At 39.5% G+C, this 575,161-nt stretch overlaps 2 protein-coding genes across 12 annotated transcripts; both read right to left on the minus strand.

The window, feature by feature from the left end:
- Window positions 1–29,024: 29,024 nt before the first annotated feature.
- TNFAIP8 (TNF alpha induced protein 8) lies at window positions 29,025–141,224 on the minus strand. 4 transcript variants are annotated; one of them, XM_057490724.1, is made up of 3 exons: window positions 141,050–141,224; window positions 90,625–90,827; window positions 29,025–30,700 (listed from the first exon to the last, which is right to left on the minus strand). In XM_057490724.1, exons 2-3 carry the CDS (start codon window positions 90,635–90,637, stop codon window positions 30,135–30,137), a joined length of 579 nt encoding a protein of 192 aa, XP_057346707.1. In that variant the 5' UTR covers window positions 90,638–90,827; window positions 141,050–141,224; the 3' UTR covers window positions 29,025–30,134. The 4 variants fall into 4 exon arrangements, with proteins under 4 accessions (XP_057346707.1, XP_036759135.1, XP_036759137.1 ...); XM_036903240.2 differs by lacking the exon at window positions 90,625–90,827 and adding an exon at window positions 137,616–137,688; XM_036903242.2 differs by lacking the exon at window positions 90,625–90,827 and having other exon boundaries at window positions 141,050–141,222.
- Window positions 141,225–145,239: 4,015 nt separating this feature from the next.
- Window positions 145,240–314,740, minus strand: DMXL1 (Dmx like 1). Of its 8 annotated transcripts, none has more exons than XM_036903230.2 (45): window positions 314,588–314,740; window positions 292,099–292,224; window positions 279,530–279,601; window positions 276,693–276,771; window positions 272,160–272,292; window positions 266,352–266,418; window positions 265,079–265,257; window positions 260,363–260,552; window positions 259,054–259,222; window positions 256,001–256,213; window positions 253,656–253,891; window positions 252,860–253,544; window positions 252,658–252,779; window positions 250,204–250,293; window positions 250,030–250,126; window positions 246,194–246,313; window positions 245,692–245,913; window positions 242,007–243,692; window positions 240,660–240,767; window positions 229,698–229,867; window positions 229,062–229,159; window positions 222,033–222,198; window positions 220,970–221,231; window positions 217,685–218,778; window positions 217,054–217,245; window positions 214,193–214,269; window positions 212,108–212,235; window positions 211,354–211,602; window positions 210,912–211,025; window positions 206,442–206,620; window positions 199,093–199,247; window positions 196,849–196,934; window positions 195,519–195,720; window positions 194,350–194,467; window positions 191,255–191,317; window positions 177,864–177,950; window positions 175,291–175,412; window positions 174,813–174,954; window positions 165,258–165,318; window positions 162,152–162,279; window positions 158,284–158,376; window positions 156,585–156,676; window positions 155,473–155,525; window positions 151,797–152,014; window positions 145,240–149,972 (listed from the first exon to the last, which is right to left on the minus strand). In XM_036903230.2, exons 1-45 carry the CDS (start codon window positions 314,672–314,674, stop codon window positions 149,748–149,750), a joined length of 9,255 nt encoding a protein of 3,084 aa, XP_036759125.2. In that variant the 5' UTR covers window positions 314,675–314,740; the 3' UTR covers window positions 145,240–149,747. The 8 variants fall into 8 exon arrangements, with proteins under 8 accessions (XP_036759125.2, XP_036759124.2, XP_036759129.2 ...); XM_036903229.2 differs by having other exon boundaries at window positions 276,681–276,771; XM_036903234.2 differs by lacking the exon at window positions 210,912–211,025.
- Between the last annotated feature and the right edge of the window lie 260,421 nt (window positions 314,741–575,161).

The following is a 575,161-nucleotide window of genomic DNA, read 5'->3' on the forward strand; positions in this document are numbered from 1 at the left end:
GGTCCTTCAGAGCTATTCAGAGTTATTTAATAAGAGTTGCAGCATTCTACAACTCATGACAAATAGGCACAAAATGAGTAATGGTGCCAGAATAAATGGACCATATCTCTGCTGGGGAGAAAAAAGGAAACCTTTCCAGTGGAGATGGCTTAAAATAACTTTAAGAAGTGAACTCTGCAAATAAAAGAAGACGTTACAAGTAATAGAAATACTAGCTAGACTGTGGGGGGCAGAGGTTCTTTGGGGGCGGGGAGGAGTGCAGAGTAAGGCCACCGAAGTAAACAGAATTTAAGACACATTTAGGTGTCTTAAATTTGTGCTGCAAATGGTTTTAAGCAAGATTACTCCAGAGGACACATTTACATAGTAGAAAGATCACTATGCCCTATTATTGAGGGTTTATTGGAGGTGTTCCAGGAAAACAGACAGAAACCTAGTGGGAAAAATTTATAGCATTCAGATAAGTCAGAGGAAATGTTGAAGAGGGAAAATTTGGAGATATTTTTGGAAATGAAGTCAGGTCTTTGTGATTAATTGGATGTGGATGTGAGAGAGGAATGACTGAAAATAACCCCCATATTTCTGGCTTGAAAATCTAGGTTATGGTGGCCATTCACCAAAATAAGAAATAGTGGGAGAAGAGAAGCTTTGGAAGGGAATGTAATCTGATTTTGGGCAAACTGCGTTTGGAAAGTGAAGTGAAACAATGGCTGGAGAGGCATAGTGGAGAGCTATGATTCTAGAGCTCCAAGTTTGGTTTCAGTGCTCAGGCAGAGCAAGAAAAGTCTGTAACTCAAGCCTAAATTTCCAAAGTACAGTTTTTTCTTTCACCGAAAGCACATCCTTAAGCCAGCACCTTGCTCTCTTAGCCACTGTCCACATCTGCCTTCGGACGTTTGACCTCTGAATTCCGGTGCTCACTGAAACCCAGGAGGGCTGGCCTCAAGGACACTGGACCAAAAGCTAAGAAGGCCCAGGTGATAAGAGGCCACGCTGTCAGCACTTTGCACCAGGACCTCGCCCACATGGAGCGCTCTTTCCACTCCCCAGCCAGAGCTTCTGCTGCCCTTTGCTCTGTATGTGTCTTATCTACCCGTGATACCAACCTTTGCTCGTACCAATGGCAAACTTCTTTGTATAGTGGCTATGAGATAGGTCCGACAGCCTTCTCAGGAGCTTTTCGAGTCCAGGCTTGTATCACGCTATAAAAGTCAGCCTTGGGCAACAGCCATATGGTAATCTTAGGCTCAAGGATAAGCCTGTGTCACAACTCAGTAAACACTGGTCTCTGCGACTCTCTCACTGCCAAGGAAGGACAGAGGTATGGCAATTGAGCAAAGCCAGTTTCCTCAAATTAGATGTCACCAGGCAGGCTTGTGAGCTGTGCACTAGCCCTTTCGCCAAGCTCCACCTGTGCAAATGCCCATATCTCCATGGCAGGATATCTGTTTCAGTTTGTGTTGTAATCTTCCTTGCTTAATCAGTAACCCTTTCCTCTTGTGAGAGAGAGAGAGAGAAAGAAAGAAAGAAAGAAAGAAAGAAAGAAGGAAAGAGGAAGGGAGGGAGGGAGGGAGGAAGGAAGGAAGGAAGGAAGGAAGGAAGGAAGGAAGGAAGGAAGGAAGGAAGGAAGAGACTAAAGGAAAAAAGGCTTTGTACATTATTCTTACTTTCAGAAACGTACAGGCAAAATCAGTCCAGTTTTCACCACCATGAGATGTATTCTGACACAAACCTGCAACAGGAGAGTGCAAATTATGGCTTTCTCAGTCGTTGCTACAGAGCCAGTCCTCCACTTCCCAGACTCACAATCAGGCACTGATTAGTCCCAGACCAGAGCCAACCGGGATAGGTAAATTTAAGTGCTTAGTATACAGTAGGTGCCCAAATAAATACGAATGAGAGTGAGAGGTAGTACTGGTTAGTCATGAAAGTTGAGTGATGAGTATAATTTAATACACTGCAAAGAGTATTTCCATATTAGATATGAACTTTAAAAATAAAACTGTCAGTTATTTTTCCAGCAAAAATGGGTTCAATTGGTGATAGCTATGTGAAAACCACAGGCAAGTCCAGAGAGCAAAGAAAAGGAACAGTGTTTTTTGCAAAAAGTCCATTGGGGGAAACTGGGCGTCCCACCTATCATGGCTTCCTATTGGCTGGGCTGTTGCCAAGGTTCACAGAAATCTTCCTCTTGCTGGGCAGTAAAGCAGCTGAAACAGTATGATTTGCAAGGTGTCTTGTTTCTTCCTTCCTGTGGGGTCTGCAGTTGAGGTGGAGTTGGGAGGCATGAGAGCTCCCCCTGTTCTCCTTCCACCTCCACTGTAGGCTTCCCTTTCTTAATTTTCACAGTGTAGATTATTCTCTAATGTTCTTTCTCTGGAGTCCTCATTCATATGGGAGGGGAGGCAGAAAAAGATACTTAAACTTGCCAGTTAAAGGCAACTCAGTCTGTTTGGGATAAATGCTATCTTTCAGGATTTCTCCCTCTTCCCCCTTCCAGCCTAAATGTCACCTTAGCATAGAAGAAAGGTTTGGCAAGGGGTAGGGGTGATCCTTCAAGCTATGCTGGCCTCTGCTTCTCCTCCCAGCTACCGATAGCCTGTGGCATTGGTAAAACTTGATTAAACCTCTCTGCATAATTAGGAGGCCTCAGTGGTCCTCAACACACCTGTACTTGGCCCCTGAATTATATTTTCATCAGTGAGTGAGTTTAGGAATCTGATGTACATTATCTCACTCTAAACTATTTAAACAACTTTTAGGTGAGTTTTATTTCAAATAAAAAATTTTAAATATATATTTGTTTTTAAATTTTAGCTGATATATACAGATGTAGTTATATATCAATTATATATCTCTTCCATGCCATCCAGGGAAGACAGTCAGGAATGGGACTTGCAGCTCACTCATCACATAAACCAATAAGGCCTCTGCTGTTTGCTGCATCACCCTATCATGATTCAAGGTTACTACAAGGCATCCACTGCATGGCTCTGAGTCAGAACTGACTGGGGCATCTATCCTCTTCAGGCCCAGGCCCCAGAAGAAGACAAGGGGTGTTGGGTCCCTGAAGATCCCAGGCAGACCACACCCCCTATCATCCACCTTCCTAGTCTTTCTCCATCCCCTTTCCAGTAAGAATTCTACTTCATATGTCTGGCTGGTCAAACCTCCTCCTAAGTTATGGATGTCTCTTTTCTAAAGTGTTTTTAAGGAAGACACTAAGCCTTATGGCTTATTCCTAATGGTGTACAGAGAGCTGGGTAAGCGTGAAGGGATACTACTGTGAAACAATGTTCTTTTTTTTGCTGCTCAGACTCTGCACCCACTTCCTATACTTGGAGAATGCCTCCACCTAATTCCAACCTCAGAGGCTGAAAATGCCAGATACTGTCCGAATCTCCCTTGTAACCAGGCAAGGCACATGACCTAAGTTCTCAATCAGATGTTTCCTCCCAAGGCTTTGCATTGGGTTGGGGAGGATGACAAACTATACAGAATCCATTCTGGGGACAGATGGTGGGAGCAGCAATGACGTCAGTTGTAGTCGGAGTGGGCAAGACTCATGTGCAGTGGTGTCAGACAAGTGACAGCATCTAGCATCAGCTGCAAGGGTATTGATATCATCATCAAACCATCTCTGGCATGATGTAGGCTTAGTTTCTAGCTGCAGAGCCCCTTGGCTCACTCCCTGGCCCTCCTGGAGATTCTGTCAGCTACTCTCTATCTTTTTAGTAGTCCTTCCCTACTTGAATCAGCGGGAGTCAGTTTCTCTTGCTTGTGAATAAGAACCATGAGTGATACAATTATTCCTAAAGTATCATTCTTGTCAGACTGGTCATGGTTGAAGTTGCCATTATGGCAATAATTTCAAACAGATACATGCCTAACCCATCCCCCAGTCCTTGTAGGGTCTCTGTAGCCCAGTCACAGCCCAGAAGACCTTGTTCTATTAATGGGTTCCATCTGGACAAGGGAGAAACTTGGGGTATCTTTTTTTCAAAATATTCCTGAAAGAACCACAGCTGCTGATATCAAAGGAATTATATTTGAGACATAGGAAAAAATACAATAGTCAATATAACACAACAGGATGAATCCTATAGAAAGACATGTGTTTCCCTTGTTTCTGCTCATTTTATGACAAGAAACACAAACTGTCCATTCGTCCCAGACTACCTTTTCAAGGATGTTTGTATAATGAATAGTTTTGAAAGATACAGTATTTCTTTATAGAACAGAGGGCAGGTATATCTGTCCAGTATAAGAGATAGAATGTCTCTCTCCAGAACAAGGGTCAGATGGGTTGGCTTGCAGCCATTATGAAAGATCCAGGCTCCCTAAACTTGGAATTCCTCTGCCCTGACATGCTCTTCATCCACCTAGACCCTTCTACCTCTTACCCATAGAATGTGGGAGGGACAAGCAATGCAGACTTGAAACTTGCAGAGCATGCTGTGCTGGGAGAAATACAACCCTTTGTCTCAATCCTATTTCAGAATCCATTGATCTATGCTAGGTAAATTAGTTAGCTTGCAAATAAGGTACAATCTCATGCCCTTCAAAAATCTTGACAAATCCAGTTTAAAAAGAAAAATAAGCAATGTATTGTACAAAGAAAAGAGCTCACAATTCTAACTGAAGTGTCAAGGAAGACCTCAAGGAGGAGGAGATGTTTCATCTGGGCTTGAAGGATTTAGGTTGGCATGCCATTAATTGGAATAGGGAAGCCCAGAGGAATACTGATAGGACCTTCATCTCAGTCACTGCACACACCAAGGTCTCCAGCAGAGGAGTGAGTTTGTTGAGAGCAACAGGTAGAAAAATCAGCACAACAGAGATGGGATTGATTAATTGGTTTGCTATGTGGATTTAAGTTGCAAATGAGACCAACATGAAAAGAGAGCTAAAGTTTTGGAGGTGAATGACATTATCCAACCAGAATGTGCGTGCAGAGAGTGAGAGAGACACAGAGGAAGGGAGGAAGAGAAGAGGGAATTCCCACACTTAAGACCCAGGTGGAGAAAATGCAACAGTAAAGACCCAGGAGAAGGCAGTGGGAGCAGTGACAATGACCAGAAAATCACAGTGTCCATTCAAGGAGAGTGGACGGGAGAGAGCGCAATAGTGCCAGACACCACACAGAAAGAATATTGTTAGAAAGTGCCTTCTTGACAGTATCATCTAGCACCAATCTCTGCTTGGGGAGAAGGGGAAATTTGGGGCTCCTTAAGCCACGTTCCAGCCTTGGCTGACAATAAACAAGGGGACATACCTAGTCCCTCTCTCATATGGCCCCCTTAGTATGCTCCCCACCCCAGAGAAGGAAGAATGGCCGGTCTGATTGAAGAAAGCCAGAGACATTTACTGAACTACATTGAATCCCGGGTGAGGATACCACGCTCAAAAGGCACTAACCAAGCCACACCATTTCTCTTTCACTTCCATTACTTATAAAAGTGGGCTTTCTCCTGCTTCCTCTCTTCCATCACATGGATCAACAATCCAGTCAAGACTGCTTCTCAGCGGGTAAGAGGCTCAGCCGTCTCCTTTCTGTCCGTTCCTTCCCAACAGGAAGCTTAGTGCAGACCACCACTTGGGCCAAGGAGTGGCCAGCTTAGAGATCCCTTGCATTGGGCACTGGGTCAAGCATACCCTGTTTTGTCATTTTTTCTTTTCTTTTTTCTTTCTTCCTGTGAGCCTGCATTTCCTAACTCTGCAGGTGCAGAGCATTGAGTAGGCAATAAGGAGAGGTCCACACTGAACATACTGGTACGCAATGTGGCGTCAGATAGAAACTCCTATCTGGAATTAAAATATGCCAAAGAGAAATGAAAACCTGTACTCACCGTGGCTGGTTGGAGCTGTCACTGAGCTGTAGCTGGTTTGAGACTCCAGTTGTGCCAGCCAATATGGCACTTGTAGATCACAGTAGCTGAGTTTAATAAAGCAGATTCATTTTGGAATCAACACACCTTTCCAGAAACTCATATTGTGTGAGTCAGAATCAAGTCTTGGATGGAAATCGAAATTTCTTTCCTGGGGTCACAAGAAGCTCTCAAGGGGACCCTATGCTGCAAAAGCAGATGTCCTTTGCATGAACTTCACACCCATTGCTAGCATTAGGAATGAAGCATTGTAGACCTGGCTTTTTCTCAAGATCAGTGTAACAAGTAGAAACTTAACAGATTTTTAACTCAGTTTTTTTCTCCTCTATCTTGTTTCTTAGCCTTGGATAGATGACCCAGGTTGGACCTGAGGCAGCAAGAAAATATTTACAGGAAAGAAATGTTTTTGTATCTTTTGGAATAGGAAAGTTTATGTCAGTATGCCTTCACTGGGCCTCTGAAGCAGCTCATGCTGGTGACAGTAGCTACCACACAGCTGGAAAAGCCTGCACAGTGTTTGCAAAGGAGAACCTGGAAGCACAACTGACCTCTTTACACAAGATTTTTCCCAATTGAGTTTAGGTTCACAGTCTGTGGCCAGCTGGCACGGTATGACTGGGAAGCTGGCAAGCTCAAACAAGAAGGTTTTCTCTTTTCTCCATCCCCCAGATAATCCTAAATCAATGGGCTGGCAACTACAATATAGAAGGTTTTCTCTTTTCTCCATCCCCCAGATAATCCTAAATCAATGGGCTGGCAACTACAATATAGATCTGGATTATACTGGAATGTGGAAATGTTTTTGCCTGTGATAACTGCAGCTAGTGTTTTCCTAAATATCGTGGGGGTGTGGCTGCTGCTACACAGACCTTATGGATCTTATTCTGTGCTCTTTGGAATAGTAAGACACATGAGAGAATTGCAGTTGGGTTAATCCTACTTTGGGGGTATTAAAGGAGTTAGATGCATTCCAGTATAACAACACAAGATGTGATGATAGCAGTTAGTGGTGGTCATTGTAGAAAAGTTAAAAGCTTTTAATAAAAGCAGGACCATATTTCCATTTTAAATTTATCTCCTGTGCACAAAGACCCTATGCAGGAGGTGAGATTCGAACACTGATACATTCAACCTTTATTATTAAGGGTGCTGTGAATCAGGCACCTTTTTGGTGCTAAGAACAAAACAGACAAACAAGGTCCCTGCACTTACAGATCTCACATTCTAGAGAAGAGACATAATAAACAGACAAATAAATAAATGATTCCATATAATAGCAAGTGCTAAGAATACGTATAGATTTATTAAATAGAGCTCAATATGTTCTAGCCATTTTTTACTGTTTTACAAATAATAGCTCATTTGATTTCATAAGTCTATAAGTAGGTGCTATAGTTTTCAGGTAGAAAACTTAGAGCCCAAAAAGGTTAAGTAACTTAGCCAGCATGTAATGAAGTGAGGATCCAGACACTAGTGGTAGAGTTTTGCTCCCATAAATAAGGTAACAGGATTCACAAGAGATTGGAATCCAAGGAAAGAAGGAGAGGGAAAGAGGTCTCACTGAGAGAGGGTATTCAGGAAAGGCTTATGAGCAGTTGAATTTGGAACTGAGGCTTGAATATGGAGAAGAACCTGTCAAGCAAGGACTGGAATGGAGCTTTTAAAGCAGAATGAACATCACATACAAAGCTCTGTGGGGTGAACACCTTTTCACCTTCTGGCACATGAGGAAGTCAGAGAGGTAAGCAGGGACCAGATTGTGTGGAGTCTGGAAAGCCACAGTTGGGAGTATGGATTTTTTCCAAATATAATAGGAAATCCTTACATTTCAATGCAATCCCTATCAAAATACCAACAGCATTCTTCAAGGAACTAGAACAAATAGTTCTAAAATTCATATAGAACCACCAAAGGCCCCAAATAGTCAATGCAATTCTGAGAGAGAACAAAGCTGGGGGGATAATACTCCCTGACTTCAACTTCTACTACAAAGCCACAGCAATCAAAACAATGTAGTACTGGCACAAGAACAGACCCATAGATCAATGGAACAGCATAGAGAGTCCAGATATAAACCCAAGAATATATGGTCAACTAATATATGATAAAGGAGCCATAACTATACAATAGGAAAAAGATAGCCTCGTTAACAGCTGGTGTTGGGAAAACTGGACAGCTACATGTAAGAGAATGAAACTACATTATTGTCTAACTCCATACATAAAAGTAAACTCGAAATAGATCAATGACCAGAATATAAGTCATGAAACCATAAAACTTTTAGAAGAAAACATAGGCAAAAATCTCTTGAATATAAACATAAGCAACTTTTTTCTGAATACATCTCCTTGGGCAAAGAAAACAAAATAAAAAATGAACAAGTGGGACTACATCAAACTAAAAAGCTTCTGTACAGCAAAGGACACCATCAGCAGAACAAAAAGGCATCCTAAATATGGGAGAATATAAAACATTTTATCTGATAAGGGGTTAACATCCAAAATATATAAAGAACTCATATGCTTAACACCCAAAAACCTAATAACCTCATCAAAAAATGGGTGGAGGGCCTGAACAGACACTTCTCCAAAAAAGAAATACAAATGGCCAACAGGCACATGAAAAGGTGCTCCACATCACTAATCATCAGGGAAATGCAAATTAAAACCACAATGAGATATCACCTCACACCAGTTAGAACAGCAACGTCCAAAAGACAAGCAACAACAAATGCTGGTGAGGATGCAGAGAAATAGGAACCCTCCCACACTGTTGGTGGGAATGCAAATTGGTACAACCACTGTGGTAAGCAGTATGGAGGTTCCTCAAAAAACTGAAAATAGGGGGATTTTGGGAAAAAGATGGGGAGTTATCATTTTGACATACCTTGATCTATTTTTCAAATGGTTTTATGAAAGGTGAGCCTCAGATTTTCTGAGTTTTTTTCATTTGATCATCAAGGAGAGCCAAAATCTCATCTACTGAAGAAAGAATTACAGACTTATATGAAAAGAAACATTATCCCTAGTTTGTATCATTGAATACATGGCTTTCTCTAATGAAAACTCCTAAAAGGGAGAAAAGAAGAAAGAATAAGATAGTGAAGAAAGGATATTTTCTGCTATACTGAATTTCCCTAGTGAATTCAGTAAGCATTTGATATATTAGACAATCATTTTCTTAATATGATCTGTGGCTACATTGTAATTGTTGTTAAATTAGAAAGGTTTTTTAAACAATCAAAAACATTCCTAAGGAGAATGATAATGTAGTTTTTAAAAATTCACTTGCTATGAAAGCTACTGCAGTCTGTGCTAAACAACAGAATTCAATACCTAAAAAAAAAACAACTAAAAATAGAAATACCATTTGACCCACTAATTCTACTGCTAGGAATTCACCCAAAGAAAAAAAAATCCCTCATTTGAAAAGATATATGCATTCTTATGTTTATCACCATACTATTTGTAATAACCAAGATATGGAGTCCATCAGTAGATGAAAGGATAAAGATGATGTGGGACATATACACAATGGAATATTGTTCAGCCATAAAAAAGGTATCCTGCCATTTCCTACACCATGGATGCAGCTAGAGGGTATTATGCTCAGTGAAATAAGACAGGTGGAGACAAATACCATATGATTTCACTTATTTGCAGAATATAAAAACAAACTAATAGATACTGAGAAGTGACTAGTTGGTTACTAAGGGGGAGTGGTTGGGCTGGTACAGAGGTGAAAGGGAGATAAAAGGGCACAATAATTTGTAATCACAATACATGTTGTTCACAGGGACTTCTGAACCACTGTGATATACATTCCAAACCAACATAAGATTGTATATTGATACTTTAATGCAAATATATATATCTATATTACTAAGAAAATTAAAATAAAAAAATAAATAATAGGAAACCCTTGAAAATCAGGGAAGCAAATGATCTGATGTTCAAAATGACATATTCCCCTCTGGACACTTACAAGGAAGTAAATGCAGAGAGAAAACCCAGGAAGAACACCCCACCCCACATCCAGTTAGTTCTGGACAGGCGTTGGGAACCACGGCAAAGAGCAAGGGGACTTCTGCTTTATCTTTTTTCACAAATATATACAAAATATATTCGTATAATTACACAAATGAATGAATTTTTAAACAATTAAAACTCCATAAAATCCCATGTATTGTATAACTGAAAACCCACCCAATTACAAGCAGACGCACCATGGAAAAGAAAACACAGTGTCTGCGCAGCTTGTGAAGCCTGCTTTAGACCCAAACCTGAGTTACAGGATGTGTCTCTTCCTCCGAACAACCACAAGCAGCCATGTGTATAGCACAGTGAGCAAACCTCTTAGAGAGCTGAGAATGCTAAGGGGAGGCATCTTAAGTAGAGCTGTACTGTGAAGCTGAGCAAACCCAGACAAGGGGTCAGCCCCTTGGCTGGTTTCTTCCAGCGGCAAGCAGCCCATAACCCCATGCCTTGTACCAACAATGAAAACTGTTTTCAGGATGGAGTGAGCTACTGCCATGGAGGCCTTTATAGAGTGTACCTGAGGAAATGCGCTTTAGGAGTAGCCTCGGCTTATCTTTTACACCTACTCCTTTGACACTTGGGCCACTTGGGTCTCACCACCCACTTTCATGGCTCATTGCTTTCAATCCTCCACCTTCCTGTTCACAACGGTGCATCACACGGTGCATCGCCTTTTGTTCTGTTGGGCACTTCAAGATCTGTGTGCGTGATCATCCTGTCCCCTCCTAATGACTTAATGCTCTCACTTTCGGTGACTTTTTCTATCCAATCAGCTGTTGGCATTTTCTCCCATGGTTACACCCTGGGCACATTCATTACCATTTACCACTTCTGAGATCTCGGGTCCAAACAGTCTACCTTTCCAGCTGAAGTACTCCCATTGCGAAATTCTTCCCCATCGCCCTCCCTTCGATGCATGACTTCGGGACTCTCTCAGTGCTCAGCCCCTTTCTGTCCCCTGTTCTGTCTTGCTTAGACTCCGCGGCTCATTACAATCCACAACCGTGCTTCTTGTTGCCTTCTATCATACACTGCTAGAAAACTCTGAGGTTTTTCAGTTTAAAATGCTGTCTTATTTCTATTATCATTTCCTTTTGGTACAGGAATTATTTACAGATATCTTACTTACCATCAAACATAAGGGGATTTTTTTAGTAATCTTTTTGTTACTGATTTTGAGCTTATTAAGGCATTATTATCAGAGAACATATTCTAACATACATTGAGGTTGGCTTTATGACCCACCAAGTGGTCAATTTTAGTAGAGATTTCATGTGTACTTAAGAAAAACTTGTAATTTGAGTTTGGGGCTCAGGGTTTTATATATGGTCAGTAGGTCAAATTTGTAGACAATATTATTCAAGTTTTTGATATCCTTACTGACATTTTGCATGCTTGTTCTATCAGTTACTGAGAAAAATATCTATAGAACATTCCACTATGACTGTGAACTGTGAGGAAGTCCTAACTTTTTAACCCAGATTAGTGGAGCACACAGAATCAGAAAATGCAAGGAAAAGTTCTTTTCTGGGACGAGGGATACAAGTTACTTTTACTTGAAAGTGACACCTGAATTTTAATCCCTTTTCTTTCCTTTTATATCTATGTAGACTTAGATAAATTATTTAACTACTCAAATCTCCTCCTAAAAAACATCATTTAAGTACTTGGTAAACAGTCAGTGCTGAGTAAAACTTAATTTTCTTCATTTTATGAGGAGGGATGGATAGCTTACTCCAGAACAACACAGTGATTATAACTCGGTTGGTTACACAGCTGGCCTATAAGCAGCATGCTTTTACTGTGTGGGTGCACCTATGCACAGATTTTTTTTCAATAAATACATTGGAAAACTGTGGAGATTGGTGACATTTGAAAAAACATTTTCTTTATTGTAAGAACACAGTGTATAATACACATAACATACAAAATACATGTTCATTGACTATTTATGTTATTGGTAAGGCTTCCAGTCCACAGTAGGCACTTGGCTGGTAAGTTTTGGGGGAGTTAAAAGTTACACATGGACTTTTGACCACACAGGAGGGTGGTGCTCCTACCCCTGGTGGTGTTCAAAGGTCTACTGTATTTATGCTTAACCGTGCGTAGAGTTCCTGATATGAACTCTGGTTTATTCCTTCTCCTCAGAGTCTCATATTAAAGAATCTCTTCAACATTTGATGTGAAAGTTAGATTAACAGGTATATTAGTTACCTATTGCTACAGAATAAATTACTACAAAACCTGGATAGTTTAAAATAACTTTATTATCTCCGTTTCAATGGGTTAGAAGTCTGGGCATGGTTTGGCTGGGTACTTCAAGCTCAGTTTCTCAAAATGTCTCTTCTCGAGATGTCCACTGCGGCAACGGTCACCTCAAGACTCATCTGGGGGAGAACCCACTTCTGCTCACTCCCATGGCCCCTGGCAGACCTCCAGTTCCTGCCAGTGGGGCCTCTCCATAAAGCTGCTCACAGCCTGGCGGCTGGCTTCCCTCCGAGTGTGCAAATGAGGGAGCACAAGAAAGCACTCACGACAGAATCTAGTCTTTTTTTTTCAACAGACTTAATTGTTTAGAGCAGTTTTAGGTATACAGCAAAATTGACCAGAAAGTACAGAGATTTCTCACATAGCCCCTACCCCTCCTCATGCACAACCTTCCACCCGACAGCCCCCACCAAGCAGTACATCTGTCACAACTGCTGAGCCTTCACTGACACATCATCGTCACATCAGGGTTTGTACTTGGTGTGCATTTTACTGGTTTTGACAAACGTATAAAGACACGTTTCCACCATTGTAGTACCATACAGAGTCATTTCAAGGCCTTAAAAACCCTCTGGGCTCTGTCTATTCATCCCTCCCTCTCCCTGACCCCTGGCAATCACTGATCTTATTATAATCTCCATTGTTTTGTCTTTTCCAGAATGTCATGGGGTAGGAATCATATGGTGTGAAGCTTTCTCAGATGGGCTTTTTTCACTTAGGAATACGCATTTCCACTTCTTCCATGCCTTTTCATGTCTTGATAGCTCACTTCTTTCTAACGCTAGATAATACTCCATTGTCTAGATGTACCACAGCTTATTTGTCCATTCACCTACTGAAGGACATTTTGGTTGCTTCCAAGTCTGGACAAGCCATAATCTTTTTGTAACCTAATCTTGGCAGTAATCCCATTACTTTGTGGCATTCAGTTCACTGGAAACAAGTCAGTAAGCCGTGCCCACACTTCAGGGGGAGTGATTACCCAGAAGGGAGGATCATAGGAGCCATCTAGGAAGTCGCACACCACATGAGGGAAAGCAAATGCATACTGCTACCTTGACTGTGCCAAAGCAGCCAGGCCAATTAAAGAACGTGCCTGAAGAGAGTCTACTCGTTTTGATGTAGCATGATTTATTGAAGCATAAAAGCTATTGAACAACAAATGGATGCACTTGGCCCTATTGTCAATGATCCTAAAGCAGTGCACAGCACTTTAATCACTTCCTTGGAAAAACAGAACCTATTTCTGGCACATTTTCTTGGAGAGCTGCCCATCCCATTCAGGTTTTCAAAAAAGGGACCTCCCAATTAAATGTGTCATTTGTTCCACTCTTCTTTGTGCTGCAGAATGGAGTATATGATAGAGGATAAGACACCCAATAAATAAAATAATTCCAGTATCATTGCATATATCACTTATATACATGATATGATATAGCACATACATATTCAGAACCCTAAATTTCTATTTTTTGTGGGGAAAATTTACATTACTTACTCTCAGGGTGCTTTCTTTCCTCCACAGATCCTAAATCACTATGCTAGCCTGACATTTGATGGAAAAAGTATTTGCAAAACTATCTCCTGGTGGGAAGAGTGGATCGTGCTCATTTACAACTTTTAACAGCTGAATTCCTTCACTCTCTGAAAGATGTGTCCGAATGCAGCATAGATCTTCTGCTCTTTGTCTTATTGGATTATTACATCCAACCTAAATATGTTCTCATGTTAAACAACTTGGTGCTTTTTGCCTCAGGCGGAAACATGGAAGTCTCCAACGTAGAAAACAATGGCACCCCATCACCACAAGGGGGAGTAGAGAGCCACAGACGCCTCTCATTCCGGGCTTTCAAGTCTAGGCTTTGCTGTACGGGAGAAAATAGAACTTTCACAGTTTCTATCTCCCCACCTTCTTTTCCCTTCTAATAATCCAGAGACTTTCTTCCGGCCAGCGGCAGGGCCAATATCTGCAGACCTTTGTGAAGAGGGAGAAACTGTGGCTGGGAACTGCTTATTGATCCTGCTGCTGTTCCAGACTGACTTTCCGAGGAACCCTCCCCGGTCCTAATTCACACAGAAGGGGGTTCCTGTCTCACGCCGAAGGCACTCTCCGGTGCCTGCCTCCGCCCTCTGATTTGCCACCAGAGCCCAAATCTGGTTTACGAGAATCCTTATGTTCAGCGATTCAAGCAATTCTTGAATTAATGCATCAAGGCACCAAAGCATCTAGGTAATACAGAGGCCACTGAGGAACTCACAAAGGCTTGCAGGAAGCGCTCAGTGAACAGAGGAAGGTCCAACTTAGAGCTTGGGAAAACACACCTTTCTTGGAATGACATAAATAGAAATCCCCAGTTCTAATCCACAATCATTCCGGAGTCCTCCGCGCCCCAGGGACGTTCTAAAACTCCAAGCCTTGTAGATGGTAGCACATTATACCTAATTATCATACAGGGTATTTGGGGACTTTTTTTTTTTTCATTGTTAGCACAGCCTGGAAAAAAAGAATAATGTGACTCGAGCTGACTAAGTTTTCCCTCAGCCGACTTAGTCAGATGCTGCAGGCAGAACGTACAGGGAGGAGTAAGTACAATAGATAAGTTACGACTGTGACAATAGAAATATAATTCCTTGAGTCCCGGCTGATGCTTACTAATGCACCTGGATTCAACACAACAGGTTTCCAAACTACAGAAGAAAAAAAACTGAAAACACATTACCAAATGTCTGCCAGAGGAGTTCATTCTTTTACTAGATTTCTGTAACTCTTCTCCAAATTCTAAGTGCTTGTACTGATTGGAGATGTAAATTTAGTTTAAACACAGTCAGAGGCAAAGCCTCTGGTGTGGTGGGAGAAAAGATGGGAGATGGAAAAATAAAAAAAATGACTAAGATTCCTTAAAGGCTGGAGGTGACCAGGTGGCTGGCCGGAGAGCGAGGGCTAAATCTTTTGCCATGAAAACATTCAGTGGGCAAAGGAGTCAGATTACAGTCGGGCCCCTGCAGGACAGCCGACTCCGAAAGCTGGGGCAGCTTTCTGCAACTTGGGAGATGCATCCCATCCTGAATCTGGGAATCCTCCAGCAGCTTTTAGATCCAGAACATCTCAGGAGGCAATTTCCCAAACTCCTCTCCCTAACACCCTTCTGCCATTAAGACTGGTCCCTCTTATACAATGCTCATTACGCAGAAAGCTACGCCTCCAACTCACCACAAACTTGTATTCCTGCCATTGTATACATGTTCCTTCCCAGCTTTAGATCTGCCTGAGTCAATATGCTTTGACAATCAGGCCCCCAAAACTCAGGAACTTGTGAGAAGCAGGCCAGCTTGTAGCCAGACTGAGTAGTCACTATGTCAATGTCTGTCTCAAGAGCCTTAGCAAAGGAGCATGGAGTCCCAGCGGCTTGTTATTATCCATCTCTGCAGTCAGGGGAGTATGAAGCTTTGACTGGTCAGACCTACATCACCTGCTGCCTTTAGAACTGAGGTGAAATGAGCTCCACCTGCATTGAGAGTACCAAAAGAGCAGATTTCCAGTTGGTGTTGGAAGCTATTAAAACAGAGTAAATGAATTTTGGACAGCTGAGAAGCAAGATGTCTTCCTCATGTCTACCACTTTTCAGCCATTCCCTTTCATTGTCTCCCAGCAGAGGCCCATTTGGCTTCCAGGGAACCTTGGGTGTCTGCATAGAGTGTGAATGGAGCCCTTGGCATTGTGCGGTGTGGTGGCCTCTCAGCAACCACACATTGGTTATTGCTCTGCAATAATGGTCATTAGTATCCATTTGCTCAATACTGTTTCTGTCTCTGCTCATATCTTTCATTAATTCCTGTGTTACCAAGTCACTCACACGCATACGCATGCACCACAGGCACACCACCCACCGACACACACCTACCTTTGCACACACACACACATTACAGGGAGAAACTGAGCCAATGACATCTGACTGCAATAACAAAGACCGTGGCTAAAACCATCATAGTGACTGGGGAAACTTCAAGGATCATCAGGGTGGTGAAAGGTGTTCATTACCACTATTTTAAATCCATCTTAGAACAAGGCACCTTATCTATACAACTTTCACATAAAATAAATCATTCGTTTCCAGTAAACATCTCTATTTCCTTCTTTCATCATTGTATTTAAAATGATATATAAAGAGTAGATGACTTTTACCCATATCTGGTTCCCATACTTACTGCATCCAATCAAATCAATCATTAAATGCTTCATTAGGAAGCTGTGATTGTCCTTCCACAATGAGACATCTTCTCCACATGTTCAGAGCAACAAGCAGATACAATGAGAACAGAACAGTTCTTCCCAAGAAAGACATTCTTTCTCCTCAAAAGGATTCAGTTCTGCCCCCAGGCTGTAGCTTGCCCCTGGAAAATCCCATGATGAGCCTCCTGGGTGATCTTGGAGCTATTGACTTGGGAACGAGATCGCCTGAAGCTCTCAGACCTGCGCAGAACAAAGGCAGGCTCCGGAGCTGGAATGTAGACCCCCGTTCTGCTAGACTGGAGGGTGCACAGCAAGGGTGCGCGGGGGCCTAGAAGCGCAGATGCTGGACTTAGGCAGCCTGGGCTATTATCCAGCTCCACCACTTACCAGCTGTGTGCCCTTCCACAGGCCATTCATTTGGAGCCTGACTTTTCTCACCTGTAAAATGGTGAGAACAATTTTTACCTTCTAGAGCTCTGATGGAGACAAGGTGATCCACAGAGAAAGTTTAGCATAGTGCCAGGCACATAATACTAAGTAAAGATTAGTTTGCATTAGGCTTTTGGTGTTGTGTGTGTGTATTTATTTAAATTTTGTGTTTGCTTGTTTTTTCCTAAGTGCCCAGGAGGTAGTGTTAGTGCTTGGCCTGAACTCATACTTCCATCAGAAGCCATTGACAACTTACAGCAGCAGCCTTAAAAGCTGTTAAAGGGAAAACCATTGGCTAACTTGGTTCTTCACTGCAAATAACTAGTACTTAGGTTTCCCTTTACCGACCAACTTGAAAAAGCTAGCAAACAAATCTTAGGCGGCCTAGGGAATGTTTAATATGCCTAGTATCCTCTTTCTAGAGAGTCTGTGCTTTTACATTATTTTGATTCAATTCTGGCTCAAGGATATATGATCTATCATACAATCCAAGAAGGAAAAATTCAGAGCATATTAATAGTGATAGCTTCTACTTGTTGAGGATGTACCAGACATCCCATTCTGAGTGTTTTATGTGCCTTTAATGCTTATTTGAGATAGGTACTCTGGATATGCCCATTTTACAGATGAGGAAACTGAGGCTTAAAGAAATGAAATTGCTTTCCCCAGCTTAAACTGCAACATCTGTTTTCTCAATCTGAGGATACTTTACAGCCTCCAAAAATACTTTAATAAGTGATAACAAATGCCCGAAAACAATAAACCTTAATTTGCATTAATATAGTCTCACAATACTTCCAGGTAGACTTTAATTCTGAGTTCTAGCTGGTCTGTCCCCACTAGTCTGTTTCTTGACAAAGTTTTCTGGAACTAGAGGTTTCTTAGGTTCTCCCTTCTCTACAAGAGCAAGGACTTCCCACAAGGAATGCAAAACCAATCTAACAATCATCTTACATTAATCAGAACTCTTTAAGTTATAAGGAAATGAAACTTGAGTCAAACTGGCTTAAGCAAAAATATCTAACATAATGGCTCTTGAAATCGCAGAAGTCCAAAGAAAGGGTGCCTGCAGCCATGGGTGAAAGCTCCCCCTTAGATAACAGCATCGAGATCACTTTCTCTCCATCTCGTGCTTTCCAGATCCGTGTCTCTCTCACGCTGGTTCTCTCTTCATGCAAGCACACTGGCTGCCAGAAGCTTTGGACTAATAGCCTGAGAGATTCAAGTCCAGTGGGAAGATGGTTCCCAAGCAAAAGGCCTACGATGATCTACAGCTGAGGCTGGTTGCATGGCTGCCTTACTGTGCATCCCTGAATCAACCCGACTCAAAGGGAATGAAATGCTCTGACTGGACAGACCAGCTCATGTGCCCGTGTGCCATCAGAGGGGACAGCAGCTCCTAGACTAAGCTGGGGACCGGTGGTTCTCCTAAAGAAACACCAGGATATTAGCAGTAGAAGAAGAACGGATGCTGAGCAGCAAATGTAGGTGAGCACAGCATAGAAGCATAGGTCCTGATGTCCTACTAGCCTGGGGCCTTGGCTAACCATAGTCTCAGCTGAACGCCAGGCACATGGAATGACAGTCAGCTATAACATTAGAAATCAGGACAATTCCTGTACTCCAGATAATGACTGCTGTTTCTCTGCCCTCATCCCTCCTCCCCTACACTCACTTCGTCATGACCTTGGCGATCCCAGGATTTAAAACAGAGACTGCAGGAGGCAGAGGCAAGGTAGCTCGGAAGTTTCCAGCTTATCCTGAAGTGCTAACAGAGGAGAATGGCTCTTCTCAGACGGTGTCCGTATGGTTTACATATCACGTACATGATATTTATGTCGAATCTACAGCCAGGGACAAGGGTGATACAGCAAGAACAGACCAATCGCTTTCTTAGCGCTGGAGTCCACCAAGGACACGATCTCAGCCAGGCTTTGGGGCATGAGAGGCAGCCAGCAGACCCGGACGATGGAATTTGGTTTTGGGTTGGGTGAACCTGTTAGCACAGCCCTGGTACCCTCGGCTGAACATGGTATTATATTCCAAAAGTCAAGAGAAAGGTGCAACATGACAGTGAGTGAACATTTTCTAAATGAAGATTAACATTTAACTCTAAATCTGCATCTCCCTCAAATATAAACTGCTAATTTAAAAATGCCCCAAGGATTAAGCACGTCTCCTAAATTTTAAGCCCTGTGTGTCAGAGTCCTCCTTCATAAAACAGTCTAGATGATGGCTACAGTGGATCTCAGCTCAGAGACCGAGCCTCCGCTCAGAGCCGGCTCCATCCCCAGCACCTCCACACACTCCAGGTGAGCCAGAGGAGGGCCAGGAGGGGGCCAACAAGAATCGAGCACTTACTATATGCTAGGCACTCTTCTTTCCCCAAGAGCTTTACTTGGATTATATGTAAGCCCTACAATGATCTGTACTTAACAGATGATAAGAAACAGAGAAAATAAGTAACCTCGCAAGGTCACAGCCAGTAAAAGGCTCCCTCATCTGCAGGCTTAATCCAGTCATCTGATTTGAGGACATGATGACAGGATCTCAGTTGTCCCACTTTCCTTACCAAACTAGTTGTTTAACTATTAGTCAGCTAATTTGGATGTGCATGAACAAGCCTCACCTAGCCTTACATAGGTAAGGACAAGGCTGAGGTGATTCAGATCATTTTCTGACAGCAGCTTTCTTTGACCCAGCACAGAACATTCTGCAGTTGAACATCTGGCACCACAGGGGAATACTACGGCTTCACCCCAGCCACCTACCCACTCTGGAAGCCACAGGTTGCTGCAAAGAGAGTTGGGCTCTCCATGTCAGTCCTGAGTTCCAGCCCGGCTCTGCCACTGACTAGCTGAGTGGCTGGGACATGTTCTTATCTTGTCAGTGGGTCTCTTCTGTAAAGCAGAGAGCGACACCACGTATCTCACAGTGAGAAAGCACAATACAAAACAGCCAACAGCTTTATGTTAGCCCATAGTAAACGCTTCATGGCAACAACACTGTGTTCAGGGTGGGGAAGTCTGAGTCCCAAGAGGATCAGGAGAAGACATCTGCAGAAGGGCCCAAACATTCAGAAGAAGACAGGAAAGGATTAAATTCACAGATAGTCATTCTGTCCCTGCAAGAACTAATCTCGACTGAGATAACCCCAAATGTGCCACTTCCTCCTTCCTGGAACAGAGAACACATTTATCATCTTTGAGAACTTCCATCAAGGTTTCCCTTGACCCACTCGCACTTGTGTACAAGGGCTTTGAAATGATAACTGCCAGCAAGCCTGCTATTGCTGTTACAGATCGGGGAGCTGGCTGGGGCTGGGTGTTTGCCTCCCCCGTTACCCAAAGGCCACAAGAATGCCTCTCCTTGCAGGATACCCAGAGGCTGATGGTGTGGCTCACCGCCCTGCAGGGAAGTCTGATCCCGTCTCCAACTCATTAGTCTTACTTCTCGAAAGACCACGTCCCCATTACCGAAGCTCTCCTTAAGGCAGCTCTAACTCCCTTGAAAAGATGGATCGAGAAGGTAGAGAGGGTGGGAGGTGCCTCAGGGGCTTATATTTCAGGATGGACTGAGGCCACACCATCATCTTCATCATCCACATTATCCAGTCATTGGTATTCGTCAGGCATCAGAACTACTAGCGGCTGCTGACGTTAGGCCCAAGTGAGTGGGGAGCCAAGAGCGGCTTTGTGCCCTCATATTTAACTCCACAACATGCCATGGAGAGCATCCTCATGGTAACAGCTGCCTGCAGTCGGCACTCAGTCACTCTTAGAGGTGGCTCAAAAGATATTCAATGACTTAGGAGAAAAGGAAGCCAGACATGAGAGTCTATACTGAATGATTCTGTTTATATTGACGTCCAAAGACAGGCAAGATGAATCTCTTCTGCTGTAAGTCAGAATAGTGGATGCCTTGGTGGGAGGCTTCTGGGGTCATAGAAATGCTCTTTCTCTTAATCAGAATGCTGGTTAACAGGTGTGTTCACTTTCTGAGAAATTTCTAGAACTGTGCCCTTATGTATGTTATACTTCAGTAAGTTTACTGACAGAAGGAGGTGGTGGTGGGGGAAGACTGAAAAAAAAAAGAAAGGAAATGAACAGAATTTAAAACCAAACAAAATAAAATAATAAAACCCTGAAAAGATGTTTCTTTAATTAAAAATCACAGTAAGTTATCACTACATACCTATTAGAAGGCTAAATCTAAAAAAAATGGTGATTGTGCCAAACACTGGTGAGGATTTGAAGAAAGACTGGGTCTCTCATTCGTTGGTGTGAATACAAAAATGGCACACCCACTCTAGAAAAATGTGGGGTTTTTCTGCAGTATTTACCATATAATTCAACCATCACACTCTGGGGCATTTATCTCACATAAATAAAAACTTATTTCATGCAAGAACCTGTAAACAAATATTCATAGCAATGCTATTCATATTAGCAACTGTATTTAGAACATTGGAAGCAACCCAAATGTCCTTCAGTGGATGGATGGTTGAACAAATTCTAGTACTTTCCATATAATGGAATACTACTCAGCAATAAAAACAGATGAATTAATTACCGATACATACAACAACCTGGATGGATCTCAAGGCCATCATACTGAGTGAAAAAGGTCAATGTTAAAAGGTATATACTTTGTGATCCCATTTATTTAACATTCTCAAAATGAGAAAACCATAGAGATGAAGAAGAGGTGACTGGTTACTAGGGATGGGAGAAAGATGGGAGTTGGGGGACAGTGTGAGTCCAGAGAGGGAGGGAGCATGAGAGAGTTCTTTCACAGTAATGAGGCAGCTCTGTATCTTGATTATGGTTGTGGTTATACAAATCCATCCATGGGAAAAAATTATGTGAACCACACACACACACACACACACACACACACACACACATGCATGCAGGTTTTAAAAAATGGGCCCTACTTAGTGAAAACTAAGTAAGGTCTGTAGTCTAGTACCAACATCGATGTTAATGGCAAGCATCTTCAACCCTTTCCAGTTTTGATTAGTCCCCAACGTTTGCAAATATTACTCCCCTCAGACAGGGCTGTTACCCCCAGAACTCTTAGATCTTACTGTCAAGCACTAACAGGTAAAAACACACAATCCTTACAAGGAAGTGCATCTATAGAAAATACTCCCAAACAGTGAGGGAAAGAAGCAAGCAACCTATACACACACACACTCGTTCATCTTTCTTGATCCCTGGGCTTGTTTGATTTGCGTAACAGGTTTCACATCAACTTAGACTTTAAGACTCTTTTCCTAAAAGTGAAATCATCATATATACATGTAGAAAGATTTCTTAATTATTATGAGAACTAAACAGAAGAGTTACAGGCGAGCTGTTTAGGGAACACATCAGTATTGAAATTAGCATTGGAGAAAGATTGAAAAGCTTTGTCTTAAATTACAAACTCGCTTCTTGCTGACAGCAACCAGGAAGCCGGAGCCCCCCCACCCCCGGGCCCCCAGGTGGCAGCTTGCCTTTCCTTATGTCAAAAAGAGCGGGACACAAGGGCCTATCAGTGGGATCACCTCTTTTAAAGTCTGGGAGAAGGGAGTGTGGCCAACACTATACGCAGATTAGAGGGAACATCTTTCTTGGCTTGCTAATAAAAACTGGTTCAAAACATAGGGTACATTTTTAAGCAATCATCCATGTTTATATTACTATTCTTGGTGGTGACTGTGTGGTTAGTTAAGAGAGAGATAAAGCAAAGTAAACTAAGATTTCAAAAGCCCATCTTTTTGTAATCAGGATAAATAAAAAATCCTGTCATGCATTAACAAGTATTAGGAAGCGTTGTAATTTGCCACAAAAGGACTCTGGACACCAACTGCCTGACTGTAACGCAATGAAAAGGAAAGGCCCCCTGTCTTGTCTGGAGCCACAGGGAAGGAAGGCCATCGCAGATGTGACACAGTCAGGGGCTACACACCACACTGGGCTGCTTTCCTGGGCCTGCTTTCCAGTCCTTCGCTGGCAGAGGACATGCTGTGTGTTAATGTTGCTTCTCCAAGGCTTGAGGAGCTGGGTGGTGATGATTACAAGTGAGCAGACATAACCGCACGAGGTCTGGCTCAGCGGCATGCTGGCTAGACACCAGCAAGGGTCATCCTCACAGACCCGTTCGGCCACGCACTTCTGTGTCCTGGCCTGAGGCCTCCGGGGACACAGATACCCTGAGCACAAGGAAATGAAGACAGTTTACCTAGCTTTCCAAGTTGGGTGGCAACCTACTTCTGAAAAATGATTTTTAAAAAAACCCTCTTTCCTGTTGCTATTTTCTCAGATATTCCCTAGAATAAAAATACTTAATCAAATGTTAAATTAAAACAATTTTAATTGAATATTAAGTTTATATTAAACAGAATTAAAATATCTGACTGTTCAAGTTAATTACATGTTAATTAAAATATTACTTCTTTGTTTTCACTTGGATTCTGCCACTCAGTAGAGTTTATATTCTACATTTTGCCATGGACTCATCTATAGCCATTTTTATTTTGAATGAAAAACGTGGCCTGCAAACTTTTTTTTTGTACTTGTACTGTCACACACATATGAACTTGCCATTGGTTTGAAAAAGAAATCTGCCAATGCTTTGGGCTTATTGCTTTTAAAACATCAGTTTAAAACTCAAAAAACTGTTCGAAAAATTTAAAGCTGGAGAGCCTATGGGGGGCAAAAAGCTTTTCTTGGGGTCCTCAGCCTGAACCCCAGTTTAGTATTAACTGACCTGTGTGTGGCTGGTGTCCCCACCAGTCAGTAAACTCCTCAGGTAAAGGAACAAGGTGGTTACAGGGCCCAGCCTGGTGTTGGGCACATAAAAGATGTTGAATCATCATTTCCTGAGTTGCATAGATTACTTTGCCTGGCATAGATGGAACTCACATCATCACAAGGACAAGAATGTGGTTATTAACAGGTGAACCCACTGTTATTTCATATTTTTTTCATGTCTGTTTCCAGTTAACACTAACGATTCCGTGAAGAACCCCACACGCCTGAGTCCTGTGTTATCTCTGTGGCAGCCACGAGGGGTGAGTCATGGCATTTGGTACCGGGTCTCCAAAGATGCCCCCGGGGAGGCAGGCATCCCAGAATTCACACTCTCGTGTCATCCCTCCTATACTAAATCAGGGCTGGGCTTGTGTGCAGTATAGGGATAATCGGCAGGCTTGGGAGGGCCAAACGCCGAACATTCCAGAGAGCACCGAGCCTTGGCCAGCTCCTGGGAGATAATTTCTAAGCCCTCGTATATCCTGTCTAAGAATGCCTTGGTACATCAAGGGACTTGGGCCACACCAGATAGTTTATGCTAACAACGTGATTGATGGTAGACGTCGGTTTTTATTCTTTATTCGCCTGGGACTCTGGGCCATCCTGTGTCAGTCTGACCTCTGGAGGTGCTGGAGCAGAGTAAGGTCAGTCATGTGGGCATTCTGTGGCTTTATAACTGACCCTAAATAAAATCCCTGGACACCAAGGCCAGACTAGCTTCCCTAGTTGGCGATGCTTGTACGTGGTGTCACCCATCATTGCTGGGACAATTTAGCGTTGCCTGTACAACCCTACTGGACGAGGACAGCTTGAAGCTTGCCCCTGGCCTCACTTGGACTCTGCCCTGTGTGTCTTTCTCCTTTGCTGATTTGAATCTCTATCCTTTCACCGTAATAAACCTTACCTGAGAGGAAGGCAGCTTTTCTGAGTTCTGTGAGTCCTTCTGGCAAATCGTCAAATCCGACGGTGGTCCTGAGGACCCTGTTCACAGCCTGTAATTTCTTGCAACATATAGAATGAGGCAGAAGTGAACAGTGGGCCTGGTTTGGGCATCTGCCTTATGAAGGCCTGGAAACCTCTGCTCCTGCCCTGTTGGATGCCCTGAGAAAGTAGTAAGTAGAGACCAAGGGAAGGGGAAGTGCTGAGTTGTCCCAGTGACATGGTCAAATCTCCAGAAGACTCCAGTCCTGGCCACCACCTGAGACCCCAGTACAGTCTGCTGCCCAGTTAAGCCCATTCAACCAGCAGAATCATAAGACATAACAAAACGGTATTTGTTTTAAACCAGTACATTTTGGGTGGCTTGGTATGCAGCAATAGAAAACTGAAACCAGTAGGAAGGCTAAAATAACTGAAGTGATTTGGAATTTAATTGGCTAAGATATCATACTTAAGTAACTGCCAGAACCATAACTTTCAACTCACCCCAAATTAATCTTCCTAACTGAAAGCAAAAAACAATTTTTAAGTGGACGGTGATTTAATAAAATTCTCTTGGGTTGTGGGAGTCTGTTGTTTAATTTATTTTAGGCTCCAAGCTTATTTTCACCAATTATTCAGAAATAGTGAAAGACACCTCACCCAGGAATCGCCTTCAGCAGGTTGCAAAGACTTCCACGTGCCATTAATTATATCCTTAAAACGAGAGGGCGGCTTTATCCAAATTTTAGATAAGGCAAGAAAGCTCCCCAGCAGAGGAGGAGCTGGCCACGCTGGTTCTGATGGCTGCAGCACATGCCCTCTGCACCCTGCTGAGTTCTACCTGGCTCCCCTCCAGTGAGCCGCCAGGAGGAAGAGATGCCAAACTTCTGACACTTGGTGTTTGAATATACTATGGAATGTTTCCACTTGTGGATTTCACTGCACGTTCGTGGAGAATTTCAGCAAGCTCAAAATGTACTCCAGCCATGAGAACACAAAGTCCCTATGATTAGGGAACAGCAATAATGCTGGCACTTCTATCTAATAACCAGCAAATCCTCTTCCAGGACATTAAATGTTTTGTAAAACTTTCTGATTTGCTTGGCAAGTATTTATCTTTTAGTGAAAATAAGTGATCTTAGAAGAGAGCAGCAGCAGATGCTGATCAGTCATTTAGGATGGCTAAGTGGTGGCTCCGGCCGGTCTGCCCATCTGCCCAAAGTCCATTCCGGGCAAATGGAACCTGGGCTTCTTATAAAATGATCATTCCGGATAATTGTGATGATCTAGGTATGCATATGAGTTTTCACTCCTATGCCTGTGTTTATACCTCACATCAGGCAGGTTTAAATGACTCAATCCATCTGCAAGCTTTTAAATGGAAATGCCAAAGTACAGAGAAGCATTCTGTCTTAGAATGTTCTGCAAATCAGAACACATTTGTAAAAATCAAATATTTTTTGTGTTAAGAACGAACCCCAAGTGCCTGATCAGCCACCTAATTTCCATGAAGCAGAAATACATTATACAGCTGCTAGTGGGGAAGGCAGGGAATTTCTTCAGTCCCCCATGAAGGAAGATGGGGGGCCTTATCCACTGGCTAGCTAATCGCAGAAAGATCTCACAGAAATTTGGTGGACACGGAGGATAATTTTCTGTACTTGAAGAACATTTTCCGAAGCACAGATGTTTTTGTCTTAACTGTGAACGCTGGCTGACTTGTCTGTATCCTCAGTGTGTAGCAGACATTTCTGGAGTGGCTTACCCCCTGCAATGTGGGGCTGATATTCACTGCTAGATGGAAAACACATATTTGGCTAGACAGACATGAATCAATATTACACAAAAAGATTTCCATTTGGGGAAATTCCTTGAAATGAAAGTGTCTTTCTGGCACTGGGCATGCATAAGTAACCATCGGGACACCTCAGTAAAAGAGAAAATGGATTTTCAATAGTTTGCCATAGTAGTGATATGTGATTTTATGAGCCCAAACAGTTTCTTGTTGTTTCATTTTGGAAACAAAAAGTTGGCTCATTTTTCTCGTTAATGCCTCAATGTTTTCATTAGGACGAGTCTATAAAGACTTTATCTGATGCACTGTAAAGAAAACTATTTTAGAGCTAGGATAAAATTTTATCTGTCACAAACAGAACTGAGTACTAAACCCTGCTTTGAGCTTAATAAATTACGTAGAAGTTTTATGCCCAAGAATGCAATGTTTCTAGCAAAACAGTGTTTTTGCAAACACTGCAAAGTTCAACTAATTTAGATAATGCATATTTGGAAATAAAAATGCAAGACTAGCTAAAAATGCAAAAATATTATAAATCCTATAAACACACTAATTATTTTATTAGAATATTTTAACTTCCTAGCAATTAAATAGTACTTTTCAATACAAGTATCTCATATGGAAAGACATTCATCTTTCACTTATTATCTGTCAAGTTTGATGTGTTCATTATACTTTAATTTGGGTGCTCTCATTGAATATATCAAAGGATAAATTAAAATTCTCAGTAAAGATCCAATTGGTATGTACAGACCACAGAAAGGGCTATTTTAATCCTTTTGGGGGAAAACCCATCAGAAAGTTTAAACTTCCTGTTTTTTAAAAATATTTACATGGTGGGAGAAAAATCTTTCCAGATAATTGTGAATGAGATACTTGTATATGACTAAAAATAAAAAAGCATCATTTCTGTACCACTAAAGTTCTTAACACTTGCTCTTCTTTTAAACTACCTCTGACTTGTATATGAAAATTCTAATAATCAGAAAAACACAAGGCTATTTTTAATCTTACCTGCTCAACTATTTCCAGCCTCTAAACCTCTAAGTCTCAAATCGATGCCATACCTTTTCTGGGGAACACAACAATGAACTGTTGTTTCTGTCTTGGTGCGTGGATAGCGCCCCTTACGTGCATGGAAAGACTGCCTGGCAGGGGGTGGGGGTGGATATGGTTCAAGTTCAAAGTCATTGTTAATTGTAAGCATCCTGAAGTTCCAGAAGGGACAGAAATTTGAGCCATAAGGCTCCACATTAGAAGCTCTGTTGAAAACTTTGGAAAATGTCTTTATATATAATCATCCCCAGATCTTTAGAGAGTAGGTGAGACCTGTATGATCAAAAATGATTGAAATAACCATCTAAAATATCACTATGTGAAAAACCATTTCAGATGCCCACTGGCCACTCTACTGAACCAATGACGTTTCTAGAATCATCTTTGTCCATATTATCTTTAAAGGAGAATACAGCTCTATTGATAAGCTGGCTTTGATATGTAATAGCTATGTGACCTCAGGCCTTAACTCCTCTGGCCTGTTTCCTCATCTGTAAAATGGTGATGGTTATGGCAGGGATAAAATCGGCTAATAACCATTCTGTATCAGCTGTTAACACTAGTATTATCACTTACCTATTATCCTAATGCATAATGTCTGCAAAGAAGCCATTAGCACAAATTTTAAAAAAATCAATTATAACACAATTCATTATTTTTTTCCAAAATGTAAAAAGATTCAATTTAAAAAAATGTTCGTAAGACCCCAAAATGACAATTGGCTTGGCTCAGCAATTAGCTATCCCTAAGCTCATTTGGGTTCTTTCCAGCCCTCCCCCATCCCACCCCACCCCCAACTAAATTCACACACAAGGGGAGTCCTGCTGCATCAGAAATGAACGCGTGATCAATACTTGTGACTGATCCTTCTAAGGCATGCCTTCCAGATGCAGGATGATAAGGAGATGGTTTCCCTCCAGAAGACAGTGCTGAGAGACGGCAGTAAACAGGATCCCCTCCCGTAGGACAGGCCTCACTGCCTTCCCTCTCTGTGAGGTTAAAGGTTGCTCTCCCCTCCCAAGCCCATTTGATTGTGATCCAAATGTGCCCAGGCTGATCTAAATTTATCCGCAAGTCTGGTCTCTCTGGTTGGTCCTGTGCTTACCTGGAGATGAACAAGAAGCACCCACCAACTGCCTAGACACTCCATTCCCCAAGCCTCTGCTGGTAAAGAACAGAACACTCTGGAGAATAGAGCACAGACCAAATTCTCAGCTTTCCCATGTGGGGAAAGCAGCACTGGTCAAGGAAGACTGCTGAATCAAATTTATAAGCTGTTTTGCAGGCTATGAAGTTAGAGGAGTCATTTCTACAGTCACTATGCTATTGCTGTAATCAATACTGTGATCACCTACTGGCTTAGAGTGAATTATTATTTTAATGTCAATATTTGGGAGGCAGGCAAATTCAAAGCAAAAGAGGACCCTCACTAAAGCACAGACACACTGAGAATACAAATATTTAGTGCTGGTGGTTGAGTCTCTTATTTCCTATGTGACACGGTTGGCCAACATGTTCCCATTTCCTTTTTGCAATATAAGCCAATGTTACTTTATCAATCACGCACTTAAAATTATACAGAAACAACACACGAACTGCTCAGAATGCAAATATTCTTTGGTTTACTCATCAAAATAGCAAGTAACAAAATAGCAAAACCTTATCAGTTAAATAAAAAAGTGACATTCTTTATTTACCTAACAAATCTTACTGAACATTGAAATGCATTAATTTTCACTCTCATGTTCTGTGGCAAAATCCTTTCTTCCCTTTGCCCCTCATCCCTCTAAATTATTTTGATGGGCTCATCTTGTAATAAAGATTGTTTCATCTTTCTTAATAACACTTATGTTTTGTCTCAATATCAAGAACAATCTAGATTTTTTTGTCTCTTACATTTGAAATGGATATTAAAAATGAAGATTCCATCAGCACATTTCCAAGATAACATGCTTGAAAGAAAGTTAAGCCCTCAGCAATCATTTCAAAGCAATTGACATGCCATTCCATTTTGGGGAATTACCATGATTTGGGTAGTATCACTGTCGGTACTGAAAAACAGGACTTGAATCCAGAAGCATATTCTTATATTAGACATTACTCATAATGTCAAATATAGTCGGTTTCTACATTATTGGTTAGAGAAGCCATTTTCTATTTTTCTGAGGGTTCAATTTGTCTGAATTCTTGAATGTCAGTGACAAAATCTTTAAAAAAGAATCTTTAACAAAAGGCAAACTTGAAAATGGAATTGTTTTCAAAGGAACAAGGACAGCAAGAAAGAGCTCTTGGCTTTTTAAAAGAGGTACATATATATAGTAAGGAATATAAGCGAATCAAAGTACATAGCTCTGTACACGTTAGAAATATCCAATGTGCCACCAACACAACAACTGCCCTAAAAGAGGTGTCTTGAGGTTTGAAGCCACACAGTTTTCTTTGCATAACTCTATTTTTGCATTAGGCAACCATACATCTTTCCCGTGATCTGTTAACTGTTAGGACTCTTTTCACCAGAGTTTTTGGCAAAATGCTTTTTCTTCAAATATAACGAGCCTCATAAAACATTATTGTTAATGTCTGACAACTGAATTGGGCAAAGTCTTTCTGAAATATGTGTAATCTTGACAAAATTATGTTTTCCTTCATAAATCAGCAGCGCTCCATCTTCAAATAAATCATGAGCAGTCACAATCTTAATTCACATACTCATATGTTCTCCTCATCCAACATTTTGTTGATACCATCACAAAGTTTTTGCAAGTGGGGTTTAAAATTTCCAAAGGGGTTATATAAAGCCGCCAAGAAATCACAATCTGAAAAGTGATCAAAGACATTATTGACCCGTCCGTGTGACTTTGCAGTGAGGTGGCGCTGAATGATTTGGTGGAGCAGCTCTCTGCACTCATTGAGAAGCCGGGACAACACGTTCCGGTCAAAGGTGTAATCCACCTGGTGGAAACTGACCACGGTCATTGCAAGTTGATGAACTTTCTTCTTAAACTTCTCCATCAATGCCAGCTCATCTTGATTAAACTGATTATTCCTGTAAAGAATAGCCAGCTTGATGACTGTCTTGATGAGGTTTTTGATGATCTTCTCAGCCTCCTTCTTGTTTTGGGTGTATTCCTTAGTCACTCTGTACAGCTCGTCAAGCACCTCACTGCTGGTGTCATCGATTAAGGTAGTAGCAATGGATTTGGATACCATTTTACCCAAGATCTTCTTTTGGGCCTGAACGGCCAGGTTTTTGGAGTTAAAGACATCCGTGGCCACTAAAAACAGAGGAGGAAGACAAAAAAAATCAGTAAATGTCAAAAAAGCACATTCAAAAACAGATACCAAAGAGTATCTTCTTCCTCATGTTCCCACTATACAGTTTGCCTCCCTTCTATTGACATTCATTTCTGTTCAGAAAAGAACCAAAAAAGTTTTCCTTCATTTCTGGGCATCAGGTTCTCCTTTGGGAAGTAACAGGTTGTTCTGCAGTCTTTATGGTCTTTGGCAACTCATGTGCTTTATACTGTCCACTATGTAGTCAATACTTTGTTCAGAAGTTAAAGGTGAAAATCCTATTAAAAATAACCTTTTCTGATTCTAAAAATAGTGTTTCACAAGGCAGTATGTTTGTTAGGCAATTTTTCTCATTTTAACTTTATAATAAACATATCAAAATTATAAAATCAACTCTGCAACTGTCCTCTGGGCAACAGGAACCAAGTACAATTTAAAGAAACCCATTTAATGTAAGAGCGATAAATAGCAAAGCCAAGAGATTGAGTAAAATGGCAAATTCATGGACAAAAATCAAAAGGAGAGTCCTGCTTTGCAAAACAGTTGCAAAAAGTCAAATATATCATGACCACAGATACAAAAATCCTCAACAAAATATTAGCAAACCAAATTTTAAAATTCATCAAAAAGGATCATCCATCACGAGCAAGGGGGGTTTATTCCAGGGATGCAAAGATGGCATAATATTCCTAAATTGATCAATACCATGTACCACATTAACAAAAAGAAGGATAAAAACCATATGATGATCTCAAGATATGTTAAGAAAGCATTTGACAAAATTCAAAATCCATTCATGATAAAAACTCTTAACAAAATGGGTATAGAGGATACGTACATAACATAATAAAGGCCATATAGACAAACCCACAGCTAACATCATACTAAATGGCAAAAAGCTGAAAGCTTTTCCTCTAAGACTGGGATAAGATAAGGATGTCCAGTCTCCCCACTTTTACTCTACACAGTACTGGAGGTCGTAGTGACGGCAATCAGACAACACAAAGAGATAAAAGGCATCCAAACTGGTAAGGAAGAAGTTAAGCTGTCACTGTTTGCAGAAGATATGATATTATAAATAGAAAACCCTAAAGAATCCACCAAAAAACTATTTGAACTATAATTGGATTCAGCAAAGTTGCAGGATACAAAATCAAAACACAGAAATCTGTTGTGTTCCTATATACTAACAAAGAACTAGCAGAAGGAGAAATCAGGAAAACAATTCCCTTTACAATTTAATAAAAAAAAATAAAATACCTAGGAATAAACCTAACCAAGGAGGTGAAAGATCTGTACCCTGAAAACTATAACAAACTCATGAGAGAAATTAAAGACACAAATAAATGGAAATCTATCCCATGCACATGGATAGGAAGAATCGATATTGTCAAAATGGCCATCTGGCCCAAAGCAATTTACAGATTCAACACAATCCCTATACATATATCAAGGACATTTTTCAATGAACTAGAACAAATAGTTCTAAAATTCATAAGGAACCACAAAAGACCCTAAATAGCCAAAGCAATCCTGAGAAAGAACAAAGCTGGTGGGATTATACTCCCTGACTTCAACCTGTACTACAAAGCTACAGTAATCAAAACAGTATGGTACTGGCACAAAAACGGACTCATAGATCAATGGAATGGAAGACAGAGCCCAGATATAAACCCAAGCATATGTGGCCAATTAATACATGATAAAGGGACCATGAATATGCAAAATTGGGAAAAGACAGCCTTTTCAACAACTGGTGCTAGGAAAACTGAACAGCTACATGTAAGAGAATGAAACTGGATTACTGCCTAACTCCATACACAAAAGTAAACCAGAAATGGGTAATAGATCAAAGACCTGAATTAAGACATGAAACCATAAAACTCTTAAAAGAAAACATGGGCAAAAGTCTCTTGAACATAATCATGAGCAATTATTTCCTGGACACATCTCTTCAGGCAAGGGAACCAATGAAAAATGAACAAGTGGGACTACATCAGACTATCTTCTATACAGCAAAGGACACCATCAGCAGAAAAAAAAGGCAACGTATAATGTGGGAGAATACATTCATAAATGATTTATCTGGTATGGGGTTAACATCTAAAATATATAAAGAATTCTTATGACTCAAAAAACAAACCCAACAAATGACCCAATTAAAAAATGGGCAGAGGACCTGAATAGACATTTCTCTAAAGAAATACAGAGAGCTAACAGGCACATGAAAAGATGCTCCACATCACTAATCATCAGGGAAATGCAATTTAAAACCACAATGACATATCATCTCACACCAGTCAGAATGACCACTATCCAAAACACAAGAAATAACAAGTGCTGGTGAGGATGTGGAGAAATGGGAACCCTCCCACACTGGTGGTGGGAATGTAAATTGGTACAACCGCTGCGGAAAGCAGTATGGCCTTTCCTCAATAAACTAAAAATAGAAATACCATTTGCCTCAGTAATTCCACTTCTAGGAATTTATCTGAAGAAAACATAATCCCTGATTTGGAAAGATACATGCACCCCTATGTTTATCGCCACATTATTAAAACAGCCAAGATATGGAAGCAACCTAAATGTCCCTTGATAGATGAGTGGATAAAGAAGATGTGGCACACATACACAATGGAATATTATTCAGCCATTAAAAGAAAAGAAATCCTGCCATTTGCAACAACATGGATGGACCTAGAAAGTATTATGCTCAGTGAAGTAAGTCAGGCAGAAAAAGACAAATACCAAATGATTTCACTCATTTGTAGAGTATAAAAACAAAACAAAACAGAATGAACAAAACAGCAGTAGACTCAGACACTAAGAAGTGATTGGTGATTACGATGGGGGAGGGTATAGGATGCTGGAGAGGGTGAGGGGGATAAAGGGGTATAAAAATTCTCAGTCATTATATAAGTTGGTCATGGGGATGGTAGTACGGCATGGAGAATATAGTCAATCATTCTGTAACATCTTTCTAACCACACTAGAGGGGGTGAGGATATAATAATATGGGTAGCTGTTGAATCACTGTGTTATATATCCAAAACCAATAACAAATTTTTTAAAAAGTCACATTTCTCAAGACATTGGCCTGTACCTATCAGTTGGCCATCCTAACCACTCCAGAATTCAAGTTGAATGTTGGGTAAAACACAAAATTATTTGGAGAGTTTACTTGCTAATCTGATGAATGGCCATTGTTCTTTTTGCATTTTTACACATTGTGGGGAAAAAACCACAGTATAAGAGCTAATGAAATGTGTCATCTATACAACGTGCTTTGAAAAAACTGCTGTTTAAAGTTTGGGTTTGGAATGATCAGAAGTTAATGTGACTGAGATTTAGATACACATAATAACAGCTGTATGTATTAAATAGTACCGAAGCACTGTGATGTTCCTAGCTTACAGCCAGCTGATTTTTAGTGAAATGTTCAATAAACAGTTATTCTCCAAAAATTTTCCCCATGGCTTCCGTGACTGCTGCTCGACTAGAGCTGTGCTTTCTCCTCCTTTTCCTGGGTCCCGGGAGCTGTCATTCTCAGGAGCTCCAGTCCACCTCTGGGTCCAGGAGCAGCTGCTCTCTCTGATATTAGCCTGGGCTTTGGTGTTGAAAGCAGTCACTCAGTAATGAAAGACCAAAGGCTTAAAAATACAGATATGTAGGAATGAGTCAAGGCATCAGTGATATACAACTACTTCTGGCTGGGACAAGCCAGTGACATTATAGAGCAAAAAGGCTACTAATCACCAGAACGCCATTCATAAATACACAGGGCCATACACCCTGAGAGAACGTCTCGACTGAACAAGAAGTGGTGCCCTCACGAATGTCAATATTCAAACTCCTGAAACATGAACTGAAACTACAGAAGAAGAACTAAAGTGTATTTTGAGAAAGAAAAGGAAAGTGAAAAAGCAAGTGAAAAAGCCAGTTTTATGAAGGCTTCCAAGCTTTATTCTGTTTTCACCATTTAAGCAATAGTTCATTTCTACTCTTATTCTTCAATGGTTTGCAGAAGAGTATATGGGTTAATTCACACTAAATGATTTACACAAAAATAAATGGCACACATGCAGTTACTATTACCACATTAAGACCAAGGACCATTTTCCATTACAGAACTTATATTGGTTTCAACCCCTGTGGCAACATGGAGGCTCCTCAAAAAACTAAAAATAGAAATACCATTTGGCCCAGTAATTCCACTCCTAGGAATTTACCCAAAGAAAACAAAATCCCTGATTTGAAAAGACATATGCACCCTTATGTTTACTGCAGCACTATTTACAATAGCCAAGATATGGAAACAACTTCAATGTCCATTAATAGATGAATGGATAAAGAAGATGTGGCATATATACACATGGAATATTATTCAGCCATAAAAAGAAAAGAAATCCTGCCATTTGCAACAATATGGATGGACCTAGAGGGTCTTATGCTCAGTGAAATAAGCCAGGTGGAAAAAGACAAATACCAAATGATTTCACTCATTTATGGAGTATAAAAACATAGCAAAACAGAAGGAATAAAATAAAGCAGTAGACTCATAAACACTGAAAAGGGACTAGTGGTTACTAAAGGGTAAGGGCTGGGGAGGATGGGTGGATGGGGAAGGGGATCAAGGGGCACTATACATCACAATCACAACATAGGTAGGTCATTGGGATGGTAGTACAGCATGGAGAATACAATTAATGATTCTGTAACATCTTACAACGTTGATAGTGACTGCAACGGAGGGGTAAGGGCTTGATAATATGGGTGAATATTAAACCATTGTTTTATGTATGTGAAACCATCATAGAATTGAATATCAGTGACACTTTAATAAAAAAAATAGGAACTTATGATATGGACCTCAACAAATAAACTTGATTTATATATGAAGGGACACCCCCCAAATTTCAGATACACAATAAATAACCAGGGTTTCAGGAATTTATTTTACATAAGGTTGAAAGGTTATTCTGTTTTTGGTCTATTAGAACATGGCACAGTCTACAAATGTCCCACGTGGGCTTTACTGCAATGTCAATTAGATGGAAAGTAGTGTACACTGTGAAGTAATCGGAACCAGCAGGTGAGGGGGGTGAGAGACTCCGCTATGCTCCTTTTTCCAAGGTGGGACTTGCAAGTTTGCTTCTCTTCTAAGCTACTTTTCTTATTAAATCTAAACTCCATGTGCTCTCAAACATAAAGACAAAATGAAAACTCTTGTGTAGCACTTTAACTTCCTGCAAGAGAAGGCAGAGAGGGCAAGGCTGCTGCCAGCTAAGCAAGATCATTTCCCATTTACTGGAACCAAGTCTGAGCCACGACAGGGAAGTTGATCTCTGAGGCTTTCACGTCTGCCCCAGAGGAACTTCAAACCCTGCTCTAGAAAGGCAGGAGCCGCTTCGCGCTTTCCTTTCATTCTTTGGGTGCAGGCCTCCTTTAAGGGGAGGATGAAGCTCTTTCTCCCTCTCTGTAGGGAAGACACACACACAGTGGATTTCTTTCCTAGAATTACTGGACACTTTTTCGGAGCCAACTTGGGGTTGGGGCTGAAGAGCTGCTGGCCGGGGCTGTGCAGTCTGTGATCACGAAACATGATTTTTGTCTTGAAAATTAAGTGCTTTTCATTATCCCTGCTCAGACTCATCTGTCAGTACCACATCGTCTAACAGAACCTGTACAGAACTGGCGTATCTCAGAGCTAGTGCTGGACCTGGTTTTTCTCCTCTATTTTACCCGCAGTCCTGTGTGATGGCACCCATGCCCCTGGCTTCAGATACCACATGGGAGTCATGTGCCAATGACTCCCATGTAATAACCAGGCCCTGACCTCTCTCCCAGACTCATTTTGCAAATGCAGTGAAGGCTTTTCTTTTCCTTGGCTATTTTGCAGGCAACTCAGATGCACCAAGTCCAGGGTAGAATCCTTGATTCCCTCCTGCCTCCAAAGTGCCCCTTGTCCATTCTCTACTATCTTGATGAATAACATCCCTTCCCTCCACTTGTTCAAGCTGGCGAGCTGGGAGCCACCCACCAGACCATCCTCTCCCTTGCCAAGTGCTATCCATTCCTCCCTCTCCCAGTGCTCTATATTCCATCCATTTCGCTCCAACACCATTTCCCTCCATCAGCTGAATCCAAGCCCTTCTGAATCTCTTCTCACATAGCAGCCAATTTTTTAAATGTAAATTAGAGAATGATGCTGACTTGAATTATTTGCTAACCATCACACTTCCTTGTTCCTAAAACTCTCATCATTTGCCTACACTTTTATCATCTGCCTCTCCTAGTAGAACCTCAAGTTTTTTTTTATTTGTTTTTTTAAATTTTTTATTAAGGTATCATTGATATACACTCTTATGAAGGTTTCACATGAAAAACAATGTGGTTACTACATTCACCCATATCATCAAGCCCCCCCTCCATGCCCCATAGCAGTCACTGTCCATCAGTGTAGTAAGATGCCAGAGTCACTACTTGTCCTCTCTGTGCTACACTGTCTTCCCCATGACCCCCCCACACCATGTGTACTAATCATAATGCCCCTCAATCCCCTTCTCCCTCCCCTTTGGTAACCGGTAGTCCCTTCTTGGAGTCTGTGAGTCTGCTGCCATTCTGTTCCTTCAGTTTTTGCTTCCTCATTATATTCCACAAATGAGGGAAATCATTTGGTACTTGTCTTTCTCTGCCTGGCTTATTTCACTAGCATAATACCCTCTAGTTCCATCCATGTTGTTGCAAATGGTAGGATTTGTTTTCTTCTTATGGCTGAATAGTATTTCACTGTGTATATACGTACCACATCTTCTTTATCCATTCATCTACTGATGGACACTTAGGTTGCTTCCATATCTTGGCTACTGTAAATAGTGCAATAAATATAGGGGTGCATATGTCTTTTTGAGTGTGAGAACTTCTTTTCTTTGGGTAAATTACTAGGAGTGGAATTCCGGGTCAAATGGTATTTCTATTTTTAGTTTTTTGAGGAACCTCAATATTGCTTTCCACAATGGTTAAACTAATTTACCTTCCCACCAGCAGTGTAGGAGGGTTCCCCTTTCTCCACATCACAGCCAGCATCTGTTGTTCTAGAACCTCAGCTCTTTGACAGCAGAGACTATAAATCTTGTACACTGTGTCATCCTCTGGGCCATAAGGGTGCCTGGTACATGGAACTTCCAACACAAGTAGGAGTCAACTGCCCCCTCCCTTCAGTAAAATACTCTTCTCAGAAGAAAACATGCTGGTCTGCAAAAATCAAGTCTTCAATACATATGTGGGTTTTCTGTTTGTTTATTTTAAAAGCTAGAGAAACAGATATTGTTTCATCTAGCTAAATATGTGGTTTTCTTCCCTTTAAGTGCACTCAAGAATGTGGTTTCTCTTAATGTCATCAATCAGATCTTTTATTAAAGAGGAAAGTTTTGTGTGCACAATGAGAAAACACCAGAGGACAATAATACAAATATCAGCAGGAAAGCAGGGTGCAATGGTTCTGACTTGAAAAAACAGTAGAAGATTCCATTTAGACCCACCTCTACATCTGAGTGGATGTATGATTAAACATGTAACAGGGAAATGGGCCAAAGGCATTGCCCTGGGAAGAGGCAAAGATGTGAATAGATGATCTCCAAGGAGCAAGAGACAAAAGTACTGACTGAATGTTTTACCTACCGAGATGAATACACTTGTGCTTGGAAATATACATGTACATGGTTAACTATTGAAAATGGTGCCATATATCAAAAACGTATAAAGGATTGCCCCTACGTTAAAATGACTGAAAATTGTTTTCTAGAAATAGGTGTAAATGTTATTTTACACCTATTTATCTTACTGCCCTTCTTTTATGTCTCCTATCTCCCCTCTAGGCTTGATCAAATAGTCTATTTTAGTAATGTTTGCTGTAAAACAAACTGATAATCATGGACTCCTGGTTTTAGCACCAACAATTACAAATTTGGAGGTAAATATCAATGGCAAAAATATACTGACATCTGTGTACAAGAAAAAAAGTGCTCAGAAGGCAAAAAAAAAAAACCCTCACAAACTACATAACATTAACGAAAAACTATAGTGTTCTGAAATTGACAAAAATTCCCCAATGTTACTCTAAGAAATTGTGAATACAGTGAAGAACTCAAGTCGTTTTCTTTACGATCTCACCAACAAACATATAATTCCCTCACCCATCAAATTTGTTATGCTTGGAACTTTTAAACGATGACTACAGATTCCTTGTATGTCACTGCTACTTTTTGCCTAGTTAAAATCTGATCCAGTATTAGGAAGGATGGAAAAGAAAACAATTTGGAGAGCATGTCTGGCTGTAGCGGTCAGTTAATAAAAGTTCTTCAAACAAATATATAAAACCTTAGCTCTCTTAGATTTGAATAACTCCAAATCTAAATGGGGCTTTGTAAAAAGACAGGTAGCTTTGGGGATGAGAAAGTTGCCATTACCAGCTGTAAACACTGTCAGAAGTCAACAGGCAAGAGTTAACCCCCTACATGGGGATTTGGTGGTACACCAGGAGAGAAGAGAGGACCAGTCTTCTGGAGATACAGTGGGTGATATATTTGTGACACCAGCCTCCACAGTCAAAAATTCCACAGTGGGAAAACCAACAGGATAGCGAAAAAACAACAAACAAAAAGAAAAAGAGCATGCAGGGGAGGGGACAGGGCCACAGTCAGCCGAAGCAGTAGGGACTCCAAAGCAGAGGGCTGCCCGTGGAAGGGTCAGAAGCAATGACCCTGGTAGCAAGCTGGAGGCAATGTGTTCCAGAGACAAAAGCCACGTGCCAGGCACGTTAACCCCCCAAACTGGCCTTAGGTCACAGAGGTGGAGAACCTAGCACAAAACAAAACGTCTTGGGAAAATCAGTGCATCTGAGGTCTTCAACCTGATTCTGAGTGCAAATGTTGGTGTATATGTGTTTTCTTGAGCCCAAGCAGTTAGAAACCAAGGATCTGCATCACAATAATGACAAGCTAAGTCATCCACTGTGTCTCCTACCACCTCCAGAAAAGTACAAGCTCTCTTACTTCAATTGAACAGGACATGCTCAGGCAACATAATAAAGAAGATAATTGTAGAGAAAATAGTGATTTTGAAATGAGCCAAAAAAAGAAAAACAATCACTGCTTGGCTTTTCAGTGAAGTACTAGAACCTGGAAAGCACCCCTTTCGGATTCCTTTTACTGTTCTTCACTTAGCTGTTTTACAACTCTGTGAATTGTAGAAAATTGATTAATAGTATGCAAATGGTTCCTGTCACAGACATAGAAATAAATTTTGTTTAGTGGAGGTGCAACTGATTCCTCCTTTTCCCACCTGCTCGGGTTGCCCTGGATTCTCTTTTAACCAATTTTCAGAGCTTACTGACCCCTCATTACTTTATGAGTTAAGTAAAATCTGACATCTCCACTGTGTATCTGTATGAAAGTCATGAGTTTACCTTCTTAAAAACATAATCTTTAACACATATTAGAACTTTTTCATCAGAACTATTAAAAGAAAATGGCAGTGTAAACCTTTAGTATACTAGTGAGAATGTACACACATTTCCTGTGGCAACTTATTCCCCAAAGGGTCCTAGAAAAGAAGAAAATACTTATAAAAGACCAAATGTCCTGTATCTAATGGCTCCGTGAACTGCCATCCTTGGGGATATTACTGAGACTCAGTTTTCCCATCTGTGTGACGGGAATGAAGATCCCCACTTCTTGGAGTTGTTCCAAAAATAAATGGACATGGCCACAAAGAAGTGTTTCACACAATGGCCAGCACAAAACACCCTTGTCTAGAGAACTCAACAAATTAAACTTCCATCGCATTCTGATGATCTTTAGTACTGAATCACATTTGGTTAAAATTAATCAGCTCCTTCCGGAAGTTATATGGAACTGAGAAATGCAGAACCCCAGATGGCTATGTGAAAAGAGAGACCTCACATAATTCGGTTACTAAGGAGTTACATTTCCTTTTCCATGATGACATTAAAAAAATGTAACATATAATATTAACACTGTCTTTATCAGGGAATTCCTCTTTTCTTAAGGTTTTGAATCTCTTGTAAGCAATAGATTCAGTACAGCAAGGACCCTGATAGGTAGGGAGTGTGAAGGTATTCTGTCCAGACAAAACTGGCCTGTGGAAAACAGAACCGCAGGCTGCCACAAAAAGACAAGAGAAAAGTAGTGTTAATATCCAGGCAAAAGCTGTGCAACAGCGTAATGATGTAAAGGAAAAGGGCCCAAAATACAGGCAAAGTAAAAACCCACAGTGGCTGAAAAGATCACTCCAAAGGATCACAGGATCCCACCCGCAGTTTCTGGAGCCTCCCTGACACCAGAGACCCAAAGGCAGGGCAGACGACAAGTCCGAACAGCATGGGTGGGACAAAAGGTTCAAGTCGTGGGCTGTAAACTTGGATGCAGTTTAACTTCTTTGGACCTCAGTGTTCTCATCTGCTAAGCTGGACATCATGCCAAGAGGGTGAATGGCTAAAAGCTTTGTTCCTTTATTTAATATCACTTGAAATGGAAGAGCAGGGATTCAAATCCAGTATTTGCACATACTATATTCTTTTGACTCATTTCTCCTAATATTCCCTATTTTCCAAATTTGTGGACAAGAGAACTTATGACCTAAAGAATCCACTATGGACCTTCCCCTGGGTGATCCCAGGCTTTTTGTGTTAATTTTGGAATCTCTTCCTGATTTTGGATTCAACTGTGTGTCCTTTATTCCCGTCGCTTAGTTTTGTAATGATTTTGAAATTGAAAATGTTATTTTCTGAGTTTCAACTCCTTTAACTTCCTTTCAAACTCCATCCCACTCTTTTCTGGTCAATATGCTACAGGAATCTTGTGGCGCCTTCACTGCTGTGTGCATGGTGCGCACTCTGGCAAGATGCCCCTGCTGCCTCTAGGTTCACGAGGGCAGGACTGGCAGAAAGGCTGGTGGTACACAGGAAGTGGGCCCAAAGAATGTTAGTCTTGTAAATATTAGGGCAGAGGTTATAAGAACCGAAATGCATTTTGTGATTACCCAAAGTCACAGTGAGCAGTTTCCAGTCACGAGAACCCAGTGGCTAACTTTTTGAACTTTTGCTACATTATCCCCAGAACCGCTGGAATCTGCATTACCTTATCAATGCTTCACAACATCCCAACAGGGAGGTTATTATTATCCTGATTTTATAGATAAGGTAACTGAGGCCCAGAAAAATTACTTTCTCAAAGCCATACAGTCAGTAAGTAGAAGAGATGAACTTGACCCCAGATATGTCCAATTCCAAGTTATTCTCCTAAGCATGAATAACACAACAGGAGCTTTAAAAAAGAGGTCTCCTTTTGAAGGTATGGGAAGACGTAATAGTATTCAGTTAAGTGAAGTGAAAGAAAAGAAAAGGGCCCAGGTCTCCCTGGGGGAGGGAATGGAGTCCAAAATGTAGACCAATGCAGCTGGGCCTGAAATAGCCTGTATTTCCAGGGAAAACCCTGAGCCATTTTAAAACATTTTAAAAAGAGGATTATAAAAAACAAATAACATGGTTACATTGCTCAAAAGCCAGAATGTAAATACATAATGTGAAAAGCCTCTCTCTCAGCTTTGCACCCACAGTCTGGACCCCAACTCTTGCTTTCTAGAGGCAATAACTGTTCTTAGTTTTTGATATTCTTTCCGAGTTTTGTTCTTTGCTTTTTCTGCATAGATGAGTACATAAAACAAGATAGTTAGCAGTGTAAAGAAGTCTTCAAGGCTTGCAATTCTTAAGAAGTGCAACTTTTGAGTGATGAGAGACTACAAACTGTACGTGTCCATAACTCTATGACTCGGACATAAAAGGTGAGGTGCTGGCGGCACATGGCTGGTACCATGTCTGTTTCCACACACGCAACAGCACCGTGTCCTTCCATGGGTGATGGGAAGGTAGCGAGGGTGAAACACGGGTTGCTATTTAATGGGGTTGAGTAAGTGTTACGATTAGGGTTATCATGGTGTTTCACATCCAAACAAGGTCACTTTGAAAAGAGCACTAGTAGTAATCACACCATGAGAACAGATGTGTGGCCACCCCATAAATGTGTCACTAAAGGCCACTTAGGTACTTAAACATTGAAAACACTCAAGACTAAATAAGCGTCACACAAATAAGGATAAAACAAATGATTTAGAACCTAAGAAATGTCTTGGGAAGCCCACAAGAACACAAGCCAGCTCTTCTTCCAAATTACATTCACACCACCACACACACACACACACACACCTTTCTGCTTTAAAGGAAGTTTCCACCATCACACACACACACACACACACACACACACACACACACACACACACACACACAACCTGGTTCTTCAAAAAGTCTTATGGGGAAAAAAAGTTTCGTGCATTAAACAAGATTGGGAAGCCGTGGACACTAAGAGACTTTGGGAGGCACAAAAGGCGTTAATAATAGTAACAGACTGGAGGATTACTGCAGTCAAGGACACCTGAACTTTACCCATCTGAGTTTTCCAAGCAAATTTCACAAAGGACCCATTAACAGAGTGGCAGGACAAGGTCAATGAAAATTCCTGGCCAAGAGGTTGACCGGATTCTTGTTAACCCTCTGGAAGGGGTTTGCAGTTACCTTGTGCAAACAGTGGAGAGCAGAGGACGAGCCAGGCAGTCAGGCAAAGCCAGGCAGTGTGGCTGCTGTGAGTGAGCATGGGCTCTAGAACCACACTGTCCAGGTCAGAAGCCTGACTGCCACTGAGCGCCCATGTCCCTGGGGCAAGTTGCCTAACCTCTCCAGGCCTCAGTTTCCTCGTGTGCAGATGGGGTTACCTAAGGTTTTTATGAGGATGAAATGAGTATAATCCGTATAAAGTGCTTAGAATGGGGCCAGGTGGAAAATAATTGGGTCAATTAATGTAAACTATCATTATTATTACTGTCATTCATATTGTTATATTTATCATTATTAAGACAGATATTGTTGAAAGTTTGCTGGTATGGGATGATAGTTTTGTGATCCTGATAAAACTGGAGAGAGGGGAGAGGAGAGCACATTAGCCCAAAGACACGAATTATTCTGCAAGACCTCTGTTAAGTGTTTTTAACGTATCAGATACTGTGGTATCTAAGATAACACTGTCCTTCCTCTCCAGGGGCTCTGCCATAGGTGGAGTGGGGCAGGGTCAGAGGGCACACAGCTGGGAGAATGCACCACGAGAAGTTCTGTGACAGGAGCACATAAAAATGCAATAGTACCAAAGAGCGGGAACATTCATTTTAATTGATGGGGTGATGGAGAGAAGCTAGTCTGAGTAAGGCCGCACCAAAGGGGACTGACTCAAGAGATTGTACCTTGAGGAAAAGAAAATTCTGCTTTATAGAAATCCCTGTGACTGTATTCCAGAGCTGACCTATAGGATTCCCACCGGCTGGTTAGGGATTATAAATTCAGTGCAGCAGTGTACCTGTATATCAGAAACCCCAGGAGACATTTGGGTCCTGTGAATTTTAGAAAAACGTTAAACACAAACTATGTATAAACTACACCAAGATACTCTGTTTTTGAGAAGGTATTAGCAGGGAGAAGACAGATACGGGGGTTACCTGGGGCAGCACCTCAGTGCCCTGGGCTGTCTCCAGCAGAAGGGTCTGGAAGCTTCTTGGAAGCACACACATGGCATTGGAATCCCCAGCACTGCAGTCCAAGGAACACCCCACGTGGTCAGATACACAGTAACTGAAGGGTCCCTGCTCTGATGTGTACTCCTGCACTTGATGATTTTGTCATACTTTGGACACAAAGAAGTGCTGCGTAGACTATGAACATATTTGATTTTCTCTCAAAACTTTTTCACCAAAACATAGATGTGAGCTTGTACATAGTCTGGAGAAAACGCCTCCAGAATAGACCTTACCATAGAAAAGCCTAAAAGAATTCTGGTAACATAGTCCAAGAGAATAGAAAAGTTAGATCTTTTAGATGACACTTTCAGCAAAATCTGAACAGGGTCTGCCTCTATCATTAGCTCCTATATGGGTTTGAAATTAAGTAAAAGTATCCTACAAATGTTTACACAAAACTAACTTTAGTGAACTGTTCTTTTTCTTTTCAAATTAAATGAGCCCTTCCTTATTTATTATATTGGATTAAGATGCATTATGTTTTTCTTGAAGACTTTTCAATTAAGCTAGATTTATTTACATATTTTCTTGAGGACATGAAGCCTTTCCATGTTGACATAATCCAACCTTCCACCAGAATACAGAGGAAAATCCTCTAAACAAGCTCCATGATTTTCTACAATTTTCCACCCTCAAGTTCTCCCATCCTGCCAAAGGCCCTGGCTTCTGATGAATATTTATATTCATGTAGTATTTAGAAAACCAGGAACAGATTTTAAAACCCAGTGCTCTGGAATGCAGTCTAGTTCTTGAACGAGCCCCCAAGACTGGCATGAATGGTTAACACACCCTTTCTGGTCCCATCAGATCGCTCCTGGCCACAGAACAAGGACAATTTCAGACAATAAGAGGACAGCCGCACATTTGTGTAGCGCTCTGTAGTTTGCAAAATATTTTCCCAATAAGACTTCCATATATTTATGAAAGTGCTCATTATGGTTTAGTCCTCTTATTACTTAACCCTGAGGGTGCCAGATGAGAGAACCAGGGCTCAGAAGTCACTTGTCCGAGGGTGAGTAATTAGTGGCAAAACTGAGGGACACTGCTTCCAACCGCAGCACACAGCCACTCTACAAGAAGAGTGGTTTTAAGGGAAGTTTTCGTTGTTGATGAATTTTCTATAAAATGCCACGCTGTTGCTGGACCAGCTGCAGAATCCCTCTTCTCAGGGCTTGTCCGTTCCCAATGACAAAGCAACTCCTTGAACCAGAAAACATGCAGAAGCACAGGTCTTAACACATCAGAAAAGAGACACTAAAGAAAAGCTATGCATCTACCCTCACTCTGCCCCTCCATCCCCACCTGAAAAAGCCCTGCTCATCCTTTAAGACTGATTTCAATGCCACCTCTTCCAAGAACCTTTCCAAATCCAAAGGAAGAATAACCTCTTCAAAACTAATGGAGAGAATAAATCACTTCTTTTAACATGTTTTTCTGCCTTGTGGGAGAATTAAATTGCTCTTATCTTACTTGATTCTGATCTTTGTTCACTAGATAGCCTGTCTATTCATCTCTGTATTCTTCAAGTGTTTAACACGTGCCCTCCAACTAGCATGGAAAACTAAATCCCGTTGCTCAAATCTGCCTCCATGGAACCCATCAATATGTTTTACTGCAATTCATGACCACATGTCAGGAAACCAACTCAACATCATACATCTAGAGCTTAACCAATGAATTTACTTGTACTGCTTAGACAAAAACATAGCCGTACCTGTGGGATGTAAACTTCTATTTTGTTTTAAAGGAGAGGAATCTATCTAAAAGATAAGCATTTTCTTTTTTTGTCTGCTGCATTCCTCCCGTTCTTTGCCAAAACATACAGAATAACCAGTCACTTTTGTTTGGAGAAGTGACCATATTTAGCTAACTCAATTTCTACAGCAAATGTTCTGGAATCTTCCATGCACATATCCCAAACCCATCTGTTTGAGTATTTTAGGAGCAGTAACCTCTTGGCCTAAGTTTGGGCATCTCTCAAATATGCATCTTGGCACAACCTCCCAACATTCTTGTCAAAACCTTTGCCCAATAACCATATAAAAATGTCAAGCTAGTCAAGTATGTTAGGGCCATGTCAACATCCCAGAGGTTAGATCCTGTTAAAATAATGGGAAGCAAATGGGAAGATGAGATTTGCTGAGCCCTAATGTGATGTATCTCATTCCAAGTATCGAAATACACTGGAACTCTGAAATTCTAGAATGAAACCCTAAAAAACCCCCAGCGGTTTACAGAAGTAGTGGTGCTTACCACCGGGTACTTCCAGCGTGCCACTCAGGTTCCCTGTGAAGAGGTTTCTAACCTTTTCTCCCTGCTCCTCAGGCTTGCAAAGGTTGCAACCTACACATGCCAGTACTGTATCGCTCTTAGAATCAGTGTGAAAAAACATTATGAAACATATCCTCAAAAATCAGTGTTTCCATTTTTTTGAACAATCACAAGATTTGACGAAAATGGGCCCGTATGGCAACTACAGTCTTGAGGTGAACTGTGGCTGCCTCCTTCAGAAGGCCACCACCTTGCTGGCTTACCTCAGGCCCTCCTTGGCCACCTTCACCCATTTCTGCTCATTTCCCAGGCTTTGTAGCCATCTGCATGGGTGACTCGGTCCTCACAGGGATCAATGTGACTCTATTTGGGGGCCAATCTATAGAACGCCTATGGGCTCTAAAGGAATTAGAAACTCTGCCCATCATCAAATGTGCCTGTATGTCAGATACTGAAGGACATGTGCAAATCCTATGGATTTCAGAACTAATTTAACCGTAAATTATGTATAGCCAGTGAGTGTCTAAGGGAGAGCGGTGGGAAGGTCAAGAGGAATGACGATTTTAATTCATAACACTCATGACTGAGTTACAGCCTTGAGGAAGCTACATCTGGGCACCCAAATCTACCCCTCTGTTACTATAAATCTGTTAACTGGATTGCATTGATGTGGTGAATCTGCCAGATTTACAAAGATCTTGAGAGAAAGCTGAACCTGGATTCTCCACAGCACTTCGGAGTTCTACACCATAAACATGCTTTTAGCAGAAAATTCTTTTCCGCGTCATTTAGTCATTCACTCATTCTTTCCTTCAACACAATTTTATTGAGCACCTACTGTGTGCTGGGCAAAGTGCCTGCCCTCAAGAAGCACATATTCTAGTAGGAGGCCTAAGACCCCCCAAAAATCTATAAAAATGTCAAGCAGTGATAGGGACTAGAAGAAAAATATGGTGTGTGTGTGTTGGGGAGGAGTATGATGGGATGGTTGGTGGGGAGCTATGCTATTCTATCCAGGGTGGTTGGGGAAGGTAACCTTTCCGCAGAGATGTGAAGGACGCATGGGTAGCCATGTAGGATAAAATCCTCCCCCTTTCTCCATGGTCCTTCGCACAGATCACCTCTTCTATGACTTCTTTATTGACTAATCCAGCCAGAAATGTTCTCTCCTGTCACTAACTCTTATTGCAAACTATTTTATATCACATGCATTCGTTTCCATTTCCTGAAAGTAAAAGCCTTGGGATTGGGATTGGCTGCAATTATGTATTCCTTACCATAATAAATGTTCAGTTAGTTTTAAAAAAGGATCTGGATTTTTTAAATGCCCAGGTTGCTTTTTAGGGGGGAAGCGGAAGATAGGGAAGAAGTGGAGGAGTACTTTTTTATGACATAAACAAAATGCAAAACTATAAATGAATTATATTACTATTAATTAGGTATCATATCTCAAATACTCTTACCTGAGAAATGAATATTGCACTGTGGCCCTTTGCAAGAAGTTTACTCTGAGTCAATTCATAACTAAAGATAGGCATTCAAAAAAAATCATCTTTTGATAACATTTGGAACTGTTAAGAATTATTAAATAATTCCCACTCAGCAGAGACAATAAGATGATTCTGTTTTTAAGAGAGATGTTATTTTTTTTAAGATAAAGAAGGCATATTTTTTAGCAACAGACTCAGAGACACCAAGAAGGAACTAGTGGTTACCAAAGGGGAGGGGTGTGGGGGGTAGGGGGTAGGAAGGGAGAAGGGGATAGAGGGGTATTATGTTTAGTACACATGGTGTGGGGGGTCACGGGGAGAACAGTGTAGCCCAAAGAAGGCACATAGTGGATCTGTGGCATCTTGCTGCACTGATGGACAGTGACTGCACTGGGGTATGGGTGGGGACTTGATAATATGGGTAAATGTAGTAACCAAATTGTTTTTTCATGTGAAACCTTCATAAGAGTGTATATCAATCATACCTTAACAAAAAATTTAAAAAAACAAAAGAAGGCATATTTTTTAGGATAAAGTCATAAGAAACTGGAAATTTAAAAAGGCATAAACTCTACCTTTCTTTGCTAGTTAACAAAGAAAAAGCTGAAAATTAAGTTACGATATATTGTTAAAATTTTAAGTTCCCTGTTTTGCCTTTCTTGGAATTGGCTCACTTAAAATCACATTTAGAATTAAAAACAATAAAAAACCCCAAAACATAAAGACAAATAGATTTGTTAAAATAGTTATAGTCCTTTTATGTTGCTGACACACACTTGGTATATTAAACTCATTTTTCAGTTAAAGAAAATAACTAAAAAGACCATGATAGTCATTCTCTTGTAAGAACTGAAAAATGTTTCCCTAAATATATTAACCTGCTGTCTTAAAGATGGATTACTTCCCTAATGGTCGGAATTTGGGTAAAATAAACTTTGGCAAATAACATGACCGATCAATTTTACGACTAGTTGCCAAATGACAACAAAATCAATCACTTCCCTAAAATACTTGGGCAGCCCTCACCTTCCTGTAGCTTTGTCTTTCCATCCACTCATCTGTGCTCCAGAGTTAAGGCCACCAAGCTGTCTCCCCCACTTTTGTCTCAGCGGTCCTACTTTTAGGGATGGAAGCCGTGGAGATCGCAGGCAGGAAACAGAGGCCCAGAGGTTAATGCTGGGCTACAATGTGACCCATCAACTCCTGCTCAGTGGCTCTCCCGTGGAAAGGTGCTTTTTTATGTTGCAATTATCAAAAGTAGCAAATAATAATTCTTCCATTTGAAACAGAGCTTACACACTTTTGGCTGGTAATATCTTGGGTCGGCCTCCAAAAATGTTTTGTTTATTTTAAAACTGAGATAAAATTCATGTAACATAAAATTCACCTTTGTAACCATTTTAAAAGAGTACAATTTAGTGATTTTTATCATATTCACAATGAGAGGCAACCATCACCACTAATTCCAGAACATTTTCATTACCCCAAATATAAGCCCTTATGTTTTCAATTTTTTTAGTAATTAGTAAGAAGCATGTACAAGTAGGGAGTGTTGACATAAAAATACACATTTTTCTCAAGAAAAATCTGACCTTCTGGCAACACTGGGGTGGAGGAAGGGGACAAGGGGGGAGAAACAGACGGTCCTCAATGTGCTCCCTGGCCACATGTCTCCATGGGCAAGAAAATCCCCCGGGCATATGGGTTAGCCCCCTCTGCTTTAAATGATCAAGGGGCTCAAACCATGCTGAGCCACTTTCTGGAGAGCCTTGGCTGTGATTCCAGCAGGTGGTTCCAGAGGGCTCACAGTCCTCGGTTCCCCTAGTGGGCAGTCAGGCGGAGCAAGGCTTCCTAGCGCTGACAGCTCTCCAGGCTTCTACCTACTTCTTTACGTACCTTTTCCTCAAAATGCATTTTCCACCCCAGGATATTTGCAGAATACTCTCTCTTCCCCAAAAAGCTATCCTGTATTTTCCTGGGCAACATCCTACACCCCTGCCCTTTGACTGCCACCAGAGCGACTTGCCTTGCTTTCTGGCTACTATCTGCATTTCATTTCCCCATGGTTTAAGAAGGGACCCATGTACACTATATAAATGGGAACTGGTGCTACTACCCTAAAAATCATATATTATTAAATATATTATTAAATACATTTTTATGAAATGTTTTATAAACGTTATTAAACATATCACTAATTTTTTTAAAAAGCCATAAAAATTAATGAAATGAGAAAAAAAAGCAAAACTGTTTCTAGACAGAACAAAACTGTTTCTAGACAGAATTTGCTGCCTGCCAAAGGCCACGAGTCCCGTGTTTTCCTACGCAGTACCAAAGGAGGTGAGTCAGTGTGAGTTAGGTGGCAAAGGTCACAGAAACCCCCCCACAGGCAGTTCTCGGTGCATGATGCTAAGTGTTTCAAGCGAACTGGACAGGGCTAATCTTGCAGTGCAATCGAAGATGATGCAACACTATGCTTGGCGCCTCCTAAATCACCAGTGGGTACACATTCCGTGCTTTGGAGCCCCTCCTTTGCAAAGCTTCTCCCCAGTGCCATCCATCCCAACAGCTGGGCCTCAAAGATCTCAGCTACACCACAGCCAGCCCTTCTCGAACCTCTCTGACCTGAATGGGCATTCCCCTTGTGGGTACTTCCCCATGTGCATGTCTGACTGAAAACTCCTCAAGGACAGGGACAGTTGTCCACTGTGCCTCCCCTCTGGAGGGGTGGGGGGGCTACTGGCATGAAGTCACACCTGGTCAGATTCCCGGCACAGGCCTGTCTTGACATCCCTGCTGAGTGACTTCTGAAGTAACTTTTGAAAAATGTAAGCCAGTTCCTAACTCAACTGACACATGTCCTAGTAAAATGTCCAACATACAGGGATAAATATCTGCACTTCTTTACTCTTTCTTAAATTTAGGGGTATTGTAAAACAACGACTACCATCATTATTTGAAGTCATTCTTTAGTGTACTAAGTAAGAACTCTCCTATTTAGGTCATTTGAAAGGGAAGTAAGTATGCCTGCAGTCTGGGAAGTGAAGGAAGGTGGGCTTTTTGTCCGGGGTTGACAAATGGGCTGAACACCTTCCATGTGACTCTGCAATAACTAGTTCATACCACCAGGGTCAACTTGGTAAAGAGACATAGGCAAAGATCTCCATGAGCAAATAAAAGCATTTAACAAATATTTTTTAAACAAATGTAAAAGTAACATTAAAAAAATATATTAGAAGATAATTTATGATGATAATTTGTAGTTTTATGGTATCTAGATTAATTTTCTAAAAGATTGGAGGTCTTCTAAGATCTCATGGTGTGTTGATATTCACTTGATAAGACTAGGAATATAATTTTACTGAGTCAAATGATTAGCAAGGTTTACGGGCATATCTTTGTTCTTGGAAAATATTAGTGATTACATCTAATATTATGTATTAAGTTCTTGATAAGTAACAGAACTTCCAATTAAAACACTGTTTCTTGGGGAAAGACAACCTACTTCACTGAAATTTTCTCCACATGATTTCTAATATTCTCATTCCTGCAAAAGGCAGACGATATCTTTAGAAAAATAATACTGAATTTATCTGCAAGATGTGAGGCAATGTATACTGTAAAGAGCACATGCTTAGAAAAATGATGAATCAAGTCTTTAGAATGTGTGATCTGAGTCAGTTTCTAACTGAAAATTCTATCTGCTGTTACCAGTTTCCCCCTTGAACTAACCTCCTGTTAATTTTCCATTTATGCTGTTCAGTCTACTCCTGCTTTCACATGGATGATGAAGCTAATGGATTCGCCAGAAGAAGGGCTTTTTCTCTGTTTTCAGCATCTATCTTTAATGCCATTTGTTGATCTTGGAATGAAGGAAACAGATGCTACTTTTGGACATGAAATGTCGTCTCATACAGTATTTTTAAGCTGTCAGCTGTACAGTTAGTCTTTATATAGGCAACAAACAAGTGCTTCTCTGTACCTTTATTTCCTTGAAACCTACAAATACACAAATGCCAGAACTCTGCCCACATTCCAGCACAGGGCACAGTCTATAGCACATACCCAAAATGGAATCTGCCAAATTTCCCGTTGAATCAAAATAAGATGAATAAAAATAAGATCTTTTTTTTTACTACGTTTTATTCTTTATACTTTTTTCACTCTATTTTATTTTGTAAAAAAACAAACAAACTGTATACTATACTGCCCCCACAGAAATTCAAAGCCACATTTAAATGAAGGTTTAGAGACTCTAGCTAACATCAAAAGGACCTTAACTCTTGAATAGCAGGGTGTCTAGCATCTATGAGTATTTTTTCCCCCAGTTAATAGTTATTACTACAAAATAGAGCAATCTGAGATACAGAAAAAAGAAAAGAAAAAAAAAAAGGGAAGCTATAGAGTTCTTGGATTAAGATTCCAGGCTCCAAATGCAGGGCTTCATCTCCTTCTAATAAATATTGAGGGGTCAGAGGCTGGGTCATCTTTTCTTGAGCTAACTTATGGCTCCCTGCATTCTGATGGAGGGGAAAGAATCTGAAACATTTTAATACTTTTTTTTGTTTTATTCTAATCATTAGGGGTAGCTGAGAAGATGCCTGGAATTTTGGCTGGAGGCTGGTGTTGGATCAATAGAGGTCGTAGTAACAGCTATTTCTTTGTCTCTAAGCTCGATGCAAAATGGTGGCCCTTGCCTACAAAGGCTAGCATGTTAGGGTCTTCTGGTCTGAAAGGCAAGATTTTTCCCAAGCACAGTTCAGATCATTTTGATCTATAGCCTGCTTTTATTTGGTAGAACTTCATTAGCTGATAGAACTTCAGGGCATATATATTCATCGCTAAAGAGGGCTGAGGTCTTTCATTTGCTCTCAAGGTCTGACAAAGCCCATTTCTCATCTTCTAAGTACAAACTAACATATGGAAGCTGGGGTTTTAGTTGTTAAAAGCATTACAGAGGGTTTAAAGACCTCCTTTACTCAGCCCACAGAGTATTACATCTGGACTCACCCATTGTTTCTGTGTTTCCCAATCAAATAACAGCTTTCTTTTCTCTAATCTTGCTCCTAAAACATGCTTTTTGTTTTAAACTATACTTGATTGTAAAACGCTTCTCTGGGCTGATCCATGTCCCAGTGGCTGGAACCCAGAAAGAACTCCACAGATGTACAATTCCAAGGAATTCAAATTCTGAGATGCTTTTGTGGCAAAACAAGCCAAAAGACTAGTGGGGTGGGGGGGGGAAGCAGGCATTTCAAACACAAGCAAAGCCTAAAACACTCTTTTCCATTGCCCTACAAGATATGCCAGAAGTGTTTTGATAATAAAGCCTGCCTGGTCCAACTTTGATAGGAAGAGGTGACGCTGGTACAGCCTCCATCAGCCTGGACAGACCTAGTCTGGTTAAAGCCCTCCCATGGGTCTGCTCTGAACTGAGGCCTGACCACTGTGATTGAAAACACCAGCCAAGAGGCTGAATATCACCCACGTGGCCTCAAAAGGAACCAGCAGGAAGGTCCCATAAGGCCTCTGTAAATGCCTCCCAGATGCACAGCATATTCTGAATGTCCGTCTTGGTTTCGGCTGACTGCTGGCACCACGGACAGTGCAGCCACCTACCGAGTACAATGCCCTCCTGTAACAGAAAGCCAGATGGCAAGGCCAGATGATGGATCACCACCAATGTTTGGATGATCCATGAATCTCATGAAAACAGCAGAGATTTTAATTCTGCAGAATATTTTACCTCCTGGACCATATGTTGTGTTCTCACGCTGCACGGGTTACCAAGCATTTCCTGTTTGCCTACAATGTGCCCACCATCATAAAACCTCGAAGAGCCTGGCCACTGCAAGAGTCTTGATCACCACAAAGGTAGAGGAAATGAACATTTTAGACGAGAGAATAATTTTATTCAGTGGAAGTCTGGCTTGTATAAACAAGTTCTGTTTTCTCCTGAATGCCTCCTACTCGAACAGCTCCAGAGTATTTGGGGCACAGGATGCCTGTATTTTCTTAATCAAGCTCTAATTCAAAGCATAGCTGGGGCCACTCTGTCCTGCCTCAGTCTTGAAAGCAGAGGAGGAGACAGGAGACCGATTTCAGAGTCACAGTCACGGTCCACCCAAGCAGAGTAACCATAACCCCATTCATCAGTTTAGGATTTATTTCTAAAACTGGCAAATGAAGCCCAGTTGTCCCAAAGAATCATTACTAACTAAACCCTAATCCAAACTAAAAATATTTGCATGCATTTTATATTTTAAATCATCATGACCTGGCACAGCTTCTTATTTGAAAAACAAACAGAAGCTTAGAGACTAACACTTGCAGGGAGGTAAGGATTCAAAAGAGAAACACTTGTTATTGTTAGAGATACTCTCACCTAATATGTGCTGAATCTAGCTTAGCATTCCCACAAAATGTGCTGGTGTTAAGACTTCTTAAATCCCTGAGACAAAAGAAAAAAATGCTGTTTAGAATAAGAAAGAAAGGAGAGAAAAACATTTTTATTAAGCAACAAAAATGACGTTATTGAGGGAGACAGGAGAAAAGATAAAATACAAAGTTATCTTAAAGTCCTGAAACAATAGCTGTTGGCAATAAGATGGTGTCTGTCAAAATAGTACATTTCTTCCTGAGTTGCTAAGGGCTATGTGACAAAAGAAATCTGAGAATCACTAAATCCATTGTAAGTAACTTTGGGGAAAAAAATATGCTACTTCCAGCGGACCCTGGCTTCAAGAAGGCAAGTCACACTATATATACAGCTGTCCAGCCCATTCTTACTTCCAGTTTTACCTGCTACATAAGCAGTGAAGATTATTTCCCCATTATCTACTTCAGGATGGTGATGATTTTAAGAGACTAAAGGTAAGAGAGGCACCAAGAAGGGAATACTGACTCTAGCTGATTCTCATGACTTTATGAAATATCTTATTTCATTAAAAAAAAAAAAACTATACCAATACCATAAGTTTCAATCTGTAAAATAGAAAATGTCAGGTGAAGTGACGGCCTGGAAAAATTGAGAAAGCAGAGTGGCTGGTTTTGAGCTTTACATTTATCAGGCGTGTTGAAATGAGTGACAAAGAACTATTCTATCCAGAATCCCCCACTTTATTTTTAAGCCTGGAAACTGGTTAGTCATATCTATACCGAACACTTCCTGTCCGGGGGCACAATGATGGCAACAATGTGCCAAGTTTAGTAGCTGCCTACATTTAGTCAATTGAGTCATTCATGGAATAAAAAACAGCATCAAACATTAAAAACAGAAATCTGACTAACTGAAGCTTTACAAGATATAGAAAGAAAACAGGTTTGACTATGTCCCAAAATAGGAATAGATGGGCCATGAAAAACAATTTAAAAAGAGAGTATTACTCTAACAGACTACTTGCTGGTAGTTACCATGCTATTCTAGCACTGCTATGAGATATACCCACTAACAACCTTCAGATTAAACAGTCCAGTGGACATTCTACATCTTCATTTACAAAAATGCCTAAAGACTGCAGAATCTGTCAAGGAATGAAACAACAACAATCAATTTATTCCTGTTTTTCTTTTAATTTGATCTAATTACATCTTACAGGAAGGGCTACCTGAAAATATTAAAGAAAGTAGAATGCGTAGGGCATGAAATAAAGATCAGGAAATGTAAACTTAATCAACTGATCTAACACCATAATGTTACATTAAGAACCCATCTTTGGGAAAGAGAGGGAAAGTACCAAGGACTGTAAGAAGGACCCTTTCACCAGTTACCCTGAGGGTTGTGTTGGGTTTCAGGCCTCTCCCCAGAGCAACTGAATTTCCCTGATTAACTCTTACATGTGTCCAAACAAACCAGGTGGGTTTCCACTGCTGAGAAGCAACTGTACACCGCACCAGCCCCCTCACCCCCACCCTAACCACACACACACAGGGGGCGACCCCAAAGCCTGCTGGCCTGGGTGGCAATGCCTGGAATGTCAAGTAATGGCTCCTGTACTTCTAGGGTTATCAGCTTGATCATCAAGTCAGAGTTGAATGAGCCAAATAATTTAAACCAGTTCTGCCCATAAAAGCCCTCCGCCTCAAATTCTTCAGGCAGTCTGCTTACCATCAGACTTGCTAAAGCGTGAACCCCCCAGAAGTTAGGATGGCTTTACTGGGAGAGGCAGATGGCTCTCCGTCCCTCCAGTGTCGTTCTTCAGAAGTTCCCCGGCCTTTTGGATGGCCCCGTATGGCAGAAAGCCCTGCAGTGATTCCCCCAGCCTGCTGGCATTGCTGCTTTTCTAATACATTATCTGTTACTTGCAAGCTTTTTGAGGAAATCGCTTTCATGTAAGAAAGCCACTAGAAATCCGAGCCAGCACAACACAGCCCTGGCTTCTGACTGGCCACCACTCAGCCGTTGGAAAAGCAGGAGCATTCCTCAACGGCAGGGTCTTGTTTATGGGCCCCTGCGTTCATCCTGCCTGAGAAGACCTGGGTGCTTCTGTGTCCCCCAAATGCCATGATTCCATTGGCTCCTGTCTGCCCTGTACTTTGGAGACCAGCACACCACCATGCCTCCCGTTCACTGCAAAATCAAACAAAATAAACCGACCTCCCAACCTTCTCTCCCGGGTCTCCTGGACCCACTGCTGCTCACCTGTCTAGCTGGGCACAAGCTCTGTTTGGTGTTTCATTTTACAGTTATTTCCTTCCCCTTCCTTCCTCTCTCCCCACGCCTACCCTCTCCCTGGGAGGCTCGGCAGCAGGCCTGGATCCCACCCAGCATCTCCAATCTCCCACAGTGCCCACTCACTATTTTTTCCTCATCATTCTCCTGAAATTCTGAAGCATGCCCCATGGCCACTCCCTCAGCTTCCCTGGCTGTTCCGGCTTCCCTGCTCTCCCCTCAAGGGAGGTGTTACTGGCCCCTTATGTCTGCCTCCTTGAAAACTCTCCTGGCAGATTCCTTTAATTATTGTTGCCTTTCTCTGAGGAATGTGAATCTAATCTTTGGACTTGAGACATTGTGGAGGGATGCAGTTTCATTCTAACTATGTCATAACTGACAACCCTAATTTTAACCCTCGAAAGGTGAAAATGGTTTCATAAATGCATTACAATATGGAAGACACTCAGAGCACTAGTATTTTTTTTTTTTTGTATAATTAATCTACAATTACATGAGGAACATTATGTTTACTAGGCTCCCCCCTTCACCAAGTAGCCCCCACAAACCCCATTACAGTCACTGTCCATCGGCGTAGTAAGACGCTGTAGAGTCACTACTTGTCTTCTCTGTGTTGCAAAGCCCTCCCCGTGCCCCCACCCACACTATACATGCTAATCGTAATGCCCCCTTTCTTTTTTCCCCGCCCTTATCCCTCCCTCCCCACCCATCCTCCCCAGTCCCTTTCCCTTTGGTGACTGTTAGTCCATTCTTGGGTTCTGTGAGTCTGCTGCTGTTTTGTTCCTTCAGTTTTTTCTTTGTTCTTATACTCCACATATGAGTGAAATCATTTGGTACTTGTCTTTCTCCACCTGGCTTATTTCACTGAGCATAATACCCTCTAGCTCCATCATGTTGTTGCAAATGGTAGGATTTGTTTTCTTCTTATGGCTGAATAATATACCATTGGAGCACTAGTATTTTACTTGATTCAAATAACTGTACAGAAAGAAAAACTTCTTGGGGACAAGCCCACCCCTCTCTGCTGTTTACAGCATGTGGAATGAGGGCTTGCTACTCAGGTGAATGTCTTAGGCAGGCCATGGATGGGTCCTGTCTTTGGGTGTGATTGTAAGTCTGCTTATTTACACAGTTCCTCCTGAGTGAAGCTGTCTAATCACCGACACAAGCATTATCTCATTGGTTCTCACGAGGGACACGCCATCTGCATATTTTCACTGGTGTGACAACTGCTTACCACCTCAGGAGAAATTAAACATTTCTTAGGGAGGCTCAACTTATTAGTGTGGCCTAACTCCTATTTAATAAGACTAAAGCCCTAAGAGTTGCAGCTTGAATGTCAAATCTAGTGTATCGCTGGCAGAAGAATCAGCAGTTTTCCAAGACATGCACTCCCGTCCCAGGAAATAAAAACATGAAGGGAGAGGAAGGGGAGGCAAAAGGGAAGGGAGAAAAAGTCTCCAATTCTCAGACTGGCCAAAGCTTTTTCCCAGTAGAAGAGCCGGGTTCAATCTCCCACCTAGATCTACTTGCTGCCCTCAGGCACCAGGGCCGAATTCATGGGATGCCCAGAGAGAGCGGGGAGATGATGGGTATGGGGATCAGGAAAGGAATCTGCTGGCAGCCAGCGCTTAACGGTGTGCACAGGAGGTGTGTGCAGGCGATGACCACCTCCCGTCCTCGGGAGGCCAGGCCTCTGCTCCCAGCTCAGGCAGTCACTGCGCGGGCCCCACCTGCCTCCCTCACGCCCACCAAGTACGGACGGAATGCTGGTGATGTGTCCTCATGCCCCAGCAGACAAGCTCCTCAAACCCAGGCTCCCAGCTTTGCCGAGGCCCCAAGAGAAGGCAGCACATTACTCTTCTAGAGAGCCCCCCTTAGACAGGGCCGACCGCAGCTTCCACGGCCCTGCTCTGTCCTTGTTTCCCCTGCCTCTTGGGTTACTCCACCTCTGCTGCCTAAACTGGTTGCATTTCCCTCTTTCCCTTGTCAAAGTGGGCGTTCTCAGAGGGTAAGTCCCCTGCCCTCTCCTCTCTCTTCAGTCTTTCTCTCAGGCATCACAAAAGGGAATCAAGTCTCCGCTCTGGACTGGATAGTCACACACTTTCCTGCCCAGGTGCCTTTTACCCAGGCTGGTCCTCGTCCCCAGACAGACCCGCGACTCCTGCCGGCATTCCTAAAGCACTCTCTGCTTCTGCCCTCTCCCAGCTCTCAACTCCCCAGGTCCTCACAATTATTGTTTCCCTCCTAGAAGGCATCTTGGGCACGTTTCAGACTAACATCAGTACCTGCGTTTGTCTAACAAGGAAACTGAAGTTCAGAGAGAGAAGACAGTGACTGAAGGCTGCACAGATGACCAGGGAAAAGGCAGGCACAGAACAGGCTTCCTGATGCCCAGGGCCTTGTCTGTTGCCCAGTGTCCCACTGGGCAGCCTGGCTTCTAATCTGGCTCCGTGTGGTCCCCCAAGGCCTTCAAGAACCCGCCACTCCACATAGCTGGAAACATCCTACTTGACTCTCCTCTCCTCTGCTCCTTCACGAAGGGCCCAGCCAAAGCCCCAGCAGGTCCCTCTGGGAAGCAGGTGCCGCCATGGTGGCGCTGGGTGAGCACTCCCTCCTCTAGATCCTCACAGGGCCCTCTGCCTCATCCTCTCAGCTCCCCACCATGCGTCTGTCCTGTGAGTACACACATGCTGTGTGAGATGCCCCGAGTCACCGGTTCTTAGAAGGCAGGGCCCTCTCTGCACACACGTCTCTGCTTCCCCAGCCCTGCACAGGCAGTGCTGTGCCGGTCAGCCTTTGCTGCCGTGAGTACCTGAGGCCCAGGGAAGTCAGCAGTGGCTGAGGGAGGGGGGCTGCGCCCTGGCAGCAGAATCTACTGGACTCTCCGTGGAAGCAGAACAGCTTGTGCTTCTGGGGACACCTCTGGGCCCCAGCTCCTCATACCTGGCCAGGTGAGCTGGCACCAAGCATAGGTGGGACATCACACTGGAAGGACAGTCCATGAGATGCTTTTTTCTCTTCTTGACAGTCAACCACGACATGAGCAGATGAAGTCTTAAGGCTTCAGGAGCCAAGCGGTCATGGTCACGCAGAGCGTTCCACTTACTTAGTGGTCTCTTTGCTCCACCATTTCCTTGAGGGGATTTGGCTCCTAGCTATTTATAAAATCAGATGTCACTACAAAGCTGGAGAGTGTACTCCCATGTATGTCCACAGACGATTTATAGACACAAACACAAACAGCCATACATCTTTAAAACCATAAAAGCCACGAGGTGCCCACCTAGAAACACAGGCCTCACACAGCCCAGCAGATTCCCAGGGCAGCACTACCTCAGCCATGCACAGCCCACTCAGCAGGCAGTCACTCAGGACACACTACAGCTCTACGTCGGACTCTTCCTTGAGGTCCTTAAGCCCTTAGGACAAGACCTAAGCAACTGCTCTTCCAGGTGTCTCGGTCAGCGGCTGGGGGCCCCACAGCCATTTCACTCCTTTTCTACCCAAAGTGTCTGACTCCCAGAATGCACCAGACCTGTGAACCCTGGGGAAATCCAGGCTGTGAGATGCCCATCTGCTCCTGCAACAGCATGTCTGGTGTCTGAATGCCCACGTCCTTCCCTCCCACACACATGCATGCATTCTCCCCAAGGAAGACTGTTCCTGACCAATGAGTAGCCTCAGTCGCTAATTCTCCTGAATGAATGATGTTCCCAAAGGAATGAAAACAAGTAACTCACTATTTAAGTGCTTGCTGCTTGGCCTCCCGCTTGCAAAACCAGGGATCTAGTAGGCTCTATTTGCAGGGTCAAATTTTACTTCATAAAGCTGCCTCATCTTTTACTCTACTGAGTGACACGTAGAAGACGGTGGAAGAAGGCATCTCCATGTGCTCAGCCATTCCATTCGGGTTTGGTAAATTGCCCGCACAGGTAGTGATGACACCTGGATGAACATATTAGGTCTGTCCTGCTTCAAGGAGATCTCACTCAAAAACACAGAATATGAAAACCTTTGTTTGCAGAATTTGTTTGCCAAACAGGCACAAGGGCCTGGACATCACCTCTCTGGGCCTTGGGTCCTCATGTCTAAAATGAAGAGATAATTTCCAATAAAAGGACCTGCAAAGTTGCTTTTAATTCTAAATTACGGTGATTCTATTTGTATTTGTAGGGGAGCCATTTTAATTGCAAAGGGCTTCTCACTGCAGCTCTTCCTTAACTATTACAGATATATATATATATATATAATATATATATATATATATATATATATATAAAATGACTTGATTATTTTTAAAATTCAGCTTATACTCTCTTTTTAAGCACAACCTGCTACACGAAGGAGAGGTACACAACCACACTCTCAGCACTGTTTTTCAAATGCTTTCCAAGTTGTTAGCATCTTCCTTACACAGATGGAAATGTTGACAAATACATGATTTGTGGCAAATCTAGTAACTCTGTCCGAAATGAAATCACTGGGTCCTGAGATGGCTAGACCCTATCACATTGTTTTTCACCCACCCACTTTTTGGCTACTTCCTGGATTACCAACAGCCAGGAACAGGGAATTTACTCAACCCTGTTATCCCAATTATTCAATAGCATCAAAATTCAGGGACAAGGAATGTGCTATACTATTCCATCTGATGGAAATTTCAGAAGTGAGGAAGAGGCCCAAATATACTTAAAGCTTACAGAGCTGGGGGGGGGGGTTGGGCAGATCAGGTTATCAGCGATGTCCATGGTAGAGGGGACAGTACAGAACAGATCTCTAAATGGATTTTCCACGTTACTGCTTGTCAGCACATGGGACTCCGAGGCTAATGACTACATAAAAGGAAACATAATCCCATCAGAGTCCAGTGTTTTACAGTGTATGCTGTACCTTGTACATTATACATGACATCAAGGTCAGCCACACCAGGCATCATGCATTTCACCTGCTCTTTCCTTTTCATTCCCTCTGCAAAGGGCTGGGGAAGAGAGGGGTCAGGGAGAAAACTGGAGCAGTAATGCTTAGCGATGAACACTATTATATATGCTGCTACCCCAAGTGAGGTAAAGCAATGAGGACACTGCATGGTGTGGCAGCTTATGTAATAATCCTATTGGGCTTTTTGATGATAGAAGAAGATATGAGAAGGTCGCCACTACAGAACATTTGAACTTTTCTATGATAAACACTCTGTCATGTACTGGTCCCATTCTTTCTGGTGGAATTCTCTAGTTCATGTCTCTCTGAAGAGCTGTAATCCCTAGGAAGTGCGTGATACTGACTACAGGGTCCCTGGAAGGTTCTGCAAGGCTGGCTGCTGGCACAATGTATTTGGGGGCAGTATTCACACACACCCCTGCCCTGGCATTTGACTGACCTCAGTCACTGGACTGGCAAACTAACTGATCAGAATAGGTTCCCTGAAAGCCCAACAGAGAACTGGGGACCTCAGCTATAGCAGACTCTGGGGAGGTGGACTCAAGGTAACCTGGATCCCAGAGAAACTACTACAGAAGCACCGAGGAACACATTAGGCACCTGATAAATGGTATTTAAACAGAGAAGGGCTACAGTTGAGAGTGTGAATGCCTGTGCATATTCCCAACAAATTAATATCTTATCAGGGGATCAGATGAATTAACTGAGTTGAACACAACTGTGCTGAGAATCACTCATTTGCGTATACACACCCTGCAGAATTTGAAGAAACATGAAACTCAGTGGATGCTGCAGTCACCCATGGTGGTAACAACACACACATAACTGAAGCTTGTTTCACATTGGTGACCAGGGAAGTTCACATTCTTTGTTCTCAAGCTGGCCACCAGCCCAGGAAGTGAGGTCCCTCTCTTGTCCCACAGGTATTTGGGTCCCTCTCACTGCAGGGGGGCTCCAGGCACCTCCTACTCAGTCCTGTGGGCTCCTCCGTCTCCGGCATCAGCGGGTGAAGGAAGCACTCAGGACTTCCACAGGGGTCCCTGAATGGCTGAGAAAGATGCAGGGCCTGGGACTCTTCCCTGTCCCCTCTAAGACACCTGTCTCTCCACTCCTAGCTTCCCCAGCTGGGGCACAAGCCAACACAGGACCACAGACAGCAGCCGCCTGAGAGCCAAGCTTACTTGAGGACAGGGGAGGGCAGCTTTTGGACATTCCTGAAAGTACCACGTCAGGGTTGAAAGCACAGGCCCTATGGTTAGTCAGCCTCCACTTAAACCCTTATGTCACCTTTTCCAGCTATAAGGTTTTAGGCACAGTTTTTAATCTTTCAGAACTTCAGCTTTCTTAATGGTTATGTGGAATGAACACAAAGGGTTATTATACAAGTATTAAATGAGATAATACACATAATCAGAAGCTCAGCACTGCATCTTACACACAGAGGAGCTCAATACATTTTACTTTCAAAACTGTTTCTGCAGTCTTCAAGGCAGTTTGGGGTGCTGGCAAGCCACTGTGGGCCCTGATTCCAATGATCAAAGACACATGCTCGTCTTCCCTCTGTCATTAAGAGTACTCTGCTGGAGAATTTAGGAAAAGCTGAAAAGGTTTGGCCTCTGGGTTTAAAGGCACTATTGCCATAAAGTGAGGCTGGCCAACTTCTAAGCATGCTCTAAAAGGTTTCGTCATGTCAGGTAATCTCATTTAAATTGATTAATTAATTTGATAATGCTTTATTAGGCCCTCTTATAGGGAACGCCCTAGGTCAGGGAACAGGGCTATATATTAAAAAAAGGTATAGCTCTTTCTATCAAAAAGGCCATAATTAAGTGGCGGTAAAGAAAAAGAAAAATAATCCCATGATGCAGGGAAACATGGCATCTCTGAGGGAAGAACAAGGTGTCTGGTGGATACCCTGAAAGAGCATGTACGCCAAACTGGGTCTGCTTGGAGGCAGTACCCACGTGGAGAGAGGTCACCCCAACAAAGGAAGGAGGAATTGCTGACATGAGAAGTAAATAATCAGGGCAACACCGGCATTGGACGGCCCTGTTCAGCAGTGTGGAGATTTGCTGCTGTTTGGGGACCCTGCCAGAGCTCCCTTCCTATTCCTGGAGAAGCCCTCGTTTTGCAGGGGGTGGCAGGAGTCAAACCCTGAGCTCCCTCCCACTACCAAAGCTGGAACCGGAAGATCCCTCCCACGGGCAGCCAGGGGCAGGTCCACAGGGTAGCACTGATGAATCAGAAGGCTTATTTCTGGGAGTTCTGAATGTCAAGGATGACCAAATAGTCAGCCACATCTGCAGTCCCAGCAGTGGCAGAACTGAAAAATCCCGAGGAGGGGAAAGCCGTGCTGAGGTCCTCAGGCAGCTCTGGGGACATCCCTGGCTGCACTTCTTGATGCATTTCAGAGGCTACTCCTCCTGCCTTTTTGTGGATATGTGAACTATCCAGTATATGTCCAATAAATTCTTCAGCATATGATGGCAGGAATCAATTTCTATTTCTTGCATGAACCCTGATGGCAAGAGGTAATAATCATCAGGATACAAATGCTGAGGGCTTGAACCAAAACAGGGGACAGGGTCAAGGACAACTTGCACATTTGTAGTTTGGAAGCCAAAAATAGAGCAACGATACTCAGTGAAAATATAAAGGGAGGATGAGTACGTGAAGAGTAAGAAATGATGGGCTCAGTTTAGACTTGTTGGATTTGACATTCATGACCTACATGACATTCATGGAGCTTACCAGGCAGCTGGCTGTACAGATGGCTCTCAGAGGAGCCCAGGCTGGAGGTCTAGGGGATCAGAAATAGCTATAAAAATGAAGGGAAATCAGGAGAGCATAGTGTCCTACGAACCAAGAAAGAAGTTGAGGATTGCAGGGACACTGGACTCCTAGGGCCAAATGCTGCAAAAAGAGAAGGCCAAGTGAGATCAGGACAAAAATATGAATGCTGGGTCCCTGGTAACTGCAGCACCTGGGAAGTTATGTGACTTTGGTGATTTCACTGAAGTGGTGGAAAAAAAGACGGGCTTCAGTGAGATGAATGCTGACAAAAGAGTGAGAAGTTAGGAACTATGCAAGAGTTAAAAAAAAGAAAAGCCAGGTTCATTTTAAAGAAGAGATAAATTGGACAAAATGTTGCAGGCTACCTTTAAAGAATGTAGATCATTCATTCATTTTATAAATATTTAATGATGACCTCTTGCTGCATAGGTCTTAAGAGAAAAACTGTGGATACAACAGACATGGTCTTGCCCTCAAGAGCTTGTGGTCTAGAGGGGAGGTGCTAATCCATGTGCCAGCGAGGAAAAGAAGGTGCTCTGAGAGAAGGCGATATGGGATCCTCATTTAGCTTGGAGGTTCTGAAAAGGCCTCTCCAAGGAGCTGATCAGGGAAAGGGGGTCAGGTGAGGAGAAGGACATTTTGGGCAGCAAGTCCAGCAAGTGCCAACACGCTGAGGTGGGGAGCTTGAGCAGGTCTCTACGCAGACGGGAAGGAGCGAGGAAAGACACTAGGCCGACTGAGGAGGTGCGGTGAGGAGCCCCAGGTGCAAGGAGGGGCCCTCCTTAGCAGGCAGGACACCTGCTCCACAGACCCTGGGAGGGTGGGTGTGGGTGAAGATGAGTCTGTCAGTCTGGGAGTAGGAAGTCCAGGGAGTTGTCTAATAGCTGATGTTTTTTCTTTGTGAGGTAGCAGGCCTGGTGAGGCAAGAGAGACCTGGGCGAGGTGGTGGAGGGAAATGCCGTATGGGCAGTGCAGGAGGAGCCACGCATGCTCATTCTCAGCTCAACTCTTTTTTTCCCCAAGCCTCACAGAGCAGCCTCTTTGACGTGCCTTTCTCACGTTCTGGTACCTGAGCTCCAGTGACCAGGACATAGCAGCCTTGGACCCTCTGATGCTCAGCATTAGCAAGGTCCTCAGAGATCTTAACTGCCACCCATTTTCTCCTCTTTCATAATTAAGTAATTCACTCAACAGGAAGCAACTAATTGTCAAAACCATGGTCATCAGCCAATCTCCTCTGGAGGCTCCCATCCTCTGCACAGTGTTGGTAGACCCCTTGCAGCGGTCCCCCACCTTTTAATAAAGTGGATTTCTTCCTTCATTCTCTTGCTTTCCCATTTATTTATGCCTGGGTATCTTAAATTCATGCAGCTTTTAATAAGAGGCCTGGGTTATTTTTCTCTGTTTCATACCCAAGCACAATCACCTATTCAGTTGTAAGGAGGCAGAACTAAATCAATTCTTTGGGAGGTGGCTACAGACCGAGGATGGAGGTTCAGCACTCCTGGCCCAGAGTCAAGTTCCTTCTAAGCTATGACAGCTTAACAATATCCCCAGTCATTTGCTTCTACATCACTCACAAACCCAAATATGTCAGCCTCTAGGGACTTCTGATCCAACTTGATACTTTTTTTCAGATTCAGCCCCAAAGAAAATATTCTAGTTTCTCACTGTGGTTCAGAAAAACGACTTACAAGTATCTCCCTTTACAGCAAATCAGGCACAAAGCATCGGAAGACAATTTTCTTGCAACGCAGACATTGTGAAGAGTGGTGGTAATAACAATGTCTATCAGGAGGGGAAAGGATTAGTAAAGGTAGAGAAGTAAGATAACACAGAGCAGCACCTTTTGTAGACAACTGAGTGGTGGGTGGTAGGCAAACAGGATTTTAGATCACAGCTAATAAATACCCAGCCTTGCAAGAACTGCCCAGCAGGCACGCGTGCGCAGACACACTCATCCTTTATTTCCTAGCAGAAGCTACAAAGATTCCATTAATAGTGTATTTGAACAATCTCCTTCAGAGTTATTCCATATTCTACCCTAATTGCCATGAATTTAAACCTGTAGCCCCTGATGTTAAAGAAATACTCTCAGTTTTCTGTAAAAAGCGCAGAAACCAGAGAATCTGCTCAAGCACTGTAGATGGTAAATGAAAAGCAAGGGGAGGTAAGGCGAAGACCAAGTAGGGAGGGAACCATTAAGGGACGCATCATACTCAAGTCCCAGGCTTACAACTGAGGAGCTGAGCAGGAGGGCAGAATGTGTATTATCTATTTGGGGATATTGTTTTTCCACTTTCTCCCCCATTCCCTCTTTATCCCCAAAAGAAAAAACACACCTAGGAGAAAATACCAAGGTAAATGTTACTTGTAATCCACATAAAGTTCACCACTGGATTCTCTCAGCCAATCATTTCCTATTTGCCTTGGACTACTTTTGACTTACTATAAACTGCTGTTATAAGACAGAAAAGAAAAGCACCCACCAGCTCACAGCACCATCAGGACTGAGGCCACAGCAAGGAAACATTAGTCCCCCAAGCTCCACATAAAGCCAAAAACAATGCTCCTGGCTGTCATTTTTCACTCACACCAGCCTGTATTTCTATTAAACAAGCCTCTTTTTTTATTGACTGCTTCCCTCACACAGCATAATAAGGTAAACAACAGCCCACAGAGACTATATTATGAAACACAGAGCTTTACTGGGAAGGGGAGTCTTAGTAAAAGAGGGCAAGTTTCAAGGGATCTCCCTAACTGTGTCTACCAAATGGAGAAAAGATGGGGCGCCTCTGCTCCTGGGCTCCCAGCTCCCAGCGGCCGCAGTGATTGACTTGAAATTTACCAGTTTCCCAAGAGGCTACTTGAAAAGTAATTTCACAATCTTGAACAGTCTCCTCTCTTACTCTCCGATTTTCCCCAACTCTCCCCACTCCCACCCCCACTGACAAGAGGACTTTTGTATACACGAAGTTTCAGGAAACAAAGCATACAAACACTCATACACAAATAAACTTCGCGAACTAACACCAGCGTATAATTGTGTTTTGGTTGGAGCCTTTCCAGCCTTGTCACCCGTTCTCTGTTAGGACTGAATGAAACCCTTTGCTTTGACAAAGTTAGGAACAAACTCTTCTCAGTTTCAAGCTGCACGAGGCCGCCCACATCTCTCTCAGCCCCCCTAAGCCCCCAAGAAAATGAATTCGCTGCTGAAATGCCAGCAAGGGAAAAAAAATCACAAACCAAACAACCTACTCCCCAAATAAAGATCTTTCGTTTCTCCTCCTCACCCAGCTTCCCCTTTTAGCCGGAAACCCAGGCGTTTCCAATTTCTGAAACCCTTTTCAAGGGACCCTCAACTCTTAGGGCTCTTTCAGGGGACAGGGCTCTCGGCTGTCCTGATACAGGCAGGCAGTGCTTTTCCCAAGCACATTTTGCATTCTTGGAGGCACTACGGGGGCGGTTTCGTTTCCACAGAAATCTACAGAGCAGCATTTGGTGGGCTAGCCGGGCAAGGTCCCACTGTCCCTCGCCTCCCCTGTGCGGGGCGGCCGGGTGAGAAGGGTACAGGGCTCGGCAAACTCTGCTCCAGCTGAGCTGCGAAGGCGCACGGAAAGCGGACAAAGCACCCCAGCTCACTTAAAACTCATCTGCTCCCCTACTACGCCCTCCCTCCACATTCCTCCGCAGAACTCGGCCGAACCCCGAAAAGTCAGAAGCCTACCTTCCCGGGATTCTTCTGCCTCGGAGTGCATGGTGAGAGGGGAGCCGGCTGCAGGGGCGACCGCCGCTGACATGCACTCGGGCGAGCTGCAAGTCCGCCGCGCAGCCACAAGCCGCTCACGCCGACGGAAAATAAAAGGAAGGAAAGCCACTAAAATCAAAACCTCCCCGGGGCGGGAGGCTGGTTCTAGCGCAGGGATTTTCAGGGGAAAGTTCTTCCAGAGTGACGAATCGCGTCTCAGCTGCGCGGCGGGAGTCCGCCCCCGGGCAGCGCGCCCCGGCCCGTCGCAGGGCGGAGGCGACCAGGCGCGGCGGCGGCCGGGCGCACGCAGGTGGGGCGGGGGCCCGCTGCGGCCCCACTGCCCGAGGGGCAGGCGCGCGGTGCCCTCGGCAACCGCAGCCTGGACGTGCTGCGCCGTGAAGTACGTGTGCCGGAAAGGAGCAGGCTCACCCCCGCGCGCGCTGCAGCTACACACAAATGGAACGTGCAGACGCAGTAAGACCACGCTTCTGCATCTTTGGGTGACATTTTTCGACGCCCATTTAACATTCGTTGTTTTGGGGTCTTCTATGCCCCGGAGTGAGTTGTTTAAAGCTGCTCTGTTTTGCTCATTTTTGCAGAAAAGTAACGTGGGTGTTGATCACGTGGTTGGAAGGACCCTCTCTGCACAAGCCCAAGAGCGGGGTCTTTTGAGGAAGGTGGGGAGAGCCTCCATCCCTCACCTTCGCACGGGAAACACAGCAAGCTTATTCATTCAGAAGAAGCCGGGCGAGCACTCAGTCAAATCCCACGCGGGTGCGCGACTGCTCACTTCCCCCAAAGGGCCGACCTCAGTGGAGAGCGCCGGGCCCTCCCCGCGCAACCCGCGAAGACCAGGGATAAATTCCTTCAAAATGCCAAAGGGTGGGGGATGCGGTTGAAATCCTGACAGAAGAAGGTGCTGGAAAGGCTGGAGAGCCTACCTCAATTCTGCCACAGGCTTCCACAAGTGACTGGAAGGCTTGTCACAAGTGATCAGAAGGCTTCTTAGCTTTTGCGTCGCCTTGATTTTCCCTTAGAGGAGGGGACAAGAGCTGATGCTGTTACTCCTGTCTCATGGAGGTGTTTTACAGAGCACTCATTTAATTACCAGTCTATGTCAAGAGGTCCCCAAATAACACACCAGAAAGATCGATTAGAAAATTGTGAGAAAACTTAAGTTCTTGCAATAAATGGATTTTCCAGCTGCTTTCGTTTTCCTCATTTCACATTTTTTTATGGGTACAAAACTGGAGGCACTAGGCTAAATTTATTGAAAGGGAAGGTAAGGATTTAAAGAGTCTGAATTAAAATTTATAATTTTTATGACCTCGGGCAAATTAACCTCTGGGCCTCCTTTTCCTCATCTGTAAAATGAGAATAAAAATCATATTTACTTCACACATTTATGTTTGGTATTAAATAAGATAATAAAAGCTAAATGTGATTTGAAAACCATAAAGTACTACCACAGGTTATTAAAACTATTGTGACACTGGGTTTTTTTATTTCAATATTGGGTTTGAGCACAAAAAAAGCATTTATTCACAAGCAGCATGGCTATTATAAATATTAATATAAAACCTAGGTATTAAATCACTTCCTACTGCTGAGTGATTCTAACGTGCCTAAGACAGTAGGCAGAATTTTATCTCAGTTTCACTGAAAGGCCAGGATGATGAGACAAAGACAGCCAGTCAGGAGGAGAGAAGAGGAGAAACATCTGGAAAATATCAGTGTTGTGGAGCCTTCTGGAAACTGACCTCACCACCAAAAGGTAACAAGCTGTACCCCTCTGAAAGTTGAAGTTAGCAGCGTGGCCCCTTCTGCCACACATCCTAGGTCAGGAGCTGTAAGATGTGTCCCTCCACTCAGTAGCCTCAAACTTACGGAGGAAACAGCATCATTCTGAACCCAAAGAAATGCTCCCTCACCAGTCAGAAGTGACCTTTCCTGTCCTGCCCAAGGAATCATTCTGGGAGTCCCCACTCTCCCCCCCAACCCCCACACCACCATCTGTCCTTGTCCTCCATCACGACAGCCCAGAGGTCCACAGATGTCCACCAGTGGCTCAGCGGGATCTCACCATGGCTGTGTGCTACACAGAAAAGATAGCTCCCGTTCATCTATAATTGGACTAAGAGGCAACACCTTTTCAAGGTGATGATTATGCAAATCCAGACAACTCAAATTCCAGGCCATATCCCCTATGGGCAGGACTCACTTTCACTGTCTTCTTTCAGAAAATGCCCACATAAGAATTGTTCACTAAATGTTCTTTTGCAAATCAATTATGTACAAACCACATAAGGTGTGTGAACATACATGTCCTTAATGTTCTCCTTCTTTTTACATTGGGTTCACCAGAAGGACTTCAGCCCTGCTCCTGTTAGCCAAGAACTGCTGAATGAACAGTTTGCGGGCTGCCACATCAACCTTGTAATTCAATTTAGAGTCATTTTAGCAGCTTGGTTCATCTTTGAACATTCAACATGACCCTCAGGAAACCTGGACAGAAATTTCTTTTGTATTTAAATGCAAGCCAGCAGTCACCTTGGAGGTGAATGTCCTGATCTAGCTCAAGAGCAGGGATTGCTCAGCTTATTTTAAAAGCCTGTATGTGGATAAGGATGCCCCACAGTCAGAGCCATCTGCCCCGGGCCCCCATCTGCAAAATGGTGCCAAGGGAAGCTTATTCTGTGGGGTTTCCCTGGTCTTCTGCCACTTCCAGAGAGAAACTATGTCAGTTACTTCACCTTTATTTTACTCTGCTTTTGATTCAAAAGGGGGTTATTTACTTTCCACCCCAGTGAATAATGCCCCAGTACATCACAAGGTTTGTTAGATGGAACCTGTTCACTCCTTGATGTTTCAGAAACCGTCCATCATTCTTTAGTCTGGAAATATCCTTGGAAGTCAAGGCAACAATCAATTATAGACCACCTGATACAAAATAACAGCTAACTTAGCAACCCTTCTCATTTTCTGTATATACCAAACTGCATTTAAATACTATGTTGAACTCCTATGTATGTCTAATAATGAATCTCCCACTTTCTGGGTCAAGATGGGAGAGTTAAAATGTTAGCTAAAACTCCTATGGTTTTTACACTCATTCAGGTATTATCAAATATTTCCACAGGTCACATGTAAAGGGGCCCTGCTCAACTGGAGCTCACTGGTTTAGTAATTTTGGGAAGTTTGAGCACAGACCTAGAGAACTCAACCTTCCAAGTGACCCTGATTCTAAAGAAGGTTTATTAACACCACCTCTTAACTGAACTTTATCATACAGCAGCAGAAAAATCTCCCCTTAAATAAAACCTCAAAAAAGCTTAAAAAAAAAAAGCCTAGGCTTTCTATTTACAGCTTTTTATTTTAGGCCTTTTATTTACAGGGGCCCAGATATCTGTGAAGAACAGGGAGGTCAGCAAGTTTTCAGGCCTACACAACTGAGAAGACCAGCATTCCTGGGAAGGGAAGGTGGAGTCTGTTAGGAGGTGTTGCACTCCCTGCTCACATTCAGGACTGTTGTTAAGTTCTCTACAGGGGAAAATAAGAAGCATCCCTGTAAATCAACTATATACCTACAGCTTCTAGGTCACGAGAACAGCCATTTTATCAATATTTTTATTTCTACCCTGCTGACAAGAAGGCTGAATCTGTATATTTAAGGGGAAAAAAAAGTTGTTTACTTAGTGAAAAAAGTGTCTTTCTTCTTTTGACTTGGAGGCATTCCTCAACTGTTCTTGCATTATTTATGTCTATAGCCTTGAAAGTCTTTGAAGTCTTCCATGATCTATATATAAAGCTGGCTTTCGATCTCTCTCCTATCACACAGGAAAGATCCATGTTCCTGGTCTCTCCTGCTTGGGGCTGTGGGCTTTGCATCCTTCTTAACCTCCTCTCAGACACTCTGCATTTTGCCTTCCAAAAGAGAGGTGGGGAGATACAGGTGTCTCTTTACAACCCCTCCCTGGCCCAAAGATTCTTGCACTTTGGTCATACAAAAATTTTATTTACCAGAAATGAAGAAGGGGCCGCTCAAACGACAGTGGGGTTCACTTATGTACTTTCTCAGGAAGCCAAACTCTATGCTTGCATGACCTTATGCTTTGGCATAGCTGGGATTGGGATGAGAGTGGGGACTTTGAAGGGGAGGATGCTGTTAATCAAGGGAAAAGGGTAAGGCTGGGTGAGGCCATGGCTGAGGGAGAAGGAAGCCTCCCAGGGCCCTGCCTGGGAGTTTGAAGTTTGTGATAGGTGAGCTCTCTCCTCAGCCTCCCCTGCGTTCACCAAGTCCTACATGCTCACTGATGCCCATGTGAGTGGGTAATTCTGATGTGAGCCAAGGAAGGGCTGCCTTCTGAGGTGAGCCCCAAGAGACAAGGATACATCTGGGCTACAACTGTTCCCCAGCTTTCATTGGTTGCTTTTATTTTCTCCTAACACATCTTCTTTGCTAAAAAGCTTTTAGCGCATGATTAAACACACACACACACACACACACACACACACACACTCAAAATCAGGTCTGAAAATAGTGTCTGAAAAATTTATGACCCATGGTCTCTCTTTTATAATACTTAGTAAGGATGCCTGGTACTTACATAGGGTTTATTCAGACTTCCTAATAGGCTCCCTTGGGTCATCATATACATTTTACAGGCATGTAATTAAAGGAAGGGTGGTATATGATTTGCCCAAGATCACAAATCTAAGTACAGATGACCCTTGTACAACGTGGGATGGTGGGAGGGAGAGGTGGGGGAGGCTGGGGGTGGGTGGGTGTTGGAGGCTGGGGGGGGGTTTAGGAGCACCAACCTCCCATGCAGTTGAAAATTTGAGTATAAGTTTTGACTCCCCCAAAACTTAACTGCCAATAGCCTACTGTTGGCCAGAAGCCTTATCATTAACAGAAATAGTCACTTAACACATATTTTGTATGTTCTATGTATTATATACCGAATTCTTACATCAAGTAAGCTAGAGAAAAAATCTTTTTTCAAATTGTCACCAACTTCAAAAAAATTTTCCAATGTATTTACTGAAAAAGGTCCATGCATTAAGTGGATCCGTGCAGTTTAAACCTGTGCTGTTCAAGGGTCACCTGTAATAATGTTCTTTAGACTGCAGTAAATTTAGTCTAGGCCTCCTGTCTCCTATATCCAGACTTTCTCACCCTATTAAACTCGTGTAAAAGTCACATCCTTTGTTTTGCAGAAGAATAACTCAGAGATTGCTACATGGGAGACTCCCAAATAGTCTGACTGGCCATGAGTCTAGCACAGGTTGCTCAAATTGCTGTTTGAAGGCTTAGATCACAGCTTCAAATAAAGTTGTGCCATTCTTGATATTAATGCTTTAAATAAACTATAAGCTGGATAGTTTCTATTTATTTAGCTACATGAAACTAGAAATCTTTTTGTATTTTTTTAATTAAAAGTTCAGTCAGTACCCTAACTGAACCTCCTCAGATATGAGGCTGCCAAGGGCAGGCAGGAGAGCGGCAGGCTCAGTGCACTCAGTGTGGGGGACCTGCGCCTGGTTCCTGCAAACCCAGCAGCACTGCCTCATGGGCCTTGGTGGGGGGGTGTTCCTCTTCATGCTTCTCTCACTTTTTTTCTAAAAATGGGCAAGGCATTTACTCTCTCTCAGCTTGTTTGTGCATCTGCAAAATGGGGCTAATGCCACTGTTTAACAGGGTGGTAACAACAATGAGATGAGTCAAGAATGTGACAAAACACCCACAATTATGAAGTCCCTCCTCATCACGTTTCCAAGTACTTCTGTGAAGGACAGATTGTTTAAGGTTGTGGAACATGTATTTAGAAGCCCTAAATGCTGACCCTACAGATATTCCAGATAGGTGGGGTGATTTAATGTGTCTGACAGAAAGTCAAAATAAAAGGTCTGAACTTCCTTCCTGAGCCCAGGTTAATGGGGATAACATGACAGCGGTTACAGCAGGGATTCACCAGGAAGAAGAGGCTGGGCTGAGACTGGGCGGGAAGGCAGTGTCACATCTGACCTATGAATCCCTGGCTTTCCTTCGGAAGAGTAGCAGGAGGAAAAAGCGATCAACATTCATAGTCACAGAAACTCAGGCTTGGAAGCTACCTCAGGGATGGTTTACTCTGAGGCTCTATCTGGCCAGTGAAGTAATCTCCTACACACATCTTGGGCAACAAGCATTCATCCCAAATCTCCCTGGTGACCTCTATTCACACAGACGCACTCCTTTGAAGGAATCATCATTAGAGAGTTCCTCTTTATAATGAACTGGAATTCAAGGTGAAGGGCAGTGATTGTCCAAATATTTCCACTCAAACCCCTGCCTTTACTCCTTACAGCAAGGAAATCATTTCTTTGTAAGACAAACACATATTTCTAACTGAACTGTCTTTTCCAACAACCTCGTGGAGACCCAAACTGGCTAGCGGACTGCAGCTGAATGCAATGAGCAGCCGTTATGAAGTCTCCAGCGCCAGCCACACATCTGTTGTTGATTGTTGCAAAGAATTCAGAAGCAAGTAGCTCTGGGTGAGGTGGCGGCAGCGACAATCTCTTTTCTCTTCTGCGTCCTCATCTGAGATAGAAGCTGATGCCAGCGCAGATTTGGTAACGGACCCTATGTGACTGCATCTGAGCAGTTAAGAGCTTTATTCGGGTTTCTGAATAAAATTTGAAATCCACAAGAGAACAAAAGTAGTGCTCCAGATGTGGACTTTGGACCACAGACCCCTGCCCTGAGATCCGTTTGAAAGTCCAATCCACTCCAAGTTCTCAAAATTTGATTTTTTATGTTAGTTTCTACATGGGTAGAATCTCTATTGAGGTAACACTTGCGCCAACTAGTCACCGTCTGAGAGACGGAAGAGGCTGGGAGGTGAAGCTTCAGGGCTGGACAGGCCTGCCAGGTGAAAGTCAAGGCTGAAATGCAACAGGCAAACTCAGCAGGTGGTGAAACTGTGAACCAAAGCAGAACCTACCCCCACAGGGCTTCAGGGGGAAAGTGGGAGCTGTTCTGCTCCTAGCACTGCAAGGCACAGATCAGATTTTCCATTTGAAGAGGTCAGGTTACAACCCTTAGGGTTTTCAGTTTCTCCTTAAAGAAGAACTATAGAAATACGCAATCATTACGGTTCATAAAGTTGTAGACATCATCCAAATGAATGCATTTTCTGAGAAACTGCTAATATGAACAGTGTGCCTGCCTCCTGGAAAAGGTCTTCCTATGTCCATACATTTCCTAGTAGAAACAGAAGAAAGCTAAAAATCCTAACTTTTAAAATCTGAAATTTCAACAGAATTTTTACTACTGAATTCAGCAAAGTCTGATCATATGCCATTTAACTTTCCCAATTTCAACTATGTACAATGTGCCCCAAACAAACAGAAAGAGAGAGAAAAATAATTTAAATGGTGCATCAGCCACCATTCCATTGAATGATTTTACGCTGCAGAGAAAGCATGAGATGGAGCTGGAAATTTCCTGGTCCCTCCCTGACTCTGTTTCTGCATTGCCTCTCACCCCTTGAGCACCTCACACCCTGATGATGAATGTTGCATTTAAGGTTATGTATTGTTTCATGACAAAGCACCTCTACAGACAAGTCAACTTTTTTATCTGGTCCCCAAGAAACAGTGACCTGTTTCAGTGCCAGAGGAAACACACAGGAAGTCATCTACTTACTGGAAGACAGTATGTTCTTCTCCAACCTGGTAACTTCCTAAGAGGTTTTCAAAAATAATATTGACCCCACACAATTTTTACTTCACACATAACTCTTCTGTGCTCTTAACCAAACTGGCACCTTAGCTTCTCATATGTTAGAGAGGTGTGGTCAGAATTGCTCAAAGACACTCAGGGTTTTAGCCCTGCAGTCTCCAAACTGTGTGCCATGGAACTAGGTGCATTACAGCAAACTCAGAGGGGTGTCACAGGATATTTCAAATTTTTGAGGCAAACACAGCATTATTGAACATCTCTCGACACTGCACGAACTACTAGTTCAAGCTAGTGTACAGTGTAACGTTAGATAGAGTTGTAATACTTTGGAAGACATCATTTGTTTGCAGAGCTAGGTTGCTGACTGTTGCTGTGACAAAAGGAAAATAATGAAAACATGGAGCAGGACTTTAGGGTAGTGAGGTCCCATCTGATTTCAAGGTTTGAAAAGTTGTGAAGTGGCCACTGATCAATATGAGGCCTTCCAGCTCCAAATTCACCCTTCATTACCTGCTGAGAGAAAATAACGATGGGGTTTAATATTTTTTTCATTTGCCAGCTGGCTTATGGCACAGCAAGAAAAACATCTCCTTCCTGGTTCTGGTGTGCTTATGCAGCTAATGCCTGTAAGTGTGCATTGCTCCTCCAGCACCCACACAGTACTGGCTTGTGCTGGATGGGGTGGATAGCACCACCCAGCTTCCAGAAGCTTCTGCTGGCATTGCTCTCAGGTGGTTTTGCAGCAGACTGCCTCAGCGGGAAACCTCCCCATGACAGATTTCCTCCTCATTCTAGAGGGTGGATTTTCAGCAAGTTCTACTAGCAGAGCACCACAGTGGCTTCTCTGCCGTCCAAAGAGCCATGGCCAGCCATCCCCTCTCCCACGAGGTCAGGAGTGGAAGAAAGGGAAGCTCATGCTTGGTGCTATATCCCAAACCCAGGCAGAGTGGCTGCTATTTCTCTATTCTTTAGAAATCTCTTTACTTCTTAATAGCTAGTCCTCATCAAGGTTAATATTTCTTTTTTTAAACTGTTCTCTTTTTTATTATTATTTTTAATCGGAGTAAAATACACATCACATAAAATTTACCATTTTCATCATGTTTCAGTGTACAGTTCAGTAGTATTAAGGACAGTTACACTGTTGTGCAAGTGTCACCACCATCCATTTCCAGAACTCTTCATCATGCGAAAGTGAAACTCTACCTATTGAACACTAAGTCCCCCATTCTGCAGCCCCTGACGGCCCTCATTCTATTTTCTGTCTCTGAATTTGACCTCTGTAGGTGCCTCATATAAGTGGAATTGCAGAGTACCTATCTTCTTCGTGACTGGTTTATTTCACCTAGCACAATATCCTTGAGGTTCATCCATGTGGCATGTGTCAGAATTTCCTTCCTTTTCAAGGCTGAATGATATCCCATTGTATGTATAGACCACATTTTATTTGTTGCTTCATCCATCAACGGACACTACTTGGGCTGCTTCTATCTTTTGGCAATTGTAATACTGCCATAAACACGGGTGTACAAATACCTGTTCAAGTCTCTGCTTTTTGGGCATATACCCAGAAGTGCAGTTGTTGGACCATATGGTAATTCTGTTTGTAATTTTTTGAGGAGTCACCATCCTGTTTTGGTAGTTAATACTTTTTTTATATTAAGCCTCCCTGTTCATATTATCATGTGTTTTGTCTCCTGACTGGATGCTGACTGATACATGCAAGGCCCAGCAGGGGCACACATTCCATTGGGAAGTAACGGTGGTGAAGAATGAAGTAAAATCATTGTATTTTATATTTCAATTTATGTGTATTATTTTTCCACATGGCTACAAAGTTATTAGTGCATAAATACTTATTTAGTTATTTGGACCTTGTGGCACTTAATAAACGAAACTGTTAGGTATTTCTTGTTTCCTAGAAATGACATGAAAAAGGTAGTGACACATCAAGGGCTCCAGGTGTAAAGAACAGTGGGACTCTACTCCAGCCTACATGTTTCTAGCCACCCTTAGGACCTGTCTGCATGGATGGTTCCTGAGGCTTCATCCTCATTATCTGAAGGCACAGATAGACCCTCCTGCCACACACCCACACAGCATCTTGATTTCTTCATAATGCTAAGATTTTTCTCACATGATGGTGGCTGGAAATCTATGTTCATCATTGACTTATGCTGCTCCATCTGCCCTTACTTCTAACCTCACTAGGTCTCACAATCGAAATGTTTCCTAGATACCTAGGCCTGTTTTTGCTCCAATCCTGCAGCTATTAGTCAAACTAGCATTTCTAGCTGGTTATTATCTAACAGATTTTAAGCTGATTTCCCTTTGATGAGACCATGGGTTGAAAATGCAAATACCCACCGAGGCTAGAAATACAGCCATTCATACCTGCCGCAACTACTGGCTGCTCAGGCCTTACACCCGTGAAGGCAGCAGGGATAAGCAGGCTCTGGGCCCAGGATGTCAGAGGGCACATGGGCCTCTCCCTAAGAAAGCCGCCGCAAGGTGAGTGAGGGTGAACAGCGCTCCTAGTGGCTAAATCATGAATGTGCACCCCCAGTATTTGAAAAGCCAGTCATTGAGAAACTCTTTGACACTTGTTTTCCAGTAACTGGAGGTTACTGGAAACAAACCTTAGGAATCATGACACACTGTACAGCCACACTGTGGGACCAGCTGCTTCTGGCATATATTGCTTCTAGGTTACACCCCCCACCCCCAGCCCCACAAAGTCTCACTCAGGCCCCAAGTCCACCATAAAGCCTACTGAAGCCCAGTGATCATGTACTATAGAGTCCATAATCTTCATGCTCATTGTCTTCTGAGGCAGATTTGCAAACTATTTAAAACAAGAGATTATACTTTGTGGATTTTTTCTCCTTTCTGGAGAGCAGAACATGTTGGATCCTTTGAAGGCACTATATAGCTAATAAAATCATCATTTAATTATTTCATAATATTGAATTATGACATGTATGAGTAAGCTTAATTTCCCCCTGCCCAAAAACTACATTAAAAGGAACTGTATCCATAAATATTTCCTATCTTCAAACAAAGAAAACAAGAGAAGAAAATTTGCACTGCATCTGGAGGACTGAAGCTGGTAATCTATAACAACCCATAAATCTAGCAGGCTTACAAAAAAAAAATCTGTCAGATAAAACGCCAAGAAGAAAATAATTCTGACAGCTGCAAACCTTCTGTTTTACAACATGCACAGAATGGACGCACTTCCTTTTAACATCCTCATAAACAAAGAGTGCTGAGCAAATGCAAACATCCCCAGTAGAAGCTAGTAGAGTCTAGGCTTCAACTAATGGACTGTGCTTATCTTTATAGAGGCAACCTCCCCAGGCACCCAGCAAGCCCACCTCAGTTGTTCTAGGAACCATTAGGAAGATGGATTGAACAAAATTCCATGTCAGTTGATGGAATTCCCAGGGCCAGCAAGGTACGAGAAGCAGCAGCCCACATTAAAAGAGCTGCAACCTCACCGTCCTCAGTGTGGGAGTTCTGTTTCCTTTAGGTTAAAAACTAACATCCAGCACTGGGCCACCTGAATATATAAATATACCAATAAATCCCAGATGGGAATTCTAGACATCTCTTTACTCAGGCGTGGACTTCTCTCAGGCGACAAACATTCTACTCAGCAAGTGTCTCAGGAATGAGCTGCCCTCAGAGACTGTGTTTACAGTATGTTGTCTTTTCCAAAGCCACTTTGGGACCCATCGTTACACAAAGTGTAATTAATTTTGCCATCTGTTTTCTTACTGGAAGAAATTAACCTGTGGATGTGAAAAGGTAGTCCTCTCGTTGTCCCAAATACCCTTTTATCTGGACCAGGGGAAGGAAAAAGTATCCCATTTGCCCACAGTCTCAAATTCTGAACCAGCAATCAAATTTAGAACTAAACAATTTATGTATTTAAATTAAGCTGGCAATAATTAGTACAATTTATCAGGCACCCACTGCATGCTAGCTATTATGCCAGGCACACTGCAGAACATCTCTCTACTCCTACCCCATCTCTGCAAGGTGATATTTTCTAGCCCATGAAGTACTTCTGTACCTCGCCGTGCTACTGACTCTAACAATCCTGTAAAGAAGGAATCTTGGGTATTACTGGCTCTGTTTGTTTCTGATGAGGTTACAGACCTGCAGAGAAATTAAGGGGCAGGCCCAAGGCCAGCTAGCTAGGACTGAATGTGAACTGAGACTAGAATGTGGGTCCTCTGACCTCATTCCTTGCTATTTTTCTCTACACTTTGGTGTCCCTGACTGAGAGGAGCACGAATAATTTTTATCTCAAGGCAAACATGCCACATGCTCCTAAAGAAGAGGGATGTGGAGCAGCAAGAGAGGTCAGACCACAGAGCTAACTGGGAGGCCCTGAGCCTGGCTGACTAGGGGGAGGAGTGAGCCAGACATTAATAGAAAAGGGGAAGGCCAGAGGAAGAACAGGTGTGGCAAGGGGGAAGGGTAGAAGTTCTACTTCACACCTCTCAGACTGAGCAGGACAACCTCTTCTCTGAGGCCAATTTCCCACACAGACAGGGCTTTTCCAAGGACCACTGCTGCTTCTAGAAAGCTCACAGTTTTTGATGGAAAATTTTCTAAAGTAGATTGCAAAGAATATCTCCTCTCCACTGAGGAGAAACCATGGAACATACCTTATTTTATTTTTTACAGAGTAGAGTATTGTTATTAATCACATTCTTCTGTAATACAAATACAAACCTACTTTTGCTCATGAAACCCTGCCTAACAGAGGTGTCCTTTTTCATTGTTTTTACACCCAGGCAATAACTCCTATTCGATTTCAAGAGACAAGAAGATGCGAAAATCTCTGTCCCAACATATAGATCTACAGAACAGATGTAACGCTCTTAATATAGTAGAGTCATAAGGAGGGACTAAAATCAGTAAAATGACTGCATATAATTAAAATTGTCTTGAAAATTCCTTAAGTGGCCCAGAAAGTACTGTACTATCTTCAGTTTTATATCTGTCTACACAATATGTGTAATTTTCTCTCTTTAGTCTATGTTTCTCTACAGCTGCCAATCAGATATTTGAGCTCTTCCTCTATGACGTACATAAAATCATTACTACCCAGACTTGCCTATTCTCCTGAACAATGTGTTTCCCATTCGGTTGGTGATCAGACCCTTTAAAACTCATCCACTCCATTGGTTTCATCACTTGGTCAACAAAAGTGTTGCAGAGAGTTACCGCCTGGTCGTGAAGTGGCTAAATGTGAATGGTGCAGAATTCCTGATGCCTGTCTTCTTCCACGGGGTCAGATGTCACTTTGCACTGACAGCATCTAACAATCCCTCGACATCTTCTAACTGGAGGCCCAAGGGACCCAGGGAGAGCCACAGGGCGATGGGGGAAACCGGGGGCCCCCTGTCTGCTCTAGAGGAAGTGGCAGATGCCACTGTTCAGATGTCATCTTCAGTTATGTAATTCTTCATTCTTCACTATTTATTGAGCATCTATCATGTTCAGGCACAAGACAAATGGTAGAAATGAAACAACCATGGTAGCTGCCTTCACACAGCCTACACAGTACAGTGCGGGAGGAGGAGGAGACTAATTCAAATACAGTAATAAGCGCAATAGCATTAAAATATGGGGCACTATGGAAGCTCACAGTGTTAGGCAGAAAGACAGACATGGGCAGCCAGAAAAGGGAAGATAAGGTTCAGAGAGAAAGTCTCCCAGATATAGTTCAAAGAAAAAGCCACCCAAACTCTGCCCAGGTTGGGGGTCCCCATGTGGAGACAACAAAGGCTTTGCAGGGAGAGAACTTCCTCCCCAACCAGATCCTAATCTAATGGGACTAAGAACTGCCCAGATCACACCTCAGCATGGGGAAGGACATGCTCACTGAGAGGGGGGACCTGTCAATCAAGTAACCCCAGCTTATCAGTCAAAGAGGCACCTCTAACCAGAATGCAATATATCAGCATCCCGCCTAACATACCGAGGCCTTTGTCTGCCTTGACTCTGGCCTGCTCCTCTCTTGAATGTATTCAAATAAAACTTTCACTCTGCTTTGCTACTGCGTCTCTACCTTTCAATTCTCGTTGAGGTGGGAACAAGCACCAAGGAGAATAAACTCAACCCGTAACAACAGGACAAGTACCTGGGGAAGGGAGTCATCCAGGAAGCCTTCCGGGTGCCTCAGCTAAAACTTGAGGGTCAAGGAATTAGCTGAGGGAGGAGAGGTGAGGGAAAAAAGGAGGAAGAATGGTTTGCAGTAGAGTTAACAGCATGCACAACAGCCCGTAGGGCAAAGGACACATGTAAGAGAGGAAGACTAAAGCAAGGGCTGATGGATGTGACAATGAGGTGGCCCTGCGGGGTCTCTGAGAAAAGCAACTGAGTAACATGACTGGGGAGAGCAGCCAAATCGCAAGGGCCTTCAGAAGAAACCAGTGTTATGGAAGGGGAGAAAGGATCGGATGATTCATTTATGAAGTCTGACTGTCAGGAAGAAGCTGAGCCAGCCCTCTGCGGAGGGAATATTGAAATTCCTGTGACTCTCCCAGTGGCCCACGACAAACCCCAGCAAGCTGGGTGCAGGGAGATAACACATTGGCAGGAATCTGCATGGACTCCAACACAAGTTTGAATAATGTAAATGAACAAGGATAAAGTTGAGCCTCCCTCCCTGCTCAGGGGCTGGTGCTGGTCCAGCAGGTCCTACCAGAAGCTACGCAGCACAGGTGTTGCCTCCGAGGTGCCGGGGAGGCTCCCAAACCCCAAATTATCCTCCTAGCACTACAGGAAATACTCATCAGAGAGGCGGTACTTTGGGCTAAACTTTGCCTTACTTTCTGTTCTACCATTGGGTTCTTTTAAAACTATAAGTGCCTCTGGAAGGAAAGGCCTGCGGACGAGTAACATCTAAGAGTAAATGACTTCACTGGTTTCTCTGTCCCCTCACAGGGCGTCCCAGGTGGAAGGAAGCAGGGAGGCAGAAATAAAGAGTGTGGGGAGGGTGGGAAGATTGGCAAAGAGTGAACACAAGCTTTGCCCCACTCCCAGCTGCACCCTGGTCACTAACCCCACGCCTGCCTAACACCAAGAAAAGGCAAAGGAGAGTGAATATACTCAGCAGATGATTAGTAAGGCAGGCTTGTGAGTTTCCAACGCTTGGAGCTCCTTACCTTCAGGGATGCAAATTTTTTAGATGATGTAAAATACCCAGAACTGTTTTGATGGAGATTTCCATCTCTGCTTCTCCAAACTGATTCAGCCTCCAAAGGCTGTGAACCAAAGAAATGATTTCATGAGGATGTGATTTCTTTTGAAGCATTTCCAATTTGTGGGTAAAAAACATGGTGGTCCACTTATCCCAGCAACAGTCAGTCTTTTCACTCAAGGTAAAAAGCTAAAATCTCTTATAAAAATAAAATTACAAAAGGCTCATGTCCATAAAAATCTGGCTGGCCTCTTTGAAGCTGAGCAAAAGCCCCAGTGATAACTGAAGGTAGTCAGTTTACTGCCCAGAAATCACTAACTGGCAGCCTTAAGACATAATCCAGCTCCACAGGGCTTTCTTGGGCCAGAGTTTTGTGTTTCATCTGAATGCAATGCCTTAGATGGGCCCTGCTCTCTACAAGTTGGCCACCTGCCTCAGGACTTCCAGTCATTCATATAACATGCTATTTACACATTCATAGTTCTTGCCTGGTTCTGGTAGACATCTGAGTTTGGGACCACTGGTTTATATGGTCCGATATTAAAAACAAACAAACGACCTGTCTCCTACTAAGGTGGAGAGCTCCAGTGTGCAGAACGGGAGATCGACAGCCCCAGTGGTGCTCACCAGTCCCAGGATAAGGCCCGTGGCCATGGCTAAGAAACGACTTTTTAACACAAGTAAGTCACCGTCTGATCTTCTTGCCTCAGATAAGCTTCTCCTGCAAGATCCCTGACATCTTGATGTCACAGGACACACACTGGCAGCCAATATCCAAGCCTGGCTTGGCAAAGGCAACAGCCCCTCCATCCAGCATCTGTCCTGGCCCTTCACCCCAACCCTGTCTCTATTCACTGTGACACCTCCTCTCACACCCTGCACAGAAACCAGGAATCAGAAACCTGCAGGTGTTCTCATTCAATCTCCTTATGCCACACACTTATTCCCGAATGAGAATTAGGCCCAGCAAGCTGATACACGTCCGAAGGCTCATCATACAAGTAAGTGTTTTAGGAGGTACTAGAACCTGGCTCTCTGACACCTCTTTGCAATCAGCACCCCCAGGACATAGCCTGCCTTCAGGTACCCATGTCCTTATGCAGCCGAGCCCAGTGCTGCTGGACTTGATTTCTGTGACCCCGATAGGCAGCCTAGCTCACTCAGGTCATCATGAGGGTTTTGATCAAAGCCCATTGATAATAAGGGGCTTCTCTGCCCTGGTAGGTCCTCTGTGCATCTATTTCCCTCATGGATGCGACAGGGAACACTGGTTGGCTGGGGACGAGGCTCTGGAGTTTGGAATCCCACGCTCCAGTCACGGATTTCATCTGCAAAGATAAACTGGTACGTCTACCACTCTGCCTTCCCCATCCCACCGGCAGCACTGTTTTCCTTTGTAGCACCATGCTTTTCACTCCCCAGGGCCCTGTGAATGTTGCCCCGGTCCCTTCCCTGGAGCCATTTGCCTGGAGGTCTCATCTAGGGTAACCTACATAAAACTGTATAACCTGCTGCTCTCTTTTGTTTATTTGTGTGCAGCTTCAAAGTCTTTATGTTATCCAGAGCCCAGTCATTTCAATTAAAATTGATAAAATAATCACATATGGCAATTAAGCCCAAATCTATAAAATGTAAGGGTATTCTTTATAGGAATGTATGGCCTCAGTACACTCTTTTAAAAGAAAGATTATATTGGGTTTCAGTGGTTTATGGGGACATATAATTACCATAGGTTGAAGGGCTGCCTGTAATTAATTTCCTCTAGTTCTTATTCTCATTGTTCAATGCATACCTGACCGGGTCTATGGGACCTTGGGATGCATTCTCGACTTCTGAGAATTTCCCTCCAACTGGCAGTGCTGGTTCATGGAGTCTGTGCTGGGCCCTCCCTGAAGGCATCTGTCTTTTGCCATGGGGGCAGGAGGGGAGTTGGTAATCCAGGATGTAGGGTTCCATTCTGTATTACACCATTTGCCAGTTACCAAATAAGAAGCAACGGGGGAAAACCACAGCAGAGGGAGCCTGTGCAGTAGACATGGAGACCCATCCCACATCATTTCCATCCCCCTCCTTACGTAGCTGCTTGTTTGACAGAAAAACCGAACCCCCACCCTCCACCAGCTCTCAGGTTCAGCCCTGACCGTTGTGACTCCGTCACTGTAATCCCATCCCTCTTGCCTCTAAGCGACTGGTTTAGACAACCCAAACCCAAGCCAGTCAACACGGCACATGCCACAGCCAATAAGCTGGCTTAGGGCTGGGCACTTGGCCCAGTCTAGGTCAATGAGACACCAGGAATCTGCTGGGGGGTTCTAGAAAGTGTCATTCGCTCCTCTGACATAGCCGCCTGAAGCCAGTTCTCTCTCTCCTCTGGGCAGCCTGTTGTGGACATGAAGTTAGAATTGTTGGAGACATTCAACCACCAAAAGAGAATCTAGGGGAGGAGGAAACTCAATCACAGATGGCAGACTGGAGAGAAAATGGGTTCTTGACATCACTGAACTGCTAAATCAAACCCTGCTCTACTTAGGTAAGCTAATAAACAATTCTCTTTTGTATGAGCCAGTCTAAACTGGCTTTCTTTTCCTTGCATAGGAAGAGCCATAACCAGTATAATAGCCTGGGCAGCTAACACAGAGTGTGATTGAGGGCCTCTAATCTTGCTGCCGGCCTTACCACAAGCCCAGCCCCTAAAGGGCAGTGGGCAAAGGAGCCCAGGGAGGCACAGCTGCCCAGTGCTTACTACCCCGTGTCCTCAAGCTTGTTGCCGAACAAAGGCCAGAGTGCAGCCTGGAAACCCCCTCTCTGGCTGGGCCGAGCCTTGCCCGTGAGATGGCAGTGGTAGCAGAGAGAAGAGACCCAAGGGGAGGATGCCAAGAACCTCAGTGGCACAGGCAGGGTGGAGAGCCTGCGGGGCGGTCCCTGGGGCCCTGGGCTTCCTTTTCCCCTCCTGGCTCGGTTCCGCCACACTATCCCCGACCGGACTTCCTGGTGGGCCCTCTGTGGGGCATCCTCGCCCCAGAGGGGTGGCTGCCTTCCTGACAGGGGTCAGAAAAGGAGAGACTTGTATGGCAGGCAAGGATGTGTAAAAGCTCCAGATCCCAGCTGGGAAGCAGGAACCAGGAGTGAGGTCAGTCCTGCCGTGGGATTTCTCCCAGCAGCTAAGATTGTGCTGAGGAGCTCCAGGACCCATCTGTGGAAGGGCCGGAAGTTATTAAGTAATTAGCAAAGCAGGGGCGAATCAACAATGGAAAGCACTGGGCTCTCAAAGTCAGGTCAGATTTGTCCCTTCGGATGTGCTCATCAAAATCCACTTAGGGCTTTAAAAAGGCACACAGCACAGGGCTAATCATATTTCTGCACTTGCATTCTGCTGCTCTACAGCTGAAACACTGAATTCCCCCAGGATGACTTTCTGGAAGCTGGAGAAATCAGTTAGGGTTTCCCCTACGGAGGCACCTTTAACTGGACACTTTCATTCTCCATCATCTACTGGAAGCAAACACTTGTTCATAAGCTAGAAACGCAGACACATTTCTGGTCAAGTTTCTTAAGACCTACTGCTCACAGCATTCCTTACATAAATACCTGCATTTTTGCATTTGCTCTGTTGTTCTACAAGCCCTGGGTTTTCATAATGGAACTTCCTTCAGCAGGTGCTCCTCAGATTCTCACCACAGCCCGCACAGAGGGTTCCCCCAGAGCACCACAGCTTCTAAAGCCCACGAACCAAAGGACCATGGAGGGTCTGTGCCCTCTGGCTCCAGGGGTAGACGAAGGCCTAAGCTGCTGAAAGGAGTATGGGTTCCAAAGGATGCATATCAACTCAAACCCTGAAGGGTTGAGGTTATGGCATTTCAGAGTTCATTTATTGACCATATATGCAAATGAATATAGGAAACTACCTCCGTTGGCAAAAAAAAAGAAAGAGAAAGTACTATACAAACAAATGTAATGTAAATGCAAAATATGACGATGGTATAAATCTTGCATTACCTTTAAAGGAGCTTTGCTTTGGGAGGAAGGGGAAGAAGGGGCAGGACAGTTAGGGATGAATTAATTCTCTGCACAAGGTAGGACCAGTTTTGTGCAAATGCCGCATGTTCCTTTGTCCACAGGATCCAGGCCATCGGTGGTAGAGGAGAGGGGACAGCACTAAGTCATTTTCCTCTGTACTCAGCATTAGTCTGACCTTCATCAGAAAGTGAGATTAGAAGGTTTGGCCTGTGTCCAGAAGACAACGGTCATAAGATCGAAAGGAGATGGAAGGAAAAACAAAATGCTTCAGCTGGCTCACAGTAAAGCAAGAAGGCAAAGAATGTTACACAGAATTGTCCTGGTCAAGCTGCATTTGGTGTCAACCAGTTGCTCTCTCTCCTCAACTATTTTCAAATTTGCTTTAAGTAACAGTTACTCTTCTATCTTACTAACTCTCATGAGTTAGTGACATACTGAGAATCATGATCCAACACTTTGGGACTATACAAATCTTACATTAACTATATCCATGTAACTGAAAAATGAACATAGGGAGACTTTCTGAGATTGTAGGTTACTGGGTTTAACCACTGGGAAAACCCGAAGGATGGATGGATCATCTCACCAAAACAAAGGAAGGTGGTGTTTGGCAGAGTACTGCCCTGAGATGGGAGGTCTGATCCTTTCTTGTGTTTGCTGTGGGCCTCTACAGGTAGGCAGGACATGCTAGGGGAAGGAGCAAGTTGAACTGTGCCCAGACACAGCTGCTGGCAAGCCCCCAGCACGTGGCTTCCTCTGGACCACTGCCCTTGGGAACGTGAGCCTGCGTGCGGTGGTGCAGCCCCACCAGGGCAGGCAGGATGAGGCAAGAATGCGGGGCTTAGGGGGCAGGTTCTCACCCCAGCTCTGGCTCTAGGACGCTGAATAACCATGACACCTGATGTGATTTCTCTGTCCAAAGTTTCATCTATAAAATGAGATTAGATAGCTTTTCATCTCATGCCCAGTAAAAGTTAAATTCACTGAAACTGTCCATAAGGCCCCACCTAATCTGGGCCCCTCACCTTCTCTCTGGCTCATCGATCCCCTCATCAGCTCCACTGCTCTTTCTGGAACACAGCAGGGGCCTTCCCTCCTCAGGGCCTTTGCATCTGCTAGCCCTCCACCTGGAATGTTCTTCCCCGGGATACTCAAATGTCTGGCATACTCACATCCTTTACAAGAGTCTAAAATCACATTCTCAGTGAGGATGCACAAGTGCAAATCCTTCACAGATGCCCCACAATCCTTACCCCCCTTTCAGCTTAAAATTCTTTTTTTCTCCTTAGCATTTAATTGTATCCCACATATTATATATTTTACTTACTTATTTTGTTTATTGTCTGTCTCCCCCACTATAGTGTTGGTTCTCCAAGGGCAGGGATTTCTACCTGCTTTGTTTACTGCTGTATCCCTGGTACCTGGAAAAGTACCTGATACATAACAGGAAGTCAGTTAAGTTTTTCTGAATGGATGCATGCATGGGTGGGTGAAAGGGAGGGCAGGAGGTGCTGGGCTCTGGCCAGTGTCTTCCAGCTGAGGTCTGTGGGCTGTGGTGTCTCCCCTCTGCCACCACTGTACCAGGATGGACTCTATAGCCACGCGAAACAACAGGCCAGCCCAGGCCAGGTGTGGGATGCTTTCACTCCGCGGCAGAACTCAGGCGCTGCCTCCGGTGTGCTCCATGCCCTCAGACGCAGAGCCGAGTACACCCTGCCCTCTCAGCAAAACCACAACCTCCAAACATCGTCCGTGGGAAATTCTTTATATCAGGGCTCAGCTCCATTTTCCAGAGTCAAAATCAATATTATCTGGGGGGAACAAAGTTACACCCATCTTCATTTAAAATCCCCGGGGAAAAGAAAAGCAAGCTTCCTTACTGCTAAGCCACCGCACTACTAGTGATGCTCCCGTGCGTTTCAGCCGGTTCCACTAGAGGGCAGCACCATTAGGGCCTGCCGGCATCAAAGGGCGAGATTTGCCAACAGCACAGAGAAGCCCACACAGGCCTGTTTTCTCCCACAGGTACCCCTCGCCTCCTCTTCACTTTTAGCCTATTTTCAACAAATAACTTAGAATCTGCTCTCGAATGGTTCGAGCTTAGTCACTGAATGCACATGACTTGATCACTTGAATCAGAAGCTTTATGTATGTTTCTTCTTTCTGCCAAAATAGTTACTTATCCTCTCTTTGGAACTCTCCCCAAAACTCACTTCTTCCACAAAACCTTCCAGCCAAACCTGGTTCTGATTCCAGCTGCACATACGTCACGATAAACAGTCACAGGCACATAACCATTTTATGTGCCTACATTCAAATATCAAGAAAGAAGACAGAGAGAATCCCATGCACACCTCTGGCCGCCTGGTCAGCAAATGTACATGTAACGTAAACGATGTGCAGGTGACCACCTTCCTTGCAACAGAAGTCACGGCTGTAGGAAATAGCACTGGCTGCCAAGGGTTCAACGTATGGGCCAAGAGACTAGATACACTAACACCCATTTATGTCTTTCAATTTCTAGTTCCTTCCTAGTATTCAATTTAAGCTCCTGAAAGTCTTTTGAACAGAAAAATTTTAGACAAACCTTAACAAAAATTATGCAAAAACTTGAACAAAAATGTGTAAATACCAATATAACTTTAGGGCCTATTTAAGACACTTTCTTTATTTCAATCCTCAGAAACTTTTCCAATTTACCTTAAAGATAAAATTAAGTCTACTTGTAGAAAAGCATTAAGTATGGCTGAAAAAAAAAACCAAAGACATATTTTAAAAGTACGAAAGGCCACATACATAGGGTTAAATTGCTGATTGGCTGTTAGAGAAAATGGTAGCACCAATAGCCCCACAAGTACCTACAGAACAGAACAGATGTGAACACGCTTGTGTTTGCAGGTCACCACATGATATCACCACCACTACCAGACTGTTGGGAACCAGAGACGTCTTCAGGTAGTAAAGCCATGGAAAATGTAAGGAGAAACTTTAAGGAAAAAGCTGTCCAATCTTCTCGGAGCCCCATTTCTGAAACATTTCAATCCTTCATTTGTTGACAAATGAAACTATTAACATGCAAACTTGAGATGCCATTTTTCCCATCCACAAACTCAGATGTCCCCTGGCTTAACCCCGGCTCCCTACACCCAGAGTCCCAGCAAAAAAAAAAAGGGCAGTGATTTATTGGACAAAACCACTATGAAGCCACAACCAAATGTTATGCCCTTGTAGAGAACGACACCAGGTTACTTAGTCATCTGAACATCCCACCAGATCCCAACAGAGACATTACGTCCAAGCTCATCTAAAGGTAGTTTGAACTCACCTAGTTTCAGCATCGTCCCCCTGCACTCAGTCTGAAGGTCCGCTTCACGGCGTCCTGGCAGAGCCACTCACCCCGGAGGAACCCACACAATCGCCCTGTGGATATGTGTTCTCTGGCATCTGTATCGCCTTTATGAAGAGTCCATCCTTCCCGAGAATATTTCAAAAGAATGTATACTGTTCTTCAAAAACACCCACCATGAGCTGCCCAAAGAAATGCGCAGAAGACACTGGTCAACAGCAGTCACTTTAAAAGTTGTCTTGCTTGTTATTCTGGGAGCTGGGTTTCGTCACCTGTAGTGGAATGCATCGTGTAGCCTCTAATTGTGAATCCAGAGAGGTCTCCACATCCACAATGGGGAGGGACTGGTCGCTGCCTGCACTTGCTCCCTATAAACTACGGCTACATAGAAACACAGGGATCACCTGTGATAGGCAAACAGGAGATATTTTCAAAATCAAGCAGAAACAGGAAGTCTACCGTTTCAACATGCTAGAAAAGAGAAGCGGATACTTTAAAAAGAAAAAAAAAGGAGCCAGGGGAATAACCCCAGTCATAGATGCCTGGAAAAAACAAAATAAAATAAAAAAATACCTCATTCCTACCTGGCCAGTATAAACATGAACGTCTATTAATAGTAAGTACTGCTGAGGAGGTGTGCTGTTTCCCAAGAGAACTAGAGAACAGAGTCTGGACAGCACTGCTACTTAAAGTCATTAGTCTTTTGCTTTTGATGAGAACATAAGGTCTTTATAAAGAATATGCATGTGTGTGACTGTAATCCAGGCACACAGAATATACACATTCACTTCCATCCAGATATATGCACATACACTATCTAACAGTCTCTTCAGATGCTTACTTATTTCCCTGAGCGTTTGACCACAAATCACCACCCACACAACCTTCCCTTATCCATCCCCACCAGGCAAGATTCTACCAGTTCTGTAAGAAGGTCCACTTCAAGCGAACCACCTCTATGAAGCCTTTCCTGAGGACCCCAGCACGCTATGTAGGATCTCAGCCTCTTCTTTTAATACCCTTGGCACCTGTCTCGAGCTTCCTTGGTGACACTTTCTGGGTACCTATCTCAGTTGGTCCTTGGATTACCTTTGGAGGCATATCTATCTATCTTATCCCCAACTACACGATAAGTTCTTCATTTTATTTTTACCCTCTGTAGCATTAACATTCTGCCTTGAGTCTGCCAGGTGCTCAGCAAAAAAGATATCCAGAGGAACACAATGGACACGTGCTCGCGGCCTGCCGGGCCTCCACTCTGCCAGCTAGACCACTTCATGGTCTTACAGACTTGCAAGTTACTTCACCTCTTAAGCAATTTTGTTCTTTAACAAATGAGAATCACATCACTGACTTCACAGATTTGCTATCAGGATGTGAAGATAACCACGTGAAGCAAGTAACACATTGCCTGGTACACAATTCGTGCTGAAACAGCAATGAGCATTATTGTGGACCTGGATTGAAATCAAAGCTCTACGACTAATTCAGAGCAGGGGCTAAAAGAGATACCAAATCAGCATCAACTTATGAACATATTATATGTTTGTCATTTCTTATTTTCTTCAGCCTCTAATATCATGTGACTAATTCATAATCGTTCGTAAAGTTTACACCTTAGAAACCACCCTTTTGCACTCCATTGTGTCATCTCCTCAGAGTCTGGCCCCTTAGTGCTATGACAGTTTCATCAGGGACCAAAGGTCACAGCAGATGCCAAGAGAACACTCCTCCTGGAAGGGCAGGATTCTAAGCCATAAAGACTTCCCAAAGCCAGATTCACCAGTGACTCCAAGGGTAAGTTACAAAGTATAAGGAGCGGAAGAAAATGCTCCATCTAAAGGAGGAACTGGTCTCTCACATTTCCTTAACATGTGGCCTTGGGGGTAGCTGCATGGGTAGCTGGCTACCAGAAGCCACTCTGTCCACTACGGCAGAGAGAAGGCGAGGAGCACAGTACAGCTGTGGAAGGGTCATGCAGTTTCACAGAGAAAACACCGCCAACGTGGCAGCAGAGCCTTCACACAAGCTCTGGACGTAGTCAGGGAGGCACCAGTATGGTCTGGACACCAGGCAAGGGAGTGAGGGCTGTGAGCATTACTGCCTCCCATATCAACTGGGCACTCCCACCCCCCACAGGACCAGCTCCTGAGGCTGGACAGGGCTCTCCAACAGTGGGGGGATCAAAAGCAACACAACCTGCATGAGCTCTCACTCCAGCAGGGGGCCACTTCCCTACGACATCCCTCCCTCTTCTCTTAGGACCACAATGCCTAGGTCTCCCATGCTCAGATCTTGTCAAAATTTGCTGTTTCAAGCGGTCCTACCAGTTGACATGACATATTCTGCTCATCCTATTTCATTTGGGAAGAAAGAAAAGTCACAGACAGATGTTAAAGTTCAGGGGGGTTTGTAGAGCAGTCAAAACTCACAGAAGAGCTGCGTGTAAAAAAATACCTGTCACTCTTCTGTTGCCTTTGTAGATATGAATACGGCTCTCCTACACTATCCTAGGACTTGCAAATTAAGACATTCATGCTAGATTCAAGGGTCAACCTTTGGGATGGTCGCAGTGCTCTAAGGAGCACCCAGGACTTCCAGCCCTAGAAACCCTGCCTGGTGGGGGGACCTGATGAACCTGTCCAGAACCAGCTTTATTGAGGCAATTTGTGCTCAGGGATACGTGAAGCTGTCTTTCTCTGGTGGGCACAGCTCTGCAGCTGAAGCAGGGGGCTGCTCAGCACCCCAACCCCCCAGATCCCCGATGCTGGTGATGGAGGTGCTCCAGAGCATCGTCGTGTTGGTAAATAAGCCATTGTTAGGTGAGTCCGGTCCATCCTACCTGGTGTAACTTCTCCAGCTAGCTGCAACCACACGACGGTAGCTGGTAGAAAACCAATTCTCCTCTCTGGGGCACATGCACTCCACCTTATTTAGGCATCTCAGAGCAGGGCACTATCACTGAAATCATTTCACGGTCCCCACAACCAGGGAAACTGGGTGATGATCCTGATTTCAAAGAGAATGACAGAAGTTAAACAGCACATCCAGCTCAGCTCTGCAAGACGAACCAGTGCTGAGAGAAGAAGCCATGAGCACCAGGCCCTACCCTCTAAGACAGTCCAGAATACACTCAACTCTCTGGTCTAGCTTCATCGACTGCTTAGGACATACCCCGAGAAAACGATTTCCTTTATGGCCGCCCATATCCTTATCAGCAACACATTTAGCAAAATCACCACCAGAATGAGGAAATACGTGGCTGTATGAAAAAGATACCTTTGTCTGCTTCCTTCATCTGGTGCCACCGCTGCAGCGACCATGTGCAAATGTCCACAAATCACCTTGACCTTCAAGTTTCGGCATTTCCAGGACACTCCCTGGTCCCCAGCATGACACCGTGGCTGCTAAGAGTAGTGTTGCTTTCTTTCTGTCCAAACCCCCCTCTCCACCAGTCCTCTCCTGCCCCAATCTTCTGCCTTCTTCCAACCACTTCAACTGTTTCGATGGCCTCCCTAAAACAATGGCTTCAACCAGAGCCGCCTCCTCGACTGGATTTGCTTCTCTTTGTCCCTCTGCTGTTCTTTGCAAAGGAGCAAGTCACTGGCAAAGTGGGGAAGAAAGCAGGTGAGGGGGGATTATTCCAGGAGACCTCGTGCCTGGGAAGCATTTACAGAAGAGACGGCGGAGGGTCTGACTCACCCTCTCTCACCTAAGGCGGCCTTGAGCTGGCAGAAGAGTCCAGCTAGCTCATGACAGGGTGGGGAAATCCCACTGGCTGAGGACCCACTAGATGCCAGGCAGCATGTATGATGCTCTCCCTGTGTTCATTCAGTCCTCACTGAAACCCTGGCAGGTGGGCACCATTATACTCAAGTTACAGGTGAGGAGACTGAGCTCCATGCATTAAATACACCTGCTCAGTGCAGTGCCTGGATATGGAGTCAGGTAGGTCTTAACTCCAAATCTGTTGGCTTTTCCTGTTCATATCGTATCCCAAAAGTGTCCTTGGCTAAAAGAACACCTGCCAACCTACCTTTCAAGGCCAGGCAGAACACTGAGTTAAACAGCAGGAATAGAAGCCCCTGCAGGCCACTGCTGGCAGCAGACAGGGCTGGGGAGGGGACTTCTCAAGTCTGTCTCTTGTCAGCTGCCATCACGGCCTCCCCGCAAATGGGCTGCACAAAATACAAGTGTGGGGAGGCAGACCTTTCCATCCCATGGTACATGTTTCTATGTGTTCAGTGTAAATTTTAGAAAATGTTACTCAGAAGAAAAAAAAAAGACTGCTTTTCTCTTTTCTCCCTTAGAATCAACACTTCAGTGTTGGCAAGACATCCGATATCATTTAACCTCCATTCACAAGCAAGGAAAATGAGGTGGCTCAAAGAGGTGGAAGGCATGCCAGGAAACCTCACCGTTAGCTGCTCGGGGAGAGCAGGGTCTAAGGACTCCAGAATGGGCAGTCGCGTCTGTGTGCCTGCAATGCAGGCCCTTCACGCTTGCACCACCCATGAAAACACTAAATCAACATTTATGAAGTAAAGAAACACTGAGCACCTGCTGCTATAAATATGCTGGCACTTGAATGTGGCTTCTTTTCTGCTGAACAGAATATAAACAGAGTCCTGACATTTTATAGCATTCTTCCAATGCAAACCTTCATGTGAAACACAGTGTGATCTCTAGTAATAAAATATGCGACTGATTAAACTCTCAATTTGCCAAGAAAAACTCTCCAATTGCAGAGTCAATTTCTCTACAAATTTCTAAAATTTCTAATTAATATGCAACATATGATATTTTCCAAGTGGAATCCCTCATGCTCCCTCTCCACTGCCAAACCTGATTGCTATTCTCTCCATTTCAAGCTCTCTGGATTCCATTACCACACTGTCTCCTGGTCATCGCCGATTCCTCTCTTGTTTGGATGGTCACTGTGGATAAAATGAGAGTTCCTGTGGCCAGGATTCTCCCCTAGCCCTGGTTGACTAGCTCACTCCACACCTGTGGGCAATACATGGCTGTTGACTCTATATAAAGAGTTCCGCCCAGTGCTCTGGGCGCAACATGGTGGCAGGGCTGCAAGGCTGCAGGAGAGCAGAGCAGAGGCTGGAGTGGTGGCAGCGCCGAGGGCAGAGGCCCAGAGGATGGCTGTGCGGGACGACTGTGTGGACAGAGGGGCCCAGAGGCAGAGACTGGCTTGCTGCTTACAGATTCGCTCTGAGTGAATGGGTTTCTAGTGACTGACCTGCCACGTGGAAATAAAGTTGGGTATAACCCTTGCACCCCAAGAAGGTTTTGCTGTCAATTTCTTTTGTCACACTGAATCCATGGCGAACTTGCCTGGGGCTGAAACCCATTGGCAAGACAGTCACTCATTCATCAAGTTCTGCTGCCTTCCCATCAGTGCTTCCCATGTTCTCATTTCCACTTGGGTTCCATCAAACCCTTTGCTTTAAATGTGGGAGCCCTGGTTTCTTGAAAAGCAATGTCCCAGACAATGCCAGCGAAGAGTTCCACTCTCCATCCCCCTTTAGAGGGTAGAGAGCTTTTTGTCATTATGTAGTTTCACCTGCTATTTACCTGTGGCTATTTTCAAACCTAAGTTTAAAAAACATAACTTGCAGAAACTTTTCCATTCAGAGAGCAATCAGAAATTACAGCAGGTCTTGAGTAAAGTTTCTCTCTGACTTTTTTCCCCCTGAAAAAACACACATTAGTTTTGGGCATTGGCAGGGCAAGGAAGACGTGTCACTCAGTTCCAGGCCTGATCCCGTTTGTACCCAGAGCCCGCAGGCTCACGCTCCCAAAAGTCAGCCCCTGTCCTCCTGCGCTCCTCGGACTGACAGCTGAACAGACTGACTGAACGACAAGCTGACGTCAAAGAGCCTCCTTCTCCTGGGTGCAGACGTCGCCAGTGCACCCCCTTACCCCCTGGAGTTCTCCCTTCCCACTAAGTGGTCCTTCTCTTACAGATGAGGAGGGGCCTGGGGGCTGAGGCCCCACCCCGGGGCCTAGTTCTGTCTCCCCTCCTATCTTCTTCAAGACAAAGAAGGGTGCATGGGCTACTTTTATCTAGAGAATGCTTACTAAAACAGCAAAGGGGTGGGGCCAAAACAAAATCCACCTGTTTCCTTACCCCCACAACAGCTTCTTCCTGGAGCTCCATACCTCACTGTCCATCAGTCACTGTGTCATGGTGACCCCACACCCCCTGTGCAAGCCCCATCGCTCCATCCTCTGGCCTGAACCTCCTGCTCCTCTCACTTCATCAACCTCATGGCACATCTTCCAAAGCACAGCTCTGTCACCATCTGTGCTGACAAGTGAGTTCCACATCCTCGCCTGGCCACGTGCCTGCCCGCTGAGGAACATGCCACACCTCCCTCCTGCTCAGGGTGACAGGCCGCACTGCAGCTCAGGGTTGAAGGTGGTCCCCAGGGCTATCCCCCCATGCTTAGCATTGATCTACCTCCAGGCCTCTGCTTACCTACCTTCCTCTCATTATCATTTCCCCCATCATCCGCTCCAAAACACAGCCGGTCTCCCAAGGCTCAGCTCACACAAGGCTTGTTACACAGGCCAGCTTCCACTCTGTCTCCCTATGTCACCAGGAAGTTTTCTCACAGCACTTAGTGCGTTTTGCTCCAAGAGCACCCTTTGCTATACGCATCTCATTGTGCATATTACACAGCATGTTCCGAGGTGCCGGGGAGATTTCTTCATTCATTCAGCAAAATGAACCCTCACTAACCCAGTACCTACGGCATGCTAGGCACTAATTTAAATGCTGGGACATACAGGAAATAAAATACACAAGGTGGCCTGTCCTCCAAAACTGACATTCAGTGGGAGAAAGAGGTGGCAGCCCAGTGAACACATAAATAAATGAAGGACAGACTGTGAGAGGCACTAGGAGGGAAATGAACAGGGGGCTCCTGCAGGGTGACAGAGCCCACTCTGGCAGACATGGCATCGGAGGTGCCAAGAGCCAGAGGAAGAACAGGCCGGGCAGTGGACAGAGGAGGCGCCCCAGCCTGAGACAGGACAAGCTGGGCCTGCTCCAGGAAAGGGGTGGAGGGGCCTGTGCGGCTGCAGAGCAGAAAGCACAGGGAAGAAAGGGGTGAGTGGCAGTTGGGAGTCAGGCAAAAGCCTAAATAGGTAGTGCCCTACAGGACAGGGTAAGTTCATATTCTGCGGTGGGAATGTCAAACAGGACACATATCTGGAAGGCGCAGTGGCAGGAAAGCTCAAAACCTTGAAACTCCACATGCCCTTTGACCCACGTCCAAGAGGCGGAGACAAGCGTGGGCAGCTGCTGTGTAGGGAGCTGGACACTGCTATGCTGCGGGGAAGGCTGGAAGCGGCTCAGCTCCCCGGTGAGGGCCCGGCTAAGCGAGTGCAGGCACACCTGTATAATGGCAGGTAAGACACTCTATGAAAACAATCTTGTAGGGTAACTAATAACACAAGAACGCTTTACAAAGGCTACAAAGCAATCTATAAAAGTAAAGGAATTACATTAAGTACTATATAATTTTTGTGGAGAAAAACCATAGGCTCACTGAAAAAAGCCTGGAGTGAAATTCACAACGTGTTCTTTTCTGGCCTGTGCCATTGAGGAGCACCTTTTTCTTTCATTTTTTCCATTTTTTTCCATCAAATTATATACTTAATAAACACACTACACGAGCATGGGTTCTTCTGTCATAAGGGAAAAAGGTTTTTAAAAACCTGTAACAAGAACGTGTAGCAGGGTGGGTATCCTATGCGACCACACAAATAAACAGAGGCCGCCGAGCCGGAGCTGGTCTGGGCAGTCTGCTGTCTGTTTAGGGACTCTTCAAAGCAAAACAGAAAAGCAAACCATGAAAACTCTGGAACTTGAGGCAGGAAGTGTGTCATTCCTTTCTTGATTCTACCTCTGACTCAGCGCTGACTGTTGGCCCCTGTGATCCTTGTCACGGAGAAGTCAGAGATAGGAGTTCTCAGACGGCTGAGACACACACCTCACCCAGGAGCTCCCAGCCCTGTGGGCGGCATTTGATTGGCCAACCTGGCTCCACTGAGGAAAAACCAGGCACCCTCCCCTGTTCTTTAGATTCATCACAACTGACACCAAAAGTCCCACTTATTACAGGTGAAACATGATTAAGTTCTTGTCTGTTTCTTTTAAATAAGGTTGACACTTAAGACCCAAACAAGCCTTCTTCCCAAACAGGTTTGAAAATTTAATAAACAGTTCCGACAAGTCCCAACAAGTTTCAGGTATTCGGATCCTGGCTTCAGCAGGCTCAAGTTGAAAAAGTTCACTGCAGAGGCCCATTCAGCCAATTTGCCTCCCTGCTCACCCCTGGGTCCCAAAGGTGGTTTGGTTCCACTGTCCTGTTTGGCAGCCTCTGAAGTTCAGCACTAGCGGCTGTTCAAAGAGCACAGGTTGAAAATGATTTGCCTACAGAAGTTCACATAGTTCTTCGAGTTCCATTTTTAGTAATCCCCTCGAAACTACATACACAGGGCTATACAGCAAAACAGAAATGTCTGACTCCGGAACCCTTTCTATTTTCGAGGCAAAGTGAATCAGAATTAAGGACACTGACAATCCAGGGCCACTGCCTTCTCACGTTCATTCAGCACATATTTATTGAGGCTGTACGATGCCCCACAGAAGCCCTCAAATAAATGATAAACAAGGGGGCAGGAGGAGGGACGGGAACGGGAGTGGGGCAGAAGGGCAGTAGCCATGCCAAGGAACTCCGGCAGGGGCAGTCAGTGTAAGAACAGGTTATTGAGGATCTTACCAGCCCTGTTTAAAAGTTTAGACTTCACCTAAACTCCAAAAAGCCATCTTGGGCAAGAGATGATACAACAAGATGAATGTTTTATAAAGACCAATAGGCCAATAGCAACACAAGAAGCCAGTGTGGGTGGCAGTCAGGGTGAGAAGCATGTCACCTGTCCTTGTAGGAAGCCAGGTAAGAGATGATGGGCTGGTGGCCCCATCTTGATTGGTGGCAATAGAAATTGACAAGCAGTGTACAGACTCTATAGCTATTTAGTGGGAGATCTGATAACACTGGCAACCGACCGGGCAGAAGAAGAAGGTAAAGGAAGATGCCTTCCAGGTTTATGGATGTAGTCAACTGGGTTATTTACTGAGGGGAAAACTGGAAGAAAAGGTAACTTCAGCTTTGAGTTGCCTGGGAGACATCAAGTACCAATGAACACTTCAAAGTCAGACATCCAGGTCTAGACCTCAGACAATAGGTGCTCTTGAAATACAAACTTGGAAGACAGTGCCAGATAGTCAGAAGCCCTAGGAACGGGTAGGAGTACCAAGGAAAGAGTGGAGTAAGCAGTCCACCCAGAGCCCTGAGAAACACCCAGCTCTGAGGGAGGGACGAGGAAGAGGAAGGAGACTGCGAAGGAAGAGAGAAATGGGAGGGCAGATCACCAAAGAAAAGCGTGCAGACAGAGAGCAGGAGCAGGATAGTACGGTCCTGTTTCGCACAGTCAAGACCAGAACCCAAGGTGTTCGTCCACCTGCCACTAGAATGTCACTGAGATGCGGCTCTCCTCCCTCCCTCCCCACCGCTCTATGTTTTGGGGGGCATCTGTGAGCAGGTAGGAGCCAGATGGTAGGTAGCAGGATATAAACTTAGCAGTAGATCCTGGCTGAAGCCAGCATGGTCTGTGCAGGGGCTGGAAAAGGGGTCAAGGGACACAGGAGTGACAACGTGCACTGGGCAGGCCTCAAGGAGTGGCACTCTATATTTTCAGTCAAAAGTACTTCCTGGTCATCTATTACTTATGGGCACTGTTTACCATGCAGAGGATTGAGCAGTGACAACGTTCTAGGGAAAGAGCTGGAAAAACGGGGTGTCCAACAGAGATAAATGCTGTGGGGCAAGATGAACAGAAGAGACAGAATGACTGGGAGAGGGGAGCATCTGGAGGGGCCCTCCCCGGGGGTGATGTCTCAGCAGAAGCCTGAGAGCGGCGCCCCAGAGAGTGAGAGGGGGGCCTTCCAGGCAGAGGGAAGGCGGCTGCAAAGGCCCTGGTGTAGCAACAAGCTTGGCAAGTGTGAGGAGCAGCGAGGCAGTCAGTGTGGTCTGACAGAAGTGGTGAAGGCTTGGGCCAGCAAGAGGTGAGGCTGGAGATGGGCCAGGGCCACGTCAGGGAGCCCCGTAGCCCACGGCGAGGAGCGTGGACATTGCTGTCGTGGGAAAGTGCAGGAGGATTGGGATGAGGAATCATGCAGTCTGCTGGATTTTCTAAGATCATTCAGATTGCATGAGGAGAAGGGGCTGAGAGCAACGAGCAAGAGCACAGGGGGAGTGAGGAGGCCCCTCAAGTCCTTGAGCAGACAATCGGTGGCAGGAGGAGGAGAGGTGCTGAGAGATGGAACAGACCTATTTGGGAGGAAAATGGACAGGACCTGCCATTGGACCGTCTGTGGCAAGGAGAGGGAACGGGAGGACTCAAGACACCTCCGGGCTTTTTAGCTGTGAGCTGCGTATACAAATGTGTTGACAGAGAAGGTCAAACCCAAGGGAGGAGCAGGCTGGGGGGCTGGGGTGGGCTCCATTCTCAACTCCTAGTCCTAGACAAGGGGGCAAATAGTCACAGAATGGCCAAGGTTGGAGTTTGGAAAAGCTGGGTTACATCGTTAACTTAGGACTCATTAGCGAGTATTTGGTATTTATTCCTCATGAAATCACCTGGATTCTCAGCTCTGAATGCGTGTTAGTATACCCGGGTACCCAAGACAAAAACAAACAGAACAAAATTTGGGCAACTGATGCCCATGAGTCTCCCAGAGATTTGGGATCAGTTTGAGGTAGGTAAGACCTGTCTGCTATTTTAGCTAGTTCAGGACCAGTGCCCAGGGGCACGGAGAAGAGGTCAAGGCCTGCGCCTGCGCCCTCGAAGGGGGAGTTTGCAGTCAGGAGGAAAAGAGACTGTGATACCCAGGAAGCCACGTCCACAGCGCGTGTTAATTAGAGTGAGGGGTGGGTGATGCAGAATTCAGCTGAGGGGGGAACATGAGGGCAGACGAGCTGGCAGTGGGCTTGTTCTAACAGAGGGTCTCCAGTGACAGGGTCTGGGAGCAGAGGAGGGGCGAGTGGGGGAGACGGCCCAGCTCCCCTGGGGGCCCCACCAGAGCCCAGAGCAGAGGGGCTGTGCTGGAGCTGGGAGGCTGCTCTGGATGGAGGAATTTTGTTTTTCATTTGCCTTTTTCATGGTGGGTGCTAACAAGGCATATGCTGATGTTCCTGAGAATGTTCCCACAGGGAGGAAGAAGCTGATGGTGTGGACAAAGGGGTGTGAAGGCAGGAGGCTGTGCAGAAGTTGGAGGGAAAGAGCCATTAGGGACTCTGAACTCAGGAACTAATGAAGCTCAAATTCCCCTTCAAATGCTGGCTGTCTCCCTTTTTCATTTTTCCAGGGATGTAACATGTCCTAAAAGTCACAGAATGGCTGGCCTGGAACGGAGTGCAAAGATCATCTAGTCCAGTGTCCTGTCCAGATTCCAGGCTGTAGCAGGAAGCCCCTGGCCCCTGTGTCCACTCCATTTCTGATCTTCCCAGCAACCTCCAAGGGAACTCCTACACTGCCTCACCCCAGCCACCCTTGCCCCTCACCGGCCCACAGCCTCACGGATTCGAATGCTCCTTGAACTGAGCCAGAATCTGTTTTCTTGTATTTCAATTCCCTGGCTCCAGTTCTGTGCCTTCAGGACACACAGAAGGTGGCTAAACCCACTTCCACGTCTTTCAGACCTTTGGAAACTATTAACTCTTGCCCCACCCTGTTAATCTCATACTCCCAGACCAAACCAGTTCTCTGTCATGTATGGACAAACAGGTCCCCATTCTAGGAGAAAGCTAGGCAGGGGCTACCAATCCACCTAGTTGGTCTTCAAAATGATGATGTGGACGAACATACTGGAATAAAAGTTACACCAGGATGTATGCAAATGCTGATAATAGCCCTGGCTTCCAAGAAATCAAATGATTCCAGGCTATTTCTATTTTTACCCACTAGATCCACATGATCTACTGAGTCCTTAAGTACTAATTTGATTCTCTCCTCCCAATCCTGCCCCTCAATCCCAGCAGAGAACCGTTTCCCTACCCCAACACACACACACACACACACACACACACACTCAGACTCTTAGGTAGGAGAATATTGAACCATTTATTATTAAACATACCTGTTATTAAGCACACCTTGTAAAGGTTCTCATGGCAATCAAGATTTTAAGAAAGAGTCTTTACACCGTAAACTTGGATTAATTTTCTGTAAGCTTCACTCAACAAAACTTCAAAGTCACAAAGAAAACCTGAATGTTTATAAATTGAAAGGGAACTTTTTAGAAAATGCAATTATAAATTAAAAGCATGGCTACAAAAGCCAAGCTTAGATTAAAATTAAAGCATCCTTTAGATTAGACAGTCACTGCTAAAATTCAACGAAGAAACAGGATATGTTATTCCAACCCTGAAGTTTGGAGTACTTGTGCCAGATATCACATTCTTCTAGTCTTAATTTTAAACATTCCAACCAGTAAGTGTAAAAAGGACCCAGCACACAAGAGTATTGGCTTGGTGCCTCAAATCACACTAAACTAGGTTAAAACAATTTTTAAAGTTATTATAGTAATTAATGCAAAATGTACATAGTAGGCCCTGAAATGTTTACCGAATGAACCAACTGCATTACATTGGAGTCAAGAGTTCAAGCAAAAACCAAAAAATAAAAAAAGGAGAAATTGCAAAACTATTATAGGCATAACCCCATATTTATATACATGAATTTAATTCTGGAACAAAGGTCGACACAGAGCACTTAAAGGTCCCACTTGAAATCTCTTTAAAGGAATAAATTTTTTAAAATTGGCAATCAACCACTCACATAAGATGAATGAACTCAGGACAACTTCAAGAACTGTAACGACCCACTTTTGACAGATCTTAGAAACACAGTTTTGAATATATTTAATATGTTATATCATTATTATATTTATATTAAAATTCGCCACCTTGATTAAACACTTCAAACTTAAGTGGGCACAAGAAAAAGACAACTTACGTATGGCAAAGATCTTTTATGTGTGTCACGTTAGGGAAAGTGGGTGTGTCCAGAGGGGAGATAAAGTTCATGAGATTAATTATGCAATATAATAAACATAGGTTAAAGTTAATGTGCTATAAGAGTATTTCTGAATGTCTCAAAATTAAGGAAAACTGTACTGTGCTAAAACCACAGACTGCCTTCCCTAACCTCCTCTTATCCAATCAAAAGAAGAGAAAGAACGCTCCGCAGCACAGAAAATCAGATTTCTTATAGCCCGTGTATAATCATTTCCAAATGGTTCACCCCCTAATTTTAGAAAACTTTATATTAAAAGAAAACCAAGAAACTAAAGACCTTATTTAAAAATTATTTACTGGGGCAATTTTCTATGGGTTTGATTTTCCTTACTTTAGTCTTCTTTCAAGCCATTCAATACAATAAGCTTTCAGAAGCACAGAGGAGATCCTGCCCAGAAATCAGAAGCAGGAGGTCTACGAGTCACAGGGACCCGGCCCGGACCACATCCCCGGACCACCATGAGGGCAGGCGTGGAAGAAACTCAAGGGGCAGAGGCACCCGCTAAGCCACTCTCCTCACATCTTGCTGGGAGGCCAAAAATGTAAACTTCTACATGCTGTGATTTCCTCACAAAGGGTGTACACTTTGCTGTGGCATTTCTGATGTCTTAAGCCTGCTTATTCTTGAGCATTGTTTCTCAACCTCAGACTATTCACCTGTTGAGCCCCATATTTATCTGTTAATGGTGAAGGTGTCCTGGCCATTGTACAATGTTCAGCAGCACTGCTGACTTCTACCTACTAGGTGCCAGTAGCTCACCCCTCCCTTAGTTGTGACAAACAAATATGTCTCCAGATATTGTCATATGTCCCAGGGTGTGGGGGAGGTGGCAAAACTGAGGAGGTGAAGGAGGGGCAAAACTGCCCCTAGTTGAGACCGTTGTTCTAGAGCACAGTTCTTAGATACACATTGGAAGTGCCTGAAGAGTTCTTAAAAATACTGATTCTAAGTCTCACCCCACTCTGAGATTTTGATTTAATTCATCTGGGCACGTCCTGGGCATCTGGATTTTAAAAGCTAGGAGATTCTAATATGCAGCCAAGTGTGAAAATCTCTGCCCCAGAGTATTATCAGTGATATGTAGTAAGGCAGTGAATTGATTTAGCACAACACAAAAATGCATTACATTCCCCCAACTTAGAGTGTTCCTTATCTTGGTATTGGAATCTACCTGATGGCCGGAAATAGAAAAAAGTAGAGGAAATGGACAAAGATTAACCATAGCCCTTATCTGCAAACTTCTTTGCCCTTTTGATTGGATGGGAACTACGGAAAAAGATTCATTTGCATCTCAACAACATTGCATCTTAAAACCCTCCAACATTTGGGACATTTAGAAACCAAGCTTCACAGATGGGAAAAACAGAACGACCTGTTCACAGGGTCAAACACCGGCCCAGTAATGGAGAGAAACTTGGAGCTGCCATCTCTTTGATGAGCGCCACTAGCCTGGCTTTGCAGAAATGCTCAGTTTGTTAAAAATAATAAACAAATTAACAATGTGCGGGCTGTGAAGACATCCAGGGAGCCCACGCGGAGACTGAAATTGAGCCCTTCCTGGGGGTGGGGGGGTGCGTCCTTGTGGTGATGACATTCGCAGGGACTACCTGGAGCTGACCACAAAGCCTGATTCCTATGTGAAAGCTCCCCGGCCACAAACAGCCTGAATTCCTCCCTCCTCCCTATTACGCCTCGATCCTCTGCCAGCCTCCTCAGGATGTTCAACAACACTGGGCCCAGTTCCAGTTTTGGCAGAGAATGGCATGGCCCTGCCTGAGGGCACCGTGCCAGTCTCTGGCTATGGCTTCCCCATTAACCACGCACCACTCTACTGGCTGTGCAGACAGACTGATTGCTGTAGGAAAAAAGCAAGTAGATACACACATGTGCATGCACAGGACAGGGACCCTCCCCCAGTTCAGGAATAGCAATAATTCACAACTGGTGTCCAGTGAGTAAAGGACTTTGCTAAGAATGGTGCATGCATTTCCTCCCTGCCTCCTGCCAGCATGGTGAAGGAGATGCTTTACTGTCTCCATCTGACAGACAAGGCTGTTGAGACTTAGGCAGTTTAAGAAACTCATCTGAGGCAAAGCCAGCACTTGGACCCATTTCTCTCTGGCCCCAGAGCCCACGCCCTTAACCCCCAGGCAATACCACCTCCCTTGGTTCATCAAAAAGAACCCATATCAGTGACTTGAACTCCACCAACTGTGAATGTTTCCAGTTCTCATTGGTTTGGGTTAGAAATGCTAAGTTGAGAGAACATTTCCCAGATACAGAACAGATGCATGATGTCCCAATTTCATTCCAGATTTCCATCACAAAGACGACAGGGCACTGAGTAAGTCCAACTGCCTCAAGTTAATCCTGGAGTTCAGCTTCGACTCCTCACACTCACCATGCTTCACTGCTTGTTCTTGCCAACCTCTCCGTGCTGCTCTGTTTTCCTTGCTGGGGCTCTCATTTCTCACCCTGGGATTTGCAAGTGCCTCTGAACTGGCTCAGCCCAGCTCGCATCACTGCAATCTATCTTGCACACAGATGTCAAATCTTATTTCAATGCCACTTTCAAGTTGCCTGTTCTGCCCAAAAATCGACAACAGTTCCCTCTTTGCAATGGTCCCACTCTTCCCCACAGCTCTGAAGGCGCCTTTCACTCAGACCCTATACTGACCATCCAGGGTTCTCCTTACAGTAATTTCCCACTATAAACCCTCAAAATGTAGTCTGAGCAATTCCACCATCTCCCACCACACTCTGTGCACACCTACCTCTGTAACTTGGCTCGGAAAGTTCTATTTTCCATGTCAGAAACAAATCCCACCTCTTTCACTTTGAATCCTTTATTCCATTCACTTATTCATTTATCCAGATGATAGCAGATGGATGATTGATAGGTTAGACAGTCTAGAGCAAAACCAATGTCTGATCTCCTTCCCCACCAAAAACTTATTCAGCAGAGCTGTGCACTGTTTTAGGTGCTAGAGATAGACCAGTGACTACAAGAGATAAAGCTCCCTGTACTCTTTGAGTCTTCCTTCTCCAGATTTCTGTAGAACTTTGTTTGACCAAATCAACCTTTCCCAAAGATGCCAGGCCTGTACACATTTATATTCAAATGAGCTCAGTATACCCTGTACTATATCCAGCCCTCGTCCTGAGCAATCAGGATGAGAAGTCCTGCAGAATAGATGCTCCTTTGCTCCACCTGACCTAGCATTTAGCAAAGAAACTCCCTTTTGTGTTTATGAGAGAGAGACATGGAGAAAGATCCTACAGAACATATCTGATGGGAAAGCTGGTTGTACCTACTAGTTTGTAGATTTCCAGAGGACGTGGATTATTTCTATGAGCATTCATTCAGTCCACAACTGTTACGGAGTGGTTACTATTGGACAGACCCTGCCCCACTTGCTTAAGATTCATGGGTAAGCGAAAGGGACACAAGACATTCTTAATCACTGTGATACGTTGCTTCTACTAAGTTGTATGCTAATTGCATTTGAACAAATTACTCTTGTCTGCAGTGTGGAAAACTAACTTAATTTTGTTCCTGACTTTAACTTCAGATCTAACACATAAATGCCTAGCACATAGTAGAAGCTCAAATATTTAGTGAATAAATGAATCACTCAATGCCATAACAACTTGGCATTTGTAAACTTACAAGCTAATCTAGATGCATGAAAATGTTTCGTGTGCTTAAGCCTTGTCTCCCCAAAGTATAAACTTCTTAAGCACAAGGATCATGTCCTGTTTATAAGTACCAACTAAACCCACCTCATCTTAAGGCTGTTTCATAATACACAATCTCAGATTTTAAAAGCATATTCTCTTTGCAGATAACATGATCTTGTATATAAAAAATCCTAAAGACTCCATCAAAAGAACTGTTAAAACTAATAAATTCAATAAAGTTGCAGTATACAAACATACAAAATTCAGTTGCATTTCTGTACATTAACAAGGAATTATCTGGAAAAAAAATAAAGAAAACAATCCTATTTACAATAGCCTCACAAAAAAATAAAATACTCAGGAATAAATTTAATCAAGGAGGTGAAGGACCTGTACACTGAAAACTATAAGACATTAATGAAAGACACTGAAGAAGACATAAATAAATGGAAAGATACCCTGTGTTCATGGATTGGAAGAATTAATATTGCTAAAATGCTCATACTACCTAAAGACATCTACAGATTCAGTACAACCCCTATAAAGTTTCCAATGGCATTTTTTGTAGAAATAGAAAAAAATTCTAAAATTCATATGGAACTGCAAAAGATCCTAAGTAGCCAAAGTAATCCTGAGAAAGAAAACAAAGTTGGAGGCATCACAGTTCCTGGTTTCAAATGCTATTACGAAGCCATAATAATCAAAATAGTGTGGTACCAGCATAAAAACAGACACATAGACCAATGGAAGAGAACTGAAGGCCCAGAAACAAACCCATGCATATACAGTCAGTTAGTATTTGACAAGGGAGCCAAGAATACTCAATGGGAAAAAGATAATCTCTTCAATAAATTGTGGTGGAAAAACTGGACATTCCCATACAAAAGAATGAAACTGAACCCTTATCTGAAACAATACACACAAATTTACTCAAAACAGATTAAAGACTTTAATATTAGACTTGAAACCATAAATCTCCTAGAAGAAAATACAGGGGAAAACCTCCTTGACAATGGTCTTGCCAACGATTTCATGGATATGACATCAAAAAGCAAAAGCAACAAAAACAAAAATAAACAAGTAGGACCACATCCAACTAAAAGGCTTCTGCACAGCATAAGAAAGGATCGACAACAAGAAAAGGCAATCTATGGAATGGGAGAAAATATTCACAAATCACATATCTGATAAGGGGTTGATATCCAAACTAGCTAAGGAACTTGTATAACCTATATAAACTCAAATAACTCATTAGCAAAAAGAATTCTGATTTTAAAAATGGGAAAAGGAATTGAATAAACATTTTTTTTAAAGAACCAATAGTTACATGAAAAGAGGCTCAACCTCACTAATCACCAGGGATATACAAACCAAAACCACCATGAGATATTACCTCACATCTGTCAGGATGGATAAAATAAAAAGGATAAGAACAAATTGCTGACAAGGATGTGGAGAGAAGGAACCCTCATGCATGCACTGGGGGTGGGAATATAAACTGGTGCAGCCACTACGGAGAGGAGTATGGAGGTTCCTCAAAAAATAGAATTACCATATGACCCAGCAATTCCACTTCCAGGGTTGCAGCCTGTGGAAAGGGAAACACAAACTCGAAGAGATATCTGCCCCTCATGTTCCCTGCAGCAGCATGGCTCAAAAGCCAAGACACGAAAGCAACGTAAGCATCCATTGGAAGATGAGTGGATTATGAAGCTCTGGTTGATATGCATGTGAGTGTGTAGATGTATATATGTATAGGAATATAGTTCAAGCATTAAAAACAAGGAAATCCTACCATTTGGGACAACACAGATGTAACTTGGAGGCATTATGCTAAGTGAAGCTAAGTCAGACAGAGAAAGACAAATACCATATGATCTCACTCATATGTGGAATCTCAAAAACAAGAACAAAAATCCAAACTTCTAGAAAAAGAGGTGAGACTTGCAGTTATCCAGAGGCAGAGGGTGGGGAGAGGTAGTCAAAGGCACAAACTTCCACTTAAAGGACAACTAAGCACTAGGGTGTAATGCACAACATGGAGACTATAGTTAACACTGCTGTGTAACATAGAGGAGAGTAGCCCCTAAGCGTTCGTATCACAAGGACAAAATTTGTTTTTTATTTCTTTTCTTTTTATTGTATCTATATGAGAAGGCAGATGTTAGTGGAACCTGGTTGGTAATCGGATCACAATAAATGAACTTAAACCATCATGCAGTACACCTGAATATACAGTGACATATCTCAAATATTTTTTAATAAAACTGGGGGGGAAAGTGGACTTTTAAAATAAGCAAAAAATCATTTTCTTCAGAGCTTTTAGGTACTTTTGAAATCAAATATAAATTCTTTGTCTTGAATTCATTATCTATGACAAACACAAAGTACTCCACCTTACCCAACTGTTCTGACAAGTTTCTGTAGTACTGTCGATCATTTTTATCTTACATAATTTTAACCCCTCTTAATATTGAGGCCAAAATAAAGATTATGGTAAACAAGTATTTGCCCAAGTTTTTATTAGAGAGCCTTTTCTGCCCCCATGCACAGATTGTCCTAATTAACTTAATTTTCTCCTGAAAGATTGGCCTGCTATTTGGTGTCTACAGAACGTCACCCCATTTGCCTTCTCTGCATTGTACAGGTTACCCTGCTCTTTGGTATTCTTCCACATTCTTCTTTTCCAAATTCGTAAAGTTCATACTCTACCTGGTTAACAAATCTTTGACCTTTGGTGGCTACCTTTTAGTGCCTGAGAATGTCCCTTAAGCTCTTTAACCTGAACCACCACTTCCCACTGAATGACTTTTCCTAAGACATGCTCTTTATAAAAATTACAATATGCTGAACACTTACTATGTGCCAGGCATTGAACTGTTTTTGTTTTTACTCATTTGAATCCTCACAACACAAGGTCAGCACTATGAGGCATTCCATTGTCCAGAGGAAGAAAAGTTAAGCAAACTGCCAAGGTTAGAATGCTAGGAAGGAGCAGGGTCAGCATTTGAATCCAGATCTCTGTTTCCAAACCCTGGCTCCAGACACTGTGTCAAACCGTAAGATTCTTCCCAATTTTTTTCCAGTTAGAGTCACTGACAACAATTTGTTCTTTTCTTCCAAAGCTTTTCTTTTCTAACTTTATTAAGATATATTGACATATAACATTGTATTAGTGTACTGTGTACAACACCGTGATTTTATATATGTATATATTGTGAAGTGGTTACCTCAGTAATGTTGCTTAGACGGCTATCACCTCATAGTTGCAATTTTTTTTAAGATAAGTGATTTTTTAAACCTATTCTTTTAGCAACTTTCAAATATATAATACAGCATTGCTAACTAAAATCATCATGTTGTATATTACATCCCAGAACTTATTCACCTTATAACTGGAAGTTTGTATCCTTTGACCACCTTCAGCCATTTCCCCAACCCTGGCCTTCCAAAGTTCTAAATGCCAAATAAGCCTGCCTACCCCTTGTCTCGCTGCCTTCCCTCTTAAATAAGAGCATATTATGCACGTTATTTAAGAATTGAATAATGTATTGTGAACATCTTTCAAAATCAATACACAACTCTTTTTTCTTTCTGTCATAGCTGAACTATTAGTCCACCATGTGGAAGTATAACTAAGTTAACCTTAGTTAAACTTGGTTTGGTTAAATCTGATCATCATCAAGACTGTTGCCATTGTTGTCCCATCCCCTGTAATACTGAGGTGGCTATCCTATCCTGAGGATACATTTGAACATAAGACATTTGTGCATATGCCCAACTATTACCTAAGAATGAACTCCTAGAAGTGGAATGGCTGGGTCAAAAGATATCCGTATTTCAAATTTTGATCCCTAAAATATCATCAGACTGCTCCAGAAAAAGTTGCCCATCTGCAATCTTATCAACAGTGTTTGAGACTGAGAATGCCTCTTTGCCCACTTGCCCTCCCACCCTGGGCCTTATCCAACTTTGCCTTTAGGTACGTGAGAAACTCAAAGCTCGCAGACCTCGGCCTGCTCTGTAGCTTCCCAGCACTTCCCCACTGATAAACATAAGGCCTCGGTTCCCATTACAAATGTTCTAGATAAGAATTCCACTTACACCAATTCTGAGTTATAATTACAAGGTTATCAGCTAGTGTTATTTTCAGCAGTCCATATCATGACGCTAAATCTATTTCACACCACAAAAAGAGCCCAGGGAAAAAAAAAAAAAAGAAATGCAAACAATGCAGAAGAAAGAATTCAAAGGGGAGGAATGGCCTTTCAGGTCAGTGGGCTGGAAGGAACTCGGTGCTGTGCGGAAGCCGGCTCCAGACTTCACAACCGTCCTGGAGAAACAACAGAAGTGATGCGGCTGAACCTCACAAGGACCTCAGGTCTGTCAGTACCTTCATTCCTCTGCTTGACCCCCCAGCTCCACAACCCAGAGCCTGTTCCTCCTTCCTTGAGGGAACGTCCCTCCACTTCTGCCAGTCCCCATAGTTTCCATCCTATCCCGTTGATCCGAAATGACCACTAGGTTCTTAATATTTATTTCACCTTACAAAATTCATGTTGCCTTTCCCCCCTCTTGTTCCCTTCTAAATGAACACCAAACAAAGCCAGGAGTATTAATCCTTTGGAGTATAATGTCTTTGTTCAAAAAAAAAAAAGGAAATCCTGGAGAATAGAGACTGGGAAGAAAAAGAGGAAGGAACTTCAGAAAAAGCAACCCTGCTCTCTGAGCATTTTCATTGCCTTAAAGACCAGGCTTTGGCCCTGAGCAAGCTTGGTTTTGCAAGTTTTCTGAGACCTTCCTTCCTCCTGGGAAGAGCTCTCCTGCAGTCCTCTAGGGGATGCTGTCGGGGCCCAGCAGGTGGCGCTGCTGGGGTTACTGGCCTGGGGGGAGGCCCAGTTCCTGTGGGTGAGCACAGGGCTCCCTCCCCTTAGCCCTTCAGGATAGCGCCCTGTTTCTCTGGTCTTGGAGCAGTGCCCACCAGAGGCAGCACCTACCCTGGCCCCTGGTGGCATCTTGTGTGGGTGGCTCTGAAGGGTGACATCTATTTTCTAACCTCTCCAAAGGCATCTGCATTCCGAGAGCTACTGTTAACCTCAGGGCAGTCAGTGATTTTGGTTGCTCCCAAATCCATCTCCTTCGGGAAGAAAACCTCTCCCCACAAAAGAAATCAAAGATGGACAGAGGACGGGTGTGGAACAGCCACACTTGTGAAATCCTCCTCTGTGCCAGCTGCTTCATTCAGGCTATCCCAGCCAGGCCGCCCATAATCCCATGTGCCTGGTTTTATTTCTTCCCACTTTCGGTGGGAAAACAGCAGCTTAAAAGTGGCAAAGGAACTGACTTGGCTAGGGCCTCACACCTGGGAAGCGTTAGAGCTGAAATTCAGGTAGTGGTCCATCCTGGGCTTCGTGGGCCCACACATAACTCCCGTGAAGCCTGAGAGCAGAACTTTCTAACCCAAAATCCACAGACCCCTAGCAGCCCCTGGGAGGGCTTTGGGGGCATCAGAATGTCCTGAGATCTGGGTACTGTGCCTTTTGAGGTCACTTCAAGGCTACTGCTATGCGCGCCTTAGCTCCTCCCACAGTCTAAATACTAACGGCTCAGTCAAGTGCAGAGCTACCACCCTTGCTCTTACCCCACTTCCTCTGCTGTTATCTTTCATGAGTCTTAAGAGCCATCTTGTTAACAACTGTTGAAAGGGAGTCTTTGGGAGAATGGGCTGCAGTGAACCACGGCTGTCTTAGTTACCAAGCCTCACCCCCATCCCTCAAGCTTTCAGCAGATTCTCAGAAGTGTCCATAACCCAAATAAAGGTTGCAAACTAGTGAGAAGCACCTCCATGAAGTCTCTTTTTCCTTTAAGCAATAAAAACAAGATGTGCTTCTACATAGCCCTCTAAATGTCTTGCAAGGGGGTCCATGCAGAGATCCAGAGGCACCCACAGATGAAGTGGCCACATTTTATGTTGGGTCCCATGAAGTTATTACTTGCCACTCAAGCTGAGAATGCAGGATATGAATGCACGCTACAGAGGCTTTAATGCAGAGGAAGGAAGCTGTGGTTTGAGTAGAGGAAACTGCCGAAAAGGTCTTTGATCTTTGTATTTCACAAAAAGCAACTGAAAATGTAAATAACTGTCTCTTTCAATCCCAGTTGACAGTTATCAAGAAACAGCTTAATACTTTTATCACACACATGCACACTCCTTTTGCTCTTTTACTAGACACAGGGTAGATAACTATTAAGAAACGAGTCAGCTTCTCTGGGGCACGGAGGAGACACTGGCTCAGATACCCCACCAGGGCACCATTAGAAGTCTTAAGAAAGATCAAAGAAGTGAAGACGAACAAAAACACTTAGTAAATGCCAACTGTTTAGGACCTACTCCCAAGGCCATCCGTGATGAAGGGGAGCCTTTGGTGCCAAGAGGCAGGGGAACCCAGCCTGGATGTACCACACACCAGCTGGGAAACTAAAAAACAAAGGTGAAGGAAGACCAGTGAAGAGAAAAATACAGGCGATTTCAAACCTAATTCAACAGAGAGGGGGAACCAGATGAGAGCAGCCAGACTTGCCAACATGAAGCCCCTGGGAAATGAGGCCAATTATCCTGAGTTTACGGGTAGAAAATTGCCAGACGTCACTCAGCAGGACAAGAGGGAATGCTATCATTTGCAGCGAATAATCTATCATTTCATAACTCAAGTGTGTCTTTGAGCTCTGCAGTGTTCACTTAATAATATTATTTTACTATCGATTATCAGTTGGGTAAGAGGTACAATATACTACATGTTGAGTTGTAAGAAGTTTTCTTTGTAAGTTAAGGGCTGAATTGAGCTTCTAAGTTCTGTAACTCTGACATGGCATGACTGTTTCTCAAGGTGCTGTCTGTGATTTGATGTTTCTTGAAATGCGGATCTTTGGTAAATGAAGGTTTGCTTTTAAATGACACGTGCAGACTCAAGAGGGGTGTAGTAGTTGCTGACAGACACAAGGTACCTACAAAACCCTGGCTTGTTTCTGAGACCTGCTTCAATGGAAAAATACTGAAACAATATTTTCACTGTTAAGTTAGAGTAAGAATAATTTCCAAATAAGTCTTGAAGGGCATTTATATACATACACACACACTTACTAAAGTACGTCCTTTTTCCTCAAGGCCAAAATGCCAGTGACTGTAAGATACGTGATTTAATAGGAGGTGTTTTGGGGGGAAGGACTACAACATTATCTGTATACATCCAGTTTACAATGCATCCCCAATTGAGGATTGCTAAAAGCTGAAATATATGCGTCTCAGAACTGAAACACTGTGGTATGAATGGAGAAAAGCGGATGCTTAATTACGTGAGTGTCTATCCACCTTTCTAGAAGTTTTCTCCGCAAGGGACCCTGGCAGAAGCTATTCATCTGTGTGTTTAGGTTTCTTCCTTACACTGTAAACATAGAAGCTAGTAAAAGAGTCTCATAAAAGTTGAATAAAACAAATGTATTGTGTGCACACCTTTGTACCCAGCAATTCTACTCTTAGAAACTGACCTTATAAATATGATTACTTGTATACAATGACATATAAACAAGGATGTTTACTGCAGCATTATCAGGAATATAAAAGCTTGTCAATATCATGAATGTTCAACAACAGGGGAATTCTTAAATAAATCATGATAAGTTCATGGATTTGGAATATGGAATATGTATTTGAATACACATTTGGAATATGGAAGACCATGACATAAAAGGAATAAAACAGATCTCTCTCTGCTAACATGGACTGATGTTCCCTACTGAATGTGGGGGGGAGGGAAAGTGAGTCTTAGAAGAGTAACTTTCCATATTTTATTAACTGTAAAATGTACATTTCTTCATATCTTAACATCTGTGAAATGTATCATACATTCAGAGTGTATCATACCATCAGTGGCATCTTAGAGTCCATGACATACAGTAGTACAATCCTATTTGTGTATATATGTGATATACATGCTTGAATATGCATAGAAAATAACTTCTGGAAAGTTACTTTAACTGTAAGAAAGATGTTTTATTTTACTTCACTCTGTATTCTTTCATAAGATTTGAGGTATTTCCTTAAACATGTACTATTTCCAAATAGAAACAAACCATGCCTAGGATCAAATCCTAGTTCACCAACTAGTAACAGCAAGACCGTGGGTGAGTCACACAATGTCCTGAGACTCAGTTTACTAAACTTCAAAGCGGATAAAATAACAGCATCTATTGTAAAGTGTTGCTGTGGGGATTAAATGAGCTAATACAAATAAAACCCTTAGATAAGTGTCTAGGATCTAGTAACTGCTCAACAATTGCTAGCTTTAGATCTCCTGAACTCACAATGGGGTTACTTCCTAATACACCCATTGTGAGTTGAAAATACTGGGAGCTGGAAACACATTTAATACACCTAACTTACCAAACATGGTTTAGCCTAGCCTTCCTTAAATGCACTCAAAACACTTACATTAGCCTACAGTTGGGCAAAATCATCTAACACGGAGCCTAGTTCATGATAAAGTGGTGATTATTCCATGTAACTGATTAAATCCTGTACTGAAAGTGAAGAACAAAATGGCTGTGTGGGCACAGAATGGGACATCGGCCATTCACTCTCGTGCCTGCATGGCTGACTGGCAGCTGCCACAGCCCAATAACACGAGAGAGGAATGCGCCATGTATCGCTAGCCTGGGATAAGGTCAAAGTTCAAAATTCAAAATAAGGTTTCTACTGAATGTGGATCACTTTTGCACCATCTTAAAGTCAAAAAATCTTAAGTTGAAACATAGTAAGTCAGATACCATCTACATAATGATAACATTACTAGGGAAGGCAGGCCAGCAGACCTCCAGTTCAAGTACAGCATAGTAATTCCTGTGGTTGAGGCCCCAGGGGAATCAGAAGAGCAGCATCTAATTTATCTGGAGGCACCAGAGATGTACTGGGGAGAAGGGCACATTTGGGAGCATCTCAAAGCAGAGTCCAGAAGAATCAGCCAAATGAAGGTTAGGCATTGCAAGCAGAAGGCCCAATTTGTGTAAAAGCTTAGATTCAACTAATGGTAAGAAATAGCTCAGAATGGCAAAAGCTCAGAGGGCCTTTGGAAGAGGGGAAGGAAATGAGGGCAGAAAGCTGAACTGGAACCAGGTAACGATACATTATGAGGCGTAGGAGTTTAAACATGATCCTGAGAGCGGGGGGGTGGGCGGGAGCACTTGAAAGAATTCCAAGCTTGGGAATGACAGGATGGGATTTGTCTCTTTGGAAAGATCACTCCAGTCCTCAGGAGGAAGACCTGGGGAGGGCAACCTATTTATACTTAGGAGATAGAGGGGGAAAGGTTGAGAACATTTCCATTCAAACTGGTTGAAATGCTGATACCTGGAAACCACTTACCTGGTAAATTTACTTGGGTGAAATATTTCACCCCCTAACAAGGGTGGGAAACCATTGCACAAGGTATTAGAAACAAAAGGTTGCAGGTTTGTAATTGCTTCTCACTATCAGGTTCACTTAAACAATATGACTGGCCAGAACTTTCGGGAAGGGCGACCGCCTCGTGAATACGTGTGCCGCCGCCAGGGCGAGGCTTGTCCTTTCCCTGCCCCGGTTCCTATGGCTGCCCATGGTTACTCCTTTTCCTTGGCACACAATGAATGAAACTTCTGCTTGAGCTCAACTTGTTTCCCTTTTTATTTTATTTGTCTACAGCAAACACTCAACCCTTCCAGTTTCTGTGCCATTGTAACTCGCTTTGGAATTACTTCACCCACTTGCACCCATGTGATGATGGCAGAAGAGAAAGCCCTGTCTCCAGCTTTGGAGGGCTCTGAGCTTGATGGCAAGATGCACAGTGGTACTGACCCACAAAAGGTACAGGACCATCCAACTGAGCCTATCGCGGACACACCACATGGCTCGCACTGTACACGGCAGGCGGAGCAGAGGAAGGCGAAAGGAGGTCAAGTGCTTGCTGCCCCACATGTTGTCAGTAGCAAAGCATCAAGGGGGACCCAATCCTCTGGCTTCCGAATGCTGAGCATTTTCTGCCAGACAGCACACACTTTAAACAAAACACAGTGCTCATTAAAGGGAGTGTATTCTTCATGACCTCACTGGCATGGGTAGTGGAAAATCTAAGAAGCTATCTCTAACCGAACTGGAATGTTTATTCTGGCTCCAGAGCTCTTCCCCTGGAGGAATCCACCGGGAGACCAGGCCCCAGCCCCCCACTTCCCTAGTTTGTGGCTGGAGCTCTGTAAGGCCCCAGGGCATAGGAAGACTCCTCCTCAGAGCTGAGAAGCAGAGGAGAGAGAGTAGGGCAGACCTGACAGGTTAGTCTTTCCAAGCAAAGTTCTAAAACAACAAAAACATATGCATGAAGGCAGAAATTACTATTTAAATGGCTCCTAGTATAACCATGGACAATATCAAATCTCCACCCAGAAGTAGGAAATCCCAATTAGGAGCTCTCTCTAACCTCAACGCTGATGAAAAATTAGGGAGAAAGTCCAGGAATATTTTCACTTTCTTCATTTTCTCCTCAGCCTATGACAGGAGAGTGGCTTGGCTCTGCTGTCCTGGGTTTTTGTTTTTGCAGGTGGACCATCTTAGATCAGACTCTTTGAGTGTTAATTAAGAATGGAAAGTAATGCAGTGATCCAGTTAATCTTGGTGAAAAGATGATGGTCAGGGGTAAGAAACACCCTCCAAGATGAGCTCATAAAATGTCTATTAAAAGACTGGGAAAAAGGAGGAAGGAGACTTTGGAGAATCAGATGCTGTCCCACTCGGCACAGGTGAATAATCTGACAGTCTGCAGAACCAATTCTCAAGAGAAATAGAAGTCATTTGCAGCCCATCCTTCCCACAAAGCTGGATATTTGTTTTTAACATTTACCCAGTACTAGCAGGAAATGTACCAGAAGCAGAGGAGGAAAAAAAAAACTATTCAGGTTTTCTATAAATCATTTTCTCTAATAAAAGGATTCTCATATTTTCAGATTACCTCTCTTGGAGTATAGGTCTTCTGAGGTTGTCACCTCTAAGTACACAGGAATCTTCTAGTCCATAAAACAACAGGAAGCAGTTACAGGAAAGCTATACCTTAAAACCAAATGATCTGAACATACAACAGGTGGTTCAAAGGTCAAGTTCAATGCACTGGATAGCTGGACCCAAAATAGATCAATATATTTGGTCCCATGATTAAAAATATCTAGTGAGTGAATAACCAATCCTTTCTTTCTCGTTTGCTAAAAGATGAGGTCCAAAACAACTACAGATATTTCAGAGCTTGATGGGACCTTAGACATTACATATTCTAAGTGATGTCTTCCTTCCTGAAGATTACCTGGGAGATTCCTAGGAACATCCATCTCACCTATCTCCAGTTCCTGTGCTCTCAATTTTCCTACACCTTCCCCAACACAAAACAGTCAGATGAGACACCAGAATGGGGGAGGGGGCACAACAGAACACCCTTAGTATCTTGGTTGATATTTGAAATATATGACCTTAAGAAGCAGGACTATACTTCTATAATTATGAATATGTGTTTTATTTAATACTTCCAGGTCAGTTCTCATCTCTTTTCCACATAAAGATGATTTGCTGAAAAATCTTTTAAAGTTATAAATCAGAGTTCTATGGAAAAATTTGTTCTAGCAACATTCCTCAAGGGCCTACGGCATACACAGTACGGTGATGAGACACAAGGATGGGACTATAAGGCCTCCAGCCTGAAGGAGCTGGGGCACATAAATAACTGACAACATCACATAAAATTGAGGGGTGTAGAAAGTGTCATGAACATCCAGAGAAGGAAGCAGTGGTACTGCTGAGAGAGGATCGGAGAAGGCTTCCTAAAAGGAGATGATTTTTCACTGGGGCTTTGAAGGTTGAATAGGAGCTGGCCCAGTAGAAAGAGTCAGGGAACTGTAGTCAGTAGGAACAAACCAATCCACAGAAGGGTAAGAGCTGTGGAGTATTACAGATGGCACGAGCACAGGGTGCCCAATGGGGAACGGTAGGATGGAGGATAGAAAGACGGTATGAAGCAAGACATGAGAAGCTCTGAACATGCAACCAACGAGTTCGGACTTTAATCTGTAGGCAGTGTGGGGCCACTTGTGGTTTTTACACATGGAGATAACCCACTGGGTGGCAAGTCCAAGAATGGACTGGAAGCTGGGAGATTGGTTAAAAGTTAGAACCCTGCCAATAACTGAGGATCTGAATTGGGAATTCTGAATTCCCAACAACTGTGTCCATCACCCTTGAATCAAAGCGTGGGACCCACTGGTAATGTTTTTAGCATGAGGTAGCCCCAGCCTTGCTTGGAGATGGTCACTGCCTTTAACTGCATCCTCGCTGGAAGGTACTTTCCCCTCCTCCTTCTCATCTACTTCATGTGGATTCCATGAAGGGAGCACACCACGTAAGTTAGTCCAAGTCTGTAGAAGAAAAGACCTTTGACAGAAGTTCGTTCAGGTGCAACCAGGAGAGTAACACAGGCACCAACGTTCAGCACCTACTAGATCTCAGGCACATTATGAAGCCTCTCTTTGTCTCAACATTTCCCACTGTAAAATGGGTACAAAGAATTACCTTCTTCTCAATGTCAATATGAGGTTTGAAAACAGATCATTGCACAAGTACACAGTAAGCAACGAAAATAATGACTGATACCTTTTTTTAGGTATGAAAATGAGTGTTTAGAATGATAAACCACAACAAATTAATTTTTGAATAAAACAGCTAAAAAAATCACAAATATTTTCCTTTGGGTTTACAATGTTGGCTGTTACTTAGATACTTCTTTTTTTTAATTTCTATATTAAAACAGTTTATATACAATATTACATTGGTTTCAGATGAACAACATAGCATGCTCTTTTTTACTCCTTTCGACAACAGCCTATAGCTGGCATGGAATATTGCTTTTAAGTTTCAAGGATAAAAAAGTAATCCGAGGAAGGCAATACAACACAGAGAAGACAAGTAGTGATTCTATAGCATCTTACTACGCTGATGGACAGTGACTGTAATGGGGTATGTGGTGGGGACTGGATAATGGGGGGAGTCTAGTAACCATAATCTTGCTCATGTAATTGTACATTAATGATACCAAAAAAAAAGTAATCCAGCTAGCACAGTTCTTACAAATGACATTGCTTTAAATGGTTTACTTTTCTAAGACTGAGGGTTCCCCTACTTTTCTAAGACTGAGGGTTTCCCTGTAAAGCACTAATGCGTTTTTCAATTTTATCCTTCCTAAAATATATCATACTTACTTAAACAGAATATATTTATTAAAATTTAACCTTTCTGAGGTGATTACCATGATTTAGTCAAGGGCATGCTGAGGTATCAGGAGGAGTTAGCACATGAAAAGTGACTTGATATACTGCAGATTTAGTGGTGATGGGGGTTAAATTATATCCCAAGAGTGTCTAGAACCTTCCCCAATATAAAATGTGCAACATGTCTTAAGTGTTATCTGACCTCCACACAATAAGAGGCTTGTAACTGCCTTTTTTCTTTATCCTTTTATTTTAAACTTTTATTATGTAAAATTTCAAACATACATAAAAGTAGAAAGAAGAGCATAATGAACCCTTATTCCATCTTCAACAATAATCACCATGTTGCCAGTCTTGCTTCACTTATATATCTCTATCCCTTATCCCTTGTTGGGTACCCTTCCCTTTACACAGCTTTATTGGGGCATAATTTACAACTGTAATCATACAATACCCTTATTTCTGGTAAATTTAGAAAGTTGTATGACCATCACCACAAGTCAATTTTAGAACATTCCATCATCTCGAAAGTGCCTATTCCCAGTTAATCTCCATTCTTAGCTCAGCTTTAGGCAACCACTCATCTACTTTATGTCTTTATACATTTGCCTTTTCTGGGCATTGCATTAAAGGGAATCACACGATATGATTTTTCTGTCATCTTTTGGAATCATACAATACGCTGTATTTTGTGTCTGGTTTCTTTCACTTAGTGTGTTTTTAAGGTTTATCCATGCTGTAGCAGATACAGTACTTTCTTTTTTATGGATGAATAATATTCCATTGTACAAAATATATAAAGAACTCACATGTCTCAACACCCAAAAAGCAAATAACCCTATTAAAAAATGGGCAGAGGATCTGAACAGACACTTCTCCAAAGAAGAAATTCAGATGGCCAACAGACACATGAAAAGATGCTCCACATTGCTAATTATCAGGGAAATGCAAATTAAAACCACAATGAGATATCACCTCACACCAGTTAGGATGGATAACATATAAAAGACTAGGAACAACAAATGCTGGGGAGGATGTGGAGAAAGGTGGTAATGTAAACTAGTTCAACCATTGTGGAAAGCAATATGGAGGTTCCTCAAAAACCTAAAAATAGAAATAGCATTTGACCCAGGAATTCCACTCCTAGGAATTTACCCAAAGAAAACAACTTCTCAGATTCAAAAAGACATATGCACCCCTATATTTACTGCAGCACTGTTTACAATAGCCAAGATATGGAAGCAACCTAAGTGTCCATCTGTAGATGAATAGATAACGAAGATATGGTATCTATATGCAATGGAATACTATTCAGCCATACGAAAGAAGCAAATCCTACCATTTGCAACAACATGGATGGTGCTGGAGGGTATTATGCTCAGTGAAATAAGTCAGGCAGAGAAAGACAAATACCAAATGATTTCCCTCATCTGTGGAGTATAACAACGAAGCAAAACTGAAGGAACAAAATAGCAGCAGACTCACAGACTCCAAGAAGGGCCTAGTGGTGAAAGGGACAGGATTCAAACACAGAACTTCCTATTCTTTCCTTCTTCTTTATTTATTAGTTTCATTGCTCTGCCTGAAACATCCCTCTTCGCTGTGTCCATTCTGGCTGGCCTTTCTCTCTGCTCTAGAGCTGCTACGGAGGAATTTCCACCCTTAGTCATCCATGGAATCCTCTTCACCCCCTGTTAACTCTCACACCCCCATCCCCTCCCCTGCACCTCTCTGAAGCCTGTCTCATTTCTGAGCCCTCCTGGGATTCCGTGGGCACAGGAGCTGCTTCTGGCCTCTCCCCTCACCCCACTGCAGGCACTGTATTCTTGACCCCCTTCCCTCGGCAAATTCTTGTGCCATCACTTCATTCGCTTTCTCCAAGTTCTATGTAGTGCAGGGTCACAGATGTCCTGTAGGTTTATGAGCATATAGTCTGCATTCCTGGGTTTTTGCTTTTCCAGTTGTTGAGGGGGATTTCGAGAGAAAACTTTTTTTTGCTACCTTGAAATCATAAGTCTCTTTCATGAGACTATGGTGACATAGTTACTTGGCCAATGAAAATACATGGACAATGATCATCAGTTTCATTCAAACTAAGGTAGGAGAAGGGAGACAAAACACCGCCACAAATTCTAAACAAGTTTTATTCCATAAGTGTCTTATTGTGCACGAATGGGACTGCCCTTTCCTCTCCAAAGAGGCAAGCAGCCCTTAATCAGTCTGTGGCTGGTTATTACTCCATTTGCCTAATTTAGGCAAAGAACTCTCTGAAGCTGAAAGTAATCCACAGGTTTTTTAAAAAAATTAAATTACTATCCCAACTTTCCTATAACTATGTTGGCAAATGCCAAGCACACAAAACTGATTCTGAACACTTTTCCCTCCTACATAAATCAAATCCACCACAACCACTCTCCCTTTTGAAAAATGTTTGACTATAAATTCTGCAGAATTTATAGTCAAACAGTGGCTGTACACACCTAGAGTAACTGGCTGCTATTACCCAATCAGTTAGCAAATATTTACTGGGCACCCAGTGCGGTAGGCACAGCAGGGGAAATAGAAATGGATAAAGATATGGCCCTTATTGCCCTTGTAGTCTACTTACGATAAGACAAAAACATGAAAAGTTAAACAGTACAAGGTAGTATGTGATCAAGGGGCTTGGGCAGAAGTTTACATAACTTTAGAAATTAGAGAGCCAACAACCTGGAAAACGCTGAGACTACAGAAGGGAAGCTAGAGCACCAAAACTCTAAAGCCCTCACACCAACTAAAGCTCAAATATGCTAATGATCATGTCACTCGCCTGCTTAGAAACCTTCAGTGACTGAGCCCTAAGAACTACAGAAAGTTCAAACTCCCTAGCTTGGCTCTCAAGACCTCACAGGCCCTGGCCCCTTCCACCTGGTCAGGTTTTGCCCCATCCACAGGTTCCTGGGACCCACTGATACCTGCCGCTGTCCAACGCTCCTTGTTCCTGATACCGCATCCTTCCCATCATCCCTAAGTACAGCCTCAGCTACCTGTTTTACATTCCGCCTCCCTCCTGGAGGCACCTCAACACTGGCTCTTCATTACCACACAAGATCTTTGTCTCTTGAGACGGCCAGTCCCCACGATGGCCCCCAGTGATTTTCACTTCCTGGCACTCATTCCATTGTGCAGCCCACACCCACACTGAATACAGGACACCAGTGTAACCAACAAGATACTGTGGAAGTGGTGGGTGTGACTTCCAAGGCTTCATCATAGAAGACATTTGAGGCTTCCTCTTTGTGCTCCCTCAGACCACTAGCTCTGGGCGAAGGCGCCCACCATGTCACAAGGGCACTCCGGTAAACCTGTGGACAGGTCTACCTAGTGAGGAACCAAGGCCTCCTGCTCACAGCCAGCACCAGCTTGCCAGCTACGTAAGCGAATTGGAGCTGGATCCTCAACAGAAAAAGCCCCAGATGTCTGCAGGTCTGGCCAACTCCCTGACTCGAACCTCATGAGAGACCCAAGTCTGCATCATTCTGCTAAGCTGCTCCCAAATTCCCAACCCACAGAAACTGGATGTAATAATAGATGCTTATTGTTGTTTGCAGCTAGGTTTTACGGCAAGTTGTTTCGCAGCAATAGGTAACACACATGGCTCTCTGATATACTCTGCACTGCATTCCAGCTCTTTGCATCCTAACCTTTTTCTCAGAACTAGATTAACATTTCCCAGAGGGCAGGAACCACTTTTTTCAATTTTCTAATTTTCCAAATTTGCCAATTTTTGACATGCTTTAGTAAGACACTTAGTAATCATTTGTTGATTGACTGGATAATAAAAGAATAGGAAAAACTAAACTAAACTGCTGGTGAAGCTGTGCCTTGAGCTGACTTCCTATCAGTTTTAGATGATTCTGTAATTCTGGATTCGGATCCCAGCCCCAGCTTTCAGGAAATACTGCCAGGAACACACCGCACCTCCACCTCAGGACTTGTCTCCCCCTCCAACTTTCCCAACTTACTCCACGGCAAGAGCAGCTCCACAGGGTTACAGGTGATAAATACATGGGCAGTGGGGCAGGGCAAGAGTCAGGGATGGGAATAGGGGCAGGAGACTGAAAAACAAGCAACAACCATTTAACTGGTGTGCGTTCGGTCAGCCGTGTCCAAGCAGCCTGCACCTGGCAGAATCCCCATCCCAGGAACTCTGGCCTGTCCCCCAGGAAGTGTAGGCATTTCACAGGTTTCAAACTGAGAATATTTCTTCTGAATCCTCCCACATTTTTAAGAAGGTTCCAGCCCAGTGCAGGTCCTCTCCTGAATTCAGGGCCGAGTCACGGTCTAACAGAGTCCTTCTTGTGCGACTCCTTGGAGCTCACTATAGCTGGTCTGGGTGACCAGTAAGACTGAATACCTCTCTTTAAGCCTTAAATAAAAACAGAAAAAACAGGACCAAACCATAACCACACAAAGACGCAGTCACCCCGCTGGGATGCACGAAGAAATCTGATCATCATCCCTATGCTAAATTATAAGAGATTATACACAGTAAGTAGAGAAAAGCAAGATAAGTATAAAATAAGACTAATTCCTATCAGGTAAACTGGCCCAGAAGGTAAATTGGCCTTGAATCGACATTTATATTAATGAACCTCACTAATGATAGAAATAGCAAAATAATTAAGAATGTCCATATAGGAAAGCTACAAAATCATGTTAGAAGACAGTTGGCTCTCATTGTAAAAAGGAGTGAATGTAGCTTTAAGTCAACAAAGGCAGTGCACTTCTAGTCAATATAGCCTTAGGGCCAAAGCAAGATTAGTTCCAAGAACAAGTATATGGTCCTTGTTAGAATTCTGTGCAGTTTAATTTTAAATGCCCCTCTCTCTCTTTGCAGACTATATGCACAGACCTCAAAGAGATTCTGGTATTTAGCCTAATGATTTCCATGTGTTAAATACACCTCTGCCTATAGGCACTGGTCAGATTAGTTTCTTCTGAAAAAGAAGGCTAAAGGTTGGTTCTTGTACATAAAATCATCCCATCCTATTACGGCTGGAGACCTGAAATTCATTAGCAAATAACTTGAGGCCAGTTACACAAACCTGCTGGTAAGGCAAGGCTGCCTTCCAGCTGTTCCCAACACACCTTTGTAAATATAAAGAGCCATTGCTTGGGCAAAACTCTGTCTAACCTCTTAAAGATGTGCACTTAATTTAAGAAAACATTTTTTAAGTGGCTCAGGATCTTAATCTCATTTACTGTGTTGCAAACTTCAAATCATTTAATATTCTTGCTCCAGTATGTCTCAGCAATAGACAAATTAAATAATGTCTCTTAAAAATATACAATACCGGCATTCTCTCAGACTCTTTGTCTTAGAGTCTTCATTTCTTGCTCAAGAAAGACAACATCAGTTGAACGCCAATCATTTCATTGAGAAACAGAATCCACAAAAATCTGGGAGGCTGTGTAGGAAATAATGTTACAAGAAAAGCAAGAGTATTAAGCTGTATATCTATGGATCTATGGTCCAGCTATCATACGTAACTATGGGTAAGGATAGGAAGGCATATGAGAAATGAGACAAATTGTTTTCTCACACACACATCTATGACCCTAGGACATTTTTTCTGTCTAAATTTTATTTACTGCTGGGAGTTGTCTTAACAGTGGGTGTCATTTGTTTGCATTTTTAAATGATCAGGATAAGATCTCACCTTATCAGACAAGAACTTATGAGCTAGGAACTCCTGTAAAAGGGTGGTGACTGTCTGTACCATCCTAGTGAGATGACTGCCTGTCTCTCCCTACATGTTCTTCAGGGATAGCAATTCCACAGTTTCCAAGTTTAATCCTGCCAGGGGAAAGAAACCCTACCTAACCAGCTAAGAACATTGGATTTCAAGAAAAGGTCACCATTTTTAGCTTTACACTAAAATAACCCTTCAAATGAAAGCACAACTGATGTTTGGGGACATTATAAAAATTAAGTCATTCACTAACCCATTTATTGAGAATATAGGTACAGCCTATGAGTTCTAGAGATGATCAAAACTTAGTTCCTGCTCTTAGGAAGGTAAACTAGTTGGGGACAGATAGCAGCTAAGGTGTAAGGCCATGAGTGATACAATCAATATGAAGATAGGGACACTACACTGACCTACCTACTCACATTCTTAAGACAAAGAGGTTACTCCTCGACAGTTTTTCCTCGTAAAGAATGGATCCAGGGGAGTCTTCACAGAAAAGGTAACATTTGAACTGGACCCTGAAGGATAGTCTAATTTTGTCCAGGGAAGAGAAGCAGTGGGCACTGCAGGAAAGGGGGATATAACCAGCAAAGACAAGAGCGGGTAAGAGTGGGGTATGTTCTAGAGCAATGCACAATTTAGGAACTGGAACCAAAGGAGACATGCAGAGAAGTAGTGGGGATCAGGCATGGCCTTGAACATAGAGGGAAGGGTGGGTCAAATAAGCAAATATTGTCTTTTGGGGCCTGGGCAAGAAGGTTTGCATTTGCTGTTATATTTAATCCCAACAACTTGTTTCACAAGGCACACGACCGAGGCTCCAAGAAGTCAGAGACCATCACTGAGAAGCATGTCACCCACCTATATCCCTGAGCCAGCACTAGGCTGGTCCTCGACGGGTGCTGTCCCAGTGCATGGGCGACAAACCAAGAGGCCTGTGATCTGCTACTCCGCGGTATCACTCTCCTGAACTTGTTTTTGATAGACATTGGGAGCAAATGACAATGGGGTTACTGGGATGCAATAACTGGAGAGCTGTGTGTTCAGAAGGTGCAGTAAAGTGCTCTGGGGAGGCGGGGTGGAGAATTCCCTCACATTAAGAGCCTGAAGTGTTTACAGACAATGTGTTGCGTGCTCAGCGTGTGGTGTTTATAGAGATTTTTCAAAGGAAGTATTAGAATACCTCCAAAACTCAGTTCAAATCTAAATTCTCTCCTTCACCAAATACATTTCTATCATGAAATTTAAGCACTATAACAGATATAAAATGAAAAGTTCAACTTTCTACTCTTCCGACTCACAGTTAAACTATTAATATTGTTCATTCTTCTAAAAAATGCTTATGTACTCATAAACATATCATATGCTTTTTTTAAACATAATGAGATCATTATTTTGCTTTTTTATTTAATCTTTCTTGGAGATCTTTCCATATCTCTGCACAGAGACCAACTTGTTCTAAAGCCGCATTATGTTTCATCTCAAGGAAGTACCGAAATGCGTATTAGCAGCTGATGCACATTTAAGTTGTTCAGAGATTTTGGTTTGTTTTCTTTTTTCATTCTTAAAAACAACACAGCAATGAACTCTTTTTGTCCCAGGATGAATTTACTTATGGTCACTTGTATCAGCATCTTGGATAGTCACAAATGGACTCCTAGGTAAGACACAGTTTAGCAAATTTCCTCGTGTGTTAATATAGTTAGCAGTCACTTATCTCAGCAATGAAGGGGAACACAAAGATAATCTAAAAATAGCTTTGTGCACAGGAGTATCTCAGGACATTCTGTAGCTGTGGAGTGTCCTGGGAAGACAGGGCTAGAGTCCTGGCTCCCGACCCGGAGCCCCGGGTGCAGAATTCCTCATTCCACACTGGAACAGGGCGCAGGCACAGGACAGTATTCCTTCCAGACAACCCCAGGGCTCTACCCTTCTTGCTCTACCACGGCTTTATCATCCCTGGGTTTGCACGCATAAATGATAATGAAAAGTGCAAGTGATAATAATCAGAATCATGGAATTTCAGAGCTGAGAGGAACTAGAGATTATCCAGTCTACACTTTACACTTCTTAGATGTGGCAGACCCAGAGGGTTGAAATCTCAGCAAGATCGCACAGCCACCTTCCGCACGTCTGTCCAGAGCTTTCTCCATTACATGGTTCCAACTAACATCTGTATCCTTTGCTGAATTATTTCAAAAGGACAATGTAAGCAAAATCTGTGTACAAAATTGCCCTGGGTAGTAATAATGATGCTTAAAAAGAAAAAAAAAAAAAGACCATTCTGAGAACATATGCAGAGATAGTAAGAAATTCAAAACCCTTATTTTTAGATCATTTTAACTTCTTTCTCCCTGAGATCCACTATGTGAATGTGTAACAAGTTTCAAAACTGACACATGTAAGTTTCACCTCCCCTCTCCTGTCCTTTGTTGAGGTGTTAATAAGCAAGTTCTGGTAACACTGTTGACTAGTTATCAGCAAGACATGCCACTCACAAGCTGTCTGCAGCCCTGACAGTGGGTTTGCACTACTCCCCACTTCCCTCCCATTCATGCTGCCGAGTCTAAACCACATCTGTTCAAGATCTAAACATCATAGGGGGTGGGCAGATGGGCAAAATAGGTGGAGGGGATAAAAGGTACAAACTTGCAGTAATAAAATAAGTAAGTCACATGGATGAAAAGTACAACATAGGGGACATAGTCGGTAATACTTTAAAGAAAAAAAAATGATCTAAATGTCAGAGAGTGGCCAGCTCCAAGCCCTGGAGGCCAGCTTTGCTACTGACCTATATAGCCAGCACCTGCAAGGAGCCTGTGAAGTGTGTGTATTTTTGCAAGAGGAAGTACAAGAATATGGTTAAGAACCAATGAATTTGAATATCTGCTTTGCTTTTGACCTTGAGTAAAGACTTAAACCCTTGTGATCTCAATATTGTCATCTTTAAAATGGGGATAATAATGATAGAACTTAGGTTTTGCAATGGGTATAAAAAGCTTAGTACAATGCCTGGCACATGGTACATGCTCAGGAAATACTGGATCTCTACATGACACCTGACTCACACACGGGCCAGCCAGAGGCAGAAGGCAAAATACAGGCATTTGGGAGGGAAAAAAAGCCTTCAGTATGATTTCTGGTGAATTATGAGAGCAGGATTGAAAATAGTTACATTTTTACACCAATCTATATTTGTCTATGAAATTCCTAGGAGCAAATAGTTATTCCCAGGACTTTTTCAATTGAGATTTGAAATGCTAGATCTGGGAAAAAACTCACAAAAGTGGGTCGGGCTGGTGAGCTGCCTCTGGTGGGCCAGGCCCCAGGAGTGGAGAGCCTGACTCTAAGCTCCTCACCTCAGGAACACTGACCGAGAACAGAAAAGTGCTCAACAAGGGCAATTTCTCACAGCCTGGGCAGCTTTTCCCTATCAACGACTCTGTTACCAGTTAGACTTCCCTGGTGGTTGAGGATGTGGGGTTTCACTATTTCTTCACACCTGAGAAAAGAGACCACCTCAGCACTCACACCCACTGGGGCTGAGCTGGCCCACTGCTTCCAGATCATTCCCATCAATTGTGGGGGAAAACAGAAACACGGAGAACCAACCACATTAAACAAGCGCACACTTTGGTGAATGATCCTAAGACAAACCCTCATCTAGCCACCACGTGGCTTCCAACAAAAAAGTGAAAAAAAAATAGTGTTAAGAGGATCTAGGTGTGTCATCAGAGTAAGAGCCAAAACTGATGGAAGAGACTGCAAGGTGTAGGAGAGCAAAAGGCGCCCAGCAGCAACTCAGCGGGAGCCGGCGTCTTACAAAGAACTTGGGTTTCCCTGGACCACTCATGCTTAAGGGAAACGTTTTCATCTATACCATTTTAATTAAAATTCGCCATGTAACAGTCTATTTTTTTTAAAGCTTATGGCAAATGATGTGCTCCAAGATACCTTGAAGGCAGCCTCAATTCAGAATGGCCTCTGGGATGCCTACTGGAATTGCAACAAGCTGCTCGGTGTTGCATTCCTACAGACATGAGGTCACCCACTTGATTCAAAGTCGTAGCACTCAGCATACCAATCCAGGGCAGCTTCGAGTTCCTATGTTAGACATGGAATCTACACCCCTTACTCCCCTTCTCAGCTCCCCATGCAAGTTATAGCAGCAGTGGATTAAAAAAAAACAAGTGAACTAAACAATTTTTGCCAAACTGATAAGCATCCTAAAGTCTAAGGGAACTACCACACCCAAAGTGTTGTTCCAGCTTTAGCAACACTGAGTTCAGGAACTAAGTGAGGAAATACAGGCTTGCAGGGTCTGCACTGGTTCTGAGCTGTGGGGACAGGACCTTGGAGCAACAGCCACACCACATGTGTGGCATGAGGGCCACCAGACAAGAACCACACCCAGAACCGCATCTGCTAAGGCAACTGTGAGCGGCCTGAGCATCCTGCCGGGAGCAGGCAGCACAGCTATCAGGATGCCGTCCCAGCTTCTTCCAAATGAGCCTCACACAGACTCTAAAACTTTAGGATAAACTTGCCATCACTCAGATTGGCACTCTGCTACACAGGCCAATAACCAAAGACACATTTAAAACTGTCCAACTTCCTCCCAACAGGAAATAGGGAGTCAATTTCTCCTCTCAATTTGGGAAGTGCAACTCCATGGATTTTGAACTTGCACACTCTTGCTTTGAAATGTGAAGCACATCTTCAGTAATCACAGGATTGGGGGGACAAGCTGCAGAAGGAAAACGGGTCTGTGAAGGGCAGACCCTAAACACTGGGACATGGCCCCACAGGCTGCATCTCACCCTGCGTTTCGCAGGGGAGACTGCGGTGGCTTGTTGAAGGTCACAGGTGAGCCATGCCAGCTGAGCACACCCCCATGGTTCACCTCCCCGCTATTATGAACAACAAAACGTGAAGAATGAAACAGGGACACAAGCTATGAAGGAAACTCGGGCTGGATGGAGAGCTAACAGCCCATGAGACTTCAGAGACAATGAGGGAGTTTGTAGCAGTTTTAAGGAGGGAGGATGGTCTTTGGTGGCTGAGCGCACGAGTATGGCTGCAGCTGAGCTCAGTCAGGCATCTGGCTGGTTATTTAAACTCCCCAAATCTCATCGTTCTGTGCCCAAACCTCAGCTCCTCATCTGTAAGGATTAACAATTAACAGATCTTTCTCACAGGTCTGTAATGAAGATGAAATGAAAGGATGTGGATAAAGCACCGGGCCAGGTTCACTGTAAGTACTCAATAACCGTTTGTCATGATTACTGTTATGGGGGTTGTGAATGTTTCCAGAAACATAACAAACTCCCCGATGGATGGTCGTCTTCCAGGTTTGAATGCAGGGCCCATGATCCCTAACATTAGAAAGTCACTGAGAGTAGTAATGAGGTGTTTGTGATTTTCAACACCTTCCATGTCTCTGTTTTGCTTTTCTACCAACTACTCATCACAGGTGGATAGTTTTAATTCCATTAAAACCTGGGATGATTTTTATCGGTAAGAGTGATGACCTATGCAGCTTCGAGGTCCTGGGCCCCGAGGCTGGGCGGCTGCTCTTTGCCCAGAGATCATGCCCCGCTCCGTTCTCCTTCTCGGCACAGCCAGGCTCCCACAGGAGAGGTTCTCCCCAGCACCCACGACTTGCTTTCACAGCTTCCTCGCAGCCGTGACGGAGCTCTGGCCCATGAGGCGTGAGGAGGCTTCAGGAAAGGTTCTAGCCCCTGATGCGAGGAGACAGCACTACAGGAGAACAGGGTTTCGCTGCCCTCTCTGGCCCGCCCCTGCACTGAATGTACCCACGCATTCCTGCTCCCAGCACACACTGGGGGCAGCATGTGATGCTCGTTGCTAACGAAGCCATTTTCCGCCATGAGGGACAAGTCTGCAGAGAAAAGGCGAACGTGCTCAGGGTGGGGAAGGAGAAGGATAGAAAACACCTGGTCCCTGTTGATGTTCCAGCCACTGATTCAACCTTGGGTAGGACCACCCCAGCCTACCCATCACATATGATAATTTAACGCCTTTACTGTTCAAACCACTGTCCATTCATTTACACTTACCTGTAGCCGAAAGCACCCTGACTTCTATGGCCTGAACTGTGTCACCCCCAATATTTATGTTGAAGCCCCAACACCCAGTACCTCAAAATAGGATTGTATTTGGAGACAGGGTCTTTAAAGAGGTGATTCAACCAAAATGAGACCACCAGGGTGGGCTCTCAGCCAGTATGACTGGTGTCCTGAGAAGAAGAGAGTTAGACACACAGATGCCTGGAGCGCACCCTCAAAAGGAGCTGAGGAAATGTGCTACCAGGGAATCTGAGCTCTAAGAAATACTAAGGTCCTTCAGGCTGAAAGACAAAAAACACCTGATGGAAACTTGGGTCTACACTAAAGAAGGAAGAACCCCAAATATAGTAAGTAAGTCGATAAAAACAAAAACATTTCCCTACGTTTTAATTTCTTTAAAAGATAATAGTTTGAAGCAAAAAATAATAACCATGACTTCTGAGGATTGCACAGTAGACTGTATGACAAAGGGTAGTATTTGCCACACCCTTTACAAAGGTGACTGTGACAGAATTCTATGTCCCCCTTCCAAGTTCATATGTTGAAGCCCTGAGGGTGACTATATTTGGAGACAAGGCCTTTAGAAAGGTAATTAAGGTTAAATGAGGTCATGAGGGTGGGCCTTAATCCAATAGGACTAGTGTCCTTATAAAGAGAGAGACACCAGGCATGAGTGAGCAGAGAGAAAAGATCATGTGAGGAAATAACCCAGGGGAAGGCAGTCGTCTGCAAGCCAAGGAGAGAGGCCTCAGGAGGAACAAACTGCTGACACCTTGAGCTTGGACTCAATATCTGTATTTAAGCCCCCCAGTGGGTAGTACCTTATGGCAGCCCTAGCAAATAACTACAGTGATGTAGTATACTATTTATTATTATAAATATGCAAACACCAAGGGCATCCATGAAAGGGAACAGAATTTACAAAAGTCTGATTGAAGGGGAAATTAGGGTGGATGTGCTTGTAGGCAACTCAGAGCCCAGGTGCACACCAGGAAGATGGGGGTAGTTAATTCTCTGCAAGTCGCTGTCTGATTTCCTTCACCCGCCCCCTTTCCCAGACTGTGAGGCCAGAGGCCCTGGGCACAGGACAGCACAACTGCAGGCTGGCTGCCCACAGAGGACGGCTGAGGCAACACTCCAACTAGTCCATTTCCATACTTGCTGGTCCCTGGTCAGATATTTAACCCTAGAGGGGAAAAAAAAAACCCAGTGCTTCTATTAAACTGAGTACTGTGTCTCATCAGCAGCAGACCTTTATTATTTCCCACAGCTGCTACTCAAATGATACATCGAAAACTGACAAGAATTCAGAAAAAGGGAAGAAAGGCTCAAGTGGCGGCACAACTCGCAACGCAAAAAAAGAAAAAGAAGAAGGAAAAGAAGGAAGTTACAGAAAAATGGTTTCAAAGAAAAAGCAGTGTGTTCTCCATTTCCCCATTGCCCACCATTACAAAAGGAGAGGGCCATTGTGAGAACAGGACCGGCTGCTGGGGGTGGCAGCAGGCCCTGCAGAGGAGCAGGGAAAGCGGGTCATTTGGCAGCTCCGTCTTGTGCCCGGGCCCCTTCCAACACGTGTCCCTCCTAAAGAATGGCTGCCTGTCCGCATGAGTGATGTAGGAAATGTCCCCAGGTCAGCCAGTGCACCACATGGTGATGCCAGCATTGCCGGCGACTCAGAGCTAGATTTTCAACTAAAGAACACTGAGCAAGTGACTCCCCAGCATCTCTGCTTCATGGTTCTCGATTCCTGGGTCTATCTGTGGGACACCACTATTGGTTTTGGTTGTTATTTTTTGCTAGTTATTGGTCAACATTTTTCCATCCAGTGGGGACCTACTTGAAATGCCACTTTGCTATTTCTCAGAATGAGTACATGGGTGTTCATTTTTATCTTCCTTAAACCTGAAAGCCACTCTGTACTTTCAAGATATTTGCTCCTTCTACACACACCCATCTCTCCCACCCCAAAATACCCTATAGACATCTCCTGCCTGAATCATCTTCTTTGCAGAACAAGATGTAAAACTGGTCTCCCGGGAGAGGGCTTTTCAATTTGCTGTGCATCAGTCACCTGGGGGCCTTGTAAGAAATACAGATTCCCAGGCCCAGCCACTGGGTGGTAAGTGGAGCCTGGGAATCCACGCCTTTTCTGTCAAGCGTCCCGCCTGATCCTGACCTGTGGTCAGGTGGGGAGCTCTGGCCCCAGATGAATGCTGAAACAAAAGAGGACCAGCTCAGCATTTCATTCACCATCCCACCTTTGTGGCCGCCCAGGAAATCATGTCCTCAAGCCACCAAACCTCAAACTCATCCTGTTGACATATGGTCTCCGTCTCTGGCAAGGAATAGCAGCCGGTCTCCAGGGCACTATCGGTTCCTCCAGGCCATAAAAGCAAAGCAGCAAAGTGGCTAAATGTGTGGCACACCAAGGCCATCACCCAACACTCAAGGAAGGAAGGTCTGAGCTCATTCAAATCTCCCAGGTGCGCTGCATGAGCCACTGGGGGCCGATCTCAGCAGGCAAGTCAAGAGTGCTTTGCCTTCTATGGCCACGACAGGATTTAATCGAACACCAACGATTTCCCAGAAAACAACCTCATCTTTCTTTTTAAAGATAGAAAAAAACAAAGGAGTTGTTCCCTGATCACAGAGAAGTGGAATCAAATACTAGACTTATTTCTTAAAGGTTTGAGTCATCAAAGTTTGTTTTGAACTTTGCGATCTGTTGCCGACATTGCACCTGCAGTTTTGCTCAGAAGCCCAGAGCATTTCTGCAGAATTCCCTCGCAGTGTGTGTGTGTGTGTGTGTGTGAGAGCCCCGAACAGTCAGCTCAAGGGCCCGAGACAGGAAAGGATGAGGAGAGCTAGGCCTCCACGAGCACGCACCACAGCCTCCGTCTCCCTCACTCAGACTGACAGTCCTAGTGTAAGAAACGAATGAAATACTCGACGGGAGTGGAGAAGGCTGAGATGGGTGAATTTGGGTTAAAGGAGTAAGAACCACACTAAGGAAGGTATTGAGTAGGTGGGCTCTGTCTCCCTATCTGGCTCCCTCCAAATACTCACAAGTGTGCTCTGGGCCCTGCAGACAGCATGTTCCCAGAGGGGCTTGGCTCAGCAGACGACACTGCTCTGCCTCCCACAACTCTCACAACTTCCCTTGTGGACATGCCAGCCACAAAGAGTCCCTTTGCAACACCGAGGGCAAGGGAGACATATCTTCCTGTCTGTCTTCGATACTGTGCTTTCATCCACTACCTGTTTTAAGCAACAGTGTCTTGCCAATGGGTTTTAGCCCCAGACAAGTTCACTATGGATTCAATGAGACCAGAAAAAATAACAGTGGAACGTTCTTGGGGTGAAAGGCTTTATAACCAATTTACTCCCATGGTGGCAGGTCAATCACTAGAATCCCATCCACTCAGAGCGAGTCTGCATGCAGCAAGCCGGTCTCCGCCTCTGGGCCTCTCTGTCGCCGCAGCTGTCTCTGTCTCTGTCCTCAGCGCTGCCACCACTGCAGCCTCCGCTCTCCTGCAGCCAAGCAGCCTAGAGCAATGGGCGCAGCTCTTTATATAGAGTCGATAACAACATATTGCTGGCACATGTGAAGTGAGCAAGCTGACCAGGGCCAGGTGAGAATGCTGGCCATAGGAACCTTTACTTTTTCCACAATCTCCAGACATGAAAGGCCAACCCACTGCTCACAACATAACTGTAACAGGTCCTTTAAAAGAGACCTTTGCTCATGCACAGGGGGGCCTTTTGGAAGCCATGGCACTTCATGCTCAGACCCATAAACCCTAGGTGTCCAGTGCTGGCTCATTTCTCCTCAGCAGAAGCAGCAAGATTTTCCTATATAATCACAGGACCCTGCAGCTGGGACTCATAGAAACTGTTAGAGTCACCCCATTCTCTGGGTTCCTCTGGGGTTGTTAGAGCTCATGCTACACGCACATGTGTGGTACAAGTTCCCACTGTCCTCTCTCCTCCACTATGGCCCAGCACAAACACCATCCTCTTGAAAAGAGACCAAGCTGACCAAGCCCACAAAGTCTACTGACTGCTGGCTGCCTTCTGCATACTGGACAACCAGAGAGGAACATTCTGCTTTAACCCACACAACAACCCTATGATGTAAATATTATCCCCAGTTTTCAGGTGAAGAAACAGGCTGAGGGAGCTTAAGCAGACTGTCCACAGTCACACAGCCTGTGGTGGCTGAGACACAATCAGCCGATTCCAGCAGTCATGTGAGCCAACCAACCACTTCTTGACTAAACTAAACATCATCTTTATTCCCAGTGTTTATAGAAACTACAACAAGTGGAATTTTGGACTTAATTCCATTCTCTGTTTTTAAAGACGCAAACCCCGACTTGTTTATAAGTCAGCCTGGGCCCACACCAGCACAGGCCCCCATCCATGTGACCTCTCACTCACCTTCTCCCTTTTTGGTGGCGAGATAACCGTACACCAACCCCTCTGTCACCTTGAGAAAATATCTTCCTGTTGGTCTATAATCCCTCTGGTTCTATTTGAAAAAAGCACAACCCTAGGAAAACAAACGTGTTGATGCCTATCCAGCTTTGCAGCTGGGTCTGAAACTCGGCTCCCTTGGTTCTGAACCATACATACTTTGTTTCTAGAGGAAAATTCACTGCTTTCTAAAAGGATGAGTGGGTGTTACCTGATTATTGCATTTTAAATTATCGCCTGTGACATTTTAAAACAAGTGTCTCAGGTAACTTCTATGCTTGACACAAAAGGCCAAGAACACAAAATCTTGCAGAATCAGGTTTATGGCAGTCTTGCCACTTGTCAGGTCAAACAGACATCAGAAGAAATGTGCTTATTGCAGTTTCTCATTAGGGAGAAAGTAAGATATTTTGAAAATGGTTCTTCTCCTGTGGAAGTGCCCTTACCTTCCTCTGTGAAACACAGAATTTGGGACCCATTTCTGCCACTATCAACTTACCTTTGGGACCCAATCCTACCAACATTTTTCTGCAAGTCACCAGTCCTCTAGGACCCCAGGCCTTCATGTGAACCTGAGAGGATGATACACACAGCAGGAGCTCAATAAATGCCTGCTTTGTAAATGAATGGTACTCACCTCCTGCAAACCAAGGGATACACCTCCAAACTGGTGTAACTGACAAATGTTATGGTCTAAGACTCTTGGGCCAGATGTCTCTAAGGTGCCTCTCACATTCTAGAATTATCCACCCTCGAGCTTACAGCTCATTTCCTCCTCTCACTCCAAAACGTAGAATGCAAACTAACATTCACTGGGTACTATTTGACCTCATTTACATTTTGCAACATAGTTCACTAATTTTTTTTTACTTGCTTTTTTTTACCCTCAACAATCATCCATTTTCAGCTCTCAGGAAGCACTGAGGGACAAAAGTCTAGAAACTTCAGTTGGCTCAGACCCCAGGGTCACAGTCATCAAAAGCAGAGATGGAAGGGTGGGAAGCAAACTGTTTCCCACAGTGAAACACAGACGTTGGCTGTTAAAAGCTCCTTTCGGTGTTTGTTGGGTTCTTACTGTGTGCATTTGGTATTAAATGCAGGATGTGGGCAGCATGAGGAGGGGCGAGGTGATAAAAGATAATCTGGCATCACACAGTGTCTTTCCTTAACTTCTGCATCAGAGCTGAGCTCACTTAGAATGCCAAACTGGAGTAAACTGTCCACTTTGTTATCCAGGTTGGCCCCTGTGCATGTCCCTGCACCCAAGTCAGTGCTCCTGGGAGGGGACACGAATACTCTTTCCCCTCATGAGAAAACCGGTGGCCCTTCTTTGTCATCTCTTACCCTCCCTGCTTCCTGGAGGTCACCCCAAGTTCAATTCTTTCAACTTGTAGCAGCAGAAATGGGGGTGAGGAGTGAACTATTCTGCACAGTGTGGAAGCAAAGCTCAATTCTGGCTGACGAGGAATAAAATCTCCAAGAAGGAAATGTGTTCATTCCAAGGGCCTTTCCCAACCACAAAAGGATCGACTGGATCAATTAACTAGGAGCCCTCTGTAGTGCCCAGCACCGTGGCAGACTCAGCCTCAAGGATCAGTTATTTAAGTTCCCTAAGCCATAAACCGCGGAGAAATCTGCTCCTCCCCCCATATGGCATTTCCTAATGAGCACTGCTTGGATGCAATCATTTCTCCCCACACATCCTTTCCTCCAATTTCAACAGAATGAAGAATTGCAGAGAACAGGCCTCATAAAGTGCTCTGTTCCTGGCCTTGCAGTGTGAGCGTTCTCCCTCACTTTCTGCCATTCTGGTGGGATCCCAGAACAGCCTGACCTTAACACCTCACTATGCGGATGAAGGCTTTTTCCAGCAATACAGTCAGAAACAGAAAATTAAGAGACAACGAAGATGAGAAGGTATTCCAGCTCATACCACACCCCCTTTCTCTTTAAATTTATGCACACTAGGACAAAAGATTAAGATTAAAAGATAGGTCTCTTGAAGAAAAAATTTTAAAGGCCCTTTGTACAGGATCACTACCCTTTTGGGGGAACTTTCTTATTTAAATATATTTATTAATTCTTAAGTTATCAGATAATCTAGATGAATACAGTGGCTTGGAAGGTCTACATCTCTTAATGCAAAGAGCTTAATGCAAAGTTCCCTAAACTTTATTTACTCAAAATTACAGGTAAAAACTCAAAAGGTAGACAAGGGATTGGGGTTATGATTAACGTGTATGGAGGGGAACAGGCATCCAAAAAAATCTACAGAAAAGCTAATTATGTTGCCAGCTAGAATATTAATAACTTGCTGACTTAACTCCCCATGACAGATCTAATTAGAAGGTGGTAATAAATGTTTCTAGGTGTTTAATTAAGTGTGATAATTATTTCTTTCCTTAAAGAGAGATGGAGTCATATGTTTACATTTCGAAGCATAATGTTTCCTTAGTTTAAACACTGTGGAAACGCTTTTGTGTAACACAAGATTCAAACCAGGATAAAAATATCTGCTGTGATAAGCAGTACTTAGAGTGAGTGACTTATCAACTCTTAACTTTCATATGCCAATGCACAATGGCAACTTAAAGGCTGCTCTGTTCTGATGTCTTTTAGCCACTTGGTTTTGTTATCCTTACATTTCAATGAATATTCTACTCAACATGTCATTTTCCTACCATCACCCCTTAAATGAATTCTTATTAAAGAAGTGGGGAAATTTTATGAGTATCTACGTTCACAGCAAGAACATAGCAGGAATAAACTGACATATAGAAGAATTCAGGACCTCAGCAACCAAGGAATCACTTTATAGATAGATTTAAGTACAGCACTGTTATCAATGAATGCTATCAATTAACTTTTTTTAATGTAGAAATATGCCCTACATTAAGATAGTATTGGCCCCCAATAAGAAAAATTTACACAGGCATGGAGCCATCAGTCTTAAGTAAGTCAAGATTTTGTTTCAACACTGGGCACTCAACCACTGTCTCTTTCCTTCCATGATTCCCTCAGGGTACTTGCTCCTTTTACTATAGTGTTGTATTTTAGGAAACCAGCTGGATTTAGAAACAGGAGTCACTTAATCAATAAACGTTCTTCAGAAGCCCAAGTGTGGTTGTTCAGCCTGATCTTGAACATGCCTATCAGCCACCGTTGGTCCGAGCGTGCTCATCAGGTGTTTTGGAATGAGGTGCTGAGGGCTCCAATGTTTCTGACGCGCGCAAGGGCACACACGAGCACACACACACACACACACACACACAAAGGGCACACACGAGCACACACACACACACACACACACACACAAGGGCACACACGAGCACACACACACACACACACAAAGGGCACACACGAGCACACACACACACACACACACACACAAGGGCACACACGAGGGCACACACACACACACACACACACACACACACCTTTCTTCTTTAAAGGAAGTCTCCACCATCATCTCAAGACAAAACTCTAGTTCCTGCCTGGTTTACAGCGAAGGGCTGGATTACAATCTCGGTCTGCAATCTGGGGCATCCTGATAACCCTGGCGGGCAGTCCTTTGGAGAGCAAGAGCTGTGGGCAGGAAGGCGCGACGCGCAGCAGGGTCCGCGTCCGCAGGAGGAAAGCGCGAGAGGGCTCAGCGCAGGCGGTGCAAGTAGGTGAAGGGGTCGACACTAGTCCGTAAGGGCTCCCAGCCCGAGGTCTCGGGTTGTCGCTGCGACGCAGGAATTGGGTGAAACTCGGGAGTTTCCGGGGCCGTCTACGCCTGCACATTCGCACTCGCACCCACTCACACCCGCTCACACCCACTCACACCGGAACTCTCGATGAGCGGAAAGCGCGCCCCCAGCATAGCCCGCAGCCCAGAGCCGAGGAGCCCCGTGAGGGTGTGTGTAGACTCGCGCGCCCAGAGGCACTTACTCGGAGGAAGGAGCGCGGTGCGTCGGGACACTGAGAGGCGAAGCTGGGCGATCGCACGGCGCGGAGTTCCCTAGCCGCTCGGACGCTCGCGGACTCCCGCGGACGGATCAGCCGAGCGCGGGCGGGAGCCGGCGGGAGAAAATGAGCCAGGACGCGGGGGCGGGGCGTTCTAGGAGAAGGAGCCAGGAGGACGGGGCGGGGCCTGGAGGAGGAGCCAGGAGACGGGGGCAGGGCCGAGAGCTGAGAGCGAGCTGGGAGAGGGGCTGAGAGGTGGTGTTAAGTGAATTGGGCGGGGCTAGAGGGGAGAGGCTCGCGGGATAGGGCGGGGCTTGAGGCCAGGGGCGGGGCTTGGAGGAGCTTAGAGGAGGGCCTAAGGGGTGGGCGGGACCGAGGGGAGTAGCTGGGAGGGTGGGGCGGAGCTCAGAGGAGGGGCAGAGCGGGCCTGGGAGGAGGAGCGGTGGCCGGCAGTACCGCGTATGGGTAGGGAAGGGCTGAGCTGCTGGCGAGGCACGGGAGAGGAGCAGGGGCATGTAGGAGGCCGGGGCAGGGCCGGGCGTGGACGAGGAGCCGGGCAGCTCCGCGGACCCGCCTGAGGCCCTGGGTTGGGGGTGATGACCCTCAGGAGAACCCGGGAGAGCGGGGCAGCGGCCTGGGAGCTGGACCCCGACTGCGAGGCGAGACCAGGACCGGCCTGGGATACCCGCAGGCAAGATGTTACCTTTCCGGCCTCTAGGCTTCGTAGATTTAAACTTGATACCAAGCTGTGCTGAGACGGTTGAATGAGCTCCTATGTGTTTACACTGTGCCTGACAGACCTAATGAGTACGCATGGATGTTAGCGTCTGTTGCCATTATTACTATCCGTATAAGCCATCCATACCACAAAGATCCATTACGCACCTACTATATGGTGGCTTTGTGCAGAGGACTGGCAATATTAATACTAGCAAAACAATATGTGCGAGTCACTGTACTAATCCTCACAACAACCTATAGATAATAGCTACCTTAAGTTTACAAAGGGAAAGGGAAACATAGTGAAGTCATACAGATGCCCAAAGTTACACATTTAGTGGCAGAGTATGGTTGGAAGAGGAACGTAGATGAAACAGACAAAACTTACAACAGTTTGGGTTTAATGTCCAAAATGGGAATATACAGACTGTTCAGAGGTGTTCAGGAGAGTTCACTGTCCTTGATTATAGCTATGAGGATGGGAACTTCAGAAGCAGCTATAGGGGGAGAAAGGGCATTTTTCAAGCATTATGAAGGGTTGGGAAAGACGAAGAGTGGAGATTGGAATGATGCTAAAGCAACAGAAAAGGACCAAATCCAAATGCTTTCTTCCTACAGGAGCTTAAGAACATTAATTTCACTCTTGGTAAGTAGAAAGCCAGAAGGATTTTAAGCATGGGAGACATACCAAATGTTCTAGAAAGTTTAATCTGAAAACAGCATAGAGAATGCCAGAGCCAGGAAACTTGCTAATGAAATTATTTAAATAGGCCAGGTTGGGATACTGTGGTAGGTAATGACTCCAAGAAAAATGTCCATTCTCTAATGCCCAGAACTTGTGAATATGTTGCCTTAAGTGGAAAAGGAGACTTTGTAGATGTAAGGTTAAAGTCATTGAAATGGGGAGATTATCCTGGTTTATTTGGGTGGATCTAATCTAATAATATGAGTCCCATAAAGTGGAAGAAGAATGAATCAGAGAGATTCAAAGTATGAAAGGAACTTACTCTGGCCCAGGAGCCAATGAATGTGTCAGAAGCTAGCTGGTGTCCTCTAAAAGGTGGGAAATCTTCACCAACAAAAAATGGAAATTGCAGTCCTGAATTCTGCTAATAACTGGAATAAGTAAGGAGATGGATTGTCCCTTAGAGCCTCCAGAAGGGAACTCAGATCTGCTGACACTTTGATTTTATCCTTGGTGACACCCATACTGGACTTCTGACCTATAGAACAAAATAATAAACTTGTGTTGTTTTAACCCCCTATATCTGTGGTAATTTTGGGGGGCAGTAATAGGAAACAAATACGATGCTTTGGGCCTAAACTAAGTAGGTGGAAAGATTGATTCAAGACTTTTCCAGGCCCTAGGGATTGATGGGATGTTGGGTGAGGGAAGGCCAGTCACATAGATCTATTTCCAGGGTTTCAGGATTGGCAGGCTGTCTTTGGTGGTGCCACCCAGTAGAGGGAAGGACAAAGGCAGCTAGTTTCTAAATACCTGTTGAGTCTGCAGCGATGCAACTAAGTTAGAAATTAAAGGGTTTATACACTCTCAGGTCTCCCACCCCCAAATAATAAGAAACAATCCCTGAATGCCCATGGGCAGTGGCATTTGTCACCACCAACTTAAGAGTTCTAGTACTGGATCTGCCCTGTGTAACCTGGATGACTGGGTAAGGCACAAAACTTAATGAGACTTGGCTGCTTCTACTGTGTGAGACAGGAGGAGCCCCATCTGCATGACTGCCAGGAAGTCATGCTGTCTGCAACCTCAACCCCAGTAAATCATTTCAGCCTCCCTTGTGCCCAGGTGCACCTTGGAGCAGCAATCCCCAGGGCCCCCCTTCTACCTTTATCTTTATAGTTAAGAGAGTCTGAAATCTTTATCTCCAGCATTCCACACCCCAAATACAGCCTCTCATCATTGGTCCCCACACTCCCCCTTTACCTCAGGCAGACTTGCACTGCATCTCTCTGTCAGCATCCTTTCCTCTCAGGCCTAACCCCAAGGACCATACTTCAGTCACTCACTTCTAGAGCCTCCCATTCCTTTACCCCATTGTCCTTCCCTGTACTCACCTGGCAAATCTTTCTAGCTATCCATATTTTTTCTATGGGCTACTTAAAAGAAACCAAAAAATGTGTGTGGGTAAAACTGCACTCTTTCCAGGATTTTCAGCTGGCCTTAGTGCATCTCCGTATCAATAGGTTTTTCTAAGGGGTAGCCAGAAGTGGTCCACCTCCATATCATAGGCGATTACAAGGGTGGGAGGAGTGAAGGTAACATCTGGACTGGAGAAGTTTGGTGGGGTTCTTTTTTGCAGCCAGGTCATGAGACATGGGTAAGCAGAAGTGGACGACTGCTTGTAGGTAATAAATGGGTTTCTCCCACTTTATTTCTCCCTTTGACTGAGTTTGGCTTCAAAGTTAATTTGCCTCAGGGCTGGGAACATATTTACTTCCCCCGACCCCTATCCCTGAGTTACAAGTGAAACTTGATTCTCTCTGGATTCATGACCTCTAAGCTCACCTAGGTCTTCATGCAGCCTGGACATCCTCCTGCATGGATGGGAAGAAGAGGGGCTCAATCTTTACCCCTTTCCTGGAGACATCTTTCCCATACCTCATCCTTCCTGTTATTGATATAAAATCTCATCACCTATTTCATAGGGAATATACAGATCAATAGTTTTCTCGACTTCCTGCCCCACATACCAAAAATGCCACCTGCATCCACACTCATCATGATGTCCTTTCTTCTCATCCAAATGGATCAGAGCAGACCCACTTACCAGTTATCTGCCTCCCCCCCTGCCCCAATACCCTCCTTTTTATCTCCAGGGACTGCATTCCATAAATATCTTCTTTTATCCTCAACCTCTATCTATACGTCAAAAAACATAAAAATGCTTAAATTAAAAAATATAAAATTCGCCATGGACCCTACCACTTTATCTCATCACAATCCACTTTACTAGGGTTATCTAGACCTGAGAGACAATGGGTGCTGATAGTAGAGGCAATGCAGAGCGGCTGTTTGCCTCCTTGCTTACTCTAGGGGTCTGGGGAAGAGGCCTTAGAATCTCAGACAACTGGCATCACTGTCATCAAAGATTGTTAGTCTTTCGTCCCTTTAACTTTGGTAAAGACATAGGATTCCACCTTATTTCATAGTGTGATAACACCAGAAATTAACAAGGTGATTAACTTTCCTACCTTATTTATGGTAGATGACAAATGGTGGATTATAAAAATATAGTTAAGACTGTAGTTGAAGTCCTTTTGATAAGATCTCAGATTTAAGGTGGACATGTAGACCCTTTGGTGAGACAGAATTTCTGTCACAGCAACCTCAAGAGGCCCAAGGTAGAGAAGGGCCTGTTTTTCAGAAAAAAAATATATGGATGTGGCTTTTGTCTACTGCACTGAATAATTTAATATATAAGAAACTCACAAGTTTTTAAAAGTAATTTTATTAGATTGAACTGTAATAGATAGGAATAGCACAAAATATAGAGAGGCCTCTGAACTGTAAAACCTCTCTGGCCAGGAAACAGGCTGAAAACACTATTCAGTTAAAAACATGGGCCACTTCCTTGGAAGGATGATTCAGAGGTAGAAAAAAAACCCAGCCCAAATGGTGGAGCCAAGAGCCGTGAAGAACAACTTCTGGGGAGCAGGATTACTCAAGCACTGGTGACATGTGTCCAGCTAAATTTCAGAATCTCTATGGACCAGCGACTACTACGTAACTCTTACTTTCCCCCTTTTAGAATGGGAGCTACCTATCTCTGTCTCACCACTGTGTGTCTCATTATAGTTGACCGTGACACCGTTAGGGGTAAGGAGTGTTGACCCCTACCCCGTGCAGTCAAAAATCCAAATATAACCTACTCCCCCAAAACTTAACTACTAATAGCCTGTTTATGATAACATAAACAGTTAACAATTATTTTGTATGTTACATCTATTATATACTGTATTCTTACAAGCTAGAGAAATTTTTCAAATTGTTGCAAATCTCCCCCAAACCACAGAGTTCAAGGGTCAACTGTAGTTCACAGGCCAACTGTAGTCACAGAGACTGAGAAGTACTCTATGTAAGGAACTTCATTCAAGGTGCCACATACACACCTGGACCTGATTTATAGGATGGGCTCTTGGGGCTCAAGTCTGATCCTGGTGAACAGGATGAGAATACTGGAGCTTTGAGTGATTTGCATGTCAGAGGAAAGTAGATTGAAAATCTTATTTAACAGATATCCCAGCCTGATAAATTGTACTACTTAAGTTTTGCTACATAGATGATAACTATATACTAAACAAACAATCAGTTGTATATAAGTAAAGCATTTCCACTGGGAAAAAAGTCATAAAAACTCAAAAACAGATTTAGCTTTCAAAATAACTGAAGCAAAAAAGCTATATGCATTTCTAAAAGACAGATGGGTACATTTAAGTAATCTATGTTCAACATTTTCCAAGGACCCCAAAGGGTAACATTTTAACCTTGCTACTTAAATACTGAGCATTAAAAATACCTCAACAATTCAAAGAGGAATATGCCTGACACAAAACCACCTCATTCAACACAGCAGCTCCTAAAGTCATCGTCCTATTTGGTATAAAAATATAGCCCCTACCCCCCGTCACCCTCCCCATATACAACTATCTTTGATATCACATTATTGAGTGGGAGTTAAAGCAGTTTGGAAAATTACTACCTCCTTCCATGTTAAAGTTTTCTGTGTATTTTTCCATACAGATTTCTACACCTCTACATACATATAAGACTAAAAAACCTGAAATAATATGGAATATTACAACTTTTACTTTGCAATTTTTCTCACCAACCTCTTTTCAGATAAAGGTTCAAATCTAACATTCTTTAGTGTTGACAGAATATTCCATTAGATGTCCTACAATTTATTCAACCATTTACTCACAAATTAACGTTTAGATTTCCAGCATTTTGCTCCAACAGATATTTCAATAAACATCTGTGTACTACTATTTTTGTGCCTGGGTGCTTTTACCTTTATAGGACAATCTCCAAAGTAAGTTAGCTCAGTGAAAGCATGTGTATTCAATTCAATCCTAATACACACCTAGGTAACTCTGTAGCAGTTTAGTTCTGCCAGCAGTGTTTCAGTGTGCCCATTTCCTTGCATCTTCACCAAAACTGATGTCATTGTTTTGATTTCATACTAATGATATATGAAATATGTTATTACATTGTTTTTTTATATTCCTTTAGCCGTTATTGAGAACATATTTTATGCTTCCTGACTTCTTCAATGACTACTCTATGAATTATTTGTGTATTTCTCCAATAATTTATTTTAAAATTCTCTTTGTATATAAGGACATTAATACTTTTCTTATTACTATGCAAAGAACTCTTCTAGTCTGTCTTTTCTTTTAACCTTGACTGTGGTCCCCTGCCATATGACATTTAAATTTTTTGTTTGGTAAACTCTGGTCCATCTGGGTTTCCAAGCTTGTTAAAAAGATCACCACCATTGAAAGGTTTTATAAGAATTGTTTTTAAATCCTTTTAAGTGGGTATCTTTGTATTACATTCTGACTGTTGAGACCAGTGTGAGAAATTGCCACACTTTTAAAAAAAAAGAAATAGAAAAGAAGAAATGAATTTGGGCAAGACAACAAGAGAGCAAGGGAGGAGGATGGAGTTGACTGTCCCATATTCTAAACAAGGAAAATCCTACATTTCAGAAAACAAAACTTGTAATGTTGTGAATTCTTCCATCATTATAAAGCTACATTCTCAGAAAACTTAAACAATATCTTTTGATGTATCCACTCCACTAATGTGGATAAAATCTTACATATGTGTACATAATTTGATACTTAAATATACACTCCAACTATTTTTATTTTTACCTTTTTCGAATAGTGCTTACCTAATAATTTAAAAACACTGCAGAAAAGTAAGAACACAGCATCTGGGAAACTATTCAATTCTTTCTACATTAACCAAATACAAATACAGAAATTCTTGATTTTAAAATGTCACATATTAAGTTAACTAAAGTGGCATAAATATTACTTAAAACAATAGCATGTTTAAATAAAAGGTCACTGCATTATTGTTTAAAATATTATGACTCTGGATGTAAATACATATAGGCTTATGTAATTTGTTATTCATATAAACCCTCAATTAAAATGCTTACTGTTCATCAACAAGACCTTTTTTCTAATAACAGTAAATTTTCTACCTCACTGAAAGTGTTTAAAGCCTTTTGAATCTTGATTTGTGAAGAAATTACTGAAAAATAACTTAAGCTTAACTAAGCTTATTAACTAAATGAACCAATAGTATTGTTTGCAATGCTGTCAGATTTCTCCATGAGAAAATAGTCATTGTTATTGCACAATTTATAGGTATAGGTTATGTGCACATAAACTCTCTACATAATGACAGTGTCTTCACTGCTACTTGCTCAACACACTTAAAATTATGAATATAATTTACAAAATCTTTAAACAATATACTTTTAAGATAAAAGTATCCTGAGGATATTACAAAATTCATTTTACCAGCCCTTCATTTCTTTGTTTTATTTGATTCTTATTTAATTTCCAAGATAATAGTTGTCCATATTTTGTTACATAAAAATGTTCTTATAGTTCCTATCAACAAAATATATTTGAGCTAAATAGTATATAATTGTCCCTTAAACACTCTGTCCCATCTGCCTCCAGTCTCCTTGGTTAAAATCAAGTATTTATCAAGTTTTCTATAATTCTGAATCAAAAAGGTATAGCACAAAAACAGAGAGATTTGGGTTAGCACATTTAAGTTAAAAGCACTGTGTATCTTTAATATTTTGGTCATATTTTATAATAATATATTTTGGCAATGATAATAAAATATAAGGTTCAGTTTATTTTTGTTAATGTTGGTCTGGCAGGTACTTTACATTTGTATATGCTGTCTATTTAATTTTACTGTTCTCACATTTGTTTCTAAAAATACTGCTATAGGGTTTTCAGAACTTTGAGACTAAAGCACCTAAAAAAAAAAATTAGGTAAAATGTTTCATTAGTGCTCAAACATCCTTTTGCAAATTTATAAACTTACTTTTAAATGTCTCATATATGCCAACACAGAATCGTTATTGCCTGCTAAAACTTACTTGACTCAATATAATCTTTAAAATAATAATCTTGGAAATCTTCCTGAAATTTACTTGAAAATTGGAATGGGAATTTAAGAAGAAAAAATATGGAAAAAAAGTTGCTAATCTAGTGGCAGTAGTTGAGTATGGCACAAAAAACATCTAAAAAGACTTGATGTTTTCTCTCATATATACACAAACTAACTTCAAATGAGATGTGCAAGATATTTTACATATATACACACACACTTGGACTCCAGAGGGGAGATTGATGAAAACTGCATAATAAGCCATGTGGCTCATTTATCACTGATGTCCCAATGACAGTTTTAATGAAGATGTTAATTTAAAAAATTTTTACCCAAATATCAATCTATCATTAATTAAGAGAAGAAGAGTTTGAGAAAGGAAGTTTGACAAAGGAAGTGAGATGTGGTGAATTAAGTGATGACTGATGTGTAACCTTACACAACTGGTATTGTTACTGTAAAAGAAATTCATGCAGAGATACCTGCAGCAGTGTTTGACAACAGTATGAAAACAAGACTCCTTGAACACTATAACATACTCACTATAACATACTATAAATATGTATTATTATAGCATTACTTACACATTCTACTTTAGGCAATGTAGTCTAATTCTGAATAAACTTGTTAATTTTTAAGGCATCAGTGCATCAAGGGCAAAGCTCCATAAAATAAATATGAAAATAAGAAAGCATTAGCTTATTTGTGGCATAGAGAGTGCTCACTGTACATTACATGTGTTGGTTATCATGGAATAGGTAATAAATTATACATCTTATTGTCAAAATGTTACAGCATAAATTTCACATCATTTTTCAACACTTCATTTAGTGGGCTGAACTGATCTGGTAGTATTCTCATTTTCATTGTTCCATCAGCTCCACATGAAAAAATATGATTTGCTGGCCCTGTCTCAATTTGCATCACTCCAGTTCCGATATTTCTGAAAATTGACTGTCGAGCATGTTCATTGATAAAAGTGTGGAGAAGACTAAATGTAGAAAGACTCCAAATCTGAAAGACATTAAGTACAAAATAAAAATTGGGATGACAGTTACCTTAAAAATCCAAATGAAAAATGTAGGCGTGTTTCCTGTGCAAAAAAGAAATTTCTAAAATAGAGAGGGAGAAAAATCTGTGTAGGCCTAAGGTCATAACTCGATTCTTTATAGGGTGTTACAGTTTTCCCAATTACTCTGTTATTACTACATTCTTCAAAATCCATCCAGTAAGAGAGGAACGTATTTTAACCCCTGCATTGCAGATGAGAAAACTTAGGTACAAGGAGGTTACGCATACATTGCTAAGACTTGTAATATTATAATGACATGTAATAAAATAATAAGATTTCCTCTCTCTCAGCAAAGCTTTCACTGTGAGTTGTATAGTGGGGTAATCCTTTCTCTATAATACCCACCAGGAGATCAGAACCACTGGAAAAAGGCAAGTACCACATCCTAGAGGTCCTCAGACCAGGCAAAAATATGTACCATCAGTAAGATGGAGTTAATCATTAAAATTTTACTATATTTTATTTACTAAGAGGCTCTACTTTCAGCCCTTACAAAAATAATGTGTCCTAAAGTAATTTATAAGCAACTTCATTTATGTGAAGGACCTAAATGCTTTCAGTACATCCATTTTAAATTTAGGAAAACCAATTTTATTTTCTAACTTTCTGAGATCACATTTAAAAAATCTTTCCTTTTGTTACGCAATTCATTAATTCATAGTACTGTAGATAGACATGATTGTTAAGTTGTGACCTCTGAATACATGGTATACTTTCAAATCTTCTTTCACTTGATTAAATAATAAAGCTCAGAATCAGAATACAAACTAATCTAAAGAAGTAATCTAAAACATAGTATGACTGATTCTGAAAACAGGGCAGTTCACATAAGAAACTAGCTTGAAACTAAAGGAAAAGATTTCTGAATGGGAGTTGGTGTATGTATTTGATTTTAAGAAAAGCCTTTTCAAAATTCTACAATTCTAGTTAGTTTTTTCTGAAAACAATATGCAGGTTCTAACAAAATAGTGCAACTGCATTAAATAGCCTCACTAGCACTTATTAAATTAATGGATTCTGAGAAACTAGATTCCTCCAGTAGGCTGCTGACCATTAGAATAACTTAGGTACTAGTCTAAACTGACATCCCTGAAGATCTCACCACATGTGGCCAAAGTACCCTCCATGAAAACCACTAGGTCTGTGTCATAAAAATGCACCATTCCTAAGCCTTGGACTTACCAACTGAGTATTTCTGGGGTGGGATCCAGCAATGGTATTTCTAGAGTGCAGTATGTTTTTTAAATAAGCTGTTCAGTGTTTTTAACAAGCTACTTAACATTTTAAACAACCCCTAGGTTTTAAATACCATGAAGTTTGAGAGGGACTTTTATAGGCAAGGCTTATCCAGGTACATTTAGAATTATTGAATGAGACACTGAGTAACTGGATATAAATACTATAAATGAAAAAACGGGGAGAAATCTGGGATAAGGGAAAATGTCAGCATATTTTACAGAACTTGAAACTGAATTTAATAACACTGAAAATGAAGTCAAGGTAATTCTAACATCTAAAATATGCTTGTATTCTTGAAAATTTCAGTTCTTTTGCATGCATTAAGCATATTTGAAGACAACTGAAAAACTGACAGTTTTCAAGTTAAGTATTATTTCATTCATTACAGATTTATTAAGTAGCCAGTAACATTGTTGACTACAAAGGAGTTAATTTTTACGATTATAAATAGACTGGTGTCATCAAAAGATTAAAGACCTAAGGTTTCTTAAAATTTCTTTCCATTTTGTAGCATTACTGTTATTTACCTTTATGTTGCCTTCAGCAGATCCTGTAACAAAGTACTCTTCAGTTGGATCAATAGCAACAGCTTTAACAGGAGAATCATGGCTCTGGAAAAGCTGCCTCTGCTGTCGTTGCCGAAGGTCAAATACACATGTAAAGCCTTTTCTGCCACCTGATAATAGTAGCTGATGTTTTGGAGCATACGCTAAAACAGTGGCTCCACTGTCATGGCAAGTAAAAGCTGAAAGTTAAGAAGTAAAAACCATTTAATAGTGTAAGAAACAGACTTCCAGCTTTGGGCCAAGGTAAAATGATAGATAGATAAAAAGAGGTAAAATGTCAGAGTGATCAAGGGTGTACATTTAAAACTTCTGCATTTTATGTCTCAAAGTGCTGGTTAAATTTTTAAAACCTCTATAATTAGTTTTACTTAGATTCTTAAAATAATATTAACCAAATTTTATTGAGTACTTAGTATTTGCCAGGTATTGTACATGCTTTGAATATAATAATTCATTTAACCCTCGTACAAGCCTGTTGGGCCAAGGTAAAATGATAGACCCTCCTTTGGGCCAAGGTAAAATGATAAACTTTACCCTCCTGCCTGAAACAATTAACAAATCAAATTATATGTAGGAAACAATAGTTTGAGACATTGGATATCAGGCAGTGATGAAAAATGACCTCTGAGAGATGGGAAACAAACTGAGCCACACAACTGCCCTAATTTACTGTCTATAGAGTGTTTTCTGGCCATGGCACAAGGGGGTATCCTAAGTTTATCTGGGTTGCTGTTTCCATGAGTTATAGTGGAAAACCTCATTAATTCACTAAAAAACAGGATAGTGTATTCAAAAGGGCTTTGCCTCATAGTAGGGCAAAATGATCCTTATACCAAATGTTTTGGTCCTTTCACAAAGTCCCCCTAAATCTATCTGTTTTCAAGTAACTTAGCCAAGATCTAACTATTTCAAGGTAATTAAGTCCTAGAATAGACCTTAAAATATTTACACAATACAAAAAGGTCAGTAACTAGTAAGGTAAAATTCACAATGCCTGGCACCTAATAAAAAACTACCAGGCATGCACAGAAGCAGGAAAATACAACCCATAAGAAGAAGAAAATTCATCAATGGAAACTAACCTAGAAATGGCACGGATGATAAAACAAGTAGATGAGAAAATTAAAAATTATTATAATTGTATTCCATATGTTCGATGAAACACTGAGCATGGTAAGTAGGGTCATGAAAGATATACATTTAAAAAATACCCAAATCAAAAGTCTAAGGGATAAATAACTACAATGTTCAAATTAAAAATACACTAAAAAGGATTAAGAGCAGATTAAACACTAAAAAAAAAATTAGTGAACCTGAAGACATAACATAAATACCAGAAATATAAAAACACAGTATGTTTTCTTAATAAAAAACAACAAGGTATAGCCTAATAAATCTTAGGGGAAAAAAAATCTAAATAGCTCAAAGACAACATGGCATATTGATGAAGAGTGAAGATTTGGGAGTCAGATGCCAGAGTTTAAATCCTGGACTTTGTTTGCATTTAAATGTATACCTCACCTTGGGTGAACTATTTAACCTAAGTTTCGGTTTCATGACTTGTAAAAGTGGGGATAATACCACCTGCCAACAGGCTTGTACGAGGGTTAAATGAATTATTCAAAGCATGTACAATACCTGGCATATACTAAGTACTCAATAAAATTTAGTTAATATCATTTTAAGAATCTAAGTAAAACTAACTATAGAGGTTTTAAAAATTTAACCAGCACTTTGAGACATAAAATGCAGAAGTTTTAAGTGTACACCCTTGATCACTCTGACAAATGGATACATTTGTGTAACCATCACTCAGATCATGACACACAATGTTTCATCATCCCAAAAGTTCCTTCATGCCTCTTAGTGGTCAAGCCTCCTCTTCTACAAAGGCAATCACTATTCTGATTTCTATCTGCTTAGTTTTTCCTATTCCTGAACTTCACATACATGATATTATATGGTATACACTCTTGTGCCTGGCTTCTTTTCCTTCAACATGTTTTAGAGTTTAATCCATGCTGTCTCAAGTATCAGCAAGTCATGCTGTTTTATTGTGGAATAGTATTCTATTACATAAATATACCACATTTTCCATTGGACATTTGTGTTGTTTCTAGTTTTTTGGCTATTATAAGCTGCTAAGAATATTCCTATACAGGTCTTTTTGCAGACATATGCTTTCAGTTCTCTTGTATATATGTAGAATATATGTTGCTGGGTCATTCTAAGTGCATGTTTAATATCATTGCAAATTGCCAAAGAGTTTTCCAAAGTAGTTGTATCATTTTATGTTTCTGTCAGCAAATCATGAGGGTTCCAATTTCTCCACATCCTCACCAACACTTGGTATTCTAGAATCTTTAATTTTGGCCATTTCAGTGCATAGAGTGGTACCTCATGGTGAATTTAGTAGTTTTTAAGTCTTCAAAATTCATTTCTTTCCTGGATTATGCTTTTGGTGTTGGATCTAAAACCTTGTCTCCAAACCCAAGGTCACCTAGATTTTCCTCCTGTATTTTCTTCTAGAAGTTTTAAAGTTTTTAATTTTACATGTAGGTCTATGGTCCATTGAATTAATTTTTGTAAAAGGGATGAGGTTTATACTTAGGTTCATTTTCCTACATATCAGCATCCAATTATTATAGGATTATTTGTTGAAAAGACTACCTGTCTCCATTGAACTGTGTGTGTGTCTTTGTTAACGATCAGTCTACTATTTATGTGTGGGCCTATTATTGGGTTCTCTATTCTGTTCCATAATCTGAGTCTATTCTTAAGCCAATACCACAATGTCTTGACTACTGTAGCCTGTAGCTTTACAGTAAGTCCTAAAATCAGGTACTGTGTGTCCTCCAAGTTTGTTTTTCTTCAGTATTCAAGGTCTGCTGCCTCTTTATATAAACCTTAGAACCAGTTAGTTGATGTCTACAAAATAGTTTGCTGGGGTTTTGATTAGTATTGCTTTGAATCTGTAATGTTGGGAGGAAATAACATATCCAACAATATCAATCTTCCAATCTGTGGATGTGGAATGTCTCTCCATTTATTCAGATCTTTGATTTTCTTTTTTTGCAGTTTTCCCAACAGATGCTAAACATATTTTGTTAGATTTATGCCTCAGTCTTTCATTATTTTCAGTGCTATTAAAAATGGCAATTTAAAAAAATTTCATATTCCAACTGTTGCTTGCTGGTATATGGTAAAGCAACAGATTTTAGTATATTGACTTAGTATCCTGTGAGTTTGCTATACTTGCATGTTAGTTACAGGAGGTTTTCGTTTGTTTTTTAAGTTCTTTGGGATTTTCTATACAATCATGTCATCTGTGAATAAAGGCAGTTTTATTTCTTCCCTTCCAATCTGTATACCTTTTAGTACCTTTTCTTGTCTTATTGCATTAAAGGACTTCTAATACAATGTTGAATAGGAATGGTGAGAGGGGACATATCAAGGTATAGTGAAAAGTTAATTATGTATATTGCATTTTTCTTCTTTCAAACTCTGTGCCATCGTGTGCATCATAAACCTTACAGGTTAATAAATATGTGTCATTAAAAACAAATCCATTTAAAAATCATTTTTAATTTATTAATTTAGTGACTTCCAAAAATTATAAAATTCTTTCAAAACTTACCATGGACTAAACTATTGGCAGGTGCTACAAGTGTATCCCACAAACATATATTTCTGGAAAAAAAAAGATAACTTCTTGAGTGACACAAAAATTTAACAACAAAATAAAATATGTCTCATACCATTATATAACATTTAAATGTTACTCTTGCAGAAAGTTCTTAAATTTATAAAAGCACCAAACATAAATAACCACTGTTTCTGCATGATTACTTTTTATACACCATTGGCTTACAAACTGAACAACTTACATTAGCATGTATTTACAAATAATACTATATGTATTATGTAATATATAAACTGTTTGTATTCATTGAATCTTTAATAGCTGGACTACAAAAAAAGGTACACTGAATTTTCTTGAACATGCAGAAAACTTATTTCTACTATGAATGGGAGCTGTTTTTACTTCTTTCTATGAGTTGCAAAGGACAGATATATGTAAACATTTCTATGGAAAATGGGCCAAAGGCTCCATATTCCTACAATCCTACTTCTAGTGCCAAGTGAGACCTCACAGATAAATGTAAAAACTCAGCAACCTCAGTAGGCCTTGATCTTAGAACTCAGCTGTTATGGGGGAAGTCAAATTGGGATGTAGAAACGGAAGCAGCAGCAGACATTTTCTTGTACATAAAAGCTTTACTGCTGGATGGATGGCAACTTAATAGCTATGGTACAATGAATGAGTCTTTGAGTTTCTTGTTTGTTATTGTGAAATAGTGATAATATCTACCTAATAGAGCCATGGTGAGGATTAACTCAATAGCATGGCCAATAAATAATAGTTCTTTTTTTTTTTTTGTCTCAAGTTTTTTTTAACACATAGGGAATAATGTGGAGAAAAATTAATTCCACCAACAATCAAATCCTTTTCTCCTAAAGTCTTAAGATTAGAATATTAAAAATACAGAAGGAATAGATTGTTTTCATCAGAATTTTCTTAGCTTCACAATTAGAACACTAAAAATGCTCTAAGAAATGTGTCTTCAGATATAAATATTTAAAGCATAATTGTGAAAACATTCAGAGATGTACAGACATAAAGCAGTTTTTAAAAAAGAGAGCTTAGCTATACACACATACACTTCAATTTCAGGTATAATATCTTACCTGTTGTCAGTTGAAAGACCAGCTGTAGCTATCAGAGAGGATGAACTAACGAAGACAAAATCATTGGCTGTTTTGTTATGACACTGCCAAGTCTGGAATGGTTATGAACAACAAATGTTACTGCTGTCACTATTTTATAACTGGATACATGCATTAATCAAAAAGTGATCATGTAATATGTAGCTTACTTTAAACCCTTTGTGTCCTTTTCCCCCTGAACTTTAGAAAAATTTCAAGAGTAATATGGAGAACTCCTTACCCAGACTCAGTAATTTTTATATTTTGCCATTTTGTTTTGCCTCTTTTTCTTTCTCTCTCACACACACACACACACTCTCTCTCTCACTCTCTCTCCCCTCCTCTCTTTCTCTCTCGCTCTCTTCTCCTGAAACCATTTAAATAATTTGCTTAAGTCATGACCATTAGTGAGACCCTTTGCTTTTGCTCAAGCAAAGTTCAAAGGCAAACAAAAGCAGCTTAAACTCTAAACATTTTTCTTAGAATATTTGAGAAAAACATTTGTCTTTGAAGACAGAACCCAGGATTTTACATTATTTCAGACTGAATTATTTTCAGAAATACTTAAACTTTTAAATAATATTTAATATGTGAATGAAAACATTAATTCAACAAAATTAGAAAATGTATAATGTTTGTCAATATTCCATTAAATAAAAACTTAAGATATTTTGAAAGGCTTAGTCAACAAAGTCTTCTAAATCATGTTTGTTCAGATGTTTCTCTTCAATAAAAAATGAATTTTTTAAAGTACATAAAAATCATCACATGAAACATTTTTTCTCTTTGAGTCATTTCCCCAGTCCTCCTGACCACCACTGGAGCTGGGCTAGATGATACGTCCATACAACAAACAAAATTTACTTTAGTTCCCAAAGCCAATTATGTATATTCTTAATCCAATTTATCTTTTTAAAAAGTTAAAAAAAAAATGCAGTCCTATAGGGAACATAAACTTGTATATTTAAATATGTTGGCTTAATGAAACTATGAGGGAAAATAAAATATTCTTTCAAGGTACCCTCACCACACCTCCCTTGCTTGTTTTCACATACTATATTCTAGCATTTAGCCTTGGATGAATTACTGTAATCTTAGACCGTATTCTTAATTTTTTCTTGATAGATATTTTGCTTAGTCCTATAAACGACTATACTGAAAAGATACATTAAACATAAATTTAGTGTTGTATGAAGCTGTAGAAGGTTCATTAAGCCTGTATGGTCCTGAATAGAGATGTACCTTTTTTTTTTTTTAAAGAGATGGGCAAAACCTTTATAGTACCAGCTACAGGATATCTTTTCTACTTTGTTTGTAAGTGTTAACTGCAGAAAAACAACCAGATGAATGGCCTGTTTATCATTCTTTTTAGATCTAATATACACTGCAGCTTACTGAGGCTAGAAAAGGACTTCAGGAGCCCATAGATTGTATAGATCCCTGGAGGTACCATATTGATTCTGTACAGGTTAATTTTCCAAGTTACCAGAGACTAAGAGGTTTTATACCTCACAGTAATTGCCTCATAATACAAGGTCAGAAGCTTATAGGAAAGTGATTGACTATATAGAACTAGATAGATTTTACTTTTTGGCTTTAATATTTCTTGCCTCAAATATATATTCTGGATTTCTCTAATACAAAGTTAAAAAATTTTTAAAGGTAAGAATTCTTGACTTACCAGGTATGGCTTAGGCATGCTTCCAGTAACTGGACAACACTTCCAGTTTGTTTGATACAAACTTAAATATCCATCAGCATCAACTATTCCAAACTTAGAGAAAAAATTTTTAAGTGTTTAATACAAATACCAAAGCACATATTTACGCACACCATCACTGTGAATCCTGCATTTTGACTCTCAAACATGACTGATAAATTGTTTGACTTTTCACTTCACCTATGCATGGATCTGATCTAGAATGAATCGAGCTAGAATCTATAATTAATCATGAATTTAGCTAGATTTGGCTACTGCTTAAAAGAATTCCAGAGTGGACTTAAAGGAAACAAGTATCAGACACCTGTTTTAATATACTAACCAACAGCACAGTCTGCATATTCTCTCTGAGTACTCCAAAACAGGGTACTGGATTTACATGTTAGGCCATGTAACAAAGTTTTAGAATATATAAGATAGAAAACTATTCATTTTGATATAGACAAAATAAGGACTTTAACAAATATAAAATAAGGAAAACATGTAGACAACAGTAGAGAATAAAATGAAGCAAAGATAATCATAGAAAAGGAATTCCACTATGGGAACTCAGGGCATTTTGACTGGGAAGATGTCTAAATCTGATAAGGGAGTATATGATACAGATCTTGAAGGATGAGTAAGACTGCTAACAATTTTTTTCTTAGGTCATAAAAATAATGCATACTTGTATAAAATATATAACATAAATGTTATGGACTCTCCCATCTCCAGATCTAACTACTATTAAGAATTTGATATATTCCCTTTCAGATTTGTTCTACAAATACTCAAACTTTCACACACAGAGGGGGATTTCTAAAAAATCACTATAAAATACAGTGCCACAATTACATTTTTCACGTATTATAGCTATCTTTTCATATCAGTACATATAAATCTACCTCATTCTTGTGCTGTATACTATTACATTGTATAGTTACAACTTTTTAGAACTTTTCCCTTATAAACAGTTTTTAATTTTCCTTATTATAAAAAGTGGTGTTTTAAACATTCTTGTACATATACTTTTGAGTATTTACTTGAGATAGACACTTAGAAATAGGAACACATTGTCAAATGGTATCATTTAAAATTGGTGGGTGAAGTCGAAATTAAATCCTAAGTGGTAATGTCAACTTACCCATTTTTCTTGCACATCAGTCAACATCGCATATTACTAAAATTTAAAATATTTGTTCATTTATAGAAAGAATGCTCATTTTAATGTGGATTATTAATGGAGATTAATGGCCATATATAGTTTGTAAATGGAATGACCATATTCTTTATTTTTCTAGTAAGTTGTCTTTTAAAACTTTTGATTGATAGGGTTAATATTAGGAATACAAACACATTGGTTTACTATATTTGTTGCAGATATTTTTCTAGGGTCTATCTTTTTTGTGATTTATCCTGTTTTCTGGAGTTGACCTAGGTACATTGTTCAGAAAGGGTATTTGGAAAGTATTAAGTCTTGCATACTTAAAAATGTGTTTACTTTGTTGTCAAACTCGAATGATAGTTTGGACAGACATCAACTCACAGTTCCCATTCCTTGTCCATCAAGATTCTGTGAAAACAGGGCTACTATCTACTTGTAGACTCTATTTTTGACTATGCCAATGCCATTAACTTTGGAGTGGGGATGGAGCTGTTCTAAGCAACCATTTTTACCCCTGTTCCCTTCTACAAGATCTCTGTATACTTGACATAAAAAATAAAAATCAAATGATCAGGATGTACCTGGGCATTTCTCAGTGTTTCCACCTAGTACTTGGTAGGCCCTTTTCTAAAATTCTACTTTTTTCTTTGTTTTGGGGATATTTTTAGTTTACTAGCCCTTTAAATATGATGTTTCTTTTCCATCATTTTTTCCCTTCTTTGAAAATAACTTTTAAACGTCTTTTAATGACTTCCCGGATCTAGTCTCAACTTCTTTCTTGGATTATTTTAATCATGGGGTAATTTCCAATTTGTACTTTCTAATTACAAACTTGACTTTCAACTATTTTCATTCTGCTATTCAACCCTTCTAATGAGTAGTTCCCCAATTAACCCAATTTTTGGAAATCATATGTTTTTAATTTCCAAGAATTCTTCTCTCTTCTCCTACTGCCTTATTTCATGGTAGTCTATTCTTGTTTTAGTATCTTCTTGAATCTGAGGGTTCCTCATAGGTTATTTATTCTGCTTAATGCCCCTTTTAAGGCTCTTAATTTTTCTGCAAAGTTCAGTGACTTTTGGTAGCCCATTTCTAGTCATAAATGGCAAACTGATCAGCATTACAGTGATATAGTATAGGTCATCTGTTCCATTTACCCTTGCAGACTTCCCTACTAAAGGAGATGGCATGCTTAGGTGTTGTGCTATTTGGTTCCATCATGGCTAAGGGGAATGAACTGTAAATTGACTGCCTGTCAAAGATACTTGGGCAGGCAATGAACAATAGTTTGCTGTGAGTAAAAATAGCCTATATGGGAAGTTATAGTGAGTGCTAAATCTGTGAAATAATTCACATTGCAGGTCTTCAAAGCTATGCTAAAGAATTTGGGTTTCTACATATGATGAGCCTTGAAGGGTTCTTGAAGAGAATAATAATATGATCTCACCTATAGTGTAGTTATATAACCATGTTGTTATGTAGCTTTGTTGGCAGCATAAGAGAGATAAGGGTTGAAGTACAGAGATGAGTTAGGAGCAATATAACATTGACAACCAAAGTGAAAAAGCATGAGCATATATTGATAGGTTATACAACTGAAGGCATAGTAGAATTCTAATGTCTTCTAGATTAAATCTTCTAATTTCCCATTAAGGAACAAAGAATGTTGCTAATTAGTATTAAAAAATTATATGCTTTCAAAATTTTATTTCCTAACTATATGAAAATATTATCATTGACTTCGGTGAAATGCTAATAGAGCCATATGATAAAGGTGGTAGGCAAAAAGGTTGCAGTACCCCATGATAAAATTAATGAGTGAGGAGGTTTGGAGATTGAGGGAAAAGGAAAGTCAAGATGTACCATCAGCTAGGGCCTATGTGAGTGTTTTTGGTGAAGTTTGGTTTGTGAAGACAAAGAGCAGGATGATTTCCCTTTCAATCGTTGTTTAGGGTGCTAGTGACATGGCTGGCACAGAAGGAGGCAGTTTGAGAAAAGTAGGCATATGGGAAAATGGGAACTGAAGGCGGTAAATGATGTTCTAGAGCAGGGTGGACAAACTTTTTCTTAAAGGATGATAAAGTAAGTATTTTAGACTTGCCAACCATAAAGTCTTTCTTCTGAACTCTACTGTTGTAGTAGAAAAGTCAACAAATAATGAATGGGGTAGCTGTGTCCTAATAAAATTTTATTTACAAAACAGGTGGCGAGGCCACGGTTTATTGATGTCCTGTTCTAGACAGGACAATGCATCTCAAAACTTTTAATATGTGTATAAATCACAAGATTATCTCGTTAAAATGCAGATGATGACAATAATTTACATTTCTAACAAGCTCCAGATGTTTCTTGCTACTTGGTGCTTGACCATGCTTGGAGTAGGTTCCAGAGGATAAAGAAAGTTACAACTATTTAATCCAGAATGTATAAAATAAGGTGGTTCTATAACCACTTGATCCTTAAACATCATTTAGGTAAATTTATTGGGCATATACACAATGTCTTTCCACGAATAACCAAATGAATTTAGTGTTCTTTGAGAGGGATTTTTTTAAATGGTCATATAAATACTTTACCATTATTAGCTCACTAAGCTGTTCTCTTCAGTAACACAGACTAGTAAAATTTATAAGTCTCCAATGTAATCAAACCATTTTCCCATTTATATTTTTATATACTACCTACCTTATTTCCCTGATAGTTAAACCTCATTCTTGTAACTCTTGAATTGCCCCCAGATCGGAAACAAGTTATTTGTTGAGAATGGCCCCATTCGAACATTCTGACACTTCCATCTTGAGCTCCTGTCAGATCTGCATTATAATGAAGTAAAAATTGCAAATGTATTTCCAGAATCTTTGAAATATTTACTTTTTAATCCAATGTGAAAAACTTTATGGAAGAAACTACTAGGAAATGAATCACAGTCAATTTTTATGAATTTATCTTTGCTATGAAATTTCACTTTAATATCTTCATCTTAAAAAGATAGTTATGTGATATACTTCTATTTGACTAAAAACATATTCTCCCACAAAACAAAAGAAGCAATTAACTCAGGCCTCTATAAATTTGATCCCCTTTTGAAATAATCTCTAGGTGTTTTAATAGCCTTTAATAAGTAACTTTTATGATAACCACTTAACAAATTCTTGGGATTATTAAAGATCCAATTGTTATCAGTAATACCAATATTTAAATTTACATATTTTTCTCTGAAAAAAAAAAGACTATAGAAGGTCTTGAATGTCATGTTAAAGAAAAAAAATCATTTCTAGTAGTTACTCTGATTGACCTGATATCGGAAACATGTTACATGTTTCACTGAGGAATATGAACAAGCTAAATAAATTACTAATTCTTCACTATACCATTTATTACTTGAGTGATAACTAATCTCCCTGAACCTTTTTCCTTCCTGTAAAAGGCTAATAATGACATGTAAGTCAACAGTTGTGAGAAGAAAATGACACAATTCATATGAATCATTCAGAAATATGCCTGACCACAGAACTCAATTTATGTTAAGTGTAATTATCAGCATTAATGTGGAGGAGAGGTAGTGATAAATTACATTAATGTATAGAGCATCTTGCACATTGCTAGTCATATATTACTTGTTTCCCTCATTCCTTATGAAGTATATAAAATAAATGAGCTTCAATTGTTTTGAAATGTTTTAACATTGGGCTAGGTAAGAAGTGGGTATAATTTGTCAAGACTTTCCCTTCTCCCCAACAGTCTTGCTCATTTAGCTTAATTAAAAATTATAAACTGGGCTAGTTGTGTTTAAAAACCACTCTAATCTTTCTAATATTACTTATGGTTTTTAACTTATTTGAAAAAATTCCTAATTATTAGTTGTTGACATGCAAAATGAAATACTCCATTAAAAGCCTTATAAACTAAGATTTAAAAAAAATAAAACAAAGGTTTCTATAACCAGGTTGTCTGAATAAATATACCTATTAGTAACTGACGAGTGTTATATCCTACAGGTAAGGAAATGATTAAATGCAAACTTAAAAACCTAATATGTTCATTATTTTTAAAAAATAGGGCTTTCCTTTTAAGACTTCCATTTCTATTTTAATCCAAACCATTAGCCTACTTCTAAAAATTTCCTAGGAGTTGAAGTAAAAAAGTAGTGGTTTATTATGATTAAGATTTTTAAAAGATCTTCTCCAATGGATGGTACTATTTTGAGGTATCTGAAACTCAGAGTAAAATTTTTAAAAATCCTGTCTCATAACATTTGCACTACATAAGAAGTGTTTATTGTTGAACTAAATTACAGTCTGTGGGACTTGTTCATGATATGAAAAGATATACTGAAAAAAACCCAGTGATTAATTTTATTACCTTCTACTTTTCAAGTCTCTTATCTGCCAGTTATGGTAGTTCTCTGAACAGAGAAAGAACTTATCCCAACAAGAGGTGATCTGATGTTGCCTAATTAACTCTGAATATAAGTCCATTAATTGCCTTTGAAGCTAGGGATCTCATATTTAAATTTATGGGCTTAAGGTAGAGGATATTCTCTATAAACTAGTCACCTGTTAGGACACATGTGTGGTGCTTAGAAAAAATATGAAGTCCTTTCAATATTTCAGGAAACTTCCAAACCCTATTGCATAGAAAGGATAGATTTTAAGCAATGCCAAATGTTTCTTACTGTGGAAATAATATTAAGATTTGTATATAAAACATATCTGGATCCTTATCAGCATGCTTCATGTTTTTATAGTGCCATTTCACATTAGACTTATGGATAGAAAACATACTTCTAGTACTGAATAAAATCAATGTAGTGAAAACAGAAGTTTTTTATATTATTTTGTATCTCTTCATTTTAAATACATGTTTATCTGGAATCCTTTTATTGTACTTTGGTATACAACTTTGATATTAGATGCTTATTGCGCTTATGATTACAGGGTAGAAAAGAACATTGGTTTTGTCAATTATATTTTATCAGAATATCATGAAAAAGGTGGTAAAAATTTTTATAGGTTATTACGTTGGAGGGACATGAATACCTCTTAATTAACATGCACTATTTTTCTTACTGTGTGGTAGAACAACTTGATGAAGGGCACAACTTAAAAATTCTACTTTAAAATAAAGTGGAATACACACATTCTAATATGAATATTGATTCAACACACCAATTAATTTTAATGTTAATGCTATTATTTTCTCTACTTCAGTATTTCCAATAAACTCCCCATTAATTAAGTTCTTTGTTAAAAGAAGAAAAGCTTTTAAGATTCCTGGGAAGACAAAGTGAAAATAAATATATCTTGTAATAGGATGGAAGATCTTACTAAGAACCATTTCCCCTACTTATTATCAGTGTGTCTGATAAGAGACACTCTGACAAAACATTCATAAACAATAAACCGGTAATGATGAGGCAATAAATGACCAAGATATGGTTTTGGTTTATGTAATAAAGATGAGAATGATCCCTTTAATAAAACAATAATAGTCAACTACAATTTAACATTGTGTAAATAATTCAGAAATGTTCAAAAATAAAATGTGCTAACCTGGAAATACACAAAGTGCCAAAAACTTGCTGCATTAAATTTACTACACTCATTATTGAACTAATAGCCTTCTGTATTAATTCAAGACAACTTTACTATTTTTATCCAATTTTGAAATGAAGGTTTTATTTGCTAGCAAACGTTCTCTTCAAAAAAAGTGAAATAATGTTTACTATCTTTCAAATGGAACTAAAAGCTGCCTTTAAACTCCTTCGAATGGCTAATTGATAACAACTTACAGTAAGGAAGAATTGGATGAGAAGTCATTCTTCTGACATTATTAATGGCTTTCTTAATCATCTGTTAACAAAGAGAAATAATCCTTTTACAGATAACATAAAAAGTAACATTAAAAATTTGAATTGTTACAGAAAATTCAAACAACATTTATTTTTATGTGGTTCCATAACTACTACATGGGTGCTAAAAATACTAAATAAAAATATACAGCTCAGCTCTCTTAACATTTAAGTGTACATACATTTTCTGCATCATTGAATAAGCTCTAAGAACAAATTCACCTCAAGAATTTCCGGCCAATTCTTTCTGATCTCATTAAATTTATTGGAATAATCCTGAATAGTATTAGGTTAAAAAGACAGGCAGAAGCATGTGAAAAAAAAAAAGAGGCAAACAGAAAATTGTATAAATTTTTAATTGATAGTTTGGAACTGTTTATTTAACCACTTTTAAATCATGTTTTGAAGGATTTAAGTAGCCTGTCAAGTAAGAGTAAAATAAATACATGAAATTAAAGGGACAATTTTAATCTGTAGAACATTTCCTATTTATATAGCACCATAAACACAGTTAAATGTTATCCTGAGTTTGTACCATCAGTGGCATATAGATTTGTCATTATTGCTGCCCTTTTGGATTTCAAATTGTTCAATTACCCTACAGTTGCCAATAAAATGGGGATTTGTTAGGGAAGAGATTAGGCCAGAACTGGTGAGGGATAGAAACACTGAAAGATATACATGGACACAGTTATGTGCCAACAAAGAGATTGGTCACAACAAGTATTCTTTTTTGTTAGTATTCATAATTCAATGAAATAATAGGATTAAGAAAATATTTTATCAATTCTTCACATAAAAATGAAAGCCTGCTGAATATTACTTCTGTTTAGTAAACTTCATACTTAAATCTCATGTTCTTCTTAATTAAAGAAATGCCTGAGGAACTGAGATTAAAGATGGCTGCATGAGACGTGAGGCAGAGGCTTCCTCCTAAAGCCGCATACAATATGAAAATATAATTAATACAACTAATCGTGAAAGAGCAACACAAAAGAGGACTGCATCAGACTGCATACACCTGGAGAAAAGAATAAACTTCACGGAACAGGGTAAGGTACCAAAGCCCTTCCCGCACCCTGGTCACTGGTGGGAGAAAGAAAAATGGAGCAGGAAAGGAGTGGGGGCCTGGAACTGCTAAACACCAAGCTCTGGAGATCTGCTCTGGGAGAACAAACCTACATTACATAGTGCTCTCATGATTAGAGGGGTTGGAAAGCTAAGACAGGCAGAATACCTGGAGAGACTGAGATTCTAGCTGCTTGTGGAAAACAAGGATCCATATCTGGCTGCTCTGGGACAAAAGAAAGGTGGGCAGTCTGTGGACTGCTAAAGGGGCAAGGATAGCACAGAGCTCACTGCTCAGGAGAAAGGACAGGTAGACAAAATTATCAGGGTGCACTCTGCCCAGCAGGTTGGGAACTTTCACAGTCTTCAGGTGTCCAGCCCCCTGGCTGGCTACGCAGCTCAAAGGCCCCCTCCGTGATATGCAGCCTGCTGCACATTCCTCCTGGACAGCCTGCACCTGAATCGCAAACCGGGAAACCCTACAGTGGCGTTAGGCCAGCCAGAGGGAAACCCCGCCAACAGCAGCTACAAACGCAAAGCATAAAGGCTCACACCTGTGTGGTTACTCCACTGGTTCTGGCAGTGGAGACAGGCACAGCAGCCAGGAAGCAGCAAACAGCTCTTTCCTCCCCCCAGGCACCAACAACACTCCCCTGAGACCCCTGACATTGTTTGAGGGGCTAAGCAGCTCCAGAGAGTAGAGCTTCTGGGCACTAGAGGGCGCCACATACAAAGATGAAACATCAAAGGAACCTGGTTCAAAGCAAAATTATAAATACACCAGAGAAAGACTCATATGAAATAGACCTCATGAATCTTTCCTGAAAGGGATTTCAAAATAAAAAACACAAACATGCTCATGGAGGTAGACAAAAGTATTCAAGAACTCAGGAATGAATTCTAGTCAGAGATCCAATCATTACGGAACACAGTATCAGACATGAAACATACAATGTAAGGTTTTAAAAGCAGATTAGATACAGTGGAGGAGAAGATAAATGAAATAGAAATTAGAGAAGAGGAATACAAAGAAGCTGAGGCATACAGTGAAAAAAGGATCTCTAAGAATGAAAGAATATTATGAAAACTGTGTGACCAATCCAAATGGAACAATATTCGTATCACAGGGGTACTAGAAGAAGAAGAGAGAAAAAGGGATAGAAAGTGTCTTTGAGGAGGTAATTGCTGAAAACTTCCTGAATCTGGGGAAGGAGATAAGTCTCTCAAGCCATGGCAGTGCACAGATCTCTCAACACAAGAGACCTGAGGAGGACAACACCAAGACATAAAACTAACATGGCAAAGATCAAGGATAAGGACAGTCAGAGACAGAAATAAGATCACATACAAAGGAAAGCTCATCAGGCTATCATCAGACTTCTCAGCAGAAACATTACAGGCCAGAAGGGAGTGGCATGATATATTTAATGCAATGAAGCAGAAGGGCCTCAAACCAAGAATACTTTATCCAGCAAGATTATCATTAAAATTTGAAGGAGGGATTAAACAATTTCCAGATAAGCAAAAGCTGAGAGAATTTACCTCCCACAAACCATCTCTACAGTGTATTTTGGAGGGACTGCTATAGATGGAAGTGTTCCTAAGGTTTAATCGCTGTCACCAGAGGTAATAAAACCATAGTAAAGAAAGTAGAACAGTTAATTGCTAAGCAAATGCAAAACTAAATCAACGACTGCCAAAGTCAATCAAAGGATAGACAAAGAGTACAGAATATGATACCTAATATATAAAGAATGGAGGAGGAAGAAAAAAGAGGAGGAAAAAAGAACCTTTAGATTATGTTTATGATAGCATACTAAATGAGTTAAATTATACTCTTAATAAGGAAGTTAACCTTGAACCTTTCGTAACCACAAATCTAAAGCCTGCAATGGCAATAAGTACATACCTATTGATAATCACCCTAAATGTAAATGGTCTGAATGCACCAATCAAAAGACAGAGAGTCACTGAACGGATAAAAAAATGAGACCCATCTATATGCTGCCTACAAGAGACTCACTTTAAACCCAAAGACACACAGAGCCTAAAAGTGAAGAGATGGAAAAAAATATTTAATGCGACTAATAGGGAGAAAAAAAGCAGGAGTTGCAGTACTTGTATCAGACAAAATAGACTTCAGAACAAAAAAGTCACAAGAGACAAAGAAGGACATTACATAACAATAAAGGGGTCAATCCAACAAGATATAATGATTATATGCACCCAACACAGGAGCACCTACATATATGAAACAAATACTAACAAAATTAAAAGGGGAAATAGAATGCAATGCATTCATTCTAGGAGACTTCAACACTCCACTCACTCCAAAGGACAGATCAACCAGACAGAAAATAAGTAAGGAGACAGAGGCGCTGAACAGCACATTAAAACAGTTAGACCGAACAGACATCTACAGAACTCTACACCCAAAAGCAGCAGAATACACATTCTTCTCAAGTTCACATGGAACATTTTCAAGAATAGATCATATACTAGAGAACAAAAAGAGCCTCAGTAAATTCAAAATGATTGAAATTGTACCAACCAGTTTCTCAGACCACAAAGGCATGAAATTAGAAATAAATTACGCAAAGAAAATGAAAAATCCCACAAACACATGGAGGCTTCACAACATGCACCTAAATAACCAATGGATCAATGACCAAATAAAAATAGATCAAGCAATATATGGAGACAAATGACAACAATATTTCAACACTACAAAATCTGTGGGACACAGCGAAGGCCGTGCTAAGAGGAAAGTATATTGCAATACAGGCCTACCTCAGGAAAGAAGAACAGTCTAAAATCACAATTAACGAAACTAGAAAAAGAAGAATAAAAGAGGCCCAAAGTCAGTAGAAGGAGGGACATAATAAAGATTAGAGCACAAATAAATAAAATTGAGAAGAATAAAGCAATAGGAAGAATCAATGAAAGAGCTGGTTCTTTGAGAAAATAAACAAAACAGATAAACCCCTAGCCAGACTTATCAAGAAAAAAAGAGTCTACACACATAAATAGAATCAGAAATGAGAAAGGAAAAATCACTACGAGCACCACAGCAATACAAAGAATTATCAGAGAATACTACAAAACTATATAATAACAAACTGGATAACCTAGAAGAAATGGATAACTTTCTAGAAAAATACAACCTTCCAAGGCTCACCCAGGAAGAAACAGAAAATCTGAATAGACCAATTACCAGCAAGGAAACTGAATTGGTAATCAAAAAACTACCTAAGAAAAAAATTCCTGTACACAACGGCTTCACTGCTGAATTTTATCAAACATCTAGTGAAGACCTAATACCCCACCTCCTTTAAGTCTTCCAAAAAGTAAACGGAGGGAATACTTCCAAACTCATTCTACAAGGCCAGCATCACTCTAATACCAATACCAGGCAAAGACACCACAAAAAAAGAAAAGAACAGACCAATATCCCTGATGAAAAGAGATGTAAAAATACTCAACAAAATATTAGTAAACCAAATTCAAAAATATATCATAAAAATCATCCATCATGTTCAAGTAGGATTTATTCCAGGGATGGAAGGACAGTACAATATTAGAAAATCCATCAACATCATCCACCACAACAACAAAAAGGACAAAAATCACATGATCATCTCCATAGATGCCATAAAAGCATTTGACAAAATTCAACATCCATTCATGATAAAAACTCTTAACAAAATGGGTATAGAAGGCAAGTACCTCAATATAATAAAGGCCACATATGAGAAACCAACAGCCAACATCATACTTAACAGCGAGAAGCTGAAAGCTTTTTCTTTAAGAACAGAAACAAGAAAAAGATGCCCACTCTCTCCACTTTTATTCAACATAGTTCTGGAGGTCCTCACCACAGCAATTAGACAACACAAAGAAATAAAGGGCATGCAGATTGGTAAGGAAGAAGTTAAACTGTCCCTGTTTGCAGATGACATGATACTGTACATAAAACACCCTAAAGAATTCACTCCAAAACTACTAGATCTAGTATATGAATTCAGCAAAGTTGCAGGATACAAAATTAATACACAGAAATCATTGCATTTCTTTACAATAATGGTGAACTAGCAGAGAAATGAGGAAAACAATTCATTTCACAATTGCATCAAAAAGAATATGTAGAAATAAACATAATGAAGGAAGTGAAAGATCTGTACCCTGAAAACTACAAGACACTCATGAGAGAAATTAAAGAAGACACCAATAAATGGAAATACATCCCATGCTCATGGATAGGAAGAATTAATATTGTTAAAATGCCCATCCTGCCAAAAGCAATTTACAGATTCAATGCAATTCCCTATCAAAATACCAACAGCATTCTTCAATGAACTAGAGGAAATTGTTCTAAAATTCATATGGAACCACAAAAGACCTCAAATACCCAAAGCAATCCTGAGAAGGTAGAATAAATATGGGGGAATTACACTCCCCAACTTCAAGCTCTACTCAACAAAGCCACAGTAATCAAGACAATTTGATACTGGCACAAGAACAGAACAATAGACCAATGGAACAGAATAGAGAGCCCTGATATAAACCCAACCATACATAGTCAATTAATATACGATAAAGGAGCTATGGATATTCAATGGGGAAATGACAGCCTCTTCAACAACTGGTGTGGGCAAAACTGGACAGCTACATGCAAGAGAATGGAAATGGATTGTTGTTTAACCCCATACACAAAAGTAAACTCAAAATGGATCAAAGACCTAAGTCATGAAACCATAAAATTCTTAGAGGAAAACATAGGCAAAAATCTCCTGAATATAAGCATGAGCAACTTCTTCCTGAACGCATCTCCTTGAGCAAGGGAAACAAAAGCAAAAATGTACACATAGGACTACATCAAAGTAAAAAGTTTCTGTATGGCAAAGGACATCATCAACAGAACAAAAAAGGCATCCTACACTATGGGAGAATATATTTGTAAATGACATATCCGACAAAGGGTTAACATCTAAAATATATAAAGAACTCACATAACTGAACACCCAAAAAGCAAATAATCCGATTAACAAATGGGCGGAGGATATGAAGAGGCAATTCTCCAAAGAAGAAATTCAGATGGCCAACAGAACACATGAAAAGATGCTCCACATCACTCATCATCAGGGATATGCAAATTAAAACCACAATGAGGTATCACCTCACACCAGTAAGGATAGCCAGCATCAAAAAGACTAAGAGCAACAAATGCTGGCGAGGATGAGGAGAAAGAGGAACGCCTCCTACACTGCTGGTAGGAATGTAAGCTAGTTCGACCATTGTGGAAAGCCGTATGGATGTTCCTCAAAAACTAAAAGTAGAAATACCATTTGACCGAATCCCACTCTTGGAATTTACCCAAAGTATACAAGTTTTCAGATTCAAAAAGACATATGCACTCCTATGTTTATTGCAGTACTATTTACAATAGCCAAGATATGGAAGCAACCTAAGTGTCTCTCAGTAGATGAATGGATAAGGAAGATGTGTAAATATACACAATGGAATACTATTCAGCCATAAAAAAGAAAAAATCCTACCATTGGCAACAACATGGATGGAGCTGGAGGATATTATGCTCAGTGAAATAAGCCAGGCGGAAAAAGACAAGAGCCAAATGATTTCCCTCATTTGTGGAGTATAACCATGAAGCAAAACTGAAGGAACAAAACAGCAGCACACTCACAGACTCCAAGAAGGGACTAGTGGTTACCAACGGGGAGGGGTATGGGAGGGGGAATGGGGAGGCAGGGAGAAGGGGATTGCGGGGTATTATGTTTAGTACACATGGGATGAGGGGTCATAGGGAAAACAGTGTAGCACTGAGAAGGCAATTAGTGAATCTGTGGCATCTTACTATGCTCATGGACAGTGACTGTAATGGGGTATGGGCGGGGACTTGATAATATGGTAAATGTAGTAATCACATTGTTTTTTCATGTGAAACTTTCATAAGAGTATACATCAATAATACCTTAATAAAAGAAAAAAGAAATGCCTAAAGGTCTGTTCTTTCATTTTTTTCCTGATTAAAGTATCAAATGAAAACAATAAGTAAAAAAATACACAAATACAGGTTTAAAAATTTTCTGAAAGCAGATGTATGACATTACAAAGAATCATTAATTATTTTAGAAGATCTATATAAAAAATAACTGTCTTATTATATAGGTGTCTTTTTCTTAATGATGGAGTGGGGTAATCTTAATAGTTCTGTTTGCAAATCACAATGACCCCAATTAAAAAGATGTCCGTCTAAGTTTAAATAAGAAAACTCAGTCCTAGGAGGAAGGACAAAGGTAAATTTCTGTATTATAATGCTCTGGAATATAAACAAACATTTTCTACTGTTAAACACCATTCTAGTTAGAGATCATTAATGTATAAGGCAGGGATAATGTAATCTCTCAAAGAGCTTACATTCCAAGGGGTGTAAATAAGACAACTGGATAATGAATCAGTAATTTCAAAGTTGATAAAAGCTATATAGATGATAAAAAGAGGGAAAAGGATATTGGGTGATTGGGAGTAGAGTAGGGAGGGGCAGATGCCTTCACCAGGAAGGAAGGGAAATATCTGGAAAGTTGAGTTGATATCTGTATGGTAAAACAGGAAAAAAGCATTGTAAGTAGAAAGCAAGGCAGAAGCTCTGACATGGCAACAAGCTTGATGTGTTCAAGGGACAGAAAGGTCACTCTAACTACAGCAAAGAGAACCACGGTGCAATAAAGGGAGATGAAGGGGCAGAGGCGGCAGTGGTTAAATCACAAAAAGCCTTAGAGGCCATGCTAAGGACTTGTTTTTTTAAAGCTGCACTGGGAAATCTGAAAACTTTTAGCAGGAGAGGGACAACCTGAACAATGCTTTAGAAAAGAGCAATGTTGGCTGCTGTGTACAGAACAGAGCAAATGTGGAAGCAGTTGAACAAAAAGCTGTTACAGAAAGAACTATAGGATTGTGTTATCTGAAACTGGAATTGGAAAAAAGTGTCTATTATTTCTTTTCATTATATTTCATTTTCTCTTTAAGTTCCTTTTTAAAAGTGATATACTAGTAAGTTTTACAAATGATTTAATATATCTGTCAGATGGGAAAAATAAATTATTAATGACCAAGTCATTTCATTTGAATAATTACTAGATCATTTTTCAAATTCTTCAATTTAGTATGTAAAATACTCCTACATGAATCAATGCACTAAGGAGAATGGAAGGCTTTAATACAAGCTCTACCACAAATCTGAGATAGTGACCTGAGTTTAAATCACTAGACCTTTCTGGATCTCAAGCTTCATTGTAAGAATAAGTAGGAGTAATATAACAGCTACAACAGAGATCTCAAAGAATAATAAGGTTATATGAGTGATAATAGAACTGCATTAAGTATAAAATATTATCATGTATTATTAATGATTAAGCCTTTATTTAAATAGTCATTTTTACTAATTAGTAAAAAAACAAAACAACAACTTGACCCAAGAAAGAATTCTATTGGACTTAGGAAACTGAAAAAATAAAAACAAAGAAACAAACAAAAAACCTATCACCTAGAAAGCCACTGAAGGAATTACTGATGTTGGATTTATTTGACTCTGTATATTAATTCTTATTCCTTAAGTGCCAACATAAAGGCATCTCATGGAGGTATAAACATGGATCACATCTTAGGTCTAATCAGGGCTCAAGAAGATCCTCTAATACTAGAGAAAAACTGTTTCAGTTTATCTACATATTAAACCTTGCTTAAATTTTTAAAAATTTATATTGTTTTTGTTAAAAAAGAGAATGTATTTGTCTCAGCAGTAAAAAAAGGTATACTTAACATGGGCACAGTTGTTAACTGATATCCATTAAGAAATTACCTAGACTAGAGGTTAGCAAAGCTTTTTTGGAAAGAACCAAATAATAAATGTTTTGGGCCTATGGGCATATGGTCTCTGTCACAGATACCCAATTTTGCCACTATAGCTTGAAGGCATCCATAGACAAAATATAAAAAAATGGCTGTGGCTATGTTCCAGAAAAATTTTATTTACAGACACTGAAAACTGATTTTCATATAATCTTCATGTGTCACAAAATATCATTCTTCTTCTGATTTTTTTTCAATCACTGAAAAATGTGAACACCATTCTAGCATGTTGTCTATACAAAAAATATAAATGGGATAGGATTTAACCATTCATCATACCTTGCTGAGGTCTTATTTAGACCAATAAATTCTAAATAATTATTACTTAAAGTATTGCTCTTTGTATATAAGTTGTTATCCTTTTCAAACGAAAATATATTATTCTTCATAATCAAAATTTATAATTTTCAGCAAATATGACTTACAAATAAGTCAAGAATTTTTTTAAAAGCCAGAAAGAAAAATAGGACATTTATACACAAACTCTTTAACTTTACGTACCACAGAGGCTCCTCTGCCAGTCTGTGTACTGCCAAGCCATGGCATATTGATTGGAGTGCCAGGATTGCTGTGTGTGTATGGAGTTGTACCTTGCACAGCTGTTAAATCATCATGAGCATGTATTACCAAGAAATCCTCCAACCTAAAAAGGAATGTCAACCATAATTAAAGCAACCAATCAGGTTCTTTATTTCTTCTATAATACTTGAAAGCTCTAACATATGGCTTTATCTTTCCCCTTAAAATTAATTTTCTTCAGCTCGTAACTCCTAACTCATATGTGAACAATTTCAATTTCAGATCCCTTCACTTATTCTCTTCTGTCCCTCAATTTCATTATTTAAAGCTCCTTCTGCCTCTTCTTTATTCTTTAGCATATCAACTTCCAACTAGGAATATTCCTTTAAAAATATTTGGTTCTGTATATATCATCATTTATACTACAATATTACTGAATAAAAAGAAAGTATAAGGGTACCCTTTGGTTTCCATTTCTATATCATCATCTACCCAAGTATAGGTCTGTGTAGCCAGAATTCCAGAAACATCCAATTCTTGAACATCATGGCTTGATGCAATTGCTATGCAGTTTCTATTTGCCTGAAAAATAAATCATATAGTAATTTTTAAATAAAAAAGCATATGCATATGGGCTACTTTTAGAAGTGTATACTACAAAATAGCCTCTAGAAATAATAACTTCAAGATATAGAATATATAGCATTCTCACAAATGGCTATTTTAAATTGATTTCAATAATTAAATCCTGAGTGTAATAATCCTTAGCTTGAGTTTAGAGAGATGTTTATGTTTTGAGAATTCAAGAACATTCTATGATAAGGAAAGAACTGTAGTGGTAACACACATACCACTTTACTGCTTCTCTCAGCCCTGTCTCTCTAGTCTGCTAGAATGGTGCAATCTCTCTAAGGTTTGCAAATTCAGAAATGTGGAGGGACATGTTGGAGAACACAAGAACCCAGTAAGGTAGAGAAAAGTGAGGATGATGAAGAACACCAAACTAAAGAAATAATGATGAATTATTCAAATAAGATAGTAACACTTCCGTCTAAAGCTTTTCAATCTTGGACAAGAAAAACAGAATTTGGGAAAACGTCACAAAGGAAAGGTGTAAGAGTAGAAAAAGAGTGGATAAGTATGCCAGAAGAAATCATAAAGGAAAAATTTGTCAGATGAATAGAAAATGGAAAGATAGTGACAGCAAAGAGAAAACAAGCTTAATATTTCTAGGCTGCAAAATGCAAACACAAACTAGTAAGAAAAAACTACGACTCCAGAGATAAATGGAAAAAGGATGTAACTAGGCTGAGGGGAGATAATTCTCCATGGGTCTCTCTATTTCTGTGTTTTTTTCAATGAGTCACTGACTGCCCACTTTGTTCTGCAGTATTATTTCCAGGATGTATATATACCTATAGTCTTCCCTCCAGATCAAAGGGTAAGTATGCTTACTGTCCATTAGAAAAGACTTCAGTTCCCAAAACTCAGTGTTCCTCCTCTATAATACAATCTACCTTGTGTGCAGGTTTTACAAGGCACTCTGTCACTTTGTGGGAATTTTTGCTCAGGGAACCAAAATGCCAATATTCGACTGCATTTGCTATTACTAATAAACTGGCCTTTGTCTCTGGTCCAGAAGTCTTATGTCTTACAGCATCCACATTAAACTGTGTAATCTAACTTCTCAGCCTGAGTACAGAAGAAAACCTCAGACTTTTCACAGTTCTTGACACAGATAATTCACAAATAAACAAATGGGAAAAAGTTCAATGTCACTAGCATTTTTAAATAATGCAATTTAAAGCAAAAGATATTATTTTTCATCTATAACTGATATCCATTAGCAAGGCTATAAAAAAAAGAATCTGGAGAAAAGGAAATTGAACAGGTACTCTCTTACACAGTGAATGGCAGACTTTATACATATGTAGATTACTCAGGTAAGTCCCAAAAGAAGAAGAAATAATCTAGTTTGTTTTATAGCACAGAATATTTAAAATAATATTTTCTTCAAAGGAGGGAAGATAATTGTTGGGTGTAGACAATAATTTTGCATTTGCATTGACATGTATCTACCATAATATACAGGTATTACAACATGAGATGTGCCTGGCTGAGGGGCTGATTCTAAACGTGATTGTCTTGAACAGAACTAGTCATTGTTCAGAGGTGTCAATGAGGGAAATCAGATGAATGACACAGGGAAAGATGTGGACAGAATAACAAACTATCTAGGAGAAATCTAAGGAAAGACAAGACATAGCACAGGAAGATGGAGAACCATTGGTGAAATGATTACTGATAGGGCAATTCCATAGGATATACATATAAATAATGTTTAAAAATTATTTTAAAATCAGGAATATATATTATATATATATATATATATATAAAATCCTTTAAAGTAATGGAAATAAAAGTAAACAAGAGTAAATAGAAGTCACTATAAATTTTGCAGTAGGGCATTTAGGAAAGATAGAAGGGGAAAATGCTTAAGACAAATTTCAACCTTGGACCATTATACCTAAGGCTACATCTTCTGTGAGTAGCTTACAGATACCTCTAAAGAGGGTACTGAGCAGAAGGCTAAGGAATATAAAGAAAACACTGTAGCTGGACAGCTGTTGTAGCTGTATGTCAAAGAGGGAGAATTTCTATGAGTTACTCTAAGCTAAAATTTCACCTAATATCAAGAACCACATTCAATATATTCATATAAAGAAAACAGAAATCCTTTCCTTTGGATTAACTGTTATAATGCATTGTATATCTTCTAACGGCTACTGCATATATAAATATTTGATATCTCTCTGTCTAGTAATGAAACATTATTTTATCTGCTTTATATCAAAATCAATTGTTAAACAATATAATCATTTTATAAAATTAAAGAAATTCAGATTGCAATTTAAGGAGTGGGAAGTAACTTTGGGAAAGATATACTGATATGGAATAAACTGACAGAAAAGGAAACAGTCTTAACTATAAATATTTAATAATCAAAGAAAAGATAAATGTCTATGTACTTACTTTATTAACAGCAAATGCAGTAATGATATCAGATTCCTTATGAATAATTCTTGCTTTACCTCCAGGATAACCCAAATCTGCTTCTATCTAAATGGAGAAAATGAAAATATAAAAATAATGATTTTAGTAATAGAAAAAAATAACGTATCAATCTGTTGTTTAATACTTACATAAATTATTTTGAGAAACTTTTTAGGTATTTCAAATCCAAAGGTACTATGTTCCATGCTAATTATCACAAAAACAAAATTTATGACAAGGGGAATTTAAATTTTTTTCAAACTTGTTTTTTCACATATGCAAAATAGTGATAAAAAAGTTGATATGACATACAACTTTATTAATGGCTTATGTTCCCAAGGTGCAATGGATTAACTTTAAAAGATAAAGATATTCTAATTATTAAAGTAAGGTCTGTTTACTATGTTCCATAGTATTATAATCCTTTGCTAATATTTTATATATATTAAAAGTTCAGTTGGTAAATATTTCAGATTTGCAGACCATAGAGAGTCACTATTGCATATTCTTTTTTTTTAAACAACCTTTTATAAATTTAAAGACCATTATTAGCTCACAGCCTACAGAAGAACAGGTTGGATGTGGCTAGCTGAATATAGTTTACTGGTTCCTAATCTAAAACAACTTTTAATTTATAGAAGAAAAACCTGAAATCCTGAAAGGCATAGTAATTTGTCCAAGTCTGTAATAATATAAGCTACTGAACATACCATAATTTAATATACTTTAGATGAGTGAAACATCTTTCAACCTTCTGCTTACCCCTTTGAACTCAGAGGTATATAACACCTTTGAACTCAGAGGAGAGTACTGTATAAAACCAACATTTACTAAAATAAACAGATGTAAAAGGAGGAAGCAATTATTAAGAGCTGGAAATATTGCTTAATGTAGGATATTGTTTCATTTTATTTTATCCTCCCTAACCTTCAACCTTTAAAATGAGTTATGAAAGTTTCACAACTCATTGCAAAGTGCAAAAGTTATTAATTTGAAATTAGAATACAACAAATTTACTTCCTGCAAAATTCAGATAAAAATGTCACCAATGCCTATCTATTTTTTACCACAAAACTGAATAGGATTAGCAATGTTTTTAAAAATGACTGTTCAATAGCAAAGTAGAAAGAGATTTGTAAGATAACCAAATCAAAATAACCCTATGCAAACAAAATTTAGTCACTGGACATACAGATGTCAAATATATTCTAATCTAGAATGTAATTTGATTACAAATATAAAAGAATTTCAATGTTCACTAAACATTTTGATTGAGTTGAGGATCAAATTCTTTTCTAAGGAGTCTTAGCTCTATCTATAAGAGACCCATCACCCAGTAAGAATATGTTAGGTCAAATTCCGTCATATTATGACAAAACCCCAATTTAGCCACTTTTCTCCCTGGTATCTAAAGAGTTCACTATTGGATTTGGAAGAAATTGGATATAGAGACAAATTATATTTCTATATAATAGAGGGATGTGCTATTTGCTGATAATGGGTAGATAGATAGAAACATATCAGTCCCACCTGCAGAGTTTCTTCAAACTTTACATTTAAGGGAAGGAAAGCTCCTGCAGGCAAGAACTTCAAAACAGCTTTTTCAATATGGAGATACTTCCTGTCTTCTCATTATCTGGCTTTACTAAAGCATTGTTTCTTAATAATGTGGTCTCAAGATGACTGGCAATAGAATCAACTGGAGGAGGAGGCGGAGGAATGGTGTTTAGTGTTTCAAAAGTTTATGCATATTTAATTTGAGAATAATTACAAGGGGTGGGAGATGAGATTGCAGAAGCAGGCAGGGTTCAGTTGCATTGGGCCTTAAAAGCCATAAGAGAGTTCACATTTTATTTTAAAGCTAAGAAGCAATTACAGGATTTTGATAATTCTGGGTATGTTGAGGCAAAACACAAAGGGTGTGGGAATGGCTTCCAGGAAAGCAATTAAGAGGCTATTATAATAGCTGAAGTGAGAGGTTAATGGTGGATTTGATTAGGGTTGTAGGATTGGTGGTAGTGGTAAGTGGTTGGAATTAGGTCAGTTTTGCTAATGGACTGAAATCACAGTGTGAAGAAAAGAGAAAGCAAGGATGACTCCTAGTTTTCAGACCTGGTAACTGGGTAAGTGAAAGTACCACTTATGGAGACAAAAGAGGAAGAAAAAGTAGGTTTGGGCTGGGATTAGGGAAAAACAGAAAATTTTGTGTAGACATTCAGCAGGAGGTAACTATTATATTATATTATATATACATGTCTGGAATTCAGGAAATGACTGAAGGTAGAGAGAATTAAGTTATCAGCCCATGGATGACATATAAGCTTTGAGATAACCCTAAGAAAAAGTAAAGATAAAGAAGAGAAAAGGTTAGTTTTCTAAATCCTGGTGTACCCAACATTTCAAGGACAGGCAAAGGAAGGGCCAATCTATGCATGGGAGGCAAGATACTGATGCTGAATAAACTGACAGAACAGTAGATATTCTTCAACTATGAACACCTAATAATTAAATGTGATGTTTTGGGAACCAAGTGAAGGAAGAATTTCAAGAAAGGGTCTGGAGTCAAGAATATCAAAGAATACTGAAAAGTTTAATTAAAAGAAGATGGAGAGTTGACTACTGAATTTAGCATACTGGAAGTCAATGGTGACCTTGACTACGACAATCTCAGTAGAGCTGGCTGGAGATAATACCTAACTAGATTAGAGAGACTTGTAACATCAGGTGAATAGGGAGGGAAGTCCTTTAGGGAATTCACAAAAGCATTCAACCCAACTGATACTGTTCTATTTCTTAAACTGGGAGGTTCCTACATGTTGCTTGTGACATTACTCTTTAACTATTCTTAAATGACTTTTTAGACAAGTCTATAAATAAATTTCCCTAGATAGGGAATTAGAGAAATGGGACAGTAAATAGATTCAAAGATAGGGTTTTTTTTGGTTTTCATTTGAAAGTAAGACAATAGAATATATTTGCTTATGTTGAAGAGAATAATCTAAGAGAGAGGTAAAAATTTATTGAGGAAAGAAGGGGGTAAACTACTGAAGCCAAGTGTTTGGGTGGGTAAGAGTAGATAGGATCAGTGCACAAGTGGAAGATCTGGCCTTGGATAAAAGAATGACAGTTCATCTATTGTCAGAGAAGCAGAGCAAAATATCTGCATATACAGCAGAAGTTAGATTTATTGATGAAAAGATTAGACTAAGTCTACTGACTGTACTTATTTTGACAGCAAAACACGGTCATCTTTGGGAAGTAATAAAGAAATACTGGAAGTCTTAGGAAAAAGGGAACAAGTGGGAAGAATGGAAAAGCCAATTAGCTATAGAGTAATTTATTATGAGTGTGGGGTCCTTTAATTTGGGAGTTGTGATTATACATTTTAAGTAAGACAAACCCCCATGGTTTGTGTTTTTTCTTCATTCATGTTCAGTGATTTGGGTACAAACACAGAATAGACAGAGAGTTGGGTTTAAACAGGTATGGAAATTTTCAAGGCAAATGCAGTGTAGAGAAAACAGAGAAAAAAAAGGCTGAGGATGTTTACAAGGGATTTGAGCATAATGATGGATCACAGAATCTAAGCTGGGAAAGGAAGTGGGGACACAATATGGCCAGTTAAGAACAGCATGTGCTAATAAACATAACTTACTTTGCTAAAGGCCACACAACATAAAGTCACAGAAAAAAAATCACAGTAAGTATGGCCTTAAAGGTCTTTTTAATTTTAGGATTCAAGTAATTTTCATAAAATTTGATTTGGCTAGATATATGAGTTAGTAAGAATCCCACTGCTGCTAAAAGAGATTTTTAGAGATTATGCACATGGAAAAACTAAACAGAATTACCATGTAATCCAGCAATTCCACTTCTGGGTATATATCCAAAAGGACCAAAAAGCAAACTTGAACAGATATTTGTATACCAATGTTCACATCAGCACAATTCACGACAGCCAAAAGATGGAAACAACCCAAATGTCCATAGACAGATGAATGGATGAACAAAATGCGTTAAGTATACATAATGGAATATTATGTAACCTAAAAAGGGAGGAAATTCTGATGCATGCTACACCATGGATGAACCTAAAGATGTTATGCTAAGTGAAAAATTCCTAGTTACACAAGGACAAATATTGTACAATTCCTTTTATACCTTGGGTAGTAAAATTCATAGAGACTGAATAATAATAGTAGTTGTCTGGGGATAGAAGTATGGGTAAAATGGAGAGCTACTGCTTAATGAGTACAGAGTTTCAGTTTGCATAGATGAAAAAGTTCTGGATAGTGATGATAGCTGAACAACAATGTAAATGTACTTAATGTCACTGAACTATACACTTAAAATGACTTAAATGATAAATATTATATGTATGTTTTTCCATAATTTAAAAAAAAGGAATTTTATGCAGAAACTGATCTGAATAGTGCTTGGGTTCCACAAAGCTTCCCTTAGGAACTGGAAAAGAAGGGAATAGGTCTAACAGACTAACTACAACACTCTACTACTATTTCAGTTAGAGAAGCAGCATGTTTAAAACTATCAACCTTAATCTACAATTACATGAGGAACATTATGTTTACTAGACTCCCCCCATTACCAAGTCCCCCCTACATACCCCATTACAGTCACTGTCCATCAGCGTAGTAAAATACTATAGAATCACTAGTTGTCTTCTCTGTGTTGTACAACCCTCCCCGTGCCCACCCCCCGACATTATATCTGCTAATAGTAATGCCCCTTTTTTCTTTTTCCCCTTATCCCTCCCTTCCCACCCATATCCTCCCCAATCCCTTTCCTTTTGGTAACTGTTAGTCCATTCTTGGGTTCTGTGAGTCTGTTGCTGTTTTGTTCCTTCATTTTTTTTCTTTGTCGTTATACTCCACAGATGAGTGAAATCATTTGGTATTTCTCTTTCTCCGCTTGGCTTATTTCACTGAGCATAATGGCCTCTAGCTCCATCCATGTTGTTGCAAATGGTAGGATTTGTTTTCTTCTTATGGCTGAATAATATTCTATTGTGTATATGTACCACATCTTCTTCATCCATTCATCTACTGATGGACACTTGGGTTGCTTCCATTTCTTGGCTATTGTAAATACTGCTGTGACAAACATAGGGATGCATATGTCTTTTTCAAACTGGGCTGCTGCATTCTTAGGGTAAATTCCTAGGAGTGGAATTCTTGGGTCAAATGGCATTTCTATTTTTAGTTTTTTGAGGAACTTCCATACTGCTTTCTACAATGGTTGAACTAATTTACATTCCTACCAGCAGTATAGGAGGGTTCCCCTTTCTCCACAACCTCACCAACATTTGTTGTTGTTTGTCTTTTGGATGGTGGCCATCCTTACTGGTGTGAGGTGATACCTCATTGTGGTTTTAATTTGCATTTCTCTGATAATTAGCGATGTGGAGCATCTTTTCATGTGCCTGTTGGCCATCTGTATTTCTTCTTTGGAGAGGTGTCTGTTCAGATCCTGTACCCATTTTTTAATTGGATTATTTGCTTTTTGTTTGTTGAGGTGCATGAGCTCTTTTTATATTTTGAATGTCAACCTTTTATTCAACCTTAACTTTACATGTTAGTAAATAAAGCTTCAAAAGTGGAATAAGCTGATGGTCATACAATAGATCTATGGAAAATCTGAACTGAGACTGTAGGTCTCAGTGTTTTTCAGTTACTATCACCTTCTACAATGTAAAGCTGTAAATAAAAAAACTCCAGACCCAAATGGTTTCTCTGCATAATTCTACCAAATACTTAAGGAAGAAATGGTATTAATTTTACACAAATTCTTCCAAAAAATTAAAAGAGGAGATAACAATTCCCAACTCATTCTATGAGGCCAGCATTAGCTTAAAACAACAACAAAAAAACAAAATAAACAAACCCCAAAATATTTTAAGAAAACTGCAAACCAACATTCCTCACAAACACAGATGCAGAAATTCTTAACAAGATTTTTAATTCTTAACAAATTAAATCTAACAAATTAAAAAGATAACACATCATGACCAAATGGGGTGTACCCTGGGAATGAAAGGTTGGTTTAATGGCAAGCAAATCAACCAACCTATTTAGCCATATTAACAGACTAAATGAGAAAAAAACCATATGAGCATCTCAATAGTAGCAAAAAAAAAAAAAAAAGCATTTGACAAAATTCAGTACCTATTCCTGGTTAAAAACTCTCAACAAGCCAGAAATAGAAGAAAATTCCTTAACCTTAAAAAGGATATAGATAACATCATACCTAATGACAAAAACACTGAATGTGGTCCCCCAAGATCAGGAACAAGATAAAAATGTCTTCCTCTGCCATTTCTATTCAATATTAGGCTAGAATTTCTAGTAAGTGCAATAAGACAGTGGGATATTAGTATAAACATAAACAAATAGATCAATGGTCCAAAATAAAGTCAAGAAATAAACCTACTCATATATGTCAATTGTTTTTACTTTTTTAAAGGAGGAAAAAGCAATTTAGTGGAGGAAAGAATAATCTTTCCATCAAACAGCACTGGAAAATGGAAACACAGATTAAAAATGAAAGGTGGCAGCAATGCATACTTAGTACCATATAAAACAACTCAAAAGTGGGTCACAGACCTTACTGTAAAATTAAAATTATAAAATCTCTAGAGCAAACCAGGAAAAAAATCTTTGTGACCATTACATTAGGCAAAGATTTCTTAGATATGAAACTGAAAAGAAAACCTGTACACAGAACAAATTTTGATGAGGTCCAATGAATCAATTAGGAATGCCTGTAGTTTAAAAGAAACTGTAAAGAGAATGAAAAGACAAGCAACAGACTAGGAAAAAATATTTGCAAATAATGTAACTCATATCACCTATCAAAAAAAATCTTGCATTAAGAATGAAGAACTTTTAAAACTCACTTAAGGAAACATACAATCCAAAAAAAATAGACATATCTGAAAAGACACTTCACAAAATGTTATACAAATGAAAAGTAAGCTCATGATAAGATGCTCGATGTAAATTAAAACTACAACAAATCTGCCACTAAATACTTACTAACCTGGCTAAAATTGTAAGGCTGAGCATACCAGTGTTAGGGAGAATGTTAAGCAACTAGGATTTCATACCCTGTTGCTGAGAATGTGAAATGGTACTACAACCTTAGAAAATACCTGAGAAATTTCTTAAAAAGTTAACCATATACTTACAGTTTGATCCACCCATTTCACTCCTAGGCATTAACAAAACAGAAAAAAAATATGCCCATCTAAAGAGACTTATGCATGAATATTCTAAGCAGTCTTATGTGAAATAGCTCTGAGATCAAAATAGCTCGTGTTCATCAAAAGGTAAAATGGATAAACAAATTGCAGTATAGCTATATATAATGAATAAAATACAGCAATAAAAAGAAATGAACTAGTAAAAACACAATATGAAGGAATCTCAAAACCATTATGCTAACAGAAAGGACAAGGAGGAAAAAGACATATTGTATGCCTCGATTTATATAAAATTCCAGAAAATGAAAACTCATCTACATAATCAGGAAGTAGACTGTTAATTGCCTAGAGAGGAGAAGGGCAGAGGTGGAGAGGAGAAACAAGGGAGTAGTTAAAAGTTTTTGGCGTGATGGAAATATTCATTATCTTGATTGTGGTGATAGCTTCACCACTGGGTGCATATGCCAAAATTGATAAAACTATACACTTTTATTGAGGCAAACTGCCAGTGCTGGAGACTCAGACCACTACCAGACAGAAAGAAAGGCAGCCCTGCCCACTACACACCATGAACAGCTGGAGCTTCCACAAAGTACAACCAGGCACTGGAGAGTAGAGTCTCAATTTTCTAGGCACCATAGGATACCACCTCATAAAGCAATTACTCTATAGGTCAGGAAAGATATCAGATCCATTTAACACAAAGGAAGAGACACAGAAACCCTGGCAAAATGAGGAGACAAAGGAACATGTTCCAAACAAAACTACAGGACAATACACCAGAAAAAAGGCAAAATAAAATGGAGATCACCAATCTTCTTGATAAAGACTTCAAAGTAAAAGTCATAAACATGATCACTAATTTACAGAAAAATATTCAAAATTTCAGGGAGGACTTCAACAAAGGGCTAGAAAAGCTCAAAAAGAGCCACTCAGAGCTGAAGAATACAGTAACTTAGGTGAAACATACAATGGAAGGATGGAAGAGTAAATTACTGCAAGTAGAGACAGTCAGTGAGATAGACATTAAAGAACCATACAATGAAGCTGAGGAATAGGGAGAAAAAAGGATCTCTAAGAATGAAAGAATAATGAGAGCTGTGTGACCAACCCAAAAGGAACAATGTTCACATAATAGTGGTACCAGAAGGAGAAGAGAGACAAAGGGATAGAAAGTCTCTTTGAGGAAATAATTGCTGAAAACTTTCCTAATCTGGGGAAGGAAATAGATACTCAGGTCATGAAAGCACAGAAGCCCGTAACAAAAGGAACCCCAGGAAGGCAACACCAAGACATACAATAATTAAAATGACAAGCATTAAGAATAAGGAGAGAGTACTAAAAGCAGCCAGAGAGAGAAAAAAAGATTACTTATAAGGAAAACCCCATCAGGCTATCAGCAGACTTCGCAGCAGAAAAACTACAGGTCAGGAGGAAGTGGCATATAATATTTAATGTACTGAAACAGAAGGACCTTCAACCAGGAATCCTCTACCTGACAAGATTGTCATTTAAATTTGAACCAGGGATCAAAAAATTTTCAGATAAACAAAAGTTGAAGGAATTCACCACAACTAAGCCAGCCTTATAGAATATGTTAAAGAGACCACTATAGACTGAAATATTCCTAAGGCTAAGTAAGTAGCTGTCACCTGTGAAAATAAACCCACAGTAAAGGTAGTAGGCCAATTAATTACCATGCAATGAAATTAAAACAAAAAAGAAGCAATATTAACTATATATAAAATCAGTCAAGGGATACAGAAAAAGTGCAGATTATGGCATCTAATACATAAAGTGTGGAGGACAAAGAAGGAAAAAGAAGTACTTTTAGATTGTGTCTCAGAGTAATAGGCAACTTAATATAGACTGTTATATAGTAAGAAAGCTATCTTTAAACCTTTGGTAACCACAAAACTCTACATAGACAAAAAAAAAATTAAAGAAGAGAAATCTAATTGTAACACTAAAGAAAACCATCATATAATGAGAGAAGAGTATGAGGAAAGAAGAAACGAACAGAGAGGAGCTATGAAAACAACCAGGGCACAATTAATAAAATGGCAATAAGTACATAGCTATCAATAATTACTTTAAATGTAAATGGACCGAATGCACAAATCAAAAGGTACAGAGTGGCAGAATAGATAAAAAAACAAGACCCATCTATATGCTGCCTACAAGAGACTTATATTCAGACTCAAGAGACTTATGTCAGACATACACAGACCAAAAGTGAAGGGATGGAAAAAGGTATTTCATGCAAATAATGAGAAAAAAGCAGGAGTAGCCATACTTATATCAGACAAAATAGATTTCAAAACAAAGAAAGCAGCAAGAGACAAAGACGAACATTACAAAATGAAAGGGATCAGTCCAACAAGAGGATATAACCAATATAAATATCTATGGGAACAACTAAATATGGAAAACAAATATTAACAGAATTAAAGGCGGAAGTAGATTGCAACACATTCATTTTAGGAGACTCCAACACACCACTCACTCCAAAGGACAGATCAACTAGACAGAAAATAAATAAGGAAACAGAGGCACGGAACAATACATTAGATCAGATGGACTTAACAGATCTACATAACATTCCACCCAAAAGCAGCAGGATACACATTTTTCTCAAGTGTTTTCCATGGAATGTTTTCCAGAATAGATCACATACTAGGCCACAAAAAGAGCCTCAATAAATTTCAATACATTGAAATTGTACCAAGCAGCTTCTTAGACCACAGTGGTATGAAATTAGAAATAAATTACACAAAGGAAATATAAAAGCCTACAAACACATGGAGGTTAAACAACATGCCTCTAAATAATCAATGGATCAATGAACAAATTAAAACAAATCAAACAACCCATAGCAACAAATGAAAACAAAAATTTAACAGCCCCAAATCTTTAGGACACTACAAAGGCAGTTCTAAGAGGGAAATGCATAGCAATACAGGCTTACCTCAAGAAACAAGAACAATCCCAAATAAACAGTCTAAACACACATTTGAAGAAACTAGAACAAGAACAAATGAAGCCCAAAGTTAGTAGGAGGGGCATAATAAAGATCGGAGCAGAAATAAATAAAATAGAGAAGAATAAAACAACAGAAAATATCAATGAAACCAGGGGCTGGTTCTTTGAGAAAATAAAATAGATAAACCCCTAGCCAGACTTATCAAGAAAAAAGAGTACACACATAAACAAAATCAGAAATGAAGAAGGAATAATGACAGCAGATACCACAGAAATACAAAGAATTATTAGAGAATACAATGAAAAACTATATGCCAATAAATTGGACAACCTAGAAGAAATGAACAACTTCCTAGAAAAATATAACCTTCTAAGACTGACCCCCCAAAAATAGAAAATCTGAACAGATCAATTACAGTAATGAAATTGAATTGATAATCAAAAAAGTCAATAAATTACTGATAATCAATAAACAAACAAATGCTTCCTCACTTCAAGCTATACTACAAAGCTACAAGTAATCAAAACAGTATGGTACTGACACAAGAACAGATGCACAGATATGGAACAGAATAGAGAGACCAGATATAAATCCACACATACATGGTCAATTAATATACAAAAAGGAACCATGAATATACATTGGGGAAAGGTAGCCTCCTCAACAACTGGCACTGGGAAAACTGAACAGCTAGCTACATGTATGAGAATGAAGCTAGATTACTGTCTAACCCCATACACAATTTTAAACTCAAAACTGGATCAAAGACCTGAATGTAAGTCATGAAACCATAAAACTCTAAGAAGGAAACACAGGTGAAATCTCTTGAACATATAAGTATGAGCAATTTTTTCCTGGACACATTTCTTCGGCAAGGGAAACAAAATAAAAAATGGACAAATGGGACTATATCAAACTAAAAAGCTTCTGTACAGTAAAAGACACCACCAACACTATAAAAAAGGCAACATACAGTATTGGAGAATATATTCATAAATGACTCATCTGATAAAGGGTTAACATCCAAAATACATAAAGAACTCATACACCTCAACACCCAAAGAACAAATAACCCAATTAAGAAATGGGTGGAGGACCTGAACACACATTTCTACAAAGAAGAAATACAAATGGCCAACAGGCACATGAAAAGATGCTCCACATCGCTAATCATCAGGGAAATGCAAATCAAAAACACAATGAGATATCACCTAATACCAATTAGAGTGGCCGCTATGGAAAAGACAAGAAATAACAAATACTGGGGAGGATGTGGAAAATTAGGAACCCTCCTACACTGTTGGTGGGAATGTTAATGGTGCAACTGCTCTGGAAAACACAGTATGAAGGTTCCTCAAAAAAGTAAAAATAGAAATACCATTTGACCCAGTAATTCCACTCCTAGGAATTTACCTGAAGAAAACAAAATCCCTGATTTGAAGAGATATATGCACCCCTTTGTTTAGTGCAGCATTATTTGCAATAGCCAAGATATGGAAGCAATGTAAGCATCCATCAATAGATGAATGGATAAAGAAGATGTGGTACATACACATAATGGAATATTATTCAGCCATGAAAAGAAATCCTGTCATTTGCAACAACATGGATGGATCTGGAGGGTATTATGCTCAGTGAAATAAGCCATGTGGAGAAAGATAAATACCATGATTTCACTTATCTGTGGAACATAAAAAACAAGCAAAACAGAAGGAAGAAAACAGCTGTAGACTCATAGACACTAAGAAGTGACTAATGGTTACCAATGGGGAGGGGGTTGACATTGGTGGCAGTTGGAGTGTGAGGGTGATTAAGGGGCACAATAGTTCACAATCACAATATAAGTTAGTCATGGGGACAGTAGTACAGCATGGAGAATATATTCAACGATTCTGTAACATCTTTCTACATTGATAGATAGTAACCACACAAGAGAGAGTGAGGGTTTAATAATATGGGTAACTGTTGAACCACTGTGTTGTACATTTGAAACTAATGTAAGATTGCATATCAATGATACTTTAATAAAAAGTAAACTATACACTTTAATAAATATATGCAATTATTTTAAGTCAGGTGCACCTAATAAAGCTGTATAATATGAAACAGATAGCTTGGAACATTCTGACCAAAAATGGTTATGATGTTAACCAAACAGGATGACTGCCTTTTGATATAGTGTGATAACTATAGAAATACAACATTCTGCTCATTATCATTTTATAAGCAGTGTCAAAAAAAGTCTTTGGATAAGAATTAATGATGATGAATAGACTGTAGTATCTAATGATTACCCCAACAAAGAATACTGTTAACTTATTAAAAGTCTGAAGGATACTGTCTCAAAACTCCATCTGAAATTTCCAAAGTGTGGACTGTATATATTTATTTTGCCAAAGTTTTAGTTACATACTTGACAGCAAGTCAGTGTTTTTAATAATTGAGTAGAATCATTTCTCCTATTTTACCAAAAGATTCTGTTGGGAAAGAATAAGAGGTAGGAATCAGTAGTCTTAAATCATTCAAAAATATATATTTTTTAATTACTCTGTTGAGAGTGTCTTAAAATCAGAATATGAAACACGTAAGTTAAATATCAACCTAATAAAAGTCATATTTGAATGTGTGACCACAGGACATTTGAGAGTTAATTCATGATTGTGCAAATTCTGAAACTTTGTGCTCTTAATCTTAAGTATTATGAGCACTTACTTTGAACAAGGCAATGTGCTATATGCTGTTCCTACTAGCAAAACATATACTATATAAGACCATTTGATAAAGGAACTAACGTCACAGGAGAGAATCTGAACTTCAAAAGTGACAGAACAATACTGCTATACTTCTAAATGGCTATTGTAATTATATTATAAGAACTTCAGTTGTATTTTCTCAGAAAAATTTGTAGCCAAAACTGGACACATTCAACTCTCTTTAAAATTACATTCTCTTATTAATAAAAAATTTTTTTCTTATTAAAGAAAAATTTTTATGAAAAATTTTTATGATAGCAATATTTAACTTGTTAAAATAAAATAATAATAATTTGAAGGAATAGTAATTTAATTGCATTGGGAAAAAAAGTCCAATCCAAAGCTAAAATGTAAACACTTTATTTTTCTTGATAAAGAATGCAATTTCTAATTTCAGTTGAATGATACTTTGTACCTTATTGATGTTTGGTTCCTCCATCATAGAATTTTTGATGGTTTCACAGTTGTCCTCTAATGACTTCATCAAGAAAGAATAACCACATGACAAAGAGTAAAGACGAGATGTAACATGCAAAATACTGGGGATATATTTTTAAATTATATTTTTAACCCAATTTACTAGAAAACAACACTGGACTGATTAATTTTTTTAATTTCATATTTATTAAAATAGTATGTGTGGGGTTGCATGGTTAGAGGTTCAGGAAAACTTAATCCTTCAAAACTCTTAACCAACGCTAATATATTTTGTTCTACCGCCTAAGAAATATTTACTCACTTATTTTGAAATGCTGATATTAATGCAAAGTACTTTGCACTACAAATTTCAGAGCTACTGGTGCCACAATACTATCAAAGAAAATTAAAGTCAAATTGTTCTCTTACACACTACTGCATCTGTCTCTATTGTATCTCACTCCTCATGAAAACCTCTTGGTTAGAAAATCTTGATTTCTAAGTTTCTAATTCTCTCCTCTTGATTTAGCCACAGACAGTCAATAAACTCCTCAAAGGCACATATCCTTCTTAAAAGGGGAAATTAGTACTTGTTAAAGAAAAAGTTGGTTCATACCTGTAGTTCTCAAACAACAAAAGCAAACAGAAAAAGGAACTGGGGATAAAAAAAATACAACTACCAAGCATTTTTTCTTGGGAATGACTTAGGTATTATTTGCAGCTATCTGTACTTAATTTCCAAATAAGTATAAACAGGGAAGACCTTCTATTTTAAAAAGGCATGTACCAATAAACTACATTATATAGGAAAAGAGAAGATCTGAGGATACACAAGGATTTTAACATCAGACAAAAAAATTCACTTTCAAACACATAAAGGGATAAAGAAACAGCACTCTCAAAATACTCTCCTTGAACTCCCACCAAAGTTTAAGACCTATCACATATCTGTCTACTAGCCACCTAAAAAGTTAGTGTCTTGGATTCAGCTACTTAAGGATAACCATCATTTTATTAAAAAAAGAGACAGAAAGTAATTTTGTTAATGCCAAAAATAGACTAGTCTACTTTCCAGTAAAGATTAAATAATTTTGCACTAATGCTATAACATTAATATTCTATTTCATTCCATCTTATCTGTTTTACTACATAACATTTTTCTTTTCATATTCCCACTCTCAAAATGTCACTATCTTTAAGAATATCACCATCACAAAGAAAACCACAAAGCAGGAAATAACTGTAAATTTCTAGTAATTACTATTAATCATGTCAGGTTTTAAATACAATAAATCTACTGGTCAAAACATTACAAAGTCAGGGATATTATCCTCATTCTGCAGATAAAAAAACAAAAAATCAGGGAAAATATTTAGTTTACTGATAGTTATAAAGTCTTAGTCTAACATTCATATTCACATTTTTTATTAAAATAATTATAATACAAAACAACTTAATATCATGAAACTCCTGAGAAAACTCAGGATAAAATAAGAGGAATTTAAAAGGTTTAGTTGTATTCACTCATCTGTCATCCTTCCTTTACGCATTCTGGCTTAGTTATGCTACTCTAGTCCCTTAATGATTCTATTCCCTGATTTAACTAGACAATGTAGTGGTGCCATAGTGTTTTTGTTTTGTTTTCAGAACTATTTCATTTTCCATATACACTAAATGTATCAGCAGCAAAGAAATGTTTGTATTTTTATAACTAATCAAATATGGTAATGTTTTTAAAAAATGACTTTGTACTTGAATTATACCAAATTTGCAAATTCATATTACAAGGTACATCACAAAAACCAAAGAATTAACAAGCATAGTAAATATGCTTTTTACACAGAACAATGCATTAGTGCTTTATATACTATGATGAGAATGCTTTAACTTTTAATAAATTATTTTAGGCAAAGATGTATTTAAAATAAGAAACATTACCTCACCAGTAAACATACCCTAAGAAGTCTAATAGTCTTATCTAACACATTCATTTTCAATTTTATTTATACAAAATTTACTTGAACTGTTTTAACAGTAATTCATATACTAAATATTTAAGATGTACTTTATGTAAGGTTATACTGAAATACATGTCAAAGGTCTTCTAAGTTAGCAAGAACATTATATATGTTGTTTCCTGGTTTGTCTAATCCAATATTAAATAATATATTTATATCATCAGGCAAAAACTAAATAACAGTCTATGCAGTTGCCTCTTATAAATTAGTGCTTGAACTGAGAGAAAATGAGATATATGTACTTTTCCTTTTTTTAAATAAGGTTAGATGCCATCTTGCTTTTTGCTAACTGGTCTATTATGAAGCCATTCTATTATTTCTCCAACTGAAATTATCTTCCTTTCTCCCTCCTACTTCAAAAACTGTACAAAGCTTGCTTCTCAAAATATGATCCACTGACCAGCTTCTGGTCTCTTTGTTACTGGCACATGAAGACATAAGAAATTAACTGCATCAATAATTCTACTGTTTAGTTTACCCAATATTTTTCAATAGCAAATCTGTCTGAAAGCAGTAGCAGTATGTTAACTTATATTTAGGTGCAAGTTCCCCTATCATCACAGTGGAACTTTTTAATAGCACTGAACTAAATGATAAAATAATTATTATAATGATAATATTATGATATAATCAGTTACAGTGTAATTACTGAGTTTGCAAAAATTTCATTAAGAAGCCTTATATCTGAAATTTTTTCAGAATACAAACCTAGTTTCAATCAAACTTCTAAGATAAACTTCTTTCAACTATCATGAAAATTATGGGAAATTTCAACTTTCTCTCTTAAACTAGTGATCATGACAACTGAAGACACAAGAAACAAGATACAGAATCTTAACAGTCTTTTTTGGGAAATAAAAATTCCAAGTACATTTGAATTACTTAAAATTTACTTAGAAAAATACTGACCTTCCATCTCCTTTTCCATCACTTTTCTATGCATTAACTACATAATACATGTTTATCATATAAAAATAATTTTTTTTAATTCTGGAAAATGCAACTTATCTTTAGGGTTACATAATACAAAAAGTTTCAATAGTAAAACAGTAAACAAGGTTTAACTTATACAGACCTCATTTAGACACCTTTTCTTTGTGAATATATTTCTGATGAAGGTCTCCTGAATTTCTTCCTGCTTCACCAGGTACTGCCAAAGTCTCTTCACAGACAGTGCCAGATGGTGTCTGGATCTACAGACAGTATACTTAATTATACACTTCAGAGATTTCTGATTAGCTTGACCACATTTCCTTGGTTCTTTATGAATATTTATAGTAATAAATTAACTAGAATCAGAACATATCATCTAGGGCAGCAATCAGCAAACTTTTTCTTAAAGGACCAGATAGTAAATACTTTAAGCTTTGTGGGGCATATGGTCTCTTATACAACCAACTACCCAACTCTGCCACCAAGGTGGGAAAGCAGCCATAGGAAATGTTGAAATGAAAGGGTGTGGCTGTGACCCAATAAAACTTTATTTACAGTGCAGGAAGAGGAATGGATTTGGCCCCATGGGTTGCAACTTACTGGTTCCTAACCTAAGAACATAAGATCTAGCAAAATAGTTATGCTTCCTAGAAGAGGTCTAGAAGCAGGACTACTTGTGCTGTATAGGAACACAACCAGTCCATAAACTGTTCCTGATGTGCAAAGAGGCACGATCTTGTGAAAGAACGTACATTAACTACGTGACTAAGCCATTAAGTACGTTGTTTAGTTCTGTTGACATTTTTTGCATTAAGACTTTCTTGCTAAAGTAAGCACTGCTGATTTACCTTTCAGTGCAAATGCTTTATCTCCTCACAGAAAGCAAAACAATTTGCTAACTGGCTATTTGGACTAGCACTGCTCCAAAGTGGGGCAGTAAACTATGGCCTATAGGCCAAAATCAGCCTGCCTTTCATTTTCTAAAATAAAGTTTACTGGATCATAGTCATGTCCCTTTGTTTTGTTATTGTCTGTGGTTGCTTTTACTCTACCATGGCAGGGTTGAATAGTTACAACAAGACTCCAGGGCCCACAAAACCTAAAATATTTACTATAGTGAGCTTTGCAGGAAATGTTTCTAACCTCTGGACTATAGTATACATCACACAAAGACTCAGATAGGAGCCTACAATAGCAAATTAAACATAGAAGGACTTAAATATTTTTTCTTTAAATACTACCTGACAACATTCCGATTAATAAAATTTAATAAAACTCATATTTTAAAACTGCACCCACAGGAAAACCTACTTGAAAGGAGTGTTTGCAGGTTCCAACAAAGCTTTGTGGCGGAGAATTGCAGGACCTGCAGACAAACTTTCTTCAGAGGTATGACTTGCAATATAGTTCTGAGGTGGCCCACCATGGATTTCAAGTCGTCGGAGAAGAACTTGTTCCCAACACTGAAGAGTTTTTAGAACTGCATGACAAAGTGGTGAACTAACTGGAAGCTCTAAAAAAGAAAATAAAATTGACCCAAATTTATCTTGAGTAGGAAAATGCTATATTCAGTTGTAAGAATGACTAAGATATTACACTTTTTGGCAGAGAAGATGTAGAAGAGAGGTGGGCATAGAAATACAGAGAATTAGAAAATGGATGTCATAAGTCTGTGCAGCATTTCTACATAATTAGGTGGCCTAAAAGAAAAAAAGGCAACCTAGGTTGAAATTACATTACAGCTTTACTACTAGAACTTGGAAGAATATTTATGACTCATGATAAATTATTGCTATTTCAATTACTGCTTTTGACTTTAATTTCATCTAAAAAAATGTACCTGAATATTATGAAAATACTGGGAGGGAAATTAAATGTTTTAAATCTTTGTATCAGCTCAATTTCTGTATGGCATACAACTAAGATTTGTTAGAAAATTAACATAATACACAAAAGTAACCAAAAAAAAAAAAGTTAAATAATACCACAAACTCAGCACTTTCTAGTTCTAGACTTCCATACTCCTGAGTCTTGATCCCTCTTTTAACTGTTAGCTATTCTTGCTATTTACCTCCAAAAATCTAAATAACATGCTTATACTAAGAATTCTTCATTTTTCAATTTTCAAAATAATCTACTGATTTACTACATGGAATATAAGAATAAACCTCTCTCCATAATTCCAATGTAGCCACGTAATAATTTTTGGTTAAATTGGTATTTTAGTGTTTACCTTGGTATATACACATATAAAAACAGATCATAGCTGAACCACTTAGTATCTACTACCATGACCATCTCTTTATAATCTTTTCCTCCCTTGGAGTTGATAGGAGTTGTTGTGTTTGCTTAGTTTTCTAAATATTTACCACTTATATTAATCCCCCAACACTTTGGCTAGAGCTATAAATAAAGTCTCAGTTCAGTCAATCACATCAAGTTCAGATTCCTTGCTTTCTTGGATATTGTCTTCCTAAGGGCACCTAACAACTGAACAGATGCATTTACAGATGATTGATCTGGTTAACAGAAACCTCTCTTCCACAATATTTACTAAACTTTTACTCCACTATTTGAAAAAAATACAAAATAGTAAATCACAAGCAATGGCAATGTTAGTTCATACTAAGGCATTTATTACCTGCAAGATCATGACCTGCGAAGGGATAGAAAGTCTTCAAATTGTTGAGAACCAACTGCACCATTGCCAAGCGCATCAATGACCAACTAAAAAAAAGCAACAGTGTATCTGTTAAAAATCTACTTAGGAATTTAGAAGATACACCATTCTTCCACCCAACAATTCCTCTACTAGGACTCTACCCTGAAGATATACCTCCAGAAAAGAAAAACATACTTATGCAGTAACTCAGGTCAGCATTATCTTCAATAGCAAAAGAGTAGAAACAACCAAATTATCCATCAGGAGAGTACTAGTTGACTTAATAGGGTTTTAAACCATGGTGTACTAGGATAGGCATAAAAAAAAAAGGATCTCAAAGTGCTAATAGAGTGAACTCCAGCATGCATTAATAAATAAAAAGCAAGTTACAGAATATTATACATATATGCTACCTGCTAAACTTCTGTGTAAGAAAGCAGGGGGAAATAAGATGTTTATACACACACACACACACACACACACACAATTTTTATAAACAAAAAAACCTGAAACTAGTAAAAATGGGCATCTGTAGAGGGAGTACAGGAGAAATTGGGTGGAAGAGAGACTTCTGATTTCACATTCTCACACAATTTTGTTTTTATGTTAAAATGTTTCAGCTTCCCTTTTATTTCAAGTGAAGCACATATTTTAGAGTACAAGTGTTTAATTACTTTAAATTGTGGCAAAGTACAGATAATATAAAGCTTACCACCTTAACTACTTTTAAGAATACAGTTCAGTGGCAGTAACTATATTCACATTGTTATATGACCATTACCAGCATCTGTTTCCAGAATTTTTTTCATCTTGTAAAACTGAAACTCTTTACCTAGTGAGCAGTAATTCCTCATTTCTTCCTTCTCCTAGTCCCTAGAAACCATCATTTTGCTTTCTGTCTCTACGAATTTGACAACTCTAGGTATCTCATATAAGTGGACTTGTACAGCATTTGTTTTACTGTGACTGGTTTATTTTACTTAGCATAATGTCTTCAAGGTTCAGAGTTGTAGCATATGTCAGAATTTCCATCCTTTCCAAGGTTGAAGAGTATTCCATTGTATGATTAGACCACATTTTATTGCTTTTACCCCTCAGCTGTAATGAATAACCTGTTATGAACATGGGTGTACAAATACCTGTTAAGACCCTGTCTTCAATTCCTTAGGGTAGATACTCAGAAGTGAAATTGCTGGGTCACATTGTAACTTTATTTTTAATTTTTGAGGAACTACCATACTGTTTTCCATAATAGCTGTACCAATTTACATTCCCACAAACAGTGCTCAAGGGTTCCAATATCTCCACATCCTTTATAACACTGTTATTTGGGGGTGTATTGATAGTAACTATCCTAAGGGTGTGAGGCTTTCACTGTGGTTTTGATTTGCATTTCCCTGATGATTAGTGACAGTAATCATTTTTTCATTTGTTTATTGGCCATTTGCAATATTTTCTTTGGAAAAATGTCTATTTGAGTCATTTGCCTATTTTTTAATTGGGTTATTTGTGGGGGTTTTGTTGTTGTTAAGTTACACAGGTTGACTTCTGAACCATGCATATATTTTATATATTCAGAAAACAAAATTAGGTCAACAGAAGAAAAGCAAACAAACCACTAAGTAAAAATCTCATAATACTTTTTACTTTCAATAAAAGAGTATTTCATTTTCCCTAATATACTTGTTTCTTTTGGAAGAAAGAAATATTTTTCTGTCACACCATTAACATGTAATGTCTTAATAAAATATATATGCCTTTTAGATATAAACAGCATATCAACAGAGATAACATAACACCATTATTCATGCAGGTAGGGATAATGCAGCATTGGAGGTGAGGGTGAGAGTTTTGAAAATTTATGATTTTATAATATTTGTGGAAGCCTTTTTTAAGATAGTAATCATTGACATCTTAGAGTATGAGTATTCTACTGAAAGGACATTAAGTTTTCTGGCTTACAACACTATGGTTTGTTTATCTCAGGGAACAAAGGGCAAGGAATAATTTGATATCAAGATTTATGAGGACTGATAAAAAGTACAGATTGTCCATTCATGGACAATAAATTACTGTTAAGTAAAGGAATTTAATAATTTCAACTAAAGAAATGTACCACAGTCCAGCAAGCTATTAATTTTACATGTATTATTTTCAAAAATATTCTGTATATTAAGCCATGGTAAGTTTTTTAAAAGACACTTAAAATTAAATATTCCATACCTATATGAATTTGAATTAGAATGCTCCTGGAGGTGAGAATCTGAGGTTAAAACATCATTGTCATCATTATCATCATCATCATCATCATCATCATCACTTTCCAGACTCTCCTCTGAATCATATTCTGCTCTGCTTTGAGAAGGAGGTAGAAAAGGCTAAAATAAAAAAGTTACAGAATTTGTCATCCAAATATCTGATTTAATACATTCAATTATATAGTCTAACATTAGCAATTCAGCCCATTTCAGATACTTCAGTGTAAGAAAATACCAATATTTGGATAGTTTTTTTTTTTTGACATTCTGTCTTCAACAACCTTTACACAATTTCCTTATTTATTCATTCATTCAAAAAAATTATTAAATATTCAGTATGTGTCAAAAAGTATTTCATATGAGAATTTTTAAGATATACACATAGTCTCTTCTCTCATACAGCTTACATTTTAGTGGAAAAAACAGGCAAATAATAGAAAGTTAAATACAAGTTGTGAAACTTGTGGCTTTCCTATAGACTAACAATGAACTAATAGAAAGAGAAATCAGGAAAACAATTTCATTCACAATTGCATCAAAAAGAATAAAATACCTAGGACTAAACATAACCAAGGAAGTGAGAGACCTATACCCTGAAAACTGTAAGACACTCTTAAGAGAAGTTAAAGAGGACACTAACAAATGGAAACTCATCCCATGCTCTTGGCTAGGAAGAATTAATATCGTCAAAATGGCCAAACTACCCAAAGCAATATACAGATTCGATGCAATCCCTATCAAATTACCAACAGCATTCTTCAACAAACTGGAACAAATAGTTCAAAAATTCACATGGAAACATCAAAGACCCCGAATAGCCAAAGCAACCTGAGAAGGAAGAATAAAGGGGGGGGTCTCGCTCTCCAACTACAAGCTCTACTACAAAGCCACAGTAATCAAGACAATTTGGTACTGGCACAAGAACAGACCCACAGACAGGTGGAACAGAATAAAGACTCCAGACATTAACCTAAACATTAATGGTCAATTAATATACGATAAAGGAGCCATGGACATACAATGGGGAAATGACAGTCTCTTCAACAGTTGGTGCTGGCAAAACTGGACAGCTACATGTAAGAGAATGAAACTGGATCACTGCCTAACCCCATACACAGAAGTAAATTAGAAATGGATCAAAGACCTGAATGTAAGTCATGAAACCATAAAATTCTTAGAAAAAAACATAGGCAAAAATCTCTTGGACATAAACATGAGCAACTTTTTCATGAACACATCTCCCCGGGCAAGGGAAACAAAAGCAAAAATGAACTAGTGGGAGTATATCAAGCTGAAAAGCTTCTGTACAGCAAAGGACACCATCAATAGAACAAAAAGGCATCCTACAGTATGGGAGAACATATTCATAAATGACAGATCCAATAAAGGGTTGACATCCAAAATATATAAAGAGCTCATGCACTTCAACAAACAAAAAGCAAATAATCCAATTAAAAATTGGGCAGAGGAGCTGAACAGTTCTCCAAAGAAGAAATTCAGATGGCCAACAGACACATGAAAAGATGCTCCACATCACCAGTCATCAGAGAAATGCAAGTTAAAACCACAATGAGATATCACCTCACACCAGTAAGGATTGCCACCATCTAAAAGACAAACAACAACAAGTGTTGGCGAGGTTGCGGAGAAAGGGGAACCCTCCTACACTGCTGGTGGGAATGTAAATTAGTTCAACCATTGTGGAAAGCAGTATGGAGGTTCCTCAAAAAGCTCAAAATAGAAATACCATTTGACCCAGGAATTCCACTCCTAGGAATTTACCCTAAGAATGCAGCAGCCCAGTTTGAAAAAGACAGATGCACCCCTATGTTTATTGCAGCACTATTTACAATAGCCAAGAAATGGAAGCAACCTAAGTGTCCACTAGTAGATGAATGGATAAAGAAGATGTGGTACATATACACAATGGAATATTATTCAGCCATAAGAAGAAAACAAATCCTACCATTTGCAACAACATGGATGGAGCTAGAGGGTATTATGCTCAGTGAAATAAACTAGGCAGAGAAAGACAAGTACCAAATGATTTCACTCATCTGTGGAGTATAAGAACAAAGAAAAACTGAAGGAACAAAACAGCAGCAGAATCACAGAACCCAAGAATGGACTAACAGTTACCAAAGGGAAAGGGACTGGGGAGGATGGGTGGGAAGGGAGGGAGAAGGGCGGGTAAAAGAAAGATGGCATTATGATTAGCATGTATAATGTGTGTGGGGGGCACGAGGAAGGCTGTGCAACACAGAGAAGACAAGTAGGTATTCTACAGCATCTTACTACGCTGATGGACAGTGACTGTAATGGGATTTGTCGGGGACTTGGTGAAGGGGGGAGCCTAGTAAACATAATGTTCTTCATGTAATTGTAGATTAATGATACCAAATATATATATAAAAAGAAAAAAAATACAAGCTGTGTTTGTGTTATAAAGAAAAAATAGTTGGGATCAAGAACATAGATAAGAATTGAGGTAAGTGTTCACGAAAAGCCTCTCTGAAAAGTGTCATGTAAGTGAGCCTTAAAGGACAATAATAAATAAGCTACAGAACAAGAGAGAAGAAGAGCATTACATGCTGCTGAAAAGGTCTGCAGAAAGACCTCAATTTGAGAAAGAGTTTGGCATGAGAAAAGTAGTTTGACTGAACCTTACTAAAGCAAGAGGATAAAGTTGGGATAAATGTTAAAGAGAATGGCAGATGACAGGTCAAGTAGGGTTTTGGTAGGCTGTAGTATGATAGAATGCTGCTAACAAGGTTTACACAGAGGACAGGAATTCAGATTTGTATCTTAAGAATTTTACTATGATCACTCTCTATGAGAGAAAAGTCAGTGGTGAAGATGAGAAATAACAGATTCATGGTATATTTTTGAGAAAGCAGTGACAGATTTGCTCATAAATCTGGAGAGCAAGGAAAAGAGGAAAAAGATTATGTCAGAGTTTTCTGGCTTCAGCAACTATAAGGATAAAGATGCCATTTACTAAAATGGGAGGACTTTAGTTGTGAGAGGTGGGATATTGGAGAAAATAAATATAAAAAAACAAAATCTTTAAGAAAAGCAGGTTTCACAGATCACGTAGAAAAGGAAGGATGAAGAAGGGAGACTGTGAAGTAATAAATGTAAGGCTAGGGGAAAAGAAGCAGAGACTAGGATCAAGAGAAGAAGAAACGTATCTTTAAAAAGGGAATAGTCACATCTGTTAAATATTGCTAAAGGGTCAAATAAGATGATGAAGAAGCTTCTGTTGTATTTAACAACACAGATGCCACAAGAGTCTCGATAATAGCAGTTTCAGTGCAGCAGCTGGGTCATACTGTAAGTAAACATGAAAGGGACCTAAGATAATAGAAAGGAAATGAGTATATAGATTTGAAAAGATGAACCAGAACAGGAAACAGAGAAATGGACAGAAAAATAGCTAGAACAAGTTTTGGGGTCAAAGCAGTATTTAGGAAGAGATATTACAGAGCACCTTTCCGTCCTAATGGGAAGGTGCCAATAGAGAGGACAGCATTGAAGACACAGTAAAGAGTAGAGAAGAAAAGAGCAAGGATGGGTTTCAGAATGGAACTGGAGGCTTTGATAGGAAAGACTTTTATTCCATAATAACTGGAGGAAAGAATTAACATGGAAACAAATGTAGTTATATCTTAGTGATAGGATGATGAAAGAGTTTTGTCTCATTCTGTTTTTTTTAATGACTTATAAGATGAGGTCAACAGTTAAGGGTAAGGATGGAAGTGGAGGTATGGGAAGTTTGAAAAGAGAAGTTATAAAATCTTGGGTCTAAACAAACCTAATAAAGAAATGTAGCAGGGAGGCAAAAACTTCTGCAACTGCTGAATGAGGAGCTTTGTTAAGTCCTCTCCCCAGAAAGCACTAAAACTGGACAAAGTTGTTAAAAACAACCATTTAAAGATACTGAAGACTGACCAAATGCATACAACACACGGAGAAGCATTTATTCCAGAAAAATCTTCTGAATCTCTGGTAAAACAGTAAGAATCTGGCATTTCAGCCAGAAGCTAACCCTATCCCCACCCCTGCCACTTGGTGGTGCAGTTGTCTATCAGGGCCAGCAGGGCAGTCTTTGAGGACTAAGAACTCTGCTGCTTGGCCAGAGGGGACTGACTTTAATAAAAATTTCATACACAGTGGCATTGTCAAAAATAAGAGAGGTCTCAGTAACAAACAATTAGTGAAGGCTAACATCTCAACCACCCTGAGGCTATGATACAGGTTAGGGAAAGGGCAGACCAGCCAGAAATTCAATAAGGGAATCCAGGAATAAGACAGCTTAAGAAGGCCTTGCTTATCAAGATTTCTATAGCGAGCACAATGAAGCTTCAAAAATGAAAATGAAATAAAATAGAGCTTGATAAGCATTTGTTGAATGAATGAATGAGTATGTAAAAGGCAATGAGGAACAGGGAGATACAAATGAAGGATAAAAGGAAAATAAAAGCCACTGCTTAACAGCCTAGGAAATCAGTGTGTCATCAGAAAATAGTTTAGTGTCAGTTAGTACAAGAAAATAAGGAGAACATCCGAAGTTGAGAATTTGAGGGATTTGACTGAGCACAAGAGAAGTGAAGATATACACAGATAGTTTTTGCTTCACAGAGCAGTGCAGGAATGTAAAAATGATCATGCAAGCTGAAACTATACAAAGCAATCTTAATAATTAATGGAAAAGACAGCGTCAACAGCATTTCAACAACTGGTGTTGGGAAAACTGGACAGCTAGATGTAAGAGAATGAAACTGGATTATTGCCTAATTCCATACACTAAAGTAAACTCGAAATAGATCAAAGACCTGAATGTAAGTCATGAAACCATAAAACTCTTAGAAGAAAACATAGGCAAAAATCTCTTGAATATAAATATGAGCAGCTTTTTCCTGGACACATCTCCTTGGGCAAGGGAAACAAAATAAAAAATGAACAAGTGGGACTATATCAAACTAAAAAGCTTCTGTATAGCAAAGGACACCATCAGCAGAAAAAAAGGCATGCCAAAGTACAGGAGAATATATTTGTAATTGACTTGTCCGATAAGGAGTTAATATCCAGTATTTAAAGAACTCACAAGCCTCAACACCAAAAAAACAAATAACGCAATTAAAAAATGGGTGGAGGATTTGAACAAACACTTCTCCAAAGAAGAAATACAAATGGCCAACAGGCACATGAAAAGATGCTCCACATCACTAATCATCAGGGAAATGCAAATTAAAACCACAATGAGATATCACCTCATACCAGTTAGAATAGCCACTATCCAAAAGATAAGAAACAACAAATGCTGGTGAGGATGTGGAGAAACAGGAACTCTCCTATACTGTTGGTGGGAATGTAAATTGGTGCAACTGCTCTGGAAAGCAGTATGGAGGTTCCTCAAAGAGCTAAAAATAGAAATACCATTTGACCCAGTAATTCCACTACTAGGAATCTACCCAAAGGAAACAAAATCCTTGATTCAAAAAGACATATATATCCCTATGTTTATTGCCACATTATTTGCAATAGCTAAGATATGGAAGCAACCTGAGCATCCATCAATAGATGAATGTATAACGATGTGGTACACATACACAATGGAATATTATTCAGCCATGAAAAGAAAAGAAATCTTGCCATTTGCAACAAGATGGATGGAGTCTGAAGGGTATTATGCTCAGTGAAATAAGCCATATGGAGAAAGATAAATACCATATGATTTTACTTATTTGTGGAATATAGAAACAAAGCAAAACAGAAGGAACAAAGCAGCAGCAGACTCACAGACACTGAGAAGAGATTAGTAGTTACCAAGGGGGAGTGGTTGGGTGGGTGCAGGGGTGGAGGGGAGGGAGATAAAAGGGAACAATAATTTGTGATCACAATATAAATTGTTCACAGGGACTGTTGAACCACTGAGATGTATATTTGAAACCAACATAAGATTGTATATTAATGACACTTTAATAAAAAAAATCAATGGAAAAATTACAAGTGTTCTGTGACTGTTAAAAATATTTGTCAAAACACTAAAAACTCTTAATGGTCATCTATAAATATCCAGGGAAATGAAAAAAATAGTAAAAATAATATTTATTTGGTACACTGTAACTAAAATATTAGAAATATTGAGAATTAAACTGTTTTATTTCTTTGTAAGAAATTTATCAAGAAATTGAATAGTGCTTGCCTTCTTCTAACTGTAACTCAGGATACAAAGCCAGCATCTTTCCTAATCCTTAGCAAATTGTTATATTCCTTTCTAAATTTGTATCTGCTTTCAATATTTTCTTCTTTGTGATTTCAATGTAGTGAATATTACCCAGAGTTCCTTTAAGATGAAGTTGCTTGCCAATTTCACTATCTCTGAAATGTCTTCATCTTTTTGTCAAACTTTCCTTATTTATGTTGATAAACTGGCCTTCACACTAAGTTTCTCTAGTTGCACATCTAGAGCCTCTCAAATGACAGCAATGTCAACATTCCCAAAGTTGGCTATTCTTTTCTATGACTTCATTAACACTGTATTTGAAGTTCACTTCCAGTAGTACTACTTTTCATTTTTTGCAGCACTTTCATCTTTGCTAGCTAATTCCAATTTCTTCTGATTATCCAGTTTTGTAAAATTTCACTGGGATTTATTATGGGTAATAAGGAGGCAAGAGAACTACACATTCTTCTGTCTGTATGTAAACTGAACATCTGGTATTAAGTGACAGACTGAAAGAATTGTTGTAATTGGTCATTGATCAAGAGATGCATCTGTTATTCACATAGCGATTTGTGGACTGAAGAGCTACCAGGGAAGTTTGTAATTTAATCAATTACTAACATTTAATATATTGTGGTAAGTGAAATTTGGACCAAGTTGTTAAGGACTAATGTTATTTAACCAATGTTAACTGAAACTTGTGTGTATTAGAACAATGTAGGACTACCTATAATATAGAAATAGAACTAGAGTATGGATGGTAGTAGACTTTAGGTAGTTTCAATTCCTGAATTCTTATCGAGTACGTTAGCAGTAAGGTATTAATCAATTAATTTTTTCATATAAGTTCTTTGTTTTGTTTAAAATACAAATACCCTAATTTATCAAAGAACTGCCTTAAAAACTGGTTGGAAATCTGGCCAAAATATTTTAGGTTTCATTTTTTGGAAATGTAGTCTGATAAACTGAATATTTTCTAAACCAGAGTGGGGACGTATTTGGGAGCACCAAAACTTACACTTATTTTAAATGTTTTCATTTCCACTCAACTACATAAATATTGATCTGGATAGCACTTTTATTACCTTGGCTATGAAATAGTCCCAGATACTGAGCTCAGGTGGGATGAACTTCTCTTTGACTGTCAATGACTCCTGGTTTACTGGTGGTGAAGAAAAGGTCAGGGAAGCAGATTCTCTACAAGACTGTTTTGATGGGCTGAAATTTTTGTTTTGTTTCCCTCCTTCTTCCACTAGTGAAGAAACTAGTAAGAAGAAAGTAAGTATTATTAAAGTAAGTACTACTTTCACTGTACTGACTTCACCTACCTTTAGGTTAACTACAAATAAGTACACACAGAAAACTGAGACAATAAGGTAAGAAAATAAGTAGAGGAAGTGAGATAAAAATCACCTTGTATAGCAATCTCTGCTTTTATCTCAATTTGTCTCTCTGAATTTTGACTTATCTATTGTATGTGTAGGCAACAGGATGTAGTATTTGCCTATAAATAAGTCCACAATTTAGCTTAGACCATTACAGGAAGTAAAAATCCTTCTATTTTTGTTTTTTAACAGTATCATAGGGTGAAAAAAAAGGATATCATGGGATGTCAATGTTAATTAAAGGCTACAACTCAAGTATGAGATTCCTCGGTAATCACTTAACCTTTCATTTACACAGAAAACATTTTTCATGGAAAATATAAAAAAATTTCAAACATATAAATATCTACTTAAACACTTTTAGAAATGGCTTGCAGATGGAATATTCTAGTCAACAGAATGACACAGAAGAGGGACAAAATGCAATCATTATTATTTTAACTTCTGAACACTTAATAGTATTCTCTTAGTACTTTACTTTAGGATATTAGGGGCATCAGCATTGAAAAACAAGTTATACAAATCTTTAACCAAACACTAGGTCACTAGTAGAAAATCAAGGGTCTCCCAAATAGAGTCATGGCCTAACAGGCCAGCAAGCAGCCTCTCAATAAAGCACAGGGATATGCTCCTTCAAAATGGTTCCAGAGAGAGTTTACTTACCTTCCAAAGGATGCAAATATTTGTCCTGTAATACAATTTTGTTTTATTGTTTGAAACAGTTTAGCTTGCATAAACAGCATGTGCTCATGCATTTTATCAAGCTACAGCCAAGCTGAGTTTAACAGAGTAATTTAGTTACTTCAGAAAAAAGGACTATAAGATGAATTAAGATTAGTATTCTAAGAATGGCTAAAAAGTAGTATGATTATTACATATTATTTCAAATGACTTTAAAAGGAACCATCAGATTAAATGTGTAATTTTTTTCCTCTGTTCTTATTGGCAATCAATAATCAACAATCAGATTTCTAACATATCTGTTTCATACATTCTATATATACATTCTAAAACTTAAACAGTGGTTTTTGTCATCAAGTAAAAAATTTAGAATATAAAGGCATTTTTTACTTTTTCAAAGATTAATGCTATGGATTATGATAAATTTATCATTTGACTTTAAGAATATTATTTTGCTTGTTTTATTTTTAGATTAGAAGGCATCTGAACACAAAATCTTACAGGATCTGTGGAAAAATAAAACTTACAATGATAAATTAATAGATTTTGCCAAGATGGCTATCATGATAAAGCACAGTTTTTAAAGCAAAACATAAGTTTTTTAAAAAGAGAAAACATTTGAAAGTACTGTCTGTGAACACAGACACTTGACATAAAAATAAAAAATTAACAATGGGGAGAAATGTTTAAAATCACAGACTAAATGCCAGGAGTATAAAACTACATCAAACTACTTTTGATGAACAAGGATGGGAAAGAATGGCAAACAGGTTCACAGTACTGAATCTGAGTGATGCCTCTCAGCAAACAAATTCTTAAAATAAAATTATTTTGTTTTGCTTTATAATATGCAAGAAAAAGCATAAGTATGGATTTCTAACTGTTAACAGAAAAAAAAGTAATTTTTTGAAAATTGCTATTGCTTAGTTGATTATCTACTTTATCAAAATAATTCAGGACTCCATGAACATATACCTGCACAAGTTTTAATTAGAAAAAAATAAATCCTTCATTAACACATGTGGAATTCACAAAGTAAATTTGATTAAAAAATAAATTACTGACTTACATACATTAACATTTTTTGTTAAGAATTCTGACCTGCACACTAAAGTCTAATAAAAACCGTCTATCATTTTCTTATATTACAATGCTTAAGTCATATTTAAATTTTATGTCAGTAAAAGAATTAGTATATTAACTATATAACAGACACGTAGAGAGGAATTAATTTAGTTCATAAGGCCATTTTTTGCAAAAATAAATTTAGAATTTATACCAGAAGAATGAAAATAAATGACTTTTTAAATTTATCACATAGTACTAAGTTTATGAAAATACTTTTTGAAAGACAGATTTTTAGGGTTTCTAATAATGTATTTTATCTTCAATATACAACACTTCAACACTGATTAGTTGCCAGGAAATTGAAATATTCTAGACTTGTCAGTTTTTAATCAGCCAAAGTTAAATACTAAAAGCAAAAAAAAATATTAATTTTGGCTGCATTCACATCAACTTTCCTAAAACACATTATTTTATTACCCTGGTCAACAATGTATACTGAGTATTATCTAATCCAATTAGAGTCTTGGGACATCATGATTATGTTCAGCAGTAATTCCAACATGCAGGGTGCTTACTTTTAGTTTGTATGCTTGCAGCGTACAATAATGTCCTCAAACTAAGATTTCATATATTGAAATTTGCCTTATAATGAAAGCCAACCCTGCTTGTCCCTTCTGTTGGTTGATTTTCTGTTCTCAGATTTTCTCTCTCCAGTTGTCAGTTCACCTGCTTCACATGACTGCTGCTCCTAATTACTATTAACTGCCTTCACTACTACTGCCATCACTTCTTGCCCTTTTATTCTGTTTCTCTACTTCCTTCTTTCTTTTTTTTTTGTACTTGCTCCTTCTCAAACTAGATCAACTTTGGGACTAGCAGGCTTTTGGACTCAATTCAATGAGTGGACTCCTTTATTCTGGTTAGCCAACTGATGAATCATGTCATTATGTTTTTGTAAATGCTCCTTCAGTTATATCCATGATTGTTTGTACTCAAGATAGTTTCTGAGTTCTCAAAAACAAATGAGCATCACATAGCCTGGATGTGGCTACATCCAGCTCTACCACTAAATGAACCACATGTTTTAAATATTCTATTTTATTTGGCAACCATGTCCCAATCCAAAGAGTTAAATATACAGATGCAGATAATTTTTGGTCACTTTGATTATTTAGGATTCAATACATGGTGGAAGATACTTTATGATGGTTCTTGAAAGATAATTTATGTAATGATGTTTGTGCCTAGAAACAACTAAATATGACTGTTTAAACAAAGAACAACCTGGACTTCGAGTAAGGTTCTTTACTCAGCAAAAATGGTTAGAAATGAGACCTGCTGACTGGTCAGTAAGAATGTATTTTTTTTTTTTAGGAGAGCAAGGCAGAGGCTTTTATTTAGACATAGAGCGAGAGGACAGAGCTCCTGGCTTAGGCCAGGAGGGGACAAGAGAGCCCCCAGTAAGAATGTAATTTTGAATTTGCATAGGTATGTGGATAATCCACAGCAAGAATTTATCCTTTTTTAGTATTTCACATTGATAAAATGAGAATCCTAACAAATCATTTTCTCTTAGCATACAATAAAAACAGGGGCCCCAAATTAATTTACCTATTATTTATGTAATACTAATATCAAGAGAGTTACAAATCTTGCCCCTTCTTAGACTTTGAAAGTTTTTCTTTATTGAATCCACATATCTATCTGAAGTATATATTCCCAGGCAAATTTCATGAGAAGTTAGTCTTTTTTTAATCTACACAAAGAAATAGAGCATAGGAAATTACTTTTTATAAATTAGAAAATTTATGAAAATCAAAATTTTTTTTTTAATGTGACTACTAAGATGATCACTTATGGGCTAATAAATTACAAAAAGAAAACAAGCAGAAATAATCATGAAGATTCATTTCAGGTTAAGAAACTTGGTATTTCAACCTTTAAATAAAATAATATGTACAGCTTCAATATTAGAAAGTTTGGAAAGAGGGATACAATTATTTAAAACATTAACTTTTCATGGTACTATGAACACTTAAGAAATCCAAAATGCTAGTGCTAGAATCATAATATACAAGACATAAAACAGCCTCATTTGAAATGTTTTTCTCTAGTCATTTCAAGCCATAGTCTGATTTACTTCAATTAGTACAGACATTTCCTTATTTCTACACACTTAAAAATATGAAGTCTAAAGGATAGAAAACATCAAAACAAAGAATTTAAAAGCAGAATAACAAAAGCACAGATGGTTTTCTAAAATGTTCATCATTGTTTTAAATAATATGGTTTGATTAAAGGAAACTTCTCAGTTTTCTATTATAAGTGCCAAACAAAACTGACCCACTGTACCCCAACGCCTCAAAAACAACACAAAGCAAGCTGAACTGTAAAAGCCTATTTCTAAAACTAATATCTTGCCTTCAAGACTGGGAGGGCTATGAGAACAGACGGTTGAAAGAGCTTTGGAAAAGCCCACACATTCCATGGAGAGTACCACTACCTGGTGGGGGCTAGGCATAGCAAAGTGCCTTCCTGCCAAAGAAAGAAGAGAGAATCTGTATTTGGAATAGAACAAAAACCAATGTTACAGTATATTTCAAAACAAATGAAAATTTCAATAGGAAAAAATAAAAGAAAATTACATTAGATAGTTCTAATCACTGGTGCATGAGCAGCTTAAAGTTTGAAAACTGCACCAGAAACTTTAAACAGTGAAACTATTGGGTCATGCTTAAGAAAATCATCTGTAACAAGTTTTCAGTGGATAAATGAAAATGTACATTTGACAAAGTTATCATTCAGATGAGTCAATAAAGCTTCAGCCTTAACAACAAAAAGATAAGAAAGATTAAAAACTAACCAGGTAAAGCTTTTGAGTGTGTCTGTTCTTTGCTGGGAACATGTGCACCTCCACCGAATACAGCAGACCACATTTTTTCATTTAGAGGATGGGCCACAATCCGATATAGTTCATTACTAGAATGTGTTGCCAAGCCATGGATGAAGAGACTAAGATACACTGCTGTTAGAATCTCACAGAGCAAGACTGTAAGCCCTGACTGAGCTTCCTCGCCAGAAGAATTCAAAAGCCGAATTAGAGAAGTTATTCCTAGAACAAACAACAAACATAGCTAGCACAGACAATAAATTTTAAACATTAAAAATTAACTACATTTTCTAATTTTTGAAAAAAACTTATTGCATCAGGATTAAAATATTTTCTTCTCTAGATTCATAGACTAGAAGAGGTTATTACAGTTAATACATAAATATTGAGCTATTTGTTCAATTAGGGAAACACAAATTCTGTAACTGGATTAAATATAATACATAAAATTTATTTGCTATAACAAATATTTTTCTATTATGGTAAAAGTAAAATTATAAAAATATAATAAAACATTTGAGTTATTTTAGCACATGGTTAAGGAAATACTAATGTTAAGTAACTGTATAATTTGTAATAAATGGTGAATGCTTAACTGGTATCAATTCTAAAAGTACTTAACAATGATTAGCATTCAGCAAAACCAAACCAAACCTACTTTTCCCTCATCTGATTAAATTCCAACAAGGCTAAGAAAAAAACTCACACGTATGTAAATTATTTATACCTGGCCATTGAGCTGGTGATGTATTGGGAGTTACTGCTTCATCTAAGCTTCCTGTTTTCAAAGAATGTCGACGGGGAAGCAGTACTGTCTGATAAACCATTCCAGTAAATTGATTCGTCTGAAATGAACTAAGAGAAGAAAACATTTAAATAAAAATAACCTACAATGACCTACAGTAATAGTAATGTAAGAAAGCAACAGTAACAACATACGTGTGATATGTTTTAAGTACATTTTAGTAGAAGACAATACATACATGAGAAAACTAAATCACTACTGATCTAACTAGTAGCAAGCTTATGTATCAAACTTTAAAACAAGGTTATCTAGTTGAAAAAAGTCAATTTAGGTTCAGTTTTGTATATAATGTCTAGTCTACCGCACATTAGGGTAGCTTACCTCAGGTATATACACCAAAAGAAAAATAGGCTTATAATGAAAAACATGGTTTTCGTCCCCATGAAATTTAGTCTGATGGGACAATCAGACACAAATAATTTAATCATACTCTTTTTAAAGACAAAATGTATACATACAGTGCTATGAAAGCTAAAAGAAGGAACATTTCACACAATTTGGGAATTCAGGGTAAACTCCAGTAAATGGCACTTTAACCTAAAACTAAGTAAGCAGATGAATGAATAAAGTAACCTGCAGTTTGACAAAGTCTGACAGAAAATGGTACAAGTTTTTATTAAATCCTGTCATAAATTCCTGTATCATATGTTAAATAAATGAATATAATATTTACATATAGTACATTTATTGATTTAGATCTGGTCTAACTGGCAAATCTTATTAGTCATTACATTTTTATGCATTTGTAAATAGTTTCTCTTGCTTTACTTTTCATTTTCAAAATGGCAGAGTAACAAAAAATTCCCCCCTCTACAATAAGCCTATGGAAATATGATTAAAATACACTGATACAAATAAAGCCACACTCAGTAACAAAAAAGTGAACTGCTAGAGGCCCAGGGTCAAACAAATCAAGTTGAAGCTACCTTGGGAGTACATAACCAGAGTAGTAGGCTGAGGCTACCCATGGAAGAAGTCCAACACATGAGATAAACAGATAATCGAAAATCAACACCAAGGGAGGCTGACATAATGCAAGAGACAACAAACTCAGTGAACAACCTGTACCCAAGGGGGCACATTTATCAGAACTTTAAGAAAGTGGTTTATACTTAGAGAGGTTAAAAAAAGAAATAAAGGCAATAACTTACAAAAATAAAAGTGGCTAATAGAATCAACGAAAGATCTTAAAAATGAAAAATGGAATTTCTAAAACACAAACTCAGATAGGCTAAATAAAAGACAGGACATTGCTGAAGAACAAATTCATGTCTGGAAAATGAAGCTAGGATTTCTCCTGAAGTAAAGCAAACAGAAATAATGAAAAGGAACATATGAGAGGGAAGCTAAAAGAAAAATAGGAGGGACTCACAAGTTCCAGGATCTGTCTAACAGGAAAGAAAATAGAAGAGAGAAGACAAAATACTTGAAAAGATGAAGTCAGACTACCTCAAAGGACTGAAGAAAGATACAGAACAACCCAAGTGTTAAACAATATTTTGAGAAGTCTAGATAAATTACAGTGAAACCTCAGGACATAGAGAAATCATCAATATCAACTCTTCTGTAAAATTTTCTCAGTTCCAAGTCAGTCACTCCCTTCTCTGTGCTCCCTGAGCTTTTTATTACCTGTTAGACAGTAATTATCACATAAGCCTGATGCCATGTTACATATCATTTACCAGTTCACATGTTTGTCTCTAACTAGATTGGCCTTAAGGAAGGAGAACTTATCCTTAGTGCATATCACAAGGTCTGGCATTAGGCAATGATCAATAAAGGCTGCTAAATATGTTATATTGACAGGGATTTAGTTGAGATTCATTTACCATAAAGGCATAAGCTAAAAGTTCAAAGATAAAAAACCTACTCAACACTTCAGCAATATGCTTTTTGCATTATTTAAAGTAGACTCCTATACACAGATCTTCTAAAGCAAGAGCATATAAATCATGAAATCTTATCAGTTACAGCAAACATTCTTAAATTTTATAAAAAGATACTTACTTGTAGTTATGACTACCACAAAGGCACTGATAAATACAAGCTGAAAGTGAGGCTGCTAAAGTATGCATTACATATACCTGAGAAAGAAAACAAAATTACACTAGGTAATTTAAAAATTTAACTTTTCCCAAGATCTATTATAATTCAGCATTTTTAAAAAGATGAAAAAACTACTTTGACATTATAAATTATTTACTTCTTTTCCTTAACACTCCTTTCTACCTAGGGAGGACTCAACACAAATTTAAAAAACTGAGGCCTTTGGAAGAAATGATAAAACACACACCTACTACCTATTTTCTATTTCAAGAACAAATGAGAGCAGATGTTAGCTATTCAGTAGTGCACGAGCCTTGTATTAAAAGCCAGCTCCCCAACACTTGACCTGCTTCTTCCTCAACCAAAGTATGAAGACACCTGGTCTGATTAATAACTGTTCAGCTATGGACAGGTCATTGTGGAATATGCTACTATATATTCTAGTTACAACAGACAACAATCTGAAAAGAGCAAAATTTTAGAGAAAGGAGAATGTATGAAAGACAGCAATTGAAAGACAAACATTTGGATTGAGGAAAAGAAGGCTCCAAACACAGCATGATAAGATATAACAGAAGCAGCTTAACCCAGCTAAAAAAGTAGACTAGAATAGATTCTTGATCTAATGGTGAAGTATGGCAGTCTTATGTAGATAAAAACAGGGTGATAGATTAAAAACTATTACTATTTCTCCTTTAATTATCAATGACTTGTAGTATGAATTAAAATCAAGGATATCATCATATAAATGAAGACAGCAAAGACCACATACAGCAAACTAAAAAATAATCAGAATATTTTCCGGCTTCTCCAATCAAAAGGTGGAGTCTATTTCTCTATTTACTGAATCCTGCTTGGCCTTGTGATTTGTTTTGACCAAAAGGTCATAGCATAAGCGATACAAGTTCTGAACCTAGTCCTCAAAAGGCTTGCAAATTCTACTCTTGCTGCTCCTAAAATTTCTGTAACCACTACATGAAATTACCTAGGTATTATGGTTAATTTCACATGTCAATTTGACTAAGCCAAGGGGTGCCCAGACATTTGGTTGTGTCTGTTAGGGTGATTTTACATGAGATTCACATTTGAATTGGTGGACTAAGTAAAGCAGATTGCCCTCTCTAATGTGAGTAGGTCTTATCTCCTGGTTCTCAGGCCTTTGGATTTGGATCGGAACTACACAATTAGCTCTCCTGCATTCCTGGCTGGCTGACTGCAGATCTTGGGACTTCTCAGCCTCCATAATTATGTGAGGCAACTGCTTATAACAAAGCTTATATATACAAGTACAGACACACACACACACACACACACACACACACAAGGTCTGTTTCTCTAGGGAACACACACACACACACACATACACAAGGTCTGTTTCTCTAGGGAACACACACACACACACACACATGGACACACACACACACACACGGACATGGACACACACACACGGGGACACACACACACACAGACACACACACGGACGGACACACACACACACACACACACACACGGTCTGTTACACACACACACGGGGACACACACACACACAGACACACACACACAGACACACGGTCTGTTACACACACACACACACACACACACACACACACACACACACACACACACAGTCTGTTTCTCTAGGGAACCCAGACCCAGACTCTCCTGTCAGCTGTGCAATCAGTCTGCCAACCACCAGAAATGTTCATTCTAGATCATCTAGAATTCAGTGAACCTACCAGCTGACCAAAGACAAATTAAAGTGTCCAGAAATCAGCTCAGCAGGCCCAAACCAGAAGAACTGAAGAGCCAACACCCAGGATCATTAGTAAAATAAATGATGGCTATTTTAAGCTATGAATGTTTCAGAGTGGTTCTTAAGCAGCAAAAGCTAACTGATAACCAGGGATATGCTTATTACTAAAGTTAAATATGGGATAGAGTTTTCTACAATGAACACAATTTGAAGGGAATTAAACTCCTAACTGTATAATATGCAATGTAGTATATAGGCAAGCAGAAAATCAAACTGGTATGACATCAGAACCTGTGAAATGGGTGAGAACCAAACAGAGTATGAGCAGAAGAAAAGAGAGATTTTAATCAAATATTAAAATTTGGTCATGCTTTAAAGGATTTCAATATTTTTGGAGAGCAGAGATAAAATATGAAATGTGATATTAACAGTAAATAGAGTGATGATGAAAGGGACAATGATACGGTTCATGATATAACTATATGATTAGTTATACATCAGAATCACCTGAGGAACCTCTTAAAAATATATATTCTCGGGACTCACTCTCACAGACTGTCAGTAAGTTTGAAGTGAACTTAATCAGTTGATTCTGCTGTAGCTGGTTCACAAACCCCTGACTAGCCTACAGGAATGACAGGAGCAAAATACTTCCCATTAACCTTAAAATATGTAATGTTTTAATGTTAACAAAGGAAAGCTTGACTTACATATTAGTACTTCCACACAAAAATATTAAACTTTCTGCCTCTAAAAAACAATCATCTTTTTTGCTGAGTGTATTGCTGAAGGAATTATTCATATATCTGCATACACACCTATTACTCTTATCTTAATAAAGTGGCTAAATAAGACTAAATATTGAAGTACCTTATTGAGCATATTAACACAAATACAATGAGTCTGACTTACAACCAGAAGTTTTCTTTGAACAAAATCAATATAAACTTGGTAATGTAACAATCCCTGTGCATAGTGTGACACTTAAAATTGTTTCTAAAAAGTCTTAACACTTTTCTTTTGACTTTATCACAAAGGTAATTTAAAAAATGAAACCAAGTATACTTACTTTATTGCTCTGGATATCAGGATGGGGTGGTGAGTCAAAGTTTATTATGGCATGGAGAATATCATGTGTTAGATTACTAAGGTGCAATAATGGATTGGCAACTACTGTTTTGGCACTGGCTGTACAGGCAAAGAGGAGAGGTACTGAGGTTTGCTCTGACAGAGGGGTAGGAAATATTGGTTCTGACGTTTCCTTAAAAACAAAGGACAACAATGGTTAACCAACTATTTATAGTTGTAATCTATTACTTAAGTAATTCAGGGTTCTCTTTGAAAAATGTCAGAAGCATCAGAGAAACTTTCACAAAGTCAGAAGGGACGTGATGAGGTCAACATTCCACTAATTATACTGAAAATAATGGGACAATGTCTTCCTATCATAAGTTCATCACCTCACAAGGCATTCCTCTAAGAATATAGATCATAAGGCCCGATACCCAATTGTCCTTACACCAGAATATAAACAAATGAACACAACTCTACAAACTCATAATATGAAGCACCACACAAAAAGAACCATTCCTTAAAGTAACCATAACAAAGAACAATTTTAATATTTAAAATCAAAAAGAACACTATCAAAAACTTTTTCACACGTACTATTTTGACTGGCTATCACATAACTTACATACCTGCTGAGATTCTTTTAAAAGCAAAATCAATTCCATTCTCACAGATGCAAGACCCCCACCATGGGATCCATGTAGTATGCAATAACTAAGAAACATCCTCAAGAGTGACTGATATTTCAAAAGCCACTGTCTTTTTTCCTGAAAATTTTCTCTTAGTTGCGTCACTTTTGTTTGGCGAAGCAAATCTTCAGCATCTTCACTTAATTCAAATTCATCTCCATTTTTGCCAATTGCAGACTGTAATTTTTCAGCATCTGAACAGTAGTCACAAGTCATCTGAAGAGCTACCACCTCTTTTTCAAGCCAGTGGTACAGTTGGTAACGCAATTTTCCACCATCTATTTCATAGCCAGTAGATAAAGTACGAAGTTCTACTGTGAGAATCTTTAAACATGCTCTGAATTTTAACTGAACTGCAATTGTATCTTCTGAGGGACTTAAAATGTCCTTTTCATCTAATGTGCTGAAAGATTCTGTGTAATTAGAACTTGTTTCATCAATTTTTTTTCCTTTCTTTCTCTGTGAAGATTTTAGTTCTTTCATTGAAATAGGGAGATCCTCATTTTCTTCATCACTGTCACTATCCCATTTTAATTCTAAAGAGTCATCCTGAAATACGACACTTGGTTGGCTCCAGTCAAAAGAAAGAGTGGAGTTTGACTGCTTCTCTGAGGAACCCTCTGAAGAAGATCCAAAACCATTCATCAGGGATTGTGACCAATCAATAGCAGAAGATTTATCTTCTCTTGCATCCAATTTTAATGGAGAAGAAGGGGAACAGACTTTACTAGTATCCAGAAAACTAGATGTCCTACAAAAAGGTTTTGTTTTTTTTATGACTTTTGGCATCTTTGATAATACTTCCAAAGCCAACATGGGGCAGCCAGCTTTTAAATGAGCACTGGCAGTAGTAAAAAATAATCTTCTTTCACTTAAACTAATTGTTCCTGCCAGTCCACTTTTTCCTGTTACACTCATGTGTGTGGAAAATGCATCAGATGATCCAAAATGACGTCTCAGCAAAAGTGGATGTGTTCTTAGATAATTGTAGAAATTAAAAACCGCAGGATTACACACTGACATCATAACTTCATCTGAAAATAAATTCATTTTATGAGCCAGGAAAAGTTTTTCAACAGTTGTATTGTAGTTCTTTATCTCTACTATGGAACCTTTATCTACCATGGTCTTTTGACAAAATTCTGTTAACAGACCACACTAACACACAGCAATGAACAAACAAGAACCATTTGTAATCAAAGTGTTTTAACATAATAGAAAAAGTTTATGCTGATTTCACACCTGATTAGATAACCTAAGATAATTTAAAACATCCACTTACACACACTTAATTATTTTTTCCTACTTCCTTTGACACTCCTTCTTAGTCTGCTTTGCTAGAGCTCCCTCATCTTTACCTTGGAATGTTGAGTGTCCTAGAATTCAGTAACTGACTTCTTTTCTATCTATACTCACTGGGTGAACTCTTATATTCCCGTGGCTTTAAACACCATCTAGAGGATGATAACTTGCACATCTCAATTTCCAGCTCTACTATCCCCCCTGGAAATCTAGACTACCAGATCCAAAGGCTTCTATTACATTTCCATTTCCAGGGCCTCAAGGCCATTTTATTTAGTGTCATAAGTCAATGCTAATCACTCACTCATTTCAATTAGGTCTCTGCTCAAACATCACCATATTAGAGAAGTCTTCTATATCTAAAACAACACTCCCCAGAATCTGCTCCTGGTCTTCTCGGTATCATTTATCTATTGTTCAAGCTAAAAACCCAGCAATTATCCTTGACTCTTATTCCCTTCACTTTCCACATTTAATTCAGTCTTATTTATACTCCAAATCCAACCACTCCTCTCTGGCTTCACTTCTATCATCTGGGTCCATGCCACTATAATCTTTTAAAATTTTCCTTTAGAACATAGGTTTAACTGGCTCTAAAAGTATGTGATTGTGTATTAATCTCAAATCAAAAATATATTCTTCACATGAACATAAGTAAGTATGTAAAAAGTGACTGGAAATGGCCTTTTCTTTCCCCTTTCATTTCATAGAGGCTACTTTGGAAATCTTCAACTCAGATGGCTAGGAGACTTGAACAACTGAGTAACATTGCTTTCTCCTAAGTCACAGTAAGTCATGTCATACTTCCTGATTAAGCTTTGTAAAAAGATATCAACTAGTATATTTTCCAATTAGTAATCCAAATGCTAAGACACTTACTCTACAAGTTACAAGAAACACCTCACTTCTACCTATGGGAAAATATTTGACAAGCATATCCCATCATTTCAATATGAATTTCTATAAAGAATTTTTTATACTAAGTATAAAAGTGTACAACAAAGCTTATATATACAAGTACACACACACACACACACAAACACACACACACACATGGTCTGTTTCTCTAGGGAACCCAGACTAAAATGCTACTACGGCTTGTCTGTTGGAGGAGACACATACTTCTAAAAGACCTAAGCAGAACTCCAAAGGGTACATTAAAAAAATTCTATACTCAGATGAAAAGACCAGTGGCCTAGGGAACAGCTCAGGAGGGGCACAAATCAAAAACTTCCCTTTGAATTTATAACAAGAAAATATCCTTTCAAGAAGAAAGCTTATGTTAACAATAAAATGGAATCATGCGGACTTCAGACCTCAACCAGTAATTTCTAAATTTTTAGCAGTGGCTCCTCCCTCCAAAAAAAAATGTTATAATTGTTGAAATTGATGAAAATACACTTTATATTACCTTGTTCTTTCTACTTGTATGTTTGAAATTTTCCATGATAAATATTTTTAAAGAAAAAAAAATAATTCTCTACTTATCACCATCCTGAGGTGTGATGTAAGTCCAGAACTTATTTAGCTTAAAGAGTTTTAACCACATTATTTAAGTCAACTTTCTTTACACTGAATACATTTTTATTACAAAAATTATAAAACTAATACACTAGCTTGCACCTAAGACTAAACTGAGTTCATCAGTATTTTTTTCAAAATATTTATATTCAAATGTTGATAATATTTGTGTTCATTATATCAATTTCATAAAAATATAAACTCCAAAGTCTTTGTTTTTCCAAGGATTTATGTTTCTGGAAAGAAAAGTCAAAAAACAATACATAACTCAGTGTCCCCAACAAAACCATAAGGTCTTAGGCCATGTCTTCAACTAGCTTTCTATTACCCTTAGCATCCAACAGTATATCCTGCACCCAGAAAAAAACTCTTAGTCATTAACATCTTAGAAGTACAGCTTACCATCATCCTCTCTGACAGGTTGTTTTATTAATGTTTCCAGAGCACTACTGTAATCTTCCAAAATCCAATATGCCATACTCCGGAGAAAAGGATCATAATGCATATTTATGTGCAATGAATTGAATTCACTGACAGGAGAATCAATTCCCAAAATTTTTTTGCATAAAATAGATTTATATGTTGCAGATGTATCAAATTCAGACTCATAGAGTCTTGCTATTACAAGAGCCAACTGAATGTCATTCAGTTTCTCAAGACATACCTTCAAGAAAAAGAGAAATTAATAAGCAGGGGCATTTTTAGCTTTAAGATAAACTCAACTGATTCACTAATAACTAGGCCAACAGAAGGTTTTATCCATATCTGAAATTAGTGAACAAGGAGAATAACAACATATACGACTTGCTTTAGCAGATATCCTTGAAAACATTTATGTTAATATTTATAAATTTACCTTCTAAAACTAAATATGTATTTGCAAAAAGAATTAGTCCAATGAGGAAATATTAAATAATTTATAAAAGCATCAATCCAAGTGACATATTTTGTTTTATTCTTGAATCTTTACTCTTTTCCACCCACCTCAGCAGACTGTAGTGTTTCCATATTAAAAAGCTGCTCTGAATTCTTTTATGACACTGAGAAAAAGGCAGTTTGAGATAGAAATATTATATCTTAAATATTTTACTTTTAGAAAGATTTACTAAGAAATAATGTTAAAAATTTGTTCAGGTTCATCAACAAAGAGAAATAAATAAAGGTTCAAGTATGTTCAAACTGATAGGACAAACTATTTTTTAACCTGCTCATAAGTATTCTTAAGAGTCACATCAACTATATATCTCTCTACCCATGAACATAACCTGGTTAATCTTGATTCTATATAAATACCACTTAGGCTAAATGATAAAAATGTAAAAGTCATTATTCAATATTATCAGCTACTTTAGGTATTTAGTCTTATTCTACTATACTTAAGTTGCAATTAAAAAATAAAAATTTAAGACTTATTTAAAGAACTTAAAAAGGGTGACAATGTTTTTTTTTAAGTCTCATTTATTACCTCAATTGCATCTCTGAGGCAACCAGCTAAAAGGAAAAATGCCGCAGAATGTTCAAATCTTTGTTTGCCTAACAAAGAAAAAGCATTCTTTAAGGCTGCTTTACGCCATCTATCATCCTCAAAATTGTGACCAAAAAACTGTGTCATCTTGGTATCTTTTTGGGATCTATAAAGGAATAAAAAAGTATGAAAATTTTGGAACACAGTGATTCTACATCAGAACCAATTTCATAAAGTTAGCCAGTTAAAAGACTCTAAGGAAACATTTGCTGGTTCATAAATGACTATATATATCTGCTTCTTTTCAGATCAAAAAGGATATGGTAAACATTACTTTTCCATGTAAATCTCAGAGGCAATTGAAAAAATTACATTCAAACTGCAAAGAAAACTGCATTAGCAGCACTGTGAGAAATTACTTTTAAATCCACACAAAATATACATTTATATTAACTTCTCTGTTACATTACCATTTAAACCTCATCAGTCACCTTTAATCCTGCTGCCCACCTGAGAATGGATGACTTTGGTAGTCAAAATCTAAGCGCTCTGTCCAGACTCAAAACAAGTCTAAAAGATCTAGTCTTTTAGAAAACTGGTACCATAATTTTGCCCTAAACACTGCTGTTTATATAGGTTCACCTTAAACTAAATCCAAAACAAATGAATTATTTTTCTTTAATTTTTAATTGAACTATTGTTGACATATATTAGTTTCAGGTATACGACATAGTAATTTGTTATATACATTATGAAATATACATCATGAAAAGTGTGTAGTTACCCTGAGTCACCACATCAAGTTACTAAAATATTGATTATACTCCCTATGCTGCAGTTTTTATTCTCATGCTTCATTTTATACCTGAACATTTGTAGCTCTTAATCCCCTTCCTCTAGCTCCCTAACACCACTTCTGGCAACCACCAGATTGTCCTCTGTATTTATGGGTCTGTCTCTGTTTTGTGCGTTCATTTATTTTGTTTTTCAGATACCATATATGTGAAATCATAGGATATTTGTCTGATCTGTCTGAATACCCTCTAGGTCAATCCATGTTTTTGCAAATGGCTAGATTTCATTCTTCTTATGGCTGAGTAATATTCCATTTTATGTATGTACCACATCACCTTCATCCATCTATCTATTAATGGACACTTAGGCTACTTCCATTAACTAGCTATTGTAAATAATGCTGTAATAAACACAGGGGTTCATATATCTTTTTGAATTTGTGATTTTGTTTTTTTCAGGTGAATTCCCAGAAGTGGAATTGCTGGATGATATGGTATTTCTATTTTTAGTTTTTTGAGAGAAACCTCCGCACTACTTTCCATATTGGCTGTACCAATTTGCAATCATATCAGCTGTGCACGAGTGTTCCTTTCCTCCATATTCTGGCCAACACTTGTTATTTCTTGGATATTAGCCATTCTAACTAGTGTGAGGTGGTATCTCATTGTGGTTTTGATTTGCATTTCCACAATGATTGGCGATGTTGAGCATCTTTTGATGTGTCTGTTGGCCATGTGAATGTCTTCTTTGGAAAAATATCAGTTCAAGTCCTCTGCCCCCTTTTTAAATTGGATTATTTGGTTTCTTGGTGTTGGGCTGTATTAAGTTCTTCTTATTAAAATTTTCTATAATCAGTCCTTAGCATATATATCATTTGGAATTATCTTCTTCCATTCAGTAAGATGCCTTTTCATTTTGTTCATGGTTTCCCCTCACTGTACAGAAAGTTTGATGTTGTTCTACTATTTATTTTTGCTTTTGTTTTGCTTGCCTGTGGAGACATATCCAAAAAATTTGCTTTAGCCAATGTATGAGTTTATCGCTTATGTTTTTCTTTTAGGGGTTTATGGTTTCAGTCTTATATTTAGGTCTTTGATCCATTTTGAATTTATTTTCATGTAAGGTATTAATATATTAATCAACTTTCATTCTTTGGAATGTAGCTGTCCAGTTTTTACAACACCACTTATTGGAAACTGTCCTTTCCTCATTGTATGTTCTTGCCCTTTTTGTTATAGATTAATTGATCCCTATATAAGCATTGGTTAACTTGGGGGCTCTCTATTCTGTTCCATTGACCTATGTGTCTCTTTTTGTGCTAGTACAATACTGTTTTGATTATGATCATTTTGTAGAACAGGCTGAAATCAGGGAGTGTGATACCTCCAGATTTGTTCTTCTTACAAGATTGCTTTGACTATTCAAGGTCTTCTGTGGTTCCATACAAATTTTGGGATTGTTTGCTCTAGGTCCACAAAGAATGCCACTGCAGTTTTTATAGAAATTGCACTGGATCTATAGATTGCTTTGTGTAGTATGGTTATTTTAACATTAATTCTTTCAGTCCATAAGCACAGTGTAGCTTTCCATTTATTTGTGTCGTCTTCAGTTTCTTTCATCAGTGTTTTATACTTTTTCAGAGTACACATCTTCCACCTCCTTGGTTAAATTTATTCCTATGTAGTTTACTTTTCTGATGCTACTGTAAATGGGATTGTTTTCTTAATTTCTCTTTTGCTAATTATTTGCATATAGAAATGCAAGAGATTTCTGTATATTGATTTTGTATCCTCAACTTTATTGAATTCATTTAGTAGTTCTAATAGTTTTTTCATAGTTCTTAGGGTTTTTCTACAGATAGTATCATATCCTTTACAAACAATGACAGTGTCACGTCTACCTTACTAATAATTTGTATGGTTTTATATCTTTTTCTTGTCTGATTGCTATAGCTAGGACTTCCAGCATTGTGTTGAATAAAAGTGGTATGAATGGACATCCTTGTTTCTGTCCTTAGAGAAAAAGCTTCTCACCACTGAGTATATCAGCTGTCAGTTTTCATATTATTTATTATGTCATATGTTCCCTATCTTTGTTGAGTTTTTATTATGAATGGATACTAATTCTGTCAAGTGCTTTTCTGCATCATTAAAATGATCATATGATTTTTACCTTTCCTTTTGTTAATGTGGTGTACCACGTTGATATGCAGATCCCTGGAATAAATCCCACTTGCTCATGATAGTGAAGGACCTTTTAAGTGTATTTTTGAATTCAGTTTGCTTATATTTTATGAGCAATTTTATATCTATGTTCATTAGGGATTTTGGTCTGTAATTTTCTTTTTGTAGCATTTTTGGTTTTGACATCAGGGTAATGCTGGCCTCGTAGAATGAGTTTGGAGGCCTTCTTGCCTCTTCTCATTTTTGGAATACTTTGAGATGAATACACATTAACTCTTCTTTAAATGTTTGGTAGAATTCTCCAGTGAAGCCATCTGGTCTTGGACTTTTGTCTGTCAAGATTTTTTTATTATTATTACAAATTTAATTTCCTTTCTAGTAATCAGTCTGTTATGATTTTCTATTTCTTTGGGCTTAGTCTTGGAAGATTGTATGTTTCCAGGAATTTATCCATTTCTTCCAGGTTATCCAAGTTGTTAGCATATAATTTTTCATAGTAATCTCTTATAATTTGTATTGAATATTATTGTCCTCTTTCATTTCTCATCTTATTTATTTGAGCCCTCTGTTTTTTGCTTCATGACTCTGAATAAAGGTTTATCAATTTTGTTCATCTTTTCAAAGCAGCAGCTCTTAGTTTCATTGCTCTTTTCTGTTATTTTTTTTAGTCTATCTGTTCTAATCTTTATTAAATAATTTCCTTCCTTCTACTAACTTTGGGCTTTATTTGCTCTTTTTTCTCTAGTTCTTTAGGTATAAGATTAGATGGTTTATTTCAAAATCTCTAGTACTGCTATAAATTTCCCTCTTAAACAGGAGAGGTCCTCTACATCCCAAAGATTTTGAACTATTGTGCTTCCATTTTCATTTGTCTCCAGGTGTTTTCTGATTTCCTCATTGACCCTCTAGTTGTTAGGTAGCATCTTGTTTAACCCCATGTTTTGGGGGGTGGGGGTTTTACAACTTTTTTTCCTTATAATTTATTCTCAGTTTCACAGCATTAAGGTTGGAAAAGATACTTGATATTATTTTAGTCTTCTTTAATTTATTAAGACTTTTGTGTGGCCTAATGTGACCTATTGTGGAGAATGTTCCACCTACTCTTGAGAAGAAATGTGTATCCTATTTTTAGATGGAATGTTCTACATATGTCTTGTTAAGTCCATGTGGTCTAATGTGTCACATAAAGCCACTGTTTCCTTATTGATTTTTTATCTGAAATGATCTATCTATTGAAGTAAGTAGGCTGATAACAATCCTCATACTATTATTATATTGCTGTTAATTTCTACCTTTATGTTAATTTTTGCTTTATATATTTAGGTGCTCCTATGTTAGGTACATAGATATTTACAATTGCTATATCCTCTTGTTGGATTGATTCCTTTATCATTATGTAATCCCTCTGTCTCATTACAATCTTTGCTTTGAAATCTATTTTATCTGATATAAGTATTGCTAACCAGCTTTTTTTGCTTACATTTGCATGGAATTTTTCCTTTCCTAATTTTCTTACTTCTAGTTATGGCCTTTTTCACTTAAAGAAGTCCAACATTCCTTCTAAGGCTGGATTAGCAGTGATTAACTTATTTAAGTAAGTGGTGATAAACTTATTTAACCTCTCTCCTTCAGTTCTGAACTATAACTTTGCCACATATTTTTGGTAGTAGGTTTTTTTCCTTTCAGCATTTTGAGTATTTCATGTCACCTCCTTCTTGCCTGCAAAGTTTCTGCTAAAAAATCAGCTGACAGCTTTATGGCTTTCCCTTATACATAGCTGTTTGCTTTTCTGTTGCTGCTTTTAAGATTCTTTATCTTTAATTTCTGCCATTTTAATTATGTCTTGGTGTGGACCTTCTTGGGTTCATTTTGTTTGGGTCTCTCTGTGCTTCCTGGAACTAGATGTCTGTTTTCTTCCCTGGGTTACAGAAGTTAGCTATTATTTCTTCAAATAAGTTTTCTGCCCCTTTCTCTCTCTCTCTTCCTCCTGGGACTCCTATAATGTAAATGTTATGCTTGAAGTGGCTGTAGCGATCCCTTAACCTATCCCATTTCTTAAAACTTTTTCTTTTTGTTGTTCAGCTTTGTTGCTTTCCACTACCATCTTCCAGATCACTGATCTGTTCTTCTGCATTCTCTAACCTGCTGCTGATTCTGTTTACTATATTTTTCATTTCAGTTATTGTATTCTTCAGCTTCCATTGGTTCTTTTCCTTCCCTTTTTTTTTAAGTTCTAAGTTCACCCACTCTTCTCTCCAGTCACCATGTTATCTTTATGACTAATACTTTGAACTCTTATCACGTAGATGCTTACACATCTATTTCTTTAAGCATTTTTTGATGTTTTGTCTTCTTCTTTCACTTGGAATATATTCCACTGTTTCCTCATTTTGTCTCTTTGTGTTTGTTTCTATGTATTAGATAGTCAGCTACATTTCCTTGTCTTGAAAATGGTGGCCTTTTATAATAGGCATCCTGTGGTGCCCAGCATTGCAATCCCCTTGGCTATCAGCTCCACAGGTGTCCCCTATAAGGACTACATTCAATATCCTTGTGGCTGGGCTCTGACGGCTGTGGGTGCACTAATGGACAGTATTTGCCCCCTGCACAGCTGGCTAAGGGGCTCAGCTATACCTACTACCAGTATACTGGTGGGTGGGTCTAGCTTTCCCCCTCTTCAGGGCACAAGTTATTGTGAAGGGAGACTCAGTGTAGGCTGAGGCTACCTCCTGGATGTGGTGGGGTGGGAGCTGCTTTCACGGGCCATGTCCCAGGATGGGCAGGGTGGGCAGGTTGGGTGAAGTGGGTTTTCAGAAGAATGCTGTGGCAAGGTGAGTGTAGCTAACTTGGTAGATACAGAGTTTCAGAACTGGTTCCCACAAGTATCGCACCAGGTAGACTGAAAATAGCTCCTACTAAGCACTTCTGCTCTCAAAGAAAGCTCCTGTAGATACATGCCTCCAGCACACACCCTAAAATCAGTCCACAAATCTTCACATATATCCAGGCACTTTTCAAACTGCTGCTTCTGTGCTGGGTCTCAAACCGTTTGATATAGCACACTAACTCTTTAGGAGCAGAGGCTCAGCTTCCTACACTCCTCCAGCTTTCCTAGAGCTAAACCCCACTGATTTTCAAAGCTCTCAGAGTTAAGCACTGCTCATTTTCAAAGTCAAATATTACGGAACCTCATCTTTCTGATGCAAGTCCCCAGGACTGAGGGCACCTGGTGTGGGGCTTGATACCCTGGCTCTTCCATGCCTTTTGTATTTGTGGTATTCCATCCATTTTTGTATTTTGTATTTACAGTACTCTGTCCATTTGTAGGTTGACATGCTGTGGCAGAGTTTGGATCTTGACCGTGCCTCTGCCCCACCTATCATTCTTCATGTGGTCATCCCTTTACTCTTTAACTACGAAAGATCTGTTCTGCTAGTCTTTCAGTCATTTTCAGAGTAAGTTGTATTAGATGTAGTTGTTAGCTCAGTGTATCCATATGAGGAGGTCAACTCTGGATTCTCCTACTATCTTCCTCCCGCAGTCTTTTTTTCAATGCTGAACTATTTATGGTAATTATATTCACCAAATCTTGCTGAGGAGAAGTGAAAAAAAAATTCTAAGTGACCCTATCTCAAGAATGGGATATAAGGCTTCAGGAGATGGGCAGTTTGGAGGGATAGTCTGGTCCATGAGCTCTTAATAGGGCAAGGATAGTTGCCTGTTGTAGACTCCAATTCATCTTTTTTCCCACAAGGAAATTTCGAATTCCTGATTTAGGTCTTTGTTCTACTGAAGCATCATAAGAACTTCTCAAAACACATGAAAAAAAGGTTTTCTGGACTGATAAATGTGAAAACAAACTAAAGCAACCCTGTCAAGATTCCTTGACTCTGGAAAATACCTGTGAACTCTCTATTTTCCCTATGAAATCTATCCTTAAATACAAAAGTAACTAAGAATAGATATGAATTACACTAACAAGAACAATGAATCTTTACTTCACATTCCTCATGAAAAGTTATTCATTTTAAAGTACAGTTTTCTCACCTACCTATATAATCCCCAAATCACAGCTTTCTTTTTCATTGCAAGGTAAAAAATGGCAGCATCTAAAGGATCATTCTTTCTATAAAAGGCTGCTTTGGCTACCTATAATTAGAAAATATTGGTCAAAATTTCAAAGGAACTGTTTTTAAGTGAACAAATAATTTCCCTCATATGCAAGACTGCCACACATTACCTATTTAAATGTTCAATACATTTTAAAAATCTGTGCATGAATGAGTGCATGTAAACACACACACACACACACACAATTTATGTAATAATTTCAAAAGTAATTTGTGGTGATGGTCTCCAAGAATACAGTGAAATGGAAACACAGGACTATACTTTTCATTACAAGCTTTTATGTACTATTTTGTTTTTCTAAATGTGTGTGTGTGTATGTAAAATCACATATACACTACTAAACAAATGGGTCAACTGGCAATTTAAGAATTAGAATACAGATTTTTAAAAACTGTATTAACATGTTATTTTGCAATATACTAACAATTACAAGTATTTTACTGCTTAAATTTTAAAAAAAAAGAGAGTAATAGGAGAGGAAATATGGAATGTCATTTAAAGAAACATCTATACCACAAGATACTAATTCGCTTTTATACCAAAATAAAACACTTACCTTTTCTATACATTTGCGTAAGATGCGGGTATTCCGGACCCACCACCCCACACCCATAGCTCTTAGTTCAGACCAAGTAGGATCATCTTTCTGCATTGCTGGCAACATGTTCAGCAATTCTTCTTCTGCTACTGAGTGAAATGCCCAAGCAAAATGACTAGTAGACAGGCCTAGAGAAATGTCAAAAGTAATGTTTATAAGAAATATAAACATGATTATATAGTGATTATCAGAAACATATGTTTCATATTTGCAAAAAAAAAAAAATGTCTAAACTTTATGTGAGATACACAGTTATAACAAAGTGTTTAGGGTTTGAGGAAATATGTTTTTTCTATTGCTTCTCAAAACAACTCTATCACTTCAATATTTCCTACAATGAGCATATATTTTCTATAATTTTTTTAAAAACATAAGAAAAATGCTTATGGCAAATGCCATTATACTAATATTTCTGTTCTCTATTTATTACTCATAATCTTTTCTTAGAAAATGCGAAACACTAAAGCATTATTCTACATGGATTCTTCCTCAAAGCTGATTCTCACCGTCGTTTTGTCAACATTTCTTTTGTGGATATACTTCGATAGAATTTAAAAAGCACCAAGTACACAGGATAGCTTGGTGAACAGAACTTTCAGACTGCAATGACTCTAGAATCTGAATGTACACATTAAATTCCAGCTCCATCCCTAACTAATTATATAACTTTAGGCAATTTACTTAACTTTCTTGATTCCTCAATTTCCTCATTTACAAAATGTGAATAATCATAACATCCACCTTATTACTTATTTTTTAGGATTAAAAGAAGTAATACTGTTAAAGCGTTTAGAATAGTACTGTATCTGGCACATAATAACTACTATTAACCAGTATCACTATATTAATAAGATACTTTTATATTTATACAGCATCATATACACCAACAATTCTCCCAACCTAATGGCCTGCACATGTGGTGTTCATTGTTTGGCTTCTATTTTGCCTTTTTACACTACATTTTGTTTAGTACTACTGAGTGCAGTAAATGAATAAGATGTGGTTTTGACATAAATGGACTCAAATTTTTAACCTAATCTGAAATGCCCATTATATTCAAATCTTTGGAAATAAAGAAATCTTTTTTAAAAAATAAACACACAAAGACTGGACTAAAAGATGGTAGCGTGAGAGGTGAGACAGAGACCTCCTCCTAAAAGCACAAATAATATGAAAGTATAATTAATACAACTAATCCTGAAAGAGCAACAGGAAAGAAGGCTGCGCCAGACTGCATACACCTGGAGGAAAGAACAGACCTCATGGAACAGGGTAACATACCAAAGCCGTGACCTGGCATGACCCAAGCCCTTCTCCCACCCCAGCCAACCAGTGGGAGGAAGAGAAACGGAGTGGGGAGGGAGTGGAGACCTGGAACTGATGAACACCTAGCCCTGGATATCTGCTCTGGGAGCAGGAACTGACACTGCATGGTGCTCTGGTGATTAGTGGGGTTGGAAAGCTAAGTCAGGTGGAATACCTGGAGAGACTGAGATTCCAACACAAGAGACCCAAGGAAGACTACACCAAGACGTATAAAAATTAAAATGGCAAAGAACAAGGATAAGGACAGACTATTAAAAATGGCCAGAGAGAGAAAAAAGATCACATACAAAGGAAAACCCATCAGGCTATCATCAGATTTCTCAGCAGAAACATTACAGGCCAGAAGGGAGTGGCATGATATATTTAATGCAATGAAGCAGAAGGGCCTCAAACCAATAATACTCTTATCAGACAAGATTATCATTTAAATTTGAGGGAGGGATTAAATTATTTCCAGGTAAGCAATAGCTGAGAGAATTTACTTCACACAAACCATCTCTACAGCGTATTTTGGAGGGACTGCTATAGATGGAAGTGTTCTTAAGGTTTAATAGCTGTCACCAGAGGTAATAAAACCACAGTAAAGAAGGTAGAACACTTAATCACAAAGCAAATACAAAATTAAATCAGCTACCCCCAAGGTCGGTCAAGGGACAGACAAAGAATATAGAATATGATACTTAATATATATATAATGCAAAAGGAAGAAAAAAGAGGGGAAGAAAAAAAGAACCTTTAGACTGTGTTTGTAATAGCATACTAAGTGAGTTAATTTAGACTCTTAGAGAGTAAGGAAGTTACCCTTGAGCCTTTCATAACCACGAATCTAAAGCCTGAAATGGCAATAAGTACATACTTATTGATAATCACCCTAAATGTAAATGGTGTGAATGCATCAATCAAGATATAGAGTCAGTGAATGGATAAAAAAACAAGACCCAACTATATGCTGCCCACAAGAGACTCACTTCAAACCCAAAGACATACACAGACTAAAAGTGAAGGGATAGAAAAAGGTATTTCATGCAACTAATAGGGAGAAAAACACAGGTGTTGCAGTACTTGTACCAGACAAAATAGATTTTAAAACAAAGAAAGTCATAAGAGACAAAGAAGGACTTCACATCATGATAAAGGGGTCAATCCAATGAGAGGATATAACTATTATAAATATCTATTCACTGAACACACGAGCACCTACATATGTGAAACAAATACTAACAGAATTAAAAGGGGAAACAGAATGCAATGCATTCATTCTAGGAGACTTCAACACACCACTCACTCCAACGGACAGAACAAGCAGACAAAATATAAGTAAGGAGACAGAGGCACTGAACAACACATTAGAATAGATGGACCTAACAGACATCTACAGAACACTCCACCCAAAAGGAGCAGAATACACATTCTTCTCAAGTGCACATGGAACATTTTCAAGAACAGATCATATGCTAGGCCACAAAAAGAGCCTCAGTAAATTCAAAAAGATTGAAATTGTACCAACAAGCTACTCAGACTACAAAGGTATGAAATCAGAAAGAAATTATGCAAAAAAAATGAAGAAGACCACAAACAAATGGAGGCTTAACAACATGCTCCTAATTAACCAATGGAACAATGACCAAATAAAAACAGAGATCAAGCAATATATGGAGACAAATGACAACAATAATTCAACACCGCAAAATATGGGGGATGCAGCAAAGGCCTTGCTAAGAGGGAAGTATATTGGAATACAGGCCTACCTCCAGAAAGAAGAACAATCCCATATGAACAGTCTAAACTCACAATTAACAAAACTAGAAAAAGAAGAACAAATGAGGCCAAAAGTCAGTAGAAGGAGGGACATAAGAAATATTACAACATAAATAAATAAAATTGAAAACAATAGTAAGAATAAATGAAAGCAGGAGATGGTTCTTCGAGAAAATAAACAAAATAGATAAACCCCTAGCCAGAAGTATCAAGAAAAAAGGAAAGTCTACACACATAAACAGAATCAAAAATGAGAAAGAAAAATCACTACAGACACCACAGAAATACAAAGAAATATTAGAGAATACTATGAAAAATTATATGGTAACAAACAGAATAACCTTGAAAAAATGGACGAGTTTCTAGAAAAATACAACCTTCCAAGGCTGACCCAGGAAGAAACAGAAAATCTAAACAGACCAATTACTAGCAATGAAATTGAATTGGTAATCCAAACACTACCTAAGAACAAAACCCCTGGACCAGATATTTAGTGAATATCAAATACCCATTCTCCTTAACATTTTCCAAGAAGTAGAAGAAGAGGGAATACTTCTAAACTCATTCTTTGAAGCCAGCATCACCCTAATACCAAAACCTGGCAAAGACACCACAAAAAAAGAAAATTACAGACCAATATCCCTGATGAACATAGATGCAAAAATATTCAACAAAATATTAGCAAACTGAATTCAAAAATACATCAAAAAGATTATCCATCATGATCAAGTAGGATTTATTCCAGGGATGCAAGGATGGTTCAATATTAGAAAATCCATCAATATCATCCACCACATGAACAAAAAGAAGGATAAAAATCACATGATCATCCCCATAGACGACATAAAAGCATTTGACAAAACATCCATTCATGATAAAAACTCTAAACAAAATGGGTATAGAGGGCAACTACCTCAACACAGTAAAGGCCATATATGACAAACCCAGAGCCAACATCATACTTAACAGCAAGAAGCTGAAAGCCTTTCCTTTAAGACCAGGAACAGAAAAGCAAAGACAGGGATGCTCACTCTCTCCACTTTTATTCAACATAGTTCTGGAGGTCCTCGCCATGACAATCAGACAACACACAGAAATAAAAGGCAGCCAGATTGGTAAAGAAGTCAAATTGTCACTGTTTATAGATGAGATGATATTGTACATAAAAATCCCTAAAGAATTCACTCCAAAACTACTAGATCTAATATCTGAATTCAGCAAAGTTGGAGGATACAAAATTTATACACAGAAATCTGTTGCACTAATGATGAACTAGCAGAAAGAGAAATCAGGAAAACAATTCCATTCACAATTACCTCAAAAGAATAAAATACATAGGAATAAACCTAATGAAAGAAGTGAAAGAGCTATACTCTGAAAACTACAGACACTCATGAGAGAAATTAAAGAAGATACCAATAAATGGAAACACATCCCGTGCTCACAGATAGGAAGAATTAATATTGTCAAAAAGGCCATCCTGCCTAAAGCAATCTACAGATTCAATGCAATCCCTACAAAAATACCAACAGCATTCTTCAACGAACTAGAGAAAATCATTCTAAAATTGATATGGAACCACAAAAGACTCGGAATAGCCAAAGCATTTCTGAGAAGGAAGAATAAAGCTGGGGGAATTAAGCTCCCTGCTTTCAAGCTCTACTACAAAGTCATAGTAATCAGGATAATTTGGTACTGGCACAAGAACAGAAAAATAGACCAATGGAACAGACTAGAGAGCCCAGATATAAACCCAACCATATATGGTCAATTAATATACGATAAAGTAGCCTTGGACATACAATGGGGAAATGACAGCCTCTTCAACAACTGGTGTTGGCAAAACTGGACAGCTACATGCAAGAGAATGAAACTGGATTATTGTCTAACACCATACACAAAAGTAAACTCAAAATGGATCAAAGACCTGAATGTAAGTCATGAAACCATGAAACTTTTAGAAGAAAACATAGGAAAATCTCCTGAATATAAACATGAGGAACTTTTTCCTCAATGCACCTCCTCAAGCAAGGGAAACAAAAGCAAAAATGAACACATAGGACTACATCAAACTAAAAAGGTTCTGTAAAGAAAGGATACCATCAACAGAACTAAAGGCATCCTACAGTATGGGAGAATATATTTGCAAACGACATATCTGACAAGGGGTTAACATCTGAAATACGTAAAGAACTCACATGCCTCAACACACAGAAAGCAAATAACCTGATTTAAAAATGGGTGGAGGATATGAACAGACAATTCTCCAAAGAAGAAATTCGGATGGCTAAGAGGCACATGAAAAGATGCCCCACATCACTAATTATCAGGGAAATGCAAATAAAAACCTCAATGAGATATCACCTCATACCAGTTAGGATGGCCAGTATCGAAAAGACTAAGAACAACAAATGCTCAGGAGGATGTGGAGAAGGGGGGACCCTCCTACACTGCTGGTGGGAACGTAAGCTAGTTCAGCCATTGCTGAAAGCAATATGGAGGTTCCTCAAAAAACTAAAAATGGAAATACCATTTGACCCAGGAATTCTACTCCTAGGAATTTACCCAAAGAATATAATTTCTCAGATTCAGAAAGACATATGCACCCCTATGTTTACTGCAGCACTATTTACAGTAGCCAAGATATGGAAGCAACCTAAGTGTCCATAAGTAGATGAATGGATAAAGAAGATATGGTACATATACACAATGGAATACTATTCAGCCATAAGAAAGAAACAAATCCTACCATTTGCAACAAAACGGATGGAGCTGCAGGATATTATCTTCAGTGAAATAAGCCAGGTGGAGAAAGACAAGTACCAAATGATTTCCCTCATTTGTGGAGTAAAACAATGAAGCAAAACTAAAGGAACAAAACAGCAGCAGACTTACAGACTCCAAGGAGGGACTGGCAGTTACCAAAGGGGAGGGGTGGGGGAGGGCGGGTAGGGAGGGAGGGAGTAGGGGATTGTGGGGTATCATGATTGGTGCACATAGAATGTGGGGGATCATGGGGAAGACAGTGTAACACAGAGGAGACAAGTAGTGACTATGGCATCTTACTACACTGACGGGCAGTGACTGCAATGGGGCATGGGAGGGACACGATAACATGGGTGAATATAGTAACCATAACCACATTGGTTTTTCATGTGAAACCTTCGTAAGTGTATATCAATAATACCTTACTTAAAAAAAAAGAAATACATTAAATTCACAAATATAATTTGATATGTTTAAGGGAACTTAGCCATATTATAGAAGCTCCCTTAAAATTTGCTAGATTTATAAATGGACTTGTAGCTTAAGAAAAAATGTATAATATTTTAATAAATCAAGTATCAATCCTAAAAAAAAAAGCACATAAAAAAACTATGCTATACCAGGTCACAGTACAGCAGCTGGAAATTACAGGGAAAACCGGGTGCACTAACCCCCTGGGCAACAGCTCTGAGACCCCTCACGGAGGCAAACAGTCAAGCAGCCCCCCCATCCATCACCCCACCGGGCGCTGCGAAAGCAGAGAAGCAGCCTGAGACAAATTCCACCCACAGAAAGGGAAATTTCTCCCTCCCGGCCAGGCAAGACACAAAGACCCACTCTACATGCAATTACCCAACACAAGCCACTAGGGGTCGCAGTTGCCCCAGTAAAGAAAGGCCAGTAGTAAGTGAAAATTTTGGCCTTCCCAGCTGACAGTCAATAGCACCTGTCAACATGAAAAGGCAAAAAAATATGATTCAGACAAGACTAACCCAGACAGCTTCGGCATCTGCTACATCTTCCCCTGAGAAGGAATCTGGGGAGATAGATTTAGCCAGTCTACCTGAAAAAGAATTCAAAACAAAAGTCATAACCATGCTGATGGACTTGCAGAGAAATATGCAAGAACTAAGGAAGGAGAATTCAGAAATAAAACAAGCTCTGGAAGGACTTCAAAACAGAATGGACGAGATGCAAGAGACCATTAATGGACTAGAAAACAGAGAACAGGAACGCAGAGAAGCTGATGCAGAGAGAGATAAAAGGATCTCCAGGAATGAAAGAATTTTAAGAGAGCTAAGTGATCAATATAAAAGAAATAATATAAGAATCATAGGCATTCCAGAAGAAGTAGAGAGAGAAAAGGGGATAGAAAATGTCTTTGAAGAAATAATTGCTGAAAATTTCCCCAAACTAGGGGAAGAAATGGCCTCTCAGACCACAGAGGTACACAGAACTCCCATGACAAGGGATCCAAGGAGGGCAACACCAAGACACATAATAATTAAAATGGCAAAGATCAAAGACAAGGACAAAGTATTACAAGCAGCCAGAGAGAAAAAAAAGGTTACCTACAAAGGAAAACCCATCAGGCTATCATCAGACTTCTCAACAGAAACCCTACAGGCCAGAAGAGAATGGCATGATATACTTAATGCAATGAAACAGAAGGGCCTCGAACCAAGACTACTGTATCCAGCACGAATATCATTTAAATATGAAGGAGGGATTAAACAATTCCCAGACAAGCAAAAGTTGAGGGAATTTGCCTCCCACAAACCACCTCTACAGGGCATCCTACAGGGACTGCTCTAGATGGGAGCACTCCTAAAAAGAGCACACAACAATTAGTACCCTTCTTTTTTTGCTAAGGTGTTTTTCTTTGTGTGTTCCTCTCTCCCCACTTGGACAGTGGCATACTTTCAATTGCCTTAAAATAATAAACAAGCAAAGAATGATAATTTTAGCTTTGCAAAAATAAGCTCATAATGAAATTAAGTATCACAGTAAATGTGTGGGTTAGAGAAATAATCATCAAAGTCAGTTACTGTGAAAACCCTTTTATATCCAAACCCTTGCAATGAACCTATGGGTATTCGATTAAGAGCTTCAGTGTAGCTAAAATAATAATATCTTAGATTTGTAAAGTGTGAACATAACATGACTAATTAGAGGTAACAGACTGTTATCTCAAACTATGATTACAAAGAAATTGATAACAATTCTAGTATTAACCAATCACTTATATGAACAACCTATGTATATATTGAGAAAAATAAAATATATACTTACAACAATTTTTTAACAAATTGCAAACTTGGGGACCTATGGAAGAAGTAGATTTGTTCTCATTTATTCATTTTCTGCATGAATGTATGACTCACTATTTCACCTTCCCTTTGAGATTTTACTTTTCTATCCATTTTCATCTGGTGCTAGAGTAAAGGTTATCCTGAGACACATGGTCAGTCCTTAAAATCTTTCCAGGACACTATCATCTGCTCTCACCATCAAGAATCCATTGTTCAGTGCTGAAATTCAAGATAGATCTTCAGAATGAAATTCAAAAGAGGAAATGGCTTTACTCAGCAGGTATACTGGTAAAGTTGTTTAAAAATCCAGTCTTTAAGAGGATAATGGAGATAAGGCTTAACTGAGGAAACAAAAGTAAGGTGGATGGCATTCTCCATTAAGAACAACGGTACTCTAGTGAATTTACCAACTAGTTGACATGGCTTTTACTGTAAAGTCCCAATGAACATGATTTAAAAATATTGCCAAGCTTGCTGGAATCTTGAAGATGAGAGTTTATGAAACTATGAATGTCAAAGTCAGAAGACATTACCAAGCATCTTAAGAGGATTATGTTTATTGTTGATAGGTTTAGTTTGTATTGAACCATACAGGAATTACTGTTTATATAAATGTGTATACTTTATCATCAGTTTGTCGAGCAAACATACTTCTGTTCTCATCAGAATATAATGAATTTTTTTTGTTATGTTATGGTCAGGTTACTAATAACTTTTCTACCTCTATGGGTTTAATATTTATGGATAAATGATAAGGATGTCTGAGGTAGCAAATCCTTATTCAAATAATTCAGTTAATGCTGACATTAGCCTCCATAAACTACCTTAAGTTGGAGAAGAAACCATTTTCAAAGGAGGGGTTTCTTAAATGCCACCAGAGTTTACTTGGTAGAAGGTGCAGGTGGGACTTTTATAGGTGAAGATAGATTTTTCCCTAACTTTTCTTTTTTTCCCCTGTACAAGACTCTCCTATTAGATGAACAAAATAAAATGTCAGTCCTATGAATTTTCCCTGAATAATCACCTCCACACACATGAAATGTCATATTTGAAGGCTATTTCTGGTGGCATCATCTGCAATAAGAAACCTGTATCTCTTTAAATAAATCATCCATTGGTGGCTTGAGTAAACATAAATTATATGTAAATAAATATAAGTAGGAACTAATTTAAAAGGAGGCATATCAGAGGCATTAAAATGAAGGTTTCTGTGAACTGATTTGCACTGACTTTTAGAATGCATTATATATTTATATATTTTGTTAAGTACAAAAGCAACATGTAATATAATGTATTTATCATGCTGCTTTCTTTTGACAGAAAAAAGTGACTCTCGCTCTCTCCCCCTCTCTATCACACACACACACACACACACACACTACACTCCTCAACCAGGTCCAAACCCTAGCTCTAGCACATAGTTCTAATATAATCCTTAGTTAGTTTCTTGCACTCTCTTCCATAAATTCAAGTGGCTGAAATACAAAATAAGTCACACTTTAAAAAACTGTCTTATCATGATTCTCCCAAGAGTTTTACTAGTTGATATATATGTAACCTGGATTTTTAAAAAAGTAGAAACAGGATTCTCTCCTTAGTTTTCTTAGGAGAGCACAAAAATTTTAGGAGAAACTCATTCCTTTAATGATATGCAAAACAAAGTATTTCAAAATGTCCTTTATGTATGTCAAATGAATAAAGGTAGGTAATTGATTTTCTATTGTTGAATATTGGAAATCATCATAACGCTATGGTTTTCTTTTTTTTTTTTCTTCCCAAAACTTCATTTAAGAATGACTATAATACTCAGAAGCCTACAAATTTAAGTAAAATTTCACATCAATGATAAAAAAAAAAAAAAAAAAAAAAAAAAAAAAAAACTATGCTATAAATGGACTATTATTCTGTATTATTTTTACATCTCTATTGTCTCTCAAACAAGTTCAATAATTCTTCATAAATAATTAAAGAACCTGACTTAGAATTTCAAGCTTTCCTGTTTTAAAACTAAATGCAAAATGAAGGGAAGGAGGAAGCAGAAAGAAAAACAGACAGAAATGAAAAGAGAGCAAGAGACAGAGACCGGTAAGGAGAGGATAGCTTGTGGAGTCCCAATAGCACTGTTTAAATCTATAGATCCAACAATGCTAGAAATCAGCATTTTTGAGCTTCTTGGGCATTGAGCCAATAAATATCCTGTCTTAAGTTACTTTCAACTTGGGTAAAGTATTTCTGTTACTTTGAGAGTCCTGGGTTAACAGTAAATAAGAGTATCTGAAATGTTATTAAACTAATATCTGAAATACACATTAATGTTAACAGTTTTGGGAGTCAGTGGATTTTTACTTCGTGTATTCTGTACTCTTTTTTAGTAAAACAATTAAAAATTGAGTATATATTATTTCTACAACAAAAATTTTATCCAAATTTTTGGGGAAAAAACTGAATTAGGTAAGTGTCAAAAAGGAGGAGAAAAATATAAAGAAGGTATTAAAGAGAATGAAACAATACTAATTAGCCTTTAATGTGTGATGCATTTGAAAACATAACTTCTTCATTAACGTTTTCCATCTACCAAAAATATTCCAGTATTTTATTCACAAAAAATTAAATGGAAATAAACATTTAAAAAATAAATGAAGGAAACAGAATGCACCAAATTTGCCATCATTATATCTAGGCAAAAACAAACTTAAATGTTCTGATGCACCTCTTCTATTTGCCTTACTTCACTTCAATAGATTGCTACCAAAATCACCTTGGTGAAGAAGTTGAGCTCGATAAACTGGCAGGGAAGTTGTAAGAAAAGTATGAAGTCGAACAGCCAAAAGAAATTTTAATCCACATTCATCAAGAGTTTCTCCACCTACAAAAAGAAAAAAATTTACTTATTTTTACTTGTAGAAAACCATTACATTAGCAAGACGCAAGCAAACACTAATAATTCTGACAAGCAGTGTATGCTACAGCACCTAACACAGGAGCAAAACATTCTGAAACTGACCAGGGTTATAGGTTTAAATATTATCTAACATTTCTTTTTTCCATACAATTGTAAATTACAGACTACTTAAAAGTAGTAGAGTTAAATAATTTGAAAAATTATAAATGAGAGAATGAACTGATTCAAGGTCTATGACATTTTTTTATAATCTGACCTCCTTTAATATATGATTTGAAATGAAAAATGTGACTGAATTTTAATAGTTTAACCTTCTGTGCAGCATGTTACAATATTTTCCATAATGACTGAAATTGTATACCCATCCCAATAATCTGCTGCTAACACTGGAAGAAATAGTTGTATGGTGGAAGGGCCATATTTTTACTTTAAATGATTAAAAACATAAAACATCTATAAAATATTCACATCAAAAAATAATACCTACTAGTAATAATTTTTATTAAAAGTGGTATAATTTATGACCAACTTACTTTTTTCTTAAATTTAAAATTTTTATTGTTATTTTTTCTTCAATTTACTCCATATTTTCCTTTCAAGCATAGTTTGAAGGATGCAGCCTACTGACCTGTATCTGGTACATAAGGCTGAGGTTGTTAAGTTCAGACCGTATTAGAGATTTGACAGGAATTTTACATTCAAATTTGTTCATAGTTCAGGAGATTAAGAGGAAAAAAATGCTCTCTGGTTAAGGAAAAGACCTGATTACATTATTTTTATTTTTGTTATTTTAGGTAGGAGAATACATTAATGTTAATTTTAAAATACCATAATAGTTTAAAAAACCAGGATAATAGTGAATTAATTATTACAACATGAGAAAAAATAAAGCAGAAAGCACCTTTTATTTATACCTAAAAAAATAACTTAGTAAGAATGACAACTTTTGCCAAACTCAAAAGCATTCAGTTGGATCTCTAACACTAGGTAAAAATGACTGGCATAATGAATCTGTCACTTTCTCAGAGGACTATGATTTATGGGATAAAAAGTATATATTCAAGTAAAAACTATTGTGAAGTCAGCAATGACAATTTTAAAAACCTTCAATGGCATCATTTTTATAAAAATTACCTAAGATTATTTGCTTTGAAAATAAGTTGAACTATTTTTCCTCCAGTCCTGTACCCAATTTAGTTTTACCTTGGCTTCTGTCTCTGCTTTCTCCAATATCAGTGCTGGTAGTTGCAATTGTATCTGCTAAGGCCATCAATGACATCTGCTCCATCCGGCTGAGTCCTGGTAAACTAGAATGAAGTAAATGGCCAGAAAGAACCTGAGCATGCTCAGGACCAAAGTATGTTGGACTATATTGTGAAAGGTCTATAACCCTGGGCTTTGTATTTTCTTCATCTGTCTCTAACACATGACTGTCAGTCATTAAAGCTGAAGTCTGAAAAAGCTCATCATAATTTTCTTTTGACAACTGGTTTGAGTTATTTAAGGTATTCTGATTAACAGATTTCTCCACAGATGTGTAATAGCTATCATCATCTGCTGCAAGTAAGGCATACAAAGGAAGTGGAGGGACAGAATCTATTTCTGTGTAATCTGTATTTTCACTTTTGTTGAACGCCTGGGGATCTCTGGTGGTGCTTCCACTAGCACTGATGGTGAGAGACCTAAGGCGGCGCTCATGATTGGACTCAGCTTCATTCAGAGCCACAACTTCCCCTGCAATGCACTTGACAAGATGAGATAAGATGGCCTTCGCTCTCCGAACTTTGCCAAGATCCATGAGTTCCAAAAGCTGCAAGGGATGGTACTGAGGTAAAGTTGGGGAAAGAACATGAGCTGCTTCAAAAAGACCTGAATCTTCTATATCCACAGAAGGATCAAATGCAGTTTTTTTCCCACAGATTTTCTGTGCAAGACTAGTCATGGATCGAGTCAGAGTTTTCTTTGGAGGATGTAATCCAGAACTTGATGAATTACTCTGCTTTATTAAACTTATTATAGACGGAGTGCTCCCACTGTATGAATCTGTTACAACAGACTCTTGTTTAGAAGATGGCTGCCACTGGGAATATACATGCATTTCACAATCCATTCCTACCACCAAGATGCCATCCCGGACCCATGACAAAGAAACAGGAAAAGGTGGAGAGCCTTCTACAGAAGAAACTAAGTCCATTCTTCGTAATAGTACGAATTTAGAAAGAGGCACAACTTTAGTACCCTCCCAGATAGGAAATGCCAGGCTTTCCTTACCAGTCTGTTCTTGTACCTTGCCAGCCAGAGGTCCGTACATAAAAAGTTTTGATCCAATTCCTACAGTCAGGATATGAGAGCCATCTTCTCTAGACATCCAGTCTAAGTGAACTAAATGCTTTGTGTTTGATGTGATACTCTCTTTACTGGATAAAAATAACTCTTGTTTATTATAAGCCACTAAATTGCTATCAATACTAATACCAGATTCCAACACTGTATTTAACTCATCTAAATGAACTGTCTGTTCAAGGACCCAACACGAACCTCCTGTAGACTCACACTCAAAGATACTGACATGCATCACAAAGTCCTGAGAAGATCTACTATTAGATGCAGGCTGCTTATATGCTACTGCTAAGCGATTCGTGTGAGCACAGCTAACTTCTACAGGCCTACCGGGTACAGTTATACTACTACTGCTCTGAAGTCCATCTTCAATAAGTAGTGGCCATTCTTCCCAAATATATACAAGATCCATTTTTCCATTCTTTGATGTGGCAGATTCTCCATCTGTTACTCTGCATCTCCAGAACCTTACTTTCTCATCTGAGCATGAAGTTGCCAATAAATAAGGAGCACTGCATACAGGATATATGGAAGAAGAACTCAGATGTCCTAAAATAAAAATAATCCATTAACAAAATGTTAAATTTGGTTAAAGATTTCTCTTTCCATGTACTAAAGGTTTTAGTCTTTTGTGTAAACTACTGTTAACCACATGACAGTCTATATTTAGTTTAAGGGTCAATAAGGATCTTTAAATGACATTAAAAGGCATATAAAAAGGACAATATTACCAAAACCTAGAGACAAATGAGAACTTTGAGATAATTTACTTCAATTGCTGCATTTTATTAATAAGGACCCTAAACCAAATGTTAAGTACCTTATGCTTAATCAAACAGCTAGATTAAGACAGAATTAGAAAACCTGAACTCTAGTACTCAATTCAGCCCAGTATTTTTTCACAACTCTTTGCTAGTTTTATATATTATTACAAATCTATTTTTAAAGACATTAATACATTAAAAACATTTTTGTCTCTTTAATATTTTTTAATAAAACTTTGTGAATGGCCCATACTTACGTAAACATTAACAGGGCCCTGTATGATTGAGCTGTATTTGACATAACTGATGCTAAGAAGATTCCTAAGTAGGACATAATGTTTGCTTGGGCTTAATGTTATTATATACTCATTTCTTCCTAAACTAGAGGTTAGCAAACTTTTCCTTAAAGTGCCAGCTAGTAATAAGTTGCTTTGCTAGCATAGGGGTCTTGGTTGCAACTACTCAACCCTGCCATTGTAGAACAAAAACAGCCATACACAAAAGTAACCAAATAGGTGTGGCTGTGTCCCACACTTATTTGCAAAACAGACAGGTGGCCCATAGTTTGCCAGCACTGTCCCAAACTTCTAGACATAAACTACTAATTTTAATGTGGAACATTTATCATATTTTAAAAGCACATTTCAACACAACTGTAATAGATTTTTTTTTAAGTCCAAGGGGACTTTAAACAATCAGTGTTGCCCATTGGTTTCTCTGAGCTGAAAAGAGAGTAAGAGCTTACTCTTCCCAATAGTGTTAATTTTTAAAAAATTGTGAAGACCAGGAAAAAAATCTTTTATGGTATGCTACTGTTTTAGCCAAGCAAAACAAATTTCTTCTTTTTCCTTAGGACTGCTTTTCTTTGTTCATACCCAATTTAACCCAAAGTTTAAAAAAAGGGATTTCTTTTAGAAATATCTTCAGTTTCTCTTACATTTGCCATATTATTTTAGCTGAAATTTAGTAGTTCTGGCTAAGGATAACAGGTCTAAAATTTTATAAGTGAAAAGGTCATTCTTTTTCAATCTTTAACTTTCCTTTCCTTGCATTAACGCTTCTTTTACTAAAATATACAAAGAAGTAGAATGTAAAAGTTATCAGCACACCGTTAGTATCACCCAGATCCTAACTTCACCAATTAGAAAGGACTAAGTACCTGAAAACAACATGGCAAACTGAAAAGTATTCAAACTAATCACAGTGGGAAAAAAAATGGCAGAGAAGTAGAAAAGACCAAAACCCACACTTTGACTATGAAAATGAAAGAAATGGGTGATAAAAAGACCAAGAATGTTTATTTTTAACAAGTTCCCATATAATGCTTATACTGCTGGTCTGGAGGCCACATTCTGAGAACCGCTGCCCTAGGATAAGGGTAATAGATATGTATCAGGAGCCATTACTCAGGATCCTTCACAACACATGACTCCAGGAAGCCATCACCAGTATCAAAGCTGCTAAATAAGGTGTAACCTTGTTATCTCCTCCCTAGAAACTTTCACTTTGTCTTCACAAAATGATAATGCAAATTTGTTTTAGAAACCAATACTTAAAGAACACCACTGGCTGAAATATGTCAGAGTAATCCTAAAACTGAGAAATTAAAGTTTTCAATTTGGTAAATATTCTTTCCATTTCTGCTTCTGTGTGATTTATCAAAAGGTAACTGCACCTATTTTAAATACTTAGTAGAAGACTCATAAATTATTTTGTTAAGAAAAAAATACCTAGTAAACACTCATGAATTACAGAGTTTAGTTTCTTTTCACAAAATTACAAACCTGCTGATGGCTTAACACTTATTATCTCAACTCCTTCTGGCAAATGCAACTCTTGGCTATAAACCATTTCTGAAGACAGTGTCAACTTGCTGGTACTCTGGAGATTTGCTCTGCAAGCCTGATACTTCTGTGAAAAAGGAGATAAGATCTTCTCTGGAGAAGAAGAATAATGTTCTTCTAGCTGCCAAACTGCTTCAGAAATTTTTGTATCTACTTTTTCATCTATAAAACACAAGAAAACAACCAGAAATCAGGGTGAGTGGAACCTTATAAACATTAATAGCTATGTCTTATAATCTAAAACTGTCTTGTAAAAGATAAAAAAGTAACCATATTAATATGATTTTTTAGAGCAAGAAAATCAGACAATCCTTTGGCTTTTTTAAGTAACTGAATAAACTACAATTACCATCATGCAGTAAAAATCGTTTTAAAAATGTGTCTGAACTGTCTAATCATATAATTTATTAACTTAAACCTAAAGTTCAAAAAAATGACTTACCCAATGAGACAGGAATGGATTTTAAATGTAAATTCCACATGTGTAACAATGAATGGTTATCTTGGGTACACTCTATTACAATTAGGTAGAATTTTTCAGAAAATCCCTTAGGTGAGTTGCCTGTTGATTAATGAAATTTTTCACTATTAACATGAATAAATGATACAACTTATTAAATATACCAAGCTAAAATAGCTGAATTTTTAAAATAATTTAAAGTTCTTAAAGTCCTAAATACAAAGTAGCATTATAGAATATAATCAATTTCTTTACCATATGAATTTTTAATTAACTTAAAATCGCAGCAGTTATACATATGCTATGCTTAAATTTCATTTTTGAATGGACAGACTTATAAAATCATATATTATAGTCATCACCATCACATTGTTCTCACATTGATTAGACCATGATAAGTAGGAAATTCCTGATTAGATAGGAACTATAACATAGGAATATGATACTTTGTCAATATATCATGACAAAAATTGTGTTACCAAGCATATTTCAAGGTAAGTTAAGTTCCCTAATGGAATTACCTATTAATGATGTTTTTAAGTACTCCTTATACAACATATTATTCAAGAAAAATTATCTTAGTCAAAACTGCCTAATTTAGGCAGCACATAAGTTGCTCAGAATAAACTAAAAGGAAAAAAGAACCTATCTAAAATATATCATTAAGTCAGTGGTTCATTATTGCTTGAAAAAAAGGAATTTTTAATGACAGACTTTAAGTTTCCTTTATTACAACCTAGTCTTCATTATGTACAAAATTATGTAAAGAAAAATTACATTATAAAAACTATATAAATCAGAACATATAGAAAAAAATCAAAGAGTAACTATTGACAGAGTGTATAATGATTCTGTCTTTTTAAATTTGCATAGGAAAGAAGTTTTCAAAGGAACACTAGGAAAGAAAGATAAATCATAAGTATCTTAAATCATATTATGTTAAAAGACAAAGAAAAGAAAAGGTAACTTTAGTAATGTGTTCTGGGTATTAGGCATTTAAATTACAAGAATTACAAGGAAGGAAAGGATAAGAGATTATAAAAGAGGAAAAAAACACAAATAAATCTATTTTTGATAATTTCACTAACAGGAAAGAATGCCCTAATAATGAAAATATCTGTAAAACATTTCTTTTGCTCTTGATATTATAGCAAAATAAGATGAAAACATAACTCTTTGAGTATTTTCTGGGAAACTCTGACAATGAAGATAACAGGTTTTGAAAAAAAAAGAATTCTCTGAATATTTTAAGAAAAACTGGAAAAAAATAAGTAAAGAGAAAAAAGTAAGTTAAAAATTGAAGATTCATAGAAAATAAAATGCTGGAATAGATGAAGATCATAGCAAAACAACCTTAAGGAGAACAGAGAAATTCTTCAAAACGTCTTAAAAATCCTGCATTTTTAACGATATTAACATTGTTATTAATATTTTAATATATAAAAGGAGAAAGAACATTTTGTTAGTAAAAATAACCCTTTATTCTGTACCTAACATCTTTACTTCCATTTTTAGCATGTTTCTATCACTGTATTCAGAGGTTACCAAAGCAATGGGTTTTTGAACAGTTCATGATCCTCAAGAAAAATGACAGACTAAGTGAAAGCAGTATGGTAAGAAATTAGACATTCAACATAAAGTGCAGAACTCAAGGAGTACTTCTCAATGGAGAAGAAAAACGGAAAAAAGGTGGGAAAAAGAAAAAAATGCACAAAAAAAGTAATGAAAATAATCTGGAACAAGTACAGAATGCAGTTATTAATATTATGTGACACTTCATAACTGAGTTTTAAAGCAACCAGCACACACTATATGGTTGCTTTATAAGGAAAGTCATTTTTGAGTTTCGTTTGACTTTATTATTGAAACTGATGGCCAAGAGAATTTTGGCTTCATTTTGCTCTGTTTTCCTTTATGCAAAATAAAACTTTATACTGGGGGGAGGAGTTTAAGTTTAATGTAATTTTTAGACTGTTTAATTATAAAAGTATTTATAAGATATTTAGTCTTTAAATTATAACTTGAAGTTTTCAGTGACTGCTTTAATTCTAGATTCTACAAGGTCACGTTTCCATATATTCAAATTATCCATAACAGCCATCGATGCAAAGAGCACTCACATATTAATGATAAAATACATTTCCATTATTGTTTCTAAAAAACATAATTGATGACAAGGAGCCATGGATATACAATGCATAAATGACAGCCTCTTCAACAACTGGTGTTGGCAAAACTGGACAGCTACATGTAAGAGAATGAAACTGGATTAGTCTAACTCCATACACAAAAGTAAACTTGAAATGGATCAAAGACATAAATTTAAGTCATCAAACCATAAAACTCTTAGAAGAAAACATAGCAAAAATCTCCTGAATATAAACATAAGCAACTTTTTCCTGAACACATCTCCTTGGGCAATGGAAACAAAAGTAAAAATGAACAAATGGGACTACATCAAACTAAAAAGATGGTGTACAGCAAAGGACACCATCAGTAGAACAAAAGGCATCCTATAGTATGGGAGAATATATTCATAAACAACATATCCGATGAGGAGTTAACATCCAAAATGTATAATGAACTTGCATGCCTCAACACACAAAAAGCAAATAACCTCATTAAAAAATGGGCAGAGGATCTGAACAGACACTTCTTGAAAGAAGGAATTCAGATGGCCAATAGGCATGTGAAAAGATGCTCCACAGAGCTAATTATCAGGGAAATACAAATTAAAACACAATGAGAAATTACTTCACACCAGTTAGGATGGCCAAGTCTAAATGACAAGGAACAATAAATGCTGGCGAGGATACGGAGAAAGGGAACCCTCCTACACTGTTGGTGGGAATGTAAATTAGTTCAATGATTGGGGAAAGCAATATGGAAGTTTCTCAAAAAACTAAAACATCTGAAATACCATTTGACCCAGGAATTCCAGTCCTAGGAATTTACCCAAAGAGAACAAGTTCTCAGATTTAAAAAGACAGATGCACCCCTATGTTTATCACAGCACTATTTACAATAGTCAAGAAATGGAAGCAACCTAAGTGTCCATCAGTAGATGAATGGATAAAGAAGATGTGGTACATATACACAATGGAATATTATTCAGCCATAAGAAGAAAACAAATCCTACCATTTGCAACAACATGGATGGAGCTAGAGGGTATTATGCTCAGTGAAAATAAGCCAGGTGGTGAAAGACAAGTAACAAATGATTTCACTCATTTGTGGACTATAACTACAAAGCAAAACTGAAGAAACAAAACAATAGCAGACTCACAGACTCCAAGAAGGGACTAGTGGTTACCAAAGGGAGGAGGGTGTGAAGGGAGAGTGGGTGGGGAGGGAGGGAGAAGGGGATGGAGGGGTAATATGATTAGCACACGTGATGTAGGGATGGGGCACAGGGAAGGCAGTATAGCCCAGAGAAGACAAGTAGTGACTCTATAGCACCTTACCATGTTGATGGACAGTGACTACAATGGGGTATGTGTGGGGCCCTGATAATATGAGTGAATGTAACAGCCGCAATGTTGCTGATGTGAAAAGAAACCTTTACAGATTGTATATTAATGATATCTTATTTAAAAAAACATAATTGATGAACCCTTAATTTTTTCATATTTATTTCCTAGTTAAGAATAAAAAGACACTGGTATTTATAATAAATAATATCACACAACACCTACATAGGAAAATTTTAAGTTCAAGGAGATGAAACATCTTTATTAACTTTATTATTTATTTTTAATTTTTTATTAACTGCCTCACCTACTGACATAATATTTTTTATTACATAAAAAATTCTTTACCTGCATCAGATACATCTCTTCCCAGACTTTTCTTCTCAAGATGATTCAAAATGAAGTCCTCTTGAAAAACATGAAGCAGCTGGGTTTTTCTGCCTTGCTGAAAAATAAATACCAATATAAGTTGACATATATATTATTTACATAATGCTAAATGGCCAGAAAAATAATACTTACAAGTTTGGTAATAGGATCTAAAGCAATAATGCATCCTGGCCTGGCTGTTGACTGTTGGCTTACGATGTTAAACACTTCACCAACGTATTTCTGTTTTTAAAGAAATGGATATCTCTTTTATTAAACAATTAAATTCAGTAATAATTAATAACAAATAATGTGAAATTTTAGGCATAACATTAATAAGTATTTTCAAGTGAGGCTAAGAAAGTTCACAAGCCCCTTTCATTACACACATTCTAAGACTTTTACTAGGAATGAGTAAGAGTTAACAGCTCAAAGAAAGACAATGCTTGGTAACTGTTGGAGGGAAAAATATTTTATAACCATTAATGTGAAAGAGTGACTTTAATCTCATAGAAATGATCTAAGAATCAATGCTTTTTAAGCAGTACTCTGAGGTGAGAAGAAACAAGTTGACATACTGTCTATTTATACATGCTGATTTTTTAATCCTTTATGTTCTGACTGCTCTAGTCAAGGTCACATTGCTACATCCAATCTTGATCATATCTCATCTATCAGCATCGTTTGATCCTGATGATCACTCCCTTCTCCTTGAAATAATTTTCTTCGCTTGGTTTCCACTGCACACCATACTCACCCCACTTTTGACAATGGAACACCCCAGGATTCAATCCTTCCATCATTTCTACTTTATATCTATTCTGTATCTCAGTGATCTCATTCAGCTTCACGATTTAAATTTATATTCTGACCACTACTTATTTTCTATCTGCAGATTGGGTATCCCTCTAAACTCCAGACATTAGCCTATTGGTCTCTTGGATGTACATCAAACAGGCATCTCAAAATTAACATGTCCATATCCAGGCTCAAAATCTCCCGGATCCTCAAAATCAGGTACTCGTCCAACTTCTCATCTCAACTCAAAGCAACTTGCTAGTGTTGAGCCACAAACCTTGACAGTTATCCTCTCTTTCTCACATAAACCCCATATCCAGTCCACGCCTCACTGTTCAGTGTTGGAAGACAACCACATTTGACCAATTCTTACCATCTTTTATATTGCTACCACTTGCTACCTTTCTAAGCCCTTTGACTCTGTACTGGACTACTATAATAGTTCTGAATTGGTCTCTCTGATTCCCCTTCTGCTTCCCATGTCTAAACTATATAGAAACCAGACTGCTCCTTTTAAAATCTAAGTGAGATTCTGTCACTCTGCCATTCTTTTCATGGTTTCTATGTTACTCAAAGTAAAAGTCAAAGTTACGACAAAGGCTTATGAGGCCTCATATGACCTGGCCAGGCTAACTTTCTAACTTTAATCCTGAGTACTCTCCACTTCACTCTGCTCCAGACACAAGAGCCTCTTTACTAATTCATTACACACCAAACGTGCTCTGGTTTCAGGATCTTTGCACAAGCTGTTCCTCTTCCTGGAATACTCTTCCTCTAAATAGTCACACAACTAGCTTCTTCATCTCCTTCAGATCTTTACTCAAATGGTACCTTTTCTATGAGGATTTCCCTGACAAGCACCTTACTTGGTATTCCCTACTACTCTGCAATGCTAATTCTCTCCATAGTTTTTATTAATATCTTTTTATCCTTCTCCCCTATATCCCTTTAGAATATGACTTCAGATTTTTGTCTATTTTGTTCACATCTAAGTTCCCAGAATTTAAAACAATTCCTGAAAAACAAAAGGCCTTCAATAAATATGTTTCTATTATCATACTATATATGTGTTTTTAAAAACCTGGCATTCTGTAAAACCATGCATTAAAAATAACTTAGGGGAAAAACTGAATTGGAGCAGATCACTGACACCTATGCAATTCTCTAACCAGAACATTAATAAAAACATTAATTGGTAACTGAGAAGATGGCTTGAATCTCCTAAACAAGAAGTGTAGTAGGGCTGACGGTTACACCTCAGGGGATATTTTAAAACACCAAAACCAAATGAATAGAAACACTGGCTGCTAGAGGCACTGAGACAAAGTAGTGGTGGACTGCTATTAGCTGGGCACAGGAAGAAGTGCCACCTATCAAAAGACAAAAGCTTTGCAGTGGTGTTGATAGGATTCCTAACTCCATTGCAACCAAGCTGAGTGCTTTTTCTTCCTTGATTAAGATTAAAATTTCACTGTTACTTCAGCTCCCCTTGCCTACACACAACTGAAGGTTACGAACCAACATAATTTCCACATTATACTGTCAGTAGTACCTATTTATCCCTTAGCAAAGAAGTATTACAGAAACACATATTGTAGGACACTGGACTCTACTTTTGGAATGGATGAAATAAATGGTCTCTTTTTAAAGGGGCTTACAATCACTGTAAGGATACAATGCAAATGTGAAAAAATGAAATAAATAAAAAATATACAGGTGTATTATAAATTATGTCACAATTCTAGAACATACCCAATAAATATAAATTAAGTGACGATAAATATCATGTTTTAAAAACCATTTACTTACAGAAATTTCAGGATTGGAAAGCTCATATAGAAGTTTCTTGGCATCAATAACTGCTTCATATAATCTCAGATACTGTCCATCACTTGCTACGAAGCATGCACTAGGAGAGTTGCAGTATGCACCTACAAAGTATTTACAAACATTTAAAATTTAACCCTTAAGTGATAATGTCAGAAAACATAAGTTTCTTGAGAATGCTTACCTAAACAGTAGCTGGGTATAAGAGTGGGCAGCCATGCCACATTGGAAAATGCAGAAACATGAAGAGAATTAATCCGGGCAAGTTCAGAAACACCTCCAGAAAAAGACAATGGTCCAACTGGATCAACCCTCCAAAGAATAAGCTCACTATAAACTGCATTAGGATCCTGAAATGCCACATCAATGGTGCTTTTATTCTGTTGTGCCAAAGAACATTCTTCAGTATTTACAGCATCATAAAGTTGCTTTTCGTTATCAACATCTGGTGTCCTTAATGCATTATGGTGCGATGTTGTAAGCAATAATGGTAATACTGAGTGGCAAGCTAAATCATTAAGATGAAAACGATGACCACAATATCTGGATTTGTGAGAAATACTCAGAACTGTAGAAAAAGCAGATTCCTCAGCAAAACTGACCAGCCACTGATTCAGAGAGCCATCAGCATGCTTTGAAATCATCATAACATTTGGAGTAAAAATACTTAATTTTAAACTATTAGTTGATTTATTGTGACCAGAAGAGATAAGCATTGATGTAGAACGTGTGAGGCTTGAGGGTTTTTGTTTCCCTTGCTGAATAGCCAAGTCAACGTTCTTGGTACAGGCATACATCACTATGCTTTTACAGAGAGAGTTTGCATCACCTGTAGGGAAAGCTACAGGAATTCTGGAAACAAAGGACACCTAGAATTAAGAAAGTGAGTATTAGAACACATGAAATTACATAAACAGTTATTATAAAACAATATCCAAATTGAACTAGAAGTAGCTCTCCAGCCAACATAATAATAGTACCTGAACTTGACGAAACATACCAGGCTGGTATTCATCCAGCCAATCCACATGCCAAACCAGCAAAGAACCATCCATGGGATGAATACTAAACAGCATGTCTGCATTTTTACTCCATTCACACAGAAGTACTTCAATCTGGTGATTAGTGATAGCTGCTGGTAATGGCACAAAACTTGAGTTTGGTACCGTTTTATCACCACCCAATTCCTTCTTTTCATCAATACCATCATCCGTTTCTATAAGCAAAAGGGTTCATGAACCAAGATGTAACTATAAATTAAGAAATATCCTTATATATGCAATCAGGATGAATAACATAATAGTTTTCATATAAATAAGAAATGGGCTCCCCTTTAAAAATAACTTTGCTCCAGGAATAAAAGGCCACTGGAGTTAACTTAATAATCAGAAGGCTCAATAATCAGAAGTTAATTCGGTAATAGAGTTAATTCAGTTTTATTTGTTTGAAAATGAGTTAGTGCATTAATAGTAGAAGGACTAATACTGGACTGGAAAATCGGTAAACTGATTTCTAAAGAAGAAGTACCACAATTAACTGCTCAGAAGTAAGACAAACCTCTTCTTTGGACCTTAGTTTTGCTCATGGTAAAATGAAGGAGTTGCATCTGGGGCTACAAATCTGGACTGAATTTTTTAAATATATTATTGGAATATAATTTGCACATTCTTCATAATGGAGATTTATCCAAACCTGAATCTGTTACACTAGCTATCCTCTAGATGTATGCACTTCCAACCGATATGACATCTTAAAGAAACCATTTTAAAGGAATACATTTATACACCCTATTTCCAGATTTCCTTCAATATACAGGTAATTAAAAATAAGCTGGTATGCCAAATTATTAATATAGATAAATATATATATATTCTGACTTGTATTTCAAAATCCTGTCCCCTTCACCTGGTTAGGAATATAGAGCTTTTCTTAAAAGAAGACTCACAAAAGATGTAAGACTGTCTACCAGATTTAAAAAATTAGTCAAGACATGCAAATCATTAAGAAAAAAACTCAACAGAAAGTTAGGCAAAGGGCATGAAGAGGAAAACTACAGGAAGGGCTAAGTAATTCTGTTCAAATTGCTTCAAGAATATGTCAAGTAAAACAAGATGCCATTTTCCCCATATCAAGTGGCAAAAAGGTAATATAGTGAACAATCCAGTGTTGACAAGGATGTGAAAACAGGTTATTTGGATCATTTATAAAGAGATATTGTACTCCCTGTTAGAGAGAATACAAATTGGTAAAACATTTCTGGAGAGAAATTTGGCAGAAGTTACTGAAATTTAATATGTTTACCCTCTCATGTAATTCCACATCTGGGAATCTACCTTACAGAAAAATTCACAGAGATGAAAAGATCCGTCATAGTACCATTATCAGTATAGTGAGAAACAACTTAAATCAATTTCAGTGTCTATCAAGGAGGAAATGCTAAAGTTTTCTTTTGACACAAAATATTCTGAAGCTGTTAAAAATAACAAAACAGAGAAGAACTCATTGCAGAACACTGTTTTTGTTTAAAAATGAACTCCTATAACTTAAAAAAAACTGCTTATATACATACATTTGTATGAGCATAGAAAAGAATAAATCTGGAAGGTTACCCATCAAACTTAACAGTGGGGGAACTTCATACCTATCTGTGTTGTTTGATACTAAAACAAAACTTTTTAAAAACAAAAACATGTATGAACAACAAACTGTAGCAGAGATGGCTAGCTGGCCACCACACATTCATGTTTCACAGTCCTTAGTACAGAAGGGCTATCAAGTCAGAAGCTACATGGGGCCTGTGATCAGTCTTTGCCAATGAAACAAGAGTAGAGAGGGATGTGCAATTCTATGTCAACAAAGTTGAGAAACAGCTATACCTCATCTTTGCCCTCACTCTCCCCTGACTGAGGCTGAAAATAAAGGAGTTTAAGGACCTAGGATAATGTTTCTCAAACTTTCGTACATAACGAATCACCTGGGACTTCATTAAATTGCAGATTCTTGTTCAGTAGCTCCAGGTGTAGCCTGAGTTTGCATTCCTAACAAGCTCCCAGGTAATGCCAACTCTGCTAATCTCACAGTCTAAGTAGTAAGCACCTAGTGGCTGACAACACAGGAGGCAGAATCCTGAGTTCCTGTGTCACCATGCAGAAAGAAGAAAGCCACCTGGACAAGGAACATATATACTGGATTATTAAACTAGCTGATCAAATAAGTATTATGCCATTGCATTTTGAAGTTTATTTGATAACACTGTTACCCTACTATAAAAATCTTTGTTATTTTGAACAGAACTTTGTGTTTTTTATCCTTCTTAAAGATTTACCTTCATCAGATTTTACATCTGCTTGATTAGAGTCTTCTGCACTGGCTTCAGAAGATGGATGGTCAAAACTTTTTCTAAGTTGTTGTAAAAAGACTTCCATGGACAAAGTAAAATGCAACTCTTTATTGTTTAGCCAGTGTACCACAAAAGGCCCACTCTTCTCTTCATTTTCACTTAGACTTAGAGACGTAATAGAAGGAAGAAGTGGAATGTCTATAAAGAACAATAACAAAAGAAACCCCCAATTAATATTTCTATCATTCTAGCATACAAAACATTGAGGTTCCATATTTTTATTATTAGCTGTCACATTTTTCCGTAAACCTCTGTAATACATTTTATTTAACCTATAAGGCAACCAACATGGTTCCCACAATTATTACTGAAAACACACCTAAATGGTAAATTTAATATACCTATTATAAAGGAGATAAAATTACATATTCTAGGTCATACAACGTAAGTTACATATACATAGATATCTGTTTTTTTAATTCTAAAAAACATTCTCATTAAGAAACACACCTATAATTTCAATACATGGTAACAGGAAATGTTTCTTAATTTATACACAAACTTTAGTAAGAAACATAGTTTAACCTGATCTACAATGGAAAATGCCATCATTATGATGTCAAAGGAACTAGTGATATATTTATCTCAACAGCAACATCTTCCTTTTCATTTAGTAGAGTGACCTATTAGCTTTTTAATGACTCTTTCATCTAATCCTAAAATAGATGCTGCTTATGAAGAACGAGTTGGAAGTATGAACCTGAGGTTCCCTTATACTCAAGAAAGGCATTCAAGAAAAAACAAATCAGCTAAAAAAAAAAACTGCTCCTTGATATTACTTTTGATATAACTGATAAATTATGTATACTGAAGTACAAAATCAGAGTAAACTGTGACAAACGATAATCCCTAATTACCAGAAGTGAAGAAAAAATTGTTTATCATATTAAACCAAATGCAAATCTAGCTCATGCTAGCTGGTGTCTGCTGAACAGTAAAGGCTGGAATGGATTTAGGCAATATAAACAATTTTCTCCAGAAGCAATCTACTGATTTTCTTTTAAAGGAAGGATAAATCAATTGAATTAATTATCTGTTCAAACCATGGGTCTATTGCTGAAAACCAACAGTAACAGTATTATAGGGAATGAATGGTAAAGGAAAGGATAAAAGAATCTTTCTGTCCCTTCTACTGGAGGTGGGTTCTAAGAGTTGATAAGATACATCCAGTCTAAGAGTTGTGCTTATAACCATACATTCATTAGTACAGTTGTTTGATTAGTGTTTATCCCCCTGCCTGATTATATGCTTCATAAGAGAAGCAAGGATCACACCTGTTTTGATCACCACCTCCAGTTCTTACACTGGCACTAATTAAACACTCAATAAAAGCCTTGAGGGACTGAAGTGTCAAATCCCACTGTTCCTAGGTAAATATACAACAGTGCCAAGTTTGAGAGAATAACCCCAAGAATCCTAATAGGTAGGATTTTCTGATTTTTAACTTAGAATCAACCCCAAAAATACCACCAATGTCTCTAAGAAACTACATTTAGCTTAACTTAGATGTTAAGTACACAAGAAGGAGGGTCTAATGCTGGCTTTTAGCAGAAGTGTACTAGCTAAAAAGAAAGTCACAGTTCTTGTCTCCTGATCTCACTCAAAGAATTTGACTGAAGTAATTTTTTAAGAGAAATCTTCATGGAAAGCATGTAGGAACTAGAACTAAGAGAACATGCTTTCAGGAGTTCCTCTCCTGTATCTATTTGTAATAATGGACAAAAATAAGTGAAGCCAAATCTGAGAGTCTGGCCTTGCATAAGAAACACAGACAGCATTCAGAAAGTTCATTCCAACAGATCTAATTTAGGGAAAGGAATTCTACATAGCATCTAATCAAACTGCTAATAATATTTTTTGCTTTGATTTGCTTTATATGCATGGATTTTCCTTAGGGACCTACAATCTAAAGAAAGCTTCTAGAGTTTTCGTTATTGAAAGGTAGTCAAGGGGATGCTATGTTGGAAGTTAGTTTCTTTTTCTGTAATTTTCAGCCTTTTCTGTTAAACTGAGAATTCAAGCTTTCTTTATTCTCAAAATACAGTCCTTTACTCAGCAGAGATTTTCAAAATTATTGTACTGACCTTAGAATTGCCTCTGAGTATTACAACCACTGTCAATGTATGGTTTTGATAAAGGTTAATGGCATTTCCCAAGCCTATATAATTTTTTAAATATAAATAATCTAATATTTATATTAAAATACTACTACAAATCCAGTATGCTGTATGGAAATAGGTCATCCTTAATTTATACTTAGGAATTATCCCCAAAACTCATCAATAGTGGTTATCTCCTGCCGGGAAGGACCAGGGTGTGATAGAGATTAAAGGAGGCTTTTATTTTTCTCTTTCTATACCGATGGCATTTATCATGTACAAATACTGTTTCAAACTTTTTTCCCAGTAATACTCTAAAGTTGCACTTTAAGTGCCCACCTTAAGCAACCACTTAGTTTTTAAACTCCCAAGAAATATTTATTAAAATGATGAATACTTAAATCTTCCCAAACATAGATCCAGATGTTCTAGATCTTTCAATCTTATAGTACATATTTGACTGTAGAGGTAAGTTTCTTAATTCTTTCAGTTGGAATGCCTACATATTGCTTCCTATTTCTGAAATTGCTCTAAAGATTAAATACTAAACAAAATGATTTTATTTTAACAACTATATAATAATTATAAAATACTACACTGTGGTGTTAACCTCTATGCTAAGTATTAGCTCAAATCTCAATATGTGAATAAACTAATAATCTCAATGACTTATCAAGATTGGAAATCACACACTAAACCATAGCCTTAAAAACAAATAAGTAAACAAATACTTCTTTTCATGTAACCAATAAGCTGGCTATAATGAAAAATTAACCAAGAAAGTTCCCTCTGACTTTTTACTTGTACAGAAACTAAAGTACAACTTGTTTGTTATAAATTCAGTCCACTCAATTCCAAAAAACATTTGTGCTTCAGTACCTGTGGCTGGGTTGATACTGGCTGCAATGTGAAAGTGGCAGAGTGCATTGGCATGCAGTGAGGTGTTCCTGTGGACATGATGAGGATCCTGCTGGTGTGGCATGTATCCCGTATGTGCTACAAGGGCAAGTGATCTCCTCCGGCCTCTACAAAAATGTCTCAGATTTACCTGTGTGAATAAAAACAAGGTAAAAATAATGTCTATATGTCACAAACATGTATGGATAGGTTATATAATGAATGTTAGTCATTACACATCCTATTTCAGATGAGTTTATATGTACAAATATCTTTCAGCACTTTTGTACAGCATGTTTAAAACAGAAAGAATAAGCTCAGTACTTGAACTGTATGACTCTTAACCATCCAACAAGGCTTTGACATTTTTATTTAATTTTCTGATAACTTTCTCAACTTAAAAGTTTACAATAATGTGCCTATGGATAATGATGTCTGTGTATACCATTCTCTTAGTATCCACAGTTTATTCCCTATGGCCACAAGGCATTAAGTAATTACCTTCACACATAATATTTTATAATTTGCAAAGCACTTTCAGAGATCATCTCATTTGACCCATAACAGTGCAAATACTGTTTTTTTTCATCTTTCAAATGATAATATAGTTTACAGAGAACTCAAGGTCACCTAAAAGCAGAAAGAGAGTTTTCAAATTCCTAGTCAGACTTCATTCAGCTAATAGTATACATAAGCACTCTATTGGTCACTGAGTCTCCTTGCAATATGTATTTAATTACATTCTGAGCCATTAGAAAAATAGCTGTTCCATAATCATACAAAGAATTCAAAGACAAATCATTTTTTGGTCACTTACTGTTTTCAATAGCAAGAAAAAAATAAGAAGAATTTGTATTACTAGTCTATGTTCAATTGGCCTAAACATCAAAAACTGTCTTTACTTCCACACTAATTAGTAAAATAAACACTTCAAGTTCTGTGGAGATTCTAAAAACAGAAATACATCTGGTAAACTGTAGAAAAGAATCTGATAATTATGACAGTATGAACACCAACGCCCAAAGAAATAAAAAACTAACTTATTTTTACAGTCAAATCCTTGCATTCTCAGATTTTAATTTGCTTTATGTTATTTAGCTAAGTCGGTGTAATCATCCCTTCATCAATTAACCTAATCCGAACTATATTGAAAATTTTTCTGAAAACTGTTTTCTTAACAAACATATTTTTTCACTACTACGTATGACTTTGAATGTTAATTAGAATGAATGTTACAAAAAAGCTAATGTTTTATAACTTGCAGGAAATGACATCTAACAAAAACACTCACATCTAAAGCATTTTGAACTCGTTCTTTACTGGAAGCATTTCTCTTGAAGTTATTTATTAAATTAATTGGTTCAGTCCAATGGTTGCAGTCACCTCCATATAGCAAGCAATCATTTGGTAAAAATGTCTCTACCCAAAGACGACATACATTATCTTTGCAGCAAGTCAACAGTACATTACATACAGAAGCCCTAAGAGATAAAATGATTTTAGAGACAGAAATAAAATTTCACAACGTATCACATTTTACAGTGTTTCAATAATTATTAAAATGCATACAACTAAGACACTACTGAAGAAAATGTCAATATACATTTATGTGACATTTAGTCAAAACCATTACAATTGAGTATTTTATTTCATCACAGCAAATGCTTGCTAACCTATTTCTTTTCTGGCAGCCTAGAATTCAGTAGTTCTCTTTTCAACAATCTAAGATTCTTCTTACATCTAAAGAACAAAGACAGATCATGCCATAATCCTTCAGTTAATAAGAAAAAAACTTACACCTATTAAAGTTTTCTGATTTATTCAGTGGATGTTTATTCGAATTATTTCATAAAGTTTCATTTTGGCTTCCTGTAAAGGTATATGCACACTGGTCACTAACAAGCTACAGTAACTATTTAGTAGACTTACTCTTTCAATGCCTAAAATATGCCAAAAGCAGTGAAGTACAAGAATAGAAAGTCCATGAAAAAATAAAAACTAGTTACCTCCTTCCCTGGTCATTCTTGACTTTTAGTGAATTTACTGACTTGCCACCCAGAAAAATAAAAGCAAAATCAATTATGTATGTGTTAGTAACCCCAAGAGCATTATCAAGAGGTCAAAGGCTGAAACCCTATCAACAAAGACTACCTTCTATCAGATAACTCAGCAAATTTAGAAAAAAAACAAGTTACAATATCCTGTAGTAGACACTTACTCAAACATATTTTAAAAAAGAACATAAGTTTCTATGAAGTAATTCAGTAAATTTAAAAAATCAAAATATTCTATAGTAGTCAACATATGTTTGTTAAATCTATCTACCTAATTAAAAAGGAAGAACAAAGGGAAAGAAAAGGGAGAACAGAAAGCTTCCTCTTGGTCGCCTCCCATTTCAGCTTCCCTCCTCGGCTCTCTCACCGCCCTCCCACCCTCCCTCACCTTGGTGTCTACTCCCTGCCTTTGTTCCCTTTCCACCCAACTCTCTGGCCTTCTCTCTGCCCCACATTTCTGTTTCTCAGCTTCTGCAGACCACCCTCCCTTTCCACCTCTCCCCCCTTCCTAGGGTCCCTCCTTTCTTTCCAAACCCTGTTTCTCTCTCCTTTTCCCAATCCTCATGCTTCTCCCTCACTCTTCCTCCTCCATTTTTTCCCCTCTTATTTCTCTATCCCCCTCTGACCTTCTCCTGTCCTCCTTCTCTCTTAATTTCTGTCTAGTACATTCACATACACACAGGCAGTGGCATGAGATTAAAAGTTAGCAAATAGAAACATAAGAAAATACATCAAAAAGGAAACATGAAAAGTTTGAAGTTCATAGTGCCTATTGGTACTGGCAGAATGGGAAGGCTTATGAAGGAAGGGCAGAGGGTCGGAGACTAATGGGCTGAACAGACACAGTCAGAAGAGGCATAAGAACTTAGGTAAAAGTAACAAAGCAAGCGAGAAAAGTGCACATCTCTGAAACATGAAGAAGACCCAGGAGCATGGGTGACACCAGGTGATTCCCTGTAGGATAGGCCTTATAGATATTCAGTGTAAATAGCTGGCAGGTAGTATCAGCAGGGCATGGAAGAAATAACCTGATCCATCTGAAGCATTTCTATGGCAATAGTGCCCTTCCTCACTTCTTCACTTAGAGTATCTTATTCTTTTTTCAATGGCATGTCATATTCAGGTATAGTCAAAAAGAAAAAGGTACAACTTTATAGAAGGCACACATGTGATAAAATGTCTGCAATACCAGTCCTATTGTGATGTAATAACAGACTAAGATGGTTTTAAAACTAGTTATCTAGAACCAACTTTTGGAAGATTTTGGAGGATACAATTAAACTCCCTGCCTGTCTAACATTTCATCAATTTTTAAGCAGCAAAAAAGTATATGCTTATTACAAACACTGCCCCATTCTTTCTCAAAGCCAGCAGTCCAGCAGTCCCCTTGCATAAACTATTACCATTTGCTTGAGCATTTTAATTTTATGTGAAAGACAAAGCACTTGTATCACCCAGTAAAGATGTCATATTAGAAAGAACAATGGATTTTGATGAATCTCTCCCATCAGAGAGTCAGCCTTCCCACTCTACACCTGCCAGCTCTTGGTGAAAAAAACTGAAAACCATAAGAGCTCAGGAAGATTAGCTGGTTCTTAAATGATATGGATCCAAACAGGAAATTCTGGAAAGACTAAAATTCCCTAAAAGATACTGTAACAGAAAATTTGAGTTCTATATCACAATGTGCTATGCTGTAGAATTTAGCTGATGAAAGATAAAATGAACATAGGCAGAAAAAAACCTGGTATGTCTTATTGCTGTCATCAGACATTTGTTATGGCCTGGTTTAAGGCAGCTGCCTCTGCCTCCACTGTGATCACGTTTGCTAGCACTGAGGGAACTAGGTCAGGAGCAGACGTGTATTTCAAAAGATGCAATACTTCAGAACACTCTTTTTAAATATTCTGCTGGTCTAATCCAGTGCAACTGAAAACACCTGGAAATCAACCTCTAAAATGATGTAATCTTCAGATCTAAATGGTTCACAGTTTGGGATGACAGCTATTTTTATTGGGGCCATTTACAATATTTAAAAGGAAGGTTGTATGTCACAGCTCATTCTATTCTAAACACATTTTTATGTGTGTGGGCAATGGTCTCAGAGGTACTAGAGCAATAGTTCTCAAAGTGAACCTGTGTGAAGATTCTTTTTTCTTTTTTTTGGGCGGGGGTAAAATGTTTTATTATCCAGTTTGTTCTCCCAGGGATAGGTTGAGCTCTAGAATTACATCTGCATCCAATAGTCTGCAGGTCTGTAATCGTCTTTTTTTTTTTTTTTGAGAGGGCATCTCTCATATTATTGATCAAATGGTTGTTAACAACAATAAAATTCTGTTTGGGGGACTCAATGCACAATCATTAATCAACCCCAAGCCTAATTCTCAACAGTCTCCAATCTTCTGAAGTGTAACGAACAAGTTCTGACATGGTGAACAAGTTCTTACATAGTGAATAAGTTCTTACATGGTGAACAGTGCAAGGGCAGTCATATCACAGAAACTTTTGGTTTTGATCAGGCATCATGAACTATAAACAATCAAGTCAGATATAATTATTCATTTGATTTTTATACTTGATTTATATGTGAATCCCACATTTCTCCCTTATTTTTTTTTTTTTAATAAAATGCTGAAGTGGTAGGTAGATGCAAGATAAAGGTAGAAAACATAATTTAGTGCCTTAAGAGGGCAAATGTAGATGACCGTGTGTGAAGGTTCTTTTGCCAACAATATAGACTGTCCACACTACTTTCCCTTAGGCCAAAGACTGACTCATCCTCCTAACAATAGACTCATTCCTGTTCCTAGAGAATCCTATTCCTATGCTTTACTAGACTGGAGGGCTGGGGTAGGAAGAACAGAAATAACTACACTAGAAAGTAACTAAAAAATCTAGGTATAACAATGACAGATACAAGTTATTATACATTTGTCCAAACCCACAGACTGTACAAAGCCAAGAGGGAACTGTAAACTATGGACATTAGATGGTAAACATATGTTGATGTAGGTTCATGAATTGTAACAAAGTTAACATTCTGATCAGGGATGTTGATAATGGGTAAGGCTGTGCCTGTGAGAGGGAAAAAGGGGATATGGGAAATCTCTGTTCCTTCTCCTCAATTTTGCCGTGAACCTTAAACTGCTCTAAAAAGCCCAGTCTTAATATAAAAAAATTTTTTTCTTAATCTCAGTATATCCTGCTGGCTCAGAGAGCAAAACTGAAGTCAACAAATGATCCAGGTATATTACCAAAGATCAGTTTAGAACATCTCAGATGACAAAAGGTAAGGAACAAACTGTATTGCTCCAAGCCAGGCCAAATTGAAAATGGTCTCTATAACTTACTAAATATAGACAAAAATTCAATGGGATATCAAATCTTGCAAGGACTACAGGTAAGAAAGGAAATATTAACAGGTGTGCTTGTGCGTGCACGTGGAGGTTGAACAACTACCAACTTCAGAGTATTATAATGTATTAACCCCACTCCCTTTTCCTCAAAGATGTTGGATACAGTTAAAGAAATGTTTGAGGTCTCATGGTACATCCTCTCAATAAAGCTGTTTTGGTATTCTTAAAAGGAAAGCAGAGGAGATACACATAGAATGTGCAAGATGAGGGACTGAAATGTGAAGAAGTCCATGCAAATGGCAATATGGAGAATGACTGAGATGAAAGAATTGGATACAAAACACAGAGAAGAAAAAGATGCACAACTCTTCACTTAAAAACATCTGCTCTGGAGGTAAATTATTCTTTCATATGGCTCTCCTCTTGTCAATCATAGTTGACCCATGGCCAGAGGTCTGCAGAACAAGGACTAGCTAATATTACTTGAATCTTCATAGGTAAAAGACCTGTGTCTATGGGTTCTCAAAAAGTAAAAACAGTTAAAGTCACAAAGATGATACTCTCTTAATACATGGGAAAAATGACCAATCTACTGACCTAGGCATGTATTTGCTTGTTTTACGCCAGGAAAATCCATTTACAGCTCGAGGATGGGCCAGATATACAAAAGAAAAGTCAATTTCTCCTTGGGATTGTTTTTCTGAACTTGTATCTGGAGAGGTAACAGCTGTCCGCCAATTTTCTATATTATACCATACCTTTAAAAGACAGTCGTCCTAAGAAAAAAAAACAAAACAGAAAAATATCCAGATCAGAATTAATTAAAGGTTAATAAGTCAAATAGCATACATAAGATTTTTTTCCCCATTACAGGAGCTTAGGGATGGGAGAAGGAGCTGGGCATGGAGAAACTGAGAAGAAAACCTCTGATTCTCGTACTTTTCTCTTAGTATTATTTAATTGTGATTTGAGAATGAAGGTGTGTGAATATGTTTATTTTGAAAGGATAAGGAAAATCCTAGTTACTAAGTAGTACAGAAAATGGAGTCATTCAGGAAAGAAACATGAAGTTAAGGGTTTCTTTTTCACCACTTAGCTGTGTATCAGTAAGAAAGCACTACCACTAGCAGACTTACAAAGATCGCTCATTTTTAAAAGCACAGGACAGTTTTCAGGAATATGAGCATTCAAAGAAAATGTTGAGAATTATAATAGTTAACAACTACTATTATATAAAATATTTTAAGTATAATCAAAATTGCATCTCCTAATTTGGTAAGTAAAGGAAGAACAAGGGAAACCAGAATGCACCATGTTTTGCTCTTAGACTATAACCTCATTGCCACCCGCAAAGTCAGTCAAATAAACAACTCCACTTCTCTCCTAAAAAAGCATCACTGAGGATTTAGGTATCTCACATTCTTAGTCTGCAGAAGGCTCTGAGCCTTGGGAATAATTTCAGACTATTAGTTACGTATAAACCGCTCTGGGAACCAATGATTCAATAAAATAATTTGAAAGAAATACATTTTTCTGAAATCAACAGGTAATAACAAAGAAAATGATTACAAATGTCATTCTAGAAAGTCTGTAAATTCTTATATTTGCTTAGAAAGATTAATTACTCGCCCAAAATCAAAAAAATCGGTAAATGGCAGATTTATACCCAGATCTACATTTAAGCCTATGGTGTTTCAATTCTACCATACTGTCCTTCAACACAATAAGTTAGCCAATTTTTTGCTATTTAACATTTTTAATAGAAAACATTTTCAACTTAAATAAATAAAAGAAAGAAGCTGGTTAATGCTTTTGAATTTTCAGGAAGAAACCATATATACAATTCGGCAATAGCACGTTCACAAATTACCTTCCCAGCAGTGGCAAAAAATTCTCCATCTGGTGAAAATTTCATTAAATGAACTTGGGAAGCAGTCCTGTAAATTAAACAGATAAGGAATAATTTTCAAAGCAAATTAAATGACAGAGAAAGTGGTATTACTTCTCTAACATGTATTCAGAAATTTGTTTCAAATAGAAAATTTTGTGACATGTTTCACACTAACTTTTAAACATATCTCATAATATACAATAAACAGAAAAATTTTAATTACATACAATTTTTTAAAATGTAAAAATATCCATGCATAAGATTCCTGCAAGGAACAACCTGTCAGTCTTTAATGCTTAAAATGAAGGAGCTGTAGCTCACATTCCCTGAGGATGTGAAAGAAAAAGGTTTCATTTTTTTATTCTGGAAATCTGATTTCCAGAGCCCTAGATATCTTTATTCCAAAATACATTTTCATTAAATCAATATTTTTAAATGAGTGCTACTTTAAGCATTTGCCCAATTTATGTTTGGGTTAATGGTGGCCTTGCAACCATCATAGATTCAGCCTGCCAGCTTCTCCTATTACTTGGTGCACACTTGCCTTTTCTTCTCTGTGGAGCTTTGGCTCATTTTCCCTCATCACCTTCCCTTCTAGCTACCCTTAAATGCTGGTCTTAAGAAACCCCTTACCATTGATTTCCTTTTCTTTACCCAAGTTCATACTTATGAATGAAACTAAATTTATTTGTAAAGCAGGCCAAAGAGGAATTGTGTCACAGATCATTTCAAACACGAATAACATTTTTTCTTGATTTCAAGTATAATAAGTACATAACAGAAAATGTTGATGCAGAGGTATGAAAAGAAAAAAATGAAATGATCTATAGTTTCACCAATATCACAATCACACCCACTGCCAGGCAAAAGCACTGTTAACATTTTAATACACAGACTTCCAAACCCTTCTCTCCACCCTCCCTATCTAGTTTCTGTGGGACAGTGTTAAGGGAGGAGGATGGAAACTAAGGTCATATTTACAATTTGCTTTGTACTAAAGATTTGAAAAGATCTCATGAACATGTTTACATATCAATATGTATAGATGTGCATTATTTCATTGGCTTAAATTATTCCATGACACATATATGCAATGGGTGAAAATAATTCACTCTAGTTTTCTCAGTTTTGCTGCTACAAAAAAAAAAAGTGGTGCAATGAACATTCTCGCACATGCATTTTCATACATCTAATTAATCCTACGGATATCCTTAATACAAATTATTAAAAGTGCCTGTCTTCATATTTGTGACCCTGTTTCCCCTATGGTCTTCTCAAAACAACAGCAACAGCAGTCCTTTTAAAAGGGAATCAGAAATTCAGCAAAGTTGCAGGATATACAATTAATACAGAAATCTGTTGCATTCCTATATACTAACAATAAACTAACAGAGAAATCAGGGAAACAACTCCATCTACAATTACATCAAAAAGAATAAAATACCTAGGAATAAACCTAACCAAGGAGGTGAAAGACCCTGAAAGCTACAAGACACTCTTGAGAGAAATTTTAAGACACCAAAAAATGGAAATTTATCCTGTGCTCACAGATAGGAAGAATTAATACCGTCAAAATGGCCATCCTGCCTAAAGCAATTTACAGATTCAATGCAATCCCTATCAAAATACCAACAGCATTCTTCAGTGAACTGGGATGAATAGTTCTACAGTTCATGTGGAACCAAAGACCCCGAATAGCCAAAGCAGTCCTGAAAAAGAAGAACACAACTGGAGAGATTATATTCCCTGACTTCAAACTCTACTACAAAGCTACAGTAATCACAACAATTTGGTACTGGCATAAGAACAGACCCCATAAATCAATGCAATAGAAGAGAGAGCCCAGATATAAACCCACATATATATGGTTAATTAATATACAATAAAGTAGCAATGAATATACAAATGGGGAAAAGACAGCCTGGTTAACAACTGGTTTTGGCAAAACTGGACAGCTACATATAAGTTTTTGTTTAAGTTATGAAAACACAAAACTCTTAGAAGAAAACATAGGCAAAAATCTGTTGAATATAGCATGAGCAATTTTTTCCTGGACACATCTCCTCAAGCACAGGAAACAAAAATAAAAAATGAACAAGAGGGACAATATCAAACTAAAAAGCTTCTGTACAGCAAAGGACACCATCAGCAGAACAAAAAGGCATCCTACAGTTTGGGAGAATATATTTATAAATGACTCATCTGATAAGGGGTTAATACCCAAAATGTATAAAGAACTCAGAGACCTCAACACCCAAAAAACACATAACCTGATCAAAAAATGGGCAGAGGATCTGAACAGACACTTCTCCAGAGAAGAAATACAAATGGCCAACAGGCACATGAAAAGATGCTCCACATCACTAATCATAAGGGAAATGCAAATTAAAACCACAATGAGATTATCACCTCACACCAGCTAGAATGGTCACTGTCCAAAAGACAAAAAACAACAAATGCTGGCAAGGATGCAGAGAAATAGGAACCTTCCTACACTGTTGGTGGGCATGTAAATTGGTGCAACAGCTGTGGAAAGCAGTATGGAGGTTCCTCACAAAAAACAGAAATACCATTTTACGTATTAATTCCACTCCTAGAAATTTACCTGAAGAAAAAACAAAATCCCTTATTCAAAATGATACATGCACCCCTATGTTTATCATCACACTATGTGCAATAGCCAAGATATAGAAGCAACCTAAGTGTCCATCAATAGATGAATGGATAAAGATGTGGTACATATACACAATGGAATATTATTCAGTCATGAAAAGAAGAGAAATCCTGCCATGTGGAACAACATGGATGGATCTAGTGGGTATTATGCTCACTGATATAAGCCAGGCAGAGAAAGACAAATAACAATATGATTTCACTTATTTGTGGAATATGAAAACAAAGCAAAACAGAAGGAACAAAACAGCATTAGACTCATAGACACTGAGAAGTGACTAGTGGTTACCAAGGGGAGGGGAGTGGGCACTGGTGGGGGGGACTGTTGAATCACTGTGATGTACTTTTGATAATAAAAAAGATTGAGATTTTAAAAAAAGGGAATCAGATCTCAGTACTTCTCTGCTCAACAGCTGCCCAACTCAGAACATAGGCAAAAGCCTCACAATAAACTATAAGCTGATTCCTGACTGATCATATCCCCTATTGCTCCTCACCTCGTTCACTTTACTGCATCCACAAGCTAATCACACTTTTACCTCTGTCTTTGAACTTCATGTCCCCTCTGCCCACAACATTCTTCTCACTTTCTTCATTTCATGTCTATAATGAAAAATCACTTCTAGTCTTCTTCCCCTTATTACCCTATTCCTTTTTTTCTACTGTACTTACTGCTCTTCATCTAACATGTGTAACTAGGGATTTAAATGCACTATAAATGGAATGTGATCAAAGTCAACTTTTAAATGTATTCCAGTTAGTGTAATCTTCATCTGAACCTAAATCAAACCTTACAGTCTAGTTCCATGGTTTTTCTGATTACTCAAATAATCATCTCAAATAATTAGTATGTCTAGTTCAAGTTACTACTGTATCCTGTTCTCCTCTCCCAAATGACTTAACTTAGTACTTAAATTAAGGTTCTTGATTTAAGAATCTTCTCTTCTCACAAATGTGTGAAACACATTTCAAATGCTCAGTTCAACCCATGGAAGACCCTACTAGATCTGCTGTGAAGACAGTAACATTTTGCTGCTCTTCTCTCTCCAACCTTACATGAAAAATTCCAAAGCAAAGCCACATCTCTTTCTAAAGAACTATCTCTGCAAAATCCTATTTCTTATCCACATGTAAACCCTTTTTAATATCCATGATCCAGTTGAGGGTTGTAAAATACATGGAACCAGTTCCTTTGAAATCTCCTTATAAATTATATATATAGGAGGTCTGCCCTACTCTCACTTTGGTATCTGACATGTATCCTACTACTGCTTCATATAAAACTGACTCTGGATGAATTCAATTTAACATCCTGTCAAACTGGTTTACCAGTTTATTTTCTATTTTCCCCATGTGTTCACTGCTATATTCCAAGCATTTATATCACTGTCTGAAACATGGTTAACATTCAAGAAATATTTGTTGAATGAGCAAATGAACCTTGGAATTGCTGTCTAAAGGGTATGAAAAAAAATTAAGCCTGTTGATTCATATTTCCAAATTGCTCTCTAGAAAGATAATACCAATTGCATTTCTTTACTAATAGTTTTCCCAAAACACTCTCACTAGTAATAGACAGTCATCCTCTTCTTTCAGGATATTTCACATTTCTTAATTTCGAGTGAAGTGAATCAACTCTTAATATGCTTATTACTCATATGTACCACTACTTTAAAAATTTCTCTTCATTGTCCATTTTTCTACACTATTGAGATATCTGTCCTGTTCTAATTAAGACCTTCTTTTAAAAAAAGGCATTAGCTGGTGACAAGTAGTGATTTTACAGCATCTTACTATGTTGATGGACAGTGACTGTGAACAGGGATGTGGGGGGGGACTTGGTGAAGGGGGGAGCCTAGTAAACATAATGTCCTTCATGGAATTGTAGATTAATGATACCAAAAAAAAAAGGCATTAACCCCAAATTGCAAATATTTCCCCTCAAGTTTTTGTTTCTTTTCCTTATGGTCTTTCTTTGCTTTACAGAAGTGTTTCACTGATACACTTAAAGCTATTTATTTTTTCTTTTCCTTTCCTTTCAGCTTTTAGTTTTGCATACTTAGAAAGTCTTTCCCTAACTCTAAAGTGGCATTTTATATCCAATAGCAATAGAACATAAACGATAAATGTTAAATTTCCTAGTAGCCACATTTTAAAAAGGAAAAATGAACAGGTGAAAGTAACTCTATTTCACTTAACTTAATGTATCAAAAATATCATTTCAACATGTAACCAATAAAAAATAGGACATTTTACATTTTTTTCTTTGTGTTAAGTTTCTGAAATCTAGTGTGTATTTTATACTTGTATATCTCAATTCGGACTAGTCACATTTCAAGCACTCTGTGGTGTATGTGACTAGCTGCTACCATATTTGACACTGAAGCTCTAAAATATGAAAATTCACCTGTAGTTTCTTCTAATATTTGTTTTGTTGTATAGTAATTCAGGTTTTCCCTTCCTTTGACATTCATTCTGATGCCAGGTAAAAAACAGATGCTATTTTTCTCCACAGAGCTAGCAAGTTAGCCCCACTGATGTAAAATGCCACCTCACATATTAAATCTCCATGTATAACTGGGTCTAATCCCAGACCCTAACTTGTCTATTGCTATATCAACAATAAACTGCTTGACCAGCTGTAGCTTCAAATTTTACTATACACTTCAATTTTACTTTCACAATTTTCCTGATTTTCCCACATTCACCCTTTTATATGAAGTTTAGAACTATGCTCAAAAGTAGAAATTCCAATGAGAGTTTGACAAGGATTATATCGTTCAATAGTAGATAGATATGAGAAAAATATGCTTCTTCACAATAGGAAAACTTCCATTCAACAATATGGAAGTTTTCTGTCTCCTTTTGTATAGTTTAGCAATGGTCATCAGATAGGCTTTACCCATTTCTTATGTTTCTTCCTAGTTGTTTTATTCAACAATTAAAAAAAAAATCTGTAGAACATGGGAAATGGTGTATTATCTATATATATATAAGAAAAGATATGTCACAGAATAAAAAAATCAATACTTTTTATGTCAATGTGGTTTTACAAAAAACTAAAATGCATATATGGAACAGCTTTATCAGTTTAATCCCTAATTAACTGCTTACTTGCAATGCCAAATGCATCTCCAATCCCCAAAGTTAAGATCTGTTTTATGTGGATTTTCATCTTCAGTTGGCTTTTCCGAGTAAACATTGGACCAGAGTTGCAAACAGCTAGAACCAGTTAAAAGACGGTTGCCTAAAAAATATATAGATCATTCACCATTTATTATTTAGGTAGTGAGTTAAGTTACATGCTCAAAAGTTTCACATACTACTACAAAGATAATACAACTTCCAAAAAAAAAAAAGGTCAAATAACAAAAAAGAGACTGGGAAAAGGGAGAATAAGGCTGTATTTTAATTCTGTTGAAACAACTTTAGGAAAAAAAGGCAGATCTTATAATCTCTCATCCAACAAACTTTTAATGAACATCATCTTTGTGTGAGGCACCGGGGATACAATGACATATGAAGCACTGTCCTTTTTCATGATAAATTCTTACTCCAGGAGAGAAATTTATGAACAAAGGCATGAAGGCATGCAAGTTTAATATATTCCCAAGAATGCCTCACACTCTGGTGTGGTTAAGGAATAAGTATACAGTAGACCTAGAAAAAGAAATACGGTTAGAAAAACTCTGCAGTCAGATTGTGAAGCATTTTTGAAGTTCATAAGGAATTGGGAGTTAAACATTTTTGAGGGGATGGGAGTGTTACATCATGAAATCTGTTTTTAGAACAAGGGGTTTTAACTTGGGGTGGCATGTCAACAGATGGACTTGAAGAAGCCTGTAAACTTTTCTCCACTGAGACAATGTGCAAAAGTTTTATGTATATTATGTACATTTTTCTAGAGAGATAATCAATAATTTTTACCATACTTTCAAAGACTCCAGTACACAATGAATGGTAAACATTCTTTTCAGAAAATAACTCTAGAGATAGCCACAATTAGGGAAAACATAATTCACAGAGAAACCTGGTTAACTTACTTATAAAAATACACATGGGAAATCATGGGGATCTGGATCAAATTCTAAAGAAGCAAGGATTTGAAACCTATTTCAAAAAGCAGACTTTTCAGGGCTCGACATTAACTAAAAAACAGGGAGATACAAGAGGTTTCAAGGGACAGATTCCAACTTTATGACTTGGGTAATTGAGTAGAAGACTGTGCTATCCATCCAAAGAAGGTAACAGAGGACACACAGTTTTGGTTAAAAGCTAACGTAAGGCATGCACCTTGGCAGTTAAGGACTATGGATTTGTGTCTCTCTAGAAAGATCATTATTTCAGAAGAAAAGTGGGTCTGTGGTAAAAACAAAGACTTCAGATCCGAAATCCAAGTCTAAAACCCAAGTAAGTCACTTATCTAACTACATGAATTTGATCTAGTTTGGCAACCTCTGAGACTCAATTTTCTCATCTATGAATTTATAAATTTGTATAGAGATGTTGTAAGGATTAGCTATGATATTTTTATCATATCCAGCATACTCTAGGCACTTAGGCAGAAGCTCAATAAATAGTAGCAACTACGGGGAAAGCTTCACACACAGTTAAAACAGCCAAGAAAGTACTAATGAGGTATTTCGTTTAAATACGGTTACTATTCCACTATTCAGCTTACCAACAGACACTGGTTTCTTTTTTGAGGTATAATTGACATATACCATTATATTAATTCAGGTGTACAACATACTGATTAGATATTTGTATAAATTGCAACATGATCAGTTCAATAAGTTCAGTTAAAATGCATCACCATCCAGTTACAATTTTTTTTCTTTTGATGACAACTTTGAAGATCTCTTTTAGCAACTTTCAAATACACAATACAGTATTATTAACTATAGTCACCATGCTGTACATTATATAACTAGGACTTTTTATTTTATAACTGGAAATTTGTATCTTTTGACCACTTTCACCTGTTTCATCCCCACCCCACTTCCCACTTCTGGCTACTACCAATCTGTTCTCTGTAAATATTAATTCAGTTTTTGTAACCTTTCTTTTCTATAACATAAACTGAAGATAAAATTAAGATATCCCATGAAGGATTAAAAAATTAATATAGAATACAAAATAATCCTAGTTAGAATGAAACACAAGTAGTTAAGGTATGGCATTACATTTTGATTTAGAACAAAGGGCAGAGTTATGGATATTAAAGCAAGAAAAAGAGCATGAAAATTCTAAAACAAAATATTATGATTTAAGCAAGATGCTACAGTGGATTTGGAGACAACACAAAAGCACTCCAGTTTACTAACACCATCTGTAAAAAACTGTATTGTGTGCCAATACCTGGTATATAATAAAAAGTGAATATTAATCAAAACTAAATTACTAACATGTCACTTAAAATACTTACAATCTTTTATAATCTGTTTATAAATAATCACAAAGTTCATTTGGAAAAGTAATAATACACTAATACTCCCAAATATTTATTACAGTTATAATCTATTTCTCAACCAAACCATTACATTTTAAACTCTTCAATTACTATAAGAAAAACAATAAACTTTTATATGAATTTCAGCTCAATCATGATTAAAAAGATAATGGGCATGAGCTGTTGTCAAGTCACTACTAGATATGTTTAGAAAACTATCTTTGAACACTGCTCTGTAATGATGATTTTAGAGGAATTTAACATTAATACTATCTTCTGAAGCATTAGTACTAATAGACCACAGATACAAAAATTCCAAGCTACTACTATGTCATTACTACAGAAATATCACTCAATTCAAATTTAAATGTTTTTATTATAGTTACTAATATGACACTTGAAGCAGCCAGTTCACTGCTAATATTTTTATAGAACTCTATCATTCACCATCAAGTATTTTCATTTACACTGCCATATGTAATCATTAAAAAACTATCTTGTGAAATAGACATGAATTTACAAGTGAGTTAACCATTCTTGATCTGTTAAGTAATCTGTTCATGATCATAAAATTTGTAGTCAAATACGTAAACATTTTTTGAGAGCCTGATATATGATATGCTTCTAAATATAAGTAAAATACTAAATGAAAAAGAATCTCAGCCTGGTCTGATAAAAAAATTACTCATGTGAACAAATGATTACAACAGTTTGCAATGCTATAATAACCACATAATTTATAATCCAAACAGGAACACTTGGGGTAGAAGGTGATATTATTAATTATCATATGAGGACAACAGGCATAAATGGGGACATAAGAAACCCTATCCATAGTAGAGTTATAAAGTGCTATATTAATGTCAAATTTGAACTCAGGTCTGACCCATTTTTACTGCATGCATAAAATATACCTGTAGGTTACCAGCTAGTAAGCATCAGTCTTACAATCTCATGGGAAGAAATATTTTTAAACAGTGTGATTTTTTTTCTTTTTTAAATTTCAAAGATAATCTTTTTCCTAAATTTTGAAAAGTTCTGTACTTGTATTTTAAATTAACATTGTTTCTCAGCCATTTCACCTATTATATTAAAATTTGAACTATCTTATCTGCCTTAACTCATGACTTCTACTTCCATGCTCCAAAGAGAACTTCTTTCTTATATTCTAGAAATTTCTATAGTTTGGATATTGCTATTTGATATCAAGCACCTCAAATTCTCCATATCCAAACAAAACCTATGTTCCACCATCTCTAACTAATACATAGCACTCTTCTTGTGGTCATAGACAGTCTTAGAGTAATCTGAAATCCAGTTGTCAAATAATGTTAATTCTATTCCTAAATGCATTTCATATCCATGTACTCCTTTCGTTATTCACTTGATATTAACTAAGCACCTACCACATTAAAAGCCCTGAAACAAGTTCTTATTTCTCCTTCAGACTACTATGAATGTGTATTTTCCAAAGTTAATTGTAGATCATTTTAAGTAGTATTTCTCCTCCTGTTCCTCTTGTCTCTAATCCTTCTAACTCACTGCTACCAGAAAAATCGTGCAAAACCATAAATCTTAGCTTGCTAGCCACTTTCAAAAACCTGTAATACTTTTTAGACAATTAAAAAGAATTCAAATTCCTTAGCATGACTTTAAAGGCCTTCCATAATATGCTCCAATCTTCTCTTATCACCAGCCACTACACCATAGCTTCAATGAAGTACTAACCATTATTATAATGTATCTTTTGCTTTCTCTGTGCCTTTGCTCAGTGCGGTAAATTGGTAAAAATGGCTTTGGGCTGGTTTTTTAATGCAGAAACAGGTAACTGATAAATACAGACATTACCTCGTCTTAGAATCTACTTTTTCTCCCCTCGTCCATCTATTCCCAGCCTCATTTTTAAAAATCTCTCTACTCTCAGGTCAAAGCTCCTTCCTCTTCAATGAAATTTTGATTCCCCAGAGAAAACTAATGTCACCTTCCCAAAACAACAGATTTTCCTAGTATCATTGGACACTATTACAGTGCATCTTCATTTCACTATTAGCTCTAAAAAAGCACAATCTGTTTTTTATTTACTTCTGTGTTCTCTACAATCTTATGCAAAGTTGAACTGAAATACATGAAATTAATAAAGGCAACAGCTTAGGTAAGCAATATTCCATTTCAGTTAATCCTACCTGCATTCTTACCTGCAGGATCCCAAGTTATATTGTGTGCTATTGATTCCAGAAGAAATTGGCCACTTTTCTGCCACTGGCTGTATAATTCCTAAAAAAAGACATTAAGCCAATTATTATTGGTATCTTTTCTATGTCAACTGAATACATTCATTCTTATTATTCTTAGTAATACATAAAGTAATTTTCTTGGAGGTATAATTGACCATGCAGTTGTTTTTAAGGAGAACAAATTCACTTCAATTCAGTCAAGAATAATAAGAATTATGTGATGGAGGAGATTAGTGAGAGGATATTTAGGTCCAAAGGTCTGTCTTTTGTATATTTAAAAAACTAGTAAGTATATGCTGACTTAGACAATAAGCACATTAACCTCAAAATCTTAAAATTATAATAATTATTATTACAGTTAACAATGTTTTACTTTTTAAATATGTCTGTTTCTCTGATATTTGAGGCTTTCTTCTCTTTGAATGTTTCATCCCCATTATGAGATCATATGGTATATATGAAAATTCAGAATAAGAGATGTAACAAATCCATTATATTATATAGCTTAGTCTTTTCATTCTGTAAAGCACTATTTTTCAAACTTTTTTACCTGCGAAGCAGTAAGAAATGTATGCTGCACTGTGACCCAGAACACATATACATATACAAATAAATGCAATCTAAGTTTATCCTTAGTACATGTGATGCACTCAAATGTTTTCTATTCTGTTTTACTTTTAAATTCAGGTTATGGCCTAACTTACTTTACTAACCTCTAGTAGATGGAGACCCATAAACAAACTTTCTGTTAAGATAGTGGTTCTCACACTTAAGCACAAGAATAGTCTCAGACGTTTATTAAAATCCAAATTTCTGAGACCCATGCCTAAAGGTTCAGGTTCGGAAGGTCCAGGACAGGGCACAAGATCTACACTTTAAACCAATATCACAAATGAATTTTGATAGAGGTAGCCTAAAGAATATGCTTTTATTAAACAAGCCTTGCAGGAACAGCCCCCAGTCACAGTATACATCAGAACCCTCATTAGAAAGACATAAATACCTAAACATAATCCCACACTTCAAGATTTAGAATACCCGGGGCAGGATCTGGACACATGCACAAGTAGTAATTCTAAAGCATACATCCCATGAAGAACCACCATGATAAAGAATATTCCAGAATGCACAAAGAAAGGGAAGTAATATATATTTTTATGAGGATCTAAAGATTATCTGAGACTATATCCTGGAATTACAGATTTTTGTGTACCTTCCAAGTCTACAATTTTTCCATTAGATTCAGTTTTTGCCTTATTCATCAAGCTTTTTTTTAAATCCTCTCTGCAAAGTCAGTGCCACCTACCAATAAACCAGCCTATTTTGAATTTTTAACTAGCGCATTAAACATTTTAGTTCAAAAGAAAATGGGCAAAAATGAATTTCTCAATTTCACCCTTACTAATTAAAGGCATTTTAACAAAACATACTGATTTTTTAAGTCAATTATTTCATTCAACTAATAGTTCTTATTATTTCAAATGTATTGTTCTGGGTGGAGTGACCACCTTTAGAATTTATTTTCAGTACTGCCAATTACTAAAGCATATGGTTGTAAGAACCTCTCCACTAGATTCAAAGGTAGCATATAAACACAAATAGAAATCAGGGGAGAATTGTTGACTCTCCTTCCATGAAATTTAAAAATGGGAATCAACTAACCAGAGAAAATATTTTTTTTACTAGCACAAAACAGGGAAAAGAATGCTCACTCATAGAAATCAATACAGCTGATTTTACTTCTGATTTTATAGCTCAAAAGCTGTTTCATTGGTCAACTCACTTATTTTCTTTGGGCCTCTGATGCCTTATTTATAAATAAGAAGTAACAGTTGACATACTGAGGGAATGTGTAAAATACTACAGAGCTAAGAGAGAATGAAAAGCATTAAAAGATATATAAAGGCATGTCTATTATTAGAACACTGTTTAATTCTTTACATTTAACATATATCCACACAGCCTTTGACATCATGTCACCCCTACTACATTCTCATGAGGAATGAACAGATATCAACTCATTTCATTATTTAGCAAAGAGCCTCATAAAGCTGGCTTGCTCAAGATCAAATAGCTAGAAAGAAACCAGTCCTGTGACTCCTAATACAATGCTTTTTAGATCACACTATGCTGATCTTCTTTCATATGGTTTAAATCCCTGGTTTACTCTTCAGTGGAGACGGTTAAAATAACCTGGTCTATCTGTTACATTTAAGAGCTTCAAAGCAAGCAACCAAGAAATCTATTACATAACCTCAAAATTTTAAACTCTTGTTTCAATGAGCTTTCAGAACTGTTTCTGAATACAGTTTCTTTATAAAGAAAATCATTCAGTGACCCATTAACGATTACATGATAATAAGTACAAGAATTTAAGTTCTAGAGGCATGTTAAAACTTTGCAGTTAAAACATGTAACTTTAAGAAAAGGCAGAAAAACTACATACAAGTTGACCATAAAAACAAAGAATAAAGTGCCACATATTACTGGACAATGGAGTTTGCCACTAGCAATAAAGTAACTGTTAAATTTAAAGTTATTGACTCTTCAAATACTTACTATAAAAGAAAAATTGTCAAAAGGGAAAAATCCAAAGCATTTCAAGACAATTCATCAGTGCAACTTAGCTTAATTCTTTCAGCTAAAGAATTAAAACATTTTTAATATGGAAGTGGTATTATAGTATATAAGTTATACTGATTTATTTGATGATCAATCTGAATTTGTACTCTTAAAAATACTGTCTTTTAATACTTAAGACATTTTAATTCCTAGGAGAAAGATGAAAAATTACTTACCAGATTTTTCTTTTGCTTTGGTAGGCTAACTGGTTCAAAAACAGAGATAACATTTCCATAGGATGCTGCAATCTTAGAAAAAAGAAAGAAAACTTATGGATACATTAACTCACTTTGAATTTAGAAAGAAAAATAAATAAATACTATAACTTAAAATATGTGCAAACACAATTTCATTCACCAGTAATTAAGAATGTCAGTTTTAGAAACAAATACTATCCAGGTCAGAATCGCAATCTGTCATTCACTGTGTAACCAGCAAGTTAATTTCTCTGAGCCTTATCTATATTTATAATATGTGTAATACTATATTCCTAACAGATTTTGAGGAGTGAAATAGCATTTGTAAAACATCTAGTATATAATTATCTGTAAGATGCACAATAAATGTTAACTCCCTTCCTCACAGAAGAAAATGTATTGATGTATTCTCTGCCAAGTTTAGAATCTAAAATGACTTAAAAATCAGTTTTTAGGTTACCTGTTCTCAAAATTCAAAATTCTGTCAGTGTATACTTAATTTTTACAAAATAAAATGTAGATCTACTGCTGTGTGAAGTTTTTCAATATCCATTTTATTTCAGTATCCTTAAAATTAACTCTTTAAATCAAGGGTGCATAACCCTTCCTGGCTCAGTTTTACTTGAGTGAGTCACAAATGAACATCAAGATTTCAGAATTCAGATGAAGAGAATGAATGAATCAGGGGTAAAAATAGCATAATCTAGTGAATAGGAGGTAAAGAATGAGGATGTAACATAGATGAGGAAAAAAACTACAATGGATATTTTTAACCATTCTGAGGCGTTCTCAGGATGTAGAAATCATCTGCACTGAGCTCATCTGGGAGTGAGTGTTTAGTTTGGGCCTTTAAGTTTGGGTAGGATTTCAAAGGACAGTGAATATTCAAGTTCAGAAACAGGGCATAATATGAACACAAGTGTAAAGATTAACAGGCAATGTATATTTGAAGGTAAGTGACCACCAGCCCAGCTAGAATGTCCTATAGCAAAACAATGAACACAAGGTCAAAAAGGCAGGTTTGGGTTTGAGCCAGGCTGTACAAGGCCTCATGCCAAGGAGAATAATTTGAACTTTTCTAAGGTAATAGGAAGCAAAGGAATAACAAGACAAATTCATATGAATTTTCTCAGGAAAATTAATCTGGTAGTACTACAAAATAAAAACAGTGATGATAAAACACTGTTGCCTATGGAATCAAGAAGAATTTCCTTCTTAAAGGCAAACAAAAGTACCAGGTGCCAGAACCTGCAAGTTTTCTTCCGAATGCCCTAAGGAATCATTTAATTATACTGATACCTGTGAAACAAAGGAAACCTCCCTTTACTAGAATCATTACAAAACCAAATGACCTCTTCATTCTAACTTAGATTAGTATATAATCTAATTGATCACAAAAAGGTAACTCACACTGTAAATTATTAAAATTAGATTTCTAACATTAACCAGCTCTGTGTAAGTCTAGATGATGTAAGCAAGATTTCACATATACTGACCAGGTTATACCCAGAGCTAGAAGATCAAACAAACATGAAGAGGAGAAGGGGAAAAAACGTTTCAATAGCTTTTGGCAAGAGAGGAAAAAAGATGGAGGAGTGAAAAGTGTGGCAGAAATCTCCTCCAAAAACCACATATATTTTGAAAATACAGCAAATACAACTATTCCTAAAAGAGTGACCAGAAGTAAGAGTGCACCAGCCAGTCTACATCTGGGAGAAGGGAACAACTCATGCAAAATGGTAAAAAAGCTGAGACCCAGGGGAATCCAACGACTCCCCCACCCCAGCTCACCAGCAGGAGGAAGAGAATCAGAACAGAGAGGGAGTGGAAGCACAGGACTGCTAAATACCCAGCCCTAGAAATCTACTCCAGGAGCACAGACCCACACTGCATGGTGCTCTAGAGATTGGAGGGGCTGAAAAACAAACTCAGAGACTGAGACTACAAACAGGTTCCGACAACCGGCTGCCCTAGGAAAAAAGGAAAGCAGGTGCTTTGAAAGACTTCGCAAGAGTTGAGAGGGCTGCTAAACAGGCAAGGGTTTAGAAGAAGAAACAGGTGGACAGAACTGTCCTGGCACACTCAGCCCAGCAGGTTCAGAACTTTCAAGAGCCTCAGGTGCTCCATCCCCTGGTTGGCAACGAAGCCCTGAGGTCCCTCAACCATGATGAGCAGCCTGATACTTCGTCCCCTGCTGCTGGCACCTTAGTGCAAACCTGCTGTCCCCGCCATGGCTGCAACCAGCTAGAGGGAAGCCCCGCCTACAACAACTACACCGCATAACGCAGAGGCTTCTCCCTGCACTTGGTTAACTGGCCCTGACAGCAGAGACAGGCATGGCAACCAGGAAGCACAAAAGGGCTTTCCCTGCCAGCTAACACCCATGATGCTCACCTGTGACCCACGCTTTCGCCTAGGCCATCCTGAGGGCTGCCCTCCACACTGCAGGTAGGGGATTAAACCAGAGGTCGCTCCCTACACCCAGCTAACAGGCCCAGACAGCAGAGACAGGCGAGGTACTGAGACCAAGAAGCAGGAAGCTTCTTTGTCCTCCCAGAAGACACCTGTGCCTCTCGCCTGCAAGCACTCCCATCATTCCAGAACTATGAAAAGGCAGAAGAACCTTGTTCAATCCAAAATCACTCAAACACCAGAAAGAGGGCTTACTGAAACTGAAATCACCAATCTTCCTAAAAAGAATTCAAAATAAAAGCCATAGGCATGGTGGGGGTGGAACCAAGATGGCGGTGTGAGTAGGACAGTGGGAATCTCCTCCCAAAAACATATATATTTTTGAAAATACAGCAAATACAACAAATCCTAAAAGAGAGACCAGAAGACACAGGACAACAGCCAGACTACATCCACACCTGCGAGAACGCAGTGCCTGGTGAAAGGGGTAAGATACAAGCGGCAGCCTGGCGGGACCCGAGCGCTCCTCACCCCACCTCACAGCACGAGGTGAGGAGTCAGAGCGGGGAGGGAGAGGGAGCCCAGGACTCCTAAACACCCAGCCCTAGCCATCCGCACCAGAGCGCAGACACAGTGCATGCGTGGAGTGCTGGAAACTAGGGAAGCAGGACAGTAAGACCTGTGAGCAGGTCCCAAAGCCGGCGCCCCTGTGACAAAGAAAAGCGAGTGCTTTCTGAAAGTCTTAAAGGGACAGGGACCCCACTGCATTCCGGGTAACAGTCCAGCAGCTGGAAATTCCAGGGAACTGAGGGCGCACTAACACCCTGTGCAACAGCTCTGAGACACCTCATGGAGGTAAAGAGCCAAACAGCGCCCCGTTCATTACCCCTCCAGGGCCCCGCCATAGCAGAGCACCAACCTGAGGCTGGCCACGCGCTGAGCAAGGGAGCTTCCTCTATACCAGCCGGGCAAGATACAGAGACCCAGTCTACACGCAATTACCTAACACAAGCCACTAGGGGTCGCAGTTGTCCCAGTAAAGAAAGGCCAGGAGCAAGGATCGGAAGATGGTGGCGTGAGTAGAGCAGCGGAAATCTCCTCCCAAAACCACATCTATGAAAATATAACAAAGACAACTCTTTCTACAATAAAGACCAGAGGACACAGGACAATATCCAGACCACATCCACACCTGAGAGAACCCAGCGCCTCGGGAAGGGGTTAAAATACAATCCCCGGCCCGGCGGGAGCCGAGGGCCCATCCCCCCAGCTTACAGCGGGAGAAGAATAGGCAGAGTGGGAGGGAGACGGAGCCCAGGACTGCTGAACACCCAGCCCCAGCCATCCTGACCACAGCGCAGGGCCCTGCATACTAGGAAAACAGGGTAGCAATAAGAGTGAGCGGGCACCGGAGGCCAGGCGCCGGAGGACACCAGAAAAGCGAGCAACCATTTTTTTTTTTTTTCCTGTTTTGTTTTGGCAAGCGCTTTTTGGAAGTCTTAAAGGGATAGGGACCCCAATACTAGGGAAACAGGGCAACAAGAACAGTGAGTGGGGGCACCGGAGGCCTGGCAAAGGAGGACACCAGAAAAGTGAGTGACCATTTTTTTTTCTTTTGCTGTTTTGTTTTGGCGAGCGCTTTTTGGAAGTCTTCAAGGGATAGGGACGCCAATACTAGGGAAACAGGGCAGCAAGACCGGTGAGCAGATGCCTGCGGCTGGCGCTGGAGAATAAAGAAAAACGAGAAGCCACCGTTTTTTGTGTTTTTTTTATTTAAAAATATTTTTTTTTTTGGTGATCGTTGTTTGGTTTTGGCGGGTGCTTCTTGGAAATCTTAAAGGGACAGGGCAGGACACTTAATCCAGAGGTAGGGAATCCAGGGATCTCTGGGCACCCTAACCCTTGGGCTGCAGAGAGCAGGGAGGCCCCTTACGGAGATAAATAGCCTCCCAGCCGCTCCCCCTCCAACGCGACTCCACCACGTTGGAGCAGCGGCCCGAGCCAGGCCATGCCCACAGCAACAGCGGAGATAAACTCCATAGCAGCCGGGCAGGAAGCAGAAACCCTGTCTGCGCGCAGCTGCCCAGCACAAGCCACTAGAGGTCGCTGTTCTCCCAGGAGAGGAGGGCCACAAACCAACAAGAAGGAAGTTCTTCCAGCCGTCACTCATCCCAGCTCTGCAAACTATTCCTATCACCATGAAAAGGCAAAGCTACAGGCAAAGATCACAGAGACAACACCAGAGAAGGAGACAGACCAAACCAGTCTTCCTGACAAAGAATTCAAAATAAGAATCATAAACATGCTGACAGAGATGCAGAGAAATATGCAAGAGAAATGGGATGAAGTCCGGAGGGAGATCACAGAGGCCAGAAAGGAGATCACAGAAATGAAACAAACTCTGGAAGACTTTATAAGCAGAATGGATAGGATGCAAGAGGCCACTGACAGAACTGAAACCAGAGAAATGGAACGCATAGAAGCTGACATAGAGAGAGATAAAAGGATCTCCAGGAATGAAACAATATTAAGAGAACTGTGTGACCTATCCAAAAGAAACAATATCCGTATTATAGGGGTTCCAGAAGAAGAAGAGAGAGTAAAAGAGATGGAAAGTATCTTGGAAGAAATAATTGCTGAAAACTTCCCCAAACTGGGGGAGGAAATAATCGAACAGACCACGGAAATACACAGAACCCCCAACAGAAAGGATCCAAGGAGGACAACACCAAGACACATAATAATTAAAATGGCAAAGATCAAGGACAAGGAAAGAGTTTTAAAGGCAGCTAGAGAGAAAAAGGTCACCTATAAAGGAAAACCCATCAGGCTAACATCAGACTTCTCGACAGAAACCCCACAGGCCAGAAGAGAATGGCATGATATATTTAATACAATGAAACAGAAGGGCCTTGAACCAAGGATACTGTATTCAGCACTACTGTCTTTCAAATATGATGGGGGAATTAAACAATTCCCAGACAAACAAAAGCTGAGGGAATTTTCTTCCCACAAACCACCTCTACAGAACATCTTACAGTGACTGCTCTAGATGGGAGCACTCCTAGAAAGAGCACAGCACAAAACACCCAACATATGAAGAATCGAGGAGGAGGAATAAGAAGGGAGAGAAGAAAAGAATCTCCAGACAGTGTATATAACAGCTCAATAAGCGAGCTAAGTTAGGCAGTAAGATACTAAAGAGGCTAACCTTGAACCTTTGGTAACCACGAATTTAAAGCCTGCAATGGCAATAAGTACATATCTTTCAATAGTCACCCTAAATGTTAATGGGCTGAATGCACCAATGAAAAGACACAGAGTAATAGAATGGATAAAAAAGCAAGACCCATCTATATGCTGCTTACAAGACACTCACCTCAAACCCAAAGACATGTACAGACTAAAAGTCAAGGGATGGAAAAACATATTTCAAGCAAACAACAGCGAGAAGAAAGCAGGGGTTGCAGTACTAATATCAGACAAAATAGACTTCAAAACAAAGAAAGTAACAAGAGATAAAGAAGGACACTACATAATGATAAAGGGCTCAGTCCAACAAGACGATATAACCATTCTAAATATACATGCACCCAACACAGGAGCACCAGCATATGTGAAACAAATACTAACAGAACTAAAGGGGGAAATAGACTGCAATGCATTCATTCTAGGAGACTTCAACACACCACTCACCCCAAAGGATAGATCCACTGGGCAGAAAATAAGTAAGGACACGGAAGCACTGAACAACACAGTAGAGCAGATGGACCTAATAGACATCTACAGAACTCTACATCCAAAAGCAACAGGATATACATTCTTCTCAAGTGCACATGGAACATTCTCCAGAATAGACGACATATCAGGCCACAAAAAGAGCCTCAGTAAATTCAAAAAGATTGAAATCCTACAACCAACTTTACAGACCACAAAGGCATAAAACTAGAAATAAACTGTACAAAGAAAGCAAAGAGGCTCACAAACACATGGAAGCTTAACAACACGCTCCTAAATAATCAATGGATCAATGACCAAATCAAAATGGAGATCCAGCAATATATGGAAACAAATGACAACAACAACACTAAGCCCCAACTTCTGTGGGACACAGCAAAAGCAGTCTTAAGAGGAAAGTATATAGCAATCCAAGCATATTTAAAAAAGGAAGAGCAATCCCAAATGAATGGTCTAATGTCACAATTATTGAAATTGGAAAAAGAAGAACAGATGAGGCCTAAGGTCAGCAGAAGGAGGGACATAATAAAGATCAGAGAAGAAATAAATAAAATTGAGAAGAATAAAACAATAGCAAACATCAATGAAACCAAGAGCTGGTTCGTCGAGAAAATAAACAAAATAGATAAGCCCCTAGCCAGACTTACTAAGAAGAAAAGAGAGTCAACACAAATCAACAGTATCAGAAACGAGAAAGGAAAAATCACGACGGACCCCACAGAAATACAAAGAATTATTAGAGACTACTATGAAAACCTATATGCTAATAAGCTGCGAAACCTAGGAGAAATGGACAACTTCCTAGAAAAATACAACCTTCCAAGATTGACCCAGAAAGAAACAGAAAATCTAAACAGACCAATTACCAGCAATGAAACTGGAGCAGTAATCAAAAAACTACCAAAGAACAAAACCCCCGGGCCAGATGGATTTACCTCGGAATTTTATCAGACATACAGGGAAGACATAATACCCATTCTCCTTAAAGTTTTCCAAAAAGTAGAGGAGGAAGGGATACTCCCAAACTCATTCTATGAAGCTAACATCACCCTAATACCAAAACCAGGCAAAGACCCCACCAAAAAAGAAAACTACAGACCAATATCCCTGATGAACGTAGATGCAAAAATACTCAACAAAATATTAGCAAACCAGATTCAAAAATACATCAAAAGGATCGTACACCATGACCAAGTGGGATTCATCCCAGGGATGCAAGGATGGTACAACATTCGAAAGTCCATCAACATCATCCACCACATTAACAAAAAGAAAGACAAAAACCACATGATCATCTCCATAGATGCTGAAAAAGCATTTGACAAAGTTCAACATCCATTCATGATAAAAACTCTCAACAAAATGGGAATAGAGGGCAAGTACCTCAACATAATAAAGGCCATCTATGATAAACCCACAGAAAACATTATATTGAACAGCGAGAAGCTGAAAACATTTCCTCTGAGATCGGGAACTAGACAGGGATGCCCACTCTCCCCACTGTTATTTAACATAGTATTGGAGGTCCTAGCCACGGCAATCAGACAAAACAAAAAAATACAAGGAATCCAGATTAGTAAAGAAGAAGTTAAACTGTCACTATTTGCAGACGACATGATACTGTACATATAAAACCCTATAGACTCCACCCCAAAACTACTAGAACTGATTTCGGAATACAGCAAAGTTGCAGGATACAAAATCAATACACAGAAATCAGTGACTTTCCTATACACTAACAATGAACCAACAGAAAGAGAAATCAGGAAAACAACTCCATTCACAATTGCATCAAAAAAAATAAAATATCTAGGAACAAACCTAACCAAAGAAGTGAAAGACTTATACTCTGAAAACTACAAGTCACTCTTAAGAGAAATTAAAGGGGACACTAACAGATGGAAACGCATCCCATGCTCATGGCTAGGAAGAATTAATATCGTCAAAATGGCCATCCTGCCCAAAGCAATATACAGATTTGATGCAATCCCTATGAAACTACCAGCAACATTCTTCAATGAACTGGAACAAATAATTCAAAAATTCATATGGAACCACCAAAGACCACGAATAGCCAAAGCAATCCTGAGAAAGAAGAATAAAGTAGGGGGGATCTCACTCCCCAACTTCAAGCTCTACTATAAAGCCATAGTAATCAAGACTATTTGGTACTGGCACAAGAGCAGAGCCACAGACCAATGGAACAGACTAGAGAATCCAGACATTAACCCAGACATATATGGTCAATTAATAGTTGATAAAAGAGCCATGGACATACAGAGGCAAAATGACAGTCTCTTCAACAGATGGTGCTGGCGAAACTGGACAGCTACATGTAGGAGAATGAAACTGGACCATTGTCTAACCCCATATACAAAAGTAAACTCAAAATGTATCAAAGACCTGAATGTAAGTCATGAAACCATTAAACTCTTGGAAGAAAACATAGGCAAAAACCTCTTAGACATAAACATGAGTGACCTCTTCTTGAACATATCTCCCCGGGCAAGGAAAACAACAGCAAAAATGAATTAAGTGGGACTATATTAAGCTGAAAAGCTTCTGTACAGCAAAAGACACCATCAATAGAACAAAAAGGAACCCTACAGTATGGGAGAATATATTTGAAAATGACACATCCGATAAAGGCTTGACGTCCAGAATATATAAAGAGCTCCCACGCCTCAACAAACAGAAAACAAATAATCCAATTAAAAAATGGGCAGAGGAACTGAACAGACAGTTCTCCAAAAAAGAAATACAGATGGCCAACAGACACATGAAAAGATGCTCCACATCGCTAATTATCAGAGAAATGCAAATTAAAACTACAATGAGGTATCACCTCACACCAGTAAGGATGGCTGCCATCCAAAAGACAGAGAACAACAAATGTTGGCGAGGCTGTGGAGAAAGGGGAACCCTCCTACACTTCTGGTGGGAATGTAAGTTAGTTCAACCACTGTGGAAAGCAGTATGGAGGTACATCAAAATGCTCAAAACAGACTTACCATTTGACCCAGGAATTGCACTCCTAGGAATTTACCCTAAGAATGCAGCAATCAAGTATGAGAAAGATCAGTGCACCCCTATGTTTATTGCAGCACTATTTACAATAGCCAAGAATTGGAAGCAACCTAAATGTCCATCAATACATGAATAGATAAAGAAGATGTGGTACATGTACACAATGGAATACTACTCAGCCATAAGAAAAGGGCAAATCCTACCATTTGCAGCAACATGGATGGAGCTGGAGGGTATTATGCTCAGTGAAACAAGCCAAGCGGAGAAAGAGAAATACCAAATGATTTCACTTATCTGTGGAATATAAGAACAAAGGAAAAACTGAAGGAATAAAACAACAGCAGAATCACAGAACTCAAGAATGGACTAACAGGTACCAAAGGGAAAGGGACTGGGGAGGATGGGTGGGTAGGGAGGGATAAGGGGGGGGGAGAAGTAGGGGGGTATTAAGATTAGCATGCATGGGGGGGGTAGGAGAAAAGGGAGGGCTGTACAACACAGAGAAGGCGAGTAGTGATTCTACAACATTTTGCTATGCTGATGGACAGTGAGTGTAAAGGGGTTTATAGGGGGGACCTGGTACAGGGGAGAGCCTAGTAAACATAATATTCGTCATGTAAGTGTAGATTAGTGATACAAAAAAAAAAAAAAAAAAGGCAGTTCCTGTGTGGTAATCTCCAATGAGTTCTACTCAAGGGTATAAAGGGCATATAAAAGTGTAGGCAAAGGGTCTGTTTGTGTTTATACAGGGGATCAAAGCCTAATTGGGCTACCCTGAAAATGAACTAAGATACAATATGAAAAAGAACTGCCAACATCAGCACTCTCTGGAAGACTCATGACAGAAGATGATCATCAAAAAACCCCAACAAAGGTCCACACACTGCTACAGCTGTAGATGCACTCATCCCACCAGCTCCTGGACTTGCCATGGGAATGAAGGAGATATCTAAGCTGGCCTGTGCATTCAGTAAAACAACAAATTTGACTGGATCTATACTGTTGGAACTCAACCAAGAATTTGGAGAAGTGCAAATTGTAGCGCTCCAAAATCTTACAACTACAGACTATTTACTGTTAAAAGAATATAAGGGATGTGAACATTCCCCAGGAATGGGTTGTTTTAATTTGTCTGATTTCTCTCAGACTGTTCAAGTTCAGTTGGACAATATCTACCATATCATAGATAAGTTTTCACAAATGCCTAAGGTGCCTAACTGGTTTTCTTGGTTTCACTGGAGATGGGTGGTAATTACAGGTATGCTTTGTTTATGTAACTATATTCCTATTATGTTAATGTGTGTGCGCAATTTAAGTAGTAGCTTAAAACCTATACATGCTGAAGTTACTCTACAAGAAGATATGTCAAAGAAATAATCAATCTTCCCATGTTTTCTGCCACCTGCCACTTCTATAGCTTTTCTTCTTCCTTCCTAATTACAACCCTTAAATAGAATTCGTGCCTCATATCAAATTTACCGAGTATCATAATTCTTCCACGTGGTAAAGATACCTCAAGACAAATGCTGGGCATAGAAGCTACAGGGCATAAATATGCAAAGAAGTAAAAAGCTAACCTTTTCAAACAATAAGGCTTCTCTCTCACTTACCAACTTTACATTTCCCTGTATGGCCCCGGAAGATGACTGGTTAGCCAGAGATGGGTAAGATTCCTCAAGGGAGGAACAACCTAAGACAGGCACAGTCGCAGGGGTATCATCAGGTGAGAAATTGGGGATCAACAGAGGTGAGGCTTTGAACCTCACCCCCCCTGTTCTGAGAGAAATCTTCTGCATACGTGGATGTTTTATTGCCCTTGTCTAGCTTGGATTAACACATAGTCTACAGGCACACACCTGATCATCTACATTTGCTCTCTTACCACACTAAACTATGTTTTCTACCTTTATCTTGTATCAACCTACCACTTCAGCATTTTATTAAAAATAATAATAATAAAGAGAGAAATGTGGTATTCACATATAAATCAAGTATAAAAATCAAATGAGTATTCATACTTGAACTGACTGTTTATAGTTCATAATGCATGAGCAAAATCGAAAGTTTCTGTGATGACTGCCCTTGTACTGTTCACCATGTAACTTATTCACTATGTAAGAATTTGTTCTCCATGTAAGAACTGGTTTGTTATGCCTCAGAAGATTGGAGACTGATGAAAATTAGGCTTGGGGTGGATTAATGATTGTGCATTGAGCATTGACTCCCCTATACAGAATTTTATTGTTGTTAACAACCATTTGACCAATAAATATGAGAGATGCCCTCACAAAAAAAAAAAAAAAGTACACACTTCCAATTGTAAAATAAATAAGTAACTGGGATGTAATGTATAGCATAAGGAATATAGTCAAAATATTTTAACAACTTGGTATGGTGATCGCTGGTACCTAGAATTATCATGTATATAAATGTTGAATCACTATGTTGTACACCTGAAACTAATGTAATGTAATACTGTGTGTCAACTACCCTTCAATAAAAAATAATTATCTACAAAAAAAAAAAGACAAACACCAAAAAAAAAAAAAAAAAAAAAAGTAAATCACTTTGCAAGTTCGGCGCTGGCTATGTATAACTAAACCTGGGCCTGTCCACTTATGACCACATGATGCTGTATTAAGTTGCACTGCATTGCCCACAGGCTGTGCTCCCCCAGGTCTGGCGCCACCTGGGAGTGTGCCTGACCTGACACAGAGCCTCATGGGACGATGCCTAACGTGACACAAGACCACACAGGTTGGTGCCAGATGGGACACAGAATCATATGTCCTGCTCCCTGTGTTGCTGTTGCTGTTTTTCAAGGTCACTTGTCACTTTTCATACACAGACAAGTCCAGATAAAACTTTTCACTTTTCTTATAGGTATGAAATAAATTAATAAAAAATTACAAGGTTTAGAAGACTTTATCTTCATTTTAGCACAAAATTTACCCAGCAGTTATACGGAGATAACTGTTTACTGAGGAAGAATGACTCCAGCAAATGATTTGTCCTTCAGTTTATTTGTATATTGAAGATTTACTGAAACTCCTTTCCCTCAATCCAATCCATTTTTAAATAACTAAGCTTTAGATTTGTTCTACACTTACTAACTGCTATAATTCTTGGTCAACTCATAGAGAAGATTATACTATACTTCAAAATTACATAATAACATAATTCCTAACAATTTAAAGATATACCTGAGAGAGTTAGGAAGTTTGCTCTCTACTCTGAATCTCAGAGAGTCAAAGAAATTTGTAGCTACATTGTCTACAAAGGAAATGTCTAATTAAATAGGAAATACTTACTTTAGAGACTATCCTAACAAAAATCAAACTCAGATTTCACATTACCAGAGGATTACAAACCTTGCCTTGTTGTACGGAACAGTCTACACATCCCACTTGAATATTTCCATGTTTAGCTCCTGGGATTATTTGTAATCTTTCAAAATCACTTCCCAGGATGACAATGTCACATCCAGATGCATAAGCCTAAAAAACAAAACAAACAAAATTAAAATGATAAAATTGTCAAGAAATTATTTACTATGACAGTACTGGCATTAAATATTATGTTTTAAAATAATAATTTTAAATACTATTTTGTTTTTAAAATTTATATTGAGAATATTTCCATTATCTCTCATATACAGTTCTACCAGCCAATTTGGTCAATCTTACCTGTTATACCAGTTCTGTTCACTTCTTCCATCTCCACTGAATGCTGAACATTGTCTAAGCTGCCATTCTCTCTCTACTGCAAAACTGTTAATAGTCTGACTGTTTCTGTTCTTGATTCCCTCTAACTCCCATCCACACAAAGACAAGATTGATCTCTTTTAAAAATGTTTATTATGCCAAATAATTTTCTCTGCTTCAACCCCTTGAGTATTTTCCCTACTGCACTTGGAATAAAATCTCACCTCCTTATCATGGTCAATGCTCACATGATTGTATTCTCAAACCCATCTCAAGGTACTCTTCCCTTTCCTCAACTGGCTGTTATCCCTATATTGCCCTTTTTTCTGTTCTCTTGGCATATCAATCTTTTTCCAACACAAGTGGTTTCTCTACCTTTTATCTTCCTGGTCTTTGTCTAGCTGGCCACTTGAACATTTGGGTCTTAGTTCCTGACCATTTTCTCTCTCTCTCTCTCTCTCTCTCATATTACTTTCTATCACATTACTATTTCTTTTTCTTCACAGTACATAATTATTTGTAAATAAAGGCATACCTTGTTTTATTATACTTCATTCTATTGTACTTTACAGATATTGCATTTTTTACAATTTAAAGGTTTATGGCAACCCTACATCGACTGAGTCTACTGGCATCATTCTTCCAACAGCATTTGCTCACTTTGTACCTCTGCATCACATTTTGTTAATTTTTGCAAGATTTCAAAATTTTCATTACTATTATACTTGTTACAGTGATTTGTGATCAGTGATCTTTGATGTTACTACTGTAATTGTTTTGGGGTGCCACGAATTGTGCCCATATAAGATAGCAAACTTAATCAATAAATGTTGTATATCCCCCAACTCTCTCCCTCTTCTTGGATCTCCCTATTCCCTGAGACACACCAATGTTGAAATTAGGCCAATTAATAAGCCTAGAACGGTCACCGGGTGTTCAAGTGAAAGGAAGACTTGCACAGCCCTCACTTTAAATCAAAAGCTAGATGATTAAGCCTAGTGAGGAAGGTATGTTGAAAGCCAAGAGAGGCCAAAACCTAGGTCTTGCACCAGTTAGCCAAGTTGTGAAGGCAAAGGAACAGTTCTTGAAGGAAATTAAATGTGCTGTTCTAGTGCACACAAAAAATGATACGAATAGAACAGCCTTATTGCTGACATAGAGAAGTTTAAGTAGTCTGGAGAGAAAATATCAAACCAGCTACAACATTCCCTTAAGCCAAAGCCTAATCTGGACAATAACTCTCTTCAGTTCTATGAGACTGAGAGAGGAGACGAAGCTGCAGAAGAAAAGTCTGAAGGTAGCAGAGTTTGGTTCCTAAGGTTTACAGATAGAAGCCATCTCCACAACATAAAAGTACAAGGTAAAGGGATCTGGGAAGATGGCGGCGAGAGTAGGGCAGCTGAAATCTCCTCCCAAAACCATATATATTTTTGAAAATACAACAAATAAAACTATGCCTAACAGAGAGACCAGAGGATATAGTACAACAGCCAGGCTACATCTACATCTGCGAGAACTCGGCATCTCACAAAGGGGGTAAGATACAAGCCGCGGCACACAGGGAACCGAGTGCTCCCCCCACCACAGCTTCCTAGCGGGAGGAGAGGAGTCCAAGCAGGGAGGGCGTGGAAGTGCAGGACTGCTGAATACCCAGCCCTAGTGATCCGCACTGGGAGTGCAGACACACACTGCATGGTGCGCTGGATATCAGGGAAACGGAAAAGTAAAATCTGCAAGTGGGTCCCTGCAGCTGGATCCCTGGGACAAAAGAAGAGCGAGTGCTTTTTCAAAGTCTTAAAGTGACAGGGGCATCACAGCTGGACGGAATTGTCCTGGCACACTCAGCCCAGCAGCTGGGAATCCCAGGGAACCCCAGGTGCCCTAACCCCCTGGGTGGCAATGCAGCTCTGAAGCCCTGCACAGGGATAAACAGCCTTCTGTTCATTCCCCTTCTCGCGTGGACCTGGCGGAGCAGCCTGGGAGTGGTCACGCCCACAGCAGCTGCCCAGAGACCCCTACCGGCACGCAGCATCCCGGGCCAGTACCGGGGCTGCTGGTGCTCACAGAGGAAGCTGGGACAGGGCGCAAAGGAGTACTGTTCACGCAGGAGAGCACACCAGGTGAACCTGCCTCCCCCCGAAGGGCTCTGGGCTGCCACAAGGGCTGCTCCCAATGTGCGGGGAACTGACACAGGCAGCAGGGAGGGGCATGGTGACCAGCAAGCAGGAAAGGACTCTGTTCTCCCAGTTGACACACGTGCTACCTGCTTACAGCTACCTCTATCACCATGAAAACGCAGAAGAATTTGGTCCAGTCCAGAATTACCCAGACAAAACCTGAAAGAGGGCCTGGGGAGATAGATTTAACCAATCTCCACGAAAAAGACTTCAAAACAAAGGTCATAACCATGCTGATGGATCTGCAGAGAAATAGGCAAGAGTAAAGGATCAAGTTGGGAGGGAGAATACAAAAATAAAACAATCACTGGAAGGACTGAAGAGGAGACTGGATGAGGTGCAAGAGGCTGTTAATGGAATAGAAATCAGAGAACAGGAACACAGAGAAGCTGAGGCAGAGAGAGATAAAATGATCTCCAGGAATGAAACAATATTAAGGGAATTCTGTGACTAATCCAAACAGAACAATATTCACATTATAGGGGTACCAGAAGAAGAGGTGAGAGAAAAAGAGATAGAAAGTGTCTTTGAAGAAATAATTGCTGAAAACTTCCCCAAACCAGGGGAGGAAATAGTCTCTCAGACCACAGAGGACCACAGAACTACCAACACAAGGGACCCAAGGAGGACAATACCAAGACACATAATAATTAAAATGGCAAAGATCAAAGACAAGGACAGAGTATTAAAGGCAGAAAGAGAGAGAAAAAAGGTCACCTAAAAAGGAAAAGCCGTCAGGCTATCATCAGACTTCTCAACAGAAACCTTACAGGCCAGAAGAGAATGGCATGATATATTTAAAGCAATGTAACAGAAGGGCCTTGAACCAAGAATACTGTATCCAACATGATTATCACTGAAATACAAAGGAGGGATTAAACAATTTCAGGACAAGCAAAAGTTGAGGGAACTTGCCTCCCAAAAATCACCTCTACAGGATATTTTAGAGGGACTGCTCTAGATGGAAGCACTCCTAAGGCTAAATAGATGTCACAGGAGAAAATAAAATCACAACAAAGAAAGCAGACCAACCAAATACTAACTAAAGCCAAAAATAAAATCAACTACTCACAAAAGCAGTCAAAGGAAACACAAAAGAACACAGAATAAAACACCTAACATATAAAGTATGGAGGAGGAGGAATAACAAGAGAGAGAAATAAAGAATCATCAGACTATGCTTATAAAAGCTTAATAAGTGAGTTAAGTTAGACAGTTACATAGTAAAAAAGCTAACCTTGAACCTTTGGTAAGCACAAATCTAAAGCCTGAAATGGCAATAAGTACATATCTTTCAATAATCACCCTAAATATAAACGGACTGAATGTACCAATAAAAAGACACACAGTAACAGAATGGATAAAAAAGCATGACCCATCTATATGCTGCTTACAAGAGACTCACCTCAAACTCAAAGACATACACAGACTAAAAGTCAAGGGATGGAAAAAAGATATTTCATGCAAACAACAGAGAGAAAAAAGCAGGTGTAGCAGACTGCTATCAGACAAAATAGACTTCAAAAATAGAAAGTAACAAGAGATAAAGAAGGACATTGCATAATGATAAAGGGGTCAGCCCAACAAGAGGATATAACCATTATAAATATATATACACCCAATACAGGAGCTCCAACATATGTGAAAGAAATACTAACAGAATTAAAGGAGGAAATAGAATGCAGTGCATTTGTTCTAGGAGACTTCAACACACCACTCACTCCAAAGGACAGATCCACCAGACAGAAAATAAGTAAGGACACAGAGGCATGAACAACACAGTACAACAGATGGACTTAACAGACATCCACAGAACTCTACACCCAAAAGCAGCAGGATCCACATTCTTCTCAAGTGCACATGGAACATTTCCCAGAAGAGACCACATACTAGGCCACAAAAAGAGCCTCAGTAAATTCAAAAAGATTGAAATTCTACCAACCAACTTCTCAGATGACAAAGGCATAAAACTACAAATAAATTGTACAAAGAAAACAAAAAGGCTCACAAATACATGGAGGCTTAACAACATGCTTCTAAATAATCAATGGATCAATGACCAAATTAAAACAGAGATCAAGCAATATATGGAGACAAGTGACAACAACAGCATAAAGCCCCAACATCTGTGGAACACCTCGAAGGCAGTTCTAAGAGGAAAGTATATAGCAATACAGGCCTATCTAAAGAAGGAAGACCATTCCCAAATGAATACTCTAAAGTCACAATTACTGAAACTGGAAAAATAACAACTAATGAGGCCCAAAGTCAGCAGAAAGAGGGACATAATAAAAATCAGAGAAGAAATAAATAAAATTGAGAACAACAAAATAATAGAAAAAAATCAATGAAACCAAGTCCTGCTTCTTTGAAAAAATAAAACAGATAAGCCCTTGGCCAGACTTATTAAGAGAAAAAGAGAATCTACACACATGAACAGAATCAGAAATGAGAAAGGAAAAATCATGACAGACCCACAGAAATACAAAAAATTATTAGAGAATACTACGAAAATCTATATGCTAACAAGCTGCAAAACCTAGAAGAAATGGACAACTTCCTAGAAAATACAACCTTCCAAGACTGACCAAGGAAGAAACAGAAAATCTAAACAGACCAATTACCAGCAAAGAAACTGAATCGGTAATCAAAAAACTGCCCAAGACCAAAACCCCTGGACCAGATGGATTCATGCTGAATTTCATCAGACATACACACAAGACATAATACCCATTCTCCTTAGTTTTCCAAAAAATGGAAGAGGAGGGAATACTTCCAAATTCATTCTATGAAGCCAGCATCACTCTAATACCAAAACCAGGCAAAGAGCCCACCAAAAAAGAAAATTACAGACCAATATCCCTGATGAACACAGATGCAAAAATACTCAACAAAATATTAGCAAACTGAATTCAAAAATACATCAAGAGGATCATACACCATGATCAAGTGGGATTCATCTCAGGGATGTAAAGTTGGTACAACATTCGAAAATCCATCAATGTCATACACCACATCAACAAAAAGAAGGACAAAAACCACATGATCATCTCCATAGATGCTGAAAAAGCATTTGACAAAATTCAACATCCATTCATGAGAAAAACTCTCAACAAAATGGTTATACAGGGCAAGTACCTCAACATAATAAAGGTTGTATACAACAAACCCATAGTCATCATCATACTTAACAGCGAGAAGCTGAAAGCTTTTCCTCTGCGATCAGGAACAAGACATGGATGCCCACTCTCCCCACTGTTATTCAATATAATACTGGAGGTCCTAGCCATGGCAATCAGACAAAACAAAGAAATAAAAGGCATCCAGATTGGTAAAAAGGAAGTCAAACTGTCACTATCTGCAGATGACATGATATTGTACATAAAAAACCCTAAAGACTCCATTCCACAACTACTAGAATATCTGAATTCAGCAAAGTTGTAGAATACAAAATTAATACACAGAAATCTGTGGCTTTCCTATACACTAACGATGAATTAACAGAAAGAGAAATCAGGAAAACAATTCCATTCACAATTGCATCAAAAAAGAATAAAATACCTAGGAATAAACCTACCCAAGGAAGTGAAAGACCTACACCCTGAAAACTACAAGACACTCTTAAGAGAAATTAAAGAGGACACTAACAAATGGAAACTCATCCCATGCTCTTAGCTAGGAAGAATTAATATTGTCAAAATGGCCATCCTGCCTAAAGCAATCTACAGATTCAATGCAATGCTTATCAAAATTCCAACAACATTCTTCAACGAACTGGAACAAATAGTTTTAAAATTCATCTGGAACCAAAAAAGATCCTGAATAGCCCATGCAAACCTGAGAAGGAAGAACAAAGCAGGGGGCATCTCGCTTCCCAACTTCAAGCTGTTCTACAAAGCCACAGTAATCAAGACAATTTGGTACTGGCACAAGAACAGAGCCACAGACCAGTGGAACAGAACAGAGACTCCAGACATTAACCCAAACACATACAGTCAATTAATATATGATAAAGAAGCCATGGACATACAATGGGGAAATAACAGCCTCTTCAACAGCTAGTGTTGAAAAAAACTGAACAGCTACATGTAAGAGAATGAAACTGGATCATTGTCTAACCCCATTTACAAAAGTAAATTTGAAATGAATCAAAGACCTGAATGTAAGTCATGAAACCATAAAACTCTTAGAAAAAAACATAGGCAAAAATCTCTTGGACATAAACATGAGCGACTTCTTCATGAACATATCTCCCCAGGCAAGGGAAACAAAAGCAAAAATGAACAAGTGGGACTATATTAAGCTGAAAAGCTTCTGTACAGCAAAGGACACCATCAATAGAACAAAAAGGCATCCGACAATATGGGAAAATATATTCACAAGTGACAGATCCGGTAAAGAGTTGACATCCAAAAATATATAAAGAGCTCACGCACTTCAACAAACAAATATCAAATAATCCAATTAAAAAAAGGGCAGAGGAGCTGAACAGACAGTTCTCCAAAGAAGAAATTCAGATGGCCAACAGACACATGAAAAGATGCTCCACATCACTAGTCATCAGAGAAATGCAAATTAAAACCACAACGAGACATCACCTCACAAAAGTAAGGATCGCCACCATCCAAAAGACAAGCAACAACAAATGTTGGTGAGGTTGTGGAGAAAGGGGGACCCTCCTACACTGCTGGTGGGAATGTAAATTAGTTCAACCATTGTGGAAAGCAGTATGGAGGTTCCTCAAAAAGCTCAAAATAGAAATACCACTTGACCCAGGAATTCCACTTCTAGGAATTTACCCCAAGAATGCAGCAGCCCAGTTTGAAAAAGACAGATGCACCCCTATGTTTATCGCAGCACTATTTACAATAGCCAAGAAATGGAAGCAACCTAAGTGTCTATCAGTATGAATGGATAAAGAAGAGGTGATACATATACACAACGGAATATTGTTCAGTCACAAGAAGAAAAGAAATCCTACCATTTGCAACAATAAGGATGGAGCTAGAGGGTATTATGCTCAGTGAAATAAGCCAGGCGGAGAAAGACAAAGTACCAAGTGATTTCACTCATATGTGGAGTATAAGAACAAAGAAAAAACTGAAGGAACGAAACAACAGGAGAAACACAGAACCCAAGAATGGACTAACAGTTACCAAAGGGAAAGGGAGTGGAGGATGGGTGGGAAGGGAGGAATAAGGCGGGGGAAAAAAAGGGGGCATTATGAATAACACATATAATGTGGGGAGGGTGGCACGGACAGGACTGTGCAACACAGAGAAGACAAGCAGTGATTCTACAGCATCTTACTACGCTGATGGACAGTGACTGTAATGGGGTTTGTGGGGGGGACTTGGTGATGGGGGGAGTCTAGTAAACATAACGTTCCTCATGTAATTGTAGATTAATTATACCAAAAAAAAAAAAAAAAAAAAGACAGACTGACTCTTGTTAGGGGCTGGTACAACTGGTGACAAAGTTGAAACCACTGTTCATTTACCATTCCAAAATTCCTAGGGCCCTTAAGAATTATGCTATATCTACTCTGCTTATGCTTTAGAAATGGAACAACAAAGTCTGGATGACAGCATATGTGCTTACAACATGATTTATGAATATTTTAAGCCTACTGTTGAGACCTATTGCTCAAAAAATTAAAAAGGATTCCTTTCATACTATTGCTCACTGATAATGAGCCTGGTCACTCAAGAGCTCTGATAGAGAAGTACAATGAGATTAATGCTGTTTTTATTCCTGCCAACACATGTATTATGCAGTCCATGGATAAGGAAACAATTTTGATTCTCAAGTCTTATTATTTAAGAAACACATTTCCTAAGGCTATAGCTGCCATAGATAGTGATTGCTCTGATGGATTTGGGCAAAGTGAATTGAAAGCCTTCTGGAAAGGATTCATCATTCTAGATGCTTAAGAGCATTCCTGATTCATGAGAAAAGGTGATCAACATGAACAGGAATTTGGAAGAAGATTCCAGCTCTCATGGATGAACTGCAGGAGTTCTAGACTTCAGTGGAGGAAGGAACAGCAGATATGGTAGAAATAGCAAAAGAACTGAAATTAGAAGTGGGGCCTGAAGATATGACTGAATTGCTACAATCTCATGATAAAAGTTTAACTGATAAGGAGCTGCTTCTCATGGATGAGCAAAGAAAGCAGTTTCTTGAGATGAAATCTACTCCTGGTGAAGACTCTGAAATGACAACAAAGGAGTTGATAAACCAGCTACAGGGTTTGAGAGGTTGACCCCAATATTGAAAGAAGCTCTACTATAGGTAAAATGCTATCAAACGGTACCACATATTACAGAGAAGTTGTTCAAGAAGGGAAGAATCAATTGATGTGGCAAACTTCACTACTGTCTTATTTTACAAAACTCCTACAGCAGCCTCAACCTTTAGCAACCACCAGCCTGCCTGATCAGCCAGCAGCCATCAACATCAAAGCAAGACCCTTCACCAGCAAAAACACGATGACTCCCTGAAAATTCAGATAATGGTTAGCATTTTTTAGAAATAATGTATTTTTAAATTAAGATATGCACTTTTTTTAGACATAATGCTGTTGTAACCTTCATAGTCTACAGTACAATGTAAACATAAATTTTTATATGTACTGGGAAACCAAAAGATTATCTGACTAGCTTTATTGTGATATTTGCTTTATTGTGGTGGTCTGTAACTAAACCAACAATATCTCTGAGGTATGCCTGTATCTTGCTTATTATTTATTTCCATTACAGAAAGTTATATTCAAGACAAAAAGGTAGAGTTCAAGTTCACCTTGTTCTCTGCTCTAGCCCCCAATTCTAACTGAAGAGCCTGCTTTACAAATGTCTATGGATAAATGAACTATTTAATTTCACAAAAACAGCCACTATAAGCAAACAAAAGAGGCTTGATGGCTAGCATTTTACATAGGTCTTTGAATTTTACAATTAGCAGAACTCTTCCAGTGTCATTTTCCCTACCATTTTAGATCACAGGAGTTTCTTCCATTACAGAGTATATGGCTGTCTTCCTAGAATTCATGTATATAGGCCAGCATGTAGCATAACACTAACAATAAAATGTCTATCACAAACTGTTTTACATTCTAGTAAGTTCTTAAAAGTTTTAGAAACTCTACTTTGGCATCACTTTTGCACATGTATATATAGCCTTAATGTAAAAAATATTATATACTTTATAAGCCTAATTTCTACCAAAGTCAAATGTTTTTATACAAACTGCCAAAAGATATGAAAAATGGACTTGAAAAAATATACAAATAAATCACATTACAGACTAGAAAATAAGGCTCAAATAGGCTGACATAACATCTTAGTTGCAGAGTGGGCTTGAGAACCCTGATCTCTTGATTCTTGATCTAGCACCATTTCCATGGCACCACTAGGACTTCCCAAGCATGCCTGCCTGGAATTTTCCTAAAAGGAATTAGGGATAATCAAATCTAGTTCCACTAGTGTCACAGAGTGGGAAAAACTGGTTCAGTAAACAAACAAATCTCATGATGGTCTGCTCATCTATATAAATACCCACAGTAAGATCATAAGGCTTGTCAGAAGGCTCTGAGCAAGAATAAATTCCAAAAACTAATTTATCTTAAGAAAAATTTTTATTCATAACATTCTAAATATCTTAATACTTAGAAACTGATTTTCTCCTTAACATTAAATAAATTAACATTTATTAACATTTTAATAAATGTAACATTTTGATAAATGCTGATTGGCAATGTTTCCCAAAGTACTGTGTTAAATTTTAAATGTTTACAATTTAGATATCTTCCACATTAAACAAATGTTTAAGTTTCTTTTAACTGGCATATTATGTTTAAAATAATTCTTCATAACTTTGCCTTCCTTTTGTTATAGTTGAAATTATCTACCTACTTTCAGAAATTGTGTTGCAACTATATTTTTGTCAATCACAACTCTAAATTTTTTTGAATTAAGTTTACATTAATCTTAAAGTACCTCACAAAATTATTGCTTAATATAAGTATCAAACATCTGCAGAGATGAGAAATGGAAAACTATCCAATAAATAAATACTTAGCACTATAGAGAGGAAGATGACAACTCATACTACCACTAACCCTTAATCATGCCTGGATTAACCTTGCTTTTTTGCCTCTGCTATATTACACTCCCATTGTCTGTACTTTGGCTTTTCCCAGTGACAGCACAGCAAAGTGCAAAGCTGTCTCTCTCTAGTTTTAAGAATCAACTTTAAATAAAATGAAAATTGTTGATCTTCATCTGCAGTATTTCCTTCTTTCCATCCTCAATTTCTTCTCTCTGTATTATAATAAATCAATGGCAATAAATTATTAGATTAGAAAAAATAAAGAGTGATGTAACCACCTGTACTCCATACTTCACAAGTTGACTATTACTCTTGGGGCTTATAATAAAGGTCCTCTGGTCTTTTTGTTCTTCAATTGAAATATAGTTGATATATAGTATTATATTGGTTTCAGGTGCACAACATAGTGATTCATCAGTCATTCTATTTTCTTGACTACAGATCTTAAATTTTTACAGTTTGATTGTAAAATTAAATACAGGACACATTAAAGACTCAAATCGTATTTGCATTTTGTTGTATTTCTTAATCATTTCAAAAATTTGTAAATGTTTCATTAAAAAATTCTGCTGTGCATAGAGTACTGGTTGAATAAACTATGGTGCATACAATGGACTATTATACAGCTGTAGAAGAAATAGGGAAGGTAGATCTATGAACTGACAGAGTGATTTCTAGGTGATATTAAGTGGAAAAAAGCAAAGTACAACAAGTCATATACATATATCTGTTTATTACAAAAGAAAACAGGAAGGATAAAACTAGGGAATAATAAAGTTGGTTACCTACAAAGGTAGGAGGACAGAGTTTAAGGGATAGAAGAAAAAAATGATACTTCAGAATATAATTTTTTAAATAGTTTTAACTTTTGAAAACATGTGAACATCATATATACTCAAAAAATTAAAATCAAACAGAACGAAGGGGGAAGTGAAGCAAAGGAACTAATTGCATTTCAAATAAGTAAAATATGCACACCAAAAGAAAGAAGTCAGAAAGGAACTAAGAAACTTATAAACAGAATTTGACCATATATTTTTAGTCTTAGGCAGTGAGAAGTAAAAATCTAGTTCTCCTGTGTTTCTCCTTCACTCTCACACTACTACCACTTTCACACACTTTCGACAACAGATGTGTGGGGGTTTTAACTACACCAAGCCATTCTATGACACCACCTCGGTGTCCTACAATTTACTAAATTTTGACGCTACCTAACCTGGAGATAGCATCAAATACCACCGGTGAAGGGCTCAGTCTTAACTGAGACTGCCCTCTACTTCCAATGCTAATCACAAATAGTAGGTCCCCATATTATCCACAACTTCTGTCTGACTTGGCTACAGATCAGAGGGTCCTGTGATCTCCCCCACCTTGGATTGATTATTTGCCAAAACAGCTCAGAGAACTCAGGGGAACACTCACTTATGTATACCAGTTTATTAAAGATATGACAAAGCACATATATAGATGAACAGCCAGATAAAGAGATACATAGAGCGAGGTCTGGGAAGGTCCAGAGTGAAAGATCTTCTGTCCCCATGGGGTTGGAGTGTGTCACCCTCCCAGGACAGGAACATGTTCACCAACCTGGAAATTCCCTGAACCCTACACTGTTGTGATTTTATGGAGGCTTCTTCACATAGGCACAGTCAAGTATTAATCCCATTTGTAGCCCCTCTCATCTCTCTGGAGAATGGGGGAATGGGGCTGAAAATTCCAAGCTTCTAATCATGGCTTGGTGTTTCTGGTGACCAGCCACTATTCAGGATCCCACCCACAGTTGCTCCATTAGAACAAAAGATGCTCCTTGTACTCTTATCACTTAGGAATTCACAAGGGTTTCAGGAAGACCAATATTAGAACAAGAGATACTCCTAATGCTGTTATCACTTAGGAATTTACAATGGTTTCAGGAGCTCTGTGCCAGAAGCCAGGCACAGAAACCAATATATATTTTTTCTATTATCTCCCAGGCAGGGTGGGGAGAAGTAGTACAAACAAATTCTGAACTATTTTGTATTTTTTTTATTATAGCGATATGGGCAATGCAATTCTGAAACTACTTTAGATGTATTACAGGATTGAGCAAATGAGCTAAGATTCTTACTGTGTAAGAAAGAAGATGTACAACTGGGGGAAAGACATAATAGAGTCACATAATGTTTGACTGGAATTGGAAATATTGGAGTAAAATCATGCTTTCCAAACCATACATATTTTCATGTTCACATGTAAATGTATTTTTGTATATGTATATGTGTATATATGTGTATGCTCCATGCATATACATATGTGTATTTACTAGCTCTGTCCACTAAAAGGGCCAAGCAGCAAAGACATTCCAGTAGCAATGAGATCTCTTAGCATCTTGATCTTGGTCTCAAATACCATTCTCTACTAAAAGAAACCAGGGCTCCTGGGAGAAATGGCTGAACACAGGGCTGGGGCAGGGTAGCTACAACGGGAACATAGAACAACTCTGTTATGCCCAAAAGAAAAGAGGTACTTCAAAAAAAAAGGCCAGGCATGAATCATTTTCAGTGGGTACTCTATTTCAACTCAGGGGAAAATTTTGATGAGAATCAGCATATTTGCATAATCTCAAAGTATCTCTCACACACAACTTACTAGTTGCAAGGGGAGAAAAACAGACCACTTATACAGTGGAGAAACTGGATAATACTTTGATGGGTCATCAAAATTAGTATCACCAATGATTAACAGGTGTTTCTACATGTAATACTTACAGAAGGGCACAACATCATCTATGCAGAATTTCGGCCAAAAATGCAAAAATGCATAATCTAATCAAGAGGAAACACCAAATGAATACAAAATGAGGAAAGGTTTGTTTTTTAAAAGGGGTATAGGGAGGCACCATATTCTTCAAATATCAATGTCAAAATGAATAAACAAAAAGGAAATGAGAGACAATAGAGACATGATAACTAATGTAATACCTACACATGAACTGAATTGTGTACTGGAAAGGGTAAAAATACTATAAAGAGCACGGTTGTATATCAACTAATAAACTGGAACATGGACAATACAGTAGGTAAAGGTAGTAATGTATCAGTGTAAATAAATGAAATTAAAAACTGTATGGTGACTGTGTAAGAAATTATTCCTATTATCATGAAATAAAAACTAAAGTATTTAAGGGTAAAGAGCCATGATGTACATAACTTATCCTCAAAAGGTTCAGAAAAAAATCTTGTAGGCACACACATATGCAGTGTGCACAAATGATAAAGAAAATGGTAAATTATCAATAGCCAACCATTATTAGTAACCAAATTTAGGTAGAGAATATAAGTGTCCCTTGTACTATTTTTTTTTACAACTTTTCCTAGTATGCAAGTATTTCTAAATAGTTTATTGCTATGTAGCAATGATAACATCTAAAACCTAAATAATTATTTCCAGAAAGTTAGAACAAAGAGTGCTGACACATTTTTGTGCTTTTCTTTCACTCACTATAGCTTCCTCAGCCTGTTTTTCCCTTTGGCATTATGCTGCAGAGCCTATACTAAGTGCTTTTCACTGGTATCTCCATTTAATCTTCCCAACAAATCCTGTGAGGTATTTACTACAACCACCCATTTTACCTATAAGGAAACTCAAGCTTAGAAAGACTGAGTAATTGGTTCAAGTCTCAGTTAGTATGAGGCACAACTGACACTTAAACCAAGTTATAATTAATAGGAAAGAAGCTTTTACTCCCTCTGCTATGCTGCCATACAATACTTACAAACTGAACACTGGTATGATTTTAAGAATTTTTCTCTAATTTCTCTGCATAATTAAAAATTCCTTATTTGGATGTAAAGCAACTGGAATGTGCATAACTCTGATGAGAATGGAATGTGCATAACTCTGATGAGAATGTAAATTAAAACAGGACAACTACTTTGGAAAGCTACACACATGCATATCCAATGATCATGCAATTCGACTCCTAAGTTTATACCCAACAGAAATGTGTCCATATGTACACTAAGAGATATGCACAAGAGCATTCAAAGTCCCAAAAATAGAACCAACCCAAACATCTATCAACAATGGAATGTACAAATAAACTGTAGTATAATCATACAATGGAATACTATTAAGCAATAGTTCTCAAACCTTCTGGTCTCATGAAGCCTTTGCACTCTTAATAAAGTGTTACGGATAACCACCCTCCCTTTCTCCAACACTAGAGCCTTAGTTTGGGTGGGTTATCACTATCAATATTTACTCTTCTAGAAATTAAAACTGAGAAAACAATACACCAACTGAATCAATAATTAAAACCTTCCGACAAATAAAAGCCGAGGACCAGATGGCTTTGTCAGTGAATTCTACCAAACATTTAAAGAAGAATTAACACCAATTTCTCAAACTCTTCCAAAAATTTGAAGAAGAGGGAACACTTCCAAACTCATTTCACAAGGGCAGCGTTACTCTGATACTAAAGCTAGACAAGGACACTACGAGAACATTAGATTAATGTCCCTAGGGAGCGTAAATGCAAAAATCTTTAACAAAATACCAGCAAACCAATTCCAAAAGATACTAAAAAGATCAGACACCATAATCAAGTGGGATTTATCCCTGGGATGCCAGGATGGTTCAATAAAAGCCATATATGACAAGTCCACAGCTGTATCACACTCAATGATGAAAAGGTGAAAGTTTTCCTCTAAGAACAGGAACAAGACAACAATGCCCACTCTCACCACTTCTATTCAACATAGTACTGAAAGTCCTAGCCACGGGAATAAGGCCAGAAAAATAACAGGCATCCAAACTGGAAAGGAAGCATAAAACTATCTGTTTACAGATGACAAGATATGATATGTAGAAGACCTAAACACTCCACAGAAAAAATTGTTTTTAAAGATACAAAAATCAGTTGCTACTCTATATACTAACAAAGAAATATTTGAAAATGAAATTAAGAAAATGATTAATTTCCAAAAGTATCAAAAAGAATAAAATACCTAAGAATAAACTTAACCAATGTGAAAGATCTTATACACTAAAAACTGTAAGTCATTGATTAAAGATAAACACAATCCCTATCAAAATGCCCATGGCATTTTTAAAAGAAAAAAAATTCTGAAATCCATATAGAATTACAAAATACCCAAAGAACCAAAGTAATCTTAGGCAAGAGGAACTAAGCTGGAAACATCACAGTTTCTGATTTCAAACTATAGCTGTTCAAACATCCCTGAACAATGCAGGGATGAAGGGCATCAACACCCCCTGTAATAAAATATCCACATACAGCCTTTGACTCCCTGAAAGCTTTACTAACAACCCACTGTTGACAAGAAGCCTTACTAGTAAAACAAATGGTTAGTTAACAAATATTTTGTGTGTTACATGTATTATATAATGTATTCTTACAAAAAGTAAGCTAGAGAAAGAAAATAATTTTTTAAATTACTGCAAATCACAAAAGACAATTCCCATTAATCTAAAAATATCCCTGTATAAGTGAACCCATGCAGTTCAAATGTATGCTGTTCAAGGGTCAACTGTATATATTACAAAGCTATTGTAATCAAAACAGTATGGTACTAGCATAAAAACAGACACATACACGAAAGGAACAGAATCACAAGCCCAGACATAAACCCATGGTCAACTACTCTTTAACCAAGGCACCAAGAATACATAATGGGGAAAGGAAATCTCCTCAATAAATGGTGCAGGGAAAACTGGACATTCACACATTTAAGAATGAAACTGGACCCTTACCTTACATCGTACACAAAAATCAAATCACAATGGATTAAAGACTTGAACATAAGACCTGAAACCATACGACTCCAAGGAAAAAATATGAGGGAAAAGCTCCTGGTGGTGGTCTCAGTGGTGACTGCTTGGCTATGACACTGAAAGCATAAGCAACAAAAGCAATAATAAACAAGTGAGACTAAATCAAACTAAAAAGATCCTGCACAGCAAACTTAATAACCAACAACATGAAAAAGGCAACCTATGGAATGGGAGAAAATATCTGCAAACCATATTTCATAAGGAGTAAATATCTAAAATATATAAGGAACTTATACAACTCAAATGGTCAACTGATGAAAAGATGTTCAACATCACTAATCATCAGGGAAATGCAAATCAAAACCACAGCAAGCTATCACTTCATATCTGTTAGAATGGCTATCATCAAAAAGAGAGATAACAAACATTGGTGAAGATACAGAGAAAAGGGAACCCATGGGCATTCTTGGAAGGAATGTAAATTGGTACAGCCACTATAGAAAAGAATATGGAGGTTCCACAAAAAATGAAAAATACAACTACCATATGATTGAGTTACATATATACATATACATAAACATATATATATATATGAAGATGATGAAATCACTAACTTGAAGATATATCTGCCTTCCCTATTCATTGCAGCATTATTCACAAAACCAAGACATGGAAACAACCTAAGTGTCGATCAATGGATGAGTGGATAAAGAAAATGTGTGTATATGTGTGTGTATGTGTACATACACACACAATGGAATACTATTCAGCTATAAAACAGAAGGAAATCCTGACATTTGTGACAACCTTGAGGGCATTACACTACGTGAAAAAAGAGACAACCACTATATGTATATATTCTACTTATATGTGGAATCTAAAAGCATCATACTAATAGAAACAAAATTGAATGGCAGTTGCCACGGGCTGAGGGGAAAGGGAGGGCAAGGATGGGAGATGTTAGTCAAAAGGCACAAACTTTCATTTTTAAGATGAATAAGTTCCAGGGATCTAATGCGCAGTATGACAACTTTAATTAGCAACCTTGTACTGTAAACCTGAAAGTTGCTATAAAAGTTTTAATGTTCTCACCATAACAATAACAAAATGGTAATGACAGGAGGTAAAGGATATGTTAACTAACCTTACTGTGGTAAACATTTCACAATATATTTGTATCAAATCATCACATTGTACACCTTAAGCTTACACAGTGATATATGTCAACTGTATATCGATAAAGCTGGAAAGAAAAGAGATGAATCTATACAGATAACCCAAACTGGGCATCATCCAAAGAGCACTTGAAATAGATCCTATTATTAAAATTAATTCAATCTCTAGAGTTTATACAACATGATGACGTAAACATGGAAGTACTCCAAAAAAAACCGAAAAAAACAAAAAAAGAAATAAAAAAAACCCTTTAATTTAAAATGGGCTACACATGATTTTAACAATCCATCTACCACTAATTCTTAAATAAAAATAACCCATCTACCTGATTTCAAATAAAAACCTAAAATGTAATATGTATTTCTAAACCAAAATCTAAAACTAGTTTTACAGATTTTTATAAAGTATTTTATTCTCAAAAACTCATTTCAGTGTGCCCTGACTATATTATGGAAGGTTATCAAAACAATAAGAATAGCACTGGTTTACCAAATGAACTGTAATGCTACCTACTCTTCAAAATTAATACACATACATTACAATTGGTACACCACCTGCTTCTGTCAAAAGATCTGTAATCAGAACAATCTATTACTAACCAATGAAAATTAACTTGATGAATGAAAATTCTTTACTAGGCACATGTAACACCAGGTTTACTAACTTTGAGACTAAACAAAACGCACAGGAAGAACTGAGTTCCTATGTGTGTTGTCAAGCATATAATCAGAACATGATTCTCAACTTTAAATCTTGGCAGAGAACCTTCTTGAATATTCTAAATTCCAAAACTTATCCAAGACTGAAATAGTTGGTACTCTAATTTTAAAATTCTGTGATTTCTATAAAACACTTAGATTTCCTGATTTCAGTTTTGTGTTAACCAAACATACCAGCTAAATATCCAAAGAATTTCTTCCTGGTACATTTCCTGGTTAAATGATTTATGTTTGGTATGTCATAATTAACATTATTCTTGTTTTTTTTAAAGTAGAAATTAGTATTAGTTCAATAATATTAAAGGTCCTTTAATACTATTTAAACAGAATATTTTTAAATAGGCCAAGTTTTAGAAAGAGAAGCCCAATTTAGTAATTGTAATGACATATGAGCACCATAAAAATCCTTCTCTTTCTCCAGATGTGAACAGTATCAAACTTTCCCTTTCTGTATTCTCTCCACCCACAAAGACCCATATGCCCTCCCTCCAAAAAACTTTTTCACCCTCCCACCAATGAAGGCTTCCCTAGAGTGAACAAAAAAAGCAGTTAAACTAAAGGATGTTTACTATCACAGAAAGTTGAGGAAGGAGAGTGCTAATGCAGCCTGCATTTTTCAACCAATACCCAGAGAGCTACAGTCAGTCTTTTGACTTCTACTCTGGGTCTCTGGCTAGGAAAACTGGGATGTCTAATACAGAAGAGAGCCTGGAGCTATATATCATGTTTGCTTTCCCACCTATAGCAAAGGTGTTTAAATTCCAAACTAGAGATAGGAGTTCCTAAATATTAACACAATCCGTCTCTTACAAATTACCTCATTTTCCATTTCATTCAAATCACAGTTTGAACACTAATTATGGATAAACTACAATATGAATATTGTGTATACTAAAACACATGTTAGTATGCACAGAAATATTAGAAAAATCTAGGTTCTAATTGACTGTGACTTTCATTTATTGTCTTTAATAAACAAAGTATTTTTTATTCTAAAAACAAAAGTTGTCAACAGATAAGGACCACACTGCTCACATACTTTCATTCTAAAAACAGTAGTAAATTAGTAAGGAGAAAGGAGTGAGGGAAGCATTCACTTAGTATATGTGAAATCTTCTCTAACTGCTCACCTGATAATGGTGGTGAAATATATAACCGAATTTGAAAAAAAGTTGAAGAAACTTTCAATAGAAATATTATATTTGGATTTAAATCTAAATTATTAAATCTATTTTAAAACAGCAATTTTTAAATTATTGAAATAGGCTTCTTTATTATTCACCAATTCAGACAGTATTTATCAAGCACTTTCTGTGTGTCAAGTATTAGAATGGATATAACCTTCATTTTAAAATAACTGACATTTTTAAGGACTTCACATGTACTAAGTAATGAACTTGGACCACAGCACTTTATAATGTAACAACCTTATGAATAGGTACTACTTTAGCCCCATTTTACAGATAGGACAAAAACAGTGTAAAAGAACTTACCCGTGGATATGTAACTAACTATAAGGGACTAGGTTGGCAATTGAATCCACTATTAGGTGTCACTAGTACCACCTAAACACTCTTTTAGGCACTTACAATGAAACTGTGGAAGATATACACCAGGCAAAACTGCTTAATAATATAATGAAAGTGTAAATAAAGTGCTTTGAAAGTATAAGAAACATAGTTACTGCCTCCTAGAAGCTTTCATTCTAAGAATAAAATCAAAGTAGTTTGATGCTACTTTAGTAAAGATGTATCTAATACTTAGGTATACTAATTGTATTAGTAATTGCATATTTTAAAGTCAAGAATCCATGAGAACTAGCATTCAATTTCATTTCAATTAAAAACCTGTCAGACTATACAGAAAACAGGATCTTATCTCTCGTAATATTTCAAAACAAAAATGGGTACATAATCTGCAAACATGCAAAGGAAGGAATTACAAACACAGAACTCTCTTCAGAGAAGGCACAGAGTACCAGGAAGCATAAAAGAATTCTTCAGGTGGGCCTGAGTTAGACCTCACGTCCCTACCTCAAGTAAAACTGGAGTTTAGAGATGTTTTTTTAATCTGCACATAACACCTACCATTAATGTTTACTATATTCCTATCAAAGAAAAAGAAGTCAAAATCAACAAAGGTTAAAAACAAAATTCAAGGAGTAAACAACAGATTCTGCTTTTTAACATGAAAGAAAAAAAGGGCAATTTCAAGAGAGGAAAAATTTAAGAACTATATAGTGTCAAAGAAACTGGGGGCAACAAAAGTTAATTTGTAACAGAACTATCAACTTAACGTTAGAGAGTCAGGGATGGATTGGCTACAAAGGAAAAAGATGATTCTTCATCCTAAAACTACAACAAAATTACAGAAAGCTGGATCTCTTCACGCTAAACAAAAATAAATTTATTTTTACCTTATTACTAGAATACACCCTGAGATCTAGAAGAAATCTGCAGTAAGCCTGGTCTATGGAAACAGACTTTAAAATTCAGCAGAACTAACCAAGAAACTACAAGACAGTGTAAGACAACCATATAATCTGGCACATCAACTCACCTCCCCTTTAAAGTAATATGGAAGCATTCACCAAGGTTTTATATACACTTGGAGGAGTCATCTAGGTGTTAGGCTGTCATATTGTATATACTTAGTTGTTCACATCACTGCTTACATAGGTTCCGAATGTCTTGTTAGAAAAAGTTCTTAAAATTTATACTGGAGAAAACACTCATATAATTTTAGGAGACGGCAGAGAATGCACTGTTACCATCCTATAATCTCGCAGAGGAAAACCCCCTTAGGATGCTGTTTATTCCCCCACTAAATAGCAAGAACTGTAGGCAATGTCTAACTACAACTAACTAGAGTTGCTCCCTGAGACCCTGAGACTTCACTCTTCTCCTGAGTATTCAGACTCAGTTAATATTTAGAATTACAATCTCTAAAAGTGTTGGTGTCAAGTGCCAACTAAGGTGTGCATGCATCACTCTATGGGGAGGTACAGAATTATATAAAAAAGCAAAGAACTTAGTTGGGACAGGTCTAAAAGCACAATTAAGGAACTAAATGCCTACACCATGTTAAAAATGACTACTTTTTCTTCTGTTACTTATTGTGACTGACAACAACCAAAAAGAAACTCAAAAGTAGAGAAGAAAACTTGGGGCATCTGGTAAGCTGTTTGTCTCACTTGTATATGTAGAGTCAAATTTCATTTTTAATCACAACTAAGAGAGCTACGCAAGTTGTAGCAAAAGTAATCAGCATTATAAATATGTTTAGATGAAGTGTAACATGGGCAATACTGACTGACAGTTTGAAGTTATTATTAAAAAGTATAGTTGAGGCAGAAAAATGCCACAATACTGGTAAGTAGCCAAAGTTTAGGGCCCTCTTCCTTCCAATATCTGGGGAAGAATGCAAAACAAGTCACTATCAATAAAAGTTAACCTGAAATTACCACTACATAGCAAACAGGAGTTTTACTGAAAAACAGTAATGCAGATTTAAGTAATTAATGTGAGCAATCTAAAATAATAAACATTTCCCGGGACTTCTAAACTGTTACATATGGAATTCACAGGATGGCAGGAGTGAATTATTTGTAGAAAAAAAAATGTTTTCTTCTTTCCGAAGTTATTCCTCAGTGAACTGGTGAAAAAAAAATGAAAAGCTGTTTTCATTATATTTTTTACTCAGTGCTAGTTGTTGATAGCAAACAATCAGTAATTGTTTCAAGACACCTACTTTTTTAAACTACCGAGATATATGACCTTAACTTAAAATAAAGAAATGAAACCAATCCCAACTATTTCTAAACTCGACAATTTGAGTCTATCTAGTGGGGTAATCAAAAGCCGGTCACGCACACGTTACACAACGATCTTTGGATAAACGACTTAGGCAAACCATCCCAGAGCAAGGACGTCAGACTAACACTTTAAAAATCCTAAGAAACATTCTAACTTCTGAGTTCAGGCTCTGTACAAGCACTTCAATGAACAGAATGTTTAAAGCTTCCTTCGCTCTCAAAGGTCAGGTCCACCCGGCCCTAGGGGCGGGGACCTCTGTGGGGGACGTGGGGGCCCCCGTCGGGCTGACGAGGCGTTCTTGGCCTCCGCCCGTCATCTGGGCCGAGCCCGGCTGACTCAGGGGCGCAGACCGGCCACGGGCGACGCGGGAGCCTCCCTCACTCACCGTGAAGCGCTGGTCGCCGACACTGCCCACGGAGAAGCAGTGGTCGCCGGGGTTCACAGCCCCGGTCAGCACCTGGTGCAGGTTCATGTCCGCGCTTTAGTCCAGCAACGGACGCCGCGTCTGGCTCATGCCCGTGGTCGGCAGCCGCTTGCCTCCCTCCTTTTCTCAGGGGCGGCGTCCGCTCTTGGGCGGCGACGGCGGCGGCGGCAGCGACAGGCGCCAGGAGCCAGAGCCGCTCAGCCGGGGTCCGCAGCTCATCCCGAGGCCCAGAGGGGGCGGGCCGGCGAGCGGGCGGAGCGCTGCGCTCGTCCGCGCACCTGTCACAGCCCGCGCGGGCCCAGGTGAAGCTCGCGGTCGATTCAACGGCCGAGACCCCAGGCCGCCTTACCTGCAGGGCCGCGGCGACCACACACTTGCGCCGGGCTCCGGGTGGCTAGCGCCGGCAGAGCCCAAGTGGCGCAGGCAGCACGCGCTCGCCTTCCCCGCCTGAGTTGTCCCTTTCAGCTCCGGTGTCCGCCGCCCCCACTGGCCTTCGCCGCCCACTACGCGTCTCCAGAGCCCTTCGCTCGAAATATCGCGAGATGTCTTGGGGAAAGAGGCGAACTGCGGTAAAGGGCTCACTGTTTTACCACAGTATACAACTCTGCTAGTGGGTATGAAAACGCCTCTTCTCCTCAGATACTGGCCAATCCCGAGCTCCAGTCCAGTTGCGGCTCCGCCCACTTCTCAGGACAGGCCAATCTCTTTGAGGATTGTGAGCGACTTCGTCCTTTTGAGTGTTCAACGTGGGGAACCTGGTAGAAACATAACAAAACCAGAATGAGGTAAGAGTTATCAAGTTGTGCCTTAGAGCAGGGCTTGATCCGACTGAGGGTCCAGAGCTTCGAAAGGAGAAAAGAATTATAAATGGAGTTGCAGTGGCCTCCGTCCTTGTAGAGACTACAAGTCCCAGCAAGCACCGCTCCCGCAGGCAGCCCGTGAGGGCTCCAGCTAACCAGCTTCTTAAAGCATCTCTATACCCGCGCAGCACTTAATCGAGTCGCATGAGCGTTTCCAACTCGCCAACCAGGGTACTTTTAAAGGTTCAAACACTTGACCAAGTACTAAAATGAAATGTTTTCACCTAGGTTTATTTTAACCTACGTTTTGAAGTAGTGCGGCTAATCGTACTGCAACCAAGTCCCGCGTTTGAGCGTTTTTTTTAGAGAAACCTAAGAATTCCAAAATGATCAGTGTCACAGTTAGCAATAGTAAGAGTCAACTCTTACTGTATTTTAACACAAGTTTACTATTATTATTGATAAGCATCTGTTTATGTCTCCTCCCATGTACTGTAAGTCTCTTAGGGACAGACTGTCCTGTTCGTCTCTGTTTCCCAAGTTGTCTAGCACAGCGCTATTTCCAGTTTAGGTGTTCAATGTTAAATGAATGAATGTAGAAACTCTCCACCCAAAAAGAGTATTTTTTTAAATTACTAAGTGTTTTTCATATAAGTTTGTTGTGGCAAAACAAAAACAAAAACAAAAAAGCAAGTCTTCGCACATCATACTTGCACGGGAGGAGAACCAGTGATTTTTAATTCCTTTTACTTTCCCAAAGTTTTTTACAATGTATATTTACTTTATTTTGCAATAAAAACTTACATTAAAAAATGTTGAGGAGTTACCCTCCTTTCTCTAACTTGAAAGACATAATTCAATTACATTACTTATTCCGGTCTCATCATAAAAATGAGGGACTTAAAATTTACTTTGTCTTAAAAAAACTATTTTAGTGTTGTCTAATGTAATTACAGTTTAATTGGTATATTAATTATTAATTCAAATATCATTTAAAATGGTTTAGTGTAATTTTATATTTTAGACCCTACATGAAGATTTTTCTGTGTCCCACATAACTTCTACGCCTGACCCAAAGTTTGAGATGTTACTCATTCTATTCTGCCCAGTTTTTTATTTTGAAGGGCATAAAGTATAGCAGAGTAAAAGAAACTAAGCAACCAAGTAGTTAGGAGATCTGACATCGACTCCTCATCTCACATTTGCTATGTGACCTTGGGAAGTCTTGTTAACTTTAAGACTCATTTGTTTCATCTATAAAATTAGCAAGTTAAACCTGATTGTCAATGGCATTTCCATTCCCACAACTCTGTACATGTTAGTTTTCATTTAATTCCTTAAGCCTTGAGAAGGCTACCTGAGTTTGAATTCTGGCCTAACCACTCAGGCAGGTTACTTAATCTCTCTGTCCTTTACTTTTTTTTTTTAATCTATAAGGTGGAGATAGTTACAGACTTTCTTTTTATATAATTATCACGAGGATTAAATGAGTACAGTGTTGGCATGTAGTCAGAAATCAATAGATGTTAGCTATTATTAGTAAATAAACCTAACCTTTTTACATAAACTTACTCTTTCCAGGGTTTTCCAAATAGTGTCAAACCTCAGTCGAAATCAAACTTTCCAGGGTTGTTGGAGACTACACAAATGTTCTGAGGCCATACTAGTCTGTATGTAGAACTGTGGAACTACAATAGCTAATGAAATGCAAGGGTATTCTTTTGCCTCTTATTCATCAGAAACTACTGGTTTATTAAATTTCCGATTAAACCTATCTTTGATATACAGCAGAGAACTGTTGCAATGAAACAACTAAATGCTTGAAATTCATTTATTTCTTCTCCTGCAACTCTGACCTGCTTTGTGGCTTTATATATGAAATTCACATGTCCATAAATAAAATTTTATTGGCACAGCCATTCTTAGTCATTCAGGTATTGTCTATGGCTGCTTTCACACTGCAACTTCAGAATTGACTAGTTTCAACAGAGACCAGATAGCCTGCAAAGTCAAAAATATTTACTTTACTAGTTGGCCCTTTATAGAAAAAGTTTGATGACACCTGACCTATAGGAAGAATCCTCTACTTTATGGCCGATGAAATAGTTTTTGCTATGCAGAATTGTTATTCTACTAAGCATGACAACGGAGCTTAGTTATCAAAACATTTAATATTAATGATTACATGAGCATCTTTAAATGTATCTATTGCCTCTCTGATTCCCCAGTATGTGTCATAGCACAGAGTCAATATTCACTAATAGTTGAATGAAAGGATGAATGTAGACAGAACCTGACTTACATATATACAAAATGTTCCCTGAAAAAATATGCCAGAGAGGTGGCTGTAGGCAATCCCTTTGCTTCCAAGCTGCTGCTTCTCATAGGTCACCCCCCCTAATGTCACTCACCTCCCCTTAACAAGGCTAAATCCAGTCCTGACTTCGTATACAACTTGAGTGTAACTCTGACCTTGTGGCAAAATTAGTAATGTAAGGAAATGGAGGAAGTGAAGGTAAATTATGCATGTCTGCCTTTCATCCTCCCTTCCCTGTCTCCTGCCCAGAGGCCACTAATCCACCTCATAACATGAAAAGTCCTTGGGAATTCTTGAATCTAATTATTCCCTTAACTATAACTGAATTTTATCAGTCTGTCTTTTGAATGCTCAAAGACTGTGTGCTTTTGTTTTTTCCTTTAATTTCTTTAGTTACTTCAGTTTTTTTCTTTAGCTTTATTTCTAAGAAATAAAAGAGGAAGGATGGCTCTACAAACGGAAACTTGTATTTTTTTAAAATAAAATGTTGTATACTCCATATTGTTACTAGCAGCAAAATCTCTTAGGGAACTAAAGTTCTGGAACTGGCAGACCAAAGAGAAGCTGCGCTCTCTCCAGAGCTAGTCTTAAAGGGAAGAGGGACATTTATCAGACTCCATGGGTGGTGTAAATGTAAAGAAAAGCAAACAGGTTCAACACTGAGATCCTGATGGGGAAAGGAGCATATAGGAAGCCAGTTCAGATTGAGAAGCAATCATGCCTCTTCCTTATTCTCTGAGTTCCTGAAATCCTGGTTATCACCCTTCTCCCTGCCACCCTCACCCTAAACTCATCAATATAAATCCCTAATCTCCCAGAGTCTATGTCACAGGATCCACCAATAGGGGCTTCAGACACTACTGCCAACACCCAATAGACCAGAGAAGTTAGAAGTAAAGGGAGGTCCTAATGTCATAACAAGGCTGAGTCAGGGGGACTGTGTGGCTGGAATTTCACACAAGCATTTTAAATTCATAATCTCATATAGTATGAGGGTCACTGTGCAACTAAGACATTGACTGCCCTATAAACCTGCCTATAGTGCCAATAGAAACCTTGCTATAGGGAAATCCATCAGGAATACTACAGGTTAAATAGATACTTGAGCAATGGTATAGGACCCTAGCCATCCTTTTTAATAGTGTTACTATAGAAAAATTAATTTCAGTACCTCTCAAATTTGATGCTTGCCATTTAATACTCTTAGCTCTTAGCTCACACATACTTGCCTAGCTGGAGCTCTCTCTACCCATAAGCACTTAAAAGGCAATTATTAATAAAGGCTATTGTTCATTAAATACCCACTATATATCATAGTAGGTATTTTATTTATCTCATTGAAATCTCAACAACCTTATTGTAAGATAAATTCTAGCTGAAATAAGCAGGCAACAAGAGGCAACAAAGGGCCAGGCAGTTTATTTGAGCGCAATTCCCAGATGATGTTCCATGGTCTGGCTGTCACAGGCCAGGGAAGTCACACCGGTCAGGGAGGTGGGAGCTTATAGGGGGTTAGGAGGGGGAGGAGTGGGCAAGCTATCCTAGGGGACATGGAGAGGTATGATTGGCTAAAGGTGACATAATAGACAACTAGAAACTTTTTTTCCTTCCAAGAGGGAGGAGCTGACATCTGGGTCTTAGTTGGCACATCAGAAGGATGGAATTAAGGAAGAGCTGTCCCCTTTCCATATAAGGCATGGACCTTGGGGTCTGGTCTGTTCTCCTTTTATGGTATCTCTCTGTTCTGTTTGCATATCCTTGTTTTTCCTTCCTCCAGCCTAACATTTATAAGGGTAATATGTCTGTTTTACAAATGAAAAGAGAGCTAAACTCAGAGAGATTAAATAATTTTCCCAAGGTCACATTAGCCTTGGGTCATATCACCACTTGAGGATTTGAATTCAGATGTCTTGCACTTAAAAGGCTAAGTGTTCTCCAAAAATTCCTGAATCCCAAGGTGAATACAATCAGAGCCGATCACTCACCCCCTTGCCAGCAAGGTGAGAAGAGAAGGGGAGGGGAGGGGACCTCCTTAAGTTGTATCTTCAGTGATTATCTGGTAAGAAGTACCATCTTCCTCAGTTTTCTCCTCCCCTTCCTTATAAAGGAAGGAAAGCTCACCTCCTTACCTTGACCCACTCCCCAATTATAAAGGCCAGTCCTTGTTGAAGGATAAAATACACATCTCCAACCAAAAAGTACCTGAAACTCAGCCAGTTAGGCAGATATTCAGTGGGTTAAAGGCAAGTACTTCTAGAAAAGTTTTAGAATTACCAATAAGTCAAACACATTAGTTGTGGTTTTATCAGATTGTGGTTCTCCTCATACCCATTGGAGTTTTTCATTAGGGGGAAGAAAAAATCAAGACATGTAATTTCCCTCTTTCCCTTTCTCCACTGCCTGGTTTGTGAGGTTGACTCTGTTCACCATATCTTCTCATAAGACTTTCAGGATCAAGTGCTGTCTGACCAAGAAACAAAAGTAGAATTATCCCATTCCCCACTGGATTCAGATGAAAACTGGAAATCAAATCAGGTACAACTTCAAAGGAGACATTGGAGAAGAGCCAAGCTGTATCTTGCAACATGAGATGACACACATATTTTTGCTGTTTCATGGTCACTTGTGTCTAGCCATGTCACTCTGAAAACGTCACTACTTTCTGGACAGTTGGAAATGTTTTATTAGGAAAATGATTTTTCTCTTTGTTTCTGTGCCTGTGTGCTGATAGGTTGGTTCAGTAATAAATATGTGAGACCTTTCACTTGGGGAAAAAAAAGATGCAATTTTGAAAGTGAAAGGAGATGTCATGTGGAAGACAGCAGCAGGGAGTTCTGTTTAGCCAGGAACAACTTACAGGCAATGAGCTCTGGAACAGGAATGAAGAAGAGCAACTATCTCAGTCAAAGTCCCAGCAAGCAATTTTGTGGATATCAACAAATTGATTTAAAGTTTTATGGAGAGGCAAAAGACCCAGGATAGCCAACACAGTATTGAAGGAAGAGAACAAAGTTGGAGGACTGACACTACCTGATTTCAAGACTTAGTATAAAGCTACTTCAATCAACACAGTATGGTATTGGTGAAAGAACAGACAGATCTATGGAAAAAAATAGAGAGCCCAGAAATAGAATTACATAAATACAGCCAATTGATCTTTGACAGAAAAGCAAAGTCAGTACAATGGAGCAAAGATAGTCTTTTCAACAAATGGTGCTGGAAAAAAACAGATAATGTGCAAAAAAAAAATCTAGACACAAACCTTACACCTTTCACAAAGACTAACTCAAAATGAGTCACAGACCTAAATGTAAAACACAAAGCTATAAACTTCCTAGAAGATAACATAGGAGAAACCTAGAAGACTGATGACTTCTTAGATACAATACCAAAGGCAGGATCCATGAAAGGAACAATGGATAAGCTAGGCTTCATTAAATTAAAAACTTTTGCTCTGGAAAGACAATGTCAAGAGAATGAGAAGACAGACTGCAGACTGGGAAAAAATGTTTGCAAATGATGCATCTGATAAAGCACAGTTGTCCGAAATACACAAAGAATTCTTAAAATTCAACAATAAGAAAAAAACAACCTAATTTAAAAATAGACCAAAGACCTGAAGAGAATCTCATTAAAGAAGATACACAGGTGCCTAATAAGCATATGTGCTCCACATCATATGTCATCAGGGAAATGAAAATGAAAATAACAATGAGATACTACTACACATCTATCAGAATGGCCAAAATCTGGAACACTGACAATACCAAATGCTGATGAGGATGTGGAGCAATAGAAGCTCTCGCTGATTGCTGGTGGGAATGCAAAGTGGTACAATCACATTGGAAGACAGTTTGGTGATTTCTTACAAAACTAACCAAACTCTTATTATGCAATCCAGCAGTCATGCTCCTTAGTATTTACCCAAAGGGGTAGAGAACTTATGTCCACACAAAACCTGCACACAGATGTTTGTAACAGCTTTATTCATAATTGCCAAACTTGGAAGCAACCACAATGTCTTTCAGTAGCTGCATGGGTAAATAATATGTGGCACATCCAGACAATGGAATATTATTCAGTGCTAGAAAGAAATGAGCTATTTAAGCCATGATGGGTCATAGAGGAAACTTAATTGCATATTGCTAAGTGAAAGAAGCCAGTTTGAAAAGACTATATATTGTATGATTCCAAAGATACAATGATGGGGAAAAAAAAGCAAAACTGTGGAGGCAGTAAACAGATCTGTGATTACCAGGGGTTGGAGGCAGGGGATGAATAGGTGGAGCACAGAAGCCTTTTAAAAGGGCAATGAAAATACTCTGTATGACACTATCAAGATGGATGCTTGTCATTATAATTAGTCCAAGCCTATAGAACATACAACACCAAGAGTGAACCCTAAGGTAAGCTATGAATTTTGGGTGATGATAGTGTGTCAGTTTTGGTTGTAACAACTGTGTCACTCTGGTGGGGGATGTTGGTAATGGGGAAGCTCTGAATGTGTGAGGACAAGGGTATTTTGGAAATCTCTGTTCCTTCCTCTTAATTTTGTTTCTCTAAAGCAAAACTTCTCTAAAAAAATGGTCTCCAAAAAAGAAAAAAAGGGAGCCTATGATTTGGAAAATCATCATAACCTGCCATTTCCCCCTAGCAGAAAAGATGAGAGGAAATAGGGGAAGTAAATTAATGAAAAGAAATTTGGGGAATGTTTCACAAGCATGAGAAGAAATAATTACAGGGGACTGATATATTCTGAAAGTGAAGAAAACAGAGTGTATGCAAGGGGGAAAAAATGTTTTTTTAACTCAGTTAGATTATAAACAAACCTTACCAGGAACTGTGCTTGCAATCAATCATGTAAATATTATGGAATAACTGATGAGGCAGAACATAATATTTTCCTGCAAAAGAAACTGCCAGCCTCTTTTCTGCCTAGGACAACATAGCAAGTGCCCTTGAAGGAATCTATGTGCATGTCTAGGTAAGAGTCACTTGAGTGGCTCCTTCATGCAATATAAGCTGAGGCTATTTTGGCATAAAGATGGGAGAGTAAAGCTGGGTCACACACTCTGTCCACCAATATCTAAAGAGCTCTCTCTCTCTCTCTCTTTCTACAACAACAGCAATATTTTGTCAATAACAACCATTTTAAAAAAGAAACACAGCCTCCTGTGACGACCAGAAAAAGTGATGGCCAACTATACAAGTAGAAGATTCAGCTCATGCTTAGTGTGTCTCTACTTGAATCAGAAGCAGTCCTTGAAAGTTAAAAACAAATCATAAGAATTCTCACCAAGAATCCCAAATTTAGAAAGAAGTGAACTGAGACTATAGCCTTAGATTTTCCTCCTTAGCCTAGGGATGAGGACATAGCTACTAGGAACAAATGGATGAAAAGAGAGAACGGCAACCTAGGTGGCTTTTCACCCGCCCATGCTTAGCCCTGGGCCCTACACTGAACTGGGGGAATGGCAGTGGTAATTTTCATTAGTATGGGACTGGGAACCTGGCAAGTATCAGTACTACATAAATCCACAAAATCCCACCAGAATACATGCGCTTAATCCCTAGGCAATACTGCTTCATGGTAGGTTCCCCGGCCATGTAGTTTGTTCAGGGCTGGGCCCTGGTGTGGTCAGTCAGAGTCCTCTGTGATTTTTCTGCTGCAGCTAGCCAGGGACTCTTGCATTTTTAAAAAGAAAGGACCATCATCCCTGAACATAGATTATGTTTGAATGTTTTAAAAAGAATGAAGAGAGAAAAGGAGAACTAAGTTCTATTTTTGATAGGGAGTAAGACAACATCATGATAAGCTCACTTGAATCCCTGGTCCAGTCCTGTATACTGCCTATCCTGTCCAATCATGTGAGTCTAAAATCTTTCCAACTGGCTTTTTTTTTTATTAAGTCATTGAGTTTTAATTCTAAAATCTTTCCAACTGTTTTTTTTTATTAAGTATTAAGTTTTAATTCTGTTTCTGTCAGTTTGGATCACAAGATTAATACATGATAATTTACATACCAGCCATCATGGGAATTCCAATTTTCCTGAATCTTTGGAAACTATTAGCATGTAAATAAATAGAGAGAAGAGCTTCAGCTATTGTCAAAAGGCAAGAAGAATACCATTCCTAAATGGTGTTTTATACATACCTCTGCATAACTTGGCTCAATTGCTACCAGTAGGATCTTAAAAATTACAAGTATAGACACCAGGTAGAAAATGAATTCCACATAAAAACACTTAACAGAGCTCTGAACAAATAGAAGAAAGCAGAGTTGAGGAATGGATGAATTAGTCTTCTTTCACCTGCTGATTTTTCCTTTCCTATACAGTAGAGTAATGAAAAAGAGAACATTTTTAAGATGGAATTCAGAAAGTAGCTTAAAACCCTTATTTATGTAGCTGAAATTGCCAGAAACTCAAATGGCCATAATATCTTTCCCAGTGTTTTGGAAAAACAATGCAATTTTCTCAGTACAGAAAATTTTTATTAATGTTCCTAGATCAAAAGCATCCATAGAGAAAGAGTTCCAAGTTGTAAATAGTGCTTTAATTAAAGCACATCTATCTGAACCAATAATTTATCTACTTCTAGTTCTTAAGATTCAAATTCTTAAGAACTAGAAGTAGATAAAAGATGCCTTTTGGTATGCATGAAAAGTCACTTTTGCTGCATATATTTCTGGAAAAAAATATCAACTTTTGTTTTTCAAAAATGAATTAAAAAATACATATAGGATGGTATTTTTACATGTTTCTAACTTCCTACTGTAGATAATGAAGTTTGGTGTCTAACATGGTACATTGTTTGCTTAATATTCTTCCTAGAAAGTTTTTATCCTAGGAAAAAAAGAGGGAGAAGATTTTGAAAGTTTCTTGTTGAAGAGCAGGAATGGAGGCAGGCTGCTGATGAACAGGGCTGGATGACTAGGGAAATGACATTTCACTAATGTAGTAAAAATTAGGGAGAAAAATAGCAGGACAAGCCATTTTGGGTAGGCTAAGACTGATTTTAGGGTTAGAGTTTAATGTTATCATAGGTACAGAGCTGGTAATACAACACTAAGATGTCCATTATGTCAAGAGTTCACCCTCAGGGAGGGAGGTGAGTTCCAAGGGTGAGCGGGTGAAGAAAGCAAGAAGTGGAGAGTCACAGGCTAAAGCCCACCGACTGCCCGATAGTAGTCTTCAGGGGCAGCTCCTCTAATGTAGGTGGATGGAAGGAGCAGCGAGGGGCCATAGGGGGGCTTTAGAAGTATGCTGCTTGGGGAGGAAAGGCATGCTGCCCAGAGTGTAAAAAGAATTCAGGTCCAAGAACAGAGCATCAGAGGTAGGACTTAAGGAGATTGTTGGAGTTAATTCAGGAATACATGAAAAGGACCTAAGGAGGCCTAAGCTGGCAGCAGTACCTATAAATTGTGTTTGCCTTTTACTTATTTGTTGTCCTTTTCTCAAGATGGGTCCTGAAAGAGGAAAACTATGAAGGGAATTACAAGGCTTTGAAGAATTAGCCCACCATGAGGGACTCAAGTCGTTCAGCCAAGCCATGAATCTGACCCAGGCACAGAGCCCTTGAATAGATGCAAATAGAGTATCTTTTCTTTCTTTCCTTCCTTCTTTTCTTTCTGCCGATACTTCTTTTTAAAATATTTTTGTTTTTTAGGGATCTCGAAGTTTTTTTTTTTTAAGTTCCCTGGCATCTAGAAGGCTCCAACAGCTGACTAGAGAATACCTAGACTGCAGTAGATTAAAGGGCAATGGTTTCCTTGGCTTCAGTCAGAGGACAAGTCTTTTTTAGCACTAGCTCTAGAACCCCGTCTGGAAAGTCTTATTACTTTGCTTCTCTGACCTCGATTGCTACCTTTAAAAGAGGTTTAAAAGCCTGTTCTGTCTCCTAAACTTGCCAAGTTCTATTACCTCAGTCTAGTCAGCAATCTTGCCTGCCCAGATCTCTTGCTGTCTGACCACACTGCTTAGCTAACCCCATTTATGTCACACCCTACAGCATAGACCTCCTTTGGAAAGGCTCATCTAAGAGCCAGCTCCTTACACAAATGGAAAGACATAAAGATTCTTGAGGTAGTGAAGACCAAGGATGTAAGGAATCCAGGGTGGAGGGGAAGGACTTGGAAGTTGTTAAGTGTAGAAGTAGAGACCTTTGGCTAGAGACGGTGGAGGTGGAGTAAGAAAGGTTAAACTTGATAGTCTTCATCCTTTCTGTAAAATAGGATGCAAATGCTTTTCAAAGCGGGTGTGTGAATTATATAGTATGTGAATTATATCGCAATAAAGCTATTTGTTTAAAAGGAGAATATAGGATATAGAATAGGATTAGGGAAGTATTGAGTTTAAAAGTCACATTCAGATCAGCATGGTAGTTCCTAGTTATGGGTCCCCATAATGTTGTGTCTATACAGTCTGGTTGCAATTGTCTGTATGCTGTCTCCTTTCTGATTGAAATACTAGACTACTTCAAAGGCTTCCATACAACCTGTTCAACTTTTTGGCAGTCAGTCATTCCAGAGAAGGAACAAATGGTACACAGCCAAGTCTCCTAATCAACCAGTGAAAACATAAAGGATATACTAAATATTCTAATGCATAATTAATATTTATATAGGATGATTTAGGCTACATGTAGTCTACTCTGCAACTAGAAAGTGGCTTAAATCATAAAGACATATAATTATGTCATACAACAAAGATAGCTACCAGATGGTGCAGCCACAAAATGTGGGCTTTCTCCTGATGGACACATGTTAACTACAGCAGCTCCGAATTTTTCCTCACCAGAAAACATACAGGAATGCAGGAAAACTGGGGAAGGAAAAAGACATTTTCCTTACTTTCTGCTTTTCTTTTACCAGGGAGGAAAATCTTTCTAGGAAGCTACCAAGAAAACTTCCTGTTATATTTTAATGGCCAAAAATGGGTCAAACCCTTAGCATCAAAGGAGGCTGGAGAAGTGAATAATGGGCTTTTTAGCATTAGAGAAAGAAGTACAAGAAAGGGCTGGAAATGGTTTTTGGGTGGGCAACTAAACTGTTTGCTACGTTATTCACTGGGCAAAAAGATAAACCATGAAATAAAACCAAGAAATACTTGCTTGAAGAACTTCCGATATGAGCAGAATTCTTTTAAATTAAGAAAAAGCTCAAAAACTGAGGACTAAGATTAAAGAAAAACAGCACACTTGAATAGCAAATAAAACTTCAAAAGGTCTCTTGAGCCAAGATGGCGGCGTGAGTAGAGCAGCGGAAATCTCCTTCCAAAACCACATATATCTATGAAAATATAACAAAGACAACTCTTCCTAGAATAAAGACCAGAGGACACAGGACAACATCCAGACCACATCCACACCTGCGAGAACCCAGTGCCTGGTAAAGGGGGTAAGATACAAGCCCCGACTCCGCGGAACCCGAGTGCCCCTCCCCCCAGCTCCCAGTGGGAGAAGAATAGGCAGAGCAGGAGGGAGACGGAGCCCAGGACTGCTGAACACCCAGCCACAGCCATAGGGGCCAGAACGCAGACACAGTGCGTGCGCGGGGCCCTGGATACTAGGGAAACAGGGAAACAAGAACAGTGAGCGGGTACCGGAGGACATAAGAAAAGCGAGGAGCCTTTTTTTTTTTTTTTTTTTTTTTTGCTATTTTGTTTTGGCAAGTGCTTTTTGGAAGTCTTAAAGGGATAGGGACCCCAATACTAGGGAAACAGGGCAGCTAGACCGGTAAGCAGATGCCCGAGGCTGGCGCCGGAGAATAAAGAAAAACGAGTGGCCATTTTTTATTTATTTATTTATTTATTTATTTTTAATTAAAAAATTTTTGTGTGTGTGTGTGTGGTCGTTGTTTTGTTTTGGCAGGTGCTTTTTGGAACTCTTAAAGTGGCAGGGCGGGAAACTTAATCCAGAGGTAGGGAATCCAGGGATCTCTGGGCATCCTATTCCCCTGGGCTGCAGGGAGCAGGGAGCCCGTTACGGAGATAAATAGCCTCCCAGCAACTCCCCCTCCGAAAGGACTCCACCACTTTGGAGTAGCTGCCCGAGCCAGGCCACGCCCACAGCAACAGTGGAGATAAACTCCATAGCAGACGGGCAGGAAGCAGAAGCCCTGTCTGCGGACAGCCACCCAGCACTAGCCACTAGAGGTCGCTGTTTTCCCAGGAGAGGAGGGCCACAAACCAACAAGAAGGGAAGTTCTTCCAGCCATCACTTGTCCCAGCTCTGCAAACTATTCCTATCACCATGAAAAGGCAAAACTGGCAAAACTACAGGCAGACAAAGCTCACAGAGAAAACACTAGAGAAGGAGACAGACTTAACCAGTCTTCCTGACAAAGAATTCAAAATAAAAATCATAAACATGCTGACAGAGATGCAGAGAAATATGCAAGAGAAATGGGATGAAGTACGGAGGGAGATCACAGATGCCAGAAAGGAGATCACAGAAATGAAACAAACTCTGGAAGGGTTTATAAGCAGAATGGATAGGATGCAAGAGGCCATTGATGGAATTGAAACCAGAGAACAGGAATGCATAGAAGATGACACAGAGAGAGATAAAAGGATCTCCAGGAATTAAACAATATTAAGAGAACTGTGTGACCAATCCAAAAGAAACAATATCCGTATTATAGGGGTACCAGAAGAAGAAGAGAAAGGAAAAGGGATGGAAAGTATCTTAGAAGAAATAATTGCTGAAAACTTCCCCAAACTGGGGGAGGAAATAATCGAACAGACCACAGAAATACACAGAACCCCCAACAGAAAGGATCCAAGGAGGACAACACCAAGACACATAATAATTAAAATGGCAAAGATCAAGGACAAGGAAAGAGTTTTAAAGGCAGCTAGAGAGAAAAAGGTCACCTATAAAGGAAAACCCATCAGGCTAACGTCAGACTTCTCAACAGAAACCCTACAGGCCAGAAGAGAATGGCATGATATATTTAATGCAATGAAACAGAAGGGACTTGAACCAAGGATACTGTATCCAGCACGACTATCATTCAAATATGATGGTGGGATTAAACAATTCCCAGAAAAACAAAAGCTGAGGGAATTTCCTTCCCACAAACCACCACTACAGGACATCTTACAGGGACTGCTCTAGATGGGAGCCCTCCTAGAAAGAGCACAGCACAAAACACCCAACATATGAAGAAGGGAAGAGGATGAATAAGAAGGGAGAGAAGAAAAGAATCTCCAGACAGTGTATATAACAACTCAAAAAGTGAGCTAAGTTAGGCAGTAAGATACTAAAGAGGCTAACCTTGAACCTTTGGTAACCATGAATTTAAAGCCTGCAATGGCAATAAGTATATATCTTTCAATAGTCACCCAAATGTTAATGGACTGAACGCACCAATCAAAAGACACAGAGTAATAAAATGGATAAAAAGCAAGACCCATCTATATGCTGCTTACAAGAAACTCACCTCAAACCCAAAGACATGTACAGACTAAAAGTCAAGGGATGGAAAAACATATTTCAGGCAAACAACAGCGAGAAGAAAGCAGGGGTTGCAGTACTATTATCAGAGAAAATAGACTTCAAAACAAAGAAAGTAACAAGAGATAAAGAAGGACACATAATGATAAAGGGCTCAGTACAACAAGAGGATATAACCATTCTAAATATATATGCACCCAACACAGGAGCACCAGCATATGTGAAACAAATACTAACAGAACTAAAGGGGGAAATAGACTGCAATGCATTCATTCTAGGAGACTTCAACACACCACTCACCCCAAAGGATAGATCCACTGGGCAGAAAATAAGTAAGGACATGGAAGAACTGAACAACACAGTAAAGTAGATGGATCTAATAGACATCTACAGAACTCTACATCCAAAAGCAACAGGATACACATTCTTCTCAAGTGCACATGGAACATTCTCCAGAATACACCACATACTAGGCCACAAAAAGAGCCTCAGTACATTCCAAAAGATTGAAATCCTACCAACCAACTTTTCAGACCACAAAGGCATAAAACTAGAAATAAACTGTACAAAGAAAGCAAAAAGGCTGACAAAAACATGGAGGCTTAACAACATGCTCCTAAATAATCAATGGATCAATAACTAAATCAAAACGGAGATCCAGCAATATATGGAAACAAATGACAACAACAACACTCAGCCCCAACTTCTGTGGGACACAGCAAAAGCAGTCTTAAGAGGAAAGTATATAGCAATCCAACCATATTTTAAAAAGGAAGAACAATCCCAAATGAATGGTTTAATGTCGTAATTATTCAAATCGCAAAAGAAGAACAAACGAGGACTAAGGTCAGCAGAAGGAGGGACATAATAAAGATCAGAGAAGAAATAAATAAAATTGAGAAGAATAAAATAATAGCAAAAATCAAACAAACCAAGACCTGGTTTTTCGAGAAAATAAACAAAATAGATAAACCTCTAGACAGACTTATTAAGAGGAAAAGAGAGTCAACACAAATCAACAGTATCAGAAATGAGAAAGGAAAAATCACGATGGACCCCACAGAAATACAAAATATTATTAGAGAATACTATGAAAACCTATATGCTAACAAGCTGGGAAACCTAGGAGAAATGGACAACTTCCTAGAAAAATACAACCTTCCAAGACTGACCCAGAAAGAAACAGAAAATCTAAACAGACCAATTACCAGGAATGGAATTGAAGCGGTAATCATAAAATTACCAAAGAACAAAACCTCTGGGCCAGATGGATTTACCTTGGAATTTTATCGGACATACAGGGAAGACATAATACCCATTCTCCTTAAAGTTTTCCAAAAAGTAGAGGAGGAAGGGATACTCCCAAACTCATTCTATGAAGCTAACATCACCCTAATACCAAAACCAGGGAAAGACCCCACCAAAAAAGAAAACTACAGACCAATATCCCTGATGAACACAGATGCAAAAATACTCAACAAAATATTAGCAAACCGATTTCAAAAATACATCAAAAGGATCCTACACCATGACCAAGTGGGATTCATCCCAGGGATGCAAGGATGTTACAACATTTGAAAGTCCATCAACATCATCTGCCAGATCAACAAAAAAAGACAAAAACCACATGATCATCTCCATAGATGCTGGAAAAGCATTTGACAAAGGTCAACATCCATTCATGATAAAAACTCTCAGCCAAATGAGAATAGAGGGCAAGTACCTCAACATAATAAAGGCCATCTATGATAAAACCACAGCCAACATTATATTGAACAGAGAGAAGCTGAAAGCATTTCCTCTGAGTTCGGGAACTAGACAGGGATGCCCACTCTCCCCACTGTTATTTAACATAGTACTGGAGGTCCTAGCCATGGTAATCAGACAAAACAAAAAAATACAAGGAGTCCAGATTGCTAAAGAAGAATTTAAACTATCACTATTTGCAGATGAAATGACACTGTACATAAAAAACTCTAAAGACTCCACCCCAAAACTACTAGAACTGAAATTGGAATACAGCAAATTTGCAGGATACAAAATCAACACACAGAAATCTGTGGCTTTCCTATACACTAACAATGAACCAACAGAAAGAGAAATCAGGAAAAAAACTCCATTCACAATTGCATCAAAAAAAAATAAAATACCTAGGAATAAACCTAACCAAAGAAGTGAAAGACTTATACTCTGGAAACTACAAGTCACTCTTAAGAGAAATTAAGGGGACACGAACAGCTGGAAACTCATCCCATGCTCGTGGCTAGGAAGAATTAATAACGTCAAAATGGCCGTTCTGCCCAAAGCAATATACAGATTTGATGCAATCCCTATGAATGTACCAGCAACATTCTTCAATGAACTGGAACAAATAATTCAAAAATTCATATGGAAACACCAAAGACCCCGAATAACCAAAGCAATCCTGAGAAAGAAGAATAAAGTAGGGGGGATTTCACTCCCCAACGCAAGCTCTACTATAAGGCCATAGTAATCAAGACAATTTGGTAATGGCACAAGAGCAGAGCCACAGACCAATGGAATAGACTAGAGAATCCAGACATTAACCCAGACATATATGGTCAATTAATAGTTGATAAAGGAGCCATGGACATACAGTGGCAAAATGACAGTCTCTTCAACAGATGGTGCTGGCGAAACTGGACAGCTACATGTAGGAGAATGAAGCTGGAGCATTGTCTAACCCCATATACAAAAGTAATCTCAAAATGAATTAAAGACCTGAATGTAAGTCATGAAACCATTAAACTCTTGGAAGAAAACATAAGCAAAAACCTCTTAGACATAAACATGAGTGACCTCTTCTTGAACATATCTCCCCGGGCAAGGAAAACAACAGCAAAAATGAACAAGTGGGACTATGTTAAGCTGAAAAGCTTCTGTACAGCAAACGACACCATCAATAGAACAAAAAGGAACCCTACAGTATGGGAGAACATATTTGAAAATGACACATCCGATAAAGGCTTGATGTCCAGAATATATAAAGAGCTCACATGCCTCAACAAACAAAAAACAAATAACCCAATTAAAAAATGGGCAGAGGAACTGAACAGACAGTTCTCCAAAAAAGAAATACAGATGGCCAACAGACACATGAAAAGATGCTCCACATCGCTAATTATCAGAGAAACGCAAATTAAAACTACAATGAGGTATCACCTCACACCAGTAAGGATGGCTGCCATCCAAAAGACAGAGAACAACAAATGTTGGCGAGGCTGTGGAGAAAGGGGAACCCTCCTACACTGCTGCTGGGAATGTAAGTTAGTTCAACCACTGTGGAAAGCAGTATGGAGGTACATCAAAATGCTCAAAACAGACTTACCATTTGACCCAGGAATTGCACTCCTAGGAATTTACCCTAAGAATGCAGCAATCAAGTTTGAGAAAGACAGATGCACCCCTATGTTTATCGCAGCACTATTTACAATAGGGAAGAATCGGAAGCAACCTAAATGTCCATCGATAGATGAATGGATAAAGAAGAGTGGTACATGTACACAATGGAATACTACTCAGCCATAAGAAAAGGCAAGTCCTACCATGTGCAGCAACGTGGATGGTGATGGAGGGTATTATGCTCAGTGAAACAAGCCAAGCGGAGAAAGAGAAATACCAAATGATTTCACTCATCTGTGGAGTATAAGAACAAAGGAAAAACTGAAGGAACAAAACAGCAGCAGAATCACAGAACTCACGAATGGACTAACAGGTACCAAAGGGAAAGAGACTGGGGAGGATGGGTGGGTAGGGAGGGATAAGGTGGGGGAGAAGAAGGGGGGTATTAAGATTAGCATGCTTGGGGGGGCGGGAGAAATGGGAGGGCTGTACAACACAGAGAAGGCAAGTAGTGATTCTGCAACATTTTGCTATGCTGATGGACAGTGACTGTAAAGGGGTTTATAGGGGGGATCTTGTATAGGGGAGAGCCTAGTAAACATAATATTCATCATGTAAGTGTAGATTAATGATACCAAAAAAAATAAAAGGCAGTTGCTTTGTGGTGACCTGTAGTGAGTTCTACACAAGGATATAAAGGGCATATAAAAGTGTAGGGAAAGGGTCTGTTTGTGTTTATACAGAGGATCAAAGCCTAATTGGGTACCCCGTAAATGAACTAAGATACAATATGAAAAAGAACTTCCAACATCAGCACTCTCTGGAAGACTCATCCCAGAAGATGATCATCAAAAAACCCCAACAAAGATCCACGCACTGCTACAGCTGTAGATGCACTAATCCCACCAGCTCCTGGACTTGCCATGGGAATGAAGAAGGAGATATCTAAGCTGGCCTGTGCATACAGTAAAACAACAAATTTGACTGGATCTATACTGTTGGAACTCCATCAAGAATTAGGAGAAGTGCAAATTGTAGCGCTCCAAAATCTTACAACTACAGAGTATTTACTGTTAAAAGAACATAAGGGATGTGAACATTCCCCAGGAATGGGTTGTTTTAATTTGTCTGATTTCTCTCAGACTGTTCAAGTTCAGTTGCACAATATCCACCATATCATAGATAAGTTTTCACAAATGCCTAAGGTGCCTAACTGGTTTTTTTGGTTTCACTGGAGATGGTTGGTAATTACATGTATGCTTTGGTTATGTAACTATACTCCTATTATGTTAATGTGTGTGCGCAATTTAAGTAGTAGTTTAAAACCTATCCATGCTGAAGCTACTCTACAAGAAGATATGTCAAAGAAATAATCAATCTTCCCATGTTTTCTTCCGCCTGCTACTTCTACAGCTTTTCTTCTTCCTTCCTAATTACAACCCTTAAATAGAATTCATGCCTCATATCAAATTTACCAAGTATCATAATTCTTCCAAGTGGTAAAGATACCTCAAGACAAATGCTGGTCATAGAAGCCACAGGGCATAAATATGCAAAGAAGTAAAAAGCTAACCTTTTCAAACAATAAGGCTTCTCTTTCACTTACCAACTTTACATTTACATTTATGGCTCTGGAAGATGACTGGTTATCCAGAGACGGGTAAGATTCCTCAAGGGAGGAACAACCTAAGACAGGCACAGTCGCAGGGGGGCCATCAGGTGAGAAATTGGGGATCAACAGAGGTGAGGCTTAGAACCTCACCCCCCCTGTTCTGAGAGAAATCTTCTGCATACGTGGATGTTTTATTGCCCTTGGCTAGCTTGGATTAACACATAGTCTACAGGCACACACCTGATCATCTACATTTGCTCTGTTACAACACTAAACTATGTTTTCTACCTTTATCTTGTATCTACCTACCACTTCAGCATTTTATTAAAAATAATAATAATAAAGAGATAAATGTGGTATCCACATATAAATCAAGTATAAAAATCAAATGAGTATTCATATTTGAACTGACTTTTATAGTTCATAATGCATGAGCAAAACCGTAAGTTTCTGTGATGACTGCCCTTGTACTGTTCACCATGTAACTTATTCACTATGTACGAATTTGTTCTCCATGTAAGAACTTGTTCATTATGCTTCAGAAGATTGGAGACTGACGAAAATTAGGCTTGATGTGGATTAATGATTGTGCATTGAGCATTGACTCCCCTATACAGAATTTTATTGTTGTTAACAACCATTTGATCAATAAATATGAGAGATGCCTTCACAAAAAAAGAAAATACACACTTCCAAGTGTAAAATAAATAAGTAACCAGGATGTAATGTATAGCATATGGAATATAGTCAAAATATTGTAACAACTTGGTGTGGTGATAGCTGGTACCTAGAATTATCACGTATATAAATTTTTAATTACTGTGTTCTACACCTGAAAAAAATATAATGTAATACTGTTTGTCAACTACCCTTCAATAAAAAATAATTATCTACAAAAAAAATACAAAAGAAACACAAAAACAAACAAACAAAAACTTCAAAAGACAAAATATGCATGTATGAAATTTATTATGAAAAAAAATCTGATCAAGAAAGCTTTTTGTTTTAGATTCCACTAAGTCTGGGAGGATTATAGATTTTTTGTATTACTGGCTAACTTTTCCTGGACTTTTCCTTTATCACCTCCAGAGTACATGCCTAGGGGGCCAAGAGTGATAGATGTGACCCTCTCAAACAAGCTCTCTGAGAGTGTTTCTACCAGCCACTCCTCAAAATAGTACTTATTATTTTCCATCTTAATTTTGAATTGAGTCACACTTACCATCTCTATATTTCTGAAATAGGTTTTATGTAAAGCACTAAAAATATCCTAAATATCATACTAGAGGATGAAGAAAAGTGTCGATATTTAGAGAAATGTAACCTCATTCTCAGATCCTGGATCCCTCCAAAAGCTAAAGCAGACAAACAAAATATCTGTTTTTCATTCAGACTGTGACCAAATCATACGTTGTGAAGGCCTATTCCTAATTAGTAACATCTAAACTCAAAGAATATCTTATGTACATTTTCTACTACACAAAGTGAGAAAAATAACCACTCTAGTTTTTTCATGTTATTAATAAATGGAGATATTGTTTATACATACTACTTTAACAATCTTGACTATGTGGACATTTGGATTTTATTTTTTAAAAAAGAAATACAGGGAGAGGAACCAAGGTGGTGGCGAGAGTAGGGCAGCAGAAATCTCCTCCAAAAACCATATATATTTTATATATTTTTGAAACTACAACAAATACAACTATTCCTAAAAGAGAGACCGGAGGATACAGTACAACAGCCAGGCTACATCTACATCTGTGAGAACTCAGCATCTTACGAAGGAGGTAAGATAAAAGCTGCAGCCCGCTGTGACCCAAGCGCTCCCCCTACCCCAGCTCACCGGAAGGAGGAAAGGAGTTGGAGTGGGGAGGGAGAGGGAGCCCAGGACTGCTAAATAAACAGCCCTAGTCATCTGCACCGGGAGCACAGACACACATTGCATGGTGTGCTGGATATTAGAGATACGAAAAAGTAAAATCTGCAAGTGGTCACCACAGCCAGCTGCCCTGGGGCAAAAGAAAAGCAAGTCCTTTTTGAAAGTCTTAAAGGGACAGGGGCCTCACAGTTGGAAGGAAGCATCCTGGCACACTCAGCCCAGCAGCCAGAATCCCGGAGAACTTCAGGCACCCCAAACTCCTGGGAGGCAGTGCAGCACTGAAGCCCCTCACAGCAATTAACAGCCTGCCAGTCTTTCCCCCTATGGTGCGGCCCTGCTGCAGCAGCCAAGCAGTCAGGGAATGGCCAGACATGCGCACTCAGTGGCAGAGCAGCCAGGGAGTGGCTGCACCCACAGCAACTGTCCAGAATCTCCTCCAAGCGCGCAGCCACCCGTACCAGATCCAAAGGCCCCCACTGACGCACAGCTACCTGGCACAGGCAGAGGAAACCACGGCAAGGGACAAAGGGATGCTATTCCTGCAGGAGAGCATAACTGGTGTGCCTGCCACTGGCACAGGGCTCTGGGCTACCCTGATGGTGACCCACCCATGGCAGCTTAGGGGATTAATCCAGAGGCTAGGGTAGGTGTGCGGGTAACCAACACAGGGGAGGAAAGAAGGGCAAGGTGACCAACAAGCAGGAAAGGACTCTGTTCTCCCAGCTGACACATGTGCTACCTGCCTACAGCTACCTCTATCACCATGAAAAGACAGAAGAATTTGGTCCAGTCCAGAATTACCCAGACAACCCCCAAGTGAGGGCCTGGGGAGATAGATTTAACCAATCTCCCTGAAAAAGACTTCAAATTAAAGGTCATAACCATGCTGATGGACCAGAGAAATATGCAAGTGATAAAGAATCAAGTTGGGAGGGAGAATACAGAAATAAAACAATCTCTGGAAGGACTTAAGAGCAGACTGGATGAGGTGCAAGTGGCCATTAATGGAATAGAAATCAGAGAACAGAAACACAGAGAAGCTGAGGCAGAGAGAGATAAAAGGATCTCCAGGAATGAAACAATATTAAGAGTACTCTGTGACCAATCAAAATGGAACAATATTCGCATTATAGGGGTACCAGAAGAAGAAGAGAGAAAAAGGGATACAAAGTGTCTTTGAAGAAATAATTGCTGAAAACTTCCCCAAACTGGGAGAGGAAATAGTCTCTCAGACCATGGAGGGAAACAGAACTCCCAACACAAGAGACCCAAGGAGGATAACACCAACACACATAATAATTAAAATGGCAAAGATCAAAGACAAGGACAGAGTATTAAAGGCAGAAAGAGAGAGAAAAAAGGTCGCCTAAAAAGGAAAACCTGTCAGGCTATCATAAGACTTCTCAACAGAAACCTTACAGGCCAGAAGAGAATGGCATGATATATTTAAAGCAATGTAACAGAAGGGCCTTGAACCAAGAATACTGTATCCAACACGATTATCATTGAAATACAAAGGAGGGATTAAACAATTTCAGGACAAGCAAAAGTTGAGGGAATTTGCCACCCAAAAATCACCTCTACAGGATATTTTAGAGGGACTGCTCTAGATGGAAGCACTCCTAAGGCTAAATAGATGTCACCAGAGAAAATAAAATCACAACAAAGAAAGCAGACCAAACAAATACTAACTAAAGGCAAAAAATCAAATGTACTACTCACAAAAGCAGTCCAAGAAAACACAAAAGAGCACAGAATAAAACACTTAACATATTAAGAATGGAGGAAAATGAATAAGAAGAGAGAGAAATAAAGAATCATCAGTCTGTGCTTATAATAGCTTTATAAGCGAGCTAAGTTAGGCAGTTACATAGTAAAAAAGCTAACCTTGAACCTTTGGTAACCACAAATCTAAAGCCTGCAATGGCAATAAGTACATATCTTTCTATAATCACCCTAAATGTAAACGGACTGAATATACCAATCAAAAGACACAGAGTAACAGAATGGATAAAAAAGCAAGACCCATCTATATGCTGCTTACAAGAGACTCACCTCAAACCCAAAGACATACACAGACTAAAAGTCAAGGGATGGAAAAAAATATTTCATGCAAACAATAGGGAGAAAAAAGCAGATGTTGCAGTACTTGTATCAGACAAAATAGACTTCAAAACAAAGAAAGTAACAAGAGATAAAGAAGGACATTACATACATATAAAGGGGTCAGCCCAACAAGAGGATATGACCATGATAAATACATACACACCCAATACAGGAGCACCAACATATGTGAAAGAAATACTAACAATTAAAGGAAGAAAGAGAATGCAATGCATTCATTCTAGGAAACTTCAACACACCACTCACTCCAAAGGACAGATCCTCTAGAGAGAAAATAACTAATGACACAGAGGCACTGAACAACACACTAGAACAGATGGACTTAACAGACATCTACAGAACTCTACACCCAAAAGCAGCAGGATACACATTCTTCTCAAGTGCACATAGAACTTTCTCCAGAATAGACCACATACTAGGCCACAAAAAGAGCATCAGTAAATTAAAAAAGACTGAAATTCTACCAACCAACTTTTCAGATCACAAAGGCATAAAACTAGAAATAGATTGCACAAAGAAAGCAAAAAGACTCACAAACACATGGAGGCTTAACAACATGCTCCTAAAGAATCAATGGATCAATGACCAAATTAAAACAGAAATAAAGCAATATATGGAGACAAATGACAACACCACCACAAAGCCCCAACTTCTGTGGGATGCAGCAAAGGCAGTTCTGAGAGGAAAGTATATAGCAATCCAGGCAAATTTAAAGAAGGAAGAACAATCCCAAATGAATAGTCTAAAGTCACAATTATTGAGATTGGAAAAAGAAGAACAAATGAGGCCCAAAGTCAGCAGAAGGAGGGACATAATAAAGATCAGAGAAGAAATAAATAAAATTGAGAAGAATAAAACAATAGAAAAATCAATGAAACCATGAGCTCCTTTTTTGAAAAAATAAACAAAATAGATAAGCCCCTAGCCAGATTTATTAAGAGAAAAAGAGAATCTACACACATCAACAGAATCAGAAATGAGAAAGGAAAAATCATGAAGGACCCCACAGAAATACAAAAAATTATTAGAGAATACTATGAAAATCTATATGCTAACAAGCTGCAAAACCTAGAAGAAATGGACAGCTTCCTAGAGAAATACAACCTTCTAAGACTGACCAAGGAAGAAACAGAAAATCTAAACAGACCAATTACCAGCAAAGAAGTTGAATCAGTAATCAAAAAACTACCGAAGAACCAAACCCCTGGACCAGATGGATTCACCACTGAATTTTATTAGACATATAGAGAAGACATAATACCTATTCTCCTTAAAGTTTTCCAAAAAATAGAAGAGGAGGGAATACATCCAGACTCATTCTAAGAAGCCAGCATCACTCTAATACCAAAAAAAGGCAAAACCCAACAAAAAGAGAAAATTACAGACCAATATCCCTGATGAACATAGATGCAAAAATACTCAACAAAATATTAGCAAACTGAATTCAAAAATACATCAAGAGGATCATACACCATGATCAAGGGGATTCATCTTAGGGATGCAAGGATGGTACAACATTTTAAAATCCATCAACATCATCCACCACATCAACAAAAACCACATGATCATCCCCATAGATGCTGAAAAAGCATTTGACAAAATTCAACATCCATTCATGATAAAAACTCTCAACAAAATGGGTATAGAGGGTAAGAACCTCAACATAATAAAAGCCATATATGACAAACCCACAGCCAACATCATACTTAACAGCAAGAAGCTGAAAGTTTTCCCTCTAATATCAGGAGCAAAACAGGGATGCCCACTCTCCCCACTGCTATTCGACATAGTACTGGAGGTCCTAGCCAAGGCAATCAGGCAAAACAAAGAAATACAAGGCATCCAGATTGGTACAGAAGAAGTCAAACTGTCACTATTTGCAGATGACATGATATTGTACATAGAAAACCCTAAAGACTCCACTCCAAAACTACTAGAACTAATATCTGAATTCAGCAAAGTTGCAGGATACAAAATTAATACACAGAAATCTGTTGCTTTCCTACTGATGATGAACTAGCAGACAGAGAAATCAGGAAAGCAATTCCATTCACAATTGCATCAAAAAAAAAAAACCTAGGAGAAAAACCTAACCAAGGAAGTGAAACACCTGTACCCTGAAAACTACAAGGCACTCTTAAGAGAAATTAAAAAGGACACTAACAAATGGAAACTCATCCCATGTTCTTGGCTCGGAAGAGTTACTATTGTCAAAGAGGCCATCCTGCCTAAAGCAATCTACAGATTCAATGCAATGCCTATCAAAATACCAACAACATTCTTCAATGAACTGGAACAAATAGTTTTAAAATTCATATGGAACCACAAAAGACACCGAATAGCCAAAGCAATCCTCAGAAGGAAGAATAAAGCAGGAAGGATCTCGCTTCCCAACTTTAAGCTCTACTACAAACCACCAGTAATCAAGACAATTTGGTACTGGCACAAGAACAGACCCACAGACCAGTGGAACAGAATAGAGACTCCAGACATTAACCCAAACATATATGGTCAATTAATATATAATAAAGGAGCCATGGACATACAATGGGGAAATGAAAGCCTCTTCAACAGCTGGTGTTGGCAAAACTGGACAGCTACATGTAAGAGAATGAAACTGGATCATTGTCTAACCCCATACACAAAAGTAAATTTGAAATGGATCAAAGACCTGAATATAAGTCATGAAATCATAAAACTCTTAGAAGAAAACATAGGCAAAAATCTCTTGTACATAAACATGAGCGACTTCTTCATGAACATATGTCCCCAGGCAAGGGAAACAAAAGCAAAAATGAACAAGTGGGACTACATCAAGCTGAAAGGCTTCTGTATAGCAAAGGATACCACCAATAGAACAAAAAGGCATCCTACAGTATGGGAGAATATATTCATAAATGACAGATTCGATAAAGGGTTGACATCCAAAATATATAAAGAGCTCACACACTTCAACAAACAAAAAGCAATAATCCAATTGAAAAATGGGCAGAGGAACTGAACAGACAGTTCTCCAAAGAAGAAATTCAGATGGCCAACAGACACATGAAAAGATGCTCCACATCACTAGTCATCAGAGAAATGCAAATTAGAACCACAATGAGATATCACCTCACACCAGTAAGGACTGCCACCATACAAAAGACAAACAACAACAAATGTTCGTGAGGATGTGGAGAAAGGGGAACTCTCCTACACCGCTGGTGGGAATGTAAACTAGTTCAACCATTGTGGAAAGCAGTATGGAGGTTCCTCAAAAAACTCAAGATAGAAAAGCATTTGACCCAAGAATTCCACTCCTAGGAATTTACCCTAAGAACGCACTAGCCCAGTTTGAAAAAGACAAATGCACCCCTATGTTTATTACAGCACTATTCACAATAGCCAAGAAGTGAAAGCAACCTAAGTGTCTATCAGTAGATAAATGGATAGAGAAAATGTGGTACATATACACAACAGAATATTATTCAGCCATAAGAAGAAAACAAACCCTACCATTTGCAACAACAGGGATGGAACTAGAGGGTATTATGCTCCGTGAAATAAGCCAAGCGGAGAAAGACAAGTACCAAATGATTTCACTCATATGTGGAGTATAAGAACAAAGGAAAAACTGAAGGGGCAAAACAGCAGCAGGCTCACAGAGCCCAAGAATGGACTAATGGTTACCAAAGGGAAAGGGACTGGATAGGACGGGTGGGTAAGAAGTGATAAGGGGGAGGAAAAAAAGAAAGGGGGCATTATGATTAGCATGTATAATGTGGGGGGGGCACAGGGAGGGCTGTACAACACAGAGAAGACAAGTAGTGATGCTACAGCATCTTACTACTCGGATGAACAATAACTGCAATGGGGAATGTGGCAGGAACTTGGTGATGGGGGTAGTCTTGTAAACATAATGTTCCTCATTTAATTGTAAAGTAATGATACCAAAAAAAAAAAAGGTAAGACACAGCTATAAAAAAAAAGAAAATACAGAACTGATTAAAAAGAGCACTATATGCAGATTATGAGAGTCTATCAAATAAAAAGAGAAGTTATTTAGACACGTTCAAACTTCAGGCTTCAATCTCTTTGTCTTTTCTCCTGCGTCATAGCTGACTCCCTCTAAGGATAAATAGGAAAAAAATTGTTACCAAATTCTGCTTATAATTAAGAACATTCCTTCCACAGATTGTACACAAATGGCATTAAAGAAGAAAGCAGATTCCCTATTAAGAGTCTATAGGGACCCACTTCGAACTCCAGAGTTGATATGAAAATTATTTTAAGCTGTAGACATTTGAGATTCAACAGATGTGGAAAGAACCTGCCTCAGAGCTTCCCTTATTTTAAAAGCAGAAACTTTGGGGAGATGAGGTTGCCATAAATTCCCTCTTTTGGCAGTTTTTACTCCCAGAAAGAAAGCGAAGGGTAAAGTTAACCATAAATCCCTTCTCCCAAGGGAGTTTTATAGCCTTGAAGAAGAAAGGCCACCAGTACCTACCTAGACAAATATCACAAACTTTAATCTCTCTCCTTTGTTCTCCTAAATCCCATTGTTCTCTTCTAAATAAACTTATTTTTCTTCCTGTAGAAGACTTTTATCCCCTCTCCTTTTCCCTTAGCGAGTTAGGTATATAAGCCTCTAACCATTTAATGAGCTAGCTACTTCTTTTATTAGTTTTTGTGTGAATACAAATAAGCCATTTTTCTCCTGTTAATCTGTCTTGTGTTTAGTTTGCAGACCCCCAATTACTATGCATAAGATAATAGAGGAAAAGTTTTTCTCTTCATGACAAGTCTACCAGTTTTCACAAGTACTGCTCTTGGCATTTTGGTGTGACGATTCTTTATTGCTCTGTCTACCTCATAATTTCAGGACAGGAAATGACCCTGGCCCTGCTTGTGGTGTTCACCCCCCCCCCACTCCTCTGTATGTCACAATGTGTCAGCCAAAAATATCCTACACATATCCCAAGTAGGATTGTCAGTTAAAGTACAAGAAGCCCAATTAAGGCTTGGATTTCAAATTATTTGGGGATAATTTTTTGCATGTGTATGAATATTACATGGGAACACACTTATACTAAAAAATATTTGTTGTTTGAAATTCAAATTTAACTGGACTTCCTGCATTTTTTTTTCAATAGACTATTCTTTTGGAGCAATTTTGGTATACAGCAAAATAGAGAGGAAGGTACAGAGATTTCTCACATACTTCCTTCCCCCACATACACATATGTGTTATCAGTACCTCCTACTAGAAAGATACGTTCTTTACAATTGATGCACCTACACTGACACATCATTATCACCCCAAAACCATAGTTTTCATGAGGGTTCACTTGGTGTTGTACATTTTAGGGGTTTGGACACATGTATAATGACATACATCAACTATTACAGTGTCATACAGAAATAGTTTCATTGTGCTAAAGATCCTCTGTGCTTTAGCTTCCTGTATTTTTGTACCTTAAATCTGGCAAATGTAAACCAAAGTCTCCCTAAAGAGATGGTAGAGAACTACCACCTCTTAGAAGGAGCCTTGCCAACTTGCTGAACATTCTGGAGTTCAAAATATTGCAATCATTCATTTATGCAGCAAATATTGATTTGCAACATTTTAAAGTATTTACTAGGTATTTTATGCTTCACCTGATATTGTAAGTCAAAAATAAATAAGATGTAATCCCTAACCTCCAGGGACTGTTGATGCTGGCTCCCCTAAATCACCTAAACAACCAGTTGATAAGACAAAGCTACCTATTGTTTCCTGCAGTGAGAGAGGACATTACCTACCATAACAGAGTCTTAATAGTGTCTCAGAGAGAGAAAGGCAAAGTTGGGATATTTATTGAGATTTTGAAGTTTGATTTAAGGCAGGTCTTTTCATTCTAATTGTGAGTGGCAGGTGTTGATTAGGATTAGGTATGATCATTATGTGGATGTTATAGTTTAGAACTGGTGGACACAGCAAGGTGAGGATTTTGTGCCAAATCTTTGGGATGTAACTGCTGTTTGATCCCTTCTACTGAAGAGCTGATGCTTCTCCCAGAAATTCCACTGCTTGATGTTTTCCATAGATCAAAGTAGGTCATGTTTATTTGCCTTTTCCTGCAAAAATCAACAATTATCCTGGACAATTCTGCCCTGCATTTTACTGAGGACACTTCCACTTTTCACAATTCCACATCCGAGAAGACTGTAAATTTTTCTGTGATTCCTCCTATATCTAAAAATGTGGATAACCTTGTTTTGTGTTCGGTCCAAAACTGATTCTATTTACTGTTTTAGCTCAGAAAAGCCCCAAGTTTCCCAAAGATAATTTATAATTTTATCAAAGTACAGTTTATTAGCTAGGACATAATTCATCCCAAGGAGAATAAATTCTTTACTTTTGATGGACTCATAGGCTGTTGGAAATCTTGCCAGGCCAGTAATTAAAACAATTAAAATGATTCCTGATTGGTACTGGCTTTCTTAGACAGTGGATGCCCAACTCTTGAAATAGCAATGTCTTTAAACAGTATCTCTTAAAAGCAGCTATATGACTTAACTAAGTCCTTGGTTATGACACCTCTTCTTTGGGAACTTAAATGTGAAGAGGATTTTTATGAGTTAAAATGAGTGCTTTGGCAGCCTCCCACTGTGGTTTGTCTAACAACAGTAGCCTCATTAGCTAAACTAGTAGAGACATTGGCAGATTGTCTTGGGGGATTCCTGTAAATGTGATGTTCCTTCATGCTGTATAATCTTTGATTCTTACTGAATCACATTTACCACATTTCTTCATAAGTAAGTTGACCTCCTATGAACTCCTATTATCTTCTCTGTTGCATATTTCTGATCATGATTATAATACTTTAAATCCTGCTCCTTTGCTTCCATTGCCTGAAAAAGAGGAAACCCATGACTGTCTAACCTCTGTTTGTGAAATCTATGTTCTGATTTATTAGAAATACCTTTAGTAAATGCGGACTTAACCTTGTTTTCTTGTGGGTCATATTTTAAAACGAAAACAGAAAAATACCATGTATAATACACTGCAAAAACAACCAACCAACAACTCACTTCACCCCTAGAATATAACCCTTTGCCAGAAGGAAAATCTGCTCAGATGGCAGAACACACTGTGCTTGTCAGAGCTTGTGAGCCAGAGAAGAGTGTTAACATTTGTAGGGACAGTAGATGTGCTTTTAGGGTAGTCCATGAAGTTGAAGTGCTCTGGAGACACAGGGGGTTCCTGACCTCAGGAGGAACCCCATTTGGAATGGTCAGCAAATCAAAGAATTTTGAATGTTCTGTTTGCTAAGGGGGTAACTATTATAGAAGCATAAACTCATACAAAATATTAAAGGAAATGCCGTGGCATGCAATTAAATCCTAGCCTTCATGATCCCTCAAGAGTGATTTAGGGAGTGTGTTGTAGTATGCCAGCATTCAACAGAGCTTAGAATCCAGCCAGGTGAAGAGCCATGTAAGTTAATAAGTACAATAAGGGATAAAAGTATTGGGACAAAAGTAACATGTAGGGTATTATGTGAGAGGTGCACTGGGAAGGAAATGGTCAGCTCTGAAACAGGGAAGGACAGTAACAATGAATCTGGAACAGTTGCTTAGAGGAAGGCACCCTTGAGGTAAGCCTTTGGAAGACAAAGGTGAGAAGGGAAAAGGACTGTTTTCCAAGCAGAGTGAGCTGCTTAAGCAAAGGGCATGAACAGCTTGGTCTGTTTTGCAAACATTTTGGGTGGCTAGAGCCATTGGGTGACAAATAAGAGTCAATACATTTATTGTGAAAAATGTCTGTAACCTTGATCCTTGCCTCAAATAAAGCAATTTAGGAAAGGAAGTCACAATTCTTGATAAAAGCACAATTCTTGATGAATAAATATATGGTTTTATCTGAAGAGTTTCTGTTTTTACTATTATAAATATATCTTGATCCTGGTAGTCTTTCTTATTTCTTAACTGCCCTAAGACTTAACTTTAAGAAAGAATTATGTCGTGTGTTCAATTCTATTGATACATTTTCTCTCACTATACTCTACTTGGTACAAATTTTTGAAACCTCATTCTGAGTAAGTGTAAAGTTGTGCTAAAGTGTCTACTTTTAACCAGATGTTATTCAACTGGAAAAGAAGTCATGTTCTGTTATTCAAGTGCTCAAAGCAATTTATAGACATGGCTCATATTCTAATACCTGAATAATAAATATACATTTTTGTATGTTCATGTTTCTGTTTATGTGTATCCATATAGGTATCATTTCTGTTTCTGTAGTATCCTTTTATAACCCCAAACCAACATTTGATGCTATCATCCAATGGTTTCCTAATTATTATTGTTACGTAGCACTGTTGTTAGTACACATTGTATGTGGAGTAAACCAGCTGAAACACAGTTCAATGCTCTTACCCAGTAGATTTTTATTTAGAACAAAAGCAAAGTAGATCCTAATGATAGACACAGGATCATGTCATATCCTTGTTTTCTTTTCTTTTCCTTCTGTTTTGTTTTTTTTCTGGACCTCAGGTTTAGAGGATTAAGTTCATAATCATACTTCCTTGTGCAAGGCACATTGCTACTGTTTGCACAACCCTTCCATCCATTCCCTCCCTTTTCAAAACTTTAGGTATGGGGAGTAATTTTACATATGTACTCCCATTCCCCAGAATTCCAAGGAGTGAGAAAGACCAGATCTGCATCCTAATTCTTTGCCACTTAATGAACATGTAACCTTGGGTAAATTATTTAACCTCTCTGAGACTCCATTCTCATCTGTAAAATGGGAATAATAATTTGTTCTAAGGATTGGATTATGCACCTAGAGCGTTTAGCACAGTGTCTACTACATGGTAAGTGTTCAGTACATTTTTGCTACTTGTTATTAGACTGCCAAGGGCATGAGAACATTGAATTTGGACAAAGAGGAATCCAGGTTAGGAATGTCTGCTACCAATATGTTATGTAACTTTAAGTAAGTCACTTTGCCAAACTGTTCCTTGATTTCCGCAACTAGGGAATGGAAATGACATTGCAATTGTAAATAAGATTGTGAAAATTTAAAGCACTAAATAAATGTTACTAATTTGTGTCACCTCATTAAATCTGTAGTTATGCTTATATTCCTGAAGATAAGTATAATTTGTATTTTGTATTAATAGTGTGTCTTCCACTCAGGCCTTAATAAGACATTTCAAAGATGATTGATTGATCCTTCTCAATGTTATGACTCAGACTGAAGGAACAGATATTCTGAGTTAGAGAAGAAATTCATCTTCTCTGAAACATTTCATGTTTTTTCCTAAACAGTAAATACTAAGCCCTCAGGGAACCTTCCCAGTTGCTCCATTAGGAAGTAGATGGTCCTAATGATTAAATCTTAAGTGTGAGCTGATACTGTGAGTCTCTAGGCACTTGAATAACTACTGCTATTCCTCTCTCCTTTGATGCTTAATTCTGACATAAAATTTAGCTCCCTCAAAAGGTTAGCAACAAAGGAGGAAATGTTATGCTGTAAAAGTGATGGAGCTCCTGGGTCCTCTCAGGCAGTCTACTTTGACCTTCACTTCTTGGTAACATTCATCATCATTATAGGTTCATTAGCTTCTTTTAGATGAAGGGCTGCATAAAGCAGTGACTTAGAGCTTTAGAGCCAGGCTGCCTGTGCTCTGGTGCTCACCAGGCGTGTGAACTTAATCCCTCAGGGTTTAGGAGGGATGATGAAAGAGCACCTACCTCATGAATTAAACCAGCACCTAGACTGCACAAAAGGCTCAGTGAATATTAGTTATTCGATCTACAGCCAAAGCTATATGCCTACCTGGAATGTGGCTCACCTAAAAGGTAAAATTGGAGGATGAAGCTGACTTAAATTGCAATCATGTATATGAATGGACACCAATATGAGACCAATGTGAATCACTTCATAGTCATATAAATTATACCAGTTCTTGTCTCTTCGTAGCCAAAATTGTAAGAGTGCAGCACAGAGAATAAGCTCATCGCATGGGCTTTTCAGTCAGCCGTGGCATTTACCGTGTGTCCTTGCCTTGGTCTCCCCATGTGTGAGATGGTTAGAAGTGGTTCCTTCTTTTCTGAGTTGTGAGGTGTAGATGAGATGCAAGTGAAGTGAGTCACATAGTTTCTGACAAACAGTAATACTTAATGTTATGCTACTGATAATAAATGTTAGTGGTTGTTATTGCTATTTTAAATAAAATAACAAGGTGTATAAACCCCTTCTGATAGTCCTAATTTCACTATAATTATCACAAATTTAAATGTGGTTAGAATTGGGGCTTATCCTTGTAGATTTAGACATATAGAGATAATTCTAGAACAATCCTCTACCTGGGCCATATATAATGTAGGCACCTATATAAGTGCTGTCAGATGAATGCCTCCACGAGGACACATCTTGGTGCTTTGTTTTACCTTGGGTCAGTTGAGCTGAGGGAGATTGTTTGTGCCATAACTAGGTCTTGCTGTATCTAATCTAGTCCTGATCTGAATCAGTTAGAAGCAGCTAAAAGAAGCCATTAGCAAATTGGCATTAGTTGAAAAAGTATGAAGGGTTTGGGGAAACCTTTTTAAAAAGTAATAGGAAAAGACTAGGACATTATTGGGTTAAATTTAAATGCCTTGCATGTATATTGTGTTTATATTACCTTCTCTGTGGGCTAACTGGTGAAATTTTAGTTAGAATGTTTCCTTATCCAATTTACTTTGTTAAAACTCATTATCATCTTAATAGATTAAAATTAATTTTAAATTAGCCCAAGCAAAAAGTAATAAGGGAAGTAAACCTTTAGCTCCATTCTTCCTCAAAGCATTACAAAGCAAAGTAGTAATTTTACATTATTAGTTGCCCTCAACTATTCAAAGCACTGCCTTCAGTCATTTAAACAGATACTTTAAAAAACTGTAATAATAAATTAACAAAATATTTTAACAGAAGAACTATTTGCCATTCCCGAGAGGAAGCAGAGTTGTGTTTGTTAGGGTCCAGGACTCCAGGGTTTCTCCAGAGAACAAACCACACGGACACGGAGATGTAAATCCGAGCAAAGTCTTTATTCAGCCAGCTAGCTGGGGCCGACAGCACCGCCACTGACACGCAGGCCTAGTCCGAGCTGCCGACCCCCAGGCAACTTTAGGTAGGGATTATATAGGGTTTTCACAGCCGTTGCACTGAAGCCCGCGCATTTCTACAACCAATAATTTTAGAACACATTCTTTATTTTAACCAATGGAGTTGAAACGAGAACGCCCCAGTTACCTAACCGCTTCCCGTAATCTCTAGCTCACACAAGCGTGTCTTCGTGACTTATCACGGGTTATGTCCTGAGGCTACTGCCCACCTCTGGTTATCTAACGTAGGGCAGGCATGTCAGCTTTGGGTAGTTTCTATGAAAACTGGGTGGCTCTTGCTCTAGGGTTTAGCTAGGTTTTATTAGTTCTTTTTCCTGACTTTTGCTGCTCTTTGCACTCCTTTACATTTCCCCCCTTTCCTTGATCAGACTGAGGAATCTTCCACAGCGGCACCTAGGGCCTGATACTTTTGACGAAGGACCAGAAGTTGGATGGTGTTAATCCTCTCCCGTACAAACCTAAGCAGCCTGTTTATTATACACGGACTGATTGTAAGCAACAACAGCAGGATGACTAATGGCCCCGCAACGGCCGAGAGGAGGGTAGCGAACCAAGGCTTGTATTTGAACCAAGACTCAAACCAGCTTTCGTTACTTTCATATTCTTTATGCCTCTTCTCTAGATCCGTTTTTAGTTTGGCTAAGGACTCCCTGACTGCACCTGTCTTATCTACATAGAAACAGCACTCTTCCTTTAGGGCTGCACACAGTCCACCTTCCTTTAAGAACAAGAGGTCCAGGCCTCTTCGGTTTTGTAGGACTACCTCTGACAAGGAGGTGAGGGATTGCTCCAGGTCTGATATTGACTGTCGGAGTTGTTCTAGGTCCCTGTCGACTGCCAGCCTCAGGGCTGTGAGCCCTTTTTCCCGAGTTACAAGGGCTGCGACCCCAGTGCCTGCCCCTGCTATCCCTAGGGAGAAGAGGGTCCCAATGGTCAGGGCGGTAACAACCTCCCTCTTGCTCCGGTGTGGGCTCGGCCTTTCTTCCCAATAAGAAAGGAGAGATTCATGAGAATGATACATTAGGTGAGGTAGAATGGCCACCAGCACACAAAACTCACTGTTAGCATTGAACACAGAGGTGGATAGGGCCAGAGTGAGGCCTGTCTTTGAGCAGAGCCACCAGCCCGAGGAGGGTATAATCCAATTTTCATGCTCCCACGTGGTGTTAGAGTAGGAAGAGCATAACTGGCCCTGGGCCATCGAGACTGTACCTACACACGTACCAGCGACTGAAACCTGAGCGATCGTAAGTCCCCACGGTTTCCCATCCCATCCCAGTAAGTGGGATGGGAGTTGCTGATAGTGTAGGAGCCATTTATACCAATTGCCTCATAAAAGGGGGGTAAACCTGGGTAGCATAGCCAACAGGGATCGGTGAGGGAGGGAGTGGTGTGGTTAAGAGTCTCTGCTACTGCCTGCACCATTTCCCACATGGGGTTATCTGACCCAGAGGGACCCAGACCCGGTCCTCTTGTGGGCTCTGGAATCAGGGCTACAGCACCTACTGGAACCAGGGCTACGGCTACCAGCAGGGCTACGGGCCAGGCTATGGCGGCTCCGACTACTCGTCCCATGGCTATTACGGCTACGGCCCTGGCTACTACTACAGGTGGGTCTGGGGCATGCATTCCGGTGGTTGGCCGGCGGATGTGGCCGTCGGTGCCCGCCAGGGCACCCCTCGGGGAGCTGAGACAGGCGTGAGGCGCAGGCGTACGTCCGGTCGACATTTTCTCGTCCCTTTGGCCCAGGTCCTTGTTCTGATTTGAAGGTTTCTGGGGATGTATAACTGGTTGCTGGAGACGTACAACCGGGTTGGGCCCTATGAAGACGCTTCTGGGAGTTGACACAGCTAATTTGATGGTGAGGGTTGAGCCTTCATGCCCCCCATATTTATAGTATGCTAACCCCCATGTTAGTCCGTTTATCCAGCGCAATACCTCAGCCTTTTTGCCCATCTCGGTGAATTGAACTCTTACCCAATCCTGGTCCCTTCTGTCACAAGCCTTGTCCTTGTAAAGGGCCATAGGCACGTGACGAGGGATGCCCTGGTTGACATAAGAAAATTTGACAGCATCTTTTTTTGTAACTGGCCATCTCCAATCCCCATCGTTCGAGGTTACACAGTCACATTTGGCACACCAGAAGTCTCTCTCCCACCCACATGACTTTCCTTTTCGTGTTTCTGGGCAAGCATAAAATCCATGGGAGCGAGCCAAGTTTGGAGGGGCGGTTTGGTAACCGTGGTTGATCTCTCGAAGGCAGGAAAACAGGTCAGGCCACCAGGTTCCTAGTGGCGCAGTGTATTCTGTGGTGCTGATGACCTCCCCAGTTCCGCCGTTAACCAGCATCCAGGTCAGGTCCCATGGCTGATGGGGGTTGGTGCCTTCAAGCCGGGGAATGATGCCTGTTCCCTTGAAGGTCCACATTAAGGCGCTTATCAGCAGGATCTCCTTCATCTTCGGCTTAGGTGTAGTTTTAGGGGATTCACAGGATGCTGCTGCACCTTCCACTCTGAGGTACTCTGAGGTAGAGCCTTCCGAACGTGGGTGTAGTGCACCCATGGAGCGATACCATCAACCTTGAGAGCAGTGGGGGTGGTAAACAATACAACATAAGGTCCCTTCCACCTGGGTTCGAGAGTCCTTACTTGGTGTCTCTTGACCCATACCATATCCCCTGGGACTATGCCATGTTCCGGGCTCGGAATTTTTCCGCCCTCGTAATATGCTCTGATCAGGGGCCAGATTTCCTGCTGCACTTTAGCAAGAGCTTGCAACACATTCAGATAGTCAGGGGCCGGGTCCTCTGCACCGGGAAGCTGCACTCGCCGAGTTATTGGTGGAGGGGCCCCATACATTATCTCAAATGGAGTTAAACCATGTACATAGGGGGAGTTCCGAGCGTGGAAGATGGCTAAGGGAAGGAGGGTCACCCAGTCCTCGCCAATCTCTAATACCAATTTAGAAAGGGTCTCCTTCAAGGTCCGATTCATTCTCTCTACCTGCTCAGAGCTTTGTGGGTTGTAAGCACAATGTAACTTCCAATCTACCCCCAAAGCCAGGGCTACTCCCTGCAGGATTTTGCTAAAGAAAGCCGGGCCGTTATTGGAACCTATGGCTTCAGGGACCCCATATCTGGGGACGATCTCTTCAATTATTTTTTTTGCTACCACCTGGCTGGTTTCATGCTTGGTTGGAAAAGCCTCCACCCACCCTGAGAAGGTATCCACCATAACCAGCAAATACTTATATCCATACTTCCCTGGTTTTACTTCGGTGAAGTCTATTTCCCAATTCCTCCCTGGAGCCCTCCCCCTTTCCCGAGTACCTGCCAGGTGCGGCCCTCTTGGGGCTGGTCTTAGCATTGCACAGCTACTGCATTCTTTCATGATCTGACGAGCTGCCTCATTCTGGTGGGGAAACACCAACTGCGCAGACTGGAAAAGGCTGAGCAGCTTTTTCCAGCCTAGATGGGTGGACTTATGCAGATTAGCAAGCATGTACTGTCCTAATGCTTCTGGCAGAATCAATCTACCTTCTTGGTCCCTACCCCAATTTCCTTCCCCAACCACTTTCCCCAAGACTTGTTTCCTAATCCACTCGAGGTCCTGAGGGGAATACTCAGGTTTGGGTGGCAGGGCAGGCAGTTCAGGTATGGGTATTTAGAGGGCTGCAAGTACAAGGGAGTCTGAAAGGGCTGCCCTCCTAGCTTCCACATCAGCATGGTTGTTGCCAATGGCCTCAGGTGTCTTCTTTGGTTGGTGGCCTGGTACATGTATAACTGCTACCGCCTTTGGTTTTTCGATAGCAGCTAGTAGTCTTTGGACTTCTTGTAGATTCCTCAGTTCTTTTCCTTCCGCGGAACAGAATCCTCTTTCTTGGTAGATGGCACCGTGGACATGGACAGTGCCAAAGGCATACCTGCTATCTGTGTAGATGTTGGCCCGCTTGCCTTCTGCTCTATCCAGGGCCTCAGCAAGAGCAATAAGTTCCGCCTTCTGTGCTGAGGTGCCGGGGGGCAGAGCTGCGCTCCAGACAACTTCCCCCTCGTGGGTCACTACCGCTGCCCCTGCTCTCCTGACCCCTTCCTGCACAAAGCTGCTCCCATCTGTGTACCAATTTAGCTCACAGTTCGGTAACGGTGTGTCTTTCAGGTCTGCTTGCACCTGGATGATTTCGGAAAGGATGTCCCCACAGTCATGGATGGGGGTTGACAGATGTGGGTCTGGCAGAAGGGTGGCAGGATTTAGGGTCACCGGGTCAGAGAAGGCAATTCGTGGAGAATCTAGTAGGAGCCCTTGGTAGTGGGTGAGTCTTGTATTCGTCATCCATTTTCCTGGAGGATGCCTGAGGATCCCCTCTACAGTATGTGGGGCTGTTACCCTCAGGTTCTGGCCAGAAGTCAGCTTGTCTGCCTCTTTTACTAGTAGAGCAATGGCTGCTAGGATATGCAGACAAGGTGGCCACCCAGAAGCCACTGGGTCTAGCCGCTTGGACAAATAGGCCACAGGTCTTTTCCACGGGCCCAGCTGCTGAGCCAGGACTCCTTTAGCCACTCCCTTTTTTTCACCTACAAACAGGATGAAGGGTTTTTCTGGGTCTGGCAGAGATAGGGTGGGGGCCCGGAGGAGAGCTTCTTTTAGTCTGTCAAAAGCCTCTTGTTGTTCCTGAGTCCATTGCCAGCCCAGCCCTTCTTTGGTCACCTCATATAGCGGTCGGGCTATTTCTGCATACCCTGGAATCCAGAGCCTGCAGAACCCGGCTGAGCCAAGAAATTCCCTCACTCCCCGGGGTGAGGAAGGGACGGGGATAGTCAGGATAGTTTGTTTCATGGCCTGCGTTAGCCTCCTGGCTCCATTAGATATTTTGTACCCCAGGTAAACCACTGACCTCTGAAAGATGTGGGCTTTCTTGGCACTGGCTCAATATCCCAGTTCACCTAGTTCAGCCAGCAAATTCCCTGTGGCTTCTTTGCACTCCTCACGGGTTTCTGTGGCCAGCAACAAGTCATCCACATACTGCAGCAGTGTCACGCGGGGGTGGCTCCTGCGAAAGGGCTCCAGGTCCTGGCTTAGGGCTTCATTGAATAAGGTGGGAGAGTTCTTGAAGCCCTGTGGCAGTCTAGTCCAGGTAAGCTGCCCATTTCTTCCTCCCCCTGGCTCCTGCCACTCAAAGGCAAACAAAGGCTGACTAACTTCAGAGAGTGGGATACTGAAGAAGGCATCTTTCAGGTCCAGAGTAGTATACCACACATGTGAGGGTGGCAGGTGGCTGAGTAGGGTGTAAGGGTTGGGCACTGTAGGGTGGATGTCTTCTATTCTCTCATTGGCTTTTCGCAAGTCCTGCACCGGTCTGTAATCTCCACTGCCAGGCTTCCTTACTGGAAGCAGGGGCGTATTCCATGCAGATCGGCAGGGTTTAAGGATTCCTGTTTCTAACAGTTTGTGGATATGGGGTGCTATCCCTTTCCTAGCCTCTTCCGGTATTGGATAATGCCGGACCCGGATGGGTAGGGCCGTGGCTTTGAGTTGAACAACAACCAGGGGCAGATGTTTGGCGAGACCGATTCCTCCAGTTTCAGCCCATGCGGAAGGGAACCTCTGCAACCAAAAGTCCATTTCTCCCTGTTCTCCCTGGCACCCCTCTTCTTGATCCGCCTGAAACAGACGATGTTCATCGGCCAGGGATAGAGTCAACACATGCACCGGTGGTTGTAGGGGCTGCCCTTCTTTGTCCATGATCTTTATCCCCTCGGGTTCAAAATGGATGCACGCCCCGACCTTGGTTAGTAAGGCTCTGCCCAGCAACGGTGCGGGGCTCTCGGGTACAACCAGAAATGAGTGAGCGACCTGATGCCTTCCTAGGTCCACTTTTCTGTTAGTAGTCCAGGCACATCTCTTGGACCCTGTCGCTCCCTGGACTATACTTGTGCATCCTGGGTTCAGGGGACCGTGGGCTTGGTTGAGAACTGAATATTGTGCCCCAGTATCTACCATGAACCCCATGGGAGTCCCCTCCACGCACAGAGTTACCCAGGACTCGGGGAGGGGTGCCAAGCCCCGTCCCTGTCAATTCTCCTCTCCTAGGTGTAGGGTCTTAACGGGGATCCCTCCGCCTTGTTCCCTCCTTTTGGGGCACTCCCTCTTCCAATGCCCATATCTCTTACACAGGGTGCATTGATCTCATCCTAGTCAGGATTGGCGGGGCCCCATTCTTCAAGGTGATCTAGGGATCTCCTTCACCCCGGCCAGGAATATCCTGGCCATCTCCTCCCTCTGCTTCTTATTCTCCCTCCTCTAAAATTCTCTGTCTTCTTTCCTGTTTTTCTCCTGCATTACCCATTTCTCTTTCCTCAGCCTTTCCTCTCTGTCTTCCGGAGTTTCCCTAGCATTGAAGACCCTCTCCGCTTGCTGCAGCATTTCTCTAATAGATATTTCCCCCAGGTCATCCCGCTTGTGGAGTTTCCTCCGGATATCGGGGGCTGCCTGGTTGATGAATGAGAGGACTACAGCTGACCTATGTTCCTCTGCTTCTGGGTTTATGGGGGTATATTGCCTGTAAGCATCAAACAGCCTTTCCAGATACACGGCCGGGCTTTCCATTTCCCCCTGAACAATAGTTTTTACCTTAGCCAGGTTAGTGGGCTGCCTGGCAGCCGCCTGGAGACCAGTCATCAGAGTCTGGTGGTAGACCCGGAGACACTCCCTACCTTCTGCAATCCCGAAGTCCCAATTCGGGCGAGCAAGTGGGAACGCCTCATCGATGATGGGCTGGAGGATAGTGGGTCTTCCATTTTCTCCGAGGACATTTTTCCTGGCCTCATTGAGGATACGCTCTCGCTCTTCCATTGTGAAGAGGGTGCGGAGCAATTGCTGGCAGTCGTCCCATGTGGGACAATGGGTAAACATAATGGACTCCACCAGACCTATAAGACACTTGGGGTCCTCCAAGAAGGGAGGGTTCTGAGTCCTCCAATTATAGAGGTCACTAGATGAAAAGGGCCAGTACTGATATTGTTGAGCTCCGTCTGGACTGCCTGCACCGATGGCAAGCACAGGCAGGACAGGCACTGCTCCTTCTGAGGTGGAGGAGGGAGCCTCCCCTTCTTGTTCCCTGGCCCCCTGAGGCCTTAACTGCATTCCTCCCACTCTCCCTGGCCTCCTGTCTTCTCTTGCTGAAGAATCTGGAGAAGCTACGGCCACCTGGTCCCTGCTGGGCTCCCCAACCTCGTTTTCTACCCCCTCGGCAGCTTCACCCCCTCCCTCCCATGGAGCCGCATACGGGGGTGGTCGCTCAATCGACAGAGGGGGGTAGAGGGGAGAACTGTCAGGGAGAACAGGCGGCACACTCAGGCGCACAGGGTTTCTGGCCCTGCGATCAGAGGGCTTTAATTCTTCCTGGGCAACTAGGACGGAGGTCTTTAGTGGGTCGGTGTGAGGTTTCCCCAACACGAGGGGCCTCAGCCAGGAAGGAGGATTCTCAGCCAGGTTTTCCCAGGCAAGGATATAGGGAAATTGGTCAGGGTGGCCCTCAGGGTCTGGCCGGGAGATAATGGCCTTGACTTTGCCGATAAGGTCCAGGGAAAGAGACACCTGGGTCGGCCAGCCTACTCCAAAGGAAGGCCACTCGGCCGAGCAAAAGGTGTCGAGCTTGCCTTTCTTGATGCCAAGGCCCATATTTAAGGCCTGTTCTTGACCTTCGGGAAATGGGAAAGGATCAGACCTTTAGAGTAGCCTGAGTCTGGCCCATAGTGAAAAATACGAGGAAGACAAAGGCGAAGGATAGAGATGCCACTTTAAACACGATGACTGGTGTATGTGCTTGTGAACGGGTGCCTGTCATTGCACAGTTTTTCTTCTGTGGGGGACGTGAATTTATCTGGGATTCGCGGCTGTGACCCCCTTATCCTGTCACGGGAGTCTTTTAGCAGCGGGTGCCCTAATGGCTCTTAGTTGCCCGGCCCGTGCCCGTGGGGAATGATTTAGTGGCAGAAAGGAGGAATGGAAAGAACAGGAGAAACTCAGAATAGGGGAAACTTAAAATGAAAAGTGCAGAAAGAAATATAAACCGAAACCAAAACACAATAAAACAATCAACGATAACACTAAACACACACACCACATCTCATCGCACTCGCTTGGACCGGTCCTTCTCTCACTCTGGTGCGCACCACACTCACCACTTTCAGGATCCTCAAAAACTCTCGTGACTCTCCTGAAAGGTGTTCACTTGGACTGCTGCAGGGTGACGAGCTCGATCTTTTCCTCCTCGGGCGCCAGGTTTCTGCCAATCGGACTTGCCTTCCTAAGGCCGAGTCACTCAGACCCTAGGGCCAGGATTGGTTACCTGGGCTTCACCCAGGGTCGCTAACCTGAGGGCCGGGACTACCAACCCGGACTTCCTCACTCGGGGTCACTAACCCGAGACCATACACGGGATGGCGACACCCACTTTATAATGGATTTATGCAGACATGAAGGGGCGAACCTCAAATTACACTGCCCCATCCGGACAATTAGACCTTGCCTCCAGCCGTCCTTTGTTCTCAGGGAAGCCGCTCGGATCCCGGATGAGACAACAAAGTGTTAAGGTCCAGGACACCGGGGTTTCCCCAGAGAGCAAACCACACGGACACGGAGATGTAAATCCAAGCAAAGCCTTTATTAAGCCAGCTAGCTGGGGCCGACAGCACCTCCCCTGACACGCAGGCCAAGTCCAAGCTGCCGACCCCCAGGCAACTTTAGGTAGGGATTATATAGGGTTTTCACAGCTGTTGCACCGAAGCCTGCTCATTTCTACAACCAATAATGTTAGAACACATTCCATATATATAGTAGATAATTATTTTTTATTGAAGGGTAGTTGACACACAGTATTACATTACATTAGTTTCAGGAGTACAACATAGTTATTCAACATTTATATACATGACAATTCTAGGTAGCAGCTATCACCATACCAAGCTGTTACACTATCTTGACTATATTCCTTAAGCTATACATTACATTCCGGTTACTTATTTATTTTACCATTGGAAGTGTGTACTTTTGTGTGTGTGTGTGTGAGGGCATCTCTCATATTTATTGATCAAATGGTTGTTAACAACAATAAAATTCTGTATAGGGGAGTCAATGCTCAATGCACAATCATTAATCCACCCCAAGCCTAATTTTCGTCAGTCTCCAATCTTCTGAGGCATAACAAACAAGTTCTTACATGGAAAACAAATTCTTACATAGTGAATAAGTTACATAGTGAACAGTACAAGGGCAGTCATCACAGAAACTTTCGGTTTTCCTCACGCATTATGAACTATAAACAGTCAGTTCAAATATGAATACTCATTTGATTTTTATACTTGATTTATATGTGGATACCACATTTCCCTCTTTATGATTATTATTTTTAATAAAATGCTGAAGTGGTAGGTAGATACAAGATAAAGGTAGAAAACATAGTTTAGTGTTGTAAGAGAGCAAATGTAGATGATCAGGTGTGTGCCTGTAGACTATGTGTTAATCCAAGCTAGCCAAGGGCAATAAAACATCCACGTATGCAGAAGATTTCTCTCAGAACAGGGGGGGTGAGGTTCTAAGCCTCACCTCTGTTGATGCCCAATTTCTCACCTGATGACCCCCCTGCGACTGTGCCTGTCTTAGGTTGTTCCTCCCTTGAGGAATCTTACCCGTCTATGGCTAACCAGTCATATTCCGGGGCCATACAGGGAAATGTAAAGTTGGTAAGTGAGAGAGAAGCCTTATTGTTTGAAATGGTTAGCTTTTTATTTCTTTGCATATTTATGCCCTGTAGCTTCTATGCCCAGCGTTTGTCTTGAGGTATCTTTACCACTTGGAAGAATTATGATACTCGGAAAATTTGATATGAGGCACGAATTCTACTTAAGGGTTGTAATTAGGAAGGAAGAAGAAAAGCTTTAGAAGTAGCAGGCGGCAGAAAACATGGGAAGATTGATTATTTCTTTGACATATCTTCTTGTAGAGTAACTTCAGCATGGATAGGTTTTAAGCTACTACTTAAATTGCGCACACACATTAACATAATAGGAGTATAGTTACATAACCAAAGCAAACCTGTAATTACCAGCCATCTCCAGTGAAAACAAGAAAACCAGTTAGGCACCTTAGGCACTTGTGAAAACTTATCTATGATATGGTAGATATTGTCCAACTGAACTTCAACAGTCTGAGAGAAATCAGACAAATTAAAACAACCCATTCCTGGGGAATGTTCACATCCTTTATGTTCTTTTAACAGTAAATACTCTGTAGTTGTAAGATTTTGGAGCGCTACAATTTACACTTCTCCTAATTCTTGATGGAGTTCCAACAGTATAGATCCAGTCAAATTTGCTGTTTTACTGTATGCACAGGCCAGCTTAGATATCTCCTTTTTCATTCCCATGGCAAGTCCAGGAAATGGTGGGATGAGTTCATCTACAACTGTAGCAGTGCGTGGATCTTTGTTGGGGTTTTTAGATGATCAACTTCTGGCATGAGTCTTCCAGAGAGTGCTGATGTTGGAAGTTCTTTTTCATATCGTATCTTAGTTCACTTTCGGGGTAGCCCAATTAGGCTTTGATCCTCTGTATAAACACAAACAGACCCTTTGCCTACACTTTTATATGCCCTTTATACCCTTGCGTAGAACTCATTGGAGGTTACCACACAGGAACAGCCCTTCTTTATTTGTTTTGTTTTGTTTTCTTTTTGGTATCATTAATCTACACTTACATGACGAATATTATGTTTACTAGGCTCTCCCCTATACCAGGTCCCCCCTATAAACCGCTTTACAGTCACTGTCCATCAGCAGATCAAAATGTTTTAGAATCACTACTTGCCTTCTCTGTTTTGTACAGCCCTCCCTTTTCTCCTACCCCCCCATGCATGCTAATCTTAATACCCCCCTACTTCTCCCCCGCCTTATCCTTCCCTACCCACCCATCCTCCCCAGTCCCTTTCCCTTTGGTACCTGTTAGTCCATTCTTGAGTTCTGTGATTCTGCTGCTGTTTTGTTCCTTCAGATTTCCTTTGTTCTTATATTCCACAGATAAGTGAAATCATTTGGTATTTCCCTTTCTCTGCTTGGCTTGTTTCATTGAGCATAATACCCTCCAGCTCCATCCACGTTGCTGCAAATGGTTGGATTTGCCCTTTTCTTATGGCTGAGTAGTATTCCATTGTGTATATGTACCACATCTTCTTTATCCATTCATCTATTGATGGACATTTAGGTTGCTTCCGATTCTTGCCTATTGTAAATAGTGCTGCGATAAACATAGGGGTGCACTGATCTTTCTCATACTTGATTGCTGCATTCTTAGGGTAAATTCCTAGGAATGCAATTCCTGAGTCAAATGGTAAGTCTGTTTTGAGCATTTTGATGTACCTCCATACTGCTTTCCACAGTGGTTGAACTAACTTACATTCCCAGCAGCAGTGTAGGAGGGTTCCCCTTTCTCCACAGCCTCGCCAACATTTGTTGTTCTCTGTCTTTTGGATGGCAGCCATCCTTACTGGTGTGAGGTGATACCTCATTGTAGTTTTAATTTGCATTTCTGTGATAATTAGCGATGTGGAGCATCTTTTCATGTGTCTGTTGGCCATCTGTATTTCTTTTTTGGAGAACTGTCTGTTCAGTTCCTCTGCCCATTTTTTAATTGGGTTAATTTTTTTTTGTTTGTTGAGGCGTGTGAGCTCTTTATATATTCTGGACGTCAAGCCTTTATCGGATGTGTCATTTTCAAATATATTCTCCCATACTGTAGGGTTCCTTTTTGTTCTATTGATGGTGTCTTTTGCTGTACAGAAGCTTTTCAGCTTAATATGGTCCCACTTACTCATTTTTGCTGTTGTTTTCCTTGCCTGGGGAGATATGTTCAAGAAGAGGTCACTCATGTTTATGTCTAAGAGGTTTTTGCCTATGTTTTCTTCCAAGAGTTTAATGGTTTCATGACTTACATTCAGGTCTTTGATACATTTTGAGTTTACTTTTGTACATGGGTTTAGACAATGGTCCAGTTTCATTCTCCTACATGTAGCTGTCCAGTTTTGCCAGCACCATCTGTTGAAGAGACTGTCAGTTTGCCATTGTATGTCCATGGCTCCTTTATCAAATATTAATTGACCATATATGCCTGGGTTAATGTCTGGATTCTCTAGTCTCTTCCATTGGTCTGTGGCTCTGCTCTTGTGCCATTACCAAATTGTCTTGATTACTATGGCTTTATAGTGGAGCTTGAAGTTGGGGAGTGAGATCCCCCCTACTTTATTCTTCTTTCTCAGGATTGCTTTGGCTATTCGGGGTCTGTGGTGTTTCCATATGAATTTTTGAATTATTTGTTCCAGTTCATTGAAGAATGTTGCTGGTAGTTTCATAGGGATTGCATCATACCTGTATATTGCTTTGGGCAGGATGGCCATTTTGATGATATTAATTCTTCCTAGCACGAGCATGGGATGAGTTTCCATGTGTTAGTGTCCCCTTTAATTTCTCTTAAGAGTGACTTGTAGTTTTCCGAGTATAAGTCTTTCACTTCTTTGGTTAGGTTTGTTCCTAGGTATTTTATTTCTTTTGATGCAATTGTGAATGGAGTTGTTTTCCTGATTTCTCTTTCTGTTGGTTCATTGTTAGTGTATAGGAAAGCCACAGATTTCTGTGTGTTGTTTTTGTATCCTGCAACTTTGCTGTATTCCGATATCAGTTCTAGTAGTTTTGGGGTGGAGTCTATAGGGTTTTTATGTACAGTATCATGTCATCTGCAAATAGTGACAGTTTAACTTCTTCTTTACCAATCTGGATTCCTCGTATTTCTTTGTTTTGTCTGATTGCCATGGCTAGGACCTCCAGTACTATGTTAAATAAAGTGGAGAGAGTGGGCATCCCTGTCTAGTTCCCGATCTCAGAGGAAATGCTTTCAGCTTCTCGCTGTTCAATATAATGTTGTCTGTGGGTTTATCATAGATGGCCTTTATTATGTTGAGGTACTTGCCCTCTATTCCCATTTTGCTGAGAGTTTTTAGCATGAATGGATGTTGAACTTTGTCAAATGCTTTTTCAACATCTATGGAGATGATCGTGTGGTTTTTGTCTTTCTTTTTGTTGATGTGGTGGATGATGTTGATGGACTTTCGAATGTTGTACCATCCTTGCATCCCTGGGATGAATCCCTCTTGGTCATGGTGTATGATCCTTTTGATGTATTTTTGAATTCGGTTTGCTAATATTTTGTTGAGTACTTTGCATCTACGTTCATCAGGGATATTGGTCTGTAGTTTTCTTTTTTGGTGGGGTCTTTGCCTGGTTTTGGTTTTAGGGTGATGTTAGCTTCATAGAATGAGGTTGGCAGTATCTCCTCCTCCTCTATTTTTGGAAATCTTTAAGGAGAATGGGTATTATGTCTTCCCTGTATGTCTGATAAAATTCCGAGGTAAATCCATCTGGCCCGGGGGTTTTGTTCTTTGGTAGTTTTTTGATTACCTCTTCAATTTCTTTGCTGGTATTTGGTCTGTTTAGATTTTCTGTTTCTTCTGGGTCAGTCTTGGAAGGCTATATTTTTCTAGGAAGTTGTCCATTTCTCCTAGGTTTCGCAGCTTGTTAGCATATAGGTTTTCATAGTATTCTCTAATAATTATTTGTATTTCTGTGGGGTCCGTCGTGATTTTTCCTTTCTCGTTTCTGATACTGTTGATTTGTGTTCACTCTCTTTTCTTCTTAATAAGTCTGGCTAGAGGCTTATCTATTTTGTTTATTTTCTTGAAGAACTAGCTCTTGGTTTCATTGATATTTGCTATTGTTTTATTCTTCTCAATTTTATTTATTTCTTCTCTGATCTTTATTATGTCCCTCCTTCTGCTGACCTTAGGCCTCATCTGTTCTTCTTTTTCCAATTTTGATAATTGTTACATTAGACCATTCATTTGGGATTACTCTTCCTTTTTTAAGTATGCTTGGATTGCTATATACTTTCCTCTTAAGACTGCTTTTGCTGTGTCCCACAGAAGTTGGGGCTGAGTGTTGTTGTTGTCATTTGTTTCCATATATTGCTGGATCTCCATTTTGATTTGGTCATTGATCCATTGATTATTTAGGAGCATGTTGTTAAGCCTCCATGTTTGTGAGCCTCTTTGTTTTCTTCGTACAGTTTATTTCTAGTTTTATGCCTTTGTGGTCTGAAAAGTTGGTTGGTAGGATTTCAGTCTTTTGGAATGTACTGAGGCTCTTTTTGTGGCCTAGTATGTGGTCTATTCTGGAGAATGTTCCATGTGCACTTGAGAAGAATGTATATCCTGTTGCTTTTGGATGTAGAGTTCTATAGATGTCTATTAGGTCCATCTGCTCTACTGTGTTGTTCAGTGCTTCCGTGTCCTTACTTATTTTCTGCCCAGTGGATCTATCCTTTGGGGTGAGTGGTGTGTTGAAGTCTCCTAGAATGAATGCATTGCAGTCTATTTCCCCCTTTAGTTCTGTTAGTATTTGTTTCACATATGCTGGTGCTCCTGTGTTGGGTGCATATATATTTAGAATGGTTATATCCTCTTGTTGGACTGAGCCCTTTATCATTATGTAGTGTACTTCTTTATCTCTTGATACTTTCTTTGTTTTGAAGTCTATTTTGTCTGATATTAGTACTGCAACCCCTGCTTTCTTCTCGCTGTTGTTTGCTTGAAATATGTTTTTCCATCCCTTGACTTTTAGTCTGTACATGTCTTTGGGTTTGAGGTTAGTTTCTTGTAAGCAGCATATAGATGGGTCTTGCTTTTTTATCCACTCTACTACACTGTGTCTTTTGATGGGTGCATTCAGCCCATTAACATTTAGGGTGACTATCGAAAGATATGTACTTATTGCCATTGCAGGCTTTAAATTCGTGGTTACCAAAGGTTCAAGGTTAGCCTCTTTAGTATCTTACTGCCTAACTTAGCTCACTTATTCAGCTGTTATATACACTGTCTGGAGATTCTTTTCTTCTCTCCCTTCTTATTCCTCCTCCTCCCTTCTTCATCTGTTGGGTGTTTTGTGCTGTCCTCTTTCTAGGATTGCTCCCATCTAGAGCAGTCCCTGTAAGATGTTCTGTAGAGGTGGTTTGTGGAAAGCAAATTCCCTCAGCTTTTTTTTATCTGGGAATTGTTTAATCCCACCATCATATTTGAATGATAGTTGTGCTGGATACAGTAGCCTTGGTTCAAGGCCCTTCTGTTTCATTGTATTAAATATATCATGCCATTCTCTTCTGGCCTGTAGGGTTTCTGTCGAGAAGTCTGATGTTAGCCTGTTGGGTTTTCCTTTATAGGTGACCTTTTTCTCCCTAGCTGCCTTTAAAACTCTTTCCTTGTCCTTGATCTTTGCCATTTTAATTATTATGTGTCTTGGTGTTGTCCTCCTTGGGTTCTTTCTGTTGGGGATTCTGTGTATTTCCGTGGTCTGTTCAATTATTTCCTCCCCCAGTTTGGGGAAGTTTTCAGCAATTATTTCTTCTAAGATACTTTCCATCTCTTTTCTTCTCTCTTCTTCTTCTGTAACCCCTATTATACGGATATTGTTCCTATTGGATTGGTCACACAGTTCTCTTAATATTGTTTCATTCCTGGAGATCCTTTTATCTCTCTCTATGTCAGCTTCTATGCGTTCCTGTTCTCTGATTTCAATTCCGTCAATGGCCTCTTGCATCCTATCCATTCTGCTTATAAACCCTTCCAGAGTTTGTTTCATTTCTGTGATCTCCTTTCTGGCATCTGTGATCTCCCTCCGGACTTCATCCCATTTCTCTTCCGTATTTCTCTGCATCTCTGTCAGCATGTTTATGATTCTTATTTTGAATTCTTTGTCAGGAAGACTGGTTAGGTCTGTCTCCTTCTCTGGTGTTGTCTCTGTGATCTTTGTCTGCCTGTAGCTTTGCCTTTTCATGGTGATAGGAATAGTTTGCAGAGGTGGGACGAGTGACCGCTGGAAGAACTTCCTGTCTTGTTGGTTTGTGGCCCTCCTCTCCTGGGAGAACAGCGACCTCTAGTGGTTTGTGCTGCGCAGCTGCGCACAGACAGGGTTTCTCCTTCTTGCCCGGCTGATAAGAAGTTTATCTCCGCTGTTGCTTTGGGCGTCGCCTGGCTTGGGCAGCTGCTCCAAAGTGGTGGAGTGGCATTGGAGCTGGAGCTGCTGGTAGGCTATTTATCTCCATATGGGTCCTCCCTGCTCCCTGCAGCCCAGGGGTTAGGGTGCCCAGAGATCCCCGGATTCCCTACCTCTGGATTAAGTGTCCCACCCTGCCCCTTTAAGACTTCCAATGAGCACCCACCATAACAAAACAACGACCACCAAAAAAAAAAAAAAAAAATTTTTTTTAATTTAAAAAAAAGGTGGCCATTCATTTTTCTTTATTCCCCGGCGCCAGCCTCAGGCATCTGCTCACCGGTCTTGCTGCCCTGTTTCCCTAGTATCCAGGGCCCCCTGGGCACATACTGTGTCTGCACTCTGGCCCGGATGGCTGGGGCTGGGTGTTCGCCAGTCCTGGGCTCTGTCTCCCTCCCGCTCTGCCTATTCTTCTCCCGCTGCAAATTGGGGGGATAGGCACTCGGCTCCCGCCGGGCCGGGGCTTGTATCTTACCCCCTTCACGAGGCGCTGGGTTCTCTCAGGTGCGGGTGTGGTCTGGATATTGTCCTGTGTCCTCTGGTCTTTATTCCAGGAAGGTTTGTCTTTGTTATATTTTCATAGATATATGTGGTTTTGGGAGGAGATTTCCGCTGCTCTACTCTTGCCGCCATCTTCCGCCCCTCCACATTCTATATTTTAACCAGTGGAGTTGAAACAAGAACGCCCCGGTTACCTAACCGCTTCCCATAATCTCTAGCTCACACAAGCGTGTCTTTGTGACTTATCACGGGTTATGTCCCGAGGCTACTGCCCACCTCTGGTTATCTAACTTAGGGATGCGTGTCAGCTTTGGGTAGTTTCTACGAAAACTGGGTGGCTCTTACTCTAGGGTTTAGCTAGGTTTTATTAGTTCTTTTTCCTGACTTTTGATGCTCTTTGCTCTCCTTTACATGTTTACCCATTCATGGACTTATAATAAGCTGTTGATTAAATTATCTTTCCTTATAACCGCCCTTAATCCAAATTTTGTCTTCATCTGCTGTGATCAAGGGTGTGGCTCTGGCAACACTGGAGCTCATGGCACTAGAATGTGGCCAGGTCAGATACACCAGGATCTGCACCTCTTTGTTTATGGCATCTATCATTCATTAGCTGTAAGTGATTTGTTTGGTTATTTCTGTACCTATCCAGGAGATAGCTCAGAGAGAGAGAGAGAGAGAGAGAGAGAGAGAGAGAAGGAAGGAAAGGAAAAGAGATGGAGGGAAGAAAGGAGGAAGAAATGAAGGTGTATCAGCGCGAAGCTGGAGTCAGAGAAGTGGGCGGAGGAAACCCATCTTCATGCTCTCTGGCCTTCTATATGCCACCTTGTTGGTTGCTCTTTTATTTCTCTAATCAATTTCTTGATGATTCTAGCCTTAAAGAGAAGTAATTCCAAGATCTTTTCTTTCTTTTTATGAATGGATTCAGTAATTTTTATCCCCCTCAGTGGTAATAATACAGTCAGTTGGAAATAGTTTTTAATGTAGGATTTAAAATAGATTACACTGAATAATTGACAGGTCATTGTACATAGTCTTGTCTACCCTCCTTCTTCAAAGTTTAACTTTTACGTTTTCATTAGCCCTGGGATCAGTAAAAGCTTCTGTATATAAAAAGAAAAACAAACTAGGCATTGCTTTCCCTCATATTCAAACTTGTCCTATTAATTATAGGAGCTGAAGTATTAGTTTTGGTACTCCACTTATTTTTTGCCCTAAAGAGTATATTAAATAATGTATGATAACCCACACTGAAATGAAATTGTCAAAATGGTTTTGGGACGTACTGTTCTTTGACTCCAACAGACAATTGATTGAATGAATTCTTTCTGATTGCAAGATAGCACAGCATATTCACCTGAAGGATAGAGTGACATTTGACATTTGCTATGTATTTTATGGTTTCAAGAACAGGATTTTCCCAATAGATTATGTTGTTCTTGGTCTTCTTCATATTTTGAGGGAAACACTTAATTCCATATTTTCAAAAATTGTAATTCCTTTTTTGAACAGATAGCACAGTCATATGGTTTAGAATTTAAAAGGTACAAAATGGTATATAGTGAGATGTAACTTTCCTGCCCTTCCCTCCCAGCTACCAAGTTCCTGGAATTAACCACTGGGTTTTGGGTACTCTTCCAGATTTACTTTCATACTGATTTTTGACACATCTCATTTAATCTAAGCAGACATTTGACTCAGCCTCTAAGTATCAAATTCAGTTATTTCCCAAAGGAGTCGTATCTCCCTGCTGGCTATTTGCTATAAATTGATTCACAGAATGGAAAAATTCAGTATAATTAAACTCCTATTTGAATGACCTCGATGGAATGTCAAAATTGCTGGGATTAATTTAAATAATGTTTAAAAGAAAACTAGTTGTCATAGAATCGGAGTGGAAACGTTTACAAAAAATAATAATAAAGCAGTTTCCTTTCTTGGGTTTGTCTGTCAGTGAAGATTGTATATTAGGGAATATTTTGATTTGTATATTAGGGAAATCTTCATTGTTTTTTAATCTTGTCATGTGGGAGAATGTTAAATTAGGTTTTCAATCCAATCCCATAGTACCTTTTCTTTCATCTCTACCTTTTTGCATGCTTTTAACAATAACCTTGCCCTTTGCCTATCTCCCTTATCCTGCAAACATTTTGAGTTTTACACCTTTTCTTAGAGCTGCCCAGTGGATCTAGCCCTCTTTGTTTCCCTTCCCTGTCCTCCATTCTGCAACCTATTGAGATCCCAGCATCTCATTTTATATATACCAGCATTTAGCAACAGCCTGTCTTTATGGGACTTTCTATTCAGTGCAATTTGTTGAACTCTTATCACCTGCCTTAGTATTAATGGGTCATTTGCTGGGACATGATAATTATTCAATATAACAGAAACTTCAAGAGCTCTTTAGTGAAACTGGACTTCCCTTGATGATGCAAGTGTGTCTTAGACTCAACTTGAAGAACTGATAGAGATAGTAATAAAGGAAGTTGCATGATACCACCCATGAGGAGACCTCTATTTGGGGCCCTGTGCTGGGTGTTGCAGTGAGGATATAAGGCAAGTTGTTCTCCTTGGGGTATATGTTATGCAGCCACAGTAAGATAACTTTCTAATGAGGGCTGCAGGTATTTCTCAGAGTTAATCCTAATTCACTAGGATTCAATAACGCTTTACCTTATACTAAACTACATATACACTTAGGGCAAGGCCCCAAGACCTTAGTAATTCTGTCACCATAAATTTATACAAACAGGACAGGTGTTAACTAATAGAGACAGGGTTTTTTATTTTTCATAATCAAGTACGGTAACTAGGCAACCAGGAATTTGATTAATATCTACTGTTTGCTTAACACAACAACTCTCCTTGCCCTCAAGGCCTCCACCACCAAGGTTAGACTCCTGTGACAATGTCAGGCATCAGGAATTATTGGGTCATCTGTGTTAATATGTTCTTCTTCCCAGTGTGCTTCAGATCAAGTGCTTTTCTACCCATTACTCATTTTGGAAACCATACTGCTGTAAATGGGTTACCAGAAATACAGTCTCATACTTGCACACGCTTGTAGCTCATAGGTGTAAAAAACAAGCTTATCTGGGCCCAACCTATTTTTGGGTGTAAATGAGAACTAATTTTAAAGAAAATTCAGAAGTGTATACAAAATATCGGAATTTCGTGTCTGATACATATTCTCATAAGAAACCATCACTTTAGTGATGAAGGGGCAGTGAAAACTCTGCAGTCTGATATTCTTGGCTTGTGGCATTCAAAAATAGCATAATTATGTTTTCTGCTACAGTATTATTTGTTACCTTACTTATAAGGTGGTTATCTCAGAAGTTAGGATACTGAGAGAATAATGGCAGAATTAATAGAGAGCTATTGACTTGTCTAATACACTTCCTATGTAGGCCCAGTAACAGAGGGTCTTGGAAGAGGATTTAAGCTCTGAGTGGTTTAGGCTACTCTTTGTCCCTAAGAATAGCATAAATGCAACAGATGTTAGTATGTATTTTTTTAAAGGCGACAACATCTATGCATTTCAGTTTAGTAGTGTTTTTAGGCATTTGGATCCTCCCCCCACACCCAACTTTGGTCTCAAACAACCACTGTTGAAAACTAGTAGGGAAATGGCTGTTATTTTATTTCCTTACTATGATTTCAGATGGTTTATGTTTAAATAATTCTCCTGAAAACTACTTTAGGGGTGGCAGGTAATGAGTCAATGGAACTGTTCCAGCTCTGAATCAAGGGGAATCTGGTATAAGTCGTTTGATTCATCTGCTTCTTTCATTTAGGGAATGTCACTATAAATGCACCATAGGTGCTTGTGAAATACTTGAATGAACACATAAAAGGTGCTAGAAAATTACAAGGTTAGAGAGTCTTATTTAATAATTGTATAAAACTTCAAACAGATGTTTTAGTTTCATTATAGATCAATGCTAGAATAATCTATTTATGTGGGGGGAAAAATCCCTTCCAGTGAAATCTCTCATTCAAGAGTTTTATAGCTTCTGTCTGCTTCTGGTCCTTTGGTTAAATGAAATAAATTGAAAGAAACAAACATTCAGTACTGGATTTAATTAAAAATTTTTTCCTAATTAAGTTTAAAAATCCACACAATATCCAGAGCCTACCATAAATTAAATTAATTAAATCAGTTGCTTATTCCACTTTGGTTAAGTAGAATTAAACCTGGTCTGCAGCATAATTTTTTTTAAGATCAAGGAATGTCAATCTCCTAAAACTATTTCCATTGAACAAAAAGTATAATATAATATGTAAATGATTTTTTATTAGAATAACTGACAACTCTTTTTTTATAATAGACTTTAGTTTTTAGTACAGTTTTAGATTTACAGAAAAATTAAGAAGATAGTTCAGAGTTCCCTTATACCCCACACCTAGTTTCCCTTATTATCAACATCTGACATTATTATGGTGCATTTGCTACAATTAATGAACCAATTTTGATACATTATTATTAACTAAAGTCCATGGTTTATTCAGACTTCTTAGTTTTACTTATTATCCTATTTCTGTCCCAGGATCCCATTAAGACCCCATTTAGTCATTATGTCCTTAGGCTCCTCTTAGTTGTGACACTCTCAGATGTTTCCTTATTTTTGTTGACTTTGACAGTTTTGAGGACTACTGGTCAACTGGGTTGTAAGATGTTCCTCTGTTAGGATTTGTCTGATTGTTTTTCTCGTGATGCTGTGAGTTTTGGGGAGAAGATCCCAGAGGCCAAGTACCATTTTCATCAGATCATATTAAGGCTACATATATCTACTTGATTTATCACTCTTGATGCTGACTTTGACCACCTGGCAGTTGTAATGCTTCTTAGGTTTCTGTACTGTAAGTCATTCTTTTCCCCCTTCCCCATGCTGTACTCTTTGCAAAGAAGTCACCATGCACATGTAACCACACAGGCAGCGCCCTTTTGATGAAGCCCCCCAGACTTCTTATTAACAAAGAGAGCCCGAGTCCCTCAGTTATAACCCAGAGTGTAGGAATTAGACTGGGTAGTTACTGACGAAGGAAATGGGAGTTTGCAAAACAAGGTAAAGCAAACTAAACAGACACAGGACTCTCAGTTCCCCTTCAAGGCTAAAGATAAACTTTGACTCGTGTATCTTTGAGATGTTTTATAGGAATTTAGACCCTCACCAAAAGGGCCTCCTCCTTACACTAAGCAAGTACATCCTAGACTGGGTGGAGCCAGGTGACTGATGACTAAGATTCCTGAAACAATCCCATCACCACTGACCATTCAGAAGAATGGGCACAAGCTGATCATACACGCTACAACCCTTTCCCATAATTTTGCCTTTAAAAACCCTTGCTTGTAAGCCAACGATGAATTCGGAACCTTGGGCATTAGCCACTCATTCTCCCTGCATGGTGCCCTGCAAAAACGCACTTTTTCTTTCACTACATCCTGATGTCACTGGCTTTGAGGCATTTCAGGTACGCGGACCCAGGTTTGGCAGAACACAGACCTCATTTAGGAAATTCTCATAACTTCCATAAGTTGGAAATTATGCTCTCTGTCCTTAAGCATAGTGTATCAACATAAATTATTTGTTAATTCTTTTGTACTCCTCTCCCCCATTTATTTATTTATTCAATCATTTGTTTTTATAACTCTGGACTCATGAACTTCTACTTTATATGTTGGTTTCTAATCCCATACTACTTTATTTTGTGGCTCAGAGTATTCCAGTTTTGGCCACTAGTTCTTTCAGTTGGCTATTTTACTTTGATATACTATACTATTGTTTTTTGTTTATTTGTTTTAGCATTTACTTCTTTTCTGGCACTTACAAGATGCCCCAGACTCATCTGGGCATAGGTGACAACTTTAAAAAATCATATTTCAATTTCTTATTTATTAGGAGGGTTGACAATTATAATAAACTCAGCTACCTTCCAAATCAAACTGTTGGAAAACCCAAATAACTATTTTTTCTGTATTTACTATTAAAGAGATAATCATGAGATTAGTATGAATTCAATTTTATTTTCTACAATTTCTATAGCTGTAATGTGTTGCAATTATAATAGAATTTATCATGATTAAGATAGAGCAAGAATCTTGAGATTTTTCTGAATCAAATAAAGGTTTAAACATACTAAGTATAATTTTCATACTGTATATTGTCTTCTACTTTTTTTTTTCAAATCAACAAGTCAATGTCATATATAAAACACTCAAATGTCTGACCATGACACATAATTATAATTTTGCTTGAGGAAGCTGAATAATTTGTTTTTAAGAATTTGGGTAAATCTCTGAACATTTGTTAGGATATAAAGTACATTCATAATTCAGAACCATATCACACTGGGGTTCTCACAAATGGCAAGGTTGATATTAAATGTGTTAAGATAAGATAGTGCCTGACACATTTGTTTAAACCTTACTATTCAGGCTAGTAGAGAGCCAGGGATAAATTTGGAGTCTTGTGTCTCATGCTGTCCTAGATATATTTTATTTTCTCGAGGACTCTCACCGTGACTTCAGAAGGCTGAGTGGGGACTGAAGGTCCCTTTGATGTTCCAATGTGGATGATGCCTACAGGCTCTGTACCGCGTTCGCCCCTTGTGGCGGTGACAACAGCGATACGTACACAGACCTGGTTCACTTCAGTTGTTTATTGTTGCTCGGAAGGTCGGGAGAAGGTGAGTGAGAAGAAGCAACAGCCGGAGGGAGCGACTGAGACGAAGAATGAGAGGAGAGAAAGAGAGAGTGAGAGTGAGTGAGAGAGAGCTTCTCTTTCCTGCTTACGCCTTATATAAAGGAAGCTGGCCTATGGTGATCAAGATCATGCGTGACCTTTAAGCTGATTGTTAGCATGCCTGCTGCATGAGCTGAGCACGAGCGCGGAAGCATGGGACAAGCCTATAGGAGCAACTTCCTTATGCTAATGCCACCAAACCAGGCAGGGTGGCACCCAGGAAGTGGGCGCCATCTTAGGGCATTGGTCAACTAGAGTGGAAGGGCAGTGTTCAGCCATAGTGGGACTCAGCCTCGGCCGTAGGCCGGCCCCTACATCTCCCCCTTTTTTGTTTTTTAACACAATGAAGCTTGGGGACCATGCCTGTCTTAGGTTGTCAGGGAGGCGCAGCATCCTTACCCGTCATAGGGCAACAGACAGCTAAGGTCTGCGCCCTGTCTTAGGTTTGTATGAGTACCTCCTGATCTTACCCGTCTTTGACTACTGGTCCAACATATTGTGCTACACCCTAGGGGAGATGCCTTCTTCTATAGCTGCCATGGCCTGCACCAGAGCCATCCGCACTTTCCGATGTTGACGTTGCATGGAACAGAACACCCATGCCTGACCAGGCTTTGGTGGCATTTAGCACGGCTTCAGCAAACTGAGCTACAGACCGCACCTCTACCTTTTAGGAACTAACATTCAATATTTCTAGCCTTAGCTGAGTGGTGAGCACATCAAACTCACTGGACCAATTGGTGGATAACATCTTGCCTAATTCCCTGGACAGATTGGCAGCTTTAGAGAGGTTATGAAAGGAATGCCAGTAACACATAGAGCTGTCAAAAGGCAGATATGTGAGATTAAGTGTACTATAGGTAGAGAAAAAGGCGGGAAAGGTATGTGCAGTTTCAGTCACCGGGAGTGGAATAGGCCAAGCCTTCACCAGACCCCATAGTTCTCTGGGTTCCGCTATCGCCTGCTGAAGAATCAGTAGCAGGATGAGCATCAGTGGCATCGGCATCTCGCACTTCCGGTTCTGGTCTTGCCACTCTCCGTGTCAGGCATTCAGGCACCCAGATGGGATTGTTTCGGTCCTGTGGGAAAACACAAACAGAGCCTCGGTTCCAGATTAACACTGGATCCGGGCCTTACCATGATCCTTCCAATACATCCTTCCACATAACTGCGGGCATGTCTTTAGGCCTGGAACGGCGATTATGCCGCTCTGCTGCACTGTGGCCATCTTTGTCCAATGTCAAAAAATTTAAAATGAACAATATGATGTTAAGTTTGTCTCTGGGGGATCTGAAGTCTGCCCCTATTCCCCCTTTTTGTTTATAGAGAGCATTTTTAAGGGTCAGGTTGGCACGCTCTACCACGCCTTGCCCTTGAGGGTTATAGGCAATGCCTGTGGTGTGGGTGATATCCATTGTTTTTAAAAATCTGAGGAGCGATTGGGATGTATATGCTGGCCCATTGTCAGTTTTTAAATGTTTGGGCTTTTCCCAGGCCGAAAATGCCTGGAGGCAGTGAGATATGACATCTCTAGATTTTTCTCCTGTATGGCAAGAGGCAAAAATGATGCCTGAGCAGGTGTCTACAGACACATGGACATATTTCATCTTACCGAATTCTGGAATATGGGTAACATCCATTTGCCAAATGTGATTGGGGAGTAGCCCCTTTGGATTAACTCCTTCTGAGATGGAGGGTAGGAGTGTGACACACCATTTGCAACTGACTATTATGGCTCTTGCTTGGTCTCTAGTAATATTATATTTTAGGTGAAGAGTATGTGCATTGACATGGAATTGTTTGTGAAATTGAGCAGCTTGTTCTACAGGGTCAAATAGAGCTAAGATGTTAAACTCACGGGTCAGGGCATTGGCACGTCTGTTTCCCCTCAGCAATGGGTCGTGGGAGGGAAGTGTGAGCTCTTACGTGTCCGATAAAGAAAGGTTCTGATCGAGTCCATATTAGTTGTTGTAGCTTTCTAAAAATGTTGGCAATGGGGGAAGACTGGCTAATCTAAAAGGTTAAAAGGTTCCTGTGAGAAAAGCGTAAAGGCTTGTGCTACAGCCAACAGCTCTGTTTGTTGGGCTGAAGTGGTTGGAAAACTGAATGTCCAAGATTGGTCACCAGTGACCACAGTCCCAATGCCATTCTTTGATCATCAGTGAACACCACCTTAGCCTTGGGTATGGGATTACATCTTGTGTTTTTAGGAAAGATGACGGGATTAGAGAGGCAGAACTGTAGCCAAGGATGTTTTGGGTAGTGGTTGTCAAAGGAAGCATTGGTGATGGTGTAAGCAACAGCTCATGCATCACAGCATGCAGTAAGACATTCAATCTGCTCAGCAGTATAAGGCATTATTATTATGTTTGGGGGAATCCCAAATGTTTTTATAGCTGTCCTGATTCCCTTGATGATCAAATCAGCTATACTCTGAGGATACCATCTTAATGTTTTTCCTGGACAGTGGGCCAGATATACCCAGAGAATTGGCCCTTCCTGCCAAAGTACCCCTGTTGGGCTATTATTACTGGGTATCACTATAAGGAATAGCAATTTGCCATAGTCTATTCTGTCTACTTGGGCAAGCTGCAAGCGGGATTGGACTAGGCTCAAGGCTTCCTTGGCTTGCTTACTGAGAGAGCGCGGAGATGATAAATCAGAATCGCCCTTCAGTGTCTCATATAATGGACTGAGCTCTTCATCTGTAAGCTTTAGGAATGGCCTTACCCAATTTATATCTCCAAGTAGTTTTTGAAAATCATTAAGGGTTTTTAATTGATCTGTTCTTATGGTTATTTTTAATGGCCTAGCAATAGTATCTTCCAATTTAATTCCTAAATACTGTTTGGTGCAAGTTGCCTGTATTTTCTCTGGTGCTACTTCCAGGCCCCATATCTTAAAGTGTGCTTGCAAGAAGCAGAGGGCTTCTTCTACTTTACTATTCTTTTCATGACATAAGAGAATATCATCCATATAATGATAGATAATTACATCAGGGAACTTTTTTCTAACTTCTGCCAGGGCCTCATGCACATACAACTGGCACATAGTAGGGCTATTTGCCATGCCTTGTGGCAACACTTTCCACTCATACCGCTCATCTGGGCAATCATGGTTGATGGCTGGTACAGTGAAGGCAAACTTTTTACAGTCCTCAGAATGAAGAGGGATGGAAAAGAAACAATCTTTGATATCTATTACAAGATTTCCAATCTTTTGGCAGGGCCATAGGCAATGGTAAACCTAATTGCACTGATCCCATGAGAATCATCTGATTATTTACAGCTCTTAAATCATGCAGCAATCTCCATTTCCCTGATTTCTTTCTTATGACAAATATGGGTGTATTCCATGGGGAAGTAGAACTTTGAAGATGCCCTGCGGCAATTTGCTCTTGCACTAATGTGTAGGCTGCTTCTTTTTTCTCTCTGGTAAGGGGCCACTGAGGAACCCACACGGGCTCCTCCGATCGCCATTGTATTTTTAATTGTTGTCTTCCCTCAATGGCCCCGAGGAAAAACCCAGTCCTGAGCCTCCAATCCTACTGGGTACCACTCCTGAGAGTGGGATAGATGTCTCTCTGCCAGTCAGGTTTCTTCCTATGCCTCCGGCTCCTGTATAGCCCTGCTTCCTCATAATGGACTTTGCCTGATTACTATAGAAGGTTTCTGTTGTTAGTTTAAGATTCATCTGGGTCAGTATGTCTCTTCCCCAGAGAGACACCAGTATGTTCAGCACATAAGGTTGAACTACTCCCTCATGTCCCTCCGGGTCCTTCCAGGGGAGTGTGGCAGCACTACATAATGGGGCTTGGGCTATGCCTAGCCCTCTTAAAGTCTGAGCAGCTCGGTTTAAAGGCCAATCTTTCGGCCACTCATCTTCCCTTATAATGCTGCGATCTGCTCCTGTGTCTAATAGTCCTAAGAAGTTCCTATCTCTAATCTTTAGGACAAGCATAGGCCTGTCTCCCAGCTCTAATGTGAGACAGGTCAGAGGGGCCCCAGATGATCCAAATCCTGATTGACCTCTTTTCATGTTTTTATGCCCATATTGTCTATGCTTACTAGGAAGCATAAGAATTTGAGCAATGCGGTCTCCAGAATTAATGGCTGTAACGCCTCTTGGGGAGGAGACCATAATATTTACTACTCCCTCATAATCTGGGTCAATAACTCCTGGGTGTACTATTAATCCTGCTTTAGTTGTGGAACTCCGGCCCAATAGAAGTCCCACTGTTTTTTTAGGCAATGGTCCTTTAAAGTCTGACTCTACTAACTGGACTCCCATCTCGGGAGTCAGTACGAGTCTGGTGGTGGCACGGATGTCCACTCCTGCGCTCCCTGAGGTGGCTCTCCTTGGTTCTTCAACTCCAAGCTGGATCCTTGATCTGTCAGATGAAAATGTGTCCTGGGAATTTGTTGGATCATAACATACATTTGAGGGCCCTGAGGTGGGGGGCCCGGCCTCCCATTTTTTGCCTGCTGCGGGGGTAGTGGGCGTCCCTCACATCTGCTACTGATCTGCACTCTCCTGCCCAATGGTTTCCTTTTCTACATCTGGGACATAATCTCAATTGTGGTTGGATGTTGGTTACACTGGCTCCTCCTCCACCTAATTTCGGGCAATCTCGCTTTAAATGACCCATCTGCTTGCAATAGAAGCATGCCCCGGAAGGGGTAGCCCTGCTGCGTGCATTTTGCAGTCCCTGAGTTATGGCTGCAGCCATTACCTGTCCTTGCACTACAGTGTCATTGATGTCCCTGCAAACTTTGAGGTACACATTTAAATCTTTATTTTTCCAAGGCCTGATAGCCTCCTTACACCATTTATTTGCTTGCTCATAGGCCAACTGTTTTACTAGGGGCATTGCTGTGTCAACATCTCCAAATATACGGCCTGCAGTTTGCATCAGACTTGCCAAGAAGTCTGCATAAGGCTCATTTGGTCCTTGGAGTACTTTAGATAATTGACCCTGTAAATCACCAATGCCCTGGAGTGTTTTCCAGGCCTTGACAGCTGCTGTAGCTATTTGCATATACACAGCAGGTGGGTTATTTATCTGATTATGCTGTCCTAAGTAAGGTCCTGTGCCCATCAGCATCTCTAGGTTCCACTGATTGTTCCCTACGGCAGCATTGCGCCAGGCAGTGTCTTGTGAAAGCTCTGCCCACGCAGTTTTGAATAGCAGGTATTGACCTCCAGTAAGGCATGGTCTGGCTGCATTAGCCCAATCATCTGGTGTTAGATTCTGAGTGGCTAATGACTCCACTATGGCCACAGTGAACGCTGCTTGCACTCCATAGGTGGTGGCAGCTTCCTTTAGGCTTTTAACAAGCTTAAAATCTAGGGCTTGATGGTATCTTTGCTGGGTGTTTGGATCTTCTATTACTGGGAAGGCTGCATTCCCCTCCATGTTTAGCCATTCCCTCCATCTATTCTTGCCCAATTGTTCTTGGCACCCCTGGCCACCACAACATCAAAGGGGTGGCTCTGCTCTATAGGTTGGAGAGCAAAATGGATAATTTGGGGCGGTTGGCACAATCTCTTCTACCTTACTGCTCTTATTGGGGAGAGGGGCTGAGCTAGTCTCTCCTTCCTCTCTGCTTATTCTCAGTTGGCTCAGTGAGGGGTACAATGTGGGCCGATGTCCTCTCTGAGCAGCCCTAGCCTCTAACTCTTCTCCTGATAATTCTTGGTCCTCTTCCTCATCAGAGGACCCCCCCCCCCCGTGTAGATCCTCTTTCAGATGCTCTCGTAGAGGCTCTTTCCTCTTTCACTTCCTCAAGAATCTCCTCTCCCTCCCTTATGGCTTCTCTACAACTAGGTTTATTCTCCTTTAGGCAGCTCTTAACCAGCCCCCATATGGGGAGCGTCCCAGCCGGGAGCGGCTCCCTGCGATCTGCGTTGTGCAGATCCTCGCCTAACTTTTCCCACATGGGGGTAGTGATTCTTCCTGCATCTAGGAACCACGGAGCATGCTTCTCCACCGTGTGGAGGAAAGCCCTTGCGGTTTTTGTTTTTAATGAGGTTCCGTTGGCCCTCAGGAGTGCTCTCAAAGGCTCTTCTACTCTAATTCTAGACACTTCAGATCCCATGTTAGCGATTAAAGGATAAAAGGCTACTTCTAAGTTTATGGGTAAAGGGTACTCTTATCGCTAACCTGCATTCGTCGCTATACCGCGAACTTTCCTTGCTTCGTCGCTATCCCGCGAACTTTCACTGGCGCCCTAACTTTTCATAACATTTTTGACAAAACAAAACAGTACAACAAAGAACACTATGACGGACAGACAAAACAGAAATCCCCACCACAGCCACTTGCTATCTCCTTTCCTACTTCTACTTTCGCTTTGCTCGTTGGTCCACTCACCCTTCTCCTCTGAGGCGCCTTCCCGAGCAATCCTTCCGAACGGGGTCCACAGGTACTGCTTCAGGGTAAGAAGCTCTATGGCGTCTGCGTCTGCCAGTTTCTCCTCTGGGTGGTTGGAGAAAAATTCCCGGGTTTCGGCACCAGATACCGCGTTTGCCCCTTGTGGCGGTGACGACAGCGATACATACACAGACCTGGTTCACTTCAGTTGTTTATTGTTGCTCGGAAGGTCAGGAGAAGGTGAGTGAGAAGAAGCAACAGCCGGAGGGAGCGAGTGAGATAAAGAATGAGAGGAGAGAAAGAGAGAGTGAGAGTGAGTGAGAGAGAGCTTCTCTTTCCTGCTTACGCCTTATATAAAGGAAGCTGGCCTATGGTGATCAAGATCATGCATGACCTTTAAGCTGATTGTTAGCATGCCTGCTGCATGAGCTGAGCACGAGCGCGGAAGCATGGGGCAAGCCTATAGGAGCAACTTCCTTATGCTAATGCCACCAAACCAGGAAGGGTGGCGCCCAGGAAGTGGGCGCCATCTTAGGGCGTTGGTCAGCTACAGTGGAAGGGCAGTGTTCAGCCATAGTGGGACTCAGCCTCGGCCGTAGGCCGGCCCCTACAGCTCTGGGTCCCTGGGTACCCTGGATAAAGCCTGAGGGCAGTTCTGCTGCTGTCTGCTGGTAACAAAACAATGTAGGAATTCACTGTTTAAGTTTTACTGGCTGGTGAAAACTCAGGCTTATCAGGGCTCTGCAATGATTATTCAAGTCAGTTTACTTGCACAGCTGGAGTCTCACATTGCTCTGCTCGGCCTTCGGGGCGGCTCCCCACAGAGGGCAGGCAATGGCTAGAAGCAAACTAAGGAACTGAATGGTTCTCATTGTGAAAAGGCCAAGGATTTTCTTTTTTTTCCCCTAAATTTCTTGTTGATGGGATAAATATCAACCTGTGTTGTACCCCAATGTTTGCTTTCATAAGGAAAGATGTATTCTTGCAGATTAAAAAGTAGCTATGTTTAAAGATAGTATATATGTATAATTAATTTTATTATATATTGTCTTGTGTAATTGTCCTATGTAATGCTCTTTTCTTCCACATATTTTACAGTTACAAAGAATTAAAGCCATTATGGAACTTGAACTTCACAATAACCCAAGAAGAGAAGCAGAATGGGTATCTTGTTTCATTTTACAAATTAGGAGACTGAGAGGCACAGAGTGGCAAAGAAATTTTCACAAAGGAAAATGTCAGAGCTGGATTTTGAAGCCCTGTTTTACTGTCCCAAATTGAGTGCTGTTTCCATGAATTATACATGTTTCCCACAGTGAAGTAATTTTAGGTAGTAAACAGATTAATTTTTTTAATAGTTGAATATGTAACGATATAATTAGCACATGAAGCTTATGATATCATGGATATCATATATCATTTTATTCTGAGAGAAAGCTAGGTATTGAATATAAACTTGAGTCAACATAAATAAAAATATTACCTGAATACTAAAACGCATGGTATGTGAATATAGAAGAAATCATGAATGTGAATGATTGAAGTTTGGGGAACTCTAAACTATACTCTCCCTAGATTCTAAAAGAAAGCAGTTCATTCATGTCTTAAAAATAAATAAATATATGAAAAATGATAAATAAAAAAGTAGGTTAAATTTTAAAATGATTGGAAGACCTATATGATAGCCTGCATTTGACTGACCAGATGAGATGTATGTGTCATGTAATGGTTATAAACATTTATAAAACAAAATATGTTATATAAATGCTGAAGGTTTTAAAATATTTTTCTCTCTCATGGAATTTGGGGTAATTTTAATTTGTAGTAATAATTTGTATTTCTTTTAACACTTTCACTATAATTAAATCAGTCATCGAAAAGAAAGTATCAACCAGCCAAATTTAATGCTCCTGAATAAGAAGTAGGATATTGCTTTCCTCAGGCAAGGGAGACTGATTTCTAATTTGGGAAGTAAAAAGCTTCAGGCAAGTAAAATTAATGCATGGATTTTGATTTCCTGAAATGGAGAAGCAATAAGATGTTCCACAAAATGCACTGGGCCAAGAGTTACCAGTTCTAGGGTTTAGTCTCAGTTTTGTGACTAACTAGCTATATGACTGTAGGCAAAGGATTAAAACAAAAAAAATGTTTTTTGTATAATGAAGAAGATTAAGATTGCCAAGAATCCTTTTGGTTCTAATTCTGAGTCAAAAATTCATCCTAATCAATTTTCCATCCTATGAAACAATTTTTAAAAATAATGGATTTGATTCAATCCTATTTGATTCCTGAGGGTATGTTAGAAGGGGGCCCTCTCCCAGAAACTCTGCTGTCAAGTCCCAAATCCTTTGGTGATACTTCCTTTCCCTCGTGGTTATAAGAGCAGGAGATATTAAAGATATTTTCCTGCTCTCTCCAGATTCACCTTTATTTTTGAAGATGTTTCTTATCTTATCTTTCATAACAATGTTGTTGAAAACTGTGTGAACATCCAGTTTTATCACTATCCAGATCTTCAGTTTATCTCTAACATTTCCAACCAAGATTAAGTAGAACTGTATGAATTACAAATCAAAGTGTATTTTTTATTCAGAATTTACTTTAGTTATTGGCACTTCCTTTTGTACTCATTTACTAAGTCATGTCCTTCTGTTTGTATTTTCCTGTGAGCCCTGATTTATTTACCCATTGCAATGGCTAAGAAGAAACCAAAAGCAGCTCCTCCATCTTCTCCCTTTTCTTTTAATGTTGCAACAGCAACTCCTCTACACAGCTGTCGGGGCTTTTGAGCGTAAGGGCTGCTGGGCAGTCCGGGGTTCCTGAAACGCACAACTGTACTCTGAATCAGCCCACACTACCAATAACATTCCTGAAGGCCTGGGCAGATCCAGATTTTATGGGGTATGGACATTACACATTTTTGAGGCCCTCTTAAAAAGAATAGACAAAATTAGTGTCATTTCTTAGAAGGGATCCTTGCAAATTAGATGCACTGAAGCTTAAGGTTTGTTAGCTTCATGGTTAAATTTGTCACTGCCAAGAAAATTCTTACATAGATTTATATGGCTCTTAAAAAAAAAGTGTGCATACGTGTGTGTGTGTGTGTGTATACAAAACCAACCACAACACAGCCATAGGAACACTTAACTCCTTTCTGGGATTTTGTCTCCTATCTCCTGAAGAGTCTAGAGTTGGGCTGGAGCATCTAAATGGTCAAAATTGAATCTAAAATTCCATAACTCTTACATAAAATGATGTCTAAGCAATGAAATATGCCAGAAAACAAAAGAACAAGACAGAGAACCTAAACTTGAGCAGGCCTGAATTACTAACCTAGACACCCCTTGGGCAGGGATCAACTCTATTTCACTCGTATCTCCTAGAAGAGAGAACACCCAGAGAGAGATGACTCCTGGAAATTCCATTTACCTTTGAAAACATCTTCCTGACACAGTCTAGATCTTCCTTCCTCTTACTGGGCAGGGGTCAGGCAGGAGCCCTTCCTGTGTGGCAGAGTCATATATATAGCAGAGCAAAGAAGGAAGTCGGCTAGGTGGTAAAAGGGGGGCTGACTGAAGTAAAAGTCCTCTCCTGCCTTCCCCACCTCCAGGCTTTAAAGTAAGTCTTCCATTTATCCATCAATGCCTATCTGAAATTTAGAAACTATTAACACTTATATATACTAAGTATTTGGATTGTTTGCTCTGATTGATCAAGATGTTCCATTCTTCTGCTATTTATTTATGCAGCAGTATTTTCAAAAAGCACGAAACTCACCCTAGTGAAGAAAGAGGATAAAGCAGTGTGCTGTGAAGATACTTATGGACTTATAACTGGAAGTATGGCTCAGTCTGTCTCTCATGGGTCATAGTTTCTACTTCCCTCTGTATTTTTTCTTATTATCTGCTTGGTGGCTAACTTCTGCTTGCAGTTTCTGCTCCCTTTTAACTTCTGCTAGCACATGACTTGGAGTTGTCGCAGTGCTATGCTAGGTGCTGGAAATACAGCTGTGAGTAAGATAGCGCTGAGCCCTCATGGGACTCACAGTACAGCAGGAAATAAGCAGATGGAAAGAGAGAGAAATGACTTGCTGTGAAACAAACAAAATACAGTAAGAGCATACACTGAGGCAGTGTGAAATGAACTGTGGATCATAATTCATGAGTAGGTCATGAAATTAATCTAGTGGCTTAAGACCAGTAATTTTAACAAAATAAGTAACAGAAAATATCAGTGTAAACCACACATAGTAAGGATAAGTATTGTTTTGTGAAACTTTTGTTTCAGTTCATGCTATCAGTGAATAAATAGACCAAAAAAAAAATCCAGGTCTTTGTGGAGTGTGCTTTCTAGGAGAAAGATAGGTAGTATACAAGATAAGTTGGTAAAATATAGAATGTACAAGAAGGTGACAAAACTGAAAAACAAAAGGCATGGAGGAGGATAGAAAAATGTCAAGGGGCAAGAGTTTAAATTTTAGAAACAGTAGCCAAGGACGACTTCTGTGGGAAGGTGCCTTTTGAGAAGAGACCTCAAAGAGATGAGGGAGGGAGCCAATGGATATTTGGAGGAAGGACATTCCAGGCAGGAGGAGTAGCCAGTGCAAAGGCCCTGGGTGTGCCTGGCCTGTTTGAATTTGAAGAAAATCAAGGCCATTGTGACTGGAGGGAGGCATAGCAGGTCATGAGGAAAGAGGGCCAGTGGGGGTTCTGGATCATTCAAGGCCTTGTAGTTTGTAGTAGGGCCTTTGGTTTTAACTCTGATAAACACAGGAAACCATTGAACAATGTTGTGCAGCAGAGTAACATTATCTGAATTAATGTTTTATACGAGTATTACTCTGGCAGCAGGATTGGGAATACCTTTAAGGGCAGCGGAGGCAGAATGTGAGAGTTTCTGTTTTGATCACCTTGTATCCTCAGTGCTTTGTAACAGTGACTGGCACATAAAGACAGTTATTTATTCAAGAAGAAATATTTGCCTGTATGTGTACTAGATCATGATATGAAATATATTTCTTCCTGTGGGTCAAGGCCACAGGGTTGAAAGCCCTTCTCTCAGAGAAAACTGACCTAGTCTTGGGTGTCAGGAAAAGGATCTCTGGGAATTGACATTTAGGTCAAAATCTGAAGAACAGGCAAGAGAAGGTGCAGGATGAAGAGAAAAGTTTTTTGGGGGATGTAAATTTGGGAACCATCAACATATGCACAGTATTGAAACACTATAGGTATTTCTGTTCATGTGAAAGTAAAGAGTGAAAATAAAGCCATTGCAAACCACCCCCATTTTGTTTTATTTTTTAACATTAATTTCCTGTAACTTTTGCCCTATTAAAAATAGCATGTAGTAGTCGTTAAAAGAAGTTTAAATTTTTAAGGCAGTCTCCTATAGCATATCATAGTAATAGGAAAAGTCAATGAATTATAAAATTCATATTTAGTTTCTTTTACCTAAAGTATACATCATAGTGATTTGATATACATATGCACTGTAAAAGAATCATCCCATTTATTTAAGACCTCCATCACCTCGCATATTTATCTTTTTTTTCCTAGAACATTTAAGGTCAACTCTTACCAAATTTCACTTATGCAATCCAGCATTATCAATTACAGTCATCATGTTTTACATTAGATCCTTAGACCTTACTCATCTTATAGCTGAAAGTTTGTACCCTTTTACTAAACTTTCCCTATTTTCCCCACCACCCAGCCCTTGGAAACTACTTTTCTATTCTATGTTTCTATAAGTATGACTTTTTTTTCCCGATACTATGCGACATTTGTTTTTTCTGTCCAGCTTGTTTCACTTAGCATAATGCCCTCAAGTTCTACCCATGTTGCTGCAAATGGTAGGATTTCTTTCTTTAAGGTGGCTGAAAAATATTCCATTGTGTATGTACATGTGTGTGTATATATATATATATATATATATATATATATATATATATCTCATATCTTCTTTATCCATTTATCTGTCAATGGACACTTAGATTGTTTCCATATATTGACTATCGTGAATAATGTTGCAATAAACATGAAAGTGAAAATATCTCTCTCATACCCTGTTTTCATTTCCTTTGTATAGATACCAGGAAGTGGAATTGCTGGATCATATGGTATTTTTACTTTTATTTTTTGAGGATCCTCCCTACTATTTTGCATACTGGCTACACCAATTTACAGTCCCACCAACAGTGTAACGAGGGTTCCTTTTTCTTTTTTCTTTTTTTGTAGGTAATTATTTTTTATTGCAGGGTAGTTGACACACAGTATTACATTACATTAGTTTCAGGTGTACAACATAGTGATTCAACATTTATATACATGATAATTCTAGGTACCAGCTATCACCATACCAAGTTGTTACAATATTTTGACTATATTCCTTATGCTATACATTTCATCCCGGTTACTTATTTATTTCACAATTGGAAGTGTGTATTTTTTTTTTCTTGTGAGGGCATCTCTCATATTTACTGATCAAATGGTTGTTAACAACAATAAAATTCTGTATACGGGAGTCAATGCTCAATGCACAATCATTAATCCACCCCAAGCCTAATTTTCGTCAGTCTCCAATCTTCTGAGGCATAACAAACAAGTTCTTACATGGAGAACAAATTCTTACATAGTGAATAAGTTACATGGTGAACAGTACGAGGGCAGTCATCACAGAAACTTTCGGTTTTGCTCATGCATTATGAACTATAAACAGTTCAAATATGAATACTCATTTGATTTTTATACTTGATTTATATGTGGATACCACATTTATCTCTTTATTATTATTATTTTTAATAAAATGCTGAAGTGGTAGGTAGACACACGATAAAGGTAGAAAACATAGTTTAGTGTTGTAAGAGAGCAAATGTAGATGATCAGGTGTGTGCCTGTAGACTATGTGTTAATCCAAGCTAGACAAGGGCAATAAAACATCCACGTATGCAGAAGATTTCTCTCAGAACGGGGGGGTGAGGTTCTAAGCCTCACCTCTGTTGATCCCCAATTTCTCACGTGATGGCGCCCCTGAGACTGTGCCTGTCTTAGGTTGTTCCTCCCTTGAGGAATCTTACCCGTCTCTGGCTAACCAGTCATCTTCCGGGGCCATAGAGGGAAATGTAAAGTTGGTAAGTGAGAGAGAAGCCTTATTGTTTGAAAAGGTTAGCGTTTTACTTCTTTGCATATTTATGCCCTGTAGCTTCTAAGCCCAGCATTTGTCTTGAGGTATCTTTACCACTTGGAAGAATTATGATACTCGGTAAATTTGATATGAGGCACGAATTCTATTTAAGGGTTGTAATTAGGAAGGAAGAAGAAAAGCTATAGAAGTAGCAGGCGGAAGAAAACCTGGGAAGGTTGATTATTGCTTTGACATATCTTCTTGTAGAGTAACTTCAGCATGGATAGGTTTTAAACTACTAATTAAATTGTGCACACACATTAACATAATAGGAGTATAGTTACATAACCAAAGCAAACCTGTAATTACCAGCCATCTCCAGTGAAACCAAGAAAACCAGTTAGGCACCTTAGGAATTTGTGAAAACTTATCTATGATATGGTGGATATTGTCCAACTGAACTTGAACAGTCTGAGAGAAATCAGACAAATTAAAACAACCCATTCCTGGGGAATGTTCACATCCCTTATGTTCTTTTAACAGTAAATACTCTGTAGTTGTAAGATTTCGGAGCACTACAATTTGCACTTCTCCTAATTCTTGATGGAGTTCCAACAGTATAGATCCAGTCAAATTTGTTGTTTTACTGTATGCACAGGCCAGCTTAGATATCTCCTTCCTTATTCCCATGGCAAGTCCAGGAACTGGTGGGATGCGTGCATCTACAGCTGTAGCAGTGCGTGGATCTTTGTTGGGGTTTTTTGATGATCATCTTCTGGCATGAGTCTTCCAGAGAGTGCTGATGTTGGAAGTTCTTTTTCATATCGTATCTTAGTTCATTTTCAGGGTAACCCAATTAGGCTTTGAACCTCTGTATAAACACAAACAGACCCTTTGCCTACACTTTTATATGCCCTTTATACACTTGTGTAGAACTCATTGGAGGTTACCACACAGGAACTGCCCCCCTTTTTTTTTGGTATCACTAATCTACACTTACATGACAAATATTATGTTTACTAGGCTCTCCCCTATACCAGGTCCCCCCTATAAACCCCTTTACAGTCACTGTCCATCAGCATAGCAAAATGTTGTACAATCACTACTTGCCTTCTCTGTGTTGTACAGCCCTCCCTTTTCTCCTACCCCCCCATGCATGCTAATCTTAATACCCCCCTACTTCTCCCCCCCCTTATCCATCCCTACCCACCCATCCTCCCCAGTCCCTTTCCCTTTGGTACCTGTTAGTCCATTCTTGAGTTCTGTGATTCTGCTGTTGTTTTGTTCCTTCAGTTTTTCCTTTGTTCTTATATTCCACAGATGAGTGAAATCATTTGGTATTTCTCTTTCTCCACTTGCCTTGTTTCACTGAGCATAATACCCTCCAGCTCCATCCATGTTGCTGCAAATGGTAGGATTTGCCCTTTTCTTATGGCTGAGTAGTATTCCATTGTGTACATGTACCACATCTTCTTTATCCATTCATATATCGAGGGACATTTAGGTTGCTTCCAATTCTTGGCTATTGTAAATAGTGCTGCGATAAACATAGGGGTGCACTGATCTTTTTCATACTTGATTGCTGCATTCTTAGGGTAAATTCTTAGGAGTGCATTTCCTGGGTCAAATGGTAAGTCTGTTTTGAGCATTTTGATGTACCTCCATACTGCTTTCCACAGTGGTTGAACTAACTTACATTCCCAGCAGCAGTGTAGGAGGGTTCCCCTTTCTCCACAGCCTCGCCAACATTTGTTGTTCTCTGTCTTTTGGATGGCAGCCATCCTTACTGGTGTGAGGTGATACCTCATTGTAGTTTTAATTTGCATTTCTGTGATAATTAGCGATGTGGAGCATCTTTTCATGTGTCTGTTGGCCATCTGTATTTCTTTTTTGGAGAACTGTCTGTTCAGTTCCTCTGCCCATTTTTTAATTGGGTTATTTGTTTTTTGTTTGTTGAGGCGTGTGAGCTCTTTATATATTCTGGACGTCAAGCCTTTATCGGATGTGTCATTTTCAAATATATTCTCCCATACTGTAGGGTTCCTTTTTGTTCTATTGATGGTGTCTTTTGCTGTACAGAAGCTTTTCAGCTTAATATGGTCCCACTTACTCATTTTTGCTGTTGTTTTCCTTGCCTGGGGAGATATGTTCAAGAAGAGGTCACTCATGTTTATGTCTAAGAGGTTTTTGCCTATGTTTTCTTCCAAGAGTTTAATGGTTTCATGACTTACATTCAGGTCTTTGATCCATTTTGAGTTTACTTTTGTATATGGGGTTAGACAATGGTCCAGTTTCATTCTCCTACATGTAGCTGTCCAGTTTCGCCAGCACCATCTGTTGAAGAAACTGTCATTTTGCCACTGTATGTCCATGGCTCCTTTATCAAATATTAATTGACCTTATATGCCTGGGTTAATGTCTGGATTCTCTAGTCTCTTCCATTGGTCTGTGGCTCTGCTCTTGTGCCATTACCAAGTTGTCTTGATTACTATGGCTTTATAGTAGAGCTTGAAGTTGGGGAGTGAGATCCCCCCTACTTTATTTTTCTTTCTCAGGATTGCTTTGGCTATTCAGGGTCTGTGGTGTTTCCATATGAATTTTTGAATTATTTGTTCCAGTTCATTGAAGAATGTTGCTGGTAGTTTCATAGGGATTGCATCAAATCTGTATATTGCTTTGGGCAGGATGGCCATTTTGACAATATTAATTCTTCCTAGCCATGAGCATGGGATGCGTTTCCATCTGTTAGTGTCCCCTTTAATTTCTCGTAAGAGTGACTTGTAGTTTTCCGAGTATAAGTCTTTCACTTCTTTGGTTAGGTTTGTTCCTAGGTATTTTATTTCTTTTGATGCAATTGTGAATGGAGTTGTTTTCCTGATTTCTCTTTCTGTTGGTTCATTGTTAGTGTATAGGAAAGCCACAGATTTCTGTGTGTTGTTTTTGTATCCTGCAACTTTGCTGTATTCCGATATCAGTTCTAGTAGTTTTGGGGTGGAGTCTATAGGGTTTTTATGTAGAGTATCATGTCATCTGCAAATAGTGACAGTTTAACTTCTTCTTTACCAATCTGGATTCCTCGTATTTCTTTGTTTTGTCTGATTGCCATGGCTAGGACCTCCAGTACTATGTTAAATAAAGTGGAGAGAGTGGGCATCCCTGTCTAGTTCCCTATCTCAGAGGAAATGCTTTCAGCTTCTCACTCTTCAATATAATGTTGTCTGTGGGTTTATCATAGATGGCCTTTATTATGTTGAGGTACTTGCCCTCTATTCCCATTTTGCTGAGAGTTTTTAGCATGACTGGATGTTGAACTTTGTCAAATGCTTTTTCAGCATCTATGGAGATGATCATGTGGTTTTTGTCTTTCTTTTTGTTGATGTGGTGGATGATGTTGATGGACTTTCGAATGTTGTACCATCCTTGCATCCCTGGGATGAATCCCACTTGGTCATGGTGTATGATCCTTTTGATGTATTTTTGAATTCGGTTTGCTAATATTTTGTTGAGTATTTTTGCATCTACGTTCATCAGGGATATTGGTCTGTAGTTTTCTTTTTTGGTGGGGTCTTTGCCTGGTTTTGGTGTTAGGGTGATGTTAGCTTCATAGAATGAGGTTGGCAGTATCCCCTCCTCCTCTATTTTTTGGAAATCTTTAAGGAGAATGGGTATGATGTCTTCCCTGTATGTCTGATAAAATTCCGAGGTAAATCCATCTGACCCGGGGGTTTTGTTCTTTGGTAGTTTTTTGATTACCTCTTCAATTTCGTTCCTGGTAATTGGTCTGTTTAGATTTTCTGTTTCTTTCTGGGTCAGTCTTGGAAGGCTGTATTTTTCTAGGAAGTTGTCCATTTCTCCTAGATTTCCCAGCTTGTTAGCATATAGGTTTTCATAGTATTCTCTAATAATTCTTTGTATTTCTGTGGGGTCCTTCATGATTTTTCCTTTCTCGTTTCTGATATTGTTGATTTGTGTTGTGTTGTGTTGTGTGACTCTCTTTTTTTCTTAATAAGCGTGACTAGAGGCTTATCTATTTTGTTTATTTTCTCGAGGAACCAGCTCTTGGTTTCATTGATTTTTGCTATTGTTTTATTCTTCTCAATTTTATTTATTTCTTCTCTGATCTTTATTATGTCCCTCCTTCTGCTGACCTTAGGCCTCATCTGTTCTTCTTTTTCCTATTTCGATAATTGTGACATTAGACCATTCATTTGGGATTGCTCTTCCTTTTTTAAATATGCTTGGATTGCTATATACTTTCCTCTTAAGACTACTTTTGCTGTGTCCCACAGAAGTTGGGGCTTAGTGTTGTTGTTGTCATTTGTTTCCATATATTGCTGGATCTCCATTTTGATTTGGTCATTGATCCATTGATTATTTAGGAGCGTGTTGTTAAGCCTCCATGTGTTTGTGAGCCTTTTTGCTTTCTTTGTACAGTTTATTTCTAGTTTTATGCCTTTGTGGTCTGAAAAGTTGGTTGGTAGGATTTCAATCTTTTGGAATTTTCTGAGGCTCTTTTTGTGGCCTAGTATGTGGTCTATTCTGGAGAATGTTCCATGTGCACTCTAGAAGAATATATATCCTGTTGCTTTTGGATGTAGAGTTCTGTAGATGTCTATTAGGTCTATCTGCTCTACTGTGCTGTCCAGTGCTTCCGTGTCCTTACTTATTTTCTGCCCAGTGGATCTATCCTTTGGGGTGAGTGGTGTGTTGAAGTCTCCTAGAATGAATGCATTGCAGTCTATTTCCCCCTTTAGTTCTGTTAGTATTTGTTTCACATATGCTGGTGCTCCTGTGTTGGGTGCATATATATTTAGAATGGTTATATCCTCTTGTTGGACTGAGCCCTTTATCATTGTGTAATGTCCTTCTTTATCTCTTGTTACTTTCTTTGTTTTGAAGTCTATTTTGTCTGATATTAGTACTGCAACCCCTGCTTTATTCTTGCTGTTGTTTGCTTGAAATATGTTTTTCCATCCCTTGACTTTTAGTCTGTACATGTCTTTGGGTTTGAGGTGAGTTTCTTGTAAGCAGCATATAGATGAGTCTTGCTTTTTTATCCATTCTATTACTCTGTGTCTTTTGATTGGTGCATTCAGCCCATTAACATTTAGGGTGACTATTGAAAGATATGTACTTATTGCCATTGCAGGCTTTAAATTCGTGGTTACCAAAGGTTCAAGGTTAGCCTCTTTAGTATCTTACTGCCTAACTTAGCTCGCTTATTGAGCTGTTATATACACTGTCTGGAGATTCTTTTCTTCTCTCCCTTCTTATTCCTCCTCCTCGATTCTTCATATGTTGGGTGTTTTGTGCTGTGCTCTTTCTAGGAGTGCTCCCATCTAGAGCAGTCACTGTAAGATGTTCTGTAGAGGTGGTTTGTGGGAAGAAAATTCCCTCAGCTTTTGTTTGTCTGGGAATTGTTTAATTCCCCCATCATATTTGAAAGACAGTAGTGCTGAATACAGTATCCTTGGTTCAAGGCCCTTCTGTTTCATTGTATTAAATATATCATGCCATTCTCTTCTGGCCTGTGGGGTTTCTGTCGAGAAGTCTGATGTTAGCCTGATGGGTTTTCCTTTATAGGTGACCTTTTTCTCTCTAGCCGCCTTTAAAACTCTTTCTTTTTCCTTGATCTTTGCCATTTTAATTATTATGTGTCTTGGTGTTGTCCTCCTTGGATCCTTTCTGTTGTGGGTTCTGTGTATTTCCGTGGTCTGTTCAATTATTTCCTCCCCCAGTTTGGGGAAGTTTTCAGCAATTATTTCTTCTAAGATACTTTCCATCTCTTTTCCTCTCTCTTCTTCTTCTGGAACCCCTATAATACGGATATTGTTCCTTTTGTATTGGTCACACTGTTCTCTTAACATTGTTTCATTCCTGGAGATCCTTTTATCTCTCTCTATGTCAGCTTCTATGCGTTCCTGTTCTCTGGTTTCTATTCCATCAATGGCCTCTTGCATCCTATCCATTCTGCTTATATCCCTTCCAGAGTTTGTTTCATGTCTGCATTCTCCTTTCTGGCACCTGTGATCTCCCTCCGGACTTTATCCCATTTCTCTTGTGTATTTCTCTGCATCTCTGTCAGCATGTTTATGATTCTTATTTTGAATTCTTTTTCAGGAAGACTGGTTAGGTCTGTCTCCTTCTCTGCTGTTGTCTGTGTGATCTTTGTCTGCCTGTAGCTTTGCCTTTTCATGGTGATAGGAATAGTTTGCAGAGCTGGGACGAGTGACAGCTGGAAGAACTTCCCTTCTTATTGGTTTGTGGCCCTCCTCTCCCCCTTCGTGAGGTGCTGGGTTCTCTCAGGTGCAGATGTGGTCTGGATATTGTCCTGTGTCCTCTCGTCTTTATTCTAGGAATAGTTATGTTTGTTATATTTTCATAGATATATGTGGTTTTGGGAGGAGATTTCCACTGCTCTACTCACGCCGCCATCTTCCGATCCCTCTTCCGGGTTCCTTTTTCTCTACATCCTCACCAACACTTCTTAGTTTTGTCTTTTTGGTACTAATCTTTGACTTTTGTGATGTAATAACTCATTGTAGTTTTGATTTGTGTTTTCCTAATTGTTAGTGATGTCGAGATCTTTTCATGTGTCTGTTGGCCATTTTGATGTCCTCTTTGGAGAAATGTCTATTCAGTTCCTCTGCCTATTTTTAAATTAGATTAGTTGATTTCTGTTATTGAGTTGTATGAGTTCTTCATGTATTTTGGATATTAACCGCTTATATAATATCTGATTTTCAAATGTTTTCTGTCATTCACTAGGTTACCTTTCATTTTGTTGATGGTTTCCTTCCTGTGCTGAAACTTTTTAGCTTAATGTAGTCCTGCTTGTTTATTTTAATTCTGTTGCCTTGCTTTTAGTGTCAACTCCAAAAAAAGCATTACCAATATCAATGTCAAAGAACTTGCTGCCTATGTTTTCTTCTAGTAGCTTTATGATTTCAGGCTTTACATCCAAGTGTTTAATCCACTTTAAGTTGATGTTTTTATATGCTGTAAGACAAGGTTCCAGTTTCATTCTTTTGCATGTGATTGTCCAGTTTTCCCAAAACCATTTACTGAAGAGACTATCATTTCTCTGTTGTATATTCCTGACTCCTTTTTCATAAATTAATTGACCATATATGCATGGGTTTATTTTTGGGGATTCTTTTCTGCTTCATTGATCTATGTATCTGTTTTTATGCCAATACCATACTGTTTTGATTAATATGGCTTTGTAATATAGTTTGAAATCAGGAAGTGTAATGTCTCCAGATTCATGAATATTTAAGTATGCCACATTTTCTGAGACTGTGTCTCTTTAACTTTGAGCCATACTTCAATTTTGAATCCGTAGACTGTAATTTCTCTATACAGGCATTGGTGTAGTTCTATCATCTGCCCAAAAGACTAGCAATGCTTTTCTCCTCAGTCTGCACCCCCAGTGTTCACAACATTGATTTTATTTTTTAAGTAAGCAGATTCTGCTGCTATGGTCACACACACACACACACACACACACACACACGATAATATTGGCAAATTTAAAGCTAAAGGTAAAGCAGGACTTTCTATCTAAGCTCATATTTGATATGCTTTATTTTCTAAGGGAAGTTCAGTGTCCTGAATAATATTCTAGTTCTTGTTAAATTGTGAAATAGAATTAAAGTACTTTAGCATGTTGTTTAGAATAATACCAAATAAAACTACAATAGAATCTAATTCTAACTTTACTGTTTAGAATAATTTCAATTTAAACTACAATAGACTCTAACTTTACTAATTAAAATTTTTTGATATTTAACTTATTTTTAAAAAATCAAACTGGAAAATATTTAGCCCATTTTAAAGAACTTTAATAATTGTTTCAAATAACTTTTTTTCTTATTATAAGGTAAAACATTGCCATTATAAAAAATAGAGAAAACACATAAAAGTACAAAGGAGAAAATGAATAAAAATCCTACATATGTGTCTGTGTGTGTGTATAAATAGTCATATCACTCAGATATACCACTATTTACATTTTATAATATTTTCTTCCAGTTTCTGTACATAACTTTAATGCATTCTTTGGTTAGTATACTGTGATATACTATTAATGGGTAGCATTTACTGACCACTTACAATAAGCCAGCACCACACTAAGTACTTTACAAACATTAGCTCATTTAATCATCATCAGGACCTTTTGAAAGTAGACACTATTATTGTCTCTATTTTATAGATAAGGAAACTGAGGCTCAAAAAGTTTTGTAACTTGTTCAAGGTCATACATATAGAAAGTGAGCCAACTCTAGAATGTAGGCTGATCTAACTACAAAACCTTTGCTCTCTACTATTACCCTGACTGCTTTTGTTATTTGCCATTAGATTGTGTGAATTTCCCTATGTCACTAAGTGTTCATAAAATAATTTAAGAGTTGTAAAGTGGTCTGCTTTGTCGAGCATATCACAATTACTTTTACCATGTCTCTTTGGACATTTAGGTTGTTTCCAGTTTCTAAGGCAAGGACCTTGTGTGAGACATCTCTGCAGCCCCAGCACCTGGCAACATGTCTGGCACTGTGTAGGCTCAAATGTCAGCTGAAGGACTAGTTGGAGAGAGGAAAAGGAACTTCATCTAAGGTATGTAACATAAAAGATGAAAGATAGGCAGAAATGAAAACAACATATTTCTGGGAAAATAAAGGAAAAATCATACTTGACAGAAACACAGACACATGTTTAATGGGTTGATTTTCATTAGGCTCTGAGCTGTAAGGAACAGAAACTTATTCAGGCCACATTTCTTAAGATGGTAATTATCCATAAGGAAAATAGGGATACCACAGAAATTCAAGTCTAGAACTATTTTGGGCTGCCTCTTAATATGCCTCTAATACTTTCTTTAAATCTGTTTCAGAGTCTATTTGCTTCTCCTCCAGTTACCGGCTGGTTCATGTATTCATTACTCTTTTATGCTTATATGTTTTCTTTACCCCACGAATGAGTTGAGATTGCTGCTCACTTATGGCTCATTATTGCCCACCTGCCCTCTTTCTACCCCTTGACCATTCTAATTTTGCTCCCAGAGCTAACTTGCCTAATGCAGGTGTCTTGCCAGTGGGTTTCAGCCCTGGACAAGTTCACTATGGATTCAATGAGACTGAAAAATAATGACAGTGGAACGTTCTTGGGTTGAAAGGGTTTATTACACCCAACTTTATTCCCTCGGTGGCAGGTCAATCACCAGAATCCCATTCACTCAGAGCAAGTCTGCATGCCGCATGCCAGTCTCTGCCTCTGGGCCTCTCTTCCCCCACAGCCATCTCAGTCTCTGTCCTCAGCCCTGCTGCCACTCCAGTCTGTGCTCTCTTGCAGCCATGCAGCCCTGCAGCCCAGAGCACTGGGCAGAGCTTTTTACATAGAGTCAATAACAATGTATTACCCACACATGTGTAGTGAGCAAGCTGACCAGGGCCAGGTGAGAATCTTGGCCACAGGAACCTTTACTTTCTCCAGAGCAAGCTTGAAAAGATAGTGTTGACATCAAAGCTTGATGTCACCAGAACAGTGGTTCTGGGAATAATGTTGGAAGGAGAGGGTTGGTGTGAATAGCCAGCATTAGCTCTTCAATTCAGCCGTAAAAGACAATGTACAATTCTCTGACCCTTTGAACATGCTGTTCCCTCTGCTTGAAATTCATAGCTTAAATGAAGTCTCTCTTCTGTTTCCCCACAGTACCCTGTATAGCTCTACTATAAAACCTAAAATTCCTTATCGTAACTATTTATTTACTTTGTCATGACTATATAATAAGCTTTCAACAACAAGGAGAATGAATGAATACACTGGTCAACATTTATTTATACTTATTTTACATTAGCATCCATTCATTCACTCATACCATTATTTACTGAGTACTTTTACCATTTTATGAGACACACAGCTAAACAGATTGTAAGAATGGACTGATCTGTCTCCTTTTCCCATGGGTAGATCCCACATGGTATATCACAAAGGCAGACCTGCTGGGGAGATTCAGATGGTGAACATTTTTGCCACCTGCTTCCTGAGTAAAACACTCCTTTAAGGACAAGGCAATGGTTTCTCAGTGTTCTACAAAATTGGCACAGTAATGAACACCTGGCATCTTATCTCCTTCCTTGCTGCTTTTCTGAGAGTAATGAAGCAGCCAGCTCTAACATTTTATTTTAAGTGTAGAATAGTCTTGAGACAGGACTATTTCCTAAATAACTTTACAGAGCAAAAAACAAGAAAAGCATGCAGGGCTCACCCAATCATTTTGTTACCTTCTTAACTTTGATATAATTTTTCAGATGTTTTTCACCTGTAAAAAAGAAGGCATGTGAGATATTACATGATGTTCAGCACATTACATGGCATACAGGAGATTACAACAAATGAAACAAAAAATTCCAAGTGCATAACCCAGGCTGTACCTTCTGGGAATGTGCAATATGTTAACTGCAGTGATCATAACAGCTCAGACTTTTCTGTTTTTCACTTTGTTATCTTTGGCCTGTTGATTCTTGCTCTGGGGCTTGTCCCCTTGTGACTACAAGATGATATAAGTTGATGTGTCATCTTGAAGAAGAAGAGTCATTTTCTTTCATGGGCCCATTATTATCAGCTAGGAGAAACTTCTGCTGGACCCCGCCCTGCCCCCTCGTAGGCTTCCTGCTATGTCTCATTAGCCAAAATTTCTTCACATGCCTTTGCCTAAACCAGTCCTTGGCAAGGGGAATGGAGTATAATGTGACACCAGTCAAGATCACTGGGGTTGGAAAGGGTCTAGTCTCCATTAAATCACAAGGCTATCCTAGACCTGAACAAGCCAGAGTTCTCTTCCAAGGACCAAATCTGGAGTGTGGGCCATAGGGAAGAATGGCCTAGGGAATCGATAGGGTCTGCTACACAAGTCTGCAGCAAAGCAAAACAAGACACACAAACTCCAAAGACACAGTGGTCTGGGCCATTTAATGAAAGGGCAAATAGCCCCACGTGCATTATTCATTTTGAGGTATTCATGTTGTGACTCTGGGGTGGCGAATAGGACATGGGCTTTGGAATTAGACAGGCCTGGTCACTTAGCAGTGACTTAACATTAGAGCAGTTAACTTCTTTGCAATTCGGCTTCCTCCTTTAGAAGGCTGAAGCAACAGTGCCTGCTTCTAAGAGCTATTAAGAGGGTTAAATGCTATGGTGGATGCACATTGCCTGGAACACTACGGGCATCAAGTATATATTCCTGTCCTCTTTACTGAAATTACAGTCATGCATAATGACGATTCCAAGTCATCAATAAAATGTCAGACTTCATTCTGCAGTTTCTGTTTACAAGCAGACATCTAATACATGTTGGAACTACTTTTGTCAAACCTGAGTAAAATCAGAGATTCTAGGCTCATAAACTAAAAAAACTCAGTTATTCCTAATAATAGCAACTACCAGTATTTGAAAACTTACTAGTGCTATTTACATTAGACACATTTTCTCAAGAATTTTTTTAAACTGGGGGTAGAAGCGCACTGTTGGTATCAGTGGACAAAGGTCAGCGATACTGCTGGACATCCTACAAAGTTCAGGACAGCCCCCCCCACAAAATATCTCAACTGTCACAGAATGCTGTGGGTTGGCTTATTACTACCTTATTTTACAAATACGCAAAGTCACCTTGCAAGAGGTTGAGAAGTTCAATATCGCATAGCTGGGGAGCAGGGTGCCTGGTTTTATCTCATGCTAAAAATCATGCTCTTTCCACTATAAAGCGCTACTTAAAAAAGGGTGAGAATGTCAGTAAAAGTGTTGTTAAAGATTTGCAAGAGCCATTTACAATATCCGCAAAAGGTATAAAGTGCTTGGGAATAAATAATTTTAAAATGTTGTAAAAGTCCTTTATACATGGTTACATTTATAAGATGGTTGCATGAGCGTACACATGTCAAAATTCATGAAGCTATACACTATGATTTCTGCATTTTTTTGTAGGTACCTCCATTTTTTAAAAAAGAAAATGACAATTTTGTCTCCAAGATATCCTCAAACCAGCCAGAACTTTCTCCTTTAAATTAAAATATAATAAAATCAAAATGTTGTATAAGCCCTTTTAGGAGAGAGGGAGAAGAAACACTATTGAAAGATATTCAAGGAGATTTAATTAATTAATTCAAATTAAATATACAATGGTCTTGCATAGTTAGTGTAATGTGCATTGTTCAAGAATATTCAATTCTGCTATAAAAGAAAACAAATGGTTTAAATGAAACTCTTTAGGTATGTTTAGATAAGCAGTTAGTATGTTCAACAAATGTGTGTTAAATAGGGATGAAAGAACAAGAGATACTAAATATTCATGAGGTGCTAAATACCTAAATATGATATACTAAATGCTAAAAGCACTTAATATTTAGGATATACTAAGCATACATAGTATATGAAAGCACTCAATATTCATGAGGTCTGACTTCAGCCACCCATTTCTTATACCAATTCTGATGCCTCGTGTCCTCTACCCAGTAAATGGAAATAAAACCCAAGACTGTTCAACAGGCTAATTGAAAAGCTCATTGAAAAGTGACCAAGTGTATTTGTCCCTGAGTCTCTCCAACAGGACAGTTACTTTTTGTTGGTCCAACGCATCTTCTGTCTGGGCTGCTCTGCTCAGACCTCAGCTCGTTCTCATAAGCACATCATCAGTGGGGGAGGCTCAGGTGGTAGGGAAAGGGAAGAGCCAGGCACTGTGGCCCTTCCACCCACCTTGGACCCTATTCCAGTGTGTTAACTTACCCTTTTTTCCCCGTTTCTCTCTGTGTTTTAAACTGATTTAATAAACAATGTGATTTGAGGATGTTAATTTAGCTTTGAGCCTTCCACTGTTCAGTGATGCCCAGGATAGCTTGCCTGGTAGTATTCTTGGAGGCTACCATTGCATCAAGGTAACTTTCCACGCAGTAGGAGAATTCAATATATGAAAAGTCAAAAGGTTAAATGGCATTTGAATCATAACCTCAACATAACCTTTTCCTTGAAGCTGACAAGCTGATCTTTAACAGACAAGCAAAGGTCCGAGATCAGTCAAGACATTCCTGAGAATGAAAGTAAAAAAAAGAGAAGTAGGTCGTAGTGGAAGCACTTGTCTTATCACTTAACAAAACTTATTATAAAGCTGTATTCATTAAGATCGTGTGGAATTGGCATGATAAATAAGTATACCAATGCAACTCAATAGCAACATGTGGGACCTATGTTGTAACTGCTTAATGGTGCAAAAAGGATGGATTCAGTATCTCCTAGTCACTATCCACTAACCACGCTGAGGGCAAGAGAGGCAGGAGCTTCAGTGGGAGCAGATACATGGTCTCAGTCAACTGAAGCAGTAGTACAGAAAAATGATGGGAACTATTGTACGTATGAAAGAGCAGTAGTTCACAGAGTGTAAAAGATGGCAAGTATAGTCTGGGAATACTTTGAAAATTTGTTAGAGCCCAAGTCAGAGAAATACTGGAGGCAGACTGTGACTCTGTTAGTTCCAGGCTGTGAGGATGAGATGGCATAGATGTAGGCTTCCAGGTTTTATGTCTTTAGAAGACCCTTTGATTTAAAGAGGATGTTTTATATTAGTTTACTCTTGCAATATGCTGCTATGGGTTAGACTGTGTGTCCTGCAAAAGATGTTGAAGTCAACCTCTAGTATCTGTAAAAGCAATCTTATATGGAAATACTGTCATTGCAGATGATGAAGTCAAGACGAGGTCTCTAGGGTGACCCTGATCCACTATAACTAAGTCCTTGTAAAGTAGGAAATTTGGACACAGAGACAGAGACACAGAGAGAATGCCCTGTGAAAACTGAGTTATGCTGCCTCACCCAAAGAAGCACTGGCAGCCAGGAGAGAGGACTGAAGCGTATCTTTCTCTAGTGCTTTTGGAGGGAGCAGGACCCCGCTGACACCTTGATCCCAAGCTTCTCACTCCAGAACAATGCACACTACATTTCTGTTGTTTGGGGCACTTGGTCTGTGGTCCTTTGTTATGACAGCCCCAGGAAGTGATACATTGCTGGGTTTAGGTCAGTTCTTTGGGAAATGGGTTCAGATGAAGATTGGAGTGTAAGAGGTCTGTCACAAACACTCTTGGGAACAACACTGATTAGAGTGAGGAGAGCGGAGCTGGCCAGTGAGGAAAGATGAACTTTGATATAGTTGCAACGGAAGCCTCCTGCAGAGAGGGAAACAGTCTGGGATGGTTCTTCCGAGTTGCACTAAATCGAGGTTGGGGGCTGGGCCTTTGTTTCCCCACATGGACAGGTCACTGAAGCTGTTCATTCCTGGTCAAGGGAGATCTCTTCAGCTGAGGACAATACCTAATGAGGGACTCAGCTGTGAGCCATCAGTAGCTCAGTACTCATACTTGGTACCATCACACTTGGTACTTGGGGTCATGGGTGCCCTTCTCCTGAAGGGAAGATCTGGGTGATACACCAAAGTGTCTACTGCATTGTTCGATCATGTTTTTCAAAGCAAAGGTGCAAAATCTCAAACTGTATATGCATAATCATAAATTAATATTATTAAGTTCACCTTAAATACTTACAATCAATTGAGGAAGTGAACCACTCTTAGAATAAATCAGTGAGGTATTTATAAAGCTTTGCATATCTTGTCATATGCTCCAAAGGAAATAGTTTTTCAGTTCTTGTACAAAAAGGGGAAGTTGTTTAAGGGAAAGTAGTGTTAATTAAGGCAAAGGTATCACAGATGTTGGCCAGTTGAAGTCATTGTGGAAGTGGGCAGGGGGCTGGTGCACAGAAATGGTTAAGAGCAATCTGAGTAGATCTGGGCAGAGCACCATTAAAAAAAAGGAAGTTAATTTTGTTTGTTTTCAGATATAATTTATGGTTTGGAAATAGTCTTTGGCCTAAAACTGGTATAGACAGTATTAACTGGAGATGTTTGGAAGAGGGAAGAGGGCTTTGGGAATGGTTGAGAGTTTTTACAGAGGAGGTTGAACTTCAAGTGAACTTTGAAGAATGGCGAGGATTCCACAGGCAAAAGGAATTTGTTTTAGATTTTTTCAGAGCACTGGGATGCATTTTGAGAATCAGTCTAAACATAGGTGAAAATGTTGTAACGATCTACGTGCACTTGATAGCATTTTTGTTTGTTTGCTTTAAAGTCTATCCTGTCTGATATTAGTATAGGCACTCCAGGTCTCTTGGTACTGTTCATGATACAGCTTTTTCTATCCTTTTGCTTTTAAGCTTCTCTGTGTATTTAAATCTAAGTGTGTCTCCTATAGTCACCATATAATTGGATCTTGTTTTTTTGTTTTTTTTTAACCCAGTTTGACAGTCTCTGCTTTTGGTTAGATTGTTTAATCCATTCACATTTAATATCATTATTGATATAGTTGGGTTTACATCTGCCATTTTACTTTTTGTTTTCTATATATCTCATGATTTTTTGTTCCTTTATTGTTCCTTAACTGCTTTCATTTCCTTAAGTGAATATTTTCTAATGTAGCACTTTAATTTCATTGACTTTTTCCTACTGTTTTTGTTATTTCCTTAGTGGTCACACCAGGGCTTAGCATGTACATCTTAATTTATCAGCATCAACTTCATATTTATACTAACTTAATCTCAGTGAGATATAGAAACATTTCTCCTATATAGATCTTTCCATTTCTTTCCTTTTGTGGTATTACTGTTATAGATACCATATCTATAACATCTATAAATGTCAAAAATCCAACAATACATTGCTATGATTATTACTTTATATAATTTCATGTCTTTTAAAGAAGTTAAGAGGAGATAGGAGAACACATATATATGAATATAAATATATTCAGACTCTCAGCCCTCTCAACCACCTGTTTAGGGACCAAAAACATACCCAAAACAGAAGTATTCCCAAGTTTCAGGTTCATTTTCTGGAGTTGCATCTTGGTGCATCTTGACCTAGGACTTTATCATTTGCTTGTCAGTGTGCTGCTGCTCAGGGTGTAGAGGTGTAGTCATGCTTGGTGAACAGGCCCATACCAGTCAACTTATCTGCCATTTAATAAATCAGATGACTTCACTGTCTGTTTTAAAAAAAAGGGCCAAGTATTTTATTGAGTGCTGTTCGCTTCCTCCTCCAAACTTCTTATCAATGAAATATTGAGTTTGTGTAATTAGTCCTGTATGTTTATATTATAAAAATGAAGAAAAGCTTCTCTTATAACAAATGCTGTCTTGCTTTCTTGAACTAAGGGAAAAGTGACTTCTCAGGCAACCTCATTATTAAATAGAAATGGAAGCTACGTCCAGTTTAGAGCAGAGAAGAACTCTGAAAGGACATTGTCTGAAAGGGGAGAGAAAACTGTTTCCCTGTGGATTTTCCCTTTGGGAACTTCTCACATTGTTTCAGGATAGCACTAGCTGTCTTAGCTCCCTCAGATATAATCTCTTTCCTTTAAAATGTCCTGTCCACCAAATGTAGACAAAACCTCCATCTCCTACTAGCTGTGTTATCACTCTGTGTGTTTATGTACATACACACACGTATATGTATACACACATACACATATGCTTTTTAAATATTATGAGTTCATATTAATAGTGACAGTTCCAATCAGATGTTCCAGGCTCTTTCTTATCTTTCCTCATTCCATATTTCTATCTCCCTTCTCCCTCAGAGCAAGCCCTGGCTCTTACCAGTGGGATGACTCAAAGGCACTTCTACTTATCTGCCTGAGTTATCCACTGGGAAGGAGGTGCAGTTGCCTGCAACTATAATATACTTAATAATAGTTAACTTTATTGCCTTTCTTTTTTCCCTTCCTTGTCTCTCTTCCCCATTCCTCTTACTGGTGTTTCTGAGATTCACCTGCCTAGTATACTACCTGCACTGAGATCCTTGTCTCAGGATATGCTTCCGGGGAGACCCAATCTAAGACACACTCCACCCGCCTACCAATGATCCCACATAGCCAGCAATGGTCTTTAAAACATGAACAATTATACAGGTTCAAAGCACAACATTACATAAACCATACAGCAAGCTATATATTGAAAGTAAAATATAGTACAAATTCAGTAGGAAAACTTACTTTTTCATGTTGACATTTGTATTCTAACACTCAGTTCTTCCATATTTATTATAAAATAGAACTTTTGTATTCGTATTAGGATTACTTGTGAGTTAAGTTATAGGCTTGTATAAGTTTAGTTATACAACTAAGGGAAAAGTTAAAAAGAGAAGGAAGCAGAGAAGGAGGAAGGGAAAGAAAAAGCAAATCTATCTACAGGGTGAATGTTCTAGCTTTAAATGACCTTTGTGAATCACATTAGCAATGCGTCATTCGACCACAGATCCATGACTCCAAGGATCAAATGTAGGAATAAAATAACACTGAAGTCCTGATTTTGATCTCAGGCAAAAAGGAGGTAATTTCACTTCATCAAATGAGCTATTTGTGAAAAAGAATGTTTGATTTTTTAAAAAGCCTCTTATTTCGGGTCTGTTATCTCTGCTTCAGTTTTAGCATAGAAAAGAATAAAAACAGGAGCATTCTCAGATCAGTACCAGTTTAATGAGAATGGCTCTTCAACATGATAAACAAAACATTCCTCAACTCTTTAGGGGATAAAGAAAAATATAAGTCTTTCCTCTAAATCTACAGAGATGAAATGAAAACACAATCAAGAAAATGTAAACTCAGTATAAAGAAGTCTTTATTTAAAAATGAATTATAGAAAAACTAATTAGGAAATTTAAAAAAATCATGGGATGGTTATTTCCCAAAGTATTTACAATAGGACTCCTTACCACAGTCCACTTCATTTTACAAACAAAAATGATATTATAAATTAGTGGGAAAGATTGAGACCTCTTAAAGCAGGAATGCCCTTTCATCTTCTCCATTTGTTTGTACAGAAAATTTCTTCATAAGGTGCCTTTTTGGTGAACAGAGAGTACATTTACTTATGAACTTGTCCTTTAATTCAACCAATCAGTTTAATGGAAAAGGTTTCTATGACTTTCTTTGTAAATCTCAGAGGGACCCTTTCTTTTCCAGTTGGAGATGTCTTCCTCCTCAGCTCCTTAGTTGTATCTGGGTTGTCATGAGTGGATCTATCACTTGGAACGAAGATGCTGGCATTTATCTACTTGACTATCACCTGCCATTTAAACACCTGAAATTCCTAATAAATCATGTGAAACACCCCTGAGTTTGTCACAGCCATTGAATTTGGCTATTGCCTTCCCTCAAACAAGGGCTAGTTTTTCAACTCCTACCCTGGGTTCTGAAATCAAAAGACCTGGATTCAAATCTTAACTCTGCTATTATTTTTGGTGAGTAAAGGGAAACTGGATTGTCCTATAAATGATCCTATAAGTTCTCTCTGGGTTGTGTGGGTGAACTTGCTGGGGCAAGGGACCCATCTCCCCTCACTGGCAGAATGGGCTATATTTGAAACAACTTCCTGTGACACCAGTGGTTTCCTTTCTCCACAGTGGGAAGAGCTGTGCCCCAAACCAGCTGCCCACAGGAGCTAACAGCTAGTGTGCACAGACAGCTGGCCCCTGAACTCAGACCACTTAGTGTCCAAGCCCAGGCTTTATGTCCCTTGCTTCTAAGTCCACTCTCATCACACCCCATAGAAGAGAGAGCAACAGCAAATGGGATCCCTCTTTGAAATGCAGACCCACTGTGCATCCAGCTGCACCCTCACCCTACTTTGCTCATCATTTTGCAAGATGACCAGAGAACGAGGGACCTTTCTGCTGGTGGCTTACGCTGAATGATACTGCAGATGTTTGCAAATACCTTTGGCTTTCAGCATGATATTTAACTTCATTGACCCTTAGTTTCCTTATCTGCAACAAAGGAAAAAACAATGCTATCTCACAGGATGTTTTGAAAGTTAAATTTAGCTATGTGTTCAACCCATGCATGAAACCTATTGAGTTAGCTCTCTTGAAGAAACACCATTGAGTTAGCTCTCATGTGTATGTTTGCATCACAGGGTAAGATAAACCGCCTTGAGGAGTTGTGGTGTCTTGAGAAGAGTATGGACTTCTGAGTCACAGATCTGGCTTTCATTCTGACTTTGTTGACTTATGTCTCTGTCACCTGGAGTAAATCCTTAGCTCTCTGAACTTAAGGGAGGGTGTGAGTATTAAATGAGATGATGTCTATAAAAAGACTGAGTATGTATTTGGTACTTGCTCAATTGTTAATTTGCCTTTCTGCTTCCCTGCCTCCTTCCACCCTACTTCCACTCATGTTTGCTTGCTTGCTTCCTATGCCATTCTGACATCTTTGTTCCCCTTACCCTGACTCTTCCTCCTAAATTTCCCCAAACTGATATGAAGTGCTTTCCCACGTGCCACATATACTTAATATGCTGCATGGAGTGCAAGAATGAATCCTTAGTTTCACTTAAGTGAATCCTTAGCAGAGGACTTGTGCACTTCTGGAAGGCCTCCTGACCTACTACTACACAGGGAGAGGTTGGACAATGACACTCATCTTTGTGATAGTTGTTTTTAATTCATAAAAAAGTGCAGTTAACTCTCACATCAGGAGTCATCAAGTCTTCATCCTCATGCATATCTGGGCTGTTCTTTGCTTCCCTCTTCTGGTGAATTTCTTCATAGATTTCTTCAGAGTGCCGCTGTAATTTGGAGGGATGTGGTAAACAAGTCAATAATTCTAGGGGAGCACCCAAATATCGCTCCCGTTTTTATGGCATCTGAGATGGTGTAGTCATTTCACACAATGGGCTTGCTGACATCAATGGAGCCAGAAAGACTAGAAGAAATGGACTTGGAATAGGTACTCTGCTGAACAGGTACTGGGTGAATATTGCCCTACTGAGGATGATGAGGACTCTATTAGGATAGAGGAGGAGCTCTCTGCCTAGGGGTCTAACTCAAATGGCTTCAAGTCCCAGCCAGATACACAAGTTAATGAAGTGGCAGGAATAAACAATAGGGGGTGCTGGTGACTGCAGCAAACTGGAGAATATATTTTTGGCCTACAGAGATTCATTTGTATTTTAAAATCTCATATATCAAGTACTCTAAATCACCTATGTTACTGGACCATTTTTACCTTTTGGGCCAGCAGTTTGTAACCTCCCTAAGACTTACAGAACTTGGTCCCTAAGGAATATAGCAAGAGATAATACTGGTGAACCAGAAAAAATGGTCACCATCAAGAAGGCTCAACCAAATGTGAAGGAGGTGACCTGAGAGTGAATGGTGGCATGGCATGCAGTACGAGGGAAGCAAGCTAGCAGTGAACAGGGTCAGAATTCCAGGGATGAGAGTGGCAAGAGGCAGGCTCAGTGGAGGGCCCCAAGCCCTCTGTGACAGTAAAGGGAACAAGACAGAGTTCCCAGCCAGGAAGGTATGAGGGTGGGGATCATTACTGGGAAACAGAACTAGGATGCAACAAATGGGAAGACCAGGTATCACCTATTACTGATCACTTGCATGTTGATCCACTGATGCTTAAATCTCTTAAAAATATTTGTATTGATTCTTAAAAAACTGATTTTTAATTGCTTAAAACAGAGAATTTAGAAAATATAGGAAAGCATAATTTTGAACTTTCCTACTGAAGGGAAGATAGCTCTGTTTCTAAAGCTGGGCCCAAGCAGTAGATCAAGAGCTTTGGTCTGTGGGATGAGGACTTGGGATGTGGGCAGGAAAGTGGGGTAAAAGCTAGAAGAGGGCTAGACAGGCTTCATGAATTATCTAGAGCAGGATTGGTTTCAGAGTAGTTCAGATTATTTATCATGATTTGTGGTTTGAAAATATTACAGTTAGGAATCAGAATATAAAGCCTAGCCCTTGTCTAGTTAGATCTTCAGTATTCATAATATAAATTAATCTTTTTCAGGGGTTGGGAACTGTCAGGATATAAAATATTCATATCTTACTAAAGTGCATGTCCTAAATCCTTTTTGGAGGTTATAAATTACTTTGCATTATATTCACCACTGATCTTTCACATCATGGATGATATTGTCTTAGAATAATTCTGGTTTGGCTAAGTATATATACAGAAGAGAATGAATCCTTTTGGTCTTCAGCTGTTGGTCTGTTTAATGTAATAGTTTGGGCCACTGTATAGAAAGTGGCCAAACTATTACATCATACTTCCACTGTAGAGGAAGTATAGGAGTACTTCCAGGTAAGTAACAAGCAATTGAGACTATAACTATGTGCCTCAGGCCAAAATGAATTGTTCAATTCTAATTCTGCAGCTTGTATTCAAAAGCTATTATTTGAATGCAAGAATGAATGCTTTTTTTTACAGAAGAAAACAATATATATTTTAGAAGAGAAACATGATCCTCAGAGGAGAAAATTTCAACTCGAGATTCTCTGGACAAGCCTTCAACAGCACTCACACCTCTTCTAAAATAAACAGAAGAAATCATCCATCACATGCCTGTATAACGGCATTTTCACTGAATAGGGGCTCTGTGTATAACATGTCTCCAAGATGTAAAATGATAAAATTTCCTGTGTGTGACTGCCACAATAAGCCCTCTCAAACGTTCTAACATCTGATATTGTAACATTATTTATATATTTAGTTGTTTCTTTAAACTTCTTCTCTTTTTTTTTGGCAATAGCCACATCTGTTTCAGCAATTTTGTGATTTTTAAACTTCCTTCTGCGAAAGGCTTTTAAAAACGTGCATGTTGCTTATATAATTATTATCTCTTTGGAAACTTGAAAAAAAATGTAGTTCAAGAGGTCAGAAATTGAATTATAAGCATTCTTAAGAGAATTTATGTCAGGCATATTTTGCTCATAGATTTTAGCTCAAGGTGTTTATGTAGTAGAAACAATGATTTATAATGGTAAACATCTCTGGCTGAATCATCAGTGTATCTTTAATGGATTAGTTAAGAAATAGCAACTCAGGAAATACAAATTCTAATCTTAGTTCTTTCTGATATATATCAGGATATCAGACACTCATTTCACTTTATCTCAATTTTGTATATTATTAAATTGGGGAAACTGTTAAAAACATCCACTCAATAGTGGGGAAAGAATGAAAGAGGCTTTATGGTATCACAGAAAGACAAAGAATCCCAGTTAGAAGATCTGGCTTTAAGCTTGACCTTGTCACTTAAAATAGCCATGTTAATTTATACAAGCCACTTCATTCTCACAGGGTGTCATTTTTCCTTATCTGTCAAAGAGAGATAATAATATATCTTATTTATCTTGTAAGGCTGTAGGGATGAACAAAATGAAATATTATTGGTAAAAGGGCTTCATCAATTGTCAAGAGATATATAAATGTAAATTAGAATATCACAAATAACATCAGGGCTTTGCTATAGTACCATCTGCTTCAGCAAGGAATTCATGTAAGGCTGCTCTGTTTCAGCCGGTTCCAAGGGGTGTGGCAGTGGCAAGGCTCCATCATGTTCATCTTTGCAGGGATTTTGAAGTTGCTGATACAGTGAAAGTCAACAGATATTTATTTTAGAATTCTAGTTCTGTGAAGTCACACATATGCTGTTTCAATGATTTATATTTGTTTTGAGAAATAGCAGATTTTCCCTGTTCATATGTTCTCCATTTCTAGCCCCATGAATAATAAACTGAAAACAGATATAGAAGCAACAATGGCCATCTTCTTATTACAGAGCTCAGCTCTTGGAAGGCTGCAGAACAGTCATCAGGGTTTGAGAAGACCTCAGGGAGCTAGCTGTAGTAAAGGCAATCAGAGTGATGGTTCATTTTATCTGCTGCCCCTTCTGAAATCAGGTAGTTGTAGGGTACAGTTGAATCTCTGTTTTTTTCTTTTAAATCAAAAGCACATTAATAAAATAAGCCAGGCGGAGAAAGACAAGTATCAAATGATTTCAATCGTCTGTGGAGTATATGAACAAAGAAAAAACTGAAAGAACAAACCAGCAGCAGACTCACAGAACCCAAGAATGGACTAACAGATACCAAAGGGAAAGGGACTGGGGAGGATGGGTGGGAAGGGAGGGATAAGGGGGAAAAGGGGCATTACAATTAGCACACATAATGTAGGTGGGGGCACGGGGAAGGCAGTATAGCACAGAGAAGACAAGTAGTGACTCTATAGCATCTTACTACACTGATGGACAGTGACTGTAATGGGGTATGTGGTGGGGACTTGATAATGGGGGGAATCTAGTAACCACAATGTTGCTCATGTAATTGTATATTAATGATACCAAAAGAAAAAGAAAAAGGATAAAAGAAGCACATTAATAATATCAGCATTAATTTCAAATCTGTATTTCTATCCTGTTTTCTCCATAATATTTCCAGATTCTCACATCCATCTGTGTATTTGATACCTCTTCATCATTTCAGTGTTGGGACATGAAATGTGACATGGACAAAACAAAATCTTTGGCACCCTATTTTGGCACCAAAGATATTCATTACCCCTCTCTTCCCTATCTTGATTGATGACACCATTATCAGTTACTCTAAACAAAATCTGTGAGTTTCCCATGATTCCTTCTCCCCCTTAGTTTATGTATCCGAACCTCAGCCAATCTTTTGACTAGACTTTTAAAACACATTCCTAATATGTGCATCTTTTTATCTCTCTGTTATCATTCTAGTCACAGCTATCTATATATCTCTCTCTCCTTCTTTCTTTCTCTCTCTCTCCAGATACACACACACAATTTTTGAACTATTTAAGAGTAGGTTGCAGACATGATGCCTCATTACCCCTAAATACTTCTGTGTATAATTCCCCAATAGAAGGATATTCTCTTATACAACGACATACAATTTTTACAACAGGGAAATTAACCATTGATTTAATTCTGTTATCTAATCTACAGACCTTATTCAGATTTCCTCAACTGTCTAAATAAAAGATACTCACTTTAAATCACCCAAAATCTACAGAAGTGTAAGAACTGTGTTCTGCCTAGCGCAAAATGATTGGTTCACATAAATAGAACTATTATAGTCTTACTTCTTCTAATTATTTATATGGTACCTTTGAGAGGAAGTGGTGAGTTAACTCTATCTAGCACTGCCTTGCTGTCAAATCTTTCAGCAGTAACTTAAATGTCTGGCTCTCATTTTCATAATAAAATGAGTAGGTTGTAGTTATCTCTGAGGAGCCCAGTGGCTCTAGAATTCCATAATTATATGATGATGGTTTCTGTTTCCATATTTTCATGTCAGGCTGCATTCTGGCACCACTTTGAAACTCCTCGTTAATAACTGGGTTCTCCCCACCAAGGACAGGGCACAGTTCTTGGGCTCAAGGTCCTTACAGCTTCTTTAAAAGACAGTATCATACAGGGTTGTTGCTTTGGAGGAAGTAGATGGGCAAAACCTGTCCTCTCTTTCTGCTCAAGGATTTTGACTGTGTTGATTGTCAACTTCAACTTTAAAAACCTGGAGTTACTTAATAATTACTTGTGCAACATTTCCCCTAAAGGATATTTAAGGATATCACATGTTAGGTTCTTCTGTATACTGTAAGAATTATGAGTTCAAGAATTACCTATTTTGTTCTAGTGATTGGTCTTAAATATCAAAGCTTTATATGCATTACTGTGTAGAAGCAGAAAAAAATGCCTCCTGGAATTGTACAGCACGGCAGCCATGTCCAGAAGGGACTGAAGTGTTGCATTTCACTTGAGTCTGTGCTCCTGGAAAAGAGCAAAGGTTAAGAAATCCTCCCCACCTTTGGTGTTCTAGAAATGGCTTGCTTCAAAGAAGCACCTTTCCCACATGCCTTAGTTAAGACTCACAGATGCCTCCCCTGTTTACCTATGACAAGACCACACACAGACCTCCCAAATTCTCATTCATAAATGATTAACTGAATGTTTTCTTCAGCTGATCAATGGGAACAAAAGGCTTGTTAATCAAAATTTGGTTAAGATCCTTTTCCTTCCTCCAGGCCCTTGAACCTTGACCAGTCCTCAGCCTGAGCCAGTGCACAACATTTCCTAACAGCCCCTCCAGAGGACAGGCTGGCCTTGGAGTAAAAACATTCTCTAATTCACTCCCTTTTTCCAATACCCCACATTGGGTTCTTTCCAGCTGTGTTTATCCCTCCTATAAAAGAAATACTCTTTTTATTACTGAGAAGCTTGCAGAGCTTGGGGTAAGGGAGTTCTTATGTTTGCAGAAGGCTCTTTTGCTCCTTGCAACAGTTCTTTTGATAAAATCTCTCTTTACTAAGTCTGGATTTGTTTTTTATTTGAAAGGACCCACTCAATACCTTTACTTTGAAATTTTTCCTCCTATTCTCATATATTCATAAGAAAAAATTTTTTTGCTAAATCTGGCTCCTACTTGATTTAGACTTTTAAAAAACTTTATGAGGCATAATTTATATGCAATTACCACAACCATGTAATGGAACAATTTGATGAGATTTGACATATGTAAAACTCCTGTGAAACTACCATTACATTGAACACATGGAACATTTCTATCACCCCTAAAACTTTCCTTGAACCATACAACCCTTCTTCTGTCCTTGGCCACATGCAAACACTGGTCTGTGTTCTGTCACTGTAGAATGGTTTGCATTTTCTAGAATTTTATATATGCAGAATCACTCAGTATCTGGCTGCTTTTACTCGACATAATGATTTTTATATTAAACTACCTTGTTGCATGAATTATTCGTATTCTTTTTTTGTTGTTTTGTATTATTTCATTAGCATGGATATACCACGTTTTGTTTATCCCTTTGTTTATTGATGAATATCCATGTGTGCTCCCCGCTCACCCAGTTTTTTATGTTGCAAGTGAGAAAATTAATTAAGGGAAACCCTCACTGACACAGCATGGAGAGGCCTGCAGGGGAAGCTCTCATGCCCACCACTCCTTGTAAATCTCACACACCCCCAGATCAGACAGATTCCATATGGTTTTAGCTGCTTTACTACCCATCAGGAAGAAGGAAGGTTGTTGCCTTCAGCTTCCCCACAGTGGCTCAGCCAATGAGAGACTGTCACAACTCAGTAATTAGAGGCCACGATACTTGGGACTCCCAGTTTCTTCCAGTGGACTTTTTGCTTAGAACAGCCATCCCAACTTCCTCCTTTCCTCTATAAAAGAGCATTCCTTTCTTTTGTTTTCTGTACTTAGTGTGGTTTTGCCATAGCTTGCTTGTCCTGGATGGTAATTCTTTGCTACTCTTGAATAAACCCGTTTTTGCTAGTAAATTAATTATTTTAAGGTCAACACAAGTAAAACTACTGTAGGGGCCAAGGCCAGACTGCCCCAAGATGTGCCATTGTGCCATGCAGATTATGTAAGAGCTGAAAACAATCAAGTCCCAAAAGACTCAGAAGAAACTTTGATGTTCCCTCCTTAAGCACATAAAAGGACTTGAGGTGAAGGAAGGGCTCCTACAGGAGCACTCCATAACGACATTACAATGTGAAGTAAGTGTGGTAGGTGGACTGTAACAAAGTCCACTAAAATTCCTCTCTGTGTCACATTGTTTCTCTGCATCCCAGGAAACATTTGTTTACCAAATATTTACTCTTTCATATTCATTTGCATTGTCCCCTTTTTCATTTGAAGTCTCAGACCCACTTCTCCTTGGTGCAGGATGACATATATACCTCATTTGCCTGACTGTCTTTTGGATCCATGTCTATGGATTCCCCATAAGTATGCAATTAAGCTTTGTCTTTTTTCTCGTATTAATCTGTCTCTTATTATTATTATTCTTAGACCAGCTGGAAGAATCTTGAAGAGTAGAGGAAAATTGTTCCTCCCCAACATTACTATGAACGTTCAAATATAAATCTTTGTGTGAATATATGTTTTTGTTGTTGTTTTGGGGAGGAGTCAAAGGGCTAGATTCACAGGTAGGTTTATATTTAATTTTTAAGAAACTGCCATAGTAGTTCTACCATTTAACTTTTTTATCCGCAGTGAATAAACCCCATTTAGGTTTGTACTAGCATTTAGGTTTAAACTAACTCCCATAGTTTGGGAAGGAATGGTGTGTTTACCATAATCAGGTTTTCTACATAGACAAATACTATACATCTTCAGTTATCAAAATTGTTAAATGTTACCCAGTGAAGTTTTCTTTTCCTCAGATAGGACTTGCTCACTTCTCATTAGGGTTAGTCCTAGGTATGTAGTGTTTCTGTTATGAAGGGGAACTTTTTTTAGTTTATGTTTTAACTGCCTACAGTTGTATTTTTTTAAAAATCAACTTTATTTTTCAAAAGGGTTTTTCAATTTATAGAAAAATTGTGAAGATAGTATGGAAAGTTCCCATATATTTGGCACCCAGCATCCCCTATTATTAACATCTTACATTATTATGATATAGTTGTTACAATTAATCAACCAATATTAACTACAGTTAACTGAAGTCCATATTTAATTCAAATTTCCTTTGTTTTTATCTAATGTCTTTTTTCTGTCTGGGATCCCATCCAGTACATCACAGTACTTTTTGTAATCGTGTGTCCTTTGGGTTCCTCTGGACTGTGAGTTTCTCAGAGTTTTATTTTTTTAATGGCCTTGACAGTTTTGAGGAATACCAGTCAGGTATTCCATAGGATGTCCTTCAACTAGAATCAATTCGATATTTTTCTCATGATTAGGTAGGAGTTACGGGCTTTTGCAAGAAAGAGCAGAGATCAATTACTATTTTCATCACAACATCTCAAGTTACAAACTACCATCCTGACTGACTTTCAATTTGACCTTGGCCATCTGGCTGAGATAGCATTTGTCAGATTTCTCCAGTGAGAAGTTGCCTTCCCCCTCCACTCCCTTTCTGTACTGTACTCTTTGGAAGGAAGTCACTATGCATAGGCTATACTTAAGGACTGAGCGGTTCGTTCCCCTACTACATAATGTATTTGGGATTCTTCCACGTGGGAGAGTTGTCTCTTCTCCCCCATTTATTTATTCCATTATTTATTTATATCGATATGAATCATTGATTTTTATATATGCTGGATTATTTAGGGGGTTCAAATTGTTCTAGCTTGGGCCATTGGAATTTCTTTCAGTTGGCTCCTGTGTCCCTTTGACATACCCCATCATTTTGTTTGTTTTAAAATTATTTTTATTTTCATCACTTCCTTACTTTCTCATACTATAAAATGCTCCAGGTTAATGATATATTTCCTGTCAAGCCTGGTTCCTTTTATTAGAGAACAGTATTAGAAAGCAAGATTTGGGTGCTAGGTGTGCTTATTGCTATAGGATGTTGTTGCTCTTGGGCCCCATTGGCTTACAGAACAAGGAAACAGATGTGTTATACTAACTTGTATGTAGATGCACATGCTTAGACATACTTCTCTATGTAACCATCTGCAAGCATTGTTAAATTGTCTTAAGATAAAGAAGAGAGAGAATATTTATTTTCTAGTTGCCATGGAGGCACGAAGAACAAATGGTTTTGTTGGAGACTATCTTGGAGATTTTCTCTTACTTAAATATATGTTCCTTTACTTGATATCATACTTCTTTTATCTGTAAAGTTTATTTAAATTGTTTATTTAAATTCAGTGATAATCTACATTGTTCAACTACAATGTCTTAAAGTTAATCTCCCAGGAATGTAATATTTAGCTGGAAAGCTGGTGTAACTTGAAACATGTATGTGGAAGAAAATTGTGTTTTTTCACTTGTTGTAAAGTAGTAATGAAAATGAATATGCTCACCCAAACTGTCAAAAAATTTACTTGTCTCATGGAAATGATTCTAAAATCATATACAAAGTGTAGGTTCTCTTATTAGAAATGCTAGTTTTTGTTTCTTTGATAATTGCATTTGCTAGAAAAATGAGGGGATGGTGTTAAATAATAGTGACAGCTATTTGGCTCTAGTATTACGTAAATGAGCTATGTTTTGCTTTGAATTTTGTATTGTTTGTTGTTTTGTTTCCTTTATCTTTTAAATGTAAGATAGGTAGATGCTAGCTGTATTCTTTTATCTCTAGTACTCTAAGACTTCTTAAAAAAAGAGAACTGAAATGTTGTTGTTTTTAAGCTTTCAAAAGTATAGAATTTTCCTATTGGACCTCCTAAACAATTTTATACAGAGATTTCCTAACACAAAACAATTCTCTTATTTCACTGATAAACCTTGCTTGATCATAATTTATGATTCAATTAATTTTTTACTAAAGACAGTTTGCTAAGGTTTTACCTAGATTTTTCATATTCATACATGTAAATGGTCCTTGTGTACTCTAGTGTTTTTTGCAGCATCAGGAATTTATTAACTTTGTAAAATAAAATGAATAACTTTTCATGTTTTCCTGTTTTCTCTAACACTTTTAATTATGGAAATAATCCATTCTTTAAATGGTTGCAGTTACATATTTGTAGAGTTATTTGAGCCTAGAGTGTCTTGGAGGCAATTCCTTGATATCTTTTCCATGATTTTGGTTTATTCTGGTCATCTGCTTTTTTTTTCTGTCAAATTTTGAAATTAAAATTTCAGAAAATCACCAAGACAAGCCAGCAGTCTTGATAGATTTAGTTAACACAAAGTACAAGATTTTAAAGTAGACCAGTACTTTCTCAGTTGGTCTTCTTTGTACACCATTATCTTTGACTTCTAAAACTTTTTGTGCATGAAGTGCTTTGTATAAGGTGACAGACAAATACCTTGGCACTGGACATCTTTATTAATCATTCTGATTTATAAATTCTCAAACAGTTACTATGTGATGTTGGTCAATTTACTTAATCTGTGCCTCAGTCTTTTTCTTTGTAATGTGAAAACTAATCTAGGGAAACCTCACTAAAATGAAGTTGGGAGATGGGGAGCGGGAGCTCTCACTCTGTACCATTCCTGGTCCATTGCAGACCCAACTGGAAGAGACAAACCCTGCAAGTGGATACTTCTTTAGCTACTATACTACCCCAACAGGGGGCAGAAAGGTGTGTCTCCTGTTGGAGAGGAGAAACAGGGGGCAGAAAGGGCAACAGCCCAGCCAGTGAGAGACTTTCACAACTCAGCCAATGAAGCCACTACGGTTCTAGCTCCCAGTTGCTTCCGATGGACTTTTGTTTGTAACAGCTCCTCCCAGCTTCCCCCTTTTCTCTGTAATAGTGGTCCTCTCCTGGCTTCTCCAGACCTGACTATGGCTTTGCCATGGTTTGCATATTCTAAATTGGCAATTCTCTGATATTCTTGAGTAAATTCAATTTTATTGGTAAAATAACTGACAGTTTCATTATTAAGGTTAACAGTAAAGTGGGAATGTAAACATTTACAGGATCCTTAGGCAGGATACCCCTAGAGATGGTGGGGAGATACCCCAAAATCCCCCTTTGGATGGTGGATGATGGGGAGGCCCCAGTGGCTGCAGCGGTAGAGGGTGTGGCTCCTCCAGGGAGCCCCCTATCCATGGGGCTTCCAATTAGGAAGCCCCTAGTGGGGAATTGGTCTAGGGTAAAGCACCTCCTAGAGGGGTGGGGCCTTCCCCAGAATTGGGGAAGGGTTGAGACACTGGAAGCTGTGGAATTAGCCCTCCATGAGATAGAAGACTGCTTAGAGGCCCCGAATGGCCATGCAGCAGCTGGGATTATGGGATGTCTGTTTCTCAGGATAGTGCAAAGGGTTATGGAGGATAGAGAGAGAGACTTCAGCAGGACATAGACACACTTCAGCATCACTTGGAGGAGCTGGGTGATGAACTACGGGATGCCCTTTAAGAATGAGAGACAGTTATTGAGAAGACAAGTTGTGCTCCTCAAAGATTCCTGAGCAGTAGCGAGGGAGGAGGCAGCAGGAGAACCTGCACTGCAGGAGGCCGTGGGGGAGCGGGAGGAAAGAGCAGGGCCTTCAGCTCCTGAGATGGTAGAGGACATGTCAGGGGAAGATGAGGGGGTGGGGCCAAGGGCCGATCTGTTGCCAAGGCCACTGCTCGAGGCACCAGCCTCTCTTTATTAAAGGCCCACCTGGTTGTAATTAAGAAAATAAAAACGCAACAACCACAGGCTCCTCATGGGGAGGAGCTGCCCCCTCCCCAGGTTGTGGAGCACTCCATGCCTCACCCCTATACACAGGATGAGCTGGTGGACATGAGCATCTAGTTTTGGCAAAAGCCATAGGAAGTTCTGCCTACATGGTTTTTGTGTCTTTAGGATATGGGGGTGGAAAACATTGTTATGTCAGGTCCTGAAATGGGTAGACTGGCTTCCCTGAAGACTCACCCTTCCCTCTGGCAGCAGTTGCAAAGTGCTCATCATACCTTAGGGAATCACTTCTGGTTTGGCTGACAGCAGTCATCAGGGCAGTTTGGCCTAATCAGGGTGAGTTACCATACATACCCACTAGCTGGAAAACATGCAGATCTCCGGCAGGTGTTACGGGAGCTGGGCATGAAAAATATCATCTATAATATGGACACCCAGGGCCTTGATGAGGAGTTGTTCTCTGTAGGAATGAGAAATCTGGTGCTCCATATAGCTCTCCCATCTCTCTTTGGGTCCCTAGTGACAATTCTTGCCCCTGACATAGGGCAATCCATAAGTGAGGGTCCTTGTACTTTAGCAGATCTGGGGAAGGTTGAAACAGTGAGAGCATGGAAGGAAGTATGGGCTACGACTGAAAGGAGAGGTGCAAAGGGTCCCATGAAGGTCTTGAGGACCCAGATGTGGGTTGATTTGATAAAGGTGGGGTAGTGAAAGAAAAGCTTGATGGGCAGCCCAATGGGATCTTGTTAGACCTGTGGCACCAAGTAGACCCAGAGCAGCAGTTCCAGCTGCTGAGATGCAGGACATGGAAAGTAGAGGCAAAGCCCATGTCTGGCCTGTGTCCCAGCAAGACTTCCTGGGGGACAGTACTCAGGCTCTGCCTGGTCCCTCACCCCTAGAGGAAGGTGATTGGGCATCATGGTTTGACTGATGGTGGTGGCAAGGCACCCACCCTGATGGACATGGTGGGGACCAGAGGCCACATGTAGAATTAGCAACTCATTGGTCCCCTATGAATGTAAAATATGTCCTGGGGCTGGTGGACACGAGCTGAATGTTCTCTGATTTATGGCAACCCTGAGTGTGTTTCTGGGACCCTTGCTGTGGTAGATGGCTATGAGGGTAAGCCAATCAGAGTGAAGAAAGCCCAAATCCCATTGGGGATAGGGTGTTTACCCCCAAAGGAGTATACTGTGTACATCTCTCCCATTCCTGAAGATATCTTGGGAGTCGATATCCTGCAGGGCCTGTGGTTATAGACCACTGCAGGTGACTTCAGACTGAAGGTAGGTGTGGTAAAAGCAGTTCTGAGGGTACATGCTAAGCACCCACCTGTAAGTCTGCATGTACCTCTGCAGGTGACAATGCTAAGAGGTATAAATTGTCTTGGGGACACAAGGAAATTAGAGAAATTTTACAGAATTAGAGAAGGTAGGTATCATAAAGCCCACACATAGACCTTTTAATTTCGTGGTGTGGCCAGTGAAAAAGCCAGATGGCCTCTTGTATATGACTGTGGACTATAGGGAAGTGAAAAAAGTCACACCCCCTTTGCAAGCTGCCATCCCCTCTATAGCAGCCATTCTGGACACCCTCAGCCATGAGCTGGGAGCATATCATTACATTGTAGACCTTGCTAATGCTTTCTTCTCTATTGACATAGTGCAGAAAAGTCAGGAATAGTTTGCCTTCACATGGGAAGGCCAGCAGTGGACATTCACTGTCCTTCCACAGGGATACCACCACAGTCCCACCGTCTGTCACGGACTTGTAGCCCAGACCTTGGCCACATGGAGGAAACTGCAAATGGTGTGGTTGTTGTCACTACATTGGTGATGTCATGCTCACATCTGATTCTCTTGCAGATTTAGAAGGGGCAGTTCCTAGACTGGTGCAACATCTACAGGAGAAAGGATGGGCTGTGAACAGCACCACAGTTCAGGGACCTGGTTTGTCTGTAAAATTCTTGGGGGTTGTCTGGTTGGGTAAAACTGAAGTTATTCCTGAAGCAGTCATAGATAAGGTCCAGACTTTCCCTACTGCTACTACTGTGGCAGTCTTACAAGAGTTTTGGGGTCTTTTGGGCTATTGGAGAGTGTTTATCCTGTACTTGGCACAAATTGTGAAGTCCTTATACTGGTTGGTACAAAAGGGCATCAGGTGGATTGGGATGAAACATGTGCAGCTGCTTTTACTGCTGCTAAGCAAGCAGTCAAGGCTGCATAGGCCTTGAGTGTAATGAACTCATCAAGGCCCTGTGAGATAAATGTTCATGTAACTGAAGATGTTTATGGATGGAGCCTTTGGCAGCAGCTTTAATGGACATGCCAACCTATTGGATTCTGGTCACACCTCTGGAAAGGAGCAAAGTCTGTTACACCTTGATAAAGAAGCAACTGGCTGCTGAGTATCACACCTTGCTGACTATGGAGCCCATCACCAGAACAGCTCTGACCAAGGTAGTAATCCCCTATTCCATCGCGGGGTGGGTGCGAGACTGGAGCCAAGGGCCATGGAGTGGTGTGGTACAGACACGTATGCTGGCCAAATGGGGTGCATATTTGCAGCAGCATAGCACCCTCTCCAGTAGCCCCATAAGTGGAGAACTCCAATGCTTATTAGGGCCAGTGACATATATGAGTGGAAAGCAGGAAGAATTTGCTTTTGAGCCATTGGTAGCCGAGACTCCTTATCAGGAGGGAAAAGCCCCTATACCTGAAGATGCTTGGTATACAGATGGCTTCAGTTATGGGCAGCCCCTGAAGTGGAGAGCTGTGGCTTTTCATCCTAAGTCTGAGACAATATGGATGGAGGATGGAGAGGGGAAGAGCAGCCAGTTGGTTGAGTTGCAGGCAGTATGGCTTGTAATCACCCAGGAGTCTTCCCCTATAGTTGTCTGCACTGACAGCTGAGCCATCTATCAGGGATTTACCCTGTGGCTACTGACATTGTATCATGTCAACTAGATGGTTGGTCACTGCCACTGGGGGCAAGAGTTATCGCAAGACTTATGGGCCTCTGGTCAGACTAAGACTGTTACTGTATATCATGTGACTAGCCATTTGCCCTTGGCTTCCCCAGGGAATGTTGAAGCAGACACATAGGCCCAGGTGTGTTGGCTAGAAGGCAAGCCTACCTCTGATGTGGCCTAATGGTTATATCAGCATTTGTTGCATGTGGGGCCAAAGACAATGTGGGCTGTAGCCTGTCAGTGGGGCTTGCCGTTGACCTTTGAAGAAGTCAGCAGAGCCTGGAAGGAGTGCCTTGTGTGCTCTAAGAGTGACTTACAATGAGTCCTGCAGCAACATGGGACAATAGCAGAGGGGCCAATACCCCTAATCAGGTGGAGACTGTATTGGGCCTCTGCCCATTTCAGAAGGATATCAGTATGCTATGACCTGTGTGGACACAGCTATTGGACTATTTGGTTGCTTTTCTTACCCATCATGCAGATCAGCAAACCACCAAAAGGGGCCTAAATCATCTCTTTGCAACCTATGGCCAGCTGCAGGTGATTGAGAGTGATCACGGCACCCACTTTACTGGACATGTGTTACAAGAACGGGTGCAGCGATTAGGAATAAAGTGGAAGTTCACGTACCATGTAACCCAACTGGGGCAGGCGTGATAGAGAGGTATATTGGTTTGTAGAAGTCTGCCTCAAGTCGGACAGCAAGTCTACGGGGCTGGTCAGTTTGTTTATGGACAGTGCTATGGGATTTGAATAAGCCCCTAAAAGGAGCCTTGAGCCCTGTGGATATGCTAACACACATTTGCTACCTCTCCTATACAACTGTGTGTGCAAAACAAAGAGGGTATGGAAGCCAGGACATGGCCAGCAGAGCACAATCCTGTTGCTAACCCCAACTGCATTAAAGCCTGAATACTCTGTTGAGTGGATGTGGCCCTGGACATTTTGACACATGGACCAGTGATGGCTGGCCCTTCTGGCACCTTGGGGAAAAGGCGTGGAAGCTGGCCTCCTGTGTGTTCCTGGAGTGACAGCAGAGTGGTCCCAAATATCACTTAAGTGTACCCAAAATATGTGGGAGGTAAGAGCATCTTACAGGGTAAGTTTTGTTTTATTTTATGGCCAGTGCATGTACCTCCTGTAGCCCTATATACTAAGCCATCTATAGCTCCCACAGGGAGGGGGGTGAAAGTCTGCTATACTAGATTAGGATGAGATCCCATTCCTGCCACTAACCCTATCACAGGACCAGTCTCTTGCATGCATCATACCTGATGGGCAAGATTTGCCTATGCTGGTGTCATTACAACATGTATCTTTTCGCCCTTAAGGTTATTTTCTTCTACAGTCCCAGTGGCCTGGACACCTGGTTGTAACTGCTGCATGATGACTGCTCTGAACCTCCTACCTGTTCAGCTAATGGTGCCTGTGCAATGGGTGAGCTATGGTCTTAATCTGCATACAAGTTTGAACCTAGCTGAATCCTCCAGCTTGAGGATTATCATGATTTTATTGTTGTTGTTATTGTATGTTATTAGTCTGGTTACAGTGCTCCAGTTTTCTCACACAGGGGCCATCGCGGACAATGGGGAGCAAGTAGATTGTGAGGTGAGGTTTCTGGAGGGGTGGGCTGTGGGTAAAATTGCAATTTTTCCAGAATCTCTTTCCTGGCCTTAGTGCATTTTCATGTCAATAGGTGTTCCCAGGGGAGAGTAGTTCATCCCCATATCAATATATGTTTACAAGGGGGACAGAAGGCATATCTGGACTGGAGAGGTTGGGTGAGGCCCCCCTTTTTGCAGCCTGTTTGTGAGAGACACTGGTGAGCCTAAGTGGATGATTGCTTATAAGCAATAAATGGGTTTCTCCCACTTTATTTCTCCCTTTGACTGATTTCAGTTGCAAAGGTAATTTGCCCCAGGCTGGAAAATATTTTCCCCCCAGAGTTACAGTGGTAGGTCTCCTTTGTTTTATAATTCATCCATCATAGCTCTAGAATCAATCAAGATAGCAAAACTTAGATGACTCATAAAAACTGTTTAATTTTTTGTTTAAATGTTGAGTATTGGAAGAATAAAAAAATGTTAATAAATGGAAAGAATCAGGAACCATTTAGTCAGGTAGTATTCCTGCTTTCATTCGAAGGTGGACTTCATTTTGAGGTTTGAAAAACTGCAGGCTATACTGCTATTATGTAAGGGCTTGTAAAGTTGGTCAAAGTAGTTATCTTTCTATGGCTTTTTTTTCTTTTCTTAATCACACAAATCTCAGCCCTCCTATTGCCTCCTGACCTAAGAGGACTTGGACAACTTAAAAACCTCATTTAACAAATATTTGGAGTTTAGTGTAAAATAGTACGCTTTGTGCCCTGGTGAAATACCAAGAAGCAGAAGACAAAGGACACAAGTCCCTCGTCTCCTAGATCAAGAAGCTCACGTGAAACGGACCGGCTGTGAGTCGTTTACAGTCCGCACAACCTCTCCTTCGTTGGCCGTCAGCTATCACGTACATCAGTTGCGCAACTGCTCTGTATACTCACCTAATTTTTAAACTGCCACCCTGAGGCGGAAAACGCTGAACAACATTTTGTTTTCAGTTTTAAATGGGTGGAAGTCAGTAAGATACATTGCGGTTGCTCTCCGAGATGTTTTCAGAGAGCTTTCCTTCTGTCTCATCATCCCTTAACCTCACCGGCTCCCGAGGACAATCCACATCCAGTTTCCGGCTTCTGCGTGAAACACCTCTCTGGGCTCCGACCAATGGGCTCGTCTCTTCCGCGCGGTGGGCGGGACCTTGAGCCTGGATTGTGGAGACCCGCCTCCCGTAGACGCAGGCGTGCGTGGCGCCGCGAGGCGCGGGCTGGTTACTCAGTGTGTGGCGCCCCCCGGCGGCAGCGGAGCCTCAATGTGATAGCCGCACCGGGCGCGCACCATGGAGCCGCAGAAAGGGGCGCGAACAACCGGAGGCCCCGGTGCGCGGCCGCCGGGGGCCTTGTCTCAGACGCCTAACGAGGAGGAGCGGCGGGAGGGCGGCGCAGAGCCGGCGGTTGCCACCCCAGGCGCGGGCGCGGAGGCGGGCGGCGCCAGTGCGGACGGGCTGTGGGAGCTGCCGGTGGAGCCGGCCCAGCGGAGGCCCGAGTGAAGCCGCCGCAGGTGATGGGGGGGCGGGGGGGCGGGGCAGGAATTGAGGCGGCGGAGACGTGCGGAGAGGCTGCAGCGCCCCCTGCCGCGGAGGCGGCTGCTTGGCTTCCCTTTTGGTTTCTGTAGGTCTCCACCTATCACTTGTCTCCCTGGTGCCCTTCGCAGTTTCACCTGTTAGTGCTTCTACTTCCCCACCTCGGAACCACTCTGCGGCTTGTCGTCAGATCCTACACTGCCCTGGAATGGTTCTCACTAAAGTGGCAGGGACCTCCAGGAGGGAACATCCAGGGCGTCCTTGTCTGTTCATATTTTACCCTCTTGGCAGCATTCCGCCATGGAATACTCACTTCTTGCAGCACTTTTTCTTTGGCTTCTCTTCTCTTGTCTGACTTCTCAGTCCTCGTCGTCTTTGCCTGGTCCTACTCAAACACTAGTTGTTAGGCTTTCCTCAGGTCTTGGTTCTCCATTCTCTTCTCTTCTCACCCCATACACTTCGCACAAAGTGAACTCCCCAACATCTCCAGCCAAAAACTTTCTCCTGAGCCCCATACCTGAGCGTTCATTTGACCAGTGTTTGTTGAGTGCTTGATCGATCACAGGTAATGCAGTGGAGTCTGTGTCCGCATGGGGTGTTGAGTCGGCTAACTGGCTACAGATAATAAACCAGTAAACAAGCAATCAAATATGAAATAACAGGTTGGAAAACAAAACCCAGCAGTGAAGGAAAGGAATGGAATGCTATGATAGGAACTTCCAGGATGTTATAAAGATTTCTGAGGAGATAGCATTTATATTGGGAGTTGAAAGATGAGAAGGATCCGTCCCCGAGACAAGCATTCCAAGAAGGGGAGCCGGACAGACTGGTTGAATGTCTTCACCACTTGAGTACTTGGAATATCGTCCTTTGGACATTTGACCTTTTCCCAGGGCTGGATTGCAAGGCTTCAGAGGAAGCAATCTTAAGTGTAACGATCTTTTTATATTTTCTGAAGCTACTATGTATAATAGACATTCAGTAGCCCTTTGGAAGATAAATCATTTGTGTCTAGAAAGGACTGTGTTTGAACAGAAGTGGTGTGCGAATGCAATTTATTTAAATAAATTGTCTGAAGATGTTAGGAGACAAACTTAAAAATGCTGTGAAGGATTTGGATGTTGAAAGAAAAGTGTTTCAGATACAAATTCAGGGCTAAATTATGCTAGCTTTATCCGTAGTTTTTAGTCTGTTCAGAACTGCTCATTGTAAATGCTAATATATATTTTTAAAAAATGAGTCTCATGTTTAGCAAAGATTTATAATTTTACTGATATGCTTCCCACCTCAATAAACTTTATTTTTTAGGACAGTTTTAGATAAACAGTAATAATGAGTGGAACTTTCTCATATGCCCCCTGTATTATCAATATCCCCCACCAGAGTGGTACATTTGTTACAAGTGATGACTATATTGACACATCATTATCATTCAAAAATGTCTTTTATTATTTATGTCTTTTATAATTATCACTCAAAACAGCCGTAGTTTACAGTTGGGTTCATTCTTGATGTTTTACATATTTTAACTTTGTATAAATTTATTATAGCTACCATTATAGTAACATACAGAATATTTTCACTGCCCTAAAAATCCTCCTTGCTGTGCTTTTTCAGCCCTCCCTACCCCTTAACCTGACTTGCCTTTAAAAAATAAAAATGACTTGCTGGATATAAGATTGTTTTTCAGTTATATTTAGTTAATACTTAGAATTGTATGATTCATTCCAACATTTCTGCACTTCGATTTTCTAATGAAATCTTTGACCTTTTAAAAGCTCTTCTTTCTCTTGGCATAGACTTAGAATACAGTTTTAGAAATATGGAGAATATTTAGGTGTTTTCAATAAAATATTAACTAATTGATGGCTCTTTAAATTTTATTTCATTAGGCTGTTAGGGTTTTACTAGTTGCCTGGGTGAACAACTTTATGAATGTGCTTATAATAGATTTTAAAACTAAAACTCCTTCTTAGATTTGAGTGATCAGTAAGTCATGATTAATTGGCCATTTACTTATAAACAGTATTAATTTCTTTGAACACATTATTATAATTGTCACAGTCCAGGGAGTCCCAGAAACTGGTTTTGTTGAGAAAGCGTAATCTCTATTTAACTTCTCAGCAGAATCTTGCTCAGTAGAAATACCACATATCTTAAACATGAGTGGAATAGTGTTTAAAAGATCCCATATTAACTTGTTGTTGCAAGCTACAGATTGTGTAAAGGTGTGTTCCTTTTTTAAGGGGACCAGCATGTACAGAAGTAGTGTACACAGTGCAGTGTATGCGGAGAGCTTGCTGGAAAGGAAGGAGTGGAGAGAGATGAGGGTGCAGAGATTAGTGGTAATTGCACTGGGAAGGGCAGATAAACTATGTCAGGGAGTTTGTGCCTAATGCACTAGAATCCAATAAACCAGCCACCGAAGCATGTTTGTATTTGAATGGTGGTGACAAGTTTGACTTCTGTAAGGGTCTTTAGCTGTCATGATTTCTACTCTGTTTATTAAAAAAAAAAATGCTTGACTCAGTAAAAGGCTTGACTGGAAAGAATTAGGACCTTGTTCTGGTGTAGATGCTAGGCATCTTAATTATGCCTTCATATCTTTTGTGGATATTGCTTTGAGCCTGAGGACAAGAGTTAGAAATCACTTGCAAATTATTGGTCTTAAGAATGTTGGAATAATGTCTCAATACAGACATTTAAAAAAAATTTTAAATTTTTAAAAATGTGTCCAAAGGAGGGAAACAGCAGGTGGAGCATGCATACAAACTGATGCAGATAGACCCCAAGGTGGAAATTATTCTCTCTCCACTGCTTTCTTCCCCAAAAGGTACAAAGTTGTAGTGAGGAATGTAATAAACCACACCAATAGATTTAGCACACAATTATTAAGCACTGAGCATCTGCAGGTTACCTAGCAGGCCTAGGTATTTTATAGACGATACTTTGTTTCTCCTAACAACATTCTGAAGTTGATGATATTGTTAGCTTTTAAATGATGAGGAGGTAGAGGTAACAAGCATGTAGCAGAGCTGGGTCTCCAGCTGCAGTCCACTTGGCTCCCAACTCTTACAAGCACTTGACCTTGCTCCACGCTTGCTGGAAGAGCCTTATGATTCTGTTTGCAGAGTAGATGTAGGCACCAATTGAAGTGGAGCCACTTAGGCTGCAAGAGTGGCTCTGATTTTCACGCTCTTTAAGCTGAAGTATGTTTACTTCAAGCTTAGTAACAAGAAGCCTGTGTTTTAGTATTCCCTTTTTTAAAAAAAATTGAGATATAATTGACACGTAACATTATGTAAGTTTAAGGTGTACAGTGTGTTGGTTTCATACATTTATTGCAATGCAGTTACCACTGGTAGTGTTCATTATCATCACATAATTATCATTTCTTTTTCTGTGGTGAAATGGTTTTGGATCTAGTCTCCACAGTTTTGAAGTACGTATATAGTACGGTATTGTCAACTATAGCCACTATGCTGCACATTAGATCTGCAGAAGTTATTCATCTCCTGGTTTCCAGATTGTAACCTTAACAACATCTAGCTCCTTACTCCATGTCTTAACCTTTCATTATTCTTCAGGGGTGGATATTCTGGAGGAAAAAGTGGTGGGGATGAAACCATGAGAGAGGCAAGGAGGAAAGACTGCCGGTGATTAAGCATGTGGGAGCTGCACTCTGGCAGCTCACAGATGTTTTGTTTCGAACTGTATTTTAAAGTTCTTAAGTTAATTGCTAACAGTTAAAAATCAAGATGTTTTTATATAAAAATCCAGATTTCTGGCTTCTGTGAGAATGTGAACATCTTGCATCTTGGGGCCCACCTTCCTGGCTGTTGGCTGTGCTGAGAATTGGCTGTGCCTGGAAATTAGACATGATCTGCCCAGGTCACCACAGCTCCCAGTCAGTACTGCTGAATTGGCGTGTTGATTATTAACTCCCCGGGCCTCGTTAGCATTTGCTTTTTGATTCTGGGTCTTTTGTACATCATTGTGGTTGGTCTGCCTGAGCAGCCAAGTAAAATCAGTCTGCAAGTTTGGTAGATGACAGTGAAAAATGGTAATTCTCAAGACAGTTAGTTCAGAATAACTGAGATTGTTGAATTGATGTCAACACTTAGGATAAAGAAACAAGCTGTTTTGGTAAATTTAAAATTAACTTGGTTATCGATAATTTTTAAGGTAAAAACTTAGGTAATCTGCAAATTTAATTATTTGTGCTTATCAGAAGTTTCATATTTCCAAGAGAAGGTTATCAAGTTAATTTGTTCTTTCCTGTTAGTGCAGAAATGTGTTTGTTTTTTGAAGTAGTTCATTTGCAATATGAGTGGAAAACTGACTTACAAATTACTGTGCAAGCTAATTGTATATTCAAAGTTGAGCAAAGATGGTATATGTCAAGAGGGAATTTTTTCTTCAGTCTTAATTAAGTCTCCAAAGAGGAGTGACCAATTGAAAAAACCACATTAGAGCTTCCTAAATGTTTATTTTCTCTAAGAAAAATAAGAATTATATCATTACCCTCTGATAGAAGTTTTCTTCAAAGAACATCAAAGTACATTAATTCTTAGTATGTTTGCTCAAAATTAATAATTCATAGTTCTGTTAGTGCTTATGCAGTGAGGGAATATATTCAGTAATCGTCTAATCTAAACTTTGGTATTTAAAAAGAGTTCAGAGATTGCAGGGTGATTTTAAGTGTACATTTTATTTATTTTATGGTATACAATATTATATTAGTTTCAAGTAAACAACATACTGATTAGACAGTTATTTACACTATTAAATGCCCACCCCAATAAGTGTAGTTCCTATCTGCCAACTTAGAAAGATATTACAATATTGTTGTACATGTCCATATTTATTTAATATGTCAGACAACTTTGTGGGTTAAATTGTTATTCCCTTTTATAGACTCAAGGTCTGGTGACCAGTAAGCTGCTTTAGCTCTCATATTTTTATTACTATACCACATAATAATGAATTACACTGAAATGAACAGTTTGACTACCTTTGTTTTTTCTTTGTATATAATTTAAACACTTCCAGTGAAGTATTTCTTTGCCTTCTTCTCATCCATGGATTCTTTTCCTTTTCCTTTGTCCATGGCTATTTTTAATTATTTTGGGATCAGCAATTTTAATTATTATCTTTTTAGGGTTGTGCTTTTTTGTCTCCTGAATCCTTTACCTGTCTATGGTCAGCTTCTCATTTTATTGATAGCTCTTCACTTTTCAGTCAGAAAGGCAAATTTGAAGATACTACTGATAGGAATTTATTGTTTTTTCTTTGCCTAGTTTTTTGTTTGTTTGTTTTGTTTTTCTCTGTTGGAAGACCAGTGGAAAGATTGTGGGGAAGGAGGGAGCAGTGAAGTGAAGTGAGTAGAAGAAATGTTGCAGTATTGCTCAGGGAAGAAAAATGAAAAGGTATGGAATGAGTCCCCTGACCTTACAAAGGGTTAGAGAGATTGCTCTAAGGAAAATGTGATCTATTTATGTAGATGTGCTAGTTGACAGGCTAATCTTTTTAAAAAAATTGTATTATATACATAACATAATGTTTATCACTTAACTATTTATACGTGTACAAGTCATTGGCATTAGATATATTCAAAATGTTGTGTAACCATCACCACTATCTATACCCAAAACTTTTTCATCATCCCTAACATAAAATCTGCACACATTAGGTAATAACTTTCCATCTCTGTCTTCACAGCCCTTGGTAACCTCTATTCTACTTTCTGTTTCTATGAATTTGCCTATTCTAGATTCTTCATATAATCATACAATATTTGTCATTTTGTGTCCAACATTTCACAATGTTTTCACAGTCTGTCCGTGTTGTAGCATATATCAACATTTCATTCCTTTTTATGGCTGAATTGTATGTATATACCACTTTTGTTTACCATTATCCATTCATTTGTTGATGGGTACTTGACTAGTGTGAATAGTGCTGCTATGAACGTTGGTATACAAATTTTCTATTGTAGTTCCTGCTTTTCTTTTGGGAACATATAGGAGTGGAATTGCTGGGTCATATAATAGGTCTGCAGTTAACTTTTTGGGGACTTGTCAAACTGTTTTCCATAGCAGCTATAACCATTTTACATGCCCACCAGCAATGTATAAGGATCCCACACAAACCCTGTGCTACAAATTTAATGGTACACAGTTTCCTAAGTAGTTAACAAGCGAAGCATATATATACTCTTTCATGTACTTGAAATTGAATCTTTAATGCAAACTCCCAAGCAGAAGAAATCACTGAAAAAGATGCAGTGATTAACATTGTTCTAGCAAGTCATGAGTTCTTTTTTTTTTTCTTTAAAGTAAGGTATAAGTGACATATAATCGTATATTAGTTTCAGGGCTATAAAGTAATTATTTGATGTTTGTGTATATTACACAGTAAGTATAGTTAGTATCTATCACCTTACATTTTTATAAAAAAATTTCTTATGTTGAGAATTTTTAAGAATTTTTTTATGTTGACAATTTAAAAATATCACTGCAACTACAGAGTGATACAGTTTTCTTAGCACAGATGTACATGATGTCAGTATGCCTTATTTCTGGTGGGATTAACCCTAATCACTTGGCAAGGTGAAGTCTGCTGGGTTTTTCTACTGGTTACTCTTTTCTGCTTTGAAATTAATAACCATCTTTAGGGGAGTGTACTTTGAGACTATGCAAGTACCTGTTTTTCCTTGAATTTCTGTTCACAAATGTTTGCATCCATTAGTGGATCTTATTGTGACAGTTATTGCTATGGTGTTCTAATGGTGATTTTCTGTTTACTACATTCTTTCTGTACTTATTAATTAGAGTTTTTCTATATGCAAGAGCTATCTCTTTTTACTATTTATTCAATTTACTTATATCTCTATGGGATCATTGTTATTTATTTTATTCCCTGGGCTATAATCCAAAATTATTATTGTTTATTTGGCTGCTCAAATTGTTCCTCTTGGTCTATTGGGAACTCTTTCAGGTTGGCTCCGAGGCTCTTTTGCCACACTTACTCTTTTTGAGAACTTATGTTCTGGCAGTGTAAGATGGTCCGGGCTTGTGTTTTCCATGTCCCAGACATAGAATCAACCACTTCTCCAAGAAGCCCTGAGTTACTGGAGAATAATATTAGAAACTATGATCTGGGCACTAGGTGTGTTCATTGTTACTGGATTGTTCATCTTATTAGTGGGCAGAGGTAGAATATTTATGTATATGTACTGACTCATGCCTAAATCTACATTTATATTTTTTAATCTGTGTGTGTGTATGTGTATGGCCATGTGTGCATATATGTGTGTGTGTATATATATATATATATATATACACACACACACACATATATACATGTATATATGTATGTATATATATATATATAGCCATGAGCTCTGTCCAATACCACCAGGCTCATTCTAGCCTGCCTTCTTTCTTTGCAACTTCTTTCTTTGAGAGTGAGAAACCTGGCTCTCATCTATAGCGTTATCTTTAACACATAGCATATTGTGTTATCTGTGGCCTATATAGGGTATCTATACCATAATATAGCATATTGTTTGTCCAACCCTACAGTTGTTTCAATATTGTTAACCCATACCCATACTAACTGACGTTTGGTTTGTAGTTCTGGGGAGCTGTTAGGGAAAGCTGTATATGATGAGATAGAATGGCGACTAATTTTATTAGTTTAATTGATTTCAGTATAGCTCCTGATCTTTTCCTCCTGTAATTTTTTTTGACTTTGTCTTATAGATGTAGTAAAGATATAAGACTGGCATTGTTGCATATTATCCTCTAATTTGTGTGAGTGTAGTCAAAAGAAAATGTTAAACATCTTTTCTGGTAAAAAGATCTGAAAGCCACAGATTATTAAAGAAACCTTAATGTGGCATCTATTCAGTGTTTCTTTTGAAAACATTTTTTTTTCTGAGTATGAAAGTGATGTATGATCAGTAAAAAACATTACACATTATGGAAATATATAATGGAGCATATGGAATTTCCTCATAACCCCTTATAACAACAACTACCCACCCACATATACCAAATAACTGCCCAATGCTTATTAAACTTGAACATTTTATAGCCTTCTTTTGAGGTTTACTCTTGTAAATCTGCCAGAGTGATAGAGAAATAGCCCAATCTAGCTGTATGTCTAGGAAACTGATAAAGATATTAGGAGTCATTGTAGGATTTTTATAGTATTAAGATAGCTTTAGGTACCAAGGAATGCTAGTGACTAGTCCCAGACTATAGCTTTTCACCAAGTTAGGTACTGGGGTTTTAAAATGAATAAAAGTTGGCTGTTACCATCAAGGAACTTAAAGAGGAGAAACACACCTAAGCCAATTGTAATTATCACACGAATAGTGTGTTTTAGGAAAACAGAGGTGGGAGGGACCCACTACCTGGAGCTTCATAGTGGAGGTGGTGTTTTAACTACTACTTGTGTCTGGCTTTTCTCACCATGACTCTGCTTTGATTTTTTGCAGTCCTGTATTAATTGAGGTAGTTTTCCAAGCTCCATTTTGTCATCTAACCAATTCCCTTTCAACAAAGCTCATTAGATTTTTTAACATCTTTGTCTGCCATTTTACTCCTTTCCTGGAGACCTTCCATGCTTATTTTAGGTAAAGAGTGGAATTAAGACTCTAGCGTGGTGTCCAAAGCTCTGCAGGTTCCCCCTCAGCCTGTCCTGCTCACCGCCTCCTCCATCATACCCTTCACATACCCCTGTCTCCAGCTACCCTGAAATGCCCCTAGCATAGGTGTTCTTTATGCCTTTGTTCTATTATTCTCTATCAAATGCTCTTCTTCTTCCATTCTTGTTTTCTTTCTCCTTTCCTTCTTCCCATCTTTTTCCTATTTTCTCCCTCTTTCTTTTCCTCCTCAATGAAATGTCATTATTATTACTTACGAAATTGGTATATTTTGATGTTAGTCAATTTCTTCCCTACTAGGTACTTTTCTAGATTGAGAGATTAAGGGTGAGTAAATAATTTTGCATATGTTAATGCTGCAGGTCATTAGAAGTACATTGCCTCTTGATGGAGATTTTGTCATCCTGGGACTTTCAAAAGAACTCGCTTTCCAGCTACAAATAAATGTTAAATTGATGAAAAACGCTTTTTCAGGTGCATCAAAATCAGTGGCTTATTCATAGCATTATTGGATTCTTTTAAATGGAGTAAATTAACATGTAAATAGTATTGTTTTCTATCAAAGAATAGTCTCAATTTTCTTCTGCTGTTTTGAAAAAATGGACATTTATATAAATAAGCTATACAAAGTCTGTATTTTAAAATATAAACAGTTTGTAGGTAAGGGGAGGGAGAGGGAAGAACAAACAAAATGAAAATGTTTCCTAGAAACACAGTTCCTTTATTCTATGATATTCTTTGTAAGATATCTTCACTGAGGAATAGCTGGTCCTTGGGACCACTTTAACTTGATTCTTTGCTTGTCAGGATGGACATTCATGCTGTTTCCTTTAGTTGGCCAGTGGATAGGGAGCATGGAATTCTGCTACGTGTGGACCTGGAGGCTCACTTCCATAAATCATGTGGATATTCTGTATTCACTCAATCGTTATTCATTCAGTTTCCGGTGTCTGAGCAGCTTGGTCATAGAAAAATGATTAAGAAATCATTTCCTCTAGGATTTATACTGAATCGAATGTGAGAGAAAACATGTCTAAGTAATACTTAGGACAAGTTATGAAAGTATAAAATAAGAGTTTGCAGAGGAAAGAATGATTAACTTAATATGCTATTAAGGTGCTTGCTATTTCTTGTATTTATATTTCTATAGAAGAGGAGAAAGTGAATAGGATAACTGAATGTAGATGATTACTCTGTAAGATTTTCAGTTTGGCTTATCTGTCACTTTGTCCTTGCAGTTTTAGTGGGGGCTTATGTAGCTCTGCATACAGCCATCTCTCTGGACACACGGCTTTTGCTTTCCAGGCATCTGGCTTCTTTAATTATAATAACACTTACTAAAATTTTCTTAATTATAGATTCCTTAGTAGGAACAAGCTTATCTCTAGGCTAGGGATCTCTAAATTATTTTGATTAAGTACCATTGTTGGCTAAAAAATTTTAGGATGTAATTCTAATAGGTATACATACTTATCTGTAATTATATACATTTATTATATATTATTGTATAATGTGCCTCATAACACATACACAAAAATAGATTGTAAAAAGAAAGAGAAAATGGTGAAATAAAATATTTAAAAACGTCTTGCTGTTGTAATGGAGTCATACTACCATTTCTCACTATTTTGAAGCATGATATACTTGTGGGGAGATTCATTGTTAATAATAGTAAGATATGAATCCACAGTTCAAATAATATTTATAATTTGTGCTTTCTAATGTTATTATCGTATCTAATAGGATTTCTTAGCAAAATGAAGACTGAAGCAGGAGAAAGAAAGAAACAGCTCTGCCACGTAGTCCTTCATTTGTGATTATGTAATTAGAATTTCTTCAGTATAGATTCTTTGTGGGTATATGTACTTTCTTTACAGGTGCCACTGTTAACACTCCTTCTTTTGGAATTTATACCAACCCAAGGAGTTAGACTATAAATGAGTAATAGTTATTATAAATAGAATTGATAGTATTTCCTTTTTGCACCCTTTGGGTCATTTTACTTAACCCGCTTTGGAGACCACTGCGTTAGGCATGCCCTCTGGGGCATGTGTCTCTGAAAATGTCATCTAAAGTTACTTACTCTCATAATAATATTTTTTCCCTCCTAAGCCTATCCATTTTTGTTACACAATAAAACCAAGTACCGATAAAGACAGTTTTGGGGAGTGTAAGAATATCATTGTTCTTATATTTGAAGCAATCAGACATGCTAGTTGTTACCTATTTTTCTTTCTGTTATGAGTTGAAAATTTATTATATTAATAATGAAAAGCTATTTCTTTTTCATTGGTTATATTGATAGTTTATTTTACAGATTAAGTTTCTCTAGAATTCAGTAGAGGGCACTGTGGTATTTAGTATTTCAAAGACTGTTTTAGCATTAGAAAGTTGTTGGCATTTTTATGTGTAATGCTGTGTATCTATTCAACCAATCTATTGAAAAGCTATGAAGCTCTGTGTTCTTTGCTTTTTTTACTCTGTTGGGACTATAACATTTTTGTTGAGTATTGGGAGATTAGAGGTGCACTGTTTTTCTGCATTCTACATATGTTTTTGTTTAAGTAATTCTTGAAAAATAGTGACTGTTGTAAATCCATTCACTAATCCTTAAAGTTTGCCTATGTAAGATTTTTCTTTATTAAAATCAGTACTATGAGAAAAATAGCTTCTAGTGAATATTTTGTAAGAAATGTAATTAAACTTCTGAAAGATGTTTTTTGTAGGTCCTAGCATCTCTAGTTGTACGTCAGATATAATTTTATTTGCCTCCAGGCTGTCAGAGATAGCATGCCTAGGGTGAGAGATTACCCTTGTATTGCAGCGTTCACTTCGGAAGCCAGTCAATCTTAGTCTGACAGGAAGCCTACATATTTATTCCTTACATCCTTAATGAGAAAAGAAGAAAAACCTTATTTCATAAAATTCCCTAAGGGAAATTAGTTGAAAATTCATTTATATTTTAGGAATACAGTTAACATTAATTGGGTTGTATAGATTTTAAAGGCGATAAGTCCCAATGATGGAAAACTGTGTTTATATACACTTGCAGCACATTGAAAATATAGAAGAGGGAAAAATCTCAGCTTTTACTTTGGGCATTATTTTATAAATTAGCTGAAAAACAATAGTCTTAGGTAATTACATTTTATAACATTGCCTGTGATTCAGTAGTTACTCCTCAGAACTTTCTTGGTGCCTTATTACCAGTTTTATGAAGGAGGAAATTGAAAACTTGTGACATGCTCAGGATCACACAGCAAGTTAATGACATTGTCAGCGACACATCTTGAAGTTATTCCCCAACTGACCAGCTGATATTTTTCAGATAGTAATTTTTCTTCCTTAGTTCTAGAAGTAGTTTGAGTTTTATTTTTAAATGAATGTCCTTTATTTATAAGTGGTCAGTTTTGATGCATAGTTACCTGTTTTCTGTTTTTTGGTTTTTTTTCCTGTCCAGTGTAATAGCAAGAAACTTAAAATTCTTTCTGGCACAGAAAACAAATAAGCTCCATGAGGGCAAGAATCTTTGTTGTATGTCCCAAGTGCCTAATGCTGGCACATAGTTAGGTGATGGCAAATATTTGAATAAAGATTTGTTGAATTTATAAATTCTTATTGATTCGGAATATTTAAACCTTCAAGAGTTAAGTTTAAACATAGGGAGTTATTTTTGCTCTTTGGAAAAATGTTTTAGAATGAGGAGAGCAATTAGTCTGCATTTATCCACTACTTTGGTAAGAGATGGTTTAACATTTGGACAGCTGGTTACCAGTGCAGTACATGTAGACCATTGTGGGGGAGGAAAGTGAGAAAAATCGCTGTTAAAATAACAAATAAAGAGGTGGAGCCAAGATGGCGGCATGAGTAGAGCAGCGGAAATCTCCTCCCAAAACCACATATATCTATGAAAATATAACAAAGACAACTCTTCCTAGAATAAAGACCAGAGGACACAGGACAACATCCAGACCACATCCACACCTGCGAGAACCCAGTGCCTCGTAAATGGGGTAAGATACAAGCCCCGGCCCCGCGGAACCCGAGCGCCCCTCCCCCTAGCTCCTGGCGGGAGAAGAGTAGACAGAGCGGGAGGCAGACGGAGCCCAGGACTGCTGAACACCCAGCCCCAGCCATCCAGGCCAGAGCGCAGACACAGTGCGTGCACGGAGCCCTGGATACTAGGGAAATAGGGCAGCAAGACCGGTGAGCGGGTGCCTGAGGCCTGGTGCCGGAGGACATAAGAAAAGCAAGCGGCAAGACAAATGCTGGGCATAGAAGCCACAGGGCATGAATATGCAAAGAAGTAAAAAGCTAACCTTTTCAAACAATAAGGCTTCTCTCTCACTTACCAACTTTACATTTCCCTGTATGGCCCCGGAAGATGACTGGTTAGTCAGAGACGGGTAAGATTCCTCAAGGGAGGAACAACCTAAGACAGGCACAGTCGCAGGGGGGCCATCAGGTGAGAAAATGGGGATCAACAGAGGTGAGGCTTAGAACCTCATCCCCCCGTTCTGAGAGAAATCTTCTGCATACGTGGATGTTTTATTGCCCTTGTCTAGCTTGGATTAACACATAGTCTACAGGCACACACCTGATCATCTACATTTGCTCTCTTACAACACTAAACTATGTTTTCTACCTTTATCGTGTGTCTACGTACCACTTCAGCATTTTATTAAAAATAATAATAATAAAGAGAGAAATGTGGTATCCACATATAAATCAAGTATAAAAATCAAATGAGTATTCATACTTGAACTGACTGTTTATAGTTCGTAATGCATGAGCAAAACTGAAGGTTTCTGTGATGGCTGCCCTTGTACTGTTCACCATTTAAGAACTTATTCACTATGTAAGAAGTTGTTCTCCATGTAAGAACTTGTTTGTTATGCCTCAGAAGATTGGAGACTGACGAAAATTAGGCTTGGGGTAGATTAATGATTGTGCATTGAGCATTGACTCCCCTATACAGAATTTTATTGTTGTTAACAACCATTTGATCAATAAATATGAGAGATGCCCTCACACACACACAAAAAAAAGTACACACTTCCACTGGTAAAATAATAAGTAACCAGGATGTAATGAATATAGTCAAGATATTGTAACAGCTTGGTATGGTGATAGCTGGTACCTAGAATTGTCATGTATATAAATGTTGAATCACTATGTTGTACACCTGAAACTAATGTAATGTAATACTGTGTGTCAACTACCCTTCAATAAAAAATAATTATCTACAAAAAAAAAAAGTGTAGGCAAAGGGTCTGTTTGTGTTTATACAGAGGATCAAAGCCTAATTGGGCTACTCCGAAAATGAACTAAGATACGATATGAAAAAGAACTTCCAACATCAGCACTCTCTGGAAGACTCATGCCAGAAGATGATCATCAAAAAACCCCAACAAAGATCCATGCACTGCTATACCTGTAGATGCACTCATCCCACCAGTTCCTGGACTTGCCATGGGAATGAGGAAGGAGATATCTAAGCTGGTCTGTGCATACAGTAAAACAACAAATTTGACTGGAACTATACTGTTGGAACTCCATCAAGAATTAGGAGAAGTGCAAATTGTAGTGCTCCAAAATCTTACAACTACAGAGTATTTACTGTTAAAAGAACATAAGGGATGTGAACATTCCCCAGGAATGGGTTGTTTTAATTTGTCTGATTTCTCTCAGACTGTTCAAGTTCAGTTGGACAATATCCACCATATCATAGATAAGTTTTCACAAATTCCTAAGGTGCCTAACTGGTTTTCTTGGTTTCACTGGAGATGGCTGGTAATTACAGGTATGCTTTGGTTATGTAACTATACTCCTATTATGTTAATGTGTGAGCGCAATTTAGGTAGTAGCTTAAAACCTATACATGCTGAAGTTACTCTACAAGAAGATATGTCAAAGAAATAATCAATCTTCCCATGTTTTCTTCTGCCTGCTACTTCTATAGCTTTTCTTCTTCCTTCCTAATTACAACCCTTAAATAGAATTCGTGCCTCATATCAAATTTATCGAGTATCATAATTCTTCCAAGTGGTAAAGATACCTCAAGACAAATGCTGGGCATAGAAGCCACAGGGCATAAATATGCAAAGAAGTAAAAAGCTAACCTTTTCAAACAATAAGGCTTCCCTCTCACTTACCAACTTCACATTTCCCTGTATGGCCCCGGAAGATGACTGGTTAGCCAGAGACGGGTAAGATTCCTCAAGGGAGGAACAACCTAAGACAGGCACAGTCACAGGGGGGCCACCAGGTGAGAAATTGGGGATCAACAGAGGTGAGGCTTAGAACCTCATCCCCCTATTCTGAGAGAAATCTTCTGCATACGTGGATGTTTTATTGCCCTTGTCTAGCTTGGATTAACACATAGTCTACAGGCACACACCTGATCATCTACATTTGCTCTCTTACAACACTAAACTATGTTTTCTACCTTTATCGTGTGTCTACGTACCACTTCAGCATTTTATTAAAAATAATAATAATAAAGAGAGAAATGTGGTATCCACATATAAATCAAGTATAAAAATCAAATGAGTATTCATATTTGAACTGTTTATAGTTCATAATGCATGAGCAAAACCGAAGGTTTCTGTGATGACTGCCCTTGTACTGTTCACCGTGTAAGAACTTATTCACTATGTAAGAATTTGTTCTCCATGTAAGAACTTGTTTGTTATGCCTCAGAAGATTGGAGACTGACGAAAATTAGGCTTGGGGTGGATTAATGATTGTGCATTGAGCATTGACTTCCCTATACAGAATTTTATTGTTGTTAACAACCATTTGATCAATAAATTATGAGAGATGCCCTCACAAAAGAAAAAAAAAGTATACACTTCCAATGGTAAAATAATAAGTAACCGGGATGTAATGAATATAGTCAAGATATTGTAACAACTTGGTAGGGTAATAGCTGGTACCTAGAATTGTCATGTATATAAATTTTGAATCACTATGTTGTACACCTGAAACTAATGTAATGTAATACTGTGTATCAACTACCCTTCAATAAAAAAATAATTATCTAAAAAAAAAAAAAGAAAAGCGAGCGGCCATTTTTTTTTTTCTGTTTTGTTATGGCCCACTTTTTGGAAGTCTTAAAGGGACAGGGAACCCAATACTAGGGAAACGGGGCAGCAAGACCGGCAAGCGGGTATCGGAGGCTGGCGCCGAGAACAAAAGAAAAGTGAGCGGCCAATTTTTTTTTCTGTTTTGTTTTGGCGAGCGTTTTTTGGAAGTCTTAAAGGGATAGGGACCCCAATACTAGGGAAACAGGGCAGCAAGACCGGTGAGCAGATCCCTGAGGCTGGCCCCGGAGTATAAAGAAAAACGAGGGGCCATTTTTAATTTTTTAAATTTTTTTTTTTTTTTTTTTTTGTGGTCGTCGTTTTGTTTTGGCAGGTGCTTTTTGAAAGTCTTAAAGGGGTAGGGCGGGACACAATCCAGAGGTAGGGAATCCGGGGATCTCTGGGCACCCTAATCCCCTGGGCTGCAGGGAGCAGGGAGGCCCCTTACGGAGATAAATAGCCTCCTGGCCGTTCACCCTCCAACCCAACTCCACCATTTTGGAGTAGCTGCCCGAGCCAGGCCACGCCCACAGCAATAGCAGAGATAAACTCCACAGCAGCCGGGCAGTAAGCAGAAACCCTGTCTGTGCGCAGCTGCCCAGCAAAAGCCACTAGAGGTCGCTGTTCTCCAAGGAGAGGAGGGCCACAAACCAACAAGAAGGGAAGTTCTTCCAGCCGTCACTCGTCCCAGCTCTGCAAACTATTCCTATCACCATGAAAAGGAAAAGCTACAGGCAGACAAAGATCACAGAGACAACACCAGAGAAGGAGACAGACCTAACCAGTCTTCCTGACAAAGAATTCAAAATAAGAATCATAAACATGCTGACAGAGATGCAGAGAAATACGCAAGAGATATGGGATGAAGTCCGGAGGGGGATCACAGATGCCAGAAAGGAGATTGCAGAAATGAAACAAACTCTGGAAGCGTTTATAAGCAGAATGGATAGGATGCAAGAGGCCATTGATGGAATTGAAACCAGAGAACAGGAACGCATAGAAGCTGACATAGAGATAAAAGGATCTACAGGAATGAAACTATATTAAGAGAACTGTGTGACCAATACAAAAGGAACAATATCCGTATTATAGGGGCTCCAGAAGAAGAAGAAGAGAGAGGAAAAGGGATGGAAAGTATCTTAGAAGAAATAATTGCTAAAAACTTCCCCAAACTGGGAGAGGAAATAATCGAACAGACCACGGAAATACACAGAACCCCCAACAGAAAGGATCCAAGGAGGACAACAGCAAGACACATGATAATTAAAATGGCAAAGATCAAGGACAAGGAAAGAGTTTTAAAGGCGGCTAGAGAGAAAAAGGTTACCTATAAAGGAAAACCCATCAGGGTAACGTCAGATTTCGCAACAGAAACCCTACAGGCCAGAAGAGAATAGCATGATATATTTAATGCAATGAATCAGAAAGGCCTTGAACCAAGGATACACTATCCAGCACGACTATCATTTAAATATGATGGTGGGATTAAACAATTCCCAGACAAACAAAAGCTGAGGGAATTTGCTTCCCACAAACCACCTCTACAGAACATTTTACAGGTTCTGCTCTAAATGGGAGCACTCCAAGAAGGAGCACAGCACAAAACACCCAACATATGAAGAATCGAGGAAGAGGAATAAGAAGGGAGAGAAGAAAAGAATCTCCAGACAGTGTATATAACATCTCAATAAGCGAGCTAAGTTAGGCAGTAAGATACTAAAGAGGCTAACCTTGAACCTTTGGTAACCACGAATTTAAAGCCCGCAATGGCAATAAGTACATATCTTTCAATAGTCACCCTAAATGTTAATGGACTGAATGCACCAATCAAAAGACACAGAGTAATAGAATGGATAAAAAAGCAAGACCCATCTATATGCTGCTTACAACAAACTCACCTGAGACCCAAAGACATGTACAGACTAAAAGTCAAGGGATGGAAAAAGATATTTCAGGCAAACAACAGCGAGAAGAAAGCCGGGGTTGCAGTACTAATATCAGACAAAATAGACTTCAAAACAAAGAAAGTAACAAGAGATAAAGAAGGACACTACATAATGATAAAGGGCTCAGTCCAACAAGAGGATGTGACCATTCTAAACATATATGCACCCAACAGAGGAGCACCAGCATATGTGAAACAAATACTAACAGAACTAAAGGGGGAAATAGACTGCAATGCATTCATTCTAGGAGACTTCAACACACCACTCACCCCAAAGGATAGATTCACCGGGCAGAAAATAAGTAAGGACACGGAAGCACTGAACAACACAGTAGAGCAGATGGACCTAATAGACATCTACAGAACTCTACATCCAAAAGCAACAGGATACACATTCTTCTCAAGTGCACATGGAACATTCTCCAGAATAGACCACATACTAGGCCACAAAAAGAGCCTCAGTAAATTCAAAAAGATTGAAATCCTACCAACCAACTTTTCAGACCACAAAGGCATAAAACTAGAAATAAACTGTACAAAGAAAGCAAAAAGGCTCACAAACACATGGAGGCTTAACAACACGCTCCTAAATAATCAATGGATCAATGACCAAATCAAAATGGAGATCCAGCAATATATGTAAACAAATGACAACAACAACACTAAGCCCCAACTTCTGTGGGACGCAGCAAAAGCAGTCTTAAGAGTAAAGTATATAGCAATCCAAGCATATTTGAAAAAGGAAGAACAATCCCAAATGAATGGTCTAATGTCACAATTATCGAAATTGGAAAAAGAAGAACAAATGAGGACTAAGGTCAGCAGAAGGAGGGACATAATAAAGATCAGAGAAGAAATAAATAAAATTGAGAAGAATAAAACAATAGAAAAAATCAATGAAACCAAGAGCTGGTTCTTCGAGAAAATAAACAAAATAGATAAGCCTCTAGCCAGACTTATTAAGAGGAAAAGAGAGTCAACACAAATCAACAGTATCAGAAACGAGAAAGGAAAAATCACGATGGACCCCACAGAAATACAAAGAATTATTAGAGAATACTATGAAAACCTATATGCTAACAAGCCGGGAAACCTAGGAGAAATGGACAACTTCCTAAAAAAATACAACCTTCCAAGACTGACCCAGAAAGAAACAGAAAATCTAAACAGACCAATTACCAGCAACGAAATTGAAGCGGTAATCAAAAAACTACCAAAGAACAAAACCCCCGGGCCAGATGGATTTACCTCGGAATTTTATCAGACACACAGGGAAGAAATAGTACCCATTATCCTTAAAGTTTTCCAAAAAATAGAGGAGGAGGGGATACTCCCAAACTCATTCTATGAAGCTAACATCACCCTAATACCAAAACCAGGCAAAGACCCCACCAAAAAAGAAAACTACAGACCAATATCCCTGATGAACGTAGATGCAAAAGTAGTCAACAAAATATTAGCAAACCGAAATCAAAAATACATCAAAAAGATCATACACCATGACCAAGTGGGATTCATCGTAGGGATGCAAGGATGGTACAGCATTCAAATATCCATCAACATCATCCACCACATCAACAAAAAGAAAGACAAAAACCACATGATAATCTCCATAGATGCTGAAAAAGCATTTGACAAGGTTCAAAATCCATTCATGATAAAAACTCTCAGCAAAATGGGAATAGAGGGCAAGTACCTCAACATAATAAAGGCCATCTATGATAAACCCACAGCCAACATTATATTGAACAGCGAGAAGCTGAAACCATTATCTCTGAGATCGGGAACTGGACAGGGATGCCCACTCTCCCCACTGTTATTCAACATAGTACTGGAGGTCCTAGCCACAGCAATTAGACAAAACAAAGAAATACAAGGAATCCAGATTGGTAAAGAAGAAGTTAAACTGTCACTATTTACAGATGACATGATACTGTACATAAAAAACCCTGAAGACTCCACCCCAGAACTACTAGAACTGATATCGGAATACAGCAAAGTTTCAGGATACAAAATCAACACACAGAAATCTGTAGCTTTCCTATACACTAACAATGAACCAACAGAAAGAGAAATCAGGAAAACAACTCCATTCACAATTGCATAAAAAAAAATAAAATACCTAGGAATAAACTTAACCAAAGAAGTGAAAGACTTATACTCTGAAAACTACAAGTCACTCTTAAGATAAATTAAAGGGGACCCTAACACATGGAAACTCATCCCATGCTCGTGGCTAGGAAGAATTAATATCGTCAAAATGGCCATCCTGCCCAAAGCAATATACAGATTTGATGCAATCCCTATGAAACTACCAGCAACATTCTTCAATGAACTGGAACAAATAATTCAAAAATTCATATGGAACCTCCAAAGACCGTGAATAGCCAAAGCAATCCTGAGAAAGAATAATAAAGTAAGGGGGATCTCACTCCCCAACTTCAAGCTCTACTATAAAGCCATAGTAATCAAGACTATTTGGTACTGGCACAAGAGCAGAGCCACAGACCAATGGAACAGACTAGAGAATCCAGACATTAACCCAGACATATATGGTCAATTAATATTTGATAAAGGAGCCATGGACATACAGTGGTAAAATGACAGTCTCTTCAACAGATGGTGCTGGCGAAACTGGACAGCTACATGTAGGAGAATGAAACTGGGCCATTGTCTAACCCCATATACAAAAGTAAACTCAAAATGTATCAAAGACCTGAATGTAAGTCATGAAACCATTAAACTCTTGGAAGAAAACATAGGCAAAAACCTTTTAGACATAAACATGAGTGACCTCTTCTTGAACATATCTTCCCGGACAAGGAAAACAACAGCAAAAATGAACAAGTGGGGCTTTATTAAGCTGAATTAACTATATTAAGCAAAAGACACCATCAATAGAACAAAAAGGAACCCTACAGTATGGGAGAATATATTTGAAAATGACACATCCAATAAAGGCTTGACGCCCAGAATATATAAAGAGCTCACACACCTGAACAAACAAACAAAAAATAACCCAATTAAAAAATGGGCAGAGGAACTGAACAGACGGTTCTCCAAAAAAGAAATACAGATGGCCAACAGACACATGAAAAGATGCTCCACATCGCTAATTATCAGAGAAATGCAAATGAAAACTAAAATGAGGTATCACCTCACACCAGTAAGGATGGCTGCCATCCAAAAGGCAACAACAACAAATGTTGGCGAGGCTGTGGAGAAAGGGGAACCCTCCTACACTGCTGGTGGGAATGTAAACTAGTTCAACCATTGTGGAAAGCAGTATGGAGGTTCATCAAAATGCTCAAAACAGACTTACCATTTGAACCAGGAATTGCACTCCTAGGAATTTACCCTAAGAATGCAGTAATCAAGTTTGAGAAAGACCAGTGCACCCCTATGTTTATCGCAGCACTATTTACAGTAGCCAAGAATTGGAAGCAACCTAAATGTCCATCGATAGATGAATGGATAAAGAAGATGTGGTACATATACACAATGGAATACTACTCAGCCTTAAGAAAAGGGCAAATCCTACCATTTGCAGCAACATGGATGGAGCTGGAGAGTATTGTGTTCAGTGAAACAAGCCAAGGAGAGAAAGAGAAATACCAAATGATTTCACTCATCTGTGGAATATAAGAAGAAAGGAAAAACTGAAGGATCAAAACAGCAGCAGAATCACAGAACTCAAGAATGGACTAACAGGTACCAAAGGGAAAGGGACTGGGGAGGATGAGTGGGTAGGGAGGGATAAGGGGGGTGAAGAAGAAGGGGGATATTAAGATTAGCATGCATGAGGGTGGGTGGGAGAAAAGGGAGGGCTGTACAACACAGAAAAGGCAAGTAGTGATTGTACAACATTTTGCTATGCTGATGGACAGTGACTGTAAAGGGGTTTATAGGGGAGACCTGGTATAGGGGAGAGCCTAGTAAACATAATATTTGTCATGTAAGTGTAGATTAATGATACCAAAAAAAAAAAAGGCAATTCCTGTGTGGTGACCTTCAATGAGTTCTACACAAGGTTATAAAGGGCATATAAAAGTGTAGGCAAAGGGTCTGTTTGTGTTTATACAGAGGATCAAAGCCTAATTTGGCTACCCTGAAAATGAACTAAGATACGGTATGAAAAAGAACTTCCAACATCAGCACTCTCTGGAAGACTCATGCCAGAAGATGATCATCAAAAAACCCCAACAAAGATCCACACACTGCTAAAGGTGTAGATGTACTCATCCCACCAGTTCCTGGACTTGTCATGGTAATGAAGAAGGAGATATCTAAGCTGGCCTGTGCATACAGTAAAACAACAAATTTGACTGGATCTATACTGTTGGAACTCAACCAAGAATTAGGAGAAGTACAAATTGTAGTGCTCCAAATTTTACAACTACAGAGTATTTACTGTTAAAAGAACATAAGGGATGTGAACATTCCCCAGGAATGGGTTGTTTTAATTTGTCTGATTTCTCTCAGACTGTTCAAGTTCAGTTGGACAATATCCACCATATCATAGATAAGTTTTCACAAATGCCTAATGTGCCTAACTGGTTTTCTTGGTTTCACTGGAGATGGCTGGTAATTACAGGTATGCTTTGGTTATGTAACTATACTCCTATTATGTTAATGTGTGCGCAATTTAATTAGTAGTTTAAAACCTATACATGTTGAAGTTACTCTACAAGAAGATATGTCAAAGAAATAATCAATCTTCCCATGTTTTCTTCCGCCTGCTACTTCTATAGCTTTTCTTCTTCCTTCCTAATTACAACCCTTAAATAGAATTCGTGCCTCATATCAAATTTATCGAGTATCATAATTCTTCCAAGTGGTAAAGATACCTCAAGACAAATGGTGGGCATAGAAACCACAGGGCATAAATATGCAAAGAAGTAAAAAGCTAACCTTTTCAAACAATAAGGCTTCTCTCTCACTTACCAACTTTACATTTCCCTGTATGGCCCCGGAAGATGACTGGTTAGCCAGGGACAGGTAAGATTCCTCAAGGGAGGAACAACCTAAGACAGGCACAGTCACAGGGGGGCCACCAGGTGAGAAATTGGGGATCAACAGAGGTGAGGCTTAGAACCTCACCCCCCTGTTCTGAGAGAAATCTTCTGCTACGTGGATGTTTTATTGCCCTTGTCTAGCTTGGATTGACACATAGTCTACAGGCACACACCTGATCATCTACATTTGCTCTCTTACAACACTAAACTATGTTTTCTACCTTTATCATGTGTCTACCTACCACTTCAGCATTTTATTAAAAATAATAATAATAAAGAGATAAATGTGGTATCCACATATAAATCAAGTATAAAAATCAAATGAGTATTCATATTTGAACTGACTGTTTATAGTTCATAATGCATGAGCAAAACTGAGAGTTTCTGTGATGACTGCCCTTGTACTGTTCACCATGTAACTTATTCACTATGTAAGAATTTGTTCTCCATGCAAGAACTTGTTCGTTATGCTTCAGAAGATTGGAGACTGACGAAAATTAGACTTGGGGTGGATTAATGATTGTGCATTGAGCATTGACTCCCCTATACAGAATTTTATTGGTGTTAACAACAATTTTATCAAGAAATATGAGAGATGCCCTAACAAAAAAAAAACGTGCCCACTTCCAATTGTAAAATAAATTAAGTAACCGGGATGTAATGTATAGCATAAGGAATATAGTCAAAATATTGTAACAGCTTGGTATGGTGATAGCTGGTACCTAGAATTTTCATGTATATATATATTGAATCACTGTGTTGTACACCTGAAACTAATGTAATACTGCGTGTCAACTACCCTTTAATAAAAAATAATTATCTACAAAAAAAAACACAAATAAGCACAAATTTACATTAAAAAATTACTTGCTAAACATAAAGTTGATCAATTGGAATGTAAAATGCTTGAAAGAACTATAGTTTTATTAGTTTGAGGTAATTGTAGTTAGAATTACGTTAATAAAGGGGACATGCTTTAAAAAATAAATAGGTGATGAAAATTAGGCTTGGGGTTGATTACTGATTGTGCATTGAGTCCCCTATACAGAATTTTATTGTTGTTAACAACCATTTGCTCAATAAATATGAGAGATGCCCCCTCAAAATAAATAAATAAATAAATAAATAATTAGGCGATGATGTTTTATGAGCATGACAAAGCATAAGCCAAAACAATTAGTTTTAGCTTAAATCACAGTTACAGTGTTTACACATAAGTGCTTAGCTTTTTTTTTTTAATAAATATTTTCTCCAGTGAATATTTTAGCCTCTTATGTACTATTTTATGTACTATCACTTATCAGAACAATCACAAATTATAGCAAAGGAAGATCTGAGACTCTGAATTCCATTTATAGTACAAATTATTTGCTTAAGTACCAGCAATGAAGTGAAGGATAGATCAGTATTTGTATGTAAGAATATGAAGGGATAGGGTAAGAAATGGGAAAGGCATCCAAAGGTAGATGAGAGAGGATATGGAAGTACTCCTTCATGAATTCAACAGTATTTATTGATAGCTTAGTAGGTGCTTGCTGAATGCTAGGTGCTGGGATATAAAAGTGGAAAAAGAAGGCCAAGTCCTGCCCTCACGTAGCTTTTATTGGAGGGAAGGAAACTCACCTTCAGACAACGTAGTGTCAAAAGTGGTAAAATGCATCTCCCTTACTAATAGACTGTTCTTTTTCTATTGCATTTTTTACATTTAAAAAAATAACAATTTTATGAAGATTCACATATGATAGTCATCCTTTGAAAGTGTGCAATTCAGGTGTTTTTGTTATATTAGCCGAGTTGTGCAAACATCTCCACTATCACATGGGTTTAGCAGAGTTCTCTTTGAGTGTCTCTATTCCAGATCTTTCTCATAAGCTTCCTACTTCTTCTGGTGTTACATCCTGCCCATTAGGCTCCACCAAGAACCAGCAGATTGTTCTATCTTCTTGATACAGTGCGCTAGAGCATAAATGGCTTAGTAGTCTTACTCCATTAAATTTGTGCTAGCATAGTTTTTGAGGCCAATCTTTTAGGTTTGTTCTGACTGCAGGTGTGCTTTTCTTAGCTGTCTCTTTCCCTGGTTCTTTCTGATGAAGTAGCTGGGCTATGATTTAGCTTGTTGCTCTTAATTAAGAGGAGTTATACTGTTTTTGAGAGTACCCTTAGGCTTGAACTTTCTCATAGTTGGTTTCAAATGAAGTAAGTTACTCTGGGGAGAGTTTCAGAGCTCTCTTTTCTTATAGTCTGTCCCTCCTCCTGGGCAGAGTCTCTGAGCCACTGTTCTGGGCACAGGGCTGAGCAGTAGCCTCTGGCTTACTGTTTCTGGTGTGGAACTTCTGTCCTGTGAGCCAACTGGAGTGAAGGCAGTATGGTCCCAGCATTCTCAGCCTACCGCACTGTGGTCAGGCTTCTGCTTTACAGGCAGAGGCGGGGGAGGAAGGGAGCCTCTGCTCTCTTGGCCACACTCACTAGGAATTTAGCCTCTTCACCTAGAAGTTGGAGGGGATGAGAAACGCTGAAGGCGTATGGTTCCCTGTGACATACAGCCTTGATCAAGAGCTGAGAGCGAGCTCTGTTCTCTTGGCTACACCAGTCTGGATGAAATGTCTGTCAGCCTGAGATGGGGCAAGGTAGGAAATGGGTTATGGCTCAAATGCCATAGACTGTCCCAATACCAAGTTTCAGTAGATTTTCTTGAATAATGTTTCTTCATTTGAATATTCCAGTAGCACAATTTTCAGAGACTTTAAGTCGTTGTTTTTAAAACACTTATTGTTAGCTTTGCTTGTGTCACTAGAGAGTGAGTCTCTGAAGCAATTTTCCCTGCCTTCTTAGAAGTGAAATTCTCCAAACTACTTAATTCTAAATTTTCCTAAAGTTCAGATGTGTATTCCCAGTAAGAAAATTGCCATCCCAGGTAACTGAGGTTATTTTTTTGTTGTTGTTAAATGAGCAGAGGTTTTGGTCAGATATGAAATGTAGAACTACCAATATCCAGAGCAGTTCTTTGTACTCTTATGTCATACTAAGGACTTTTATACTCACTATGTATGTCATGAGCTAAAGATGTTATTTTCAGGGTTTAGTTTTCCTGTTTTTTTGCTACCCATTAAAATCTGAAGCTTCCGTCTGGGTTTGAGTACTTAATTGGATTTTATAGCTCTTTGACCCTATTCCCTGCATAGGACATCTGGTTGGTTTTTTTTTTTGTACTTTCATATTCTTCAAATCATACAATTTACAGATACCTAAGCTGATATCCAGTTAAATTCTGATTTTTAAAATGGCCTCATCAGATCTTAAATTACATTTTATAAAATAATTGTACTGACATCTGATCATGCACTTCAGTTATATATGGGGTTTCATATAAAGAAAATAATAAACTTAGAATTTTAGAATTTGAAGATACCTCATTCTTTTCATTAACTGAATGAAGAATCCTTTCAAATTGCAGCCCTTGGTAATGTTTGTCAGTGTAAGTAGTTCCACCAGTCGCTGTTTGCTCCTCTCTGTGTTTACTCATCTTGTCATCACTGAAAGACTCTGTCCCTCCAAATCTGCTCTCATTTCCGAGAGGGACTCCAGCATCAGGCGTAGGAATCACACCAGATCATTTCAGGCTGGGGTCTTGTTGTGCAATGTTTCTGCCTCTGCCTACGATATTATCTGATAATTTTTCAGCAGGAGGATAGGTTTAACAGTTTCTTGCAGAATGAGGTGGTAGATGCAATTGAACCAATTTACTCACACTCTACAGTTTATTAATATAAGCATTTCTTACCTTCAGTCAAAGCTCTCCATAAATTTGAGGAAGGAGTTGATAGCAATCAGTTTTGTAGTAGTAATTATGCTGTTGGGAATTCCTTTTAGTGTAACTTGTATACTAATTATAATGGCATGTGACATCTGCTGTAATGGTGACCTCTTGTGAAAATTTACGCCCATGGTGTACTGTATCTGGCTACTTGATGAATTTCATATTATAGACACATATTCAAATATAGGATTTAATGGTAAAATATCCATGTCTATTCCTACAATACCTTTGGAAGGACACACAAGAAACTGGTTATTGTGGACCCTAGAGAAGAGAATGCCCCTAGGTTGGAGGAGGGAACTATACCTTTTTAGTCCATCTAAATTTTGTAATGAGTGTGTTGCTGAAACAATAGTAAAGCACTAAAAATTAAGTAAACAAGAGCAACGTAAACCATAACGCCAGGAAAAAATAAATGGATAAGGTAGATACTCTGTGGAAAAAATTCTAACCAAATGTAATTTGGCAGCCCCTGTTTGGATTTCTTCTCACAATTGGTAAGTTCTCCATGTTGATTGGTGGCTAAGTTTCATTAGAATCCTATTGTAGATGGTAATTATATTCTAATATTTTATCATCATATTGTTCCCTCCAACTTCATTTGATTTTAAAAAGTTGCCAGGTTTCTTTTTAGGATGATATCTGTTCTTGATTTGGAATCCAAGTTTGTAGAAGTGTTGATCCATGAATAAAAAGACCATGGTGGTGACTTTGGGCTAGTCTTCCACTAAATATAACTAAGACAAGATTTTTTGAGGTACTTTGGTCTATAAAGATACAGACTTGAGTTTTTTTCCAAATTCTCATATCTAAAGTCTGATTCAATTCATTCTTGGTGTTTCATTTTAAAAGAATGCAACTTTAGCAAAATAGAAAGAGTTATATAATAAAGTGAGATTATGTTCAAGTTTTAGATTATTCTTATATCATTCGATTTCGAACATTTATAGGTCTTCTTTTTCTTTCTTCCCCTTAGCCAACCTCAGAAAGTGTGTTTGTGCCCATTTCTACCAGTACTTCCTCTGCACATCTCTACCCACTTGTACATAATTCAGCATCCAGCAGAGGTAAGATTTTGTAAAATACACGATTTCACATAGAATAGTAGTATGCAAGAGGAAACATATCAATGAATGTCCTTATCCTTTCTACCTCTTTAGCATTTCTTTTTTCTTTTTTTTTCTTTTGGTATCATTAATATGCAGTTACATGAGCAACACTGTGGTTACTAGATTCCCCCCATTATCAGGTCCCCACCACATACCCCATTACAGTCACTGTCCATCAGCATAGTGAGATGCTATAGAGTCACTACTTGTCTTCTCTGTGGTATACTGCCTTCTCTGTGCCCCACCCCCATACATTATGTGTGCTAATCGGAATGCCCCTTATTCCACTTCTACCTCCCTACCCACCCCTCCTCCTCAGTCCCTTTCCCTTTTGCAACTGTTAGTCCATTCCTGGGTTCTGTGAGTCTGCTGCTATTTTGTTCCTTCAGTTTTTTCTTTGTTCTTATACTCCACATATGAGTGAAATCATTTGGTACTTGTCTTTCTCTGCCTGGCTTATTTCACTGAACATAACACCCTCTAGCTCCATCCATGTTGTTGCAAATGGTAGGATTTGTTTTCTTCTTATGGCTGAATAATATTCCATTGTGTATATGTACCACATCTTCTTTATCCATTCATCTACTAGTGGACACTTAGGTTGCTTCCATTTCTTGGCTATTGTAAATAGTGCTGCAATAAACATAAGGGTGCATCTGTCTTTTTCAAACTGGGCTGCTGCATTCTTATGGTAAATTCCTAGGAGTGGAATTCCTGGGTCAAATGGTATTTCTATTTTGAGCTTTTTGAGGAACCTCCATACTGCTTTCCACAATGGTTGGACTACTTTACATTCCCACCAGCAGTGTAGGAGGGTTCCCCTTTCTCCGCAACCTCGCCAACACTTGTTGTTGTTTGTCTTTTAGATGGTGGCGATCCTTACTGGTGTGAGGTGATATCTCATTGTGGTTTTAACTTGCATTTCTCTGATGACTAGTGATGTGGAGCATCTTTTCATGTGTCTGTTGGCCATCTGAATTTCTTCTTTGGAGAACTGTTCAGCTCCTCTGCCCAATTTTTAATTGGATTATTTGCTTTTTGTTTGTTGAGGTGCATGAGCTCTTTATATATTTTGGATGTCAACCCTTTATTGGATCTGTCATTTATGAATATATTCTCCCATACTGTAGGATGCCTTTTTGTTCTATTGATGGTGTTCTTTGCTGTACAGAAGCTTTTCAGCTTGATTAGTCCCACTTGTTCATTTTTGCATTTGTTTCCCTTGCCTGGGGAGATATGTTCATGAAGAAATCGCTCATGTTTATGTCCAAGAGATTTTTGCCTATGTTTTTTTTTCTAAGAGTTTTATGGTTTCATGACTTACATTCAGGTTTTTGATCCATTTCAAATTTACTTTTGTGTATGGGGTTAGACAATGATCCAGTTTCATTCTCTTACATGTAGCTGTCCAGTTTTGCCAACACCAGCTGTTGAAGGGGCTGTCATTTCCCCATTGTATGTCTATGGCTCCTTTATCATATATTAATTGACCATATATGTTTGAGTTAATGTCTGGAGACTCTATTCTGTTCCACTGGTCTGTCGCTCTGTTCTTGTGCCATTACCAAATTGTCTTGATTACTGTGGCTTTGTAGTAGAGCTTGAAGTTGGGGAGCGAAATCCCTCCCCCTTTATTCTTCCTTCTCAGGATTGCATTCGCTATTTCGGGTCTTTGGTGGTTCCATATAAATTTTTGAACTATTTGTTCCAGTTCGTTGAAGAATGCTGTTGGTAATTTGATAGATATTGCATTGAACCTGTAGATTGCTTTAGCAGGATGGCCATTTTGACGATATTAATTCTTCCTAGCCAAGAGCATGGGATGAGTTTCCATTTGTTAGTGTCCTCTTTAATTTCTCTTAAGAGTGTCTTGTAGTTTTTCAGGGTATAGGTCTTTCACTTCCTTGGTTAGGTTTATTCCTAGGTATTTTATTCTTTTTGATGCTATTATGAATGGAATTGTTTTCCTGATTTCTCTTTCTATTAGTTCATTGTTAGTGTATAGGAAAGCCTCAGATTTCTGTGTATTAATTTTGTATCTGGCCACTTTGCTGTATTCCGATATTAGTACTAGTAGTTTTGGAGTAGAGTCTTTAGGGTTTTTTATGTACAATATCATGTTATCTGCAAATAGTGACAGTTTGACTTCTTCTTTACTGATCTAGATTCCTTATATTTCTTTGTTTTGTCTAATTGCCATGGCTAGGACCTCCAGTACTATGTTGAATAACAGTGGGGAGAGTGGGCCTCTCTGTCTTGTACCCAATCTTAGAGGAAAAGCTTTCAGCTTCTCGCTGTTCACTATGATGTTGACTGTGGGTTTTTCATATATGGCCTTTATTATGTTGGGGTACTTGTCCTCTATACCCATTTTGTTGAGAGTTTTTATCATGAATGGATGTTGAATTTTGTCACATGCTTTTTCAGCATCCATGGAGATGATCATGTGATTTTCTTGTCCTTCTTTTGTTTAGGTGGTGGATGATGTTGATGGATTTTCAAATGTTGTACCATCCTTGCATCCCTGGGATGAATCCCACTTGGTCATGGTGTATGATCCTCTTGATGTATTTTTGATTTCAGTTTGCTAATATTCTGTTGAGTTATTTTGCATCTATGTTCATCAGGGATATTGGTCTGTAATTTTCTTTTTTGGTGGGGTCTTTGCCTGGTTTTGGTATTAGGGTGATGCTGGCTTCATAGACGGAGTCTGAATGTATTCCATCCTCTTCTATTTTTTGGAAAACTTTAAGGAGAATGGGTATTATGTCTTCTCTGTACGTCTGATCAAACTCTGGGGTAAATCCTTCTGGCCCCGGAGTTTTCCTCTTGGGTAGTTTCTTTGATTACTGCTTCAATTTTGTTGCTGGTAATTGGTCTGTTTAGATTTTGTGTTTCTTCCTTGGTCAGTCTTGGAAGGTTGTATTTTTCTAGGAAGTTGTCCATTTCTTCTAGGTTTTCCAGCTTGTTAGCATATAGGTCTTCATAGTAGTCTCTAATAATTTTTTGTATTTCTGTGGCTTCTGTCATGATTTTTCCTTTCTCATTTCTGATTCTGTTGATGTGTGTAGATTCTCTTTTTCTCTTAATAAGTCTGGCTAGGGGCTTGTCTATTTTGTTTATTTTCTCAAAGAACCAGCTCTTGGTTTCGTTGATTTTTTTCTAGTGTTTTATTCTTCTCAATTTTATTTATTTCTTCTCTGATCTTTATTATGTCCCTCCTTCTGTGGACTTCAGGCCTCATTTGTTCTTCTTTTTCCAATTTCGGTAATTGTATCTTTAGACTATTCATTTGGGATTGTTCTTCCTTCTTTAAATATGCCTGGATTGCTGTATACTTTCCTCTTAAAACTGCTTTCACTGAGTCCCACAGAAGTTGGGGCTTTGTGTTGTTGTTGTCATTTGTCTCCATATATTGCTTGATCTCTAATTTGATTTGGTCGTTGATCCATCGATTATTTAGGAACATGTTGTTAAGTCTAAATGTGTTTGTGAGCCTTTTTGCTTTCTTTGTACAGTTTATTTCTAGTTTTATACCTTTGTGGTCTGAGAAGAAGGTTGCTAGAATTTCAATCTTTTTGAATTTACTGAGGCTCTTTTTGTGGCCTAGTATGTGGTCTATTTTGGAGAATGTTCCATGTGCACTTGAGAAGAATGTGTATCCTTTTGCTTTTGGGTGTAGAGTTCTATAGATGTCTAATAGATCCATCTGTTCTAGTGTGTTGTTCAGTGCCTCTGTGTCTTTACTTATTTTCTGTCTGGTGGATCTGTCCTTTGGAGTGAGTGTTGTGTTGAAGTCTCCTAAAATGAATGCATTGCATTCTATTTCCTCCTTTAGTTCTGTTGGTATTTGTTTCACATATGCCGGTGCTCCTGTGTTGGGTGCATATATATTTATAATGGTTATATCCTCTTGTTGGACTGAGCCCTTCATCATTATGTAATGTCCTTCTTTATCTCTTGTTACTTTCTTTGTTTTGAAGTCTATTTTGTCTGATACTAGTATTGCCAACGCCTGCTTTTTTCTCCCTGTTGTTTGCATGAAATATCTTTTCCCATCCCTTAACTTTTAGTCTGTGCATGTCATTGGGTTTGAGGTGAGTCTCTTGTAGACAGCATATAGATGGGTCTTGCTTTTTTATCCATTCAGTGACTCTATGTCTTTTGATTGGTGCATTCAGTCTTTTTACATTTAGGGTGATTATTGAAAGATATATACTTATTGCCATTGCAGGCTTTAGATTTGTGGTTACCAGAGGTTCAAGGTTAGCTTTTTTACTATGTAACTGTCTAACTTAACTTGCTTTTTAAGCTATTATAAGCAAGTCTGATGATTCTTTATTTCTCTCTCTTGTTATTCCTCCTCCTCCATTCTTTATATGTTAGGTGTTTTATTCTGTGTTCTTTTGTGTTTCCTTTGACTGCTTTTGTGAGTAGTTGATTTTATTTTTGGGTTTAGTTAGTATTTGGTTGGTCTGCTTTCTTTGTTGTGATTTTATTTTCTCTGTTGACATCTATTTAGACTTAGGAATGCTTCCGTCTTGAGAAGTTCCTCTAATATACCCTGTAGAGGTGGTTTTTTGTTAGGCAAATTCCCTCAAGTTCTGCTTGTCCTGGAATTGTTTAATCCCTCCTTCATATGTAAATGACAATTGTACTGGATACAGTATTGTTGGTTCAAGGTCCTTCTCTTCCATGCATTACATATATCGTGCCATTCTCTTCTGGCCTGTAGGGTTTCTGTTGAGAAGTCTGATGATAGCCTGATGGGTTTTCCTTTGTAGGTGACCTTTTTGCTCTCTCTGGCTGCCTTTAATACTCTGTCCTTGTCTTTGATCTTTGCCATTTTAATTATTATGTGTCTTGGTGTTGTCCTCCTTGGGTCCCTTGTGTTGGGAGTTCTGTGTGCTTCTGTGGTTTGAGCGACTATTTCTGCCCCCAACTTGGGGAAGTTTTCAGCAATTATTTCTTCAAAGATACTTTCTATCCCTTTTTCTCTCTCTTCTTCTTCTGGTACCCCTATAATGTGAATATTGTTCCATTTGAATTGGTCAGAGTTCTCTTAATAATCTTTCATTCCTGGAGATCCTTTTATCTCTCTCTGCTGCAGCTTCTCTGTGTTCCTGTTCTCTGATTTCTAATCCATTAATGGCCTCTTGCATCTCGTCCATTCTGCTTTGATGTACTTCCTGAGATTGTTTTATTTCTGTATTCTCCCTCCTTAGCTCCTGCATATTTCTCTGCAGATCCATCAGCATGGTTATGACCTTTATTTTGAATTCTTTTTCAGGAAGATTGATTAAGTTTATCTCCCCAGTTTCGTCTCAGGGGAGGATGTCTGATTCTGGTCTGGATCAAATTCTTCTGCCTTTGGCAATAGAGGTAGTTGTGGTCAGTTGGCGCATGTGTCAGCTGTGAGAACAAAGTCCCTTCCCGCTTGCTCCTCGCCTTCTCCTGGGAGAACAGCGACCACTAGTGGCTTGTGCTGGGCAGTTGCGTGCAGACGAGGTCTCTGATTCTTGTCTGGGCCACTGTGGCGGAAGCTCTGTGCGGCTGCTGTGGGCGTGGCCAGCCTCAGGCCACCGCTCCACTATGGCGGGGTCACGGTGGAGGGGGAACGGGTGGGAGGCAGTTTATTGCCATGAGGGGCCTCAGAGCTGCACTGCCGCCCAGGGGGTTAGGGTGCCTGGAGTTTCCCAGCTGCTAGGCTTAGTGTGCTGGGACTCTTCTGTCCAGCTGTAAGGCTCCTGTCCCTTTAAGACTTTCAAAAACCACTTGCTTTTCTTCTGTCCCAGGGGCGGCAGCTGTGGAAACCACTTGGAGGTTTTACTGTTCCATTTCCCTAGTATCCAGCACACCATGCACTGTGTGTCTTTACTCCTGGTGCTGATGCCTAGGGCTGAGTATTTAGCAGTCCCAGCATCCCTTTCCCTCCCCACTCCCACTCCTCTCCTCCCGCCGGGAGCTGGGGTGGGGGCTGCTTGGATCCCGCCAGGCCGCGGCTTTTATCTTACCCCCCTCCGTGAGGCGCTGGGTTCTCGCAGGTGTAGATGTAGCCTGGCTGTTTTCCTGTATCTTCTGGTCTCTCTTTTAAGAATAGTTGTATTTGTTGTATTTTCAAAAATATATATGGTTTTGAGAGGAGATTTCAGCTGACCTACTTATGCCACCATCTTGGCTTCTCCCCTCAAATTTAATTTTTTATAAAAGTAATGTATTCATGTAGCTGAAAATTCAGAAGATGTGAAAGTAAATGCAGTGAAAAGTTTTCTTCCCACCTCTATGCCCCATTTATTCACTCCCTCTTTTCCCAAAGGTAGCTGATATATACTGAGTGTATCTACCTATTCCTCCTTCTTAGATATGTGGTAGATACTTGCTGTTCTGCTTTTTGCATTTAACAGTGTATTTTAGGGCTATAATTTATTGCCTGATGTAAATTATTCTTCCTTTGCCATTTTTTTTCTTGTTCATTTTTCTCCTTAATTTTCTGTTAATAGTTTTGTATGTATCCTGTGCTTGTTTCTTTTCCTTTTCTTTTGTTGACTAATCTTTTTTTTATTGAAATATAGTTAATATACAGTCCTATATTGGTTTCAAATATACAACACAGTGCTTCCACAGTTACCCATATTATTAAATCCTCACCCCCACTAGTGCATTTACTAGTGTCTGTCAGCATAGGAAAATATTACAGAATCATTGGTTATTTTTCCATGCTGCACTACTATCCCCATGACCAACTTATATAATGATTGAGAATTTTTGTGCCCCTTTATCCCCCTCACTGTCCACACCCACCTACCTCCCCAACCTCTTCCACATGGTAGCCACTAGTCAATTCTCAGTGTCTATGAGTCTACTGCTGTTTTGTTCATTCTGTTTTGTTTTGTTTTTATATTCCACAAAAAGTGAAATCATATGGTATTTGTCTTTCTCTGCCTGGCTTATTGTACTGCGCATAACACCATCTAGCTGTTGTAAATGGCAGGATTCTTTCTTTTTATGGCTGAATTATATTCCACTGTGTATATGTACCGCATTGCCTTTATCCATTCTTCTATTGATGGACAGTTTGGTTGCTTCCATTTCTTGGCTATTATAAGTAATGCAGCAATAAACATAGGGGTACATATATCCTTTTGAATTAAGTATTTTGTTTTTTTCAGGTAAATTCCTCTTAAGTGGGATTACTGGGTCATACGGTATTTCTAATTTTAGTTTTTTGAGGAAACTCCATACTGCTTTCTACAGTGGCTGTACCAATTTGCATTTATGAGATGAATTTTTCTAGGCCTGTTATTTTCAGGAGATACCTGTGAGGGAAGGGCCAGAGCCCTGGAAGGAATTTTCTTTGTTATCTTGAGTTTGTCTGAGATTTCACCAAAAGCACCATCCATAAAAGAACAAATTGACTTGGACTTTCATGAAAATTAAAAACTACTGCTCTTTAAAAGACACTTGAGAATGAAAAGAGACATAGTATTTTCAAATAATAGATTTGAGAAAGAACTTGTATTCAGAATACATAAAGAACTTTAATAACTCAGTATTAAGAAAACAAACATCTCAATTTTTAAAAAGTGGGCAAAACTGAATACTTTACCAGTAGACATAGGGATAGCAAATATGCACATGAAAATATGCTTAACATCATTACTATTAGAGAAATGCAGGTAAAACCACACCGAGATACTATTATCTACTCATTAGAATGTCTAGAATTGAAAAGGCTGTCCACACCATCTATTGGTAAAGCTGTAGATTAACTGAAACTCATGCACTCCTAGTGACCATGTAAAATGATACAACCAATTTGGAAAATAGTTTGTGATAAGTTAAGCATATGATCTAGCTATTTTACTCCTAGGTATTTTCCTAAGAGAAATGAAAATAAATGTCCATATAAAAACTTATACATGAATGTTCATAGCAGCTTTATTTGTAATAGCCCCAAACTAGGGGCAACTCAAATGTCCATCAATAGATGCATGGATAAACAAAGTATGGCATAAACATGTAAAGGAAAACTCACTAAGCAGTAAAAAGAAATGAACTATGATACACACGACAGCATGGATGAATCTGAAAATAATTATGGTGAGGGAAAGATGCCAGATAAATATATGAATATATACTGTATGATTCCATTTATATAAAATGCTAGGAAATTCAAATTAATGTATACTGTCATAAAGGAATTCATTACTTGCCTGTATGCGATGGGGTGGGGAGAGAGGGAGGGACGAGAAGAGATTACAAGGCTTAAGAGAGTGATGGTTATGTTCATTACCTTGATTGTGATAGTTTCACACACACACAGTGTGTGTGTGTGTGTGTGTGTGTGTGTGTGTATAAATATATATGCACATATGTCAAAGCTTATCAATTTGTATACTTTAAATATGTGCAGTTTATTCTATGTCAATTTTACCTCAACAAAGTACTAAAAAAAATAATTAAATAAAATGAATAAAAGTCCACGTAGCTGGAGTTATCAGCAATACCGTCACGGACCTCAGAATTTTTGCTGGAGTATGCACAGTTGCAGATGTAATGTCAAGTGAATAAGAGTCACATTAAAATGTCTAGAAGTCCAGCCATTCCCAATCAGGGCCAAACTTTTATATACAGAAGGCTAGAGCAGTGTACTGGTCTGCGTATGTATAGGGAACTATTTTCCATGGCTGGGTGTGTTCCATCTGTCTCACAGTTAAGCAGTATGTACTGTGATAGTATAGATCTTCACACTTGGATGTGAACACAGTCTTAGTTGATCACCCTTAGCCTTCCCAGATAGTCAAAACCTAATCCAACCACATGGTTGAACTTAGTGCCAGCTGTCCAGAAAAAGACTCAAATTAAATGGAAGTCTCTCTTAATCATTCTAATAGGCTCTTGGATCAACTTTATTAGGGTCCATCTATGTATCTCATATTCTCACATAAAACTTCTAAAAGACCAAATGTTATTACAAATTTTAAGTTAAAAGACCACTTAGGAGGTTAAGTAAGTGCCAGATCCAGGTTTTGCTCTGACCATAAAGCCCTCATTATTTCCACCATACCATCCAACCACTCAGACCTGCCAGAAGAACTTGTTTGCTATGAACGGCTATTTGAGGTTGTTTGTCCCTAACATCTTCCTTTTAGAAGAACATCCAGAATAGGTCAATGCTTTTAAAGAAGAGATAAACACTGTATTTTTCCTATTATTAATTTGGATTACTATATTGATTTCTTACCTAAATTTTCCACCCTTGTTAAATTATTGGAATCATGAAATGAAAGGATTATATTTTCTTACTGATATTATGGTCAAAAATTTAATTCTAATATTCTGTTTTTTAAAAATCCTCACCTACCTTTAAAACACTTTATTTTGGGATAATTTAAATTCACATGCAGCTGTAAGAAATGCTTGAGAGAAACATTCAGCTTTTAAAACTTTATGATTTCAGAATAAATTGAATATAGCTGAAATAATATTGGATAGATAAAAAGTTGTAGTATATAGCCTCCTTTCTCTCCATGAGCCCTCTTAACTGTATGTCCACTAATAGTAGATTCTTTGTGGTTCCCTGACTTCTGCATGAATTCTGTCACCTCTTGGTTTTATATGACATTGCCTATATGTAGAAGTCCCATCCCACATACAGTCCTCAGATTAACTCACACTTGTCCTACAGTACTAACTTTCAGTTTCCCTTCATTGCCTTCCTTGATATGCCTTTGCAACACTAGGCTTTTCTTCCAGGTATTTTCATAGCACCCGCAGTTCACTCCTATCACAGAAACTTGGCACATGCGATAATAATTGCCCACTTATTTGCCTGTGTTTTTCTGGATTGCATGATAATTGAGGAAGGGATTGTCTCTTTTTCATTGCTGTAACCCCAATGACTGTTAACTCTTTGAAGGCAAATATTCTGCTTATTTTCTCTAGTGCTCAGAACAATGCCTGTTACATACAGGAGCTCAGTAAATATTAGAAAATAGATGAAAAATTATAGAACAGGGATGAATAAATGGTGCTATTTTAGTTGAATAGTAATTCCTCTGAGTAAAAACAGTCTACAATAAAATAAAACAGAAACTGGACTAGAGTGTAGTGGTTGCTGTGTGGATCTGGCTTATTAGGAAAGTCTTAGTTTTTAAAGGTTGTTTTACTGCCCAGAGAAATGGTATAGGAAGTGTCAGGATATTTGAGGAAATAATTTTTGTAAAAAAAAATCATATGCCTATGATTTTTAAAAAGTTTTAATTGGCTAGAGTAGAGATTAGTGGAGAAATGTATTCAGGAAACAAGTTCTTTTGGGTTGGGTAAAGTAATAGTGTGCCCTATAATAAATAAATTTAAATGTGTATTTGATGAACTTTTTATGTGGGTATGTTAATAACTTAGTTCAACTTTAGTTACACCAAACTTATGTAAGAAGGAACTGTTTTCTATATTGCTGTTCCTAGATGTTGATTTCTGGATAAGGGTAGGAGTTAATAATATGTTTTATGATTAACATTTCTAGACCTCATATTAAGTAAAACAGCATATTTTATTTCTTGAAATAGCCAGAAAGCATGAAGAATTTAGTATTCTTCTGGTTCTGTGGGTGAGGTTTTGAAATGCATACAAAGGAATTATATGTAATATATGAGTATAAAAGCACAAATCTGTTAGTGAAGTGAGATGTGTATATTTCTCTAAAATTTTAATACTTCTGGAAAATTTTTATTAAGAATATTCTAGATTTGATTAAAAAGAGATGGGTAATGTTCATCATAGTCTCTGTTTCTTTTTCCCTGTTATTTTCTCTTATGCAAAGTTGTATCTACAGAAAAAGAAACCTTACACATCTACAAAAATATGATATTTAATCCTGAACTATACTATTCTGTCTCTTCTACTCATTAGGTGTAAAACTATAAATATTTGCCAGATTTAGCATCACCATATTCAAATGTCATTTGTATTAGCTGTTTTGTTTCTCTTTCCCATTAAAAGATTTTGAAATACTTTCATCCTCTAAGATCAGTAATGTTTGATTTTCCTTCATTTTTAAAAGAAATATTGAGGTTCTAGAAAAATATGAGTTTCAAGTAATACTGTTAATCATTAGGAAGTAAGAGTATTTTCAGATTATTCATACTTTTATAAACCATGTTATTTTATAGGGGATTGCACTTCTAAAAATATACATTCTTTCAAGTAAGCAGTACAGATTTTAAAGAAAACCCAGATCATGGTATTTTGAGTCATAGAAATCTGTGGTGAAAAAGATAGCATTTGAATCAAATTCTTGTAAAATTCATATCACTTAACAATATATTAAAAATTTATAATTAGACCTTCACTATCTACTTTTTCTGTGTGAATTTGAACAAGGAGAAACAACATAGCTTGCGTGTTCAGTGTTTTGTTGCAGAAATAAATGGTTTATTCCAAAATAGTGTATATTAGAGTGCAAATATAATTCAAAATGTAATATATACATTAAAACTAAAACTATGAGATTAATTCTGTTGCCCAAAGTTTCTAATCAGTTATGATGATCAAGTCATTTGCCTGTAGTATGTTTTGCTGATAGCATCAGATTTTTAAGATGATTGAAATGATTCAGTGTGCTCCAGTAAGCCATATGAAAATACTGAAAAGCATACTTGTTTTAATTACTAAAGAAAATCCCAAAGCAAAATACTTAGTTAAGTCAGGGAGTTCAAAGTCTTGGTTCATATAGGTTTAGCTCTGAGTTATTTTGGTTATTTCAGTGTTTAACATTTTTAGACTATCCTTTGTCAGACAGACCATGAAATGTGTGAGGAAGATGCTACTTTTTTATGTGTACACAGAAATAACTGTTTAGCATTTTGTTTGCAAACTATGAGTATCCTTTAAGTGAACATAATACCATTTGAGCCAAATATATGAGAATTGAGATAATACGTGAATGGAAAAAAAATGTGTATTTTTTAAATAAAATAAGGAAAAATAATAACAGTTCGATTATGGTAAGTGATTTTGAGTTCATTAATTTTAAAAACAGTTTGTTTCTGATGTTTGGGAATCTAAAATTCTGTTTATTATAAGATATGTCCTAAATTTAGAGATGAGAATACATGTATCTAAGAATCAGTGAAATACAAAACTATTACTCACAAGCAGAAAAAAGGTAAAAGAACTCATCCAGTGGTACAAAAGTCAACAGTCTCAATGTGAATCAAGCTCTAGTTCTTGAGAATTCTCTTATTTAAATACTAAAATATAGTGCCTCATCTATAAACATCTTTGTGTGTCAGTACATTAAATACATACCACACACAATTCTGCTTTATTGAATTCCATTGAATGCATACTGTAATTTATTTAATCATTCCCTTTATTTGACCATTCTCTTCTCCCCCAACCCCTGGTAACCACCATTTTACTTTGTCTCTATGAATTTGACTGTTCTTGAACCTCATGTCAGTGGAATCATAAAATATTTGTCCTTTTGTGACTTACTTCACTTAGCATAATATCTCCAAGGTTTATGCATGTTTTAGTTTCCATGTTGTAGATTTTCCTTCCCTTTTAATGCTAAATGATACCCTATTTTGTATATGTCACATTTTGTTCATCACTCTTCCATTGGCGGACACAAGGGTCGCTCCTACCTTTTGGCTATTGTAAATAATGCTGCTGTGCACATGGGTGCACAAGTATCTGGAGACCTGCTTTCAGTTCTTTTGGGTATTTACGTGTAAGTGACATTAGTGGGTCATATGGTGTTAAAACTTGTACGTGGAATTCTAGTCCTCAAATGCAATCTTCATGAAGACTGTAAATGTAAAATGCTAAACATTTATACTGTATGTATGTAAAAATAATGCTATGTCCCTTTCCATGAAACAGGTTCTTTACCATTGAAAATGAAAATCTCCATCAATTGTATCTTGCATTTTCCTACCATCTTCTGAACAGAGCTATATCATTAAAATGTAATTATAACAAATAGAACCTTTCTTTCTATTTCAAGGGCTAAACGTGGACAGATTCAGTTTAATATTTCCATATTTAATTATGCTAGTATAGGACTTTTAATTTAGCTAAAGGGCTAAAATGTTTGTGTTTTCCAAGTTTTGTATATGGTGTTTCCAAGTGTACGTACACACACACACACACACACACACACACACACACAGCTTGCTGGCAAACAATATTTGTATCACTCCATTTCTTTGATGTTTTATGAGATAAACTAGGAAAAAAAATCTGTTAATTTTAAATATGTTTATAACAATAAGTGTTGAGAAAATCTGTTTAGGTTTGTCAGTGAAGATTCAAATAATGGTAGATTTTGATCCTTGGCAGTAGGCAAGTCTACATTTTATCTAAAAACATTTGCCTGCTTGTTTTGTGAGATTCGTGGAAAATATTTATTTCCTCTAACTGGTGATATTTCCTATGTAATCTAAAAGGTCCAAGGCACCTTTCCCAAATTTAAGTATGTGGAAAAGGTGGCAAAGACACCAGTTTCAGTTTGAATATTTTTATTTTGATATTAATATTTGAAGCTAATACTTATGGGACTTTTTTGATTTTGCTAACATGTAAGTAACTTTTTTTACATAAATGAATTCCTCATCCACATGTCTTTTTCCTATTTTTAGAGCATAATTCATTTTGAAGAATTCCTCAATAGAAGTATTTTATATAATTGATAAAAGAAGCTGTGGAATTATCCCTAAGTTATATTGAAAAATATAGGAAATATAGGAAGAAGCTCCCAAAACAAGTTGCAGAACAGTGTGTCTAGTGTAGTACCATTTATGTAAAAATGAGGATGGATGAAAGGGAGACTATATGAGAGAGAGCTTGTATGCATTTGCTTTAAGCACAAAAATTTGTGGAAGCCTTATTAAATTAAAATAAATATAAAGTATGAAAATAAAGTTAACATTAAAAGAAAGCCAGTGTAGGGAAAGGTAGGAAACAGTTCTCAAGCTTCAGAGAATAGTGCCAATTCATAGATTTAGTTTTTGATGTTGAAATAGTTTGTTTCTCTTCTGTCTTTTCAATTTTTGTGGCATGACAACACATATGATTGCATTTTCTTTTTTAATATTGTGACTTTTAAAATCTTATTTCTTCAACTGATTTTTATATTACCCACTTTAAAATTTTTGGGGGGAATAATTTACAGAAAGCATGGGAAGGAAGTGAAGAGAATTTCTGTATATCTTTCACCCAACCTTCCCTAATGTTAACATCTTCCATAGCAATGGTATGTTTGTTAAGCCTCACAAAATAACACTGGTATAGTATTATTAAGTAAATACAGAGTTCAGTCACATTTTTTAACTGTTGTCCTTTTTCTGTTTCATGATCCAGTCTAGCACATCATGTTGCATTTAGTTACATCCCCTTGGTCTCTTGTAATCTTTGACAGTTTTGTAGTTATTGGTTTTTATAGACTTTGTTTTTCATGACTTGAGTACAACTTTTGAAGACTACTGGTCAAGTACATTGTACTCAATTTGGGATTCTCTGATGTCATCTCATGATTATATTGGGGTTATAGATTTTAAAAAAGAATACAACAAAGGTGAAGTACCCTTCTATCTTACATCAGGGGATACATGATGTTAACATGACTTGTCACTGATGATGTTAAACGTGATCACCTGCTTACGGTGGTGTCTGCCATCTCTCTCAACTGCAAAGTCACTATTTTTCCATTTCCATTCCCTATTCATTGGAAGTGAATCACTAAGTTAAATACACCTATATGAGGAGTAGAATTAAGATCTACATCCTGGAAGAAATATCTAAATATATCATTAGGAATTTTCTATAAGTGAGTATCTTTAAGAATTCTTCCTTTCTTCCACACCTTTTCTGTCTAGTCATTTATTTATATCAGTATTGATTCATGGATATTTGTTAATTTTTTGAGTTATAGTCTTATCCTTATTTATTTTGTTGCTCAAATTGTTCTACCTTCGGCCTTTGGGAGTTCTGTCAGGTTGGTTCCTGTGCCCTTTGATGTGCTTCATCCTTTGTTTACCTTTGTCTTTTCCTACGCAATTCCTTACTTTCTGTCACTACCTGGTACCTCAGACTCATCTTGTATTTTTCCTGCCCTAGTTCTGAAATTTCTCCAGCTCAGCCGTTTCTCAAGGCCTCCTGGCTCCTGTTGTTGATGAGTTGTGTTCGGAAACCAAGGTATAGGCTGTTGCTGCTCCTGGGGTGTCACCTTTCTAGGCCCTCTCAGTTGGTAGCACTAGAAAGGATACCTGTGTATGCCAACCCATGTGTACACATATGTCTAATTATTTCTGTGTCTGGTTATCTGTATGTATATTAATACAAAGGAGTTTGTACTGATAATGCAACTATAATCCAGCACCACAGGGTCATTCTACCCGTTCCCCTTGCTTAATTGTAAATTCTTTCTCTGACCCTGAGAAACCTGGCTCCTATTTGTTCAACCTGAGTATACATGTAAACTAGCTTCAGGATTATTAACTCCTTTAAGTTAATAACTCCCATAAGAAACCGTGTACCAACTAGAGCACTATGTTTGTGTATAGGTCTTTTTGTCTTTAGCCAAACAATATCAAGATATCATTTTTCAAAAAGTTACTTAGGTGAGCTCTATTTCTTATCATCTCCAGGGAAATTATTTTATATCACTTTTAATAGTTAATTGTTAAAAGTAATGGTGCTGCATAAAATGGTGATATATTTCATAATAACCTGAAATATTGGAAGAAAAATATGTAAGATAAGAAACCTTTTGTAGCTTTTATTTTGATATATTTTTTATACTCTAATTTTTTAGAATAAGTTATACAGTCTTTATGAAGGTTTCAACTGAACAAACACTGTTCAACATTCACCTATGTTATCAAGTCCTCACACCCCATTGCAGCCATTATCAGCATACTAAGATGCTATGGAGTCATTACTTGTCTTTTCCACGCTGTACTTCCTTCCCTGTGACGTACCAATATTGTGAGTGCTAATTATAATGCCCCTTAATCCCCTTCTCCCTCCCCATCCACCTCCCCAACCTCTTCCCTTTGGTAACCACTAGTCCCTTCTCAGAGTTTACGAGTCTGCTGTTCCTTCAGTTTTGCTTTGTTTTTATACTCCACAAATGAATGAAGTCATCAAATGATATTTTAACAGGAATCTATTGCAGGAAAATTTCTTACAGATCTGCATTTTGTTTTTCGAAGTAGTGATCTTTAAAATGGAATTATTTTCTCATATATGCCATCTTTAATATACTTAGATATAATCAGTAGTCTGAAAGATATTACCAATTGCAAAATTATTTTCCTAAAATAAGAAAACAATGTTATTCTCAGATAAAAGTACCATTTCCTAGATTGATAGGACTTTAATTACAGATGAAGAAGTCTATTCTATTTGTCCATTTTACCTTATTTGATCTTAGCTAGCCTATCACAAATGAGGTAATATTACTGTTAAAGACCAAGGATAAGGAAAATGAGTTAGGAGAAAAATGGAGAAAAAGTGTTCTGTTTGTACATATATTTAATTAATGGGAAACCATTTCCTAATCCAGTTATGAAATTTTGTTTAGCTTAATTGTTGTATGGTTTTGAACATCTCATAGTTCTCCTGCTAAAGGTTTATTTAAAAAAATGAACCAAATGTAAATAAGTCATGGTAGTTATAGTTCATCAATCTATTATCCACATTCAAACTGTTTTTTTTCTACTGTATATATTTGTTTATACAAAGTGGCTTTTTCAATAGCAAATAAAAATTTGCACACAAAATATAACTATGGCACATTGTTGAATATAGTTTCACTGTGGAAAACAGTTTTATCCTCTCTTTAACTCATTTAATTCCTTTATTTAAATAATTCATTTCTGTCATTTAGTAATTGTTTATAAGAAACTTTCCTTGCCAAAGTTACATTTTAATTCTTACTGAATAGTTGTTAGGGGGTTAGATTCCTTGTCCTGTTCTTACTTTCAGTAGTAACTCCCGTAATGGAGACAGGAAACCAATTTGCAGCTATGCAGTGTCTTATGATTCAAAGGGCGTCTGGTGAATTGTGCTATTATATACATTTTTCCCCATAACTATCACAAAGTATCCTAGTGCAGAAACTACTTCTCTGTTTGCTGTCTTCTTCATAAATCTTAAGTATTTTTCTGTCACTTAATGAGATCCTATTTCGGGGTACTTTCCTCACTGGTGAGGAACAAAAGATAGAATCAGAAGTAAGAGTCCTGACTGCCCTGGGGAGGGAGTGGGATTGATTGGTTTGTCTTGTGTTTGCTTGCACATGTGTTTATAAAGCAAAACTTTATTAATCATCTTTTATGTGCCAGGCCCTTTGTTACGTAACATAAATGCAAAGATGAGGAGAGAACAAGATTTATTTTCTCAAGGGGCACAGTTGAGTTGGGCGAGACAAATGCATAAATATATAGTATCTGCAGCAGCCCAGAGCCTTTATTGTGCTCAGTGCATTCCTTCCTCAGGTCCCCAGCCAGGCCAAGTCCACTTTTATTTTTAGCAGATGTAGCGCGATAGCTGTGTTACATCTGATATTTTCGAGATTTTTTTTTTTTTTGTAGATAATTATTTTTTATTGAAGGGTAGTTGACACACAGTATTACATTACATTAGTTTCAGGTGTACAACATAGTGATTCAACATTTATATACATGACAATTCTAGGTACCAGCTATCACCATACCAAGCTGTTACAATATCTTGACTATATTCATTACATCCCGGTTACTTATTATTTTACCATTGGAAGTGTGTACTTTTTTTTGTTTTTTGTTTTTTTTTGTTTTTTCTGAGGGCATCTCTCATATTTATTGATCAAATGGTTGTTAACAACAATAAAATTCTGTATAGGGGAGTCAATGCTCAGTGCACAATCATTAATCCACCCCAAGCCTAATTTTCGTCAGTCTCCAGTCTTCTGAGACATAACAAACAAGTTCTGACATGGAGAACAAATTCTTACATAGTTAATAAGTTCTTACATGGTAAACAGTACAAGGGCAGCCATCACAGAAACCTTCAGTTTTGCTCATTTTCGAGATTTTTGATCAGTGGAGTGTGAACCTTTATTTTGAGGACATATTTCTTTTTTACTATTCCTATTCATAGTCAAAAGGAATAACATTCTTTATTATTAAAAACAAATACCAAAGCCTAATAAATCTAAGTTGTCACTTTCTTCATGCAAAAGACAGAGTTGTCAAAACTCTAATGAGCTTTTTAACATTTGTAGTGACTGCTTAGCAAACAGAGTAATGTCTTGCTTTATTTTTGGTCATTTACATGTAATATCCTCTATAGGATGATTCATAAGTGTAAGACTCACTTTTAGCCATTGATTTTACATTCAATCAGCAAACAGTCTAAATAGATCACCCTAAATCTGGATGTTTGACAAAGACTCTCCTTAATCAAACTGTAGTCAGGTGCCTCTGCATTCTCTTTTTGGCTGGGACTTGCTCTTGCGCTCTGTCTTTTGCCTATTTAGTCGTTATATCAAGACTCCTGTTGGCTTAGTTGGGAGAAAATTCTGTGTCCTTGATGTCTGAAAAAGTTCCTCACCCTCCATCCTTGGAATCTGACCACTCTTGGTATCTGCTGAAATTCTTTATCCTCCATCTAAAATCTTTCCACCGTGGCCTGCCCTCAGCGATAATCCTGTTAAGTCAGTTTAGACAGAACCCTCTTACCCCTGTCGTTTCCTCTTAGTAATTTTCCATCACTGACCTTCTTAACTATAAGTCTGCTGTATTCATCAGAGTTGAGCCAGATCTCTCTCCCCTACTTTAAGACCTCATTGTAGTAGTCTCCCTGAATAAAGTCGGCCTCAGCATTCTGTAACAAATGTCATGAGTCATTTTTCTTTAACATACTATAAGTCAGAATGAATTGCTACAAGTTTTTATTTCATGTTAATAATTAACATATTAATTAAACGTGTGTGTGTGTATGCTATATGATTTTGCTATAAACTTCTCAGTAACCTCCAAAATTAGATATTTAGGGGAAAAAAATGTAGAAGACTTTGAAATGGACCAAAAAAGATTAGTGGGACTCTTAATGGAAAACTAAGTACTTTCTAGGATACACTCTTCCTGGTTATCTAATTCAGTAGATTTATGCGTTTAACTGGCTTTGAGCTTTTAACAAGTTCTTAAAATTGTAGATAAGTGATTGAAATGGAAAAGTGTTCTTGACCATAGACATCAAATGGATTCTTACAGTACAGACACTTGACCCTACCCCCGGCCCTTGCTTGCCACCCATTTGTGGGAAAAGCCAACAACTGCACCTATCTGCAAATTAATTTAAACATTCCTGATTACTTATATCTCTGTGGTATTATCTAAATTTAAATCATACTGTGTGCAGAAGAATATGTCCGAGGCTGAACTATAATGTAAGCCTGGACAATAAGGCATGGTTGTTAGAAGTGCAGGAATCATCACAAGCACAAGATAAAAACTAGGTACAAAATTGGTCACTCGATTAATCCTTTTATCAAAGCTCTTTCATTTTGAGACACATATTGGGACACAAAGCCAATGTCCTTACAAAACCAGGCCACATCTACCGTCTAAAAACAAGTATAATAAAATGAGCATGTTGAAAACGTTCAGAACGCAGGAACTGCTTGCAAAGCACCCTCTGGGGCGCCGGCCTGAGCCCAGTTTCCATAGGAGCGCGCAGATTCGGCGCGTAGCGCTCTGTTCCGGAAGTTATTCCCGTCAGTACCGTTGTTCTTTGTGTCAGAACTGGTCTCACTTTTCCTCAGGCGTAGGCTGAAGCCAACGGCAGAAGAGTTTTGGACCGAAGGGCTTGCCGTATGGGGGCGTGGCCACGCAGCCACCTACCCGCCGACGCAGTTCACGTGCCGGCGGCGGCCAGGCGGTAACCGCTGCTTTCGCCTTGTAGACATCTTGTGGCCCGGCCGGGGACTCCGAACCTCAATAACGAGGTAAGTGCCGTGGTCTCCGAGCCTGTGGAACCCCTTTTCGGGCCTCAGAACGGCTCTTCTGCGTCCCTCCATCGAGTGCGTGTTCTGGCGCGGAGCGAGGGTGGGGAGCGCGGCTGCAGGTTTCCCGGAGCCCGCATGATGGCAGCAGGACCTCCCCTTCTCGGTCTGTAGGCGTGATCCCTCACACCTTGTGTACCAAGCATAATACCCCTCAACCCCTTCACCCTCCCCCACCCCTCCCCTTTGGTAACCGCTGGTTCCTTCTTGGAGTCTGTGAGTCCGCTGCTGTTTTGTTCCTTCAGGTTTCTTTGTTGTTACACTCCGCAAATGAGGGAAATCATTTGGCTCTTGTCTTTCTGTCTGGCCTATTTTACTGAGCATAATATCCCCGAGCTCCATCCATGTTGTTGCATGTGGTAGGATTTCTTTATTTTGGCTGAATAGTATTCCATTGTGTTTATATACCACATCTTCTTTATCCATTCATCTACTGAGGGAACACAAGTTGCTTCCCTATCTTGGCTGTTGTAAATAGTGCTGTGATAAACATAGGGGTGCATATGTCTTTTTGAATCTGAGAACTTGTATTCTTTCGGTAAATTCCTAGGAGTCAGAATCCTGGGTCAAATGGTATTTTTATTTTTAATTTTTTGAGGAACGTCCATATTGCTCTCCACAATGGTTGTACTAGCTTACATTGCCACCAGCAGTGTAGGACGGTTCCCCTTTCTCTGCATCCTCGCCAGCATTTGTTGTTTTTAGTCTTTTCCATGCTGGCTGTCCTAACTGGTGTGAGGTGATATCTCATTGTGGTTTTAATTTGCATTCCGTGATGATTAGTGATGTGGAACATCTATTCGTGTGTCTGTTGGCCATCTGGATTTCTTCTTTGGAGAATTGTCTCTTCATATCATCTGCCCATTTTTTCATCGGGTTATCTTTTATTTCTCTCATGAATGTCTTATAGTTTCAGAGTATAGGTCTTTCACTTCCTTGGTTAGGTTTATTTCTAGGTATTTTATTCTTTTTGATGCAATTGTGAATGGCATTGTTTTCCTGATTTCTCTCTTTCTGCTGGTTCATCATTAGTGTATAGGAATGCAACAGATTTCTGTGTATTAATTTTGTATCCTGCAACTTTGCTGAATTCAGATATTATACCGAGTACTTTTGGAATGGATTCTTCAGGGGTTTTTTAATGTACAATATGATGTCATCTGCAAACAGTGACAATTTAACTTCTTCCTTACCAATATGAATGCCCTTTATTTCTTTGTGTTGTCTAATTACTGTGGCGCAGACCTCCAGAACTATGTGGAATAAAAGTGGAGAGAGTGAGCATCCTTGTCTTGTTACTGATCTTGGAGGAAAAGTTTTCAGGTTCTCGCTGTTCAGTATGATGTTGGCTGTTTGCTTGACATACATATCCTTTATTATGTTAAGGTACTTGCCCCTATATCCATTTTGTTGAGAGTTTTTGTCTTGAATGGATGTTGAATTTTATGAAGTGCATTTTTGGCATCTATGGAGATGATCATGTGGTTTTTGTTCTTTTTGTTGATGGGGTGGATGATGTTGATGGATTTTCTAATATTGTACCATCCTTGCATCCCTGGGATGAATCCCACTTGATCATGGTGTACGATCCTCTTGATGTGTTTTTGAATTTGGTTAGCTAATGTTTTGTTGAGTATTTTTGCATCTATGTTCATCAGGGCTGTTGGTCTTTAGTTTTCATTTTTTTGGTGTCTTTGCCTGGTTTTGGTATTAGGGTGATGCTGGCTTCATAGAATGAGTTTGGAAGGATTCCCTCCTCTTGTATATTTTGGAAAACTAGAGAATGGGTATTAAGTCTTCTCTAAATGTCTGATAAAATTCAGGGTGAGTCCATCTGGTTGGGGGTTTTGTTTTGGGGTAGTTTTTTTATTCCCGATTCAATTTCTTTGCTGGTAATTGATCTTTAGATTTTCTCTGTCTTCCTTGGTCAGTCTTGGAAGGTTGTATTTTTCTAAAAAGTTCTCCGTTTCTTCTAGTTTTTCATAGTATTCTCTAATAATTCTTTGTATTTCTGTGGTGTCCATAGTGATTTTTCCTTTTTCCTTTTTATTCTGTTTATGTTTGTAGACTTTTTTTCTTAGTAAGTCTGGCTAGGGGGTTATCTATTTTTATTTTGTCAAAGAACCAGCTCTTGGTTTCATTAATTTTTTTATTGTTTTATTCATCTTAATTTTATTTATTTCTTCTCTGATCTTAATTTTGTCCCTCCTTTTACTGACTTTGGGACTCATTTGTTCTTTTCCAGTTTCAATAATTGTGAATTTAAAGTATTCATTTGGGATTGTTCCTCCTTCTTTAAATAGGCCTGGATTGCTATATACTTCCCCCTTAGAACTGCCTTTGCTGTGTCCCACAGAAGTTGGGGCATTGTGCTGTTGTTTTCATTTGTATCCATTTATTGCTGGATCTCCATTTTAATTTGGTCATTGATCCATTGATTATTTAGGAGCATGTTGTTAGGCTTCCATGTTTTTGTGGCCCTTTTTGTTTTCTTTGTACAATTTATTTCTAGTTTTATATCTTTGTGATCTGAGATGTTGGTTGGTACAATGTGAATCTTTTAAAATTTACTGAGGCTCTTTTTATGGCCTAGTATGTGGTCTATTCTGGAAAGTGTTCCATGTGCACTTGTGAAGAATGTGTATCCCACTTCTTTTCAGTGGAATGTTCTATAGATGTCTGTTAGGTCCATCAGTTCTAATGTGTTGTTTAGTGCTTCTGTGTCCTTAACTTATTTTCTGTCTGGTTGATCTGTCCTTCAGAGTGAGTGGATTGTTGAATTCTCCTAGAATGAATGCATTGCATTATATTCCCCCTTTTAATTCTGTTAGTATTTGTTTCACATATGTAGGTGCTTCTGTGTTGGGTGCATACATATTTATCATGGTTATATCCTCTTGCTGGACTGACCCCTTTATCTTTATGTAATGTCTTTCTTTATCTCTTGTGACTTTCTTTGTTTTGAATACTCTTTTGCCTGATACAAGTATTGCAACTTTTGCTTTTTTCTCCCTATTAGTTGAATGAAATATCTTTTTTCCATCCCTTCACTTTTAGTGTGTGTATGTCTTTCGGTTTGAAGTGAGTCTCTTGTTGGCAGCATATATATGGGTCTTGCTATATAATTCATTCTGTAACTCTGTGTCTTTTGATTGGTGCATTCTGTCCATTTACATTTAGGGTGATTATTGATAACTATGTACTTATTGCCATTGCAGGCTTTGGATTCATGGTTACCAAAGGTTCAAGGGCTGCCTCTTTACTTCTACCTGTGTAACTTAACTCAGTTATTACGCTATTATAAACACAGTCTGATGATTCTTTATTTCTCTCCCTTCTTTTTCTTCCTTCTCCACTCTTTATATGTTAGCTGGTTTATTCTGTACTCCTTGTGTTTCCCTTGACTGACTTTGTGGATAGGTGATTTTATTTTTCAATTAGGTAGTATAGAGTTGGTCTACTTCCTTTGCTGTGGCTTTATTTTCTCGGTTGACAGATATTTGGCCTAAGGCATACTTCCATCTAGAGCAGTCCATTTGAAATACACTGTAGAGGTGGTTTGTCTGAGATAAACTCCCTCTACATTTGCTTCTCTGGAAATTGTTTAATCCCCCCTTCAAATTTAAGTGATAATCATTCTGGATAGAGTAGTCTTTGTTCGAGGCCCTTCTGTTTTATTGTGTTGAATATATCATACCATTCCCTTCTGGCCTGTAAGCATTCTTCTGAGAAGTCTGCTGATAGCCTGATGGGTTTTCCTTTGTAGGTGAACTTTTTTTCTCTCTCTGGCTTCTTTTATTACTCTGTCCTTGTCTTTGATCTTTGCAATTTTAATTATTACATCTCTTGATGTTGTCCTCCTTGGGTCCCTTGTGTTGGGAGATCTGCGGCCTGAGAGACTATGTCCTTCCCCAGATTGGGGAAGTCTTCAGCAATTACTTGTTCAAAGACACTTTCTATCCCTTTTTCTCTTGCTTCTTCTTCTGGTACTGCTATAATGCGAATATTGTTCCATTTGGATTAGTCACACAGTTCTCTTAATATTCTTTCATTCCTAGATGTCCTTTTTTCTCTTTCTGCCTCAGCTTCTCTGTATTCCTGTTCTCGGATTTATATTCCATTAACAGTCTCTTCCATCTCATCCAGTCTGCTCTTAAATCCTTCCATTGTTTGTTTCATTTCTGTTATCTCCCTCCAGAATTCATCCCTTAGCTCTTGAATATTTTTCTGTGTGTATCAGCATGCTTGTGAGTTTTATTTTAATTCTTTTTCAGGAACATTGGCGATTTTAGTTTCACCAAGCCCTCTTTCTGGTATTTGAGGGATTTTGGATTGAATAAGGTGCTTCAGCCTTTTCATGGCAATGGGAGTGGTTGCTGGTGAGTGGCGCAGGTGTCACCTGTGAGAACAAAGTCTGTTCCTGCTAGCCAGTCGCCTTGCCTGTCTCTGCTGTGTGTACCGGTTAACCGCACACAGGGAGCTGCCTCTCGGTTAATCCCTTAAGGTGCTGTGGGCGGGGCTGCACTTGGGATGGCCTAGGGGAATGGTGGGAGTCACAGATCATCGGCGTGTGTTCTGCAGCAAGAGCAAAGCCCCTTCGTGCTTCCTGGTCTCTGCACCCATCTCCCCTACTGTGCCAGTCAACTGTGTACAGTGCACAGCCCCTGGGTTAATCCCGTAAGGTGCGTTGTGAAGGACGGCCTTTGGGATTGCCTAGGGTGCTGATGGGGGTCGCTGCTGACTGGCACATGTTCTGACATGAGAATAGAGCCCCTTTGTGCCTCCCAGACTCTGTGCCCTTGTCCACTATCTGTGCCAGTCAGCCGTGCACAGGGAGAATCCCCTGTGTGGTTGCTGTAGGTGGGGCTGCTCTTCGGCTGGTCCACAACAATGGCGGAGACGGCCGGTTTGCTTCCAGGTGATGCTGGGGAAGAAGGAATGGCAGACTTCTTATTGGTGTGAGGGGCCTTGGAGCTGCGTTGCCACCCAGGGCTATAGGGCACCTGAAGTCATTGTCTACCAAAGAGGTGATGCAGGTTACATTACCAGGCTAACTGAGGGCATGTGCGTGGCTGGGTTCTAGATGATGCCTCCCTTTCAGCACCTGTGTTGTGTGCTCTGTGTGTAAGTCTTCACTCCTCCTCCTTCTCTCATAGGTTATATTGAATGCATTCTTTTGCCGTTTGGGCTTGTCAGTCATAGTGATGACCTACAAATTTGTCCTTCAGTTTCTGTCTTCACATTTTTTCCTGTCGTTTCTCTTTCATTTTGTTTCTTCTCTGTCAGCACATATGATTTCCATTATTATGCCACTGTTATCTCCCACTCACTTTCTCTTTCCTTCCTTCTTTTCCATCAAAATCATACTTTTCCATATTTCTAACAATGATAGCTCTGTGTGCTTTTGGTTGAAAAATCAAGAAAAAAAAAAACATTGTCCTTGAAACAGTGCATGGCCTTCTGATGATATTGTGTGTTTTAGGCCGGTTTGTTGACCTGTAGGTCATCTGTCAACCAGCTTCATAATTAGTAGGTGCAAATGCATTGTCAACCTTTTAAATCCTAACTAAAAGGCTATTGGGAGCTAGCTAGCTGTCAGTGGTACAAAAATGTAAATGCTCGGAGGAAACTTAAGTGCCTGAGGTGAGTAGTTGTGAGAAAATTAAAACTGTAACTCCATTTTTACATAAAGTGAATATACTTATCTTTTTTAATATACTGAGCTTATCAAATTTTCTTGCTGCCTACACACTGGTACTGAAGAAATCAGCATACTGAAGGAAAAGCACTAACATCAGTATGCATAATGAAAAAAAAAAAGGCTATGAAAGCACTTCTTGGCATCGGCATGAAACAAAGTGCATGAAACATTCCCTTTGCTTTTAAGAATTCCCTGATACAGTACTGGCAATCATAAAACTTCTTACATTGGAATTTTAAAATTGGAGTCTAGCTTTCCCATAATTGGAATGCAGTGCAACTGAGGACCAACTCTGCAATCTATTAGTTAAGTTTGGTTTACAGTGCTTAGCAAATGGCATATAGTCACCTCAAGCACCAGCAGGGTATAGCACTTAGAAAAATTCATTAGTAAATTTTAGCACATAATTTATCACTTGTTATTAATTATTTTATGAATGACTTAATTTTCAAAAAAATGTCATAAATCCCTATTATGTTGCTTATAAAATGTAGCCATTCTTTTTTACTTAAACCTAGTCTAATGACTTTTCATTGATGCATGTATTTTATTAATTGAGATACCTAAAATAAAATGCACAAATCTTAGTGTACAGCTTGAGGCATTTTGACATGTGTATACATTCATGCCACTATCACTGAGATCAAGATATCAGACATTCTAACTAATTATTTTCCTCTTTCGTCAATTTCACCCATCCCCCATCTCCTTCCCTGTGGCAATCATCAGTCTGTTCTGTGTTTATGGATCGGTTTCTGTTTTGTTTTAAGGTTCCACATAGAGTATTTGTCTTTGTTTTATTTCACTTAGCTTAATACCCTCTAGGTCCATCTATGTTGCACATGGTGAGGTTTCATTCACTTTTATGACTGAGTAATACTCCATTATATACATACGTACCTCATCTTCCTTATCCATCTGTCTGGTGATGGACACTCACATTGTTTTCATATTTTGGCTTTTGTAAATGATACTTCAATGAACATAGGGGTACATATATCTTTTTGAATTAGTGATTTTGTTTTTTTCAGGTTAAATTCTCAGAAGTGGAATTACTAGGTCGTATGGTATTTTTCCTTTTGTGAGAAACCTCTGTACTGCTCTCCATAGTGGCTGCACTAACTTAACATTCTCATCAACAATTTAGGAGAGTTCCTTTCTCCACATCCTCTCCAATTCTTGTTATTTCTTGTCTTCTTGAAATTAGTAGCCAGTGTGACTGGTGTGAAGTATCTCATTGTGATTGTGATTTCCATTTTCTGGATGATTAATGACGTTGAGTATCTTTTCACATCTGTTGGCCATCTATATGCCTTCTTAGGAAAAATGTCTGTTTGGGTGCTGTGCACACTTTTAAATTGGATTACATTATTTATTTTCTTTCTGGAGTTGAGTTGTGTGAGTTCTTTATATATTTTGTTTATTAGTCCCGTATTGGATATATAATTTGCAGATATATTCTCACATATGGTAGGTTGCCTTTGCAGTTTGTTGGTGGTTTCCTTTGCTGGGCAGAAGCCTTTTAATTTGATGTAGTCCCACTTGTTTATTTTTGCTTTTGGTTCCCTTGCCTGGGGAGACACATCCCCCAAAAAATTACTAATGTGAATGTTCGAGAGTTTACTGCCTATGTTTTCTTCTAGTTGTATAAAAACTGTGTTTTAAAGTTTCAGGGTTTATATTTAGGTGTTTAATCCATTTTGAGTTTGTTTTTGGATGTGGTATAAGATAGTGGTCCGGTTTCATCCTTTTTCATGTAGCTATCCAATTTTCCCAACAACATTTACTGAAGAGAGTCTTTTCAGTGTGACTTTTTTCTACATGGATCTAACTTTGAAACAAACTCTAAAGAGGTCAACATATCTAGTGGGAAAGAAACCTGATGACTCTACATTCTGTTAGTATATACTCACTGCATTTGAAACACTGAATGAAAAAGTGATTATTGCAAACTTTCTGGTTGTTTATTTAACAAATATTTATTGAACAATTACTATATGTGATCCACTGTGTTCGGTGGTAAGATTCAGTGTTGAGTAAAACCAGATACTTGGAATTTATTACCTACTGGAAGGAAGACACATTAAACATAATTAGATTAAAAGTAAAATATTGAACTAAAACTAACAGTCATGATAAGTTCTAGAAGCACTCTAAGTGCTCATAAATGGAATGATTTACCTTCTCCGGGAGGCCAGAAAATATTTCACTGACAAGTGACAGTTGAGCCAATATCAGAGGGATCAGATGTTTACAAGCTAACTTGCGGAGAAAGAGCATTCGTTCTAGAGGATGTTGCAAGTGTAAAGACTTGGAGGTCGATGTGATCATGGCGAGTATGAAGGAATAAACAAGGCCCATGTGACCATCCTAAGAGCAATTGGAACCACTGGGGAGTTAAGTAAAGGTGTGACATCAGATCTGCATGTTAAATAATGTATTATGACTGAATTGTGGATAACTGGGGAGGGACAAGTGTGAGTTGGAAATAATTTTAAACACACTCAAGAGGAAATGCCAGGTAGGCAGTTGTGTATTTAGATCTGGACCTAAAAGAGAGATCTCAGACAAAGGTAGAAATATTTGAGTCATCTTTGGTTAGGTGGCAGATTAAAACAATATATACATGTACAATCATTTAGGGTTCAAAAGTATTTTGTAAAAAGAAGAGTTGCCCTTGAACTCATGACTGATGAGAGGTCTGCGAGCCTTAAAAAACCAAGATAAATTGTGTAGAGAGGCAGTAGGAAAACCAGGGGAGCGATCTGTCCTGGAAACCAAGGACAGAGTGTTTCAAGGAGGAAGCAGTCAACAGTGAGTGTCAAATGCTGCTGAGATGTCAAGTAAATGAAGTCTGAAAAATTCCTGTTGAATTTTGTGATAAGTTTAAGTGGACCATTGGGAAGGGAAACTGGAATTATGTGGAATGCATGAAATAGTTTGAACTCTTTAAAAGCTTAGCTCTGAGGCAGTTGAAGAGAGAGGGTGCTCCTAGTAAACTTGGTAGTGTGGATGTTTTGTTTTGTCTTTAGTGAAAATGATCCCGGCATGATTAAAAATCACTGGGAAACATCCATTTAAGAGATTGACAATGCTAGAGGAAAGGAATAGTCTATAGAAAGGGTTCTAGGAAGACAGAAAAGGATGGGATCCCAAAACACAATTAGGAGACTAACCTGACATATGTGTAGGGGTATTTCTTATAACTTTATTAATAGAGGATGAGGATGCAAGTTAATTTGTATCTGTGGTAATCAAAGATTATGGTTCCTGTCTGATATTTACTTTCTCCATGAAATTGAAAAAAAAGAGGGAGAAGGTCTGATGTTTTAGGAAAGCACGCAAAGGTTTAAGATAGTCCTTGTAGAGTGTATTGACCAAGAAGATACAGTAGGGTTCCTAGGAAGTGTAGAGGCCCATTGAGAGTTAGCCATGGGGGATTTATAATAGAATCTCAAATACTTCCTGCCTCCTTTGGGTGCTGTGAAAAAGTCTCAGAAAGTTGCTTTAATCCAGTATCAACTGGAGGGAGTAAGGTATTGGCAAGTGTTGATCATGTACCCAAACTGGATAAAAGAAGGAAAATTAAAAGGCCTAATAACCCTTTGAGAGAAGGTGAAAGGGGTCAGTGAATTGGTGGTTTCAGTGAAGTCACAGACCATGTGGTGGATGAAGTTGAATAAGCAAGCTAATGGAAGTTGTGCTCTCATTGTGTGGAGTATTTGAATTCATGATTTTAGAAATGGAATAGTTATTAGTGATGACAAGGGCTACAGTATGACCATGGAATTGGGTGACTGAGATGGAATAGATTATGTCATTAGAAAAGAGGAAGTCAAGAAGTGTGGATGTAATATCAGATGGGTTATTCAAGCGGACATCTACCTCACCCAGAATGATGGCAAAACTTAGGATGGAGAGAAACTGTAAATTGGTTGCCAATATCTTCAATGGATAAGGGATGAATGATACTAATAGAGGGTAAGAGAAGGTGTTAAGGCTAAATCCAAGAGCCTTGAAGAAACAGGATGAGGTTGATAATGTTATTTTAGTGAGAAGAATTTGAGGGATTGTGTGTGTCAGGCACTCCTGCAAGGCACAGAAAACACTGTAAATATTGCAAGGCCCTGTCCTCTGAGAGGAGGTCAGACTAAAGAACAAGACAGCCACATGTGCAGTTAGTGACAGTACAGTGAGATCCTACCTACAAAGTATAGTGGGAACCTCAAGGAAGAATAGGTTATGTTTAGCTAAAGAAAACATTGAAGGTTTCACAGGAGAGATGATATCTGAACTAAAAGTTTATGTAGTTTCTCAAGTGGAGAAGGCGAAGGACATTACAGAAAGAATTATAAGATGTACGGTTCCTAACAATGACAGAGGAACATACACTCAAAATGATAGCATCCCTTCTCGTAGTAAGCACTACTGTAATACGGGGTTCTTTATCATTATAATATCTCCATCTCTTTGCCTACAGTTCTATTTTTTTGTTCTAGAGTTCAACATTGTTCTCTAATAGGATGAGTGAAAGCATGTATCTGGTGTATGTATGTCCTTGTGTTTTTGGTGTTTCTTTTAAAATTATGGTTGAAATAATATATTACCAAAAACAAATGCAGAGGAGCTCTATAAATAAATAAAATACAATTCTTTGACATATTTGCCATTGTTCTTACAAACGCTCCTTCAGGAAATTAAATGTCTACCATTATGGGTGAAATTCTGTTTTAAACCACAAGGATACAAAGATGAACATGATGGTCTCTGATCTCAGGGAACTTTATTATGATCCAGGAACAAGATGTAGAGGTAATATCAATATATTAACCACAGGGAATGCTATGACCTTTTTAGAAATCACAACTTACTTCCCTTAAATCCTCAGACATGTTTTTAGAATGTTGATTAATTTTTTCGCTGTTTATGGAATAGGTTTGATTTCATCAAACAATACAGTTAAAACAAAAATTTGGTTCAATTGGTAGAGTAATCTATAATAAGACTCAAAACAAAGTATGTTTCTTCTTGAATTAAGAGCCTTCCTAATTTTGGCTTCATTCCTCAAAGGTTGTGAAGATGAGAAAAGAAGCGAAGAGAATCCGAGCTTTGGTTATCCGAAGATTTGTCAGGAGTGTGAGCAGACTGAAGTCAGAAAAGTTAGTCACTTACACTAATGGTCCTGGGACTAATGAAATGTCAAAAGTTGTCTTTATTCAGTATTTACAAAAGTGAAGGGTGGGACCTAGAGGAATAATTAAATATCTTACTCATGCAGCAATTTTGTTTTATATGTGGAAAGGATGTGAGATCAAATGTGCTGTGTCAGCATGTCATTATATGGTTTGGACCTGACTGACTTTAAAATATGTCATGAATTTTTCTGATTTTCCCCAAAACACTTCTTTTGGCCATTTTGGAATGAAAGCTCTTTGGGGTTGTTTATATGTTTTATGTTATTGGGAGTTAAGATGTTGCTATAGTTCAACAAATGTACTAATACCTTGGATCAGTTATAAAGATTTTATGTCACTTTATTCCTTGAATTGGTAATTAATTTGAAATTCTCAGTATCTTGTGGAAGTGCTTATGAAAACAATGTGTTCAACCTAATTTTTTTGGAAATATACTTTGTAATTTATTTTCACTACTATTAGGGGCAAATATGCTGTTTATAATTTTCATGCTTTAAGGTGTGTTTTATTCTATTAAATATTTCAGAAGGTAACCTTCCTTTCCAATACAATCAGATTTTTAACTTATATATTCCATTAATTCCAGAGAACAAGTTTTCATTTAATAAAGTTTAATTCAACCTTTAATTATTGCTTATGAAATTTGTATTACATTAAAACAATGTATCAGTAATCTGTTAGTTAAAAAATATTATTAGGCCATCCTGTGAAGGAATAGAAGGCAAACTATTACTGTTAATAGTCATTAATATAGTGCTAGTACAATGCTTATCTTTGTGAAAAACTTGAGTTTGTTGATGGAATTGGGGTATGTATTGGGCAAGGGGAGGACAGTACAGGAAGACAGAGTGTTTGTTATTTAGAGATTTATTCTGCCTTTTTAAGAGAAATGAAGAGATTTTTCATTTGATAGGAGTCTAAGTGTCTAAGATAAATGCTTTCCTTTGCTACATATTGTATTATCTGCAGGGGTACTGAAGATGCACTGTTAAAAAACCAGAGACGGGCACGATCACTTGAAGAAATCCATGCCATGAAGGTAAGGACTTCCATGGATGTGTACATATGTGTGTCTCCATGTCTCCTGTCAGCCTGCACTTTGTGGCTGTGCAGGGGGTAGAGGTAGTGGTTGTGTTTATTTGAGTATTACTTCCAGTTGACTAAGACTTACTTATATGGGTCTGTTTAGTGCAGAATGTGCACATCTAGAAAATTGTAATGTTTAAGCTTGCCTTTTTCCATGTTTTTTTAATGGAATTTTTCAAAGTACTAGACTAATTTGAGCCTAACAATGCTAAACTAAAGTCATGTATGTTCATTGATGCCTCATGCCTAAGGTTTTTGTTTTTACTGTAACGTGAGCCATAAAGTTTGAGAAGTTCAAGCATTGAATGTTCATGCTGTTTGGCAGTGTGGGTGGTGATATTGGAGGCTGACATCATGCTTTGCCTATTGCCAACTCAATACATTTTTGTGTGGTGGTGTCAGCATTTTATTCAGCTCTGTAGTAACTTGAGATAAAATTCGTGTTGGCTCAAAATGATCCATATTTTTGTTTCTTTCAGCCAGACTCTTCACTAGCATGATTTTTAGGTCTTCTCACTGCTGTTACTTTGTGGAAAATTTCATTTACCAAATGACATACTATTAAATGTCTGGGAGGCTGTTTTATTGCAGAACTTAAAAACAGCATTTGGTACCAACAGTTACCTTAATTGCAGGGTCATTTTGCATGTATAGTTGACTGTTACATTTTGGTATTACTTCTAAGTTTTGAGATAGATAAGAAAGCAAGACAGTTCTCCAATAATGCTTTAACTGAGTTAGATTATCAAAACTTCTCACCATATTTTCCTTTTGAAGAGATGATTAAGTGTTTTATAGGACAAAATTACCACAGTTAATCTGAGTCGAAGTTGTAGGACATGGTTTTTCTTTGGTGTGAGGTATGTTTTTTGTGAGGTATTTTCATTTGTTTTATTTTCAAAATACTGCAAAATTCATGGAATCCATTTGATACATCATTCTCAAAGCTCCAATCCCCTTTTTATCCCATCATTCAGTAAAAATACCCTATATTTGACTTCTGATTATCATTTGTGTCAATTTGTGTTACACTTTGTTTAGGCTTTTTTATATACTGTTTTTTTCCCTATGAAATTTCTATGGAAATAAAATCTTTAGAGATCTTTGTTCTGAGAATGACACTAAGATGGGAAATTACGATTTATCCTTTTGCCTCTTTCACTTTCTCTTAACGAAGGTCCTTACTAAATTACATTCTTTTATCTAAATCTTTCCATATGATTTCTTCTGAATAGTTTATAATCATAGTCCTAAATTATCCAGAGGCTTTGAACTACTATACAATGGCTGATTTTATTTTATCATGGAAGGATGCATTATATATAATAAGGCTATGTGCAGTATGTGAAGAGTTTGAGAAAAGAAGATTCATTACTGTTTAGAATACATTCCTTCTGTAACTCTCAATAGTTGCTTTAATTTAATAATTAAAAAAGAAAATCCTGTTTGATCTATGTGTGGAAGTTGTTTTTTCTTATCCTTAAATTTCCTCAGCAGTAAGAAATCAGGCTCAGTCATAGAGTTCATAGGTTTGTAACACCTTTATGGAATTGTTGCCTCATAGAAAGCTAAAATTCAAGGCTGGTATGTTCCTTGCACTCATAAAATTAGTAGTGTATATAGTCTTTGAATTTGTGGTAGTGGTTAGGGTAGTCTAGATTGGTTGCTGTGACTTTAACACTTTTTGTAATGTTATTTGAAAATTGGATGAAGTTTAAATGAAGCAACCGGAATAAAAAGAACACGAGGAAGACTGTGTTTGCTTTTGTTACATGTCAAATTTCATTTCTCATTCATGGTTCTTTTACAGAGTTGGTCTTCCTTTCCAGAAGAGGCACATAGAGCATTAAAAAAAATCGAAAGGTCATTTCTAATTTCTTAAGGAAGTGTTTATCATGTACATGGGAATATCAAAGAAATGGTCACAAGGTAGAAAATTCACAGTTTCAATTAAATTTGGAGAAAAACCTCTACTTACTTGTTTTTTTCCAGACGGATTTTTTTCCTTGACTCATATACCACTACGTTTTTATAGCCTTGTTCATGACATACTGTCCTATACTTGCTTTCTATGATGATAGGGTGTTTTGTTGCAAGATGACCTCTTTGAAGAAAACCTGAGATATTTTTAGAAATGAGAGTTTGTGTTTTCTGGCCAAGAAAAAAAATGACCTGATCTTTATGATGCTATAAAGTCATAGGTTCTAATTTTATAGACTATAATGGATGAATACCAAGTCTTTGTTCATGCTTCTGTTCAAGCAACTTTTGCCTGTGTTTTCTTCTCAGAGTTTTACGGTTTCAGGTCTTTGATCCGTTTTGAGTTTACTTTGTGTATGGAGTAGACAGTAGTCCAGTTTCGTTCTTTTGCATGTAGCTGTCCAGTTTTCCCAACACCAGTTGTTGAAGAAGCAGTCTTTTCCCCATTGTATATCCATGGTTCCTTTATCATATATTAATTGACCATATATGTATGAGTTTATATCTGGGCTTAATTCTGTTCCATTGATCTATGGTTCTCTTCTTATGCCAGTACCATACTGTTTCTGATTACTTTACCTGTGGAGTATAGGTTGAAGTCAGGGGGGGTATTACAGCTTTTTTCTAATAGTGCTCACACTGAAAACTTCAGTATTAGTATAAATACTGGCTTCTGAGATTGTTCCATGTTTTTCTTTGGAAATTATTTTGTCAACTTTCACAGATCCTTAAGTTACTGAGCTAGAGAAGAAGACGGTAAACTTAAGTCATAAAATCAATCAGTGAAGCCAAATGTACAGGAAATCGCTTTCACCACAGTAAATGTAGTAACTAACTTTTACTGAGCATTTTCTCCATGCCTGGTACTATATTGTATGTTTTATATTCATTGTCGCATGAGGTAGAGATCATTATTATCCCTATTTTATAGACTAAGAAACAGAGACTTAGAGAAATGAAGAATTTTCCCAAGGTCAGATAGTTGTTTGGTGGTGGGCTTAATTGTACTGCTAAGGCAAGAACTTCCTGAAATATGTCTGGGCGCTACTCTTCCTAGAGGTTGAATTCTCGAGGTAAAATAGTAAATATTGATACTTGCCCTCTTGGTGTGACAAAAGGCCCAAAGATGTGCAATATGTTTGTTTGTTTGTTTTTTCAGATTCTTTCATGCCTCACAGCTAAATATACGCAGTTACCTCTGTCTACATTTTTTTTTTCCCTTCTTGTTCTCTGGGCCATTACTTTTCCCAATGCTGATTATTCCTATGCACTGAGAACTTGCATATTCTTCTGTGAGACCTTGCTCAGACTGCTACCCCTTTCTTCTGTGTTTTAAAACTCTTTCTCCCTCTGTTTGATTCTTCCCTGATTTTTACATGCCCAAGTCTCTGTTAGTAAAGACATGGCTTGAGTTGGCATCAGATGTTGGGATTGCCGTGCCTCCTGCTCCTTTGGAGCCTGTTTCTAAGTGGTTGTCGTTAGTGGACCCCAAATAGGAAAAATGATGTAGATTATGATAATAACTATGTCATATCATTTGAACTTTTCCACAACCCTGTAAATTAGGCAGAATCTTATTTCCGGACATGCTTACAAGTGTTCTACACTGCACACATCCATTGGATTTCAGGCTTATCATATGTATTCATGTAGAAGAATTTTGGAATACTTCTGGTTATGCATGCTTTCAAAAAGTTGAGATTTGTGTCTGTAATTTCACATACTGTGATTTTGTGAGTTTTTTCTTATGAATGCTTAAAAATAATGCCTTATCCTGTAAGTACACTATGTTAATTATTTGTGTCAAATGAACATTCAGCTTGCTTGTTCTACTAAAATAATGCATAACTTAATCTAAGTATAATTATTTTTGACAGTTTGACCTTTTATTTGTAAGCCAAAAGAAAGAATCAAGTCAGACTCACATATTAGAGATCTTACCTAAAGTCCAGGTTTACTAATAGTTTCAAGGAAACAGGCAATCAGAAAGCCCAAGTGAAGCAAGGAAGGATCGGGGATTCTGTGCAGTTCCACATGGCCTGCCTTTCTACATCAGACGTGCGCTTTCCTAGCCCAGAGTGGGTGAGATCTTGAAATGAGGAAGTCTAGTTGTTACCTCATGGCAGAGAGCATTTAGATTTTGAAACTTCTCCAGTTCCCCAGGGTTGTATATAAACTGACATGATATTATTTTCCAGTGTGCCATGTCTCAAATCCATGGATTCTGGGTTTATTTACTATTAGCCTCATTAACAAGGAACATCCTACAAAGAACATTCTTCAGGTAAGGACTTTTCTGTTAACAAAAATCATTAGCCTGTTTCCAGAAGGACCAGTTATTAGTATATTAACACATAGATTAAACTCTGTTACCTACTTTTCCCTGAATTTCCTCCTGGTAAAGATTTGAATGGATCCCAGGACAGCTGCTTTAATTCTCTCTGCAATTTTTAATAGCTCCCCTTTAGCTTCGTTTGTGTTTTCCTCCAGCATTTTGGACATACTTCAAACCTACAGAAAAATTGTAATACCATAATATGATGACGATAATAATAATAATAATAATGCTTTGTATCACGTCCATGTTTGTCCCTTTGCTGGTGATGCTGAGTTCCAATCATTTGGCTTAGATGTTGTCTGCTGGATTTTGCCATTTTAAAGGCATGGTTTTTTAATACTTATTAAGTATTTTATGAGATGATAAGTTTGAGACTGACTTTCATACTAGTCTTCATCGCTGTAGTCTTTCATTCAGTGATGTTTCTACAACAGAATCAGTTAACACTTTTTTACCGTTTCTATTTCTCTGCTGCGATTTTTTTTGTTTCTGGTAAGATTGCAATTCATTGAGAGGAATTTTTTTTCCTCTTATATCTATTGAGGCTAGTGATAACAGCCATTATTGCCTGAAGAGAGGAAAAATGTTTATTTCTTGGTTCTTTGTATGCTGGGTACTTTTGTATTTTAACCTGGATATTTCGAAGATTAAGTAGTAGAGATTCTGGGTTTGCTTCCTTTTTTTTGCAAAGAGTGGTTGTTGTATGGTTTGTCTTTGACTTCAAACTGTTTTTTTTTTGGATAGGAGCTCCAGCCTCAGTTTAAATCTTTTGTAGTGAACTACTTTGAACCTGTTCCTGCATGAGAGGTTCAGGGTTCAGGGTTAGGGATCTCTTACGTGGTTCCTCCCTTTGTGGGCTTCCCTTGCTCTCTCCGTGGATAAGCTATCCTGACTTTCCTCTTCCACAGGGTGGTTCCTTTGCCACTGCTCCTGACCATGCAGACTGCAGGTAGCCTCAGGCGAAACTCGGAAGAGATGCTGACTTTGTACAGCTTCCTGTCTTTACTCCCAGGAAGCTTGGACTTGCCGTCAGAGTCTGTCTGCTTCCATGCACCCTTCATTACCTTCAGGCAGGATTTTTTGTTGTATGTCCAGGTTTTATGGTCGTTATTGGGGGAGGTGGGAGAGAAGGAGGTTAGTCACATCATCTGTTAGTATCTTAGCCTCTCATAACCAGAGATGGGATTAACCAAAGTTGGAAGTAATTGTAAATAGCTAAGGAAAGAGGCCTGTGCACCTCAAGACACTGTAAATGTGAATAAGTAAGAGACTGGAGAAGAAAGAGAACCCAAGACAGTATGTCTAAGACACCAAGAGAAGAGACTGTTTCAAGAAGGGAGTGATGAATTAGGGCTTTTTGTTGATGTTGTTGTTGTTTTTGAAGTTAGCAGTATTATTTTCAAAGCAGAAACTCATATATTTGATCATGATTGATGAGTTTATCAAGTTGTGGTTCCTCTGTGGTCTAGCCTACTTAGCAGGGCTGTGCTGATAGAATCAAAATGGTTTTTGTGGTTATTCATGTGATCTAAGTATATCTTCCCACCTCTCCTCTTCTCCCATCCTGTTACTTCTGTGTAAGAAGATGTCTAACTAACTCTAAATTCTGAATTGTTTGAGTAGCTGTGCTTTCTTCCTTCAGGTCTGAAACCTAGAAGGGAGAAGTGTAATGTTTCTTTCTCATCGACTTCCCTTACACCGTAAGCCGACCCATATACCCAGATAGGGTCTCTTATGGCCACATGATCTGCCACAGTCAGTACTGTGACCTGTGAATCCCTTTCATAAATCTATACTTTATAAGATTTTTTCTTAAGTGCATTAAAGAAACCAAATAATAAATAATTTCTTGACATCTTTAGTTCACCTTAAAAATCTCCAGTAAAAACTTTCACCTTGGCATAATATTTTTACCAAGAGGAAGCACTTACATAGTGCAGGTATCAATGAAAATGATTCCATCTATATGACTGTTACCTTTATTTCTACTTATCCTGGTACATTTTCTCTTCTGTTTTCTTTGTTTTGGCTATCTCTTATGTTATTGGTATTCTCTTTTGGTGGTCGCTTGATTAAATAGATAACTAATGTAATAGGTAAATCTGTAGGCTGAACAATGTAAAATTTAATGGCTGTTGTACTAAGGTGAATGAGAAAAAATAGCTGTTCTTGGAGAGGATGTCACTACATGGACAGGCTATTCACTCTTGGAGGGCATAAAAACTGGTGTATCCTTTTGAACCAGACATTTGGCAACATGTGTTGAAATTATTGACTAAGCATTTCCATTTTAAGAATACGTTCTGCAAAAATACTTCTAGATACACAAGGCTAGAATGGAATATTCATAAAAATAGTGTAATACTGGAAAATACTGTGCTTAGCATAATTTTAAAAACTTTTGAAATCACTAAATTACAAATTTATGTAAATTTATATGTAAATTATAAATCAATAGATTGTAAAATTAAATGGAGAGTGAATAAAATAAGGTGGGGAAAAATATCGACCCTAATGAGTTGTTTCATTTTATACATATACACTTTTATTTATATATATATATATATATATATATATATATATATATACACACACATATACATATATATATTTTGTTATCATTAATCTACAATTACATGAAGAATGTTATGTTTACTAGGGTTCCTCCTTCACCAAGTCCCCCCCACATACCCCATTACAGTCATTGTCCATCAGCATAGTAAGATGTTGTAGAATCAGTACTTGTCTTCTCTGATATACATGTATATTTAATGGTTTTACATACAACAGATACATTCTTCTTATACAGTAGATTTTTATTTAAATAGAGACTTTAAAAAAGTGTAAAGCAATATGAATTGAAAAACTTCCCTCTTAAAAAAATATTCATTGTACAGCAAAAATTTATAGAATGCAAAGACTTATTATATTGACATCATACGGGTGGGTGTGTGCACATGTGCGTATGAGTGAGCAGTGCATTTTTTTTTTGTTATCATTAGTCTACAATTACATGAAGAATATTATGTTTGCTAGGGTCCCCCCTTCAGCAAGTCCCCCCCACAAACCCCATTACAGTCACTGTCCATCAGCGTAGTAAGATGCTGTAGAATCACTACTTGTCTTCTCTGTGTTGCACAGCCCTCCCCATTCCACCCTCCCCACATTATACATGCTAATCATAATATCCCCTTTCTTCTTTCCCGCCCTTATCCCTCCCTACCCTCCCATTCTCCCCAGCCCCTTTCCCTTTGGTAACTGTTAGTACATTCTTGGGTTCTGTGATTCTGCTGCTGTTTTGTTCCTTCAGTTTTTCTTTGTTCTTATACTCCGCATATGAGTGAAATCATTTGGTATTTGTCTTTCTTCGCTTGGCTTATTTCACGAGCAGTACAGTTTTATATCGTAAAAGTTTTGAAAGTTTTAATGTGTTACTATTTAATTTTTTACCATGATTTGTTCTAAACTGACTTTTTTTGGTATCATTAATCTACAATTACATGAGGAACATTATGTTTACTAGGCTCTACCCTATACCAGGTCCCCCCCACAAACCCCCTTACAGTCACTGTCCGTCAGCATAGCAAAATGTTGTATAATCACTACTTGTCTTCTCTGTGTTGTACAGCCCTCCCCTTTCTCCCATCTCCCCCTTTATGGATGCTCATCATAATACACCCTTTTTTCTCCCCGCCTTATCCCTCCCTACCCACCCCTCCTCCTCAGTCCCTTTCCCTTTGGTACCTGTTAGTCCATTCTTGGGTTCTGTGATTCTGCTGCTATTTTGTTCCTTCAGGTTTTCCTTTGTTCTTATGCTCCACAGATGAGTGAAATCATTTGGTATTTCTCTTTCTCCGCTTGGCTTATTTCACTGACCATAATACCCTCTAGCTCCATCCATGTTGTTGCAAATGGTAGGATTTGCTTTCTTCTTATGGCTGAATAATATTCCATTGTGTATATGTACCACATCTTCTTTATCCATTCATCTACTGATGGACACTCAGGTTGCTTCCAATTCTTGGCTATTGTAAATAGTGCTGCGATAAACATAGGGGTGCATCTGTCTTTTTCAAGCTTGAGTGCTGCATTGTTAGGGTAAATTCCTAGGAGTGGAATTCCTGGGTCAAATGGTATTTCTATTTTGAGCATTTTGAGGAACCTCCATACGGCTTCCCACAACGGTTGAACTAATTTACATTCCCACGAGCAGTGTAGGAGGGTTCCCCTTTCTCCACAACCTCGCCAACATTTGTTGTTGTTTGTCTTTTTGATGGTAGCCATCCTTACTGGTGTGAGGTGATACCTCATTGTGGTTTTAATTTGCATTTCTCTGATAATTAGCGATGTGGAGCATCTTTTCATGTGTCTGTTGGCCATCTGAATTTCTTTTTTTGGAGAACTGTCTGTTCAGTTCCTCTGCCCATTTTTTAATTGGATTATTTGTTTTTTGTTTGTTGAGGTGGGTGAGCTCTTTATATATTTTCGACGTCAAGTCTTTATTGGGTCTGTCATTTACACATATGTTCTCCCGTACTGTAGGGTACCTTTTTGTCCTATTGATGTTGTCTTTTGCTGTACAGAAGCTTTTCACCTTCATATAGTCCCACTTGTTCTTTTTTGCTGTTGTTTTCCTTGCCCGGGAAGATATGTTCAAGAAGAGGTCACTCATGTTTATGTCTAAGAGGTTTTCGCCTATGTTTTTTTCTATGTTTTATGGTTTCGTGACTTACATTCAGGTCTTTGATCCATTTTGAGTTTACTTTTGTGTATGGGGTTAGACAATGGTCCAGTTTCATTCTCCTACATGTAGCTGTCCAGTTTTGCCAGCACCATCTGTTGAAGAGACTGTCATTTTGCCATTGTATGTCCATGGCTCCTTTATCAAATATTAATTGACCATATATGTTTGGGTTAATGTCTGGAGTCTCTAATCTTTTCCACTGGTCTGTGGCTCTGTTCTTGTGCCAGTACCAAATTTTCTTAATCACTGTGGCTTTGTAGTAGAGCTTGAAGTTGGGGAGTGAGATCCCCCCTACTTTATTCTTCTTTCTCAGGATTGCTTTGGCTGTTCGGGGTCTTTGGTGTTTCCATATGAATTTTTGAACTATTTGTTCCAGTTCGTTGCAGAATGCTGTTGGTAATTTGATAGGGATTGCATCAAATCTGTATATTGCTTTGGGCAGGATGGCAATTTTGACGATATTAGTTCTTCCTAGCCAAGAGCATGGGATGAGTTTCCATTTGTTAGTGTCCCCTTTAATTTCTCTTAGGAGTGACTTGTAGTTTTCAGGGTATCGGTCTTTCACTTCTTTGGTTAGGTTTATTCCTAGGTATTTTATTCTTTTTGATGCAATTGTCAATGGAGTGTTTTCCTGATTTCTCTTTCTATCGGTTCATTGTTAGTGTATAGGAAAGCCACAGATTTCTGTGTGTTAATTTTGTATCCTGCAACTTTTCTGTATTCCGATATCAGTTCTAGTAGTTTTGGAGTGGAGTCTTTAGGGTTTTTTTATGTACAATATCATGTCATCTGCAAACAGGGACATTTTGACTTTTCTTTACCAATCTGGATTCCTTGTATTTCTTTGTTTTGTCTGATTGCCGTGGCTAGGACCTCCAGTACTATGATAAATAACAGTGGGGAGAGTGGGCATCCCTGTCTTGTTCCCGATCCCAGAGGAAAAGCTCTCAGCTTCTTGCTCTTCAGTATGATGTTGGCTGTGGGTTTTTCATAGATGGCCTTTATTATGTTGAGGTACTTGCCCTCTATTCCCATTTTGCTGAGAGTTTTTATCATGAATGGATGTTGAATTTTGTCAAATGCTTTTTCAGCATCTATGGAGATGATCATGTGGTTTTTGTCTTTCTTTTTGTTTATGTGGTGGATGATGTTGATGGACTTTCAAATGTTGTACCGTCCGTGCATCCCTGGGATGAATCCCACTTGGTCGTGGTGTATGATCCTTTAGATGTATTTTTGAATTCAGTTTGCTAATATTTTGTTGAGTATTTTTGCTTCTATGTTCATCAGTGATATTGGTCTGTAATTTTATTTTTTGGTGGGGTCTTTGCCTGGTTTTGGTATAAGGGTAATGTTGGCTTCATAGAATGAGTTTTGGAGTATTCCCTCCTCTTCTATTTTTTGGAAAACTTTAAGGAGAATGGGTATTATGTCTTTTCTGTATGTCTGATAAAATTCTGAGGTAAATCCATCTGGCCCGGGGGTTTTGTTCTTGGGTAGGTTTTTTATTACCACTTCAGTTTCTTTGCTGGTAATTGGTTTGTTTAGATTTTGTGTTTCTTCCTTGGTTAGTCTTGCGAGGTTGCATTTTTCTAAGAAGTTGTCCATTTCTTCTAGGTTTTCCAGTTTGTTAGCATATAGGTTTTCGTTGTATTCTCTAATAATTCCTTGTATTTCTTTGGGGTCTGTCGTGATTTTTCCTTTCTCATTTCTGATTCTGTTGATGTGTGTTGATTCTCTTTTTCTCTTATTAAGTCTGGCTAGTGGCTTATGTATTTTGTTTATTTTTTCAAAGCACCAGGTCTTCGTTTCATTGATTTTTGTCCTATTGTTTTATTTTTCTCAATTTTGTTTATTTCTTCTTTGTTCTTTATTATGTCCCTCCTTCTGCTGACTTTAGGCCTCATTTGTTCTTCTTTTTCCAATTTCGATAATTGTGACATTAGGCTGTTCATTTGGGATTGTTCTTCCTTCTTTAAATATGTCTGGGTTGCTCTATACTTTCCTCTTAAGACTGCTTTTTCTGTGTCCCACAGAAGTTGGGGCTTTGTGTTGTTGTTGTCATTTGTTTCCATATATTGCTTGATCTCTATTTTAATTTGGTAGCTGATCCATTGATTCTTTAGGAGCATGTTGTTAAGCCTCCATGTGTTTTTGGGCCTTTTTCCTTTCTTTGTACAATTTATTTCTTGTTTTATATCTCTTTGGTCTGGAAAGTTGATTGGTAGAATTTCAATCTCTTGGAATTTACTGAGGCTCTTTTTGTGTCCTAGTATGTAGTCTATTCTGGAGAATTTTCCATGTGCACTTGAGAGGAATGTGTCCTGTTGCTTTTGGCTGTAGAGTTCTATAGATGTCCATTAGGTCCATCTGTTCTAGTGCATTGTTCAGTGCCTCTGTGTTCTTACTTATTTTCTGTTTGGTGGATCTGTCCTTTGGAGTGAGTGGTGTGTTGAAGTCTCCTATAATGAATGCATTGCACTCGATTTCCTCCTTTAATTCTGTTAGTATTTTTTCACATATGCTGGTGCTCCTGTGTTAGGTGCATATATATTTATAATGGTTATATCCTCTTGTTGGACTGAGCCCTTTATCATTATGTAATGTCCTTCTTTATCTCTTGGTACTTTCTTTGTTTTGAAGTCTACTTAGTCAGTCAGTAGTAGTCTGATACTAGTACTGCAACACCTGCTTTTTTCTCTCTGTTGTTTGCATGGAATATATTTTTCCATCCCTTGACTTTTAGTCTGTGCATGTCTTTGGGTTTGAGGTGAGTCTCTTGTAAGCAGCATATAGATGGGTCCTGCTTTTTTATCCATTCTGTTACTCTGTGTCTTTTGATTGGTTCATTCAGTCGATTTACATTTAGTGTGATTATTGAAAGATATGTTCTTACTGCCATTACAGGCTTTAGGTTCGTGGTTGGTTACAAAAGGTTCAAGGTTAGCTTCTTTAGTATCTTACTGTCTAAATTTTCTCATTTATTGAGCTATTATGAACACTGTCTGGTGATTCTTTATTTCTCTCCCTTCTTATTCCTCTTCCTCCATTCTTTATATGTTAGATGATTTATTCTGTGCTCTTTTGTGTTTCCTTTAACTGCATTTGTGGGTAGTTGATTTTATTTTTTGGCTTTAGTTAGTATTTTGTTGGTCTGCTTTCTTTTTTTTTTTTTTTTTATTGAAGGGTAGTTGACAACAGTATTGCATTACATTAGTTTCAGGTGTACAACACAGTGATTCAACATTTATATACATGATAATTCTAGGTACCAGGTATCACCATACCAAGTTGTTACAATATTTTGACTATATTCCTTATGCTATACATTACATCCCGGTTACTTATTTAGTTTACAATTGGAAGTGTGTTTATATATAGTGAGGGCATCTCTCATATTTATTGATCAAATAGTTGTTAACCACAATAAATTTCTGTATAGGGGGGTCAATACTCAATGCACAATCATTAATCCACCCCAAGCCTAATTTTCGTCAGTCTCCAATCTTCTGATGCATAACAAACAAATTCTTACATGGAGTACAAATTCTTACATAGTGAATAAGTTACATGGTGAACAGTGCAAGGGCAGTCATCACAGAAGCTTTCGGTTTTGTTCATGCATTATGAACTATACACAGTCAGTTCAAATATGAATATTCATTTGATTTTTAAACTTGATTTATATGTGGATACCACATTTCTCTATTATTATTACTTTTAATAAAATGCTGAAGTGGTAGGTAGATACGAGATAAAGGTAGAAAACAGAGTTTAGTGTTGTAAGAGAGCAAATGTAGATGATCAGGTGTGTGCCTGTAGACTATGTGTTAATCCGAGCTAGACGAGGGCAATAAACATCCATGTATGCAGAAGATTTCTCTCAGAACATGAGGGGGGAGGTTCTAAGCCTCACCTCTGCTGCTCCCCATTTTCTCACCAGATGGCCCCCTGCGACTGTGCCTGTCTTAGGTTGTTCCTCCCTTGAGGAATCTTACCCGTCTCTGGCTAACCAGTCATCTTCCAGGGCCATACAGGGAAATGTGAAGTTGGTAAGTGAGAGAGAAGTCTTATTGTTTGAAAAGGTTAGCTTTTTACTTCTTTGCATATTTATGCCCTGTGGCTTCTATGCCCAGCATTTGTCTTGAGGTGTCTTTACCACTTGGAAGAATTATGATACTCGGTAAATTCGACATGTGGCATGAGTTCTATTTAAAGGTTGTGATTAGGTAGGAAGAAGAAAAGCTATAGAAGTAGCATGCAGAAGAAAACCTGGGAAGATTGATTATTTCTTTGACATATCTTCTTGTAGAGTAACTTCAGCATGGATAGGTTTTAAACTACTAATTAAATTGTGCACACACATTAACATAATAAGAATATAGTTACCTAACCAAAGCATACCTGTAATTACCAGCCATCTCCAGTGAAACCAAGAAAACCAGTTAGGCACCTTAGGCATTTGTGAAAACTTATCTATGATATGGTGGATATTGTCCGACTGAACTTAAACAGTCTGAGAGAATTCAGATAAACTAGAACAACCCATTCCTGGGGACTGTTCATATCCCATATGTTCTTTTAACGATAAATAGTCTGTGGTTGTAAGATTTTGGAGTGCTACAATTAGCACTTCTCCTAATTCTTGGTTGAGTTCCAACAGTATAGATCCAGTCCAATTTTTGTTTTACTGTATGCACAGGCCAGCTTAGATATCTCCTTCCTTATTCCCATGGCAAGTCCAGGAACTGGTGGGATGAGTGCATCTACACCTGTGACAGTGCGTGGATCTTTGTTGGAGTTTTATTTTTTGCTGATCATCTTCTGTCATGAGTCTTCCCGAGAGTGCTGATGTTGGAAGTTCTTTTTCATATCGTATCTTAGTTCATTTTTGGGGTAGCCAAATTAGGCTTTGATCCTCTGTATAAACACAAACAGACCCTTTGCCTACACTTTTATATGCCCTTTATATCATTGTGTTGAACTCATTAGAGGTCACCACATAGGAACTGCTTTTTTTTTTTAATCATTAATCTACACTTACATGATGAATACTTTGTTTACTAGGCTCTCCCCTATACCAGATCCTCCCTATATACTCCTTTACAGTCACTGTCCATCAGCGTAGCAAACTGTTGTAGAATCACTACTTGTGTTCTCTGTGTTGTACAGCCCTCCCCTTTCTCCCACCCCACTAAGGATGCTAATCTTAATACCCCTCTTTTTCTGCCCCCCCTTATCCCTCCCTACCCACCCATCCTCCCCAGTCCCTACCCACCCATCCTCCCCAGTCCCTTTCCCTTTGGTACCTGTTAGTCCATTCTTGAGTTCTGTGATTCTGTTGCTGTTTTGTTCCTTCAGTTTTTCTTTGTTCTTATATTCCACAGATGAATGAAATCATTTGGTATTTCTCTTTCTCCGCTTGGCTTGTTTCACTGAGCATAATACCCTCCAGCTCCATCCATGTTGCTGCACATGGTTGGATTTGCCCTTTTCTTATGGCTGAGTAGTATTCCATTGTGTATATGTACCACATCTTCTTTATCCATTCATCTATCGATGGACATTTAAGTTGCGTCCAATTCTTGGCTATTGTAAATAGTGCTGCGATAAACATAGGGGTACATTGGTCTTTCTCATACTTGATTGCTGCATTCTTAGGGTAAATTCCTAGGAGTGCAATTCCTGGGTCAAATGGTAGGTCTGTTTTGAGCATTTTTATGTACCTCCATACTGCTTTCCACAATGGTTGAACAAGTTTACATTCCCACCAGCAGTGTAGGAGGGTTCCCCTTTCTCCACAGCCTCGCCAACATTTGTTGTTGTTTGTCTTTTGGATGGCAGCCATCCTTACTGGTGTGAGGTGATACCTCATTGTAGTTTTAATTTGCATTTCTCTGATAATTAGCGATGTGGAACATCTTTTCATGTGTCTGTTGGCCATCTGTATTTCTTTTTTGGAGAACCGTCTGTTCAGTTCCTTTGCCCATTTTTTAATTGGGTTATTTTTTGTTTGTTTGTTGAGGCGTGTGAGCTCTTTATATATTCTGGACGTCAAGCCTTTATCGGATGTGTCATTTTCAAAGATATTCTCCCATACTGTAGGGTTCCTTTTTGTTCTATTGATGGTGTCTTTTGCTCTACAGAAGCTTTTCAGCTTAATATAGTCCCACTTGTTCATTTTTGCTGTTGTTTTCCTTGCCCGGGGAGATATGTTCAAGAAGAGGTCACTCATGTTTATGTCTAAGAGGTTTTTGCTTATGTTTTCTTCCAAGAGTTTAATGGTTTCGTGACTTACATTCAGGTCTTTAATCCTTTTTGAGTTTACTTTTGTATATGGGGTTAGACAATGGTCCAGTTTCATTCTCCTACATGTAGCTGTCCAGTTTTGCCAGCACCATCTGTTGAAGAGAGTGTCATTTCGCCATTGTATGTCCATGGCTCCTTTATCAAATATTAATCGACCATATATGTCTGGGTTAATGTCTGGATTGTCTAGTCTGTTCCATTGGTCTGTGGCTCTGTTCTTGTGCCAGTACCAAATTGTCTTGATTACTATGGCTTTTAATAGAGCTTGAAGTTGGGGAGTGAGATCCCCCCTACTTTATTCTTCTTTCTCAGGATTGCTTTGGCTATTCGGGGTCTTTGGTGTTTCCATATGAATTTTTGAATTATTTGTTCCAGTTCATTGAAGAATGTTGCTGGTAGTTTCATAGGGATTGCATCAAATCTGTATATTGCTTTGGGCAGGATGGCCATTTTGACGATATTAATTCTTCCTAGCCATGAGCATGGGATGCGTTTCCGTCTGTTAGTGTCCCCTTTAATTTCTCTTAAGAGTGACTTGTAGTTTTCAGAATATAAGTCTTTCACTTCTTTGGTTAGGTTTATTCCTAGGTATTTTTTTTTTTAATGCAATTGTGAATGGAGTTCTTTTCCTGATTTCTCTTTCTGTTGGTTCATTGTTGGTATATAGGAAAGCCACAGATTTCAGTGTGTTGATTTTGTATCCTGCAACTTTGTTGTATTCCGATATCAGTTCTAGTATTTCTGGGGTGGAGTCTTTAGGGTTTTTTATGTACAGTATCATGTCATCTGCAAATAGTGACAGTTTGACTTCTTCTTTGCCAATCTGGATTCCTTGTATTTTTTTGTTTTGTCTGATTGCCGTGGCTAGGACCTCCAGTAATATGTTAAATAACAGTGGGGAGAGTGGGCATCCCTGTCTAGTTCCCGGTCTCAGCGGAAATGCTTTCAACTTCTCGCTATTCAATATAATGTTGGCTGTGGGTTTTTCATAGATAGCCTTTATTATGTTGAGGTACTTGCCCTCTATTCCCATTTTGCTGAGAGTTTTTATCATGAATGGATGTTGAACTTTGTCAAATGCTTTTTCAGCATCTATGGAGATGATCATGTGGTTTTTGTCTTTCTTTTTGTTGATGTGGTGGATGATATTGATGGACTTTTGAATGTTGTGCCATCCTTGCATCCCTGGGATGAATCCCACTTGGTCATGTTGTATGATGGTTTTGATGTATTTTTGAATTCGGTTTGCTAAAATTTTGTTGAATATTTTTGCGTCTGCGTTCATCAGGGATATTGGTCTGTAGTTTTCTTTTTTGGTGGTGTCTTTGCCTGCTTTTGGTATTAGGGTGATGTTAGCTTCATAGAATGAGTTTGGGAGTATCCCCTCCTCTTCTATTTCTTGGAAAACTTTAAGGAGAATGGGTATTATGTCTTCCCTGTATGTCTGATAAAATTCCGAGGTAAATCCATCTGGCCCGGGGGTTTTGTTCTTTGGTAGTTTTTTGATTACCGCTTCAATTTCTTTGCTGGTAATTGGTTTGTTTAGATTTTCTGTTTCTTTCTTGGTCAGTCTTGGAAGGTTGTATTTTTCTAGGAAGTTGTCCATTTCTCCTAGGTTTCCCAGCTTGTTAGCATATAGGTTTTCATAGTAGTCTCTAATAATTCTTTGTATTTCTGCGGGGTCCATCGTGATTTTTCCTTTCTCATTTCTGATACTGTTGATTTGTGTTGACTCTCTTTTCCTCTTAATAAGTCTGGCTAGAGGCTTATCTATTTTGTTTATTTTCTCAAAGAACCAGCTCTTGGTTTCATTGATTTTTGCTATTGTTTTATTCTTCTCAATTTTATTTATTTCTTCTCTGATCTTTATTATGTCCCTCCTTCTGCTGACCTTAGGCCTCATATGTTCTTCTTTTTCCAATTTCGATAGTTGTGACATTAGACCGTTCATTTGGGATTGCTCTTCCTTTTTTAAATATGCTTGGATTGCTATATACTTTCCTCTTAAGACTGCTTTTGCTGCGTCCCACAGAAGTTGGGGCTTAGTGTTGTTGTTGTCATTTGTTTCCATATATTGCTGGATCTCCATTTTGATTTGGTCATTGATCCATTGATTATTTAGGAGCGTGTTGTTAAGCCTCCCTGAGTTTGTGAGCCTCTTTGCTTTCATTGTACAGTTTATTTCTAGTTTTATGCCTTTGTGGTCTGAAAAGTTGGTTGGTAGGATTTCAATCTTTTGGAATTTTCTGAGGCTCTTTTTGTGGCCTAGTATGTGGTCTATTCTGGAGAATGTTCCATGTGCACTTGAAAACAATGCATATCCTGTTGCTTTTGGATGTAGAGTTCTATAGATGTCTATTAGGTCCATCTGCTCTACTGTGTTGTTCAGTGCTTCCATGTCCTTACTTATTTTCTGCCCGGTGAATCTATCCTTTGGGGTGAGTGGTGTGTTGAAGTCTCCTAGAATGAATGCATTGCAGTCTATTTCCCCCTTTAGTTCTGTTAGTATTTGTTTCACATATGCTGGTGCTCCTGTGTTGGGTGCATATATATTTAGAATGGTTATATCCTCTTGTTGGACTGAGCCCTTTATCTTTATGTAATGTCCTTCTTTGTCTCTTATTACTTTCTTTGTTTTGAAGTCTATTTTGTCTGATATTAGTACTGCAACCCCTGCTTTCTTCTCTCTGTTGTTTGCCTGAAATATGTTTTTCCATCCCTTGACTTTTAGTCTGTGCGCATCTTTGGGTTTGAGGTGAGTCTCTTGTAAGCAGCATATGGATGGATCTTGCTTTTTTATCCATTCTATTACTCTGTGTCTTTTGATTGGTGCATTCAGTCTATTTACATTTAGGGTGATTATTGGAAGGTATGAATTTATTGCCATTGCAGGCTTTAAGTTTGTGGTTACCAAAGGTTTAGGGTTAGCTTCTTTACTATCTTACTGACTAACTTAACTCGCTTGTTGAGCTATTATAAACACAGTCTGATGATTCTTTATTTCTCTCCCTTCTTATTTCTCCTCCTCCCTTCTTCATATGTTGTGTGTTTTGTTGTGTGCTCTTTTTAGGAGTGCTCCCATCTAGAGCAGTCCCTGTAGGATGCCCTGTAGAGGTGGTTTGTGGGAGGCAAATTCCCTCAACTTTTGCTTGTCTGGGAATTGTTTAATCCCTCCTTCATATTTAAATGATATTCGTGCTGGATACAGTAGTCTTGGTTCGAGGTCCTTCTGTTTCATTGCATTAAGTATATCATGCCATTCTCTTCTGGCCTGTAGGGTTTCTGTTGAGAAGTCTGATGATAGCCTGATGGGTTTTCCTTTGTAGGTAACCTTTTTTTTCTCTCTAGCTGCCTGTAATACTTTGTCCTTGTCTTTGATCTTTGCCATTTTAATTATTATGTGTCTTGGTGTTGCCCTCCTTGGATCCCTTGTCATGGGAGTTCTGTGTACCTCTGTGGTCTGAGAGGCCATTTCTTCCCCTAGTTTGGGGAAATTTTCAGCAATTATTTCTTCAAAGACATTTTATATCCCCTTTTCTTTCTCTACTTCTTCTGGAATACCTATGATTCTTATATTGTTCCTTTTCGATTGGTCACTCAGCTCTCTTAAAATTCTTTCATTCCTGGAGATCCTTTTATCTCTCTCTGCATCACCTTCTCTGCGTTCCTGTTCTCTGTTTTCTAGTCCATTAATGGTCTCTTGCATCTCATCCATTCTGTTTTGAAGTCCTTCCAGAGCTTGTTTTATTTCTGAATTCTCCTTCCTTAGTTCTTGCATATTTCTCTGCAAGTCCATCAGCATGGTTATGACTTTTGTTTTGAATTCTTTTTCAGGAAGACTGGCTAAATCTATCTCCCCAGATTCCTTCTCAGGGGAAGATGTAGCAGATGCCGAAGCTGTCTGGGTTAGTCTTGTCTGGATCATATTTTTTTGCCTTTTCATGTTGACAGGTGCTATTGACTGTCAGCTGGGAGGGCCAAAATTTTCACTTGCTACTGGCCTTTCTTTACTGGGACAACTGCGACCCCTAGTGGCTTGTGTTGGGTAATTGCATGTAGAGTGGGTCTTTGTGTCTTGCCTGGCCGGAAGGGAGAAATTTCCCTTTCTGTGGGTGGAATTTGTCTCAGGCTGCTTCTCTGCTTTCGCAGCGCCTGGTGGGGTAATGGATGGGGGGTCTGCTTGACTGTTTGCCTCCGTGAGGGGTCTCAGAGCTGTTGCCCAGGGGGTTAGTGCGCCCGGTTTTCCCTGTAATTTCCAGCTGCTGTACTGTGACCTGGGTTGTTTCAGTCAAGCTGTTAAGTCCCTGTCCCTTTAAGACTTTCAAAAAGCCCCCACTTTTCTTTGTCACAGGGGCATCAGCTTCGGCACCCGCTCAGAGGTCTTACTCCCTGTTCCCCCAGTATCCAGGGCCCCCTGGGCACGTACTGTGTCTGCGCTCTGGCCCGGATGGCTGGGGCTGGGTGTTCGGCAGTCCTGGGCTCCGTCTCCCTCCCACTCTGCCTATTCTTCTCCCGCCGGGAGCTGGGGGAGGGGCGCTCGGGTCCCGCCGGGCCCAGGGCTTGTATCTTACCCCTTTCACCAGTCGCTGGGTTCTTGCTGGTGTAGCTGCAGTCTGGCCACTGTCCTGCGTCTTCTGGTCTCTCTTTTAGGGCTAGTTGTGTTTGTTGTATTTTCAAAAGTATATATGTTTTTGGGAGGAGATTCCCACTGTCCTACTCACGCCGCCATGTTGGCTCCGCCCTGGTCTGCTTTCTTTGTTGTGATTTTATATTTTCTCCGGTTTCATCTGTTTAGCCTTAGGAGTGTTCCCATCTAGAGCAGTCCCTCTAGAATACCCTGTAGAGGTGGTTTGTTGGAGGCAAATTCCCTCAACTTTTGCTTGTCTGGGAATTGTTTATTCCCTCCTTCATATTTAAATGATAATCATGCTGGATTCAGTATTCTTAGTTCAAGGCCCTTCTGTTTCATTGCATTAAATACATCATGCCATTCTCTTCTGGCCTGTATGGGTTCTGTTAAGAAGTCTGATGATAGCTTGATGGTTTTTCCTTTGTAGGTGACCTTTTTCCTCTGTCTCTAGCTGCCTTTAAAGCTCTGTCCTTGTCCTTGATCTTTGCCATTTTAATTATTATGTGTCTTGGTGTTGTCCTCCATGGGTCCCTTCTGTTGGGAGTTCTGTGTACGTCCGTGGTCTGAACGATTATTTCTTCCCCCAGTTTGGGGAAGTTTTCAGCAATTATTTCTTCAAATACACTTTCTGTCCCTTTTTCTCTCTTCTTCTTCTTCTGGTACCCCTATAATGCAGAAGTTGTTCCTTTTGCATTGGTCACACAGTTTTCTTAATATTGTTTCATTCCTGGAGTTCCTTTTATCTCTCTCTGCGTCAGCTTCTATGCGTTCCTCTTCTCTGGTTTGTATTCCATCAGTGGCCTCTTGCATCTTATCCATTGTGCTTATAAATCCTTCCAGAAATTGTTTCATTTCTGTTATCTCCTTCCGGACTTCATCCCTTAGCTCTTGCATGTTTCTCTGCAGCTCCATCAGCATGGTTATGACCTTTATTTTGAATTCTTTTTCAGGGATATTGGTTAGGTCTGTCTCCCTAGATTCCTTCTCAGAGGAGGATGTCTGTGTTAGTCTGGTCTGTATCAAATTCTTCTGCCTTTTCCTGGCAATAGAGGTAGTTGTGGGGAACTGACGCATGTGTCGGCTTGGAGAATGTCCCTTCTTACTGGTTTGTGGCCTTCCTCTCCTGGGAGAATGGCGACCCCTAGTGGCTTGTGCTGGGCAGTTGTGCGCAGACGGGGTTTCTAATTCTTGCCTGGTTGCTGTGAAAGAAGCTCTGCCCTGCTGCCTCAGGCTGCTACTCCACTACGGCGGAGTGGCGTCAGAGGGGAAATGGGCGGGAGGTATTTATCTCCATGAGGGGTCTCTGAGCTGCACTGCCGCCCATGGTATTAGAGCGCTCGTAGTTCCCCGGGATTCCCAGCTGCTGGGCTAAGTGTCCCGTGGCACCTCCGTCCAGCTGTGGGGTCCCTGTCCCTTTAAGTCTTTCAAAAAGCACTCTCTTTATTTTTTCCCAGGGGCACCAGCTCGGGACCCACTCGCAAGTTTTGCTGTCCCATTTCTCTAGTATCCAGCGCCCCACTCAGTGTGTGTCTGCAATCCCCGTGCTAGAGGCTAGGCTGGGTGTTTAGAAGTCCTGGGCTCCCTCTCCCTCCCCGCTCCGACTCCTCTACTCCCGCTGGGAGCTGGGGTGAGGGACGCTCGGGTCCCACCGGGCCACAGCTTGTATCTTACCCCCATCGCAACACGCTGGGTTCTCACAGGTGTAGATGTAGCCTGTCTGTTGTCCTGTACTTTCTGGTTTCTCTTTTAGGGATAGTTGTTTTTGTTGTATTTTCAAAAATATATATGGTTTTTGGAGGAGATTTCCGCTGCTCTCCTCATGATGCCATCTTGGCTCCGCCCCTCCACATCCTTTTTATTTCTCGTCTTTTTGGTTCTTGTTAATCTGACTGGAGTGAGGTGATATCTCACTGTGGTTTTGATTTGCATTTCCCTTATGGTTAGTGATGTGGAGCATCTATTCATGTTCCTGTTAGCCATCTATATATCCTCTTCAAGAAAATGTCTTTTCAGATCGTTTTCTGCCCATTTTTTAATTGGATTATTTGTTTCTTTTTGGTGTTGAGTTGTATGCATTCTTTATATATTTTGGGTATTAGTCCCATATTGAATTTATTGTTTGCAGATAAAGTCTCCCATTCCATAGGCTGCCTTTTCACTTTGCTGATGGTTTCCTTTGCTGTGCAGAAGTTTGATGTAGTCCCACTTGTTTATTTTTGCTTTTGTTTCCTCTGCATGGGGAGATGTATCCAGGAAAAAATTGCCAATGCTGATGTTCAAGAGTTTAATGCCTAGGTTTTCCACTAGGAATTTTATGGTTTCATGTCTTATAGTTAGGTCTTTAATCCATTTTGAGTTTATTTTTATAACACTAAATCATCTTTGCAAATACTGGGAAGCACCCTACTTTATTATTATTTTAATATTCTGTTGAATTTTGTTTTCTGGCATTTAGGATTATTATACCTACTTCCATAAATGAGAAGGAGCCATAGTAATTTCTTACTTTTACTATTTCTAATACATTTTGGTGTTAGATTTATGATAGTTTCTTAAAATAAATTAGAAAAGCAAACAATGGGTAACTTTTTCAACTTTTTCCTTGATGTCGGTCTTACGAAATTCTTATAGGGTTGACTTTGATAATTTATATTTTTTCCAGAAAATCATCCAAGAGTTTTTGATGCTTTCTTGTATCTGCTTTATCATTTAAATTTTTTATCTTTTTTGTTATTTGCCAGAGATGTGACTATTTTAAGTCTGGTTTTCTGCAGATAACAACCTCCTGTATTTATTAGTGTTCTTAGCGTGTTTGAATTATTTGGTTTCTCTGTTCTTCTTGAAATAATCTAATATTTTCAATCCATGTCATTGTTGCCTGTTTTTCACATAGGTGGTAAAAGTTGGGCTTCCTCTTGATCTGTCACTGTTTTGCTGCTGCTCTTTGGCATTTCCAGATTATTCCATGAGTAAGTGCTACAAAACAGTGATCTCTGTTCTTTTGTGTCTGATCAATCCCAAGCGTCTAGCATAGTTCCTGGCACATGGTAGTGGTAGAACAAACACATACTCGTTGGCCAAGGAAAGAATAAATCTGGGGAACTGCCAGGAGGCACCTCTCCCGGGGAGACCTCCTGGGTTCCAGGAGGAGGAGGAGACAGGTGACAAGCCTGAATGCCTCAGAGTGCCATCGCTTCTCCCGGCCTCGCCACCCACAGCCAGCTCCCACACAGTGCAGAGGAAGTTCTGGGGAGCCGGTGCTGAGGGCCATCGCCTTTTGAGCTCTCTTCTCCCCTGCCTGTGACCTCAGGTGGTGAAGTCTCTTGTGGCCACAGCTAGAGATGCTGGCAGGAGCATGAAGGTGGGGAGAAAAGGTGGAGAAGGTGAACACTAGGCAGGAGACCAAGTAGGTGAGTGGAGGACCTAGACAGAGTGGCAGGGCCTCAGGGGAGATGACATAGTTATTTTGGCGAAAAAGACCGCCAGGTCAGGTTTCATTTCTGGCCTTGCCAAGCCCTGAGTTGAGCCTAGCACATCTGGCCTGTGGCTTCTGAGGATAGGGTGATCATGCAGCAGACTGTGCCTTAGGACTGAGGGAGACCCCCGGGGCCGGGCGGGTAGGTGCCCTACATGTGCTCACCTGCCTGCACTTCATCTCCAACTTGAGTTGCCAGATAAAGTGCAGGACGTCCAGTTAAGTGAGAATTTCAGGTACATGACAAGTATTTTTTCAGTGTGAGTTTGTCCCATGGATTTGAGGCAAGAGGCATCCAGGACCTTGGAGGGACTGTTTACTGGGATGGCTGTCAGAAACGCCTCCGGAGACCCCCAGCACACCGTAAGATGCTCCCAGCAGAAAGTAGAGTCTATTGACATGAAAAGGCAAGGCCCCTCACGTCCCCCGGTCTTGCTCCTCAAGTGCAAGCGTGCACTCAGCAGCTGTCCCTACCTTCCGCACCTGGTAATGGCCCTTTGGACAGGCAAGTTCAGTCCCAGGCATGCTGCTGGACACAGGGACGAGTGGGACGAGCACTGGCCTTCCAGCAGGTCCTGCCTGTCCCTGGAAGTGGGGCAAGGGCCCAGGAGTAGGAGTTTGGGAAGGCTGTGCCTTGCATAAACTGAATGTCAAGGGCTCGGCCAAGAGGGTGGGCTGAAGGTGTGAGTGGCTGGGGGGCCATGCAGGAGGTGACCAGATGCTGAGGGGGAGCAGCCTGGTGGCCACAGAGGGGGAGGTGGGAAGCCAGGCAGATCATGAGTTCCCTCCCTCCCAGGCACATCCTCAGTGCCATTTACTTCCAGGGGCCCTGAAAAGGCTGAAGGACAAAGTCTAAGTTTGTGGGCCACAAAATAAGCTTTGAGAAGCAAGTGTCGTGGAGGCAGTAACCTCTAGGTATCGTCACGGAGTTTGTGTTACCTTCAGACTAGCCTCATTTATTTCTGGCCAAAGGTTAAAAACTATACAAATAATTTTAATGGACATAATTATGTTCTCATCACAAAATAATGTGGCACAGTTCCATAATTACTCAAAAATGAGCATTGTGAGAGCAGCTATTAATTAGTGAATAGCTTTGAAAAAAAATTTCAATAGATTTGGGAAGCATTGTTAATAACCCATTATGATATATCTGGGGGTCAAATCACCGTGTTGTGTCAAAGCAGAGATTTATGGCTCCATTTTAAATCCTTTCAAAATAATTAAGAATGTGCTCTGCATCTGACTGGGCACGTTTGAGGCAAGAAAACCATGTATCTGCATTAGGAAGGGAATGGATCATTTCCGGCCAAAATGGAGATCAAAACTCTTTTGACATTTGGCAAGAGCATGCACATTTTAAAGCTTCTCAGAAAACATTAATGATTTTTGACAAATAGCATTCAGCTTTTCTTTCCCTTTTCCCATGGCCTTCTTTCAAGCCCAGAGAGGAAATCCACATTGTCAGGGACTTCTAAGCTTGACTTGGCACTTCAGGGAGTCCAGCCATGTGTGTCATTACTGGCAAAGGGAGGGTATTTCTACTCTTTTTTTCTCCAGAGCAGGTCTGCGGGAGGGAGCTCTGCCCTTACCTGTGAGGGAGACACTTACCTTTTGGTGGGTAGGTTGCTGGAATCCCCTTTGGCCCAGAAACCTTCCTGTCTCTCCGGAGCCTGAAATATTAGGGCATTTTGAGCCTTTGGGAGCAGCCCTTCCTCAGGGACTTCCCTGGACTCCTTACTGGGGAGGCGGGCAGGCAGTTGGTGCTTATTGGGTGTCTCTGAGCCGGGTGCTGAGCCGCACACTTCACATGCATCATCTCCACCCTCCAGTGGAGCAGGTCCCCTCATCCCTGTGTTACCAGGGAGGAAGCTGAAGCTCAGCGTGCTGACAGCATCCCGCCAGACTGTCTCGGGGAGGAGGCCCAAGGCCGGAGAGGCTCTTTAGGTCCAATAGACCATCTGATCTTTGGCCCCTTTGGTGACTCAGCCAGGAAGAGGTCATCCAGCCCCAGCGTTCATCGCTCGGGGACGGGTGCTCAGTACCGAATGCTGTGTCCCATTCAGCGTGAGCGATGATCATATCCACCCATTGTGTAAACCAAAAATGCATAAAAAGTAAAAGATGATCTTTTCCCCACCTTACAGTCTTCTAATCCTATTTGTCAGAGGAAATCACTGTTAGCTGTTGAGAGTGTACATTCCAAATACCTTCCTATGCATGTGTAAACATGTAATATTTTTAGTGTAAGGATCATAAAAACTGCTCTATGATATGCCTCTCACGCAGTAGGTTATGGATGTGCTTTGGGCATATATATGCAGTTGCTTCATTCTGTTGATCCGTCGTCTGTCAGATCTCCTGCTATCACCTATTATTTGTTATCTATCTACTATCTATCTATCATCTATCTATCTATCATCTGTCTTTCATTCTTTTCTTTCTGTCTGTCTTTCTGAATCTTTCTCTCTCTCCCTCCCTCTCCCCTTCTCCCCTCCTCTCTTCCTTTCCTTCTCTCTTGTCTAGTTAGTTCTACCTTCAAACTGCGGTCTTCAGAACAGATCTGACTGGTCACCACTTCTCCCTCCCTGTCCCCCGTTTCTTTGAGTTTGTTCCCACCATCCCTTGGTCGCTCTTCTCCTGCTGTGCTGGTCTCCTTGCTGTTCTTTGGACTTGCCAGACATGCCGCTGCCTCAGGCCTTTGGAGTCACTGTTTATACTACTTGGCATGTTCTTCCCAGGAAGCCCTGTGGCTCCCTCCCTTCCTTCCTTTCATATTTGTGCTCAAATGTAGTAAGGACCTTCATGACCATCTCTCCAAAGATGGATATAATTTTTTAACGTGATTAAAAAAATTCATGTACACATAACACCCAAAGTCAAGGTCAATGTTATCCTTCCTGATGAAATAATAGAAGGTGAAATTTACAATATGAAAAAGTGGAATGGCCTCTCTATTAATGCATCTGCACCGCACCACGTGCAAAAGAGGAAGGGAAGGACTGGAGTCCCAGGACCTGTCAGAGTGTCCAGAGAGGCAGTGGTCTGACAATCAGGCAGAAGGAGGAGCTGTGGCCTGAGGGTGAGGCTTGAGTTATTGACAGGGGGCGTGACTAGTAGTGACGAGGTCTAGCGTGTGGCTCTGGGTGGCCACATGGGGTAGAGGAGGAGGATGGTGGAATAAGGTGGTCTAGGAAGTGGAGGTCAGGGAGCAGGATGGGCCATCCATGTGGGTGTCAGTCACCTAGGAGGGGGAAAGAGGGGAAGATATTGCCAGGGACCCAAGTTGTGGTGAATGAGTTGCCAGTCATTGAGGAGGTACGGAAGTGGGAAGTGACATGATGGCAGAGAGGAGAGGGACCCCACTTCCCATGCCCAAGGGCCTGGGGAAGTGGCGTCCTCCATGGGAAGCCGGATTTCCAGAGAAGGCATGAGGGCTTTTGAGTAGACGCTGATGACACGGGAGAGTTTTTAAATTATGGAGCTGTAGTTCTAGAAAGCCCAGTGGAAGGCTGGAGTTTTTAGGGAGCTCTGTCCTAGAGAACTACGAATACTGAAATTCCTCATTGAAAATCTCAGACACCCTTAATAAGAGAGTGTATTTCTAGCGTTTTGTACCCATTTCCCTTCAGCTTACCAACTTAAGTATAGTTATCTGATTTAGGCCAAAGAAATGCTCCCTCCTTCCCTTCCTGCCATCCTTCCTTCCTTCCTTTTTCTTTCTTTCTTTCCACTTAATGATTCCCTGTTGTCTGAGTTGCTGTGTCACCTCCCAGCTCTGAATGAAAACCACCTTTGGCTGTAATGGCTCTGCCTCTTTCCTAAGCTCATACCTGTGTCCACGAGCCCGGCTGGGCAGTTTCCCGCTGGATTCCCCTGCTCCACCTTCCTCGGAACAGCAGAGTGCCGGTGCAGATGGGGACACAGGCACAGAGGACACCGGCAGCTTGGGCAGGGGCCGGGCCTCCCTCCTAGGGTCTTGGCTGTGGACATCACAGAGACTTCCAGAGAGGGCTGTGTGAGCTCAGGAAAGACTGCTCCAAAGACCCTAGTTTTACTCTGGTTCTGGGGAAACTAGCTTATACGACAGAGCCTGTGAAAATGTCCAGCAGGTTTCCTGGTGCACAGTAGGTTGGTTTTTTTAATTGGTCAAAAGGCTTCTGGTGGCAGTGGGGTGTCCAAGCCATCTGTTCGGCCTCCAAGGGGCTCGTGTGGAGCTGTGGCTGCCGCGCAGTGAGTTGCTGATGCAGAGACATGAATCACAGCACGAGAGCTGCTCATAATCACCTTATATGTGTTTTCAGTTCTCGAATTTAAAACCATTTACTGCTGGGAACAGATGTTAAATTCAGGACGCTTGTCAATTGTTGGCGCTGTACACAAAAAAGATGCTTAAAATTAGAAGCCTGATTGAATTTTAAGTATAGTGATCACAGTGGTTGGAACTAAAATAATTGAAACAGTAAACAGCTTATTGTGGGAGATGGGAGTAGGCAATGGAAAGAGAGGCTTGACGTGAAAACCCACTATGCGGAGTTACATGACTGTTAAGTTAATTAATGCTTAATTGTGATGGAAACCCTCCAGCAGTGCGTCAGCCTTAACACATTCATTCATGACTTAGATCAGAAGAACAGCCACCAGGATTCACTAATAACAGTGAGGGTGATACCCATTATTAGTGGGCATCTTCTGTGTGCCTGATACTGGACTTGAACGTTTATGTATCTGATTAATGTCTAAATTGTTTATTTTTTATTTTCCAGGGTTAGGAAGGGCTGACCATTTAGGCGATCTCCTGCTTTGGCCAATTAAAAAAAATGTCATGAAATTTCATAACTCACGACTTCCCATTTTAGCCATTTTTATATAAACAACCCTGTGACATTAAGTACATCCACATGTTGGACAACCATCACCACTATCCATTCGTAGCATTTTTTCATCATCTCAAACAGAAACTCTGAACCTATTACACAGTAACTCTCCATGTCTCCCTCCCTTGGCCCCTGGTAACCTCTATTCTACTTTCTCCATGGATTTGCCTTGGCCAAACTGGATAAGGCTGATGCCGCCTCTCACTCACTCCAGACCCCCAGATAGAAGGGATCCACTGTTCTCACTGTGGTGACCCTTTCTGGGATGCAGAGCAAGACAGGCTGGCCCGAGGCCTCTCTGGATGCCCCCGGAGCGCCACAAGGAGGGTGTGCTCAGGGAAGGCTGGGTCTTGGACCCCAAGGTCTGGGAGGCCTGCTTCCCCTGCAAAAGCCTTCTGCCAGCTCCCTGCGTGGCTCCCTATCCTGTCAGGGCTTGGGATGGCGCAAGTGCTGCAGGCCCCCAGCAGCAACAGCTTTTCGTTCTTTGGACATACGGGTCCTTCTCTGAGGAGCGCCGTCCCCCGGGCCCCCACCGTCGCCAAGGTGGCTGCTTCTCCTTCTCATCCCAGCTCAGGAGTTTCTCCAAGAGGCTTTGCTGGGGTTCAGCATGACTCTCACTCTCTGCTGGTTCTGGGCACCGCCGGTCCTTCCAGAGAGTTCTGCATGCCTTGCATCCCGGTGCTGGCCACACGGGGCTGCCGGTGTCTGCTCACCTGCCCATCTGCTCTGCAAGCTTGTGGGTTGTGTGAGGGCCGCAGGTCCCATTCAGCTGTAGCCCCGTGCCTGCATGTAGTTGATACTTGGTACGTAAGTGTGGGGTGAGTTCCCTCCACGACTTCCTGTTGTGGAAACAATCGGTGTGTGCCACTTGACAGCCTGCTTTCACTGGCATCTGCCTTGTGCTTCCCCAGGTTCCTGCCCAAGTACACAGACTGCTGGGCATAGGCTGCACAGAAGGTGTGGGAAGGAACAGAAAGGTGAAGTCTTAGAGCAGCAAGAGGCCCAGGCCACCTCAGTGGCTGATGTCCCCTGCTCAGGAATGTGCTCTGACCCTTCCAGGGGGAAATGTGTTCTGTGGGCATGGGTGTTTGTTGAAATTCAAGTGAGTTCAACTCAGGACTCAGTTTCCCTATTTCTTTCTGAGGTTTGTTCCTTAACAGGGCTTCTTGGCCATGCTGGAGGGCTGTGTGCTTCACAGGCCTGCTGGTTTCCTGGTGCTATTGTTGGTGGACTGGGAGCAAAGTAGATTTTAATTTTCCGCAAGTGGTGTTTCAGTTTGAAATGACACAGAGATATCTATTTCTGCCTTGTTAGGTGCTTCATGTGGTCGTCAAGATAATTGTTCCATAAATACTGTTGTAGGCTTGGATCTTGCAATGAGGCACTAAGAGACGGCCAGCTACCCCAGGAAAGTCCTTGGTGATATTGCAAGGTCAGAGATCAAACCGGAAGCATGCAGGCCTTGGCGTGGAAGAAATGTGGTCAACAGTGTCTGTTGGTATTAACAGAAGAATGACATCTACGAAAAGTGAAGGCCCCCAGTCTGTTTTCACCGAATATCTCCTCTCTCACAAACGTATTTCTCGGAGGCATGCGTGTGTAATTTTTTTTTTTTTCATGGTCAATTTGGCTTTCAAGATGCGATATTCTCTTTATTTATTTACTTATTTATTTTTGTAGATAATTTTTTTTTTTTGAAGGGTGGTTGACACACAGTATTACATTACATTAGTTTCAGGTGTACAACATAGTGATTCAACATTTATATACATGACAATTCTAGGTACCAGCTATCACCATACCAAGCTGTTACAATATCTTGACTATATTCTTTACATCCCGGTTACTTATTATTTTACCATTGGAAGTGTATACTTTTTTTTTTTTTGTGAGGGCATCTCTCATATTTATTGATCAAATGGTTGTTAACAACAATAAAATTCTGTATAGGGGAGTCAATGCTCAATGCACAATCATTAATCCACCCCAAGCCTAATTTTCATCAGTCTCCAATCTTCTGAGGCATAACAAACAAGTTCTTACATGGAGAACAAATTCTTACATAGTGAATAAGTTCTTACATGGTGAACAGCGTGTGTAATTTTTTAATTGCAAGAAGGCACACAGTAATCAGGACCTCTAGATTTGAATCCAGATTCTATCACCTGCCAGCCCCAGGCCTCTTTTCCCCTTTGGGACTCAGCTTTACCAGGTTTAAAGTGAGGACGAGAAGCCCAGCATCTAGGGTGACTGCAAGAATGAAATGAGGTGAAGCAAGGGCTCACCCCTGGGCCTGGCATAACACGAATGTTAAATGTGGGATGGGTACTGTTGCAGATCAGTTTGATTAGAATTCCTCGCTCCGACTGGATCTGGACTGCAGTCTCTCACATGATCCCAGACAGACTGTGGTCTCAATCACCTCTCTTCTTCTCCGAGTAGAATCTTCAGTGATTCTGATTTGAGAGTTCTTTACGCCATGGCCCATAAAAGGCCTTTGGGAGGCTATCCCAGCCAGTTCTGTGCCTTCCTGCTTGGGGAAGACTCACTTCTGTTTCAGGGTCTTCCTGCCAAACGTGTTGGGCAATATGTCCATGAAAGAAAAGGAGATGTTTGGTGTGGATAAGGGCTGTGTATGTGGTTGGGGCAGGTGAGAAAGGACCTGCGGGCTGGTCTGGGGGACATGCACTCCTCAGCTGTGCACTCTTCAGCAGGCGAAGGCTGCTTGTGCTGTGTGTGCGTGGTGCGGTGTGTGTGGCTACGAAGGCGTCTCTGTGCTCAGTGGGGACCTGGGATTCGCCCAGCTGATGAATGCTGCTGCTGTGACAGCTGACTTTTTGTTTCGAGATTCATTTTGGGGTACATAGTACAAAAACTTGAGGTGAACAGTTACTGATCAGAGATGCAGACGCTACATGAAAACCACTTTGCTTGCGATCTGATTTAATGGGCAGATAACCCAGAGTCCTCGAGATAGTCGTCTGCCCACTATTGAGCACAATTCATCAGTTCATGGTGTGAGAACCCGCTGCGTGACAGCCTGTGAGGTTTGCAGTTGATCTCTGAGCTCCAAGGATGCACTGGAAGCTGTCTTTGGAAGTGCCTACCAGTACCCTCCCCACCCACTCTGTCTCAGCCCTGCTGGCTTTGTCAACACCAAATCTCACCAAATCCTGGTGACAAGAGGTAGAGGGAAAGAGCCAGGCCTGGAAGTCAGGCTCTGCCATTTGTTTGCCATGTGACAACTTTTTCTCTTTTCCTGGCCTCATGCATGCTGGTAACTCTCACTGTTAGGGGCAGGTCCTGCCCGCCCCTCCAGCGGCCCGGAAGCGCTGGCTTCGCAGGGCAACGGGTGCTCTGCACAGCTCTGACGTGCCTGTGGGGAAGGAACATTAGGCCCCAGAAGCTTTCTCTTCATCTTCCAGGCACCCAGGGCTGTAGAAGGTGGCCACTGTACAGGTGTGGCTCCTCCGGGGTTAGGAAAGGTTAGTGGAAGTAAGACGCAATGTTTATTGATCTCCCCTCGTGTTTTGTCTTCCAGGGCCTCACTCTCTCTCACTGGTGTGTTGTCTTTAGAAGGTTCTGGACACGTCTGAAGAATGGTTGGCAAATGCAGCTGGAATGCCCATCATTTCTACAGGTATGTTACCTCCTCAGGACAATGGAAACTGGTTTTCTTGGTAGCCATAGAATTCTTTGCCTTTCTGTCTTTTCCACTGTGCATCTGGAACAGTGTTTCCTCTCAACAGCCTCAGGAGCTGGTTTTCTTAAACAAGTGAGAAAAAGGAAGATGATTAAAATGAACCAAAACAGAAAAAAGCATTGAAGGGTGAGATCTCCATCTCATTTATCTAGCATTGTAAAATCTTATTTCATTTCATTCCTGTGTATTCACATATCAAATCAACATGGTGTCACTTCTCTAATAAAGAGGAACTGAAAGTTGAGACATTCAATTGGCCAGTAGCCACGGGGACCCTTTTCTGTGTAACACCTGACTGGTTAACAAATGGCATTCTGGTTACGGAATCTGAGCTCACAGTGTTCTTCACAAGAACTGTCACATCAGAAGCATGGCTGCTCATCTGTAAAATCCATATCTGCCTTTGCTGGTTCCCTCAGGCATCGCCCTGAACTTGAGTGGCTGGTGGCAGGTGGGTGCGCCCAGCTTTCTGCTCCTGTGTCAGGAATCCCGGTCCTCCTTCCTGGTGTCAGGAGCTGTGTCCAGGTCCCAGTACAAAGAGTGCGTCCAGCTCACTGTGGGTCTCCTTGCCAAGCTCCAGGCTTGGCTTGTTGGCTTGGAGAGAAGTTGTACCAAATCACAGGCTTTCCCTTTTCACCTGGGCTCAAGTCAGTCGAGATGTCCCGTTGCTGAGAAATACTGCCCCCACCAACTCGAGCGCTTGGGAAGCTTCCTAGAGCTCTGCCCTTTCTGTGTTAAGGTAACCCTCCTTTCTCTGTAAAGCTATGACCTTGGCAGTGGAGGGAGTTGAGGGTTCAGATCCTTCCCCTACCGTCAGGGCTGGGCCCTGGGGCAAGGGAGGCAGAGGTTCCAAAGTCACAGAGTGGCTGGGAGCTTTGGTGTCATACCCATCACCTCGCTCCGAGGGAGGCAGCCCTTCCAGTGCTTGGAATGAGGAACTTGGTCACCAGGGTGTAGGAGTTGCCTGGGGTCCTGCGCTGTGAGCGACTAGACTTGGGCCCTATGATCAGTAAATTCTGGGATGAAAGCCGAAGAGAAAACTGACAGAGATTTACCTGTGAAAGTGGTTCCCAGAACTTCTCTTGTGTTTCTGGAGTCCCCATGTATTCTGTTCAGGCTTGTTCTGGACTTAGGTGGTTTTAGCCACGCAAGTCTCGTGTCCCGGAGACCCTCTGCCCGGTGGCTGGGTGGCGGAGGAGCTGATCCTCGCTCTCCCAGGGGCGGTGTCTGACCTCAGGCTGGGAGCTGCGGCCGGGAGGCAAGCCCTGGCACAGCCGGCTCCCAGAGGACGGAAGGTGGGGCCGGGTGTTGTGTGGGCACAGCGAGCCTCTGCCCCGGCCCCTTCCTCAGTTGTCCGTGTGCTTCTCCCCGAGTCACCATGGGGCAGCTGACCACACCGGCTTGGCCCCGCTCCTCCTCTGTGCCTCCTGCCTGCTCTCTAGCCCTGTGATGGCCTCTGCCACCCCCACTCCAGCTTCTCTGGCTCAGAAAAAGTAAAAAAAAGTTCAATTTCACAGACAAATCGGTTTTCCTTGTGGGCCCCCTTTTCTTCTCTGGGAGTTTTCCAGTGGCTACTGTGGCATCTATGTGCAAAGGGGCCAGGCTTCAGGCAGGGGATCGGCTCCGCTGCGAAGTCCCAGTTTTCCTCAGGGCCCTTGTCCTGCCTCAGTGGCTGTGAGGGCTAGACTCGCGAGCCCTGACCCGAGGCTGTGTCCTCAAGGGCAGCGTGGCTTGTAGGGATTAATCCTCTTAACCCCAAATGGCACCACTCCGGCGGGGCCACCGGAGCCCTTTAGTGTGCTGGTTGTGTGATGAGCCGCAGCTGGCGGCCCCTTCGGCTCCCACCTCTGTGCCTTGCCCCCTGTGCAGACAGTGGGCTCCTCAGGCCGGCTCTGTCTCAGCCTGAGGGCTGGGGCCTGCGTGCTGGCACCTGGCCGCTGCCAGGAGTTTGTGAAGGTGCCCAGGTGTAGGATATGAGAGGATCGGGGCATGGGGGATTTCACAGTTAGTAACACTGTCTAGGGTAGAAAGAAAATTTTCCCACAGTCCTAGAAGCTGAAAACAAGGGGAGCATATAGAATCAAGACCACTTCCTTTGGGGCTCATGTCTGAAGTGGGAGATGCAGATCTGATCATCAGATTCCATCGAAGTGCCACACGCAGGCCAGGTAGGTGGGTTGGGAGCTCCAGAACCAGGGCATCAGTCCAGCATGCAGTTCAATCGTGTCTGATGCAAGGGAGCATGGGAGTCAGTTAATATCTGTGATTTCCAGAAAAATCAGTTTGTGTCACAATCAGACTGCGGAATTAGAGTGAAGGAGGTGCCCAAGCAGCTGATGGGGGTCTTTCAAGGGAAGTGGGTTTCAGGCATGGATTTTACATTTACCAGAGGGGAGCAAAGGGAGCCCAAGAAATCCGATGTCTCTGGCCCTCAAACCCGCCTGGAAGAGCCTGTGTCCTGTTGTCTGTCCCTGAAGGCTGGTCTTCACGGTCTGACTCCTGACACCAGTCACCAGCAGGGACGGGTGCTGTTCCTCCACCAGGGAGGAAGCAGGCTCCTCTGTGCAAGGAGTGAGCTTCTCTTTTGGCTGCCCGCGGTCAGGACCCAACCATTCTGGAGGGCTCTTGGCTGTTCTGCCCTTCCCAGGCAGGGTGGGTCATGGCAATGCTTGTGCTACCTGGAGGCCGGTGCCATGAGAGTGGGCTGGGAGATGCCATGGAGAAGAGAGCGCGGATCCTGTGGGTTGTTAGAAGCTCCTGGCCTGAGACTTTGGCACAGGCAGCAGGAATGAGTTAAAGTGCCTCTGCTGCTCGATGCTAAGCCGACGTTCAAAACCTCTCCTGATGATGTATTTACATTCTTTAACAGGTCATTGCTCTTCAAATGTTGGGAGCTGCAAGGAAGGAAAGTATTAGGCCATGATCTTCCCATCCAGAAAAATCCTGCTGCTATTATCAAAAAAAGAAAGACATTTTTAGAAAACTTTAGCTACAGAAATGGGAAAACAGAAAAGCTCTAAACCTTGTTCCTCTACCCTGTCCTCATAGATAATTGTTACAGTTTCTTAGGGATTCCCTGTGGGAAAAATTAGGCACATACTTGCATGTATGAATCTAGATTCTTTTTTAAACTCAAAAAGGATTACACTTTTCTACATGTTGCTTTTTTTCTCCAAATAATAATTTAGCCTACAGATTTTCTTTGTCAGTAAAAACAAATCTATCCCACCCTTTTTCATAGCTGCATAGTAGTCCTTTTCTGAATATATTGCATTTTTAGTCCAACTGATGGTCACTTCTGTTGATTTTGATTTTGCTCTTACCAACAGTGCTATGACGATTTTGTATATATTTGGGGGGAACCTTTGCAATAAGTTCAGAGAGTATATCCTAGTAGTGAAACTACTCAGTCAAAGGGCATATGAATTTTTTATCTTGGTAGCCATCATCCTGCTGAAACCAGTATAGGCAAGGAGGCAGGAAAATAGGCAGTGGAAATTGGCCTCTTTTATGTTTCTTCTTGTCAATTCTTTACATCTGTATTTCAGTTTCCTATTAAGCTGAGTTTTTCTTATTGGTTTTTGTGAGTCTTGATAAATTAGTCTTTGTTGTATATGTTATGTATATGTTTGAGGTTTTTCAACTTTCTTTTTGTGGGCATAGATAAATTTCAATGATCATGTAATCAACTTTATCACTGTTTTTCCACTGTAACATTTGTGATTTGTGTCACATTTTGAAAATTATGGAGTCAAAATCCTCCCAGCCTCTGACCAGCTCCATGACCTACAACCCTACTGCACAGAGTTATTTGTGGAAAGAATTGTAAGAGGATGTGTGTGTCAGGTGCCACTGCTTGACACCTGTGATACGTATGACTTAGCGCTAGACCGCACATATTGGCCTACTAAAGTGAGTTTTCCCAAAGAGCAGTCTCTTCAGGAAGCATCTTTGCTTCATCTGTAACTCAGTTGGTCTGGAAAGATGTGAGGTTTCTCTTATGAGTACATGATGCAGTGGGTGATGAGTGGGTGATGCAGAGAACAAATGATCCAAATCAAGGTACCGGGTGAGTGAAGACTGGAGGCAGCAGGGCATTAGGGGTCTGAGATGGGGGACTGGAGCAAATGGGCACATTGTGGTGTCACCACTGGGGTTTGGGGTGACGGCCCTTCACTTGTCCTGGGTGTTCTCCTGACCCTTGATCTGTAAGTTTATTCGTAGAAACTTGGGGCTTGTACTCAGGGCCAAAGTTTGGGATTGGAATTTGCAAGATAAGAGATGGAATGGCTTCTCTCTTCTTATGGGTGTTAGAGACAGTGGGATTGACCTGGGGTCCAGGGCCTGGGGACAGTGCAGCTTTCTCCTTATCTGTGCGTGTGCACGTGTGTGTAGCTGGGTGTATGGTAAGTCACTAGGCTAGAAGCCAAGCGCCCTGAAGCCCCTTCCTTATCCTCTGAGTGTCCATTCTGTACTTGGTGTATCTCTCTCTGGAGAGGTGCTGGGCTTCCCTTGGCCCAGGGCCCCTTGGCGTTGTCAGTAGGACTGCTGTACGGGCACAGCTGCACTTTACTCCTCTGGTGGGAGGGTAGCTTTTGGGCCAGGCTGCGAGGTGTGGGCACTCTGGGCAGGGCCATATTCTGGGGTACAGCTTTGAAAATGAAGGGAGTTTTTTAACCTTGGCAGAGGACAGCAATGGACTTACTTTGAGGGCTGACCATTTAGGCTCGCTCTGGAGGTGCCGGGGCCATGCCAGTCAGTGTATTATTTCTGGCTGACATCTCTCAGACTACGTGTTTCTGAAGTATTTTCCTTGGTCCTTCTTTCCCTTTTACACAGAATAAAACTTAACAAAACTTTGATTTATTAATGTGGAATACAATACGAGAATCTATCTGTGGTTGGCTCCTCACAGTGGTTGATGAGTAATTTGTTATAAACTATTATTTTAAAAATACAATTTTAGGAGGAGGCGGAGCCAAGATGGCGGCATGAGTAGGACAGTATTAATCTCCTCCCAAAAACATATATATTTTTGAAAATAAAACAAATACAACTATCCCTAAAACAGAGACCAGAAGACACATGACAACAGCCAGACTACATCCACACCTGCGAGAACCCAGCACCTGGTGAAAGGGGTAAGATGCAAGCTTCAGCCTGGCGGGACCCGAGGCCCCTCACCCCAGCTCCCGGCGGGAGGAGAGGAGTCGGAGCGGGGAGGGAGAGGGAGTCCAGGACTGCTAAACACCCAGCCCTAACCATCCGCACCAGAGCACAGACACACAGTGCATGCGTGGGGTGCCAGAAACTAGGGAAGCGAGACAGTAAGACCTGTGAGTGGGTCCCGCCGCCAGCGCTCCTGGGACAAAGAAAAGCGAGTGCTTTCTGAAAGTCTTAAAGGGACAGGGACCCCACCGCTGGACGGAAGCATCCCGGGTCACAGTCCGGCCGCTGGAAATTCCAGGGAACTCTGTGCACACTAATCCCCTGGGCAATAGCTCTGAGACCCCTCACGTAGGTAAACAGCCCCCCGTCCATTACCCCTCCGGGGCCCCGCCATAGCAGAGCACCAGCCTGAGGCTGGCCACGCCAACAGCAAAGGGAGCTTCCTCCATACCGGCTGGGCAAGATACAGAGACCCAGTCTACACGCAATTGCGCAACACAAGCCACTAGGGGTCGCAGTTGTCCCAGTAAAGAAAGGCCAGGAGCAGCTGGAAAAAGTCTAGGCTCTCCCAGCTGACACGCTTCAATAGCATACCACTGCACCTATCAACATGAAAAAGCAAAAAAATTTGATCCAGACAAGACTAACCCAGACAGCTTCGACATCTTCGACATCTTCCCCTGAGAAGGAACCTGGAGAGATAGATTTAACCAGCCTACCTGGAAAAGAATTCAAAACAAAAGTCATAACCATGCTGATGGACTTGCAGAGAAATATGCAAGAACTAAGGAGGGAGAATACAGAAATAAAACAATCTCTGGAAGGACTTCAAAGCAGAATGGACGAGATGCAAGAGACCATTAATGGACTAGAAAACAGAGAACAGGAATGCAGAGAAGCTGATGCAGAGAGAGAGAAAAGGATCTCCAGGAATGAAAGAATTTTAAGAGAACTGTGTGACCAATCTAAATGGAACAATATCCACATTATAGGGGTACCAGAAGAAGAAGAGAGAGAAAAAGGGATAGAAAGTGTCTTTGAAGAAATAATTGCTGAAAACTTCCCCATACTAGGGGAGGAAATGGCCTCTCCGACCACAGAGGTAAACAGAACTCCCATGACAAGGGATCCAAGGAGGGCAACACCAAGACACATAATAATTAAAATGGCAAAGGTCAAAGATTAGGACAAAGTATTAAAGGCAGCCAGAGAGGAAAAAAAAGTCACCTACAAAGGAAAACCCATCAGGCTATCATCAGACTTCTCAACAGAAACCTTACAGGCCAGAAGAGAATGGCATGATATACTTAATGCAATGAAACAGAAGGGCCTCGAACCAAGAATACTGTATCCAGCACGAATATCATTTAAGTATGAAGGAGGGATTAAACAATTCACAGACAAGCAAAAGTTGAGGGAACTTGCCTCCCACAAATCACCTCTACAGGGCATCTTACAGGGACTGCTCTAGATGGGAGCACTCCTAAAAAGAGCACAGAACAAAACACCCAACATATGAAGAATGGAGGAGGAGGAAGAAGAAGGGAGAGAAATAAAGAATCATCAGACTGTGTTTATAACAGCTCAATAAGCGAGTTAAGATAGACAGTAAGATAGTAAAGAAGCTAACCTTGAAGCTTTGGTAACCACAAACTTAAAGCCTGCAATGGCAATAAGTACATACCTTTCAATAATCACCCTAAATGTAAATGGACTGAATGCACCAATCAAAAGACACAGAGTAATAGAATGGATAAAAAAGCAAGATCCATCCATATGCTGCTTACAAGAGACTCACCTCAAACCCAAAGAAATGCACAGACTTAAAGTGAAGGGATGGAAAAAGAAATTTCATGCAAACAACACAGAGAATAAAGCAGGTGTTGCAATAGTAGTATCAGACAAAATAGACTTCAACATAAAGAAGGTAACAAAAGGTAAAGAAGGACATTACATAATGATAAAGGGCTCAGTCCAACAAGAGGATATAACCATTATAAATATATATGCATCCAATGCAGGAGCACCAGCATATGTGAAACAAATACTAAAAGAATTAAAGGAGGAAACAGAATGCAATGCATTCTGGGAGCCTTCAACACACCACTCACTCCAAAGGACAGATCCACCAGAAAGAAAATAAGTAAGAACACAGAGGCACTGAACAATGCACTAGAACAGATGGACCTAATAGACATCTACAGAACTCTACATCCAAAAGCAACAGGATACACATTCCCCTCAAGTGCACATGGAAAATTCTCCGGAATAGACTACATACTAGGCCACAAAAAGAGCCTCAGTAAATTCCAGAAGATTGAAATTCTACCAACCAACTTTTCGGACCACAAAGGCATAAAACTAGAAATAAATTGTACAAAGAAAGCAAAAAGGCTCACAAACACATGGAGGCTTAACAACATGCTCCTAAATAATCAATGGATCAGCAACCGAATTAAAATAGAGTTCAAGCAATACATGGAAACAAATGACAACAACAGCACAAGGCCCCAACTACTGTGGGATACAGCAAAAGCAGTCTTAAGGGGAAAGTATATAGCAATCCAGGCATATTTAAAGAAGGAAGAACAATCCCAAATGAATGGTCTAATGTCACAATTATCGAAATTGGAAAGAGAAGAACAAATGAGGGCTAAGGTCAGCAGAAGGAGGGACATAATAAAGATCAGAGAAGAAATACATAAAATTGAGAAGAATAAAACAATAGAAAAAATCAATGAAACCAAGAGCTGGTTCTTTGAGAAAATAAACAAAATAGATAAGCCTCTAGCCAGACTTATTAAGAGGAAAAGAGAGTGAACACATATCAACAGAATCAGAAATGAGAAAGGAAAAATCATGACGGACCCCACAGAAATACAAAGAATTATTAGAGAGTACTATGAAAACCTATATGCTCACAAGTTGGGAAACCTTGGAGAAATGGCCAACTTCCTAGAAAATACAACCTTCCAAGACTGACCCAGAAAGAAACAGAAAATATAAACAGACCAATTACCAGGAACGAAACTGAAGCGGTAATCAAAAAACTACCCAAGAACAAAAGCCCTGGCCAGATGAATTTACCTCAGAATTTTATCAGACATACAGAGAAGGCATAATACCCATTCTCCTTAAAGTTTTCCAAAAAACAGAAGAGGAGGGAATACTCCCAAACTCATTCTATGAAGCCAACATCATCCTAATACCAAAACCAGGCAGAGACCCCACCAAAAAAGAAAACTACAGACCAGTATCCCTGATGAACATAGATGCAAAAATACTGAACAAAATATTAACAAACCGAATTCAAAAATGCATCAAAAGGATCATACACCATGACCAAGTGGGATTCATCCCAGGGATGCAAGGATGGTACAACATTTGAAAATCCATCAACATCATCCACCACATCAACAAAAGGAAAGACAAAAACCACATGATCATCTCCATAGATGCTGAAAAAGCATTCGACAAAATTCAACATCCATTCATGACAAAAACTCTCAACAAAATGGGTATAGAGGGCAAGTACCTCAACATAATAAAGGCCATATATGATAAACCCGCAGCCAACATCATACTGAGCAGCGAGAGGCTGAAACCTTTTCCTCTGAGATCGGGAACAAGACAGGGATGCCCACTCTCCCCACTGTTATTTAACATAGTACTGGAGGTCCTAGCCACGGAAATTAGACAAAACAAAGAAATACAAGGAATCCAGATTGGTAAAGGAGAAGTTAAACTGTCACTATTTGCAGATGACATGGTATTGTACATAAAAAACACTAAAGACTCCCCCCCGAAACTACTAAAGCTAATACCAGAATTCAGCAAAGTTGCAGGATACAAAATTAACACACAGAAATCTGTGGCTTTCCTATACACTAACAATAAACTAATAGAAAGAGAAATCAGGAAGACAATTCCATTCACAATTGCATCAAAAAGAATAAAATACCTAGGAATAAACCTAACCAAGGAAGAGAAAGACCTATACCCTGAAAACTATAAGACACTCCTCAGAGAAATTAAAGAGGTCACTAACACATGGAAACTCATCCCATGCTCCTGGCTAGGAAGAATTAGTATTGTCAAAATGGCCATCCTGCCAAAAGCAATATACAGATTCGATGCAATCCCTATCAAATTACCGACAGCATTCTTCAATGAACTGGAACAGATAGTTCAAAAATTCATATGGAACCGTGAAAGACCCCGAATAGCCAATGCAATCCTGAGAAGGAAGAATAAAGTGGGGGGGGATCTCACTCCCCAACTTCAAGCTCTACTAGAAAGCCACAGTAATCAAGACAATTTGGTATTGGCACGAGAACAGAGCCACAGACCAATGGAACTACTTAGAGACTCCAAACATTAACCCAAACATATATGGTCAACTAATATTCAATAAAGGGGCCAAGGACACACAATGGGGAAATGACAGTCTCTTCAATAGATGGTGCTGGCAAAACTGGACAGCTACATGTGAGAGAATGAAACTGGATCACTGTCTAACCCCATACATAAAAGTAAATTCAAAATGGATCAAAGACTTTAATGTAAGTCACGAAACCATAAAACTCTTAGAAAAAAACATAGGCAAAAATCTCTTAGACAGAAACATGAGTGACCTCTTCTTGAACATATCTCCCCGGGCAAGGGAAACAAACGCAAAAATGAACAATTGGGACTATTTCAAGGTGAAAAGCTTCTGTACAGCAAAGGACACCATCAGTAGAACAAAAAGGTATCCTACAGTATGGGAGAATATATTCAATAAATGACAGATCCAATGAAGGGTTGACATCCAAAATATATAAAGAGCTCACACACCTCAACAAACAAAAAGCAAATAATCCAATTAAAAAATGGGCAGAGGAGCTGAATAGACAGTTCTCTAAAGAAGAAATTCCAATGGCCAACAGACACATGAAAAGATTCTCCACATCGCTTGTCATCAGAGAAATGCAAATAAAAACCACAATGAGATATCACCTCACACCAGTAAGGATGGCTACCATCCAAAAGACAAACAACAACAAATGTTGGCGAGGTTGTGGAGAAAGGGGAACCCTCATACACTGCTGGTGGGAATGTAAATTAGTTCAACCATTGTGGAAAGCCGTATGGAGGTTCCTCAAAATGCTCAAAATAGACTTACCATTTGACCCAGGAATTCCACTTCTAGGAATTTACCCCAAGAATGCAGTAGCCCAGTTTGAAAAAGACAGATGCACCCCTATGTTTATCGCAGCACTATTTACAATAGCCAAGATATGGATGCAACCAAAATGTCCATCTGTAGATGAATGGATAAAGAAGATCTGGTACATATACACAATGAAATATTACTCAGCTACAAGAAATAAACAGGTCCTACCATTTGCAACAACATGGACGGAGCTAGAGGGTATTATGCTCAGTGAAATAAGCCAGGTGGAGAAAGACATGTATCAAATAATTTCACTCATATGTGGAGTATAAGAACAAAAGAAAACTGAAGGAACCAAATAGCAGCAGAAGCACAGAACCCAAGAATGGACTAACAGTTACCAAAGGGAAAGGGACTGGGGTGGACGGTTGGGAAGGGAGGGATAAGGGTTTAGAAAAAGAAAGGGGGCATTACGATTAACATGTATAGTGTGGGGGAGGCACGGGGAGGGCTGTGCAACACAGAGAAGACAAGTAGTGATTTTACAGCATCTTAACTACGCAGATGGACAGTGACTGTGAAGAGGTATGTGGGGGGACTTGGTAAAGGGGTTAACCAATAAACATAATGTCCTTCATGTAATTGTAGATTAATGATACCAAAATAAAATTAATAAAAAATATATATATATAGTTTTAATTACTCCAGTAGTACATTCATAAATATATCCATACTTGAATAGGAAAATCATATAAATAAGCCTGCAGGCCCCTTTGACCTGCCCAGTCTTCGCTCTTTCCCCACTTTTCTAATGGTTGCTGTGGTGCACAGTTTGGAGTATATCCTTCTAGACCTTCATTCTGTGGACCTGCACACACACACTGACCCAGGAAGATCTGTAGTATTTGTCTGTTTATATGTGAAGCATTGTGTGTCTATGTGCTGAAAACATGAGAGGTAATATACCATATATCTTTCTACAGCTTGTGTTTTTCATTTAGAAAAATAGCTTGGCGATCCAGCCATGTTGGTACCCAGAGTCCACTTCATTTTAAAAACCGCCTCATGGTTGTGGTAGAATAATGTACTTCTTTCCCTAAGATGTCCATGAAACAGCAGACCGGGACCGCCTCCATTTTGTGTCCTCCATCTTGAATAACTATGTCCCCTACATGACCCCTAGCCGACCGGGCTGCCTCCATTTTGTTCTGTGTTCTCCATCTTTAGTAAGAAGTTTCCCGCTCAAGCCATGCCCATTCCCGCTGAAACCATGCCCAGCAACCTGTGCAACAAGACCCTGACCCTCCTCAGCCAATCAGCTAAGGCCACAACCATCACCCCACCAATTGCCCAGACCCGTATAACATCTTTGTATTTTTGAAACTCGCTTGCTCTCTCTGGCATCTCGCCGCTGCGTCGGTGCAGATAGGAGATTGAGCTCCAGCTAGATTGAATAAAGGCTCTTTGCTTTTGCATCTGACTCAGCTCCCTGGTAGTCTTTGTGGATCACGAATTCTGGGCATAACAGTCCATACCGTACTCCTTGGAGCTTGGGAATATGTTACCTTACATGGCAGAGGGACTTTGCAGATGTGATTCAAGATGCAGAGCTTGCAATGGGAGATTATTTGGCATTCTCCTGCAGGCCCCGCCATCACTTGTCCTTAACAGTGGAAGAAGAAGGTGTAAGGACAGGTAAGAGAGAGGTGATGTGAGAGGGACGCGCAGGTGCCAGGTTTGAAGATGGAGGAGGGGCCATGAGCTGAGCAGGCAGTGATCTCTGGAAACGGGGGATGGCTCAGTTGGTAGCCAGCAAGAAAAGCAACCTCTGTTTTACAACTGCAGGGAACTGAAGTCTGTCAGCGGCCTGAATGAGCAGGCAATAGGTTCTCTCCTAGAGCTGCCTGGCGGGAACAGCCCAGAGACACCTTGAGTGTAGCCTGTGAGATCGCTCGTCCTGCTAAGGATTCCTTGAACACACTTGCTTGGGCCCAGGGGAAATTATTATTCTAGGCAGTGTTTCCTGGAAGTATCTTGGGTGATCTGGAGTAAGAAATACATTTATGTAGTGACCCACCCACATATAAAACTTAGAGGAAAATTTCAAGAAATTATACTTGTCCTTACTACATCTGTTGCATTCTGATACTTTGTAAGCTGCTCGATTTTATTCAGATTCAAAGCTGGTTGCTAGCCACCAACTTTATTTCACAGTTCACAAGTGAATCTCAGCCTGTAGTTTAAAAAACACTGATCTAGAAGCTGCCTGGGTAGGTTATCATACAGTAAGGCTGAGCGAACATGTGCTCTGACCACTCTTTAGACCATCAGAGATCTCCAAGAATGACAAATTCATTTTTGACAGCGTAGTCTACAATTCTGCAATCACAGGACTTAGAAACAAGCTAATTTCTCATCTATGTTTTATATTATGATTTAGTATTTCTAAAATTTTTGTTCTAAAGCTGTCTGTTGAAATAATTACAGATTCACAGGAAGTTGCAAAGATAGTACAAAGAGGTCTGTCCCCTCCTCTAGTTTTTCCCAAGGGTTACATCTTACGTAATCAAAAGCAGGAAACTGACATTGGTACATTGTATATGTAGAGTTGTGTTATTTACTCCATTGTGTAGATTCATATAAACACCTCTGCCGTGGAGGTACAGAACATTCTATTTTGGTAAAGATCTCCCTCTCTATAGTCATACCCATCTTCCCTTTTCTCAACCATCCCTAACCTTGGGCAGCTAATCTGTTTTCCATCTCTGTAATTTTGTCATTTTCAGAATGTTATGTAATGGAATCTCATAAGATGTGACCTTTTGAGACGGGCTTTTTTCACCCAGCATAATGCCCTGGAGGTGCTTCCAAGTTACTGTGTGTATCAGTAGTTCCTTTTTTTTTTGATGGATAGTGTTCCATGCCATGTATGATGGATTAACCATTCATCTATTAAGGGAGGTGTTTGGTTTCCAGTTTTTGGCTGTTATGAATAAAGCTGTCCTGAACAATCATGTTTAAGTAGTGTGTGGATATAAATTGTTATTTCTCTGGGATTGCTTATCATATGATAAGTAAATTTTTAGTTTGATTAGAAATTGCCAAAGCACTTTTTGGAGTGGCTGTACCACTTCACATTCCCACCTGTAATGTATGAGAAACACAATTTCTCTACATTCTTGTTAGCATTTGGCAAAGTCACTGTTTATGTTACTGTTCAAATAGGCGTAGTGGTAGCTCGTGTGGTCTTCATTTGCATTTTCCTCATGGCTAATGATGCCAAACATCTTTTTGTGTGCTTGTTTGCCATCTGTATATCCTTTCTGGTGAAATGTCTCTTCATGTCTATTTTTTATTTTGAGAGTTGCGTATTAGTCTGGTGGATGGTGGCTAGGGAGGCATGGTATTGTTTGGTGCTTTTTGGTTCTGAATGTATAAGAATGGAGGCTTCTGATCTTAGGACAGTCAGACATGGATGAAATGGCCATGCTTGTTTTTATTTCCACCAGCACTTCTTTGAGTGCCTGTTTCCCCATATCTTGGTAAATATTAAATTTATTGAACCTTTTTCTGGTCAGTTTGAGCAAAAATAGATCTGCCTTTGAGACTAAGCATCTTTTCATAGGTTTTCAGCATTTGTATTTACTCTTTCAAGAATTACCTGTTTGTAGCCTTTGCCACCTTTTAAAATAATCTTTAGTCACGCCAATAATTCTGTTATTCATTTTTTTTAAAGAAAATTTACAGGTAAGGCTAATGTCCATTGAGTACCATCCTATTCCTTAACATACTGCCCCCAAAGTTAGTAGGGGGTGGGTGTGCCGGCCTAGCTGTGGCGTGGTTGGTCTGGGTGGCCTGGACTAGAATGACTGCTCTCTTCCATAAGGTTTTTCTGGGAATGTTCTCATTGTGAAGCCCAGCAAAGGAAACAAACATGTAAGCCATTTTTGAAGTCTCTGCTTTGTGTCCAGTTTGCTACTGTCCCATTAGCTAAAGCAAGTCATGTGGTTAAGGCCGCCATCAGTGTGCGAGGGCACTGTTAAAAGGCATAGGTATAAGGAGGCATGAAACTGGGGCCATTATAGAACCAGTCTACCATGGCCCCCCTTTGGCTGCAATTAGTCACATGCCTCCCACATGCAAAATACGCTTTCCCCCATTCCAGGATCCCCAAAGACTTTCCAGTCATGTCCTTATACTTGGAGTCTAAGATCTCATGCTTTACAGTCAGATCTGTACGTGGTTCCCTGGATGCAACTTCTCTTGTTCTGGGCCCTGTGAATTAAAGACAGGTCACAGCTGCCTCCCCCCCCCGCCGCTCACCTTTCCTTGTGGTGAGACAAGGACAGGACCACAGCAATAGATGCTCTCACTCAAAAGGGGAAGAATGGGAGGAATATTGCATCACTGTCTGTAGCAATCCCAGAATCAGGTGGGAAAAATGTTGCCAGGTTCCCCTATTTTTGCTGGGACTTAGCTTCTAGGTACTTGCTGCTTCAGAGGTGGTGAATGTGCCTTGATCCATCATTTTCCAAAGCTCTTGGCACCACCGTCTGAGATGTCCTCCCTTTTCCACTTCCTGCCTTGGTCACTCCTGAAGAGAAAACACGCTCTATGAACAATTTCTCATCCTTTTTCCTATCCATAGGTCATTGTACATTCTGAATAATTTGAACCCAGCCCAGAGGCACTTACGACAATACAACTTTCACAAAAGCTTTGTGGGTTTTCTGTGCATCTTGATTCTGTTTTCCCAAAACCATCCCCATAATTGTTTTAAGAACTTTGTCTTATCTAGGCTTAGTAACTGCTATTCTGGGCATGTCAGACAGTGTTCTTAAGATTCCTAGGTTTGCCTGTGTTCAGCTGAGAGAGTCTGTGGGGCAGCATCTTAAGGGTTTATTCAAGCTTTTGCTTGTGTCAGGTTTCGTACTGCCCCCTTGGCCAACACAGGTCACATAGCAAACCCAGAGGCAGTATGGGCAGGTGTTTCAAAATGTCATGGATTCAGGGAGGTACGAAAAAATGAGGCATTGATGTGTTCCATCTACCACAAAAGGTAATTTTGAAAAGTTTGGTGTGATGTGTGTGTGTGAACATGTTGTATGATATGATTCTGCATCTTATTGTTTTCATTCAGTAATATCTTTTGGTGTGTGATCTATTCCTTTTTATTGCTATAAGAATTTCACTGTGACTGTATAGTGCATTTTACTGAGCCATTTCTGTGAGGAATAAACATTTATGTTATTTCCAATTTTTTCACTATTGCTGTATTTCAGATAGTCTAGGATGTACCTTTTTTTCTCACTTTAACATCTGTAATTCATGATGTCTTACAGGTATTTCACAGGGTTGTTCTTTTGTTGGTACACAAACAGTGATGCACTTTGCAATCAGTGTTTGATTAGATTTGATGAAACACGGTATCAGCATTGATGAATATCCTTCACGGACTGATCTCCAAATTCGTTGTAACGATTTATGTTCTTATCCTTGCTGTCTTTCCTTGCCAACATTGGTGCGTGGTTAGATGTTTTCTTGTTTAGGCAACCTGAAAGAAATGAGGCGGTATCTCGCTGCAGTGTTAAGTGCATATCCCTGATTAAACATGACCTCATATGTACTGGTCATTTATGTTTCCTTTCTGTGAATTGCCTGTTTAAATCTGTTGCCTGTTTTTTAATAGGATTTTGTATTTTTCTTATTGACTTATAGGAATTCTTTATACGTGGTAGACTCTAATATTTCATTAATGCATTGCAAATATCTTCTTCCAGTTTGAAGTTTATCTTTTCACTTTAAGTATAGAGTTCTTTTTTATAGATAATTTAAATGTTAATGGAGTTGAATTTTTAAAATCAGTCTTTTTTATGTGTAGGCTTTTGTGTCTTAAAAATTCCTTCACTCCTACTACTGTAACTACTAATACTGGTGGGCACTATTTCTTGAGCAGTTACTGTGTGTCAGGCACTGTTCTACGTGCTTTACACGTAGTCACTTGTTACCTCAGCAACCTTATCGAATAGTAATTACTAACTCCACTCTACACCAAGGAATTAGGGGGTCAAGTAGGTGTGGTAGGTTGAATATTGCCCCCTCCCTCCCACAAAGATAATCACATTCTAAACCCTGTAAACTGAATATTACCTTATATGACAAAGGACGAATATTACTTTATGTGGCTAACAATGTAATCAAGTTAAGGATCAAGGATCTCGAGGTGGGGAGAGTGCCCCGCATTGTCCGGGTGTGCCCAGGGGTGATCAGAGGTATCCTTATGAGAGGGAGGTTTTACTGCACAGAAGAAAAGGCAAAGGGACCAAAGTGGCAGTGAGGCGGCCACAAGCCAAGGAACACCAGGAGCCACTAGAAGCTGGAAGAAGCAAGGGGCAGATGACATATTTTCATGTTGTTGTCCATGGGTTTTGTCTTTAATGAATTATCTCTCTTTTTCTCCTTTTAGGAGGATTAGCTCTGTCTCTTTTTTCTGTTGGTAATTTTGTTCCTATGAGATCTTTATATGTGTATGACACATGTACTTTCCAATAGGCAGCATCACTTTTCACACGGTTCATGTTGTCTTCCCATTCAGACTTCTACAGTTTTAATCAAATTGATCATTTTTAATTTATATATTTAGCTGTGATTTGCTTAAGAAGACTTTCTCTAACTTCACATTTTCTTCTAAGGTTTTGAGTCTCTTGAATGTTTAGGTTTTTCATCTATCTGGAATTTATTTTTGAGAAAACTGGGTGGGGACATAATTGAATTTTTTCCCCCACTGTGGAGAATCAGTTACCTCAATACCATTATTAAAAGGTCCAATTTCCTCCCTCGGACCTGAAATGTCTCTCGCACGCGTGAATCCCTTTCTGGCCTCCCTGACAGTCCGCTGCTCAGCTGACCTCTCTTTAATACAAACAGTGTTCATTCTAGTTTTACACGGTTTGATGTTCAGCAGGGCAAGCTCCCCCTCTTTTTCAAACTGGTTTTTACTACTGTTGTATGTTTACATTTTTAAGAATTAAAAAGCATTTGTTAGAGAAGTTTTAGAGCACTTTAAGGTTCTTAGCAAAATTGAGGGGAAGGTACAGAGTTTCCCGCATGCCCCCGGCCCTCGCACATGCACAGCCTCCCCGATGATCAACAGACCCAGCAGTGGTGCATTTGTTAGATTCAGTGAACTTCCCCTGCCACATCAGAACCACCCAAGACCACGGTTTACATTAGAGTTCACTCCTGGTGTTTTCCATTCTTTGGGTTTGGACAAATGTGTAATGACACGTGTCCACTATTGCCCTAAAAATCCTCTGTGATCCATCTATTCATCCCACCCTCCCCCCAAAATCCTGGCAACCACAGACTTTTTTACTGTCTCCATGATTCTGCCTTTTCCAAAATGTCATATAGTTGGACTCATACAGTGTGTAACCTTGTCAGATTGGTTTCTTTCACTTAGTAAAGCATTTAGATTTCGTACACTTCTTTTCGTGTTTCGATAACATTTTTTTTTAGTGCTAAATAATGTTCTATCATTTGGTTGTATTGCAGTTTATTAATTCACCTGCAGAAGGACACCTTGATTTCTTCCAAGTTTTGGCAGTTATGAATAAAGCTGCTATAAAAACGGTGGGCAGGTTTTTATGTGGACATAACTTTTCAACACCTGAGGGTAAATATGAAGCACAGTTGCTGGATCATATGGTAAGACTATGTTTAATTTTGTAAGAAACTGCTCAACTTTTTCCGAAGTGATTTTTGTATTTATGTTTTCATATGCATTTTGGAGTCACCTTCTACAATTCCTTGAAAAATCTGGTTGATATTAAAATTGCATTTGCATTGACTTTATAGTTTATTTGAGAGAGAATTGATCACTTTGCTGTAATCTTCCCTTCTCAAAAATGAGTTCTCTCTCCAGTTAGATCACTTTTTATTATCTTCTAGTTAAGTCTTATAGTTGTACTATTTCTTGCATATTTCTTATCAGTTATATTCCAAGTACATAATGTACTGATACCTTTCTTTTCCTACTATGTATTATAATTTGGTAGTGCTAGCACACAGGAGCTATTGATTTTTTTGTGACAAAAGGCTGACTTGTAGTCTTATTTTTTTTCTTTATTTCTGGATTTGAGTTGTAGTAAGGAATGTTTTCCACACTTTGTATTCATGCATTTTTTTTCCTAATACTTCTGTGGTTTCACTTTTTATCTTTCGACCTTTGGTCAGTTTGGCATTTATTCTGGGCTTTGGTATAAGGAACCAATCCAGTTTTGCCTTCTTTTCTTGACTGTATAGTGTGCCGTCACCATTCTTTCCTTTCCTCACCAATTTGAGCTACTTCCTTAATTTTGACTACATTTTCATATTTTCATATTTCTGGCTCTTCTGTCCCACTGGCCTGTCCGCCTAGGCAGGCATAGTACCATGCTGTTTTATCAGAGGGGCTTTACAGTGTGTATCTGGTAGGGCTGGTGTGTACATGTGTGAGTGATTTATTCATTTTAGTGCTAGTAGGTCCTTTCATTTTGCAGACATGTATCTTCAGCTGTGGCAGATGTTTAATGTTTATTTTTCATGAGTTTTCTTACGTAGTTTCTATTATCTTTCTATTCCTTGGTGCCCTGTTTTGAAAGTGTTTCTGGCCTCTGGTTCATTGTTTAGGTGTGTCTATTCTGCAACTCAGCCCTTTTATTGAGTCTTTTTACTATCAACAGTTCAATTTTTATTTAGATGGGTGTGTTTCCATAACCTTCTTCTTAATTTGCTATCCTCCTATTTTTCGAAGTATGTAAAATACTCTTAGGATAAAAATTCCTGTCCAAATTGTTCTACTAACTATTCTCTTTGAGTTAAGTTTCCTATTTGCTAAGTTTGTCTCTCCCCCATGGTCGTGCCGTTGGGTGGCCCGTCACTGTGCACTTACCTTTAGTTGTATGTCCGGTACTGTCTGTCTGCTGTCTGCACAGGGCTTTTGTCGGAATGTGTGGGAACCTCCACTGCTGCTTGTATCAGGAAGGGTATCGTGGGGGGCTGTGCTGATGGGCAGGGGGGAGCCTGGTTCTCTTTCCACTAGTGTCCTTTGGGATACCATCTTGTCTTTATTACCCAAGCATCACATGCACTGCTCCTCCCTGGAGGCAGACTCCTTCTTGCTGACTCTTGGCTCACTGGGGATGGAGGTGGGAAGGTGCAGGGTTACATCTGTGTTCCTGTTACAGCATCCCTGCTAGTCAGTCCCAGTGACCCAAGCCTTGTCTGGTTTGGTTTTCTACCATGAGCAGGAAGCATCTTCCATTTTGCCACTATCTTCTTTTTTGGGGGCACCTGCATTGTTTTATATCTGGGCCAATGGCATCCCTCTTCATTCTCTCAGTTTTCCTTCTCTCCTTTTCTCTCTCTCTCCCCGTCTAACTCCCTCTCTCAATCTCTCCCTTTTTTGTCTTTCAGCGATTTCTCACATTTTGTGGTCAACTAGAGTTTCCTTTCCTGTTTTGAACACAAGTGTATATTGGTCATTAAAAGATTTTGCAAGTGTTCTTGTAGATTTGTTGCAGGAGGAGAAGGCTGTAGCCTTGATTTATTTTATCATCTTGAAACTGAAACTTCGTTATTTTTTCTTTTCTTTCCTTTTTCAAATTTTGAAACAAATTTTTGTTTGTTAAAAGAAAGTGTAGAAAATTATATCCACATCCAGAGCCATATTTGTATTAAAGAATAGATTATTACAATTTATGGTATATACTTGGTTAGTTGCCCTTTAAATAATAAGTATAGCAATGAGTTAATTTTTAAAAATAGGATATATAGTAAAGTGCAGAGGATGGAATTCTTTCAAAATCCTTAAATTATTTACAGTCTGCATCTAACTTAAAAACTGTGTTCATTGTATAGAAGAGAATAGAGAAGTGTATAGCAAACACTGATGTACCCTGTTATCTACTACTCTGGCCTGTCAAATGTCCATATCTCACCACATTTCCTTTAGATTAAAAAATAATAGGTAGGATGTTATAGATGCAGTTGAAGTCTTTTACATTGACTTCCTTTATCCTGTGCTCTTCACTACCGCTCCTAAGGAAACCACTGATGGGGTTATTTTGGTTATCTTCATCATGTTTTTGTGCAATCATTACATATGAAAGTATTAACAGGCAATGTATTATATTTTCTATGTTTTAAAAACTGTATATTAATGACATCATTGTGCATGTCTATATGTAATTTACATTTCAACTCAACTTTGTTTTATTTATTTATTTACTTATTTAATTATTTATTAATTAAGGTATCATTGGTATACAATCTCATGCTCAGTTTTCACATGAGCAACATTGTGATGTTATTTTTCAGGAAGATTGGTTATTTCAGTCTCACCGAGCCCTCTTTCTGGTGTTTCAGGAATTTTGGATTGAAGACGGTTCTTCTGCCTTTTCATAGTCCTGGAGCGATGGGAGTCATCGTATGCGAGTGGCATGGGTGTCAGCTTGGAGGACAAAGTCTCTCCTGCTTCCTGGTCCAGTCACAGTACCTGTCTCTGCTGTCTGTGCCGGTAAGCTGCATGCAGGGGGCAGCCTCTGCGTTGATCCCCTAAGCTGCCGTGGGCAGGGAGGCCCTTGGGATATCCTAAGATGATGGCGGGGGTGTCAGGTGAACAGCGCGGGAATCTGCCACGAGTTCATAGCCCTTTTACGCCTCCCGGTCACCATGCCTGTCTCTGCTGTCTGTGCCAGTTAGTCACGCACCGGGAGTGGCCTCTAGGTTGATCCCTTAAGCTGCCTTTGGCTGGTGGCCCTTGGGATGGCCTAGGGTGATGGCGGATGTTGCTGGCAAGCGATGCGGTTGTTTGCAGGAAAGGCAAAGCCCTTTGGTGCTTCCCACTTGCCGTGCCTTTCTCCACTGTCTGGGCCAGTTAGTGATGCACAGGGAGAAGCCTTTGTGTTAAACTGTGTAGTTGCTGTAGGCGGGGCTGCTCTCCAGCTTGTCTGCAGCAATGGCATGGACAGCAGGTTTGTGTGCAGGGACTGGCCTGGAGGAAAGAGTGGCAGGCTGCTTATTGCAGTGAGGGACCTGGGGCTGCGTTGCCAATCTGGGGGATGAAGCCCCTGAAGCCTCTGAAAGTTCCCAACCTGCTGGGTTGAGTGTGCCAGGCTGATTTTGTTCACCTATTCCTTCTGCTAAACTCTTGCCCCTTTAGCAGCCTTCTGACTGTTGAGAAGTCTTTCAAAGGGCCTGCTTTTATTTTGTCCCAGGGCAGCTTGTTGTGGGAATCTGTTCGCAGTCTTAGTCTCTGACTTTGGTTTTCAGCCCCTCTAATCTCCAGAGCACCCTGCAATGTGGGTGTGTGCTCCCAGGGTAGATTTCTAGGGCTGGGTATTTAGCATTCCTGTGCTTCCACTCCCTCCCCTCTCTGATTCTCTTTTTCTCATCCGTGAGCTGGGGTCGGGGGAATGCTCGGGTCCCGCTGGGTGGCGGCTTTTTACTTTACCCTTTTCTGTGAGATGTTCGCTTCTCCCAGATGTAGACTGGCTGGTGTACTGTTACTTCTGGTCACTGTTTTAGAAATAGTTGTACTTGCTGTATTTTCAAAATATATGTGGTTTTGGGAGTAGGTTTCTGCCAAACTTCTCATGCCACCATGTTTTTTCCCCTCCTCAACCTTGTTTTTTTAATTGAAATATAGTTGATATACAATATTATATTGGTTTCAGATGTACAACACAGTGATTCAATAATTATGTTCATTAACTAAATGCTCACCATGATAAGTGCAGTTACCATCTGTCAAAACACACAAAGAAATTACAGTATTATTGGCTGTAATCTCTATGCTGTCCTTCCATCCCCATGACTTATTTTCTGACTGGAAGTATGTACCTCTTTATCCCCTTCATGTATTTCACTCCCTCCTCTCCCCCCTCCTCTATGGCAACCACCAGTCTCAGTCTGTTCTCTGTGTTTATTTTTCTATTTCTGTTTTGTTTGTTCATTCGTTTGTTTTGTTTTTTAGATTCTACCTACAAGTGAAATCATATGTGCTATTTGTCTGACTTATCTCACTTAGCATAATACCTCTCAGTCCATCCATGTTGTCACAAAGAGCAAGAGCTCATTCTTCATTATGTCTGAATAATATTCCTTTGAATATATGTGCCACTTCTTTATTCATCTATTGAAGGACACTTATATTGCTTCCATATCTTGTATTTATTGTAGCAATATTTACAATAGTCAAGATGTAGAATCAACTTTTGTTTTTGAGATTTATCCATGTTAATATATGTAGCTCTAATTTGTTCACTTAACAATCCATGCTGTGAATATACCACAATTTACTCTTTTGCTGATGGTCATTTAGGTTGTTTCCAGTTTGTCTTTATTATAAACAGTGGTGATATGAGCCTTCTTTAAATGTTTCTTTGTGCATATGCATTAGAGTCTCTCTAGGGTATATACTTACATTTGTAGTGCTCGATTACAGGATATACACATCTTTAACTTGATTAGTTTTTGCCAAATTGCTCTCCAAAGTGGTAGTACCAATTTGCACTTCCACTAGAAGTGTATGAGTCCCTGTTTCCACAGCACTCATCAACAGTGGGTATTACTGGACTTAATTACTCCCACACTTAGGAGGGTGAAATTGTATTGCTGTGTAAACTTAAATAGCATTTCCTGATTATTAATGGAATTGAGTAACCTTTCAATTTTTTATTGGCCATCAGGTTTCACTTCTATGATTTGCATGTTCATTTCTTTGCCCAGTTTTTATTGGATTGTGTTTTCTTGTTAAGAATTTCTTCAGTAATAGTCTGGATATGAATAATTTGTTATATGGCTATAAACATCTTGCCTCAGATTATGGATTGTCTTTTCACTTTGCTTATGGTATCTTTTGGTATATAGATGTTAAAAAATGTACTTTTAAATAGGTACTATATTCACATGGTTAACAATACTCTTAAGTATAAAGGAAATGATTTCCTCTCTTGTTCCCCATCTGTCAACCCTCCAGCACTTTTATTCATTTCTTGTGCATCCTTCCAGAATTTCTTTGTGTGCCTACTATAAGCAAGCAAGTACAGATATATATCCCTCTGCGGTCAGATATATTTGTCTTTCCTTAATGGTTTGTATTTTTGGTTACTTGTTTAAGTTTTCTTACTCTGAATTTTCAAGATGTTTTATGTTTTCCTCTTGAGGTTTTATACTTTTACTCTAACTTTATCATATTTTAATATGGAAAGTTAATTGCCTTAAAACCGTTGATTGAGTTGCATGTATTTTCTCCCTGATTTGTTTTGAGGACTTCCTCTTGTGGTATGTATGTGGCTCCCATTTGTATGTAGGTCTGTTTTGAATTCATTAGTACTCTGTTTCATTGGTGTATTTATTCATCCCTGTAGAAATAGAACTGTTTTAATTACTATAGCTTTGTAAGAAATCTTAAGATCAATCCTACCATTTCCAACTCCCCAGATTGTCTTGGCTATTCTTGGTCTCATTAGCATTTGATTAGATTTTATTGGAATGGCATGAAATTTATAGATTAATTTGGGGAAGAAGTTTTATCTTTTGGATATTGAGCCTTCCTTATCATGAACATAACATATCTAATTATATAAGTATTTTAAGTGTCTTTGGTAAGCATAATATTTTCTCTATAAAACGCTTGCATACCTTTTTGTTAGATTTATTCTTTAATACCTTGTGCTTTTTGTGCTATTATAAATTATGCATTGTTTAAAGATTACATTTTCTAATTGTTTGTTGCTAGTATATAAGATCACAAGTGACATTTCTCTAGTGGTTGTCAAAATGTCCAATCTCTTTTATTCTTTTTTTTATTTGAAGTATTGTTGACATACAATGTTATACTGGTTTCAAGTATACAACACAGTGGTTTAACAGTTACCCATATTATTAAATCCTTACCTCAAGTAGTCCGGTTACTATCTGTCAACATAGGAAGGTGTGTGAATGCAGCCGCGCAGGCGCTGGGCAGCCTGTCTCCCTGCTTCGTTTCACATGCCAGTAATTGTACCCAAGGGCATTACTAGAGATAATTCTCAAAACTGATTTATGTCCTAGAGGGTTTCCTTCTATTCTAATTTGTTAAGAGATTAAAAAATATAATGAATTGGGTATAAAATTTTATCAGTTGCCTTTTCTGTATCTACTGAGGTGATCACAGATTTTTCTTTTTTAATGTGTTAATGTGGTGATTTACATGAATAGATTCCATTAGAATTTATTTACACTTTGTGTTACTGGGATATCTTGAGGTCATGAGATATTGCCTTCTAAAGTCTGATATGCTAACATTTTATTTAGAATTTTTTTCTCTATTTTCATAAGTGAGATAGGCACATAATTTTCATTACTTTAACTGTTCTTGTGTGTCATTTAAGAGTTCACTGGTATCATAAAATCAATTGAAGAGCTTTCCCTTCTTTTCTATTTTCTGAAACATTTTATATAAGACAGAACTGCGTCTTAAATTGTCTGGGCCTGATGTTTTGGTATTATTCTTGTGAGTAGAGTAACTATTGATTTGCTTTCTTTCATAGGGTTATTCAGGTTTTCCATTTCTTGAGTTTGTTTTGGCAAACCATTTTTCTAAGAAATGGTCCGTTTCATTTAACTTTTCATATGGATTGCATATAGTTGCTCAGAGTAATCTGTTTTGCTTAAAAAACTCTTAAGGCTGTGATAGCTTTTCTTTTTCATTCCTGATGTTTTTTATACTCTTTCCTGATCATTCTTGCTGTGGGTTTGCAATTTTATTACTTTTTTCAAAGAACATGCTTTTAGTTTTATTAATCCTTTTTATTGATATTCAGTCTTCTTTTAGTTTCATGTATACAGCACAGTGGTTCAGCAGTTATCCATATTATTAAATCCTTACTCCCACTAGCACAGATACTATCCACTTATGTTGATAAGAAGGTGTTACAGAATCATTGGCTATATTCTCTGTGACCAGCCTACATTATGATTGAACATTTTTGTGCCCCTTTGATGCCAGGGTTCTTGTTTGTGGAGTTGAAGAATGAACTTCGCAAACACTCAAAGTAGGAGAGCAAGTGAGAGGCTTTTATTTAGAGAGAAAGTGAGAGGACAGAGCTACTGCCTCACACCAGGAGGGGACAGGAGAGCCCCAGGGTGGTGGGTTGTCTAGGGGTTTTGTGGGTGGTTGAGGGACAAAGGGCTAGGGATGTACACCTGCTAATCAGTCCCAAAATGTTTATCTTTGAAGAGACTCTCAATTTCTTATTAGTCTTCTGGGTTATTTACAAGAAATTTACTGCTCTGATTTCCTCCAAGGATAGCAGCTTCCTGGTCTGGAAGCATGTCACTCAAGACTGCCTGCTTTGCTCCCAAGGTGGTCTGAGTTATTGTCTGTTTGTTAAACAGTATGTTAAGAACCTTACTTTTTAACTAATAGGGTTTTTAAATGCAATCTTATCTTCAAGATGGAATCCTTCCTGTTTTTACTACATTGTTTTGGGCTTGCTTGCTAAATTGCCCAGGTTACAAATCACTTGATGAGGGCTGGAGGAGGAAAAGCAGCAACTGGGTAAAGTAAAAACTAAGCTGTGTCCCCCAGCAGGCCAAAGCAATTCCCACAATGGATTATCTCACTTTGTTTTTTCCGGAGGCCTTCCCCCTGCTCTGTCTAAGCTCATGGTCCCTGTCTCACCTCTATCACTTTCACTCTCCCGACACACTTACCTCCACCCTTCCCCCATGGTAACTGCCAGTTCCTTCTCAGTGTCTGTGAGTCTACTGCTGTTCTGTTCATTCTGTTTTGCTTTGTATTTATATTCCACAAATAAGCAAAATCATATTTTATTTGTCTTTCTCCACCTGGCTTATTTCATTGGCATAATACTCTCTAGATTCTGTCCATGTTGTTGCAAATGGCAGGATTTCTTTTCCTTTATGGCTGAATAATATTCCATCATGTATATGCACCACATCTTCTTTATCCATTCATCTATTGATGAACCCTTAGGATACTTCCACATCTTGATTATCATAAATAGTGTGGATGTAAACATAGAGGTGCATATATCTTTTCAGATGAGGGATTTTGTTTTTTTGGGGGTAAATTCCTAGAAGTAGAATTGCTGGGTTGTATGGTTATTTTTATTTTCAGTTTTTTGAGTAACCTCCATACTGCTTTCCACAGTGGCTGCACCAGATTACAATCCCACCAACCATATAGGATGGTTCCCTTTCTCCACATCCTCGCCAACACTTGTTATTTCTTTTCTGTTGGATAATAGCCGTTCTAACTGGTGTGAGGTGATATCTGGTGATTTTAATTTGCATTTCCCTCATGATTAGCAATGTAGAGCATTTTTTCATGTGCCTGTTGGCCGTATGTTGTTCTTTGAAGAAATGACTGTTCAGTGCCTTGGCCCAATTTTCAATTGGGTTATTTGTTTATTTGGTGTTGAGGTGTATGAGCTCTTTATATATTTTGGATGTTAACCTATTATGGGATAAATGATTTATAAATGTATCCTCCTATACTGTAGGATGCCTCTTTGTTCTACTGATGGTGTTCTTTGCTGTACAGAAGCTTTTCAGTTAGATGTAGTCCCACTTGTTCATTTTTTATTTTGTTTCTCTTGCCCAAGGACATGTGTCCAGGAAAAAATTGCTCATATTTATGTTCAAGAGATTTTTGCCTATGTTGTCTTCTAAGACTTTTATGGTTTCATGTCTTACATTCAGGTTTTTGGTCCATTTTAAATTTACTTTTGTGTATGGAGTTAGGCAGTAATCCAATTTTATTCTCTTATATAACATGAGTTGTTGAAAAGGCTGTTCTTTAACCATTGTATATCCATGGCTCCTTTATCATATATTAATTGACCATATATGTGTGGATTTATATCTGGGATCTCTATTGTGTTCCATAGATTTTGGGTGTGTTCTTGTGCCAGTACCAAATTGTTTTGATTACTGTGGCTTTGTAGTAGAGATTGAAGTCAGGGAGCATAATCCCCCCAGCTTTATTCTTCTTGCTTTGGGTATTCGGGGCCTTTTGTAGTTCCATATGAATTTTAGAACTATTGTAGTTCATTGAAGAATGCTGCCGGTATTTTGATAGGGATTGCATTGAATCTGTAAATTGCTTTGGGTAGAGTGGTCATTTTGATAATATAAATTCTTCCTATCCATGAGCATGGGATGTATTTCCACTTATTGTGACTTTAATTTTTCTCTTAAATGTCTTATAGTTTTCAGGCTATAGGTCTTTCACTTCCTTTGTTAAGTTTATTCTTAGATATTTTATTCTTTTTGATGCAATTGTAAATGAAGTTGTTTCCTGATTTCTCTTTCTGCTAGTTCATTGTTAGTATATAGAAATGCAATAGATTTCTGTGTATTAAATTTATATCCTTCAACTTTGCTGAATCCAGTTACTAGATCTTATAGTTTTTTGGTGTAGTCTTCAGGGTTTTCTATGTACAATATCATGTCATCTGCAAATAGTGACTGTTTAAATTCTTCCTTACCACTTTAGGTGCCATTTATCTCTTAGTGTTGTCTAATTGCCATGGCTAGCACCCCATATTGAATAAAAGTGGTCAGAGTGGACATTCTTGTCTTGTTCCTGATCTTTGAGGAAAAGCTTTCAGATTTTCACCATTAAGTATGATGTTAACTGTGTGCTTGTCATATATGGCCTTTATTATGTTGAAATATATACCCTCTATTCCCATTTTGTTGAGAGTTGTCATCACGAATATGGACGTTGAATTTTGTCAAATGATTTTTCAGCATCTGTGGGGACAATCATTGGTCTTTATCCTTTTTGTTAATGCGGTGTATGGTATTGATTGATTTAGCGATATTATACCATCCTTGCATCCCTGGAATAAATCCCGCTTTGTTATGATGGATGATCTTTTTGATGTATTTTTGAATTTATTTACATTTTGTTGAGGATTTTTGCATCTATGTTCATCAGGGCTATTGGTCTATAATTCTCTTTTTTTGGAGTATCTTAACCTGGTGTTGATATTAGAATGATGCTGGCCTCATAGAATGAGTTTGGAAGTATTCCCTCCTCTTCTGCTTTCTGGAGTCCTTGAAGAAGAGTGGATATTAACTCTTCTTTAAATGTTTGGTAGAATTCAGCTACAAAGCCATCTTGACCTGGAGTTTTGTTCTTTGGGAGTTTTTTGACAACCAGTTCAGTTTTATTGATGGTAATTTATCTGTTCAGATTTTCTGTTTCTTCCTGGGTCAGTCTTGGAAGGTTGTATTTTTCTAGGAAGTTGGCCATTTCTTCTAGGTTGTCCAATTTACTGGAATATAATTTTTCATAGTATTCTGTAAGAATTCTTTGTGTTTCTGTGGTATTCATTGTGACTATTCCTTGTTTCTGATTTTGTTTATTTTTGTACTTTCTCTTTTTCGATATGTCTGGCTAGGGGTTTATCTATTTTATTTTCTCAAAGAACCAGCTCTTAGTTTCATTAGTTTTTTCTATTGCTTTATTCTTTCTATACTATTTATTTGTGCTCTGATCTGTATTATGTCTCTCCTTCTACTAAGTGTGGGTTTGATGTGTTGTTCTTTTTCTACTTTCTTTAATTGTGAGTTTAGAAGTGTAAATAAATAAGGGATTCTTTTTGTTTCTTGATGTAGGCCTGTATTGCTATGTAATTCCCTCTTAGAACAGCCTTTGTGGAGTCCCACAAGTATTGGACTGCTGTATTTTTTTGTTTTCAATTGTCTCCATGTATTGCTTGATCTCTGTTTTAATTTGGTCATTGATCCATTGATTATTTACAAGCATGTTATTTAGCCTTCACATGATTTTAGGCTTTTTTGTTTTCTTTGTGTAATTTATTTCTAGTTCTATACCATTGTGGATCTGAGATGCTTGATACAATTTTAATCTTTTTTAATTTATTGAGGCTCCTTTTGAGGCCTGGTATGTGATCTGTTCTGGAGAACATTCCATGTACAGTCTAGAAAACTGTAGGTCAAGATGGCTTCGTAGCTGAATTCTACAATTGGCATAGTCTATTAAGTTCATCTAATTTAATATATTGTTCAGTGCCTGTGTTTCCTTCTTTGTTTTCCATATGGTTGATCTGTCTGTTGATGTGAGTGGTCTGTTAAAGTCTCCTCAAATGAGTTTGTTGTAATGTATTTCCCCCTTTAATTCTGTTAATACTTATTTTACATATTTAGGTACACCTATGTGTAGTTGCTTAGATATTTATAATGATTATATTCTCTTGTTGGACTGATCCTTTTATCAATATCTAATGTCCTTCTTTGTCTCTTGTTACTTGTTTTGAAATCTATTTTGTTTGATATTAGTACTACTACTCCTGCTTTTTTCTCCCTATTGTTTGCATGAAATATCTTCTTCCATCCCTTTACTTTTAGTCTGTATATGACTTTGGGTCTGAAGTGAGTCTCCTGTAGGCAGCAAAAGATGGATCTTATTTCTTCATCCATTCTTCCACTCTATGTCTTTTGGTTGGTGCATTCAGCCCATTTTCATTTAAGGTAATATTATTTTTAATTATTTAAGGTAATTATTGATAGATGTGTACTTGTTGCCATTTTGTTGTTTTATTTGTTTTCATAGCTCCTCTCTATTCGTTTCTTCCTCTCTTACACTCTTTTTTTGTTATTTGATGGTTTTCTGTAGTGCTGTGGTTGGATTTCTCTTTTTGAATTTTTTGTATCTATTATTATTACAGGCTTTAGATTTGTGGTTACCAAAGGCTCAAGGATAGCTTCCTTACTATATAACAGTCTATATTTAGTTGCCGATTGCTCTATTTCAAACACAGCCTAAAAGTGCTTTTTCTTCTTCTTCTTTCTCCACACTTTATGTATTAGATGTCCTAATCAAAACTATTTAGCCTTCGGAACATTTTCATCTACAGCAATCCCTGTAACATCCTGTAATGCTGGCTTTGTTGTTATAAATTCTTTGAGCCTTCCTTCACCTGGAGATTATTTAACCCCCGCTTCAAATTAAATTATAATCTTGCTGGGTTGAGGATTCATGGTCAAAGGTCTTTCTGTTTCAGTATGTTAAATATTAACATGCCTCTCCCTTGTGGCCTGTAAAGTTTCTGCTGAGAGGTGTGCTCATAGCCTGATGGGGTTTCCCTTGTAAGTAATCTTTTTTCTCTCTCTGGCTACTTTCAATATTTTTTCCTTATCCTTAATCTTTGCCATTTTAATTATTATATGTCTCGGTGTTTTCTACCTGGGGTTCCTTTTGTTAGGGGCTCTTTGTACTATATGTTTATTTCCTAGATTGGGGAAGTTTTCAACAATTATTTACTCAAAGAGACTTTCTATCCCTTTCTCTCTCTCTCTTCTCCTTCTTGTACCCCTATTGTGTGAATATTGTTTCATTTGGATTGGTGTCCGATTCTTTCATTCCTAGAGATCCTTTTTTTCTCTCACTCCTCAGCTTCCTTGTGTTCTTGTTCTCTAATTTCCTTCTCATTGAGCGTCTCCTCTACTTGCAGAAGTCTATTAATTCATTCCTTCCATTTTGTATTTCATTTCAGTTATTGTATTCTTCAGCTCTTATGTCTGTTGAAGTCCTCCCTGGGATCTTTAATACTTTTCTGCAGATCAGTAAGCATATTTATGACTTTTACTTTGAAATCTTTATCAAGAAAATTGGTGGTCTGCCTTTCATTTAGCCCTCTTTCTGATGTCTTATCTTGTAGCTTTGTTTGGAACATATTCCTCTGCCTCCTCATTTTGTCTTTCTGTGTTTCTTCCTTTGTATCATATGGATCTGTTATGCTTTCTGATCTAAAGAGTAATGGCTTTATGAAGAAGATGTATGTGGTTCCCAGAAGTTCAGGTCCCTTTCCTCTCCAGTGCCTACTTCTCCCTTGCTGTTGGTGGGCAATGGGTGGGATTGTCTTTCTGTCTGTCTGCTGGGTGTAGTGGTTTATACCAGTCTTCTAAGGCTGATGGTTTGCCTCAGCCTGGCCTCTGGGTTCGTAGCAGTGGTTTCTGCTAGGACCATTGTGGGCAGGTCTGCCTTCTACCTGCCCTGCAATCATAGAGTGGGCAAGGCACTGACAGGGCAGGTTTCACAATGCCAAGGTGCATGGGCTCACAGAGGTGGCATATCTCCCAGTTGTAGAGCCCTCTGGTGCTCAGCAGTGTCAGTGAGCTACGTGGAGGGACGGTGCATGTCAGGTTGAGGCAGCAATTGGCACCGTGGAAGGTCCTGTGGCCTCATGGTGGTGGCGCAATTTGAGCAGTGGGGGGGCCACATGGGCCAGGAGCAGTAGCGAGTTGGGTGGCAGGGGGCCCCTCCGGCAACAAAGGCAGCTAGTTGTGCTCCAGTGGTACACAGCTGCTGCAGCAGCGAGTCCCCCAGATGGTGCCTAGCAGCAGCAAGGCATGCAGCACCTGGCCTGACCACCCTTGGGGAGGAAGGGACTCTTGGAGCTGCTCCTGCAGGTACCTCCCCAGTGGGGCTGGAACAGGGCTGTGAAAGCTGAGAGAGTCTCCCTGTGCCTGCCAGGCAGCAAAGTCAGATGCTTCTTTGCCCAGGGGGCTGGCCCAGTGGTGACACACAGGGAGGTGCCTCAGTGCTGAGCTGCCAGCCCAGGGGATGGATCACCTGGGGCTCCTGGGAGTGCTCAGCTTTCCGGACTGAGGGAAGATTTGGGGAGGTGTCACCCCCCTGCCCATCCTCCTGCAGAGACATCCCTGGCCAGTCCTGGCCCCTCTGGCTCCCCTCCGACTGCCGACAAGTCTTTCAAACTGCTGCGTCTGTGTGGGGGGGTCTTGGGTGGCCCAGTGGAGCATGCCTGTCCTTTGCAGGCAGCTGGGGTCTCAGCCTCCCAGAGTGCTCCCACTGTCCCTGGTGTCTAGTCCCGCCCATCACCAGAGCCCAAGGCGATGTGGACTTGTGTTCGTTGAGCAGATCTCCAGGGCCAGGTGTGCAGAGGTTCTGGGCACCTATCCCCTCCCCACTCTTCCTCTTCTTCCCGTCTGTGGGCTGGGTTGGGGGAAGGGATGGGGTCCTACCTGGTTGCGGCTCTGCCACTTTACCCTTTTTTGTGTGGTCCTCTCTTCTTTCCCAGGTGTAGATGGTGTATTCTGCAGTGTTCAGTTCATTTTCAGATTTCGTTGTATTTGCTTCCTTGGCCTGTGTGTGGGAGGAAGTTTCCGTTCTCCCTTCCTACTCAGCCATCTCGAAGCTTCTCCCAATTAATCCTTTTAATCATTTGTTTCCTATTTTTAAAAATCTCTGCTCTTACCCTATTTTCTGCCTTCTGTTTTCTTTAGGTTTACTCTGCTGTTCTTTTTATAATTTCTTGAGTTGAATGCTGAGATCTCTGATATTTAGTGTATAATTTCATTGTGTTTCTCTAATTGCAGGGTTCTGTATACATCTGTAGGTCAAGCTTATTTGTAGTTCAAATCTTCTATAGACTTATCAACAGTTTTTGATTGAGAGGCCTATGGTAAAATTTCCTGACATAATGGTAATTTGTCAGGTCTTGTAACATTGTCAAATTTGTTGTAGGCACTTTGAGGTTGTTTTTAGAATTTGTTTTATCTGCCTGGTAAATGGCCACTGTTGTCATTATTATTTCTCTTTAAATCCCTGCTGCTTGCCCTGTAATCTACTGCCAGATATTAATATAACCAGGACAATTAAAAAAATTTGTATTTGGCTTATGTTTCCAATCCATTGTTTGAATTATTAAATTGATATATTTTTATTGATGTGTAATTCACAGACCATAAAATTCATCCTTTAAAATTGGTTTATAGTGATATCTATCTATCTATCTATCTACCTATCATCATCATCATCATCTATCATCTATAGTGGTCTATATTCACACAGTTGTGCAATCATCACCACTATTTCCAGAACATTTTCATCTACCCCAAGAGAAACACTGTGCCCATTAGCTGTGACTCTTCATTTTCTTCTCCCCTGTCCCTTGGCAGCTACAAATCTACCCTATGTCTCTGTGGATTTGCTTATTCTGGACATTACCTATAAATGGAATCACTTAATATGTGCCCTTTAGTGTCTGGCTTCTGTCACTTAGAATGACATTTTCAGGTTTCACCCAGGTTGAAACGTGTCAGTACTTTATTCCTTTTTATGGCTGAATCACATTCAATTGTATGGTTCTATGATACAATGTTTATCAATTCATCACCTGACGGGTTTCCAACCCATTATTTTTATCTGTATGTGTGCTTGTGTCTTACAAGTTTTTCTTATAAACAACAAAGGGCAAAATTACATTTCTAAGATGTAATCTAAGAATCTCTGTGCCCTTGGGATTTATTTCTAGCATCTTATTTTGTCATTTCTATTTATCATGTTATTTCCTTGCTACTGGTTTTTTTCTCCTTTTCTGTCTTCTATTGGATTGAGAGAGAGATTTATTAATTTTTGAGTGTATTATTCCCTTTCACTCCAACTACTGGGTTGCAAATCTTACATTGCATGTCAAAGCCCTCCAAAAATCTCTTTCTCCCTTCTGAATATAAAGACTTTATAATGCTTTGATTTTTTTAAAAGATGCTTTGATTTTGATTACTCCCCTTCTATCTTATATGTAATTGTTGTCCAGCATTTTAATTCCACTTTGACTCTATCTTTCTCAAGTTGTATGTCTTACTGTGTTACTTACTTAGATGTATGCTAATTTATCAGTTTCTTGAATTCCTTTCTTCCAAGTTTAATTTCAATCTTCTGGAAGTACATGCTTAACTAGTTTTTCTGGTGATAATTCTAGGTTAATTATTCTTTTATCTAAGCACTGGAAAGGCATTCCATTGTTTTTTGTATTTTCCTATTGCTGTTGGAAAGTCTGTCAGTTTGACTGTTGATCTTTAGTAGGTGGACTATCTTTTTGCTTTGGTTACTTTGAAGATCTCTTTGGTGATCTGCTGTTTTACACTGTTGTGGTTTTATTTTTATTTTTCTTGCTCAGCAGTCATTTTCTGGGTCTGTTGACTCATGCATTTCATCACCTCTCAGCCATTATTGCTGAATATTGCCTTTGTCTAAACTCACAGTTCTTTACTTGGACCTCCTATTAGATGTGTGTTGATATTTCCACATTGTCTATTGTATTCTTAATCTGTTTTATGTTTTCCATTTCTTTATCTCTTTGGGTTACATTCTCAACAGGTATGCTGCTGTAGCTCTTGATTCTAACATGCCACTTAAGGTATCTGTTGAACTTTTCGATTCTATTTCTATATTTTTCATTTATAGAAGTTCCCCTTGGTTCTTTTTCATCTCTGCCTGTTCTTGTTTTTGCAGCCTTTAAAAAGAAATCTCTTCAGATTTTCCACTCTTCTTTTGATTTTAATCATTTTAAATATGTTTTATATCAAACTATTTTAGTACCTGAAATTCTTGTGGGTTTTATACTGCTGTTTCTTATGTCTGCTGACTTTTGCTTGTTCTGAGTTTTTCCTTAGGTAGATTAGTAGTTTTTTATTTTGAGCTCATATTAAACAGGTTTATCTTTGAGAATCCTGCATGGCCTGGATTGAGAGCATGTCCCTCAACAGTGGTTTTATATTTGCTTCTGCAAGATGCTCCAGTGGAACAACTGGTCCAGTACCAATTTTTATGCCTATTCTCACTTTGGGGGTTCCTGAACCCCAAGGACAGTGTACATTGGAGCTCCAAAGGTACATATACAGTAGGTCCGTGGTTATGAATTCTTAAGGGAAGCTTTTTCTCTCATGCATCTGTAGAATCAGACATTTTCCCTGGTTTCTCTGAACCAATGGATAAACTTTTCTCTAGAACCCTCTTTCACTGAGGTTGCATTCCCTTAGAATATCTCATATTTATTGAAGTGTCTCAATTTATGATTATTTACCTTGCTTGGGTTCAAGGTTTTATTTCTGTGCCTGCTTGTGTATGAAAACCCAAGCCCCAATTTGTTCATGTTTTCTTTTCTGATTTTTTTCTTTTTGATAGTTTCTGTTTTCTTCAGCTATGCATTTAAGAGTATTTGTTATATTTTCTCTAGCATTACATGTGGTCATAGATTATTTTTTGTAATAATGCTCACTTTACTGCCAGGAGCTAAAATAATTTTAATAAGTATTTTAACATCAGACATAATATAGACGAGTGCATATAACAAATTCATAGTTTAATGAATAATTATAATCACCCCCAGATCAATTACTAAATCTTTGCCAGTACCCAAGAACTTCTCTTTATGATAGAGAGGTATCTTCTCTTCTCTCATTATTCTGACTTTTGTGATATCCATTTTTTTTTACCTCTCTTCATAGTTTTGTTGCTTATATGTGTCTCTGATAAAGCACAGTTTAGTTTTGACTGTTTTTAAATTATATCTACTTTTCTGTTCTACATTATGTTTGCGGGTCTTATTTATAATGTGTGTAGCTGCACTTAATTCATTTTTGTTGCCATATTCAATTGTGAGCACATATCATAATTTGCTTGTCTCTTCTGTTCCTGGAGGCAGTTGAGTTGTGTTTGGTTTTTGCTATTACAATGAATGCTGCAGTGAGTACTGATGGGCATGTTTCCTGGTACCCATGGGCCAGGTTTCTGTTGGATGTATACCTAGGAGTAGAACTGCCGGGGCATATATTGTGCACATCTCCCACCTTTTAAGATAATGCCAAACTTTTCTGCCAATCGGTAAGACCAATACACACTCTACCAGCCATGGCGAGTATTCCTATTACTCTGCAGAGTTACCATCATTTGTTACTATAAGTCATTAAAATTTTTGCCGATCAGATTAGAATGTATTTGTAAATAACAAATGTAAATTACATTTACAGAATACATTTACATTATTTTGATTTTATTTGCTTGATGATTAATGTGACTGAGCATCTTTCTATGTTTATTGGTTATCTGGATTTCCTGATTCTGAAGTGCTTTTTCAAGTCTTTTTTCCAATTGTCTATTGGATCTGTAAGTCTTACTGATTTGTGGGAGTTCTTTACACATTTTAGGTACTAGTCCTTGTTAGTTGTAAGAGCAGCAAATATCTTCTTCCATTTGATGCCCTGTCTTTTTACATTTTATGTGAAGAGCATAAATTATTAATTTTAATGTAGTTAAGCTTATCGATTTTTTTAAAAAGTCTTGATCAAGAAATTCTTTCCTGCTTCAAGATCATAAAGATGTTCCTAGTTTTCTTCTAAATGTTGCTTTTTCAAATGTAACTGGAAATGATTTCTGTGTATGGGGTAAGATAGGGGTCGTGTTTTTCCTGTCTTGGGAAATACGGATACCCAGTTGGCCCAACACAATATACTGAAAAAAGTTCATCTTTTTCCTACCAATCTGCAGTGCTACCTCTGCTGTATATAAAATTTCCATGTATATGTACATCTACTTCTGATTCCTCTATTCAGTTCCATTGATATATTTGCCTAATCTTGCTCACTTCCATACTGTGTTAACCATACATGTGTATTAAGTCCTGTTATTTATCAGGGCAAGACCCCCCTGCAAACCTTTTTTTCTTCAAGTGTTCCTTAGCTATTTGTGTGGCCTTTCAAACTTCTATATAGATTTTAGAATGAGTTTGCCAAAATCACCACTGAAATTATGATTGAGATTTTAATTATTCTGTAAATCAGTTTGGGAAAAACAAGCATCAGTTTGGGAAAAACAAAGCATTATAAATGTTCTAATCCATCAACATGGTACAGCTCTCCATTGACTTTAGTGTCTCTCATTTAGCATTCTCTTCATAGAGACTTTGAATATCTTTGTTGATTTTATTCCTGTGTACTTTTGCATGCTGCTATAAATGGTATCTTTCAAAAGAGTACATTTTATTACTGTTTGTGCTAATACGTGGAAATAGAATTGATTTTGTTATACCAATTTTTTAAACCTTATTAAGCTCTCACTAATTTTAATAACGTATCTTATATACTTATTTTAATTTTCTGCCTACATAGTCACATACTCTTGCTTCTTTCTTTCATATCCTTATATTTTGTGTTTTATTTCTTGTCTTATTAATCACACTAGGACCACAGTGTGCAGGGAAGAACTGACGTGGTAAAGTAGGATCTTTGTCTTGTTCTGTGTTTGAAGGGGAGCACTTATAAGATTCTACTCTAAAGAATGTTTGCTATAGATCTTCATCTCTGGTAATTAAAGTTTCTTTCTATTTCTACTTAGCAAAGAGGAAACCATGAATATGCATGAATTTAGACTTTTTTCAGTGTTTTTTTTTCTGTATCTCTTGAAATGCTCATGTTTTCCCTCCTTTAATCTGATCATGTGGTTTGCTAATGTTAAATTAATTTTGCATTTCTGGGTTTAATCCTACTTTATCATAAAGCATCATCCCTTTTCTAAATTGCTGGCTTTGGTTTGCTGGCATTAGGATTTTGGCATCTATATTATGAGTAAAATAGGTTTCTAATTTTCCCTTTCTTGAATATCTCTTGTTGGGCTTTGTAAAGGAATTATTCCAGCATCACAAATGAGTTGGGGATATTTTGTTTGTTTTCTTTCTATTCTCTGGAAGGGGTTGTGTGAAATTGGTGTTATATCTTCCTTAAATGCTTGATGAAGTTTATTGGCAACACCATCTGGGCATACAGGTTTTAAGAAAAAAAAAATTGAAATAATTGTAGATTCATGTGCAGTTGGAAGAGGTAATACAGAGAGGTCCCATGTACGCTTTACCCAGCTTCCTCCAAGGTGGCATCTTGCAAAACTATAGTATAATGTCTCAGGTAGGATATTGATATGTGTATAATCAAGGTACAGAATATTTCTATCACTGTAAGGATTTCACATGTCCTTTTATAGCTACACTCAGTTTCCTTCTACCCTCATACCCTTTTAAAATCCCTGACAGCCATGGATCTGCTCTCTAGTTCTATAATTTTACCTGTTCCAATTTTATGTTTCTTCTTGATTCAGTCTTGGTAGGTTTTGTTTATGGGACTTTATTCATTTCTTCTAGGTTATCTAATTCATTGGTATATAATAGTTAATAGTAGCCTCTTATAATCCTTTTATTTCTCTAATAGCAGTTAGAATGCCTCCTCTTCATTTCTGATTTTGTTTATTTGAGGGTTCTATTTTCTTAGTCTAGCTAAATATTTGCCAATATTCTTTTCAAGAAAACTCATTCACTTTTTCAAAACTTTTCTATATTAAATAAAAAGTTTTTATATCTTCTATATCATGTATTTCCTAAATTGGACCCTTAATACCACGTACAAAGTCTACCCAAAATGGATTAAAGACTTGAATGTAAGACTTGGAACTGTAAGACTTCTGAAAGAAAATAAGAGAAAAGCTTTACAATAATCTTGGCAATTTTTTTCTGGATATGCTACCAAAGCATAACACAGATATGTATGTAGGGAAGGTGGTGGATACATTTAACCAAAGTGGGTATCATGGCTGCTAAGAGATGAAGGCCCTCAGTAGAGTCTGGACTACTTCACTTCCACTTTCCTAGGGCCTGAAAAAGTCTGTGTACTCGCAGGAGGATGTCTTCCTGCCAAAGTGTTCTTTGGTCTACCATCTAAATAATCATGCATCGATTCTCCTCCTCTTCCTCCTCCTCCTCGTCATTTAGCCAAGCCAAGATGCGAGGGAAAACCTGGCAGCTGAAGCCGTCACGGACCGCATTGTCCACGTGGTCCTGCAGGACCTCCAAGCTGGGGAAAACCCGGCAGCAGCCCAGGCACCTGAAGCCGTCGTCCAGGGCGGATGTTTGTGAGGCCTCTTCAGCCTCCTCAGCCACTTCCGAATGAGCCAACTTGTCTCTTTTGCTCCTCTTTGAGGCGGGCTCCGCCTCATCCCATGACACAGCCACACCTCTTTTCATCTGGACACGCCTGTAGTAAATCTTCGTGACGCGTGCCCTTCCCAGGTACGGTGGAAAGGAGTCTTCGGTAGACAGGAAGAGAGCTTCCCGTTCCTCCAAGATCTCGGGGAGAGTCATCTCATGAGGCTCAGGACAAAGAAGATCCTGATGCCACTGAGGGATTCCTCCTCCTCCTCCTCCTCCTGGGAAAGGAAATTTCAGACATGAGAAAACTAGAATAAGTGTGTAAAGTCTGTAGGAGTTGAGATGGTCATGAGAATATTCCTATGTGAGCACATGGCCTGGAAGTACACACATATGTGAAATCACAGAATGCCGTGTGACATACATTTTATCTGAGGTATGTGCGTGTTGTGATTACATGGGATTGAGGGTGTGGAGGTCTGTGTGTATTCTGGGACACACCTGGTGAGTGCTTCTGACATTGGTAAGGGGGTGGTGAATGAAGGTGTACATGTGTGTGTGGTGTGACAATACACGTGAACAGGGGTGGTATGTGTTCTTACTGTGAAACAGTTGAAGATGGAGTGTGTTGGAGGAAGTATGCTTGAGTCTCCCAGAAGCACAGCTCTCTGAGGGGCTGAAGGCTTTGGGCTGAAGGTTTTGTGGGTGAAGTGGTATGTGGAATAGAAAGCCTGTGTATGAAAGTGCATTCATTTCAGGGCCTATGAGTGTTTGAGTGCTTAGGCTGCCTCTAGTGGGGGAGCTAGAACAATTTACCTCTGTGAAAGGGTGTACATTCTTCTCAGGTTAGTGTGTAGACAGCAGAGTCTGAGAATGATTGTGTGAGGAGGGAAGGTGGAACTGTGTATCTGTGTAACGCTCGTAGAGAATGGGAAGGGCGCATCTGGAATGAAGGGATGTGTGTATGAGAGAAAAAGTGAAAGGAAGGAATAGTGGGGCTCTATCTGGTATGAAGGAATATAGAGTGTGTGTGTGAGTGAGTTTGTGCTGATCTGAGGGAAGAGGTAATTGAATTCCCACACTGTTACCAGCACAGCCCACCATGTCACAGCTGTCCCAGTGTTCACATGGGGTACCGCCCTATCCTTGAAAGCACACCCCCAATTTGTCCCTCTGCAGAGGCTTCAGTCTTAGTTTCTCTGCCCTGAAGCCCTTTCCTGTTTTTGAAGGGAAAGTGAAGTAAGTAGGGATTGGGCCGAGCCACGCCAGCTATTCATCCCGTCCAGCCTTCGTGTCTCCCTTACCGTCCTCAGCAGCAGCAGGAAGCTTTCCTGGACACGCAGGAGAAATACTCCGAGACAGAGGACTCTTCTCCCGGTGTCTGACTGCGGTCTGGGACCACCGCATGTGCCTCCGGCTGAGGAGAATCCTCTTGAGAATTCTGGAATTCTGAGGAATGGAATACAAAAAAACAGATGTGGCATTTTCTGGGATCTGTATCCGTTCAAAAAAGACATGTTAAGTCGATAATCAGGTTGGGCATTGAAACCCTCTCCCACCCCTCATGAAATTGAGCATTTGAAACTTCACTTGCTCCAAAATATAACGAAACAATTAGGAAAATTGTGTGTAGTAGATGTCACTGATATTGGGCATCTTGTATGTGATGTTTCTAAAAATGTATACTGCAGTATATCACAGGCTCAGATTCTCGCCTAGTACATAGTAAGTTGCCTGTATTATTTGATGATATTACTCTACTTACTGGAAGAATATACTTGGAGTATATATACATGGGTTCAGTGCTTCCGTCTGTCAGCTGGGGACCATCAAACCAAAGTGCCCATCTCCTGCCCCCGGGGGGAGTCCGAACGGACAGGAGAGCCCTCACGCCCACCTCTCGTCCCCGGTCTCCTCTCGCAGGTGTCTGCTCTGGGGAACCTGACAGGGGCCTCTGTTGCCAGAGCTGTGCAGGGCCAGGGCTTGGGGGGAACTGCTGAGTTTTGAGCTGGAGTAGGGGACTCCAGGAGGGCCTCCACGGTTGACTCCAGACTACCCCTCCCAGCGCTGGCCCCTGCCCTGCTCTCCAGAGTTTACGTACCCTTAAATGGCCCAGCTGTCAGCAGCCTACTCAGTGTGCCACCCTCCTCCGTGTCCCCTGCCCACATAGGGCTCCGACTCGGGAGTTCATCTGTACCTATCATGTTCATCGCCTATCTTGAATTTTACACCTTCTCAATTTACAGATTACTTCTAGCTTGCTCTTTTTTCCCCACTAAAATACGTATATTTCTTAAATCCGCTCTACTGTGGATTTAAATATATCCTGAAAATCCCCAGACAGGTTTTCTTCCTCTTCCTCTACATTTCCAATAAAAAGACTATGTCTTTAAATTCACAAACTTCAGCAAATAAATAGGTAAATTCTTATTCCTGACAAAATAACCCATCCTCTGTTTAAAAACTGCAACCCAATGTTTACTTCTTCAAATTGAATCCACTTTGTCTTTTAGGTGGCTAGAGAGTGTCTGGAGGTCGTGCGGGGATGGGAAAATTTGGTGCGCGTCATATTTAAGTGTGGCGAGTATAATCTGATGTGTATGTGCCTGTCATGTTTCTTCAACAATTTTAGGTAGTGAGTCTAGAGATGAGATGGCCCGGATGTGTGAAGGTGGTGTGATGAGCTGGGTGACGTGAAGCATAATTTTGTATTTATGGAGGCAGTTTATCTTCCATGTATTTATGAGTAACCTGTGTTTTATGTGCTATGAAAGTTTAAGTAGTTATATAATATCTATTTGATTTATAGCAAAGACTGTGAGGATTTGAAGAACTTTGTGAGATGTGTTGAGACCACGAAAGCGTAACAGAGTGGCCACGTGAAGGCTAGATAGGAGAGAGGTCACTAGATGGATGGTGGAATTTGGGGATTATGTGAAGGGACTATGAGCCTGGGAACAAAGAGGAGTTTTAGACGTTGGTACACAATTGTGATTGTTTCAAGCCCTTTTGGTGTGAAATACAGAGCTACAAGAGTGGGATTATCAGCGGGGTCAGAGACTGTGGTACTGAAGGAATGATGTTAGAGAAAGTAAATTAGAGGAATGTGTGTGCAGAAAAGTGAGGGTGTGATGGTTTAAGACATGTGGATATCAGCTTGGGAGTGTGAGTGTGAGTGAGTGTGAGTACCTGTGGATATAATGGTGTGTCACGCCTGTGTGATTATGAGGACAGGAGGTGGCTAGATGCAAGAACTGAGGGGCCCCTTTCAAATCTGTGGCCACTCTTCATGCACAAGAGGACACACACGTCACATCTGGACAGGGCGTTGTATCAGCAAACCCCTGTTTGTACAGAGGAGCTTTGCTCTACTCTGTAAGACAAAGGAGGAATCTACGGGTTCCTGTGTGGGAAAATTGTTCTGGACCTTTCTGGCTTCCTTCCAGCTGGTTGTGAAAGATTTGTGACGTGATGACCAGGGGAGCACAGCTTCCCAAGTTCAGGCTGAGTTAGTCTGCCCATTTCTCTCTCATTTTGACAGTATTCCTACCTTATCAAACATGGCCCCGTCTGATACATTGCACTTTTGGGCACTTGTCCTTGTTGACATTTCCCTTGGATCTCAAGGTTGTGCCTTATGTACATGCACTGCATATCTCAGAGAGCAGAAAGAAAGCTTCTTATCTTTCTCTGTTCTCTCACGTCTGGGCAGGGGTTTCTAACAGCTTCAGTCTCCAGTCAACCGGGACACTGATATACACCCTCTCACGCCCCCACTGTGAATCTGCTCTCGAGGTACAGCCACTCTTTCATCCATTCCATACATTTTGATTGCTCGCTCTGTTTCCTACATGCATGGAAACTGCAGTCTCTTTTCTGGCCAGACCTCCAAAATAAAGTATTCAACACCTTCTGATTTTGCCCAAGTGTTAATGTCTAGGAGGGTGTAAAACACACATGTTGTCTCTATGGACATTCTTGTCCTATGTCTTTGACCTGTGCTGCCACAGAGTACTGATTAGATAAAATTCTTTAATATTTGTTTACCTGACTACACATGTCATTGGGTTAAACACACTTTGTTTTAGTTGTCATAATCTGGGTAAGGTCCCCCACCATTGAAAGATGCTATATCCTGTTCCCCAGAACCTATGAATGTTAACCTTAGGAGGCCAATGGGACTCTGAAGATGTGATTAAATTAAGGGAGTATTTGAAATGAGTTCCTGTTGATGGCATGGAACCAGAGCCCTAGGCTCCCAGATTGGAGAGGAGGAGACTGCGGCTGGGCCCAAAGTAGACCTTTCTCTCTGGCTGAGCAGAGACACTGAGCTCGATCTCTACAGGTCTGTGCAGACTCCCACTGCCCTGATCTGCCTAGACTTCAGCAGCTCTTCCTCTCTACTTAGCAGCACAAGAGGCCGAGTCAAGAGAGGAGCCAGAGGCGTAGCGTTCTGATTCAGAGGGTCCGTCATTTCCCTCAGGACCCACAGCTGGGTACTTCAAAGAGTACCCAGGCGGTGCATCCCATGCGTGGAGCTTTGAGACTCCTGGAAAATGGAGCGAAAGTAATGGAGGCGGCTGGTTCCATTCTTTTCCCTCCTACACTCTTCTCCGTGATGTACTCTCCCCACTTTCCCTCATGGAAATACTGAGTTTGTCCTAAACAGTTATCTTTGGCTTGGACAGAGAATTGGCCTATTTCAGCTTTCTGGGTTACTCTCTGGACCCTGTAGTCCAGGCTCCTCACACTCACTCACTCACCTTGCTTTAGATTTTTGGTACCATTGGCTTTCCTCCCCCATTTTTTTTGTGGGTGTGCCCTTTGCATTCCCCCTCTTAGATCTACAATCTCAGATGAAACAATTGGTGAATTTTTATCTTTGCAGAATTTAACTATTTATTATTAGTCAGTGTGTTTGTTTTGCTGACCAAGCTCACTTTTCCTCAGTGAATTAAGATGACCTTCATCTCTAACGAACGTGTCAGGTGTGTGTATCATGCACACATTGTGGCAGAATGGTGTGAGGAATGTCATGTGCTTTGTCTGTATAAATTCTTTAATGTGTGCATGCCTGATCTGGTGTTTGCGCATTTGAACATGGGATAGTTCTGTGTGTGTGAGAATGGTATCTGTCTTTTGTGTCTGTGTGCAGAATGCGTCTCCTACAATTATGCATGTGTTTGCGTGTTTCACATGTTAGGTGGCTTAGTTGTGCAACAGGATTATTGGGAGTATTCTCTCTGACACTAGGGTAATTAATGTATTTGTGAAATCTAAGGTAACAGTGAAAGCACAGAAGTATATGAAAATCAATGGCTGTAAGAGAAAGAATATATGACTTTTCAATGTAGAACTGTTTGAAGATCCAAAGTAAATGAGGGCACAGGACAGAGCATGCAAGAATAAATTTAGAGCAGCATGTGATTGATTGCTCTAAGTAAAATTTTGAAAGATTGAGCTCTCAGGGGTTGAGCAGAATATGAACACTAAAGCCTAGCCCTCTAACTCTGAGGCATTCACCAATTAGAAATATATCCGTATAGCAAAATACATGTAATAGAATTTTGAGAATATCACCTTTTAGAGTAGTCCAAGATTGAAAGTAACCCAAATGCTCATAAAAGTATAATCAATAAAGACACTATTTATGTGCCAAGAATGAAGGAACTACAGTCACATATAACATGGATGACGATTACAAACACAAGTACAGAGAGTGAAAAGGAGTTGATGGAAAGTATGTATTGCGTACTCGTGTTCACGTAACATTAAAACACAGGGACATTAACATTAGTTAATGCAGCACTTTTGTATGGTTGGGACAAAAACAGAGTAGAGAACTCAGATGCATGTGGAAGATGACAAGGAAGTGAAAGATGAGGATAGCGGGGTGCAGATGGGTCTGTATAGGGTTGAACTTGCGAACATCAGCTATGAAAAGATACTGCTGTGCTGGGGTCTCAGACCAGGTATGTCTATACTCAGGTCAGGACCTGAGGATCCTACCGTGTTGGGCCTGCTTTAGGCTATTAGTGCTGTCACACCTTCCTGGTGATAGAACCTGTCCTTGCCCAGCTCATACTGACATGTTCTTCCATGTTCCTCTGATACAACTCATCCCCTTAGGCCCTCTTCCACCATTTCCTCAAATAACTCTCTGCCCTCCACTTGTGTCCTTGGGCTCGCTCCAATCCTTCAAAGTATTTTCCCTTGGGATTTACTACTTCCGCTGGGGATTATATTAATGAAGATGGAGAGGCATTTTAAGTTTCTCTCTGTGCTGGGCAGCCTTGTGCTGACTGATGAGCAGAATCACTGAGCTCATCTCTGGGCTCTGTCTGCCTAGATCCCCACTGCTCTTTGCTTCCCATCCCTTCTTACCAGCGCCAGGAAGCTTGTCCTTACAAGGGACGCAGGACAGGCGCTCTGAAGCAGCAGCAGCTTCTGTTGCTCTCTGGCCTTGGGTTGGGGCCACCGTCCCGTGTCCATGCGGTAGAGCTGCTTTTGTGGAAAAATTAAATAAAAATGATAGATGCGGTCTGTGCTTGGTGTTTGTGTATTTATCCATCCATTAAATAAACAATAAGAGTCTGCTATGTAATGTCTTCAGTGAACCCAGATAGCCTCTGTTTATGTGGATAGCATAATACCGTTTTCCCTTGAAAATTTTAAATGTGTGGTAATATTGGTTGTTCCATCTGTAGATCATGAGTGACTGGATTTCACAAAGTGTGTCTTTATAAATGGAACAGAGATACGTATCTAGATCTAATGAGGGAGGTAAAACAAGTTACCGGTGTGAAAGGGTATATATTATTAACGGGTTAGTGTGTAGACAGCAGAGTCTGAGCATGACTGCGTGAGCAGGGAAGGTGGAAGTGTGTATCTGTGTAACACTGGTACAGAATGGGAAAGACGCATCTGGAATGAAGGCATGTGCATATGGGAGAAAAAGTGACAGGAAAGGATAATGGCGCCATATCTGCTATGAAGGAATATAGCGTGTGTGTGTGAGTGAGTTTGTGCTGATTCTAGGGAAGAGGTTGTGATGGAATTCCCACACTGTTACCAGCACAGCCCACTATCTCACTCACAGCTGTCCCAGTGTTCACATGGGGAACTGTCCTATTCTTGAAAGCACACCCCTAATTTGTCTCTCTGCAGAGGCTTCAGTCTTAGTTCCTCTGCCCTGAAGACCTTTGCTGTTTTTGAAGGGAAAGTGAAGTAAGTAGGGATTGGGCTGAGCCACGCCAGCTATTCATCCCGTCCAGCCTTTGTGATCTCCGTTACCATCCTCAGCAGCAGCTTGAAGCTTTCCTGGGGCAGACGCACGGGCAAAACACTCCAAGACAGAGGAGTCTTCTCCCGGTGTCTGACTGCGGTCTGGGACCACAAGTGCATCAGGATCAGGGGAATCCCATTGTGTCTCCTCAAATTCTGAGGAATGAATAGAAAGAAACAGATGTAGCATTTTCTGGGATCTGTATCCATTCAAAAAAGACATGTTGAGTGGACAATCATGTTAGGCATTGAAACCCCTGCCCGCCGCCATGAAATCAAGCATTTGAAACTTCACTTCCTCCAAAATACCAGGGAACAACAATTTTGAAAATTGTGTGTAGATGTCAGTGATACTGAGTATCTTGTATGTGATATTTCCAAAGATGTATACAGAATATCACAAACTAGTGACTAAAATTGGATACTAGCCCCTTTTTCCTCATGAGAAATTATATAATTAGAGGACATGGGGTACAAGTTTTAAAAGACTTCTGCCTGTCTGCCTGCCTGCCTGCCTATCTAGATTGGTATCTGTATTGATGTATGGAAAGATAGGGATGTCAGTATAAATACAGAAAGGGGTAGAGATACAGCATTTTCACAGGGAATTCCTGGGCAGCAGCCATGGTGCTGGAGATGCGCTAATGAAGACTTTACACACTTGCCCCAGACTCCTCTTCTGGGAATGTATTTCTCTATTTCTCCAAGACTCTCAGCCTCCCTATTCAGATCTTTTGAAAACCTCTTTCAAAGGAGGCAGACACACCCCCATGATACATTTCTGCCCGGTGATTGGAAACGGACACCATGGGCAGTTCTTGGGCAAGGGGTCACTTATGGCCCTGCTGAGGGGAGGGACTCAGTTCTGAGCCTGGGCCATCGCATTGCCCCGTCTCCCCGCCTGGCTCCTCCTTAGCCCCTTCTCGCTCTCAGCCCACATCACGGTGACTCAGACTGTCTCCAGCAGAGGTGGGGCAGTGGAGTGTGTGCCAGGCTGGGGAGCATGAGTTGCCAGTGACTGCAAGGAAGAAAAGCCTTTCTCCCAACCTGCCCTCATCCTGGACTTGTCTTGGTTTCACCGGTTCCAGAGGGGGCCGAGGCCCTGGGCCTGGAACGCCTTTCCTCCGGGAGCTACAGTAGTTCTGACCATGTGACTAGGATTTCTGCAATTGGAAATGATTGGCAAGGGCACGTGCCCCAACCAGGCATAGGCATGAAGTCCTCCTCTGTGCCCCACCATGTTCTTCCCTTTTCCAGCTAAGTGGGATGTTGATAACCTGGGGTTTATTTGAAAGCTGAGTGTTCATGATAAAAAGTTTCTATCAGCAGGTAGACTTGCCCTATTCCTTCACATACACTGATTGTTGCATAAGAAATAGATAGGTTCCTTTTTGCATTACTCACTCAGGCCTAATCTACTCCAACTAATGAATCTTGAGTTGAGTTTTGAGATGCAAATAATTGGACGTGGTACATATTAAGCAAGCCATTATATTAGAAACTACTCTGTCTTCCCTTGGCTTACTTATGCTGTATAAGCCAGGGGAAGACACACAGTCACCTCACAGTCACTACAACTATTTCAGTTTTCTGTTTGTCCAGAAAGAGCCAACTTTTCTCAATTCTGCTGTCCTGCTTAAATGGTATTTGTGTGTGTGTGTGTGTGTGTGTGTGTGTGTGTGTGTGTGTCCTGCTGGTTTTTTTCTTTCATATAGGAGCCTTGCATTTATATGTCTGTACTCTAAGACAATGAAAGAAAGGTCTCAATGTCTGAGACAATCTAAGAAATCAACTCATTTTCTGTATGACTTTACACTCTCATCCGTGCACCTCCAATTATAGACACTCAAACTTTTTTCCTAATTTTTCATTTACCTCTTCGAGCCACATTTTCATCATTAACTGGAAAAATATTGTTGGAAAATTTGTAACATTGTATAAAATGAAAGAAAGGGAAATACATTATATAAGAAATTATACTAATCTATCACTACATCTGTGATACAGTAATCCAGAGCAGCCTGATGTAGGGAACACAGGTCCTACGTCACAGAGACAAGGACCTAGTCACACAAACCTTCTCTTGACCCCCAGATTATCTGATCCCTTAGAAAGACCGGATCACCCACACCTTTTCCTCCCTCCTGCCTTCCTGCCCTTAGGAATCTTTGTTCCTTTTTTCTTTATACGACGGTTTCTAGATTCCCAATGCTCAGAGATTGTCACTGACACACACCTCCTGACATCCTGGCAACTTTGGGGGAACGTGTGGTTTCAAGATGTTTCCTTTTTCGTTTGTGCTTCATGGCTCAGCACTTCAGAGAGTGACTTAAAATCAGGTGCCTTCCTCCCTGGAACTCTGCTGCCAGAGGTTCAAGTGATGACAGCCAAGAATCAGGTCTGTATATTCAAGAACAACCAACAACTGGAGAAGCTCTCTCCTCACTCTCTCACTCACTCACTCACTCACTCACTCACTCACTGGCCTGGCCGGTGCTTAAGTATAGCAGTAGATCCATTATGATGTAAGTGAGATAGGGTTCCATAGCATTCTGACACGTGCAGCAGAGCAGACCACTGACCGTGGGGTGGGGGGGGTCAGGAGGTGCGGGATCCCTTTTACCCAATACAAATTCTACCATCAACTTGAATGTTTATCTTGCACTTCATGTCAAAAGTTGAGAACCAATGATATGGATTAAACAAAAGACAATTACTGTATGTATCTAGGGTAACCACATTACTAAATCTCCCCAAGGGTGAGGATAAGGAATTACCTGACAGAAACCGGCTTAGAGCCATGCCTGCCCCATAGAACATGGTTAAGTGTCCTATTTTAGCAGTACCATATATCTTATTTACACATGTAAGTTATATGTGTGGTGCATGTGTATAGTGGGTTTGCAAACACCTTGTGATTCCATACAGCTCATACATTTATTGAATTTTTCCCACTGTAGGGAACAGGCTCATGTATTTCAACAAGCCACTGTCTCTTTTGCAAGTCTTTTTCCTTCACTTTCCCAGAGCCTTCAGGGTGAGAGGAAGCCCCTGGCTTTACATCCCATGGCTCTATCATGGCTCATAGGTGATATACTCATTAATTTCATAAAATGTTGGCTAATTATTCTCCAAAACAGCTACGTAGTTCAATACTTCACTTTATATCATGAAGGTTCTTTTTTTTACCCATATTGTTACTATCGTTTGTATAGGTTGATCTAATTTTTATGAACTTGGTGCCTGTGAAGGATCTAATTTTTGATTTGGGTTTTTCCAATAGCTGTCAAGGCTGAGAATATCTTTGGAAATGTGCCTACTGTTTGGTGGCTGCCAAGAGGCCAAGCCCATGTGGGGGGCACAGCGTGAGGCAGGACCTACTGGAGATAAAGAAGACTGAAGCTGGCTGGATCACAGCCTTGCTCTAGAGCAGCTGCTCACTTAGAAGGAAATACACATGGCCCCTCAGGGAGGAGACAGTCAGTGGGAAGTTGGAAGTAGAATGGAGCTAACTAGAGTTCAAACCCTGTGCAGAGCCATTTAATATCCAGGAGACTGGGGCCTAGAACAGAAGCCAGGGAATGAAGTCTTCATGCTTGACAAGCACAGGATTCATGATGAGGGCCATAAGATTTAGTAATGTGATTACCCTATATACATAAAGTAACTGTCTTTTGTTTAATCCACATCATTGGTTTTGAAGTTTTGATATGAAGTGCAAGATAAACATTCAAGTTGATTTTAGAGTTTGTGTTGGATAAAAGGGATCCCCCCTGTCAGGGGTCTGCTCTGATGCACGTGTCACAATGCTGTGGAACCCTGTCTCACTTGCATCATAATGGCCCTCCTGCTGTACTTAAGCACCGGCCAGGCCAGTGAGTGAGGGAGTGAGGGAGTGAGGGAGTGAGGAGAGAGCCTCTTCAGTCACTTGCTGTTCTTGAATTGTTGCCTTGATTCCTGGCTGTCATCACTTGAACCTCTGGCAGCAGAGTTCCAGGGAGGAAGGCACCTGATTTTAAGTCACTCTCTGAAGTGCTGAGCCATGAAGCACAAACGAAAAAGGAAACATCTTGGAACCACACGTTCCCCCAAAGTTGCCAGGATGTCAGGAGGTGTGTGTCAGTGATATTCTCTGAGCATTGGGGATCTAGAAACCGTCTTAAACAGAAAAAAGGAAGGGAGATTCCTACCTATGGGAGAGAAAGGGCAGGAAGGCAGGAGGGAGGAAAAGGTGGGGGTGCGCCGGTCTTTATCAGGAATCAGATGATCTGAGGGTCAAGAGGAGGTTCCTGTGACTAGGTCCTTGTCTCTGTGGCGTAGGACCTGTGTTCCCTACGTCATGCTGCTCTGGGTTACTGTTTCACAGATGTAGTGATTGATAAGTATGACTCTTCTTATATAATGTATTTCCCTTAATTTCTCTTTTTTACAAAACCGAGTCCATGTGTTAAGTGAATGGATATTTTTATGTTTTCCAATAATATTTTTTCCAGTTAATGAAGAAAGTGTGGCTCGAAGAGGTAAGTGAAAAGTAGGAAAAAGTTTGAGTACCTAAAATTGGAGGTGCAGGGATGAGAGTGTGAAGTCACACAGAAAATGGATTGATTTCTGTCTCCGACATAAAGACCTTTTGTTCATTGTCTCAGAGCATAGAGGTGTAAATGTGAGGCTCCTTTATGAAATGTAAGGAAAAAACTAGCAGGATGCACACACACACACACGCCCATGCACGCACATGTACACACAATACCATTTAACCACAGTGGTTGAATTGAGAAAGTTTGGTTCTTTCTCGAAAAAGGGGAACCTGAAATTTCTGGTGCCTGTGACGTTTAAAAAGTAAACAAGTCCTATGAGGAAGAGCCAATGCTCAGTAACGGGAGGGGACAGATCAGGACCAAAACTGAGGGTCCCAGTGGTGGCTCATGAAGAGAACGTGACGTCTGGATTTCAGCACATCCCAGTGGGGCCTTGGGGAGAGGCTAGGGAAGGGAGTCTGTCTGCAATTCAACTTCAGTACAAACAGTGCCTGTTCAGAGATTTTTAGTGTAAACTATGGGACATGCTAACCACATTCACACCAGTTCACACATACACACATATACAGCATAAATAAGCCAAGGGGAAGACACAGAGTAATTCTAATATAATGGCTTTTTATATATACCAGGTCAAATTATTTGTTTCTCAGAACTCATTATATCACTAACGGAGTAGATTGATTAGTTGAAGTGTTTCTCTCAGGTAATGCCTTATCCTCACCGTTGGGGAGATTTAGTAATGTGGTTACCCTAGATACATACAGTAATTGTCTTTTGTTTGATCCATATCATTGGTTCTCAAGTTTTGACGTGAAGTGCAAGATAAACATTCAAGTTGATGGTAGAATTTGTATTGGGTTAAAGGGATCCCGCACCTCCTGCTCCCCCACTCCACCATCAGTGGTCTGCTCTGATGCACGTGTCAGAATGCTATGGAACCCTGTCTCACTTACATCATAATGGCCCTCCTGCTGTACTTCAGCACCAGCCAGGCCAGTGAGTGAGTGAGTGAGTGAGTGAGTGAGTGAGTGAGTGAGTGAGTGAGGAGAGAGCCTCTCCAGTTGGTTGTTCTTGAATATACTGACCTGCTTCTTGGCTGCCATCAGTTGAACCTCTGGCAGCAGAGTTCCAGGGAGGAAGGCACCTGATTTTAAGTCACTCTCTGAAGTGCTGAGCCATGAAGCACAAACGAAAAAGGAAACATCTTGAAACCACACGTTCCCCCAAAGCTGCCAGGATGTCAGAAGGTGTGTGTCAGTGATATTCTCTGAGCATTGCGTGTCTGGAAATGGTCTTATAAAGAAAAAAAGGAATGAAGATTCCTACATATGGGAAAGGGCAGGAAGGCAGTAGGGAGGAAAAGGTGTGGGTGCACCAGTCTTTCTAAGAGATCAGATAATCTGGGGGTCAAGAGAAGGTTTGTGTGACTAGGTCCTTGTCTCTGTGGCGTAGGACCTGTTTTCCCTACATCAGGCCGCTCTGGATTACTGTATCACAGATGGAGTGATTGATTCGTATAATTTTTCTTATATAATGTATTTCCCTTTCTTTCATTTTTTACCATGTTACAAGTTTTCCAATAATACTTTATCTAGTTAATGATGAAAGTGTGGCTCAAAGAGGTAAATGAAAAATTAGGAAAAAAGTTTGAGTGCCTAAAATTGGAGGTACAGGGATGAGTGTAAAGTCATACAGAAAATGAGTTGATTTCTTAGATTGTCTCAGACATTGAGACCTTTCTTTCGTTGTCTTGGAGTACAGACATGTAAATGTGAGGCTCCTTAATGAAAGAGAAAATGAAAGAGAAAATGAAAGAGAAAAACCAGCAGGACACACCCACACCCACAAATACCATTTAAGCAGGATAGTAGAATTAAGAAAGTTTGGCTCTTTCTGGACAAACAGGAAACTGAAATAGTTGTAGTGACTGTGAGATGACTGTGTGTCTTCCCTTGGCTTATACAGCATACGTAAGCCAAGAGGAAGACACAGAGTAGTTTCTAATATAATGGCTTGCTTAGTATGTACCAGGTTCAATTATTTACATCTCAAAACTCAACTCAAGATTCATTAGTTAGAGTAGATTAGGCCTGAGTAACTAATGCATAAAGGAACCTCTCTATTTCTTATGCAACAATCAGTGTATGTGAAGGAATAGGGCAAGTCTACCTGCTGATAGAAACTTTTTATTATGAACACTCAGCTTTCAAATAAACCCCAGGTTATCAACATCCCAGGTAGCTGGAAAAGGGAAGAGCACGGCGGGGCACAGAGGAGGACTTCATGCCTATGCCTTGTTGGGGCACGTGCCCTTGCCAATCATTTCCAACTGCAGAAATCCTAGTCACATGGTCAGAACTACTGTAGCTCCCGGAGGAAAGGCGTTCCAGGCCCAGGGCCTCGGCCCTCTCTGGAACCGGTGAAAGCAAGACAAGTCCAGGATGAGGGCAGGTTGGGAGAAAGGCTTTTCTTCCTTGCAGTCACTGGCAGCTCATGCTCCCCAGCCTGGCACACACTCCACTGCCCCACCTCTGCTGGAGACAGTCTGTGTCACCGTGGTGTGGGCTGAGAGCAATAAGAGGCTGAGGAGGAGCCAGGTGGATAGACGGGGCAACGTGATGGCCCAGGCTCAGAACTGAGTCCCTTCCCTCAGGATGGGCCATAAGTGACCTCTTGCCCAAGAACTGTCCGTGGTGTCCGTTTCCAATCCCCGGGCAGAAATGTATCATGGGGGTGTGTCTGCCTCCTTTGAAAGAGGTTTTCAAAAGATCTGAATAGGGAGGCTGAGAGTCTTGGAGAAATACAGAAATACATTCCCAAAAGAGGAGTCTGAGGCAAGTGTGTAAAGTCTTCATTAGCTCATCTCCAGCACCATGGCTGCTGCTCAGGAATTCCCTGCGAAAATGCTGTATCTCTACCCCTTTCTGTATTTATACTGACATCCCTATCTTTCCATTCATCAATACAGATACCAATCTAGACAGGCAGGCAGACAGGCAGACAGGCGGAAGTCTTTTAAATCTTGTACCCCATGTCCTCTAATTATATAATTTCTCATGAGGAAAAGGGAGCTAGTATCCAATTTTAGTCACTAGTTTTTGATATTCTGTATACAGCTTTAGAAATATCAGATACAAGATACCCAGTATTACTGACATCTACTACACACAATTTTCATAGTTGCTGTTTCCTTATATTTTGGAGCAAATGAAGTTTCAAATGCTCAATTCATCTGAGGGGTTTCAGTGCCTAACGTGATTATCCACTCAACATCTCTTTTTTGAATGGATACAGATCCCAGAAAATGCTCCATCTGTTTTTCTTGTATTCATTCCTCAGAATTCGAGAATTCTCAAGAGGATTCTTCTGAGCCTGAGGCACGTGCAGTGGTTCCAGACCGCAGTCAGACACCAGGAGAAGAGCCCTCTGTCTCGGTGTATTTCTCCTGCGTGTCGTCTGCAGGAAAGCTTCCTGCTGCTGCTGAGGACGGTAAGGGAGACACAAAGGCTGGGCGGGATGAATAGCTGGCGTGGCTCAGTCCAATCCCTGCTTACTTCACTTTCCCTTCAAAAACAGGAAAGGGCTTCAGGGCAGAGGAAGCCTCTGCAGAGGGACAAATTGGGGTGTGCTTTCAAGGATAGGACAGTTCCCCATGTGAACACTGGGACCGCTGTGAGTGAGATAGTGGGCTGTGCTTTTAAGTCTGGGAATTCATTTACAACCTCTTCCCTCAGATCAGCACAAGCTCACTCACACACACACACTATACTCCTTCATACCAGATATGGCCCCATTATCCTTTCCTGTCACTTTTTCTCTCATATGCACTTGCCTTCATTGCAGATGTGTCTTTCCCATTCTCTACGAGCGTTACACACATACACACTTCCACCTTTCCTGCTCAAGCAGTCATGCTCAGACTCTGCTGTCTACACACTAACCCATAAATAATTTGCACCCTTTCATGCAGGTAACTTGTTTTACCTCCCTCATTAGACGTAGCTACGTATATCTAGCTATGTAGAGCTAGCTATCCCCATAAATGGAGGCTATCTGGGTTCACTGAAGACATTACATAGCAGACTCTTATTGTTTGTTTAATGGATGGATAAATACAAAAACACCAAGCACGGACCACATCTATCATTTTTATTTAATTTTTCTACAAAAGCAGCTCTACAGCACAAACACAGGATAGTGGCCCCAACCCAAGGCCAGAAAGCAATGGAAAAGCTTCCTGACCCTGGGAAGAAGGTACCACTGAATGGGATGCAAAGGGCAGTGGGGATCTAGGCAGAGCCCAGAGATGAACTGAGTGATTCTGCTCATCAGTCAGCACAAGGCTGCCCAGTACAGAGAGAAACTCAGAATGCTTCTCCGTCTTTGTTAATATAATCCCCAGTGGAAGTAGTAAATCCCAAGGGAAAATACTTTGAAGGATTGGAGCGAGCCCAAGGACACAAGTGGAGGGCAGAGAGTTATTTGAGGAAATGATGGAAGAGGGCCTAAGAGGATGAGTTGTATCAGAGGAATATGGAAGAACATGTCAGTATGAGCTGGGCAAGAACAGGTTATATCACCAGGAAGGTGTGACAGCACTAAAAGACTGAAACAGGCCCAACACAGTAGGGTCCTCCGGTCCTGACCTGAGTAGAGACATACCTGGTCCGAGAACCTAGCACAGCAGTATCTTTTCATAGTCGATGTTTGCAAGTTCAACCCTACACAGACCCATCTGCACCCTGCTACCCTCATCATTCACTTCCTTGTCATCTTCCTCATGCATCTGAGTTCTCTACTCTGTTTTTGTCCCAACCATACAAAAGTGCTGCATTAGTTGTCCCTGTGTTTTAATGTTACGTGAACATGAGTACACAATACATGCTTCGCGTCTTCCTCTTTTCATTCTCTGTACTTGTGTTTGCAATCATCATCCATGTTATATGTGACTGTACTTCCTTCATTCTTGGCACATAAATAGTGTGTTCATTTATTACACTTTTACGAGCATTTGGGTTACTTTCAATCTGGGGCTACTCTAAAAGGTGATATTCTCAAAATTCTATTACATGTATTTTACTATATGGACATATTTCTTATTGGTGAATGCCTCAGAGTTAGAGGGCTAGGCTTTAGTGTTCCTATTCTACTCAACCCCTTAGAGCTCAATCTTTCAAGATTTTACTTTGTAATGCAATCATTCACATTCTGCTCTACATTTATTCTTGCATGCGCTGTCCTGTACCCTCATTTACTTTGGATCTTCTAACAGTTCTATATTGAAAACTCATGTATTCTTTCTCTTACAGCCATTGATTTTCATATCCTTCTGTGCTTTCACTGTTACCTTAGATTTCACAAATACATTAATTACCCTAGTGTCAGAGAAAATACTCCCAAGAATCCTGTTGCACAACTAAGCCACCTAACATGTGAAACACGCGCACACATGCATAATCATAGGACATGCAGTCTGCACACATAGATATGTGCTAACCTAAAACACAGACACAAAGCACACATACCATTCTCACACACACAGAACTGTCTCATGTTCAAATGTGCAAACACCAGATCAGTCAGACATTAAAGAATTTATACACACAAAGCACATGACATCCTCACACCATTCTGCCACAATGTGTGCATGATACACACACCTGACACATTCGTTAGAGATGAAGGTCATCTTAATTCACTGAGGAAAAGTGAGCTTGGTCAGCAAAACAAACACACTGACTAATAATAAATAGTTAAATTCTGCAAAGATAAAAATTCACCAATTGTTTCATCTGAGATTGTAGATCTAAGAGGGAGAATGCAAAGGGCACACCCACAAAAAAAATGGGGGAGGAAAGCCAATGGTACCAAAAATCTTAAGCAAAGTTAGTGAGTGAGTGTGAGGAGCCTGGACTACAAGGTCCAGAGAGTAACCCAGAAAGTTGACATAGGCCAATTCTCTGTCTGAACCAAAGATAACTGTTTAGGACAAACTCAGTATTTCCGTGAGGGAAGGTAGGAGGAGTACGTTAGGGAGAAGAGTGTAGGAGGGAACAGAATGGAACCAGCCGCCTCCATTACCTTCGCTCCATTTTCCAGGAGTCCCAAAGCTCTATGCATGGGGTGCACTGCCTGGGTACTCTTTGAAGTACCCAGCTGGGGGTCCTGAGGGAAATGACGGACCCTCTGAATCAGAACACTACGCCTCTGGCTCCTCTCTTGACTCGGCCTCTTGTGCTGCTAAGTAGAGAGGAAGAGCTGCTGAAGTCTAGGCAGATCAGGGCAGTGGGAGTCTGCACAGACCTGTAGAGATCGAGCTCAGTGTCTCTGCTCAGCCAGAGAGAAAGGTCTACTTTGGGCCCAGCTGCAGTCTTCTCCTCTCGAATCTGGGAGCCTAGGGCTCTGGTTCCATGACATCAATAGGAACTCATTTCAAATACTCCCTTAATTTAATCACATCGTCAGAGTCCCATTGGCTTCCTAAGGTTAACATTCATAGGTTCTGGGGAATAGGATATACCATCTTTCAATGATGGGGGACCTTATGCAGATTATGACAACTCAAACAAAATGTGTTTAATCAAGTAACGTATGTAGTCAGGTAAACAAATATTAAAGTATTTTATCTCATTGGTACTCTGTGGCAGCACAGGTCCAGGAGACAGGTCAAGAATGTCCATAGAGACAACATGTGCGTTTTATACCCTCCTAGCCATTAACACTTGGGTAAAATCAGAAACTTTTGAATACTTTTATTTTGGAGCTCTGGCCAGAAAAGAGACTGCAGTCTCCATGCATGTAGGACACAGAGTGAGCAATCAAAATATACAGAATCGATGAAAGAGTGGCTGTACCTCAAGAGTGAGTTCACGGTGGTGGCGTGAGAGGGTGTATATCAGTGTCCCGGCTGACTGGAGATTGAAACTGCTACAAACCCCTGCCCAGACGTGAGAGAACACAGAAAGACAACAAGCTTTCTTTCTGCTCTCGGAGATATGCAGTGCATGTACATAAGGCACAACCTTGAGATTCAAGGGAAATCTAAACAAGGACAAGTGCCCAAAACTGCAACGTATCAGATGGGGCCGTGTTTGAAAAAGTAGGAAAATTGACAAAATGACAGAGAAACGGGCAGACTAACTCAGCCTGAACCTGGGAAGCTGTACTCCCATGGTCATCACGTCACAAATCTTTCACAACCAGCTGCAAGGGAGCCAGAATGGTCCAGAACAATTTTCCCACGCAGGAACCCGTAGATTCCTCCTTTGTCTTATAGAGGAGAGCAAAGCTCCTTGTTACAAACAGGGGTTAGCTGATACAACCCCTGTCCAGATGTGACGTTTGTGTCCTCTCATGCATGAAGAGTGGCCACAGATTTGAAAGGGGCCCCTCAGTTCTTGCATCTAGCCACCTCCTGTCCTCATGATCACACAGGTGTGTCACACCATTACACCCACAGCTACTCACACTCACTCACACGCACACTCCCAAGCTGATATGCACATGTGTTAAACCATCAAACCCTCACTTTTCTGCACTCACATTCCTCTAATTTACTTTCTCTAACATCATTCCTTCAGTACCACTGTCTCTGACCCCGCAGATAATCCCACTCTTGTACCACTCTGTATTTCACACCAATAGGGCATGAAAGCATCACAATTGTATAACAACGTCTAAAACTCCTCTTTGTTCCCAGGCTCTTAGTCCCTTCACATAATCCCCAAATTCCACCATCCATGTAGTGACCTCTCTCCTATCTAGCCTTCACATGGCCACTCTGTTATGCTTTCGTTGTCTCAACACATCTCACAAAGTTCTTCAAATCCTCATAGTCTTTGCTATAAATCAAATAGATATTATATAACTACTTAAACTTTCATAGCACATAAAACACAGGTTACTCATAAATACATGGAAGATACACTGCCTCCATAAATACAAAATTATGCTTCACGTCACCCAGCTCATCACACCACCTTCACACATCCGGGCCATCTCATCTCTAGACTCACTACCTAAAATTGTTGAAGAAACATGACAGGCACGTACACATCAGATTATACTCGCCACACTTAAATATGACATGCACCAAATAGTCCCATCCCCACACCACCACCAGACACACTCTAGCCACCTAAAAGACAAAGTGGATGCAATTTGGAGAAGTACACATTGGGTTGCAGTTTTTAAACAGAGGATGGGTTATTTTTTCAGGAATAAGAATTTACCTATTTATTTACTGAAGTTTGTGAATTTAAAGGCATAGTGTTTTTATTGGAAATGTAGAGGAAGAGGAAGAAAACCTATCTGGGGATTTTCAGGATATATTTAAATCCATAGTAGAGTGGACTTAAGAAATATACGTATTTTAGTGGGGAAAAAAGAGCAAGCTAGAAGTAATCTGTAAATTGAGAAGGTGTAAAATACAGGATAGGCGATGAAAATGGTAAGTGCGGATGAACTACCGAGTCCGAGCCCTGTGTGGGCAGGGGACACAGAGGAGGGTGGCACACTGAGTAGGCCACTGACTGCTGTGCCATTTAAGGGTACGTAAACTCTGGAGAGGAGGGCAGGGGCCAGCGCTGGGAGGGGTAGTCTGGAGCCAACCGTGGAGTCCCTCCTGGAGTCCCTTGCTCCAGCTCTGGCTACAGAGGCCCCTGTCAGGTTCCCCAGAGCAGACACCTGCGAGAGGATCCGGGGACAGGAGGTGGGCAGGAGGGCTCTCCTGTACGTTCCGACTCTCCCTGGGGGCAGGAGATGGGCAGTTTTGTTTGATGGTCCCCAGCTGACAGACGGAAGCACTGAACTCATGTATATGTACTCCAAGTACATTCATCCAGTAAGTAGAGTAATATCATCAAATAATATAGGCAACTTACTATGTACTAGGCGAGAATCTGAGCCTCTGATATACTGTAGTATACATCTTTAGAAACATCACATACAAGATGCCCAATATCACTGACATCTACTACACACAATTTTCCTAATTTTTTCCTTATATTTTGGAGCAAGTGAAGTTTCAAATGCTCAATTTCATGAGGGGTGGGAGGGGGTTTCAATGCCTAACCTGATTATCGACTTAACTTGTCTTTTTTGACTGGAGAGAGATCCCAGAAAATGCCACATCTCTTTTCTTGTATTCCATTCCTCAGAATTCCAGAAT

This window comes from Manis pentadactyla, chromosome 13 (genome assembly GCF_030020395.1).
Source record: "Manis pentadactyla isolate mManPen7 chromosome 13, mManPen7.hap1, whole genome shotgun sequence".
NCBI lineage: Eukaryota > Metazoa > Chordata > Mammalia > Pholidota > Manidae > Manis > Manis pentadactyla.

What these genes read in the sequence shown, in the direction of transcription:
- TNFAIP8 (XM_036903238.2), bottom strand. Translation starts at nt 68,383, where the DNA reads ATGTCAGCGGCGGTCGCCCCTGCAGCCGGCTCCCCTCTCACCATGCAC. An exon ending in GGCAGAAGAATCCCGGGAAG is followed by an intron (nt 30,701 to 68,310) that starts GTAGGCTTCTGA and finishes CTCTGTTTTTAG; the next exon opens with TGGCCACGGATGTCTTTAAC.
- DMXL1 (XM_036903229.2), bottom strand. Translation starts at nt 314,674, where the DNA reads ATGAACCTGCACCAGGTGCTGACCGGGGCTGTGAACCCCGGCGACCAC. An exon ending in ATCCATTCCTGTCTCATTGG is followed by an intron (nt 245,914 to 246,193) that starts GTAAGTCATTTT and finishes TGTGTTTTATAG; the next exon opens with ATGAAAAAGTAGATACAAAA. An exon ending in CTGCATTTGCTGTTAATAAA is followed by an intron (nt 175,413 to 177,863) that starts GTAAGTACATAG and finishes TTTATTTTTCAG; the next exon opens with GCAAATAGAAACTGCATAGC.